General features: G+C 43.3%; 4 protein-coding genes and 2 long non-coding RNA genes across 28 annotated transcripts; 3 read left to right on the top strand and 3 right to left on the bottom strand.

Moving 5' to 3' along the window:
• Positions 1 to 119,914: 119,914 nt before the first annotated feature.
• Positions 119,915 to 137,166, bottom strand: LOC114113916 (uncharacterized). Its single transcript, XR_003588696.3, has 4 exons — positions 135,679 to 137,166; positions 135,455 to 135,585; positions 129,324 to 129,459; positions 119,915 to 123,584 (listed from the first exon to the last, which is right to left on the bottom strand). It is a non-coding gene; the product is annotated as an uncharacterized LOC114113916 (long non-coding RNA).
• Positions 137,167 to 189,696: 52,530 nt separating this feature from the next.
• LOC105606185 (uncharacterized) lies at positions 189,697 to 217,590 on the bottom strand. Its single transcript, XR_009595859.1, has 3 exons — positions 217,210 to 217,590; positions 216,691 to 216,785; positions 189,697 to 208,399 (listed from the first exon to the last, which is right to left on the bottom strand). It is a non-coding gene; the product is annotated as an uncharacterized LOC105606185 (long non-coding RNA).
• A 281-nt stretch (positions 217,591 to 217,871) lies between these two features.
• On the top strand, positions 217,872 to 430,848 carry ANKRD28 (ankyrin repeat domain 28). 14 transcript variants are annotated; one of them, XM_042238665.1, is made up of 31 exons: positions 217,872 to 218,240; positions 285,715 to 285,817; positions 307,637 to 307,720; positions 323,789 to 323,826; positions 354,294 to 354,372; positions 368,278 to 368,348; positions 374,149 to 374,349; positions 375,965 to 376,052; positions 382,001 to 382,143; positions 385,136 to 385,348; positions 389,314 to 389,392; positions 390,123 to 390,237; positions 391,168 to 391,250; positions 393,027 to 393,090; positions 393,302 to 393,370; positions 395,842 to 395,982; positions 404,852 to 404,963; positions 405,885 to 405,911; positions 406,331 to 406,405; positions 409,119 to 409,320; positions 410,404 to 410,491; positions 410,720 to 410,837; positions 411,366 to 411,585; positions 417,612 to 417,699; positions 417,787 to 417,870; positions 419,001 to 419,146; positions 419,776 to 419,858; positions 420,329 to 420,411; positions 421,359 to 421,450; positions 421,810 to 421,866; positions 427,589 to 430,848. In XM_042238665.1, exons 4-31 carry the CDS (start codon positions 323,815 to 323,817, stop codon positions 427,873 to 427,875), a joined length of 3,120 nt encoding a protein of 1,039 aa, XP_042094599.1. In that variant the 5' UTR covers positions 217,872 to 218,240; positions 285,715 to 285,817; positions 307,637 to 307,720; positions 323,789 to 323,814; the 3' UTR covers positions 427,876 to 430,848. The 14 variants fall into 14 exon arrangements, with proteins under 14 accessions (XP_042094599.1, XP_060252583.1, XP_042094588.1 ...); XM_060396600.1 differs by lacking the exon at positions 421,810 to 421,866 and having other exon boundaries at positions 427,589 to 429,495; XM_042238673.1 differs by lacking the exon at positions 285,715 to 285,817 and having other exon boundaries at positions 218,132 to 218,240.
• Positions 430,849 to 454,436: 23,588 nt separating this feature from the next.
• BTD (biotinidase) lies at positions 454,437 to 513,749 on the bottom strand. Of its 5 annotated transcripts, none has more exons than XM_042238630.2 (4): positions 513,552 to 513,749; positions 475,411 to 475,681; positions 469,926 to 470,075; positions 454,437 to 455,882 (listed from the first exon to the last, which is right to left on the bottom strand). In XM_042238630.2, the coding sequence occupies exons 2-4, from the start codon at positions 475,663 to 475,665 to the stop codon at positions 454,710 to 454,712; spliced, it is 1,578 nt and encodes a 525-aa protein (XP_042094564.1). In that variant the 5' UTR covers positions 475,666 to 475,681; positions 513,552 to 513,749; the 3' UTR covers positions 454,437 to 454,709. The 5 variants fall into 5 exon arrangements, with proteins under 5 accessions (XP_042094564.1, XP_027817724.1, XP_060252617.1 ...); XM_027961923.2 differs by lacking the exon at positions 513,552 to 513,749 and adding an exon at positions 513,352 to 513,479; XM_060396634.1 differs by lacking the exon at positions 513,552 to 513,749 and adding an exon at positions 504,433 to 513,078.
• Positions 489,634 to 490,348, top strand: LOC114110653 (small ribosomal subunit protein eS26-like). The gene has a single exon (XM_027961932.3). The coding sequence runs from the start codon at positions 489,658 to 489,660 to the stop codon at positions 490,003 to 490,005; it is 348 nt and encodes a 115-aa protein (XP_027817733.1). The 5' UTR covers positions 489,634 to 489,657; the 3' UTR covers positions 490,006 to 490,348.
• Positions 513,536 to 560,713, top strand: HACL1 (2-hydroxyacyl-CoA lyase 1). Of its 6 annotated transcripts, none has more exons than XR_009595850.1 (17): positions 513,536 to 513,710; positions 513,899 to 514,003; positions 516,162 to 516,202; positions 521,295 to 521,375; positions 522,784 to 522,856; positions 524,764 to 524,841; positions 525,656 to 525,750; positions 527,602 to 527,714; positions 529,083 to 529,218; positions 534,382 to 534,487; positions 536,220 to 536,303; positions 537,232 to 537,333; positions 541,646 to 541,800; positions 542,799 to 542,957; positions 544,028 to 544,135; positions 545,042 to 553,132; positions 557,786 to 560,713. XR_009595850.1 is itself a non-coding variant. In XM_004003415.5 (17 exons), exons 1-17 carry the CDS (start codon positions 513,621 to 513,623, stop codon positions 557,816 to 557,818), a joined length of 1,746 nt encoding a protein of 581 aa, XP_004003464.2. In that variant the 5' UTR covers positions 513,536 to 513,620; the 3' UTR covers positions 557,819 to 560,713. The 6 variants fall into 6 exon arrangements, 3 of the variants coding, with proteins under 3 accessions (XP_004003464.2, XP_014948199.2, XP_060252607.1); XM_004003415.5 differs by having other exon boundaries at positions 545,042 to 545,228; XR_009595852.1 differs by lacking the exon at positions 521,295 to 521,375.
• Positions 560,714 to 576,716: the final 16,003 nt, after the last annotated feature.

The raw sequence follows: 576,716 nt of genomic DNA, 5'->3' as shown, positions 1-576,716 counted from the left end.
TGGTCGTCCCCTTCTCCTCCTGCCCTCAATCCCTCCCAGCATCAGAGTCTTTTCCAATGAGTCAACTCTTCACATGAGGTGGCCAAAGTACTGGAGATTCAGCTTCAGCATCATTCCTTCCAAAGAATACCCAGGACTGATCTCCTTCAGAATGGACTGGTTGGATCTCCTTGCAATCCAAGGGACTCTCAAGAGTCTTCTCCAACACCACAGCTCAAAAGCATCAATTCTTTGGCGCTCAGCTTTCTTCACAGTCCAACTCTCACATCCATACATGACCACAGGAAAAACCATAGCCTTGACTAGACAGACCTTTGTTGGCAAAGTATTATCTCTGCTTTTCAATATGCTATCAAGGTTGATATAACTTTTCTTCCAAAGAGTAAGTGTCTTTTAATTTCATTGCTGTAGTCACCATCTGCAGTGATTTTGGAGCCCCCCAAAATTAAGTCTGACACTGTTTCCATTGTTTCCCCATCTATTTCCCATGAAGTGATGGGATCAGATGCCATGATCTTAGTGTTCTGAATGTTGAACTTTAGGCCAAACTTTTCACTCTCCTCTTTCACTTTCATCAAGAGGCTTTTAGTGCCTCTTCACTTTCTGCCATAAGGGTGGTGTCATCTGCATATCTGAGGTTATTGATATTTCTCCCGGCAATCTTGATTCCAGCTTGTGCTTCTTCCAGTCCAGCATTTCTCATGATGTACTCTGCATAGAAGTTAAATAAGCAGGGTGACAATATACAGCCTTGACGTACTCCTTTTCCTATTTGGAACCAGTTGCCTCCTGACCTGCATATAAGTTTCTCAAGAGGCAGGTCAGGTGGTCTGGTATTCCCATCTCTCAGAATTTTCCACAGTTTATTGTGATCCACACAGTCAAAGGCTTTGGCATAGTCAATAAAGCAGAAATAGATGTTTTCTGGAACTCTCTTGCTTTTTTGATGATCCAGTGGATGTTGGCAATATGATCTCTGGTTCCTCTGCCTTTTCTAAAACCAGCTTGAACATCTGGAAGTTCACGGTTCACACATGGCTGAAGCCTGGCTTGGAGAATTTTGAGCATTACTTTACTAGCATGTGAGATGAGTGCAATTGTGAGGTAGTTTGAGCATTCTTTGGCATTGCCTTTCTTTGGAATTGGAATGAAAACTGACCTTTTCCAGTCCTGTGGCCACTGCTGAGTCTTCCAAATTTGCTGGCATATTGAGTGCAGCACTTTCATAGCATCATCTTTCAGGATTTGAAATAGCTCAACTGGAATTCCATCACCTCCACTTGCTTTGTTTGTAGTGAGGCTTTCTAAGGCCCGCTTGACTTCACATTCCAGGATGTCTGGCTCTAGGTGAGTGATCACACCATCGTGATTATCTGGGTCATGAAGCTCTTTTTTGTACAGTTCTTCTGTGTATTCTTGCCACCTCTTCTTAATATCTTCTGCTTCTGTGAGGTCCATACCATTTCTGTCCTTGATTGAGCCCATCTTTGCATGAGATGTTCCCTTGGTATCTCTAATTTTCTTGAAGAATTGAAGAATGTCTGACAGCAGAACGTGGTCCACTGGAGAAGGGAGTGGAAAGCCACTTCAGGATTCTTGCCTTGAGAACCCCATGACCAGTATGAAAGGCAAAATGATAGGATACTGAAAGATGAACTCCCCAGGTCGGTAAGTGTCCAATATGCTACTGGAGATCAGTGGAGAAATAACTCCAGAAAGAATGAAGGGATGGAGCCAAAGCGAAAACAATACCCAGCTGTGGATGTGACTGGTGGTAGAAGCAAGGTCCAATGCTGTAAAGAGCAATATTGCATAGGAACCTGGAATGTCAGGTCCATGAATCAAGGCAAACTGGAAGTGGTCAAACAGGAAATGGCAAGAGTGAACGTCAACATTCTAGGAATCAGTGAACTAAAATGGACTAGAATGGGTGAATTTAACTCAGATGACCATTATATCTACTACTGTGGGCAGGAATCCCTTAAAAGAAATGGAGTAGCCATCATGGTCAACAAAAGTGTCCTAAATGCAGTACTTGGATGCAATCTCAAAAATGACAGACTGATCTCTGTTCGTCTCCAAGGCAAACCATTCAATATCACGGATATCCAAGCTGATGCCAACGGATGCCCCAACCAGTAACACTGAAGAAGCTGAAGTGAACGGTTCTATAAATAACTACAAGACCTCTTAGAACTAACACCCAAAAAAGATGTCCTTTTCATTATAAGGGACTGGAATGCAAAAGTAGGAAGTCAAGAAACACCTGGAGTAACAGGCAAATTTGGCCTTAGGGAACAGAATGAAGCAGGGCAAAGGCTAATAGAGTTTTGCCAAGATAATGCACTGGTCATAGCAAACACCCTCTTCCAACAATACAGGAGAAGATTCTACACATGGACATCACCAGATGGTGAACACCGAAATCAGATTGATTATATTCTTTGCAGCCAAAGATGGAGAAGCTCTATACAGTCAACAAAAACAAGACTGGGAGCTGACTGTGGCTCAGATCATGAATTCCTTATTACCAAATTCAGACTCAAATTGAAGAAAGTAGGGAAAACCGCTAGACCATTCAGGTATGACCTAAATCAAATCCCTTATGACTACACAGCAGAAGTGAGAAATAGATTTAAGGGACTAGATCTGATAGACAGAGTGCCTGATGAACTATGGACGGAAGTTCATGACATTATACAGGGGACAGGGATCAAGACCATCCCCATGGAGAAGAAATGCAAAAAAAGCAGAATGGCTGTCCGAGGAGGCCTTACAAATAGCTGTGAAAAGAAGGGAAGCAAAAGCAAAGGAGAAAAGGAAAGATATAGGCATCTGAATGCAGAGTTCCAAAGAATAGCAAGGAGAGATAAGAAAGCCCCCCTCAGCGATCAATGCAAAGAAATAGAGGAAAACAACAGGATGGGAAAGACTAGAGATCTCCTCAAGAAAATTAGAGATACCAAGGGAACATTTCGTGCAAAGGTTCGGGACTGGTTCACATTCCCATCAGCACTTTAGGATAGTTCTAGCTGCTGCATATCTTCACCTACTTGATGTTATCAGTCTGGGATCTTGCATCTTGATTGGAGGGTCTCAAGGGCAGAGATGACAGAGGATGAGATGGCTGGATGGCATCACCAACTTTATGGTCATGGGTTTGAGTAAGCTCCATGGACAGGTGATGGACAGGGAGGCCTGGCGTGCTGCAGTCCATGGGGTCACAAAGAGTCAGACATGACTGAGCAACTGAACTGAACTGAAGGGCAGAGAAAGCTGTCAGAGCTTGTTCATTGGTCCCTTGGCCAGGATCACTCTGTCAAGGTAATCAAGCAGTTCTGATGGGCACCATTCCCCAGGGCACCATTCTTGTGTTTAATTCTTCTGCCGTCCCAACAGTTCTCTGAGCTCCCTAATATCCTTTTATGAATTCCATGCTGACTTACCCTAACTTGAGTCAGTAACTATAGAACCCAAATGATGCATTCGTCAAAGCTACTGAAGACTCTAGACTGGGCCCCTGGACTCCCCTGACCTGGGCAGCGAGATACAACATCATGGACCACATACTCTAGCCACTGACGTACTTCCTATCTCCAAGCCAACCAATAGTCCCACTTCTTTACATGCTCAGGGTACCTTGCTCTGCCTAGAATTCACTCTCATTGCCTGTCCTCTTGGAAACATACTATAGGACTAAAGTTAAACATCATCTTCTCTGGGAAACCCTCTCTGAACACCTCTTACAGCTGTTCCCTACTCCACTGAAGAGAATTCTAGTCACAGTCTGTGCACAGCTATCCCCTCGTTAATTCATATATTCAAGTCCTAACCTCCCAGCACCTCACAATGTGACTGTTTTTGGGGACAGGGCCTTTAAAAAGGTGGTTATGGTTAAATTCCCAGGTGGCTCAGTAGTAAAGAATCAGCCTGCCAATGCAGGAGATGAGGGTTCATCCCCAGGACAGGAAGGTCCCCTGGGGGAGGAAATGGCAACCCACTCCAGTATTCTTGCTGGGAAAACCCCAAGGACTAGAGGAGCCTGGAGGGCTACAGTCCATGGGGTCGCAAAGAGTCAGACACGACTGAGAGATGGACCACCACCACCATCACGTGGTTACACGTGTTCGTATGGACAGACCCTGACCCAGCCTGACAGGTGACTTTATAAGACGAGAGACCATAACGCAAAAAGACACCCTAGTTATGCACACACCCAGATAGAAGACTTTCAGGAGGACACGGCAAGAAGGAGCTGTCTGCATGCCAAGGAGAGAGGCCTAAGTGCAGACAGGCCCTGAAAACGCCTCTCGGAACTTCATTCAGTTCTTCAGTTTGGGGCTCTCACCATTTCTCAGCCATGTGGGCCCAGAGGTGCAGTAAGAGCCAGCAGGGACTTGGGTTTATAGGAAGCACTGCCTTCCCTGGGCTCCGCTCTGCAGCATCAGGGCTGTTCCTGAGAAGACGTGGGCTAGTGGTTCTCAAACTCTGGTGCGTCTAAGTCACCTGGCAGGCCAATGAAAGCGCAGGTGGCCGAGCTACCCCCATGGTTCCTCACTCAATAGGTCTGGGGTGGGGCCTGAGAGTTCACAATTCTAACAAGTCGCCAATGGAGGCTGATGCTGCCAGTCCAGACTTTAACTCAGGCAAAGGGAGGCAGACTTTCCAGGGAAGGATGGTAGAAATGACTCAAAGAATGTTGAAGGAGACTCAGGCAGAATGAGATAAAAGGTGATAGGCATGGGTGTCTTGGCCGAAGAGGGCTCAGCATGTGCTGGGCAAAGCTGGACAGTGGTTTCAGAAGCCGCGAGGTGAGGGAGGGAGACGGAGGGGAATGAAGTGCCAGGACCAGGCTACAGGCAGAGCTCAGGCCCATCAGGGTGAGGAATGTCCACAAAGGGCAGAGAAGATCTCCGTTAGCTTTCAGATCTGTGAACGTTCCTGGGGATCGCAGTTTATACACTAGATACTAAGCTGGACTTCCCTGGTGGCTCAGACGGTAAAGCACCTGCCTACAATGTGGGAGACCTGGGTTCCATCCCTGGGTTGGGGAGATCCCCTGGAGAAGGAAATGGCAACCCACTCCAGTACTCTTGCCTCGAAAATTCCATGGACTGAGGAGCCTGGTAGGTTACAGTCCATGGGGTCTCAAAGATTCCCCATGTGTGGGGACACAACTGAGCGACTTCACTTTCTTTTTCTTTCTACTAAGCTGGAGGCAGCAGCAATCATGGAAGGAGTCAGCTCTGAGTCCTGGTTTGATTGTTAGCAACTGTCTACGGGGTCGCGCAGAGTTGGACACGACTGAAGTGACTTAGCAGCAGCAGCAGCAGCAGCAGCAGCAGCAACTGTGTATCTTGGCCGTTCAACCGCCCCTTTCCAGGCTTCATTATTTGATTTTCAACAACCCCTCAAGGTTGCTGCAAGGATCAAGTGGGATTTGGACAGAGCAGCACTTCATAAATTATGAAATTCTGCAGAAGCCCCGTGGAGGCATGTCTGCAGGGAGTGCCGGCAGGAGAAGGGCTGGTCATTGCCACAGGCAGCCACACTCCAGAGTGGGAGGCCCTGTGTCCAAACCAACACATTCCACCGGACTCTGCTTCTCTCCCTCTCCTTTGCTGCCGTGTAGCCTAAATAGCATCATCACCCTCCCAGAACAATCAATAGCTCCATAGTTCTTATCCTCTTAAGCCGACTCTTTTTAGGGCAGCCAGAGGAATTGTTTAAAAATCTAATCAGATCACGTCCTCACAGACTTAAAATGTTCCAATAACGTCTGCCTCCTGTCTTGATATCAAACTTAACTTCTCCCCGTAACCTACAAGACTGTGTGATCCAGGAGTAGCCCTAGCTCAGGCCTCCCAAAGACAGCAGGCTCCATTTCTTCCTGGAACGCAGCGAACATCTCCCTGCCTCAGGGCCTTTGCTTGTCCTCTGTCCTGGGCCAGAAAGGTTCTTTCCATCCCCCCTGTCTCTCTGAGCCCGCTCAGCCTTCAGATTTCAGCATCACCACTGAAATGTCGATTAGATCACCGCATTCCTGGCTCTCATAACACCCTGTTCCTTCATTTCACAACTCTTAGTAATGCACATTTTTCCATTTGTTTCCTGTGTGTCTTCCCGACCAGACTGATAGACTCTGAAAGCTGGGATTATGTCTGTTTCATTCATTTCTTATGTCCAGTCAGGGTGTTTGGGATGAAAGCAACAGAAATCGGTGCAGCTAATCTAAGGAAAGTGAAATTTGTTGGAAGGACATCTGGAATCCATAGGCCAGAGGACAGGGCTTGGAAACGAGTAGAAACAAGGCTGTCCCAAACAGTGGGACGTTAAAGTGGCAGGAAATGTTCCAGTAAAAACAGCCTGATTGGGGTGTGAGATCCCTGAGTGCCAATTTGTTTTCAGTCTTTTAAATCTGTGTTGATTTAAAATCCAGAGCAAGAACATTTAATTGGCCTGGCTTGGATCACAGGCTCACTCTTGGCTAGGGGAGAGAGCAAAGACTCATCAAACAGGATCCAAAAGAAAGAGGCCATCTCCCATCCTCAAAAAAAAAAAAAAAAAAAAAAGGTTTGGTTCACTCTTCTCAAGGTGAGAATGCATGCTGGCAAGCTTCAAAAGAAGAAATATCTGCTCAGCCATCATATCAATCTACAGGGTAGCTGCCCAATAACATACTTATTCAATGAATGAATGAAAGCTTGCTTCTGGGCAAAGTTCAGTGCTTAGTCACTGACTTAAGAGGTTTTCAATGTCAGTCTTGGTGTTTTGAAATAGAAATCCCTTGGTACACTTAATAGAACCTGAAGCCTTGCATCCTGAATGGAATCAGTAAGTAACTGGGGACAGCTTCAGCCAGAGACAGTTATTCCTGAGATAGCCAGCCAAAATATTCCAGAGATCCCGGTAGAATTTGTTATGGTTTTCCAAATATTTATTTGGCTGAGTTGGGTCTTTGTTGCATTGTGTGGGATCTTTTGGTTCAGAGCACAAGCTCTCTAGTCATGATGCGCACGCTTGGTTGCTCTGCAGCTTGAGGGATAATAGTTCCCTGAGCAGGGATCGCACCTGTGTCCCCTGCATTTCAAGGATTCTTAACCGCTTACCACCAGGGAAACCCCACCTAGTTGTATTTTTCATGACCTCAGGAGATGGTGGTTGCCTCTCTAGGTAGACTTTCTTTGTCATTAGGAAAATTTCAATTCAGTTCAGTTCAGTCTCTCAGTTGTGTCCGACTCTTTGCAATTCCGTGCATCGCAGCACACCAGGCCTCCCTGTCCATCACCATCTCCCAGAGTTCACCAAAACTCATGTGCATCAAGTCGGTGATGCCATCCAGCCATCTCATTATCGGTCGTCCCCTTCTCCTGCCCACAATCCCTCCCAGCATCAGGGTTGTTTCCAATGAGTCAATTCTTCCCATGAGATGGCCAAAGTATTGGAGTTTCAGCTTCAGCATCAGTCCTTCCAATGAATACCCAGGACTGATCTCCTTCAGAATGGACTGTTTGGATCTCCTTGCAGTCCAAGGGACTCTCAAGAGTCTTCTCCAACACTACAGTTCAAAAGCATCAATTCTTTGGTGCTCAGCTTTCTTCACAGTCCAACTCTCACATACATACATGACCACTGGAAAAACCATAGCCTTGATTAGACAGACCTTAGTCGGCAAAGTAATGTCTCTGCTTTTGAATATGCTATCTAGGTTGGTCATAATGTTCTTTCCAAGGAGTAAGTGTCTTTTAACTTCATGGCTGCAATCACCATCTGCAGTGATCTTGGAGCCCCCAAAAATAAAGTCAGCCACTGTTTCCACTGTTTCCCCATCTATTTCCCATGAAGTGATGGGACCAGATGCCATGATCTTCATTTTCTGAATGTTGAGCTTTAAGCCAACTTTTTCACTCTCCTCTTTCACTTTCATCAAGAGGCTTTCTAGCTCCTCTTCACTTTCTGCCATAAGGATGGTGTCATCTGCATATCTGAGGTTATTGATATTTCTCCTGGCAATCTTGATTCCAGCTTGTGCTTCTTCCAGCCCAGTGTTTCTCATGATGTACTCTGCATAGAAGTTAAATAAGCAGGGTGACAAAATACAGCCTTGATATACTCCTTTTCCTATTTGGAAACAGTCTGTTGTTCCATGTCTAGTTTTAATTGTTGCTTCCTGACCTGCATATAGGTTTCTCAAGAGGCAGATCAGGTGGTCTGGTATTCCCATCTCTTTCAGAATTTTCAGAGTTTATTGTGATCCACACAGTCAAAGGCTTTGGCATAGTCAATAAAGCAGAAATAGATGGTTTTCTGGAACTCTTTTGCTTTTTCCATGATCCAGCGGATGTTGGCAATTTGATCTCTGGTTCCTCTGCCTTTTCTAAAACCAGCTTGAACATCTGGACGTTCACGGTTCACATATTGCTGAAGCGTGGCTTGGAGAATTTTGAGCATTACTTTACTAGTGTGTGAGATGAGTGCAATTGTGTGGTAGTTTGAGCATTCTTTGGCTTTGCCTTTCTTTGGGATTGGAATGAAAACTGACCTTTTCCAGTCCTGTGGCCACTGCTGAGTTTTCCAAATTTGCTGGCATAGTGAGTGCAGCATTTTCACAGCATCATCTTTCAGGACTTGAAACAGCTCAACTGGAATTCCATCACCTCCACTAGCTTTGTTTGTAGTGGTGCTTTCTAAGGCCCACTTGACTTCACATTCCAGGATGTCTGGCTCTAGGTGAGTGATCACATCATCATGATTATCTGGGTCGTGAAGATCTTTTTTGTACAGTTCTTCTGTGTATTCTTGCCACCTCTTCTTAATATCTTCTGCTTCTGTTAGGTCCATACCATTTCTGTCCTTTATCGAGCCCATCCTTCCATGAAATGTTCCCTTGGTATCTCTAATTTTCTTGAAGAGATCTCTAGTCTTTCCCATTCTGTTGTTTTCCTCTATTTCTTTTCATTGATTGCTAAGGAAGGCTTTTTTATCTCTCCTTGCTATTCTTAGGAAAATTTACCCTTCAGTATTTAAGGACTGAAACTCATCACTCTACAGGCAAGCTCACAGGAGACTGGGTGATAGAACAGAAGTTACTTGAAAACAGTTTTCTCTCTTGGTGTCTTGTGTGTGTGTGTGTGTGTGTGTGTGTGTGTGTTTATGTGTGTGTGTCTGTGTGTGTGTGCGTGCACACGCATGGTCAGGCACTCAGTTGCTCAGTCAGACCCAACTCTTTGCAACCCCATGGGCTAGTAGTCTTTGGGGCTCCTCTGTCCATGGAGTTTTCCAGGCAGGAATACTGGAACGGGTTGCCCTTCTTCCTCTAGGAGATCACCCCGACCCAGGGACTGAACCCTCATTTCTTCTGTCTCTGGCACTGGCGGGCATCTTCTTTACCACTGCAGCACTAGGGAAGGCCCCTGGTAATTGAAAGAACCAAAGAAACACCTGCAGGCTTCCCTTCGGGCTGATGTATTTATTGAAGAGACAACAACAGTGAGAACCCTGAGAGAAGAAGGTGTGGAGCTCTGTGTGAGAGCCTAGTCTCACCTGGCTGGCTAGTAGGACTTTCTTATGCCTCATGACTTAAGGATTTTCTTCCTCTGTTCAAGATCTGAAGGGGAAATTTTCTCAGTTTCCAGGAGAGAATGAAGACATCTCCAGATTTCATTTTTAGGGCTCTTTGGCAGTATTCCCAGAGCCATATAATTTTCTCCAAGGGTCCTTGGCCAGACATCTGGATGTCTAGATGAGTCTTGTCGCCAAGGAAATTTTAAACAAGGCATGTATTTTAATAAATCTTTTGTAGCCTTATAAACCTCCCCTGAACAGTGATTTAAAACAACAGCAATTTATTATTTCTCATGATTCTCTGCACTGACTGGTATCGGCTGAGTGGTTCTTCTTTTCCATGTGGTACGTCTGAGGTCACTCATGAGCTATATTCAGTGGCTGGGCCTGGGGCCTCCTGTTCCCATTCAGCATGGTAGCCCAAGCTTCTTTATAGAATGGCAGTTGGCTTTTAAGAAGGAACATTTCCAGAGGGCAATTCCTGATGTGAATTCATTTATCAAGTCTCTGGTGGTATCACTTTGCTAATGTCTCAATAACCAAAGCAAGTGTGCAGTCAAGTCCAGAGTCCTGTGGGAGAGGAGTACACAGGGTGTGAACACCAGGAGGTATGGTTCATTGGAGGCCAGTGTGGGGAGCAGGGCAGGCTGGGACTCCCTAGGTGTCAGTTTCTAGGTAGGATGCATGACCCGCTATCTGGTCTGTGACTTTGCATTTCCAGGAATTCAGTATGATTAGGGTTGCATCTAGCTCCCTCCACCCTTTTCTTTGAATTTCCTTTCATCCCCAGACCCTGCCAAAGAAAGAAGTTGAAAAAAAGTGAAAAAAGAAAAGTGAAGTCGCTCAGTCGTGTCCAACTCTTTGTGACCCCATGGATACCAGGCTCCTCCGTCCATAGGGTTTTCTAGGCAAGAGTACTGGAGTGGGTTGCCGTTTCCTTCTCCAGGGAACTTCCTGACCCAGGGATCGAACCCAGGTCTCCCACATTGTAGACAGATGCTTTCCGTCCGAGCCACCACTTGATCTCAGCCTAAAGGCCAAGAAGTTGAAAGTGTCATGTTATTTTAAGATCCGATCTCCTTGACCACAGATGATTGGATCAGAGTGGACACCCGACCCAGGGAAATCAAGCCATTTGCTGGACTGGCCCAACCAGATTGTCTCTGACTTTGGAGTTGGGATACTGAAAGATTAAGATCTAAGTTGGTGAAGAAGTAACAGAAGATATTCTGGGTACCCTACAACTGCATCTTCTGAAGTATGTCCCAAACTCCTGAGAGGAATGAGACAGCTAGACCTTACTAAAGAATCTTTAAGGAACACTGGCAAGTAATAATGTGTTGGAGGGCTGTAGAAAACCAAATAAACACCATAAACCATTATTCACTCATAGACGTTTCTTTGCATGTGGTGTTACTCCAAAGGCCTGCCAGAGAAGACTGTACCCCAAGTAGGCACTGGTCCCATGAGGATAAGACACACAGGGAGCAAGCCAGGAGATGCACCCAACCTCGATCAGCCTAGCTGCCACTGACTGACAGATGCATAGTTGTGAATACAGATACTTTGGGGGATGTTTGTTACATACTACGATGCCAATAGTTGACTGATACAAACCTCATTGTTAAAGGTCCTGATTGGCCAGTTCCCTGCTTCACTGACCATTCAGGGCCTCAGTCTCCTTCATCTTGTAATTCCATCAACCCCCTTGAATGTGGTCCTCGTCTGCATCCTAGAGCCTGGTCACAGGCCTGTGCAGGTTCCAGCTATCAGTAAAGGAAGAATGCACGGAGAAGCACAGAGGCAGTGTTTAAAGGGCAAGACTTGGAAGTCGAGTGCATCACTTATATTTGTCTGGCAATGATGGAGTCACGACCCTTGCTGCAGAGAAGGCTGGGAGATGTAGTCTCTAGCTAGGTGGCCAGGTATCCAACTATCGTGAAAGGAGAGGAAAAGAGCTGTGCGTGAACCATCCGCCATCTTCACTCATAGATGGGAGAAGTGATGTAAAAATTTGTGAAGGTTTCCTTGACTAGCAAGATAGTAACAGAGTTTCTTAGCACAAACGGGACAGTGAGACAAATTCCATGCCACCTTCCACAGATGACAATGAGAAAACGTAACGGCCCTGCGGTGTCCAATGCAGGGTCACCTTCCAGGAGGGACAGAGACAAACACAGGTACTTACGTTAGGAGGGAGTGAAGAGGATGCTGAAGGCCTCAAAAACAGGTTGCAGCAGAAAGGTTGAGGACCTTGGGGATTTTCACATTGAAAAGAATATTTGAGGGACAAAATGACTACCCTCAGTGTTTGTCATGGCCAAGAGAGAGAAGGTTTATTCTGTAAAGTCTCCAGAAATAGAAGCTAATAAGAAGAAATTGCAGAGAAATATATTTATGCTCACTCTAAGAAAAGAAAATTCTAGCAAATAGGTCCAAAATAATTTCTACAACAAATGGATTTTGGACTAGACGATACCAAAAAAAAAAAAAAAAATGCTGGCATTTGTTGAGTACCTACCATGTACCAGATGCTACTAGGAGCTTTCGCGTACTTTGATTCAACTGTGAAAGTCTATGCATTGATAACAGAGCATCCTATATCCTTCTGAAATATTCTAAGGAGGCTACTTACCTCAACTCGGATTAATTTGCACTAGTTCCTAAGAGTCTTCTCTTTGTCTCCAACTTTCTGGAGGCAACTTTATTGCAGCTCTGCCTACTTTTTTTCAAGCCCTCTTTTTGGAGACTCACTGACAATCCTGCAGAGAGCATATGTAACTGAAATTTGTGGAGAAGAAGCTCCTGGGAAGAAAGGCCTGGCGATGTAGTACATATACCAAGCTGTGGTTCTGTGGTAGACGAAAAAGTCGGCCTGGGCAGGGAAAGACGGGATCCTATCACTCAGTAATTTTCCGATTCCCAGCAGAAACCTTAGATGTTTGGTGCGTGGGGGGTTATGGTCCTGACTACACAGCTTTGTGGTGGCCCACGTGTCTGCTGCGTTACCGCATCGGAGAGTCCCGTGGATGCTGCCAAGAAGGCTGAGCTGGCTGGTTTGGAAGCTCTGCCCAGTGCACAGATGTCCAGGACCTTCCACAGACCTCTTCTGGGAACCGGTGGGAGAGATACTTTAGGAGTTAACTGAGTGCTTGTTTGGACCTCCTGAGCCAACGTTCTCAGATCTCCCAGCTGTTTCCACCTAAGTCGGCCCCTGTCTCTACTGTTCTTCTCCCACTGGGAACCTCATGCAGAAGACAAAAAGTGCCCTCAAGGAAGAGATGCTGAAACTCCAAGTCTTCTCAGAACTTGAGAAAAGCTTTCATGTTTTGTGTTAATGCATGCCTTTGGTGAGTGGTTAGTTCTTCCCACATGTCCCCGGGAAGTGAAGAGAGTCTAAAGGGTACAGTAGGGAACTATTTGACACGTAAATATTGCAGTTACGCTGAGAGGAAGGTGCACAGAGGACACGTGACGCCTTCACATTACAGGATGGGACAAGGACACCCTGTCTCCCGCAAGCGCCATGCTCTGCCTCCCAGCCCCCAGGCTCTGCCTGTGTCTTCTAAACCCTGGTGCCCTCAATCGGCCAGATGTTAGTAGAAGTTTTGGAGAAAGAAATGGAAACCCACTCCAGTATTCTTGCCTGGGACATCCCATGGACAGAGGAGCCTGGCGGGCAACAGTCCATGGGGTGGCCAAAGAGTCAGGCACAACCTGGTAACCGAACAACCTAGGAGAGGTTCGCTGTGTGCAGACGCCACAGGCCATCTGGCGTTCCGGTCCTGTGACCTCAAGGGATAAAATGTTCACAAGCCAGTGTGGCCTTTGCAGCAACAAGAGCTCCAGTCGGCTTCCTCTGATGTATTTAGTGGAAAGTCTGCTTCCCCACGGCAAGTAATAGCTTGTCCCAAGACAACGTAGTCTAATCAGAATTGCATACTCTTTTTGACTTCCGAAGGCCCTCTCACCCTTGTCTTCCACTTCTGTTGTGTTGACAAGTGTCTGTCTGGCGTTGTCAACAGTTTGACAAGTGTTGTCAAATTAGAGAACGTTCCAGAACGGATGTGAACGCTCTGTGTGAACAGACACAGATGAGGAGGTAAGTGTGATCAGCGGCAACGGTAAGGGCAGGTTGGAAGCACATGGCTGTAAAATGGGGGTGATAATAAAAGTACTCACTCCATCAGGCTGTTGTGAAGATTAAACGAGTCCATTTGTGTAATCAGAACAATGCTTGCCGGGCGGTGATACGCGAAGTCTCGGCCATTATTATCAATGGTTGAAAGGGATAGATTTTGTCCGTGCAGGAGAGCTTGAGCACTGAGACTCCAGTCATGCTGTATTACTTATTACCAGATGGAGATCTCAGAGCAAATATAATTAAAAGTAAACACAGTAAATACAGGAGAGCAAGAGGAGGCAGAACACACTTGTCTTGAGATGAGCTGACTCTGGGGTGTTCGATATCTCCTTAACGGCTCCCTTGATTGACTTTGCTAGTGAGCCGAGTGGCTGTCGGTCCTGCGGGGTCGGGAGTGGAAAGGCGCATGGTGGGGCCTCTCTGAGGCTCACAGTAACCTTGTATCTTGGGACTTCCCTGGTGGTCCAGCGGTTAAGACTGTGCCTTCCAATGCAGAGGGGTGCAGGGTCACCCCTGACTGGGGAGCTGAGATCCCACGTGCCTCGTGGCCAAAACACCAAACCATAAACAGCAGAAGCAATGTTGTAACAAATTCAACAGACTTTAAAAATGGCCCACACCAAAAAAAAATCTTAAAAATTTATTTGGTATATTATTAATCCAATTCTGGTTACACAGATGTGTTTTTAGTTTGCAAAAATTCATCAGGTTCTATGCTTGTGATATGTGCAATTTTCTGCACGTGCGTGTGTATTATACTTCAATGAAAAGTTTTAAGCTCATAAAATTTTAATTAAAAAATTTGGTGGGGGGCGCCGAACCGCGTGGCTTGCAGGATTTTAGCTTCTTGACCAGGGATCGAACCCAAGCTGTGATCACGAAAGCACAGTGTCCTAATCACTGTACTGCCAGGGAATCCCAATTCAAAAAACTATTTAATGAGCGTGGAAACAGAGAGATCAGTGCTTGCTCTTGTCAGTAAGCTTCTTTAGAGAATGATGTCTACCCTTACTTAAATTTTCCTTTTGGGGCTTAAGTTATCTTGAGTGCATTTTTTTCAGCCTAGGGGATCAGCCATTGATGTCCAAGCCCCTTCTACTGAAAGGTCAGCCCTCCACAAGGACAGAGGTGTAGGACCTCAAACGCCCCTCTTCCCTTCCCCGCATCATCAGTTTAGTTCAGTTCAGTTCAGTCGTTCAGTCGTGTCCGACTCTTTGCGACCCCATGAATCGCAGCACGCCAGGCCTCCCTGTTCATCACCAACTCCCAGAGTTCACTCAGACTTGCGTCCATCGAGTCGGTGATGCCATCCAGCCATCTCATCTTCTGTCGTCCCCTTCTCCTCCTGCCCTCAATCCCTCAGACAGATCTATTCTCTGCAGAAAGTTTACTTCAGGTTGTCAACCCTAGTGTTCCATGAAGGTCTAACCTCAACATTTGTTAATTTCCACTAAGTCCTGAGTTCTTTGAGGAAAGATAAGCTGAACCTCTAAAGCACTAGTAACTTTTTATGTAATGTCTCTCCAAAATAGAAGGTACAACTCTTAACAGACACTAGAGTCTCAACTTGCCCACCTAACCCTCTGCCTCCACAGAAGGGAAGCAGCATCTCATCTGCCCAGGATGTGAAAGCCTTAGGACCCAGTTCAGTTCAGTCACTCAGTAGTGCCCAACTCTTTGCAACCCCATGAATCGCAGCACGCCAGGCCTCCCTGTCCATCACCAGCTCCTGGAGTTCACTCAGACTCACGTCCATCGAGTCAGTGATGCCATCCAGCTATCTCATCCTCTGTCGTTCCTGTCTCCTCCTGGCCCCAATCCATCCCAGCATCAGACTCTTTTCTAATGAGTCAACTCTTCTCATGAGGTGGCCAAAGTACTGGAGCTTCAGCTTTAGCATCATTCCTTCCAAAGAAATCCCAGGGCTGATCTCATTCAGAATGGACTGGTTGGATCTCCTTTCAGTCCAAGGGACTCTCAAGAGTCTTCTCCAACACCACAGTTCAAAAGCATCAATTCTTTGGTGCTCAGCTTTCTTCAGAGTTCAACTCTCACATCCATACATGACCACAGGAAAAACCATAGCCTTGACTAGACGGACCTTTGTTGGCAAAGTAATGTCTCTGCTTTTGAATATGTCATCTAGGTTGGTCATAACTTTCCTTCCAAGGAGTGAATGTCTTTTAATTTCATGGCTGCAGTCACCATCTGCAGTGATTCTGGAGCCCCCCAAAATAAAGTCTGACACTGTTTCCCCAACTATTTCCCATGTAGTGATGGGACCGGATGCCATGATCTTCATTTTCTGAATGTTGAGCTTTAAGCCAACTTTTTCACTCTACTCTTTCATTTTTATCAAGAGGCTTTTTAGTTCCTCTTCACTTTCTGCCATAAGGGTGGGGTCATCTGCATATCTGAGGTTATTGATATTTCTCCCTGCAATATTAATTCCAGCTTGTGCTTCTTCCAGCCCAGCGTTTCTCATGATGTACTCTGCATGTAAGTTAAATAAGCACAGTGACAAAATACATCCTTGACGTACTCCTTTTCCTATTGGAACCAGTCTGTTTTTCCGTGTCCAGTTCTAACTGTTGCTTCCTGACCTGCATATAGTTTTCTCAAGAGGTAAGTCAGGTGGTCTGGTATTCCCATCTCTTTCAGAATTTTCCACAGTTTATTATGATCACACAGTTAAAGGCTCTGGCATAGTCAATAAAGCAGAAATAGATGTTTTTCTGGAATTCTCTTGCTTTTCCATGATCCAGCGGATGTTGGCAATATGATCTCTGGTTCCTATGCCTTTTCTAAAACCAGCTTGAACATCTGGAATTTCACGGTTCATGTATTGCTGAAGCCTGGCTTGGAGAATTTTGAGCATTACTTTACTAGCGTGTGAGATGAGTGCAATTGTGCAGTAGTTTGAGCATTCTTTTGCATTGCCTTTCTTTGGGATTGGAATGAAAATGTTATCTGTCCTTAATTCTTCCTTCCCTTCTTCATCCTGCCGTGGCTAGGGATGTTTAAACAACAGGAAATTATTCATCTTCCAATCATTGGTTGGTAGAGTTGATTCCTTCCCAGGGTGGTGAGAGGTGGGTCTACTCTAGGTTCCACCCTCGCCTGCTAAGAAGTAACTGTCGTCTGCCTATGTTTTCAGATTGTTTTCTGTCTGTCTGTCTCTGTGTCCAAATTGCCCCCTTTAATAAATATACCAGTCATTTCAGGCTGGGGCCCACCTTCATGACCTCACTTGAACTTCTGCAGAGACCCTCCTTCCCAATAAGGTCACTTTATGACGTGTGGGGGCTTAGGATGTCAACAGATGAATCTGAGTGGACACAATTTAACAGCCTCACTGGCTGGAGGACATCTCCTATCCCACCTGTTTGGACTTGGTCGTGTGACTTTCTTGGCAAATGGAGTATGGCTCAGGATGAAGATACAGGAGGCACACGTGAATGTCACCCAAAGTTTTGGGCACAGCCTAGCCAAGCTGATCCACATCTGGCCTACAGTCACCCTGCAAACCAACTGGCCAGGAATAAGTGGAAGTTTTTATAAGCCACGAGAAGTCTGGGGGTTATTTGTCATGTAGCATCATCGCAGTGAAAACTGACTAATACAAATGTTTTCACTTGGAATGTGATAAAGAGTCAGCTGTTTTTGTTTCCACGCCTCCACTCTCCCGATCCAGTGCATTATCTGGCGCCCTACGTCGTTTCTTTCAGTGCTGCTGAATTGTGTGCCGTCGTCACCCCTTTCCTGTTTAGCACCGAGTCGCATACTTTTCACTCTGCTGCAGTTATCACAAGAGTAAAGTTTCCTGTCACCGCGGCCCCTCATTCATCTCCTCCCCTCCTGGAATTGTGTGTGAACTCAGACCATCGCTTCCACATTCACTTAATCCTGAGTGTTTCTAATGCCTTCAGACTCTTGCAGTTATGGACACTGTCATTTTGTGCCAAACATACTAATGAAAGGGTGCTGGTGACGCGGGCTGCCTGCAGGCCTGCCTGCTGACCACCAGGACGCCTCCAGTATGGGCTGCTGATCACTGAGTGGTCCTCGGCCCCCGTGAAATTTAGGAAATCAAGTAGGTCTGCTGGTTCTCCAGAATTAACCTGCAGGAAGTCAGTGATGGAAACCAAGCCTGTGTGTTCCCAGCGGAGAGAAATTCCCACCAAGAACTAGATGGCTTCTCTCCCACAACCAGACCTCCATGTTACTGAAACTTGTCCTTGGATGGCTAGATCTCTCCCAAGACTGGCAGATTTACAATCAGAACCAGAAGGGAACGAGACACTTGAGGGCTGTTTCACCCAGCCCAGAAAGCTGTCTGACGTGTAACCACACAGGACATCTAGGTCTCCGTGCCGGGGCCTGTGCTGGGTGCCCCTTGGGTCCAAACTCTGAGCCCTGGGTGCTTCTGAGTGCCCTCCTGAGGAGTCAGGGAGCTTCAGCAAAGAAGATGGGGTGAATTCTCCTCACCAATCTGAAGAAAGGCAGCTGCAACCACTGGGGATATTACACTTGGGCTCATCTCAAGTAATCCACCTGAAGAAATGTGACAAGAATATTTGGAATTGGACAGCCTGGGCTCAAGCTTTCATCCCTTTCACCTTCCTGGGGGCCTCGGCTGGAACACCAAACTGCCCCCTGAGCCTGTTTCCCCATCTGCCCTTCAGAGACAGACCCTCCAGGGTCATTAAGGTGAAGGTGTTTTGAGGTCTAACAGTGTTGTAGAAATGTCAACTGTTGCTTCTATTCAGGATGGCTGGGAGAAGGCAATGGCACCCCACTCCAGTCCTCTTGCCTGGAAAATCCCATGGATGGAGGAGCCTGGTAAGCTACAGTGCATGGGGTCTTGAAGTCAGACTCGACTGAGCGACTTCACTTTCACTTTTCACTTTCATGCATTGGAGAAGAAAATGGCAATCCACTCCAGTGTTCTTGCCTGGAGAATCCCAGGGATGGGAGCCTGGTGGGCTGCCATCTATGGGGTCGCAGAGTCGGACATGACTGACATGATTTAGCAGCAGCAGCAGGATGGCTGCCTGGGGCTCCTCTCCCTTCCACAGAATTCTCCAGGCTCACCTGACTCCTCAAAGTTAGCTTTGTTAGCAGGCTCTAGCGTCTCTATACCCCCAAAGTGAAAATGAAAGTGAAAGTCTCTCAGTCGTATCCGACTCTTTGTGACTCCAGGGACTGTGCAATTCTCCAAGCCAGAATACTGGAGCAGGTAGCCTTTCCCATCTCCAGGGAATCTTCCCAACCCAGAGATCGAACCCAAGTCTCCCACATTGTGGGCAGATTCTTTACCAGCTGAGCCACCAGGGAAGCCCGATGCCCCCAGAGACCTTTAAAAGTCCCCCCCAGGGCAGGGAAATACAGGGAATAAAATAGCTGCCTGCCTTCCACACACTTCTCCATGACCCCAAATCCCATCGTCTTCCTTCTCTCTTGAACTCTTGTGAAGGAATGGCTTTCATCTGGGGGCCCAGAGGAGCTGGTGATGTATGAGAATGTAGGGAAATGTCAGCGTGTGCAAAAGTCAGGACAGTGACGAGAAACAGCCAATAATCACGGTTATCTTATCTCCTGCCTTTCATTTATCACAGTGCTCTTGTAGAAAAAGGGGGAGGGAACCACGTAATGCTCAGTATTTTTCTACTGAGTGGTTTTGCAATGTTTCTCTGCAGTGTGCTGTCATCTTGCAAGTGTGTTAAATGTGGGGGTGCAGGTGACAATTAGCAACGTACGTGTGCGGTGCTTACACGTGTTTGTGTACACACGTATGTAGGGGAGATAAACAGAGCAAGAGAGAGGGAAGGAGAAAGAAAGTGAGTTGAAGGAGAAGAGGAGGAAGACACATTAAATGTGCATCATGAGAAGTGAGATCAGGAGGGGAAGGAAAGAAGGGTCGAAAGAGGGAAGGCGGTCGAAGGGAAGGGGCAAGATGAGTGAGAGGAAAGAGGAGGGAAGAGATCGCTTGCAAGGACACAGAGACACACTTTCCAGCATGAGCTGGCTCCTCGGGCTGGTTTACGGAGATAAGCCACAGCTTCTTCCCCACAGTGTTGGTTCTAAACTTGGCGGGTTCCAAAAAACAGAGAAACCCTTCATTATCAAACACCTTTTCAGTGTTTACATATCAGGGCGCACTGTCCTGAGCCCCCCACTCCTGGATTCAGAGGACATGCCTGGGGTCAGACTGGAGCTCTAGGGAGTGCAGCGGGACATTTCAGTGATTTTCCAGATGGGCCCAGACTCAGCTTCTCCCCTGGCCAAAATCCCCGTTTCTGTCTGTGACTTCCTGTGAGGTACATACTGTCATTGTTCCCAGTTTCTCAGAGGAAGAAACTAGGGCTTGTAGACACCAAGGAACTTGCTCTATATCACACAGACCATAAAGACTGGTTTGGTTTTTTCTTTTCGGCCGTGCTGTGTGACATGCTGGATCTTACCTCCCCAACCAGATATCCAACCCTCATACCACTTGCAGTGAAAGTGAGGGGTCTTAACCACTGGACAACCAGCAAGTCCTGACACTGAGGATTCAGACTTGAGCTTGATTGACTACACAGTCTGAGGGTGTAACGGATGAGGATGGTTAAAACCACACCTGCCGCATGATACGTACCACAGCCACCACCTCAGCTACCAGACTGCCCCTGCCCACAGGAAGATCGGCAATCCTGCTCTGTGGCCCAGATCATTTCTCCCATCTTTGCTGTTTACATCTGTCAGTTGGCCTGTGGATGCATCTTACTAACTAAGCCTGAGTCACCTACTGGAGGTTCCATGACATTCTGGAAAATGCCACATAGTGGGCAGGAAGTATAGCAATTCCTGGAATATCATGGAAGCTCCAATAGGTGACCTGGCTTAAGGCAGAGCTGTTGTTGAGTTGAGACACAAAGATATGGCTAAACCAGCTATGGAAATATTGAAATACTTCCGTACTGATTGGTAGGTATCACTACCTCTAGTTCCCAGGGGTTGAGAGAGTTAACTTAGGCAGGTTGATAAGAAGTCCAAGCCTCAGGCCCCTTTAAAGAGGAGGTAAGCATTCTTTTTCACATTCTTTTGCCTTAGACAAGTAGGCAGGAGTGTCTCTTGTTCAAGGACATGCCTTTTTTTTTTTTTAGCTTTGGATATATGTTATGGGAGAAGGTCTGGGCAAAATTTTCACAGCCTTGTGGTATTTTTTAAATCTATTCTCAGCAGCTAGTTGAGAAACATGTAAGGCCCCGCTTAAACTAGTGAAGTGGGTACTCTCCTGCCCCCTTCTGATGTCTATGTCAGAATCTTTCTCTGTCATTTCCACTTTAAATAAAATCTACACAAAGCCCTGAGTGACTGAGACTGCCTTTGGTCCCAGAGTTGAATCTCCTCCTTCGGAGACCATGAGTCCAGCACCACCGATCACCAGTCCCTGCAAGCTGTCAGTGCCTGCCCCCATCCAGGAAACCCCAGCGCTCCCCTTATACCCTGGACCATGCCTTCCGTTCATCAACCATGAGTGTCAATTTGATGTCAGCTTGACCAAGTCAGGGAGTACCAGCTGGGTAAACACGATTCCAGGTGTGTCTGTGAGGGTGTTTCTAGATGGAATTAACATTTGAATCAGTAGAAAGAGTACAGAAGATTGTCCCCCTTACCATGGGTGGCCCTCATCCAATCAGTGAAAGACCGGAATAGAACAAAAAGACAGGTCAGAAGGGACTTTCTTCGACTGTTTTAAGCTGGGACCTTGGTCTTCTCCTGCCTTTGAACTTAGATTCAGACTGGAACTTACACCATCTGTTCTCCTGGGTCTCCAGTTTGCCAACTGTAGCTCTATAATCGCTCAGCCTCTATAATCACATGAACCTGTTCCTTATATATTGGATTATGTACATTCCCTTCTCCAGTGGACCGTATTTTGTCCTTTTCATCATTAGTTCAGTTCAGTTCAGTCGCTCAGTCGTGTCCAACTCTCTGCGACCCCATGGACTGCAGCACGCCCGGCCTCCCTGTCCATCACTAACTCGTGGAGTTTACCCAAACTCATGTCCATTGAGTCGGTGATGCCATCCAACCATCTCATCCTCTGTTGTCCCCTTCTCCTCCTGCCCTCAATCTTTCCCAGCATCAGGGTTTTTCCAGTGAGTCAGTTCTTCGCATCAGGTGGCCAAAGTATTGGAGTTTCAGCTTCAACATCAGTCCTTTCAGTCCTTTCATCACAGGGGACTGGAATGGAAAAGTAGGAAGTCAAGAGATACGTGGAGAACAGGAAAATTTGGCCTTGGAGTACAGAATGAAGCAGGACAAAGGCTAACAGAGTTTTGCCAAGAGAACGCACTGGTCATAGCAAACACCCTCTTCCAACGAGACAAGAGAAGACTGTAGCTGCACATGGACATCACCAGATGGTCAACACCAAAATCAGATTGATTATATTCTTTGCAGCCAAAGATGGAGAAGCTCTATACAGTCAGCAAAAACAAGACCAGGAGCTGACTGGCTCAGATCGTGAAATCCTTATTGCCAAATTAAGATTTAAGTTGAAAAGAATAGGGAAAATGATTAGACCATTCAGGTATGACCTAAATCAAATCCCTTATGATTATACAGTGGAAGTGACAAATAGATTCAAGGGATTAGTTCTGATAGACAGAGTGCCTGAAGTACTATGGACAGAGGTTCATGACACTGTACAGGAGGCAGTGATCATGACCATCCCCAAGAAAAAGAAATGCAAAAAAGCAAAATGGCTGTCTGGGGAGGCCTTACAAATAGCTGAGAAAAGAAGAGAAGTGAATGGCAGAGGAGAAAAGGGAAGATAAACCCATTTGAATGCAGAGTTCCAAAGAATAGCAAGGAAAGACAAGAAAGCCTTCCTCAGTGATCAGTGCAAAGAAATAGAGGAAAACAGTAGAATGGGAAAGACTAGAGATCTCTTCAAGAAAATTAAAGATACCAATGGAGCATTTCATGCAAAGATGGGCTCAATAAAGGACAGAAATGGTAGGGACCTAACAGAAACCAAAGCTATTAAGAAGAGGTGTGCAAGAATACACAGAACTATACAAAAAAGATCTTTACAACCCAGATAATCACAATGGTGTGATCACTCACCTAGAGCCAGACATCCTGGAATGTGAAGTAAGTGGGCCTTAGGAAGCATCACTACAAAAAAAAAGGCTAGTGGAGGTGATGGAATTCCAGTTGAGCTATTTCAAATCCTAAATGATGCTGTGAAAGTGCTGCACTCAATACGCCAGCAAATTTGGAAAACTCAGCAATGGCCACAGGACTGGAAAAGGTCAGTTTTCATTCCAATCCCAAAGAAAGGCAATGCAAAAGAATGCTCAAACTACTGCACAATTGCACTCACCTCACACGCTAGCAAAGTAATGCTCAAAATTCTCCAAGCCAGGCTTCAACAGTATGTGAACCATGAACTTCCAGATGTTCAAGCTGGATTTAGAGAAGGCAGAGGAACCAGAGATCAAATTACTAACATCTGCTGGATCACTGAAAAAGCAAGAGAATTCCAGAAAAACATCTATTTCTGCTTTATTGACTATGCCAAAGACGTTGACTATTTGGATCACAACAAACTGTGCAAAATTCTTAAAGAAATAGGAATACCAGACCACCTTACTTGCTTCCTGAGAAATCTACATGCAGGTCAAGAAGCAACAGAACCACACATGGAAAAACCGACTGGTTCTGAGCTGGGAAAGGAGTACATCAAGGCTGTATATTGTCACCCTGCTTATTTAACTTCTATGCAGAGGACATCACGTGAAATGCCAGCTGGATGAAGCACAAGCTGGAATCAAGTTTCCTGGGAGAAATACCAATAAGCTCAGACATACAGATGACACCACCCTTATGGCAGAAAGTGAAGAAGAAATAAAGAGCCTCTTGATGAAAGTGAAAGAGGAGAGTGAAAAAGTTGGCTTAAAACTCCACACTCAGAAAACTAAGATCATGGCATCCAGTCCCATTACTTCATGGCAAATAGATGGGGCAACAATGGAAACAGTGTCAGACTTTATTTTTTGGGGCTCCAAAATCACTGCAGATGGTGACTGCAGCCATAAAATTTTAAAAATGCTTGCTCTGTGGAAGAAAAGCTATGACCAACCTAGATAGCATATTCAAAAGCAGAGACATTACTTTTCTGACAAAGAGCCCTCTTGTCAAAACTATGGCTTTTCCAGTAGTCAGGTATGGATGTGTGAGTTGGACTATAAAGAAAGCTAAATGCAAGGAACTGATGCTTTTGAACTGTGGTGTTGGAGAAGACTCTTGAGAGCCCGTTGGACTGCAAAGAGATCCAACCAGTTAATTCTAGAGGAAATCAGTCCTGAATATTCATTGGAAGGACTGATGTTGCAGCTGGAGCTCCAATATTTTGGCTGCCTGATGAGAAGAACCTACTCATTGGAAAAGATCCTGATGCTGGGAAAGATTGAAGGCCGGAGGAGAAGGTGAGGACAGAAGATGAGATTGTTTGATGACATCACTGATTCGATGGACATGAGTTTGAGCAAGCTCTGGGAGTTGGTGATGGACAGAGAGGCTTGGCATGCTGCAGTCCATGGGATCACAAAGAGTTGGACACAGCTGAGCAACTGAATGTATGTACACACATATACCTTTGACATGGAGATACACATATATGGTTTTCTATTTCTCTGGAGAGACCAGACTAATACAGTAGTGAAAGGTTGGTGCCTGACCCAGCAGGGAGTCTTTGGGACCTTCCTCCAGCCAGTGTGTCAGAAAATCATTGCGACTAGTTAGTGTGTGTGTGTGTGCGTGTGTGTGTGCATGTGTTGGTAGTTGCTAAGTTGTGTCCGAGTCTTTGTGACCCCATGGACTGTAGCCCACCAGACTCCTCTATCCATGGAATTCTCCTGGCGAGACTACTAGACTAGGTAGCCATTCCCTTCTGCAGGGGGTCTTCCCCACCCAGGGATTGAACCTGGGTCTCCTGTATTGCAGGCAGATTCTTTACCCTCTGAGCCACAGTGCCAGTGATTAAACATTTTGGCTGCCCCACAGGCGTGGGCCTCTGACTGCACTGAGCGACAGTGTCCCTGGAGAGCCTGAGTGGAGCAAAGGAGGGGTCACTGTCTGACCTTCTGCATCTCGCCAGGTCCCAAACAGCCTGCCCCCAAATGAGGCGGTCCTCCCTGCCAGCCCAGCATCAGTGCCTGCTCAGCAGGCCTGAGCCACGATGCTTCGTAATTCACTGCCAACTGTGAGTAAAATCTGCTGAAACGGGGGCTGTGGAGAGGGGATGGGGCAGGGTTGCAACTAGGAAAGGCGTATCCCATCAGGGTTTGGCTTGTGATCAATTAGTGCTTGGGATCCAGAACCCAGATCTCTGTACCAAGAGCCCACGTGGAAGGAAGCTGAACTTTGCCTCCATTCTTCCTGGCCCCATCGCGCCACACGCAGGCTCATGTGGGAAGGAGCTGCATGGCCTTTCCCACTCTGCGCACATTCTCCAGCACCATCAGATGGAGGCGAGAAATGCGTTTAGGTTTATAAAGGAGTCGATTTGTTACAGAAACCTCTGTAGGAGGGCGAGGACTCAGAGCCATCACAGGAAAGGGGACAAAAGCCCAACTTTGTCGGGAGCTGCTGTTCTAACCCGCCTTCCCCTGGGGCCCATCTCAAAACATAAAGTGGTCAGAGGTTTTCCCAGCGGCCTTTCCCCACTCCCTCATCCTCGCCACTGGAGGAATGGTCAGAAGGAGTAGGATGGGTCCTGACGGGAGGCCTCCAGCTCAGCTACTCTTAAGCAGACTCTCCGTGGACTGTATTCAACAGTGGCGCAATCTCGATGCCAGGCTCCGTTTTGTTTTGTTTTCTGTCTCTTTGTTGTTGTTCAATCGCTAAGTTGTGTCCAACTCCCTGCGATCCCATGGACTGGAGCACGCCAGACTTCCTTGTCTTTCACTGTTCCCCGGAGTTTGTTCAAACTCATGTCCACCGAGTTAGGGATAACATCCAACCATCTCGCCTTCTGTCGTCCCCTTCTCCTGCCCTCAATCTTTCCTGGCATCAGGATCTTTTCCAATGAGTCGGCTCTTCACATTAGGTGGCCAAAGTATTGGAGTTTCAGCTTTACCATCAGTCCTTCCGAGGAATATTCAGGATTGATTTCCTTTAAGACTGTCTGGATTGATCTCCTTACTGTCCAAGGGACTCCTTGCTTTCCAAGAGTTTTCTCCTGTCTCTTAATGCTTGTTTAGCTTCAGTCTTTAGGGCTCCAATTCTAGTTGTTCAGTGCAAGAGTGAACGTGTGTGTGTGTGTGTGTGTGTGTGTGTGTTCGCATAAAAGAGAGGGGGTGGATGGGGGAGAACCCAGACACCCAACTAAAGCAGCATTGGAGATAGGCGGAGGAAGAGGAGAGAGACACTCTTTCTGGGCTCAGCGGAGGCAGTGGATCAGAGCTGAGCTTCCAGCTCCAGAAGAGGCCTGTGGACGGCAGCCCGTCCATGTAAACAGGGAATCAGTGCAACCCAGCCCCTGCCCAGGGCAGAGCCAAAGCCTCCTGCGTTGACCGCTGTCTGCCCCTTTGTGGCCAGGCTAGACAGGGCAACCAGAGACCAGCACCTGCTTTCTAGCCTTCAAAGACGTCAGCTTTCCCTTTCAAACCTTTGGCGTTCATCTGATTCCGTACCCAGGGGAAGACACAGGCAGTCCTGTTGGTGCCAAGCTGTTGTTTAATCACTCAGTCCCGTCTGACTCTTTGCAACCCCAGGGATGATAGCCCGCCAGGCTTTCTGTCCATGGGATTTCCTGGAATACTGGAGCAGGTTGCTGTTCCCTCCTTCAGGGGATCTTCCCAACCCAGGGATGGAACCTGCGTCTCCTGCATTGGCAGGCAGATTCAAGCCACCAGGAAAGTCCAGGATGTTCAGTTAACTCCAGATCTGGGGCTCTTGGCTGATCCATGGAGGCCACAGGATGCCAGGAGCTTCAGAGAGGAGGAGCAGGCTCCTGAGGACCCTCAGCTTACCAAGCGGGAGGACCCAGCATGGGCTCCTCCTAGCTCACTGGACAACAGCCCAGGCTATGCATTGCCATGGTGAGGGGAAGGGGTGGGAATGGAGTCGGGGGAGAGTTCCCTTGTGTTAGACACTCTCTCAACGGGGCTTGTAATGCCTTCTTGACATGGTGAAGCGTCAAAAAGTCATTCAAGTTTCCTGAGGTTCTGTGAGCCAGCCTGACCCCTGACCCACTCAGAGGAACCTTCTAGAACCCATGACTTTAACATGAAATGAAGGAATTCTCTCTCCTCTGATCGGAGAGTGGGCTGTGGCCAGGTGTATTTTCAAAAAGCAGCTGCAGCATCTCATTGTATACACTCTTCTAGAACAGGGGTTTCTCTGTAGCCTGCAGACTAGCTGCCTGTTCTTGTGACGTTTCCTTGGAACACAGTCATGCTTCCAGGCTGCCTCATCGGCAGAGAGGAAGAGCTGCAGCACAGACTGTGTGGCAGGCAGGCCTGAAATACTTACTCTCCGGTCCTTTAAGAGAAAGTTTCCTTGCCACACCTCCAACCCCGTAAAGAAGCTGGGACACAAAAGGTCACGTGGTTCCATCTGGCCCTATCCGAATACATGCTTCTGGAACCATGCTGGATTCCAAGCTGAGCTTTTTCCAAAGGACAGTTGGATGCTAATCCAGTTACCATAGTTATACTGTTAGCAGAGTAAATCAGTTCAGTTCAGTTCAGTTCAGTCGCTCAGTCGTGTCCAACTCTTTGCGACCCCATGAATCGCACGCCAGGCCTCCCTGTCCATCACCATCTCCCGGAGTTCACTCAGACTCACGTCCATCGAGTCCATGATACCATCCAGCCATCTCATCCTCGGTCGTCCCCTTCTCCTCCTGCCCTCAATCCCTCCCAGCATCAGAGTCTTTTCCAATGAGTCAACTCTTCTCATGAGGTGGCCAAAGTACTGGAGCTTCAGCTTTAGCATCATTCCTTCCAAAGAAATCCCAGGGTTGATCTCATTCAGAATGGACTGGTTGGATCTCCTTGCAAGGGACTCTCAAGAGTCTTCTCCAACACCATAGTTCAAAAGCATCAATTCTTCGGCGCTCAGCCTTCTTCACAGTCCAACTCTCACATTCACACATGACCAATGGAAAAACCATAGCCTTGACTAGACGGACCTTAGTTGGCAAAGTAGTCTCTGCTTTTGAATGCACTATCTAGGTCGGTCGTAACTTTTCTTCCAAGGAGTAAGCGTCTTTTAATGTCATGGCTGCAGTCACCATCTGCAGTGATTTTGGAGCCCCCCAAAATAAAGTCTGACACTGTTTCCACTGTTTCCCCATCTATTTCCCATGAAGGGATGGGACTGCATGCCATGATCTTCGTTTTCTGAATGTTGAGCTTTAAGCCAACTTTTTCACTCTCCTCTTTCACTTTCATCAAGAGGCTTTTTAGCTCCTCTTTACTTTCTGCCATAAGGGTGGTGTCATCTGCATATCTGAGGTTATTGATATTTCTCCCAGCAATCTTGATTCCAGATTGTGTTTCTTCCAGTCCAGCGTTTCTCATGATTTACTCTGCATATAAGTTAAATAAGCAGGGTGACAATATACAGCCTTGATATACTCCATTTCCTATTTGGAACCAGTCTGTTATTCCATGTCCAGTTCTAGCTGTTGCTTCCTGACCTGCACACAGATTTCTCAAGAGGCAGGTCAGGTGGTCTGGTATTCCCATCTCTTTCAGAATTTTCCACAGTTTCTTGTGATCCACACAGTCAAAGGCTTTGGCATAGTCAATAAAGCAGAAATAGATGGTTTTCTGGAACTCCCTGGCTTTTTCCATGATCCAGCAGATGTTGGCAATTTGATCTCTGGTTCCTCTGCCTTTTCTAAAACCAGCTTGAACATCAGGGAGTTCACGGTTCACGTATTCCTAAAGCCTGGCTTGGAGAATTTTGAGCATTACTTTACTAGCATGTGAGATGAATGCAATTGTTTGAGCATACTTTTGCATTTCCTTTCTTTGGAATTGGAATGGAAACTGACCTTTTCCAGTTCTGTGGCCACTGCTGAGTCTTCCAAATTTGCTGGCATAGTGAGTGCAGCACTTTCACAGCATCGTCTTTCAGGATTTGAAAGAGCTCAACTGGAATTCCATCACCTCCACTAGCTTTGTTCGTAGTGATGCTTTCTAAGGCCCACTTGACTTCACATTGCAGGATGTCTGGCCCTAGATTAGTGATCACATCATCATGATTATCTGGGTTGTGAAGATCTTTTTTGTACAGTTCTTCTGTGAATTCTTGCCACCTCTTCTTAATATCTTCTGCTTCTGTTAGGTCCATACCATTTCTGTCCTTTATCGAGCCCATCTTTGCATGAAATATTCCCTTGGTATCTCTAATTTTCTTGAAGAGATCTCTAGTCTTTCCCATTCTGTTGTTTTCCTCTATTTCTTTGCATTGATCGCTGAAGAAGGCTTTCTTATCTCTCCTTGCTATTCTTCGGAACTCTGCATTCAGATGCTTATATCTTTCCTTTTCTCCTTTGCTTTTCTCCTCTCTTCTTTTCACAGCTATTTGTAAGGTCTCCCCAGACAGCCATTTTGCTTTTTTGCATTTCTTTTCCATGGGGATGGTCTTGATCCCTGTCTCCTGTACAATGTCACGAGCCTCATTCCATAGTTCATCAGGCACTCTGTCTATCAGATCTAGTTCATCATGTAGTATGTAAAACAGGGATAGACTCTGATTGTAATGACAACAGCCATTAATAAAATGTAACTTTCTCATATTTTCATTGGTCCTTAGTATTTGGGCTTCCTCGACAGTTCAGTTGGTAAAGAATCTGCCTGCAACACAGGAGACCCTGGTTTGGTTCCTAGGTTGGGAAGATCCCCTGGAGAAGAGAAAGGCTACCCAGTCCAGTATTCTGGCCTGGAGAATCCCATGGACTACACAGTCCATGGGGTTGCAGCCTAGGAGACTTTGTTCCTGTCTGCCCACTCTGGTGCTCTGAGATTCTCCAGCCCCATGGCACATTTTCCCTGTCCCAGAAGTCACGATGACCAGCAGGTATGGCAGTCACCTGAGAGGAGAGATCACTGTCTGTCTGTCTGGCCTGGAGTCTCTGCCCCACCTGTATCTCCAAACCCACCCCCAAACCCGTCTGCTACCATCTTCCCCCTCTGGGCTCTGGGTCAGCCCCTCCCCTGGAGACCCTTTCCCCTCCTCTCTCCGGGAAAGTCAGCCTGGGTTATCATGAAGTCCCTAGAGAAGTGAGCTTTTAAAATTTTATGTGTTTAAAATTTTTTAACTGAAATACATTTGACATACAGCATTGTGTGAATTTAAGTTGTCAGTGTTACTGATTCACGTATATGCTGCCGTATGGTTGTCACGCAGGAATGGTTAGGACCTCTATCGCATGATTATTTCTTTTTAGTAGCTGAAATAATTTGAGATGAGTTTCTTTATTATTATTATTCCTTTAAATTTCTCAGCCCCTGCCCTTCCCAGGCCCCAGTCAGCCACAGGAACTACAGGCCAAGGCTGCCCCATGTTGTCACCAGCCAGGGGGACCGGGGTGTCTCAGCTTCCTGATGGCCACCTGGGGATGGCCATCTGTGCCATGGGAACCAGGGTGTCTGGGCACAGGGCACAAGCCACCTGTGCCCGCTGCCTGGTGCTGCTGTGAGCTGGGCATCTGAGTCCCAACCAACCCCCTTTCCCCCACCTCTGCTGGGCTTCCTGCATCCAGGTGATGGGTGCAGCTTCCGACCCCCGCTCTGGGTCTGCATTCAGCTTCCCCTGGGGCCCCACCCCTGTTGCTGGGCCATCCTAGCCCTTCCCAGCGACTCGTCTCCCTTCCCACATCCTGCAGCTGGAGTGCAGATGTCTGGGATGCTATCCCCCCAAGGACTAGGCTAAAACAAAGACAAGCAAGAAGCAGGTCACTAAGAATGAGGTCACAGACTTAAGAAGATGCCCTTCTTTCTGGGAGGACTCATAGGGTTTCCCCCCACAGGGCAGCTTTTAATTTAAATTACTTCCAACTCACAGCAAGATTTGGCCCTCAGCAAGGTCTGCACAGATAAAAGGCTGAACTGTCTCTGGAAGCCAAATGGACAGCACAGAGCACCGGAGGCGTGACTTCAGTGGTGCGTACGCTGCTGCAAGGCACTGATGGGCCGCCAGGAACTGTGGGAAATTCCAAATGGATTGGCTGCTCTGGGGAGAAGCACATAGATTTATCTGAAAGGTGGTGGTCAGGGCACCCTTGGCAAAATAGCCACTTGATTTTATGGCTGATTTAGTAGCTGTTTTAGCTGGTTTAAGTTCCTTCAAGCATTCAGCAATTAACCTCTTCTTAGAATGTTCTGGAAAATGATGTATCTTTTAGGGTCTACTGAACAATCAGCTCAGCTCCACAGCACAGTCTCCGTGCTTCCCAGGAACAAATGAGACACCCCAACAGCTAGAAATGGCATCTGTGTAAACAGATTAGGTAAAACTCTTTGATTTGTGCAGACCCTTCTACGGAATTTTTCTCAGGTATAAGTTTACGTAACTGTCTTTAAAGAAGGATTGTACTTGGCATTTTCGTTTTTAAAGGTGAAAGGGTGGAAGCTAATGAGGTTGAATACCCCAGACCTTGGATCTGCAGAGATTTAAACTCTGGACACCTTACTTTCCTCCTCCAGAAAGAGGACAGGGAATTAGCTACCTCTTAAAGATGCCATGAAAATCAAATGGACAATCTGGGTGAAAGACCTTTGTAAAGTGCAGCCTGTTGGGTAGAAGATTATGAAAACCAGTCTCCCATCTCCGAGCCCCTCTCTTCCTTTCACAGACATGTCAGCTCCAAGTGTGCAAACTCAGAGTTTTTCTGGGAAAATTCCAGATCAGACCTGGAAGTGTTTTCAGTCTTAGCCCAGTGCCCTGTTTATATCCTCACCCCCAAACAGAGCTATGATTAGACCAAGAGTTCAGGGTCAGCCACAGACTTCACAGGCTTTTCCTCTAGTGCTTTGACGTGTGTGTGTGTGTGTGTGTGTGTGCGCGCACGCGTGTGTCCTCCTGAATATCGGGCGTAATCACTCACTGGGGTCACTCTGATTCATGACATTGTAAAACTGGGCACCCTCTGCAAGTGTGTCCCCAGGATATTCAATCAAGGCCCCTGCAGGCCACAGTCACCTCTGCAGTCTCTTTACTGTGGACACGCAATGAACAGTTGTGGGCGGGGGCTGTCTGGAGGCTGTCCGCCTGGGCCCGGGTGTTCCTTCTGGACCCTGTTTGCTGGATTCTTGCATCTCTGTTGCATCTGGGGCTTCTATAGCTTCACCTATTCTCTTTCCCACGTGTGGTCGTTATGGTTCCTGGCCCAGCACAAAGCTGCCCACGTGGCACGTAGGCTGTTGCCCTGCAAACCTCCCCAGAGGCACACGAATTGCTTTTGGGCCAAGCCGTGCAGGGTACCAGATCTCCGTTCCCCTGACCAGGGATCGTACCTGGGCCCTCAGTAGTGAAAGCCCAAAATCCCAGGAAATTTCCAAACATGGGCCCTTTTAAAGCAGGACAGAATTCCCCAAGGAAAGAATCCCTGTCCCCAAGAAAATGTACTAGTTCTAGAGACAAGGGAGGAAAAAAATCCTAAAATTTTGCTTGGGGTCCTGAATATAAAATCCCCTCCTAGTGTCTTCTCCTTCTCGGTAAGGAAGAGTGTTTGGGAAGATGGACTTGGGCAGGAGGAGGGGAAGGGTGACCGGATCACTTCCACCAGCTCAATCTCTGGAGCTCCCGCACGGCTTCCAGTCAGCACCGCGGCCCGAACACTCAGGCTGATGTCTTGGGTGGATGTTGAGAGGCCCCTGGCCAGGAGGGGTGGCTTCAGGCAGAGCTGCAGACTCAACACTCCCTGCCCCTCCTTAACCTCACCCTGGTGCTGGGAATCTTGGTGGGCAGAGATCGACGAGCCAGGCATTTGGTGATAATTTCAGGAAAACTGCAACCGAGGGTGTGTTTAAGATTTTTTTTTAATCGTCTTTTGCAATTAAAGGATTACAAATGGAAATCATTTCTTAAAAATACAGGAATCACTATTAGCAGAGCCATCAGCACTCTTTCCCTCTCCAAACAATGACTTTATGGACCATGAGCCGTCTCAGTCTCTGAAGCAGCTATTACCCCCTTCTTCTCTCCCTGGACTGCTCTGGGCTGTCCTGAGCCCCTGTCCCAGCCCAGGCTGTGCCTCTGGGCCCTCAAACCCTCCCGTGGGCCCTTCAGAGCTCACGCTCCACCATCAGCGCCTCACCTTCTTCTCTGACTTTCCCTGCAGCCCTAACTCTGGAACTAGGTCCGCCCTCGTCTCCCCTTCAGCCCCACCAAGTGGAGCCGCTCTGTTCTCACGATTGGCCTCCCTGTCTCCCATCACCACCCTCAAGCCATTTTCTATCCTTCCACGTGCTCCCAGCTCCCTTGAAGTTCATGCTTTCAGACTGGAGCATCCCAGCACATCTCCGGTCCCGTCACCTAACAATCCGCAGGTGATCTCCTCTGACTTGTGGAAGTTTCTAGACCCTGGCTCCCTCTCTCTTTCTGGCTCTGTAATCCCAGTTTCAGGACCGAGCCGGAGGACTCGCCCCACCCTTGGCATTGCCACTCTTTGGCCCCTTCCTCTCCTTTGCACTTTTCCTCTGATGCATCCCCCCTGCCAGCCATCCACCCCCTTAGTCATCCTCCCAACCTTGACACCAGTGATGAAAACACCACCTCAGAAAACTTCCTCCTCACTTCCTCAGATGGCCTGTCCTCACCCAGCCCCGCTTCCCCGAGGAGACGTTCGGTTTCGAAGCCCCTGTTTCCATGCTCATCAGCACCCTCAAGTCCCCGTGTCCCTCTTCCCCTCGAATTGCATCCTCTGACCCATCGTGACCCTCTCCGCCCACCAGCCTCCGCCCACCACCTGTCCCCTCTCTCCCCGCCTTGTGCTCACCTGGTTAAACCCCAGCTCAGGTCAAGTCCACCCACCAGCCACTCCACACCCCCGCCCGAGCAGCAGCCCACCACTGGAGCAGAACCCACAGCCGCGCCACTGGCCTCACCCTCAGTTCACGAGGCCCACGAGTCTTAGGGGGGCCTCCCTAGGATGGCCGTGGCAGGCTCTGCCAGTCCTGAACACAGGCTTTCTTTCCTGTCTTCAAATTGCCCATGTCCCCTCCTCTGGCTTCACTCCCAGATGACGATCTTGACTGGGATTTTACTGAGAAAATAGTCAGAAATTCTCTCCCATCATCCTAACCCCAACTCTCAGTTCCCCTGCGTGCATTCCCAAACCCCCAGCTTTCCCTCTTGCTGAATGAAGTATCTTTGCTCCAGTCTGGGGCCAACACCTCCCTCTCACCTTCTCCAACCTCTGGGCCCAGGGTGGGGTAGGAAAGGGTGTATCTAAGGCTCTCAGGAGTATACCCCCACATCTCCAACCCTCGAGGCCCCCTTGTTCCATTCCGGCCCTGGCCTGTCTCTAGGTCCTTCAAAGCCATCCCTCAACCTCTTTCCATACCTTTTCCCCAGACAAGCTCCCACCTCCTCTCCAACATTCCACCACAATTACGATTAAGTCATCGGGTCATTCTTTGCTGTGTGTCTACCTGCCATATGGGAACATAAGCTCCCCGAGGGCGGGGGACAGACCTAGCAACTTCACTGCTCTAACACCTCTCTGTGCCTCAGTTTGCCTATCTGTAGAATGGGGATAATAGTGCACCCAATAAACGTGGGGTTTTATACTAGTCTCCCCATCATCCAGTGATTTCTCAGCCCACAGGAGGTACTTCATCAGTAGCTGTGGAAGAAGGCAGGAATAATTCCAGGACTGATGTGTGGATGAGGATTCAGCAGGGCTGGGGGCTTTTCTAGGCTGTGGACGGTGGGTGTGAAGTGCTGAAGGCGGAGACTCCAGGAGGCCCCGTGTCAGCTCCTGGCCACCAGCACTCAGGGCCAGCTCTCAGGCCCCATTCCCTCCTCCTCACGTGTTTGCAAACATGACCAGCAGAAAACTCCTGAGATGTGGGCTTGGTCGGGCTTCCCAGCTGGCTCAGAGGGTAAAGAACCTGCCTGCCACGCAGGAGGCCCGGTTCGATCCCTGGGTTGGGAAGAGCTCCAGGCTCAATCCCTGCCTTTGAACTTTTGTTTGGCCGCATGGGATGGTCTGAGTCCCCAGGCCTTTGCCACGAGGCGCTAAGAGGTATGATCTGTGCACAGAACCCAGAAGCAGAGGCAAGGGGGTCCTGGAGGCAGCTGCTTGGTCTCCGGGGGTGGCTCTCCACTCAGCCTGGCAGCCTGGGCTGCAGGGCTCACCATGGACATGGCCGGTGGAGCCCGCCGCTGCGTCTGGATGAGCTGTTGGCTTTTATGGGTTCCTCTCACCCGTTGCTTCTCTCCCAGCCTCCCTCCCACCCTCTTCACAGTCCCTGCAACTTTCTTGAGGTCCCCCTTGGCCTTTGGCCATCTAAGTTGTTTCACCCTGAAGGTGCCATGGCCTTGCCTGTCTCCCTCTTAGCAAGCATGGCCCAAACCCCGACAACTGCGGCACCGGGTGAGGGGGACAGCCCCGAGCTCCTAGCGCCCCGCGGCCACTGGCTCTGCACACCAGCCTCGCCTCCGCACAGCCCTGCTTCACACCATCAGTCTTGGCCCCTTTCCTCAGTCCCCTGAGGGAGACTCGCGCCGCTGTCTGTCTTTTAGCAAAACATGTAGCAAAGAGAAACTTCTTTAAATATTTATTTTGAAATAGAAATTGGTAGAGACACCTAGGCTCCTTCTAAGCCTCTGTATTTTTCTGGAAGGGCATTCCTGGGTCAAGAGGATAGCATCTTTTTGTTGGGAGCAACTCTTGAATAACTTGATTTCCAGTTGCAGAAATATGTCTGTTTTGGTCAGAAATTCAGTGCTGGCTTTTTAGCAGGACATTGAAAATCCATGTTGACGGCGGCAGCTCCTGCCTGCCTTGTACCCCTGTGGGTTCCCTGGCCGTTATTTGTCCAGGCCTGGCTGGGTTTAAGAGGTTGCTGTTGGGCATTCCGTTCTGTGATGGACAGAAGGCACAGTGAGGCAAAGCAGAGTGGGCACGTGGGGCCTTGCCCACTCCTTAGCTGTGCGATCTCAGGGAGCCACTGCCCCTCTCTGAGCCTCAGTGTTCTCATCTATACGATGGGGAGAATCCTGCCTTCCTCACCATATGGTGAAGAGTTACTCTGAGGTCAGTTATGTGAGCTCTGACGTGGTAGGCAGTCTGTGGTGGGGTGGCAACAGGAGATCCCAGGAAGGTGCCCAGTGTGCAGGTCCATCTGGGGGCAGAGGGAGCTTGAGGGGGCTGCCTGCCACCCAGGGCCCCAGACTCCTCCCCGCACAACCAGGCCCCTCCTGCTGGGGCTTCCGAAGAGGTTCACTTACTAGAGACTTTCGAAGGAAAAGAACAGGTCTGGTGAGGGATGCCTGCACCCGTAAGGTGGAACAGAAGCTGTATCCAGTTTATTGTGGTAACTGAAAACTGAGTCAGCTAAAAACTGTGGTTGGCTAACTTGGTGGGTAGTGGGGTGGGCCCACCAGGGTTCTTTCCCTCTTCTTCAGCGAAAGAGGCTGTCAAGTCACAGCTCAGCAAGTCTTCAGGTCCACTCTTGCTATGAGGATGTAAACCATCAGTTGTACTTCAGCCACCAAACATGGCCCACATCAGCACCAGCACCTCCACCAGAACTCACTTCCACACACCATCAGGGCAGCGCCCACCAACAGTTACCCCTGCCTCCCCAACTTTTGTCATCTCACATGCTCTCCCTACCATCACCTCCCCCATCAGCATCACCTCCACCAGCACAATCACCTCCACCACCATCACTTCCACCACCATCATCATCACCATCACCTCCACCACAATCACCTCCTCCACCACCATCATCACCTCCACCACCATCACCATCACCACCATCATCACCACCACCACCATCACCATCACCACCACCACCATCATCACCATCACCTCTACCACAATCACCTCCTCCACCACCATCATCACCTCCACCACCATCACCTCCACCACCACCATCACCTCCACCACCACCATCACCTCTTCCACCACCATCATCACCTCCACCACCATCACTTCCACCACCACCATCACCATCACCTCTACCACAATCACCTCCTCCACCACCATCATCACCTCCACCACCATCACCTCCACCACCACCACCATTACATCCAACGCCATCACCTCCACCAGAACCATCACCTCCACCACCATCACCTCCACCACCACCACCATTACATCCAACACCATCACCTCCACCAACAACACCTCCACCACCACCATCACCACCACCACCATCACCATCACCACCACCACCACCGCCACCACCATCCCCAAGTCCACCATTCTACCTGCAGCACCGAGTCACCATCATGCCTTCCATCTCCCCCACCTCCACCACCATCACCACCTCCCTACACAGCTCATTACCATCATCACCACCAGCTCCACCATCACACCACCCTCACCATCAATATTACCACCATCATCAACACCCACCCCCCACCACTACTGTTAACATCAATGTCCTCACTGAAAACATCAGCGTTCCAACCTCCATTGCACAAACCATCCTCACGACTGTTTCCAGTCTGCTATCACCAGTGTCTTGCCCCATAAACTCAAACTTTTCAGTTTGAAAAACAGGACATTGGTCTAGATCCATTTGCCCAAAACCCTAAAATAAAGCTGAAAGAGAGAGGATTAGTAGACTGCCTTTGACCCTAAAGGGGAGAAAGGAAAGTGGGTGGCAGTTTTGTCTTTTTGAGGCCCTGGGCCTAAGGACCTACTCATACCTGGTGATGAGCAGCACGTACGTTTGGCAAGAAAACAGTAGCTGGCCTTTGGGGTCCAGACTCCAGGCTCTGGGGAGTCCTTCTGAAAAAAGAGTGACCAAGACCATCCCCAAGAAAAAGAAATGCAAAAAGGCAAATAAATAAATAAATAAATAAATAAATAAATGCAAAAAGGCAAAATGGCTTTCTGAGGAGGCCTTACAAATAGCTGAGAAAAGAAAAGAAGCTAAAGGCAAAGGAGAAAAGGGAAGATATATCCATTTGAATGCAGAGTTCTAAAGAATAGCAAAAAGAGATAAGAAAGCCTTCCTCAGCGATCAATGCAAAGAAATAGAGGGAAAAAATAGAATGGGAAAGACTGGAGATCTCTTCAAGAAAATTAGAGATACCAAGGGAACATTTCATGCAAAGATGGGCATAATAAAGGACAGAAATGGTCTGGACCTAACAGAAGAGGTGGCAAGAGTACACAGGTGGCTAGAAGAGGTGGCAAGAGTGCACAGAAGAACTGTACAAAAACGATCTTAATGACCCAGATAACCACGATGGTGTGATCACTCACCTAGAGCCAGACATCCTGGAATGCGAAGTCAAGGGGCCTTAGGAAGCATCACTACGAACAAAGCTAGTGGAGGTGATGGAATTCCAGCCGAGCTAGTTCAGATCCTAAAAGATGATGTTATTTAAATTCTGCACTCAGTATGCCAGCAAATTTGGAAAACTCAGCAGTGGCCACAGGACTGGAAAAGGTCAGTTTTCATTTCAATCCCCAAAGAAAGGCAATGCCAAAGAATGTTCGAACTCCTTCACAATTACACTCATCTCACATGTTAGCAAAGTAATGCTCAATATTCTCCAAGCCAGGCTTCAGCAGTACTTGAACCAACTAAAGAGGCTATGTTTAAAACATATTAAGGTATACAGGTTGAGAGGGAGTAATTATGAACTCTGTAGTGTGGTACACATTGTGATTTTTCCTTTGGTTTTAGCATTCTCAAGCTTAGCAAGAATCTCTGTTAGGATTAAGTAAATTTTATGTGTAATATGCCTATGTGTACTATTAACATGATTTAAAATTTTTTATTTTGTGATGAAAAGCCCTGAAAAGCTTTTGAAGAAAAACATAAATGCAAGAGAAATAATAGATAAGCTAATAATAATAAGGTCCCTAACCAGCCCACACAGGAAAATTAAGGGAAAAAATTCTAATGTATCCCGTTCTGGTTCTCCCAGAGAGCTGAGATAAAGCGTGAGTGTGTCTCAATGTGGCGGCACAATATGTGTGGGGGTGTGAGTCACATAGTGTGAATGTGTGTGTGTGGATGTGGGTGTGAGCGTGTGGTCATGAATGTGAGTGTGAATGTGGGTGTGCACATGGGAATATGTGTGTGGGCACTGACTGTACGTAAATACGACTGCATGTGTGCAAGAGTTGTGCATTTCAGAGCTCATTGTATGGGTGAACATGAGTGTGTATGTTACTGTTCAGTCCCTGAGTCCTGTCTGACTCCGTGATCCCATGGACAGCAGCATGCCAGGCCTCCCTGTCCTTCACTATCTCCCTGAGTTTGCTCAAACTCACCGACTCCATCGAGTTGGTGATGTCACCCAACCATCTCACCCTCTGTCGTCCCCTTCTCCTGCCCTCAATCTTTCCCAGCATCAGGGTCTTTTCCATTGCATCAGCTCTTCGCATCAGGTGGCCAAAAAACTGGAGTTTCAGCTTCAGCATCAGCCCTTCCAGTAAATATTCAGAGTTGATTTCCTTTAGGATTGACTGGTTGGATCTCCTTTCAGTCCAAGAGACCCTCAAGAGTCTTCTCCCGCATCACAATTGAAAAGTATCAATTCCTCGGTGCCCAGCCTTTTTTGTGTCCAACTCTTACATCCATACTTGACTACTGGAAAAACCGTGGCTTTGACTGTTTGGACGTTGGTGGGCAAAGTGATGTCCCTGCTTTTTAATATGCTGTCTTAGGCTTGCCGTGGCTTTCCTTCCAAGGAGCAAGCGTCTTTAACTTTCACGGCTGCAGTCCCTGTCCGCAGTGCTGTTGGAGCCCAGGAAAATCTGTCACTGCTTCTACTTTTTCCCCTTCTATTTGTCATAAAGTGATGGGGGTTTGTTTGCAAGTGCAAATGTGAGCATGGATGTGATTGCATGAGTACCAGTTCTGTGTGAAATGAGTGTGCATATAAGTGGCATGAGTGTGAATGTCATTGTGCATGAAAGACAGTGTGGGTGAGGGTGTGCACTTACTAAGCAAGAGGATCTAAAGATGCACCTTCATAGGATCCTGACTTGGAGAGCCCACCGTTTCTGAGCATAGACTCGGCTCTTCCCACCCCAGAGAGGCCTGATGGGAACTGGAAATGGGGAGGGGGCCCAATGTCTCCTTGGCCCCCCACAGAGTTCACTGATGCCATGGTCCTGGCGTGGCTCTCATCGTGTGTAGCCATCCTGAGGCTGTGGATTAGGTCTAGCTTATACAACTGCAGTACATGCCTCATAAGAGTAAAGAATCTCTACACCACACAAACCTGGAACTACCCCCCAGATCCAGACACAGAACATTCCTAGCATGACCCTTCCCTTTTACTCTCAAAAATCTCCGGTTGGGATGATGAACCCTTTGGTTCCCCTAGGAAAGTCTCACCAGGCTTTATCCCCAGCCCCCATGAAGGAGGATGGATTCTATTGTCCATTAACATGACAGCATCTTCTGGCTTTTGAGGAATATTTTGTACATGACAGAGAGTCAAAGCAAATGTATTGCAGATGTTTGGGAACCAGGGAGGGTACGATGACATCAGCTTGACTTGATGGGCTCTCAATATGCGTGGCTGCCAGAAGGCGGAAATTATTAGAACAAACACCTTCATGGAAACTAGCACTAATCCAGTGTCTGAACTTCTCTTTACCCCATCACCACCACACTGACCTTCCCCTGCCAGACTTGGCTTCCATTAAAGGAATGAATCATCCCCTTTGGGAACCGTATAGAAACTGTCAGGAAGAGTATGGAGTTTGGAGTCTGCCTGGCTTGGCCTTGCAATTTGACTCGACCATCAGCCAGCTCTGTGTCTTTGGGCAAGTTAGTTAACTTCTCTGAGCCTCAGTTTCCTTATCTGTGAGAGGACTAGTAATCTGCGTGGCAGTGTTGGGGTCAGGCTTAGATTTCATGAATACAAGATATCTGGCTCATAGGCATCAAATATCTAACTGTTGCTTAAGTCAGATTTAGGAATCAGAATAAAAGCAAAGTGGCCGAATAACTTCTACAAAAGTGGGTACGCTATTTCCAGTCCCAATCATCCGTCTGGAGATTTCCACTCCTCATGAAGATACAGAGTCCATCTCCCCTCCCGTTGCACCGGGGTGGACTCTGTGACTGCCTCCATGAGCAAAGTGGAACAGAGGAATAGTATGTGACTTTTTAGGATAAGCGAAAAAAAGCTCTCTCCCGCTCAAGATGCTCCCCTGGGAACACACCCACCATGCTGTGAGGATGGTGGGCCATCCAGCCCCAAACTCACCCACAGAGAGAAACTGCATGGAGAGACCCAGGGGAGCAGGAGCTGAAGCCCCCAGCTAGCAGCCACGGTCATCCAGCAGACTTGTGAGTGAATGAGCTTTTAGATGATTTCAACCCTCATCTTCGAAGGTAAGCTATGACAAACCTAGACAGCCTATTAAAAAGCAGAGACATCACTATGCTGACAAAGATCCATATAGTCACACTCCTGGTTTCTCCAGGAGTCGTGTACTAATGTGAGAGTTGGACTGTAAAGAAGGTTGAGAGCCAGAGAATTGTTGCTTTTGAACTGTGGTGCTGGAGAAGACACTTGAGAGTCCCTTGGAGTGCAAGGAAATCAAACCTAAAGGAAATAAACCCTGAGTGTTCATTGGATGGACTGTTACTGGAGCTTCAAGCCCAATATTTGGGCCACCTGATGCGAAGAGCCAACTCACTGGGCAAGACCCTTATGCTGGGAAAGATTGAAGGTGGAAGGAGAAGGGGACGACAGAGGATGAGATGGTTATATAGTGTAATTGACTCAATGGACATGAGGTTGAGAGGTAGTGAAGTATCGTGAAGGGAAGGACAGCAAAGCCTGGAGTGCTGTAGTCCATGGAGGTCATGAAGAGTTGGACACAGCTTAGTGACTGAACAGCAACAAACCCTCAGTCCCTGAGACTTCCGACCGAGGCCCTAGAAACTGAGAGACAAATAGAAACTCACTCTGCTACGCCCTGATTGAATCCCTGGCCCAGGAATCGGTGAGTATCTTCAATGACTATTTAAGCTTCTGAGTTTGCGGATAATTTGCTATACAGCCATAGTAACTGGGACTCATTGTAACCGGGGTTTTGTGGATGGAGCTGACGTTAGTCGCATATCGGCATCAGGCGGAATGAACGTGAGCACAGTTCTTCACTTGGGTCCATCCCACCTCAAAGGTAAAGAGTCACATTGCTTGTGACTGGAGCCTGATGTCCCTGTTCCCACTGACAAAACTGACTCCATTTCTCAAACACACAGTGGTCTCCTATATCCAAATTCCTAGAGCTCTGTCTATGGGAAATGGAGCCAGAGAATGAGGCAACTCTTTTATAACCAAACATGCCCAAAGTTATATATGCCAATTGGCTGCTATCTTCTTCAAGCAACAGTTGTGTAAACTCTAATCATATTTCTTTATTTTCTGTCCTCAAAGATGGAAACTTCACCCAGGGCCACAAACACGTCTGGAGAAGGAGAAAGACTAGCAAGGCCTTAAGTAACAGCCAAGGGCCATCAGAAAAGCCCAACGGCAGCAGGGCCAGCATTCCAGGCTGGCCCAAACCAAGAGAAATGGGTTCAAGGGCAGAGAGTGCTCATAGAGCTCCACCATGGCCTCGAACCCGGAACAGGTCATGGCACAGAAGTTAGCATAACAGAGCTGTGAGAGCTTGAGCTTTGGGTCAAAGAAATCTGGCTCAAATCTGGTTTCTCCACATACTGGCAGCGTGACCTGCTAAGTTCTTCCTTCACCCCCTCAATTTCCATCACTACTCACCTGATGCAGAGGTCGCTGGTGGTCTACCAAAGATACCTTGCACATCTTCACTTACAGCAGGGACGCAGCTGCGTAGCATCTGAGTTGGACCATGTGAACTGATAGACCAATGGCCTGTGCAAGCAGAGGGCATATGTGTCCCAACCAAGCCAAGGTGGTGAGTGTCCAATGTGCTCTGCCCACCTGTCGTCCCCTTTCATGGTGACCTTGGAGGCCCTAAGTGGAAGGTGGGGACTTCACAGGATAGAGTGAGGCTGGATCCAGTGTCACCACTCGGAGGGAGCCACTTAATGAGGGACGTGCACAGTGGCCTTTGTGTGAGTGAGAGATAAACCGTTGCTAGGTGATGACAGTGAAAACTGAGGCTGTTTGCTATAGTGGGGAGCCCATCCTGACTCAAACATTGTTTTAGAGAATTGGGACATACAAAATTACAGATTCTATAAAGAGCTACTTACCACTTATCTTCCCCATTTGACCCACGGACCATGAGGGCAAGGACTGGGCCCTATTGACCCAGAGTGTCCAGTGTATATCAGTTCAGTTCAGTCGCTCAGTCATGTCCGACTCTTTGTGACCCCATGAACCACAGCACACCAGGCCTCCCTGACCATCACCAACTCCCGGAGTCCACACAAACCCATGTCCATCGAGTCGATGATGCCATCCAATCGTCTCATTCTCTGTCATCCTTTTCTCCTCCTGCCCTCAATCTTTCCCAGCATCAGGGTCTTTTCCAATGAGTCAGCTCTTCACATCAGGTGGCCAAAGTACTGGAGTTTCAGCTTCAACATCAGTCCTTCCAATGAACACCCAGGACTGATCTCCTTTAGAATGGACTGGTTGGATCTCCTTGCAATCCAAGGGACTCTCAAGAGCCTTCTCCAACACCACAGTTCAGAAGCATCAATTCTTTGGCGCTCAGCTTTCTTCACAGTCCAACTCTCACATCCATACATGACCACTGGAAAAAACCATAACCTTGACTAGATGGAACTTTGTTGGCAAAGTAATGTCTCTGCTTTTTAATATGCTATCTAGGTTGGTCATAACTTTCCTTCCAAGGAGTAAGCGTCTTTTAATTTCATTGCTGTAATCACCATCTGCAGTGATTTTGGAGCCCCCAAAATAAAAGTCTGACACTGTTTCCACTGTTTCCCCATCTATTTCCCATGAAGTGATGGGACCAGATGCCATGATCTTAGTTTTCTGAATGTTGAGCTTTAGGCCAACTTTTTCACTCTCCTCTTTCACTTTCATCAAGAGGCTCTTTAGTTCTTCATTTTCTGCCATAAGGGTGGTGTCATCTGCACATCTGAGGTTATTGATATTTTTCCTGGCAATCTTGATTCCAGCTTGCGCTTCCTCCAACCCAGCATTCTCATGATGTACTCTGCATAAAAGTTAAATAAGCAGGGTGACAATATACAGCCTTGATGTACTCCTTTTCCTATTTGGAACCAGTCTGTTGCTTCCTGACCTGCATACAGGTTTCTCAAGAGTCAGGTCAGGTGGTCTGATATGCCCATCTCTTTCTGAATTTTCCACAAGCAGTGAGTAAGTTGGAACTGGTTATCTGCAGCTTGATTAAGAGAGGAGAGTTAAATTACAGACTCTTTGGCAGTAGAAGAAGCAAGACGTTGATGTTAAAGAGAATATTAAGGACTTCCCTGGGCTTCCCTGGTAGCTCAGCTGGTAAAGAATTTGCCTGCATTGCGGGAGACCCTAGTTCGATTCCAAGGTTGGGAAGACCCCCTGGAGAAGGGAAAGGCTACCCACTCCAGTTTTCTTGGGCTTCCTTCCCTGGTGGCTCAGATGGTAAAGAATCTGCCTGGTTTCTATCACTGGGCTGGGAAGATACCCTGGAGGAGGGCATGGCAACCCGTTCCAGTATTCCTGGCTGGAGACTCCCCAAGGACAGAGGAGCCTGGTGGGCTACAGTCCGTGGGGTCTCAAAGAGTCAGACAGGACTGAGCAACCAAGTACATGAACACTGGTGGCCCAGTGCTTAAGAATTCACATGCTGATGCATGGGACACAGACTCAACGCCAGGTCCAAGAAGTTCCCACAGGCCCCCGAGCAACTAAGCCCAGTGCCACAACTACTGAGCCTGCACACTCCAGAGCCTGAGCACCACAATGAGAAGGCTGTGCTCTGCACCTAGAGAAAGGAGACCCAGCAAAAACAAAACGAAGATTTTAAGAATATTACATCAGTACTTCGTTACTGAACGTTTTAACACTTGTCGAAAGTACCAAATATGAACAAACAAAAATCCCACCGAGCAATAAAGTCATAATTTGCCGATTTGGAACTTTGTGCCAAAAGGGATCAAAGAAATGCATTTCTCACTAGTAAATTTTGGAAACTAAAGTGTACTGTCAGATATTTTTAACAGTTCCACAAGGCTTTCACAACTGAATTAAATGGTTAACTTAAACACTAGTTCATGTTTCTGGCAGAAGAAGCTGAGGAATCTAAGTGAGGAAATGATTGTGTAAACGCAAACTCAGTAGCAAGATTTGTACCTGGAAATAATACCTTATCAGTAACATCTGAGCTTTCTCTCTGAATTATCCACGTGAACAAACATGAGTTGTTTTTATATAGCACATTTCTATCACTTCCACTGTGTTCTCTCACCAACTCTAAGACTTAGGGCACATTTTATTGTCATCATATCACAGATGGAAAGGTCGTGAGATAAAGAGAGTTGTGATTTGGCCAGCATCTCAAAGCTCACGGGAGATTCAGAAGTCATGTTGCCTGACTCTTGGCACAGGACCTTTTCTTCCCTAGACCTCCCCGATTGATAAATATTCCATGTGGATGACAACCCAGCAGATATTAAATCAAAGAAACTGTTTTTGAGCCCAATCTGGGTAAGGTGTTGGGCATGGGATAAAAAGTCTCAGTCTTATGGGATAAAGAATAAAGTAAGACACAATCCTATTGTGTCCCAACAACAGACCCATTGTCGTTGTTCAGTAGCTCAGTCATGTCTGACTCTTTGCGACCCCATGGACTGCAGCACGCCAGGCCTCCCTGTCCATCACCATCTCCCAGAGCTTACTCAAACTCATGTCCATTGAGTCAGAGATGCCATCCAACCATCTCATCCTGTGTTGTCCCCTTCTCTTCCTGCCCTCAATCTTTCCCAGCATCAGAGTCTTTTCCAATGAGTTGGCTCTTCACCTCAGGTGGCCAAAGGATTGGAGTTTCAGCTTCAGCATCAGTCCTTCCAATGAATATTCAGGACTGATTTTCTTTTGGATGAACTGGTTGGATCGCCTTGCTGTCCAAGGGACTCTCAATAGTCTTCTCTGACACTACAGTTCAAAAGCATCCATTCTTCAGTGCTCAACTTTCTTTATACCCCAACTCTCACATCCATACATGACTACTGGAGAAACCACAGCTTTGGCTAGATGGACCTTTGTTGGCAGAGTAATGTCTCTGCTTTGTAATATGCTGTCTAGGTTTGTCATAGCTTTTCTTCCAAAGAACAAGCATCTATTAATTTCATGGCTGCAGTCACCATCTGCGGTGATTTTGGAGCCCAAGAAAATAAAGTCTGTCATTGTTTCCATTGTTTCCCCATCTTTTGGGCATGAAGTGATGGGACAAAATGCCATGAGCTTACTTTTCTGAATGTTGAGTTTTAAGCCAACTTTTTCAGTCCCCTCTTTCACCTTCATCAAGAGGCTCTTTAGTTCTTCATTTTCTGCCATAAGGGTGGTGTCATCTGCATATCTGAGGTTATTGATATTTTTCCTTCCAGCCCAGCATTTCTCATGATGTACTCTGCATATAAGTTAAATAAGCAGGGTGACAATATACAGCCTTGACAGATTCCTTTCCCAATTTGGAACCAGTCTGTTGTTCCATGTCCAGTTCTAACTGTTGTTTCTGACCTGCATACAGATTTCTCATGAGGCAGGTCAGGTGGTCTGGTAGTCCCATCTCTTGAAGAATTCCACAGTTTGTTGTGAGCCACACAGTCAAAGGCTTTAGCATAGTCAGTGGAGCAAAAGTAGATGTTTTTCTGGAATGCTTTTGCTTTTTCTATGATCCAACAGATGTTGGCAATTTGATCTCTGGTTCTTCTGCCTTTTCTAAATCCAGCTGGAACATCTGGAAGTTCTTGGTTCATGTACTGTTGAAATCTAGCAGGAAGAATTTTGAGCATTACTTTGCTAGCATATGAAATGAGTGCAATTGTGCAGTAGTTTGAACATTCTTTGGCATTGCCTTTCTTTGGGATTGGAATGAAAACTGACCTTTTCCAGTCCTGTGGCCACTGCTGAGTTTTTTAAATTTGCTGATGTGTTGAGTGCAGCACTTTCACAGCATCATTTTTCAGGATTTGAAATAGCTCAGTTGGAATTCCATCACCTCCACTACCTCTGTTCATAGGATGCTTCCTAGGGCCACTTGACTTCACACTCCAGGATGTCTGGCTCTAGGTGAGTGATCACACCATGGTGGTTATCCGAGTCATTAAGATCATTTTTGTATGGTTCCTCTGTGTATTCTTGCTATCTCTTCTTAATATCTTCGGCTTCTGTTAGGTCCATGCCATTTCTGTCCTTAGTTGTGCCCATCTTTACATGTTCCCTTGGTATCTCTAATTTTCTTGAAGAGATCTCTAGTCTTTCCCATTCTATTGTTTTCCTCTATTTCTTTGCATTGATCACTGAGGAAGGCTTTCTTATCTATCCTTTCTATTCTTTGGAATTCCGCATCCAGATGTGTACATCTTTCCTTTTCTCCTTTGCCTTTCACTTCTTTTTTTTTTTTTACATTCTATTTTTTATTTTTTTTTATTTTTAGTTTTTTATTTTTTACATTTTAAAATCTTTAATTCTTACATGCATTCCCAAACATGAACCCCCCTCCCACCTCCCCTCCCCATAACATCTTTCTGGGTCATCCCCATGCACCAGCCCCAAGCATGCTGCATCCTGCGTCAGACATAGACTGGCGATTCAATTTACATGATAGTATACATGTTAGAATGTCATTCTCCCAAATCATCCCACCCTCTCCCTCTCCCTCTGAGTCCAAAAGTCCGTTATACACATCTGTGTCTCTTTCCCTGTCTTGCATACAGGGTCGTCATTGCCATCTTCCTAAATTCCATATATATGTGTTAGTATACTGTATTGGTGTTTTTCTTTCTGGCTTACTTCACTCTGTATAATCGGCTCCAGTTTCATCCATCTCATCAGAACTGATTCAAATGAATTCTTTTTAACGGCTGAGTAATACTCCATTGTGTATATGTACCACAGCTTTCTTATCCATTCATCTGCTGATGGACATCTAGGTTGTTTCCATGTCCTGGCTATTATAAACAGTGCTGCGATGAACATTGGGGTACATGTGTCTCTTTCAATTCTGGTTTCCTCGGTGTGTATGCCCAGAAGTGGGATTGCTGGGTCATAAGGTAGTTCTATTTGCAATTTTTTAAGGAATCTCCACACTGTTCTCCATAGTGGCTGTACTAGTTTGCATTCCCACCAACAGTGTAGGAGGGTTCCCTTTTCTCCACACCCTCTCCAGCATTTATTGCTTGCAGATTTTTGGATCGCAGCCATTCTGACTGGTGTGAAGTGGTACCTCATTGTGGTTTTGATTTGCATTTCTCTAATAATGAGTGATGTTGAGCATCTTTTCATGTGTTTGTTAGCCATCCGTATGTCTTCTTTGGAGAAATGTCTATTTAGTTCTTTGGCCCATTTTTTGATAGGGTCGTTTATTTTTCTGGAGTTGAGCTGCAGAATTGCTTGTATATTTTTGAGATTAGTTGTTTGTCAGTTGCTTCATTAGCTATTATTTTCTCCCATTCAGAAGGCTGTCTTTTCACCTTGCTTATATTTTCCTTTGTTGTGCAGAAGCTTTTAATTTTAATTAGATCCCATTTGTTTATTTTTGCTTTTATTTCCAGCATTCTGGGAGGTGGATCATAGAGGATCCTGCTGTGATTTATGTCTGAGAGTGTTTTGCCTATGTTCTCCTCTAGGAGTTTTATAGTTTCTGGTCTTACATTTAGATCTTTAATCCATTTTGAGTTTATTTTTGTGTGCAGTGTTAGAAAGTGATCTAGTTTCATTCTTTTACAAGTGGTTGACCAGTTTTCCCAGCACCACTTGTTAAAGAGATTGTCTTTACTCCATTGTATATTCTTGCCTCCTTTGTCAAAGATAAGGTGTCCATATGTGTGTGGATTTATCTCTGGGCTTTCTATTTTGTTCCATTGATCTATATGTCTGTCTTTGTGCCAGTACCATACTGTCTTGATGACTGTGGCTTTGTAGTAGAGCCTGAAGTCAGGCAAGTTGATTCCTCCAGTTCCATTCTTCTTTCTCAAGATTGCTTTGGCTATTCGAGGTTTTTTGTATTTCCATACAAATCTTGAAATTATTTGTTCTAGTTCTGTGAAAAATGTGGCTGGTAGCTTGATAGGGATTGCATTGAATTTGTAAATTGCTTTGGGTAGTATACTCATTTTCACTATATTGATTCTTCCAATCCATGAACATGGTATATTTCTCCATCTATTAGTGTCCTCTTTGATTTCTTTCATCAGTGTTTTATAGTTTTCTATATATAGGTCTTTAGTTTCTTTAGGTAGATATATTCCTAAGTATTTTATTCTTTTTGTTGCAATGGTGAATGGAATTGTTTCCTTAATTTCTTTTTCTACTTTCTCATTATTCGTGTATAGGAATGCAAGGGATTTCTGTGTGTTGATTTTATATCCTGCAACTTTACTATATTCATTGATGAGCTCTAGTAATTTTCTGGTGGAGTCTTTAGGGTTTTCCATGTAGAGGATCATGTCATCTGCAAACAGTGAGAGTTTTACTTCTTCTTTCCAATTTGGATTCCTTTTATTTCTTTTTCTGCTCTGATTGCTGTGGCCAAAACTTCCAGAACTATGTGGAATAGTAGCGGTGAAAGTGGACACCCTTGTCTTGTTCCTGACTTTAGGGGAAATGCTTTCAATTTTTCACCATTGAGGATAATGTTTGCTGTGGGTTTGTCATAGATAGCTTTTATTATGTTGAGGTATGTTCCTTCTATTCCTGCTTTCTGGAGAGTTTTTATCATAAATGGATGTTGAATTTTGTCAAAGGCCTTCTCTGCATCTATTGAGATAATCATATGGTTTTTATTTTCAATTTGTTAATGTGGTGAATTACATTGATTGATTTGCGGATATTGAAGAATCCTTGCATCCCTGGGATAAAGCCCACTTGGTCATGGTGTATGATCTTTTTAATGTGTTGTTGGATTCTGATTGCTAGAATTTTGTTGAGGATTTTTGCATCTATGTTCATCAGAGATATTGGCCTGTAGTTTTCTTTTTTTGTGACATCTTTGTCAGGTTTTGGTATTAGGGTGATGGTGCGCCTTTCACTTCTCTTCTTTACTCAGCTATTTGTAAAAATTCTTCAGACAACCATTGTGCCTTTTTGCATATCTTTTTCTTGGGGATGGTTTTGATCACTTCCTCCTGTACGATGTCATGAACCTCTGCATATAGTTTTCAGGGACTTTCTCTATCAGATCTAATCCCTTGAACCTATTTGTCACTTCCACTCTATAATTTAAGGGATTTGATTTAGGTCTTACCTGAATGGCCTAGTTGCCACTAGTGATAAAATAATATAAATAGATGAACAGTTAAAAAATAAAGAAAATTTTGGTATGACGATTCCTCTTAATAACAGAAGAGACAAGGCAAAACAACATGGGACTAAGGGGCAGATAAGCAGGAGGTTCAAGAAGCGTGGTGGCCACTCAGAGGAGGGAAAGGGTTCAGAGCCTAGAACACCAGAAGGATGGGGTGCAGGGGCTATCACTTCAGAAAGCGGTGCGATTATGGGGTCAAGTGTCTGACCTGCTCAGCAGCCCTCCTTTGTTCTCCAGAAGGCTTTTCTCCCCTTCTCTAGGGTATCACCTCCTCCTTTACTGCAGTCATCTGAGATGGACTCGAGATGAGGCTGCCAGTGATAGTATCCCGCACCTTGGCCACTGGTGTGGGTGTGGGACCTAGTCTTAGCTAATTAGAATTCTTTAAAAAAAAAAAAAAACAAACCTGAAACTAAGGGAAGGAATCCGATGATCCTGCGGATGTTGGCAATTTGATCTCTGGTTCCTCTGCCTTTTCTAAAATCAGCTTGAACATCTGGAAGCTCACCGTTCACATATTGCTGAAGCCTGGCTTGGAATATTTTGAGCATTACTTTACTAGCGTGAGATTAGTGCAATTGTGCCGTAGTTTGAGCATTCTTTGGCATTGCCTTTCTTTGGGATTGGGATGAAAACTGACTTTTTCCAGTCCTGTGGCTACTGCTGAGTTTTTCAAATTTGCTGACATATTGAGTGTGGCACTTTTACAGCATCATCTTTAGGATTTGAAATAGCTCAACTGGAATTCCATCACCTCCACTAGCTTTGTTCGTAGTAATGCTTCCTAAGGTGCTTACTCCTTGGAAGGAAAGTTGTGACCAACCTAGACAGCATATTCAAAAGCAGAGACATTACTTTGTCAACAAACATCTATCTAGTCAAGGCTATAGTTTTTCCAGTAGTCATGTATGGATGTGAGAGTTGGACTATAAAGAACGCTGAGCGCCGAAGAATGGATGCTTTTGAACTGTAGTGTTGTAGAAGACTCTTGAGTGTCCCTTGGACTGCAAGGAGATCCAACCAGTCCATCCTAAAGGAGATCAGTCCTGGATATTCATTGGTAGGACTGATGCTGAAGCTGAAACTCCAATAGTTTGGCCACCTGATATGAAGAGCTGACTCATTGGAAAAGACCCTGATGCTGGGAAAGATTGAAGGCAGGAGGAGAAGAGGACGACAGAGGATGAGATGGTTGGATGGCATCACCAACTCAATGGACATGAGTTTGGGTAAACTCTGGGAGTTGGTGATGGACAGGGAGGACTGGCATGCTGCGGTTCATGGGGTTGCAAAGAGTTGGACATGACTGAGCGACTGAACTGAACAGAAGGGAAGGAACCAGCCACGCTTGCATGAAATGTGAGCAGGAGCTGCTGTACCCACGGATCCTGCTCTGTGGAGGAGACCAGGCTGAGGAAAGGCAGCCGGGAACAGAGATGGGGCGGGAGGGTGTGGGTCCTTCGGAATATGGTTCCAGCTGTCTCCGCGAAGCTCAGCAGACCCCTTTCTTCCCTGTAGTTTATGATACAGAGTCAGTCATTTCTTCCTTAACCCAGCGATGGTCACATGGAGCTCATATCCTTTGCAAGCGTGGACTTGACTATAGGAGCTGGTGGAAGGAGAGAGATAGCTGCCCGCTCTCAGAAGCTACAACAAGATGTTCAGGAAGTGGGAGGGACAAGTCCTCTCTGGAGACAGTGAAGGAAGCTGTGTGTCTCGAGTTGGGCATCAGATAAAAGACGAGGAGGACACCAAGCTCTGAGCAGCTTGAATCTGAGACGATGATAGGACGTATCCATGGAGACCCTGAGCTGGCAGCCGGGATGTGGAGGTGGGTCTCCAGAGAGAAATGGCTGATGCAACTATGTACATTCAGCCTTATATACACTCAGGCAAAAAGACTTCAATGAGAGGGGTTTTGTACGGTTTAAAGCGGTTCGTGAATTTAAGAGAATATTATTCATTTGGTGGCACCATCTGCATGGAGGTAACAGTTGAAGTCGTGGATGTAGAAAATTCTCCAGGGAAAGAAGAGAATCTTGGAGAAACACTCCTTGTTAGTCAAAAACAATAAGAGCATCAAGGGATTAAGAGGAAACAGATCATAAAAAGGAGGTCAGTACAGAGTCAGAAGAGGGAGAGGTTGAGCAGTGGTGAAAAGAACGAGGAAGCCTGAGAAGGCTGGTGAGAAAGCCTGTGAGGTTTGGATTTGAGGAGCAAGAAGAGGTGAATGAACTTGGACATGGCAAGATGCCAGCGGAAGGATGCAGAGAAGTTCCAGGTAACGTGATGTGTCCTGTTGGCAGCCCCTATATTCCTTGAGCTTTCCAGGGGGCTCCTGCGACTTTTCAGGAGGGAATCCACATCCTGGGCCTGAACGACTGCTTTCCCAGGACCACAGAAGGCCGCTATGCCCCAGAGCTGAGCCAGAAATAGCACAGAACTGATACCTGCCAGGAGCGGCCATGTCCGACTCTGTGTGAGCCCATGGACCATAGCCTGCCAGGCCCCTCTGTCCATAGGATTCTCCAGGCAAGAAGTGGGTGGCCATTTCCTCCTCCAGGGAATCTTCCTGATCCAAGGAGCGAACCCAGGTGTCCTTCATTGCAGGTGGGTTCTTCACCATCTGAGCCACCTGGCTGGTGTATAAACACCCCGTCTCGCTTGCCCTGCCCTGGGGGTGGGGCAGTTCCGAATAGATCCCGCACCATTTCTCAGAGAGTCCCCCCAAGACTACACTCCAGGTGCCCGCCATAGCCACTGTTAACAGGAGACTCTTTCATCAGCTGCATCCCTTTCCTTACCTACTTTCCTGACTTCCTATCAATGCATTCCCTGCACTTCCTAAGTCTGACACTTGTACTTGAATCCCTGTCTCAGTGTCTGCTTCTGAGGGCAACCAAGATGAGACAAGTGATTATGTAACTTACAGCCCAAACTAGGACACGTGCAAGTGTGAAAAGAGGGGTGGTGGTGACGTTGTTAACAGTTATGCTCGGACAAATGCCTAGAGGTATGCACCCCGCCCTCCGCCCCGAGTTATATGCCTCTCCTTTGAGAAGCTGGATGGGGCCAGTGAGGGTATGCAAATTTCAAATACCGGTTCCATATACTAACCAAGAGTGAAGTTGGTAAAGAATCCGCCTGCAATGCAGGAGACCCCAGCTTGATCCCTGGGTTGGGAGGATCTGCTGGAGAAGGGATAGGCTACCCACTCCAGTATTCCTGGGCTTCCCTGGTGACTCAGGTGGTAAAGAATCCGCCTGCAATGTGGGAGACCTGGATTCGATCCCTGGGTTGGGAAGATCCCCTGGAGAAGGGAAAGGCTGCCCACTCCAGTATTCTGGCCTGGAGCATCCCATGGACTGTATGGTCTGTGGGGTCTCAAAGAGTTGGACACGACTGAGCAACTTTCACTTTACTTTCTTTCATACTAAACGAGAGTAAAGTTGTAGGGAAGGTAAAGCTGCCTTTCACTGAGTGAGCATTTGCACCCTCTGCCCCACTACCCTTCCTGGAAAGGAATACGTCCATTCAAGAGTGGGGAAACCTCTCAGGAGGAGAATGGACGGCAGAAGTAGGTCAGTGTCTGGTCCTCAGGAAAACGAGGCTCACGCATTTCATGATTTTATGCTCAGGCTGTGAGCAAGGCCATCAACCGTGTAGTCAATAAGACACTCATCTTAACGGCCTCTCTGGGCACCCCTCTTGCTTCCTCTGTCCTTCCATTAGTGAGGTCAGTGCGTTCCTCTCTGTAAGTGCGCAATCAGACAAACCTCCTCTGACAGCACATCCCTGCCCTCTTTGTGGGCCCCCAGCCCTAAGGATATCGTCTGGAAGCCCAGATCCCTCAATACCCAGGGCCTTTCCACTTCAGATGCTTCCACGTCTACCGTTTTAGCATCTCTCCTCTAAAAGGAGATTTTTTTTTTTCTCTCTGCAATAAATTCTTTTAAGAAAGCCACTCCATTTCACCACATGGTTGCCAAGGGGAAGCGTGTTCTGGAGGTCGCAGTGCCAAGGAAGGACAAGATGCTCACATTGCCCCCTCCCTGTGCACGTGTTAATCCCCATCCATGCTTTAAGACCCAGCTTCCGTGTTATGTGGGCGGTGCGGGTAAAGGGCCTCTGACGCAGGGGGACCTCTCTCCCCCAAGGCCTGGTGTCGGGCTGCGATGCCGGCCAGGTCCGGGTGGCTCTCAGGACCCCCGTTCCTGGGGTGGTCTCATCCTTCTGACAGCTTGCTCTTGACAATCTGGCTTCAGCCATCCCCCCTCAAGTGTGAAGCTGATAGATAAACAACTGGGTTGTGCCAAACACCTCCATGAATTAACTCATTTCATCTTCACAATTCTGTGGAATGAATCCTGTGTCACAAGTGAGAAGGGAGATGCACAGAGGCCAAGTAGCTTGCCGGAGTTCTCTCTGAGAGTAAAGTTTGCATTTTGAGCAGCAGAAAGCAGAAGGCCTATGGGATAGTGTGTTAGACACAGAGGTAAGACCGGGTGGTCAACGGGGCTGGTTAGGAAGGGAGTGCTCTGTGGCTCTGCTCCACAGAGTTCTCATTCGCTGAACAGATTAGGATTCGGTTCTGTAGCTACAGCCTGTCCTGGACCTCAAGGCTGGGAGGACAGGCTCCCATGGGTGGCTCAGGGGAGAGGTGATCAGACACCAGCAGGTGCTCCTTGGCCTCCAAAACCCAGCTCCCTCCCCAGCCCTCCGCTTAGAAGGGTTTTCTCTCCTGTTAAAAGCCACCCAGACACCCTGAGGAAATCAAAATTGAAAAAGACCCATGTATCCCATTTTCACCATAGCACTATTTACAATAGCTAGAACACGGAAGCAACCTAGATGTCCATTAACAGATGAATGGGTAGTTGTGGTCCATATATACACAATGGAATATTACTCAGCCATAGAAAGGAACGCATCTGAGTCAGTCCTAATGAAGTGGATGAACCTAGAACCTATGATACAGAGTGAAGTAACTCAGAAAGAAAGATAAATATCACATTCTAATGCATATATTCGGGACCTAGAAAAATGGTACTGAAGAATTTATTTACAGGGCAGTAGTGGAGATTCAAACGTAGAGAACAGACTTACGGACATGGGGCAAGGGGAGGAGAGGGTGAGATGTGTGGAAAGAGCAACGTGGAAACTTACATTACCATGTGTAAAATAGATAGCCAGTGGGAATTTGCTGTATGGCAAAGGAAACTCAAAAAGGAGCTCTGTGTCAGCCTAGAGGGGTGGGTGGGCAGGGAGACGGGCGGAGGTTCAAAGGGGAGGGATATATGTACACCTGTGGCCGATTCATGCTGAGGTTTGACAGAAAACAACAAAATTCTATAAAGCAGTTATCCTTCAATTTAAAAATAAGTTAATTTAAAAGAGAAAAGCCACCCAGACTTTGCCCCATTGTCATAGGTCAGATGCATTGCCTCCTTAGAAAAGGCCCTTAAGAGCCTCTCACCCTCCACATACCCCTAGAGCCTACCCTTCTGCATCCTTCTCTCTCTGGCCTCTGCACTGAACCTTGCTTGTTCTCCATCACGGTGGACAGACAGCAGGCGAGTGGGCCTGGGTTTCTTCCAGTCAGACCAAGAGTGGATGAATGGGCCCCCCAACCCCGCTGACATAGGTGTTTGGGGAGAGTCACACCTTTATTCCGAGGACCGCTTGCTGAGTCAAGCTCCCTGATGCCTCCCAAATATATGCGTGATTTCCTGCCTCAGTGTCTTGGCTCAGACTCTTCTTCCCACCCTGAAGGACCCATCTCTGCATGTCCGAGCTCCATCCATTCGTTAGGCCACAGCCGCCACAGTGCCCGACGCCCAGCCCTGAGCCCCTCAGAGGAAGGCCTCTGCACCCGTCTGAACCTCTGTCCGTCCGTACCCCTCTAAGGTTATGCTTGCGCTGCGTCCTTCTTGGGAAAATGGAAGATGTGCGTATTTACAGTCACAGTTCCTTTTCTAGTCTGTAAGTCCATCAAAGGCTGAATTCAACTGCGTGTCTTCAAATGTGCTTAGCAGAGGACTTGGCATGCCAGATGTTTTTGAAAGAAAGAGAACGGTCCACTTACAAAGAGCAAGGAAAAGCAATGTCTGGTAGGGAAATCTTTGGGAATTACAAATAATATATTTGCCAAATAGATGTTGACCCTGATGCAGCAAATTAAATAATATTTATATTGCAATTCTTGTCCTCCTGTGGACACTGGGCCCAGGGTAGCTCTGAGAATTCAAATAGATCCACTGTCTATACAGAAAAAGTAGATACAGAACCCCTGTTCGAGTTTCCTGAGACTTACAGCAAGTTGCCATTGGCTAGATAGATAGTCTATTCTATCATTTAAGTTATATTAGTCATGAGAGGGGACTTGAGAAAGTTTCAGATCCAAAGCTCCCTTGGTTTCTCTTTTCCCCTTCATTTTTTCTTTCTGATTAAAAATCATTGAAATTTTAAGAAGCCAGTTCTAAGGCTGTGCAATTTTCCTCTTTTAAAAGTCTGATACTGAATTTATTACCCAAGATTTACAGCAGGCTCTTCACTCCTTACTCTTTAGAAGCCATGTGCCTTCTGAGCAGACTTGGGGGTAGCTGTAGTAGCAGTACCAGCAGTAGTAGTCATAGTAGCGATAGTACCAGTAATACTCACTAGTACCCACTCAGTTCAGTTCAGTTCAGTCGCTCAGTCGTGTCCGACTCCTTGCGACCCCATGAATCGCAGCACACCAGGCCTCCCTGTCCATCACCAACTCCCGGAGTTCACTCAGATTCACGTCCGTCGAGTCGGTGATGCCATCCAGCCATCTCATCCTCTGTTGTCCCCTTCTCCTCCTGCCCCCAATCCCTCCCAGCATCAGAGTCTTTTCCAATATGTCAACTCTTTGCATGAGGTGGCCAAAGTACTGGAGTACTCACTAGTCTGGGCCAAAAAAAGATGCCAAAGAAATGAAAACATCTTCAAAGTTAAGTCCCATACAACTCGTGATTTTGAGGATCACCATTGACGAGCTGTGTAAGCTGGGACAAGTTATCACAACTCTGAATCACAGTTTCCTCATATGCAAAATGGAGCTTATATTTGTATCCACTGCACAGTGTGGTGGTAAGGATGAAACAGGACTGAGCATTTAGAACAAACAGCTCACCACCTGGCACAGTGACTACCCACTAATAACTGGTGCTTAGATATACGCTTGAAAGAAAAGTTGAAATAGAACCAAGAAGTGATTATTGCTTTTGTACAGCTGGTGAATATTTAATCTTTTCTTCTATGCTTCCCACATCATTTCTGATATTTATCCACATATGTACCTAACTCAGTTGCATCACCAACTACTGTCTATATTTAAATGATAAACTTCTAAAAGGCAAAGATGCCTCATGTGCTATTTGTTTGAGTAGCATGATTCCAGGAACACACAGACACAATATATTCTTAGCTCAGTGGTTTCTAACTGTGCGTCAAAAATCAGATTGGACTGCAGTGGTTTTTAAATGCTTTTGGGGTCATGAAAGGTTGTTGAGAGTGAAATGAGTGCGGTGGACCGACTCCCAGAAAAATGCACAGTCAAACAAAGTATCCATCACTGCATCCCTCCCCTCCCCAAGCGTGAGGCTCCCAGATTCAAGCCTTTAAAGTAAACCAAGCAAAAACAGCTCACAAACACCACCATATGCCAGAGGCTTCATAAACTACATCTCATCTCATCTTTAGAAAAAGGCCTGGGTGAAGGGCCCACACATGCCTTCTCTGAAGGTTCAGAGAGGCTGGGTGTCCAGCACATGTGAGGGCAGACAGCTGAGCGGTTTCTCTCCCAGCTCAGTAGCCCTCCTTGTTTCCTCATGGGCCCAGCAGAGATCATCCATCGATCCACAGGCCGGAGTCAGCATTTTCATGCCTGTTCTGCTGGTGAGGACCCTGGGGCATCCTGAGAAGGCCTCGTAGGAAGTGAAGGTGGTAAAATCAAGACACCCCAGGTCATCTGAGCCTCAGGAGGCTTTCCTCCATTCTGGCAAGTGTCTGAGCGTGGTATGTGCCAGGCCCCGGGCCAGGACCTGATACATACCAGCTTATAAAGAAGCCCATGGCCTGGGATTTCCCTGACAGTCCGGCAGTTAAGCCTTCGAGCTTTCAGTGCAGGGGGCACAGATTCCATCCCTGGTCAGGAAGCTAAGATCCCCCATAGCTTGTGGCCAAAACAACTAAAATATAAACAGAAGCAATACTGTAACAAATTTATTTTAAAATAAATTTTTAAATGGTCCACTTAAAAATATTTTAAAAAGAAAGAAAGAAAGAAAAGGGCCTAGAGGCAAGTAGGCCTAGATTGGGATTCTCGATCTATCAGTTGTTTGCTGGGTGACCCTGAGGAAGTTAATTCATGCCTCAAGCCTCAGTTTCCTTATCTGTAATGTCAGGTTAGTCCACTCTTCATTGGGAAGTTATCTTACAGGTCAGGGGGGCCGACGTTAGAAGAGCAGCCTGCCGGGGCCTGCGCAGAGTGGGTACTGTTCGAGGTCACTTCCAGATAAATTGGACCTGTTTTCGGTAGTCAGACAAGAGATCCTTAGAGAAAAACAGAAAGTCCTGCCCAGGAGAGGAGCCCCGTGAGAAGGGCGGAGCAGGGCCCCTGCAGGAACACTGACTTCCTCTTCTGTCCAGACCACTTGGCTGACACGCCTCTTTGTTTTCATGCTGAAAAGAGAAAAATATTTTCCTGGCAGTTGGAAGTAGAGTTTTTCCATTAATCTTCCCTCTGCGTGTTGTTTCACCAAGATCGAAAGGGATACAAAACAAACCCCAGAATGTCACACCGAGGAGGAAGGGAAAATGCATTCCAGGCTGGACACGGTTGAGCCCAGGCACCAGAGCAAGGGGACTCTCATCAAGGGGTGTGCTGGTCACCCCCAGTTGTACCCCCAGCTCACACACAAGAGCAGCTTCCCATGGATCTCCCCAGATATTTGAATGCAGCCCTGAAAGCGTATTTTAAAACATTTCTGGACCTCCAAATAGAAAGCCAGCCAACGCCCTGTCTCCTGCCCCAAAGCCTCCAGCAAGGACTAAACCTCAGCTTTTCAGTTCAGGGGCTTGTCAGTTTCCTTTCAGCCACGAGGGATGATCTTTAACATGGATTTCATCGGCCAGTCCAGCCTGATGTCCTGTCCAGATATGGGCACTCACATATGAAAAGCCTCCTTCCACACTTACAGAACAATAAACAAGGCTAGAGAATCAAGCCAGCTCTGCCAGCCCAGAAACCAGCCAGGCTTCAGAGAAGTAGCCCCTGCCTCCTCCATCAATGGGGTGCTTGTTTCGCCACCGAACAGCTAGCTATTGATTGTGCAACTGCCCTTTCTTTCACACCAGGGTGGGGCTGGGGTTGGGAGGGTCAGCCTGTCATCTGCATGTGAGCCTCTTGGCTCTGGACACGTTCCTGCTGCTTTGAGGCTGCTGGGCCTGCAGGGGAGGGCGGGGAGGGAGGAAGATGCTCCTGGGGATGGATCCTTGGGGGCGGGTTCCTGTTGAGCCTCTACAGAGCATGGCTGTGGGGTGGAGGTGAGGCAGGCAGCACCCCAGGGCCTCTCAGTTCAGTCTCAGTCACACCAGACTCTCTGCGACCCCATGGACTGCAGCACGCCAGGCCTCCCTGTCCATCACCAACTCCCGGAGCTTGCTCAAACTCATGTCCATCAAGTCTGTGATGCCATCCAGCCATCTCATCTCTGTCCTTCTCTTCTCCTGCCTTCAGTCTCTCCCAGCATCAGGGTCTTTTCCAGTGAGTCAGTTCTTCCCATCAAGTGGCCAAAGTATTGGAGCTTCAGCTTCAGCATCAGTCCTTCCAATGAATATTCAGAACTGATTTCCTTTAGGATGGACTGGCTGGATCTCCTTGCAGACCAAGGGATTCTCAAGAGTCTTCTCCAACACCACAGTTCAAAAGCATCAATTCTTCAGCACTCAGCTTTCTTTATAGAGTCTCTCTTCCATCTCTAAGCCTCTCTCTGAACCTCTTCCAAAGAAACTCACTCCATTTCCCCCTTTAACCAAGGAACAAAAGCCTTTGCCCGTGAAGATTAAGGTAGGCCCTTCCAAGAAGTCGTAAGCACCCATTTCCATGAATCCTTATTGGACTTCTTTGGGAACCTGCTGTCTAAATCCCCAGGGCCAACCCACTGCCCAGCATGGTTAGAGCACAGCCAGCATTTACATTGATCCCTTCATATGCATCGCCCCATTTAATGCTCATTCCAACCCTAAGAGGAGGAGGAGGAGGACACAGCAGCAGAACAGGGTTGAGTAGCTCTCTTGAGTCACCCAGCTGAGAATCAGGGAGCAGGGGTTAGAATGCCCCACAGCAGGGCGCCCTCCACCACGCTGGGCTGCCTCCCACTGCTTGGATAAGCCAACGGCCCCTGTGAGCTTTGCAGTTTTCTTGTCTGAAAAATGGGTTTTCCTGATGTTTGCATGAGTTCATGTCTGTAAAGAGACTCGGGCTTCCCTGGTGGCTCAGAGGTAAAGAATCTGCTGCCAATGCAAGAGATTTGGGTTCGATCCTTGGATCGGGAAGATCCCCTGGAGAAGGAAATGGCTGCCCTCTCCAGTATTCTTGCCTGAGAAAATCCCATGGACAGAAGAGAGTGGCAGGCTACAGTCCATGGGGTCACAAGAGTCGGACAAGACTTAGCAACTAAACAACAACAACTAGCCTCGTCATGCTTGGCACATAAGGCCTTTTCCTCCAGTCAGGTAAGTATGTGAGCAGCGGTGAAAGGTGCGTGCTGAGTAAGGAAAACATTCGGGATATAAAAGCGCATGAAACTTACCATCTCTGCTCAGACATAGTCTTCTCTTTTGGAACACAATTTATGGGTGAAAGAAAAGGCTCATAGCCCTCTCCCCTGACTACCCAGATGCCCAGGGCTTTTCTATATCCTACGCTCCTGTCCCAAAGGAAAACATCTAAGATGGCAGTCTCACAAGAGTGTTGAGGAAGCGTGCTGTCTATGAGGGCTGGGTCATCTGTATTTTTCACAAGGCCGTAAGGAGCGGAACGGGGCTTCCCTGGTGCCTCAGTCGGTAAAGAATCCACCTGCACTGCAGGACACCAGGGTTCCATCCTGGGTTCGGGAGATCCCCTGGAGAAGGGAATGGCAGCCCACCCCAGTGTTCTTGCCTGGAGACTCCCAAGGACAGAGGAGCCTGGCGGGCTACTGTCCATGGAGTCGCAAAGAGTCAGACATGACTGAGCAACTACACCACCACCAAAGAAAGCCATGCTTGTCTCTCTAAGATACAATCACTGTGGCGGGTCTGAGGCACCGAGGAACCTGGGGCTCTGCTGTTTACAAGGCCTGTTCAGAGATGCAGTCCACAAGCAGCTGTAAACCAGAGGCGCCGCTGTCCAAGGGCCAGCAGTGGCCCGTTTGTGAGAAGCGCAAGTGCAGATAGGAACAGGGTGGACACAGGGCTGACTCCGCACATTGCCAAGTCCCACCCCCCATGCCCTCCCAAGCGATCAAGATTCCTGAAAGGGGACACGAACTGGAACTCATTCCGGGTGGTGAAGCAGAGGTCTTTTTTTTTTCCTCTACAAAGAGATTCGCTTTAACACTTTTAACTTAAAGGCTTCACATATATTACAACGGTGCGCTAGTGATATAACTTGTGAACTACTTTTCCATTCCTTTGGATTTTGCACATGATGGTTTGAAGCAGAGGTCTTGAATTTCAAGACCTGTGGGCCTAGTTTAGATGCCCCAGGGCACTTGCTCCAGCGCCAGGCTCCCCATGCAGGGCCCACTGACCCCTCCCCTCTTGGCTGGCTCCCCTCTCACCCTGTGACAGACTGACCTGGAGCCCTGGGTCATCACTGCCCTCCCCCCACCCCCGCCCTGGGTCTCCCCATCTCACCTCTGCAAGGCGTCTCTCGGACACTTGACCACAGTGTTGAGCCACAGCTGCAGCACCGCCTCGTGACCCCCTGGCCTTCGTGGGTCTCCTTGACCAACAGGACTTCTCACCTACACTCTTTCTCTTTTCCTTCTAACCTGTCTCACAGCTGCCTGAGATTCTTTCTTTTTTTTTTTTAATCAATTACTTTTAATTGGAGGATAATTACTTGACACTACTGTGGTGGTTTCAGCCATACGCTAACATGAATCAGCCCTGGGTGTCCCCCATCCTGAACCCCCCTCCCATCTCCCTCCCCATCCCTCTGAGTTGTTCCAGAGAACCAGCTTTGAGTGCCCTGCTTCATGCATTGAACTTGCACTGGTCATCTATTTTACAAGCAGTAATATACATGTTTCAATGCTATTCTCTCATGCCATCCCACCCTTGCCTTCTCTCACAGAGTCCAAAAGTCTGTTCTTTACATCTGTGTCTCTTTGGCTGCCTTGCATATAGGATAATCGTTATGGTCTTTCCAAATTCCAATATATATGCACTAATATGTGGTATTAGTGTTTCTCGTTCTGACTTACTTCACTCTGTATAATAGGCTCCAGTTTCATCCACCTCATTAGCACTGACATCACATGTGTTCCTTTTTATAGCTGAGTAATGGAATGATGCTAACACTGAAGCTCCAGTACTTTGGTCACCTCATGCGAAGAGTTGACTCATTGGAAAAGACTCTGATTCTGGGAGGGATTGGGGGCAGGAGGAGAAGGGGACGACCGAGGATGAGATGGCTGGACGGCATCACGGACTCGATGGACGTGAGTCTGAGTGAACTCCGGGAGATGGTGATGGACAGGGAGGCTTGGAGTGCTGTGATTCAGGGGTTGCAAAGAGTCAGACATGACTGAGCAACTGAACTGAACTGAACTGAACTGAATATCCCATTGTGTATATGCACCACAGTTTTCTAATCCACTTGTCTGCCAGTGGACATCTAGGTTGCTTCCATGTCCTGGCTATTGCAAACAGTGCTGTGATGAACATGGGGGTACATGTATCTCTTTCAATTCTGGTGTCCTTGATGTGTATGCCCAGTAGTGGGATTGCTGGGTCATATGGAAGTTCTATTTCCAGTTTTTTTAAGGAATCTCCCTGCTTCAGTTCAGTCACTCAGTCGTGTCCGACTCTTTGCGACCCCATGAATCACAGCACGCCAGGCCTCCCTGTCCATCACCAACTCCCGGAGTTCACTCAAACTCATGTACATTGAGTCGGTGAAGCCATTCAACCATCTCATCCTCTGTCGCCCCCTTCTCCTCCTGCCCTCAATCCCTCCCAGCAGCTTTTCCAATCAGACAACTCTCCTCATGAGATAGCCAAAGTATTGGAGTTTCAGCTTTAGCATCAGTCCTTCCAATGAACATCCAGGACTGGTCTCCTGTAGAATGGACTGGTTGGATCTCCTTGCACTCCAAGGGACTCTCAAGAGTCTTCTCCAGCATCACAGTTCAAAAGCATCAATTCTTCGGTGCTCAGCTTTCTTCAGAGTTCAACTCTCACATACATACATGACCACTGGAAAAACCATAGCCTTGACTAGATGGACCTTTGTTGGCAAAGAAGTGTCTCTCCTTTTGAATATGCTATCTAGGTTGGTCATAACTTTCCTTCCAAGGAGTCAGCATCTTTTAATTTCATGGCTGCAATCACCATCTGCGGTGATTTTGGAGCCCCAAAAAATAAAGTCTGACACTGTTTCCACTGTTTCCCCATCTATCTGCCATGAAGTGATGGGACCAGATGCCATGATCTTCGTTTTCTGAATGTTGAGTTTTAAGCCAGCTTTTTCACTCTCCTCTTTCACTTTCATCAAGAGGCTTTTTAGTTCCTCTTCACTTTCTGCCATAAAGGTAGTGTCATCTGCATATCTGAGTTTATTGATATTTCTCCCGGCAATCTTGATTCCAGCTTGTGCTTCTTCCAGTCCAGCGTTTCTCATGATGTACTCTGCATAGAAGCTAAATAAACAGGGTGACAATATACAGCCTTGACGTACTCCTTTTCCTATTTGGAACCAGTCTGTGGTTCCATGTCCAGTTCTAACTGTTGCTTCCTGACTTGCATATAGGTTTCTCAAGAGGCAAGTCAGGTGGTCTGATATTCCCATCTCTTTCAGAATTTTCCACAGTTTCTTGTGATCCACACAGTCGAAGGCTTTGGCATAGTCAATAAAGCAGAAATAGATGTTTTTCTGGAACTCTCTTGCTTTTTCGATGATCCAGCAGATGTTGGCAATTTGATCTCTGGTTCCTCTGCCTTTTCTAAAACAGCTTGAACATCTGGAAGTTCACGGTTCACATACTGCTGAAGCCTGGCTTGGAATATTTTGAGCATTACTTTACTAGTGTGTGAGATGAGTGCAATTGTGCAGTAGTTTGAGTATTCTTTGACATTGCCTTTCTTTAGGATTGGAATGAAAACTAACATTTTCCAGTCCTGTGGCCACTGCTGAGTTTTCCAAATTTGCTGGCATAGTGAGTGCAGCATTTTCACAGCATCATCTTTCAGGATTTGAAATTGCTCAACTGGAATTCCATCACTTCCACTAGCTTTGTTCATTGTGATGCTTTCTAAGGCCCACTTAACTTCACATTCCAGGATGTCTGGCTCTAGGTGAGTGATCACACCATCGTGATTATCTGGGTTGGGAAGATCTTTTTGTACAGTTCTTCCGTGTATTCTTGCCACTTCTTCTTAATATCTTCTGCTTCTGTTATGTCCCTATCATTTCTGTCCTTTATCAAGCCCATCTTTGCATGAAATGTTCCCTTGGTATCTCTAATTTTCTTGAAGAGATCTCTAGTCTTTCCCATTCTATTGTTTTCCTCTATTTCTTTGCACTGATCCCTGAGGAAGGCTTTCTTATCTCTCCTTGCTATTCTTCGGAACTCTACATTCAGATCTTATATCTTTCCTTTTCTCCTTTGCTTTTTGCTTCTCTTCTTTTCACAGCTATTTGTAAGGCCTCCCCAGAAAGCCATTTTGCTTTTTTGCTTTTCTTACTTAATTTATATGCAGAGCACATCATGAGAAATACTGGACTGGATGAAGCATAAGCTGGACTCAAGATTGCCAGGAGAAATATCAATAACCTCAGATATGCAGATGACACCATCCTTATGGCAGAACGTGAAGAAGAACTAAAGAGCCTCTTGATGAAGGTGAAAGAGGAGAGTGAAGAAGTTGACTTAAAACTCAACATTCAGAAAACTAAGATCACAGCACCTGGTCCCATCACTTCATGGCAAATAGATGAGGGAACAGTGGAAACAGTGAGAGACTTTATTTTGGGGGGCTCCAAAATCACTGCAGATGGTGACTGCAGCCATGAAATTAAAGGATGCTTGCTCCTTGAAAGAAAAGTTATGATCAACCTAGATAGCATATTAAAAGGCAGAGACATAACTTGGCCAACAAAGATCCATCTAGTCAAGGCTATGGTTTTTCCATTGGTCATGTATGGATGTGAGAGTTGGACTCTAAAGAAAGCTGAGCGCTGAAGAATGGATGCTTTTGAACTTTTTATTTTGGAGAAGACTCTTGAGAGTCCCTTGGACTCCAAGGAGATCCAACCAGTCCATCCTAAAGAAAATCAGTCCTGAATATTCACTGGAAGGACCGATGCTGAAGCTTAAACTCCAATACTTTGGCCACTTGATGTGAAGAACCAATTCACTAGAAAAGACCCTGATGTTGGGAAAGATTGAAGGCAGGAGGCAAAGGGGGTGACAGAGGATGAGATGGTTGGATGGAATCACTGACTCAATGGACATGAGTTTGAGTGAACTCCGGGAGTTGGTGATGGACAGGGAGGCCTGGCGTGCTGCAGTCCATGGGGTCACAAAGATTTGGACATAACTGAGCGACTGAACTGAACCAACTGAAGGAATCTCCACACTCTTCTCAGTGGCTGTACTAGTTTGCATTCCCACCAGCAGTGTAAGAGGGTTCCCTTTTATCCACACCCTCTCCAGCATTTATGTTTGTAGATTTTTTTATGGTGGCCATTCTGAACAGTGTGAGGTGATACCTCATTGTGGATTTGATTTGCATTTCTCTTGTAATGAGTGATGTTGAGCATCTTTGCATGTGCTTGTTAGCCATCTGTATGTCTTCTTTGGAGAAATGTCTGTTTAGTTCTTTTGCCCACTCTTTGACTGGGTTGTTCATTTTTCTGGTATTGAGCTGCATAAGCTGCTTGTATATTTTGGAGATTAATTCTTTGTCAGCTGTTTCATTTGCTATTATTTTCTCCCATTCTGAAGGCTGATTTTTCACCTTGCTTATAGCTTCCCTCATTGTGCAAAAGCTTTTACATTTAACTAGGTTCCATTTCTTTCTTTTGTTTGTTTTGTTTTTATTTCCATTATTCTGGGAGGTGGGTCATAGAGAATCTTGCGATGATTTATGTCTGCCTATGTTTTCCTCCAAGAATTTTGTAGTTTCTGGTCTTGCATTTAGATCTTTAATCCATTTTGAGTTTATTTTTGTTATGGTGTTAGAAAGTGTTCTAGTTTCATTCTTTCACCCATGGTTGATCAGCTTTCCCAGCACCACTTGTTAAGCAGCTCCTTTGATCATGTGACTTCCTCCCTCCTTCTTATCAGCTGGAAAAACCCAGAAGGATAAGTGACCTCACAGCATTGAAGTGAGGATTAAAGGAGGTCACATGATGTGAAACCCGTCAGTTTCACAATCAACGTTCAAGAGCGAATTGCTGACTTGATCTGATTGGTTTTTGCCAGGTTGGCAGGTGATCGGTTACCAACAACCATCTGGATTCCAGGCACTGAGGCTGGTAATATACACACATATCCCTTCTGATCTTCTCATCAACTTTGTAAAGAAGATTCTTTTCCTAAACTCATTTTGTAGCTGAGGAAACTGACCCAGAGAGTTAAAGTGATCTGTCCATGGTCCCCTGAAAACTGAGCACAGAGCTGAGGCTCAAATCCAGGTCTTTCTGGTTTCAAAGCCTGTGATGCCATAAGCTTCACTCAATGATTCCGTCTTTCTAAGCGCAATGGTGGGCGTTTGTCCCTCCTCATGGACGTGCTTGGAGAATCAGATGAGTTATAAATCCAAAAGGGGAGGCCTGGAAGGGTCTCAGCAGTCACTTGGCCCAATCTCCTCACTTTACAGATGAGGAAACTGAGGTCCAGAGAGGCAACCTGCCCAAGACCCCATAGCTACTGGCAGAACCTGGAGCTGTAGGTGTCTGAACACCCCCTTGTTTCACTGTGAAAAAGAGCACAGGAATAGAATGGCTTAACCCAACACTAAAAAATGAACAGCTTTGTAACCACCAGTCAGATCAAACACTGGAATGTTCCAGAGAGCCGTAGGTTTGCTGGTTGGAGCCAGAAGTAGGTGGGGCAGAGAGGAGCACTTCCCTGGGCCATCTCCTCATGTCATGGGGAGATGGACCCTGCTACCTGTGAGCCTTGAGTTCTGTTGGTGGAGGAGGAAGAGAGGAGCCAGACCCCCAAAAAAAAACATAGTAAGTCATCTAGAAAGTTCCAGGTAAGTAAGTTGCAACCTGTCCTTTTAGCATAAGCAGTTTTGGGAGATGGTTGCTTTTAGATAAAGATGGTGGAGAGACCTGGGCAGTCAACCACATTCTTCAATAAGATCTTCCACTGAAACTTAGACTAACCAGGCACCATCATAAACACTTACAGCCCCATAAGTTAGTTACTGTTAGTCCCATTTTACAGAAAACGATGACAGTGCAGAGAGGTTAAGTGCCGTGCCTTAAATCCCACGACACAAAGGGGCCTAGTCCCAGTCAGACCCAGTTGCATGTTTGACTTGTTTCTGTTTTTTAAAGTGGATTCCTCATCGTGTCTCAGGTTGCGTGTGTGTTAAGTCACTTCAGTCGTGTCCGCCTCTTTGCCACCCCACGGACTGCAGCCTGCCAGGCTCCTCTGTCCATGGGATTCCCCAGGCAAGAATACTGGAGTGGGTTGCCTTGTCATCCTCCAGGGCACCTTCTCAATCCGGAGGGGAGGGAGGAGTCTTTACCTCTAGCGCCACCTAGAAAGCATGTCTCAGTTTCCCTGTCAGCACCAGAGAAGTAATGATTACACAAAGCGTAGCGCTGAATGAAAGCGCTGCCCACCCAGACTTTTTGATGCCAAGTGCTGTAACTTATCGGGATACCTACGCAGTGAAGGATCCGAGGAGCACTAAATTCCTATGTTTTCAAAGAAGCACAGATATTCAGTGGGGTATGAATGGAACTTTTCCTCACAGTGGAGTAGGACATTTCTAATTTTAAATTTAGGAGGACAAGTAAGACCAATTTAAAGCACAAGGGCTTAAATTGGATTAACTTTACAATTGTTGTAACACAAACGAAATGATTGGGGAGATTGGAATAACTTAGTTCTCAGTGGGTTATTTTTGCTGTCGCTGTTTAGTCGCTAAGTCATGTCTGATGCTATTGCAGCCCCGGTGGACTGAAGCCCGCCAGGCTTGTCTGTCCATGGGGCTTCCCAGGCAAGAGTACTGGAGTGGGCTGCCATTTCCTTCTCGAGGAGATCTTCCTAATCCAGAGATCGAACCCATGTCTCCTGCATTGCAGGCAGGTTCTTCACCACTCAGACACCAGGGAGTCCCTTCCAGTGGGCTGGCCTATACTATTTGCGAGTGTCTATTCTGTACGCCCCCTTCTTGGGTCACAGCCTTGTCATGGTGAAGGCGCTTGTGTAACTCAGTGAAGCTATGAGCCATGCTGTGCAGGGCCACCCAAGGTGGACGGTCATAGTGAAAAGTTGTGACAAAACATGGTCTGCTGGAGGAGGAAATGGCACCCCCTTCCAATATTCTTGCCTAGAGAACCCTATGGAAAGTATGAAAAGGCAAAAAGACATGATACTGGAGGATGAGCCTCCCGGATCAGAAGGTGTCCAATATGCTACTGAGGAAGAATGGAGCGCAATTACTGATAGCTCCAGAAAGAATGAAGCAGCTGAGGCAGAGGAAACAATGCTCAGTTGTAGATGTTTCTGGTGGGAAAAGTAAAGTCTGATGCTGTAAAGAACAATATCTCATAGGAACCTGTAATGTTAGGTCCATGAATCCAGGTAAATTGGATGTGGTCAAGCAGGGGATGGCAAGAGTGAACGCTGACATTTTAGCTATCAGTGAACTGAAATGGACCGGAATGGACAAATGTAATTCAGGTGGCCATTATATCTACTACTGTGTGTAAAAATCCCTTAGAAGAAATGGAGTAGCCCTCATAGTGAAAAACAAACAAAAAAAGAGTCTGAAATGCAGTACTTGGGTGCAATCTCAAAAACAGCACAATGATCTCAGATCTTTTCCAAAGTAAACCATTGAACGTCACAGTAATCCAAGTCTATGCCCCAACTACTGATGCTGAAGTTGACTGGTTCTATGAAGACCTATAACACCTTCTAGTCTTACACCAAAAAAATATCCTTTTCATCATAGGAGACTGGAATGCAAAAGTAGGAAGTCAAGAAATACCTGGAGTAACAGGCAAGTTTGGCTTTGGAGTACAAAACGAAGCAGGGTAAAGACTAATAGAGTTTTGTCAAGAGAACACGCTGGTCATAGCAGACAATCTTTTCCAACAACACAAGAGACAATTCTACATTTAGACATCAACAGATGATCCATACCAAAGTCAGATTGATTATATTCTTTGCAGTCAAAAATGGAGATACTCTATACAGTCAGAAAAATAAGACCTGGAGCTGACTATGGCTCGGATGATGAGTTCTTTGTTGCAAAATGCAGGCTTAAATTGAAGAAAGTAGGGAAAACCACTAGGCCATTCAGGGTGACCTAAATAAAATCTCTTTTGATTATACAGTGGAGGTGACAAATAGATTCAAGGGGTCCATGGGGTTGCAAAGAGTCAGACACAACTTCGTGACTGAACCACAACAAATTTACTGGTATCTCATTACGGTCTGATTTTTCATTTCTCTAGTGAATAATGATATTGAGTATCTCTTCACGTGTTTATTTGCCATCTGTATCTGTAAAGGAAATCAGTCCTGAATATTCATTGGAAGGACTGATGCTGAAGCTGAAACTCCAATACTTTGACGGCCTGATGTGAAGAACTGACTCATTGGAAAAGACTGATGCTGGGAAAGATTGAGGGCAGGAGAAGGGAACGACAAAGGATGATATGACTAGATGGCATCATTGACTCGATGGACATGAGTTTGAGTAAGCTCCAGGAGTTGGTGATGGACAGGGAGGCCTGGCGTGCTGCAGTCCGTGAAGTCACAAAGAGTCGGACATGACTGAGTGACTGAACTGAACTGATCTCTGCTTTGGTGAAGGAGCTATTCAGATTTTTTGCCCATTTTTTAATTGGGTTGTTTGTTTTCTTAATGAATCTTGAGAGTCTTTTGTATATCCTGGATAAAAACTATTTTTCAGATACGTCATTTGTAAATATTTTCTCTTAGTCTGTGACTTGTCTTTATTTTCTTTTGCAGAATAGAAGTTCTACATTGTGACTAAGTTCATTTTATTACTTTTGTGGTTCGTGTGTTTGGCATTCTGCCTGACCCCAAATCAGGGAAATTTTCTCCTGTTTTGCTTTTACATTTTTATGTTTAAAACTATGATCAGTTTTGAATTTGTTTTGTATAATATGTGAGATAAAAGCCAAAGTTCATTTTTGTTGCTACTGCTATATTTTTGTTATATTTTAAAAACAGGGCTCAATATTACCTCTTTCTTCAGAGGAGCCAAACCAAATAGTAGTTTATTTTAGTTTTTTCATGGGTTACATCTTCATATCTTACACAATTTGGAGTACACAATGAAAAATAAGTCTCCCATGTTGGTCCTGAGAGCCACCCAGATACCACCATTCCCCTCTTCCCCCTCAAGACAAGCATTGTTATCAGTTTTTTATTTGTCTTAACAGGAATAATTTACACATTTATAATTCAACTGAGTTCAGTTCAGTTGCTCAGTCATGTCCAACTCTTTACGACCCCATGGACTGCAGCACACAGCTTCCCTGGACAGCTTCCCTGTCCATCACCAATTACTGGAGCCTGCACAAACTCATGCCCATTGAGTTGGTGATGCCATCCAACTATCCATCTCATCCTCTGTCATCCCCTACTCCTCCTGCCCTCAATCTTGCCCAGCATCTGAGTCTTTTCTAATAAGTCAGTTTTTTGCATCAAGCAGCCAAAATATTGGAGCTTCAGCTTTAGCATCAGTCCGTCCAAAGAATATTCAGGACTGAATCCCTTTAGGGTGGACTAGTTGTATCTCCTTGCAGTTAAAGGGACTGTCAAGAGTCTTCTCCAACACCACAGTTCAAAAGCATCAATTCTTCAGCACTCAGCTTTCTTTATGGTCCAGCTCTCACATCTGCACATGACTACTGGAAAAACCATAGCTTTGATTATATAGACCTTTGTCAGCAAAATAATGTCTCTTCTTTTTAACATGCTGCCTAGGTTTGTCATAGCTTTTCTTCCAAGGAGCAAGCATCTTTTAATTTCATGGCTGCAGTCACCATCTGCAGTGATTTTGGAGCCCAAGAAAATAGTCTTTCACTGTTTCCATTGTTTCTCCATCTATTTGCCATGAAGTGATGGGACTGGATGCCACGATCTTAGTTTTTTGAATGTTGAGTTTTAAGCCAGCTTTTTCACTCTCCTCTTTCACTTTCATCAAGAGGCTCTTCAGTTCCTCTTCACTTTCTGCCATACGGGTGGTGTCATCTGTGTATCTGAGGTTATTGGTATTTCTGCCGTCAATCTTGATTCCAGCTTTTGCTTCATCCAGCCTGGCATTTCACATGATGTACTCTGCATAGAAGTTAAATAAGTGGGGTGACAATATACAGCCTTGACGTACTCCTTTCCAAACTTGGAACCAGTCCATTATTCCATGTCGGATTCTAACTGTTGCTTCTTGACCTGCATACAGATTTCTTAGGAGGCAATTACGTCTTTTAAAATAAATTATAAACTGTTCTCCCCAAAAATAAAAAGAAAGAGAACATTCCAGCATGCCAGAAACCCCTCTCATGCCCCCTTCCCTGTCTCCTCCTCAAGGTCACAGCAGTTCTGAATTTTATGGGAATCATGGACTTGCTTCTTGCTATGGTACCATCATTGTCCCTGAACACTACAGTAAACCGTGAACGTGATAGTGTAATATCACAGTACATATTCCTTTGTGTCTAGCTTCTTTCATCAAATGCTGGGTTTGAAGCTTTCATTCACACTTTGCATGTGGCTATAGTTCAGCCAGCTTCACTGTTTTGTGGTATTTGTACTGGGTAGGACAGTGTCTCTCCAAAATTTATGTTTCTCTAAAACCTCAGAATGTGACCTTCTTTAGAATAGGGTCTTTGCAGATGTGATCACTTAAAATGAGATCATACTGGATTAGGGTGGAGTCTGAACCCTATGACCAATGTCCTTACAAGAAGATATCGAGAGGAGAAGGCCATGATAAGACAGAGTGATCCAACCACAAGCCACAGTGGTTGCAGGCAAGCCCCAGAAGCTATGGGAGAGACAGAGCAAAACCTCTGTCCAAGGAGCCAGGAGGAACCAGCCTGGCCAAAATGTTGATTGTGAACGTCTAGTCTGCTGAATCGGGAAGAACACATTTCTGTGATGGGAAGCCACCAGTTTATGGTAATATGCTATGGTAGCCCAGGAGTCTAATACAGTATTCCACTGAGAAAATCAGCCACAATGTGCTTATAAATAAACCTCCACTTCCGATCCATTCTGCAGTGGAGGTAGTTTGGTTATTCAGGCTGGTAGCAATTCTGAGTAATGGTTCTGGGAACGCTGTGATCACATGTCTTGAAGCAAAAGGCTGACACGCCTCCTCTATACCACACTGCTTCCGGAGTGCTCAGCCTCTGATGGCTCTGCCTGTAGAAACTCCTGGTCCTGTCATGAAGCAGACTCAGGAGAAGGGACAAAGGACAGCAGTGCAATTGGCAGAACCCTGGTGATGCCTCTCGACCTGCCCCAGCTCCAGCTCAGGCTGCAGAATCAGGGGCCCCTCACCCTCTCCTGCCTGAACCCTCCTCCTTGCTTCCATCTCTGGCCTTGCTGTGGACCTCACCCCAGCCATCACTTCCTGTTTACAGGACCCCCTGCACACACACACACACACACACACACACACACACACACACACACACACACTGATGTTGACCTTGCATCTACCCCTAGCCAGTCTCTGATCCCCCTTTCAGTCCCTTTCTTCCTTTGCTGGTTGACTGGGTTCGGGACTGGACCTGCTCTATTCTGTCTTGTGGACTCAGCCAACGCATCTCAGGTGGAAAGTCCTTAACAATGCGTCCCTCTTGCAAGGAGAAGCTTTTTGAAGTATTTTCTTTCCCCCAAGGAGGAAATCCATTGGCGGTAGAGAATGGTCTCTCCCAAGGATAGCAGAAGGTTGGGGGCAGAGCACACAGGCGTCTTGGGGAGGAAGAGGTGAGGGCATTTCAGTGGAAACAGAGATGCTGGTGCTTACAGCTGCAGCACACCTCCCAGAGACAGCGTCACGGGGAAGAAAGAATGTGCCCGTCAGCTGCCAGAGGGCTGAGGCGAACGCCTGCCTCCCCGCCTGCAGCGCCCGCTCCTCAGGATGACTCACTTTCTAAGCTTCCAGAGTGGTGACGACGATTGTTTATCTGACACAAACGTCGAACTTGTTTTCATGACTGCAATACTAACCCAAAGCCCGCTGGGTTGCCTTTTTCCGGAGTAACAACATCCTCTTGTTATGAATTCTGTGTTTCACTTGGACCTATCTTCATAGCATTTGTATTTTTCTGTACAGCTCGTTCTGGGAAATTGGGAAAATAGCAATACTGATGTAGATAGAATTCCTTTTTTGTTTTATTCTTAGGGATAATCTACTGCTTTGATTGTGAAATAAGATGACAGACCAGTGGCTGACCCCACCCATCAGTGCTCTGAAGCCAGGAGTGGAATATTTGTTTCATGAGGATTTCAGCAGCCAATATTCATTCACGGCTGCTCAAAGGCCTCCTACAGAAAAGTCTAGGGAGATGGGGGGTGAGGGGCTATAGTTGAGAACCGAAATGTTTAGGGTTATGGGAATGCAAACTTTTTTGGAAGAAATCCTAAGTTTTCAATCATGCCTCATCTTCTCTCCCAACTCATCAGTTAGTGTTTTAGAGGTCAGGATATTGGTCAAGGTGTGATCAGGGAAGCATTATGAGTAACATGGGAAAACACAGACCTGCTATAGAGATGAGACGGTGAATAACGGTGGGAGCTGGTGAAGAGGGCTGTTAACTCTGCGTTTGGTGGGGGTCAATCCTGAAGTCACTGTAGGTTGGCAGGCCAGGCAGTTAGGAAGAAATTCTGGGAAATGGAGTTCTGATAGCTAAGTTAACATGAAAACACAAGCATCCTAATGGTGGGCTCAGAAGTACCAAGCGGCAGTTGTCTGGAGCTGCATCATGGAGGCACCACTAAGCTAACGTGCGTATTCCACTTCACATGCGCCGGACACTCTTCTAAGCTCTTTGTATGTGTTCCACTCATTCAATCCTCGCAAGACCCCTATGAAGTAGTTGTTTCCATTATTCCTATGTCACAATGAGAAAACTGAGAGATCGTGAAGGTACTATGCAACAGGCAAACCCTAGTTCAAGAGCAGAAATGCTGGGCAGTCTTTCATTCATCCTCTTTTGTTTTCTCTTTTTTAACAGCCTACTGTTCTTTAACCTGGAAGCTTGCTTTGCTTTGCTCTTCTGTTTTGAACCTCCTTGCCCCCCTCCCTATGAAGCTTGAGAGGCTCTGGCTGGATTTTCTCGTGAGTGCTTTTTCTGGTATGACCGTTGTTCCTCTCGTCCCTGCAAATCATTTGACTTCCCTGCGAGTCAGTTTTCACTGTGGAACAAATGAACTCAAATAGTGTCTAAGCAACAGTCATTAATTCTTGCTCTGTCTCTGAGGCTTGGCTGAGGGTCTGCTGATCCAGGCTTGGTATCACCTGAGTGGTTCTGCTGCAAGTTACAAGTCCAGATGGGCTTGGCATCTCATTGACTGGGGGCTCACGTCAGATCCATGCATATTGATTGTTGCTAGAAGGCAGTGCCTACACAGGACTAGCGCTTCTCATGATGATAGAAGAGGCAGAGAGAGAGACAGGAGAGTCAGGGACGACTCCTAAGACTAGGCTCAAATCTTTGTACCACATCCTACGGGCCCAAGACAAGTCTGGGTCAGGGAGGTATAAATATAGATGGAGAACACAGATGGCGCAGTGTGTCTCCAGAGGAAGGGGAGAATTGGAGTCAATCGCATACATTATTTAATAACACTGCTATTATTTAAAGACAAGCAACTATCCTGAGGTTCTCCTTGAAATACATTTCTAGATCTCAGAAGATTAACTTTCAGAAGAAAAACAGAAATGAGTGGATATTTCAGATCTGGAAAGTTGACTAAGTGGTCAACAGCCAGAGGAAAATTTTAGGCATGTTCTCTGCTCTCCTCCGTACACCTCTAAGGTCAGACCTCACCCTTTGATATTCCATCCCATATCGCTGTGACCCTCAGGCATAGGTCCATTGATAGATGTCATCAACATATTGCTATCCCTCCAGCATCAATTCTGCTGTGTTTGTAGCCTGACCATTCTAGGTTCTCACCATCTTCCATTTCCTTTCCAAACATCTCCAAAGACATTTATCCTCCACACATAGAAGTTGGACATGATTCTCAAGGATTTAAGGAACAGACTGTGCCTCTAGGGAGAAAAATCTGCTCCATCCTTATGACTCAGGTGTGTCAGAAACTCAGGTTGAATTTTCTTGCTTCCACGTATCTGCATCCTGTATCCTCTTATTTATTTGTTCATGCATCATTTGTTTTAAAAAAATATTTTGTGTCCATGGTGGGGCGTGTCATCTACATTTCTTCTCTTGGGTGAGCTTTATGCCTGTTTTTTCTTCTGGGAAAAAAATTAAAAACATTTTTTTGGAGCTGAACTCATATTGGTCAGCTGAGTTCCCTGCAACAGGGGGCAGCCCTCCTCCAAAAGAACTTCATCCTTGTAGAAGTCTTAACAACAACAACCATAGCATCAAATCAAAACCCAACCCCATTACCAATTCCCCAGGATACTACAAGCTCCTGGAGGAAAACAACGCAGGCTGTCTTCACATTTTAACATGCACTAGGCCTGGCACAGTTGGAATTCAAATGATCTTTGTTAATTAAATGAGTAAATTCCAAACCTCCATGACACAGAGTCCATTGTGCCAACACTTCTGAAAACAAGAACACTGCCAGGTTGAATCGCTGTGGATGTTATTTTCTAGGGAAAGTTCAATTCTAGGCTAAATTACGACATGGATAAACAATTCTCTGGATTTCAGAATCTTGACTCTGTAGGTGCCCCTCTTAAAACTCTATGTCCCTATATTCCTCTGGCTTATTCCCAGGGTGCAAAACAAATGTAAATAAGCTTTAGAGCTATTTGTTTACTTTTTGTCCACAATGATTTATCTAGTATCTATTATAAGTCTAGTACTATGTAGGTTTTAGCGGTTAAAAAGTCAAATACAGCAGGGTAACTGCCTTGAGGCAGTTAATGGGGGATATGAACAGTACATACATGTAAACATATAATGATTACACATCATGACAAATTACCAAATGCAATGGTAATCCAGGGAAGGCAGCCCTAGTCCTTCCTGGAAGAGGTGACATCTGAGCTGATTCCTGGTGGATAAATAAGAACTGGGGTGTGGTCCCAGCAGAGAGAATGGCATGTCCAAGGACTCATGCTGGAGAGCAGTGAGCATTCCTGGAACACCAGGAGTTCACCACGACGGGGGGACACAGTGTTAGTGGGGGTGTGGCTGAGCTGTGTGGTCAGAGAGGAAAGCAAAGATGGCTCATGCCTGTACCTCTTTAAGGTGACTTCTGAAGCGCTGATTTGTCCTGAGGGCAATGCAGAGTCATTGAACATTTGTAAACAGGAAGATGACCTGATAAAACTTGTGCTTTAAAAAGACACAGAGTCAGGGAGACCAGTCATGAGACCATCGCAGTGATCGGGTAAGAGGTGAGTGTCCCTGTCTGGAGGACCCAGTTAGGTGGCAGGTCCCTCGGGACAGGCTCTCGCCGTCCAGTGCGCCACACGGGCTCTGTCTACATGCCGTGAACACGTTGCAAGCTTTGGCTACTTGATTCGCACTTGACTTGAACTTCCTTCTTTCACGACCATTTCATCCTGCCAAGTTTGGAGTTTGCAGCCTACAACCTTTAATAGCTTTTCAGTACATATTTCTCAGACTTTTTATTTCTTTTTAAGTGGAAAACTGTGGGGATTTTTCATGCACGAAACCCGAGAATGCATGAATGATTTGGTTCAAACTTCTTCCAAAATATTGACTTTGGATAAAGAACAAATAACCAAATGTTAGGCTGGAGCTCAAGAATAGGTTGGACATCTTGCTTGCTTCTTCTAAAAAAAAAAAAAAAGAAGAAGAAGAAGAAAGTGAAGAGAAAGGAAAAGCAAATGAGACTTCTCACTTCAGGAACTATATGTACACACACAGCTGATTCACTTTGCTGTAGAGTAGAAACTAGCATGATACTGTAAAGCAACTATACTCCAATTTAAAAAAACAGATTTCTCATTTCATCATTTAAGAATTAGTATCTGAATAATACAATAATATCCATGTAAACTTCTCTAATTCTACAGCAAATGGCAGTATCACATTCTAGCCCTCAGATAAATGTCAGGCTCAGCACTGCCCATCATGCTGAATCCTCCCCTGCCTTCCAGGCTGTGCCTACATCCTCTCCTCAAACTGCCAACACTGAGTAGGCAAGGTCCCAAGCAAGAGCGGCCTGGGCTTCCTGTCATTAGGATATAAAGGAGTTCTGTTCTAATGATTCTTCAAAACAAGCAATGATCAAGTAAAGTGAAAATTTTGCTTTTCATTTTCCCAGGCCTGGCTACCTGTACCCGACTCTGAAGTTCCATAAGGTCACATGTGATGCAATGGGATACAACCCATTTTCTGTCCTCATCCAACCCCCTTACACTCAGATTCTGGATGCTGTAGAAGCTCAGGAGCTGTTCTGCAAAAAACCGCCATAAAACATAGGGACATAGAATGAAACGGTTCATTATTCCTCACAATGCTGTGGATTGACTGGGTATTCAAATGCCTTGCAGGTACTGGCTGGGGTGTTGGGTGGTTACAAAGTCTTTGGTGGCTTCACGCATGAGATTGGCTAGCTCAGCAGGGCTGTTAGTTGGAGATCTCCATTCTTCTCTTTGGGGGTTTTTCTCATGGATAATTGGGCTTCCTTACAATGTGGCAACTGTGGCCCAAGGAGGGATGTTCCAACAGGTGAAGATGGAAGATGCTCTTCTCCTACACAGAGTACTTCCACTACGTTCCCTGGTTACAGCCACTCACACAGCTGGTACAGATTTGAGGGGAGAGGAAATAGACGCTAGTTCTTGATAGAGAAACGGCAGGATCTGTTGTGTAAGAGCATGTGGGGAGGGCGAGAGAACTGCGACGTCTTGAGCAGAAACAGGAAGAACCCAGTCCTTAGAGGCTGTGTGGACGACTGACTTAGCAGTGCTGAGATCCGGATGCTGAAGGGCAGACTTTCCTGGGGTAGGACCAGTGAGTAGCTAAGCACTAACCCTTTGTGGAGCCTTTTGTTAAAAACAAACCAGCTTTTAGGCTTGTTTCTTGGATCACGGTTGTAAATATCCTTCCTATGAAAAGGCTGTCAGTCTCTTTAAATCTGGCCCAGCGCACAGTCTGGTCCCGAGGGAAGCGGTCATGATAGCATCCTTCAGATGAGACTGGGCACGTTCAGGGTGGGGTGGCCGGAGACTGCACTTTCCTTCAACATACACTGCTAAGCTCTGGGTGGTGACAACCACAGCGGATGGACCCAGAGTCCAAGCCAGAGAAGCTGGCCCAGGGGAGACAGCGGGTAATGAGAGGCCTCGCCTGACACCCCATCCACCAGAATCATGTCACATTGATGGTGATTCCCCAACATGCTCCTGTGGAAACAGACATGCAGAAATGAACAGAGAGAGAAGCAGAGGGAAAGGGCAGCTGAGTCACAGAAAGAAATAGGCGCCCAGTCCCGGGGAACAAGGTGTTCAGGACACCAGAGCCATCGCTGGCTCCAACAGTGGACCCGTTACAGCTTCCACTGCATCTGGCCTGATGAGGAATACCCGGGGCTGCCCCTCTACCCTCCATGCTCCCGCCTCACTGGCCTTCTGTGTATTCCTGAAACTTACCAAGCTCTCACGTAAGGGCCTCTGCACCAACCGATCCCTATGGCTAGAAGATTCTGCCCCAAGATCTTCCCCACCTGGCTTGTTGGAGCCTTCAAGCCTCAGTTACTTCTTCAGAGAAGTTTTTCTGGACCATGCAACCTGGAGTAGCTTCAGACCCTTCTCCCCTATCGCTCTCAGGCATATCATCAGATTCTTTACTTCCTAGCACTTAAGCCATCTGAAATTACCTTGCTCATTTACGCATGTTTTCATTGTTTATCAACCCTCCCTTGAGTGGAAGTTCCATGAGGTTAGGAACCTTGTGGGTTTTATCCACCACTAAAGATTGAAGGCAGGAGGAGAAGGGGACGACAGAGGATGAGATGGGTGGATGGCATCACCGACTCAGTGGACATGAGTTTGAGTGAACTCCGGGAGTTGGTGATGGACAGGGAGGCCTGGCGTGCTGCAGTCCATGGGGTCGCAAAGAGTCGGACACGACTGAGGGACTGAACTGAACTGAACTGAGACTCCCTGGAACCTGGATCACAGTCTGATACACAATCGTGCCCAGCGTTTGCTCCAGTGGGTATCCCTCTTCATTCCTCATAAATTGAAAGCACCTCACACCAACAGAGCAAGGGCCCTGAAAAGCTTTGTGGTAGATGACTTTGTGGTGAGGAGCGGCAAGGTGGCCAAAAGCCCCAGAAGCCCTCTGCACTGAGGAATATTTAAGTTCCCTAAAGGGGCCTCCCTGGTGGCTCAGATGGTAGAGAATCTGTCTGCAATACAGGAGACACAGGTCCAATCCAAGGGTCGGGAAGATCCCCTGCAGAAGGGCATGGCTACCCACTCCAGTACTCTTGCCTGAAGAATTTCACGGACAGAGGAGCTGGTGGGCTACAGTCCATGGGACTGCAAACAGTCAGACATGACTGAGTGACTAACACTTTCACTCTCAAAAATAGAACAGAAACTGTTCCCCAAACAACAGCAAAACTAAGGACATTTTGCTGCTAAGTTGCTTCAGTCGTTTTGTGATGCCAGGGATTGTAGCCTCCCAGGGTCCTCTGTCCATTGGATTCTCCAGGCAAGAACACTGGAGTGGATTGTCATGCCCTCCTCCAGGGGATCTTCCCAACCCAGGGATCAAACTCACCACTCTTAATGTCTTCTGCATTGGAAGGCAGGTTCTTTACCACTAGCGCCACCTGGGAAGCCAACAACATTTGTTCCCCTGTAATTAACAGTATGGTGCTGGAGAAAACTCTTGAGAGTCCCTTGCACTGCAAAGAGATCAAACCAGTCCATCCTAAAGGAAATCAGTCCTGAATATTCATTGGAAGGACTGATGCTGAAGCTGAAGCTACAACACTTTGGCCACCTGATGTGAAGAGCTGACTCATTGGAAAAGACCCTGATGCTGGGAAAGATTGAAGGCAGGAGGAGAAGAGGGTGGCAGAGGATGAGATGGTTGGCATCTCAGACCAGAGAAGGATGGTCGGCATCACCGACTCAATGGACATGAATTTGAGGAAATTCCAGGAGATGGTGAAGGTCAAGGAACCCTGGCGCGCTGCTTTCTGTGGGGTCACAAAGAGTTGGACACAACTTGGTGAGTGAACAATAACAAGGATAATTAACAGTGTTACATACTTTTCACTCACACCCAAGGACAGCCAAGATGAGTCAAGAAATTTCTGGAAACTTTCTAAGACCTTCCTTCCTCCAGTGGCCCACCATCTGCCTCTCACTACCACAAACATGGTAACACTTATCAAGACATCCAGATCTGCAGATGATCTGCCAAAGCTGTATGCATGTTTCTCTGTGTCTGGTCCTCTAAACAAACATCCAATGTCCCAGGCATTTCAGCCACTGGATCCTATAGACAGAGCATCTGAGGTCAAAAGCTTTTGAGTGGTTTCTAAAATGCCTGAGATCTGAAAAAAAAACACACACACACACACAAAGAATATGGCATCTCAGACAGAATAAATATAATTCAATAAATGTTTAAGTAAAATGCGTGTGGAACAGGGGTTTTTCTCAACAGCAAATACTCAGTACTATAATCTGAGGTTGGCCGAACTTGCGGATGTGGAGGGACTGGGGATACAGGGGAAAGACTATGAAGTCTATGTGGGTTAGCCCCCACATTGTTCAAGAGTGAGTCGTCCCTCTTAATATCTTTGGGGTGGTGGGGATATTATCAAGGCCAGTGTGCCAAGCACTGCTGACCATCATAAAACAACTCTCACACTATTTGTGTCCCTAAGCCATGGAGATGTGGCCTCATCTACCCGTGAATCCATCTGTACGTGAAATCTTTGCCTCACTGACAAGGTCTAGAGAAGCCAACAAGTTTGCCCCTGATTTTGTGGTTTAGGGCTTACTTAGTGCATGACCTGAGACCAAGGATTCCCAGTTCCGGTCTCAAGGATATAATGTCCCGATTTTCCCCATATGTACACTTGTCAGATCTCATGTCCCTGTTTTGGTTCAGAAACCAGGGCTGGTTATGGAGGACAGGATTCGAGGATGACTGAGAGAAGGAAGAGGAAAGTGGGAGGCGTCTCAGGGCCAAGGTTGCCCTGATTGCTCCCCAGGCCACCTCTCTCACCCCACCCTCCCACCTCCATGTTTCCCAGTAAAAGCTCAAGAGAGGATTCAGGATCCATCCAGAGAGTCTTTTGGAAGTCTTGGAAACCAGATTAGGAAGGATGGATGTGAAGAAGGAGTCTGGGGGAAGGGTGCAGAGGTAACAAATAGTGGAGGTGAAAGTGAAAGTGAAGTCGCTCAGTTGTGTCCGACTCTTTGTGACCCCATGGACTGTAGCCCACCAGGGTCCTCCATCCATGGAATTTTCCAGGCAAGAGCACTGGAGTGGGTTGCCATTTCCTTCTCCAGGGGATCTTCCTGATTCAGGGATCGAGTCTCCTGCGTTGCAAGCAGACGCTTTAACCTCTGAGCCACCAGGGAAGCCCCAAATAACAAATCTGAACTGTAACAAATCTAAACCTGCTTCGGATCCAGGGTGGGTGTAAATAAAGAGCTTTGTGGTTGCCATGGTTTTAGTTTCTTCAGGGGCTGTCATTCCAGACCACGGCAGAGTAGAGACAAGTCATTGTATTTTTTTTAAAGATCTCCAAAGTGTTTCCAGGGTCCTCCATCACAGTGTTCTGGATGTCTGCAAGCTCTCAAGGCTGGCGACATCTTGCTGCTGCTGCTGCTGCTGCTAAGTCACTTCAGTCGTGTCCAACTCTGTGCGACCCTATAGATGGCAGCCCACCAGGCTCCCCCGTCTCTGGGATTCTCCAGGCAAGAACACTGGAATGGGTTGCTATTTCCTTCTCCAATGCACGGAAGTGAAAAGTGAAAGTGAAGTCTCTCAGTTGTGCTGACTCTGTGTGACCCCATGGACTGCAGCCCACCAGGCTCCTCCGTCCATGGGATTTTCCAGGCAAGAGTACTGGAGTGGGGTGCCATTGCCTTCTCTGACTTCTCCTTGAGATCTAACTAAATCTTACCTGCAGAAGCTCCGGCCATCCAGCATGGGAGCCAGAGAAATCTTCCACCCGCTTCGACGTCTTCTTCGAGATGGTCAGGAAGCCTTTGGAGGCCTGATAGGCCTAATCCCCACCGTCTCCACTGTGGCTTGTGGAGTCGCTGGTTCTAGAACCTCAGTGTTCACTCTGCCCCTCTTCGCGCCTGCCCCCCGGGGAGGAGCGACGGCAGCTCCCAGCAGCAGCGAGAGGGTGTGCACGGGTGAGTGAAACGGCGGCCCACTCGGGCCTGCCCCTCTCCCCCAGGCAGGGCGCTCAGGCACCCCGCGCCCCGAGCCGCAGAGGCAGGCGCGACGGGGGAGGGTGGCCTCACCCGGAGGAAAAGGCCTCTCTGCAGCCGGCCAGAGGGCGCGGGGCCGCAGGGGCGCCCGGCGCACCCGGCCGTGGGTTTCTGAGGAAGGAAGGGAGGGGCGGAAGCAGGGCCCGCAGGCCTTCTGAAGGCCGCCCAGCCCCCGCGAGGGTCCCCCACGCGCCTCGGGTCGCCTGGAGTGAGGCTCGAAGCCGCCTGCAGCTTCTCTTCCAGCCCAAGGCCTGCTCGACTGTCGGGGCTACTGAGACACAGAGTGGAGGCGAGCCCTGCCCCGCGGCTCCAGGGCACGCGGCGCCTTGAGAAGGGGCCCGTGGGGGCGGACTGCCGCTGTTGGGAGCGTGTGCCTTGCACGCGCACAGCTCCGGAGCTCGTGGACACCCGAGGCCTGGTGCCGAGGTCCCCCAGAGGGAAAGGCCTACCGACGCGCCACCGTGGGCCGCAAGGGCCCTGGGCTTGGAGTGAGGGCCTGGTTCTGCCGCGGTCTCTGGACGCCACTCGGGGTCTTAGGGGTTCCTGGGCTCCATCAGCTGAGGCTTAAATTTGTGCCCCAAATGTTCCCAGACCTCCACGTGTCACAATTGGTGAGCTGGGTTCTAAAGATAAAATATAAAGTGAGACCATTGCGCATACAAAGAGTCCCCTTTAAAATCCCTTAAATTATTCATGAACACAGAGACACATTTTGAGAGGCATTTGTGAGGTCAGAGACCCACGGAGAGGAAGCAGTCACATCTACCCATCCCTGCTCAGCCCAGGCATCCAATCCCCTCATTCAGAGGAATCATGGGAACCAAAGAGCTAACACTGCTAAGTGGTTATGGGTTTGGATTGGCTGTTTGTGAGTTTGCTAAGCCCCTGTTGTCAAATTTGCATTGGTTCCGTATGCTTGTTTTGCAATTCTAAGTGTATTTTGAATTATTTGCTAGTTTTAAAAATACACTTCGACTAGAAACTAAGGAAAGCTATTATATGATTTTGTTTTATTTATTGCAATGATATCTAGGCACATTTGCAAAAATTTTTCTAAACTATGAACAAGTGTGATGAAATACGCAGATTATCCATGACATTAGATGCAGATGGACTAGGAGGCCCGGCAAGAAGGCTGACACGGTCAAGTGGAAGACAAGTAAATGAGAAGGTCTAAACCACCCCCATGGAGAAGGCAATGGCAACCCACTCCAGTACTCTTGCCTGGAAAATCCCACGGGTGGAGGAGCCTGGTAGGCTGCAGTCCATGGGGTCGCTAAGAGTCGGACACGACTGAGCGACTTCACTTTCACTTTTCACTTTCATGCATTGGAGAAGGAAATGGCAGCCCACTCCAGTGTTCTTGCCTGGAGAATCCCAGGGACGGGGGAGCCTGGTGGGCTGCCGTCTGTGGGGTCGTATAGAGTTGGACACAACTGAAGCGACTCAGCAGCAGCAGCAGCAAACCACCCCCAACTTGAAATCTGCAGATGTCTATGCTTCCTAGGCAAGACCGTGCTGATTGACCCACGTGGATACTTCTGTTTTCAACCCACAGAGCAAAACACTAATTTTGAACAAGAGTGGTTGGACTTATTTTTCTTTAGCCCCTGGATTCTGCTTACACCCCACATGTGGCCTTGCCATTTTTAAGATGTTCATTATTAAACTGTGCTTTGTTGCTTGTGGACCTCAGAACATCCTAGGGAGGTAGGAAAAATGAGTACACGTCCCATTTTCCAGATTAAGAACCTAAAGCTCCCAAACCCAAGGGTCTTGTCTGGGATCCAACATGCTAAATGGATGTTAGAGTTGGAACTAGAATCCAAGCTTTCTGATTTGAAGATGGTCCAGGTTCAAAAAAATTAAAATAGAGCACATATTTTTATCACTGTGCTTACCAGGAAGGGTTGGTTTGTTCTTGTCTTAAACAGAGGAATGGCCTGTGTGCCCAGTGAACTTCCCTTTTGGCTCTAGAATGGGTCTTTGAATTCTCAGCCTGAATCCTTCCAGACAGTGCTGTTCTCGGGACCCTGCTCGCCTGCCCCCTCTGGTGGCTGTTACACACATAACAGGTCGCAGGACGGCTCCTAGGGCAGTGGTGGATTTCCCTTTCATCCCTCATGCATTCACCCCTATGCGTGCAGGCTCTGCACCAGCGCCCGCCATACACAGGTAAATACAGTGGAGCACTGTCTCCTAGGTGCAAACAAGTGAATGCCCCACGACAAAACAGTGGGGCAAATATCCTGGAGAAGTGTGCAGAAAATGCTGGCCATACAAAAGACACGTTTGCAGGGGAAGGAGCAGAGAGGGAAGGGAAGGAAGTGGCCTGAGCCAAGTTCCAGAGGCCAAGGAAAAGGAGAGGGGAGGAGGCATTCGGAATTCAGTGAGCGGCCAGGATCAAGTTCAAGACGGTAGAATTCAAAGCACAGGTTGCAAGGAAGGAGGGCAGGAGATGGGTCTGAGAGACTGACTGGGGCTGGATCATGAAAAGTTCTCTAGGCCACACTAGCATCTGAATTCATATTACCTGGGCTAATGGCCTCCAGACTTTTTTGATCATGTTCCCCAATAAAAATATTTGAGTGTGCATCCCCAACAAACAGATATTCACTCATTTATATATCTTATGCCCAAGTACGCATGCTAAGTCACTTCAGTCGTGTCCGACTCTTTGCGATCCTATGAACTGTGGCCTGCCAGGCTCCTCTGTCCTTGGGATTCTCCACGCAAAAATACTACAGTGGGTTGCCATGCCCTCCTCCAGGGGATCTTCCTGACCCATCTTTGAACCCACGTCTTTTACATCCGTGCGTTTAGCGCCCCCTGGGAAGCCCTATGCCCAAGCAATGCAGCATAATAGTTAAAAGCTTGGGGTCTAGAGCCAAACAGACTAGGTCTAAGTTCTGGTCTTGGTGTTTATTAGCAGATGACCAGGTGGCGCAGGTTGTAAAGAACCCTCCTGCTAATGCAGAAGATGTGGAGATGCAGGCTCGTTCTTTGGGTCAGGAAGATGCCCTGGAGGAGGGCACGGCAACCCACTCCAGTATTCTTGCGTGGAGAATCCTATGGACAGAGGAGCCTGGTGGGTTACAGTTCATAGGGTCGCACGGAGTTGGACACGACTGAGCGACTTGGCACCCTTTGATCACATAAGGTCTCTGGACCTCAGCATCCTCATCTGTAAACTGAGGATAACAGCAGATCCACCCTGTAGGGCTGTGGAGAGGATTAAATGAATTAATTTGGAAGAATGTAGGACAATGCCTGGCATATCAGTTCAGTTCAGTCGCTCATTCTCAAGCTCAGCAAGAATCTGTTACGTTTAAGCAAATTGAAGGTACAGTATCCCTATGTGCGCTATTAATGTGACTTTAAAATTTTTATTTTGTGATGAAAAGCCCTAAAGACCTTTTGAAGAAAAACACAAATAAATGCAAGAGAAATAATAGATAAGCTAATATTGATAAGGTCCCTAACCAGCCCACACAGGAAAATTAAGGGAAAATATTCTAATGTATCCCGTTCTGGTTCTCCCAGAGAGCTGAGATAAAGCGTGAGTGTGTCTAAATGTGGCGGCACAATATGTGTGGGGGTGTGAGTCACATAGTGTGAATGTGTGTGTGTGGATGTGGGTGTGAGCGTGTGGTCATGAATGTGAGTGTGAATGTGGGTGTGCACATGGGAATATGTGTGTGGGCACTGACTGTACGTAAATACGACTGCATGTGTGTAAGAGTTGTGCATTTCAGAGCTCACTGTATGGGTGAACATGAGTGTGTATGTTACTGTTCAGTCCCTGAGTCCTGTCTGACCCTGCGATCCCATGGACGGCAGCACGCCAGGCCTCCCTGTCCTTCACTATCTCCCTGAGCTTGCTCAAACTCATGTCCATTGAGTCGATGATGCCATCCAACCATCTCATCCTCTGTCGTCCCCTTCTCCTCCTGCCCTCAGTCTTGCCCAGCATCAGGGGCTTTGCCAGTGAGTCAGTTCTTCACATCAGGTGGCCAAAGTGTTGGAGTTTCAGCTTCAATGTCAGTCCTTCCAATGAATATTCAGGACTGAATTCTTTTGGGATGAATTGGTTGGATCTCCTTGCAGTCCAAGAGACTCTCAAGAGTCTCATCCAACACAGTTCAAAAGCATCAATTCTTCGGCACTCAGCTTTCTTTATAGTCCAACTCTCATATCCATACATGACGACTGGAAAAACCATAGCCTTGACTAGACAGACCTTTGTTGGCGAAGTAATGTCTCTGCTTTTTAATATGCTGTCTAGTTTGGTCATAGCTTTTTTTCCAAGGAGTGAGCGTCTTTTAATTTCATGGCTGCAGTCACCACCTGCAGGGATTTTGGCCCAAGATAGTGATTTTGGAGCTCAAACCTGGCACACAGTACATGTTCTATCAGCCAGTTTTATTACATGCCTTTATAATTTGGAGCTAGTTTAAAATTGGAGTTGGGATTTACACCAAGTAGGGGATCTATTTACTCAAAAAAAAGTCTGTTTTAATATAAATTTACTTCAAAATGTCAGGAATTATCCTAGTCTTCAAAATCTCCAACGAAGAGCAGACCACTCCTAGTCCCTCACCCACACACCTACCTAAGATGAACTATCGTTGTCATCCCTTGATACTATGTCTGCAAAATTCACAGGTATGGGTAATTCCTCGATTTAGCTTGAAGCAGCTAGGCCTGGCTGAGGGTGGGGCCTGAGAGGTCCAGGCGACGCTGATGCTGGTCTCGGTACCACCCTTGGGAATTTTAAAAGGAAATACAAATATCAAAGAAACAGCGTTTTAAAAACATTTTCACTTTGATAATTAGGACACAGCATATTTTTGTTCTCACCAAAAAAAAAAAAAAATGTGTTTTAGCAATGATAAAATGTGCTTGATTTTTTTATGACATCTTGGTGTAATACTTTGTAGTGTAGCCATTTGAAGTTCTGGTTCTAAATTCAGGTTATTCTAGTACTTGGTTTTGAAATAACTGAAAAGGAGCTTCACCAGCATAGACACCAAAAGAAATAAGTGCTTTATGGACCATGCCTAATAAATAGCGATACTCATTTTCCAGTCTCATCCACCAATTATACAAAGGTATTTGTTGAAATTCAGCTGACAGTTTCCACTTTTCCTGAAGTCATACACTTGTTCTTGCAAAATAATTGAAAAGTTTTACCTTTTCCTATTGTTAAAAAGTTAGTTGGTGTATAAGGTTAGAATATCCTGTTTCTAAGTTTTGGAAGTAAGCAGATACGTGAGTTTTTATAAGTGGCCCACTTACATAATTTTCATCCTCAAAATCACATAACTCTAGAGAAATTTCTGCTATACATTTCAGTATAAACTCATGTTCTCGAAAGCATGGGTTTATTTTGAAAAGCTGTTACTGGCTCACACTTTGTTATAACATAACCTTTGCCTCCAAAAGACGAGTGTATTTATTTTTCCCAAGTATCTTCTAGGTACATTTTACTGACACCACTTTCATCACGGAAAAGGTCAGCAGATTTAGAGCATTGTCTGTTTATAAAAGAAAAACTTATAATATGTTTTAGGTTGACAACTTATTTAAATACTTTGCCACAGGAAACCCTTTTTACTTGATCTAGTACTGATTGGGAGGCAAACTGTATTCCTCATCACCAGTTACTCTACTTCTAGGTAGAGAGTTGTATACATAGACACGTGTATAAAACCAAAAGCCTTCACTGGGGCCCACAGATGAAATCACTTCCACCAGCATAATTTTAATCAGATGGGGTGCTGTTACATGTTTAACCATCAGCAATCTGAAAAGTCAGGACCCTGGAATAAATAGTCTCACCGTGGTCAGTTTCAAGCTCCCAACATGATGCCACTGACAGGCTTCCCTGGTAGCTCAGCTGGTAAAGAATAGGCCTGCAGTGCCGGTGACTCCAGTTCGATTCCTGGGTCGGGAAGATCCCCTGGAGGAAGGCTTGGCAACCACTCCAGTATTCTTGCCTGGAGAATCCTTATGGGCAGGAGCCTGGAGGGCAACAGTCCATGTGGTCACAGAGAGTCGGACAGGACTGAGTGACTAAGAACAGCACAGACCATTACACATGTGCGTCGCCCAGATGCACGAGCTGTAGACGACCTCCAGAGCATACGTGCTGGCAAAATATAGTAAAAATAACTAGAAAGCAATGAGTGTATTTAAGAATGCATTACTTTTGTTTTTAAAATAGCTTATTTTATTTTTATAATAATGCCCGTGCTTATCAACCAATACACAAAACTCCTAAAAATTTAATGATATGCTCTTGGGATCTGTCATAAACCTCTCCCGCACTTGGACAGGTACACTCAGAGAGCAGTGTCCTGCCCAAGTATCCCCGTGTGCGCATGTATGTGCTGTGTGCATGTTTGGGTGTATGTCCCAAACTATTAATGGTATTTACTTCTGAACAGTTTATATGACACAGTTCTGACTTTTAAAATATAATCAGTCTTTGAAATTCAGTATTTTTCCTACAAGAATAATTCGGTCAGGTACGGACAAAAAAAGAATCATCTGTCTGGAATTTACGTCATGTTTATAGATTGACTGCTTTGGGAATAATCTGGATCTTTTCAGTATTGATTTCTAAGCTAAGAATGAGCATGCCTCCCCATTCAGTCATCTTCCCTTTGTCTCTCAGTAAAGTTTTAAAGTTTCCCTCCCATTAGTCTTCCATGAGCGAGCTACCCGGTAACACCTAGTTCTGATGGTCATGGTTAATATAATGGTTCCCCCCGCCCCGATATTTCCAAGTTGGTAATTGATGTTATACATAAAAGCTGCTGATATTTTATAGAATGGATGTTGCTTTTTAATATATTTATTATAGAAATAGAGTTCTTATTGAAAAGTGCCTTTGGCTTTTAAATAATGTGTAGCTGGGCTCCAGGTCCCATGAGCAGAATCTCAGGCAGGCTCCAGAATCAGATGGCACAGGCCAGGATCCGGGCTCCACCAGTCACCACTGGCCACCACGTTAACCTCCTGGAACTTTTCTTCCTCACTTGTAAATTAGAAGCAATGATAAATATGCTTCAGAGGGTTCCTAGTAAGAGCTAATGTTATTTATAAAGCACTTAGTAGAAAGGCTGGCAGGCAACGAGGACTTGGAGTATAAAAGTCACTAAGATTTCTTCTTGAGGCACTAAGATTTCCCATTTAGATTAGCACATCTTGAAAGAGTAATTTCACATGATAGCAAGGTAATGCTGAAAATCCTTCAAGTTAGGCTTCAACAGTACATGAACTTCCAGAGATACAAGCTGGATTTAGAAAAGGCAGAGGAACCAGAGATCAAATTGCCAACATCTGCTGGACCGTTGAAAAAGCAAGAGAATTCCAGAAAAACATCTACTTCTGCTTCACTGACTACACTAAAGCCTTTGACTGTGTGGTTCACAACAGACTGGAAAATTCTTTAAGAGATGGGAGTATTAGACCACCTTACCTATTTCCTGAGAAACCTGTATTCAGGTCAAGAAGCAACAGTTAGAACTGGACATGGAACAACAAACTGGTTCCAAAGATTCCTGGAAAGGAGTCTGTCAAGGCTGTATATTGTCACCCAGCTTATTTAACTTCTATGCAGAATACATCATGCAGAATGCTGGGCTGTGTTGCTGTAAGAAATATCAGTAAATCTCAGATATGCTGATGACAAAACCATAATGGCAGAAAGTGAACAGGAACCAAAGAGCCTCTTGATGAGGGTAAAAGAGGAGAGCGAGAAAGCTGGCTTAAAACTCAGCATTCAGAAAACTAAGATCATGGCATCTGGTCCCATCACTTCATGGCAAATGGATGGGAGGAAATGGAAACAGTGGTAAACTCTATTTTCTTAGGCTCCAAAAACACTTCAGATGGTGACTGCAACCTTGAAATTAAAAGATGCTTGCTCCTTGGAAGAAAAGCTATGACAAACCTAGACAGCATATTAAAAAGCAAAGACATCACTTAACTAACAAAGGTCATGTAGTCTAAGCTCTGGTTTTTCCAGTAGTCGTGTAGGCAGATGTGAGAGTTGGATCATAAAGAAGGCTGAGCACCAAGAATTGATGCTGTCAAACTGTGGTGCTGGAAAAGACTCTTGATAGTCCTTGGACAGAAAGGAGATGAAATCAGTCAATCCTAAAGGAAATCAACCGCGAATATTCTTTGGAAGGACTGATGGTAAGCTGAAGCTCCAATCCTTTGGCCACCTAATGCAAAGAGCCAACTTATTGGAGAAGACTCTGATGCTGGGAGAAATTGAGGGCAGGAGGAGAAGGGAGGGACAGAGGATGAGATGGTTGGATGGCATCATAGACTCAGTGGACATGAGTTCAAACAAATTCCTAGAGATGGTGAAGGACAGGGAAGCCTGGCAGGCTGCAGTCCATGGAGTCACAAAGAATTGGATGCAACTGATTGAACAATGAGCAACAACAATCCAAGTTTTCCAACACCATTTGTTGGAGAGACTGTCTTTCCCTCATTGTATATTCTTTCCTCCTTTTCTGAAGATTGATTGTTCGTAGATGTGTAGGTTTATTTCTGGGCTCTCTATTTGGTTCCATTGATCCATATTTCTGTTCTTATGCCAATACCAACTGTTTTGATTACTGTTACTTTGTAGTATTGTCCAAAGTCTGGGAGGGTTATGCCTCTAGCTGTGTTCTTTTTCCTCAAAATTGCTTTGGCAATTCTGGGTCTTTTATGGTTCCATAAAATATTTAGGATTGTTGTTCTTGTTCAGTTGCTAAGTTGTGTCAGACTCTTTGCAACCCCATGGACTGCAGCCTGCCAGGCTTCCCTGTCTTTAACTGTCTCCCAGAGATTGCTCAAACTCATATGCACTGAGTCGGTGATGTATATCCAACCATCTCAACCTCTGTCGCCTCCTTCTCTTCCTGCCCTCAATCTCTCCCAGCATCAGGGTCTTTTCCAGTGAGTTGGCTCTTCACCTCCAGTGGCCAAAGTACTGGAGCTTCAGCTTCAGGATCAGTCCTTCCAATGAATATTCAGAGTTGATTTCCTTTAGGATTGACTGGTTTGATCTCTTTGCTGTCCAAGGGACTCCAGCAACACAGTTTGAAATTATCAATTCTTCGGCGCTCAACCTTCTTTATGGTCCAGTTCTCACATCTGTCTACATGACTACTGGAAAAATCATAGCTTTGACTATATGGACCATTGTTAGCAAAGTGATGTCTCTGCTTTTTAATACACTGTCTAGGTTTGTCATAGTTTTTTTCCAAGGAGCCAAGAGTCTTTCAATTTCACACCTGCAGTCACTGTCTGTGATTTTGGAGCCCAAGAAAATAAAATTTTAGGAGTATTGGTTCTAATTCTGTGAAAAACCTCATGGGTAATTTGATAGGGATCGTGTTAAATCTGTTGATTGCTTTGGGTAGTATGGCTATTTTAACAATATTAATCCTTCCAATTCAAGAGCATGGTATGTCTTTTCATTTCTTTGAATCATCTTCATCTTAGTTTACTTTATCCTGTTTACTTACTTTGCTTCATCTTTAGTTTACTCCATTTTGTGGTGGTGTTCAGTCATTAAGTCATGGCCAACTCCATGGCCCCGTGGACTGCAGCATGCCAGGTTTCCCTGTCCATCACTGGTTCCCGGCATTTGCTCATGTCCATTGAGTTAGTGATGCTGTCTAGCCATCTCACCCTTTGTTGGCCCCTTCTCCTTTTGCCTTCAGTCTTTCCCAGCATCAGGGTCTTTATATTAAAGTTTTGTAGTTCTCAGCATATAAGCCTTTAACCTCCTTGGTCAGATTTATTCCTGTTTTGTTTTGTTTTTTTTTTCATTTTGCTGTGATTTTAAAAGGGATTCGTTTGCTTACATGCTGTTTCTGCTATTTCATTGTTTATGTAAAGAAATGCAACATATTTCTGTACGTTAATCTTGCATCTGGCTACCTTGCTGAATTTATCAGTTCTGATAGTTTTTGTGTGGAGTCTTTAGGGTTTGCTATATATAGTATCCTATCATCTACATATAATGACAATTTTACCTCTTCCCTACCAATTTGAATACCTTTTTTTTTTCTTATCTGATTGCTGTGGCTAAGACTTCCAATACTAGGTTGAATAGAGATGGTGAGAGTGGACATTCTTGCGTTGTTCTAGATTTTACCAGAAAGGCTTTCAGCTTTTCATCATTGAGTATTATATTGGCTGTGATTTTGTCATAAAAAAATTCTTATTTTGCTCCCTCTACACTCATTTTGTAGGAGTTTTTATCATGAATGGATGTTGAATTTTACCAAATGGTTTTTCTACGCCCATTGAGATGATTATGCTATTTTTGTCTTTTCTTTTGTTACTGTGATGTATCACATTAACTGATTTGCATATGTTGAACCATCCTTGTGACCCTGGAATGAATTCAACTTGGTTGTGGTATATGATCTTTTTTTGTATTGTTGGATTCAGTTTGCTATTTTGTTGAGAATTTTTGCGTCTATATTCATCAAAGATATTGGCCTGTAATTTTCTTTTTTGGTAATGTCTTTGGTTTTGGTATTAGGGTGATGATGGCTTCATAGAATGTCTCTGGGAGTATTCCTTTCTCTTCGGTATTCTGGAAGAGTTTGAGAAGGATCAGTATAAGTTATTATTATTATTTTTTTATGTTTGGAAAAATTTGCCTGTGAAGTCATCTGCCCCTGGATTTTGTTTGCAGGGAGGTTTTGCACTTCTTCTTGATCCTGTTTTGGTGGGCTGTATATGTGTGGAAAGCTGTCCTTTCTGAGTTCTCCAATTTGTTGGCATACAATTGTTCACAGTATTCTCTCTTTCTTTTGTATTTCTGCAGTGTCAGCTGTGATTTCTCCTCTCATTTGTCATTTTATTTGGGTCTTCTTTCTTTCACCTTGGTGACCCTGGCCAGAGGTTTGTCAATTTTGTTTATCATTTCAAAGAAACAGCTCTTGATTTTATTCCTGTTTTTTAAAATTTCTGTTTCATCTCCTTCCTCTCTGATCTTTATTATCGCCTTCCTTTTTGCTGAGTTTAGGTCTTACTTGTTCTTGTTTTCCTCATCCTTTTAGGTGATAGATCAGGTGTTTAGCTGAGATTTCTCTTGTATTTTTTTTTTTCTCTTGTATTTTAAAGGCCTGTCCTGCCATGACCTTCCCTCTAAGAGCTTCTTTTGCCGCATCCCATAGACTTTGTATGGTTTTGCTTTCATTGTTATTTGCTTCAATGTACTTTTAAATTTCTTTTGATTTCATCATTGACCCATTGATTTATTTATTTTTTCTTTTCTAGCATGTTTTTTGGTCTCCGGGTAATTTTTTTTTTCTTGTTTCTTTTCTGTGATTGATTTCTAGTTTCATAACACTGTGATCAGAACAGGTGCTTGAAATAATTTTTATATCTTTAAATTTATTGATGCTTATTTTGTGCCCTAGTATGTGGTCAATCCTAGAGAGTGTTCCATATGCAGTTGAAAAGAATGTGTATTATGTTTTTTCTGGGGTATAACACGTCCTGAAAAGATCAATTAAGTCTAACTGTTCCATTGTTTCATTTAGGATCTGTTGCCTTATTGATTTTCCGTCTGGATGACCTGTCCATTGATGTGAGGGGGTTGTTAAAAGTCTGCTCGTATTATTGTATTCCCATCAATTTCTCCCTTTATGTCCGTTAGTATTTATGTTAAGTGTTTGGGCTCTCCTAGACTGAGTGCATATATGTTGATGAGCATAATATCCCCACCTTATAGTGATCCTACATCATTATGTAGTGCCCTTTTTCGTTTTTCATTATGGCCTTTGTTGTAAAGTCTATTTTGTCCAATATGAGTGTTGTGACCCCTGCTTTCCTGCAGTTTCCACTTACATGAAATACCTTTCTCCATTCCCTTACTTTCAGTCTATGTGTGTGCTCTGTCGTCTCCTCCACCGCATTATATGATTTTGATGTCCTCTTTCACATCGTTATGTCATCCTTTTGCTGTTTGTTGTGGTTGCTTGTTTTCACAGAAATTTATCTTTTTTAACCTGGATACTGGCTTATTGAATTATGCTTTTCTCTTTCTTATAGACTCTTACTTCTTTGCTATTTAGAGAAGACCTTTCAATATCACCTTTAGGGTAAGTTTAGTATGTTATATTCTTTTAGTTTTTGCTTGTCTGAGAAATTCCTTCTAGTCTAAATGATCTTGCTGGGTAGAGTATCCTATGTTGCAGTTTTTTCCCCTTTCAAGACTTTAAATATAGCTTGCCAGTCTCTTCTGGCCCATAATGTTTCTGTAGAGATAATCAGCGGACAGCCTTATGAGGGTTTCCCTTGTAATTAACTCTTTGTTTTTCTCCTGCTGCCTTTAAAATCCTCTCTAACTTTTGTCATTTTATTTATTGTATGTCTTGGTTGTAGGCCTATTTTAGGTTCATCTTGTTTGAGACTCTTTGTGCTTCCTGTACCTGGATATCTGTCTCTTTCTTTAGGTTTGAGGGGTTTTTAGCCATAATTTCTTCAAATACACTTTCAACCCTCCTTCCCTTTCTTCTCCTGGAATACTCGTGAAGCGTAGGTCGGCACACTTTATCCATGGATCGCTTATGTTGCTTTCATTTTTTTCATTTGGATTTCTGTCTGCCGTTCTGACTGGTCAATTTTCATTACTGTATCTTCCAGATCATTTATTTGTTTCTGCCGTATTCATTCTGTTAGTCACTGCTTTTAGCTCATCTTTCATCTTAGGGAATGCGTTCTCTGGTTTTTCTTGGCTGCTTTTTATAGTTTCTAGTTCATTGTAATAGTAATCTGCATTTCTATCAATAGCCCTTAATTTCTTCAGTATTTTCATTATCTCCTTTTTTTCCCTTAGTGTTTATTAGATTGAAGAAGTCTGTTTCATTGTTTGTTCTTTCAGGGGAATTTTCTTGATCTTTTAATTGGGAGAGCTGCCTCTGCTTCTTCATTTTGCTTCTATTTCTCTTGCTCTATGAGTTTAGGAGGAACAATCATCTACTATGGTCCTGAAGGGCTATTTTTATGTGGGAGCGTCCCTATGTAGCCTGTGTGAGTTTAATGTTTTTCTGGTTTGAGGACTGTTTTTAGTTGGATGCCTGCTGCTCTTTCCTCAGTGTATGCTGGCTGTTATCCCTTTGATAGGAGGTATAAATGGTGTTGTGGTGGCCAGAACCTGCACTGGATATTGAACAGGGCCTCCTCTTTGCTCTGTGGTTGTCACTGCCTGTCAGGTTCAAGGCCTGTTCCCTATGTGTTGGAGTAGAAGCCCCAAGACCTGTTTCTAAGCTGCATTTCTGAGCTGCTGTATAAAGTAGGTGGGATTAGAACGCTCCTACTGGGAGAGGAGCCGCAAGTATTCCTCTGCCAGAGCCGCTCACCCCTGAGTGTGCTCTGTGGTGTCACCTGTCACTCATTGTGCAGGCTTGCCAACTACACTACCATTGGCACTGCCCTTGGTCCCACCTCAACCATGGAAATGCTGGCAGTGGACCCTGGTGTCCCGTAGGCATTGTTTTCACAAGGCCACCAGCACGAAGCTACTAGAGTCAGGTCCTAGGACCACAGTAGTCACCTACCTCAGCCTCCTATGGGAGCTATGGAGGCAGCTCAGACCCTGGTCTAGCCCAGGCCGCAGGCATATGTGCCCACAAAGCCCACAACTGCTAAGGTCAGACCCACCCCTGCCTTGGGAGCACTTGTTGCTTACTTGGATGTCATGCAGTACTGTTCACAGAGCTCGAGCAAAGGTGTAAATCCACTGCTCATGATGTTGTGGGGAAAGATTTCAGTCTTGCTTCTTAAGTTACCTGGGGCTTAGCTGTGATTTCATTCCCATCTCTGTGCCTGGGCAACTTGCTGGCATCTGCTCCCAGAGCCCACTGAGGCAATGACTGGGGTGTGGGAGCTCTCTGGGGCAGGAACCCCCAAGGTGGTGGCTGGGGCATGCTCTTCTGGAGCCCGTGGAGGCAGGGGCTGGGGTGTGGAGAAAGGGGTGCTAGGGCAGCCTCCCCACTGCCCTCCTTTGTGCTCCACTTAACAGTGGTGCTTTGCTTGTATGGTGGGATGAGCTTCTTCCACGAACACCCCTGGTCATGGCCACGCCACGCTCCAGCCCCTTGGCACTGTCTCTGAGCAGCCAGCTCAAGTCATCTTCAGGTCTGTCCTCTAAACCCCAGGCTTCAGCTCCCAGCCCCCATCTGTGCCGGTGGACGAGCATCCCGGGCTGGGACATGCAGGGTGGTGGACCAGATTGCCTGTGCAGGTCTGTCTCTGTTCTGCCTGCAACAAACCAGTTGTTGCATTTTCCTCTGAGTCTCTGAAGCTCCCTCTCTGTCCTCACTTATCACCCCACTGGTTGAGGGAGCTTTCCAGAGCATGAAAAATTTACTTTTTTCCAGCTTTCTTTCAGGGGACAAGTCCTGTCCTGCTTCGTCCTTTCTTCTTTCTTTCACCCGACCTGGCTATGTGGAGATTTTTCTCATCCTTCCAGGAATTTGAGGTCTTCTGCTAGTATTCAGTAGATGTCCTTTGAGAAGTCTTCCATTTGTAGACATATTTTTGATGTGTTTGTGAGACGAGGCGAGTTCCACATTCTTCTACTCCACCATCGTGACTGGAACCCTGAGTTTTATTCTTGACTTTGCTAAGTAATAATTAAATCTTTCACTGTTAAGTATGATGATGACTGTTAGTTTAAGAAAGATATTACTGATCCTGTTTGTTTAAAATGTTTTCTTCTTTTCCTTATTTACCATGTTTTATTAAGGAATAAGTAGAATACGAAGAAGATAGCTTTCCTCTTTTGGCTATTGATGAGATGAATTATTACAACATATTTAATAGCATTCTTCTATTATTTCAGTTACTCAAGTAATATTTGATTATATTTTCATTGTAAAAATGTTAAATGGTATAGAAATATACAGAAGATACAAAAGTTCCATATTTTGGCAGCTATTGCTGTCTCCACTGACCCCACTTCATCCACAAAATTATAACCTGGATATCTCCCATAAAAATATATTTATACTAATTTACAGATACACATGTAGATACATAAGTATATAGTTTTGTTTTTCAATATGAATGGAATCTTTCTATAATATGATTTAACCCACAAATTTTTTTGTTTTTGTTTTGTTTTTACTTAATGTGTCAAAGATTTTTTTCCAGTGCATATAATATAACACATTCTTTATTTAATTTTTATCGAAATATAGTTGATTTACACTATTGTGTTAGGTTCAGGTGTACAGCAAAGTGATTCAATTATATATATATATATATATATTTTTTTACCATTTTAATAGTCTTTATTGATTTGTTAAAATATTTGTTTCTGTTTTATATTTTGGCTTTTTGGCCACAAAACATGTGGAATCTTAGTTCCCCCACCATAGATCAAAACCACACAAACAGCACTGGAAGGCAAAGTCTTAACCAGTGGACCACCAGGGAAGTCCATATATATTATATATATTCTTTTTCAGAGAAGGCAATAGCACCCCGCTCCAGTACTCTTGCCTGGAGAATCCCATGGACGGAAGAGCCTGGTGGGGTGCAGTCCACGGGGTCACTAAGAGTCAGACACAACTGAGCGACTTCACTTTCACTTTTCACTCTCACGCATTGGAGGAGATGGCAGTCCACTCCCATGTTCTTGCCTGGAGAATCCCAGGGACGAGGAGCCTGGTGGGCTGCTGTCTGTGGGGTCCCACGGAGTCAGACACGACTGAAGTGAGTTAGCAGCAGCAGCAGCATATTCTTTTTCAGTTTATTTTCCTTATAGATTATTATAAGATATTAAATATAGTTACCTGGGAAATAGATGGGGAAACAGTGGAAACAGTGTCAGACTTTATTTTTGCGGGCTCCAAAATCACTGTAGATGGTGATTGCAGCCATGAAATTAAAAGATGCTTACTCCTTGGAAGAAAAGTTATGACCAACCTAGATAGCGTATTCAAAAGCAGAGACATTACTTTGCCAACAAAGGTCCATCTAGTGAAGGCTATGGTTTTTCCAGTGGTCATGTATGGATGTGAGAGTTGGACTGTGAAGAAAGCTGAGCACTGAAGAATTGATGCTTTTGAACTGTGGTGTTGGAGAAGACTCTTGAGAGTCCCTTGGACTGCAAGGAGGTCCAACCAGTCCATTCTAAAGGAGATCAGTCCTGGGTGTTCTTTGGAAGGAGTGATGCTAAAGCTGAAACTCCAGTACTTTGGCCACCTCATGCAAAGAGTTGACTCATTGGAAAAGACTCTGATGCTGGGAGGGATTGGGGGCAGGAGGAGAAGGGGACGACCGAGGATGAGATGGCTGGAAGGCATCACCGACTCGATGGACATGAGTTTGGGTGAACTCCAGGAGTTGGTTTTGGACATGGAGGCCTGGCATGCTGCGATTCATGGGGTCGCAAAGAGTTGGACACGACTGAGCGACTGAACTGAACTGAACTGAACTGAATAGTTACCTGTGCTATACAGTAGGCCTTTGTTGTTTACCTTTTTTGTTTATAGTAGTATGTGTATGTTAATGCCAAATTCCTAATTTATTCCCCCTTTCTCCCAACACATATTTTTTAAACACTGAGATTTAGTCGTTCTCTTACTGATAAATAATGTTTTTTTTCTCTTTTTTTTTTAATAAAGAAACTCTACTACAGTAAATATTCTTGCAGACATCCTTGTGCCTGTTATGAAAGTGTTTCTTTAGGACACAGATAACTATAAACTATATCGCTAAGCCACAGACTAGATGCATGTCTAAATGTAATAGATTCTACCAAGTCACCCTTCCAGAAAGTTGTGCCAGCTTACCCTCCTCCCCAGTAATGTCTGTGATTTTTTTCATTATTGAGCTACTTCTGCATTCTTAGGAAAAATCTTTACTCATTATGTTGGTCTTCTGATGGAATATTGAGCTTTACTTTTTACGATTCTTAGGACTATATTCGTACCTGAGATGGCAGTAGATTTCTGCTACAAGTTTTGTACCAAGATTATGTGAGTCATGTACACACTGCTGTACTTAAAATGAATAACCGACAAGGACCTGCTGTAGGGTATGTGGAACTCTACGCAATGTTATGTGGTGGGCTGGATGGGCAGGTAGTTTGGGGAGAATGGATACATGCATATGTATGGCTGATTCCCTTCATTCTTCAGCTGAAACTATCACAGCGCTGTTTGTTAACCGAATATACCCCAATAGAAAGTAAACAGTTAAATATATATATATATATATACATGAATGAACTAAAAAAAATAGATTATGCTAGTCTAGTAAAATTAAGTGAACTACTCCTTTTTCAGTGCTCTGAAATAGTCTAAATCCCATGGTAGTTATATGCTCCATGGAGTTCTAATGGAATTAGCTGATAAAATCTGGGCACATCTTGGGAGTATTTTGACAAGTTTTAAAATTTCTTCTATGCTTGTGAGCATATTTATACCTTCTTCATCCTTGATAAATTTTGATATTTTATGTGTTGTTATAAAATCATTCATTTTACCCAGATTTTACAACTCTTAGCTCCGAGTTCAACATAATAATCTACATATAAAACCTGTGAAGCTGTCCTTTATCTATGGTTATATTGCTTTCCTCATTCCATACTTTTTTTTTTTCTTGATTAGCTTTGCAACAGTTTTTTTCTATTTTTCTTGTATTTTAAGCAAATATCTCTGACTTACCTTACTTTTCTTTTCTAAAAGCTATTCTGTTTTCATCTTGATCAGCCCCTACTTCCTACTTTTCTTAGTCATATTTTCTTGGCGCTCTTCTGAACTTCTAGTTGAGCAGTTTATTTATGTTCTTTTTAACTTATTTAATTATAAAAGCTTTACAATTCCTAATTGTTCTATGTGCGCAACCTTGACCTTGTCGCTTATGTAATGCTCTTGTTATCATTGTTTTCTAAATAATCTGTAACTGCAGATTTGTTTTGTCTTTGATCTAAAAGTTATGTAGGAGTGTGATGGAGTTTTTTTCTTTCTTTTTAAGGTTTTGGCACTCACACATACTTTCTCTGTATTTTGGTCCAAGATTGTAGCCTGCGTGATTTCTTCTTCTTGGAATATGTGAAAATTTTTCTTGTGGCCTAATAGCTGATCACTCTTAGCACATGTTCCATGGGCTTAGAATAGAGAATAGATTCTCTGCAGGGAATAAAGTGTGACACATATCTGTAGTTGGGAAAATATTTTGATACAACCTAATTCAAGTAAGTCCACTAAACTGCCAAATGGAATTTTTAACTCACAGCAAAGTAGGTTTCTTTTTTTTTTTTTTAATTGCAAAGGTTTGGATTTGTGAAGCTCTCAGAAGAAGGAGGAGGAGAAGGAGGAGGAGGAGGAGGAAGAGGAAAGGGAATGAAGGCAGTTAGGTTGCTCAGAATTCCAGAAACTAGGGCTTAAATAGGAAGAGCCGATTCTGGAGGACTAGCTTACTACAGAGATTCATGCTGTGGACCCTCAGTTCAGTTTAGTTCAGTCGCTCAGTCGTGTCCGACTCTTTGCAACCCCATGGACTGCAGCACACCAAGGCCTCCCTGTCCATCACCAACTCCCGGAGTTCACTCAAACTCACATCTATCGAGTCCGTGATGCCATCCAGCCATCTCATCCTCTGTCATCCCCTTCTCCTCCTGCCCTCGAACCCTCCCAGCAACAGAGTCTTTTCCAATGAGTCAACTCTTCACATGAGGCGGCCAAAGTACTGGAGTTTCAGCTTTAGCATCATTCCTTCCAAAAAACACCCAGGACTGATCTCCTTCAGAATGGACTGGTTGGATCTCCTTGCAATCCAAGGGACTCTCAAGAGTCTTCTCCAACACCACAGCTCAAAAGCATCAATTCTTCGGCGCTCAGCTTTCTTCACAGTCCAACTCTCACATCCATACATGACCACTGGAAAACCCATAGCCTTGACTAGACGGACATTTGTTGGTAAAGTAATGTCTCTGCTTTTGAATATACTGCCTAGGTTGGTCATAACTTTCCTTCCAAGGAGTTAGCGTCTTTTAATTTCATGGCTGCAATCACCATCTGCAGTGATTTTGGAGCCCAGAAAAATAAAGTCTGACACTGTTTCCACTGTTTCCCCATCTATTTCCCATGAAGTGATGGGACCCAGATGCCATGATCTTCGTTTTCTGAATGTTGAGCTTTAAGCCAACTTTTTCACTCTCCTCTTTCACTTTCATCAAGAGGCTCTTTAGTTCCTCTTCACTTTCTGCCATAAGGGTGGTGTCATCTGAATATCTGAAGGTATTGATATTTCTCCTAACAATCTTGATTCCAGCTTGTGCTTCTTCCAGCCCAGCGTTTCTCATGATTTACTCGGCATATAAGTTAAATAAGTAGGGTGACAATATACAGTCTTGATGTACTCCTTTTCCTATTTGAAACCAGTCTGTTGTTCCATGTCCAGTTGCTTCCTGACCTGCATACAGATTTCTCAAGAGGCAAGTCAGGTAGTCTGGTATTCCCATCTCTTTGAGAATTTTCCACAGTTTATTGTGATCCACACAGTCAAAGGCTTTGGCATAGTCAATAAAGCAGAAATAGATGTTTTTCTAGAACTCTCTTGCTTTTTCGATGATCCAGCGGATGTTGGCAATTTGATCTCTGGTTCCTCTGCCTTTTCTAAATCCAGCTGGAACATCTGGAAGTTCACAGTTCATGTACTGTTGAAAATGGCACCCCAGTCCAGTCCTCTTGCCTGGCAAATCCCATGGACGGAGGAGCCTGGTGGGCTGCAGTCCATGGGGTTGCTAGGAGTCGGACACGACTGAGCGACTTCACTTTCACTTTTCACTTTTATGCACTAGAAGGAAATGGCAACCCACTGCAGTGTTCTTGCCTGGAGAATCCCAGAGATGGGGGAGCCTGCTGGGCTGCCGTCTATGGGGTCGCACAGAGTCGGACACGACTGAAGCGACTTAGCAGCAGCAGCAGCAGCAGTACTGTTGAAGCCTGCCTTGGAGAATTTTGAGCATTACTTTGCTAGTGCGTGAGATGAGTGCAATTGTGTGGTAGTCTGAACATTCTTTGGCATTGCTTTTCTTTGGGATTGGAATGAAAACTGACCTCTTCCAGTCATGTGGCCACTGCTGAGTTTTCCAAATTTTGCTGGCATATTGAGTGTAGCACTTTCACAGCATCATCTTTCAGGATTTGAACTAGCTCAACTGGAATTCCATCACCTCTACTAGCTTTGTTCATAGTGATGCTTCCTAAAGCCCACTTGACTTCTCATTCCAGGATGTCTGGCTCTAGGTGAGTGATCACACCATTGAGTTATCTAGGTCATGAAGATGTTTTTTGTATAGTTCTTCTGTGTATTCTTGCCACCTCTTCTTAATATGCTCTGCTTCTCTTAGGTCCATAGCATTTCTGTCCTTTATTGTGCCCATCTTTGCATGAGATGTTCCCTTGTATCATTAATTTTTCTTGAAGACATCTCTAGCCTTCCCCGTTCTATTGCTTTCCCCTGTGGATCCTACACTTGAGAAGACGAGACATTACAGAAAACAGTTTTCTGTATTTGAAGAGAGAAGTGTGTGAGGTAGGAAGGAGAAGGATTAGAAAGGGGTAAGAGAGGGAGTGCAGGTGAGTATTACTGAATGCAGGCTCTGGTCCTGTGCCTCCTTACTAACGAAACACTGAAAGAGGAAAGGCAAGAGTTAGGTTTGAGGGTCTGAAGAAAGCCCTGCTTCTCCCCCAGAGTGCTAGGAGGCAGGAGCTCTCCCAGCGTTCTGTGCCCGTGTCGGGTGGCCTCCAGGGAGTAGAAACGGTGGTGGGGCTCACCTGGATAAAGCAAGGGCCCTGGGGGACTCCAGTGACAGCAGAGAAGGCTGGCAGGAGAGTTCAGTGCGGCGAGGGGTGCAGGGACCTGCATTCGGCAGTGAAAGACTGGATGCTGCAAAGCCACAGCCAGGCGTCAGGAGAGCTGCCAGAAGGGAGGTGAGGCCCAGGCTCCCAGGGGCCCTCGGGCACAGGTCAGGGCAAGGAAACAGACTAGTTACTACCCCTGGTCACCAAGAAAGGAGGCCGCCACCAAAGACCGAGCCGGACAAGGCTGTGCAGTAAGGCCAGAGCCAAGGTTACCTGAGGCTTTTAAACCTGAAAGGAACTCAGGAAAATGGGAAGGCAGCCTTGGTAGAGAGAAGATTTCTTCACATTTAATATCTCTGGGACGGGACGCAAGCCACAGCCGATGGCCTCTCGCAGTCTCAGTGGCCAGTTTGTAGTCATCACAGTTGCCATTGCCTCTTATGTGTGAAGATCAAAAGCACCAGCTTCAAAACTCCCAGACTGATGGTGGTCCACAGCTTAGAAGAAAATGTCAAAGTAATAGAAAAGCAGTGACCACCCTTTGGAGGAAAGAATCTGTCAATTATGAGCCAAGCACGAACCAGAAGTGTTATCAGTGAGGTTCACCGGGAAGCAGACTCTGACATGGGAGACAAGCATGCAGAAGGTTTATTAGGAAAAGCCCTTGGGTCAGACCTACAGACGGGAGCAGAACTGGGCAGAGAGGAAAACTGGGCTAGGAAGGCCTCAGTCCAACCCACAGGGAGTTCTGAAGCTGAGAAAACCTTTTTGATTAGTTCCAAGTTGGGGCAGAGACCAAGGCTTTCCACCCCTGTGTCAGCCAGCTTTTAGAAAGAGACACAACTTTGGGTGAGGTGGCCTTCTTCAAACAAGGCAGTGCCCAAAGGGGACTAACAGGTAAGGGCTGTCTGCCAGCAACATTTCTATCAGCTAAGGATATAAGAGTTTCCTTACTGAAGGGGAATTGGGGTGGCAGACCATCCTTTCCACCCAAGAAGGTCAATTCAGCCTAATAAAGCCCAGCCCCAAAGGCTTTGGGATTTCTTATGGATTCATTTGAAGAACCATAGCTCTTGATGGCATTAGTGGATAATATTATGTGGAAAACACAACACCAATGACTTTAAAAAAAAAAGATGCCCCTGGAGAATGGTGCTCCATGAGGCTTTGCGGGTATGAAAGGCAGACCCACATCCAGAATAGGGTCTGCTGTTGTGAGGACAAGTGGCCATCAAGCGGTCAGGTGGTCTCCTGAAGGAGCAGTGCTGTATCAGAGGCTCAGCACCGGCCTCTGTGCCGGAAGGTTGGACTTTCAGAGAGGGCGGCAACTGCACCAGTCTTTCTACACTGTCAGTGTCCGTAAGAATGCATTTTTCCTAAGAATTATTTTAAATTGTTGTTGTTAGGTCTTCTGAAGCAAGGGAAACATACATTAGTGATCTTGAATATATCTTTTAAAATTCATTGAGGTTCTTCAGAATTCAGAAAGGTTGTAAAGTTGGATGGGAAAAGGTACACCTTTATCTTTCAGTTCAGTTCAGTTCAGTCACTCAGTCGTGTCCGACTCTTTGCGACCCCATGAATCACAGCACGCCAGGCCTCCCTGTCCATCACCAACTCCCGGAGTTCACTCAGACTCACAGCCATCGAGTCAGTGATGCCATCCAGCCATCTCATCCTCTGTCGTCCCCTTCTCCTCCTGCCCTCAATCCCTCCCAGCATCAGAGATTTTTCCAATGAGTCAACTCTTCACATGAGGTGGCCAAAGTACTGGAGTTTCAGCTTTAGCATCATTCCCTCCAAAGAAATCACAGGGCTGATCTCCTTCAGAATGGACTGGTTGGATCTCCTTGCAATCCAAGGGACTCTCAAGAGTCTTCTCCAACACCACAGTTCAAAAGCATCAATTCTTCGGCGCTCAGCTTTCTTCACAGTCCAACTCTCACATCCATACATGACCACTGGAAAACCCATAGCCTTGACTAGACGGACATTTGTTGGTAAAGTAATGTCTCTGCTTTTGAATATACTGCCTAGGTTGGTCATAACTTTCCTTCCAAGGAGTTAGCGTCTTTTAATTTCATGGCTGCAATCACCATCTGCAGTGATTTTGGAGCCCAGAAAAATAAAGTCTGACACTGTTTCCACTGTTTCCCATCTATTTCCCATGAAGTGATGGGACCAGATGCCATGATCTTCGTTTTCTGAATGTTGAGCTTTAAGCCAACGTTTTCACTCTCCTCTTTCACTTTCATCAAGAGGCTCTTTAGTTCCTCTTCACTTTCTGCCATAAGGGTGGTGTCATCTGAATATCTGAAGGTATTGATATTTCTCCCAACAATCTTGATTCCAGCTTGTGCTTCTTCCAGTCCAGCGTTTCTCATGATTTACTCGGCATAGAAGTTAAATAAGTAGGATGACAATATACAGTCTTGATGTACTCCTTTTCCTATTTGGAACCAGTCTGTTGTTCCATGTCCAGTTCTAACTGTTGCTTCCTGACCTGCATACAGATTTCTCAAGAGGCAAGTCAGGTAGTCTGGTATTCCCATCTCTTTGAGAATTTTCCACAGTTTATTGTGATCCACACAGTCAAAGGCTTTGGCATAGTCAATAAAGAAGAAATAGATGTTTTTCTAGAACTCTCTTGCTTTTTCGATGATCCAGCGGATGTTGGCAATTTGATCTCTGGTTCCTCTGCCTTTTCTAAATCCAGCTTGAACATCTGGAAGTTCACGGTTCACGTATTGCTGAAGCCTGGCTTGGAGAATTTTTAAACTGTAACTGAAATTTCACATTTCCTTCATTCTACATGTAAATTAGACACAATAGAGATGTTAGTAACACCTGTGACTTTCACTAAGTGGAATCACAGGTATTTTTATGCCATATCACAGTTACAGGTTAGATATCTTAAAATATTGCTTATGCTCATCATTGCTTTAAAACTATTTTAGTCGGTAGATCTGCTACTGGATCTCAATATCTCATGTGTTAGTAAAGAAGCACTTTTGGTGCCATATTATTTTTTAAATATTTTGATAGCTAGACTTAATATAACACTACATTTTTTAATTAATTCACTCATTTATTTTGAAATATAGATGATTGACAATGTCGTGTTAGTTTCTGGTGTACGTCAAAGTGATTCATTTATATATACATTACATATATATTCCTTTTCATATTTTTTCAATTATGATTTACTATAGGATATTGAATATAGTTCCCTGTGCTATACAGCATATACATATTTTCTCTTATATAGTAGTTTGCATCTGCTAATCACAAACTCCTAATTTACTATGCTTTACCCACTCCAGTGATCTGGCCTAGAGAATTTCATGGGCTGTATAGTCCGTGGAGTCCTAAAGAGTCAGACACGACTGAGCGCCTTTCACTTTCACTTTTCACTTTTCACATTTCAAAATCTATTGTGCAAAGGAGTCCAGAGGCTTCACTGGATTGCCAAAAGGATCCGTGGATCAGATAAGATCAAGAGCTCCTGCTCAAGAGTGTGCAAGAGTATTCGTGCAGCTGTCCACTATCCTTTAAAGTCAAAGTTCTGTTTCTTCTGCCCCCTCCCCCCAGCCTAACTTCTCCCCCCACCCCACGCCCCAGTTTTGGGGGCCCTAGATCATCCTGGTAGCTGCTCAGAGGCTCGGGGAGAGCCAAGGGGGTACATGCAGAGCTCATTAGGGTCTGAGCCAGGTGGCGCCCCAAGGTATGGGAACACCGGAGAAATGCGTTCACATCTGATTCCTCCATTTCACATCCAGTCACAGCACATGCCTGAACTGTGTGGACACTCTTCCGGATGACCTGTGGGCATGAAAGCTGCCTTCAGTTCCAGCTTCATTTTCCCTCCCAGCAGCTCAGGGTTTTCGCCTGATCAGACAAGCTTCTGCAATGAGGTGTGCAAGAACTGCTTTCTTCCTTGGCAAACACTCACAGCTTCTCCCTGCTTGGTTCCTGGAGTTGCTAATAAGTGCTCTTCACTGGGACCTGATTTGCATACCTTATGGATTATTTGTGGTTTGTAGCTAATGGGGATCAAAGCTTGCACAGATAACCCCACCGCACCTACCCCACAGGACTCTGGACTGCCCCAGTCTGCACCTCCATGCTTGGTGTAAACAGGGTTATCAAGCTGGGGCCAGGACGCCCCTGGAGATGAGATCGACACACTTCCTCCTGCTCCTGCCTGACACAAAGGAAGCCCTTCCCCTGGGCATGTTTGGGAGGATGGCTGCCTGACGCAGGGTGCTGTGTGAGTTAGTCCCCTGTAGGAGATTTCTACTGGCACCCCTGCCCCCAAGCGATGCAGTCACAAGCATGCTGGCATTAGAATTCCGGAGAGGTTTTCTTGGTTTTGTTCAGGGTTTTTTTCCCCCCTTCTTCTTCAAATCATAGCCTTTAAGTGCTCTTTGTGTTTATAATTAGCCATAAGCCCTGGGATGGCCCCATTGGCATCACCGTGCAGGCCCGCCCGTCCCCCCAGCTTGCCCAAGTGCTGTTAATTAGCCCTGCAAAGATCGGCGAGCTTGATTGGCAGCAGCTTTTGCAGAAAGGCTTCCAGCCCTCTGCGCAACAAAGGAAACCGGCTTCACATCTTGGCATTAGACCTGTCATCTGGATTCTTTGCATTTTCCCTCTGCCGCTGCTGAGAATTTCATGGATGCATTTATTTATTTTGAAATGTTAGCACCGATGTTTTGGTAGAAATTTGTAAATCCTGCAGTTGAGAGAGGATGTCATGTTTGAGATTGGTCCCAACTCTAAGAAGCAGTAGAATGAGGGCAGGACGAGTCTTTGTAGATGAAGAATAGGGTTAACAGTTTGGGAAACTGACTATCACCAGGGCTCAACAAAGACGTACCCAGTGACCCAGCAATTCCACTCCCCATTAATTCCCACAGAAGCGTGGCATATGTATGTTTCCCCTGCAAAAGTACTAAGATGTGCCTAGCTGCCCTGCTATAATAGACACAAACTGGACTCTGCCCAAATGCCCATCAACAGCATCCTGATTTTTTAAATCGTGGTGTATTCACACAATGGAACACTGCACAGTGGTGAGAACATGAATCACACACGGCAATATGGATGAATCCCAGAAGGGCAATTTGAGTGAGAGAAGATAAAAGAAAGTATTCTGTTTATACAAGGAATGTGTTCAGTCGCTCAGTCCTGTCTGACTCTCTGCAACCCCGTGGACTGCAGCCTACCAGGCTCCTCTGTCCATAGGATTCCCCAGGCAAGAACACTGGAGTGGGTTGCCATGCCCTCCTCCAGGGGATCTTCCTGACCCGGGTCTCCTGCATCTCCTTCATTGGCAGGCAGATTCTTTACCACGGAGCCACCTCAGTGGCTGAGCACCTCTTCTAAGTGGAAGTCCTATGTAAGGAATAAAAATTGGTAAAAACTAAACAGTGTTATTAATCCAAACAGTGGTTAACTCTGGGGGAGAAGAAGCATTAGTTAGAATAGAACATTAGAATAGAACGGCTTCCTGGGTGTTGGTAATGTTCTATTCCTTGACCTGTGGGTTGGTCATGGGAGAATGCGTGCGCTGTGCTCTGCTCAGTCACTCAGTCATTTGCGACCCCATGGACTGTAATCTGCCAGATTCCTCTGTCCATGGGGATTCTCCAGGCAAGAATACTGGAGTGGGTAGCCCATCCCTCCTCCAGGGGATCTTCCCACCCCTGGGATTGAAGCTGGCTTCCCTGGTGGCTCAGACGGTAAAGAATCTGCCTGCAGTGCAGGAGAGGGGTTGGGAAGATCCCATGGAGGAAGGAAGGCATGGTTATGGGAGAGTGTTTAGTGAATGAAAACGTATTGAGTTGTAAATTGGTATGTGTACTTCTCTACATGAATATTGTACTTTAGTCAATAGTTTAAAAAAAACGAGGCTAAATTGAGGTTACCTCTTCAGCAGGAAAGTTTGTGGAGTAGTAATTAGAAGAGACAGGGTTGATTTTATCTCCCAAACCAGGCCTGGGATGTGATGCCTGAGACCTGCCTTGAGGCCTGGGGTCCCTCGGCCATGGATGGTGGCCTGAGAGCTGGAGGTGTCATCCTGGCTGGATCTCAGGGAAGATCTCCTATGAGAGCAGGTAGATGGCCTGAAGAATCATAGCTGAGGGGGGAGAGGGATTGCAGCCAAAGGGGATGTGACGATGTGTAGGATTTACGAATTCACCCCCAAGGCTCTCTATGCACCGTGGCTACCACCTGGGGGTGTCTTCAAGTCCCATGAAAACTTTTGAGGGTTTATAAAAATGACTCCAAAATGCAAAACAGAAAATTATATTCTTAAAATCAATACATGTTTAATTGAATATCTACAAAATATAACATAGGTCAAGCAATTCAGTGTTTCTCAAACATGAATAAGATCCCCAAAATCTGAGGATCTTGTCTGCATACGGATTCTGATTCTGTAGATCTGGGCTAGAGCCTGAGATTCTGCATTCCCACAGGTGCCCAAGTGATGCCTATGTTTCCAGTCCATGCATGCTACTTTGAACTGCAAAAAAATAGTTAACTGCAGCTCAATTCAATTCTTACACAGCTATAACAGATACCTAAAATGTAAGATGAATATTTTATTTTTACAAAACTCAAAATTACATTTTATTGTGGTAAGCCATACATAACATAAAATTTAGCATTTTAACCGGTTTTAAATACACAGTTCAGTAGTATATTTAATGAGTACATTTACATTATTTTATGACCATCATCACTCCCCATCTCCAGAATCTTTTCATCTTCCCAAACTGAAAAACTTGGTACCCATTAAACAATCACTGCCATCCCTTCCTCTCTCCAGTCTCTGATAAGTGCTGTTCTACTTTCTATCTCTATGAATTTGATTACCCTAGGCACCTCCCAAAGAAAGTCAATGCCAAAGAATGCTCAAACTACTGCACAATTGCACTCATCTCACATGCTAGTAAAGTAATGCTCAAAATTCTCCAAGCCAGGCTTCAGCTATACGTGAACCGTGAACTTCCTGATGTTCAAGCTGGTTTTAGAAAAGGCAGAAGAACCAGAGATCAAATTGCCAATATCCGCTGGATCATCGAAAAAGCAAGAGAGTTCCAGAAAACATCTATTTCTGCTTTATTGACTATGCCAAAGCCTTTGACTGTGTGGATCACAATAAACTGTGGAAAATTCTCAAAGAGATGGGAATACCGGACCGCCTAACCTGCCTCTTGAGAAATCTGTATGCAGGCCAGGAAGCAACAGTTAGAACTGGACATGGAACAACAGACTGGTTCCAAATAGGAAAAGGAGTACATCAAGACTGTATATTGTCACCCTGCTTATTTAACTTCTATGCAGAGTACATCATGAGAAACGCTGGACTGGAAGAAGCACAAGCTGGAATCAAGATTGCCGGGAGAAATATCAATACCCTCAGATATGCAGATGACACTACCCTTATGGCAGAAAGTGAAGAGGAGCTAAAAAGCCTCTTGATTAAAGTGAAAGAGGAGAGTGAAAAAGTCGGCTTAAAGCTCAACATTCAGAAAATGAAGATCATGGCATCTGGTCCCATCACTTCATGGGAAATAGATGGGGAAACAGTGGAAACAGTGTCAGACTTTATTTTTTGGGGCTCCAAAATCACTGCAGATGGTGACTGCAGCCATGAAATTAAAAGACGCTTACTCCTTGGAAGGAAAGTTATGGCCAACCTAGATAGCATATTCAAAAGCAGAGACATTACTTTGCTGACTAAGGTCCGTCTAGTCAAGGCTATGGGTTTTCCAGTAGTCACGTATGGATGTGAGAGTTGGACTGTAAAGAAGGATGAGCGCCGAAGAATTGATGCTTTTAAACTGTGGTGTTGGAGAAGACTCTTGAGAGTCCCTTGGACTGCAAGGAGATCCAACCAGTCCATTCTAAAGGAGATCAGCCCTGGGATTTCTTTGAAAAGAATGATGCTAAAGCTGAAACTCCAGTACTTTGGCCACCTCATGCAAAGAGTTGACTCTTTGGAAAAAATTCTGATGCTGGGAGGGATTGGGGGCAGGAGGAGAAGGGGACGACCGAGTATGAGATGGCTGGATGGCATCACCGACTCGAAGCATGTGAGTCTGAGTGAACTCCGGGAGTTGGTGATGGACAGGGAGGCCTGGCGTGCTGCGATTCATGGGGTCGCAAAGAGTTGGACACGACTGAGCGACTGAACTGAACTGAACTGAACTGAGGCACCTCATATGGGAGAAGGCGATGGCATCCCACTCCAGTACTCTTCTTGCCTGGAAAATCCGATGGATGGAAAAGCTTGGTAGGCTACAGTCCATGGGGTCGCAAAGAGTCGGACATGACTGAGTGACTTCACTTTCACTTTTCACTTTCATGCATTGGAGAAGGCAACGGCAACCCACTCCAGTGTTCTTGCCTGGAGACTCCCAGGGACGGCGGAGCCTGGTGGGCTGTCGTCTATGGGGTCGCACAGAGTCGGACACGACTGAGGCGACTTGGCAGCAGCAGCAGCAGCAGGCACCTCATATAAGCAGAATCATGCACTACTTGTCCACTTGTGAGTGGCTTGTTTCATTCAGCATAATGTCTTCAGATTCATCCGTGTTATATATGGATGAGAATTTCCTTCCTTTTTTAGACTGAACAATATATTCCATTGTATGTATAGACCACATTTTGTTTATCTGTTCATCCATCAAAGGATGTCTGGGTTGTTTCCACCTTTTAGCTACTATGCACAATGCCACTTTGCACATGGATGCACCAATCAAATCACTGCTTTCAAATCTTTCAGATATAGATGCAGAAGTGGAATTGCTAGTATTCCTGTGTTTGATTTTTTTTGAAGAACAAAAATACTAATTATTTAAAAACTTGTTGGAGACTGTCATTTTGGTGACCCAGATGGTCGCATGTCCCAGTGCGTATGCCCTTGCGTAGGTCTCTCCCACATTAACTGTGGGCCAGGCAGAGTTGGACATGACTGAGCGGCTGAACAACAAGGTCTGTCACTGCTTTGACTAGCAAAATACAGAGAAAGCAATGTTATGCCAGTTCCACAACTAGACTTTAATTGATCTGAAAGTTTCTGCTTCCTCCCTCTTGGAAGGCTTACGCTTGGAACAGTCCTGCTAGAACTCAGCCACCATGCCGTAGGCCAGGCCAAGTGGCCATCTAGAGAAGCCTGCATGGAGAAGAACCAGGTGCCCCAGATGACAGTCCAGCTGGGCTCCCAGTCAAGTGCCAACTGACTCAGATGGCCAGGGGTCCCAGATGTTTTAACCTCAGCTGAGTTCCCAGTCAGTGCTCCAGATGATTATAATTGCCCACCGACCCAGCTAACCCTACTTGGAGAAGAACCACCCCATGGAAGACAATGTGTTATTTTAAGCCACTAAGTTTTGAGGTGATTTGTTATCCAGCATTAGCTAGCTGAAACAAAAATCCTTTCAAATGTTTTGGAACAAGAGCGAAATACATGATACCTAGTGTATGATTGGATAGAATTTAAGATATTTGATACAGAGTGAAATAGGCCCAGAGTCTTCAAAGATCTTAAACATCTCAGGCACTAACCAGAAAATTGTTGTTGTTCAGTTGCCAAGTCATGTTTGACTCTTTGTGACCCCATTGACTGCAGCATGAGGCTTTCCTGTCCTTCACTATCTCCCAGAGTTTGCTCAATTTCATGTCCATTGAGTCAGCGATGCTATCTAACCATCTCATCCTCTGCTGCCTTCTTCTCCTTTTGCCTTCAGTCTTTCCCAGCATCAGGATCTTTTCCAATGAGTCCACTCTTCGCATCAGGTGACCAAAGTATTGGAGCTGCAGTTTCATCATCAGTCCATCCAGTGAAAATTCAGGGTTGATATCCTTTAGGATTGACCAGTTTGATCTCCTTGCTGTCCAAGGGAATCTCAAAAGTCTTCTCCAGGACCACAATTTGAAAGCATCAGTTCTTCAGCACTCAGCCTTTTTATGGTCCAACTCTCACATCCATACATGACTATTGGAAAAACCATAGCTTTGACTAGCTGGACCTTTATTGGCAAGATGATGTCTCTGCTTTTTATATGCTGTCTAGGTTTGTCATAGCTTTTCTTCCAAGAAGCAAGCATCTTCTAATTTCAAGGCTGCAGTCACCATCCACAGTGATTCTGGAGCCCAAGATAATAAAATCTATCACTGCTTCCACTTTTCCCCTTCTATTTGCCATGAAGCAATGGGACCAGATGCTATGATCTTAGTTTTTCTAACATTGGGTTTTAAGCCAACTTTTTCACTTCCCTCTTTCACCCTCATCAAGAGGCTCTTAGTTCCTCTTCACTTTCTGCTATTAGAGTGCTATCATCTGCATATCTGAGATTGTTGATACTTCTCCTGGCTATATTGATTCCAGCTTGTGATTCATCCAGCTCGACATATCAGATGATGTACTCTGCATTTCTGGAGGAGGGCATGGCAACCCACTTCTATATTCTTTCCTGGAGAATCCCCGTGGACAGAGGAGCCTGGCGGGCTACAGTTCATGGGGTCACAAAGAGTCGGACATGACTGAAGTGACTGAGCAGGCACGCATGCACTCTGCACATAAGTTAAATAAGCAGGGTGACAATATGCAGCCTTATCATACTCCTTTTCCAGCTTTGAACCAGTCAGTTGTTTCATGTAAGCTTCCATTTGCTGCTTCTTGACCTGCATACGGGTTTCTCAGGAGACAGATAAGGTGATCTGGTATTCCTATCTCTTTAAGAATATCCCACAATTTGTTGTGATCCACACAGTCAAAGCCATAGTATAGTCAATGAAGCAGATGTTTTTCTGGAATTCCATTGCTTTCTCTGCGATCCAACGAATGTTAGCAATTTGATCTATGGTTCATCTTCCTTTTCTAAATCCAGCTTGTACATCCGGAAGTTCTTGGTTCACATACTGCTGAAGCCTGGATTGGAGGATTTTGAACACCACTTCGCTAGCATGCAAAATGAGTGCAATTGAATGGTAGTTTGAACATTCTTTGGCCTTGCCCTTCTTTGGCTTTGGAATGAAAACTGACCTTTTCCAGTCCTATGGCCACTACTGAGTTTTCCAGATTTACTGACATATTGTGTGCAGCGCTTTCACAGCATCATCTTTTAGGATTTGAAATAGCTCAGCTGGAATTCCATCACCTCCACTAGATTTGTTTGCAGTGATGCTTCCTAAGGCCCACTTGACTCACACTGCAGGATGCTGGCTCTAGGTGAGTGGCCAGGCCTTCGTGGTTGTCTGGGTCGTGAAGGCCTTTTCTGTGCAGCTCTTCTGTCTGTTTGTACCACCTCTTGTTAATCGCTTGCCTCTGTTCTGTCCTCACCATTTCTTTATTGTGCCCATCCTTGCATGAAATGTTCCCTTGGTATCTGCAATTTTCTTGAAGAGGAAAAAAAAATCAAACAAAAAGATGAAAAGCAACTTGTGGAATATGGGTCCCTGGAACCAACAGCAGCAGGAGTTTTGTGGCTGCTGTGGTGGCTGTTCTGATTGAGTTAAAAGCCTGGCTGGCCTAGATCAGCATGCCAGTTAGCCTCTATCATCCATGTACTAAAGACGGTAGCCAGGGATTTTTTCACACATGTAACTTGGCATATGGCTTTTTGGGGGATTTGAACTCTTAATTAGAAGCTTCCTTTTGCCCAGAAATTAACGTGTGACTGAGTGATAAGAATGAATTCAGCCAAGACAGATCTCAGATTCCCATAAACACAACAGATAAGCAGCCTGAACATGAAGCCTTGAAAGCCGTGGCTGAGATGAGGCTCGCTCACCTGGACCCTGAGTCCCCAGCCCTCTCTCACTGCCAGACGCTGTAAGGGAGCCAGCTTCTGCCTCGCTCCATTCTCCCAAGCTGAGGCCCCATGGCCCACACCTGCAGGAGCAGTCCTGGTCTTAGGCGGGGTGTGCAGTGGGCAGTGGTTCACTCAGTATTCAGTAATGTCTAATAAGCACATGCTTTGTGCCAGGCAGGTGCTATGCTGGCCACTGGACGTACGATTTGTTGGTAAATAAAACAGACATGGTCCTTCTGGCATGGAAGCTGCAGCTCAGTGGAGAAGACAGATGGTAAACACACGAGAACAACACAAACGCTGCTTTTATTCATGCTTCGGGGCCCTTTTCTTGATTTTGTCTTCTTGGCGTTACTCTTTATTCTAATATCTTTGTCGTTAGGGTTAGCTTAGATATAAGCTCCTCACTCTCCTTGCTACAGAGTCACTCTAATGCATCCCACCGATTTTTTTTTTTTCCTTTTCTGTTATGGTTTATCACAGGGTATTGAATATCGTTCCCTGTACAATGCAGTAGGACTTTATCCAATTTTCTTATAGCTGTGTGTGTTAATCACTCAGTCGTGCCCGACTCTGCGGCCCCAAGGACTGCAGCCCACCAGGCTCCTCTGTCCATGAGATTTTCCAGACAAGGACACTGGAGTGGGTTGCCATTTCCTTCTCTAGAGGATCTTCCCAACCCAGGGATCAAACCCGGGTCTCCTGCATTCCAGGCAGATTCTTTACCAATGGAGCTATAAGGGAAGCGTAAGAAAACTTAAGAAAAGTTGCTTATCCATTCTCTACATAATTGTTTTCATCAGCTAATCCCAAACTCCCAAACCATCCCTCCCCCACCACCCCTCCTTGGCAACCACAGATCTATTCCCTAAGTTTGCTATGTTTCTCTTTCATAAATAAGCTCATTTGTTTCATATTTTAAATTTCACATGGAAGTGATAGCATATGATATGTGTCTTTGTCTGGCTTACTTCGCTTGGTGTGATCACCTCTAGGTCATCCATATTGCTGCAAATGACATTCTTTTGTTCTTTTTTATGGCTGATTGATGTTCCATTGTATAGATACACCACGTCTTCTTTATCCAGTCAGCTGTTGATGGACACTTAGGTAGCTTCTGTATCTTGGCTGTTGTGGACAAGGTTTCTATGAACACAGAGCTGCGTGTATCTTTTCACATTAGGATTCTGTCCAGTACGTCCCTTTGATTTTGTTCTTTGAGTAGCACTCACTGTTATCAGATATTTTCTTGTGTATTTTTTTTATTAGTATTATCTATCTATCACCCACAGGAGGTCAACTTCAAAAGGACGATCTCGTGTCTCTCGTTCACTGCCACACTTGGGGCCTAAAAACACTGCTCTGTGTGTAACGGATGCTCAGGCAGCTTGAATGACTTGATGAATAAGCAGTGGCATAAAATTGGCACCTCACCTTTCCATCACATAAGAAAAGATTTTATTTTTAGCATGTGCAAATTAGCTGGTGATTTTACTTACTCCTCCTCACTCAGAAAATTGCACTGACGTGATAAGAGGACAATGACACCTTCTGTTCCTCATGAAAAGACTAAGGACACCAGAGAGGGCGGACAGAACTCCAGCTGGATATGACGCAAGGAAACCTTTCGTCAGGGGCTGTTTCTTAACCTGGGTTACTGCGTGATATCCAGCTGGCATTTGGAAATCTTAAAAGTAGTGCACAGACCCATGTTACAATTGTCACAATTCCGGGTGGGCATGATTGACTTTCGGAGCTCCAGCTGACACCCTAAAACTCATTATCAAGCATTTCAGAGTCTTTGTTCATCCAGCCGCCCTGGTATGGAACAGGCACTGTGCTGAGCGTGGTTGTCCAAAGACACACAGGAGAGTCTGGCCTCAAGGTGACCGTGTGGGGAGACTGAGATCACAATCAGCAATTTAATACACTGTGATTCGTGCAGTGATAGAGCTGGCAGCGGAACACGCTGGAAGGAAACCTAATATGATCCGCGACGGTCAGGGTGGGGCGCTGCCTGGAGGAGGCATTCTCCACGTTGAATGTGACTGGATAGAGAAATGGAATGGGGGTAGCTAGGAGGAGAAGACAGCAAGGGGACAGGCACCGGGGAGACGCGTCCTGAGTATTCGGAAAATGAGACGCCGCTGTGGGAGCAGGAAAGAGTGGGAAGGAGGGGCTGAGCCAGGCAGGAGGATGCATCTGGTGCGATGCTGCGCCCCAGCCCTGAGGACCACCTCCCTCCGTGCTCCGTCTGCCTTCCTGTCTCTGAACCCTACCCAGGACCTAGGCACCTGCTGTGCGAGAGCCAGGATCCAGATTCATGAACAGGGGAGCATTTTTGTCACTGCTATTCATTTCTTTGGGAAGAATTTTTTGCCTACCTGGGAGAATCTGAAGGTAAGCATTTTTCTCTTGTGCTTCTTTTTGCTCCTGGTAACAGCAAGCTTTTTAGAAGTCAGCATATGTCCATTAACTTTGAAAACTGCAGCAAGGAATCCAGGAAATTTCCATCGTTTGGACAACGGGCAAGGAAGAGTAGCTTCCTCCCAGGAGCGTGCAATACTTATACCTACGTGGTTCATGGGGTCACAAAGAGTCAGATACAGCTGAGCAACTGAACTGAACTGACCCTCCAGTTAGACATCAGGACAGACAGACAGACAATTAGAAGAGATTAGCATTTAACACAACCGGGTTTTTTTTTTTTTTTCTGGTTTATTAGAAACCTCAGAGATCCAAATTTTGCTTTCCTCTTCCATGACGAAAATGTAAGTACTTCTTGCGGTTCTACTGCTTTGTTCATCAAAACACTTGGCCACCAAAATAGCATCCACGTTACTGTAAAACCTGAAAGAGCAATTTTGGGAGAAGCACTGCAGTGGTGGATCTCCAGCTACCCTCCCAGGCTACTCACCAAGGGGCACACTGAATTCCTTTCAGTGTGAACTGCTCACCAAGAAATCTTTTGCCCACATTTAAACCCATACCCAGAGGCCCCTGTAGTCTTCACATCTGTCTGTCCTGCTGTGCACACGCTCACACCGTGGCCTCTGACTTTGAGGCACAGTACGCCAGGAGACCGAAATCGGGGCAGTGCTACGGAGTCACTGGGGAGAGAGGGGCAGGGAGCCCTCAGATGAGGGTGCTGTGCCCCGTTACTGCTGCCCCTGCAGCTTCTTGGAGCTGGGGGTCTGTGGGCAGGTCTGAGAGCAGTCAGAGAGGGAAGGATTAATGCCAGGATAGTAGCCATCAGAAAGGACAAGAAACAACTTTGCTAGATTTAGCAAATTACAGTACAGAATTCTCAGTTAAACTTAAATTTCAGAAAAATAGTTTTTAGTATAAGTATATTCCAAATGTTGCATGGGATATACTTATACTAATTTTTTTTCCCCCACACTGAAATTCTAATGTAACTGGATGTCCTGCATTTAATCTGGCAGCCCTCCCCGGTAGGTCTGCAGCTCACCAGTCCCTCCACCTAGCGTCCCAGCCCACCCCTACCCCTGCTGTTTTCTCCCTTCTTTCCTCCTCTTCTGGCCCGTCCTCCTCCGGCCCGTCCTCCTCCTATCATTCCTCGCCAGCAATACGATAGAGGATCTGACGATAGGTCCCAAGTCACTGAAGCCCATCAGTGGTATATTCGTTTCCCTCTGTGTGCGTGTTTACTTCTTTGTGGCTGTCCAAAGCTTAAAGACTTTATTCCCTGCTCAAATCACCCCAAGCAACATACAAACAAAGAGGGGAAACACTTTAATAATTCAAGCAGCCCCTTCCGAAGCGCTGGAGAGCATAAGCGGTCTGCACCAGGCCCCCTACTTTGACGGCACCTCCCTGGAGAAACCCAGTTCACAGCCTCCACGTCCAGTCTTTGCCACCCAAGCCCAGGCCACTCAGCAGCTTTCATCTGGGGAACAGAGAGAAATAGAAAACACTGGGAACAGGAGGCCGAGACAAAGCATCCAGCTACTGCAGAGTGAGATCCAGGATCGTCATAACTGCATTTATGTGAGTGTCAGAGTTCACACGCGGGGTGAAAATTAAGTGGTAGGTGGTAATGGGGAAAACTTACGAACATGGAGGCTGATGATAGATACTGGCGACACAGCTAACAAGAAAAGTAAAATGGGGTCGGCTGTGTTGAAATACCACTGATTACATTTTGGTGAGCCTTCTGCCTTGGATCCCTAATTACTATATGGTGCCATGATACTTATTTATATCATTTTATATGCCTTAAATTAATTTTGTTAAATTAACTTTGTTATTAACTTTGTAATTTGATTAGAACAGGAGACCCAACCTCTATTGACCTGCACGCTGGATATCTGCTGCTCTGAGAAATTCAGGGCAGCTACGGGCTGAGTCATGGTGAGAAGGCCCCCATACATGGCTCCCAGTAACTCTCCACTTTCTGGGTTCATGTGTACCCTGGGTCTCCTGACTTGCTTCTAACAGAAGGGATGGGGTGTCACTTCTGAGACTGGGTGGAATATACCTGTGCCTTCTACCCTTTTAGCCATCTCTCACCCTCTCTTGTTCTGGAAAAGCCAGTTGCCACGTCATGAGATGCCCTGCATAGAGGCCCACACAGCAGGGACCTTGTGGAGGCCTCTGGCCAATAGCCACTGGGAACCTGAGACTTGGCAACAGCAGGGAAGTGAATTTGGAAAAGGATCCGCCCCCAGGTGAGCCTTGAGATGTAGACAGACCTGGTGGAAATTTCATACAATATTGTGAAAAGCTCCAACCAAAGGCATCCTGACCACAGAAACTGAGGCAATAATTTGTAGTAACAAAAATTCATTAATAATTGCTTCCCTGGTGGCTCAGTGCTCAAGAAACCTCCTGCAGTGCAGGAGATGAGGGTTCGATCCCTGACTTGGGAAGATGCCCTGAAGAAGAAGGAAATGGTAACTCACTCCAGTACTCTTGCCTGGAGAATCCCAAGGACAGAGGAGCCTAGTGGGCTACAGTCTGTGGGGTCACAAAGAGTCAGACAAGACTTAGCAACTAAGCAAGAGCAAACAACAACAAAGTAATACCTGTGGGTGGTTTTGCACTGCTCAACTCTGGGGTAATTTGCAGCAACAGGTAAGAGAATACAGTCACTCCCTGAGGACCACGCTTGTGCGGTGCTTCACTGAGAGGTGAAGGTGTAACCGCTCGGCAATGCAGAACCCCCGGCGGCTGAGGAGGCTCCAGTATGCAGGTGATGGCGGGTGGGGGCTGCCAAGGAAGACAGACCTGGAAACTGGCGGCTTACTGCACCCACACTGCCAGGTTCTCGGGAGCTCTGGAAATGCTCCTGCGTGTCCCTGAACTTTGTTGAAATCCTGCTATCAGCCCTGATTCCTGTTTACAAACTGAATATCCAATCACCCATGGGGCCCGGGAATTGTTTGGCCTTTCCCTTTGATTTACATTCGTGACCAGCTTCCAGGCCACTTCTGCCTGAGACTCCCCAGATATAGACTCTTGAGGAAGGGGCGCCCCTTATCCAAGGCTCTCGGTCTCTTGACTCCCAAGGCTCCCACTGCGACCTCAGCTGTGTGATGCTGGAGGCAGCTCCTCAGAGGGCAGCCCGGCTTTATCGGCAGTGCAGTGCCGGGCCCGGCCGACAGGGGGCGGTGGAGGGCGCCGCAGGGCGGGGGCGGCGGGGCTGCTCCCTGGGCTTCCCCACCCAGGGACTGAAGCCGCTTTGCCGTTTCCTGGACCCAGACCCTCATAGAGTCAGCTTCTGGGCCCCTGCAGAGGCAGCAGCACCTGCCCCTCGGAGCCTGGAGTCCCAGCGGCCGGAACCCGTCGTCGAGTTTCTAAATTGGCATCATTTGAGTCTCTCCCTTATTTCTCAAGCACCGCAGCCCGAGAGGCGGCTGCCTCGCAGCGCTGCCTCCGCGACCCCTTCGAGTTCTCCGGGGCCTCTGCAGTTACCTCGTCAACAAGCCTTCCGCCTACATCGTCTCTCTTGCAAAAGCAAGCCGCCGTGACTTCTGTCTCCTGCGTGGACCCTGGCGGACACGGCGCTTCGCGTCCACACCTGGCCTCAGGCCTGCTCAGCGTCTCCCTCCTGCAAAGCGAGGCTCTCTGGGCCTGCATGCCCAACGCTCCGCGGGAAGCCTGCTGTCTCCGTGCCCCAGGCTCCTGCGTCTCCTCACCCCCGGCCCAGCCCTGCCCTCAGGGGAGGTGAGGACGGCAGACAGGCCAACCCCCAGAGCCGGGGACAAAGAGGGGCTGAGGCAGGGGGGAGTCAGGGCAGAGAGGCGGCAGCCCAGCGCTGGCAGTGCTGTGCCCAGTGTGTCCAGCCCCAGCGGGAACTACAGGGGCTGCGGAGAGCAGGGGACAGCAGGCAGCAAGCGCTGGCCACCCATCTGGGAGACAGTTCGGTTCAGTTCAGTCGCTCAGTGGTGTCAGACTCTTTGCGACCCCATGAACCGCGGCCGCCAGGCCTCCCTGTCCATCACCATCTCCCCAAGTCCACCCAAACCCATGTCCACTGTGTCAGTGATGCCATCCAGCCATCTCATCCTCTGTCGTCCCCTTCTCCTCCTGCCCTCAATCTTTCCCAGCATCAGGGTCTTTTCAAATGAGTCAGCTCCTCACATCAGGTGGCCAAAGTAATGGAGTTTCAGCTTCAGCATCAGTCCCTCCAATGAACACCCAGGATCTCCTTGGAGTCCAAGGGACTCTCAAGAGTCTTCTCCAACACCGCAGTTCAAAAGCATCAATTTTTCAGCGCTCAGCCTTCTTTATGGTCCAACTCTCACGTCCATACATGACTATTGGAAAAATGACAACTTTGACTATCCAGACCTTTGTTGGCAAAGTGATGTCTCTGCTTTTTAATACACTAACCGGTTTATCATAGCTTTCTTTCCAAGGAGTAAACGTCTTTTAATTTCATGGCTGCAATCACCATCTGCAGTGACTTTGGAGCCCAGAAAAATAAAGTCAGCCACTGTTTCCCCATCTAGTTGCCATGAAGTGATGGGACCAGATGCCATGATCCTAGTCTTCTCAGTGTTGAGCTTTAAGCCAACTTTTTCACTCTCCTCTTTCACTTTCATCAAGAGGCTGTTTAGTTCCTCTTCAGTTTCTGCCATAAGAGTGGTGTCATCTGCATATCCGAGGTTACTGATATTTCTCCCAGCAATCTTGATTCTAGCTTGTGCTTCCTGCGTTTCTCATGATGTACTGTGCATATAAGTTAAATAAGCAGGGAGACAGTGCGGGACCTCGACTCGTGGGCTGCTTGTTGGTTTTACCTGCTGCAGGGGCATCTCCACGGTCGGCTCTCTCCTTTCTTTAAAGGGCAGTGTTACAAGCCTCCCCAATATTTTGTGATACTTTTGTGTGAGTTAGGGGACCCATTCATAACGTGGTTGCTTAGGAGGGGCGGCCTGAAAGGGAAAAAGCAAAACTGTTAGTCGTTCAGTCGCATCTGAATATAAACTCCAATTGAGATGTAAAACGTTCTATCAGGCAATGACTAAGGCTGATTTCAGTATTTAAACAGCTGATGCAGTGAACTGGTTATACGGGCAGTGCATAATCTGAGTGCTTGAAAGGGGCGGGGAAGAGGATCCCCACAGGAAGCCGCCCGCCTTTGAGGCAGGACGGAGGAAGACGTGTGCCCAGGCTGGGTTCTCAGGAAGCGCACACTTTGGCATAGTTCAGAGTTCACGGTGTTTACCGGAAGTCAGCCCTTGGGAAAGAAAGGAGAAACAGGATGGCGGAGGAAGAAACTGTCCTGTGACGCAGACCCGCCAGAACCTCAGCCAGGTCTGGAGTGTTGCCTACCAGATTGTTCAGCCTTGAGTCAGTATGGCTGGGTGCTTAATACCCAGCCCCTTGGGCTCAGGATGTGGGCTGATCGGGAAGGGCGTGACCACCAGCAGGGCTGACCCTGCAGGGGCTGATGGCTGGAGGCGGGCTGCCCGCTGCGCCCTGCCGCCGGGCAGCGGGTTGCTCTTTGAAGCGGACCTGAGCCTCTCGTGTCTCCCACCATAGAATGGCCAGAGCCCGGGGGCGGAGGATCCCTGATGGAGAGTGGACCCACCCTCGGTCTGAACAGGGGTGCTGGAGCCGGACTCCTGGCGGGAATTTGGCAAGAAACAAACACCCGGCCTTGCCCTCCCTTCTGTTTACAATGTCTGACTAGTGACTGCAGCCGTGAGATTAAAAGACGCTCGCTCCTTGGAAGAAAAGCCGTGACCAACCTAGACAGCATATGAAAAAGCAAGGACATTACTTTACTGAAAAGGTCGTCTAGTCAAGGCTATGGTTTTTCCAGTGGTCATGTATGGATGTGAGAGTTGGACTATAAAGAAAGCTGAGCACTGAAGAATTGAAGCTTCTGAACTGTGGTGTTGGAGAAGAATCTGGAGAGTTCCTTGGACTGCAAGGAGATCCAACCAGTCCATCCTAAAGGAGACCAGTCCTGAACATTCACTGGCAGGACTGATTGATGCTGAAGCTGAAACTCCAATACTTTGGCATCTTATATGAAGAACCAACTCAGTGGAAAAGCTGATGCTGGGAAAGACTGAAGGCAGGAGGAGAAGAGGACGACAGAGGATGGGTGGCGTCACTGACTCGATGGACATGAGTGTGAGCAAGCTCCGGGAGTTGGTGATGGACGGGGAAGCCTGGCATGCTGGAGACCATGGGGTCGCAGAGTTGGACACGACTGAGCAGCTGAACTGACTGAGTGGCTCCTAAAGGCCAGACCTGGTCAGAAATAACCACGGGGAGCTGGAGAAATCCAGCCTGCAGCTGTGAGTGCCTCGAGCTGAGCCAGGGAAGGGAAAGGACCCTGCAAGCAAACAGAGCCAGGAAATCCACTCGGCAACTCTCCTGACTTTTTTTCCAGAGCATCAAGGCTTAGAACCAGGGCTTACTGACTGCCAGCCGCCAACACCCCAGCCTGTGTGCTCCCCATCGGGTCAGGCCACCTTGACTCACTGAGAAAAGCTCCTTCAGGAACGAAAGCCCCAGCCCCTCAGCTGCCAGGAGTGCTGGTGACCCCTTAGGGGATGGTGATCACTGAGAGCCATTGTGCCCAAGGGCATACCCCATTCTGTGATTCGTCCATGTGTGCCAAGTCGCCTCAGCCTGTCCAACTCTGCAACCCTATGAACTGTAGCCCACCAGACTCCTCTGTCCATGGAATCCTCTAAGAATACTGGAATGGGTTGCCATGCCCTCCTCCAGAGGATCTTCCCAACCCAGGGACTGAACCCACGCCTCTTACATCTCCTGCATTGGCAGGTGGGTTCTTACCACTAGCACCACCTGGGAAGCCCAAGCTGACTGGGGTGAGGAGTCTGCCATCTGGCCGATTATTTAGTGTTAAATTGTGCATCTCCACCCACTCAAGAGCAGGGAGTTTGGTTTTGTTCATAGCTGTATGTACACAGTGCAGTGTTAACACACAGTGTGAATTCAGATAAATTTGTTAATGAACTCATTCACTGAGCACCAAGCCTATGCCCGGCACTGACATGACCCAGAGGACCCTATGGGGCATTCCTGGGACAGACTCCTCTCCCACGTCCTCGCTGCAACTCTTCTCTGAAGTACCGGGATAATAGCATCTCACACATATATCCTGAGTTTTCCAGGTGCTAAAAGCCACCACCAAATGGAAGAAATTAAGCTTGATGATCAAGAAAGTGCTTGTTGATCATGAGCACATAGCCCTCAGACCTACTGATGCCTCAAGATTGATAACATTAACCCAACAGCCCTGTTACCACACCATCAGCCAATCAGAGAGCTGTGCATGAGCTGATCGCAGGCCCTGGGAGGCCCCTTCCTCACCTGGCTTTTAAAAAATGCTTTGCTGAAAGCCTTTGAGGAGTTTGGGTTTGCGAGGACAATCTACCCATTCTCCTTGCTTGGCCCTGCAATAAACATTTCTCTGCTCCAAGCTCCAGTGTTTGATATGTCAGTCTGACCTCATTCCACGTCAGGCACATGAACTTGCGTTTAGTCGCGATGATGCTTTCGGAAATTCTGATCTACTGGGGAAATGAGACCAGTAGAAAAATAATGATAACAGAACGCAGCAAGTGGTCAAGTGACGTGAGCTGCTTGCTCTGCCGGGGCAAAGCTTCACTGAGAAGGAAATAAGGGACTGCTCCCCAGGGAGGAGCCAGGCAGAGAGGCCCGGCACTGGGTGAACCCCAGGATGACCTGAGCAGGCAGGCCAGTGACCGTAGAGGTCTCTAGGACATCAGGCTCAGGAGGACAACGAGACGGGGGAGGCCAGGCAAGCCCTGAGATCCGGCACCACCACTTCCGGAAACTTGTCATAACGCGAGCATGAGTGTGCCAAGTCTCACACAGGAGGCAGATCACTGCCACGTCGGGTACGGTGGCAGGAAACAAGGAGCAACGTCCGTGTCGATCACGAGGGAGACAGCCAAGTAAATAAAGCAACTTCCATACTTTGGAACTGCAGCTTTCAGAGGGAGTTGTGTTGGTCTGTATGCACCAACTTGGAAAGACTGTACATAATACATTAGAGGGGAAGGGAGATTGTATACTGATACCCATTTCAACAGAAGTCATCTGGAAGGCAGCAGACAGTTGGGACTGTGGAAGGGGAACAGACAAGGGGAGGCTATCACCTTGGGGCACTATATGAATCTGTTAAAACCAGCATGGATTAACTTTTAAATCAAGGGGGAAAATATATAAAAGTCCAGGGAGCTTGTGGTCACTGGGCATCAGGGACAAGCTGAAGGTTCACAAGATCAGGTCAGGATAATTGATCAAAACAGGTCACGGGTTAAAGCAAATGAGAGGCAGAAATCAGGAAAGTGAGCTAGTTCAAGAGCAGGGCAGGGCGGTGGGGAGGGGCAGAGACCCAGGAAACCTGCATCCAGGAGACGCACTGCTGACCTCTGCAGGGACCCGCTTCCTGCAGCCTCGCATGTGCAGTAGGCCTCAGAGGGTGAAGGTGTTCTCAAAAGGAGGCCCAAGCCTTCTAGCTCTCTCTAAGCCAGCCCTCCCTCCATCCACCCCGAGGAAAGAGAAGACGGACGGCCTCTGCTGTTTCTCACCAGCTCCTTACACCAAAAAAAAAGGCCTTTCTATTTTGCTCCTTGCAGGACCCCTCAGAGCCTTATTTGAGTATTTACTTATGTATTTAGCCTGCACTGGGTCTTAGGTGAAATACACAGATTCTTTGATCTTTGTTGCAGTGTGTGGGATCTTTTTTAGTTGCTGCATATGGAGTCTAGTTCCCTGACCAGGGATCGAACCCCAGCCCCCTGCATTGGGAGTGTGGAGTCTTAGCCACTGGACCACCAGGGAAGTCCTGTCTTAGAGCCTTCAGCAAGCTTATTGTTTGCCCTGTGAGTGTCTAAGGCATGCCACGTGCAGTATTTCCAAAAAGGATTTAAACAGGGCACTCCTGCTTTAGGTAATAGATTTTACTTACCGCCAAGTTTTCATTACATGAGTATTATATGGGTGCCTTCTCTTTGTCAACAACCCCAGGCCATCTTCCTGGAGGGAAAGACCACATGGAAAGAAAAGGCCTGCAGGAGAAGCCATGTGCCAAAGGCCTGCGGTGCTCAGCCTGAGAGTGGGGCCATCCTAACCCTGCAGCCCAGCCCAGCGAGTGCAGCCCCCGAGAGAGCCAGCTGGTTCTAGTGGGACAGAGACCCAGAGAATCACAAGTTTTGTGTCCAGCCACTAACTTTTGGGCTTATGTTGTGTTATGTAGCCACAGATAACTAATACTCACCTATCCTATCCCCTGGTGGCTCAGAAGGTAAAGCGTCTGTCTACAATGCGAGAGACCTGGGTTCGATCCCTGGGTTGGGAAAATTCCCTGGAGAAGGAAATGGCAACCCACTCCAGTACTCTTGCCTTGAAAATCTCATGGACAGAGGAGCTTGGTGCAGGCTACTGTCCATGAGATTGCAAAGAGTTGGGCACGACTGAGCGACTTCACTTTCTTCACTTTTATCCTATCCCCAGTGTCAATCTGCTCCACTTGCAAGGAAAAAACCTCAAAATTTGTTCATATCATTACTTTGTTTTTAATAGTGCCATCAACTATCTATTTTTTTGCAATCCCTTTTATCTTTTTGAGTAGTTTTTGAGCTTTATAAACATAGATCCATACTCCATGTATTATAGTGAGAATGGAATTATGGAAAACTCTCCCGGTGAAATATTATTACAGCATGAAGTAAACATTGCCACACACAATACCAAGGAAGGATGAAGTTTTGAGGCACAGTTGGTTATTGTATTGAAAACATCACCTTGCAGAAAACTAAAGCACAGATCATTCATCTTTTTATATGGTTCTTGGCCATTTCTTCTTGAGTTTCTGCTACATTTCTTTTACCCATTTTTCTTTGGGATTGTCTTTTTCTTCTTAATTTGTTGGAATTCTTTATAAATTTTAAGAAGTGTCCCCCAAGATTGGAGTACTAGGAATTACTTGAATCTTGAGAAACACTTCTAAGGATCGAGTTTAAAATGACCAAACCAAACCAACCAATAAAAAAAACACTCTGGAAGATATGGGAAAAAAGAACAAATAAAATTAACAACGTGTTACACAGCCTCTTTAACTTCTTAGCTGAAAATCCCAAGGCTCAGAGACCCAGTAGAAATTTGCCAGGAAGAGGCTATTTACACAAATCCACAATGTACAGAGGCTCTATTTCATATTTTCTTTCTACCAAAAGGAAATGCATCATTAAACTTGAGATATGACCCCCCTTTTAAACATTTGCTGGATAGACCAATGAATTACTGTTCTTTCCAATAGTGAATTTATATTGCACTAAGGAAAGATAAACTCCTTTAACCCCTGTAGAGTCACATTTCTTTCGCTTGGGTCACTTGATAGGGCCATTATAGACTCAGATGACGTGTGGGACTCTGTTTAATATCTGGCAATTTTCATGTGCCTCTTCACTTAGTAAAAGAATGTATCCATTAGCAGTCATTAGTACATTCTGTCAAGATGGGAGCTAAATTCTCCTTAACAGCCTAAGAGAATGCTTTTTCAAGAGAAATAATGGACTTAATTGCTCAGTGAAATAGTTATTGCTTTCTTTGTCATAACCTCTCCCTCCTCCCTGCAGGTGGAATCAGACACTGCTTACCCTGGTCAAAGATCCAGGCCATTTCCTCGCTACCCTGTGAGTCAGCCCTTGCTCCAGCCTATGGCCTCTCTGGTGGCAGGCTGCTGTCCCCAGGAATAAGCAGAGTTCTTCAGCCATCACAGGGAGAGGCCAAGGCCTGGAGAAAGAGGAATAAGGCGCTCACTGAGCAAGCAGCTTCCTTTGGAGGGACTCTGTTTTAGCAACAAGCAGCACAACATGTTAGAGAAATGATCACCCGTCCTGGGACTCCACGCTGACATTAATCTCCTTTTTGACCTTTCATTTGAAACATATGCTCTGTGGAAAATGTGGTTCACAGGAGGGAGCTTGTAGGAGTGTGTGTGTGTGTTTGTGATTAAAAAGAGTTTTCTGTCGCTTATTTATATAAAACCTTAAAGTTTATATAGTGAAAAGCTTCTACCTCTTAACTACGGGCATCTCTCTCCAGGCTTTCTCTTATTCGTATTCCTTTCCTCACAGGTCAGTCCACCCTCAGGGACATTTATAACTGGCACCCACATCAGCTAAAACATCTTCAGGTGAAAATAATAAAATACTAACAGAGACATTTAATAAACATAAGTGTCACAAGAAGCCTGCTGCTGCTGCTAAGTCGCTTCCGTCGTGTCCAACTCTGTGTGACCCCATAGACGGCAGCCCACCAGGCTCCCCCATCCCTGGGATGCTCCAGCCAAGCACAAGAAGTCTAGATGTTGGCAAATCCAGACTTTGTTCAGCAGATCAACAAGGGCACCAGCGCCCAAAGTTCTTACTGTCTTTCTGCTTTGTCGCCCTCAGGGTGGCAGCCACACCCTTCAAGGTGCTGCTCCAACAGCTTCCATTCTCTCCTAGGAGGACCTTATCAGGAAGGAAGGAGATGAATGCAGAACAGCCCTTCTCCTCGTGGAGGAAATCCTTCCCAGGAATCCATGAGTCTCACTGGCTAGAGCTGGATCATGTAGCTCACCCCTGGGCCAATCAGAGGCAAGTGAGGTACCATATCTGGACTCAGGCCGATCATGATTTTTCCTCTCGATCTGGGCCCTGGCAACCCAAACATAGGTGGGATTCTACTCAGAAGGGAGGAGGAAGAGCTGTTGAGGGGGAGACAGCTCCCAGACCCTTATTTCTAGCCCTGACAGTTCTGTCATCTGATTGCATCTTCCCAACTGTCTGGACTACCTACCTCAATGTCCTGTTGCCTCAAACACAGTCTGTCAGGGGGAAATTCCTTTTCCCATCTAATAGGTGGCTCCTTTTTCTGCATTTCTCAGCTTTTCCAGTGGAAGTTTCATCCATCCATCCACCATGGAGGTTGCCACCCTGAGAGGCATATTTTTTTTTACCTTTTTTTTTTTTTTAAGAGCTGAAGTTCCAATACTTTGGCCACCTGATGCTAAGAGTCAACTCACTGGAAAAGATCCTGATGCAGGGAAAGACTGAAGGCAAAAGGAGAAGGGGATGGCAGAGAGTGAGATGGCTAGAGAGCATCACTGACTCAATGGACACGAATTTGAGCAAACTCTGGGAGACAGTGAAGGACAGAGGAGCCTGGTGTGCTGCAGCCCATGGGTTTGCAGGGTCAGACATGACTTAGCAACTGAACGACAGCAGCGTATTTATTTATTTGGCTCTGCTGCTTGGCATGCGGGATATCAGTTCCCCAACCAGGGACGGAACCCACGGCCGCTGCAGTGGAAGCACAGGACTGCCAGGGAAGGCCCCAGCATCGTTTTTGATGCCCGCTCCATCTAGACTGCCTTATCCAGTTGGTCTCCAGAGCAGCAGGTCCTTCACCCCACACTGGTTCACCACCTCCACCGTCTCTACCACCTGTCAGTCATCTGTTCCAGATGCCCACGGACTGCTTCATTTCACCCGGAATGGGCGCCAGCCTCCAGGGCCACGTGCTCTGCCAGCAGGCCCACCTTCCTAAAAAAAAAGCCTGCAGTCCTCATCCCTCCTGGTCTAGAATGAGGCTCCCATGTTCCTACGGGAGGAAAACCCATAATACTTAGTTTAGGCTTTAAGATCTTCTAAACATTATCTTTTACAAAGGATTCCCCATTATTTTCTGCTCCAGCCACACTGGTTGAGTCATTGTTCCTGAAGTATGTTTCAATGCCTTCCCATTATGACACATTTGTCCACATCATTCGCCGAGATAAGACCTTTCTGCTTTCTCTCTCCTTTCTGAATCCTACCTGGTCAACCCCTGTCTCACTGCTGAAATCTCCTTAAAATATCCTAGGCTTCAATGAACGTCTTCTCCTCTGAAATCCTACCTGCCAGTGGAAATATGAGTTAATTTTTAAAAAGAAATTTCAGGATTAAATAATTAGGCAAGAATAATTCTCTTATGGCCGTATTACCAGTGCTTTGTAATGTGCCATAATAATGCTTACATGGTAAATAATGATACAATACCCATTGTTCAATATTGCAGAAAATTTTTAAAAAATATTCCATTCTGATTATTAACCCTTCAGAAAGTTTGGAATCTTTTCCAAAGATAAAAGTATTAGTACTATAAAGCAAGACTGCATCAGATTCTTCAAAAGGCTGCCAGTGAATCTATGCAATCTGATGTCATCTATCAGTGGAGAGGCCATTCATTCATTCACAGTCAGAATATTGCAATTTTATTGCCTGACAACTGTCACCAGAATTCTTGGCAGGAGAACTCTCTATATTTAGGAGAATATCTTGACAAATGGCTTGGGGATAGAGAGCGAGATTCAGAAAGAATTTGACGACATTATGTCTATTGGACACCATGCTCATATCCAGGGAAGTGGAAGATTTAGCCTCCTCCCCATTTCCTCACAAAGAAATGCCAAGCCATTTAAAGAAAAATGGCAATGTTATCAAGACAGAGCATTATGTAGAAAATCAGAGCACACACAGAACACTTTTCTGTTCGAATATTTTACAAGAACTATAACAAAAGAGCAGGGGGCCTTGAAATTGCTCCTAAACTTAGGCGAAGGTGGCCCTGGTACTAAGTCACCCACAGAGCTTCTCTGAAGGAGTTTGTGCAAGTGTAGCTTTTGGTTGCTCTCTAGGATTTTTCTATTCATTCCGGCTTGGCCACTTGAAGCTTTGTCAAAACTCTCTGAACTTATTTCTTCATTTGGGAAATCGGAGAGGGAAGCCAGTACTGCACCAAGCCTGCTCTGTATTTTATTTCCTAGACGCACATACACATTTGTTTCTTTTCCATAAGACTGAGTTCTCATTTTTCAATTCACATTTCTTTGGTAAAATTGTCTACATTTGTAGTGATGTTTTGGATGCAAGTAAAAGAAAACTGCTTTTCAATCAGCTTATACCCTAAAGGAGACAGATGTGTTCATGTAGCTGAAAAAGTCCAGATGCTGGGTAGCCCTCAGGTCTGGTTCCACAAGTCCCCCAATCTGCCTCTCTCTGATGTCCTCATCCCCTTCTTTTGTGGGTTGATTGCACACTCAGGCTGACAGCAAGGTGACTGGTGCATTCCCTCACCTTGCAGCCTGGTCACAACAACGTTCATTAGAAGAATCATCTCATCCAGCGGCTCTTCTCTTAACATCAGAAACCCTCCTGACCAGAAACTCCTACCAAACCTTCGATTTCATCTCATTAGTCAGAATTTGGTCACATGACCACTTCTAAACCAATCTCCTTGGCCTGAGGAAGGCCACATGCTGATTATCTAAGATCTAGATTCTGAAACTAATCTCTGGGGCAAGGGGGCAGGATTTCTCATGGACCAATCAAGCCCACGTTCAGCTGCAGGTGGAGTTAGCTTCCGTAAGCCTCGGGCAGGTGGGGGGTGGGGGGCAGAGTATCTTTGAGCAAAAAAAAAAAAAAAAGGTGCTTCCAGAATGAGGCGAGAGGAAATGGCGCTGAGTCGGCATCTTCAGAGTTTGTTCTATACAAAACTGTAGAATACCCACTTTAGCCTGGGGATCTGAACCGGATACGGCGGCTGGTAACCAAAGGCCCTAATGTTCACAGAGTTCAAGTCTGCTAGGTCTTTATGTAACAAAGTCTAAAAATTTCCACAAGGAAATGAGAAAATGTAAATAATTACAGCTCTGTGGGTGACTGTACGGCAGCATACGTGAAACCAATTGTTTCCACTCCATATGGGAAACTCATCAGCTTAATTACATGGCAAAAAAAATAGCTCAAGAAACAAAACTGCCCCAGTGTTTCATCAGAGGCAAATAACAGAAGCTGAAAGATATACTTTCTTCAAACAGAAAAAATAGGTAAAATCTTGGAAAGGATCTATCAGCAGTAAAGTGGTCTTTAATTGCTCTCTTTTAAAGGAGCTGGTAAATACACTCTTTACGGATAGAAAAATAGATGAAATGTTGTAAAAAAAAATCAGAGACTGCAGTTTTTAATTGCTAATCATTAATATCCATTTTTATTCCTCCACCAAGCTTACATTCAGAATTTTCTTAATGCTTTCAAAAGACTGTCAGTTCTGTGGCAGTGGTGGGCAGTCTGTGAATCCCTTCCTGCTTTGAGCTCAAATTGACTTAGAAGTACAGTTGAGCCATTCTTCCAACAAAACAGCTATTGAGGGCCTCTGAGGTACCAGGCTGCCCTGTGCCTGTCGCATCCTCACGTGGTCAGCCAGCTGCCTCCCTCCCCTTTCAGAGGAAGGGGGCTCCTTGGAAGCCATCATCCGACGTCCCGTGACATTAGACCTTCTTTCGAGCTGCCTTGACCCCTCCTCTGATGTCTGTTCAGATGGGTCACTGACTTATTGGGCTCCCACTGCCAAGAAAGAGCTGCATAGAGTGCGATGTGGGAAGGGAAGACAGAAATCACTAACAGAACTCTCACTCCAGAGACCCTGGCAGCCTTCCTGGAGATGGAGCCCCACCAGGAAAGAAAGGAGGACACACACATATCGGAGAGCTGGAAACCTGAGACCCAGAGGGTAGGCAGGACAGGAGGGAAATGTGTCTTTCAATCCCAGGTTAACTCGGAATGCATTGGGGATGAGAAGAGCTGCTGCTGCTAAGTCAACTGTGTGCGACCCCATAGACGGCAGCCCACCAGGCTTCCCCGTCCCCAGGATTCTCCAGGCAAGAGTACTGGAGTGGGGTGCCATTTCCTTCTCCAATGCAGGAAAGGGAGAAGGGAAAGTGAAGTCTCTTGGTCATGTCTGACTCTTCGCCACCCCATGGACTGCAGCCCACCAGGCTCCTCAGTCCCTGGGATTCTCCAGGCAAGAGCACTGGAGAAGGGAGGCTGCACCAATAGAGAACAATGGGAATGAATGAGGGGAGTAAAGGCTACACTGTCGAAGGCTCTGGAAATTAGAGACAGAAGTAGGCCTGGTGAGCAAAGGAAAGGGGAAATCGCCTGCGTCTCAAAAGCAGGGATGTGAGGTGTGTGTGTGTGTGTGTGTGTGTGTGTGTGTGTGTTGTGCCTATTGCTGCATATCTGTGTGTGTGTGTAAGAATGAAGTTACACTCAATTCTCTGTGTGGTCTAGTTCAGTTCAGTTCAGTTGCTCAGTCGTGTCCGACTCTTTGCAACCCCATGAATTGCAGCATGCCAGGCCTCCAAGTCCATCACTAACTCCCGGAGTTCACTCAGACTCACGTCCATTGAATCAGTGATGCCATCCAGCCATCTCATCCTCTGTCACCCCCTTCTCCTGCCCCCAATCCCTCCCAGCATCAAAGTGTGGTCTAAGTGGGAAGCAAATCCCAAAAAAGAGATGGTGGTGATGGTTTAGTCGCTAAGTCATGTCCGACTCTTGCGACCCCATGGACCGTAGCCCTCCAGGTTCCTCCATCCATGGGATTCTCCAGGCAAGAATACTGGAGTGGGTTGCCATTTCCTTCTCCAGGGGATCTTCCCAACCCAGGAATCGAACCCAGGTTTCCTGCATTGCAGGCAGATTCATTACCAACTGAGCTACAAGGGAAGCCACCCACACACAAAAAAAGGAGGGGGGTGGATATACGTAAACATAAAGCTGATTCACTTTACTGCACAGCAGAAACTAACACAACATTGTATGACAACTATACTGCGAGAAAAAATAATTTAAAAGCAGAACGAAGTTCCAAAGCTCACCCCCTAACAGAGACAAGATTGATGGGATTTGACCACACATACCTCTGCAGAAAATTGGAAGCGGTCCACACAGGTTTTCCATCTGAGGTTTTCCAATCCTTTTGGACACACAGTCCTCTATTCTGTTGGCAAAAATAACTGGCCGCCTGTCCTCTTCTGCTGTTTGTCAATATCTGCGGATTGGGAACATATGTGATACCTACAGAGCCCCGCTGCACTCATGTGCCTTTATGGAGCTAAGGTAAGAGACGGCTGCCTAGACAGACCTCTTCAGCAACGGTGCTCCTTCTCAGGGCGGGCTCAGCCCCAGAGCAGGACAGATGGGCCGTGGAGGAGAGCGGGGGCCGCTGGTGCTCAGTCCTCGGGTGAGTCCCTCAGGTGGGCACCTTGGCGAGAGGAGAGCGGACGCCCCCATGCCGAGGCCCTGAGGACCGAAAGGCGCTGAGGGCTCAGGAAGACATCATCATGAGATGGTGTTTGGGTCACAACACCAGTGTTCAGGTACATCTGAAAAATAGTCATCCCGTCCTTCACAGACAAAGCTTTGGGCACTGAAAAGGATTCGCATACTTCTTGCCATGACTACCCCTCCCCAAGGCTCTGCGGTCCACAGCAGGGTTTTAGACCACCCCAGCTTCTGTCTAAGGGCCACCAGGGGCATTAATAGGGGGGACACCCGACACTCAGTTCACAGTTGCAGAGCAAGAGGGCGAGCCGGGGAGAGAAGGCAGGCGGACTCAGCACTTTGCCCCAGCAAACAGATCGCAGGACTTCATGCTGGATGAGTCCCTTCACATTTTGTTCACACATTTTTGTGTGTCTGTGGAAAACATGCGGACACATGAATAATCTTAACATAAAATTCTGAGTTTTAATATCCTTTAACTATAGCCATGAGTTAATTTATTCACTCAAGCATTCCAGCATAACCAAAATGTACCACTTTAAAAGCTACTTGGAGGTATTGTTTTCCCCGCAAAGAGCACAGATTCCATAGAGAGCACTGCAGCTTTGTCCCACCACTCCCACATCCAGCCAGACCCTGAGGTCAAGGAAATAGAAAACTAAGCCTTGATATCTGTGACCTGTTCTCTTGAGACTTCACGATACTTTGTCACAAGGCCTTGTGTTTATACTGTATAAGGTATTCATTTTAAGCCTTTTATTAAACCACAAATCATAAACCGCAGAATAATTTTATAGAGTTAAGAAGAAGTTTTGTTTTCACAATAAACTTACGAGTTAACAGAGCGAGTATTATATCTTTGCCTGGTGAACAGATTGAGGATACTGAGGGACAGAGATGATACTCTCACACTATTAGGCAGTATTAGGGGAACGAGTCCTGGAGAAGGCAATGGCACCCCACTCCAGGACTCTTGCCTGGAAAATCCCATGGACGGAGGAGCCTGGTGGGCTGCAGTCCATGGGGTTGCCAAGAGTTGAACACGACTGAGCGACTTCACTTTCACTTTTCACTTTCATACATTGGAGAAGGAAATGGCAGCCCATTCCATTGTTCTTGCTTGAAGAATCCCAGGGACGGGGGAGCCCGGTGGGCTGCCGTCTATGGGGTCACACACAGTTGGACACAACTGAAGTGACTTAGCAGGGGAATGAGTCCATGAAAAGCTAGCTCTGCTGCATGAAGCTGCTTTATACAGGGCGAGCCTCATTCACAAGTACCACAGTTTTCACCTTTTTAGTTGAAGATGGCTTCCTGTGGCTTACAGAAGGCTTTACCTCACACTCGTCCTATACATAATATTTGCACCTGCTAACCCCCGACTCCCCAGGCATCCCCCCCAGCCCTCCCCATGGCAACAGCAAGTCTGCGCTCTGTGTCTGTGAGTCTGTTCCTGTCTCACAGAACACTCCCCTTGTGCCATGTTTTAGATTCCCCATATGAGAAATATCATATGATATGTGTCTTTCAATGACTTACTTCGCATAGTTTGATAATAAAGAATGAAGTAACGCCACTGCAGCTGATTTCCAGCTCTGAATGCAGAGTTGGGAAGAGATGTATCAATAGCACTAAATTATTTGGTGCTTATACCATAAAACGTAGTAGAATAACTGGGAAGTGAAGAATTTTGAGCTTTTGTTAAAACTGTTTTTGAATATAATTTATTTAATTGTGAGTGTATATAATTTGATTTTTAATAATTTGTTGTTGTTCAGTCACTAGGTTGCGTCTGATTCTTTGTGACCCCATGGACTGCAGCACGCCAGGCTTCCTTGTCCTTCACTGTCTCCCGGAGTTTGCTCAAACTCATGTCCATCGAGTCGGTGACGCCAACCAACCATCTCATCCTCTATTGTCCCCTTCTCCTCCTGCCTTCAATCTTTCCCAGCATCAGGGGCTTTTCCAGTGAGTCAGTTCTTTGCATCAGGTGGCCAAAGTATTGGAGCTTCAGCTTTAGTATCAGCCCTTCCAATGGTTGATTTCCTTTAGGATTGACTGGTTTTTTTCTGCTTACAGTCCAAGGGACTCTCAAGAGTCTTTTCAGCACCACAGTTCAAAAGCATCATTTCTTTAGTGCTTCACCTTCTTTATGGTCCAACTCTCACAATCATGACTACTGGAAAACCATAGCTTTGACATACCTTTGTTGGCAAAGTAATGTTTCTGCTTCTTAATATGCTGTCTAGGTTGGTCAAAGCTTTTCTTCCAAGGAGCAAGCATCTTTTTATTTTCATGGCTGCAGTCATCATCTGCAGTGATTTTAGAGCCCCAAAAGTAATCTATCACTGTTTCCTTTTTTCTCCCAACTATTTGCCATGAAGTGATAGGACTGGATGCCATGATCTTAGTTTTTTGAATGTTGAGTTTCAAGCCAGATTTTTCACTTCCCTCTTTCACCTTCATCAAAAGGCTCTTTAGCTCCTCTTCACTTTCTGCCATTAAAGTGGTATCATCTGCATATCTGAGGTTGTTGATATTTCTTGGAACTCTTGATTCCAGCTCGTGATTCATCCTGCCTGGCATTCTGCATGATGTACTCTGCATGTAAGTTAAGTAAGCCAGGTGACAATATACAAGTGTTTATGTACTCCTTTCCCAATGTGGAACCAGTCTGTTGTTCCATGTCTGGTTCTAACTGTTGCTTCTTGACCTGCATACAGGTTTCTCAGGAGACAAGGTGGTCTGGAAAATTCTCTTTAAGAATCTTCCACAATTTATTGTGATCCATACAGTCAAAGGCGTTAGCATAGTCAATGAAGCAGATGTTTTTCTGGAATTCTCTTGCTTTTTTATGATCCAGTGGATGTTGGCAATTTGATCTCTGGTTCCTCTGCCTTTTATAAATCCAGCTTGAACATCTGGAAGTTCTCAGTTCACGTACTGTTGAAGCCTAGCGTGAAGGATTTTGAGCATTACCTTGCTAACATGTGAAATAAGTGCAATTGTGCAGTAGTTTGAACTTTCTTTGACATTGGCCTCCTTTGGGATTGGAATGAAAACTGACCTTTTCTAGTGCTGTGGCCACTGCTGAGTCTTCCAAATTTGCTGGCATATTGAATGCATCTTCTAGGATTTAAAATATATCAGCTGGAATTCCATCACCTCCACTACCTTTGTTCATAGTGATGCTTTCTAAGACCCACTTGACTTCACACTCCAGGATGTCTGGTTCTGGGTCTGTGACAACACTATTGTAGTTACCTGTGCCATTAAGACCTTTTTTTATATACTTCTGTGCATTCTTGTCACCTCTTCTTAATCTCTTCTGCTTCTGTTAGGAGCTTACCAATTCTGTCCTTTATTATGCCCATCTTTGCATTAAATGTTCCCTCTTATCTCTTACTTTGAAGAGAGATCTCTGGTCTTTCCCATTCTGTTGTTTCCTCTCTTTCTTTGCATTGTTCACTTAAGAAGTCTCAGTTCACCAGATTTACCAAATTCCTGAAAATATAACAACTGCCTCTCACCAATCTGTGGGAGCCAACGCTGCATGCCACTGACCCAAGCTCTCCTTTCAGGCTCTTTGAAACTTAAAACAAAAAAAAATATCATCCCCTACCCAGGGCGTATAACTAGTTGTAGGCCTTAATAGACCTCTCCCAAATCAACACACACATTTTGAGAATTTTTAGATTGTGCAGGTGAAGACATAGCCACCTGTGGCTAAAACTCAAAGTCCTTGAGCCAGTGGGACAAGGATTGTTGATACAGTTAAGGTACAAGGTGACTGAACATTGTTCATACAACCTTCCTGAAGCACAGAACAAAGAAAATCCATCCTCCTGTTGCAGAGGAAGGGAGTATTTTTTGGTCTGGATTATTCAGCTTGCCTATTGACCAAATTCAACCAGATAATTACACAAGTCTTTATTTTCTTCTTATTATTATTTTTGGCTAGTCCTACATTGGCCAAAGTTTTAGGTTTGAGACATGAAATACTGGCGCTGGGAGAGTAAACAGTCAAGCTCAGCTCATCATTCTGCAGGTGAGGAAACTGAGCAGGCCCAAGACTAGACTAAGGCAAAGTAGACAGGAGGGCTGCAGAATTTAAGGAGGCACGTATTCTAAGTATGGGGTAAGTACACTAAGCCCTGAGCAATCTCCTTAAATGTTGTGCCCTAACACCTAGCTTGCCTCATCGCTTGATCTGGTCCAAAAACCGATGCCCAGAAAGGCCTAGTTCACCGGCCTAGTTGTAATCAGAGCTGGAACTAGCACAGATCCTATAACCCATAATCTGGCACCTGCCCCCATAGAGCAGGCTGCCTCCAGATTTGCCTGCCTTTCCAAGAAAAGACCCTCAAAGCTAAGCAGGAAGTTTTCCGCACAGCTGGGCCAGTGGTTCTCAATCTTGGCGGCAAACTAGATTTCCTGAGGGAGTTTTAAACATTCTAATTCCTGGGTCTCCATCTCTGAGACTGTATTTTATTTTTTATTTTTTTTGGCCATGCCACATAGCACATGAGATCTCAGTTCCTGACCAGGGGTCAAACCCATGCCCCTGCAGTAGAAGTACAGAGTCTTAACCAGTGGACCACCGAGGAAGTCCCATGTCTGAGATTTTAAATCAACTGTTCAGGAATGAGTCCTGGAAACAGTTTTCCTTATTTACTTTTAAAGCTCCTCTATGATAATTATATGCATCCAAGGTTGAGGACCCTGCATAATAACAGTAATAATAACAGTAATAACTTTGCTTGTAGAAGACCATGTTAGTCAAAAAGAAGGTTATATTTATACCAAGATGTTGAACATCAGTGTCCATGTCTTTTTCCATTATTATTGTTAAGTCAGTGTATTCCCTGCATCCATAAAGAACCATCCTGTTGTTTTTTTTTTTTTTAATAATTAGAAATAAAATGAGCAGGGAACACATTAGCCTGGATTTTGACCCTGGGCAGGAATTGCTCCTGGCAAAGGGACCTTAAGAGTGTGAAGGTGATCACCCCATCCTGTTGGACTTCACTCTCACTGGGGAAAAAATGCTTGTTAGGCAAATCAATATGTAAATAAGGGAAAACTGTATTATCCTTAAGAAGACAAGCCAACAAACTATTTTTAAGTACTTGGAAAATTATTTTGAATTGAATCATTTGACCAAATGATGACTTTACTCATTTATAGATCACTCTTCCTATTGATGGAAACACAGAAGCTCCTCGAAGGCACAGAGCGGCTTTACCTTTTATGTCACTGCTAACCAGGGATTAGAGAGTAAGCGTTCTGCACTTAGTCAAAGACATTCTAAAATATAGGCTTTTCCACAACACAGCATGTCCAGAAATCCTTATATTACGCAAGAGAAATGTAACCGCTATCAATCAAGTTGTAGTAGTAATTACGTGATTTTATGCATTTGTCAAAAATTATAGACCTGTATGCTAAAAATGGGGAATTTCACCATAAGAAAATAGTATCTTATAATTTAACAATATAAATATCTATATCTATATAGATATATAATATTATATAATCTATGTAAATATCTATGATAAGTATCTATGCACGCATGCATGCTAAGTCGCTTCAGTCGTGTCCGACTCTGCGACCCTATCGACAGCAGCCCACCAGGCTCCTCTGTCCACGGATTCTCTAGGCAAGAATACTGGAGTGGGTTGCCGTTTCCTTCTCCAATAAATATCGATAGGTATTTTAGTATCTGTAAAGAAAGCTGAGTGCTGAAGAATTGATGCTTTTGGAACTGTGGTGTTGGAGAAGACTCTTGAAATTCCCTTGGACTGCAAGGAGATCAAGCCAGTCCATCCTAAAGGAAATCAGTCCTGCATAGTCATTGATTGGAAGGACTGATGTTGAAGCTGAAACTCCAATACTTGGAGCACCTGATGTGAAGAGCTGACTCATTGGAAAAGACCCTGATGCTGGGAAAGATAGAAGGTGGGAGGAGGAGGAGATGACAGAGGATGAGATGGTTGGATGGCATCACCGACTCTATGGGCATGAGTCTGAGTGAACTCCGGGAGTTGGTGATGGACAGGGAGGCCTGGTGTGCTGCAGTCCATGGGGTCGCAAAGAGTTGGACATGACTGAGAGACTGAACCCAGCTGAAATTATATCTTAACTTTTGAAAAATGGACACAGAGATGGGTGCAGACATTGAATATATGCTTGCTAAGGAAAAGAAGACAAGGAAATTTTCTTCTTCATGTTACTAAATTAGAAATTTTTCTCAAAACAACTAAATTAGTCTCAGCTATTAAAATAGCTCTTCTGAAGGCACTGTCTGTATTGCAGCTCAGCATTGGCTCCGCTCTGAAACCCTGCTGCCTGCATCTGTGGGAGCATCTCTTCAAAGCACAAGCCATTCATCTTTGAGAACCAACAAAATTTAGTAAAGGCATACCTGTGCTTGCTTTACGCTTCACAGCTGGTGGTTTTTTGTTTTGTATTATTATTATTTTTTTAACAAATTGAAAGTCTGTGGCAACCCTGCCCGGAGCAAATCTACTGACTCCATTTTACCAATAGCGTTTGCTCACTTGATGTCTCCGTGTCATGTTTTGGCAATTCTGGTGATATTTCAAAGTTTTCCATTATATTGGTCATCTGTGATCAGCTATCTCTGATGTTACCGTTGTCATTGTCGTGGGGCATCACAGTGCATGCCCTTGTCAGGTAATGAACTTGATCCCTAAATGGTGAGCGTGTTCCGACTGCTCTCCCTCCCTTTTGTCAGGCCTCTTGGTTCCCTCAGACACAAACAAGATTGAAATGAGGCCAATTAATAGTCTTACAGTGACTCTAAGTGTTGAAGTGAAAGGAAGAGTCACACAGCTCCCACTCTGAATCAAAAGCTGGAAATGATTAAGCTCAGTGAGGAAGGCATGTCAACAGCCCAGGTAGGCCACCAGCTAGGTCTGCTGTGCCAGACAGTTAGCCAAGATGCAAATGAATGTGAAGGAAACTCTTGAAGGAAATGGAAAGTACTGTTCCAGTGAACCAGTGATAGGAAAGCAAAACAGCCTTATTACTGATATGGAGAAAGTTTGAGTGGTCCACATAAGCCACCAATTCCCTTAAGAGTCCAGGGACACCAATCAGCTAATTCCACCAATCCCCTGATCTAGAGCAGGACCTCAACTCTCTTCAATTCTGGGGAGGCCAAGAGAGGCAAGGAGGCTGCAGAGGAGAAGTTCAGAGTTTGAAGTTCGCAGAGGTTGGTTCATGAGATTTAAGGAAAGAAGCTCTCTCTGTAACATAGATGTGCAACGTGAACTAACGTGTTGTTGCAGAAGCTGCAGCAAGTTATCAAGAAGATCTATCTAAGATGCCTTCAGCCACACTACACAGTATAGTTTCAATGTCAATGAAACAGCCTTCTACGGGATGAAGATGCCTCCTAGGACCTTCATAGCTAGAGAGGAGAAGTCAATGCCTGGCTTCAAAGCTCGAAAGAACAGGCTAACTTTCTTGCTAGAGGCTAAAGCAGCTAGCGATTTGAAGTTGAAGCCAGTGTTCATTTACCATTCCTAAAATCCTGGGGCCTGAATAATTATGCTAAACTTACTCTGTTCTCTGTAAATGGAACAAAGCTGGGATGACAGCACATCTATTTCCAACATGATTTACTGAATATTTTAACTCCATTACTGAGATCTACTGATCAGAGGAAAAGATTCCTTTCAAAACATGACTGTTCCTTGACAATGCACCTGATCACCCAGTGGCTTTGAGGGAGAAATACCATGAGATTCAAGCTGTTTCCACACTTGCCAACATAATATCCATTCTGCAGCCCACGAACCAGGGAGCAATTTTGACTTTCAAGCCTTATTATTTAAGACATACATTTCATAAAGCTATAGCTACCATAAAGAGTGATCCCTCTGAAGGATCTGGGCAAAGTCAGTTGAAAACTTCCTGGAAATGATTCACCATTCTAGATACCATGAAGAGCACTCGTGATTCATAGGACTAGGTCAAAATACCAATATTAACAGAAGTTTAGAAGAAGTTGATTCCAGCCCTCATGGAAGACTTTGAAGAGTTAAAGGTTTCAGTGGAAGATGGAAGAAATAGCTGCAGACATGGCAAAAACAGCAAGAGAGCTGTCATTAGAAGTGGGGCCTGAAGCTGTGACTGAACTGCTCAATCTCATGATTAAATCTGAATGGATGAGGAGCTGCTTCTTATGGATAAGCAGAGAACGTGGATTCTTGAGATGAAACCTACTCCTGGTAAAGATGCCGTGAAGCTTGTTGAAATCACAACAATGGACTTAGAGTCATACATAACTTAGTCAATAAAGCAGTGGCAGGGTTTGAGAAGAGCGACTCCAATTTTGAAAGAAGTTCTCTAAATACAGAGGTACAATGCTATCAGACAGCATTTCATACTACAGAGAAATCATTCATGAAAGGAAGAATCAGCTGACGTGGCAAAATTTATTGTTGTTTAACTGTTGTCTAAGAAATTGCCACAGCCACTCCAGGCTTCAGCAAGCACCATCCTGATCAGTTAACAGCCACTGAGGCCAGATCCTCCACCAACAAAAAGATTACAACTCTCTGAAAGCTCAGATGATGGTTGGCATTTTTCAGCAATAAAATACTTTTAAATTCAGTCATGTACATTTTTTAAGATATAATGCTTTTGCACTCTTGAAATGCTACAGTATAGTGTTAAGATAACTCTTATATGTACTGGGAGACAAAAACAAATTTGTGTGACTCACTTTATTGGAATATTCACTTTATTGCAGTGGTCTGGAACTGAATCTACAGTGTCTCCGTGGTTTGTCTTTATTAGAAATCATGATGTCATACGGTAGAATAAATAGCCTGTGAATTTAAATGCAACAGTATGGCATATTGCCATATGCCAAACACTGTAATATGCATGAAATTTCTATGAGGTAAATGCAATGAGCTTTAAAATGTTCTCAACAGGATTGATCTGGCTGCTCTGTTGAGATTAGAGTGCAGGTGATGGGATGGGGATGAACAGTTGTGAAAGCTGGGAGACTTATTAGGAGGCTATTGAACTATCCAGGTGAGAGATGATGATGGCTAAGTCCATAGAGAAGACAGTGGAGGAGCTAAGACGTGGTTACGTGTGGAGTGTTTTGAAGGTAGAGTCTACAATCTTGGCAAACTGATTGGATCTGGGGGATGAAAAAAAGAGAGAGAACTCAAGAATGCCTTATAGGTTTTGAGCCCCTGAACAACTAGAAGGCTAGAGTTGTGTCGCCTGGGATGAGGGGATGAAGGAGAAACCACTTGTAGAGGACGGAAGGTCAGAGGTTCAGCGTGGTGAGCTAACTTACCTACTAGCCATCTGGTAGGGTTTTCAACTGGATAAAGGAGACTGGAGTTTAGAGGCGGGTCAAGCTGGAAAGGGGTGATCGACAGCCACGACGCAGGATAAGTCACCACTGAGGAGGGCAGGTAGGGAAGAGAAGGGGTCCAGGGACTGGACCTGGGATGCTGCGACATCGGAGGTTGTGGAGGCGAAGAGAAGCCGGCAAACGAGACTAAGGAAGCGCCGCGAGCAAGGCGGGAGACGGACCAGGAGAGAGCCGTGTCCTGGGGCTGAGGGAGGAGAGTGTATCCAGAAGGGGAAAGAGCCGCTGTGGCAGAAAGCCTCAGAGGTCGAACCAGCAGCCTCCCAGGCTTCAGTCCAGGAGACTGGCACTTTGCCTATTTCCATCTCTGCCCACTTCTCATCACACTCCCCTGGAGTCAGCTCCCTTGTCCATGTTGAGCTGCTTCTCTTGGTCCCATCAGGATTTGCAGGGCCCAGCATCTGCTCAGTAGACGTTTGTCTAATAAACAAAAAGTGGATGAGGGACTCCCTGGTGGTCCAGGGGCTAAGAATCCACCTGCCAGTTCAGGGGACACTGATTGGATCCCTGGTCCGAGAAGATTCCACATGCCTCGGGTCAACTAAACCCACGCACCACAGCTACTGAGCACCCTAAAGCCCGTGCCCGCAGCACGGGGGCCACCGCAGTGAGAAGCCGGGCAGCACGAGGGAGAGGAGCCCTACTCACCCGAACTGGAGGCAGCCCACAGGCAGTGATGAAGACGCCGTGCAACCGGAAAGAAACAAACGGAAAACGTGAAACAATGCGTGAGTCAGTGAGCGGTTAGGCAAGGGGCTGGACCTCAGAGAAGCTGACAGGCCTTCACCCCTGGTCCCCAAGGAGTGTGTGTCCTTTAGTTTTCAAGTGCCACAAGTCAGGGGTGAACTGGAGCCGCTTGTATTGACTCATATGAACTCGTAATTGCTATAATTTCAGGAATTCTGAGAGCTGGCTGTTAAACACAGCCATAATTAAACATCAAATTATTGGGGCAGGGAGGGATAAATCGGGAGTTTGGGATTCACAGACACTCACTACTATATATCTAAAATCGATAAACAACAAGGACCTACTGTAGAGCACACGAAACTATACTCCATGTCCTGTAACAAACCATAATGATGGAAAAGAACACATAACCGAATCACTTTGTTGTACCCCTGAAACTAACACAACACTGTAAATCAACTATGTGTGAAAGTCGCTCAGTCGTGTCCGACTCTTTGCGACCCCATGGACTATACAGTCCATGGAATTCTCCAGGCCAAGATATTGGAGTGGGTAGCCTTTCCCTTCTCCAGGGGATCTTCCCAACACAGGGATCAAACCCACATTGCAGGCGAATTCTTTACCAGCTGAGCCACCAGGGAAGCCCAAGAATACTGGAGTGGGTAGCCTATCCCTTCTCCAGGGGATCTTCCTGACCCAGGAATTGAACCAGGGTCTCCTGCATGGCAGGGAGATTCTTTACCATCTGAGCTATCAGGGAAGCCCAACTATATACTTCAATTAAATTAAATCAACTATGAAGTGAAGTGAAGTCGCTCAGTCGTGTCCGACTCTTTGCAACCCTGTGGACTGTAGCCCACCAGGCTCCTCCGTCCATGGGATTCTCCAGGCAAGAATACTGGAGTGGGTTGCCATTTCCTTCTCCAGGGGATCTTCCTCACCCAGGGATCGAACCCAGGTCTCCCACACTGCAGGCAGACGAATTATATAAATTTATATCTAAATATATATATTTTTTAAATACTCAAAATTTCCAATTATTTTTCTACATTTCACTGTTATCCATGCTCTTGAGTTCATTTACATCTACGGTGTCTGAATGATGGAAACCCTGTGAAGTGGTGTGTCCATCTCTCCCCAAGACCACACGCAGTGATGTCAAGTTGGTGACTTGAAGTAGACTGTGTGAAAGTGTTTACACAACAGAAATTAGCAATTTCTACAAATCACGGCACCCCTCCCCCCAAACCCCCTGCCCAACGGCCCTGCCCTGTCTGTTGTTATCCATTTGCCAAGTGGTTATAGTTCCCACAAAGCCCTCCAGGAAGCAGCCTTTCTTCAGTGGGGGGTGGGGGGTGGGGGGAAATCACTGAATTCTGCAGAAAGCCGGATTTCCTTCTCCCAGTCTCTAACGCTCACTTGTGTAAATTCCAGGTGGACAAAACCACCAGAGGCTTGACTAGATTTCCCTTCCTCTCCCACCAGCGGTTTGCCGGTGTGCAGACAGCTGATGTTTAATGCCATCAATCAAATGGGTTTTGACACCACTGCTGATGACTTACCCCCAAGCACCACCCTGCAGCCTCTTCCGCTGGGTTCTTCTGAGGGAAAGTTTAGATTTATGAAAATCACTCATTATTATTTAACTGGGTCAGCCGCTGAGCTGGTTATGAAACGGGTGTCTGGATCGGAAATGTGGGTCTCAACTGCCAGACTTGAAAAAATCTTTTTAAGAAAACATACATGGCGAATGTGGAGAGGAGTTGGGATTCTTCCCTTTGAAAGCTGCGACTCAGCCAGATGCTTCTCCGCTCCGGGATGACGCAATCCCTCTTACCGCTGGAGTGCGTTATGCTCTCTTTAAAGACTCCAGCTAATGGAATGCTGAGAAAATCAATCCCTCCTTACTATGCTGGCCTGCTGTTTGGTCAATGGAAAGCAAATTCTTTCTTTTTCTAAGTAGGCAGGAATAACCCTTGGGGGATACCTTGATTATACCTTCCACCTGTCCTGAATGAGCGTCCACACGTCATATCTATGCTTAACATACATTTAACTCAAAAAGGGCAAAGCCCATATCCACTCACAGCTCAGTGGGGACTATGAGGGACAACTACCAAGGGTCTCTATCCCTCTCCTCTGAAGAAGGCACCTATCATCATGTAGTGCTTTCTGAAGAGATGTCAATGACCTCTAACATCCATGATAAGATTTACCACTTAGTGAGCAGTTGCCGTGTGTCGAGTATCATGCTTTTTCACAACCTCATAAGGTAGACTGTCCTTTTATCCCCATTTTACTATTGAGCAAACTAGGGTAGACAAAGAGACCAAGTTCACTGTAAGGAGCAGAGTCTGAACTTAAACCCGGTTCTTTCTGACTCCAGACCTAGGGCCATGAAACACATCGTTTTGTGCCAATGGTCAAGCCTCAGAACCAAATGAAAACTCTGGGCAGTTTCGGCCTTTAAAGGGCTTTCCCTCGGGGGCTTAGCGGTAAACAATCCGCCTGCAATGCAGGAGACGCAGGAGTCGCCAGTTCAACCCCTGGGTCTGGAAGATCCCCTGGAGGAGGAAATGGTAACCCACTCAGTATCCTTGCTGGGAAAATCCCATGGACAGAGGAGTCAGGCAGGTCCATGGGGTCACTAAGAGTTGGACACAACTGAAGTGACTGAGCACGCGTGTGCGCGCGCGCACACACACACACACACACACACACACACACTAAGAGCGAGAATATATTGTCTTACAAGATGGTAATGAGCCCCTGGTGTTGAAAGCATTCAAGGAGAAATGCAAAGAACACTTAGCAGGGTAGGCTTCCCAGGGCAGCTGGCCTCTTGTTCAGGGAAGAATGACTGATCAAACCTGCTGCTCCCTAGAGCTGCTTGCTCACGAGGGAAACAGAATACATGTTTTGGTAAGAAAGCAGGCACTCTACAAAATCAGATGAGAAATGAAGGGTGAAAACGCAATGAGCCGACCATATCATGAGGAAACACTTGTTTCAAGTCCGTCCAGTGGACTAGGCCTCTTCTAGGAATACCGACCTTCTCTCCACGGGGCTGTTTACGGAGAAGCCGATGAGCACAGATTTCCTTTGGCCTCCAGCCTTGTCCAGGACATCACCTGGATATTCCACTTGTAATTTTGCCCCAGTTTCCTGAGCCCTCCTCCGAACCTAGTTCATCCTCACACCTGAGTTGTCAACACCACCACTGAAACCAATCTGACTTTTTATTCTCTTGCCTGATGTTGGTTCCATTCATCCAAAGCCAGCATGCCAGCAGGGGCACACTCCCTCAGAAAGCTCTGGGGAAGAACTGGCTTCCTCCTCATTTCCAGCCTTTGCAGCTTCGTTCTCTGCATGCCTTGGCTCATGATTCCCTCCTCCACCTCCAAAGGCAGCAGTGAAGGGCCTTGTTTCCTCATCAAACTTTCTGCTGCTTTTAAATCCCTCCTCCAGGATACCTGTGGTTGCACTTAGGGCCCACCACAGGATAATACAGGATAATCTCCCCATCTCACGGGCTTTTCTGGTGGCTCAGATGGTAAAGAATCTGCCCGCTATGTGGGAGGCCTGGGTACAACCTGTGGGTTGGGAAGATCCCCTGGAAAAGGAAATGGCCACCCACTCCAGTGTTCTTGCCTGGAGAATTCCATGGACAGGGGAGCCTGGAGGGCTACAGTCCATGGGTCACAAAGAGTCAGACATGACTGATCAACTAACACTTTCTCTCCCCATCTCAAGATACCACTTAATCACATCTGTAAGTCATTTCTATCCTATGCAGTAGCATTCACAGTCTCCAGGAATCAAGACCTGGATATCTTTGGGGGTCATTATTCAACCAGCAACATCTGCCTTCACCCACTTACCTCTCTTTCAAGTCCCAGCTTGATGGTCATCTCTTTGGGAAACTTGCCCTGACACTGTCAGGAAGGTGGGAGCGGTGCCCCTTTTAAGTTCCCCGGCAATTTGTCCAGGTCTTTATTTTAGCCTGTCGCCCTGTTACGCTGTAATTCACTCACTGAGTGCCTGCTCTGTGCCAGGCACTGTTTTTATAGCCATAAACAGATAGGACACAGAGCCCTGCCCTTGTCAAGTTTCTATTCCAATGAGAGCAGATGGTCAATTTTTTTTTAAGTTAAAATGCCTACTACATTAAAAAGAAGCAAATAATCAAACACCACACACGGGAAAAAAAAAAAGCATCCGAAGAGCTTTCTAGAGAGAGGGCGGCGCCTGTGCACAGGTTCTCAGGCTAGGGTGTGGCTCGTGCGTTCAGGCAGCGGAGGAGGGCCGGATCCTTTTTATAGGATCGCTTTCCCAGGCCTGCATCTTACATAACTGCACGGGGTGTGCATTCCATCAGCATCCAGAAAGTTCCTTTTACGTTTAGCCCATTTACACAGGCTATTCCAGGTAGCAGAGCAACTCTAATGGCTACTGCCTGAGAAAAAAATAATTGGAGCGGATAGCAGGGTGGAGGCAGGAAGACCAGTCAAAAGGCATCTCCCTACCTCTGCTGAATCCCCAATACTCTGCTGGAACATACAGGAGAGCAAAGAATGGTCGGTTACATTCTGTAGCGTGATGTAAGCTAGATTAAGGAGCCAAAATCTTCTGTGTATCCCAGGGCACTCCCTGGTTACTTCCCAGATTCTCCTTTCTTTCTTCTTTTTAAAAAAATATTAGTTTATTCATTTGGCCACAGCGGGTCTTAGTTGCTCCACGTGGGGTCTTTTGTTTTGGCTTGAGGGCTCGTAGCTGTGATGCAGGTAATTGCGGCAAACGGGCTAGTTGCCCGAGGCATGTGGGATCTTAGTGCAGTGACCTGGGATCAGACCTGTGTCTCCTGCAGTGGAAGGCAGATTCTCAACCCCTGGGCCACCGGGGAAGTCCCCAGGATCCACATTTCTTGAATGAAGAAGCAGGTCAGATGATTTTTCAAATCCAACATTCTGACACCCCGGCTGTCTTTGGGCCTTCTTCACTCGGGTGTTCCGCCGTCATCCCCAATTCTGCGCGTCCGACCTGACTCGAGCCCTTTCTGCTCCCCACCAGGAACAACCTCCTCCCGACTTCCCTCACCTGTCGATGAGGCCTCATCTTCCCGCCTCATTCTGAAATCTGCTCTTCTCACCAGTCTTGCCGGGCCGCAGGCCTGGGACAGCGTCCCTGCCGGCCCGCGCCCCCATCCTGCCCCCAGCCTCTCCCCCGGAGCCGCGGAGGCCTCTGCTCCGTGCGCTGCCAGGCTCCTCCTCCGGCCGTCCCTCCGCAATCCAGGGAGGCCCTTCCACTCCACCTCCAGGACCTCCCTCCGAGTTCAAGTCCTCCGTTAGTCCGGCCTGGGCCTATCTCTGCATGACCTCATCTTCGTCAGAATTCCCCCGCCCTTCGTCATCTGTCACGTGGCAATATCCGGGGAGGAGGTGAAGGGAAAGTGCAGTCGCTCAGTCGTGTCCGACTCCTAGCCACCCCGTGGACTGCAGCCTACCATGCTCCTCCGCCCATGGGATTTTCCAGGCAAGAGTACTGGAGTGGGGTGCCATTTCCTTCTTCAAGGTAACGGCTAGGGAAAAGGAGGCAGATGGATAGGATTCGACTCCCAGCTGAGTTAGTCACTCTGTAGTATGTGAATTTATTTATCCTCTCTGGGCCTTAGTTTCTTCATATTATAGCTTGATAAAAAGATTTTAAAATTTAAAACCAATGTGAGCATCCAAAGTTAACAGCTACGAAGCACCCAGTATTCATCAGGTGCTCAATAAATGCTGATTCCCTCTTCCCTGCCAGATTTCCCTCACCAACAGTTCCATTGCCTGCAGTTGGCATTTTGATTCCTTTCCCTACTGCCTTATTATATTTAGTTAAAACTTTATTTATAGATAAATGTTAGTGACACGTTTATTCCAGGTCATACCAACCCAGGTTAGAACACAAGTTAATGAGAACCCCTTTCAGTAATCGTCTACTTGGATGTGCATCAAAATCACCTTTCACGATCCAAGTCAATTTTTTAAACTTATTTGAATATTTTAAACACGCCCTAGAGTAGAAGAGGAGAGCATGCTAAGCCTCTGTGTACCTGTTCCTCAGCTCTGGGAATTGTCCATTTTTAGCCAGTCTTGTTTCATCTATCCCCCCACCAGCTCTCGATTTTTATTTCTGGAGTATTTTAAAGCAGATCTCAGACATCATACTGCTCCACTCATAAATAATTCAGTAGGGATCTCTACTATGTAAAGACTTGTCTTGGTTTGCCAGGGCTGCCAAAACAAAATGCCGTAACCTCAGTGACCTCGACAATGGAAATTTGTTTTCTCACTGTTCTGGAGGCTGGACATCTAAAATCAAGGTGCTGGCAAGTTTGGCTTCTCTCGGCTTTTCGGCATCCTCAGGTGTCCCTTTCTCTATGCGGGCACTCAAGGGGTCTCCTTCTCTTCATAAGGACCCCAGTCCTGTGGGACCAGGGCCCCACCCTTATGACCTCACTTAACCTTGGAGAAGCACATGGCGACCCACTCCAGTGTTCTTGCCTGGAGAATCCCAGGGATGGAGGAGCCTGGTGGGCTTCCATCTATGGGGTTGCACAGAGTCGGACACGACTGAAGCGACTTAGCAGCAGCAGCAGCAGCAACCTTGATTTGATCTTTGATACAGTCACATTAGGAGTTAGGGCTTCAACATAACGAATTTAGGGGGAAAGACTTCTGTCCATGTTTAAGAAACATGATCATAACATCGTTATGCCTACAAATAATAGAAACAATTTCTTAGCACTATTTAATATCCTTCCATGTTCAAACTTCTCTAGTCACCGCCCCTCAATATATTTTTTAACAGATGGCTTGTTCGAAACATTATTTTTGAAATATAGATTCCCAGGCCCCGTCCTGGAGTGGCAATTTAGCTCCCACTTTGCTGATTCTGGGGAGGCCTGATAGTTACTGATCGTTATTTAAATGCCAATGGAAGTTTGGCCTTTACATATTTTAATCAGAATTATGCCAACATTGATAGATTTCTACCAAGAAAGTAACTTCTAGAACAAGTGTCATTAAGTAGAGAAATTCACTCATTAGTTTTCCCTACAGCACAATTAGTTTCCAGTTTTACCATTTTTTATTAAAGTTTATTGGAATTATCTTCATTGGCATCAATTCTTTTCCTGTTTAAATTTTATAATGAGATTTGATTCACCATCTGGTTTTTGTCCAGGCCAAGTTTTACCAATTATAACATCTGCCTTTGTGACTTTCTCTTTGTGGCCAGTATTTCTACCAAATCCAGCTGTTCCCAGATTTGCAGGTCCACATTTTGTCAAGTTTTGATTCTCCAGGTAATTTGCAGTCAAGTCATTCTTTTCCCCCGATATGTAGTGTTAGACGTTGTCGATCTTGTTTTGTATTGATTATTTCTGCCAGTTATGTTCATTATTGCTTTGAGAAAAGGCTGAGAGCTTGGATTTCTCTACTTAGCCATGGGGGGAGGGGAAAAATGTTCTGTAACTAAGAGATGGCAAGGGCGACGGCGTGTGGGAGTCAGCCAGGGAGAGAGACACACCCACAGAGGGAGGGAGAGGCTTGGGGAGGAGGCTGCAGCTGGCTTGGGATAGAGTTTGCCGAGCTCTCTGCCGGCTGCAAATGTGCTTGGAGGTCAGAAGGGCAAGATTAAAACAGTGTGGAGGCCGCAGTATGGTTGGTGAGCGTGGGTTAGGCAAATAGCTGCAGGACTTGAAATCCTGGGAAGTTAAACACACACTTGTCAGCTTGCCCCTCCCGGACCTCCCCGCTTTATGGCTCTCTCTCGCTTCCTCATCCCTGTGAGTGTGGGGCTGAGTGTTTGCCCTCTGCTCTTCTTGACCTTCAGACCAACTGCTGCCGCCCCGAGCCTTGATTCTTCCCCAAGGCCATGGGCTATAAGGTACCTTTAGCAGAGGTGGCCTCCCCCTCGATTTTGTCAGTGCCTAGCCTGGTGCTCCACGAGCAGTGAGGTCCAAAATCCACCTGTTGACTTATTCATCTTAAAACATTGCCGTTATGATGTCAAGTCCCATAAGCTAGGCCACTGTTAAACGCAAACACATCGAACTCAACCTACCACTTCCTGGGGGGGTAAGTGGGCGGATGGATCCAGATTCGGCAGTTCTGAACTGTTGGGAGGCCTCTCAATCTGTCTACAAGAGTGAAGCTTGAGAAGTTTTATTTTTTGCCGACGTTCCCCAGCAAATGCCTGCTGCACGCCCACACGCTTAGCCAGCAAGAACAGAAGAGCTGCTGCAAGGATTGTTCCCTCTGGGACTGATCGCCGCAGGGCAGCCTCCCTGAGGCTTGCGGTCCTGCCCGAGGGTTGGGATCCCAGGAGAAGGGGGCTTCCGATGAAAGTGCAGCAATGGCTGCCCGTAGTCCTGCCAGGGGACAGTGAGGCCCAGTGGAGACCTGGTGGAGGCTTGGAGGCGGGCCACCGGGGAGGGAGACAACCCACTCAGAGACAGGGCCGGGAGAGGACTGCAGGGTCGTGTGTGTGTGTGTGTGTGTGTGTGTGTGTGTGTGTGTGTGCACGCGCACGCATGTGCTCAGTTGTGTTCAACTCTGCGACCCCACGATCTGTAGCCCACCAGGCTCCTCTGTCCATGGGACTCTCTCCAGGCAAGAATACTGGAGTGAGTTGCCATTTCCTTTCCAGGGAATCTTCCCAACCCAGGATCTTCTGTGCCAATGTCAAGCGGCTTCATCATGAGTGGCAGCACCCATAATATAAACTGTGCTTACAGTGTTCAAGCCCAAGAATTAGCAAAAGAAAACAGGAGGAAGAAGAGAAGGGTGCTGGCCTTCAAGAGAATTTGAGACGAGAGGAGAGGGCTGCCCTCCATGTTTCTCAAATTCCCCTTCAGGTTGGAATTAGCTGGGTGGGGTGGGGGTGCTTTAAAAAGATTGAGGCCCCAGCCCCACCTCCACCCCAGAAGCTGATGTAATTGCTCTGGGTCCAGTCCTGGTCATCCAATTTTTCAAAAGCTCCCCAGGGGGGTTTAATGCGCAGCCTATGGAGACAACTGGGCTAGATTGAAGACAGAGAAGGAAACCTGAGCTCCCTGGGTCTTCGGTGGCCCGCAGTGACAGGGAGAAGGCCCTTGGACCTGACCTTTGGTGTCAGGTGGCAGGCTGCGGGGCTCGAGGCCAAGCGCTGGGCGTGGCCTCTTCAGGTCTGAGTGCAGCTTTGGGACTGACCGCGGACCGCTGCGAGGCCTTGGCCAGTGAACTTGCGGGGCAGAGGAGACCTGAGCTCCCCAGGTTGCTGGGTGCCAGGCATTCCCTTCCTGCCTTTGCTCCCCTCAGAGACTCTCCAGCTCTAAACCATTCCGAATCTCAGCTTTCATTAAAATAGCCCAGTCACTTCTAGCTCAACAGATTTTTTTTCCCCCTCCATGAATTATTCAAACTTGGGAGTCGAATGTTGAAAATAACATGTTGGAGTTGTCCTCATTACAAAGCTTTTAGCTGTGACTTGCTGGCTGCCTTTATATTTACAAAGCCTGGTCTCTGCAGATGGGGGGTAGGGGGAGGTGACTGCAGTCAATCATTTACAGAGTCTAGAGAATGCCACGTGGAGATGAAGTAACTAATAAACCCCCACAGAGTAAACAGAGGCGGTGGAACCACCCTGGGCGCCCAGAAGGGTCCCCAGCCTTGGGCGAGCCTCCCGGTCTCCCTGAGCGTCCGTTTTAGCTGTGTTCATAAATGTTTGTTTCACATCTGCCCTGTAGACAGGGATTAAATGGGTGACACCTCCCCTCGAGGAGCCCCCAGCTGGGGGGTTGAGGCAGACACGTATCTAGCCAGTGATAAGAGGATATGAATAAGAAGTGGAATATGCTACAGATTTTAATTTGTGGCTATCTTTGTGACTTCTAACCACCATACAGAAAACTCAGAACAAGCAGAAGGTGAGACCAAGTGATGATGACCCTCAGTGTGGCGGGCGGGGGCGGGGGGGGGGCAGAGTTTCCACCCGCGGGCCACTACCACATCATCGCAGATGTTGCCACGTTCCAGACCACACAGGGCTTCACTGTGACTGCTTCTAGAGCTGGGATTGTTAAGGTGGGGAAATGAAACCTGGGTGACTGGTGCAATTTGCAAGAAAGTTATAAATATACTGTCATGCCAGAGGAAAGGTATTTCTAGAGAACAGAAAAGAGATCAGATTCATTTGCTTAATTTTCAAAATCATTCTCTCTCTTTTTTTAACTGCTTCCTGATGAAACAAATCCCACCCAAGGCAGTGGAGGAAGTTATATCTGACTGTGCAAGAATCAGCAGACAATAATATCTGGGAATTCTCACAGCATATGTCAAGGAGTTGAGGAATTTCAAATACTTAGACATTTATGATGTCGTTTTACTTTGCTTTAGAAAAGATGGTTAAGGTGCTATCACGTAAACCAGTAATTTTGAGCCTCTAGCATATGTCTGAAGCGCATCAGGCTTGCTAAAACACGGATTGCTGGGCCCACTGCCAGGGTTTCTGACTCCAGGGCCTGAGAACTTGCATTTCTAACAAGCTCCCAGGTGATGCTGAAGCTGCCAGTTGGGGATGGAGCTTTGAGAAGCACTGATATTAACACCTACTTTCAGTATTTGAAATGCTGTTCGAAGCAGCAAATACAGCGCATTGAAGGGCTCTCAGGGCTGTGCTCCCGCTGTCCTGCCTCGTCTCTTTTCTTGTCTATTCCTGTTCTGACTTGGTTCTCATTACCTGTAGCACGGAAAGCGAAAGTGAAAGTCGCTCAGCCGTGTCCGACTCTTTGTGACCCCATGGACTACACAGTCCATGGAATTCTCCAGGCCAGAATACTGGAGTGGGTAGCCTTTCCCTTCTCCAGGGGATCTTCCCAACCCAGGGATCGACCCAGGCCGCAGTGCAGGCAGATTCTTCACCAGCTGAACCATCAGGGAAGCCGAAGAATGCTGAAGTGAGTAGCCTTTCCTTTCTCTAGGGGATCTTCCTGACCCAGGAATCAAACCAGGGTCTCCTGCCTTGCAGGCAGATTCTTTACCAACTCAGCTATGAAGGAAACCCACCCGTAGCATGGATCTGTGGCCAATCAGCTATAGAGAAATGTGTCCCTTCTTGGCTACCATCATCTTAAATAATCATTAGCACAGTTAGGCCCTTTGTCAGATCTGCATCTTGGCTCATCCAGATTATTTTCCCCTCCAGTTTTTTCAGGTGAAAAAAAAAGAAAGAAAGTGAAAGTTGCTCAGTCTAGTCCGACTCTCTGCGACACTGTGGAATTTTCCAGGCAAGAATACTGGAGAGGGTAACCTATCCTTTCTCCAGCAGATCTTCCCGACCCAGGAATTGAACCCGGGTCTCCTGCACTGCAGGTGGATTCTTTAACAACTGGGCTACCAGGGAGAGCAAATAATAAATTTTTAAGAATTTCCCTAGCTGAAGAGTCCATGACTTTTTGAAGCAATGGATTTAAGAAGCACTGTCCATTTGTTTTCAGAGGAGGCGAAAAATCACTTTTAGAGAATCTACTTACCTACTTGTGTTCCAAGTCACATTTAATTCTCCTGAAACCATTTGCGTTATGCCATTTTCAAGATAGAGATTTAGCAGTTGAGAGAGTTTAGGTCAGTTTCCCAGTCACCCAGCCAGTGAGTGGTGGAGCGGGGTTTGAACTCTGAACTGTCCTTGCTCCGTTCAGCATAAAGCAGGCTTTCCTGCTGCGGGGGCAAAACGAGAACAATGCCAGGGGAATGCTTCCTCCCATGGACTGCTCGTCTGACACTTGGGTGTTTGCAACCAAGAAGGAGGCCTTGGCGCCAAGCCCCTTGTTTACATACAGGTCTGGGATCCCACACACACGAGAACTGAACACAGAGCCCCGGGCCGGGTGGAGAGCCAGGCCCAGCTTGGATGGCATGCCTGTCAACGCAGCAGAAATACTACAGGGGAAGGCAAAAACATTTCAGAGATACAATCACAGCCATTTGCTTCTTGCTGGAGCCAACAGCTTTTGACTCTCTATTTGAATAGGCTTTTCTTTTCCTTAAAAAAAAAAAAAAAGAAAGAAAAGGCTGTTCTATTTGTAGCTCTCCTAATGACAAGGTCACGATGTCCACAAGGATGATAAGAGGAAACCTCTCTGTGACACAGGCGAGCCTTGCCAGTCTTAACATCCCGTAATTCAAAATCGCTGGTCCGAGCGACACGCAGGGAAGAAAACGGATGTCTTTCCCAGATCTGGTCATTAGTGAGAAGGAAGTGAGCGCCATCAGCTGCCACTTATTACCGGGGGCCCTTAGGGACCATCTGCTTTTTCATAAGCAGCCTTTAAATTATCTGCAGTCAAGAAGCCCAGCTTAGTCAGTCTCAGAGGCAGCTGGAAACGGAACCAGGGACGTCTGGGAGAACTGAAGTCAGAATCATGAGCCGCAGATGCTGGCGAGGGGTTTAAATGATTACCCATGCTTTGAAGGAAGCCACACAAGAGCCAATGCCTGAACTGAGGTTTGGGGGACAGGGGAGTACTAACGGTCTAGTCCAGCGCTTCGCAAACTTCAGTGTGTTAATGATAGAGCCATGAGATTTCTGTTAAGTGCAGTTTCTGTTTCTTTCGGTTCAGAACGGGGTGGAGATGATGCTCGTCTAGCAAGCTCCCAGCAACGCCAATTTCCCTGTCCACAGACTTGCCTGTCCAAGTCGGAGAGTCTGGAGAACTCTCCTTGTAGAGTCTTCAGTGGTCTTAAAGGAATCGATTTCTAGATCCTCAAAACCTATTTTCACTGTTTCCTAAAAACTAAGAAAGTGAGATCAAAGCTGTGTGCTCCTCTTTACAACAGACTTCTTCCTGCTTCTCTTCCCTCCTCTCCTCCATCTCAAAGCTTACTATGGTGCATTGCCTCAGGGCGCAGAAACCCACTGATTCCCAAGCAAAGCAACAGTTTGAAATATTCGTGTTACTGTTGAGAAAGTGACTAACTCTAATAACTGGTTACAAATATTTTCACAAGTCAAATGGTGTTGATTCATTGCTCTCAACAAAGCTGAAGGAGATGTGAATTATTCGCTAATAGTTATTTTTAGATAATTTTGAGGAAAAAATATCACTGTGATTTTTAGCAGTTATTCAAAAAGAATTCAAAGAATTTAATGACATCTCTATAACAAAACTTCCAACCCCGCTGCTTAAATTTGAACAAAACTTCTCAGCATTCTATTGAGCAAAAAAGAAAAAAAAAAAAAGGTGAGTATTGATTCTGCGAAGGGAAAGTCAAACTGGAATTTGTATTGCTAAGATGACTCTCTAAGATGGAGCTGGGAGGCCACTGAGAAAGCGGGCCTTACGCAGGTCTTAGTCCTGATAAAATCTGAACTTTGACCGCTTACTTTCTTAACACAGGCCTCCAGAACACCTGCCCAATGTTCCGGAAACCCAAGCTAATTGTTGGACCCCTACCCTAAAATAACGCATGACAAAAAATCAAATAACTTATGACAGTCTATCCTTTATGGATAAATATTTATTTTCCTGCATCAAATTCAATTTAATTCCTGCCAGACAACTAACAACCTTGTGACTTTTGCCTTTATAAGCTCCTGACTTTCTTCCTCAGAACACTCTTAATGATTTTACCAGAATCTGTGCGTTCTGAATTGCAAATCTTAAGACCACAAATTATTCTTTGCAGAGAATTGTCCGACATTGCTGAATCTTATTCCATTTTAGCATTAAGTCAACATAGAACTATTACTTAGTTGTCTTTAGGAAGTAGAACAAAGAAAGGAAAAAATGGATCCAATCATGAAGAGATCCATTTCCAATAAAAATTGTTTGATAATAATAACTACCAAAACATATTTGTGTTTTTATCCATTGTTTACCATTCACATTGTATGACTCAATCTAGCGAAATGTTTTAACCCTTAGAGACTTTTGAGCTCTGAGTTTATGTGCATATTTTTTGTTGTGGAAAAATATGATGCAAAGTATGTTTCACAGGGGTAAAGTTCTGTATGGTAAAGGGATGAAAATATGAATCAAAGAGAGGAAGGAATGAGGCAACATTTAGAAGAGCTCATTCAAATATTTCTAAACAGATAATGATATCAAATCACTATGGTACATAGATTCCATTGGAAACTTTTTTAAAATTATATAACAGTCTTGCTTAGTGGCTCATTTGGTAAAGAATCTGCTTGCAATGCAAGAGACCCAGGTTCAATCCCTGAGTTGGGAAGATCCCCTGGAGAAGGGAATGGCAACCCACTACAGTATTCTTGCCTGGAAAATCCCATGGACAAAGGAGCCAGGCAGGCTACAGTCTGTGGGATCGCAAAGAGTTAGACATGACTGTGCGACTAACTTTCACTTGCTTTAAATGTCAATATTTTAAGAAAAGCTTGTTCCTGTATATTTTTAATGGATGATTACACATGGGTTTCACTGGAAACATTTTTTTATAAAGCAGTTTTTAAATATTTGTATTTATTTATTTGGCTGCTCTAGGTCTTGGTTGCAGCATGCCGGATCTTCAATCTTCTTTGTGGAATGTGGGCTCTAGTTCCCTGAACCTGGGACCCCTGCTTTGGGAGTGTGGAGTCTTAGCCACTGGACCACAGGGGAAGTCCTGGAAACATGTTTTAAATTATATAAAGTTTATTTCAAAATATCAGTATTTATAATAGGGAACTGCTTTCTTTTTAAACTTAGGTTTTAGATGTAAACATAAAAATTATGCATTGCACATAGTTTTTTCAATTCTTTTTAAGTTTACAGAATAAACCAATGTTTGAAGGCCAAATGTCATGGCAGAACATCCTTCAGACTTTAGGAGAATATCTTTGGTATCTTCATTTTACCAACCAGTTTTTTATTCGGCTTTGCTTTTTTAAATAATCGATTCCACTTAAATTATGGGCTATTCACTCATCTGTTTGGTTTTTGTTTTCTGTATTGGCAGGAGGAGGTAAGAGGGATGTGGAAGGTTGATGGAAAAGATAAAAGAGAATATTGGGTTGGTATCTCCACTGATAGTATTTCTTTGGGTTATTATACATATATAGTAGTATATGTATCAGATAAGGCAATGGCATCGCACTCCAGTACTTTTGCCTGGAAAATCCCATGGGCAGAGGAGCCTGGTGGGCTGCAGTCCATGGGGTCGCTAGAGTCGGACACGACTGAGCGACTTCCCTTTCACTTTTCACTTTCATGCATTGGAGAAGGAAATGGCAACCCACTCCAGTGTTCTTGCCTGGAGAATCCCAGGGACAGGGAAGCCTGGTGGGCTGCCATCTATGGGGTCACACAGAGTCGAACACGACTGAAGCGACTTAGCAGCAGTATATATATAATATATATATTATATAGAGCCAACAATTCCAACCATCTTCTCATCTTTTATCTCTATTCTACTTTATTGCATACTTTCAAAACAGTATAATGAAACAAATGTGTAAGGTAGTGCTACTACTAATAATATGAACCCTTATGGATTTACCACTCTGCTCATGAAAGAGAATGTTACCGTTCTGTTGGAGTCCTCTTCGCACCCCACCTTCATGCCGTTTCCCTGATCTTCCTTCTCCCAAGGTAAGCACAACTCTAAAGTCTGTGTATAGGATTCCATCATTCAGAAAAGAAAAATAGATTTCCACACATGCCTTAGAAACCTACAGTTCCATTTTGCCTGTTTCTGGACTTTCCATAAATGTTATCATATTGCATGTATTCTTCCCAATGTGAGTTTTTTCACTTGGCTTTTTTTTTTTTTGAAAGACGCATTCCTGCTGATACATATAGCTAAAGTTCATTCCTTTTCATTATGGTAAGGTATTATGTTAAGTATGGCAGAAATGGTCCATTCTTCTCTTGGTAAATTGTTTCTTGTTGTTTTGTGACTACAAAGAAGATGCTATCATGAACATTTCTGTGCATGTCTCATGTCTCACACATTAGAGTTATCTGGGGCTAAGTGTGTATGTGGTGTGTTTACACATCTCTGGGATTGCTAGGTAACAGAACATTTTATGTGTGTGTTCAGCTTTACTAGATAATGCCAAATTATTTTCAAAATGTTTGGAATAATTTATATTCCCATCAACAGTATATAAGGATATAATTTGTGTGTATATATATCACAGTTGCCTCACCAACATGTTCTAAAATGCTTTATCAATTTGGGGGCTGTAAAATGGTATCTCTTCCAGGCTTAATTTCCACATTCCTAATTATAAATGAGACTGAGAGTGTTTTGGACTTCCGTGGTGGCTTAGACGGTAAAGCGTCTGTCTACGGTGCGGGAGACCTGGGTTCAATCCCTGGGTCGGGAAGATCCCCTGGAGAAGGAAATGGCAATCCACTCCAGTACTATTGCCTGGAAAATCCCATGGACAGAGGAGTCTGGTAGGCTACAGTCCATGGGGTCGCAAAGAGTTGGACACGACTGGGCGACTTTACTTACTTTACATGCTTTCTCTTCTGTCAAATGCCTTTCCGTGCCTTTTGTTTATTTTTTCAGCTAGCTTTTGTCTTTCTGAAAATTAATTTCTAAGATATGTGTGTTATACATCTGTTTGCTATCAAGTGCATATCGGAGAAGGCAATGGAACCCCACCCCAGCACTCTTGCCTGGAAAATCCCATGGACAGAGGAGCCTGGTGGGCCACAGTCCATGGGGTCGCTTAGAGTCGGACATGACTGAGTGACTTCACTTTCACTTTTCACTTTCACTTTCAGGCATTGGAGAAGGAAATGGCAACCCACTCCAGTGTCCTTGCCTGGAGAATCCCAGGGATAGGGGAGCCTGGTGGGCTGCCATCTATGGGCTCGCACAGAGTCGGACACGACTGAAGCGACTTAGCAGCAGCAAGTGCATATATGTGTTTTATACATACAATATGTATATTATAAAACATATTTTTTTTCTGGATAAATTCATTTGTTGGTTATATGTTCGGCATGTTTCTTTTCCCAGACCATAGCTTTCTTTCACATTCATTTTGCCCCTTTTGATAAACAGAATTTTTTAATTTTAATGGCACTGAGTTTGACAATACTTTCCCTCATGACTTGTACTTTTTGTTCTTGTTTAGAAAATTCTTTCCTACATCGATTGATATTCTCCTATGTTTTCTGCTGTAAGTTTTGAAGCTTTCCTTTGCATACCTAACTGGTTGCTGTGTGTGGTGTGAGGTAGGGATCCCATTATTTTCCTTACACCAACTACTGAATGGTCTACACTTTCTCCAACAATATGCAGTGCCAGCTCTGTTGTAGATAAAGTTTCCACTCATTCGTGGGGCATCTTCTGGGCTCAGTTATTTTCCATGGGTTTCATTTCTCAAAATCCCTCTCTTCTATAGCTTCCTTCCAACTGTGCCTCGATCAGTGTAGGGAAGTCGTGCCTTTATCTTTGCCTTGTCTAAGGATTCTTGGAGATATTTGGTTACTCTGTACCTGCATCACAGCATCGGTGCAAAGCAATCAAAGAGGCGTACAGTCGGGATGGAGGAGTGAAAGTCATGTGCTCTTCTCCTCCCATGAGAACACCAAAATCAACAGAATGGGAAAGACTGGAGATCTCCTCAGGAAACTCAGAGATACCAAGGGAATGTTTCATGCAAAGATGGGCACAATACATGACAGAAATGGTACCTAACAGAAGCAGAAGAGATTAAAAAGAGATGGCGAGAATACACTAAAAAATTGTACAAAAAAGGTCTTAATGACCTGGATAACCACGATGGTGTGGTCACTCACCTAGAGCCAGACATCCTGGAGTGTAAAGCCAAGTGGGCCTTAGGAAGCATTACCATGAACAAAGCTAGTGGAGGTGATGGAATTCCAGTTGAGCTGTTTCAAATCCTAAAAGATGATGCTGTGAAAGTGCTGCACCCAATATGCCAGCAAATTTGGAAAACTCAGCAGTGACCACAGGACTGGAAAAGGTCAGTTTTTATTCCAATCTTAAACAAGGTCAATGCCAAAGAATGTTCAAACTACTGGGCAATTGTGCTCATTTCACATGCTAGCAAGGTAATGCTCAAAACCCTTCAAGCTGGGCTTCAACAGTACATGAACCAAGAACTTCCAGATGTTCAAGCTGGATTTAGAAAAGGCAGAGGAACCAGAGATCAAATTGTCAACATTCGTTGGATCATAGAAAAAGAGAATTCCAGAAAAACATCTACTTCTGCTTCATTGACTATGCTAACGCCTTTGACTGTATGAATCACAATAAATTGTGGGAAATTCTTAAAGAGAATTTTCCAGACCACCTTATCTGCCTCCTGAGAAACCTGTATGCAGGTCAAGAAGCAACAGTTAGAGCTGGACATGGAACAACAGACTGGTTCCAAATTGGGAAAGGAGTACATAAACATTTGTATACTGTCACCCAGCTTACTTAACTTACATGCAGAGTACATCATGCAGAATGCCAGGCTGGATGAATCACAAGCTGGAATCAAGAGTTCTGGGAGAAATATCAACAACCTCAGGTATGCAGATGATACCACTTTAATGGCAGAAAGTGAAGAGGAACTAAAGAGCCTTTCTGTGAAGGTGAAAGAGGAAAGTGAAAATGCTGGCTAAAATGCAACATTAAAAAACTAAGATCATGATATCCAGTCCCATCACTTCATGGCAAATAGATGTGGGAAAAAGTGGAAACAGTGAAAGACTCTATTTTCTTGGTCTCCAGAATCGCAGAAGACAGTGACTGCAGCCATGAAATTAAAAGATGCTTGCTCCTTGGAAGAAAAGCTATGACAAACCTAGACAGTGTATTAAAAAGCAAAGATATCACTTTGCTGACAAAGATCCATCTAGTCAATCTATGATTTTTCCAGTAGTCATGTACGGATATGAGAGCTGTACCATAAAGAAGGCTGAGCGCCAAAGAATTAATTGATGCTTTTGAACTGTGGTGCTGGAAAGACTCTTGAGAGTCCCTTGGATGGCAAGATCAAACCAGTCAATCCTAAAGGAAATCAACCTTGAATATTCATAGGAAAGACTGATGCTGAAGCTGAAGTTTTATACTTTGGCTACCTGATGGGGAGGACCAACTCATTGGAAAAAGAGCCTGAGGCTCGGAGAAATTGAAGGCAGGTGGACAGGGGACAGCAAAGGATGAGATTGTTGAATGACATGACCGACTCAGCGCACATAAGTCTGAGCAAACTCCAAGAGATGGTCAGCGACAGGAAAGCCTAATGTGCTGCAGTTCACTGGGTCACAAAGAGTAGGACACAAGTTGGTGACTGAACAACAACAATAATCAAATAGGATATTACACATAATGTGCTTAGTCAGATACCTGCCACAGAGTTAGCCCTTCAGTTCCTTTGTTGCTCCATTGTGTCCAACTCTTTGCGACCCCATGAATTGCAGCATGCCAGTAAACTGTAATTATCATCATCATGGTAGCTTGTAATCCTTAATTTATTGCTTTAGCATCACTGTAGCTAGATTGTCAAAAATTACTTGAACATCTTCTAAGAGGGGCCAGGCCATGTAGCATAAACTGCCTGCCTTATGCCACTCAAACAAATTAATGGAAAAGAAAAATTAAGTTATGAAAGACTATGTGCATATAGCATCAAGACCCTGATGCTGAGAAAGACTGAAGATGCGAAGAGAAGGGAATGACAGAGGATTAGATGGGGTTGGATGGCATCACCAACTCAGTGGGCATGATTCTGAGCAAGCGCCAGGAGATGGTGAACCGCAGGGAAGCCTGGTGTGCTGTAGTCCAAAGAGCTGCAAAGAGTCGGACACGACTGGGTAATTGAACAACAACAACATCATGACCACAGTGCCAGTAAAAGTTTATTGTAGCTGGAAGATAGATTCTTAGCGTACTAACACGTGGACTTTGGAGCCAAACTAACCTGAACTTGAATCTGGTCTCTCCGATTTACTAGGTATGGTACCTTGAGTAAGTTACCTCATATCTCTGCACCTCAATTTCTTCATGGGTTTGCTGTAAGAGTTCAATGCATTCCAAGTGCTTAGCACAGTTCCTGACACATGGTAAGCAACTGATAATCATTTTTCTTGTGTTGACTGTTGAAATGTCCAAGTTTAACTCTCCTTGGAGCAGCTGCCTGCTGTGCGACCTGCTGTTGGCACCTCTGCATTTCAGGGAGTCACCCAAGCACCACTGAGGTTGCCACTTATTTGGCCATGGGGCTGACCTTGTCTTCTTTCAGAATGTCTCCTTTCAGAATGTCTCCTGACAATACAAACTACTTATTTCTCCTGGAATTCTTAACTTGTGATAATTATTGTTTACCAAATGAAGGGAAAAAAATGATTTCCAGTTAGCATGACAGAAAACTTTTAATTGCAGAAAGGGGGAACATTGATAAATGTAATAATGTGATATTTCTAGTGAAGAAGAATGCTGAAGCAGGAGAAACCTGACCTCTAGTATCAGCCCTAGCGTGTGTGCTTGGGTGTGTTAACTAACTTCTCTGACTGTCTGCTTCTTCATTGGTAAAATGCAAAGTTTGCTAGATTATGAGGACGATTTGAATGTATGTAAGTCACCTGGAACGGTTTCTTATGCATAGTAGGTCCTCAATCCATGGCAAATGAACACATTTGCTGATTCAAAGAGACTCAGACTCTAAGTTGGATAACAAAACAACCACAAAAGGAACGTCTCCTTCTTCTGCATCATGGCTTCTGGAGCGTGGATCGCAAACTAGCAGTTTCATTTGGATCATGAAGAGTATTGAAACACTTTGAATCTGTGGTCGATATTTCTAAAATTGGCAGACATATTGACACTGTTGGGTATTTTCCACCCTCTTCAAGGCAAGTTTTCACAAGATGTATCGGAAGAGGCGGTAGATATTGTCTTCTAGAAGTTAAACATCATTGTAATAATTCTCTAATTTATGATGAAAAACACTGACAGCTTCAGGAATCAGGACTCAAGACTTTCATCAGCACTTTCTCTTCTAGGAGGAAACGCACATGGATGGCCAGATTGTAAACAGAGAATCTCTTGGTGAAGAAGAAATCAGAACAAGCGGGATGTTAAACAATCCCAGTGGCCAATGACATCAGTCTAGATGAACTCAACCACCCATGCCCTCCACTCGGCAAGAGGCCATAGAGACAGTTATCTGCGTCTGTTCCTCTCTCGAGCAGACAGCCTTGGAGATTGCCATCAACTTTTATGCTCCTTGACTCTTCTTTATTTAGGCTCCACGCAGATACAGTTCAGTACAAGCCCTCTTATGTAACCAAACTGAGAAATGCTGTTGGGAAAATGTGTTTTAAAAGTTCATTGAAAAAAATGAGAAAATCATAAAAAAGAATGCGCTTAGCATTTATTCTAAAACATTTAAAAGTCCCTTTCTTTGTGTGCCAGTCTTTTGATATAGGACAAATATCTTTTCTTTAAAACTGACCTCCTTTCCTTTGTGTAAAGCCTACTCATAAGGCATCATCTATAATCTCTAGTTTAAGTTTCTTTAAAGTAGAGCAACAACGTAAAGACAGCTACAAAATAATTTGAGATTTTTACAATTTTCATCAGTTTTCCCTTTATGAGTTATTCAATAGCAACTTTATATTTTTTAATTGGAGGATAGTTGCTTTACAATATTGTGTTGGTTTCTGCCGTACATCAACATGTCCATCAATAGACGAATGGACACAAATTGTGATACATATACACAATGGAATATTACTCAGCTATAAAAAAAAGAATGCATTTGAATCAGTTCTAATGAGGTGGGTGAACCTAGAGCCTATTATACACAGTGCAGTAAGTCAGAAAGAGAAAAACAAATATTGTACATTAACACATATGTGTGGAATCTAGAAGGATGGTACTGATGAACCTACCTGCAGGGCAGAAATGGAGACACAACTTTATTTTAATAAAAACTTTCTTTAAGTTCTTCCATAGCACCCAAATTAATTTTCATGAAAACAATAACCCATTATTTTTTGTACTCATTATTTCATGGGTTAACATATATTTTAATTGGACTGCATAATTACAAAATAGCACAACTGGCACAAACAGGTTTGGAAACAAGCTCAACTAATTGACTCTAGGAAAGCCCACAATATAACCAGTAGGCATATAAGAGAGCAGACCACCAGCCGGAAGTACTCTTTGAGATCAGTATGTCTCACAGAGAAAACAATACATATTAAGTGGGGGTCAGCTAAAAAAACATATTTTATAAACATTTTTTTCATATTATGTATTATGTACCTGGTTGGAGTTAAGCTCTTCTAAATATGGTCATAATCCTCTCTTGCCTGCCTCAGATAACACCCATCTTCTCTTGGCATCCAATGAATGATTATAAGTCAGGGAGATGTGGTATATATACAATGGAATAGTATTTAGCCATAAAAAAGAATGAAGTATCGCCATTTGCAGCAACATGGACGAACCTAGAGATTATCATATCAAATGAAGTCAGTCAGACAGAGGAGAAATATTATATGACATCTCTTACATGTGGAATCTATAAAAGTGATACAAATGACCTTATCTGTGGAACAGAAACAGACCCATAGACATAGAAAACATGCTTCTGGTCATCAACGGGGAGAGTGGGGAGAAGTGGTAAATAAAGGGCTTGGGATTAACAGGTAGCACTTCTTACATATACATACAGGCTTTCCAGGTGGCACAGTGGTAAAGAATCCACCTGCCGATGAAGGAGTTGCAAGAGATGCTGGTTCAATCCCTGAGTTAGGAAAATCCCCTGGAGAAGGAAATGGCAACTCACTCCAGTATTCTTGCCTGAAAAATTCCGTAGACAGAGAAGCTGTAGACAGAGACAGTCTTTAGGGTGGTAAAGAGTCAGACAAGACAGCACACACACACACATGGGTGTGTATGTATACATCTGAATCATTTTTGTGTTGGAGAAGACTCTTGAGAGTCCCTTGGACTGCAAGGAGATCCAACCAGTCCATCCTAAAGGAGATCAGTCCTGGGTGTTCATTGGAAGGATTGAGGTTGAAGCTGAAACTCCAGTACTTTGGCCACCTGATGCGAAGAGCTGACTCATTTGAAAAGACCCTGATGCTGGGAAAGATTGAAGGTGGGAGGAGAAGGGGATGACAGAGGATGAGATGGTTAGATGGCATCACCGACTCAACGGACATGGGTTTGGGTGGACTCCAGGAGTTGGTGATGGACAGGGAGGCCTGGCATGCTGCAGTTCATGGGGTCGCAAAGAGTTGGACACGACTGAGTGACTGCACTGAACTCAATCACTTTGCTGTCCACCAGAAATTAATACAACATTATAAATCAACTATACTTCAAAAAAAAGTCAAGGAGATTTCCTTCTAGTTCATCACAAACTCACTTTGTAGCCCCAAGTTTGGAATTTGTTTTGCTATAGTCACTCCGTGCTGCTTCCAGGATCTGTTATAAGGATCAAATGAAACCGTATCTGTGAAAACACTTGGTAAGCTCAAAAGCCCTAATCTACTGGCTAAGTCATTAATTCTGTGTGTATTCATCACACCATCCCACTAGATTGTGGGTTCCTTGAGGATAGGAATAAAACCACAACTGCTCCACGTACAAAGCCAGCACAGTGTGAAGCTCACAGTGAGAACCGTTGTGGGGACTGATTATGTTTGCACATATGCAGATCTTCCTTGCTGTTTTTATCTGCCAGGTACAAGCACACACTGGACACAACATCCCACCGACTCGGCCTGTCCGTAAGTCCTGGGACCCTGGTGGCAGCTGAGAACGTAACAAATATTGCTGCATCTTTCTGGAAGAATCCGCTGGTGGCAGCTCCTGGAAGTGACTGGGACGGCAATGGAGACTGACAAGGGAGTCTCCCTCGCAGATGGTTTTGTCTGAAAGGAGTGGCAGTTTCACATAAAACCACAGCCCGATTTTGGGGCCATTTTTTCTTTCCTCTCTTCCGATTCTATAAAAATTCTCTTTTTGAAATCATTAAACACTTTTTTTTTTTTTTTACAGGAAAAATTCCTGTTTTTTGAGGAAGGATACAACCTGCCATGACTAATTTTTTTCCCTGGTCGCTGGTAATGCCTGGTGACCAGCACTGGTGAAACAGCGCTGGTAATTCTGTTTTCTCTTCTCTTTCTTTCTTTCTTGATTGCTTGCTTGCAAAGGGGGAGGGTGAAGACAGAGAGGTATAAAGATGTGTTGATTATAGATTTAAAAGTATCTGAGTTCTTGACAGTTTCAAACATACATACAAAATAGAGAAAACAGTATAATGCAACTATACAAATCCATAAGCAACTGTAACAATTAATGACTTATAGCTGGTCTTGTTTCATTTATTTTATCACCTATGTGCTCAGTCACTTCAGTTATGTCAGACTCTTTGCGATCATATGGACTGTGGCCCTCCAGGCTCCTCTGTCTGTGGAATTCTCCAGGCAAGAATACTGGAGTGGGTTGCCATGCCCTCCTCCAGGGGATCTTCCTGACCCAGGTATCAGACGGACATCTCCTGTGTCTCCCGCATTACAGGTGGATTCTTTACCACTGAGCCACTGGAGAAGCCCCATTTTACCACCTGCTACCCCGCATATTATTTTGAAATAAATCCTAGATATCAATTCATTTCATCTGTAAATATTTCAGCATGTATCTGGATATATACTTCTTTTTTAACAAAAAGCCCAAACCTGAATAATTTCATCATACTTCAAGCAATAAAAATTCCTCAATATCATAAAATATCCAATGTTCAAATTTTCAGTTGTCCATAAATGTCATAAATAATATAATTATCTCTTTTTCCTCCTCTCCTTCTTCTTCCCTTTTATTTTTCTTTTTTTGCTAGCAACTAAAATATACGGAGTGCTTCCTAGACTCTTGATACTATTCTAAGCACTTGACATGTTTATTTTCTACAATGATCTTAGGCAAAATTGCTTAGCTTCAACAAGTGCCTGTATTATCATTTACAAAATGATGTTAATACCTCATATACAGGGAGATGATGAAATCTAAGAGATAATGGAGCTTAATTTATCTCTTTTTCTTCTTTTCCAGTTTGTTTGAAAACTGTATCCAAAGAAGCCCCAGGCAAATGACTGGTGTCTTTTTTTTTGGTGGGGGTGGGGGTAGGGCTGCAGCAGGTTTTAGCTGTGACATGAGAACTCTTAGCTGTGGCACGTGGGATCTAGTTCCCTGACCAGGGATAGAACCTGGCACCCCTGCATTGGGAGCGCACAGTCTTGGCCATTGGCCCATCAGGGAAGTCCTGATTGGTGTCTTTTAAACCATTTGAATTTGAGAATCCAGCTCCATGTAGCACGTGCCCTTTCTCTCTCTCTCTCTTTCCCTCTCTCTCTCCTTGTTGAAATCATTCATTGAAGAAACCAGGTGGCTTGTCCTGTAGAGTTTTCTACCATATTAACCTGCGTGGGCTGCCATAACAAAGTATTCCAGACTGGGTGGCTTAAACAACAGAGATTTATTTTTCCGGTCCTGGGGACCAGAGGTCTCAGATCATGTTGCCAGCAGGGTTGGCTTCTGGTGAGAACTCTTCCAGACTTGTGGACAGCTTCCTTATTGTGGGTCATCATATGACCTTTCTTCTGTGCGTGCATGCCGAAAGGAAGGGAGACATCACCTTTGTCTTTTCCTTTTATGAGGACACCAGTCCCAGTGGAGTAGGGCCCCACTCTTACGATCTCATTTAGCCTGAATTACCTCCTTATGGTTCTGCCTTCAAATGCAGCCACACTGGGGTTTAGGGCTTCAGTGTATGATAACAGAGGGAGAAAGGAAGGAGGGGACTCAATTCACTCCATTACACACACGGTCTGGATTTTGTTCATTGCATCCCCATGATGTCATTTGACATATTCTTCTGTCCTCTGTATTTTTGGTAGCTTTATAACTAGGTCTAGATGCTTGATCAGATAAAGATTTAGTTTTTGATAAAATATAGTTTCATAATAGAACTTGGTATCTCCACCTATAATATTACTTTATATACACGAATCTCACATTTATTGGAAGTCTTATAGTTTAATTATCCAAACACAGAACTCAATTCCTCAAAGTAGCCAAAATACAGAGAAGGTGATGGCATCCCACTCCAGTACTCCTGCCTGGAAAATCCCATGGATGGAAAAGCCTGGTAGGCTACAGTCCATGGGGTCTCGAAGAGTCGGACACGACTGAGTGCCTTCACTTTCAATTTTCACTTTCATGCACTGGAGAAGGAAATGGCGACCCACTCCAGTGTTCTTGCCTGGAGAATCTCAGGGACGGCAGAGCCTGGTGGGCTGCCGTCTATGGGGTCGCACAGAGTCGGACACGACTAAAGCGACTTAGCAGCAGCAGCTGCAGCCAAAATACAGAGTATATTTTCTTGTATAACCTGTCACATTTTTCAATGGTAAAATCACAAAATACGATACTGAGAGCTCGTGTTTAATGAGCGTCATGCACCAGCAGGCACTTTTGTTCTTCAGAACAAGCCTGTCGCGCAGGACTGTTATTTCCTAATTTTGTCAATGGAGAAAATAAGATGGTAGGAAATCTTATTAAACTGACTTTAAAAAACATCTCCTCAAATATTTCGTCAAATGCTAAGTGAAGTCAATTCTCTTTGGGAAGAGCTTTCGATGGGAATTGGGTGGAGCATTAAATTAGGAGACAATCTCCCTAGGAGAGAGAGAGGTCATCAATAAATATTCACCCAACTTAGTGACATGAAGTCTCACCACAGCAGTTTGATTCCTGGTGAGACTGAAATACAAAATACGTGCAGAGAGATACATCCCCCAAACCCTTTTATATGTTTGAGTTCCTACTACCTGCCTATGTCTCCTTTTACTTTTAAGTATTTTCACCGATTTTTGGTAAAAATCCTTATCTGATTGTCCAGTAGCCCTTCGTGGTTATTAAGTTTAGTTTTTAGACGGTGATTACTGTATATGGGATTCTAAAATCCACTTTGTGGATTAACTCCATTAATTCTCACAACAACCCTCACAGGTGGGTACTATTATTCTCCCCATTTTGTAGATGAGAAAAATGAGGTCAGAGAAGAGGATGAACTTGCCCAAGGTCAGCCAGCCAGTGAGTGCCGGCGTCTAGATTTGGATTCAAGCCGACTGGCTCCAGAGTGTGCTCTCCCAACCTCAGGGGCTTCACGTGCCCTTCGCACCCAGGGGCGCCCACTGCTCCTCAGGAGGCCCTGCAGCCACGAGGCCGCATCTGGCTCCCACGGCCCCCTCAGTCTGTAACCTCATGCTCCGTCACCCAGCATGGCTCCCGGCCGGCCCCACACGAGAGCCACGCACATTCGGGAGGGCCAGCTCACACACCCAGACTCAGACATACCAGGGCCCTGCCATTCGCCAGTCTTCCGTACTCCTCATAGCAGGGAAGCCTCTTTGGAAAAAGTCCTCTGGGTCGGAAAACTCAGAGCCAAGGACATGAATGACGTGGGATGGGAGAACGCAGCCCGGCTGGTGGACTGGAGGGCGGGGAGGGCGGGGGCAGGAGACCCAGCTAGTGATCCGCGCGGGTCCTTCAGTGTCCGGCCCGCCTCTCCTGCACACGCTCCCCGCCTTCGCCTGCCCGGCTCTGCGCTCAGGAGGCTGATCCCAGGGCACCGCATCAGCCTGCTCCCTGGCCAGCAGACCCAGCCATGAGAGGCGCTGACGGGAGAACGAAGGGCGGGAGGAGAGCGGGAACAGCGGCTCTTCCCCTCTCTCTTCCTCCCCGCTCCTTCACACCGCAGTCCCTCCAGGCCTGTGGCTCATCAGCCTCCGCTCAGCCTCCCTTCCCCTGCCCCTTCCGAGCCTGGAAGGATGGGGACAGCTTCCCGCCGCTGCTGGTCTCTGGGTGCCTTAAGCCCTCACCTGTTCCCTTGACCTCATTCATCCCTCAACAAGCAGTTCCTTCATTAAAGTCTTTTCCTTGTACCTTCTGGGTGAACTTGGTTTCGTGCTGGAACTCTGATTTGGATACCAAAGTGATGCATGTGGGCTGAGCAAATGGAGAGTCAAAAGACCTAGCGAGGGGCCGACTGCGGTGAGTTGGCTCGGCCGCTGGCCCTGAATCGAAGTGTCAGCTTCAGATACCCTCCAGACGCGGTGCTGGCTGGGCCCCACAGATGACTTTAACAGGCTTTATTTACCATCTACCCATTTTGGTAGCCTGGTAAATCCCTCCTCCTATTTGAGAGTGATGTTTCCAAGCCTCTAAAGGTCCTCCCTGTGGCTGCCCAGGCCGCTGTTTATTCTAGGACAGAGGTGGAGAGTGCCTCAAAACTGCGTTTTGCTTCTGCTATGGCCCCAAACATTGCAATAGGTCCTTTCTAGTGTAGGAGTTAGATGCCCCAACGCCTCAGCTCTGACCCTGGTTCTTCCTCTTGCTAGCCATGTAGCCTTGAATAAATAGGTAATACCTCGAGGCCTCAGTTGTTCTCATCTGTAAAACGGGGGTAATAATGGAGTTAGAGCAAGAACTGAGTGACCTACTACATATAAGGCTTAGACCAGTGCCTGACAGCAGCGAATACTCAAAACATGTTAGTATCTCTACCCTTATGTGGCCACAGGACCTTAACAGCTTGCTTCACCTTTCTGTGCTTGCCTCATTTCTCCATATACTGGGAAAACAACAGTGACCTCCTGGGTCAGTGATCTCCTGTGTGGAGATAAGGAAGAAAATGCCAATGAAAGCGTTCTAGAAACTGTAGCACATCATACAAACGCAAGGTCTTTTAAAAAATACATAATGATAATTATCACAACTTAAAAACTAGCTGAAGGCCCTAAGTAATGTTTCAAAAAGCTTTTGTACCAATATTCACAATGATAACAGAGGAGGAAATTTAATAATAAGGCCCATGAGAAAGTCTTAGATAAAAAACAAACCATTTTTTCAAAAAAGATCAAGAGAAGTTCTGAGAAGTGGATTCGGTTTCCTTCTGAGGCTAGCAACTTGAAAGTTGCTGCTGAAAAGTAATTTCTATCATTTTGTCTTATCCAAATTAACTGACCATTAAACCAGCCATGAGCAGTGACTAAAGGACACTGAATCGGGTGCATTGAAATGAGTAAGTCACCTCTGAAAACTGTTAAGCCCCCCTCCTCCAAGCATCCAGAGAAGGCCAGTGCCCTCTTCAGGGCAGCACACGTCCCTGCCCACTCCTGCCCACGCCTGCCCACACCCAGGAGGGTGGACAGCCACAGTCCAGAGTCCACGGCCATGACTCTGGAAGACTAGACTCAAACTAGAATGCTTTTGTTTTCCTGCCATTCACTCCTTCCCTTCCCTTCATAATAATAAAGGCATGGACTTTGTGGTGAGGGTGTTAACCTCATGAAACTCAAAGGATGGGCTGTGGGCCAGCAGGATCAGCGTTAACCTGCAGCCGGTTAGAAATGCAGAACCTTGGGTCCACCCCAGACACACTGAAGCAGAATCTGTATTTTAGCATACTCCTAGTTGATTAATATGCCCCTTAAAATTTGAGAAACACTGTTTTCATCTTTCCGAACCTCACATTGGGTTGGCCAAAAAGTTTGTCTGGGTTTTCCCAGTAACGTCTTATGGAAAATCCAAATGAACTTTTTGGCCAATCCTTGCCTATCCCGCAAGGTTATTGTGAGGATTAAAAGTGAAAAAGTGAAGTCGCTCCGTCGCGTCTGATTCTTTCAGACCCCATGGACTGTAGCCTACCACGCTCTTCCATCCGTGGGATTTTCCAGGCAAGAGTACTGGAGTGGATTGCCATTTCCTTCTCCAGGGGATCTTCCCGACCCAGGGATCGAACCCGGGTCTCCCACATTGTAGACAGAGGCTTTACCGTCTGAGCCAATGTATTCAAAGTGCTTGGCGAGTAGTAGGTGCTAACTATGTTACCATCATCTTCCTTCACCTAGCGCCTGGCCCTGCCGTGCCTCTGTGCCTACTCCCTCTCCTTGGCCCAGGCTTCTGAACACTGACCTTAACTTGCTTCCTTAGACACTGGCACTTGGCTGGTGCCCCAAACTGACCTCAGCTCTTTCCTCAGAGTCCCTGGCAGGCTCACTGGGGGCTATTGCTATACTTCTCTTACTCCCCACTGACCCAGACTCTCCACAAGTCCCACCTCTCTTGGCCTGTCCTTGCTTGTGGACACCAAACACTCTACAGCAGCATTTATTTTTAGTCATGTTGCCATTTGCTCAAAATGGCCTTGGAACTGCTCCTTGGTATTTGCCTTCATGGTGCTGGGCCCAGCATAAGCACTTAACTAAATCTGCATTAGGAGAGTGAAGGAAGAACAGGGCTTTGCTTCGCGCTAAGCCACAGCATCAGGGTTTGTATCTTTGGGTGGATTTGGTCTCTTTGCTTTTTCTTTTTCTCACTTTTCTGAATCATCCAAAAGTGTGATGCACAAGGCTGAGATTGCATGTCGACCCAGGAAGAAAGGGCCAACGAGAATGCCCGAACTATTAGGATTCTAGACCCTGAGCCTCTTTGCATGGGAGCCCCTGTGGCTTCTCAGGGTCCAGCCCTGCTCACTGGGATTCCACACTGATGCTTGAGGCCAAAATACCAGATGGCGATAAAGTGCCTGGTCGTGGCCTGGGCTTCTCTACCTAGGCCTTCACAGGCTGATGGTGTCCTGTCCAACTGTCTCCACCAGGCAGTGCTTCCTGCCTACTGCAAGTCCTATGGATAAAAGCGCCTGCCTGCGGCCTTCTCTGGATGCCCTCTTTGGACAATCGCTGTTGCATGAGGGGTCCCACCCAGACAATTTTGAGATGCATCACCCCCCATTCTCACCCCAAGCAGCCAATGACTGATGGATGCAGGGGCATACGGCCCCCTAGTTTCAAGGCAGAACAACTCTGTGGTGCACCTTACACTGTAGAGTGCCCATGGGTCAGGCCAAGGCTCGAAGTTACCTGAGATCACATCCTGCTTCCCTTACTCCCTTACGGGCTTCTTTCCAGGGAATCCCTCAATAAACTATATGCATCTAAGACTGTTTCAGGTTCTGCTTCCAGGAAACGTGGCCGAAGACAGTGTTCTTGGGAAGCCCAATATATATAACAAATAGAAGAACTGTTTCATTTGTATCTGGGTGGAGGGCAAGGAATGGTTACTGGCTGGTTCTCCTGAATTTACGGTGACCTGCGATGAAACTCTCCAGAGAACAGTCTAAAAATCATACAACAAATTGAAAGTGAAAGTCGTTCAGTCGTGTCCAACTTTTTGTGACCCCCATGAACTACACCATCCATGGAATTCTCCAGGCCAGAATACTGGAATGGGTAGCCTTTTCCTTCTCCAGGGGATCTTCCCAACTGAGGGATTGAACCCAGGTCTCCTGCATTGCAGGCAGATTCTCTACTGTCTGAGCCACCAGGGAAGCCCAATAATACTGGAGTGGGTAGCCTATCCCTTCTCCAGGGAATCTTCCCAACCCAGGAATTGAACAGGGGTCTCCTGCATTGCAGGCAGATTCTTTACCAACTGAGCTATCAGGGAAGCCCACAACAAATTGAGGAGAGAACACAAGATTACTGGTCCAGATACACTCCTCAGGGAAGATTTATGTCATATTTTAGATTCCACATATAAGTGATATCATATGGTATTTGTCTTTGACTTGTCTCATTCAGTATGATAATCTCTAGGCCCATACATGTTCTTGCAAATGGCATTACTTCATTTTTTATGGCTAAATTATATATATATATATATATATATATATATATACACACCACATCTTATTTACTCATTCATCTGTTAGTGAACATTCAGGTTGTTTCCACGTTATGGCTGTTGCAAATCATGCCCCTATTGGCAGATCGGGCGGCATGAAACCTTTTAAATTATAGTTTTCTGAAAATATATGCCCAGAAATGAGACTGGTGGATCATATGGCAACTCCATTTTTAGTTTTTTGAGGAACCTTCAAACTGTTTTTCATAATGGCTGCACCAATTTACATTCCCATCAACAGTGTAGGAAGGTTCCATTTTCTCTATACTTTCACCAGCGTTTGTTATTTGTAGACTTGTTAATGATGGCCATACTGACCAGTGTGAGGTAGGAGCTCATTGTAGTTTTGGTATGCATTTCTCTCATAATTAGCAATGTTGAATATCTTTTAATGTGCCTATTGGCCATCTGTATGCCTTCTTTGGAAAAATATCTATTTAGGTATTCTGCCCATTTTTTGATTGGCTTGTTTGTTTTTTTGTTATTGGTTGTATGAGCTGTTTGAATACTTTGTAAATTCAGCCCTTGTCAGTTGCATCATTTGCAAATATCTTCTCCCAGTCTGTAAGCTGTCCTTTTTCTTTGTTATGGTTTCCTTTGCTGTAGAAAAGCATGTAAGTGTGATTAGGTCCCATTTGTTTATTTTTGCTTTTACTTCTATCGCCTTGGGAGACTGGCCTAAGAAGACATTCTTGTTGCTATTCAGTTGCTAAGTAATGTCTGACTCTGCAACTCCATGGACTGCAGCACACCAGGCTTCTCTGCTCTTCACTATCTCCCTGGGCTTGTTCAAACTCATGCCTATTGAGTCAGTGATGCCATCCAACCATTGCATCTTCTGTCGTCCCCTTCTCCTCTTGTCCTCAGTCTTTCCCAGCATCAGGGTCTTTTCCAATGAATCAGCTCTTCTCATCAGGTGGCCAAAGTATTGGAGCTTCAGCTTCAGCATCAGTCCTTTCAATGAATGTTCAGGGTTGATTTCCTTTAGGATCAACTGGTTTGATCTCCTTGCAGTCAAGGAACTCTCAAGAGTCTTCTCCAACACAGCAGTTTGAAAGCATCAATTCTTTGGCACTCAGACTTCATTACGGTCCAACTCTCACATCCATGCATGACTACTGGACAAGCCATAGCTTTGACTATACTGGCCTTTGTTGGCAAACTGATGTCTCTGCTTTTTAATATGCTGTCCAGATTTGTCATAGCTTTTCTTCCAAGGAGCAAGCATCTTTTAATTTTGTGGTTACAGTCACCATCCCCATTGATTCTGGAGCCCAAGAATATGAAATCTGACAGTTTCCACTTTCCCCCATCTATTTGCTGTGAAGTGATAGGGCCAGAGGCCATGATCTTTTTTTGAATGTTGAGTTTTAAGCCAGCTTTTTTCACTCTCCTCTTTTACCTTCATTAAGAGGCTCTTTATCTCTTCTTCACTTTCTGCCATTAAAGTGGTATCATCTGTACATCTGAGATTGTTGATATTTCTCCTGGCAATCTGATCACAGCTTGTGAGTCATCCAACCCAGCATTTCATATGATGTACTCTGCATATAAGTTAAGTAAGCAGAGTGACAATATATAGCCTTGACGTACTCCCTTCCCAAGTTTGAACCAGTCTGTTGTTCCAAGTCTGGCTCTAACTGTGGCCTCTTGTCCTGCATACAAGTTTCTTAGGAGACAGGTAATGTGGTCTGGTATTCCCATCTCTTTAAGAACAGTCTACAGTTTGTTGTGAACTCCTGGGTGGCGGATCAGCTCCAGGGTGGCCAGCAGCAGCAGTGAGGCCAGGGTGCCCTCCACTCCCGGGTGCCTCCAATACTGGCTTCAGCCTTCCTCAGACCCCGTTCCCAGCCACTCAGGCAGGGCCTTTGCCTCAACCCCCAGCCACAGGTCAGCCAACATCTGATGGCCAGTGATGGCTTACATGCTCAAAGAGGATCGGCAGTGGGACAACCAGGGCTCCAGGCACGTTATCCAGCTACACTGAGTGGCTGGAGGGCATGTCTCTGCTAGTTAGGGCCTGATGAAACATGTCCCCCTGGACAAAGAATGGCAAATCCCTTCAGTATTCTTGCTCTGAAAGCCCCATGAGCAGTAAGAAAGGCAAAAAATATGACACTGAAAGATGAACCCCCCTAGACAGGTAGGTGTCCAGTATACAACTGGGGTAGAGTGGAGAAATAGCTACAGGAAGAAGGAAGAGGATGAGCCATAGTGGAAATGATGCCCAGTTTTGGTTGTATCTAGTGTTGAAAGTAAAGTTCAAGGTTATAAAGAACAATATTGTATAGGAACCTGGAATGCTAGGTCCATGAATCAAGGTAAATTGGATGCAGTCAAACAGGAAATGGCAAGAGTGAACATTGACATTTTAGGAATCAGTGAACTAAAATGGGCAGGAATGGGCAAATTTAATTCAAATGACCGTTATATCTACTACTGTGAGCAAGAATCCCTTAGAAGGAATAGAGTAGCCTTCACAGTCAACAAAAGAAAACATGGTATGATCTGTATCAGAGAATGTTTTGCCTATGTTCTCTTCTAGGAGCTTTATGTTGTCATGTCTTATATTTAAGTCTTTAAGCCGTTTTGAGTTTCTTTTTGCGTATGGTGTGAGGGTGTGTTCTAACTTCATTGGTTTACATGTTGCTGTCCAACTTTCCCAACACCACTTGCTGAAGAGATTGTCTTTCCTCCATTGTATATTCTTGCCTCCTTTGTTGAAGATTAATTGTTCATAGTTGTGTGGGTTTATTTCTGGGCTCGCTGTTTTGTTCCATTGATCTATATGTCTGTGTTTGTGCCAAGACCATACTGTTTCGATTATTGTAGCTTTGCAGTATTGTCTAAAGTCTGAGAGGGTTATGCCTTCTGCTTTGTCCTTTTTCCAAAAGATTGATTTGGCAGTTCTGGTCTTTTTAAATTGTTTTATAATATATAAACTTTAGGATTATTTATCCTAATTCTATGAAAAATGTCATGGGTAATTTGATAGGGATCACATTAAATCCATTGACTGCTTTGGGTAGTATGGTCATTTTAATGATATTAATTATTCCAATCCAAGAGCATGGGATATCTTTCCATTCCTTTGAATCATCTTCAATTTGCTTTAGTAATGTTTTGTAGTTCTCAGCATGTAAGTCTTTCACCTCCTTGGTGAGGTTTATTCCTAAGTATTTTATTTATTTATTTATTGCTGCAATTTTAAAAGGGATTGCTTGTTTACATTCTGTTTCTGATATTTCATTGTTAGTGTAAAGAAATGCAACTCATTTCTGTGTGTTAATCTTATATCCTGCTACCTTGATGAATTTGCTTACCAGTTCTAGTAGTTTTTGTGTGGCATCTTTAAAGTTTTATATTTACAGCTTAACGCCATCTGCATCTAATGACAATTTTACCTCTTTTTTTCCAGTTTGGATACCTTTTATTTCCTTTTCTTGTGTGATTGCTGCCGCTAGGTCTTCCAATACTATGTTGAATAGAAGTGGTGAGAGTTAGTATCCTTAGCTTGTTCCAGATTTTAGCATGAAGGCTTTCAGCTTTTCACCATTGGATATTATATTGGCTGTGGGTTTGTCCCATATTATGCTGAGATATGGCCCCTCTATACTCGCTTTGGTAAGAGACTTTTATCATGAAAGGATGCTGAATTTTACCAGATGCTTTCTCTGCATCTACTGAGATGATCTTGTGGTTTTTGTCTTTTGTTAATGTGGTGTATCATATTGATTAATTTACATATGTTGAACCATCCTTATGATCCTGGAATGAATCCTACCTAATTGTGGTGTGTGATCTTTTTTACATGTTGTTAGATTCCATTTGCTAATACTTTGTTGAGTACTTTCAGATCTATATTCATCAAAGACATGGGCCTGTAATTTCCTTTTTGGTAGTGTCTTTGGTTTTGGTATCAGAGTGATGGTGGCTACATAGTGTGACTTAAAATAAAAAAAAACATAAGATACAAGTTTTAGAGAATTTGACTGGATTGCTAAAAATTCAATCAGCTCAGTCACCCAGTTGTGTCTGACTCTTTGCAACATCATGGATAGCAGCATGCCCACTTCCCTGTCCCTCACTCTCTCCTGGAGCTTGCTCAAACTCATGTCTATTGAGTTGGTGATGCCATCCAACCACCTCATCCTCTGTTGTCCCCTTCTCCTCCTGCCTTCAATCTTTCCCAGCATCAGGGTATTTTCCAATGTGTTGGCTCTTCTCGTCAGGTGGCCAAAGTGTTGGAGCTTCAGCTTCAGCATCAGTATTTCCAATGAATAATCAGCATTTATTTCCTCTAGGATCTCTTGGGGGACTGTCAAGAGTCTCCTCCAACAACACAGTTTGAAAGCATCAATTCTTCAGTGCTCAGCTTCCTTTATAGTCCAATTATCACATCCATACATGACTACTAGAAAAGCCATAGCTTTCACTATACACACCTTTGTTGGCAGAATAATGTCTCTGCTTTTTAATATACAAACCTTTTTAAAGCTCTGTAATAGCTTCTTATTTGTCTAGGTTTGCCTTAGCTTTTCTTCCAAGGAGCCAGTGTCTTTTAATTTCATGGCTGCAGTCACCATCTGCTGTGATTTTGGAGCCCCCCCAAAATAAAGTCTCTCACTGTTTCCATTGTTTCCCCATCTATTTGCCATGAAGTGATGGGACCAGATGCCATGATCTTAGTTTTTTTAATGTTGAGTTTTAAACCAACTTTTTTACTCTTTCACTTTCATCAAGAGGCTCTTTAGTTGTTCTTTGCTTTCTGTCATAAGGGTGGTGTCATCTGTATACCTGAGGTTATTGCTATTTCTCCTAGAAATCTTGATTTCTGCTAGTGTTTCATCCAGCCCAGCATTTTGCACGATGTATTCACATAAGTTAAATAAGCACGGTGACAATACACAGCCTTGACGTACTCCTTTCCCAATTTTGAACCAGTCTGTTGTTCCATGTCTGGTTCTAACTGTTGCTTGTTGACCTGAATATAGGTTTCTCAGGAGGCAGATAAGGTGGTCTCGTATTCCCATCTCTTTAAGAATGTTCCACAATTTGTTGTGATCCACACAGTCTAAGGCTTTAGTATAGTCAATGAAGCAGAAGTAGATGTTTTTCTAAATCCAATAAAAGTTTGCTAAAATTTTATTGGATTTAGAGCTCACATTTTATGTAAAGCTTGGAGACTTTGATGCTTAATAGCTCCAATTCATTATTTCTCTAAGGTTGTAAAGTGTCATTAAACTTTATTTCACCAATGGAAACAGTTAATAGAAAACATTAGGGTATGAAGCAAAAGTATGCCGTTCATCCAGCGTTATCAGAAGAAAAATCCATAAGTATTCATCAGAGAAACAAAAAGAATTTGAGAGCTGAAGAGCTTTCCAGAAATTAGCTAATCAGAGTTGGCAAATATTTAGCACAGATACTTCCGCTTCCCCAATCCGTACCCATGGCAGACATCGTCAATCAATCACTACATTCTTCTGCTGTGTCTGAATAGATCTTTAGAGTTCTTCTCAATTCTCAGAAACAACTCTTGATTTAGATAGTAGATTCTTCAGTTACAGGTAATGGAAACCAACTTGAGCCTCCCTGGAGCCAAATAGGGAGAAATTTCGTACAAACATACAAAGATATCTCCCCAAACTCAACTGCAAGAATGCAGCTGGGCCTGAGCGACCAGGAACTTGAAAGTCCTCGATCTCTGGGTTTTTGCGTGCTTCCCTCACTACTTTCTGTCTGCAGTCAGGCTTTCTCTGCATTTCTAGCTGCTTGAGATCATGTGGTCACTCAGACTCAAGGTACTCATGTTTAGAGACTATATCTGAATCTTAGCACCAAATTCCCAATAGAGGGGGTCCGAGGGACCATACTTGGATCAGGGGGACCACTGCCGGCCCGGTCAGCCATAGTCTAAAAGAAGTGATAGCTTTCTAAGCATCTATGCTGTGCTCAGTCGTGTGGACCAGGAAGCAGTTCTCAGAGAGAGCAAGGATGGCTCACAACCTGGGCAGATAGCCTGGGATATTTTCCATCATCATTATCCACCAACACGCAGGGGCACAAGATATGAAACATATTTTACCTTCAGGATCTAAAGCAGGGCAGACCCATAGAATTTGCAGTGATGGTGGCAATGTTCTATATCTGCACTCTCCGATATCATGGCCATCCAACTCATGTAATAGGATAGAAAATTAAAAAGAGAGGAGTCCTAACTTTTCTTTCCAGTTGTGCTATTAACTAGCTATGTAGTCTGGGAGCTCGGTTTTCATACCTTTAAACTAGAAAGTCCCTTGGACTGCAAGGAGATCAAACCAATCCATCCTAAAGGAAATCAGTTCTGAATATTCATTGGAAGGACTGATGCTGAAGCTGAAACTTCAATGCTTTGGCCACCTGATGCAAAAAAAACTGACTCATTTAAAAAGACCCTGATGCTGGGAAAGATTGAAGGCAGGAGGAGGAGGGGCGACAGAGGATGAGATGGTTGGATGGCATCACCGACTTAATGGACATGAGTTTGAGCAACTCCAGGAGATAGTGAGGGATAGGGAAGCCTGGCGTGCTGCAGTGCATTGGGTTGCAAAGAGTCAGACACGACTGAGCTACTGTACTGAACTGAACTGAAACTGGTAAGGCCTAGATTTACACTGCCTGGTATGGTGCACTTTAATATGTCCGGGGTACTCAATTTTCCTTTAATGTTTTATTTATTTGGTTGCACTGGGTCTTAGTTGTAACCTGTGGAATCTTTAGTTGTGGCACGTGGGATCTTTCAGTTCCAGCATGCAAACTCTTAATTGTGGCATACGAACTCAGTTGTGGCATGCGGGATCTAGCTTCTTGACTAGGGATGGCGCCTGGGCCCCCTGCATTGGGAGCAAAGAGTCTTCACCACTGGACCACCAGGGAAGTCCCAAGGGGAACTGAATTTTAAATCTTATTTATTTTTAATTAACTTAAATTTAAATAATTGTATGTAGCACTATACTAGACAGTGTAAATCTAGGCCTTTCCAGTTTAAAGATATGAAAACCGGGCTCCCAGACCACATAGCTAGTTAATAACACAACTGGAAATAAAAGCTGGGACTCTTCTTTCTAATTTTCTATCCTATTAGTTGGAATTGGGAAACCTAGATTAGTGGTCTTACCAGATAATTCAAATTTGTCATTTTAAACATCTAGACCTAACCATTCTTTGATGTAAGGCTTTCTGAAATGTATTAAGCACTTTCCTGCCTTGGGAGGAAAAAAAAAGCCATGTGGCCGTAATTGTGGACTTTTCTGAATGACACAAAGCTGTAACTGTGATGCGCATGTGTCACGCTGGGTAATATAATGGGGCCCTGAGAACAGGGCCCAGTGAGGCTGCCAGGGCTGGCGTCTTCCCCACAGGGCACACCTCTGCCACCGGGAGTGAGTGGCAGCTTCTTCCCTCCTTGTCACATCCTGATGTGACAGCTTCTGACAGCATCCCACCTCCCTTCACTAACTCGGCAATGAACCAAGTGTAGGCACTTAATCCATCAGTGGGTTTAATTTCACCCACAATTCTAAACCATGAGGCCTGGGGGAGCTTCACAACTGAGTCAGGTACACAGAGTTTTGTACAAAATTTTCCACAAACACCCTTTTTTTTTTTCCTTAAGAGTCTATGACAGTGCAAGTCTCATAAAAGCTGATTGTGGGATAAATGGTATGATGTTTTATTTTACTTTAATTGTGCATCAGTAACGTCAAATGTTGTCATGGCTAGGGTCCCAAGGCAGAATAAGACTGTGCACAAAATAGTTTGAGAAATGAGCCTGAAATTTGGTATGGATTATTTTAGATCCCTTTCCTGAGCTGTTTCTCCATTGTGTATGGTTAAGTCATGGGATAGGAACAGCTTCCTGAGTCTTTTGAAGATGTTCAAAAAGCCAAAGTAAATGTTAAGAACGCTAAAAGAAATAACAGTACATTCATCTCAGTATTCTGTATTTATACAAAGGCCAGATTGGCAGTCATTGTATCTATTCAAAACATACCTGAGTGTTTGGAAGCCAGAAAGGGCTCAAAACAAGGAGAATAATTGTCATAAAGCCTGTGCACTAGAGGCCCTGGCTGGCACCCAGAGGAAACGAGCCACTCTGACAGCCTTCAGCCTGGGTTCCATGCTCCACTCCTGGGCCCCAGCATGAGACCACGTGAAAAGGGTGATTGTAGGGAAATCTGGGTTCTGCTTCCCGGACCCCCAAAAGTCAGTGAATGACTAGGCACTCTGTGATCTCTTCTCGGGAGAGGATAATCCCTTTGAGAAAAAGTCCCCTTACACAATTAAAAGTTCAGGTTTCTTGGCATCAAATGAGGGTAGCTTTCAGTTGTCTGGAAAAATTGTTCATAAAGGCACCACCAGCAGATAGGCATTCTGGATTTTTCCTTGGCCTTCCGGAACAGTTTGAGGTTTTGCTCATGAGAAGCGCTTATTTTGCCTATGCACTGCTTTAAAAAATAACTTCACCAACATGTTCATCGTTCCATTATTATTTATAGGCAAGTTTTGATTATCCACCAGGCAGGTTCCTGGCACGGTTTTCAGCTCTCTGTTTGTCATTCTCACCTCCCACTGACACACGCTTGCTGCAGCTTGTAGCAACTTAGAATTTCCCCTGAGTCACGGCTCAGCCAACCCCCACTCCGAAGAGGGCTACAAACCAAAACAACCCTGGTCTACCTTTCCCCAGCAAGAGAGTGAGGAGGTCCCCAGAGAGACCTGGGGTGGGGGGAGCTGTGATTAGGGACTGTAGCCGCCAGGCAGCAGGCAGAGCCCCAAGCACACAAGTGCCGGCGGCCTGGAGGCTGGAGAGTGGGGCACTAACTTGGGCATCGTTTTGTTGTTTCAAGTATTCCGAATTCCTGAGACACGGGACGCGCCCTCCCCACCTCAGATCCTAGAGATGTGCAAATTGCTAAGTCCCATCATGCGTCCTTCCTTCCTGTCTGCACCATCAGCCCCCAGGGAATGCAGCACTACAAGCGTATCACATTAAAGGACCTCTCGAGGATATCTGATTGCAAGCGCAAAGGATGAAACACTGGAAGCTGAGCTAAACTTAGAAAGGTTTTGGCTGAGGGGTGTCCTCTGGGTACCCCAGCCCCTGAGCCAGAGCAGCCTCCACGCCCTCCTGGACCCATGGTTCTCACTGGCCGGGTTCCGATGCCTTGGTCTCGGCTCTGGAGATTTCTGATTTCGGCTGGTCTGAGGTTCGAGTGTGATCACTGGGATTTCCAAACATCGCCAAGTGAGGCTCATGTGCAGCTAGTTGGAGAGTCGCTGGCTTAGAGCCTCCTCGCTTGGCTGACTGTTTGCGAGCGAGGCTCTTCAATGGCACAGCTGTGGCTCCACTGATTTAGAATAAACGTTTGGCTGGGAAGGGGAGGAGTACACACACACACAGAGGACGATTCAGGAGCCACGGCGCATCCGTAGGTCAACACTTCCTTCACTCGTTCCCTCAGCAAACATTTAGGGAAGGCGGCTGCGTGTGTACGAGCTCAGTCTTGTCAACTCTCTGTGACCCTGTGGATGGTAGCCCACCACGCTGCCCAGGCCGTGGAATTTTCCAGACCAGGCAAGAATACTGGAGCAGGCTGCTACTAGGATGCAAAAATTCATGATGACTTCACTGACCTCGAGGCCAAGCCAGCTCTCTGGAAGAAGCATTTGGACACATTCTGCAGGCCCCCCCCAGGGCCTCCATAGGAGCCATGCTTCCCCTTCCTTGTTTGTGCCCAGTTAGTGACTCATAAGGCGCCTATACTTGCACACAGTTTGACAGAACATACATTATCCTGCTGCCTAGAGTCTCCGGTTGCTATACAGAGTGCAGTTGCTTGAATTATGACAGTTATCTCTGCTAATAAAGTTCACTTTTTTCACTGCAGAGTTATAAATACATATGCAGCTTGCATACCCAAGGAGGCCCGTGGGAGGAAATGCTGAGGCCCTTCTAGAACAGAAACCACTCCCTAGCACCTGCACATATATAACTTTCCTGATTCCTCTACCAAAAAGGTTCATTTTCCGGGCTTACTGATGGCAAGGATTTACTGTAAAGAGCTGTGGAAAGAAAATCAGCAGTCAGCATCATTGACATGTGCATTTTTTCCCCTCGGGCCTCTAAAGTGACTCACAGACATCCACTTTCCTTCTCTCAGGGGAAAACTGGTCCTACAGTCTCTAAGGAAACTGGGATGGCATCAACTGGGATGTTAGAAAAATAGCCAAATGTTGATCAGGAAGAGGCGCACAGGAAGGGGCATGGCCGATCTTGTAAATTTGAGCCGCACAAATAAGTTCATTAAATCAAGGATGTGCTCAGGGTGCTGGCAAGGCATATAAAGCAGCAGCAGACAAATAAATCTGGCTGGTGATCTGGAGAAGAAAAGCTAGTGGAGAAATTTTCTAAGAGGAGCTTTAACTTTTTACTGAATGCAGTAATACTATAAATTATCAATCAGCTGGCTATAATTTTACCATTTAGCACAGGATTTGAGCAGCTTGCAAGAGAGTGTACCGCATGGGTAATAACAGGTAAGGTGGTGAATGTTACAGAGCACATTTCTTTAAAATATATAGCTAGCTACTTTGGTAATAAACATGCTTATTTGCAAAGAAAATTACGATTATGGTGCGAACAGCATGTAGCAGGCACGGCTGGTTGTCTCACCAACAGCTTTTTCCTCCCGGTTTCCTTTTTAGTCGAGCACTGGTTCGGGAGCGGGGATGGGTGTCTAGCCTCCCCCATGTGACACAGTGGAGAGTGACTTTTCCCGACTCCCGGGATCAAAGGGAAATCCTGCCTTCCTAAGCCAATCTCAGGGACGGTTCCCTCGTGCTGGGGCTGGTGCAGGGACGGGTGTGCTGGATGGTCCGTGGCCAGTGGCCGTCGTATTCCCTTCTAAGTCTAGGAAACAAGCTTCCCTGGGGTCACTGTCTCTGCCTGTTCCAGAGGATTGCTCACAAGAGGAATTCAGGTCAAAAGGATGGTGTCGTTCCTCTAGGGCTGGCTGGAGCTATGCATGCGAGCAGGTGAGAGATTGTCAGCAGCTTCCTGGCACAGACTTGAGGAATCACACACTCAGGAGGTGTTTCAGGCTAAGATCGGTCAGGCTCAAACTCCCTGATCGTCAAGGATAGTTCCTGAACTCTGCTTCCCAGCTCTCCCAGCAGTCATGTGTGCCCCTAACTCTGTATTAAGTCTTTTATATCCAGAATGCATAGAATGGCCTTAGTTGTCCACCTGAACCCTGACTGACACAATGGCCGTGTGGTCCAGTTCTGGCCAATAGGCTGGACAGCTTCTCCTTACTCCTGAGAAGGAGACACTGGAAGAGACATCCTCTCTCTGCCTCTGTGATGATGTGGCATTTGGATATGATGCCTGGGACAGCTGTCCTGACTTGCCACCAGCCTGAAACAGAGCCAACGTGCAAGTAGAAGGCAGAAATGCCCAGCAAGAGGAGCTGGAGCCCCGAGAACTCGCAGCCACTGGCCTTGTAATTAACTGGTGCAGACTCATTCCTTAGGAAGCAAATGTAAAGATGGCTTGACAAGGACCGCCATGTTTTCTGGGGCTGAGACATTACACAGTGATTCACACTTGCTCTCCATCTTTTCCTTTTCATATCCCCACCCTTTGGGCAAGGAATATCCAGATCACCTGTGTCTCAGATGCATCACACACCTTTGAAACAGCTAGGTGAGGTATAGGTTTGCACTGGCAGATGCGTCTACAATATTAGTGCATCTTTATCTTTTTTCTAACCCCAATTAGACTTTAAAACACACTTACACTGCCAAAGCATTAGTACAGTTCTATGATTTCGAATTTCTTCTTGTTTTATCAACATACAGGCAGTCCTCACATTGCATGGTAGTTCAGGAGCATAAAAATAACCATGCAAGCTGAAACAGAGCAAAGTAATCTTAATAATCAATAGGACAAATGACAATTGTTTCATTAAAATTTTTGCTAAAATATTAAACCTTCTTACTTTCATTTGTAAATGTACGGGGATAGTTTAAAAACAGCAACACCGTGAATCAATGACGTTAGAACATACCCTCACCCCATTCATGAAAATAAACTCAAGATGGCTTAAAGACTTAAATATAAGACATGACAACATAAAACTTCTAGAAGAGAACACAGGCAAAACATTCTCTGACATAAATCATACCAATGTTTTCCTAGGTCAGTCTCCCAAGGCAATGGGGGGGGGAAGGCAAAAATAAATAAATGGGACCTAATTAAACTTAAAAGCTTTTGCATAGCAAAAGGAACCATAAACAAATTAAAGACAACTTATGGACTGGGAAAATATACTGCAAATGATGCAACTGACAAGGGCTGAATTTATAAAACGTACAAACAGCTCATAAAACCAACAACAAAACAACAAACACCACCATCAAAAACTGAGCAGAATACCTAAATAGACATTTCTCCAGAGAAGACAGATGGCCAACAGGCACATGAAAAGATGCTCAACATTGCTAATTATTAGAGAAATGCAAATCAGAGCTACTCTGAGGTAGCACCACACCTCGGTCAGACATTAAAATGTCCACAAATAACAAGCGCTGGAGAGGGTGTGGAGAAAAGGAAGCCCTCTCATACTTTTGATGGGAATGGTGCAGCCATTATGCAAAACAGTATGGAGCTTCCTCAAAAAACTAAAAATAGAGTTGCCATATGATCCCACAATCCCCCATGGAGGGCAGTGGGGGAAGGGAGGTGTGGACTGGGAGTGGGCCTATATCCAAACAAAACTACAAATTGAATTTGTACAAAACTACAATTTGAATTTAATTCAAAAATACACATGCTAAAATAATAAAAATTTTTAAGAATAGGATAAAATAAAAACTTTAAATTTAATTTTGAAAATTTAATTTTGAAAATTTAAAAATAAATAAGAAAAGACATATCACCTCTATGTTCATAGTAGCACTATTTACAACAGCCAAGACATTTCCTAAATGTCCATCTAGGTACAACACCTAAATGTCCATCAGCAAATGAGTAGACACAATAGAATATTACTCAATCACTAAGAAGAGTGAAATAATGCCATTTGCAGCAACATGGATGGGCCTGGAGATTATCATACTAAGTGAAGTAAGTCAGAAAGAGAAGGACAAACGCCATATGATATCACTTATATGGAGAGTCTGAAATACAAAACAAATGAATATATCTTACAAAACAGATATGACTCACAGATATCGAGGGGAAGAGGGGTTGGGGAGGGATGGATTGGGAGTTTGGGATTACCAGATGCAACCTTATTGAGCTGGCCAAAACGTTCGTCTTATGTAACATCTTACGGAAAAACTCAAATGAACATTTAGGCCAACCCAATATTTTATATAGAATGGACGAATAACAAGGTCCTCCTGTATAACGCAAGGAAGTATTGAATATACTGTAATAAACCATGATGGAAAAGAACATAAGAAAGAGTATATATAAAACTGAATCACTTTGCTGTACCGCAGAAATTAACACAACATTGTAAATCAATTATACTTCAATACAATAATTTTTTTTTAATGGCAAAACTAATACTTATTTAAAAGATTGTTATTTAAAACAGAAAAGTTAAAGTTAGTTAGAAAGTTAAGTCGCTCAGTCGTGTCCGACTCTTTTCGACCCCGTGGACTGTAGCCCACCAGGCTCCTCCGTCCATGGGATTCTCCAGGCAAGAATACTGGAGTGGGTCGCCATTTCCTTATTTCAAACAGAAACACTGATAAAATGTTTTACCTCTTTGTAAAAACTGTATCAAATAGTTTGAATAGTGCCCCCCTTCAGGGAATCTTTTCTATGCTTTAGCAAATGTCACACCCTTTCTAACTTTAGATCAGCTTTCAATATTTCATCCTTTGCACTTTCAGTCAAATATCCTTGAGAGTTCCTTTAATGTGAAATTTTTATAGTGTACTTCTTCTGGGACACCACCTTTTGGCCACACCCTTTATTTATACTTATAAATTTGCCTTTTATCTGTGGACACTTTCTTTCTTTTTTTGGCTGCACCATGTGGAATGTGGGATTTTAGTTCCCCATCCAGGGATAGAATCCATGCCCCCTGCAATGGAAGCTCCAAGTCTTAACCACTGGACCACCAGAGAAGTCCAGCGTACACTTTCTTGAATAGCAGCAATGTCAACATTCTGAATATAGAAATATGTTAGGTATATTTCAGATATATTAGATACTACATTAGATAATATCAGAATAACCATAATACAGTACCATCTGTTACAATCTTTGCTGTAAATTCCATTCCAAAACTCCCTGGCGGGTTCTAGACCAGACGCAGTTAGGACTTCCCTGGTGGTCAGTGGTTAAGACTGAGCTTCCAATGCAGAGGGCGTGGGTTTGGTCCCTGGTCAGGGGACTAGGATCCCAAATGCTGCGGTCCAAAACGTAAAAGCAGTGGCTTCATGCAGCCCAGCGTTGAAGAGGACTGTGAGGCTACTGTCTAGGTTTGACAGAAAAGAGTGCTTCAGTTGATGGGCAAGGTCTGTCAGACTGCAGGGAAAAGTGTATCCACACTCTGCACAGGCCATTCCTGGGCGAGAGCCAGCTCTTAGTTGCCAGCACATCCAAAGATGTGTGATCTCTCAGGGGTGGACTTGTGCCAACCAACCAAATTTATAAGACATTGATTTATTGACTTTAACTAGAAATATAAGTGTGCCCCAGTTATGAAGTGGGACTCTGTGTGGCATAAAGAAGAAATTCAGTCTTTGGAGTCAGCTTGACCTAACTTTCTACCATGGCTGCACCTCTCACCAGCTGCATAGCTCCTCAGACCACTCAGTTGATAAGGACATTGACGCTATGTTTGAGACTGGAAGGAAAAAAAAAGTCCTGATTAATGACCAACGTCTGAAGCAGTCAAGGGGAGAAGCAGGGGTGGCTATTTTGCTATATATTGTGGTATGTTCTAGTTTTTACAAAGTGATGCATTCTCTTCCAATGGGAAGTCTATTTTCTAGAATTTAAAAACTGCTTTTGAGTATGGATATAAAAGATGTTTGCTGCAGGATTTCTACAGCTGGTATCATCAAGCTATTTTCATGATACCAACACAAACGACATATGAATAAGAAATGATCACTTGTGGTTCTGGACACCCACTCTCCTGCTGGAGAAAAAATAGTCAAATTTTGTATCCTGCCCATCCTCCGTTTCATATACACCTTACATACCACCTGTGCTAAGAGGAATATTATACAAGCCACGAAGGAGAGCTACACAAACTATTTAACATTTCCTAGGAGTCATGTGAAAAAAGTAAAATGTTTCTACATGTTTTCACAAAAATTTTACCATACAATTTTATTACTTATTATCCTCTGTCCTACATACTCTCCCTCTCAGAGAATAATCTTCTTATCTGGCATTTGGCCTCAGGACTGTTATCGCAGAGGAGGAGACTGGCAGTCTGGTCCCCTCATGTCTCTGACCTCCCTGGTGTGCAGCTGCTCCTGGGTGGCTGACAGCAGCTGCCCAGCCCAGCACTCGGGGTTCTCTGTGTGGAACTCTGGGGTCTCCACAAGCCCTGCTCGACAGGCTCTCAGCCACGCTAAATTATTTTTCTATCTTGGATTCACTCAAGATTTCCCCTGTAATCATGTATTTTTAAAAACTTGGACAAAAGGACAGGTTTCTTTCTTAACTTCTTCAAGCTGCATTTATGGAAGTGAATCTATGGTTCTCAGATTCAGCAGGTCTGGGATGGGGCTCAGAGTTCCCAAGGGATGGCAATGCTGCTGGTCCAGGGACCATACTTTGAGGATGACTCATACATACTGGGTGACCAAAAAGTTCATTTGGATCCTGAACAGATCTTTTGGCCAACCAACATCATTCGTTTAATTGGAAGAAGGAGAGGAGGACACTTTGGTATTTGAAAGTAAAAGAATTTTGTAAAGTGGAAAGCTTCAGGTTACATCTTGCCTCCAAAAGAAGCTAATTCCAATTCTTAGTTATTCTTCTCCAGTGAAGCGAAGTGAAAGTCGCTCAGTCGTGTCCGACTCTTTGCGACCCCATGGACTATACGGTCCATGGAATTCTCCAGGCCAGAATACTGGAGTGGGTAGCCTTTCCCTTCTCCAGGGGAATCTTCCCAGCCCAGGGATGGAACCCAGGTTTCCTTCATTGCAGGCAGATTCTTTACCAGTGGAGCCACAAGGGAAGCCCATTCTCCAGAACCATGCCCCAGACACCGCCTCTTCTGAAACTTCTCCCCACTCCTACTAGAGCACCTAGGCTCTTCCTCTGTGCTTGCGCAGACCATCACAGCCCTCTCCTGTCCCACGGTGCAGTAAGCAGTGGGCTCACGTGCTGACAGCCTTTTGGGTGGCTGCACCCTGTCCCCAACACCAGAACCTCTCACACAGTCCCTCGACCAAGGAGTGCTGAATGACTGGGTGAATGAAAGACATGTGTTTGGAAGGGGACTATTTACATGTTATTTAAACCTTCTCCTAAGTGTAAGAAATAACACGACACAGGAAATTCTCTTTTTAATTACATTAAAGTTGTTTACTGGAGTTGATTTAAAATGTCATGCCAGTTTCAAGTGTACCGCAAAGTTATTCATACATGTGAATATGTGCATACATTGTTTTCAGATTCTTTTCCCTTATACGCTATTACAAGACACTGAGTATAGTTCCCTGTCCTATATAGTAGGTCCCTGTTGCACAGGAAATTCTTAAAAAAAAACACACACCTGGACCGCCTGAGAACTCACTGTAACTTTAAAATTACTGACATGGTGTCAATCACCCACAGTTCCAAATACCCATCATGGTTCACAGACATGATTTCCATTTGACGTAGATGCGGTGACTTGGGGATGATGGGCGTAAGCTGTGCTATTATGAGGAGAATGGATTCAGCACTCTTAAAACACCGGGGCTCAGGGGCCCTTCTTTTTTTTTCTTACTATTTTGGAAAATTTCAAATATAAGCAAAAGTAAAGATGACAACATAATGAACCTTCATGAAGAAACTGTGCAGATTCAATAATTTTCAGCTCATAGCCAATTTGGTTTAATCTATAATTTCACTCACTTAACCAATCCATGTAATTCTTTTGAAGTGACTCCCAGTGCCACAGGATTTCAACTATACAAAATAGAGATGTGTATCTCAAATACATGGTGACTCTTTTAAGAAGATTACCACACTTTCATTATCACACTTGCATAACAAACTCTTAATATTGTTGAATATTCAACCCATGTTTTCGCTTTCCCATTGTCTCATAAACTTTTAGTTTAATTATTCAAATCAGAATACCAATAGGTTCATAAATTATAATTGTTTCACATGCTCTTAAGTCCCTCTTTTTAATCACCAGGTTCCCATTCTATCACCCTTTAAAAAAAATCTTGAATTATTGAAGAAACTGGGTAGGCTGTTTCATAACGTTTCCCACAGTCTAGAGTTTGCGGATTATATTCCTGTGGTATCATTTACCCTATCTCCTCTCTCCCCTTATAGGCAATAATTTTTTTTGAAAATGTTATATTTAATCCTTCCATTAAAAAAAAATAATTATAAACAGTAGCATAACATACCACATGCACGTTTCTGCACAGTAGTTCAGAGGTGGTTCAGTGTCCTTTTTACAGTTGCCTAGCACTCCATCACATGGATGCTACATAGCTTATTCATCCAGTCCCTGCTGATAGATATTTGAAGTGTTTGAAGTTTGATGCTATTGCAAAAAGTGCTGAAATTAATAGCCAATATATCTCTGTATTTTTGCCAGGATACCTTTGGAACTGATTCCTAGAAGGGACACAGCTGAGACAAGAGATAACTACATCTGTAGTTTTGCTAGAAATTGAAGGCACTCTGCTTTTAAATACAGTGTGTTTCTAGAAGTTGTGCCATAAAATGAATCCTGGAACAGATTCTAGTTTAGCTATCTGTTGCTAAATAACAAATAACTCCCCAAAGCAGTGGCCTAAAACAGCCCCATTTATTATCTCACATGATCGTGCGATTTGAGCTGGGTTCCTTTGTCTGCTGCATTTGGCTGGCTGGCACAGCTTGGCTGGGCTGGAGAATCCAAGACTGCTTGATTCACGTTTTACACCTCAGCTGCAGAGGCTGGGATGGCTGGACGCTGGCTGGGCTTCTCTCTTTCCCTGTGGTTTCACATCATTTAGAATTACAAGCTTCTTAAACCTGGTGTCTAGATCCCAAGGCATTAAAACTGAAAGTTGCAAGGGCTCTTAAGTCCCAGGCCCAAAGTCATAGGATGTTATTTTAACTTCTATTGAGCATGTCTCAAGGCCACCAGATTCAAGGGGATGGGGAACAAACTCTGTCTGTTGTTGGGAGGGGCAACATATGCACAGAGATGAAAAAAAAATGTTGTTTTAATGAACTGATTTGGCTGTGTTGGACCTTGGTTGCAGCGCGCAGGAACTTCCTTGTGTCACGCAGGACTTTTCATTGTGGCACACAGACTCTCTAGCTGTGGCTCGTGGGCTTCGTTGCTCCGCAGCATGTGGGATCTTAGTTCCCTGACCAGGGATAGAACCTGCTTCCTTTGCATTGCAAAGCAGTTTCTTAACTACTGGACTACGAGGGAAGTCCCAGCCATCTTTGCAGACCATTTACCACAGGTTGTAACAGGATTATACGCTTTATACAGACCACAGACACACACCCTGTTCTGACCTACTTCAGCATCAGCTGACTCTGTGGAAACGGTCCATTTAGGGTGGTGAAAAGTGAAATACCGTTTTATACTGCAGTTCAGTGTGTATACTGGTAAAATCCCAGCGGGTCCCAAGTGGAGATAATATCTGTCAGGCAAAAGGGAGAAAGCCCTCCTTTGAGGCAGGGCACTTGATTTAGGCCTAGACCCTAACCCTATCAACAGCTATGGTATTCATTCATTCTACCAGTGCTTAACCAAGAACACAGTTCCAGGCTCCAAGAGCACAGTGGTGGGGTCCAGTGGTTAGGACTCTGAGCGTCCAATGCAGGGGCTTTTGTCCTTCGACTCCTCTCTTTCTAACACCCCACATGCCATCAGTCAGCTTGCCCTGTTGTCCTGCCTTCGGAACAGATCTCCAATTCAACTTCTCCACACTCCTCCCCCGCACCAGGCCTCCATAACCTTTCAGCTTCTAACAGAGCTCCCGCTTCCCCTCACGCGTCCCTGGGTCTATTCCCTACACAACTGCCAGAGTAAACTTCTAAAATGAAAAGTAAAGTCACAGAATGTCCCTCCTTAAAACCCTCCAATGGCTTACCACAGTAGAGGAATAAGAAGTCAAACTTTCACCCTCTGATCTGACTTACAAGGCCTGGATTATTCTAAGCCCCTGACTCGGGCTTCAGCCTCACCTTCTGTTACACTCCCCTGTCCTTGCAACATTCCAGCCACAGTAGCCTTCTTTATGTGTCTTGAACATGCTGCCTCCTTGGAACATTGCTCTTTCCCCTCCATCTCTGCGTGACTGAAAATTCATTTTTGAGGTCTCACTTTCCAGACAACTCCAGCTAAAGGAGCCCATGGCTAAAATTCACTAACTAGGGCAAGAGGCTTTTATTCATCATTGTACCCTTTGGCTCTAGTTACCAGAACCTAGTAAGGCATGAACATATGCTAACAGGCTTCACAGTTTTGATCATTCCCCGAAAAATACCTTATTCATTGTCTTATTATGTCCCTCTCCCCCATTCAGTATACACTGGCAAAGGGAGAGAGGCCAGGGCTCTTAGCTCTTTTGCTCTCTACAATACTTCTCGCCCTTACAATGGGGCCTAGCATACAACTGGATCTCAGTGAACATCTGTTAACTGTATGAGTGAATGTGCCGGCATCCATTAAAAAATATAGGAGTCACACTGAAGTTATAAAGGAAGAGTCTGTTCCAGAAGAAAAGCTGTTTCCATCCCCCTCACCTCGATTATATCCTTCTAAACATTGACCTCCAATCCCACCTCGACATTAGCCTGATGTCAAGGGTTATCGTACCTGTTTTCCATCAGGGAAATGCATGTCAGCCTAATCACCCTAAAGTGACATACAGTTCCTAGAGGGCAACATACCTCTTTGCTTCCTATAAAAATGTACCCCTTCAGGGTTGTGTGAAATGTAGATGTTCCAGTGATGGGTTCTAATGGTATTTCTTTGGTCTTTGACATAAGCAATCATGACCTAGCCAGAACCAAATAGACACAGTGGGAAGGAAAACACAGCTCTGTGTAAGTGGAGGGAAACAAGTGTGGATGAGGGTATCTTCTCTGCACCCCGTGTGTGTGTGTGTGTGTGTGTGTGTGCGCGCGCGTGTGTGTGCGCACGCTTAGTCAGTCAGTCGTGTCTGACTCTTTGTAACCCCATGGACTGTAGCCCACCAGGCTCTTCGTCCATTGGATTTTCCAGGCAAGAATACTGGAGTGGGTTGCCACTGCTTCCGCCAAGGGATCTTCCTGACCCAGGAACTGAATCTGAGTCTTCTGTGTCTCCTGCACTGCAGGTGGATTCTGTACTCGCTGAGCCATCCAGGAAGCCCCCTGTGCACTCAGAATGGACTAACAAACGATGAACCTGATTTAGCCTGCTGCCTGGCAAATTCTTCATGCTTCTATTTCCTCTTCCTGTAACATCCTAAGCTCTAACTTCCTTAGGATAGGTGTACTACTTTATATCACAGAATGTTAGAGCCTGAGGTCACTTGGGAATAACTTAATCCATATCCAAATGTAGAAACCAAGGCCAGGTGAGATCAAGTGATTGGCCCCAGCTCACAGCTAATTGGGCTTCCCTGGTGGCTCAGACGATAAAGAATCTGCCTGCAATGCAGGAGACCTGGGTTCGATCCCTGGATCAGGAAGATCCCCTGGAGAAGGGAATGGCTACCGACTCCAGTATTCTTGTCTGGAGAACTGTATGGACAGAGGAGCCTGCCGGGCTACAGTTCATGAGGTCACAAAGAGTCGAACATGACTGAGCGACCAATACTTTCACGGCTCATTATTGGCGGGGCTGGAACCAGAGTTCCAGTCTCCAGAGCCTCGAGTCACTGTTCTTTCTGCTTCCACATACTGCAATGCTTGCCCTGTTGCTTAGCTTCTTACAGGTGCATGCATTATCTGCGTGTTAGTTCATACAGTTCTTGAGAACAGTGATAATAATTAGTCTCTCCCACAACGTTAGTTAGTTGTACATAAAGAAATACTTATGAAATGAAGGAATAGTCTGCCACCAGTCCAGAGCAGCTGCCACCCTCCCTGTCGTAATCCTTAGTAACTTCCTGGTTACCCCTCCCCCGTCATTCCCTGAACAGTTTAGCACCTGCCTGTCTCTCTCTCCACCTGACTCCAGCTTTTCCTGGTGACTCCGACAAGCTCATAAATGGACCCATCCGACACTCTGGCCACTCACTTTCCTGAACACCTCTCTTCCAGTGATCTTTCACTCCCCCCTCAGCTACCCATGCCCATGTTTGCATAGCTCTAAGCCTCGACTTTAAGCACTTCATTAGTTGACCGCCACCTCCGGTCTCCTTGTTCATGTCCTGCAGCACCTGCACTCCGACCACCGTCTACCAGCGTCGGCCGCTCCGGTCCTTCAGCCCCACTCATTTCTCACTGTCCTTCTTCTCCCCGCTCTCTTCTTCATCCAGCCTCCACTCCCCGGGCCGCCACTGTCTTCTCTTGCCTGGGTGCATCTACTTTTTGTCTGTCAAGCTTGCCCAGAAAAACTACAATCCTGGTTAAAGCCAGTCCTCTGCCTACTTTGTCCTTACACCCAAGAAGTGGAACAAACCTGGTTAAAACTGTCATAACCGTGACTTTAGTTAAACCTATGGTCATCAATTGCAGGAGGGCCCTGGACAGGGCCCCGTAACTCTGCCTCCTTTGTCTGCCCTCTCAGTCTTCCAGACGCCCTATGCCCAGTGCTCCCTCTCATCTGAAACTCTCATCTACTGAGACACTGCGAAGAAAACAAAAAAACTAAAAAGAGAGCTAACAGCATCTTGTCCACTTATCTCATCTTCTCTCCTCTCCCAGCCTCCACACTGTAAGATGGATGACGTATCTGTGCTCTCAATTATGGCTACAGTTTCTGTTTAGCCGATTCTCCATGTGTCTCACGTTGCTTTTGTTTCAGGCTCTCTTATTAAGGATGTTTTGTAGAGTGGACAGCTTTGGGGATAGGAACGGTATCTTCCTTTGGAACCAACATCTGGGAAGCTTACTGAGCACTGTAACGAAGGCACTGTCCCTCTCTGGAGCAAAGGACCGGCATGTGTGTGCATGCATGCTCGGTCACTTCAGTCATGACCTACTCTTTCAAACCTTGTGGACTGTAGTCTGTCAGGGTCCTCTGTCCATGGGACCCTCCAGGAAGAAATACTGGAGTGAGCTGCCCTGGCCTCCTCCAGGGGATCTTCTTGATCCAGGGATAGAACCTGGGTCTCTTGCACTGCAGGCAGATTCTTTTAGACCCATCAAGAAAGCTCACAGGCATGTCTATTGTCCCATAAAAAAGATTCAGGTTCACTGAGTTCATACTTCCTTACCTGCAGCACCTGTGCATGTGATTTTTGTCCTGTATTCTATTAATACAGAATATTACATTAATTGATTTTCAGATGTTAAACTAACTGCATTCCTGAAATAAGCCCAACTGACTCATGGGTGTGTGTGTGTGTGTGTGTGTGTGTGTGTGTGTGTGTGTATAAAGTATATTTTAATGTTAATGTTGAACTCTTTTTGATATTATAAAATAATTTGATATTTTCAGATCTTAAACTATTTGGTAATTTGATATTTCCAGATGTTAAACTAACCTTGTATTCCTGAAATAAACCCAACTTGGCCACAGTATATATATATCCCCTTCATGGACCCCTGCCTTGTCGTGGTGAAGGGGCTTATGAAAGAAGCTATGAGCCAGGCTCTGCAGGGCCACCCAAGATGGACGAGTCATAGCAGAGAGTTCTGACAAAACGTGATACATCGGAGGAGGGAATGGCAAACCACCCCAGTGTACTTGCGTGAGAACACCATGAACTGTATAAGAGGTCAAAAAGACAAGACGCCGAGAGACAAGACCCCCAGGCCTGAAGGTGTCCAGTGTGCTACTGGGGAAGAGCAGAGGAGAATTCATGTAAGAATAAACACTGACATCATAGGAATCAGCAAAAGGAGACGGACGGGAATGGGTGAATTTAATTCAGAGGACCATTACATCTACTACTGCGGGCAAGAATATCTTAGAAGAAACAGAGTAGCCCTCGTGACCAACAGTCTGAAATACAGGACTTGGGTACAACCTCAAAAAGTACAGAATGATCTTGGTTCATTTCCAAGGCAAGCCAATCGACATTACAGTAATCTGAGTCTAGGATCCTGCCACCGATGCTGAAGAAACTGAACTCGATGAATTCTAGGAAGACCTAGAAGACCTCCTCGAACTAACACCAGAAAGAGATGTTCTATTCATTATCTGGGATTGGAATGCAAAAGTAGGAAATCAAGATATCTCTGGAGTAACAGACAAGTCTGGCCTTGGATAACAAAATGAAGCAAGGCAAAGGATAACTGAATTCTGCCAAGAGAATGCACTAGTCATAGCATATACTATTTTTCAACAACACAAGAGACAGTTTTACACATGGATATCACCAAATGGTCAATACCAAAATCTAATCAATTACATCTTTGTAGCTGAAGATGGAGAATTTGTACACATTCAGCAAAAACAAGACCTGGAGCTGACTGTGGCCCAGATCATCAGCTGCTTATAGCAAAATTCAGGCTTGAACTAGCCAGGTATGACTTCAATCAAATCCCGTATGAATTCACAGTAGAGGTAATGAATAGGTTCAAGGGACTAGATTGAGATAACAGTGTGCCTGAAGAACTATGGACAGATGCCTGTAATACTGTACAGGTGGTGGTAAACAAAACCATACCAAAGAAAAAGAAAAGCAAGAAGGCAAAGTGGTTATCTGAGGGGGTTTTACTAATAGTGTAAGAACAAAGAGAAGCGAAAAGCAAGGGAGAGAGGGAATCCAATTAAACGCAGAGTTTCAAAGAATAGCTAGAAGAAACAAGAAGGCCTTCTTCAATGAACAGTGTTTAATATTAGAAGAAAACAACAAAGGGGAAAGACCAGAGATCTCTTCAGGAAAATTGGAAACGTCAAGGGAGCATTCTGCCCAAAGATGGGCACAATAAGGATAAATACGGTGGAGACCTAGTAGATGCTGAAGAGATCAAGAAGAGGTGGAAAGAATACAAGGAAGAACTGGATAAAAAAGATTGTAATGAACTGGATTACTCCAATGGTGTGGTTAGTCACCCAGAGCCAAATATTCTGGAGTGAGAAGTCAAGTGGGCCTTAGAAAGCACTGTTGTTAAAGATAGCGAATGCGATGAAATTCCAGCAGAACTATTCAAATCCCCAAAGGATGATGCCATCAAGGATTTGCATTCATTATGTCGGCAAATCTGGAAGAGCCAGCAGTGGCCACAGGACTGGAAAAGGTCAGTCCTCATCCCAGTTCCCAAGAAGGGTAGTACCAAAGAATGTGCTAACCATCAGACAGTTGCACTCATCTCCCATGCTAGAAAGGTCACGCTTAAAATCTTGCATGCTAGGCTTCAGCATTATGCAAACCAAGAACTTCCAGATGTCCAAGTTGGGTTCAGAAGAGTAAGAGGAACTAGAGAGCAAACTGCCAACATTCGCTGGATAATAGAGAAAGTTAAGGGAATCTCAGAAAGACAACTACTTCTGTTTCATCGACTACACTAAAGCCTTTGAATGAGATCATGACAAACTGTGGAAAGCTCTTAGAGAGATGGGAATACCAGACCATCTTGCCTGTCTCCTGAGAAACCTGTTTGCGGGGCTAGAAGCAACAGTCAGAACCCTGTATGGAACAATTGATTGGTTCGAGATCAAGAAAGGGGTATGGCAGGGCTGTCTGCTGTCACCCTGTTTGTTTAATCTATATGCTGAGCACATCATGAGGAACGCCAGACTGGATGAGCTACAAGCTGGAATCAAGATAGGTGGGAGAAACATCAATAATCTCAGATGTGTAGATGATACCACTCTAATGGCAACAAGCAGAAAGGATCTGAAGAGGCTATTGATGAGGGTTGAGGAGGAGAGTGAAAGAGCCAGCTTAAGACTAAATATTAAAAAACTAAGATCATGGCACCCAGCCCCATTACTACATGGCAAACAGAAGGGGAAAAGGTGGAAGCAGTGACAGATTTACCCTTCTTGGGCTCCGAAATCACTGCAAACAGTGACTGCAGCCATGACGCCAGAAGATGATTGCTTCTCGGCAGGAAAGCAATGACAAACCTAGACAGCGTGTTGAAAAGCAGAGGCATTACTCTGCTGACAAAGGTCTGTATAGTCAAGGCTATGATCTTCCCAGTGGTCATGTATGGTTGTGAGAGCTGGGCAGTAAAGAAGGTGGAACGCCAAAGAATTGATGCCTTTGAACTGTAGTGCTAGAATTGGACAGCAAGGAGATCAAACCAGTCAATCTTAAGGGAGATCAACCCTGAACATTCACTGGAAGGACTGATGCTGAAGCAGAAGCTCAGTATTTTGGTCATCTGATGCAAACAGATGACTCAATGGAAAAGTCCCTGATGTTGGGAAATACCTGCTTCTGTTACGTCCATAGCGTTTCTATCCTTTATTGTGTCCATCTTTGCATGAAATATTTCCTTGTATCTCTAATTTTCTTGAAGAGTCTCTAGTCTTGCCCATTCTATTGTTTTTCTCTATTTCTTTGCACTGATCACTGAGGAAGGCTTTCTCATCTCTCTTTGGAGATATTCTTTGGAACTCTGCATTCAAGTGGGTATAGCTTTCCTTTCCTCCTTTGCCTTTTGCTTCTCTTCTTTTCTCAGCTATTCGTAAGGCCTCTTCAGACAGCCATTTTGCTTTTTTGCATTTATTTTTCTTGGGGATGGTCTTGATCCCTGCCTCCTGTATAATGTCATGAACTGCTGTCCGTAGTTCTTCAGGCACTCCGTCTATCAGATCTGATCCCTTGAATCTGTTTGTCTCTTCCACTGAATAATCATAAGGGATTTGATTTAGGTCATACCCGAAAGGCCTTATGGTTTTCCCTACTTTCTTAAACTTAAGTCTGAATTTGGCAATAAGGAGTTCATGATCTGAGTCACAGCTCCTGGTCTTGTTTTTGTTGACTGTATAGAGCTTCTCCATCTTTGGCTGCAAAGAATATAATCAATCTGACTTCGGTGTTGACCATCTGGTGATGTCCATGTGTACAGTCACCTCTTGTGTTGTTGGAAGAGGGTGTTTGCTATGAGCAGTGCGTTCTCTTGGCAAAACTCTGTTGGCTTGTGCCCTGCTTCATTTTGTACTCCAAGACCAAATTTGCCTGTAGCCCCTGGTATTTCCTAAGTTCCTGCTTTTGCATTCCAGTCCCCTATGATGAAAAGGACATCTTTTTTGAGTGTGTGTTCTAGAAGGTATTGTAGGTCTTCACAGAACTGTTCAACTTCAGCTTCTTCAGCATTACTGGTTGGGGTGTAGACTTAGATTGCTGTAATATTGAATGGTTTGCCTTGGAAACAAACAGATCATTCTGTCATTTTTGAGACTGCACCCAAGTACTACATTTTGGACTCTCTGTTGACTATGAGGGCTACTCCATTTCTTCTAAGGGATTCCTGCCCGCAGTAGTAGATATAATGGTCATCTGAGTTAAATTCACCCATTCCTGTCCATTTTTGTTCACTGATTCCTAAAACATCAATGTTCACTCTTGCCAGCTCCTGTTTGACCACATCCAATTTGCCTTGATTCATGGACCTAACATTCTGGGTTCATATGCAGTATTGTTCTTTACAGGATTGGACTTTACTTCCATCACCAGTCACATCCACAACTGGGTAATGTTTCTGCTTTGGCTTAGCCTCTTCATTCCTTCTGGAGCTTTCTCTGCTCTTCTGCAGTAGCATATTGGGCACCTACCGGCCTAGGGAGTTTATCTTTCAGTGTCATATCTTTTTGCCTTTTCATATTGTTTATGGGGTTCTCAAGGCAAGAATACTGAAGTGGTTTGCCATTCCCTTCTCCAGTGGACCACATTTTGTCAGAACTCTCCACCATGACCTGTCCGTCTTGGGTGGGTCATGGTCCACAGGGTTGCTAAGAGTTGGACACAAGTGGGTGAATGAACAACATATATATATATATATATATACACACTGTGCTTAGTTGCTCAGTCGTGTCTGACTGTTTGGGACCCTTTGGACTGTAGCTCACCAGGCTTCCCTGTCCATGGGATTTTCCAGGCAAGAATACTGGAGTGGGTTGCCATTTCCTCCTCCAAGGGATCTTCCTGATTCAGGGATCAAACCTGCATCTCCTGTGTCTCCTGAATTGCAGGTGGATTCTTTACCCACTGAGCCATCAGGGAAATCATATATATATACAGTTATATATACAATTTTTATGTATTATACATACATATGTATTTTAATGTTGAACTTGATATTTTGCTAAGGATTTTAAAATATTTGTCCATGAATAATTGTTCTGTAGCTTTTTTTTTTTCTTCTTGTGAGGTCTTTGTCTGGCTACGGTATTGGGGGTAACACTGGCCTCATAAATTGGAAAGTGTTCTCTTTTTCATCTTCTGAAAGAGTTTATGAAAGGCTAGTACTATTCCTTCTTTAAACACTTGATAGAATTCATTGGTAAAGCCATTTGGGGGAGATTCTGTTTGTGAGATTTAAAATCACTAATTCAATATATTGTTGTTTTTGTTCAGTTGCTTAGTCTTGTCTGATTCTGTGACCCCCAAGGACTGCAGCATGCCAGTCCTCCTTATCCTTCACTATCTCTCAAAGTTCGCTTAAACCCATGTCCACTGAGTTGGCGATGCCATCCAACCATCTCATTCTCTGTTGCCCGCTTCTCCTCCTGCCTCAGTCTTTCCCAGCACAGGGTCTTTTCCAGTGAGTCGGCTCTTCCCATCAGGTGGGCAAAATATTGGAGCTTCAGCATCAGCCCTTCCAAAGAATAGTCAGGTCTGATTTCCTTTAGGATTGACTGGTTGGATCTCCTTGCCATCCAAGGGACTTCAAAAGTCTTCTCCAGCACCACTTTCAAAAGCAATTAAAATTCTTTACTTGTAGGTTTAATCAAATATTCTTTCTTCTTGAGTTGGTTTTGTGTACTTCGAGAAATTTGTTCACTTAATCCAAGTTTTTTAATTTGTTGGCGTCAAGTTGTCAATAATATTCCCTTGTTTAATTGCTCAGTCACGTCTGACTCTTTTGTGACCCCATGGACTATAGCTCTCCAGGCTCTTCTGTCCATGGGATTTCCCAGGCAAGAATATAAGAATGAGTTGCCATTTTGTCCTCCAGATAATATGCCCTTAGAATACTTTTAATTTCTGTAGGGTTGCTAGCAATACCCTTTGTTTATTCCTGATGTTGATAATTAGTGCCTTTTCTCTTGTTTCCTTAGTCAGTCTAGTTAAGGATTTGCCAATTTTGTTGCTCTTTTCTAAGAACCAAATTAAAGTATTTTGTCTATTGTTTTTCTAACACTTATCATTTCACTCCTTCTTCTTGCTTTGGGTCTCTTTTGCTCGTTGATTTTTAGTTTTTTTAGGGGGAATCTTAGATTTTTTATTTAAGACCTTTTTTCTTCTGATATAAGAATCTAAAGCTATATACTTCACTCTAAGGACTGTTATAGATCCATCCCATAACTTTTGATATGTTGTGTTTTTGTTTTCATTCAGTCCAACTTATTCAATTTCCCTTACAATTTCATCTTTAACTCACTGGTTATCTAGCAGGGTGTTGCTTCCAAATTTGTGGTATTTTCTCAGATTTATTTGTTATGGATCTCTAATTTCATTGTGATCAAAGGATGTACTTTGTATAAATTAAATATGCTTTACTTTATTGGAACTTATTTTGGACTCCAGTGTATGGTCTCTCCTAGAAAGTGTTCCATGTGAACACTTGAAAAAAAATGTGTATGTTGCAATTATTGAGTGGAGTGTTCTATAAATACTAGTTAATGCAAGTTGATTGACAGTGTTGTTAAAAGTCTTCTAAAGTTGTACTATCAATTATTTAAAATTGAAATTTCTGTTATTGATTATCTATTTCTCCTTTCATTTCTGTTGGGTTTTGTTTCATACCTTTTGGGAGTTGGTTCTTAGATGTATATATATTTATAATTGTTACATCTCCTAGATATTTCAACCTTTTATCAAAATGTCTTCAGTAAGACCATATTGTTTATCCATTCCATAAATAATAGCTTACATAGATAGCTAAACTCAACCTCCCACTCCAGCCATCCTCCAAAACCCTCCTCCTAGCAACCATAAGTCTGTTTTCCATGTCTATGTGTCTGCTTTTGTTTTGTAAATAGGTTCATTTGTGTTATATATGAGTTTCCACATATAAGTGATATCACATGGTATTTGTCTTTTTCTGACTTATTTCACTTGGTATGATAATCTCTGCTACTGCTAAGTCGCTTCAGTCGTGTCCAACTCTGTGCGACCCCATAGGTGGCAGCCCAACAGGCTCCCCTGTCCCTGGGATTCTCCAGGTAAGAACACTGGAGTGGGTTGCCATTTCCTTCTCCAATACATGAAAGTGAAAAGTGAAAGGGAAGTCGCTCAGTCGTGTCCGACTCTCAGCGACCTCATGGACTGCAGCCCACCAGGCTCCTCCATCCATGGGATTTTCTAGGCAAGAGTACTGGAGTGGGGCACCATCGCCTATCCATGTTACTGCAGATGGTATTACTCATTCTTTTTTTTTTTTTCTTTATGGCTGAGCAGTATTCCATTGTATATATGCACGACATCTTCTTTATCCATTCACCTGTTGATGGACATTTAGATTGCTTCCATGTCTTGGCTGTTGTGAATAGTGCTTCTGTGAACATAGGGGTGCATGTATCTTTTTGGATTACTATTTTGTCTGGATATACATCCAGGAGTGGGATTGCTGATCATACCGTCATTCTATCTTCAGCTTCCTAAGGAACCTCCTTATTGTTTTTTGTGGTGGTTGTGCCCATTTACATTCCCCTGTGTCTGTTTTTCACACATTGTGTCTTTTCCATCCTTTACTTTCTATCTACTTATATCCTTGAATTTCAGTGTGTCTCTTGCTGACCTGTGACACAGAGTCAGATCTTGGTGTTTTATTCAGCCTGATAAAATCTGCCTTTTCAGTAGGGTGTTCAGTCCAATCACATTTAATGTGCTTATCGATACAGTCACATTTTCTTTTTGCCATTTTCTACATCTCAAGCCTTTTTTATTCCAACGAAGTAATGAAATCATGAAGCGCCAATACATCTGTAAACTACTCAAACAATTCTCACCAAATAAAATATGCACAATACAGAAAAATAGAAAAAAAGGATTCATATTTCTTTCACTCAAAACTTTATTTAATGTTGCAGTCTATTTTCTTGTATGGTCTTCCCTGGTGGCTCAGTGGTGAAGAAACCCCCTGACAATGCAGGAAATGCAGGCTTGATCCCTGGGTCAGGAAGATCCCCTGAAGAAGAAATGGCAACATACTCCAGTATTCTTGCCTGGGGAAATCCAATGGACAGAAGAGCCTGGTGGGCTACAGTTCATGGGGTCACACAAAGTCAGATATGACCAGGTGACTAAACAACAAATATTTCCTTTCAGAGCTCAAACAATTTTTTTTTTTTTTTTTTGCTCAGATATTTGCTTGCTTGGTTTTTAAGAGTTTATATCAAACTCTGTATACAACTGTATATTTTTACCTCAGGCAGTCTATTATATGCATTTTCCATGTATTTCAACCACAGTGGAGCAATTACCAGCAGAAATAATTAAAGCAGTTAAGCAGAGACCCCCTCAGAAGAGCTTTTGACTCAGTGAAATGGTTCCAAGGGCCCTGTTGTTGAAATAATTGCTCTTGTCAAAGAACTGGACAGGTCCAGGGTTGGTTTGGAAGACAAGATGACTGACCAGCACTTGGTCATCACCAGTCTTGGTTTTACTTGGTTTTCAGTTTCTTTCTTTGTGAAACATAATAAACAAAAGGCATTTTTTCCTATATGTTGGTAAAGTCTACATGTAAAATGGCTGTATTTAGTGTCTGGAGAGTAGCATGAACTATTTTTTTCCTGTAGATTATGGTATCTCACATGGTATGAAGCTTATTGATTTAATTATATTTTAATGTTTTGTCTGCTTGTCTATTAGTTTTTAAATGGTACATCTGCCAATTTCTCTATGGAGTCCCATTAAATTTTGCTTTATGTAGTTAAGTGCATGCAAGTTTATGAATATATCATGGGGGATAGTTCCTTTTATGATTCCTACAAATCACATCTTTATCTCAATTAATCCTTCTTGCTTAAATTACATCTGGTATTAATGTTACTAGAGGAACAATTTTTTGGTTAGTATTTTCTCGGTATATAGTTTTCTTTAGTCGCCTTTCCTCACACTTCTTCTATGTTCTAACCATGTATCTTGCAAACAGCATATAGTTGGGTTTCTTTAAAAATCCAGTCTGAATGATTTGTTGTGTTATTGTTGCTTTTGGGGATCCAATTGGCACAGATGGTAAAGAAACTGCCTGCAATGCAGAAGACCTGGGTTTGATCCCTGGGTCAGGAAGATCCCCTGCAGAAGGGAATGGCAATCCACTTCAGTATGCCTGTCTGGAAAATCCCATGGACAGAGAAGCCTGGTGAGTTATAGTCCACGGGGTTGCAAAGAGTTGGACACAACTGAGCAACTTTTTCTTTTTGGTGTTGTTACTTTTTAAAAGACAGGCCTAAACCATATATATTTTTTGTGATTAATAATATCACCGACTCGATGGACACGAGTTTGGGTGAACTCCGGGAGTTGCTGATGGACAGGGAGGCCTGGCCTGCTGCAATTCATGGGGTCGCAAAGAGTCGGACAAGACTGAGTGACTGAACTGAACTGAACTGAATATACTTGGACTTCTTTCTACAATCTAATTGGAGTTTCCTATTTATCATAACTTTAGTTTGCTGTTTTTTCTTTCTTGTCTGCTAACCTGGACTTTTCTCTAGGTCATTTTATTTTTCTCTCTCTATAGGTTTAGAAGGTACACATTCTATTTCTCTTATTTTGGTGAATCTCCTTCTAGGTTTAGTAAGTATATCACTAGCGGATCCTGTCATATTCAAGGCTGCCATAACCTTTTAAAAAGACTTTTATATTTGGGATGATTCCCTGGTTATAGATACCTATTCCCCACTATAAAATTGAGAACTCCAATTCCCTGCCTCCCTTGCAGCTAGGATGTAGGCCTATACCACTGGCCCTGCTAACCAGAAGCACAAGTGGAAACGTGAGGGTGTTAGGATATAAGCTCTGCATGTGGCTCCCACTGTCCTTGTGTAGGAAGAGGCCAACATCCAGTTTGTGGAGGTGGCCGTGACTGCAAGACTAAGTTTCTGACACAGAACTGGCATTGATGCTGATGGTGGGAGCAGATAAAGAGAGGTTGAGCTAACATTTGGTGCTTATTGGGAACAGCAGCAGTATCTTTATCACACTAGCTCTATCACACGGTTTAGAGCACTTTTTCTAGAAGCTCAGCCCAAGCTTGTTTTTTTCAGCTCTCTCAGTGACTCTGGGAGCCGCAGAAGGTCAATTTAAGAAACTCTTGCTTGGATTTTTTTGTTTGAAACAAAAAACTTTTACTAATGCAGTAGCTTGTCAAAGTCTAAAATTTAAAACTACCTCACTCCTTCTGAATAAAAAAAAGTCATGCTTAACTCAGAAGTCCTTTCTGCCAGCATCTACCGCATTTTGGCTTCCCTAGTGGTTCAGTTGGGAAAGAATCTGCTTGCAACACAGGAGACCCAGGTTCGATCCCTGGGTTGGGAAGATCTCCTGGAGAAGGGAATGGCAACCCACTCCAGTGTTCTTGCTTGGAGAATTCCATGGACAAAGGAGCCAGGCTGGTTACAGTACATGGGATCACAAAGAGTCAGACAGTCGCACAGTGAGACTTTTTTTCGTCACATTTTGAAGGGCTAATAACTTAATTTCACAGGGTTTTAAAATCCCCAAATACTAGTCTTTAAAAAAAAAATACTGTTGATTTGGATTAACCAAGATATCCAGTGATTTATTTGTTTATTCTTCCTTCTCCCACTCACTCACTCATTCCTTTGGGGTTCAGCTTTTTTCATGTTGGAGTGTATTCTTTTGTATTTTTTTCAATGACCATCTGTAAGTCCTAAATTTAAAAATGTGTTTATTCTGTTCTTCCTCTTGAGAAAAATGATTTAGCTGGGAATGAAGTTCTAGCTTCTCAGTTATGGACTCTCAATACACTGCAGATATTTTCAATGTCTTCTGTAGCCAATTGTTGCTAATAAATTTGCTAACGGGATGGCTGTCATTCCTTTTAAATAAGTTCACTTTTCTCAGTGGTATCTTTGAACGTTTCTTACTTGGTAAGAAACACCAAGTCTTTGGTATTCTCTAATTTCACTCTTATGCATGGGTCTCAATTAAAAAAAAAAAAATTGCCACTTGAGCCTAAGCATCTTCCTTTGATCTGATAACTCATTTCTCATTAAGTCTGACAAATTCTCACACATTATTGCTATGGAGACTGCTTCTCCTTCATACTTTATTTCCTCATCTCCAGAAACACTTTCATATGTATATGAGGTCTTCCAATTCTATGCTCTAGGTCCCTGAACATACCTTTGCTGCTTTGGCAATTTCTTTTATGCATTTTCCATATATTTCAGGTTCATCTTAAAAATCATTTTATCATATAAGGATTATCTGCTCAAAAGTTATCAGTAGTTGTCTATCTCCTACAACATAAACTAGGAAGCTTTTGGCTTTCCAGGTCCTTGTATATTCAGGCCCTACTAAGGGCACATCTATCTTTGGGCCCCAGTTTCCCAACCCTAAAAGGTTACTGACAAGTTTAAAGGACATAACCCACGTAAAGTGCTGGTAAATACCCACCACCCTGTAGCACAGCAAGCAACTTGAGTGTGGTTGCCTAGCTCACAGTTATTACCCAGGTGGTCACAGCTACATGATATCTTTCCTTCCATCATTTTAGACATGAATTCTGGATGTGGTCCACTGGAGATGGGAATGGCAAACCACTTCAGTATTCTTGCCTTGAGAAGCCCATAAACAATATGAAAACTCAAAAAGATATGACACTGAAAGATAAAATCCTTAAGCCGGTAGGTGCCCAATGTGCTACTGCAGAAGAGTGGAGAAATAGCTCTAGAAGGAATGAAGAGGCTAAGTCAAAGCAGAAACAACACCCAGGTGTGGATGTGACTGGTGATGGAAGTAAAGTCCGATGCTGCAAAGAACAATACTGCATATGAACCCAGAATATTAGGTCCATGAATCAAGGCAAATTGGATGTGGCCAAATAGGTGACCAAGAGTGAACATTGACATATTAGGAATCAGTGAACAAAAATGGACAGGAATGGGTGAATTTAACTCAGATGACCATTATATCTACTACTGTGGGAAAGAATCCCTTAGAAGAAATGGAGTAGCCCTCACAGTCAACAAGAGTCTGAAATGCAGTACTTGGATGCAGTCTCAAAAATGACAGAATGATCTGTTTGTTTCTAAGGCAAACCATTCACTATTACAGCAATCCAAGTCTACACCCCAACCAGTAATGCTGAAGAAGCTGAAGTTGAACAGTTCTATGAAGACCTACAAGACCTTCTAGAACTAACACTCAAAAAAGATATCCTTTTCATCATAGGGGACTGGAATGCAAAAGTAGGAAGTCAAGAGATACCTGGAGTAACAGGCAAGTTTGGCCCTGGAGTACAAAATGAAGCACAGCACAGGCTAACAGAGTTTTGCCAAGAGAGTGCACTGGTCATCGCAAACACCCTCTTCAAAGAACAAAAGAGACAGCTCTACACATGGTCACTGGATGGTCAATACTGAAATCAGATTGATTCTATTCTTTGCAGCCAAAGATGGAGAAGCTCTATACAGTCAACAAAAACAAGATTAGGAGCTGACTGTGGCACAGATCATGAACTCCTTATTGCCAAATTCAGGCTTAAATTTAACAAAGTAGGGAAAATCACAAGGCCTTTCAGGTATGACCTATCAAATCCCTTAATGATTATTCAGTGGAAGAGACAAATAGATTCAAGGGATTAGATCTAATAGACAGAGTGTCTGAAGATCTATGGGCGGAGGTTTGTAGCATTGTAAAAGAGGCAGTGATCAAGAGCATCACCAAGAAAAAGAAATGCAAAAAGGCAAAATGGCTGTCTGAGGAGGCCTCACAAATAGCTGAGAAAAGAAAAGAAGCTAAAGGCAAAGGAGAAAAGGTAAGGTATACCCACATGAATGCAGAGTTCCAAAGAATAGCAAGGAGAGATAAGAAAGCCTTCCTCAGTGATCAATGTAAAGAAATAGAGGAAAACAACAGAATGGGAAAGACTAGAGATCTCGTCAAGAAAATTATAGGTACAAGGAAATATTTCATGCAAAGATGGGCACAATAAAGGACAGAAACGGTATGGACCTAACAGAAGCAGAAGATACTAAGAAAAGGTGGCAAAAATACACAAAAGAACTATACAAATGAGCCAGATAACCATGATGGTGTGATCTCTCACCTAGAGCCAGACATCCTGGAATGTGAAGTCAAGTGGGCCTTAGAAAGCATCACTACGAACAAAGGTAGTAGAGGTGATGGAATTCCAGTTGAGCTATATCGAATCCTAAAAGATGATGTTGTGAAAGTGCTGTACTCAATATGCCAGCAAATTTGGAAATTTCAGCAGTGGCCACAGGACTGGAAAAGGTCAGTTTTCATTCCAATCCCAAAGAAAGGCAAAGCCAAAGAATGCTCAAACTACCGCTCAATTACACTCATCTTACATGGTAGCAAAGTAATGCTCAAGATTCTCCAAGCCAGGCTTCAACAGTACGTGAACTGTGAACTTCCAGATGTACTAGCCGGTTTTAGAAAAGGCAGAGGAACCAGAGATCAAATTGCCAATATCCACTGGATCATCAAAAAAGCAAGAGAGTTCCAGAAAAACAACTACCTCTACTTCATTGACTACACCAAAGCCTTTCACTGTGTGGATCACAACAAACTGTGGGAAATCCTTAAAGAGATGGGAATACCAGACTATCTTACATGCCTCCTGCAAAATCTGCATGTAAGTCAAGAAGCAACAGTTAGAACTGGACATGAACAACGGACTGGTTCCAAATTGGGAAAGGAGTCCATCAAGGCTGTATATTGTTACTTTGCTTATTTAACTTATATGCAGAGTACATCATGCAAAACACTGGCTGGATGAAACACAAGCTGGAATCAAGATTTCCTGGAGAAATATCAATAACCTCACATATGCAGATGATACCACAGAAAGCAAAGGGGAACTAAAGAGCCTCTAGATGAAAGTGAAAGAGGAGAGTGAAAAAACTGGCTTAAAACTCAGCATTCAAAAACCTAAAATCATGGCATCGGGTCCCATCACTTCATGACAAATAGATGGGGAAACATTGGAAACAGTGACAGACTTGATTTTCTTGGGCTCCAAACCATGACTACAGCCATGAAATTAGGAGACACTTGCTTCTTGGAAGAAAAGCTATGACAAATCTAGACAGCATATTAAAAAACAGAGAAGTTACTTTGCCAACAAAGGTCCGTACAGTCAAAGCTGTGGTTTTTCCAGTAGTCATGTATGGATGTGAAAGTTGGACCATAAACAAGGCTGAGCACCAAAGAAATGATGCTTTGAACTGTGGTGTTGGAGAAAACTCTTGAGTCCCTTGGGCTGCAAGGAGATCCAACCAGTTAATCCTAAAGGAAATCAATCCTGAATATTCATTGGAAGGATTGATGCTGAAGCTGAAGCTCCAATAGTTTGGCCACCTGACAGGAAGAGCCAATTCACTGGAAAAGATCCTTATGGGGGGAAAGATTGAAGGCAAGAGAAGGGCATGACAGAGGATGAGATGGTTGGGTGGCATTACCGACTCAATGAACATGAATTTCAGCAAACTCTGGGAGATGGCGAAGGACAGGGAAGCCTGGTGTGCTACAATCCATGGGGTTGCAAAGAGTTGGTCACAACTGAGCAACTGAATAACTGTATGGAAGCTATCATCAATTCTCAGATCCTGCTATTGTCAATTCTCAGATCCTGCTTGTTGTAGTAACTGGCTGAAGCATGGGCACAGGAGTCTAGCCTAACTTATTAGTTATTTCTTGATACTTTCAAAATTTGAGGTTTCCTTTTGAAAAGGAAATAGACGGCAGAGTACTTAAGATGTGAGTTCAGAGGCTGGGTGCAGTAAAGGAGAATGAAAGTGACAGCTAGAAAAGGATGGGGTGACAAGAGCTGGAGAGAGGTTACTGATACCATTCTAGCTCTTGGCCTCATCAGCTTTAATTACAGAAGACTTTTCAATACTATAGATTTAATATTCAAATATTTATATATATATAGGCTGGAATAATCTTATAATAAAGAGATAAAAATTATTGTCAGAATTTGAATATAACCCTTATTTAATCCTATTGCTAAATTACATAGATTTCTTATTCCTATTTTTCAGAATGACTGTTACCCTCTGTTCTGATAATGGAAATGTAGTTGCTACAATAATAACATTATATTTGAACGGTTCTGCAGAGTTCCTACAGCCTTTCATATCATTATCTTATTTGGTTGTATGAGATGTGTAGGCCAGATAATGTTATGCTTAGTTTTACAAATGGTGAAATTAAGACATAAATTAAATGGTGGTTAGGGTGGAGGAAGGTTAGATCTGACCTGGATATTAAACATTATCTATCAGGAGAGTTTGGAGCCTTCTATTTGCAAGGGTGTCGGGGATGGTGACTTATAAAATACTTTCATCAACTATTATTACTTAGAAAACTTCAGAAGAGCCCTGAAAAGTTTCACTAGCTCAAGCCTAAAATCTATTAAAATGCATCTTTGGCCCATGATATTTGTTCACATTCTCAAAGGCATTTGTTTTCCCAAAAGTGAATCTTTGCCTTGTTCCTAATCAAGTTCCTGTTGTGCTTTTCAATTCTAGAACTTAAACTTAGAAGAGGTTATTGGGAGTGGGTTGCTGGGATAGGGTGACGTATTAATAATTCCTGGCTAGACATCCAGAGGGCTTAATAGGCTTGTGTATGAATGAGAATAAATTCTTACATTCCTGGACTAGGAACTCTGTAGTGGACACAGCACATGGGTAACTGTTTATACCAGCAACTTGTGATCAGAAGTACTCCAGTAATATTACCACGGCATCTCTGTTTTGAACTCAAGTGTTTTCACAGTGTTAACTCCTTTACCTTCACTGAACTGAAAGGAGAGACTGGCTGGCAAACAGTATCCCTATTTAACATGCAGGAGTTGATGAAGGGGCGATGCAAAGCAAGAGCTGTTTGGTTTCATCATGAGTGTTACCTCGCAGTTGCGCAAATCTCTTCATTTTACATAGGAAATATAATTTATGATGAGAAATGTCATTAGACAAGAAACTGTTTGTACAGAATCGAACTTTTGGTATGTCAAAGAATACTGGAAGGATCAGGCTATCAATCAGCGGTGCTTTTCGTTTTGCACTCTGATACTTTCCTTTTTTATGGGGCTAAAAGAAGTTTTTTGTAATAAGCGTAGAACTACAAGACACTGACATTCTTGGCATAGGTTCCCTTTTTTCCTGCTTGCCATTAGACCAAAATCGATCCTCTAAATAAGTCTGTCCCAAGAGACACAATTGATGCAGGGAACAGAGAACTTTCTAAAACCAAGCCTGACGTCACACATTTGTGTTCTAACCATCTGTACCTTTCATTAACCGAGGGCTGGAGTCGCCCGGGCGGACAGACACAGGCGCACAGCAGTCTTCTCCCACACAAGCCTGGAATGGCAACAGAGTGCGGCTGCCGAAGAAAGAAAAGCCGTTTCAGAGCTGTGGGGTGGCGTGGGGGCGTGTATAGCAGGGTGAGGGAGTCATTCCTCTCCTCCTCCATCCAAGGATGCATCCAGCACATCTCTCTCTTTTTTTTTTTAATTGATTTCTCTCGAGTGGGAGGCAAAACCCTTCAGATGAGAAAGAAGAAAGAGGGCGGAAAAAAAAAAAAAATGCAAGCCAGGCAGGAGGCTTTGGGGGGAGAGAACCATCATCGCTTTGCTTCGGATTGGAACTGTGGGGCAGAGAGAAAGACTCGGGCGTCCACAGCCAGTTTGGCTGCAGAGATGCTGCCGTTCCGCCCAGAAGGCCGGCGTCGTCGTCCCCTCCCCCGCCCACGGGTGCTGCGCCCCCCGGGGGAGGGCAGCCATCCCCGGACGCCCCCTTTTTCTAACCTCCTCAGGTGCGGAGGGCCAGGGGTCGGAGAGAAGAGAGCTCCTTCTCCTTCGACGTGTCAGACTCGGCCACTTGGCTCGGCCCCTTCCCCTCCGGCCTCTGCCCTCCCGCGCGGCCACCCGAGGGGGGACAGCCGCCTCCCGGGGACCACGTCTCAGCCCGCTCCCTCGGGTTTTGTGCACCCCGAGGAAGCCCAGACGTGAGAGTCGGCTTGGCCCCCGTGCCCTCGCCGCTCCCGGGAAGGCGGCAGGGCCCGAGCGCCCCCCACCCCTCACGCCCTTTCCAGCCCCTCACCCGGTCCCCGCAGCCTCCTCAGGCTTTGAAGGGGGCGGGCGTCTGCCCGGCTCCCCTCCCGCGCGAGCCCGCGGGCAGTCGCTGACGGAGCCGGGACCCGCACCCCCGGCCGGGCTCCGCCCCCCGCGCCCCGGGCGCGCGCCCCGGCACCTGGCCGCCCCTCCCCCGGCTCCGCGCGGCTCTCCCTCACACCCGCCCCCCGCCCGGCGCTCGCGGCTCCGCGCCCACCCTCGCCGCTTCCTGCCCGGCCCCGCCCCGTCCGGGAGGCGGGGCCCCGGGCCAGCGCGGCGGCGTGGCCAATGGGCGCCCGGCTTACTCTGGCCTCTCCCCCGCGCGGCCGCCAATCGCGGCGGGCGGTGGTGGTAATATTGTGGAGTGGAGTTTGGATGCCGCGGCGGCCGCGGGCTGGAGCGGCGGGGCCGCGGGGGCCGCTCGGCTGTGTCGGGGAAAGGGGGCGTGAGGCGGCGGCGGCTGAGGAGGCGGCGGACGGGGTAGAGGAAGAAAGGAAGCAAGAGGGCGGGGAGTCCTCGCCGAGGAGGCGGGACCCTCCGGTTCCTCACCTCTCGGCGGCGGCGGCGGCGGCTGGAGGCGGGGAGGCGGCGCCGCCCCCCTGCCCGCGGACTCCTCAGCGCACGGCCGCCGACCTGCCGGCTCCGGGCGCTGGAGAGGCTCCTGAGGCGGCAGCGCCGGCCGGGCGGCGGCCACCGCCATGGCGTTCCTCAAACTCCGCGACCAGGTAGGCGAGGGGCGGCGGGCTGCGGGCGTGTGAGGGAAAGGCTGCGGGGCGGGGGCGCCGGCGGGGCGGGCCGCGGGGCGCCCGCTGGGCTGGGCGGCGCGAGGCCGGCGGGGGCGCCCCGGGGGTCGCGGGGTCCGCCTGTCAGAGCCGCCCGGCCCGGGGGAGCCCACGTGCCGCCGCCTCCGGCCGCCGCCGCCGCCTGAGGGGCGGGTCCGCGCTCGCGCCGGGCGCCCGCGTCCGGGTCCGCGCCTCCGCTCCTCCAGGTGAGTGAGGCCCGGGCCTAACAGGTGGCTTCCCGCCGCCCGGGCCGGGCGCCGCCCGCGGCCGGGACCGCGGGTCACGACCTTGTCCGCCTGTTGGCGTCGCCGGGTAAGTTGGAGGCCGCCTCTCCGGGTCAAAGGAGGTTGGTTTTTTTTTTTTTTTTTCGTTCGAGGACTAAGTTATTCACCGTGCAAGTTCCCAGACTCATTTTCTTCTGACGTGTTGTGCACCATTTTGGTTACTTTTCTTGACTCAGGAAGAGCGGGTTCACGGACACCTGAAGTGCGGGAAAGAATCGTGACCCTCTTTGATGGAGGAGATACTTTTGTGTCTAGGGACGAAATCGCCACTATATCGGAATGATTTGTCTACCTTAAAACGTTGAATGATGGGTAGCAAGACTAGGCAAATGCAAACATTTGAAATCTCCTCTGAAGGAAAAAGGAAATGAACGTGTGAAATACACCGAGTCACAGTAGGCTTATTCTTCCTGAGAATTTGTTTTTTTGCCATTTGTTTTTCTGAACAGAAGGTATTGAGCAGATTTAAAGGGAAGGTAGTTGGATGCATTGGGAAACTGTTTCAGAAGTGAAATCCCCTTTTGAAAAACGGAGGGGGAGGGGAAATCTTGAGATGTATTTTTCAATATTGTCTCTTAGCAAATGTTGTACCTTAAAGTTTGAATCTAAGTAGTGTCATGTCATCAGTGACTTTTCTGTGGAGGCCGATGGTTGAACTTGTGTATGTATCATTTGATAACAGGAAGGTTTTAGTTGGTGTTAAGGTCATCAAGACTTGATACTTTGAAAAACTGTAGCATTTAGTCAAGTTTACACATTGTATTTCAAATCGTTGAACCGCATTGTCCAACATGAAAGCCAGTAGCCACATGTGGCAACTTAAATTAACTTTAATTTTAAATAAAATAAATTCGGTTCTTCATTCCTGCTAGCCACATTTCAACTGTCGCATACCCTGTGCGGCTCTTGACTGTGGTATTGCACAGCACAGATGATATCAAAAAGTTCTATGGGGTGGCACTATTAAAGAATAACAGGTAAAGCATAAACCAATTCATGCTAATTACTGTACAGTTCATTCACGTTATGCTTTTAATGGTGTGAAACTCTGATCTAGGTACTCCACTAATCTTTACTGATCCAGTGGCGCGTTGTGTTTCCATAACTTACAGTTGAGGTAACAGTTTTTGTTTTTAGTCCTACACTTTTGAAGAAAGTTATTTGGATCATTGTGTGCATTAGAAACTTGGTTAACTTTTAGTAAAGAGAGCATCTCATTTTACAGAAACAGGGTTGTAGTTTCAGTTGCACATAAAACCTAGTGGCACCTTTGTGTATTTAGGAACTGCAGTTATGAAGCAATTGTGATGCTACTCCAGTTTTAGATATAATGTCCATGGTAAGGATGATAAAGATTTTGCATTTGAATAGAGCCTGATACTGGGAAAGATTGAAGGCGGAAGGAGAAGGGGATAACAGAGGATGAGATGGTTGGATGGTATCACCGACTCAATGGACATGAGTTTGAGTAAGCTCTGGGAGTTGGTGATGGAGAGAGGCCTGGCGTGCTGCAGTCCATGGGGTCGCAAAGACTTGGATATGACTGAGTGACTGAACTGAACTAAGGATGATATGTAAAATGTCACCTGTAAACTTGAAGATATTTGGGCGAGTTAATGAAGTGGCATGGCTCAGATGGGGGAAAGAGTGTTAGGGTTTACCTCTAAACTACTAGCAGTTGGCTCATTTGGTCTGTCTTTTGGAAGACTTCTAAAAGTGAGTTTGTTTTTGCCTGGTTAAAAGGGAATAGCCACTTTAGAAGTCATCTTATATGTTGATATTTTATTAGCTATTGAAAGTAATGGTAAAAATGAAATGGAATGCAAATATATTTAAAAAAATAATTTTACTCATTTTTGGCGGTGCTGGGTGTCTTCGTTGCTGCATGGGCTTTAAGTGAGCGGGTGCGTGCTTAGTCCTGTCCAACTCTTTGCAGCCCCCATGTACTGTTGCCCACCAGGTTCCTCTGTCCATGGAATTTTTCAGGCAGGAATACCTGAGTGAGTTGCCATTTCCTTCTCCAGAGGATCTTTCCCACCCAGGAGTGGAACCTCATCTCTTGAGTCCCCTGCATTGGCTTGCAAATTCTTGACCACTGAGCCCCGATAGAGAGTGCACAGGCTTTTCATTGCAGTGGTTTCTCTTGCTGTGGAGCACAGACTCTAGAGCACAGGCTTCAGTGACTGCAGCTCCCAAACTGTAGAGTACAGGCTCAATAATTGTGGCCCACGGGCCTAGTTGATCCTAGGCATTTTGGATCTTCCCAGATCAGAGATTGAACGCCTGTCTCCTGCTTTGGCAGGTAAATTCTTTACAACTGAGCCCCCAGGGAAGCCTGCAAATACCATTTTAACCTTTTCCGTCTACGAACAGGCCATTCAGCTAGATGAATTATTTTACTTGGAGGAAAGGAGGAGATCCATTTAAATACACAGAATTGTAAAGCTCGAAGGTGCTTGACAGCATTTTACTCAGTCCACATTTTCACTTGAGCTTTTCTCTGTTATTTCCATATTTACACTGTATTTTGCTTTTTTCCATTGTTACAGTCTGTTACATAGAAACTAAACATAGGTAGGGGTTGTTTCTCTTTGTGCACATAAGTGTCAGGGGGGTTATAGTTGGTTTAAACATAGAATCAGTGAGTAAACACAGTAGTTTGTTTTCCTATCCAATCAGTGAATGAGACAGCTCTCCCCCATTTTGTGCCAACCCCAATATGGGGGTAAAGAGTTATTACTGTACTATTTTTTATTTGTAGGTGAAAATAACTGTAAATGAAATAAAAGGAATGTCTGCTGTTTGTAGTAGTGGAAACATGAATTTTTCCCTAGACTTTTTTCCCACTTTGATGTGTTTATACAGCATGAATCTGTAACAATTGCAGGGTTTTATTCAACAGGTGTCACTGTCAAGTTTTTTTCTCCTTGCATGGTTGCATTTAAAATTTATTTATTTTCCAACTTTTCAGTTCAGTTCAGTTGCTCAGTCGTGTCCGACTCTTTGCAACCCAATGAACCGCTGTATACCAGGCCTCCCTGTCCATCACCAACTCCCAGAGTCCACCCAAACCCATGTCCATTGAGTCGGTGATGCCATCCAACCATCTCATCCTCTGTTGTCCCCTTTTCCTCCTGCCCTCAATCCCTCCCAGCATCAGGGTCTTTCCAAATGAGTCAGCTCTTCGCATCAGGTGGCCAAAGTATTGGAGTTTCAGCTTCAGCATCAGTCCTTCCAATGAACACCCTGGACTGATCTCCTTTAGGATGAACTGGTTGGATCTCCTTGCAGTCCAAGGGACTCTCAAGAGTCTTCTCCTACACCACAGTTCAAAAGCATCAATTCTTTGGCACTCAGCTTTCTTTATGGTCCAACTCTCACATCCATACATGACTACTGGAAAAACTATAGCTTTGACTAGATGGACCTTTGTTGGCAAAGTAATACCTCTGCTTTTGAATATGCTGTCTAGACTGGTCATAACTTTCCTTTCAAGGAGTAAGCGTCTTTTAGTTTCATGGCTGCAGTCATCACTGCAGTGATTTGGGAGCCGAAGAAAATAAAGTCTCTCATTGTTTCCATTGTTTCCCCATCTATTTCCCATGAAGTGATGGGACTGGATGCCATCATCTTCGTTTTCTGAATATTGAGTTTTAAGCCAGGTTTTTCACTCTCCTTTCACTTTCATCAAGAGGGTCTTTAGTTCCTCTTTGCTTTCTGCCATGAGGGTGGTGTCATCGTCATATCTGAGGTTATTGATATTTCTCCCGGCAGCTTGTTTGCAAGCTGTGCTTGCAGCTATTGATTGCAGCTTGTGCTTCATCCAGCCCAGCATATCGAATGATGTACTCTGCATATAAGTTAAATAAGCAGAGTGACAATAAACAGCCTTGACAGACTCCTTTCCCACATTGGAACCATTCCATTGTTCCATGTCCAGTTCTAACTGTTGCTTCCTGACCTGCATACAGGTCTCAAGAGACAGGTCAGGTGGTGTGCTATTCCCATCTCTCTCAGAATTTTCCACAGTTTGTTGTGATCCACACAGTCAAAGGCTTTGGCATAGTCAATAAAGCAGAAATAGATGTTTTTCTGGAACATGTTTCTCTTGCTTTTTCGATGCTCTAACAGATGATCTCTGTTTCCTCTGCCTTTTCCAAAACCAGCTTGAACATCTGGAAGTTCACGGTTCACGTATTATTCATGGTTCATGTATTGCTGAACCCTGGCTTGGAGAATTTTGAGTATTACTTTATTAGTGTGTGAGATGAGAGCAATTGTGCGATTGAGCATTCTTTGGCATTGCCTTTCTTTGGGATTGGAATGAAAACTGACCTTTTCCAGTCCTGTGGCCACTGCTGAGTTTTCCAAATTTACTGACTTATTGAGTGCAGCACTTTCACAGCGTCATCTTTTAGAATTTGAAACAGCTCAACTGGAATTCCATACCTCCACTAACTTTGTTCGTAATGATGCTTCTTAAGGCCCACTTGACTTCACGTTCCAGGAGGTCTGGCTCTAGGTGAGTGTGAGTAGTCACACCATTGTGATTATCTGAGTCGTGAAGATCTTTTTTGTACATTTTCCAACTTTGTGGAGGTATTATTCATACATAACATATGTGAGTTTGAAATGTACGACACTGCTCTGATACATGAATGTGTGGTGAAATGGGTTACTGCAGAAAGTTAGTCAACACTTCCATGTTGTTGTTCAGTTACTAAGTTGTGTCTCACTCTTTGCAAGCCCATGGACTGCAGTATGACAGGCTCCTTTGTCCTTCACTGTCTTCCGGAGCTTGGTCAGATTTACGTCTGCTGAGTCGGTGATGCTATCTAACCATCTCATCCTCTGCCACCCACTTCTCTCTTTGCCTTCAATCTTTCCCAGCATCAGGGTCTTTTCAGTGAGTCAGCTCTTTGCATCTGGTGGCCAAAGTATCAAAGCTTTACCTTTAGCATTAATCCTTTCAATGAATATTCAGGGTTGATTTCCTTTAGGACTGACTGGTTGTATCTCCTTGCAGTCCAAGGGACTCTCAAGAGTCTTTTTCAGCACCATAATTAGAAAGCATTAATTCTTCAACACGCAGCTTTCTTTATAGTCCAACTCTCACATCCATACATGACTACTGGAAAAACCATACCTTTGTCTCTCTGGACCTTTGTCGGCAAAGTGATGTCTCTGCTTTTTCATACACTAAGTTTGTCATAGTTTTCCTCCCAAGGAGCAAGCATCTTTTAATTTCGTGGCTACAGTCACATCTGTCCCTTCATGTAATTAATTATCATTTTGTATGTAAATGATATATAAGATCTATGTCTTGTAACAACTTTCAGTATTTGAGGTCTATGTCTTATAGCAGCTTTCAATTATGTATATACAATAGAGCATTGTAAATTATACTCACTGCGCTATTCACTAGACCTCCAGAACTTTCTCATCTTATAGCTGGACATTTGTACCCTTAGACCAATTACAGGGTTATATTTTATCGGCAGTGATTCATAGTATATGTTAATAAGAAAGGTAGATGGTCTTTGTTTGGATAAAGGATAAAAACTCACAAACAGGGAGCTGAATGGCAGCTGATACTTGGCTTCAGTATCTAGGAGACAATTGGGAATGATGGAGATCATGGCAGATAACAGGTATGTTAGCTGCTAATCAGCTCCAGTTCGTTGTCGCTGGGAAGGTGTGCCTAGTATTCTGAGAACTCCAGTTGTTTTTGTAGGAAGCCAGAAATACAGATTCTTACGAAAAATTTCTATTTATAAATGTTGGCAAGTTGGTAGTTACCATTGAGGAAATCTTAAAGCTGTGGTTTTAAAAGGGGGTTAGTAGGAAACGCAGAGTTCCAAAGAATAGCAAGGAGAGATAAGAATGCCTTCTCTGTGATCAGTGCAAAGAAATAGAGGAAAACAATAGAATGGGAACGACTAGAGATCTCTTCAAGAAAATTAGAGATACCAAGGGAACATTTCATGCAAAGATGAGCACAATAAAGGACAGAAAAAGTATGGATCTAAAAGAAGCAGACGATATTAAGAAAAGGTGGCAAGAATATGCAGAACTATACAAAAAAGATCTTGTCCCAGATAAGCACAATGATTTGATCACTCACCTAGAGCCAGACATCCTGCAATTCAAAGTTAAGTGGGCCTTAGGAAGCATCACTACAAACAAAGTTAGTGGAGGTGATGGAATTCCAACTGAGCTATTTCAAGTCCTAAAAGATGATGCTGTGAAAGTGCTGCACTCAATATGCCAGCAAATTTGGAAAACTCAGCAGTGGCCACAGGACTGGAAAAGGTCAGTTTTCATTCCAATCCCAAAGAAAGGCAATGCCAAAGAATGTTCAAACTACTGCACAATTGTACTCATTTCACATGCTAACAAAGTAATGCTCAAAGTTCTCCAAGCTAAGCTTCAACAGTATGTGAACCTAGAACTTGCAGATGTTCAAGCTATTCAAAGGCAGATAAACCAGAGATAAGATTGCCAACATTGGTCAGATCATCGAAAAAGCAAGAGAGTTCCAGAAAAACATCTCCTTTATTGAGTACACCAAAGCCTTTAACTGTGTGGATCACAATAGACTGTGGAAAATTCTTAAAGAGATGGGAATACCACACAACCTGACCTGTCTCCTGAGCCATCTATGCAGGTCAGGAAGCAACAGTTAGAACTGGACATGGAACAATGGAATGGTTCCAATGTGGGAAAGGAGTCTGTCAAGGCTGTATATTGTCACTCTGCTTATTTAACTTATATGCAGAGTACATCATGCGATATGCTGGGCTGGATGAAGCACAAGCTGCGAAAAAGATTGCCGGGAGAAATATCAATGACCTCAGATATGGCGATGACACCACCCTCATGGCAGAAAGCAAAGAGGAACTAAAGACTCTCTTGATGAAAGTGAAAGGAGAGTGAAAAACCTGGCTTAAAACTCAGTATTCAGAAAATGAAGATGATGGCATCCTGTCCCATCACTTCATGGAAAATAGATGGGGAAACAATGGAAACAATGAGAGACTTTATTTTCTTCGGCTCCCAAATCACTGCAGTGATGACTGCAGCCATGAAACTAAAAGATGATTGCTCCTTGGAAGAAAAGCTATGACCGATCTAGACAGCATATTCAAAAGCAGAGACATTACTTTGCAACAGAGGTTCGTCCAGTCAAAGCTATAGTTTTTCCAGTAGTCATGTATGGATGTGAGAGTTGGACCATAAAGAAAACTGAGCGCTGAAGAAGTGCTGTTTTTGAACCGTGGTGTTGGAGAAGACTCTTGAGAGTCCCTTGGACTGCAAGATCAAACCTGTCAACCCTAAAGGAAATCAGTCCTGAATACTAATTGGAAGGACTGATGCTGAAGTTTCAGTACTTTGGCCACCTGATGCAAAGAGCCAACTCATTTGAAAAGACACTGATGCTGGGAAAGATTGAAAGCAGGAGGAGAAGGGGATGACAGAGGATGAGATGGTTAGATGACATCACCAACTGATGGACGTGGATTTCAGCAAGCTCCTAGAGTTGGTGAAGCACAAGGAAGCCTGGTGTGCTGCAGTCCATGGGGTCGCAAAGAGTCAGACATGACTCAGTGATGAAGTGAACTAAGAGGACCAATTTATAACCTCTAGTGTAGATCAGCTTGAAGAATCAAACTATTATACGATAAGATTTGTATTAAGAAACAATTTTCTTTCAGATAAAATAGCCAAAGTGGTTATAAAAATTAAGAAATTGAGATATAATTTGCATAGCGTGAAATTCACCCTTTCAAAGTGTTCAGTAGTTTTTATTATATTCACAGAATTGTACAGCCATTACCTAATTCTAGAACATTTCATTACTCTAAAAATCCATTAGCAGTCACTTTTTGTTTTCCCCTCCTCCTAACCCCCAGTAGTCACTAACTACTTTCTGTCTCTATACATTTGTCTATATTTCATATAAATTGAACCATACATAATATTTTTATGGTTCATCCATGTAGTAGCATGAATCAGTTGGTCATAAATTTTTATATCATGTTTAAGAATTTTTTAAAAAGTTTACATACTTTTATACTGGAGAAGGAAATGGCATCCCACTCCAGTGTTCTTGCTTGGAGAATCCGAGGGATGGGGGACCCTGGTGGGCTTTTGTCTTTGGGGTTGCACAGAGTCGGACATGACTGAAGTGACTTAGCAGTAGCAGTAGCATGCTGTTTTACTGCCTCTGTGCATATTTATAATCTGGATGTTTTCTGTTTCCATTTTTTGAGTTTGTTTCATTTTGAGTTAAATTTTGTTTGTAGTAATACTAAAGGATAATAACTTTCACTTTGGGATTTGTGTGTGTGTAGTAGCCATCTTTGTCAGCCTCCTTGGTTAAAGTTCATTAGATAAGAATTCTTGATATATTATTTAAGTTGTATGCAGAGTACATCATGAGAAACGCTGGGCTGGAGGAAGCACAAGCTGGAATCAAGATTGCCAGGAAAAATATCAGTAACTTCAGATATGCAGATGACACCACAATTACGGCAGAAATGAAGAACTAAAGAGCCTCTTGATCAAAGTGAAAGAGGAGAGTGAAAAAGTTGGCTTAAAGCTCCACATTCAGAAAACTAAGATCATGGCATCTGGTCCCATCACTTCATGGCAAATAGATGGGGCAACAGTGGAAACAGTGCCTGACTATTTTTTTGGGCTCCAAAATCAGTGCAGATGGTGATTGCAGCCATGAAATTAAAAGATGCTTACTCCTTGGAAGGAAAGTCATGACCAACCTAGATAGCATGTTCAAAAGCAGAGACATTACTTTGCCAACAAAGGTCCATCTAGTCAAGGCTATGGTTTTTCCAATAGTCATGTATGGATGACTGAGCTGAGCACCGAAGACTTGATGCTTTTGAACTGTGGTGTTGGAGAAGACTCTTGAGAGTCCCTTGGACTGCAAGGAGATCCAACCAGTCCATCCTAAAGGAGATCAGTCCTAGGTGTTCATTGGAAGGACTGATGCTGAAGCTGAAACTCCAATACTTTGGCCACTTGACTCGAAGAGCTGACTCATTTGAAAAGCCCCTGATGCTGGGAAAGATTGAAGGCAGGAGGAGAAGGGGACGACGGAGGATGAGATGGTTGGATGGCATCACCGACTCAATGGATATGAGTTTGGGTAAACTCGGGCATTGGTGATGGACAGGGAGGCCTGGCGTGCTGTGGTTCATGGGGTCGCAAAGAGCTGGACACAACTGAGCGACTGCACTGAACTGAACTTGATATATTGAAAAGTCTTTTTTTTGGAGCAGAGTTGACATATCAATGAGTACATGTTGGATGGATTTAAATCACTGTTTTGGATAGTTAGTAACTTCTTACTTGTTAAGTATTTCACTTATCTTGTCAAGGGTAGAACATTATATGACTTTTCAGTAGGAAAAAAAAATGGTTCTGAAAAGCCTTGTAATTGGGGATGCAGAATGTGTGATGTGCTCAAAAGACACTGGTGCTCAGATGTTCAGGTGTTGCGTATCAAGTGTCTCCTTACTTTGTGTTGGATACTGTGGGGGACACAGAGGTGCAGTCGCTGCTGTCTCTGCACTGAAGAGTCTTACTGGCTAGAAACTGAGTGAAAGTATTAGTCACTCATTCATGTCCAACTCTTTGTGACCTCATGGACTATGCATGGAATTCTTCAGGCAAGAATACTGGAGTGGTTGCCATTTCCTTTCCTGGGAATCATCCCAACCCAGGGGTTGAACCTGCGTCTCCTTCATTGCAGGCATTTTTTTTTTTTTTTTTTTTTTACCTTTTGAGCCACTAGCTGAAGACACACATAAATCAATGCACAGAGTTGGAGACGCTTCACGTGAAAAGCTTTAGAGAGGCTGAAGGAAAACATGGGGCATATTCTCTGAAAATGTAACTAACATATAGTTTAAAAATAAGTTTTTTAAGTATAAATGTTTCTTAAATTTTTTTTTTAATACCTTGTATGATACAGTGTGGAACATGCAGTGCTTTGTAAGAGTTGCAGATAACATGATTCCAAATTCAGAAAGAATCAGATGATTTGATTTTAGGAAGACAGAAACCCTCATGGCTAGGGAGGTGTTTGAGGTTCACAGAAAGACTTTGTCGAAAGCAGACATCGGTGCAGGAAAGCAACAAGGGGAATCCCTGAAGGCAAGCCAGAAATAAAGGATGGTGTTTGGCTCAGACAGTAAAGAATCCGCCTGCAATGTCAGAGACCTGGGTTCGATCCCTGGATGGGGAAGATCCCCTGGAGGAGGGCATGGCAACCCACTCCAGTATTCTTGTCTGGAGAATCTCATGGACAGAGGAGCCTGGTGAGCTACAGTCCATGGGTTTGCAAAGAGTCAGACATAACTGAGGATACACACACACAGTGAGGAGGTAGACCTGATTGGTGGTTGTAGTTGGAAAGGACTGGAGATAGATTAGTTGAATTAACAGTGACTACATTATGAAGTACTCAGAGTACAAGGTTAAGAAGTTTTGACTGATGGGAAGTCTGATGTAGGCTCTGTGAAGGGCTTCAGAGGGAATGTGTATATGTGTACTTTTTTCAAGACAGTTCATAGTTTCATTAGGTCCTTTGAGAGGTACATGAAACCCTAAAGTTAAATAACTGCTAAATTACAGGTTTTAGAAGGGTAGATTATAAAAGACTAATAGGGACACCCAAGATTCGTTAGGTGGCTACTGCTGTAATTCAGAACATATGTAAAACCTTTTCATTTAGTGTAAACTGCATATATTAATTACTAAGCTGAAGTTCGAATAGCAATGAGTACATCTTTAAATGATCCTTGTATATATAATGATGACTTATTTATGTATAGAATTGTGTCTTACAGTCATATAACAGTTGGTAACTTTTTGTGTGCATAGTCCCACTGTGCTGTGCTTTAGTTGCTCAGTGCTGTCCGGCTCTTTGCGACCCTGAGAGAGCCCGCCAGGTTCCTCAGTCCATGGCGATTCTCCAGGCAAGAAGACTGGAGTGGGTTGCCATGCCCTTCTCCAGGGGAACCTCCCAACCCAGGGACTGAAGCCAAATCTCCCGCATTGCACTGTCAGAACCACCAGGGAAGCCCAGTAGTCCCACCAGGGTCAATTATACATGAATGCAAGTGAACACTGATTGTGGTAGTGGGGGGAAAAAAGAGCAGATAATCCAAGTAGTTAGGTTTGGGGTGTATTAGGTTTCTCAGCATTTTATTTCCTTTTTGTTTCTCTAGCCTAATATAAAATTCAGTGAATGCACTCTCCGTGGGCTAGAATAAGACGCACCTGAAAATGTTCTGTGCCTGGACGAAATAGGGTTAAGCCTTTTTGTTTTGCATAATGTCTCCTATGGACAAGTCACATCAAACTAATCATTGACTAATACTTCTAATTTAAAGTAAAAGCTAATGAAATCTTCAGTTACTGAAACCAATCATGGTTTTTTTTTTGTTTTGTTTTGTTTTTTTTTAGTGTGTTACAGTATATGGTACACAGTGATTACAGTTCTCAAGTACTTAAGGTTTGATTCCCACTCATATCCATAAACCAGTTCTTAGTTATACTATTAATTGATTCATCCATCCACTTTCCTTGTGTGATGCTGATTTTAAGAAAAATTGCCAGGATTCTTTAAAGCAAAGTCTAGATGGAGTTACTGCTCCCACAACTAAAGTTCACTTTTACCTAGTAAATTTAAGTTCAAATTCTTAATTGGTGATGGTTTCATCATTTGTTTGTTATAAAGTTAAAGGTATGTCTTTTCTACTGTTAAGGATTTAAGGCCACAGATAATATTGAAACATGCATCACAGGACAGTTAAAATCTTTTGAAAGGGAAATCGGGAAGCAGTTGTTTCTAACACAAAGGCTTGTTCTAAAAGCCTAGAATGAAAGTAATTACTGTCGAGCATGATATTTTTTATATCCTGTTACCTAAAAAGTACTCAAAAGTCTCCATAAACTTTGTCATATAGATTAATCTGGAGAGGCAACCTTTTCTCTTGCTTCAATTTCTGGATTAAAAGTTTGATAGCTTTTTCTTTTTTAAAAAAATATATGTTTATTGTGGTAACTGGTTTATCACATTCTATAAGTTTCATGTGTACAACATTGCATTTCTATCGCTGTATGTACTACAGCATGTTTACCACTTCTGTCTCCTATCCCCACCCGTTCCCCTCTGCTAATCATTACTTTGTTCTCTGTTTGGTTTTGTTTGGTTTATTCATTTATTTTGGGTTTTATTTTTTGTATTCCATCCATGAGTGAAGGCATACAGTATTTGTCTTTCTCTGTCTGAATTACTTTGCATAATGCCCTCAAAGTTGACCCATGTTTTCACAAGGGCAGAATCTCACCTTTTTTTTTTTAAATGGATAAGTCAGTCAGTCAGTTCAGTCACTCAGTCGTGGCTGACTCTTTGTGACCCCATGGATTGCAGCACACCAGGCTTCTATCCCCAACATCCGAAGCTTCTTGCTCGAACTCACGTCCCCTGTCCTCTGTCATCCCCTTCTCCTCCTGCCTTCAGTCTTTCCCAGCATCAGGGTTTTTCTCCATTGAGTCAGTTCTTCTCGTCAGGTGCCCAAAGTATTGGAGTTTCAGCTTCAGCATCAGTCCTTCATGAATATTCAGAACTGATTTCCTTTAGGATGGACTGGTTGGATCTCCTTGCAGTCCAAGGGACACTCAAGAGTCTTCTCCAACACCACAGTTCAAAAGCATCAATTCTTCAGTGCTCAGCTTTCTTTATGGTTCAACTCTCACATCCATACACGACTACTGGAAAAAACATAGTTTTGATTAGACAGACCTTTGTTGGCAAAGTAATGTTTCTGCTTTTTAATATGCTGTCTATGTTGGTCATAACTTTCCTTCCAAGGAGTAAGCGTCTTTTAATTTCATGGCTGCAGTCACCATCTGCAGTGATTTTGGAGCCCTCCAAAAATAAAGTCTTTCACTTTCCATTGTTTCCCCATCTATTTGTCATGAAGTGATGGGACTGAATGCCATGATCTTAGTTTCCTGATTGTTGAGTTTCAAGCCAACTTTTTTCACTCTCGTCTTTCACTTTAATCAGAAGGGTCTTTAGTTCCTCTTTGCTTTTTGCCATAAGAGTGGTGTCATTTGCATATCTGAGATTACTGAAATTTCTCCCAGCAATCTTGATTCCAGTTTGTGCTTCATCCAGCCCAGCATTTTGCATGAGATACTCTGCATATAAGTTAAATAGTAATGTATAAGTAGTATCCCTTATATACCTCATCTTTATCCTTTCACCTATTCATGGACATTTACATTGCTTCCATATCTTGGCTATTGTAAATAATGCTGTGATGAACATAGGTGTGCATGCATCTTTTCTAGTGTTTTGTATTCTTTGGATAAATACCCAGAAGGGGGATAGCTGGATTATATGGTAGTTCTGTTTTTAATTTTTTGAGGAATTTCCATATTGTTCTCCATGCTGGCTGCACCAATTTACATTACCACCAACAGTGTATGAGGGTTCCCTTTCTCCGCGTTATTGCCAACACTTGTTTTTTCTTGGTTTCTTGATAATAGCCATTCTTAACAGGTGTAAGGTGATACCTTATTTTAAAATTTTTTCTAATTTAAAAATCACTAGTAGCTAGTGATGTTGAACATCTTTCATGTGCTTGTTTGGCCATCTGCATGTTTTTTGGAAAAATGTCAATTCAGTTTCTCTGCCCACTTTTTAATGAGGTGTTTTTTTGTTGTTGAATTACAGCTTTTCCTTTTTGAAACACCTTTACTGATAAGATTCACAAACCAATTTAAATTATACAGTTCAGTGGTTTTTAGTATATTCACAGAGCTGTGTATCTTCACAATTTTAGAACATTATATCTTGCCTAAAAGATACCTCTAACTCCTAAATCTGTTATTCCTCCAAGCTCCTGTCATCACCAACCCTCGACAACTACTAATCTACTTTTTGTCTCTAAAATTTGCCTTAGTGTGTTTTCTGAGCTCATTCATGTTCTGAAAGTGAAGTTGCTCAGCCATGTCCTATTCTTTGTGATCCCATGGGTAGCCCACCAGGCTCCTCCATCCATGGGGTTTTCCAGGCAAGAATACTGGAGTGGGTTGCCATTTCCTTCTCCAGGGGATCTTCCCGACCCAGGGTACCCCGCATTGCAGGCAGACGCTTTACCCTCTGAGCCACCAGTGAAGGCATTCATGTTGTAGCTTGTATCAATATTTTTATTGCTGAGTAATAATGATTTCATTGTGTCGTATGCCACATTTTCACTTTTTGGCTAAGTATGAATAATGCTGCTGTGAACATTTGTGTGAACATCAGTTTTTATTTCTCTTGGATGTATACTTAGGAGTGTAACTAGCTAGGTCATATTGTTACTCTGTATTTAGCCTTTTAAGAAACTTCCAGTCCAGTTTCCAGAGTAGCTGTGTCACTTTGCATTCCCACCAGCAGTGTATGAGGTTCTGGTTTCCCCACATCCTCAGAAACGCTTACTGTCTGTCATCCTGTGTGTGTGAAATGGCATCACTTTTGGTTCTGATCTGCATTTCCCTGATGGTTAATGATGCTGAGCATCTTTTCATCAGATCGTTGTCCCTTTTTTAATTGGGCTATTTGTCTTTTTACTATTGAGTTGTAAGTGTTCTTTATACTACAAGTCCGTTAACAGAAATATGATTTGCAAAAAGTTTCTCCTAATCTGTAGGTCGTCTCTCTATCCCTTGGTAATATTCTTTGAGGCATAAAAGCTTTTAATTATGAAGTCCAATTTATCCTTGATTCCTAGGGTTTTGACTCAAGGGCCTAGGCGAATAGGGCATGAGGAAGAGGAGCTGGTTTGAGGGCAGATGAATTCAGTTCTGGATGTACTGCTTTCCTAGTGGGACATTTGATGTAGAAGTGTTGTTAGATAGGCAGAGGCTGGGCTCAGAGAAAAGCGTTTTCTGTGGTAGTGAAGTGAATGAGAAGAGTCCCTGGCCGAGGAGAGTGTGAGGGGGGTATGGAAGGCGTGGAGGCAGGGAAGCCAGAGAAGCGTCCCCCCAGCGCAGGGCAGAGGGCCACAGGAAGGCCGCTCCAGGAGGGGAGAGAGAAGGTCCCGGTGGCTCCTCAGGCCCAGAGACTCAGTTCTCTCCTCATCTTTTAGGGCTTTTTATCCACACATTGTTTAAAACTTTTCCGTGGAAGTTTCTGTTTGCCTCAAGTTCTTCTTCCTAAGTCAGCCATTCCTAACGCGGACACAAACTAGAATCGCTCAGCCGTCTGAAGTACAGGCTTTGGGGATCCCATTAGATCTGAGTGAGGATCAGCTGGTGCGGTGCCCCCACCTCTGTACTTTAAAACCTCTTAGGTAAAGACTGGCTTGCTCTTCACCAGTATTGTTTCTTTTCCTCTTGGATCCCAGCTAACTTATAATGACCAGCCCCTCTTGCACTTGATTGAGAACTGGCTGTAGAAAATTAAGCTACTAAAAAATACGTAATTGAGTGTTTCTTCAACTCTGGCAAACACAAGCCTCCTTTGAACAGCCCTCTGTTTTCTTCACGTGCTGACTGGGTGTTGGCTGCCAGAGCAACTTTGGAAAAGAGGGTTCCCAGAGAGCTGGATATTTGTCATCTGGGTCATCTCCAGCTTTTTCACGCCCCAAGCTGATCATTAACATGTCTTTTTGGATTTCATACAGGCTAAGTCCTAAGTTGCTTCAGTCATGTCTGACTCTTCGCAACCCTGTTGACTGTAGCCCAGCAGACTTCTCTGTCCATGGGATTCTCCAGGCAAGAAGACTGGAGTGGGCTGTCATTTCCTCCCCCAGGGGCTGTTTTCCCTCCCAGGGATCGAAACCATGTCTCTTAGGTCTCCTGCATTGGCAGGTGGGTTCTTTACCTATTAGAGGGAACCTAATAGGAGTATTTCCCAATGTAGAAACTAATTAAGAGTTCTAAATTAAATACTGTATAGGTGTGCTGTAGAAATGTTCTGGAAGATTGTGTATATGGTTAATCTACTTATTGAACATTGCCACCTGGTAAACCCTAAAGACATGAAATAAAAATTAACTATTACGTTCGGCCATCTGGATCAGACAGTAAAGAAACCATTTGCAGAGCGGGAGACCTGGGTTCAGTCCTTGGGTTGGGAAGATCCCCTGGAGGAGGGCATGGCAGCCCATTCCAGTACTCTTGCCTGGAGAATCCCCGTGGACAGAGGCGCCTGGCGGGCTGCAGTCCGTGGGGTTTCAGAGAGTTGGACGCAACTGAACGTAAGCACATGTGTTATGCCACAGTGGGGGGGTTTATTTATTAGAACACACACTATAACTTTAATTGATATAACTCCTTAGATTATTGTCCAAATTATAATTTAGAAGCAGTTGCCCTTGGTTTGTATTATTTGTATTTTTAAAATCATGTGTTTGGTAGGTTGGGCTTTCCTGGTGGCTCAGTGGTAGAGAATCCTCCTGCCAATGCAGGAGATGCGGGTTCTTTCCCTGGGTCAGGAAGATTGCCTGGAGAAAGAAATGGCAGCCCACTCCAGTATTCTTGCCTGGGAAATTCCATGGACAAAGGAGCCTGGCAGGCTGCAGTCCGTGGGGTCCCGAAAGAATCAGATACGACTTAGCGATTAAAATAACAAACAGCAACAATAATTTGATAGATTAGTCTTCAGTTGTTGACTTCTAGACCATATATGTGTGTGTGTGTGTGTGTGTGTGTGTGTGTGTGTGCGTGCTGTTTTCCTTGGAATTATTTTTGTGGAAATCGTTATAATTAACATCCTGGTTATATTATTAGATAACAAACATTTGTATGCCTGCTACCTGCTGGCCCTTGAAAATGAAGCTATATCTATGTATAAAACAGGGGCTCTGTTTTCTAGTATGGGATAATCTGTAATTAGATAAGAACAGTTATGCTACTTGTGCTTTGAGAGCATCAAAGGGGCAAATGGCCAATTGAACCCAGTCGTGGAGTTAGGGGTCCTTAAAGTGTATTTTAAAGAGATTTTATTTACCCATGTTCCTCTTATAATATTTTTTTCTCTCATTCTTGGTGGACAAGAGCCATACATAGCCTGAGTAAAATATCCTTTTCAGTTCAGTCGCTCAGTCATGTCCGACTCTTTGCGACCCCATGAACCGCAGCACACGGTTCTATCTCCCTGTCTATCACCAACTCCCAGAGTCCACCCAAACCCATGTCCATTGAGTCGGTGATGCCATCCAACCATCTCATCCTTTGTCGTCCCCTTCTCCTCCTGCCCTCAATCTTCCCAGCATTAAGGTCTTTTCAAATGAGTCAGCTCTTCGAATCAGGTGGCCAAAGTACTGGAGTTTCAGCTTCAACATCAGTCCTTCCAGTGAACACCCAGGACTGATCTCCTTTAGGATGGACTTGTTGGATCTCCTTGCAGTCCAAGGGACTCTCAAGAATCTTCTCCAACACCACAGTTCAAAAGCATCAATTCTTCAGCGCTCAGCTTTCTTCACAGTCCAACTCTCACTTCCAAACATGACCACTGAAAAAACCATAGCCTTGACTAGACGGACCTTTGTTGGCAATGTCTCTGCTTTTTAATATACTGTCTAGGTTGGTCATAACTTTCCTTTCAAGGAGTAAGCATCTTTTAGTTTCATGGCTGCAGTCACCATCTGCAGTGATTTTTGGAGCCCAGAAAAATAAAGTCAGCCACTGTTTCCACTGTTTCCCATCTATTTCCCATGAAGTGATGGGACTGGATGCCATGATCTTCATTTTCTGAATGTTGAGCTTTAAGCCAACTTTTTCACTCTCCTCTTTCACTTTCATCAAGAGGCTCTTTAATTCTTCTTCACTTTGTGCCATAAGGGTGGTGTCATCTGCATATCTGAGGTTATTGATATTTCTCCTGGCAATCTTGATTCCAGCTTGTGCTTCCTCCAGCCCAGCATTTCTCATGATGTACTCTGCATGTAAGTTAAATAAGCAGGGTGACAGTATACAGCCTTGACATACTCCTTTCCCAATTTGGAACCAGTCTGTTGTTCCATGTCCAGTTCTAACTGTTGGTTCCTGACCTGCATACAGGTTTCTCAAGAGGTAAGTCAGGTGGTCTTTTATCCTTTTAATATCTTTTAATATTCTTTTAGAGGAGCCAAAACTACAAGTATATTTTTGGCAATTTGGTGTTATATGGGGCTGTTTCATTTGAATATGTTTTTCGTTGCCTTCAAAATAGGATCAAATATTTTATTTAGGAGAACTGCAAATCTTAGTGTTGATGCAGATTAAATCGTGAAACTTTCCCTGCAGTCAACTAAAGGGCTTTTTGTTTGTTTGTTTTTTAAGAAATAGCTCATTGATTGCATTTCCTCTTTTCCGTTTGAGGAAACTCTCAGATTAAAAAGGATGAAAGTCAGAAAGAACCTACTTCGCTATCTTTAGTATTATGTTTTTATTAGTGTAAATTAATTAGGGTAAAATCAGATAATTCAAACAGCTTTTGAAGATTTTATATACGTGTTTGGTGTGTATGTACGTAGATGGTAAACAAGAGCTTCTCTATTGGGTAGTTCTCTAAGTGGTGGCGGTTTCCCCCATTTTCGGAAGCTTCTGTGCTAGGCGATGTGTAGTTCCAGAGTGTCAGACTGGGTCATGCCAGGAGTGAGGACTTTGAACAGCAAGGGAAGGGACAGTCACGTCCTGGAGAAATGGAGTTAGTTGGACTTCAAAGTTAGCAATAGCTGGCTTTAAAGGGATGTAAGAGCAAACTGCTGCATGAAGGGTGGGCAGTGGAGTTGAAGCCAGCTGAACAAATTGGAATAGCAACTGTAGAATTACTCATGTAGGGCCAGTAAGTAGCCTAATCCAAGGTATGGGCAGGTAAGTTAAAAACCAGCGTGTCTGTTGGTTAAATGATTTGAACAGAGATGCCTGGAATCCAGAGACCTCAGTCGAGGAGACTGGGGGACTGCAGCCTGCAGACATTCTTAGCTGATATTGTCGCAGGTCAGAGAGGGAACCTAATAGAAGTATTTCCTAACTCAGAAACTGGTTAAGAGTTCTAAATGAAACACTGTATAGGTGTACTATAGAAATGCCCTGGAAATTTGTGTATATGGTTAAACCATTTATTTAACAGTGAGTGACCTTGCTATTTTAAAGAAACTTATTTTAAATAGTCCCTTAATGAAACAAATTGTCCTTCACTTTATCTTTTATCATAAAGCTTGATTTCTGTATATCATCTTCACTTAAATGTAGATGTACTGACTGGATTGCCTGACTGTTAGAGATGATCAGTAGTATCTGGACTGTTTTGTGTGTCCTGGTGCATCACTGGTTTAGAACCTCCTGTGTTTTGGCTGTTGAATTACTGCTTTTGAGATGCTGCTTTGTTAACTTCAGTCTATTTTCTTTGCTTACTAGTGGTGTTCCACCGACTAAGATTCCAGGTTCTATTTATAAAGTCAAAAGAACTCCCTACCCTTCGCCTAGTTTCCTCAGCACCTAGAAGCCACACTTTTGAGCTTGGGATTGCTTTTCTCTGACCTTAATGTCTTTCATCATCGGTTATCCTGTTTCTTCACCCACACCTGTGCTCTGCTCTGTCAGAACCTACTTCACCTAGTTGGCTAGGTTCAGTTTGGCCATAAACAGACCTCTGGAGAAACTTGACCTGCTGCCTCTAGCAGTCCTGGCTAGGGTAGTGTTTTCTGAATCACAGGACAGCTTTTCCTATGGCCTCTTTAGGGGTTTCCCAGCTCTTCCATTGCACCCTTTTGTATTAGTCATACCTACTCAGCTTTCGTCTGTTTTTCCACCTGAGTCTCTTTTCTTGAGTCCTTTGGCACCTCTTGGGCCTCAACTTCTACCTTGCATCTCAGTCTCATCCCTTTCATCTTGGTCTGCCTCCTGCAATCTGTCTGTCAGGCTGTGCCCCCTTCTCAGCAGGCCTTGTCTCTCAGTGGGCACTGTATGTGCCGTTCCTCCCCTGGGTGCCATTATGTCAGTCTTAAGTTCTCACCTGCCACGTTTTCTACTCCTGTCTGTAGCCCCGATTTTACCCTCTCAGGTTACAGTGTCATTCTTTTCTGTGGCTTTCTCAGGCAAGAGGAGCAAATGACTTAAATGTTAAGTAAATAATAATAGATGTCATTCATGGATATGGAAAACAAGTATGATAGTCTTAATTGAGGAGAAGGCAATGGCACCCCACTTCAGTACTCTTGCCCGGAAAATCCCATGGACGGAGGAGCCTGGTGGGCTGCTGTCCATGGGGTCGCTAGGAGTTGGACACAACTGAGCGACTTCACTTTCACTTTTCATTTTCATGCATTGGAGAAGGAAATGGCAACCCACTCCAGTGTTCTTGCCTGGAGAATCCCAGGGACAGGGAGCCTGGTGGGCTGCCACCTGTGGGGTCCCACAGAGTCGGACACGACTGAAGTGACGCAGCAGCAGCAGTCTTAATTGAATGTCTGGAATGCTGGAACATATACTTTTAATTGTAGCTCATTAATTTATCTGCTCTGTGACTTTGGGCAAGTTATTTCACTTAAGTTTGTGTTTACTCACCTAGAAGTGCAAGGTAGTTGTGTTTTGCTCCCAGAATTGTTGAATTAAATGAGAGTGTGTAAAACCCCTGGCATGTAGTTGGTACTTGATAAATGGCAACTGCTACTGTATTAAAAGACTTGGGTTTGGAACTTAGCTCTGCCGCTCTCTGACTGTATGATCTTGGGCCAACAAACTAAATCTAAGCTGGAGTTTGTTTTTAATATCTTTTTGAGATATAATTAAGAAAATCTACCTGTTAAATAATTTATAATTCAGTGTGTTTTGTTTGTTTTTCAGTAAATTCACAGGATTTTGCAACTGTCAGCCACAGTCTAATTTTGGAACATTTTTATCACCTCCGAAAGAAACCTTGTGCCAGTGAGCAGTCCCTTTTGTTTCCCCTAACCTCCCCTCCTTTCTCTTAGCCTCTGCCTTGTGTGTGTGTGCTCAGTCGTGTCTGAGTCTTTGCGACCCCCATGGACTTATTAGCCCGCCAGGCTCTTCTGTCCATGGAATTTTTCAGGCAAGAATACTGTAGTGGATTGCCATTTCCTTCTCCAGGGGATCTTTCTGACCCAGGGATCAGACTCCTGTCTCTGTCTCCTGCATTGACAGGTAGTACTTCATCCCTGAGCCATGTGGGAAGCCCGCTCAGCTTTAGGCACCCACTATCATTTGCAAGTATGCGGCTTCCTTGGTGACTCAGTGGTAAAGAACCTGCCTGCCAGTACAGGAGATGTGGGTTCAACCCCTGGATCAGGAAGATCCCCTGGAGAGGGAAATGGCAACCCATTCCAGTATCCTTGCCTGGGAAATCCCATGGACAGAGGAGCCTGGTGGGCTGTAGTCTATAGAGGGTCGCAGAAGAGTTGGACATGACCTGATGACTAAACAAAGAACAAAGACAAGGTATATCTTGGAGATATTGCAGGTTTGACTTCACACCACTGCAGTAAAGCTAGTATTTCAGTAAAACAAGTCACTCACTCAAATGGTTGGTTTCCCAGTGCATGTATGAAAGTGAAAGTGAAGTCGCTCAGTCGTGTCTGACTCTTTGCAACCCCATGGACTGTAGCCTACCAGGCTCCTCCGTCCGTGGGATTTTCCAGGCAAGAGTGCTGGAGTGGGTTGCTGTTTTCTTCTCCAGGAGATCTTCCCAACCCAGGGATTGAACCCAGGTCTCCCGCATTGCAGGCAGGCGCTTTACCATCTGAGCCACCAGGGATGTTTATGCCGTGCTGCAGTGCATTAAGTGTGCAACAGCATTATGCCTGAAAACACAATATACATACCTTCATTTAAAAATACTTCATTGCTAAAAAACGTGAACCGTCATTTTACAGTGTAGGGTTGCCGCAAACCTTCAGTTTGTGTGGATGTGTTTTAATTTCTCTTGGGAAGAGTCATATGAGTCAAGGTGCTGAACTGCACGATTGTTGTTTGGTTGCTAAGTGGTGTCTGCCTCTTTACAACCCCATGGACGGCGGTACACCAGTCTCCCCTGTCCTTGACTGTCTCCCTGCATTTGCTCAGATTCACGTCTGCTGAGTTGGTGATGCCATCCAACCATCTTATCCTCTGCCTCCCTCTTCTCCTTTTGCCTTCAGTCTTTCCCAGCATTATCAGTCCTTCCAGTCAATTCAGGGTTGATTTCCTTTAGGATTGGCTGGTTTTATTTCTTTGCTATCCAAGGGACTCTCAAGAGTCTACTCCAGATGCAATTTGAAAGCATCAATTCTTCAGCGCTCAGCCTTCTTTATAGTCCAGTTCTCACATCCATACATGACTACTGGAAAATCCATAGCTATGACTATTGGAGCTTAGTCAGCAAAGTGTCTCTGCTTTTTAATACACTGTATTTATGATAATGTTATGTTTAATGTTTTAAGAACAGCCAGACACATATAATCCCTTTTGTGTGTTGCTGGGTTTAGCTTGGTCATATTTTGTTTCTCTTTCTTGTGATATCTTTTTCTTTGGTAAAAGGGTGATGCTGGCCTCATAGAATGAACTGTGAAGTGTTCTCTGCTCTCTTCTAGAAGAGTTTGTGAAGGATTAAGTGCTTGGTAGAATTCACCAGTAAAGCTATACTGGCCAGACCTTCTCTTCGTGGTAGTCTTTTAAGTTACTAATTCTGTTTCTTCACTTAGGTCTGATTAGACTTTCTGTTTCCTCTTGAGTCAGTTCTGTTGGTTTGTGTCTTTCAGGTAATTTTTTTTCATTTTATCTGTAATGTCTAATTTGTTGGCTTAACATTGTAAAAATATTCCCTCATAATCCTTTTAATTTCTCTTAAGTCAGTGATATACACCTTTCATTCCTGGTTTGGTAATTTGTCTTCATTATTTTTTCTTGGTCAGTTTAGCTAAAGATTTGTTTATTTTTCTTTTCAGAGAACAAACTTTTTATTTTATTGATTTTTTTCTATTTTTTTCTCTTTTCCATGATACTGATTTTCCCTCTAACATTTATAATTTCTTTTCTTCTGCTTGCTCTGGGTTTAGTTGGTTTCCATCTTAAGCAATCAGGAAAAAAATACTTTTTTCCTTTTCTCATATTGGTGTGTACAGCTACAAAGTTCCCTTTAAATACTTCTGTTTATTGTCCTATATGTTTTGATTTTGTTTCCAGTTAGTTCAAAATACATTCTGACTAAATTCCCTCATGATTTTGTGTTTGACCCAAGTGTTCTTTAGAAGTGTCTTGTTTAGTATCCAAACATTTGTGGATTTCCCCAATTTTTTGTTTGTTTTCTAATTTAATTACATTGTGATTGGGGAATATTATTTATATTCTTTGTCTTATTTCAGTTCTTCTAAATTTGGAACTTGTTTTATTGTCTGGTCTTCCCCGGTGGCTTAGACAGTAAAGAATCTGCCTGCAGTGCAGGAGACCTGGGTTCCATCCCTGGGACTGAAAGATCCCCTGGAGAAGAAAACGGCAGCTCACTCCAGTACTCTTGCCTGGGAAATTCCCACGGACAGAGGAGCCTGAGGCTGCAGTCCCTGGGGCCTCAGAGTCAGACGCAGCTGAGTACCTAACACTTTCACTTTCTTGTCTGTCATGCAGTCTGTCCTGGAGATTCGGGAGATTATTCCACGGATGCTTCAGAAGAGTGTGAATTCTGTTGCTGGGTGGAGTCTTGAATATGTGTCACCTAGATCACATTAGTTAGCGGTGTTGTTCGGGTTATTCTTACTGATTTCCTGTTCACTTGTTCTATACGTTTAAGAGGGTAGGGTATTGAAGTCTGTTGCTGTTACTGATTGCCTATTTTTCCCTTCATTTCTGTCATTTTCTTGCCTCCCCTATTTTGGGCCTGCTTTTTAGGTGCATATGCTTATATTCATTAATATCTTCTATTGAACTGGTACTTTTAATATTATAAAATGTCTTTTTATCTCAGCCTTTTTTTATATAGTCATATTTTGTCAGATATTAATACAGCTGCTTTGGTCCTCTGATAGTTTTTGTTTGCATGTTATATCTTTTTCCATCCTTCCAACCTGTTTGTAAGTTTCTCTTGTAGAAGGCATATAGGTGGGCATTGGTTTTTTAAATCTAGTCTAGCCATCTGCCTTTTTAATGGAATGTTTTATAATCCTTTCCTATTTAATGCTATTTTTGAAATGGTTGGATTTGCGTCTCCCATTTACTTTCCATTTTCTATATATGTCATGTCAGTTTTGTTCTTCTGTTCCTCTTTTACTACCTTTTGTATTTTCTTTTTACCATTTAAAATGTTTGATTTTTAAGAACTCTATTTTTCTTAGTGTTCACTCTAGGGGTTACAGTGTGCATCTGAGTTTATCAGAGCCTCCTTCCGATTTAATGCTGATAAGACCCCAGTATTAGTATTATTATAGCTCTGTCTCCTCCTGTGTTCTTTGTGCTGTCATTATCATGGTGTGTAAGGGCCAGTTCCTGGATTAGCTCGTGTTCTAAACTGGGGTTTGAAACTGGGGAGCAGCCATTGGAAGATTTTATAGAGTTCCTGCATCACATTAGAGTTTTGAGGAAAGAACAAAGCTTGTTCTGAATGCTTGGTTTAGAGATGGCAGGAACAAACCTCAGGCTCTTAAGAGGAAGATGAATCTGCCTTTTTCTCTGCAATTGCTTCTTTGTTTCTTTGAGTAATTAAAAGCTATTAAATGTAGCTCCTTCCTTGCAGGCGTGGGATACTTACAAATTCGTGAGTTACACACTTGTGGAATAGGACCCATGGGAGCTGTCTTGGAAGTTTGTGAAACATCCATTTTAGAATCACTCTTAGAAGATGAACAGGTTGCTGCTGTTTGTGTGTATGGAATGGAGTATATATTGAAACATTAGATAAACATTTTCTGGCATCTGACCTTTTTTCTGATTCCTAAAGGCTGGGTGTATTTAAGTGGTACCTTTAAGTAGTTTTGATATGACAGAGAAGTGTTTAATCTTTTTCTTATTTGATACAACTTTTGTTTATTTATTTTTGACATGTAGTTGATTTACAGTGTGTTACTTTCTGGTATATAGCAAAGTGATACATATTTGTGCATGTATGTATGCACACACACATATATATTCTTTTCCATATTTTTTCCATTATAGTTTATTATCGGATATTGAGTGTGGTTCCCTGTGCTATGCAGTAGGACCTTATTGTTTATTTTATCAATAATGTGTATACGTTAATCCCAAACTCCTAATATATCCTTCCGCCATCTTCTTTCTCCTTTGGTAGCCATAGATTTGTTTTCTTTTTATAAAAATTTATTTTATTGAAGTAGACTTGATTTACAGTGTTAGTTTCTGCTGTACAGCAAATTGATTAAGTTATGCCTAGGTGTACTTTCGTTTTCATATTCTTTTCGATTGTGTTTTATTACAGGATATTTTCCCCTGTTGTTTACCCATTCCATGTAAACATATATATATAAATAGAACAGCTGGCGTCCGTAAGTTTGTTTTCTGTGTCTCTGAGTCTGTTTCTGTTTTGCTGTTGTCGTTGCTTGGCCACTAAGTTGTGTCTGACTCTTTGCGACCCCGTGGACTGTATCCCGCCGGACTCCTGTGTCCATGGGATTTCCCGGGCAAGAGTATCGGAGTGGGCTGCCATTTCTTTCTCTAGGGGATCTTCCCAGCTCAGGCATAGAACTCGCATTTCCTGCTTGGCAAGCAGATTTGTTACCACCAAGCCACCTGGGAGGCCCTTCTGTTGCATGGACAAGCTCGTTTGTGTCGCATTTTAGATTCTGCGTGTGCGTGTGCGTAGCGTCATGGTGTTTGTTTTCCTGAGTTACTTTGCTTAGCACGGTGATATCTGGACCCATCCAGGCTGCTGTAGATGGCATTATCTCATTCATTTTTATGGCTGAGTAATATTTCACATCTCTATCTGTTCATCTGTTGATGAACGTTTGAGCTGCTTCCATGTCTTGGCTATTTTAGTGCTGCTGTGAACTTAGGGGTGCATGTATCTTTCTGAGTTCTAGTTTCCTCCAGATACATGCCCAGGAGAGGGGTTGCTGGATCGTATGGCAGCACTCATTTTATTAGTGTTTTAAGGACCTTCCATAATGTTCTCCATAGTGGCTGTACCAATTTACATTTTCATCAACAGTGTAGGAGGGCTCCCTTTTCTCCACACTCACAACGGTTTTTTAACCATAGAAAAGATATGTAAGAGTCTTTTTATTGTTTTTTTTGTTTTGGCGGGTGGGGCAGGGGTGTGTGTGATTTGTTTTGCTTCTTAGGAAAAATTGAAGAGCAGAAAACTTACTTATTTAAGGTTTTTGGTACCAGTTTTTCACAGAAGTATAAAATGAAAGAGAAAAAAGTCCTCTTCCTCAGTCTTGCCAGATTTGTTGTGAACAATCCTTGACTGTCAGCTTGTCAGCAGATGTTATTTTCCTTTGAATAACTTCTTCAGGAGACAGCCTTGTTCCCGGACTACTCTCTCTTACAGCCTACAGTTGCCCTCAGAAGTGCAGGAACTCCCCCCTCCCCCATTTATAAAATCATTAAACTTTACCATTTTCAAGGGTTTAATGTAGTGTTTTCATTGAACTCATGGAAGTTAGAATTGGAACTGTGAGAGAATGTAACTATTTAGTCTTGAGCTTATAATTTCCCAGAGAGTAAAGGCCACGATTTTGCCCTGTACCAAACTCTTAACAAGAAATTCATTCAGTACTTTGATACTATCTACTGAATATTATTGGTGAGAATGCAGAAAATGGTCCTATTAAACTTTTATGTCTCCATAGTTCTATCTGAAATAATACTCTTTATCTGACTCTGTATTTATGGTCTCTCTCTATTGGAATGTGATTTCTAAGAGGGCCAGGACCATGTCTGTTATTACTGCTGTATCCCCATCACCTGCAGTGATATTTCGCATAGAGTGGACATTCAAATATTTGCTGGATGAGTATGAGTAAAGGTGTGTCTGAGACAGGACCCTGGTGTGTGTGTGTGTGTCTGTGTATATATATGTATTTTTAAAGGTTATTTTGATATGCACTCCCAAGGTTGAGAAACGCTGACCTGTCATTTCCTTATGCAGTAATGTGCTTACGACACAGAAGATACACACACACGTGTGTGTGTACTCAAATGGACAGTTGCTTTCCACCATCAGATAATTTAGGAGTGGTGAGAAGAAAGAGCTAGAATAGAATTTATTGCCCCGTCCTCTTTCTTAAGCAACAATAACAACAAAAGGCGAAGTCAGGCTTCCTAGATGATGTTTCTCCAAAATAGCGATTCTCACTGGTGGGTGATGGGACTTCTCCAATGACGTTTTTGTTTGTTTGTTGCCACTTTATTTTTTTAACTGAAAGATAATTGCTTTACCGAGTTTTGTGGTTTTCTGTCAAACATCAACAAGAATCAGCCACAGGTACACCCATGTCCTCTCCCTTTTGAACCTCCCTCCTGTCTCCCTCCCATCCCACTCTTCTAGATGGTCACGGAGCCCCTGTTTGAGTTCGCTGAGTCAAATTCCCGTTGGCTATCTATTTACATACGGTAATGGAAGTTTCCCTGTTACTCTCTCCAGACATCTCCCCCCTCCCCCCTCCCCCTGTGTCCATAGGTCTGTTCTCTACGTCTGCTTCTCCACTGCCGCCCAGAAAATGAATCCATCAGTGCCATCTTTCTAGATTCCATATATGTATGTTAGTATAGAATATATTATCTTTCTCTTTCTGACTGACTTCATTCTGTATAATAGGCTCTAGGTTCATCCACCTCATTAGAACTGACTCAAACACATTCCTTTTAATGGCTGAGTAATATTCCATTGCATATATGTACCACAGCTTCTTTATCCATTCACCTGTTGATGGACATCTAGGTTGCTTCCGTGTTGTAGCTATTGTAAATAGTGCTGCGGTAAACATTGGGGTACGTGTATCTTTTTTCAATTCTGGTTTCCTCAGGGTATATGCTTAGTAGTGGGATTGCTGAGTCGTATGGTGGTTTTATTCCTAGTGTTTTAAGGACTCTCCATATGGTCCTCCATAGTGGCTGTATCAATGTTCATTCCCACCAGCAGTTCAAGAGGGTTCCCTTTTCTCCACACCTTCTCTAGCATTTATTGTTCTTTTGATGATGGCCTTTCTGACTGGTGTGAGGTGGTATCTCTTCAATGACATTTTTGACTGTCATAACTGAGGAAGGGGAAGGATGCTACTGGCATCTGTTGGATAGAGTCCAGGAGTGAAGCTGAAACGTTCTACAATGAACAGGACATCTACCCTCTGCAAAGAATCACCTGGTCTACAGTGTCATTATTGCAGAAGTTGAGAAACTCTGCTTTAAACAAATCACTTGGAGAAAGCATTAGTAGTTACTACGAGTTTGGCAATTATGAATCCATGGAGCATATGTGTGTGTGTTGGTGATCTGTCATCAGTGGTCTTTGATGTTATTATTATAGTTGTTTTTGGGCACTATGAACTATGCTGCATGTCAGGTGGCAGACTTAATCCTAATCCATAAACGTGTGTTCCGACAGCTCTCTCTTTCCTTGGGCCCCCTTATTCCCTGAGGCACAGCACTGTCGAAATTAGGCCAGTTCATAAATAGCCCTACTCATGGTCTCTAAGTACCTGTTGAAATGAAGAGTTACGCATCTCTCACTTTAAGTCAGAAGTTAGAAATGATGAAGCCTAGTGAGGAAGCCATGTTAACGGCCCACACAGGCCAAAAACTAAACCCTTTGAACCAAACAATTAGCCAAGTTATGAACGAATGCAAAGGAGAAGTTCTTAAAGGAAATTAAAAGTACTGCTCCAGTGAACACACAAAAGATAAGAAAGTGAAACAGCCTTATTGCTGATATGGAGAAAAACGTTGTTTTAATTGTGGTGTAGCTGATAATATTATGTAAGTTTCAGGTGTACAGGTTCTCAGGCACATGGGCTTCAGTAGTGATTCAGTTTTTCAGGGTTCTACTCCAGGCACAGCTCATAGTTGTTATAAAGTATTGGTTATAGTCTCTGTTGTACAGTGTATCCTTGTAGCCTATTTATTTTTAGTAGTTTGTTCGTCTTGATACAGAGAATGTTTCAGTTATCTGGATAGATCCAACTAGCCACCACATTCCCTTAAACCAGAGCCTAATCAAGAGCAAGACCCTAATTCTCTCCAGTTCAGTCACGGCTGAGAGAGGTGAGGAAGCTGCAGAAGAAAAGTTCGAAGCTCGCAGAGTTCATGAGGTGCAAGGCGAGAAGCCGTCTCTAAACCCAACCTGCGAGATGAGGCCGTGAGTGCCCATACGGAAGCTGCAGCGAATGACCCAGAAGATTTAGCTGAGACCGTGAAAGTGGCTACACTGAACAGTAGATTTTTGATGTAGATGAGCAGCATTCTTTTGGAAGAAGATGCCATCTCGGACTTTCGTAACTGGAAATGGAAAGTCGGTGCCTGGCTTCAGAGCTTCAAAGGACAGGCTGACTGTTGCTCCAGGCCAATGCAGCTGGTGACTAAGTTGAAACCAGCGCTCTGATCCTGAAAATCCTGGGACCTTAAGACTTACACTACGTCTATGCTGCCTGTCCTCCATAAATGGAGCAGCAAAGGCTGAATTTTAAAACATGGCTTACTGAATATTTTAAGCCTGCTGTTGAGACCTTTTACTCAGAAGAAAAGATTCCTTTCAAGATGACTGCTCAGTAACAGTGCACCTGGTCATCCAAGAGCTGAGGGCAGTGTACACACAGATTCACGTATGGTTGTTTCCATACTTGTTAACACAGCTTCCATTCTATAGTTCAAGGAGTAATTTTGACTTCAGGTTGTGTGTTTATTTTTTTGCTGCGCTGGGTCTTCATTGCTCTGCGGGCTTTTCCCTGGTTGCGGTGAGCGGGGTTTGCTGTCTGTCTGCGGCACAGGCTCCTTGTTGTGGTGGCTTTCCTTGTGGGGCTCGGGCTCTCGGCACGTGGGTGTCAGCAGTTGTGGCTCCCCGGCTTTAGCACACGGGGTCAGCAGTCGTGGGGCACAGGCTTAGTTGCTCCGTGGCATGTAGGATCTTCCCGGATCAGGGATCGAACCTGTATCTCCTGCATTGGCAGGTGGATTCTTCATCACCGAGCTGCCAGGGAAAACCTCAAGTTTTATTTTTCAAGAAATACATTTTGTAAAGCTATAGCTGGCATAGATAAGGATTCCTCTGATGCCTCTGGGCAAAGTAAATTGAAAATCTTCTGGAAAGGATTCACTATTCTAGATGACATTAAGAATATTCATGATTCATGGAAAGAGGTCAAAATATTAACATAAATAGTAGTTTGGAAGAAGTCAATTCCAGCCCTCATGGAGACTTCGAGGGGGTTCAAGACTTCAGTGGAGGAAACAACTGCAGATGTGGAAACAGCAAGAGAACTGGAATTAGAATTGGAGCCTGAAGACGCGACAGCATTGCTGCACTCTTAACGGCAAAACTTTAACAGATGAGGAGTTACTTTTTATAGGTGAGCAGAGAAAGTGGCTTTTTGAGAGGAAATCTGCTGGTGAAGAAGCCGTGAAGCTTAAAATTTTGAAATTACATAAACAGCTTTTCATTTTGAATAATTAGATATCATTATAAATAACCTCTCCCAATACATAAAACTCTTTGGAGTCTTCAGTAATTTAAGGTGTGAAGGGGTCTTGAGACCAAAATTTTTCTGAACAGATGATATCCTGATATTGGTCCCTCAGATCCTGTTAGACCTGTATTTCTGTCTCTGGTTGGGTTAGGCTTACATAGACAAGAAGATTTAAATTCCTTGAGCTTTGATGTAAAGTTTTGGCTTTTTATCTTGATTTGAGTGTGTTTTTAATGTATAAAATATATAGCGAAATTTTTGAAGATTAAATTTTTTACTTTCATAGGACTACAAAAGCATTATTTGTAGATTAGGTAAGTAGAGAATTATATCTGGAAGAATGACAAAAAGAATCACAGGAAATGTTAAATTATTTTGTAGTAATATTTGTTACAATTTTATAATTTGTTACAATATTTGTAAATTTACAACAGTTTGTTACAATTTTATAATTTGTTGCAGTATTTGTAAATTTACAACAAATGATTGAGGAAAAAATGTTATGAGAATCTTAGAGAAAAATTATGAATAGGTTTAGCAAACACCTTCATTGTAAGAGACTGCATACCCATAAAAAAAGAAGTATGGTAGAGCATTTAAATTATTGATTAGAGCTTTATCTAATCATAAAGTATGGTAGTTTGAGCATTCTTTGGCATTGCCTTTCTTTGGAATTGAAATGAAAACTGACCTTTTCCAGTCCTGTGGCCACTGCTGAGTTTTCCAAATTTGCTGGCATATTGAGTGCAGCACTTTCACAGCATCATCTTTCAGGATTTGAAACAGCTCAACTGGAATTCCATCACCTCCACTAGCTTTGTTCGTAGTGATGCTTTCTAAGGCCCACTTGACTTTACATTCCAAGATGTCTGGCTCTAGTTTAGTGATCACATCATCAAGATTATCTGGGTCGTGAAGATCTTTTTTGTACAGTTCTTCTGTGTATTCTTGCCACCTCTTGTTAATATCTTCTGCTTCTGTTAGGTCCAGACCATTTCTGTCCTTTATCGAGCCCATCATTGCATGAAATGTTCCCTTGGTGTCTCTAATTTTCTTGAAGAGATCTCTAGTCTTTCCCATTCTGTTCTTTTCCTCTATTTCTTTGCATTGATCATTGAAGAAGTCTTTCTTATCTCTTCTTGCTATTCTTTGGAACTCTGCATTCAGATGCTTATATCTTTCCTTTTCTCCTTTGCTTTTCGCTTCTCTTCTTTTCACAGCTATTTGTAAGGCTTCCCCAGACAGCCATTTTGCTTTTTTGCATTTCTTTTCCATGGGGATGGTCTTGATCCCTGTCTCCTGTACAATGTCACGAACCTCATTCCATAGTTCATCAGGCACTCTATCTATCAGATCTAGGCCCTTAAATCTATTTCTCACTTCTACTGTATAATCATAAGGGATTTGATTTAGGTCATACCTGATTTAGGTCATTCCAACATCCACTGGATCATGGAAAAAGCAAGAGAGTTCCAGAAAAACATCTATTTCTGCTTTATTGACTATGCCAAAGCCTTTGACTGTGTGGATCACAAGAAACTGTGGAAAATTCTGAAAGAGATGGGAATACCAGACCACCTGACCTGCCTCTTGAGAAATCTGTATGCAAGTCAGGAAGCAACAGTTAGAACTGGACATGGAACAACAGACTGGTTCCAAATAGGAAAAGGAGTACGTCAAGGCTGTATATTGTCACCCTGCTTATTTAACTTCTATGCAGAGTACATCATGAGAAACGCTGGACTGTAAGAAACACAAGCTGGAATCAAGATTGGCGGGAGAAATATCAATAACCTCAGATATGCAGATGACACCACCCTTATGGCAGAAAGTAAAGAGAAACTAAAAAGCCTCTTGATGAAAGTGAAAGAGGAGAGTGAAAAAGTTGGCTTAAAGCTCAACATTCAGAAAATGAAGCTCATGGCATCTGGTCCCATCACTTCATGGGAAATAGATGGGGAAACAATGGAAACAGTGTCAGACTTCATTTTTTTGGGCTCCAAAATCACCGCAGATGGTGATTGCAGCCATGAAAATAAGACACTTACTCCTTGGAAGAAAAGTTATGACCAACCTAGATATTATATTCAAAAGCAGAGACGTTACTTTGCCGACTAAGGTCCATCTAGTCAAGGCTATGGTTTTTCCTGTGGTCATGTATGGATGTGAGAGTTGGACTGTGAGGAAGGCTGAGCGCCGAAGAATTGATGCTTTTGAAGTGTGGTGTTGGAGAAGACTGTTGAGAGTCCCTTGGACTGCGAGGAGATCCAACCAGTCCATTCTGAAGGAGATCAGCCCTGGGATTTCTTTTGGAAGGAATGATGCTAAAGCTGAAACTCCAGTATTTGGCCACCTCATGCGAAGAGTTGACTCATTGGAAAAGACTCTGATGCTGGGAGGGATTGAGGGCAGGAGGAGAAGGGGACAACAGAGGATGAGATGGCTGGATGGCACCACGGACTCAATGGACTGGAGTTTGAGTGAACTCCAGGAGTTGGTGATGGACAGGGAGGCCTGGCATGCTGCGATTCATGGGGTCGCAAGGAGTCGGACACGACTGAGCAAGTGAACTGAACTGAACTGAAAGTATGGTAGTGCATTTAAGTGATTGGTTAGAGCTTTATCTAATCATAGAGAAAGGATAGGCTTCCTATTTCCTTAAACAGTGAAAATAAACTGTAGGTTTGAATGAATTGTTATGCGTTACTATGTTTAAGGCAGCATTTAGGAGAACCATAGTGAAAGTGATTTAGAGGTAAAGAGACTTTCCACAGGTGTTTTCTTATCTGTATAAGATTCATTAGCATTACCATGATTGGAGCTCTGGTCTTGCTTGATCAAGCCTTTGTAAAGGTTGGTGTGTGACCTAAACACAGTGTCTGTGGGTCAATAAGTGTTGTGCGCTGTGCAAAGCTGTGGAAGAGCCAGAAGAAATCAGGGAGGAAAACCTGTCAAGAGTTGACTTAAAAACTTAAAGGCATTGATTTTTCCCCCTAGATATTATATCTTGGGTAAGCAGATTTTGTAAATGTAGTTTTTATGGGTACCATTTTAATCCCTAGGACCCTTGTAACCTTTTAGAGTAACCCACAGTCATTTCATAGTGGGGGTTAGGAACTGGATTATTAAAAAAGACCACAATTTGCCTTTCTCAAGTTCGAATACAAATAATATTTAGCATTGATACTTGTATCCTTGGATGTTTTTCACTAGTTTAATGTGAGGAACTTCTGTCTTTAAAAACTTGCCTTGAAAAGATTTTTTTCCTGATCACCAACTTTTTTTTGAAATATTTAAGTAGATACAGTTATCTTTTTAAATTTCATATTAATTTTTTTCTCATTATTTTCTGTTTTCCTTTTTTTTTTCTTTGTACAACGTGACTTGTGGGATCTTAGTTCCCTGATCAGGGATCAAACCCATGTACTCCGCAGTGGAAATGCAGAGTTCTAATAACTGGACTGCTAAGGAAGTCCCTATTTTCCTTTTTATTTAGATCAAATGATTTGAACGTATCCCTCTGTTATCTGAACAATGACAGGGGATATTTAGGAGTATTGGTCATAATAGATGTTTCTTGTGTGTGTGATAGGATTCATCAGAATATTATTTTACCTCTGATGTTAAAAAAATTCTCATTCTAAAATTAAACAAAAACACAAATTTTTCATTTATATAAAAGCAAAAAATTATTTTTCTATTTGTTTTTCATTGTTGTGAAATGAACATACATAACGTTTATCACTTTAATCATCTTAAGATATGCGATTAAGTGACATTAAATACATTCACATTGTTGTGCAACCATCACCACCAACCATCTCCATAATTTTTTTTATCTTCACAGTGAAACTCTGTATCCATTAAACATTAACTTCCTGTACCCTTCACCCTCCAACCTCTGACAAACACCATTCTGCTTTGTTTAAGTGTATCATACAATATTTATCCTTTTGTGATTGAGTTATTTCATTTGGCATAACGCCTTCAAGGGTCATCCATGTTGAAGCATATGTCAAAATATCTTTTTTAAAGTTGACTAACATTCCACTGTATGTATCTGCCCCATTAAAAAAATTTTGTTAATCCATCCATGGACAGTTGGATTGCTTTCTAAGTGTCCTTTAGGCTCTTGTGAGTAATGATGTTATGGACGTTGGTGTATACATACCTGTTTGAGTCACTACATTCAGTCTTCTGGATGTATCACCAGAAGTGAGATTGTTGGATCATATGGTAATTCTGTGTTTAATTTTTTGAGGAATTGGCATATTGTAATTGTGTTGTACCATTGGCTGTACTATTTTACATTCTCACCAGCAGTGCTTAAGAGTTTTAATTTCTCTGCACCGCACCTACATTTGTTCTTTTCTGTTTTCTTTATAATAGCCGTTGTGATATTTGTTAAGTGGTGTTCTGTGGTTTTGGTCTGATTTTCCCGGTGATCAGTGATGTTGAGTGTCTTTTCATGTGTGTATTACCATTTGTATATCTTTGGAGAAATATTCATCTTTTAATTGGGTTGTTTTCATTTGTTACTGTTTTGTAGTCCTTTATATATTCTGGATATTAATCCCTCATCAGAAACGTGATTTGGAAGTACTTTCTCCCATTCTGTAGGTTGCCTTTTCATTGCATCCTTTCGGTGGCTCAGATGGTAAAGCCTCTGCCTGCCATGAGGGAGACCCAGGTTCGATCCCTGGGTTGGGAAGGTCTCCTGGAGAAGGAAATGGCAACCCACTCCGGTAGTCTTGCCTGAAAGATTCCATGGACAGAGGAGCCTGGTGGACTGTATGGTCCATGAAGTCACAAAGAGTCGGACATGGCTGAGTGACTGTACACTCAAGAGTGAAAGCACTTTCATGCACAAAAGCTTTTAATTTTGATAAAGTTCACTTTGTCTTTTTGTTGTTGTTGTCGTTGCTGGTGATTTGGTCGTATCCAAGAAATCCTTGCCCAATTCAGTGCCATGAAGATTTCCCCATTTTCTTCTGAGAGTTTTATAAATTTCAGCTCTTGCATTTAGGTCTTTAATCCATTTTGAGCTGATTTTTGTGTATGGTATATGGTAAGGGTCCAACTTCATTTTTTGTACAGGGATATCCAGTTTTTCCAACACCATTTGTTGAAAAGACTGTCCTTTCTCCCATTGAATGATATTGGCATCCTTGTTGAAGTCTGTGAACCATATGTATGCAAGGCTTTATTTCTGGGCTTTGTTCTTTTGCACTGGTCTATATGTCTGTCTTTATGCCAGTTCCACACAGTTTTGATTTCTGTAGCTTTGTAGTTTGAAATCAAGAAATGTGAAATCTCCCAAGTTTTTTTTTCCCCAAAGATTATTTTGGTTATTCAGAATTCCTTAAGATTCCATATGAATTTTAGGATGAATTTTTAATCTGTAAAAAACTATTGGAATTTTGATAGGGGTTATATTGAATCTATAGAATACCCTATGTAGTATGAATGTTTTAATATTATTAAGTCTTCCACATCTTTCCATTTGTTTGTCTTTTTTTTTCCTTTCTTTCAGCAGTGTTTTATAGTTTTCAGTGTAAAAGTCTTTTGCCTCCTTGGTTGAGTTTATTCCCAGGTATTTGATTCTTTATGCTACTGTAAATGGAATTGTCTTCTTAAATTTCTTTTCTGTTTCTTGTTAGTATATTAAAAAAAAACACACACATCTGATTTTTGTGTGTTGATTTTGTATCCTGCAACCTTGAGTTCATTTGTTCTAATATTCTTTTTTGTTTGTGGACTTTTTAGAGTTTTCTACATAGAAGATTATGTTGTCTGTGGATAAGGATATTTTTACTTCTTCCTTTCCAGTTTGGATGTCTTTTCTTTTTCTTGTCTATTAGTTTTAATATTAATAGATGGAGAAATGGTATTAGATGATTTAGAAATTTGTTTTTCTGAAGCTTCACTGTGGAAAGCATATTTTAAAAGTTTTTCATGGTATTCCATGAATTGGGGAATTTAAGTGATAGAGACAGTCTGCATTACACAGAACATTTAACTCACAGTTTCTAGATTTCTAGTAGGTGGGTTTTTGGTGGTGTTCTTTTCTCCCTTTCTGAGAAAGTCTAATCACAGACACACTTTTCTTCTAGCTCTTGACGTTGTGCCTGCTTTTGTTTTTCTGCTTGCTTTTGAAGGCAGTTGTTACCATTCAGTTATGCTTTAGAGTTTTGGGGGTTTTGCTGCAGATATTTGTATAAGAGATGCCTGTAACTGACATTATAGATATATAAACTGTGAAAGTTGTAAAAACAGGTGAAAGTGTTAGTCACTTAGTTGTGTCTGACTCGTTGTGACCCTATGGACTGTAGCCACCAGGCTCCTCTGTCCACGGAATTCTCTAGGCAAGAATACTGGAGTGGGTTGCCATGCCCTTTTCCAGGAGATCTTCCTGACCCAGGGATCAAACCTGGGTCTCCACATTGCAGGCAGATTCTTTACCATCTGAGCCACCAGGGAAGTTTTTACAGGGAAGTAAAAACAGGTAGTACTCTGGAAATAGACTTCGATCATATAGGTCAGATCTAATGATGAGAGAACTGAAGCCTTGTGCAAGATTATATAGTTATTATCAGAGCCAAGACTAAATGATAGTCTTGGCTGATGATAGTTATTATCAGCCAAAAATCTTTGCTGATTTTTCTCTCATTCTTTCTAACTGCACTGTCGATTACTGCAACAGCCTTTTAACCTGATTAAAATCCCATGGACATAGCATGGCAGGCTGCAGTCCATGAGGTTGCAGAGTCAGACATGACAGCATGGATTCACACACCTCACCTGGACTTTAGACCTGCTCTTCAGTCTATTCTTGCTACTGGGTCCAAAGCATAATACTTCTAAAATATGATTATGATTAGTCATATCAGTGTGTCAGTTTTTTCAATTATTAACCATTCAGTTCAATTCAGTTGCTCAGTTGTGTCTGACTTTTTGTGACCCCATGGACTGCAGCTCGCCAGGCCTCCCCGTCCATCACCGACTCCCGGAGTTTACCCAAACTCATGTCCATCGAGTCAGTGATCCCATCCAACCATCTGATCGTCTGTCGTCCCATTCTCCTCCCACCTTCAATCTTTCCCAGCATCAGGGTCTTTTCAAATGAGTCAGCTCTTCGCATCAGGTAGCCAAAATATTGGAGTTTCAGCTTCAACATCAGTCCTTCCAATGAATATTCAGGACTGATTTCCTTTAGGATGGGCTCGTTGGATCTCCTTGCTGTTTAAGGGATCTCAAGAGTTTTCTCCAACACCACAGTTCAAAAGCATCAATTCTTCGGCTTCCAACACTCACATCCATACATGACTACTGGAAAAACCATAGCCTTGACTAGATGGACCTTTGTTGGCAAAGTAATGTCTCTGCTTTTTAATATGCTGTCTAGATTGGTCATAACTTCCTTCCAAGGAGCAAGCGTCTTTTAATTTCATGGCTGCAGTCAAAATCTGCAGTGATCTTGGAGCCCCCATAAATAAAGTCTCTCACTGTTTCCATTGTTTCCACATGTATTTGCCATGAAGTGATGGGACTGGATGCCATGATCTTAGTTTTCTGAATGTTGAGTTTTAAGTCAGCTTTTTCACTCCTTTCTTTCACTTTCATCAAGAGGCTCTTCAGTTCCTGTTTGCTTTTTGCCATAAGAGTGGTATCATCTGCATATCTGAGGTTATTGATATTTCTCCCGGCAATCTTAATTCCGGTTTGTGTTTCATCCAGCCCGGCATTTCTCATGATATACTCTGCATATAAGTTAAATAAGCAGGGTGACAATATACAGCCTTGACGGACTCCTTTCCTGATTGGGACCCAGTCTGTTTTTTCACGTCCCGTTGTAACTATTTCTTGACCTGCATGCAGATTTCTCAGGAGGCAGGTCAGATGGTCTGGCATTCCCATCTCTTGAAGAATTTTCCAGTTTGTTGTAATCCACACAGTTAAAGACTTTGACGTAGTCAATAAAGCAGAAGTGGATGTTTTTCTAGAACTCTCTTGCTTTTTCAATAATCCAACGGATGTTGGCAATTTGATCTCTGGTTCCTCTGCCTTTTCTAAATCCAGTTTGAACATCTGAAAGTTCTTGGTTCACATACTGTTGAAACCTGGCTTGGAGAATTTTGAGCATTACTTTGCTAGTGTGTAAGGTGAATGCAGTTGTGCGGTAGGTATTTTGAGCATTCTTTGGCATTGCCTTTCTTTGGGATTGGAATGGAAACTGACCTTTTCCAGTCCTGTGGCCACTGCTGAGTTTCCCAAAATGCTGGCATATTGGGTATAGCACTTTCACAGCATCATCTTTTAGGATTTGAAATAGCTCAACTGGAATTCCATTACCTCCACTAGCTTTGTTCGTAGTGATGCTTAAGGCCCACTTGACTTCACATTCCAGGATGTCTAGCTCTAGGTGAGTGAATCACACCATTGTGATTATCTGGGTCATAAGATCTTCTTTGTGCAGTTCTTCTGTGTATTCTTGCCACCTCTTCTTAATATCTTCTGCTTCTGTTAGGTCCATACCTTTCCTGTCCTTTATTGTGCCCATCTTTGCTTGAGATGTTCCCTTGGTATCTCTAATTTTCTTGAAGAGATCTGTAGACTTTCCCATCCTATTGTTTTCCTCTATTTCTTTGCATTGATCCCTGAGGAAGGCTTTCTTATATCTCCTTGTTATTCTTTGGAACTCTGCATTCAGATGGGTATTTCTTTCTTTTTTTCCTTAGCCTTTCGCTTCAGGGTAACATTAGCATTAAATATAGCTAGGCCCCTTTCTTGTGTTGTCTGATTTAATTCTTCAAACAGTTCTTTGCTTTAATTATCACTGTCTTACAGGTGAGGAAATTGAGACCAGGACTGTCTGCTTTCAAAGATTATGTTCCTAGGCACTATATTACACTACCTAAGTAGGGCATTCAAGATTCCTTGTGTTGTTGCTCTTACCCACTCTTGTTATGTTCAGTTGACATTTTTAACTATAAATTCCTTGAAGACAGTTATGTCCCAGACCAAGCTGTTGCCTAATACATAGTAGATATTTGGTAAATGTTGAATACATTTTAAGTAATGAGCTTATGAATGGTACAGGATAGTGAGACTAGCCGAATGTGGGAAGACATTACACCTCACAGAAAAGATTCTTCTGACTGGCCATGCTCGGAAAAGGTCAGTCTTTACATTAAAGCAGAGTTGCGAGAGGTTAACGAATGAGGGAAATGAAGTCCAGAGAGATGATTAAAGATAGCAACTACTTGTTCTTGACTTAAATTAATTGTATCTTTGGATTGTAAGAACTTGAAAATGAATTTTCTAAATAACTTTTTTTGTTTTCAGGTCTGGAGGGTTCAGGAGAGAGGCACCTGATGATTTCAGACAGAAAAAGTTTGCCTACTTTTTAGAAAGGGAAAGAAGCAAGATTACAGAGTTTGATGTGGCCCTCAGGTGAGATTCTAGAGTAGATTAAAAGAATTACTTGTTTCCAGGGGAGGTGAAGTACTTAACAGTAAGAATTAGCCTTAATTCATTAAGAACAAACTAAAACAGTCTAACTTCTCTTTTTGTGGGGGCAGCCTCCTGTCTTCAGTGAGTTGCATGAGGTATACAGATCACTCATCACATTCGCAGCTGGCACAGATACAGTAGGGGTAGTGTGATAGCTGATATGGGTTAGGTTTTGCTGTAGCAATAGTTTTCAAATCTCTGACTGACAAGGAGTAGAGATTTATTTATTGCTTACATTGCATGTCTGTTCTCAGGTCGGCAGGGTTCTCTGCTTTGTGTTGTCCTCACAGAGGAACCTCTGGAGTTTCTGCCTTCTAGAATATTGATTTTACTTGTGGTCCAAGAGACAGCACATGATGGATGGCACATCAGCCTTCAGAGGCTCCATCCATCATTTCAGCTCACAGTTAAACTGATCAAGCAGGTTCTGTGACCACACCTAGCTGGGGTGTTTGTGGGATAGGAAAGCATAATCCTTCCATAATTTGGAAGGAGGAGACCCAGAAATGTTACTGCACATCAGTGTTGACTCTGAGATAGTGAGGACTTTGGATGACAGATTAAAGGACCCAAGAGGATTGAGCCTGATAGACTGATGTGATCCGCTCAATCTGACAAAGGGAAAATGAACAGAGAGGAGTGGAAGATCCTGTCCTTTGTTCCCAAAACTAATCCGTGATGATAAAGACTGAGGGAGGCAGCTTGCTAGCTTCATCAGCACGTGTGACGCAAAGAAGTGTCTGGTTGGTGCACAGAGATGACACAGGGGCCTCGACCCTGGCTTACTCCAGGCCTGAGATTACCACCTTTGTGGCTATAGGTGCAGTCTCAGGTGGGATGTGCCCTTGAAATTGTGTGATGTTGGTGACCGAGGCAAATAGGAATGTGTAGCTGGGAAACTAACCTGGGCAGGGGGATGGGAGGCATCATGGCTGCCTCAGATATTTGGAGGCCTGCCGTCAGGAAGCAGGAGTGGGCTTTCACCGTATGTCACACTAGTGGCTGGTGGATGAAAGCTGCAGGAAGTGACGTAAGCTCAGTGAAAGCAAGCTGCCGGTTTAGAGGTAGTATAGTATACTCTTTCCTGGAAGTATCAAGCATTGGGTTGATTCCTGTGAAAGTCTGTGACTTTGAATGACAGAAGAAGGCCTGTTACATGTTAACTTTCAGAAACAATCAAGTATTTAAACATTTATGTGATGATTTCTAACTTCACTGGTGAAAAAAGTGAGATGTAATGAATTAGTGATTTAATAAAACATTTCTGTCTTATGCCTATTAGGTACTAGAATTGTGCTAGTAACTTATGATTTTTCTTTTCTAAATCTTACTTTAATCTCATTTTATACATGAAGAGATTAATTCAGAGATGGTATATGGCTTACCCGAGGTTTATTCTGATTACCTGAAATAAGCAGGTTTTAACCAAGGTCTCTTTCGAGTCCAGAAACTGCTCCTTCTGCTTTCTCACTGTAGTAGCGAGCTGTGTTGCCTGCCTGCCGTGTTTTGCCTCCTGGGGACAGCACCCTCTTATTTTGGGGTTCTGTCTGTCCATCTCGGTCCCTTACCACATGGTTCCTTTGGGACTTCCCAGAGTCCTCACTGCTTGGTCTGTTGCCTGCCTTGCTTTACGTGGGCCAGTCAGAATTCCCTGGATGTTTTAAGGTGAAATCAGGAAGGAGACTCATCCCTCTGTGGGTATGGATGTGGTCGGATGCAGAATGTAAGAGCTGTCTGTGTTTGCCACTCCTTGAAGGAAGCGGCCTGCTTTGACAGGAGTGACGCTGATTGTAAGCGCCTGGTTCGGTGGCTCCTGGCACTCAGCTGCACGCCTACCATTGCTGCGATTTCGTTATTCTACCCTTCTCCTATGTGAGGCTGCTGCCCCCATCCTGCTCCAGTATTTCCCTTAATTCCCTTTCTTTTGGCAGAAGCTTGAAGTGGTGGGCTTTGAATGGTACCGGTCATTTTTGAGAGAGGAGATATGGGCTGGGCAAACCCCCTGACAGGGAAGAAATGAATGTCTAAAGAAGACAGTCGCCTCACTGGCTGGGAAAGGCACAGTTTTTGTATGTATGTGTTTGTACTGAGGAAAGATGGGACGTCAACTCTGGTGACTTTTCAGAATGCATTTTTTAAAAACTGTTGGATCCATTGTACCGAATTGGCCTATGGTTGTGTACCAGTATCTTAGGATGAGGCAGAGTAGTGTTTGGAGCTCTGGCCCCTTCTTCCTGCCCCCTTTCTGTCTCCTTTTAGTTACTGTCTGAGGCGCCCTCATGTGATAGAGACTTTTTCCCCCTCCTCTCCTATATGAGGGCTTCCCTGAGGCTCAGCTGGTGGAGAATCTGCCTGCAATGCGGGAGACCTGGGTTCGATCCCTGGGTTGGGAAGGTCCCCTGGAGAAGGGCAAGGCTACCCACTCCAGTATTCTGGCCTAGAGAATTCCATGTACAGTATAGTCTGTGGGGTAGGAAAGAGCTGGACACAACAGAGTGACTTTCACTTCACGTTGTCTTCTGAATGGGTCTGTAAAGACGAGAGACAGGACAGCTGATCCGGGGGTAGTTCGAGGAGAGGACGAGGAAAATGGGTGCGTGGCTTACGTTCACTGAGTCACTGCAGGGCACAGAGTACTTTTTATGAGTTTTAAGGTAAGCAGCATTATTCTTATTAAAGTTAGGGAGGTTCAGACCCAGAGAAGTTAAGTGACTTTATTCAAGGTAGCAGGTCTAACTCTAAACATCATTTCATGTAACTGCTAGAGAGTGGGCAATAGTTCATGTGTGTCAAAGATCAGAGTTAGTTGCATCTGACTTCATCTAATAAAAGAGGCAGGACAAAGGTTCAGAGGAGAAACCAAAGAAGAAAGTGATTCAATAAATGACTAAAAGGATAAGAAACACAAAAATGATGATAGGTCAGTAGTAATAGCCAAGTGAACTGTATCGTAGTCCCAGCGCCCAGAAGTGCATCAGTCACAGTGAATAGAGCTGCGTCAGGCAGCCCAACTTATAGCACTTCCATCTCTGCCTTTAAAAATGAGTCTCAAAAGACAAGGGCATTTTGGTCTACTTCTGAGTTAACAGAAACAAATTATTTTTCCTTTTTGCAAGAGAAATAAGAATACACGTGTGGAGCACCCAAAGGGTGATATGACCTTGGCGCTATAAGCTGAGAAACAGCCATGTGTAAGGGAAAGAGTGCATGTCCCGTCCCCTCTCTCTTAAGCAGTTCATGCTGATAAGCAGACAGCCATGAAAGAACTAGCGTTCAGTTCTAAAAGTGCATTACCTCAGTATTTAAACAAGAAAAACAACACACAGTGGTTTCCGGGGCTTAGCATATATTTTGAGGGAGTTGTCTGCTATCAGTACTTTTCATAAGGGTCCTAGGGTCCTGCTGCAGTGGTTTGTGATAGGAGTGGTGACCTGGGGGACCTCTGGGCCTGCATTCTTCTTCACTAGAGCTGGGCTGTTTGGATCACCGTGTCATTCTCGTGAATGTGTGAACGTGCATACACACTTTGAGGAGGTTATCTGAAATAGTAGTGTTGATCAAAGCATGCTGTTAGTTTCAAACTGTACTTTTGAATCATCATATATGTACTTGATTCATAAGTGGGGGCTGACTCATTATCTAGGTGTTCTTATGTGTCTTTTTGGAATTTTCAGTGTCTTTGCCAATAATTCTGTTGGGATCTGATGTTAATGACTCTTGAGGCCTATGTCTGTAGAATTATTTGGAGGTGATGATTACAGATGATGAATTTTAGATTTTCTTCAGAAGCTGCCATCTTTTATGTGATACCCAAATAGTGAAAGTGACAGGTTTTGGTGCAGATTGACAAGGATGTGTCTTTGACATTGTGCTAGTAATACAGATGTGATGATAATACTGTGAATCAGATTTAATAATAGCAGTGTAGGGTTTATGGCTCCTCAAGCTTTGATTTTTTTTACTAAGTGGTTCTGTGGAAAGGCAGCCGAAGTTCACTGTCTAGAAGCTGATATAACTGAACTTGAATTTTATGACAGCCCCCAAATCAAGCTGACATTGAAGGACCTTTGGTTTTTTAAATTATCACATGTACAAACGTCTCATCAATACAGGAGATCCTAAAAGGGAGTAGCTGACAGGCATCCAAGGCTCTCGTGAGTGTGTGGAGGGCTCTGTAGCCCGGCCGGAGATGGAAGCAGCAGGTCTCTTCCTGCCCGCTTCTGCGCATCTTGATGCTGCTCTGCCTCCTGCTGGGTCAGTGCAGCCTCGCCCCAGTCTGCCCTCCCTAGGCTTGCCCATTGCAGTTTGTCTTCTGTGCTGAAGCGAAGCAGAATGATCTATCTTCAAAAATACTTTTAAATCAGATTGAGATTTTCAGACACACAGGATAAAACAAAATTCAGTAGAAACCTACTCACCTGTTACCAGGAATAAACAGATATTAATACTTTGCCGTATTTGTGTTGTCTCTTAAAAAGGAATAAAATAGTTACATATACAACTAGAGCCCCATTCCCGTCCTTTCCAGCCTTGAAAGTTGACTCGCATCGTCCAGGTTTCTGCGCTCACCCTGTGTTTATACGCCCGTCAGTAGCACTGTGAACAGTGCACCATCATTTTTGTGTTTTCTAAACTTGGAAATGATATGTCTTTTGCAACATTGTTCTTACACTTTATTCACTGTGAGACTTTTGTTGTAATTGCTCTGTATCTTATACAGGTGAATGCAGTTTATTCCCCAACACACCGCACTTAGGTAGTTTCTAGTGTTGAGCGATTACAGATAGAGCCGCAGTTGATACCCTGGCGTCTCTGTGTACATGCGCACGTCTCCTGAGGTTGACATGTGGAAGCCGTCTCTCGGGGCCATTCACTTTTACGATGTAATTTTACTTTTCTCCAAAGTGGCTGTGCCAGCTGTATTGCCTCTACTCTCAAACTTGTTGGCAATTGTTTTCACTTGATTTCAGTGTTTACAATCTGATAGGCATGAAGTAGTGTCTTGTTTTAATTTGTATTTCCCAGATTATACTGAGATAGAATATATTTTCATGTGTTTTGACCAATTGGAGCTTTTCGGGTGAGTTGCCTGTTTGTTTTTCTTCTCCTTACAGTGCAGTTTTGAGACAGTTTGTGTGTGTATGTGTGTGTATACATGCTGTGTTTTTTGTTGGTGGTGGTTTTGTTGTATACATCTCAGTATGTTACAAGTCTTTTCACTTTATTTATGAACATTTTAAATTGTAGTGTAATCAGACTTCCCAATCTTTTGCAGTTTTTTTCCTTTCTTGTGTGAGAAGCAGTCAAGCTCTTAAAAATATCGTGTTCTAAAAATTTTCAGTTTCTTTACCTACTTAGTTTTTTGACCCATCTGGAATTTTGTTTTTGTATATGCTGAGAAGTTCGCATTTTTCTTCAAAATGGATTCTTCCTTACCCTTTGATTTCTCTTTTTTTCCGTGTACATTATAAATTTAAAATTGCCGTGGAAACTCAATTTTTAATGATTATTCTATTGAAGTTATGGGTTTAATTTAGAAAATTGACATTGTACAATATTGAGTCTGGAAAAAACCAGATGATTGTTGTGCAGTGGCCCTTTCGGATCTCATGCCTGTTGCCTGCCCATGCATTTACTCACAGTTGCCATCACACAATAATGGCTCCTCCTCCTCTTAAAATCCTCTGATCTCCCTCACTGGCAGAGAAATGCTATCTTTGAATCATTTGAGGGAATGGGATTCTGGGAAATGTAGTTCCAGACTTCCGCCTGTGAGGCAGAGGAAACTATAGAAGTGGGTATCAGTGATGCAGATTTTACAGTAGACAAGCCACGTCAATGCCTATCTGTTCTTATTTTCCTTCTCCTTTTAATGCATAAGGTGGGTTACTAGATTGTTGTGTGCATTTTTCCCCCAGCTGATACAGTTTGGAAGTTTTTTCCAGTGGGATGTACATATATAATTTTGCTAGGTATTGTCAGTTGCTCTCCACAGAAGATATATTAATTTATATTTCTGTAGTATGTTGCTTTCTATTTTTCCACCCTGCCCTCTTTATTATAAATGACTTTTTACCTGTATTTGGTCATCTTGTTTAAAGTCCGAGTCATTCTGGCAGAAGTGATACCTGACACGTGCATGCACACACGCTCGGTTCTCCTGCCTCTCAAGATTGGATGAGTCGCACTCTCGGTATGACTGTGTAATGTATTTCATTAATTTAGTACTTACGCATTTCCTGTCCCCTTTTAGGCCTGGGCTTTCTTGGTTTTCCGTGTGTATCTTTCTGTCATCAGTACATTGGGTGTGTGTGCTTGTCTCCTTTACTAAACTGTGACTCTTTCAGAACAATACTGTGCTCTTTGTTACCAGTGCTTAGCACATAGTAATAGCTCAGTAACTGTTGCAATGAGTGAGTGATGCATAATTTTAAACAGAGGGAATATGCAGCTTTATAACCTTTTCATTTAAATAAATACATTGCACTACATGCTATATATATCATGGCAGCTCTGTTTATTTCATGAAAATGTTTTGTCAAGAACACATTAATTATGAGACTTTTATATTTACTTTGGGTTGACACTCAGCTCCCTCTCATTTTAGTGTAACACTTCACCTAGTTGCTATGTAATCTTCCTAATTATGATTTTTAATGGTTGCATCATATAACATCAAGGTGATTTATCCTTCTGCCCTTTAGATATTTAAGTAATCTGAATTACTCTTCAGAGGATAGATTGCATTTCCAGTATTGAACAAAATATTGTTCTAAATAATTCTTACCATTGGTATGCATCTGATTCATCTGTGAAGCTTTTAAAATTTAATTTTATCAGGCAGTTGTATGGTTCATCATTTTAAAGGAATAGAAAGAATATAACGTAACTGGATATGGAATAACAGACTGGTTCCAAATAGAAGGAATATGTCAAGGCTGTATATTGTCACCCTGCTTATTTAACTTCTATGCAGAGTACATCATGAGAAACGCTGGGCTGGAAGAAGCGCAAGCTGGAATCAAGATTGCTGGGAGAAATATCAATAACCTCAGATATGCAGATGACACCACCCTTATGGCAGAAAGTGAAGAACTAAAAAGCCTCTTGATGAAAGTGAAAGAAGAGCGTGAAAAAGTTGGCTTAAAGCTCAACATTCAGAAAACGAAGATCATGGCATCTGGTCCCATCACTTCATGGGAAATAGATGGGGAAACAGTGGAAACAGTGTCAGACCTTATATTTTGGGCTCCAAAATCACTGCAGATGGTGACTGCAGCCATGAAATGAAAAGACGCTTACTCCTTGGAAGGAAAGTTATGACCAACCTAGATATTATATTCAAAAGCAGAGACATTACTTTGCAACAAAGGTCCATCTAGTCAAGGCTATGGTTTTTCCAGTGGTCATGTATGGATGTGAGAGTTGGACTGTGAAGAAAGCTGAGCACCGAAGAATTGATGCTTTTGAAGTGTGGTGTTAGAGAAGACTCTTGAGAGTCCCTTGGACTGCAAGGAGATGCAGCCAGTCCATTCTAAAGGAGATCAGCCCTGGGTGTTCTTTGGAAGGAATGATGCTAAAGCTGAAACTCCAGTACTTTGGCCACCTCATGCGAAGAGTTGACTCATTGGAAAAGACTCTGATGCTGGGAGGGATTGAGGGCAGGAGGAGAAGGGGACAACAGAGGATGAGATGGCTGGATGGCATCACTGACTTGATAAACGTGAGTTTGAGTGAACTCTGGGAGTTGGTGATGGACAGGGAGGCCTGGCGTGCTGTGATTCATGGGGTTGCAAAGAATCAGATACGACTGAGTGACTGAACTGAACTGAATGGAAAAATATTTTCTTGTTCAATCTACTCACCCCAAGTTGTCTAGTTCCTCTTACTATAGCCAGCCAATATTACTTTCCTGTTTATTCCTAGAGACTTTATTGTATAGACAAACACCTGTGACTACTGCCTTTTCCATGGTAGATAGTGTATCACACACTGTGGTGCATCCTGTCTCCTCTCTCCGCCTCCAGGGTCTTGAGTTTGTTCCCTATCAATACTTAAAGAGTTCTGTTGTTATTATTAATACTCATGGCTGCTTAGTATTTTCAATTTGCGGCTCTATGGACTGTAGCCTGCCAAGCTCCTCTGTCTGTGGGATTCTCCTGTCCAGAATACTGGAGTGGGTAACGATTGCCTTCTCCCAGGGATCTTCCCAACTCAGCGATCAAACTCAGGTCTCTAGCACTGCAGGTGGATTCTTTACTGTCTGGGCCACCAGGGAAGCCCAATTTTCTTATTACATATACCCAGTTCCCTGTTGATATCTAGGTGGTTCTTTTGCTAATGCAAGCAAGGCTGCAGTGAATACCTGCCTGCCACAGTGCAGTTCTGAAGATGTTACTGGTTACGAGTTTGGGCGGAGCGAGGCTGCCCTCGGGCTCCCCAGGTGGTGCAGTGGTGGATAGTCCACCTGCCACTGCAGGAGACAAGGAGGCGTGAGTTCAGTCCCTGGGTTGTGAAGATCTCCTAGAGAAGGAAATGGCAATCACCTTCAGTATTTTTGTCTGGGGAAGGCCCATGGACAGAAGAGCCTGGCGGGCTACAGTCCATAGGGCTGCAAAGAGCCAGACATGACCTACAAGACCTTCTGAGCTAACACCAGAAAAGATGTCCTTTTCATCATAGGGGTGTTTGTGCTAAGTTGCTTCAGTTGTGTCCAACTCTGGAGCGGGCTGCCTTGCCCTCCAGGGGATCTTCCCCACCCAGGGATAGAAGCCTCGTCTCTTACGTCTCCTGCATTGGCAGTCAGGTTTACCACTAGCCCCACCTGGGAAGCCCCATCATAGGGGACTGGAATGCAAAAGTAGGAAGTCAAGACATACCTAGAATAACAGGCAAGTTTGGCCTTGGAGTAAAAAATGAAGCAAAGCAAAGGCTAACAGAGTTTTGTCAAGAGAACACACTGATCATAGCAAACACGCTCTTCCAACAACACAAGAGGTAACTCTACACATGGACATCAGCAGATGGTCAATAGCAAAACCAGATTGATTGTATTCTTTGCAGCCGAAGATGGAAAAGCTCTATACCGTCAGTAGAAACAAGACCTGCAGCTGACTGGCTCAGATCATGAGCTCCTTATTGCAAAATTCAGAATTAAATTGAATAAAGTAGGGAAAAACCACTAGGCCATTCAGGTATGACCTAAATCAAATCCCTTGTGATTGATTATACAGTGGAAGTGGCATATAGATTCAAGGGATTAGATTTGGTAGACACAGAACCTGAAGAACTATGGATGGAAGCTTGTAATATTGTACAGGAAGCAGTGACCAAAATCATCCACAAGAAAAAGAAATGCAAGAAGGCAGTGTGGTTCTCTGAGGAGGCCGTACAAATGGCTGAGGAAAGAAGGGAAGTGAAAGGCAAGGAAGAGAGGGAAAGATTATACCCAACTGAATGCAGAGTTCCAGAGAATAGCAAGGAGAGATAAGACCGTCAATGAACAATGCTAAAAAATAGAAGAAAACAAAATGGGAAAGAGTAGAGATGTTTTCAAGAAAATTGGAGCTATCAAGGGAACGCTTCATGCAAGGATGGGCACAATAAAGGACAGAAGAGTAAAGATCTAACAGAAGCAGACGATGCTAAGACGAGGTGGCAAGAATGCACGGAAGAGCTGTACAAGAAAGACCTTCATGAGCTGAGACACCCGCGATGGATGGCCACTCACCTAGAGCCAGACAGCCTGGAGTGTGAGGTCAAGGGGGCCTTAGGAGGCATCACTACCAACAGAGCTAGTGGAGGTGATGGAATTCCAGCCGAGCCATTTCCAATCCTAAAAGATGATGCTGTGAAAGTGATACACTCAATATGCCAGCAAATTTGGAAAACTCAGCAGTGGCCACAGGACTGGAAAAGGTCAGTTTCCATTCCAGTCTCAAAGAAAGGCAATGCCAAAGAATGTTCAGCACAATTGTACTCATCTCACCTGCTAGCAAAGTAATGGTCAAAATCCTTGCAAGCTAGGCTTCAGCAATGTGTGAATCAAGAACTTCCAGATGTTCAAGGTAGATTTAGAAAAGGCAGAGGAACCAGATATCAAATTGCCAACATTCGTTGGATCATGCAGAAAGCAAGGGAATTCCAGAAAAACGTCTACTTCTGCTTCGTTGATTACCCTAAAGACTTTGGCTGTTGGATCACAGCAAACTCTGGAAAATCCCTAAAGAGACAGGAGTACCAGACCAGCTTACATGTCCCCTGGGAAACCTGTATGCAGGTTAAGAAGCAACAGTTTCCAGCAGACATGGAACAGCTGACTGGTTCACAATTGGGAAAGGAGTATGACAAGACTGTATATTGTTACTCTGCTTATTTAATGTCTGTGCAGAGCACATCATGTGAAATGTCGGACTGGATGAATCACAAGATGGAATCAAGATGGCTGGGAGATATATCAACAAGCTCAGTTGCTCAGATGGTAACAAGTTTGCCTGCAATGCAGGAGACCCAGGTTCAATCCCAACTCACTCCAGTATTCTTACCTGGGAAATCCCATGGACAGAGGAGCCTGGCAAGCTACAGTCCATGGCTTGCAAAGAGTCAAACATGATTGAAGCAGCTGACACTTTTCACTTTTCAGATATGCACATGGTACCACCCTAATGGCAGAAAGTGAAGAAGAGCCTCTTGACGAGGGTGAAAAAGGAGAGTGAAAAGTCTGGCTTGAACTCAGCATTCAAAAAACTAAGATCATAGCATCTAGTCCCATCACTTCCTGGCAAAATAGAAGGGGGAAAAGTGGAAACAGTAACAGACTTTATTTTCCTGGGCTCCAAAATCACTGGGGATAGTGACTGTAGCCATGAAATTCAAAGATGCTGCTCCTTGGAAGGAAAGCGATGACAAACCTAGACAGCTTACTAAAAAAAGCAGAGACATCGCTTTGCCGACCAAAGCTGTGGTTCTTCCCGTCATCATGTACGGATATGAGAGTTGGACCATGAAGAGGGCTGAGCGCCAAAAAATTGATGCTTTTGAATGGTGGTGCTGGAGAAGACTCTTTGGGAGTCCTTTGGACTCCAAAGGGGATCGAACCAGTGAATCCTAAAAGAAATCAACCTTGAGCATTCATTGGCAGGACTAATGATGAAGCTGAAGCCACTTGATGGGAAGATCCAACTCATTGGAAAAGAGCCTGATCCTGGAAAAGATTGAAGGTAAAAGGAGAAGCGTGCAGCAGAGGATGAGATGATTAGATAGCAACACTGATGCAGTGGACGTGAATTTGCACAAACTCTGGGAGATAGTGGAGGCCAGAGGAGTCTGGCATGCTGAGGCCCACGAGGGCACAGAGTTGGACAGGGCTTAGCGACTGAACAAAAGCAGTAGGGGCAGGTCAGTAGGTAGGGACAGAGAAGTGATGAAGGCGGCCTGCCTGCCCCGTTGGTGGCGCCATGCACAGGCTTCACGCATGGGGCCCTGCTTTTTTGCTCTGAATACCTCTGAAGTGGCAGTTGGATATTTTGGTCTCTCTGTTCGTAATTTGCCCCAGCTGCATGCATGCAGTTATTTTAGTCCCTTATAGCTTTCTTCGTATTCTGTTGCCCGAGGAGATGTTTGTCCAAGTGTGAGCATTGCAGCAAAGGGTCCCGGGTCCCAGCCTGTCTCAGACCGATCACCCTTCTAGCATATTGGTAGCTCAGCGTCAAGATTACTCAGTTTATAGGGATGATGGGCTGAGTCATTGGCCACATGATTGAATTCAGTCTCTAGCCTCATCCTCTTCGTGGAGTTCAGGAGGTCAAACTAATATCATGTGACTCGGAGCCTCAGTGCTTTCATCACACAGTGGTTCCTTCAGCTTGATCAGCCCCAGTCTGGAACAGTCTAGGGACCTGCCTAGAATCACTTCATCAGCATAAACTAGTGCGAGGTCCTTGGAGCTTCCCATGAATAACAAAGACACTTACATCACTCGGGAAATTCCAAGGGTACCCATGCTCTCAGGTGCCCAGGATAAAGAAAGACCAAATTATTTTTTATTTTCAGTGTAACACCTACGTATATCACTTTGCTCATGTGCAAATATGTCAACTGTGGAGTAAATTCCTCCTTCTCTTTTTTCCTACCTTCATGTGATATAATAATCAAAATCAGGTAAAGCTATACTTGAGGCGTCTCTCCCATTTTGTCTCGTGTTAACTTGTACACCTCATTTTAAATGAATAGCCATGTTTGCTTCTTGTGTATCTTTAGTCTTTCTGTATGCAGAGAAAAGCAAATAAACAGATACATCTTTTTCTCGTCGAGTTAAAAACTCACAGTGCAGAAACTGTGAGTCGGGTTTATTCAGACTGGGAAACTCCTTCCCAGAAAGCTCTGAGAAACTGTTCCAAGGAGGTGAGGGGAGAGGTCAGCGTATTTGTGACTTTGGCCAAGTGGGTGTGTGGAGCCAGGCATGCATCTTGGTAGGAGGCACCGCTGGTCGTGAGGAGCGGGTATCTTAGTTAATGGATTTAGTGCTTTTCTCTGTATGGGAAGATGCAAGAGCTTGGGGTTCAGGGAGTTTTCTCTTAAAAAGACCTAACCGTCTGAAGGCCTGTTCTGCCAGTTTTTCCCAAAGCACAGTGTGTCAGTCTCCCCAACCCCGCCGATCTCTGCCCTGAGCTCCTTGCTGACTGTGTTAAAGGTCGACGACTGCCGTGACTCGGTCCTTAGAAACGGTCTTCAGTTGGCACTCTCTTTCTTACACACCAGGCATCACACTCTATAGACCCAGTGTAACTTGTTCTTTTTGCTTAAAAACGTCCTAGAAATGTATTTCCATATCAGCTTAGAATGTGTTCAAAGTTTGCTAGCTATTAATAAATCACTTTCCCACTGAGGTTATATTAATACTTCATTCACTGTAGGACCTCAGTAGTTTTAGTCTTCTTGATCTTTGCCAGTTTGAGATATAAACAATGATACATCCATATAATTTAATTTGATTTTCTTTTATGAGGTCGAGCATCTCTTTGTATGTTTGAGACATTTATGTTTCCTTTCCTATGAATTGTTCCTATTCTTTGCCTATTTTAATAGTGGTTCCCCCACCCCACCCCCCGCCAATGTTCGTCATTTATTTTATCTCTTGGTTACATTTTTAAATGAAGAAATGTAATAATTTTAACTGTTTAAATTTATGAATTATGTCTTCTAAATTTTTGTGTCTTCTCCTATTGTGAGATTATTTTTTTAAACTGTTCTGTGGCTTCTAGTAGTTTTATAGTTTTTTCTATTTTTTACTAAGGATTAATTTATAGTAAAATTTACCCTTTCTAGTATACAATTTTGTGAGCTTTTACAAATGCATAGTTGTGTAATGACCACTGCAGTCAAGATATAGAACAAGTCCATCACCGCTAAAAATTCCTTTTTGCCTCTTTGTGTTTGTCCCTTCCCCAGGTCCCCAGCTCCTAGCAACTTTGTTGTTTACTTGCTAAGTCATGTCTGACTCTCTTGCGACCCATGGACTGTAGCCTATCAGGCTCTTCTGTCCATGCGATTTCCCAGGCCAGAGTACTTGACTACCAGAAGAGTTTCCCAGGCAAGAAGGAAATTGCCATTTCCTTCTCTAGGGTATCTTCCTGACCCAGGGATCGAACGCATATCTCCTGCATTGACAGGCATATTCTTTACCACTGAGCCAACTGGGAAGCCTTTCTGTCCTTAAGGTTTTAAGCTTTTGCAGAAGGTCCTAAGAAATAGAATCATTCAGTATATAGCCTTTCACTTAGCATAATGCGTTTGGTATTGTCAGTTTTATACACACACAGAAAAGTCATTTTAGTAGGTGTGTAATAGGATTTCATGTTTTTATTTAGCAATTTTCTGATTATTAATGTTTATCTTCTTTGGTGAAGTATCAAAATGTTTACATTTTAAAAATTGAGTTATAGAAGTTCTTCATTTATTTTGGATATAATTTATCATATATCTAACTTACAAGTTTGTGGCCTGTGTTTTTATTCTTTTAATGGTGTCTTTCAAGGAGCAGAGATTCTTTGTTTTAATGAATTTTAATGATTTTTATTTATGGGCTGTATTTTTGGTATCATCTCTAAGAAATCTTTGCTTTCATCATCACAAAGAGTTCCTCTGTTTTCTTTTAAAAACTTTATAATTTCAGACTGTACATTTAGTTCTGTGACGCACTGTAAGTTAATTATAGTGCTCTTGCCTGGAAAATCCCATGGACGGAGGAGCCTGGTGGGCTGCAGTCCATGAGGTCGCTAAGAGTTGGACACAACTGAGCGACTTGTCACTTTCATGCACTAGAGAAGGAAATGGCAACCACTCCAGTGTTCTTGCCAGGAAAATCCCAGGGACAGGGGAGCCTGGTGGCCTGCCGTCTATGGAGTCTCACAGAGTCGGACACGACTGAAGTGACTTAGCAGTGGCAGCAGCAGTATTAGATAGAGGTCTAAGGTTTTGCTGTTGTTGTTTTGGCAAATGAATTATCTGGTTATTCAAGACCATTTGTTGGAAACACTGTTTTTTTTTTCTGTTGAACTGCATTTTTCACCTTTGTCAAAAATCAGTTGACCATGTATGTATGGATATATTTCTGGATTTGTCCATTCCATTCCATTAGATCTATATGACTGCAATTTCTTTCTTCTTAAAAATAGTTTTGGCTCTCCTAGATCCATTGTCTTTACATATAAATTTTTTACTCTGCTTATTCATTTCTACAAATACTACTGGGACTTTGGTTGGGATTGGATTATATTATAGATTACATAAGGAAAAACTGACACCTTAATAATAATGAGTCTTCCGGTACACAGATGTAGTATCTTCACTTATTTGGTTTCCTCTATCCCTTGTGGCTTAGCTGCTAAAGAATCCGCCTGCAATGCAGGAGACCTGGGTTTGATCCCTGGGTTGGCAAGATCCCCTGGAGAAGGGCAAGGCTACCCACTCCAGTATTCTGTCCTGGAGAATCCCATGGACTGTATAGTCCATGAGGTCCAAAGAGTCAGATATGACTGAGCGACTTTCACTTTCATCAGTATTTTATAGTTTTAGCATTCAGATTTTGTACAAATCTTGTTAAATTATACCATAGTACTTTAAGTTTGAGGTGGTGTTATAAATGGTACTGCTTAAAGTTTATTTTAAATTTCTAGTTCATTGGTAGTATGCAGAAATATAATTGTATTCTATGACTTTACTACACTTAATCCTTAGTTCTGGAAACTTTTTTAATATGTTCATGGATTTTCTATGTAGACAGTCAAGTTTGTCTGCTAATACAGACAGTTTTATTCCTTTCTTTCCGATCTGTTTGCCTTTTATTTCTTCTTATAGTCCTGTCATAGTGGCTAGGAGTTCTTTTTGATAAATCGAATAGGAGTGGTGAGGGCAGGCATCCCTGAACTTGCTTCCCCTCTCAGAGATAAATCAGTCAGTAGTTCCCTAGTACTTTTATATTTCTATAAATGGATACAGTTCAGTATAATGATCACTTAGCAACGGAGTCCTATTTTATTTTTCGGTTGGTTTCCACTTTTCCTGATAGCTTTCATTGACTAGTATCTCGTGATTCCTAATGCATTATATGTATGTACGTCTCTCTCTCTCACACACACACACACTCACAGAGAAGTTTGAACTATCAAAATACTTGCTGCACTGCTGGGTAGTTTACTTCTTACTTATCTCTTGCCCTTACTAGAAGATGAACATTTTGAGGGGCTTAAGAAATGGTGCCTCCCCTCAAGGAACTTAAGTTGTGAATAATTGGTTAGCCCATATGAAATTGCCAATATTTGTTTTTAACCTGTAAAATCTTGCATCTGCTTGGGACAAAAACAGAAAGAAAAGAAAAGGAATTTCTATTCTGCTGACAAGATTCAGTTATCAGTATGAGAAATAAACGTCCATACACAGCAAATTGCTCATGGCTGTGGTATGCAGAGCCAAAGAGCTGGGAAGACTCATATGAGTGGAGTGCAGCCCCGCCCTAGAGGAGCTGCTGTGCTGTGAGGGAGGGGGAGTGAAACTGTGGTTCCTGGGTCCTTATGAGGCCTCTGTGTGAGTCCACTCATGATTCCAGCATCAGGCTTCTGTGTCTTGGATCATAAGACACTTCGGCAGTGATTTCTCCAAATCAGTTAATGCAAAATGTGATATACTCTGCTGTGTGAGAATTTTATGTGAAAAGATGCTCTCCATACATTTTTCAGTTTGTTATAACTTAATTATTCCAGTCACTTAGCATCTTGTGAGTTGAGTCCATAGAGTAGTGAATTAAGAGCGCTGCAGAAGCTTTTAATTTTAATTAGATCCCACTTGTTTATTTTTGCTTTTATTTCCAGAATTCTGGGAGGTGGATCATAGAGGATCCTGCTGTGATTTATGTCTGAGAGTGTTTTGCCTATATTCTCCTCTAGGAGTTTTATAGTTTCTGATCTTACATTTAGATCTTTAATCCATTTTGAGTTTATTTCTGTGTGCGGTGTTAGGAAGTGATCTAGTTTCATTCTTTTACAAGTGGTTGACCAGGTTTCCCAGCACCACTTGTTAAAGAGATTGTCTTTACTCCATTGTATATTCTTGCCTCCTTTGTCAAAGATAAGGTGTCCATATGTGTGTGGATTTATCTCTGGGCTTTCTATTTTGTTCCATTGATCTATATGTCTGTCTTTGTGCCAGTACCATACTGTCTTGATGACTGTGGCTTTGTAGAAGAGCCCGAAGTCAGGCAAGTTGATTCCTCCAGTTCCATTCTTCTTTCTCAAGATTGCTTTGGCAATTCGAGGTTTTTGTATTTCCATACAAATCTTGAAATTATTTGTTCTAGTTCTGGGCATACACACCGAGGAAACCAGAATTGAAAGAGACACATGTACCCCAATGTTCATCGCAGCACTGTTTATAATAGCCAGGACATGGAAACAACCTAGATGTCCATCAGCAGATGAATGGATAAGAAAGCTGTGGTACATATACACAATGGAGTATTACTCAGCCGTTAAAAAGAATTCATTTGAATCAGTTCTGATGAGATGGATGAAACTGGAGCCGATTATACAGAGTGAAGTAAGCCAGAAAGAAAAACACCAATACAGTATACTAACACATATATATGGAATTTAGGAAGATGGCAATGACGACCCTGTATGCAAGACAGGGAAAGAGACACAGATGTGTATAATGGACTTTTGGACTCAGAGGGAGAGGGAGAGGGTGGGATGATTTGGGATGACAGTCTAACATGTATACTACCATGTAAGAATTGAATCGCCAGTCTATGTCTGACGCAGGATGCAGCATGCTTGGGGCTGGTGCATGGGGATGACCCAGAGAGATGTTATGGGGAGGGAGGTGGGAGGGGGGTTCATGTTTGGGAACGCATGTAAGAATTAAAGATTTTAAAATTTAAAAAATAAAAAACTAAAAAAAAAAAAAAAGAGTGCTGCACATTTTCTGTTTGGACAGAACTTGATATTTTGGAAGAAGAGGAGGCCGTTAAGGGAATTGTAATATGAAAAATAAAACTATGTTGCATTTCCTTGCTCTAATTTTTTTTTGTGTGCTGTTAAAATAAATGTAGAGGGAGACAATATTTTCTTATTTTATGTATATTTGTGGGTTTCACAGGTAGCTCTAGTGGTAAAGAACCTGCTTGCCAATGCAGGAGACAGATGTAAGAGATGTGGGTTCGATCCCTGGGTTGGGAAGATCCCCTGGAAGAAGAAATGGCAACCCACTCCAGTATTCTTTTCTAGAGAATCCCATGGACACAGGAGCCTGATGTGCTGTGCTCCCTAGGGTTGCAAAGAGTCGGACACGACTGAGGCGACTTAACACAGAACACACATGTATTTGTATACAATTTAGACTCTCAAGCTGGCCTTTTGCTGCCTCCTTTCACAAGTGTAAATTTCATGAAGCCAGAAACAATTTCTCCTTGTACTTAGTACATGTGAAGTTATTAAGTGATTATTTGGATGAGTATGATGATAGGAAACTAGCTGGATTTAGTTAGAGTAAAAAAACGTAATTTTTACATGAGATATATAAATATTAGTACAAATAAAAGTTATTGCAACTACTTGTTGCTTGATAAGCATCAAAAGATTCCCATAGTTTTTGAGGTAATTAAATTGTATTTGTAAATGCTATAATAACAGAAGGTTATTAATATTAATCACAGATTCACTTATAATACTGTTTTGAGCTTGACTGTCAACACAAAAAGATTAAAACATAACTATTAAAACCTGTAAAGCACCATTTTTCATTTGAAATTCTTGTTTAAAATTTGAGATTCAGGGAAGACTACCTTTGAATTGGTAATAATACGATCGATAGTAGTACTGAGGAAACGTACTTCCTTTTGTGTTTGCTGCCACCAAATGGCAAGTTAATAATATTACTGTCTGTTGCATTAATATAATATGGTTGTTTGGTTGCTAAGTCGTGTCCTACTCTTTGCAACCCCATGGACTGCAGCATGCCAGCGTTCCCTGTCCTTCACTGTCTCCCAGAGTTTGCTCAAATTCATGTCCACTGAGTTGGTAATACTATCTAAACATCTCATTCTCTGCCACCCTCTTCTCCTTTTGCCTTCAGTCTTTCCCAGCATCAGGGTCTATTCCAGTGAGTCATCTGTTTATATCAGGTGACCAAAATACTGGAGCTTCAGCTTCAGCACCAGTACTTCTAATGAATTTACAGGGTTGATTTCCTTCAGGATTGATTGGTTTGATCTCCTTGCAGTCCAAGGGACTCTCAAGAGTCTTCTCCAGCACAGTAGTAAAAGTACTGCTCCTTGAATATTTTTTGACAGTTAATTTGTTCATAAAGATTTTTGGTAAGAGGAGACGTAACAAATTTTGATATCTTTAGAACTGTAGCTAAAACATTTTTCTGCCAGGTGGATGGTTTCTGTCTCCTTCTAACATAACATACTGGAAAGGCATATTAGAACATTAGCAATAATCATTATGACAACAATGATAAACTCGAATGATTCAGACTAATAATAAATATGGTTGACAGAATACTTATATACAGAGAATTTAATTCCAACATTTGGTCTTTCTAAGTTATTGCATCTGAGAATTACGGGTCCAGAATATTTTAGGCCTAATTTTATTTCTTTGAAAACAAACTATTTCACTCTAAATAAATGTTGAGATATGAGCCTAGAAAAATTACTATATATGAGTAAAAGAAGAGTAATCCAAATGTTCAATCTTAGGAAATTAGTTAAATACAATGAGGTATTACTTTTGAATATAATATTATACAGTTATTCGAGGTGTTGTAGACAAATATTCAAGAACATGGGTAGTGTTCACATTGTTAAGTGGAAGAAGATGGAGTCCCTAGACTGTACATTATCACAGATTTTTTTAGTGCATATCTATATAGAAAATAATTATCAGTGTTTATCCTTGTTAATATTATTGTTATTTCTTGTTTGTATATATCTAAAATGAACATATTTTTAATATTCAGACAATATGTAGTTTGAATACTTTATACCTTATAGACAGTTTCTTAGATTAAGATATCCCCATGAAATTATTTGAGAAATGTTAAGTACATTGGATAGGTTTTAATTTTTTTAATTAGACTATCCTGTTGCTAGGATCCTTGTAATCTAACCCCACATTTTGAGTCTCTTCAGAGAATCCAGCAAGAAATGATTCATATGTAAAGAACACCTTTAAAAAACTGTCTCATTACATTAATTAATAATTTTCTTGCACTTTTATTAAAAATAATTTCCTTTCTTGATAGAAGGGTAAAACTAAGTTCTGAACTACTGAGATTTTTGAATATTATCTAACAGTTCAAAGTATTAGTTACTTTATAATGTAGCCCTTCATTTCTAGAGTCAGCGTATCCTTGCTTTTGATATTTGTTTTTTGCTACAGGCCTAATATCGGAATTGAAACAATACCACTACTGCTTCCACCAGAGGAAACAGTGTGGAAATTCCTATTATGGTAGCTGCTTCTCCCCTAGTCTCTCTGCAGTAATAGAGGCAGCTCTTGTTATTTTGTTGCTGAAATATCAATAACCTCAGATATGCAGATGACACCACCCTTACGGCAGAAAGTGAAGAGGAGTTGAAAAGCCTCTTGATGAAAGTGAAAGAGGAGAGTGAAAAAGTTGGCTTAAAGCTCAACATTCAGAAAAACGAAGATCATGGCATCCGGTCCCATCACTTCATGGGAAATAGATGGGGAAACAGTGCATGGGAAATAGATGGGGAAACAGTGGAAACAGTGTCAGACTTTATTATTTTGGGCTCCAAAATCACCACAGATGGTGACTGCAGCCATGAAATTAAAAGACGCTTACTCCTTGGAAGAACAGTTATGACCAACCTAGGTAGCATATTCAAAAGCAGAGACATTACTTTGCCGACTAAGGTCTGTCTAGTCAAGGCTATGGTTTTTCCTGTGGTCATGTATGGATGTGAGAGTTGGACTGTGAAGAAGGCTGAGAACCGAAAAATTGATGGTTTTGAACTGTGGTGTTGGAGAAAACTCTTGAGAGTCGCTTGGACTGCAGGGAGATCCAACCAGTCCATTCTGAAGGAGATCAGATCAACCCTGGGATTTCTTTGGAGGGAATGATGCTGAAGCTGAAACTCTAGTACTTTGGTCACCTCATGCGAAGAGTTGACTCATTGGAAAAGACTCTGATGCTGGGAGGGATTGAGGGCAGGAGGAGAAGGGGACAACAGAGAATGAGATGGCTGGATGGCATCATGGACTCGATGGACATGAGTCTGAGTGAATTCTGGGAGATGGTGATGGACAGGGAGGCCTGGCGTGCTGAGATTCACGGGGTCGCAAAGAGTCAGACACGACTGAGCGACTGAACTGAACTGATGCCTCCTAACTTAAATTTTTTTTATATGTAGGAATGTATGTGAATGAATACTTAGTGTCATCCTGTGTTGTAGGCGTTTTGTTTATAAGTGTGGTGGTCCTTGTATTTGTGGAAAACTTTAGGAGAGCAAATAGATTTTCAGTGCTTAGGAATCTAACAAGCTCTTGCTGTTGGAGTTTGGGGAAGAGAATATTAACTATGGTGACGCTGCAGTTGGTTTTATTTTATCCTGAAACACTTAGTGTTGTATGGGAGTGTCCTCCTTCTTTGTCTGCCTGGCGTGTCCCCCTGCTCCGAGCTCTTTCTCCTCTGTGGTCTGTGTTTGTGATGCCCACTGCAGATGCGTCAGCCACTCAGCCATCCCTGGGGAGCCTCACATGCGAGGGCTGGCCTTGTTAGTGAAGAGTTTAAAAGTCTCCAGGCGTCAGACGGAAGGCGCTAGCGCACGCAGCATAAGCCAGCTAGACACCAGTGGTGTGGATTGCTTCTTGTGTGAGATTCAAGCTTCAAGCATGTTTCTGAAAGACTGTGGAAAGGAAGGAGCTGAAGCCCAGTCACTAGCTTCTTTGCCTTACCAAGCTGCAGCCTGCGGTGCTTTTTGATAGTTTATGATCCAAATGGCAATACCATTTGATATTAAGTAGGCTTAATGCAACATTGTTTCAAAAACAAATCACCCTTAATAGCTTTGGGGTGTTTTTTGTTGTTGTTGTTATTAATTCTTTGTTAAACTTTATTTTTTAGAAGAGGGTGGTCCAGAGGCCTTAATGGAAGCTGAAAAATTGTATCCATCTGTACTCTGGTAGATGGGGAGCAGATTGTTGGCAAGCATTATGATGTTGTATTCGTCAACTTGAAATAATTTTGATGACATTAATTATTCATATTCTCTTTAGGAATTCTGAATTCTGAAGGAATTAACCAGTTGTGAATCTTTACCTGGCTTTTTAGGATTATCTACCGACTTATCACTTAAAAAACAAAAGTGAAACATAGGATGCCTCTCATTTGTTCTGAGAATGGCCCTTGCTGAGTAAAATTTCATTGGAAATTCACCCCTCACATACCTTATTTCTGTTGTTTGTAACTTTTTCTAACCTTTAGCTCAGTAAAGGTTCTGAGAAGTCTTGAAATACCCCTTCTTAATTTAGTCAAGCTTTTGGGTAATGGGCGGGCAAGTCAGAAAAAGGAAAAACGTCAAACTTAAGATAGTAAGAATAAGGTTTGATTAGGAAAATGGTAACAAATAGCAGACACCATCAACATCCTTTAGCCCATTTATCTTTTTGTCTCCTGGTAATGTGTGTTAGCGACATTGTAGAGTCACAAAAATGTGATCCCCGTATAAGTTGCAATTTTCACCTTCTACCACTGGATGGTGCTTTTGCATTGGTTTCTGCAAATTTTCTGAATTTACATGAGGAACCATTTACAAATTCCTCATAAAGAGCAGTGAAATTAAGATAGTGGTATGGCTGCTCATGGCTTCCCAGGTGGTGCAGATGGTAAAGAATCTGCCTGCCAATGCAGGAGCCACGGGTTTGACCCCTGAGTTGGGACGATCCCTTGGAGAAGGGAATGGCAACCCGTTCCCAGTATTCTTGCCTGAGTCCCATGGGCAGAGGAGCCTGGCGGGCTGCAGTCCATGGGGTCGCAGAGTTGGACGCAGCTGAGCACAGCACATAGCTGCTCACATGGATAGGGAAGTTAAAGCCAGTGCAACAAAGCCATCGTTGTGATCTAACAGGCGGTTTAATCTTTTTAAAATACAGATATAAGTGTATGAACGGGTTAAGCGCTCTACTGACTAGACTTTAATATAATCTTCAGTCTACCATCTTAGATGTTGATTTTGTAGGTGGTACCTTAATTTAAATGGCATCTAAATAAAACACGGTTCTTGATTTGTAATGTTAAAAAAATTCAGATAGCTCAGACTTTGAAAATTGTCCTTGATCATTTTGTCTTTTTCTCCTATCCAGTAGCCATCCAAACATCTTTCGTTGAAGCCTTTTATTTCACAAATATTATATTCAGATTCTCTTTTTGAGAATCAAAGGTTATCAAAGGACTTTTTGATAATTATTTTACTTGAATAAATTGCATACTTGGGGTCTGTAGAGTTTATTTGGGATTGTAGTAAGGTTGTGGAAGTCTCACTTGAAGGAAATAATAGTCCCATGTTAAAAGCATTCCTGTGTTTTAAAAAGCAAAGTAAGTACAGACAATAAAACATCAGTGTCTCCAAACACTTTTCCTTGATGGTGTCTTTCTCCAGTCTAGTTTGTCATTACTATTTCCTTTACCGTTCTTCGAAAGATTTTTTTATGTAAAAGTAAAGTTATAGAAACAAGTATTTAACCCTTCTTATAGTCTCCTTTTCACTAGTGGTTTGATGCCTTTGAGGCGGGATTTAGAGGCTAGTGTCAAGCCTCAGCAGCCTTGGTCTGTGCTCAGTGGTCAACTTTTGCAGGTTCTCTGGAGGTGCACGTAAGCGGCTCTGCCTTCATGAGTCTGCTGCTTAACAGAGCGCCTTCTAACCATGTTCAGTATTGGTCTTAACTCTTACTAATGTGAATTTTTGTCATTTAACCCCTCTAGGACTTATTTTTCTTTAAAATAGTCACTGACTTTAGCAAATCATGACTAAGGAATAATGTTCAGTTCAGTCAATTGAGTTCAGTCGCTCAGTTGTGTCCGACTCTTTGTGACCCCATGAACCGCAGCACGCCAGGCCTCCCTGTCCATCACCAACTCCTGGAGTTCACTCAGACTCACATCCATCGAGTTGGTGATGCCATCCAGCCATCTTATCCTCTGTCATCCCCTTCTCCTCCTGCCCCCAATCCCTCCCACCATTAGAGTCTTTTCCAGTGAGTCAACTCTTCGCATGAGGTGGCCAAAGTACTGGAGTTTCAGCTTTAGTATCATTCCTTCCAAAGAACACCCAGGGCTGATCTCCTTTAGGATGGACTGGTTGGACCTCTTTGCAGTCCAAGGGACTCTCAAGAGTCTTCTCCAACAGGAAAAATTAAGTATACGAATATTTGAAGGAAGGAGCAAATTATCGATAATCCTACCACTCAACAATGAAAACAGTGACAGACTTTATTTTCTTGGATTCCAAAGTCACTGCGGATGGTGACTGCAGCTTTACTTTAAAAGACGCTTGCTCCTTGAAAGAAAAGCTATGAACAACCTAGACAGCATATTGAAAAGCAGAGACATTACTTTGCTTACAAAGGGCCATTTAGTCAAAGCAGTGGTTTTTCCTGTAGTCATGTATGAATGTGAGAGTTGGACCGTAAAGAAAGCTGAGCACCAAAGAATTGATGCTTTCAGACTGTGGTGTTGGAGAAGACTCTTGAGAGTCCCTTAGACTGCAAGGAGATCCAACCAGTCCATCCTGAAGGAAATCAGTCCTGAATATTCATTGGAAGGACTGATGCTGAAGCTGAAACTCCAATACTTTGGCCACCTGATGCGAAGAACTAACTCACTGGAATAGACCCTGATGGCAGGGAAGGATTGAAGGCAGGAAGAGAAGGGGATGACCAAAGATGAGATGACTGGATGGCATCACTGACTTGATACACTTGAGTTTGAGCAAGCTCTGGGAGTTGGTGATGGACAGGGAAGCCTGATGTACTGCAGTCCATGGGGTAGCAAAGAGTCAGACATGACTGAATGACTGAACTGAACTGATTGTCCTTTTTCAAAACATTAAAAAGATTTTTAAAAAACCAAATCAGAAGTTCTTCTGATCTTTATTAACATAATTAGACTCATATTGTGTGTTGTGATGTGTTGCACATTTTTATGAGTATTGTCTCATGCTTTAAAGAATTCAGTTTCTAAGACATTTCTCCAGAGAACACATACAGATGACTGATAAATATATGAAAAGATGCTCAACATTGCTCATTATTAGAGACATGCAAATCAAAACTACAATGAGATATCACCTCACACCAGTCAGAATGTCTATCAAAAAAAAAAAAATCTATGAACAATAAATGCCATATAGGGTATGGAGAAAAGGGAACCTTTTTGCACTGTTAAGTGAAGTCGCTCAGTCGTGTCTGACTCTTTGCGACCCCATGGACTGTAGCCCACCAGGCTCCTCTGTCCATGGGATTCTCCAGGCAAGAATGCTGGAGTGGGTTGCCATTTCCTTCTCCACTGTTGGTGGGAATGTAAGTTGATAGAGCCACTATGGAGATCCCTTAAAAAACTAGGAATAAAACCATCATATGACCCAGCAACTCCACTACTAGGCATACCCTGAAGAAACCAAAACTGAAAAGCCACATGTGCCCCAGTGTCATTGCAGCGCTGTTTACAGTAGCTGAGACCCAGGCAACCAAGAGGCCCATCAACAGATGCATGGATAAAGAAGCTGTGGTACATATGTACAGTGGAATACTACTCAGCCACGAAAAAGAACACATTTGAGTCTGTTCTGATTAGGTGGATGAGCCGATAGCCTATACAGAGTGAAGGAAGGGGAGGCTGGGTTGTATGGAGAGAGGAACATCGAAACAAACATTACCATATGTAAAATAGATAGACAGTGGAATTTGCTCTGTGACTCAGGGAACTCAAACAGGGCTGTGTAACAACCTAGAGTGGTAGGATAGGGCAGGAGGTGGGAGGGAGGTTCAAGAGGCGGGGGCACGGTACACCTATGGCTGATTCATGTTGATGTTGGCGGAAACCAACACAATACTGTAAAGCCATTATTCTTCAATTAAAAATAAATTTAATTATAGAAGAGAAATTCAGTTTGTAAATATCATTCAGGTTCACTGTATGATATAGTCTAAATTTTAAATTGCTTTTATTTAACACTTAGGTTGTTGTTAATAGTTTGTTATCAATGATCCTTCAGTAAATTCCTGATATGTACATTTTTATAGGCTTCACATTACTTCCTTATGTCTGTGCTGTGTCCCATGCTAAGTCGCTTCAGCTGTGTTCAACTCTGCGCTGCCCCTTGGACTGTACCCACCCCAGGCTCCTCTGTCTATGGGATTCTCCAGACAAGAATACTGGAGTGGGTTGCATGCCCTCCTCCAGGAGCTCTTCCCAATGTCTACATTCTTGCAAATAGAAATGCTAGTTTAAAGACTTTGAAAGATTTAGTAATGCTATTTGACAGCAGTTGGCAAAATTTATTTCCCCAGAGATGTCTTAATTTACTCCTCTTTCCATTCCTGTGGCTCCCGGCTTAGACTGTTGCAGTGGCCTGCTGTTGTTTTCTTGTCTTTAGTATCACTTCATTTTAAAATCCTCCTTCATGCTACATCCACAGTGAGGGTTCTAACATGCAAATCTGATTATGTCATTTTTTGGACTTAAAATTTTTTAGTAGTCTCCCCCACCTGTCTGCAGTTAAAATGTATATATGTCAGTGTGGCATATAAGGCCCCTTTCTGGTTTGGCTCCTGCCTAATTTTCCAGCTTTATTTTATGCAACCTTATTGTATATTTTGTGGCTAGTTAGGTAGAAAGGGCACATTCTAGGCAGAGGGAACATGGTATATGGTGGCCCAGCCACATGAAATGATGTGATATATTGAAATTGTAACAAGTTACAGTAGTGGTGGGTATCTTCAGTGTTGTGTTTTGTAAAATTTATTTCACTAAAAAAAAGCAGGCAAATAACATTGTAATTTAGAGAAATGACTAGTGGTATAGAAAATTGTTAATCAGGACTGTTGGTTACAAATGGCAGAAATCCTAACTGAAAGTGGCTTAAATGCAAAAGAAAACTGATTAGCCAGACAGTAGGCATGGTCAGACAGAGCTGGTTCCAGGACTTGGCAACAGTGTGGAGTTCCCTCATCCCTTACCCTTTCAAAGCTCTGTCCTCTTCTCTCCTGTAAGGCAGTTTAGCTTACATTTCATTACAATCCCGAAAGAAAAAGGGTGTTTTCCCTCATACCTTTGGCAGGAAACTAAAATCTTGAGGAAATTCCTGTCTGGCTTTGATTTTATGTTTATCCTTGAATTAAACTAAGGAATAGGTGGTACTCTCACCAGCCCTGGGTCTTTTGTTTATCTTTGGACCAGATGCACTCCCTAAAGCAAGAGATTCTCGTGAAAGAACCTGTCTGCTGTGAGGATGGATAGAACTGGAGAATGGAGAGCCAAGCGCTGAGAGACCAGTTCGGAGGTGGGTTTTGAGAGGACTGAAGTGGGTCTGAGCTAGGTCCCTGTGGGGGAAGAGTTCAGGAAGATTTTGTGTAGAATGCTTGGAACTTGGCAACTGAGAGTGAGAGGTCAAGCAGGGGAAGTCTTCTAGGCCATCCTTTCTGTGCTCTGGCCCACTGTGTGTATGGCCGTGTCAGTGCTGCCAGCCCACCTGGGGAGTTCAGAACAGAGCCCTTTGAGGGAGTGGGCCAGAGGTGGTAAGTTGAATTTTGCCGTGCTGAGTATGAAATATACAGAATATGCAGGTAAAAAGGCCCATCAAGCATTTGGAAGTTGTACTTGGAGATTAGGACTAGAAATAAAGTCTTGGAAGTATCACATAACTGATGACTCATAGAAATAGATGAGATTGTCCAAGAAGAGATTGAAGACCAAGAGGAAGCAAAGTGGGCTGAAAGGAAAGCCAGTATTTAAGTTTAGAGGGTGGAAGGAAAGCCAAATAAAAGGCACTTAAAAGGCTTAAAAAATAGGTGAAAACCTCACGAAAGTAGCCAGCAGAGAATCCGATAAGCACTACTGATGCCCAGTGCCGCATAGTGAGTGGAGAAAAACGAAGATTCAATAGGCGATCGTCATTGGTGACCTTGGAGCAGTATCGCTTGACCAGCGATTGAGAATGGAGTCTGCCGCAGCAGGGACAAACGAGAGAGATGTGGTAGCTGGTTAGGGAGCCAGAGTTTTCTGGAGGCTAAGAGAAAGGAGCAGAGACTGCAGGGAGGAGTAAAGCAAAGTGATATAAGAAAGGATTGGAATTGGTAAAGGAAAATCTGTTAAGGAGATGGAAATATTTTTTTTAAAAAAAGGACTCTTTCACCTTTTGTGCCTACAGGTTCTTCCTGTCAGATTGCAAAGCCATTGAGATTCGGTATCTGGCGTGTAAGAGGTGTTTAGTGAATGACTACTAAGTAAATGAAACATAAGAGGGGAAAAAATGGAAAATAGGTATTTTAGGGGTAAACCAGAAGGACGTTGAACGAATCTAACTTTGTTGTCTTCTTCTCTGAGTAGAATGCCAAGAGAGAAAGCTTCCCCAGCTTCCTTACCCTGTAGAGCAGATGTGAAGAGCTGGTGTGAGTGGAAGGGAGGAATTCTTGTCATTTCTGGCATCTCAGTTCTAAAAGGGACTTTAGTCAGATGACACTCAGTTCTCACCAACAGAGAAATCCCATTTGCTTCCTTAGCTGCTGATTTAACTTTTCTTAGGTGTGTGGTGTGTGGGAAGAGCCAGGCCTTGGAGACAGATGGGCCTGGATAAGAATCCAGTGTTCTCCACTTCCTAGCTGTATGATTTCCAGTTTTAACTTGTCTAGCTCAGAATTCATCTGTGAAATAGAGTGTATTTTGCAGGCATGTTGTTAAAAATTAAGTACAGATTCAGTGCCTAGAACCATCATAAGGAGGCATTCGGGTGACCTGGGATACTAATCCCTGCCCCATGCGAGCAGCCAGCCTCTTCCATTTTCAAATAAAATGCTAGATTAAAAGCAAAAAGTACAGTCTTCTATTTCCTGCTTGTGATTATTCATCGATGCTGGTTCTCCTTTCAAGGCCTGTGCAGGCCGGCGTCTCTTGGCAGTGGCAGCACTTCACGCAGTTTAGAGCTGCCCCACTGTCTGTGCCTCCTTTTCAGATGGAGCCCTCAGCTTCACTGACCCTGAGGACATGGGTCCACCATCTTCCTGGCTGCCCTTTTTGGATGTTTCTGGTCTTATTACTTTCGGTGCAGTTTGACCTGTGTCTAGTAGTTAGACTTACTTTTCCTAGAGGCGAAAAGTAAGGTTAACGGGAAACATTTTTGATATAAAACTTTCATTTTAATTGGTCAGAAGTAAAGTATAATTTTACAGCTCTGTATTCTAAAGTATACTATTCTTTTTTCTCAATAGCATTCATAAAATGATCACCTTTAATCTTTCTCAAGATAAATTATTTATAACTAATATTTTCCCCCTTTAAAAATCTACAGAACTCTCAAAGTATCTCATAAAGGGAAGAAAACTAAACTACTGAAATAAAACGCCCAAATTTAATTTTCTATATTGTAAATAGCATGCTATTAGTTGCCTACTCACTGACTGTTGCCCACTTCCTTCCCTACAGGCCCCCAGTGTTGTGTGTTTGCCCACCTGTACCCTACACGACTTGGAGAATCCCCTAATTGTGCGAGCTAATCATGGCAGTTCTGTTCTGCCTGCTAGTGAGCCAGGTCTAGTCCCATATCAGGGAATATCTTTGTACCTAAAAAAGGAGACAGAGAAGAAAACTCCCCCTCCTGCTGGGCAACAGTGTATTATTATTTTGTGGCTGTGAAGGGAGTTATTCCAAGGTCCATGCTGAGTCTGGCAGAAAAGCTGGGAGGAGCCGAGGTGTCCTATGTGATAACACTGAGGAACCAAGTGACTCATCCTGGAGCCCCCTTCTTTCACTTCGCTTTGTTTGTGGTGATAAGACTCTATAGTTTATTTTGGTGTAAGACGCTGTTTTAGTTTAGAATAGCCCTAATATTAAACAACAAGCATATTTAATAGTCTCTTGTGCAGAAAACTAGATACTTTGTGGAATGCCCATTAAGATGTAATGGGCTGCGTAATTTTAAGATAACATTACAACTGTATGGGGGTCACAATTTCATAAATATTCTTGCATTAATGAGTGTTCTAATTGTGAACAAGATAGACAAAAAGCTTCTATAAATATAATAACTGACAGTACATTTCACTACTAGTTATTCAAGAATGAGCTAGCTAGTCATTAATTCTGACAGGAACCCCTTCTTCTCACTTAAGTTAAAAATTGACTACATCTAAAGGAATTGACACTTACTCTAAATTAATACTAAGTTATAGGCATGACTTTTTACAGGTTTATCAAGAGCACGAACATCTATTTATGAAGAAAAAAAAAAAAAACCTCCACTGAAACACATTAGAAACGCCCTTTCCTTCTTTCAACAATTGAAGCTGCTTTGTACAATTTTAGATAGCACTCTTTACTAAAGGAAACGAAGGAATATGAAAAATGTCGAAAACTATCTGAGTCATCACTTGGATTTTCAAATAGTTACTCTTAGTGTTTTTGTCTCCACCCTTCTATGGTTTAGAAAGATGTGAATCATCTTTAGCATTTCCCAATGATAGCTACTTTGAAATGGAAGTGGCGTATGCAGCCCCAATTTGTGTGTGAAATGACTAGTGTATACTTCAGCTACTGATTCTCCTGCACTAGTGGGAAATCCCTGAATGGCTCACGTAATTATTGCTTATAAAGGCAAACATTGAGTAACCATAGCAACTTCGTTTTAAACTGGAATTTTTCTTCCTTCAGACTGTAAAGTACAGTAACTTAACGCTGCATTTACCCCAGTGTCACCACATCATAGAAACCAAAATGAATTGCAGATAACTTTTCTTCAGTCTTTTCTTGAGAAAGGCAGAAATTCAGACTATTTAATGTAAAAATTTTATACCCTACTTCTTTGAAATATTGGGCCTCAGTTGTCTTTAGGCCCAGTATTTCTGCTCCATCTTCTTGACAGAGGATGAGATGATATCACTGACTCAATGGACATGAGTTTGAGCAAACTCTGGGAGATGGTGAAAGACAGTGAAACCAGGCTTGCTATAGTCCGTGGGGTCACAAAGAATCGGACATGACTGAGCAACTGAAAACAACAAAGTTGTCTTTGAAACAGTTGCTGAAAGATTATTAATTATGCAAATAATGTTAATTATATTTTAGAGGATGTGTTTATCATGAATCTGGTAAACATAAGCGGTATGCCAGACATGCTGCTAGTTAACATAAATTCCAGCCAAATCTTGTACAAATAAGAGATCAAATAGGATATTTTTCCAAATAATACAATGTAAAAAACTTTAATTCAGTCTGGCCTTCAATCCAGTCTGAATGATAAGACTTTTGCTTAATTTTAAACTACTGGTTGAGGTAATCAAAATTATGAAAGAAATAATCCAACATTATTATTTTTTAAAACTGCTACTTAAATACAGTAATATTTCTACTATCTCCCTTCAGTTCAGTTCAGTTGCTCAGTTATGTCCGACTCTTTGTAACCCCATGGACACCAGGCCTCCCTGTCCATCACCAACTCCCGGAGCTTACTCAAACTCATGTCCATTGAGTCGGGGATGCCATCCAACCATCTCATCCTCTGTCGTCCCCTTCTCCTGCCTTCAGTCTTTCCCAGCATCAGGGTCTTTTCCACTAAGTCAGTTCTTCCCATCAGGTGGGCAAAGTATTGGAGTTTCAAGCTTCAGCATCAGTCCTTCTAATGAATATTCAGGACTCATAACCTTTAGGATTGACTGGTTTGATCTCCTTGCAGTCCATGGGGCTCTCAAGAGTCTTCTCCAACACCACAGCTCAAAAGCATCAATTCTTCGGTACTCAGCGTTCTTATGGCCCAACTCTCACATGCATACGTGACCGCAGGAAAAACCATAGCTTTGACTAGATGGACCTTTGTTGGCAAAGTAATGTCTCTGCTTTTGAATATGCTGTCTAGGTTGGTCATAACTTTCCTTCCAGCGAGCAAGCGTCTTCTAATTTCATGGCTACAGTCACTATCTGCAGTGATTTTAGAGCCCCCAAAATTAAAATCTGACAGTTTCCCCATCTATTTGCCATGAAGTGATGGGACCAGATGCCATGATCTTCGTTTTCTGAATGTTGAGCTTTAAGCCAACTTTTTCGCTCTCCTCTTTCACTTTCATCAAGAGGCTTTTAGTTCCTCTTCACTTTCTGCCATAAGGGTGGTGTCATCTGCATATTTGAGGTTATTGATATTTCTCCCAGCAATCTTGATTCCAGCTTGTGCTTCTTCCAGCCCAGCGTTTCTCATGATGTACTCCGCACATAAGTTAAATAAGCAGGGTGACAATATACAGCCTTGACGTACTCCTTTTCCTATTTGGAACCAGTCTGTTGTTCCATGTCCAGTTCTAACTGTTGCTTCCTGACCTGCATACAGATTTCTCAAGAGGCAGATCAGGTGGTCTGGTATTCCCATCTCTTTCAGAATTTTCCACAGTTTCTTGTGATCCACACAGTCAAAGGCTTTGGCATAGTCAATAAAGCAGAAATAGATGTTTTTCTGGAACTCTCTTGCTTGTTCCATGATCCAGCAGATGTTGACAGTTTGATCTCTGGTTCCTCTGCCTTTTCTAAAACCAGCTTGAACATCTGGACGTTCACGGTTCACATATTGCTGAAGCCTGGCTTGGAGAATTTTGAGCATGACTTTACTAGCATGTGAGATGAGTGCAATTGTGCGGTAGTTCAAGCATTCTTTGGCATTGCCTTTCTTTGGGATTGGAATGAAAACTAACCTTTTTCAGTCTTGTGGCCATTGCTGAGTTTTCCAAATTTGCTGGCATATTGAGTGCAGCACTTTCACAGGATCATCTTTCAGGATTTGAAACAGCTCAACTGGAATTCTATCACTGCCACTAGCTATGTTCATAGGGATGCTTCCTAAGGCCCACTTGACTTTGCATTCCAGGATATCTGACTCTAGGTGAGTGATCATGCCCTCTTGATTATCTGGGTCATGAAGATCTTTTTTGTATAGTTCTTCTGTGTATTCTTGCTGCCTCTTAATATCTTCTGCTTCTGTTAGGTCCATACCATTTCTTTCCTTTATTGTGCCCATCTTTGCATGAAATACTCCCTTGGTATCTCTTATATTCTTGAAGAGATCTCTAGTCTTTCCCATTCTATTATTTTCCTCTATTTCTTTGCACTGATCACTGAAGAAGCCTTTCTTATTTCTCCTTGCTCTTCTTTGGACCCTGCATTCAGATGGATGTATCTTTCCTTTTCTCCTTTGCCTTTTGCTTCTCTTCTTTTCTCAGCTATTTGTAAGGCCTCCTCAGACAGCTGTTTTGCCTTTTTTTTACGTGGGGATGGTCTTGATCCCTGCCTTCTGTACAATGTCAGGAAGCTCCGTACATAGTTCTTCAGGCACTCTGTTTATCAGATCTAGTGCCTTGAATCTATTTGGCACTTCCGCTGAATAATCATAAGGGATTTGATTTAGGTAATACCTGAATGGTGTAGTGTTTTTCCTACTTTTTTCAATTTAAGTCTAAATCTGGCAATAAGAAGTTCATGATAAGCGACAGTCAGCTCTTGGTCTTGTTTTTGCTGATTCTGTAGAGCTTCTCCATTTTCAGCTGCAAAGAATTTAGTCTGGTTTTGGTATTGACCATCTGGTGATATTCATGTGTAGAGTCGTCTCTGTGTTTGCTATGACCAGTGCGTTCTCTTGGCAATATTCTGTTAGCCTTTTATCTGCTTCATTTTGTACTCCAAGGCCAAACTTGCCTGTTATTGCAGGTATTTCTTGACTTTCTACTTTTGCATTTCAGTCCCCTATGATGAAAAGGACGTTTTTTTTTGAGCGTTAGTTCTAGAAGATCTTGTAGGTCTTCATAGAACTGTTCAACTTCAGCTTTTTGGCATTAGTGGTTGGGGCACAGACTTGGATTACTGTGATGTTGAATGGTTTGCCTTGGAAATGAACAGAGACCATTCTGTCATTTTTGGAATTTTACCCAATTACTGCATTTCGAACCCCGTTGTTGCATATGAGGGCTACACTGTTTCTTCTAAGGGATTCTTGCCCACAGTAGTAGATGTAAAGTCATCTGAATAAAATTTGCCCATTCTGATCCATTTTAGTTCACTGATTCCTAAGATGTGAATGTTCACTCTGGCCATCTCCTGTTTGACCACTTCCAATTTACCTAACATTCCATGGACCTCACTTTCATGGACCTAACATTCCTGGTTCCTATGCAGTATTGTTCTTTACACAATCGAACTTTAGTTCCATCAGCAGTCACATCCACAGTTGGGCGTTGTTTTCACTTTGGTTCCACCTCCTCATTCTTTCTGAGCACTCTCACCGCTCTCTGCAGTAGCGTATTGGGCACCTGCCGGCCTGGGGAGTTCATGTTTCAGTGTCGTATCTTTTGTGTTTTCATACTCTCATGGGATTCTCAAGGCAAAAATATTGAAGTGATTTACTGTTCCCTTCTCCAGTGGACAACGTTTTGCCAGAGTGAAAGTACCTGAAGAAATACTGTGCCGACTGATGACTAGCCAATTTTTGTTAAGTTATGCTTGTGAACTCTATGTGGAATACTAATATATGTGAAGAGGCCTCTGAATAAAGAAAACAGCACCTATAAAGTTCATGTAGTTTGTTTCATAAGAAAGTATGTTATTGCCTTCAAGCCAAGATTTATACCGTGATAAAATTAGATGTTTTTATGTTTTGAGATAAGAGACAAAGAAAGAACTGGTGAGCCATTCAAATTAAGACAGAAATATTTAGGAAATATCAGCTAAGGCAGTTATCTCCTGAGGCGTTTATTTTACTGTAGAACAGTGCATATTAGTACTAGTGACTCTGAGCTGCCATAAAGCTGTGTTCTTTTTCTTTAGACAGTAATGTAGATAGCATATTGAAGTTGGTTCTTATAGGTTTAAGTCAGTGTCGTGCAACCTGATCGTCATCAGCCAAATGGCTGGCTACTGTAACTGAGGAACTAAATTCTTACTTGTGTTTAATTGTCTTAGTTATTGGAAAACTTTTAAGTATGCTTGGAACAACTTGAGTGCATGTTTTGTAAACTTACGCGATCTGAATAGAGAGCAGTTATTTCCAATGACAGTTTGCTGTTTTCATTGAGATAGGCTTTAACTCTAAACTCCACAGGAAATTTTGAGGATAGTTTTAATAGTAAAGCATCTGATAACTATATTGACTACAAGTTAATGCAATATTTTGGATATATTTGATAACAGAGTATTATTATAATTAATTTTACCTGCCTCACCATTTTAGAATGTGTTTACTTGAAAATTTTAATTTACCTGTGTGGCTTACTTTATATTTCTAGTAGATGGTAATTATCTACATGTTGGGTAACTGACTTCTGTTCTTGCATTATAAATAGTTTTACCCTGAAATAGTTTTAGTGTTTCAACATGTTTTTCTCTGAAATATGATGAAGAATGAGTTTTGATATTAAATGTTCTAGCTAGAAGACTGTTGGTTTCTTTGAGAAGGCCTTTCTGGTATATTCAAGGAGAAAAAATTATCAACACTGAAATTTGTTTAGGTTGGTAAAAAAGTAATTGCCGTTTCAGACTGAATTTAAATCATCATAACCAGGCTCAAATACATCTTTATTAATCAAAATAAGAACCACTACAATCAACACATTTTTGTCAATGATTTTTTTTTTTCCCTTTAGCATAAAAATCAGTGCCTCAGGATTCAACGAACTCTTGGAAAGAATTATATGTCTCTCTCCTGGCTGTGGAAGCATTTTCCCTGCAAAAAGTTGTTGAGATGCAGAAAGAAGTGGTAGGTAGTTGGCGAGAGGTCAGGTGAATATGGCAGATGAGGCAAACTTCGTAGCCCAGTTCGTTCCACTTTTGAAGTATTGGTATGCGACATGCATCCATCCGGCCATTGTTGTGGAGAAGAATTGAGCTGTTTCTGTTGATCAGTGCTGGCTGCAGCTGTTGCAGTTTTTGGTGCATCTCATTAATTTGCTGAGCATGCTTTTCAGATGTCATGGTTTTGCTGGGATTCAGAAAGCTGTAGTGGATCAGACGGGCAGCAGACCACCAAACAGTGACCGTGACCTCTTTTTGGTGCAAATTTGTCTTTGCACTGAGCTGGTCATCACTGGTTGTCATATAAAATGTACTTCTGGTCGCATGTCACAATCCGATCAAGAAATGGTTTACTGTTGTTGTGTAGAATAAGAGGAGATGACATTTCAAAACAATGATTTTTTTTGCCCGAGGCACGAATCCCAAGAGGAGCCTGGTGGGCTAGTGTCCTTTGGATCTCAAAGAGTCGGACATGACTGAAGTGACTTAGCACACAGCATGTGAGGCATTCACTTTTTGAGCTTTTTCAGCTTTCCAGTTTGCCTTAAGTGCCGAACCGACCATAGGGTGATCGGCGTTGAGGCTCTTCAGCAGCGTCTCCTGTAGTTAGCAGAGGATCAGCTTTGATGATCCTCTCAGTCGGTTGTTGCCAGCTTCTGATGGCCGGCCCCTGCACTCCTCATCTTCAAGGCTCTCGTCTCCTTTGCAAAGCTTCTTCCTGGGCCAAATGTATTGATGTGAGTTGTCTCCACTGCTTTCCGACCCGTTTTGAACTCCAGTAAGAAAATTGCTCAGATGTGCTTTTTGTGCAACATCATTTCCATAGTCTAAAATGAATATAAAATAAACAGCAAGTAATAAATCATGAGCAAAAATCATAAAGCGAGAAATGTGCATTAAAATGACATGTAACATGACCACCTTTATTTATTTAAGAATGTGTTCTGGTATCAAACAGCAAAGTTCAGCGGTGGAAACCCAGTCGCTTTTGCACTAACCTAATAGATAGCTTTATAAAGAACATCAGTTTTTTAAGAAAGTGGGCAGTTAGAATGTATCTTTACATACCAATTACAGTTCATAAGTTCATATACTGTACTCTTACCAGTGACTGCATTAGTGACGGGTATAGTCTATACCTCTAACTTAAGTCTTCTGTATATATTGCTTCTTACTATCTTGGGTTCTTACCTTGTACATGTTAGTTTTTTTCCTGTGTGAAAAAAATCCTCTGATTTTTTCCCCTGATCCTCTGGTAGCTGCCTCATTTAGTACCTCATTTAGGCCGCATGAGGTCTTTTTTCCTCCAGCTTTATTTCGGTATAATTGACAAGTAAAGATTGTGTTTGTTTCAGGTTTATGACATGACAATAAAATATACATATACATTATGAAATGGCTACTACAGTCAAGCTGAACATGTTAACTAGAAAGTCTCTCACCACATAGTTATCTTTTTTTTTGCTTTTGTGATAACACAAGATCTACTCTCAGCAAATTCAGAGCTTTCATATAGTGGTTAACGGTCGTCACCGGGCTGTATGTTAGATCCCCAGAATTTATTCATCTTCTAACTGAAGGTTTGTACCCTTTGACTGCCAACCTCATTTCCTCCATTCTACCCTCTGCTTCTCAGCTTTTTAAGATTTCACATATAAATGGAATCACAGTATTTTTCTGTGCCTGGCTTATTTCATTTATTGTAACATCCTTCAGATCCATCCATGTTGTTGGAAACGGCGCAGTTTCCTCCATTTTTACAGCTGAATTGCGTGCACATATACTGCATTCTATTCATGCGTTCCTCTGTCAGTAGACACTTAGGTTGTTCCCGTTTCTTGGCTTTGCGAGTAATGGAGCATTGTGTACAGGAATATGGTGTGCTCTGCGTTGTATCTGCATCGAGTAGAGCTAACTCTTTGAGATACTGGCTTAGTTTCCCTTTAATGTGTACCTAGAAGTGAGATCATGGGATCTTGTGGTAGTTTTATATTTAATTTTTTCAGAAACCTCCCTCTGGTTTTCATACTAGCTGTTCCAGTCTACATTCCCACCAACAGTGTACAAAGGGTTTCCTTTTCCCCATGTTCTGGCCAACACTTGTCTCATCTTTATGGTACTGGCTGTCCTAACAGGGGTGAAATGAAATCTCATTTTGGTTTTGCTTTGAATAATGCTAGTTATCAATGATGTTGAGCACCGTATGTCATGTACATGAGAACATCATGTACCCATTGGTCATTTGTATGTTTTCTTTAGAAAAATACGTTCTTTAAAAAAAGAAAGAGAAAAATACCTACATGGGTTTTTTGCCCATTTTAAAAATCAGGTTATTTGTTTTTGTGTGTGTGTGTGTGGCTTGTTTGTTTGTTTTGCTGTTGAGTTGCATGAGTTCCTTGTATATCTTGCATATTAACCCCTTAACAGATATATGGATTGCAAATATTTTCTCCCATTACATAGGTTGTCTTTTCAATTTGTTGGTGGTTTCCTTTGCTGTCTCGAAGTGTCTTAGTTTGATGCAGTCCCACTTGATTATATTTGCTTTCGTTGTCTGTGTTTTCGGTGTCATATCCAAAAAATCACTAGGTTGTTTGAGGTCTTTGAAGGTGATGATGATATATGACATTTTGTGATCCTTTGGTGTGGTATACAGAATGGGGTGGAAATATTAATATTTAGGTATTTGTTGAATTATTTGGTATTGTTATTTCAGTGAATGCTTTAGGAATAAAGTATTCTTGCCAAAAGGTTTTTAGATTATTTCAATGTACTGGACTTTGAGAAGGATTGAACCAAATCTTAGCATTCTTTAGGAATGTTTTTATACCCACCTAGCATTAGGCAGCTTTGGGGTTGTTAACCCTTCATTTTCAAATCATGAAAGTATATTCTAAGAGACTTTGGGTTAACATTTGAAACCAACTGAGAGCTTGAAGGAACTATAGATAAGATAAAACAAATCATAGTCTCCATTTTATAAATTCAGAAACTGAAGAAGACCCAAACTGCTTGACCTCTAGTTAGCACTAGTCTCCCAAGCCAGAAGCCACCTGATTCCTCCCTCCTGCATCCAGCTTGTTAGCATGGCCAGTAGCTCCCACTTGTAAAATGTGTCTGTTGCTCCATTTACATGCCCAGCACCCTAGATCAGATCACTCATCTTCTGGATCGCTGCAGGGGTCTCCTAACTGGGCCTTTGGCTTCCTTTCTTCTACTCCAGTCCTCTCTACACTGAAGCCACTTAATCTTTTTAAAGCAAACCATGGTGATCTTTGTAAAGAAAACCTTGCTGTAAAAGTTTTAATAACTTTTCAGTCACTTAATCAAAACCACAAACTTTAGTTGTAAAGTTTGATAGAGTCCACCTGCTAAGTTTGGTAAAGAGTCCACCTGCTCGGTGATGAAGAATCCACTTGCTAATTCAGGAGACATGGCTTGATCCCGATCTGGGAAGATCCCACGTGGGAGCCACACTTGCTGAGCCTTTGTGCCTCGGCTCCTGAAGCCTGAGCTCCCTGGAGTCCGTCCTCTGCCTCAGGAGGAGTCCCTGCAGTGAGAAGCCCACACGCCACCAGAGAGCAGCCCCCACTCCATGCAGCTGGAGAAAGGCCTGAGCACAGAAATGAAATCGTTTTCTAAAAAGCACAGACTTTATAACTGGGTTTACAAAGCCGTGGGTAAGCTGAGTTTGCGGTTTCTCCAGCCGCGCCTGCCCTTGTCCCTCATAATGGCTGCGCCAACCGCATGGGCCTCCTTTAGCTCTTTCCCTTCCAGAACTGTTTTCCTTCTACAGTTTGTCACAGTTTCTAGATCTAGATATTTATTTGTGGGTAAGCTTCATTAGAACACAGATTGACTTTTTATTCACAATTTTGTTTTCTTGACCTAGCAGAAAGCCCAACACATAGTAGATGAGGAATAAATGCAGATGAATGGATGAGTCATTGACTGACTGGATGTTATTGAGCCTCCGTTTACAATATACAAATCGTATGTACAGTTGTATATTCGATATATAAATTGTAAAATAGTACCCACCAATGTTGGTGGAGGGTTCAGCCAAGAGTATGTGTGATAAGTATTTGTTTCATTTTCCCTCTGTTGATTTTCCTTTGCTTATACAGCGTAATACAGTGGGTTGTTCTCTAAGCTGTTTTCTGGTCACTTATTGTTTCCATTAAATTTTTTGTGGCTTGTGTTTATAAGTTAGTGTATATAAGTGATTGTTTCTATTAAATTTGTTGTGGCTAATGTTTATAATACATTTCATTTACTGAAAATATAAGTGGCTATAACGTGTACTGGTGTATGAATGGTAGAAGAACAGGGCTGGACGGGTATGATTGATGATTAAAGAAAGAATAAGAGTCTCATTTGGAGTTAGGTTCAGCCCCATGTGAAAAGAGACTGAGAATCACAGTGACTTAAAACAAGGCAGAAGTATTTCTCTCTACTGTAAAAGTCAGGAAGTAAGTGGACTTCCCTGGTGGCTCAGACAGTAAAGAATCTGTCTGCAGTGCAGAGCACCTAGGTTTGATCCCAGATCAGGAAGATTCCCTGGAGAAGAATTGGATACCCACCCCAGTGTTCTTGCCTGGAGAATTCCATGGAAAGAGGAGCTTGGTGGACTACAGTCCATGGGGTTGCAAAGAGTGGGATATGACCGAGCGACTAACACTTCCACTCTTCAGAAGGTAGGCAGTCCAGGACTTTGATGGCAGTTCTGTCCCACAGAGTCCTCAGGGATCCAGATCCCCTGCAGCCTGCTTTTCCACTATGCTAGTCTCTGGTCCTTATTTGGTTGAAGATGGTGGCCAATCTTTCATCTTCCAGGAAGCAGGATGGATATGCCATTTGTTCTTCTAGAAAGTTTTCTGGAAGCCACATGACACCTCTACGTAAAATACTGGTTAGAAGTTTGTCCTGTGGCTCCTTGCTAACGGGAAACTGGGAGGTATTGTCTTTGTCATCTGAGTATACTTAACTGAAAACTTGTATGTTATACTTAAATGGAAAGTGGCAAAAACGGGTGCAAAATGCGTTCTTTGCAAAGAACACATTGGAAAAGACCCTGATTCTGGGAAAGATTGAAGGTAGGAAAAGAAGGGAATGAGAGAAGATGAGGTGGTTGGATGGCATCACCGACTTGATGGATATGAGCTTCAGCAAGCTCCAGGAGTTGGTGATGGACAGGGAAGTCTGTTGGGCCACAGTCCATGGGGTCACAAAGAGTTGGACACAACTGAGCAACGGAACTGAATCTGTTAGCACTATGAAGTATATAGTAATATTAAAGATGAAAAGGTTAATAGTTTATTATTTATCATTATACAGTACTGGTAGGTTGCAACCACTTTAGGTCTTCAGACAACATTGGCTATTTTAGAAGTATGATTGGGTAAACGTTTAGAAAATTGGTTCAGTTCAGTCACTCAGTCATGTCCAACTCTTTGTGACCCCATGAACTGCAACATGCCAGGCCCCCCTTTCCATCACCAGCTCCCAGAGTTTACCCAAACTCTTGTCCATCAAGTTGATGATGCCATCCAACCATCTCATCCTCTGTCGTCCCCTTCTCCTCCTGCCCTCAATGTTTCCCAGCCTCAGGATCTTTTCAAATGAGTCAGCTCTTCGCATCAGGTGGCCAAAATATTGGAGTTTCAGCTTCAGCATCAGTCCTTGCAATGAACACCCAGCACTGATCTCCTTTAGGATGGACTGGTTGGATCTCCTTGCAGTCCAAGGGACTCTCAAGAGTCTTCTCCAACACTACAGTTCAAAAGCATCAATTCTTCAGCACTCAGCTTTCTTTATAGTCCAACTCTCACATCCATACATGACCACTGGAACAACATAGCCTTGACTTAACAGACCTTTGTTGACAAAGTAATGTCTCTGGTTTTTAATATGCTGTCTAGGTTGGTCATAACTTTTCTTCCAAGGAGTAAGCGTCTTTTAATTTCATGGCTGCAATCACCATCTGCAGTGATTCTGGAGCCCCCCCAAAATAGTCAGACACTGTTTCCACTGTTTCCCCATCTATTTGCCATGAAGTGATGGGACCAGATGCCATGATCTTCATTTTCTGAATGTTGAGTTTTAAGCCAACTTTTTCACTCTCCTCTTTCACTTTCATCAAGAGGCTCTTTAGTTCTTCTTCACTTTGTGCCGTAAGGGCAGTGTCATCTGCATATCTGAGGTTATTGATAGTTTTCCCAGCAGTCTTGATTCCAGCTTGTGGTTCTTCCAGCCCAGCATTTCTCATGATGTATTCCGCACATAAGTTAAATAAGCAGGGTGACAGTATACAGCCTTGACGTACTCCTTTCCCAATTTGGAACCAGTCTGTTGTTCCATGTCCAGTTCTAACTGTTGCTTCCTGACCTGCATGCAGGTTTCTCAAGAGGCAGGTCAAGTGGTCTGCTATTCCCATCTCTTTCAGAATTTTCCACAGTTTATTGTGATCCACACAGTGAAAGGCTTTGGCATAGTTAGTAAAGCAGAAATAGATGTTTCTCTGGAACTCTTTTGCTTTTTCAATGATCCAGCAGGTGTTGACAATTTGATCTCTGGTTCCTCTGCCTTTTCTAAAATCAGCTTGAACATCTGGAAGTTCCCAGTTCATGTTTTGCTGAAGCCTGGCTTGGAGAATTTTGAGCATTACTTTACTAGTGTATGAGATGAATGCAATTGTGCAATAGTTTGAGCATTCTTTGGCATTGCCTTTCTTCGGGATTGGAATGAAAACTGACCTTTTCCTAGCTGAGCAATACATTACAGATGGAGAATTTAATCTGATCTCTTTCAGGAATTTTGAATTCATCATTTAAAACATATATAGTGCCAGTTTTGCAGTGGCTGTGCTAATCACACGGAAATCTCACCGGTAGCCTAGAGAGCAACTGTTTCTTGATTCTCTGCACCTCACCCCTAACCCTGCTTCCTCACACCCTACTTGCTTTAAAATCTGTTCACAAGACTTTTTCCAAAGTATATGGACTGGAGAGGCATATAACTCAAGAGGCATATAACTCAAGAGATTGTGAGAAGTGTTTCTGAAACATAATTTGAACCCACCATTTTTTACCACAAGCTTTTATTTTTTAATACTCAGACTAATTTGGTGCAGAGTAATCATTTAGCATACCCTCAATAAAATATTTTATTCTGTAATAATCAGTCTGGAGTTTATGGATTTTTAAGAGATAAGATGAGCTTTGAGTTGACTGTTTAGAAAGGAAAAATCATTTATGTCAAGAAAAGAAATTCTGTTGTAACAAAATGGGGAAACTAAAAATAATCTTCCAGGATGTTAAACTTTTTATCAGTAAAATGAGAATTTTGAGCCAGCTTTTCCATGAATTGACTCTGTGTGAAAAGTAGGAGTAAGTTTTTGAGAGGGTACATTTTAATCTAAAGAATGGAAGGATTATGAAGTTGTCATTGAAATTGTTGACCTATTAAATTAATCTGATATGGCCTAAAAATTAAATGCCTCAAGAGAAAAAAAAAGCATTTTCTTGCATTGTTCAACTGAAAACGGCAAAAACCCATTGTTGCATTAAATTTGCACAGTTACTGTCAATTTTTCATCCTATTCATTTTCTCCATTCCTGATTTCTTCAGTGGCTTCCCTTGATGGCTCAGCGATAGAGACTCCTCATGCCAGTGCAGCACACTTGGGCTCCATCCCTGGGTCAGGAAGATGCTCTGAAAAAAGAAACGGCAGCTCCCTCCAGTATTCCTGCCCAGTATGGACAGAGCCTAGTTGGGCTACAGTCCATGGGGTCGCTCAATGTCGGAACAGGACTTGGTGACTAAACCACAGCAGTTTTTTCAGTTCTCACTTACCTGTGTCCTTTTCCTTTAAGATGTGAATTCCTTGAAATTAGGGGGCCTGTCATATTCAATAGGAAATGTAAAACAGTGCTGTATGGCACTGTTAACATACAATATTTCAGTATTTTTTTAATAACTTAGTGTATTATGGGCCAATATTTTTTATTCTTGCTCTTTCCCTAGACTGTGAAATACAGTGAATGTGGAGGAATACAAAAACCTCTTGCCTCAGTTTATTGCTCTCTTCCCCAGTAACACTTGGTAAGCACTAGTCTGGTTACAGGGGTGTGAGGACAAGTTTCTAGCAGGCTCTCTAGAGGCCTGAAAAGGGTAGAGACTTAGTGACAGGATGGAATCTCCGGACCCCCAAACGGAATCACCTCCCCAGTAGGGGCAGGTTGTCAGTATCCAGGGTTTCACAAGGAATATCTTTTAACTATCCTAAGTATCTGTAGTAATACTATTATCTTTATTTTAAACTTTACTCTTAATAACACCACAAAGTAGATTCTGTTCAGCTCTTTAATAGATACTGAAATGATTCACGGAAATGTTAAGTAACTTACTTGCTCAAGGTCACACAGTTATGTTTCTTAGTAGGAAGCCGGATTAGATTAGTTTGGTTACAGAGCCTATCCTCTCAGTCACTGTTCTGTTACAGTGTGTCTCCAAGGTGAACATCTCTGGAGATTATTATTCTCAGAAGTCTAAGTCTTAGACTCAAGGACTAAAGCAGCTTGCTCAAAGACACAGCTTTGTCTTGGAATCTGAACTCCAGGTAGGCTGACTGCTGAGCCCACAGCTTTAACTGTCATTCAGTATCATTGTTTTATATGCTGTCAACTTACAGGTTTAAGCTGCTCTCCCACTAGAGACACAGCATTCATTTTGCTGCACTTTAATACCACCATGTTTACTGGTTAAAATACATGAATCCTACCCCCACTGTCTTTCATATTTTTGCCACTCTATTCCAGAGTCTTGTGACATAATAGAATTTATTTCAGTGAGACTATTTACAGACGGAAGATATTGGAGGAAACAATATGTATGTAACATAGCCCCTGCCTTCAAGGAGCTTGCTTTCTGTTTGGGAAAAACCAAAGTACGGAATTTAACCTAGAGCAAGAAAACAGGATGTACTTGCCTAGGTCTAAGTAGGTGAACTTACATACTGGAGACTTTAGAACAAGCTAAAATTGTCTGTATAAAAAAAAGATTTTGTTTGAGGGGTGAGGCCCCCTGACAGTGACAGTATATTGTTACTATAGTGGTTTCATGCATGTCAGAATACTTGCATGTCTTTAATTTGACTGAAAACCATTTACATTTTTAAAAATAACTAAGTGATTTTTTTAGCACATTTTAGTACAGTTACGTTAGGATTATAGGTTTTTACATAAATTGATAATGGGTTTTGTTGTTAAATTCTGGCTTTCTTGTTTATATTATGCTGGATTTTTTTTTTTTTTTTTTTTTTTAGTGTTCTGATAAATCAACTGACTTAAGTGTGTGAGGTAACATTAGCCCTGAAGAACCTATTTAAAAATAACTTGTTTGGGAATATTATTGCAGTAAATAGTATGTTACTTTGTTACCTAAACTTTTCACAATCATTGAGATTGTTTGTCTCCTAAGATCACTTTTGCAGTCTGGTGTTATAGATCACAGAACTCTTTGATGAGAGTGTATGTGTATAGTCAGTGGAAGCAGAGTAGATTAGAAAGAGCATGTGTTTACAATTAGGTACAGCTTTACTAATTTGCCAACTATGGATATAATAATTTCTAAGTCTGTTTTTTCTCTGTACATATGGGAATATAGCAAGGCCATTGTGAATATTAAATGAGAATGTAACATTTAGCACAGGAATAGCTATTATGTTTATTAATAAAAATGCTGGTTGACAGATGAAAACAAAGATTGAGGCGGAATCATAGTATTCTCTTTGTCATTTTTCTGTGGGAAAATAACCCCATCCTTGAATAAAACCAAGAAATGGGGAGGAAATGGAGAAAGCCAATTATAAATTGGTTGTTTTTGACACTTATTTGTAGCTTCAGGATAATTACTTTTATAGGGAGGGAGAAGATTCTTTGCTTTGTGTTAACCCTTTACCTTTTTGGCATATAGATAATTCACTACCAAGGACTTGAAAGAATAGATTTATGTAGCTATTCAACAGATTTTAAGGCTTTGTTCCACATCCAGATGGGAAGACAGTATTATTTCTTTTGTGAAATTCAAGTGATTAGTAGAATTTTACAATTAGAATTTCTCCAATATGGGGTTTTCATTTTTCTCTTTCAAAATATGATTTGGTTGACTGAATTTAACAACTCAAGTTGTTAGTAAATCTTAAATTTCTTTTGTGTAAACTTCTTTACATTCTTGAAAATAACATACATCTAGTAGATTAAAAATGGTCTAGAGGAAATAGGCAGAAAACCTTGGGCTTATGGTATTTATGTTCTCATGAAATGCTCCTCCATCTCTAGTTCTTTCATGGGTTCACTGCATTCTCACTGCAGCTGTCACTGTAGGGTTAAACATTTGCCATATTGCAACATACGAAAGCAGTTAAACTGTTTGGAATTGTTTACTTGCTAAAACCACTGTTAGTCAGCAGAGGCAGTACACCAGATTTCCTTGTGGCTTTTAGTGGAAAATGTTAAAAGCGCACTCATTTTTCAGTTATAGAATTTTTTAGTTTGATCTGGATTAGTCACAGAACTGGCATGAACCTTCTAATTGTGAAGGCTGTCCAAACGCACCGTTTTTTTCTCCTGCTAGAGGAAGTCACATCCGGAGCAGTAGCTCAGCTCTCTGGTAAGTGAAACATGTGAGCATTACTAGGCATTTCACCCTGCGGTTCTGCAGTCCTTGCTCTTCAGAGTGTTGCTCAGTTGGAATGCTTCAATGGGGCCGATCCTGAGGTTCTCTGGTTTTTAAGGACCTACTACTCATTTGGAGGTGTCAGTGGCGGTTTGTAAGATCATATGAGGAACAGGAAAGCATCTGAAATCGACTGAAAAGGAAAACTGTAGCGGTTTTCACAGTGGAAGGAAACTATATTGGCACAGAGGCAGATGACTGAATAAAGTAGTTGGCTCAGAGAAGATGCACAGTCTGCTGTTTTTTCCTCTGAATGAAGACTCTTTGATGGAAGCTGCATTCATGTGGAGATCAAAGAAAACACTGGAATGATAAACTACTGGAGTTTTCTCCCTCTCTTTTTTAAAAATGAAAAGCCTGAAGCCGTAATTTGAGCTCAGACGCCTTCTAATTCCTTCACAGCCTGCCTGTTCCGTTAGGATTCTCCGCTAACACCGCGTCTGCTTGGTGCCTGTGCCCTTTCGCTGAAGCAGCCACAGACCACTGCCTGATGGAGGAGCAGTGAACACTCTGCTTTTCCTGTGCTGTCGATGGGAATAAAGCTAACTGTTTTCCTCTCTTATATGGAATATCTGGACTAATCAAGCCGTATTCTAGTACCAAGAGTCCTATTGTCTCTTGTGGTCTGACTCATTGCATGTAAATGTACTGCAGCTTTGCTATTAATGCAGAGTGTTGTTTTTTTTCTTTCTCAAACACAGAAAGAATTGTCAACCTCTGAGCAACGTTTTGAGAGCTCTAGCTATAGTTTTTTGTTTTTTTTTTTCCTCTGGATAGTATCTGTATTAAACCAGCGAAGCTGAAGAAGTGAAGACAAATTAGAAGTGGAAACCGAATAGTGAGATTTTATATTTTATTTTCAATGATAAGCAAGCCAGCTGCTGGTAACTATGACCTTGCAGGCAGGAGTGGGCATCGCTGTGACCGTCTGTCTCAGCACTTGCTTCTCGTCTTATTCTGTTGTGTGTGGTGCTATCACCCGAACAGTGATCTTTTTATGCAAGTGAATTTCTGTAAAACAGAGTAGTAATATGACTATCTTGGTAGCGGAAAAATAGTTTTAAATGAGCTGATTCCGGACTCAGTTTTAGTTCTTGACATGTTGATGTGAAATTTCTTCTAAGTTTTACAGTTAACTGACAGAAAATAATAGAATTGGGGTTTTTTTTTTTCTTTTTTTAGGGAGTTATGTAGTTATAATTTTAAGCTTTAGTTTTTCTGATAGTGCTTGTTAACTTTAAAAACACCAGCTGTGCTTTTTAGAGGATGATTCTAAGTGCTGTACAGAAGAGGAGGAAAAGCTACTTGTGCTCTTCCAACTGTGACTTTTACCACGTAGCTTAGAATTCAGCTTTTTAAAAGAACGAATGAGTCGAGTGTGTATTGTTGTTTTGGAGGAGGTAGAAGATGAGTCTCCTGCATTCATTTCTAAATTGCCACAGGAAAATAAATCCCTACATTCTCCACCTTCGGGAAATGTATTGGTAAGATACGAGAGTTTATATGTTTACTATCTTTTACTGAACTAGCAGGGTAAATTTTATTTTTTAAGAATAAATGCAAATTAATTTCCGCTAGTTTCATTAAAAACTCAAGTGAAAGCAATATAGGTGTGTGAGTATGATGTAATATTACTTGTGTATAAATGCACACATTTCCTATTTTCACTTTTTCAGATGTTTCGGTAACATTTCAGACTTTATCTCTTAATCTCTTAAAATGAGTTTAAAAAATAATTTGAGGATAGTAGGCTATAGCACCCATGTTTCAGTTTTTACTTTGTGGTTTTAGAAACTAATGTAGCAAGTATGAGGAACTGTATGTTTTAGGAAAGTTGACTGTTGTCAGCAACACCGAGACACAGCCTTCTCTGTCGTGAATTTTATATATTTACATGCAGGGCTGTTACAGAAAAAGAATCAGACTTCATCTTTAATTTTATTTTTAAACCTTATCAATTAACTTTTTGTTTGAGAGTATAATGTGTTACCTTATCAGAGAGGCTATATCGTTGATTAAGAACTTGTTACATTTAGACATGCATGTGTCTGCTTCTTCATGTTACTCAGATTTATAGTAATTTTTGGTCTTTGAATAATAATGATTTTCATCAGCTGTCAGGTTTTCTTTGGATTTTTATCTTTACACATGGAATGCTAACTCATGCAAATTATTCGGGTCCCCGGAACAGAGCTGCTCAAAGAGGCTTCCTCTGTGGGCTCCTTGTCAAATGCCTGTTTGACGAGCTGTGTCCTACAAGTATGTGTTGAGATGTCTCACTTGTATTTATTTGGAAGATACTTTCTTTTTACCATCTGTATAAAAAAAGGTTTCCACTCATATAAAATCTAATTATGGTTATAATACTACCTAATTTTGGTCATGTGGAATTGATTTTTTTTTCAATTAGGCCTACTCTTTTTTCCAGGGATTTCAGAGGAATCTTGTACTTTCATATGATTTGACTTCATGAAACTTGGTTCGTGTCCAAAGCCAAGTGATTTTTGTTGTGATAGGGAAGAAAAATCTTAGATTTAAAAGTTATGTGGAAATAGCTTTAGCATCATCCCTGTGGTGTGATTAATGTTTTTATTACTCTCTTGTATTTTAGCCCTCACTGGTGCAAGCTATATTTAATGGAGATCCTGATGAAGTTCGAGCACTAATATTTAAGAAAGAAGATGTTAACTTTCAGGTAAAACAGTTTCACTGATACCAGCCTTGAAGCGTACTTTGCTAGAGTTGATGATTTTTGTTAAAAGACCTAACATAATTCTGTAAGTTTCTCTAAGCAAAGGTAGAAAGGTCTTGAGGCAAAAAGGAAAGGACTGGACGTGCATATTCAGGGTAATTACTAAAACCTAGGACAAGTAGGAGTCAGTGAAGGATTTCTGTTCCCCCAACCTTTTACTTTGAAATTTTTCACAGAAAAATTGAAAAACTTCTTTGAATAGCCATATAACCTCCAGCATTGATAACATTTGCCATATTTGCTTTCTCTCCAATATTTACACAAGTTATATTTATACTACACATATATTTATTCTTTTTCTGAATCCCATTTGAAAGTAAGTTATAGACATCATGACACTTCACTGTTAAATATTCAGATGAGGATTCTTTATTGTGAACTTAGAATAAGAGACATGCCTTAAATTTATAATATATCTAACTTGGTTCTGAGGTTAAATTGCTTTCTGTAAGTAATCATGGTAAACATTATACACAAAGATGCATCTATTTGGGTATCACAGTAAATAAAAACATTGTTTGAAAGTTCTTCAGACTTTTAAAGATACAGTGGATTTAACATTCAGGACTGATGTGAGGGACAGTTTTGGAGAGTGGCTATGTAGCTAATTCTGTGTATGTTTCTCCAGTGGCAAAACTTTTTAATTTACTAAGCTGAGGTGGGTGAGAATATATAATTAACTATAATAACATCAAATTTTTTACTGTATATATTTTTACTGGAAGTTAATGTTTTCAGTATCTTTTTCATACGTGATTCAGTTCTCTAAATGATGGAGAGTAGGGAGAAGTCGTGATTCATAAGGTCCCTATAGCAACAGCAAAACAGATGACCTGGAATTGATTGGCCAGTTCTAAGAAAGCCGTGTTCTGCCACCTCATCTCCAGCACTCATCTTTCCCCTCTTCTTTTGGACAGTGTATCATGACCACTTGATGTTAAGTAGATATAAGAAGTATCTTATTTTTTAAGGTTGAATTAACTGAGTAAATTTGAATCGTTAGCTAAAATGATTCATCCTCACATTCTGAAATGTAACCAAAATGCTATTATTACATTTTTCCCTTAAACATTGTGTTTAAGTTTATATTTACTGGAAACATTTACCTCATTCAGGATTTATTTTAAATGAAGTGCTGGTTACTTTATATAATTGGGGTATCCTGGAGAGTATACTCAAGACAAAATAATTGTAGGGGTATACACTTAGGAGAAGGAGAAAAAGGCATTTTGTTCTATTTAATATACTATTTTTTGTTGTTTTAAACAGAACTCTAACAAATCTCATCTTATTGAGGAAGTTTGGTCTATAATCCTACTAACCATGGTTAATATTTCTATCATTATAAAGCCTCATTATAGCCAACTGCTTTTCTGCTATAATAATCAAATTATCTTAAATTTTAAAAGTTTTATCCTCAAAAGATTGTTTTTAAGAATCAGTTTATTCCACTGTGATATCCTTAGAAACCGTTCTGTGTCTGTAACTAGTGTGTGACCTCTTAACTTTTATGACTTTTAGTCTTTGCTTTTCTCCTTATAGATTCCTTTCTTTGCTTACTTTTAAAATATTGTTTCTTAACATCTGCTAGCTTGATCTCTTGTCTGAAACATAGAACCAAGCTTAGAACTAAAAGCTTGGTTAGTGTTTCAGATCAGTAGACCCTTCTTGAGGGCGACTTTGTCTTTAATGATTCATGGGGTTTTGACAGTTTTTTAATGGTTCCTTTTCTCTTGTAACTCTTGATAGTTGACAGTATTGTCATCATCATATTTGTTGTCTTTGGCTATCCTTCTAATTTAGGGTGGCAATTTTTTCCCCTTATTTTTATCCTCATGATAAGGAATTGCATAGGATTTTAAGAGGCAAGTATGTATGTTTGTAATAAAACTTACACTGTTCTATAATATAAAACCTACTCATTCTAGATAGGTAATAAAATATTTTTAAGCTTCATGTCAGTGCAACAGTGGTGTTTTCTAAAATAATTTATTCAGATGAGTATTTGAGAATGACATCTTTTTGAAACTTAAATTTTTTAAAGTTACTTTTGTTCTTAGAGTGGGTATAAGAGTTCAGATTTGTCTCTATACTGTTAAATAAACATTATTAATTTAGGTTAGCTTCTTGAGTCATATCCTGAAGTATTGAATACTATGGACCACTAAATAGCATCTTTCTTAGTAACGTATCTAATTGATTTTTTAAAAACTGATAAAAAATATTATGCATTCATATAATTTGGTCTGAGAAGGAAGTCTTTTATTGTGGAAGCTACCTGAGATGATTTCACTAGAAGATATGGGAGTTTTCTTTTTGGAGACTTTGGCCCACAAGTGGTTGATTATCTGAGTAAATACAGGAATTTGTTGCTTATACAGGAATTTAGTCCAGAACAGGGTGTTTGGGGGTTGGTTCAGACAGTAGTATCGTGGCCCTAGGTGGGCTTCTCTGGGCGACTCTCTGCTTCTCCTCCTGGTGAAGGGATACCTGCTGCATCCTGCACTCAAACAGCCAGAGAAACTGGAAAGGAAGTTCTCTGTAAATTTCCTTTTTTTCTTCTTCAATCAAGCAAAAGATCTTTTTCAGAATCCCTACAAAACTTCCTGAGGTTCCTTGGTTACCAGCCCACTGTAAACCAGTCCACCAGCAGAGGTAGAATGGGATTAGCTTTTTGTTTAGATAAGTCATTGTTCATCACCAGGTTCATCCTGTGGCATGAGAGTAGCAGCTTATCCTCAGTGATTATATTTCTATCTGGAGAAAATCAGCGTTTTCAGGAAGGAATAAAGGGAATAGTTGTTTGGCTAGGTAACCTAGTAGAAGATTTTTGATTGCCTAAAAACAGTTGGAATAGCAAACTTTTAGAAAAATAGGTCACTCGGATGTGGAAGAAGCACTGTATGCCAAATAGGTAAAACAATTAAAAACAAAAATTCAAAGGAAGCTTGATAGTCATAATTTAAAGAATTTAAGAAGGCTTTCTTATCTCTCCTTGCTGTTCTTTGGAACTCTGCATTCAGGTGGGTGTGTCTTTCCTTTCCTCTGTTGCCTTTTGTGTCTCTTCTCAAGTGAACGTTCTGCAGTGAACAATGCAAAGAAAGAGAGGAAAACAATAGAATGGGAAAGACTAGAGAACTCTCTAAGAAAATTTGAGATACCAAGGGAACATTTCATGCAAAGATGGGTACACTAAAGGACAGAAGCAGTATGGACCTAACAGAGGCAGAAAATATTAAGAAGAGGTGGCAAGAATACACAGAAGAACTGTATAAAACAGATCTTAATGACCCAGATAACCAATATGGTGTGATCACTCACCTAGAGCCAAACATCTTAGAGTGTGAAGTCTAGTGGGCCTTAGGAATCTCATCTACGAACAAAGCTAGTGGAGGTGATGGAATTCCAGCTGAGCCATTTCCAGTCCTAAAAGATGATGCTGTGAAAGTGCTGCACTCAATATGCCAGCAAATTTGGAAAACTCAGCAGTGGCCTCAGAACTGGAAAAGGTCAGTTTTCATTCCAATCCCAAAGAAAGGCAATGCCAAGGAATGCTCAAACTACCGCACAGTTGCACTCATCTCACATGCTGGTAAAGTAATGCTCAAAATCCTTTAGCTAGGTTTCAACAGTATATGAACAAAAAACTTCTAGATGTACCAGCTGGATTTAGAAAAGGCAGGGGAACCAGAGATCAAATTGCCAGCATCCACTGGATCATAGAAAAAGCAAGAGGATTCCAGAAAAAGCTGTTTCATTGACTATGCTAAAGCCTTTGACTGTGTGGATCACAACAAACTGTGGAAAATTTTCTTAAAAGGTGGAAATACCAGACCACCATACCTGCCTCCTGTGAAATCTGTATGCAGGTCAAGAAACTACAGTTAGAATTGGTCATGGAACAATGAACTGGTTCAGAATTCAGAAAGGAGTACATGAAGGCTGTATATTGTCACCCTGCTCATTATATGCCAGGTGCGGGGCTGGATGAAACACAAGCTGGAATCAGGATCACCACGAAAAATACCGGTAACCTCAGATATGCAGATGACACTACCCTAATGGCAGAAAGTGAAGAGAAAGTAAAGAGCCTCTTGATGAAAGTGAAAGAGGAGAGTGAAAAGCTGGCTTAAAACTCAAAAAAAATGAAGATCATTGTATCTGGTCCCTTCCCTTCATGGCAAATAGATGGGGAAACAGTGGAAATAGTGAGAGACTTTATTTTCTTGGGCTCTAAAATCACTGCAGATGGTGACTGCAGCCATGAAATTAAAAGACGCTTGTTCTTTGGAAGAAAAGCTATGGCAAACCTAGACAGCATATTTGGAGAAGGCAATGGCACCCCACTCCAGTACTCTTGCCTGGAAAATCCCATGGATGGAGGAGCCTGGTAGGCTGCCGTCCATGGGGTCTGCAAAGAGTCAGACACAACTGAGCGACTTCACTTTCACTTTTCACTTTCATACACTGGAGAAGGAAATGGCAACCCACGCCAGTGTTCTCGCCTGGAGAATCCCAGGGATGGTGGAGCCTGGTGGGCTCTCGTCTATGGGGTCACACAGAGTCGGACACGACTGAAGTGACTTAGCAGCAGCAGCGGCAGCAGACAGCATATTAAAAAGCAGAGTCATCACTTTGCTGACAAAGGTCAGTATAGTCAAGCTATGGTTCTTCCATTAGTGATGTACATATGTGAAAGTTGGACCATAAAAAGACTGAGCACTGAAGAATTGATGCTTTTTGTTGTCCTTGCCGAGGTCAGTCTCGTAGCTGTTCAGGTGTGCTGTCTTGTGAGTTGTAGCCAGCGATCCAGATGCCCAAGGACAGTCTCCAGAGGGCCTTGCTCCTTCCCGGTACCATGTGTGTGCTCCTGACCTGTGTGAAGATGGTCTTGTCAAAAGTAGTGACATGAGAAATCCTGCAAATGGTAATCCGGTGATCAGCATGTTTCCCCTGGGCCTGGATTTCCACTATGTTAGTGAGTGTAGGAAAATACTGTGTCTGTTATGGATGAAAATTCAATGTATGCTGTGAATTTGTTGGTTTGAAATATTGAAAAATTTTCATTAGACAATGTTTACATACCTCACCTGAAGAACCTTTGAGAGTGTATATATGAAATTTAAAATATATTAAGTTGCTTTAAAAACAATATGTATAGCTATAAAAGTTGGAGTTATTTTAACTTTGAATATGTACCAAGTCTCAAATATTAAAATAAAAAAAAAAAGAACTGATGCTTTTGAACTGTGGTGCTGGAGAAGACTTGACAGTCCCTAGGATAGCAAGGAGATCCAACCAGTCCATCCTAAAGGAAATCAACCCTGAATATTCACTGGAAGGACTGATGCTGAAGCTGAAGCTTCAGTAACTCTGTCCAGGCCAGCTGATGCAAAGAGCTGATGCATTGGAAAATACCTTAATGCTGGAAAGATTGAGGGTAGAAGGAGAAAGGGGTGACAGAGGATGAGATGGTTGGATGGCATATTGACTCAATGGCTGTAAGTTTGAGCAAACTGGGAGACAAGAAGGACAGGGAAGCCTGGTGTGCTGCTGTCCATGGGGTCGCAAAGAGTTGAATATGACTGAGCAACTGAACAGCAACAATGTAAAGAACAGTTTACAAGATTATTATCTGAACAGGAATATAATTTGAAAGGTCTAAGTGCTTCTGTCACCCTTATTGTGAAAGTGAAAGTTGCTCAGTTGTGTCCGACCCTTTGTGACCCCATGGACTATATAGTCCATGCAATTCTCCAGGCCAGAATATTGGAGTGGGTGGTCTTTCCTCTTCTCCAGGGGATCATCCCAACCCAGGAATCAAACCCAGGTCTCCTGCATTGCAGGCAGATTCTTTACCAGCTGAGCCACAAATCCATTTGACTCTTTAGGACTCACTTTTTTTGTTCGTGTAGGTTTACATTAATGGTCCTCATGGTTTTCTTCACACCCTAAACTTAAACTTGTGAGGCTCTAAAAATGTCAGACGAATGATCTCCTGCTTTTGTCCAGAAGTTTTCATTTGTGTTTTCAGATTTATATGGCAATAATAATAATACCTTTCCCTAGTATTATCAGAATTTAATGACATATTATGGAGCCCAAATAATTTGAAATATTAATTACACATTTCAGAGAAAAGGTATGACTTTATTGGAAAATTTTCCACAAGCAAGAATTGTTTTTTTCTATCCAGAGTGATATAAATTGGTGTTAATTATTGAGTTTGTATTTCAGAGGCAGCAGTGTGCCTAAACCTTTTTACGGTTACTTGCTGTAACTCACACAACAATCTTGTAAAGTTGGTAGGTTGACATTTCCATCCCAGCAATAGGTGACAAAACTAAAACTCAGGAAGTATTTAGCAGAATAGGAATTTGAACCTATGTAGTACTCTTGCCTGGAAAATCCCATGGGCGGAGAAGCCTGGTGGGCTGCGGTCCATGGAGTCGCGAAGAGTCGGACATGACTGAGCGACTTGACTTTCACTTTTCACTTTCATGCATTGGAGAAGGAAATGGCAACCCACTCCAGTGTCCTTGCCTGGAGAATCCCAGGGATGGCAGAGCCTGGTGGGCTGCTCTCTGTGGGGTCGTACAGAGTTGGACACGACTGAAGCGACTTAGCAGCAGCAGTGGCAGCAGTTTTGACAGAACCTGGGGAAATTAAAAAGTAAATTCAAGATATTTGTTTCTTTTGCCAAATAGTGCCATAAAACAGTAATAGTTTAAAAAAATGGATTTTCTTTCCCCTAAAAGTTATGTCCACATTCTGTATACAAATGTAATCCTAAATTTCATAATCAAATACTGGTAAATTTTAGCATTGCAAATAAGTGAATAAACAAGCCTCCTTTAGTGCCATAGTTTTTGGCTGGATAAAAATGTCATTCAAAGTAGTATCAAACCAGGGGTAATTATAATCCAGCCAACAGTGCTTTTAGTGTTTAAATCAGAGGAAGTCTTAGATTATGAATTCTGTGACTGTGACCCTTTTTAAACTCAGAAGAGTCGTTAAGAACTAGTCAGTAGATCTTGCCTGTATCATATAAGCTTGATAATTTTGAAAATGCTGCCTTGTATATTTTGCATATTGGTTTCTAAATTTAGATGTACTTTTTTATTGAAAAATTTTTAGGATTGATTTTGCCAAAGTAGTCTTAAAAATATTGACGTCTGTTAAGCTTTCAAAAAATACTTCCTGGGATCATGGAAATGAGGTTGCTTTACTCTGTCAGATGAAGTTGTTTGGCAAATACATACATCTGCCTATATGTGTACGTACATCACACAAGCAGATCATTTGTTTTCAGTATTATTGTAATAAGATTGTTGGCAGTTCACACAAAATAGTAAACTGTAAGTTTACACAAGTTGCCTGAATTCTACCCACCCTCATTCTTCACTGTTCTCTAGCCTTTTCTAGAAATTACCAAGAAGTGCCCTAATCTTTAATAAATCCTTCTGGTGACCACACAGTGCCTCTGCTGGCTGTCAGTACACCAAGCTGTTCATGTTCTGGAAGAGGTTTTTAACAACCTCCTCTCTGTTACTTAAGGTTATTACGTGTACTCTCTGTCCCCAAAACGTTTTTGTGTGCCTAGTCTTTTGCAGCTCTTTACAGTAATTAGTATTGGAGCCCACAAACCCCCATCTCACGTGTACCCACACGGTTCCCAGCTGGCTTCCACTGAGCATGAGGTAAAACAGGGAAGGACCGAGAGAAGAGCCAGCTTCGCTCCCACCCTTGAGAGGGCCACCTGTAGTTTCTCCATCCCTAAATGCTGCGCCTCTCCTCTGTTCTTGCTAGTGCTTCTAGGTTTCAGCCTCAGACTTTCAAAGTTTCTTTACCAGTGTTCAGCTTTCCTCCAGAATCCATAAATGAGCATATGTTCCATGTCGTTGTCTGTGAATGTCTTATTATGATAGGCCTGAAACAAAGAAAGTTTTGTCCAATGAAACCAGCAGTTTTTGTAGCTAGAAACTGATGATGACTTATCTCTGATGGTGACTTATCTCTCTATTCCACTAACTGCTTTTTATTTAACATATATGTTTCCCCATTTTTCCTTTTTTTTAAATTCCCAATGTATTTGGAGAATTAGTCCATACTAGTTAGCCTAGAGAGAGCTTCCTTATTCCTTATATTCACATAGTTCTGCCGTTATGTGTTTATGAGTATTTAATCAGTCCCCCTCTTAGAGGACATTTGAGTTATTTTTAGTCTTGCTGATTGGTAATAAATGAGATAAATTCACCAAGTAAAGAAAAATTCTAATGAGCAAGCAGAATTTTTATTTATTTAATTTTTTTTTTTTAAAGTGAAAGGTTTATTTAGGGAGATACATACTCCATAGATGGGGCTTCCCTGGTGACTTAGTGGCAAAGACTCTGCCTGCAGTGTGGGAGACGTGGGTTTAGTCCCTGGGTCAGCAAGATCATCTGGAGGAGGAAATGGCAACCCACTCCAGTATTCTTGCCCGGAGAGTCCCATGGGCAGAGAAGCCTTGTGGGCTACAGTCCATGGGCTGCAAAGTCGGACACAACTGAGCACATATGCACACAAACTTCATAGACAGTGTAGGCTGACCCAAGGTGAGCACATGCTAGCAAAACTTTCATAATATTGGAATTTATGATGAGTTACTATAAATATATTATCAGCTTCCCAAATAGACTAAATGTTCTGTAAGTTCTTTATTTGAAGCAATTTTAATGGACATGTTTATATAAATTGGCAGTAGATAAATAATGATAATTATATAACAACAATGTCTTAGATTGTGTCCTGAATTTCAGACTGAGCTGAACTTGCTGATTGCTCTGATAAGTCTCAATTAGTGCCTCAGTCTATTTTTAAATTTTATTGAGATATAATTGACATGCAGTAAGTTACATATATTTGAAGTGTACAATTTTATAAGTTTTGATATGGGTGTAGGCCTGTGAAACCATCAGCACAGTCAAGATAGTTAACATTCCTCTTATTCTCAAAAGATTCTATTTGCCCCTGACCTCTAATCTACTTTGTGTCACGATAGATTAACTTGAATGCTTTATACGATAGGTCCTTCTTCCGTCTAGCTCCTTTAACTCAGCATAAGTGTTCTGAAATTCATCCATCTTGAGGCTTATGCTAATAGTTCATTCCTTTCTGTTGCTGAATAGTATTCATTTGTATTGATATACACAATTTGTTTATCTACTCACCTGTTCATGAGGGATTTTTTTTTTTTTATTTGTTACAAATAAAGCTGCTTTGAAGGTATGTCTACAAGTCTTTGTATGAACATATGCTTTCCTTTCTCTTGGGTAAATACCTAGTGGCAGAATGGTTGGACCATATGGTAGGTGTATGTTTCACTTTTTAAGAAACTGCCAACTGTTTCCAAACTGGATCAACCATTGTACATTCCCACCAACAGGACTGAGAATTCCAATTTTTTCCACATCCCACCAATGTTTGGTATGATTAGTATTTTCTAATCTTAAACATTCTAATAGATGAGTATCTCACTGTAGCTTTGATTTACATTTCTGAGATAACTCATGATGTTGAGCATCTTTTCATTGCTCCTAGGGAGTCTTTATATCCTTTGGGAAATGTCTTTTCAAATGTTTTTGGTAATATTTTGTCTTACTAGATAGACTCTTGAGTTTTGAGAGCTCTTTATATGTTCTGACCACAAATCCTCAATCTGTGGCTCTATTTTCAGTCTTATGAGTGTGTTTGGAGAGCAGAGGTTTAAGAATTTGATGATATCCAGTTTCTCAATTTATTCTTTTATGGATTTTGGTTTGGGTATGTAAAAAAAAAAAGTCTCTATCTCAGCATCACATAGATTTTCTCCTATCTTCTAAAAGTTTTATTGTTGTTCATTCACCGAGTCAGGTCTGACTCTTTGTGAACTGTAGCACGCCAGGCTCCTCTGTCCTTCACTATCTCCCGGAGTTTGCTCAAACTCATGTCCATTACATTTTTTTTTTTTTCCAGATTTGTCCATATCTCACACATTTTGTTCCTACTATAAATGTTGTTTAATTTCAAAGTAGGATAATTTTTCCCCACTCCTGAGGTAATTTTTCCTGAGTACATTGCCCAAGGCTCTGGGAGTGGTAAGTTTCTCAAGCCTGGCTGGTAGGAACAGTACACGGTTCCCTGTGTGAAGACTGAGTACTGTCTCTGATGAGTGCATTCCTGTTGGCGATGATATGTGGTGCTGTGCTAAGTCACTTCATCGTGTCCAACTCTGAACCCATGGACTGTAGCCCACCAGGCCCCACTGTCCATGGGGTTCTCTAAGCAAGAATACTGGAGTGGGTTGCCATTTCCTTATCACCTCCAAATTGTGTTTTTTGTTGGGATGCATGAGTGTGTGTGAAAAGTCTTTCATATTACAATAATTCGTGGCCCTCCCAAGGGCCAAAGAACATAAATTAGGTACACAGTCATTAAAATTTCCTCAAGGCAATTAAGAAAGAGTCATCTAAAAAGTCTCTTGGGTTCAAGTGATAAAGAAAAAAAGATTGAAAAGCACTGCTTTAGTCATTTTGGGTGGTTCTTTTCACAAGTCTCCACTCGTTAAAAGTCCCTTGCACATGTGCTGCTCAGTTCTTAGCACAAAGGATATTCTGCAGGTCTTTAGGATTCTCTTTTTGTATCATCTCTCCACTCTGATACTCTGCCCTGAGAACTCTTATCCCAGTTTTCTCCCCAGACTGCCAGCTCTGTCTCTTCAGCTCAGGGAAATATGCCTATTAAAAATATACTTAGCTCTGTAAAAAGCCATTAAGAAGCATTTTACTGATTGAAACAGCTGACATTCCAGTGAGTGTTTTCACACTTGCACCTTACATATTTTGTGGAATGGCAATTTTCTATGATAGTCCAGCAGTCTTTTTGAAAAAGAATTTCTCTCCATTAGTTTTTGAAACAATTGTGTTGTATCTGATAATTAAAATTGCCCATTCATAGATGGCATTACCTTTGCCTCCTCTTACTCTTATTGATACGGAATCTTGGTGTTTTTTTCTTTCTTTCTTTCTTTTTAATGAAAAGCAAGTAAGCCTTAGCCTAGGAATATCTGATTGCTGCTAAATGCGTACACCAGAGAGTAAATTCAATGTTTAGGATGCTCTGTGGACTTGTCATTTTAATATTACTACTGATAGAGCAATATCTAGATTACAACATGAATTAAAACTAGATTCAAAACTTCTTAAATAGAATTTGCTCCAGGGCAAGAATCAAGCCTTCCATTGTGTAAGATAGATAGCACTGGAAAGGGGTTTTGGAGGTGTGGTAGTTATGTCTTTCGGCTAAGACCCCTGGAGTTTGATGTGGTCACTTGCATTTAGCAGAGATAGCGTAAGAGCCTCATGTTGTTAATGTCCAGTTCCGTTTTCTGTCCGTGTTGTCCGCACTGGCTTCTCACCCCTGTTTCTGCCCAGTGACTTAGGATTAGAACAAATCTCTTAGCTTTTCTCTTGTAGCTGTAAGTATGTAGAAGCAAAGTCGCTCAGTCGTGTCTGACTCTTTGCGACCCCATGGACTGTAACCTACCAAGCTCCTCTGTCCGTGGGATTTTCCAGGCAATAGTACTGGAGTGGATTGCCATTTCCTTCTCCAGGGGATCTTCCTGACCCAGGGATTGAACCTGGGTCTCTGGCATTGTAGACAGATGCTTTACCATCTGAGCCAACGGTTAGTAAATATTTGGTAGTCTAACTTGATGTAATTTGGTATCCTGGTTCACTCCCTTAACAACGAGGTGCTGTCAGCTGTGCTGGGTCCTGGGGAGACCGTCATACATGCCTTTCCCCATGTTGCTGATGCTCTGTCCCGACTCGGGGGGTCAGCTGTGCCCACACTGCTCCCCGCTCTCTCTGTCTTGCCTCCCATTTCTGTTCATCCTACAAGTCGCAGCTCGTGTCAGTCAGGGTGCTTCCAGTGGTCCACAAAGCCCTCATTTCCTGGTGCACATATCCTGTAGAATCCCCGGTACTGTAAGTATGATAGGATGGCACTCGTGTGAGTTTATGACATCCAGCACAGTTGACTTTCTAAAGGTGAGATTAGCTGGGTGGGCCTGACCTAATGACGTGAACTGTTTAAATCTGGGTCTAGAGTCAGAAACAAAGGGAGTAAGGAATGTGATATGAGACAGATTCTCTGTTGTTGGTTTTAAAGATGGAGGGGCCACAGGTCAACGATTGTCTATGGGAGCAGAAGGAAGGAACCTTCTGGTTGACAGTCAGGAAGGAAGATTGGAACTTCAGTCTCACAACCACAGGAACCAGACTTTGCCTGAATGAGCCTTGGAAGTGAATTCTTCCTTAGTCAGGCCTCCTTTTGTGAGCACAGCCCATTGACACCTTGGTTCCAACTTTACCAGCTACCCTCAGCAAAGAACCCAGCCAACACCATACCTGGACTTCTACCCTACAGAACTCTAACCAGTAGATGATTATTGCTTTAAGCTGCTGTACTTAACAGTCATTTCTTACGCCGTAATACAAAATTAATATGAGGTTTAAGCATCTCTTTTGATGGAGCACCTTTCCTGCTCCCCCGGGTGGTATTCTGTCACCCTGATTAGATGGCTGTATCACTCTGATCTGCTTCGTAGCGTCTTACTTTAGTTGTGTCGTGTTCAGTAACTCTCTGGAGATAGACAGCTTGTTTGAATTCTCTATGTTTAGACCCAGTATAGTCATCCCTCATTGGTAGAGTATTGGTTCTAGGAACTCCCCACTGTTACCCTATCTCATCTGCCAGGTAGCCAAAATCTGTGGATGATCAACAAGATCCTTGTATGAAATAGTAGTATATGCCATTTGTATAACCCATATACATCCTCCCATATACTTTAAATCATCTCTAGATGACTCACAATATCTAATACAGAATAAATACTGTATAAATAGTTGTAAATACAATGTAAATGCTATACATAGCTGCTGGCCTGGGAACTGTCTGGAATTGTTTTTCTCAAGTATATATGATCCAGGTATACAAAGGACTAACTATATGTTCAGTTCTGTTGAGTTGCTCAGTTGTGTCTGACTCTTTGTGACCCCATGGACTGCAGCACGCCAGGCTTCCCTGTCCATCACCAACTCCTGGAGCTTGCTCAAACTCATGCCCATCCAGTCAGTGATGCCAACCATCTCATCCTCTGTCGTCCCCTTCTCCTCCTGCCTTCAATCTTACACAGCATCAGGGTCTTTTCACATGAGTTGGTTCTTTGCATCAGGTAGCCAGAATATTGGAGCTTCATCTTCAGCATCAGTCCTTCCAATGAATATTAAGGACTGATTTCCTTCAGGATGGACTGGTTTGAAATCCTTGTAGTCCAAGGAACTCTCAAGAGTCTTCTCCAACACCACAGTTCAGAAGCGTCAGTTCTTCAACGCTCAGCTTTCTTTATGGTCCAACTCTCATGTTCATACGTGACTACTGGAAAAACCGTAGCTTTGACTAGATGGACCTTTGTTGTCAAAGTGATGTCTCTGCTTTTTAATATGCTGTCTAGGCTGGTCTTAGCCAAGGAGTAAGCGTCTTTTAATTTCATGGCTGCAGTCACCATCTGCAGTGATTTTGGAGCCCAAGAAAATAAAATCTGTCACTGTTGCCACTTTTTCACCTTCTATTTACCATAAAGTGATGGGACAGGATGGATGCCATGATCTTCGTTTTTTGAGTGTTGAGTTTTAAGCCAGCTTTTTCACTCTCCTCTTTCACTCTCATCAAGAGACTCTTTAGATCCTCTTCGCTTTCTGCCATAAGGGTGGTGTCATCTGCATATCTGAGGTTATTGGTATTTCTCCCGGCAGTTTTGATTCCAACTTGTGCTTCATCCAGCCCAGCATTTTGCATGATGTATTCTGCGTGTAAGTTAAATAATCACGGTGACAATATACAGCCTTGATATACTCCTTTCCCAATTTGGAAGCAGTCTGTTGTTCCATATCTGGTTCTAACTGTTGCTTCTTTACCTGCATACAGATTTCTCAGGAGGCAAGTAAGGTGATCTGGTATTCCCATCTCTTATTAAAGAATTTTCCACAGTTTGTTGTGATCCATACAGTCAAAGGCTTTGGCATAGTGAATAAAGCAGAAGTAGATGTTTTTCTGGAACCGTCTTGCTTTTTCTGTCATCTGATGGCTGTTGGCAATTTGATCTCGGTTTCCTCTGCCTTTTCAAAATCCAGCTTTTGAACATCTGGAAGTTCTTGGGTCACGTACTGTTGAAGCCTTGCTTGGAGAATTTTGAGCATTACTTTGCTAGTGTGTGAAGGCGTGGCCAGTTGTGTGGTAGTTTGAACGTTCTTTGGCATTTCCTTTCTTTGGGATTAGAGTGAAAACTGACCTCTTCCAGTCCTGTGTAGCCATTTGTATAGTGTTAGAAATGAATGAATAATAAGACATAATCTTTGACTTCAGCAGGTTTATAGTCTTGAGTTTGGCTGTGTTGTTTGTCGGTGTTTTTTTGTGTGTCAGGCGTGTATTGGTTTTGGTTTTAGTGGATAGGAGCAATCTTCTGTCAGTTGTTGTTTAATCTCTTAAGTTGTGTTTGACTCTGTGACTCCATGAACTCTAGGCCACTAGGCTTCTCTGTCCATGGGATTTCCTGGGCAAGAATGCTGGAGCGGGTTGCCATTTCCTTCTTCAGGGATTGAACCCTCATGTCCTGCATTGGCAGGCAGATTCTTTACCACTGAGCCACCAGGGAAGCCCCCTACTACTCAGTTGCCCAACTCCTACTAAGGTAAACTGGCTTCCTTTCTTGTATTCCCATCAGTACTTGCTTAGACAGTTCAAATAACTATAACAGAGGAAGGGTGAATGCTTAAAAAAAAAAAAAAAGAGGGGACCAAAACCAAAAAAATAAATGCACTTGAAATGCAGGCAAGCAAAGGCTCTTATAAAGAATAATCTTATTGTATGCCCCATTCTGCTAGAGGTCTGTCAAGAATACTGATCTTAAAGGGGACGGCAGGAGGTGGGCTTTTTGTTCTCTGCCAAAGGCTTCCTGAATGCTGAGGGATGGACGCTGGTTCTTAAGGAAGGCATTTAATTAAGTTTTTAGCATTGCATTTCCCTGTCAGCCCTCAAAAGCCAAACTTTACTGTTTAATGACAAGTCTCACTCATAATCAGTAAATAAAAGTAAAGTTTGCAGGATTACTGAGCAAAGCTCAAAAGCAGCACAGGAAACAATAGAAAGGTCACAGGTGAAGAGGGGATTCAGGGACGTTACTCTGTGTTAAGAACTGCCTAATAAAGCCAAGAACTGTGTAATAAAACCATTTTTTGATGATATGGGCTTCAGTTTTCATTCAGGTCATGCTGCCAGAACAGCACACGAAAACAAGTCTAGCTACCTAATACACTGATAATTTTGTATAAACCGAAGAACCTGTACTAGTACTAGCCAGAGTCAGATTTGGGAAAGGAAACTTCTGATGTCCCATCCCAAATCATGTATTCACAAATAAAATATTTTAGATGATAATTTTAGAATATCTACTGTGAAAGTGAATGATTTGAGTCAATTAAACAAATATACATTTTTATTAAATTATAATGATAAAACCTTGAGATATTTTTTCATATCTTAGTATAATTACTTTTTGAGGAAAACATGTAAATTACATAAATATTTTATTAATGTATCATTTTTTTCCCTTAGTAGTTTTTCTAGAGACTCAGTGATTTGAATATTTCTTACCCAAGTGATAATGAAGCATATTCCTTTGTACAAGCTCAAAAAATAATTATCTAGTCATTAAAAAATATATTTGTCTTCGTATATAACAAAACAGTTACAAAATGCTTTATGTCAAGCTTTTATCATTAGTTTGGAAGCTAGATATGTACAGTGAGGATTTGGGGATTTTGTTTACATAGAAACTGTATTACATTAATTCTTTTATTTGAATTTTTTCAGATTGCCTTGTGCAAATTTCTGGTAATAAAATTTCTATTTTTATTCTTAATTCCCTTGTAGATCCAAATGATAGTTGGGGGAAAGGCATGGGTGTAAGGGTGAGTAGCTTTCTTTTCCAATACTCAGGTGACTTTCATTTTCATTTCAAACATTAGTTCAGGAGAGCGAAACTTGACAAACCAACAAAAGAAGCTACTTTTCTGAAGCTGAAATATCATTTCAGTCTGTGTCTTCTGCCAATTTTTTGATGTACGTTTCCTCTTAGTTTAAATGTGTTTTAATTGATATTTTGAAAGCATGTTGAAGCACTTATATCTGAATTTTTCTCCTTTTAATCTCTTTAAAATTATGAAATATAGCTCACTTAAAACATGTAAACAAGTAGAGAATATAGTGAATTATTTAAATGTAACCTCTACCCAGATCAAGAAACAGAACATGCTGGCGCCTCACAAGGGCCCTTGGTGCCCCTTAGTGATTAGAACTGCCTCCTCCCACACCACAGTGTGACCAGTAGCCTGACTTTATTATAGTCTCTTTCTTAGTGTTCTTTTATAATTTTGCCACCTAATTATTCTTTCCTAAGCAATATAATTTAATTTTGTGTGTTTAATTAAATGAGTCATACCACATGTATTCTTCTGGATCTGGGTCTTTTGCAGAAACTATCTCATTTTAAAAATTTGCCTGTGTTATGTGTTGCTAAAGATTGTTCATAATATTCCACTGAATGCTTGCACCACGGTTTTTCCGTATTCTTCTGTTGGTGGATAGTTGGGTTGTTTCCAGTTTTCGCCTTTTGTAAACAATGCAGCTGTTCATAAGCTTGTCTTCTGTTGCCCATAACCATGCATTTCTATAAGGTATAGATGTAGGCATAGAATTCCTGATATTTAAGACTATGCATATATTCAACTCAGTAGAGAATGTCATATTCTTAAACAGTCTACACGCCTATTAGCACTGTATGAGAATTCTTGTTGGTCCGCATAGTTGAACCATGTTCTTGGTTTTTGTCATACTTCCTTATTTAGCCATTCTGTGGTATGTGGTAGTATCTTATTATTTATGAAGTTGGAGAGGTTTGTTTGTTTGTTTTTTCTAATAGTGTCAGGCACCTTTTTAGATGTTCATTGGACATTTGTGTAGTCTCTTGGGGCTTCCCAGGTGGCTCAATGGTAAAGAACCCACCTGCCTATGCAGGGGATGCAGATTCTATCCCTGGCTCAGGAAGATGCCCTGGAGAAGGAAATGGCAAGCCACTGCAGTATTCCTGCCTGGGACATCCCATGGACAGAGGAGCCTGGTGGGCTACAGTCCACGGGGTCGCAAAGAGACAGAGACACGACTGAGCGCACTCACACAGATGAAGTGCCTGTAAAGCACTCGCCTGTTCTTTTTCCTTCTCTCTCTCCTTACTGATTTGTGGCAGCCCTTGATGTGTTCTGGATATGATCCCTTTGTGAACCGTGTGTTTTACAGATACCGTCTCCCATTCCAGTTTGCCTTTTCATTCTTTATTGTGTCATTGAACATGAGGTCTTAATTTTAATGTAGTCAAGGTTTTCAGCATTTTCCGTTATTGTTAATGATTTTGAGTGTTTGTTACCTCAAGAAGTCTTTCCTTAACCTAAGTCACAAAGGTAATGTATTTGTTTCTTATAGCTTTATCATTATACTCTTTAAATTTAGCTTTATGATACACTTGTAGTTAAATTAGGCATATAACATAAGTTAGTGGATTTTCTTCTTTTTCTTTTCCAAATGGATACTGCATTGTCCCAACACAATTCAATTACCCCCATTTTGTTGGACTCTCTTCTTATTTTTGGATTTTGAAAGTACTTTATATATTGCAAATGCGAGTTCTCTGTCAGATGTGTGATTTACAGATGTTTTCTGCCAGTGTATGTCTTGTCTTTATCCTCTTAACTGATATCTTCCTTTAAACAAAAGTTTTTCATTTTGATCAGGTTTAAAATATCAGTGTCATGGACTGTGCTTTTGGTTTCATATCCAAGAACTCTTTGCCTAACCCTCATGTTTTCTCATGTCTTTTTTTCTAGACGTTTTAAAATGTTGGATATGGCAGTTAGGTCTATGATGTTTTTGAGTTAATATATGTGTTAGGTATTAAGTATAGATTAATGTTAATGTTTTTGGCACACAGGTATCCAGAACCATTTGTTGAAAAGATTATATATCCATTCAATTGATTTTGTACTTTTGCCAAAAATCAGTTGATTATATTTGTGTGAGTTGATTTCTGAACTCTTTATTCTGCTTACAGCTCTCCCTTTTGATACCATACTGCCTTGATTATTGCAGCTTTGTAGTAATCCTTGAAATCACGTGGTGTGAGACTCCTAGCTATGTTCTGTTCTATCAAAATTGCTTTCACTATTTTAAAGTCTTTGCCTTTCCTCATAAATCTGAGGTGGTTATATCTACTATAAGTCCTGCTGGGATTTTGATTAGGCTTGCACTGGATCTATAGATCAATAGATCAAATTATTATGTCAGCAATAATGAGTCTTCCAATCTGTGAACATGGTTTCTCTGTCTATTCAGGTTGTCTTTATTTCTTTCATGTTTTGTGGTTTTCAGCATACAAATCTTGCAAAATTTTTGTCAGATTCATATCTAAGCATTTCTGTTATCTTATTCTTTCATTCTTTCATATTGTAAATGTACAGTTTTAAAAAAATTATTTTTACTTGTAGTTGTTAATTGCTAGTATTTAGAAATACAGTTGCTTTTTGTATGTTAACATTGCATTCAGCAATTTTTCTAAACTCATTCTAGGATATTTTTAATAGATTCCTTGGGATTTTCTCTATAGATAATACTCCATCTGTGGATAGAGACAGTTTTATTTCTTCTTTCCTAATCTATATGCCTTTTATTTCTTTTTCTTGACTTTGCCAACTAGAACTTCCAGTATGAGAATGAATAGAAGTGACAAAAGTATAGACAAACTTGCCTTGTTCCTGATCTTAGGATATTAGCTGTAATTTTTGTAAATACTCTTTATCAAGTTATAGAAGTTCCTTTTTATTCCTAGTGTGCTAAGAGTTTTTTTAAATCATGAAAAAATACTTTTTAAAAAATGTGATAATGATGATTTTTTTTTCTTATTTAGTCTAAATATGTTGAAGTATGTTGGTTCTGTTTGAATGAGACTTGTGATCCCAAAATAAACCCCGCTTGTCTGTGACGCAGTATTCCTCTAGCGTGCTGCATGGTTCAGTCTGCTATATACATATTTATTTGAGGGTACTTGTGTCTGTGTTGATAAAGTGGCATTAATCTATGGTTTTCTTGTAATATCTTTGCCTGTTTTGAGTATCAGGATAATAACATACTGGCTTCATAAATTGGAAAGCCTTCCCTCCTTTTCTGCTTACTAGATGATGTTCAAATTTGTATCATTTCTTCCTTAAATGTTTAGTAGAATTTGCCATTGAAACTGTCTGGGTTTCAAGTTTTCTTTCTTAGAATGTGTTTTTACCTATGAATTCAACTTTTTAAAATAAATGTAGGACTATTTGGGTTACTGTTTTTTGTTTGTTTTCCTTTGAGTAATTTGTATGTCTCTTAGGAAGTGCTTGTTTCATCCAGATTGTGGAATTAAAAGAAAGTTTGCTTATGTTATTGGCTGCACTGGGTGTCTGTCGCTATGTGGGCTTCTCTCTCCTTGGGGAGTGCCCCCTTGCAGCCCGTGGCTTCTCCTTGCTGTGGCTTCTCTCATTGCGGGGCACGGGCTCTGGGCGCGGCTTCGGCGTCTTGGCCCTCAGGCTCCAGAGGTCGGCAGCTGCGGCACCCAAGCTTCCTTGCTCCATGACATGTGGGATCGTCCCATTCAGGGAACGCGCCCTCGTCTCCTGCGTTGGCAGGTGAGTGCTTCACCACTGAGCTGCCAGGGACGCTGCCAAATTGTGGGATTTTTGTGCTAAAATTTTTCATAGTATTCCTTTAATCTTTTTGATGCCTTAAGGTATAGATAATCCCCTCTTTGACTCCTGATGCAAGCTTGTGTCTTCTTTTGTAATTCTTGCTAGAGGATTATCAGTTTTATGATTTTTTTTCAAAGAAGTAGCTTTGGGATTCATTAATTTTCCCTCTTTTTCTGTTTGCACCTTCGTTAATGTCTATTCTTTATCAAAACTATTCTTCAGCTTGCTTTGTGGTGCTTCTGTTCTTTATCTAGTTTAACTGTAACAGGTTATTACAAAATCTTGAGTATAGTATTCTGTACTATATAGCAGGTCCTTGTTCAGTTCAGTCACTCAGTCGTGTCCGACTCTTTGCGACCCCATGAATTGCAGCACGCCAGGCCTCCCTGTCCATCACCAACTCCTGGAGTTCACTCAGACTGACGTCCATCGAGTCAGTGATGCTATCCAGCCATCTCATCCTCGGTCGTCCGCTCTCCTCCTGCCCCCAATCCCTCCCAGCATCAGAATCTTTTTCCAATGAGTCAGCTCTTCACATGAGGTGGCCAAAGTACTGGAGTTTCAGCTTTAGCATCATTCCTTCCAAAGAAATCCCAGGGTTGATCTCCAGAATGGACTGGTTGGATCTCCTTGCAGTCCAAGGGACTCTCAAGAGTCTTCTCCAACACCACAGTTCAAAAGCATCAATTCTTTGGCGCTCAGCTTTCTTTATAGTCCAACTCTCACATCCATATAGGGACTACTGGAAAAACCATAGCCTTGACTAGACGGACCTTTGTGGGCAAAGTAATGTCTCTGCTTTTGAATATGCTCTCTAGGTTGGTCATAACTTTTCTTCCAAGGAGTAAGCGTCTTTTAATCTCATGGCTGCAATCACCATCTGCAGTGATTCTGGAGCCCCCAAAAATAAAGTCTGACACTGTTTCCACTGTTTCCCCATCTATTTGCCATGAAATGATGGGACCAGATGCCATGATCTTCGTTTTCTGAATGTTGAGCTTTAAGCCAACTTTTTCACTCTCCTCTTTCACTTTCATCAAGAGGCTTTTGAGTTCCTCTTCACTTTCTGCCATAAGGGTGGTGTCATCTGCATATCTGAGGTTATTGATATTTCTCCCGGCAGTCTTGATTCCAGCTTGTGCTTCTTCCAGCCCAGCATTTCTCATGATGTACTCTGCATAGAAGTTAAATAAACAGGGTGACAGTATATAGCCTTGACGTACTTCTTTTCCTATTTGGAACCAGTCTGTTGTTCCATGTCCAGTTCTAACTGTTGCTTCCTGACCTGCATACAGATTTCTCAAGAGGCAGGTCAGGTGGTCTGTATTCCCATCTCTTTCAGAATTTTCCACAGTTTCTTGTGATCCACACAGTCAAAGGCTTTGGCATAGTCAATAAAGCAGAATTAGATGTTTTTCTGGAACTCTCTTGCTTTCTCCATGATCCAGGAGATGTTGGCAATTGGATCTCTGGTTCCTCTGCCTTTTCTAAAACCAGCTTGAACATCTGGAAGTTCGCTGTTCACGTATTGCTGAAGCCTGGCTTGGAGAATTTTGAGCATTACTTTACTAGCGTGTGAGATGAGTGCAGTTGTTCAGTAGTTTGAGCATTCTTTGGCATTGCCTTTCTTTGGGATTGAAATGAAAACTGACCTTTTCCAGTCCCGTGGCCACTGCTGAGTCTTCCAAATTTGTTGGCATATTGAGTGCAGCACTTTCACAGGATCATCTTTCAGGATTTGAAACAGCTCAACTGGAATGCCATCACCTCCACTAGCTTTGTTCGTAGTGATGCTTTCTAAGGCCCACTTGCCTTCACATTCCAAGATGTCTGGTTCTAGATGAATGATCACACCATCATGATTATCCAGGTCGTGAAGATATTTTTTGTATAGTTCTTCTGTGTATTCTTGCCACCTCTTCTTAATATCTTCTGCTTCTGTGAGGTCCGTACCATTTCTCTCCTTTATCAAGCCCATCTTTGCATGAAATGTTCCCTTGGTATCTCTAATTTTGTTGAAGAGATCTCTAGTCTTTCCCATTCTGTTCTTTTCCTCTATTTCTTTGCATTGATCGCTGAAGAAGGCTTTCTTATCTCTTCTTGCTATTCTTTGAAACTCTGCATTCAGATGCTTGTATCTTTTCTCCTTGGCTTTTCGCTTGTCTTCTTTTCACAGCTATTTGTAAGGCTTCCCCAGACAGCCATTTTGCTTTCTTGCGTTTCTTTTCCATGGGGATGGTCTTGATCCCTGTCTCCTGTACAGTGTCAGAACCTCATTCCATAGTTCATCAGGCACTCTATCTATCAGATCTAGGCCCTTAAATCTATTTCTCACTTCTACTGTATAATCATAAGGGATTTGATTTAGGTCATATCTGAATGGTCTAGCAGTTTTCCCTACTTTCTTCAATTTAAGTCTGAATTTGGTAATAAGGAGTTCATGATCTGAGCCACAGTCAGCTCCTGGTCTTGTTTTTGTTGACTGTATAGAGCTTCTCCATCTTTTGCTGCAGAGAATATAATTAATCTGATTTCGGTGTTGACCATCTGGTGATGTCCATGTGTAGAGTCTTCTCTTGTGTTGTTGGAAGAGGGTGTTTGCTGTGACCAGTGCATTCTCTTGGCAAAACTCAATTAGTCTTTGCCCTGCTTCATTCCGCATTCCAAGGCAAATTTGCCTGTTACTCCAGGTGTTTCTTGACTTCCTACTTTTGGGAGGAAGCAGTCTTTTGTGCTGCTGCTGGTAAGTTGCTTCAGTCGTGTCCGACTCTGTATGACCCCAGAGACGGCCGCCCACCAGGCTCCCCTATCCCTGGGATTCTCCAGGCAGGAACGCTGGAGTGGATTGCCGTTTCCTTCTCCAGTGCTTGAAAGTGAAAAGTGAAAGTGAAGTCACTGAGTCATGTCCGACTCCTAGCAACCCCATGGACTGCAGCCTACCAGGCTCCTCCATCCATGGGATTTTCCAGGCAAGAGTACTGGAGTGGGGTGCCATTGCCTTCTCTTTTGTGCTAGAAACATTTAATATGTAAATTGTCCTCTGAATACTGCTTTAATTTCCATATCACAATTTTGATATATTTTCATTTTCATTCAGTTCAAAATGCTTTCTAATGTCCTATTAGATTTCCTCTTTACATGGGATATTTAGAATTAGTTTTCCCCTTTTATTCAATATGCTTTACTATTAAAGAATATACTTTGATTTTCGAATATTTGGGGATTTCCCAGTGTCTTTCTCTCACTGACTTCTGGTCTAGTTCTCTCGTGGCCAGAGCACATCCTTTGTATGCTTTCATTTCATTTTATTCTGTTAAGTTACAGGTTTGGGCCCAGAATATGGTCTGCATTGCTGAATGTGTTAAGTGCAGTTAAGAACAATGTATATTCTTTTGTTCTTAGGTGGAATGTTCTGTAGCATTCTGTAAACACTGGCTTAATTGATTAATAGCATTGTTTAGGTCATCTGTATCTCTGCTAATTTTTCTATTTACTTGTTCTTTTTGGTGCTTCTTTTTTGATACTGGGAGAGACATGCTGAAGTTTTTTATAATTGTAGATTATCTGTCTGTCCCTTCCTGATAAAATCATTTTTCGCTTCCATGTACTCTGAAGCTGTTATCAGGTATAAATGCATTAATGTTGTTGATGGCTTTCTGTTTTTGTTTTGTTTTTTCATGAATTGACCCTGTTGTGTTCAGCTCATTACATTTAATGTATTTATTGATATGGCTGGATTCTGTTAATTTTGTCCATCCCTTTTAATTTTTGCTCCTTTGTTCCCTCTTTCCTTCTTTTGGATTATTTGGATATACTATTTTTGCATGCCTAATGGCATTTTGACCATATCTTTACTATTTTCATAGTAGTTGTTCTAGGGATTGTAACATAAATATATATCTTTTCAGTCAATTTTACCACCTCAAATTTAAAGAAATCCAAAAATCCTTACTCCCCACTCTGTGTTAGATTTGCTGTGTAATACAGTGTAGCACACTGAAGTCCTTCCCAGATAACGGTAAACTCCTTGCTTTCAGTAAATCCTGCTTCCTTCACATTTGAAGGTCTGTTTCCCTCTGGTAACATTTCCCTTCAGCCTGAAAAAACTTCCTTTAGCATTTCTTATAGACCAAGTCAGCTGGGAGTTAATTTCCTTTAGTTCTCTTTTATCTGAGAATGTTTTTATTTTGCCTTCATTTCTAAAAGATCCTTTCATGTCATACAGAATTCTTGTTTGACAGGTTTTTATTTTTTAATTTTTTTTTCAGTCTTCTGGCCTCCCTGGTTTTTGATAAGAAATCCACAGTATTTGAGTATTTATTTCATATGTAACTTTTCTTTAAAAGTAGCCTGAGAAAAACAATTTTTCTTTACCATTAGGTTTAACAGTTTGATAATGGTGTGTCTCAGCATGGTTTTCTTTCCATTTATCCTATTTGTTGTTCACTAAATGTATTGAATGTATAAGTTTATATCTTTACCAAAAATTGTAAAAGTTCCAACTGTTATTTCTTCAGAATTTTTTTCTTTTCTTAGTTTCTTTCTACTCTCCTTCTAGGGCTCCAGTGACACAAATGTTAATTTTTGTATATTTTCCCAAATTGATATTGTATTAGAACAGATAGTTATGGTGAAAATCTTACTGAATACAAGGATAATTTCTTTAAAGGTATTGACAACTCTTGTTATGTAACTGGGGAAAGTCTTCCTTTTGGTTCAGCTGCTGAATGGAAAAAAATATTAATTATATAAGTCACTTAAAGAATAACAAAATCACTTAATAAGTAAAATGCTACCACATAGACTTGACTTTAATACATTTTCATAAACCCATTTAATAAAGTCGGTCATTTTGTTTCCCACACCCAGAAGAGGTTTCTGTGTGTCGTACATTTACAGAGCCACATTGGTTCTTACCCACCACAAAAAGCCATGTTTGTATTTACTCACCGTGGTAGAGTTCAAGCATAGGATTTTCGAGATAAGATCAGATCTTTCTAGTGTATCTAATGATTTTAACTGGTATATTTCAAATCAGGATGAAGACCACTCCCTTAATAGTATCTGTGAAATCTGATTCGTACTTGATTTTTTAGCCCTATTCTAAATTAATGTTTAAGGTTATATATAATACATGTAATTTGCTGGTGGAACATACTTAGATTATCTATTAATTGAGAATGTGCGTTTGATTTAATAGTTAAATATCATGACCTTAGGACATATGCATATATTTGTGACTAGATTTCTTTTTCTCAAGCTGCTGATAATATAAAATGTTATCTCGTGCTGAAGATTAATACTTATAGTTGAGTGAGGGCATGTTTGAGTTAGCCTTATTTAAAATATTTGTTTATAAACGGAGACTGTTCAAAGTAAGCTTTACCAAGAAATACGATGAATTGTTGTGTGTATCTTCCTTATTTGAAAGTGAAAGTGAAAGTCGCTCAGTCATGTCTGACTCTTTCCCACATCATGGACGATACAGTCTATGAACTTCTCCAGGCCAAGATGCTGGAGTGGGTAACCGTTCCCTTCTCCAGAGGATCTTCCCAACTGAGGGGTCGAATCCAGGTCTCCCACATTGCAGTCGGATCTTTTACCAGCTGAGCCACCAGGAAAGCCCATTTCTTGTTTACTAACCATAAAAAAACTGTTAATAATTTTAATAAATGTTTTAATAAGCATTAATTTAATAAATTTTAATGTTAACTTTCAGTTACATGTATTTTCTAGTAAGCAATGTGATATTTAGTGTTTAAATTATCTAACGATTGAGTCTCATGTTTTATGTGATTCTTTTCTAAGAACTGAAAATGTCTCTTATTCTTGGACTTTGTACTGTGAGTTTCACTTCATAATTGTAATTACCACAGATAGAGGGCTATAAAAAAGAACATTAAGGTTGTCATGCTATATGGAAATTTTTTCTAAAGTGGGACCACATTTCTACAGTTATGGGATAGTAATGAGTCCTTTGTTACTGCTTTAAAAGCTATGCATCTATCTGCTTTTGGCTCGCTGGCTCTCGTTGCTGTCTTGGCTTGCTCTGCTTGGGTGAGCAGGGGCTGCTCTTGGTCGTGGCACACTGGCTTCTCAGTGCGGTGGCTCCTCTGGATGCAGAGCGCCAGCTCTTGAGCCTTCGCGCTTCAGTACTTGTGGCCCACGGCTTACATTCCTCCACGTCGTGTGGAGTCTTCCTGGGCCGGGGTCAAGCCCATGTACCCTGCATTGGCAGACAGATCCTTACCTACCATACCACCAGGGAAGCCCACTGCTATGATTTTTTAAACATATTATTTTCCAAAATCCAAATATGTGCAGATATTTACAGCTAAACACATGAATATAAAGAATGCTAGCTACCATATTGGTGCGGTTAACTTATTAAACTGTAAGAAGGTAAAGAGATTCAGAATGTAATAGCAAGAGAACCGTGGCTCCTAAGTCAGACAAACCAGATGCTAGCCTGTGTGCCCTTCCAAGGCTCAGCCTCTCTGAACCTGTTTTTCTCATTTGTAAGATAAAGCTCTTGAACTAGATGATCTCTGAGGCTGTTTTGTCTGCAGTGGTGACAGCTCTGCGAACTATTCTATTTGCTCTGTGAATTATAATATATCTCTGAAGCCTGGGTTATTTCACAGTGATTTTAGGGGTGACAACGGGATGCTTGGTCACATTTTAGCTTATAATACAGCTAATGATTCTTTTTTCTTTCATTACATTTTTCTTTTCAGTGGGTTGTCACAAAATTGCTTTGACTTTCTTCTCTAATCGGTGTCTTGCTTCTTCTGATATTTTCCTCAAACCACATTGTCTAGCAAACTCAAAGTAGCAGAAACTTTGGCTTCTTAGTGTTCATTAATTCTGCCCCCCCTTCTGATGGGCAGAGGTCTGACTTTGTGGTCAGGCTGAGGAATCAGGGTTACTTTGTTTCTAACAGAACTGAAAGTACCTATGAAAGTAGATAGATTGGCTGGAAATGTGTGCAGTGATCTCTAGTCCAACCATTAAAATTATTTTAAAGTGCAACTGGTAGGCTAAGAATGTAGAGAAAATGGATTTTTATTAAATTCATGCTCAAGTAAAACTGCAAAAGGCAGGAAAAGAGTTGAAGATAAAAATAGAAATAAAGAATGAGGGAAAAAGTGTAATGAATATAGTAAATATTAATCCAAGTGTATCAGTAGTCAGTGCTCTAAATGAGCCAATGGAAAGTTGCTTTCAAACTCTGGTACTGGAGACAACTCTTGAGAGTTCCTTGGATAGCAAAGAGGTCAAACCATTCAATCCTAAAGGAAATCAACCCTGAATATTCATTGAAAGGACTGATGCAGTAGATGAAGCTCCAATACTTTGGCCACCTGATGCGGAGATCCAACTCATTCGAAAAGACCCTAATGCTGGGAAGGATTGAAGGCAGGAGGAGAAGGGGGCTACAGAAGATGAGATGGTTGGATGCCCTCACCAGTTCATCAGACATGAGTTTGAGCAAGCTCTGGGAGATAGTGAAAGACAGGGAAGCCTGGCATGCTGCAGTCCATGGGGTTGCAAGTGGAAGTGAGAAATAGATTGAAGGGCCTAGATCTGATAGACAGAGTGTCTGATGAACTATGGAACAAGGTTCGTGACATTGTACAGGAGACAGGGATCAAGACCATCCCCATGGAAAAGAAATGCAAAAGAGCAAAATAGCTGTCTGGGGAAGCCTTACAAATAGCTGTGAAAAGAAGAGAAGTGAAAAGCCAAAGAGAAAAGGAAAGATACAAGCATCTGAATGCAGAGTTCCAAAGAATAGCAAGAAGAGATAAGAAAGCCGATGCTTTTGAGCTGTGGTGTTGGAGAAGACTCTTGAGAGTCCCTTGGACTGCAAGGAGATCCAACTAGTCCATTCTGAAGGAGATCAACCCTGGGATTTCTTTGGAAGGAATGATGCTAAAGCTGAAACTTCAGTACTTTGGCCACCTCATGCAAAGAGTTGACTCATTGGAAAAGACTTTGTTGCTGGGAGGGATTGGGGACAGGAGGAGAAGGGGACGACCGAGGATGAGATGGCTGGATGGCATCACTGACTCGATGGACGTGAGTCTGAGTGAACTCCGGGAGTTGGTGATGGACAGGGAGGCCTGGCGTGCTGCGATTCATGGGGTCGCAAAGAGTCGGACACGACTGAGCTACTGAACTGAACTGAAGGATTGAAGAACAGCAGTATGTTGTGTATAGGAAACCCACTTTAAACAGAAAGACATAAATAAAAGTAAATGGATGAAGAAAAAAAAATACCATGCTAACACTAATCAAAAGAAAGCAGAAGTATGAGAATGTAAGTTGGTATAGCCACTGTGGAAATACTATGCCAGTACCTCAAAAGATTAAGAACAGTTACCCCATATGATCCAGCAATCCCACTTCTGGGCATATACCCAGACAAAACTACAGTTCATAAAGATATATGCACCCCTGTGCTCATATCTATTCACAGTAACCAAGTCATGGACACAACCTTGTTGTTCATCAACAGATAATGAATAAAGAACATGTGGCTCAAATATGCAGTTGAATACCACTCAGCCATAAAAAAAGAATGAAATAATGCCGTTTACAGCAACATGGTTGGATCTAGATATGATCATACTGAGTGAAGTAAGTCAGACAAATACATATGATACCACTTATATATGGAATCTAAAACCTGACATAAATGAACATATCCACAAAACATAAACAGACTCACAGGCATAGAGAGACAGACTTGTGGCTGTCAAGGAGGAGAGTGGATGGAGGAGGGATAGACTGGAAGTTTGGGATTAACAGATGCAAACTATTATATATAGAATGGATAAACAACAAGATCCTTCTCAGTGTCCTGAGATAAACCATAATGGAAAATAGCACTAAAAAGAGTGTGTGTGTGTGTGTGTGTGTGTGTGTGTGTGTGTGTGTGTGTGTATAGTATATATACATTATAGCTCAGATAGTAAAAAAAATCTGCCTGCAATGCAGGAAACCATAAACAACAAGGTCCTACTGTATAGCATAGGGAACTATACTCAGTGTCCTGAGATAAACCATAATGGAAAATAGCACTAAAAAGAGTGTGTGTGTGTGTGTGTGTGTGTGTGTGTGATATATATACATTATAGCTCAGACAGTAAAGAATCTGCCTGCAGCGCAGGAAACCTGGGTTCAATTCCTAAATTGGGAAGATCCCTTGGAAAGGGAAATGGCAACCCACTCCAGTATTCTTGCCTGAAGAATCCCAAGGACAGAGGAGCCTGGTGGGCTATAGTCCATGGGGTCACAAAGAGTTGGACCCAACTGAGTGACTAACACTTCACTTCATATATATGTATTTATATATAACTGAAATTACTTTGATGTGCAGCAGAAATTAACAGAACATTATAAATCACTATATTTCAATTTTAAAAAAAGGACAAAGCAGAAGTAGCCATATAAATTTCAGATACAGTATACTTCAAAGCAGGGAAAGTTATCAGGGATAAAGAAGGGCCTTATATAGGCATAACAGGTCCATTCTTTGGGAAGACATAACAATCCTTAATATGTATGCACCTAAGAATAGAGTATCAAACTATGTGAGAGAAAAACTGATTGAACTGCAGGGGGAAAATAGATGAACCAACTATTAGAGATGGAGACTCCAACACTCCTCTATCAGAAACAGATCAAGTAGTAAAAAATGAGTAAGGACATAATCAGTAGCGCTGTCAAACAGCTGGATATAGTTGACATCTGTAGACTGCTTCATCCAACAGCTTCAGAGTATACATCCTTCTAAGTTCACATGAAATATTTACCATGATAGAACACATTCTAGGCCATAAAACACACTTTCTTTAACAAATCGAAAAGAATAGAAATTATGTAATGTCTGCTCTCAGAACAAAATGGAATTAAACTAGAAGTCACTAACAGAAAGTTAACTGGAAAATCCGAAATACATGCAGATTAAAGCAACAAACTTCTGAATAACAATGGGCCATGGAGGAAATCTCAAGTGAAATATAAAAGATTTTGTGTTGAGAGTGAAAGCGCAGCTTATCAAAATTTGGAGGATGCAATGAAAGCATTGCTTGCAATGAAAGCATTGCTTTTTCTGGAAACTTACACCATTGAATGTACATATTAGAAGAGAAGATTAGTAATCTAAGCTTTTAGGAAACTAGGAAAGGAAGAGCAATTTAAATCCAAAAAAAGCATAAGAAATAGAATTAGAGCAAAAGTCAACTAAATTGATTTTTCTCTATTGATTTTCTGTTTTCAGTGAAAAGAAAAGCTAGTTCTTTAAAAAGATTGACAAAATAGATAAGCCTCCACCAGCTAAGAAAAAAAGGAGAGGGGCACAGATTACTAATATCAGAAATGAAAGAAGGGCTGTCACTGTGGGGCCTGTGGACCTGAGAAGGATTATAAAGGAGTGGAGCAAACAACTCTGTGCCCAGAAATTGGACAACCTAGATGAAAGAGACAGTTCCTTTGAAAAACTCTTTTGCTGAGACTCTCTCAAGAAACAGACAGTACAAATAGGCTATATCTATTAAGAAATTGAGTCAACAATTAATAACCTAAAACAGCACCAGGCCCAGACAGATTCACTGATGAATTCTACTAAACACTTAATAAATTATACCAGTTCTCTACAGTCTCTCTCAAAGGCAAGAAGCAGAGGGAATATTTTCTAACTCATTCTTTGAGGCCAGCATTACCCTAATATGAAAACGAGACAAAAACAGTATAAGTAAAGAAAAATACAGACCAGTATCTCATGAACATAAGATGTGAAAGTTTCTCAACAAAATGTTAACGAACCAAATACAACAATATGGAAGAAGAATTCTACAACGTGGTCAATTGGGATTTATGCCAACTATGCAAGTCTGGTTTAACCTTTGAAAGTTAATTCATGTAAACTCTCATATCAACAGGCTAAAAAAGAAAATCACAAAATCATATCTGTAGTGCAGAAAAAGTGTTTGACAAAATCCAACACCTTTGTGATAAAGTCTCTCCTTAAGCTTAGGAATAATGGGGGAACTACCTCAACTTGATAAAGAATGTCGACAAAAAAATCTACAGCTAACGGTGAGAAACTCAAACCTTTCCCACTAAGATTGGGTGTAAGACAAGAGTGTTCCCTTTTATAGCTTCTTCTCAACATCATCCTGAAAGTTCTGGCCAATGTGGAAACAACAGGGAAGGAAATAAATGGCATACAGACTGTGAAGGAAGGTGTAAAACTTGGAAGCAACCCAGTGGGCTGGATGAAGCATAGACTGGAATCAAAATAGCCGGAGAAATATCGACAGCCTCAGCTACGCAGATGACGTTAACCTTTCGGCAGAAAGTGAAGGGAACTAAAGAGCCTCTTGATGAGAGTGAGAGGAGAGTGAGAAGGCTGGCTTAAAACTCAACATTCAGAAATCAAGATGAAGGCATCCAGTCCCATCACTTCATGGCAAATAGACGGAGAAATAATGGAAACAGTGATAGACTTTATTTTCTTGGGCACTGCAATCACTGCCGACAGTGACTGCAGCCATGAAATTAAAAGACGCCTGCTCCTTGGAGAAAAGTGGTGACACACTTAGCGTGTTAGAAAGCAGAGGCACCTCTTTGCCGACAAAGGCCGTCGCGTCACACCTGTGGTTTCTCCAGTGGTCATGTACAGACGTGAGAGCTGGACCATAAAGAAGGCTGAAGGCTGAAGGATTGATGCTTTTAAACTGTGCTGTTGGAGAGGACTCTTCAGAGTCCCTTGGACAGCAAGAAGATCAAACCAGTCAATCCTAAAGGAAATCAGTCCTGAACATTGATTGGATGGACTGGTGCTAAAGCTGAAACTCCAATGCTCTGGCCACCTGATGTGAAGAGCCAACTCAGTGTACAAGACCCTGATGCTGGGAAAGATTGAGGGCAGGAGGAGAAGGGGCGACAGAGGACAAGATGGTTAGATGGCATCACCAACCCAATGGACATGAGTTTGAGCAAACTCTAGGAGGTGGTAAAGGACAGGGAATCCTGGTATGCTGCAGTCCACGGAATCGCAGAGTTGGACACGACTGAGTGACTGAACAACAATGACAACAAAGATGTCCTTTAGTAGGTAAATGGATAAATAATAGATTATTATTCAGCACTAAAAACAAATGAGCTGTCGAGCCATGAAAAGACATGAAGAAACCTTAAATGCATACTATACGTAGTGGAAGAAACCAGTCGTAAAGGCTACATACTGTATGATTCCAACTGTATGACTTTCTGGAAAAGTTAAAACTGTGGAGACATTATAAACATGAGGGGTTGCTAGGGGGTAGGAATGAATAGGCAGGGCACATGGGATTTCTAGGGCAGTGAAAATGCTCTGATACCATCATGATAGATACATAAATACCATTAAACATCTGTCCAAACCCATAGAATTTACAGCATCAAGAGTGAACCCTAAGGTTCTGACTTTGAGTGATTGTCATATATTGATGTGTTTAAAACCTAAAACTGTTTTTGAAATTCCATTAAGTAATTAATTACAGTAGACACACAGGGAGTAGATGACCTCTGCTACTGGATAGTTGCTGGATGTGGTCTGAGGTGAACCAGCTTGAGATGAGCCTTTACACTGTGGTTGGAACATATAGTTGTGGTTGGCAGCAAAGTGGACAGGTAGGATTTCTGAGAGAGACCTCATTGATGTCATTGAGCTGCTGAGACAACCAGTGTTGTCCCTGCCCTTCTGAGAGGAGACCTTTTTATTTTAAAACCATTTTTAATTGATGTTTTCCTGTACTTGAAAAATAAGAGGATACAATTAAAGAACTGTAAACATTTTCTGTCCTGAAAGATGGTGCTATTTTCAAAATCTCATTAATAACATATTAAACCAAGAGAATAACTTTCGCCCTCTTCTTTGCCGCCTTTTCCCCCTTCCCCAACTTCCCTAGAATATTTTTATAACTGTGACCTTTTACAAGGATGATTGAAGGTCAGGTAAAATCTCCTTGTCTCTGTTATCCAGAATGATTGTTACTGTCAAAAGCTAAATATTTCAGGTTCCTTTCAGTTTTGAATTATGCTACTCATTGACTTTAATTTTTATCTGTCTTATGAGATTTGCCTGTGAGTTTGATAAAAGCCAGCAGATATTTATTAAGCGTCCATTTTACTGCTATGAAGTTTTTAAAGTTTGGCTTGCATTTGTTGTACTGAGATTAGGGTTTGTAAAGCATCTGTTGCTGTGTTAATATAGCTGACTTACTATGTACTCATTGGTGAACTGTTGGGTATATATTTTCTTAAGTGTTTTCAGAAGTGCGGGAGTATAGACATTCATGCCCAGTACTATCCCTGGTACTTAAATGCAGTTGATCCTTGAACAGCATGGGAATAAAGGGCACCCACCTCTACCCAGAGATCAAATCGCTAACATCCACTGGATCATCGAAAAAGCAAGAGAGTTCCAGAAAAACATCTATTTCTGCTTGATTGACTATGCCAAAGCCTTTAACTGTGTGGATCACAAGAAACTGTGGAAAATTCTGAAAGAGCTGGGAATACCAGACCACCTGACCTGCCTCTTGAGAAACCTATATGCAGGTCAGGAAGCAACAGTTAGAACTGGACATGGAACAACAGACTGGTTCCACACAGGAAAAGGAGTACGTCAAGGCTGTATATTGTTGCCCTGGTTATTTAACTTCTATGCAGAGTACATCATGAGAAACGCTGGGCTGGAAGAAGCACAAGCTGGAATCAAGATTGCCGGGATAAATATCAATAACCTCAAATATGCAGATGACACCACCCTTAATGGCAGAAAGTGAAGAGGAACTCAAAAGCCTCTTGATGAAAGAGGAGAGAGAAAAAGTTGGCTTAAAGCTCAGCATTCAGAAAACTAAGGTCATGGCATCTGGTCCCATCACTTCATGGGAAATAGATGGGGAAACAATGGAAACAGTGTCAGACTTTATTGTTTTGGGCTCCAAAATCACTGCAGATGTTGATTGCAGCCATGAAATTAAAAGACACTTACTCCTTGGAAGGAAAGTTATGACCAACCTAGATAGTATATTCAAAAGCAGAGACATTACTTTGCCAACTAAGGTCCGTCTAGTCAAGGCTATGGTTTTTCCTGTGGTCATGTATGGATGTGAGAGTTGGACTGTGAAGAAGGCTGAGCGCCAAAGAATTGATGCTTTTGAAGTGTGGTGTTGGAGAAGACTGTTGAGATCCCTTGGACTGCAAGGAGATCCAACCAGTCCATTCTGAAGGAGATCAGCCCTGGGATTTCTTTGGAAGGACTGATGCTAAAGCTGAAACTCCAGTACTTTGGCCACCTCATGCAAAGAGTTGACTCATTGGAAAAGACTCTGATGCTGGGAGGGATTAGGGGCAGGAGGAGAAGGGGATGACAGAGGATGAGATGGCTGGATGGCATCACCGACTCGATGGATGTGAGTTTGAGTGAACTCCGGGAGTTGATGATGGACAGGGAGACCTGGAGTGCTGCAATTCATGGGGTCGCAAAGAGTCGGACACGACTGAGCGACTGAACTGAACTGAACCTCTACTCTGCACCCAGCAGGTGCAGCTGAAAATTCATGTATGTTTTTTGACTTATCTAAAACTTAATACTAATAACTTACTGGATGCCTTACCAATAACATAAGCAGTTGATTAACACAGATAAGGTATGTTATTCGTATTGTATGGGCTTCCCAAGTGGCTCAGTGGTAAAGAATCCACCTATTAATGCAAGAGACTCAAGAGATGTAGGTTTGATCCCTGGGTCAGGAGGATCCCCTGGAGAAGGAAGTGGCAGCTCATTCTACTATCCTAGCCTGGAAAATCCCATGGACAGAGGAGCTGGGTGGGCTACTGAGAGTAGGGGTCGCAAAGAGTCAGACATGACTGACCATACATGCACTATATTCTTAAACTAGAAAAAAGGAATGTTATTAAGAAAATTATAGGAAAATACATTTACAGTACTTGACTGCATTTATCAGTACTGTAAGTTTGCATCATCTGTTTATATAAGATGAATCATCTCTCTCACCACCCCCATCAATATTGTCTTATAATAAAACAAATCACTAGATGTTATATGTGTTGCTAACCCTAGACATCAAAAAAGAAAATATGAAAAAGAAACTCATGTTTATTTACAAGTACAATTCATGCAGTGATACTGAAGCAACAACAAGATGATTGCTCTGGGGTAGCCTGGTGTAATCAGTTGTTGCTCAGAAGCCTAGCCTGTACAAAAACCACTTACTTGTGTCATTGATAGGCTGGTAACGCAGTTTCTCCAGTTACAAGATGGGGGAGGAGGAGAAGGAGGGAATACCATATAGTAATATAATTCTTTGAAAGCAAAGTTATAAAACAGTAAGAAAACTAACATAAATATATTAAATATCACTCACTTTATGCCTAAGTAAGGATAGACTAGTATCTACATGTATATTATGCCTTCATGATACCTAACTTTTTCTTAGTTTTTTCAGTATATGTAGACTACATAGTTCACTTGTAAGTTTTCCAAATTGTCATAGATCTCCAGAATTTTTCCTAATATATTTATTGAAAAAAACTGGCTTATATATGGATCCACACAGTTCAAACTCATGCTGTCCAAGGGTCAAATGTATATGCAATCCTGGATTTCTGGCTAGCACACTCTTCTAAAGAAATGGAAGGAGAAATAGCCTGCCCAATTATTCCTTAGCCATTCCTTTTCCTTCCTGTGTGAATATAGAAAGAGAATATTAGAGGGACATCGTTTATAGGCTAGTGATAGTTCTGCTCTGTGCGTAGAAGGAATAAGCGAGATTTCACTGTCCCCAAGTGTGGGGAAGGCCAGCCTCCAATCCAGAGAGCTAAGCAGTGTACTTGTCGCAGTGTTGCTTTTTTCACAGTTCCCATGAGAAGCCACAGCTTGCCAAATTTGATAAATACTTTTAATTGGTCTGTTGTTAACAGTGTTTTGGTGAAGAGCCTGGGTTTAAAAGTAGGCATATTCTTAAGAATAATGCAAGCTAAACCATACAATCATTTTGCAAAGTAAAGCAGATATGTGCAATGCCTTGTGCAGTGCCTGCCACAAAATAAAGATCCATGGGTTGCACTCCTGTTCTGAGAAGCTTGTCATCCCACATGGCTACTACACTCTGTTGGTATACAGGTAAGCAACCTACCAAAGTGGAGTCTATCAGAATACTGTTCTCAGGTTTAAAATTAAAGACTTCTCTTGGGGCTGCTGAATTTTTAAAAGTAAACCCCAGGATCTCTATTGGTTTTGTTTCCTAATGTGAGGGGAAGTGTTGCTGGTAAAGGCAAAGAAAAGAAACTGATGCTGAAAAAAAAACAGAAAAAGACAAGAGTCCTGAATGTTTCATGTTCCCTTGTGGCCTTGCCACGTGCCTTCCTTACCAAAACTGTAGTTGTTTGGTGCTCAGCTCCATGAAGTATTCCGGCATCCTTCTGATAGATTCATTTCACCTGAACAGATTCTATTTAGATTTCTTTCCCTCGCGCCCAGTAATGCCATCTAAGGTATGTGTTCAATAAACAGTAGCTCTTAGGAATAGTGAGAGAAACATAGGCCATCTGCTAGTCGAAAATACTTTTTACTTAAAGTTACATCGCTCTGCTAAATGCAGATGATTTTTCGTGTTGTAATCTGAAACGTAAAGGTTCCACAGAGGTTCTCAAAGTATTCCTTGGAAAAGAATCATAACAAGCATCCTAGTGGTTCTGGCTCTTTCTGTGGTGGTGTGTGCCCAGAGGTCTGGGCAGTTGGCTGCCAGAGGCTCTTCTAGCGTGCACTGTGTTCTGGGACCCAGAAATCGACACACGTGTCTCTCACGAGCTGCATTACATTAGTGCATCATTGATTGATGGTGAATTTCCTTCATTAATGTTTTAATTTGTTTAAACCTCTCTAGTGCCTGTGGGGTATGTAACTTTGAGCCACGTGCTGTGTGGGTATAAAATTAGATAGTTTGCTTCCTCCAGATACTTATTACCTAATTATGAAACCATGACATAAACCAGAGTTGAGCAATAACAAGACTGCCACCTGAATAGTACAGATGATAATGTCGTAATAGAAGCACGGGGTAGAAGGATCCCAGTGAATTGACATGGTCCTGAAGACTGTGACGGAGATGAAATTTGAACTGGGCCATAAAGAGTAGGAAGGATTTGGGCAGGGAAAATGCATTCTTGGTTAAGGAAACAAAGGTGAAAGATGAAAAGGTGCCACTATTCTTTCCATTAGTAGAGATTAACTAGTCTCAATAGACAGCATATTAAAAAGCAGAGACGTTACTTTGCTGACAAAGGTCCATATAGTCAAAGCAGTGGTTTTTCCAGTAGTCACATACGGGTGTGAAAGTTGGACCAGGAAGAAGGCTGAGTGCTAAAGAATTGACGCTTTTGAACTGTGGTGCTAGAGAAAACTCTTGAGAGTCCCTTGGACTGCAAAGACATCAAACCAGTCCATCCTGAAGGAAATCAACCCTGAATATTGATTGGAAGGACTGATGCTGAAGTTGAAGCTCCAATACTTTGGCCACCTGATGCGAAGAGCCGACTCATTGGACAAGACCCTGACTCTGGGAAAGACTGAAGGCGGGAGGAGAAGGAGACGACAGATGAGATGGTTGGATGGCATCACTGACTCAATGGACGTGAGTTTGAGCCAACTCCAGGAGATGGTGAAGGATGAAAACCTGGCATGCTGTAGTCCATGGAGTCACAAAGAGTTGGAGATGACTGAGCAACTGAGCCACAACTGGTTTCAGTGATAGGTTAATGCTTTCAAACATCAGGTTAATGAGGGAGAGTGGAGACGATTGGTGCCACTAAAGGTGATTGAGCTTACGATTTAGTGAATGTGAAATTGCCTTCCAGCTTTGATCTGCTGCCACGTAAAAACTAAAAATGCAGTCTGAGGATTTTTCCAGATGGTTCTTAAGTGTACAGAGCGTCACTTCCATACTGAAGAAAACTAGGGTTCTCTTATATGAAGTATCTTAGACACCCACCAGCACCCTGTAGAGCTATATCCCCAAGGCAGAGGTTAGCCGCAGGGCTTCTCTGAGTGCAGGGTCTTGAGGACAGTCAGCCGTCATAACTTACTTTATGAAGAGGTGAAGACAAAGAGTAGATTTGACTCGTTCCTGGGTAATTCCAGCTGAGTTATGTGGACCAGAAGCTGAACCTTGAAAGATGATACCCAGATTTTCAACAAGAAAGTTTCAGTCTGATATTAGTAGAAATAAAAGTAAAAATGATCAGTGGCAGCCAAGGAAGTAGCCATTAGAGGAAAGTAAATGGAAAACAGAAAAAACTGCTTAGAAAATTACAAGAAGTTGATAAGAAAAAGTGAAGTCAGGCCACAGGTTTTGAGGGAGAGTGATTAGTTTTAAACGAACAATGGTTCAGTATTCAGTGGAGCCTTATAGAGTCTGTATAGTAAAATTGAGATTCCCAAGGGGGCGCTAGTGGTAAAGAACCTGCCTGTCAGTGCAGGAGATGTAAGAGATGCAGGTTTGGTCCCGGGTCGGGAAGATCCCCTGAGAAAGGCAAGGCATGGCAGACCCGCTCCAGTATTCTTGCCTGGGAAATGCTGTGGGCAGAGGAGCCTGGCGGGCTAGGGTCCACTGGGTCAAATAAGTTCAGCATGCACCCTGAAGGCCAACTGCCTGTGCTTCAGTCCTGATTCTGCCAATTCCAGATGAGTAAATTCCTTAAACTTTTTTCTGTGACTGGATTTCCTATCCTGTATTTGTTTTCTTAACCTGTTGAGGTAGAGTGTTTAGAGCGGTCCTAGCATATAAAGCAAGCTGTGGGATGCTAGTGTTACTGTTCTTCCTGGTTTTGGCTAATACACGTGAAAGCTTCAGCACCTGGAGCAGGGCAGCGTTATAGATTTGAGTCATTGCTGTGGAGGATGTTTTGAATCCGTATCAATAGGTGAATTCTTAGACTCTCTATTTCTCCTTATACAGATGTTCTGTCTCTCAGTTTATCATTTCTATCTTTCACTTACCTATTTTTATATAGTTCATGGGGTCCCCAAGAGTTGGATACCACTGAGTACTCACATAAACATTTCCTTCTATTCCAGCCAGGTCCCCAAATCTGCTTTAAGTTAAAACTTCCACAGAAAATGTTGAGAACGTAGAGGTGAAGTTTGAGTTCCCAGGTTTGACATAAGGCACTTCCTAGTGAATCTCACCCTTTTCCTGGCCTGTGCTTAGATAGGACTTCCCTGGTGGCTCAGATGGTGAAGCGTCTGTCTACAATGCGGGAGGACTTGGGTTTGATCCCTGGGTTGGGAAGATTCCCTGGAGAAGGAAATGGCAACCCACTCCAGTACTCTTGCCTAGAAAATCCCATGGACGGAAGAGCCTGGTGCAGGCTACTGCCCATGGGGTCGCAAAGAGTCAGACACAACTGAGCAACTTCACTTTCACTTTCTTTCACTTTGTGCTTAGATACACCATGGATTTCCTTCTTTCTCACAAGTTGTTAACCTTGCTTGTCTGTATTTTGGTGAGCATTTCAGAGTTCACCATAAGAGAGCATAAAAACTAAAAGTATAATTCAGGATGTTCGTGAACACTTTTTAAAAGCCTTATTTTGGAGAAATTATTTATGGACACTCCAGAATTTTTAAAAATAGTAGAGAGAGGGTTTTGTGTTTCCATCTATCAGATTCCTGCTATGATGACCTGTTACTTACAGTGCATTATCAGAAGCAGGAAGTTTAGTTTTTTTGGCTGCACTACAGCATGTGGGATCTCAGTGCCCCAACCAAGGATCGAACCCATGCCCCCTCCATTGGAAGCATGGAGTCTTAACCATGGACCGCCAGGGAAACCCCCAAAGCAGGAAGTTGATACTGGCACAATACAACTCAGTTAGACAACACACCTTTCTTGGGTTTCACCAGTTTATGCATGCACTCATTTGGGGGAGGAGGAGCAGAGTAGCAGTAATGTCTTCGTACATAATTCTAGAACATTTTGCCACATGTGTAGATTTGTATTACCACCCACAGGTTCTAGACGGAGAACTGCTGTACCACCACAGAGGAATGTCCTCGTTGTCCAGTCACTGGTGTGTGCTGCACCAGCACAGCATTTGCCTACGGGGCTCGCCTGGTGGCTGAGACGCTGAAGACTCTGCCTGCAGTGTGGGAGACCTGGGTTCGATCCCTGGGTTGGGAAGATCCCCTGGAGAAGGGAATGGCAACTTACTCCAGTGCTCTAGCCTGGGAAATCCCATGGATGGAGGAGCCTGGTGGGCTGCAGTCCATGGGGCTGCAAAGAGTCACACAGCTGAGCAACTAACAGTAACACTATCAGCTCAAAGTGGTTAGCAGTCACTAGTCTCCATTAATATGTGTCCTTTTTTTCATCTTTGGGATAATCACTTATAAGAACTATAGCTATTTTTTGTTTTGCTTTTAATGGGGGAAGGTAAATAATTTTTATAGTCCTGATCATATGCACAAAATATCTTTTCAGGGCACCACATGAGAACTACAAGAAAAATGTGTTTACTTCTGTGGATATAATCAAAAAGCTTTGCGAACAAATGAGTTAAATTTTTAATTTGTGTCTATTTTGTGTATTTAATAATTCTAGTCAAGTTTGTTTGAAATACAACATGGAGGTAATAATTTCTTTAAAAACTGATTATCCAAGAAACATTTTTTTTAATGGGCACTTGGACTTGTAAAAATGCCTGGTATGGCAAGTTACTGAAATGCTTTTCAGCTGATTGAAATGTTATTTTTAATTTTTCATTTTACTTTTGGAAGAGGTACATGGTAGTAACTCCAGGCAGTACCAAAGGCCACAGGTGGTGAGGAGTAACTCTCTCGCCTTCAGACTTTGGTGTGTCAGTGTTCTTCACCTAGAGGCCGTCACTGTGTCTTAAATATACAGGATGTCCTTGAGTATCCTTGAAAGATGTTTTATGCATATTCAAGTCTAGGAGAGTCTAGGAGTGTATAGAATCTTTAACACAATTGTTGCTAGGCTGCTTTTTTCATTTAACACTTCGCTTTAGAGATGTTCCATTGATAAGGAGCATTGGGGTCTGCTTGTTATTTTAAATTGAAAGCATAGTGTAATATTATGGTTTATAATAGGAAATATATATATTTAGTCTTAGTCTCTATTTCTAGCACAGAAAAAACTCTGACATTTCCTAGGAGGAAAACCGTGGTGCCTTATGTTAATGAGATGACTTTTGGAAAGGCTCTAAATGTGGGGTCCTTGCCTATGTAGCCAACCACGTGGCAAGAACTTGATTGGAACTTTTAGTCTCACCCTCTGATCTCTGAGGAGAGAAGGGCTGGAAATTGAGTTCAATTGCCTGCAGTCAGTAGGAACTCATAAAAACCCACAAGGTGAGGTGTTCAGAGAGTTTCCAGGCTGTTGAACCAGAAATGCTTAAATGTGCCACTGGGCTAGGCTCCAAACTCTGAGGACGGAAGCTCCTTTGTTTAGGATCTTGTCCTGTGTTCCTCTTTATCTGACTGTTTTAATTCACGTCCTCCAGTATCTTGTGTAATAAACTCGTAATCTAGGTAGTAAACTGCTTTTCTAAGTCCTGTCAGCTGCTCTAGCAATTAGTCACACCCAAGGAGGTCAGCGGAACCTGGATTTGTACCCAGTCAGAGGTCTGATAACAACCTGAACTTGCTGTTGACCTCTGTGGTGGGGCGGGGAGCCCCTCTTGCAGGACTGAGTCCTTAACCTGTGGCATCTGATGCTGTCCCCTGGCAGGTAGTGTCAGAACTGTGTTTATTTGTAGGACAGCTAGCTGGCGTTGGAACGTTGTGTGGATGTGTGGGGAAAACCCACACACTTTGGAACTGGACATAGTGTTTCATTCCATGGATATACAGCTCCAAGACTCTCATCTAAAAATGTTCATTAAAAAAAAAAAATGTTCATAACTGGTAGTTGATAAGCTAATCAAAGTCTGACAAAAGGAAGTATTTTAAATGATCTTTAATCATTTTGCTGTAATAATGTGTAATATTCCAGCCAGTTTTTTAAAAATTGGGGTAAGGCTTTTGGTTGACAATGTGGAGTCCACTAACAGGAGTTCAGTGTTACTTTCCTTGCATAGACCATTGCCCAGGGTATTAGTTCTAATTCCTCTTCGGGGTTTCTTAAAGTAATGTAAGAATTTAGATACCCAAGACAAGCTCTGCATATGTTAACTGCCTTAGTGTATCAATTGTCTTGGCTGCACCCAGTTCCAACAGTACTTTTTTTGGTAGCTTGCCTGTATTGAGTCTTTATATAGTATTTAACCTAGTGATCATACAGACAATTTGCTTTTTCCTCACTCCTGTTTCATCAGTTTAAATAATATTTAAATCGCATGTATGATTGCAGGCACAGTTGGCACAAGCAGTTGTGTTAGCACGCCTCTCTTCCGCTTGGTGCACACACACCCAGCGATATGGGTGCGTGCGCAGGGCCTTGGTTGCAGCGGTCTAATACTCAAAACATATGCTGTGCCGAAGTCACCTTTACTCGGGAAACAGAATGTTGAAGGTTGGTTAGGAACTGCTTGTGTTTCATAATTTTTAATAACCGTTTGCTTGTTGATGGGCATTTACTTTGTTTTCAGCATTTTGCTTCCAGCTATGGTCAATAAATATACTTTCTCACACATAGCAGTATCTTTATCTAAAAAAAAAAAATCCTTGAAGTGAAATTCAGTGTCTGTAAGAGGATAGTCATTTTTTCATTCTAATAAATTTTGTTAAAAGGAATGTGTTTTATTGTATCATTTTCAGTATTTAATTGCAGCTAAATATGATAGGTAAAATTTTTTCTTTCAAAATTAATTTGTTCCTTAGTTTTTCCTCTCTACAGATCAAAGGGAAAAAACATTTATAGTCATAAAATACATTAATAGGATTCAAGGCATTGAGTCATAGAATTCCAGACATCTCTCACACATAAATGTGAGTGTGTGTGTGTGTTATGTGAGTGCTGTGTATGTGGTTTATACTGCAGAGGAGATGTTTTCCTCAGTTTGAGTGGGTTTAAAGAAAGAAAGTGAAGTTGCTCAGTTGTGTCTGACTGTTTGCGACTCCATGGACTATAGCCTACCAGGCTTCTCCATCTGTGGGATTTTCTAAGCAAGAGTACTGGAGTAGGTTGCTATTTCCTTCTCCAGGGAATCTTCCTGACCCAGGGATACCATAGAGTAGAGAAGGAAATGGCAGATCACTCCAGTGTTCTTGCCTGGAGAATCCCCATGGACAGAGGAGCCTGGCAGATTACAGTCCATGGGGTCACAGGAGTTGGACACTAGTTGTTGACTAAACCACTGGCCACCAAATACCATAGGGAAGTCTGATGTGTTAGTGATTAACACTGGAAAGCCTTCAGCCAAGGATCCTTTTATTAAAGTGATTAAGTTTAGGACTCAGCTTTGAATAAAGCCTTATATTTTAGTGGTTCTGTGTTAGCTTTTTCAATGACTGTCAGGAGCTGCATTAGGCATTACTGACAAAATGGAGGCACGGCCCCAACTCCTCTCCTCATCCTGCAGGCACGGACCCGGGATGAAGGAGTTAGGTCTTGTGATTCTGACTTGTTCTTTCCTTTCTTTGGTTGCTGCTGCTGCTGCTAAGTCGCTTCAGTCATGTCTGACTCTGTGCGACCCCATGGACGGCAGCCCACCAGGCTCCCGCGTCCCTGGGATTCTCCAGGCAAGAACACTGGAGTGAGTTGCCATTTCCTTCTCCATTGCATGAAAGTGAAAAGTGAAAGTGAAGTCGCTCAGTCGTGCCCCGACTCTTAGTGACCCCATGGACTGCAGCCCACCAGGCTTCTCCGTCCATGGGGTTTTCCAGGCAAGAGCACTGGAGTGGGGTGCCATTGCCTTCTTTGTTCTTCAGTTGAGTTGGCTGGAAAGAATGTTAAGGTGCTTATTGTTCTTGAGAGAAGCATGAGAAAGCACAAAGCCTTCTGCAGTTGTGCCCAGAAAATAATCGATAAAGAAACCATTGACATTTGTTCAAGGATCTTTGCAAAGAATGTCCCAGGATGAGCACATAGGCTGCAGCTTGAGACCATGGGAAAGATTGTTATCTGAGACCTGTTTGTGAGGGGAATGCTTATGGCAATGGAAGTTTGCTGAGCTTAGGGTTTAGGAATAATTAAAAATAGCTGGAAGCCTTTTTAGGAGATAGTCAGCTTAGGATACTAGGGGCAAGCAGGATTTAAAAAGATAAGAAATAAACTGAGGGATGTGGTATGCAGCCAGACATAAGCATGAGTTACAGTGTAACTCTGGTTGAAGGACAACAGTGATTTATGGAGACAAAGTCTGGGTGAGGGGGAGCTGAAATGTAAAACCTCTGATCTGATGCTTTTGTCAAAGTCTAAAAGAAGACCTGACGCTTGAAATAAACATGCAGTCCCGCACCTTGAGTCAGAGGCTGCATTGTTCTCCGCCGACACCGCTCATCTCTTCAGGCTGATTCCCTGGCTGCTGGAGCTGGACTCCGGCAAATGACTGTTTGTCCAATAATCTCTGTGCAAACCATTTGTTTAATGGGGTATGTATTGGAATAAAAAATACAATCTTGTGGAAATTAACTGGGCTTTAGAGAGACAAGAACTCTTAGCTTATTAAAAAACAGTAACAACCACTATATCAACCTCTTTTTTCTTTCTCACCTGTTACTATTTTAAGGACACAAATATATTAACATTATATGAAGAAATTTTTATGGAGCCAGTTATAATTATGTATTATACACATTTTCTAATAATTTTATAGAAATACATCTAAACCTTTTTAGAATTGCCTGTGAATATTTTTAACCCCTGTTTTGAATAGCAGTTTTTTCCCCTAATTTATTCCCATTTGCCTAACAATCTTTTCTTAGTATAACTGGAGTATTGCCAAACTGGAAAATTATTGTGATGTGAAATTTTTCATTTTTTTAGTCTTGAAAGTTAACAATATTATCGTAATGCAAGAGACCCCCCCCCCCCAAAATACCTGTTCTGCAATTGTTATTTGCTCACTTGCTCGTGTGTGGCCACACTGGGTCTGTGTTGCTGCCGCGTGGGTTTTCTCTAGTTGCAGTGCAGGGCGGCTGCACTCTTAACTGCAGTGCTGGGGCTTCTGTGTTGCTGTGACTTCTCTTATTGTGGAGCACGGGCTCAGGAATTGTGGCACGCGGGCTTAGGTGCCCAATGGCATGTGGAATCTTCCCGGACCAGGGATCAAACCCATGTCCCCTGCACTGGCAGGCGAACTGCCAACCGCTGGACTGCCAGGGATGTCCATGATACCTATTTAAGAATTTTATTTCTCTTAGTAGTCTAGAAGTCAGTGGTTCTTAACTGTGTGTTGTTGGTGCAGCTTTGCTCTGCAAGATCATTCCGTATGTTTTGCTTAAGTCTTGTAGGATATTAGCCTACCTCTGCCTGGTCAAAGCTGGCACAGTTTCACACATGCTGTCCAGGGTGAGGGAGGTGGGAAATGTTAGTCTTGGCTCTGGAGTAGTTTCTTTTAGGCTGAAGGTGTCAAAGTTGTGCCGTTCCTTCCTCCCACACATGATCTGTCCACACTAAGTAGCAATGCTTCAAGGCATGCTAGGCGTCTGTTCTCTTGCTGGGTGGGTCAATAACCAGGTAAAACTTCATTCCTCTGGACAAAGAGGGAAACGGGCAAGGAAAAAAACTAATAATCTGGCTCAAAAACCAGTATCTAAAAATTTGGTTGTAAATTTCAAAATAAATATTTGTAATTGAATAGCTTTCTCAGATGCAGTGACTTCAGCAACACTGTTGAAACTTTAGATGAGGTATACTTTGAACTGAATCTCTAAATGTGACATTACTCTAAGATCCTGCTTCTCAAACTGGAGGATCTTATTGTTTGAGGCAAGAGGTATACACAGCTGTGCATTTAGATGTAGCTTCTATTTCTAGAGGAAGGTTGGAAGACTATGTATAGGATAGGAGTATATTTTAGAGCCAAAACCAAAATTGGCAGGAACTTTAAGAAAAACCTTAAGGTTATTTGAAGAGATAATTTCAGATCCCCAGAGATATTTTCTACTTTTGCCACTGTAGTTCTATGGAAACATTTTGATAGGGGCTTTCCTGGTGGGGAACATTTTGATAAGCAACCTTTTGGTTTGTTAGGGTTTGTTTTATAAACTGTGAAATTGTGGAAATATATTTGGGGGAGGTGGGCAAGTAGTATGAAGTAAAGGAAATTTTCCTATATATATTAGCAATATAGTCATCTTTATTCAAAGAAAGTCTAAGAAGCTATTGCTTTGTCATCTTAGATTTATCTTTTATTCTTTGCTATATTTTATACTATTCTTTTAAAGCCAAAATATATTTTTTAGGCTTTTCTTCTCCTAGCAAAGAAATACTCCGTTAATGGGACTTGCATACTAGAGTTGTGGAAGTAGTAAGCTATAGTTTATAGTGGATTTTCTTCATTTAAAGTATATTAAAGTTAACTTTATATTGAAATTTATGTTCCACCTTTCCTTCTTATCACAGGACAATGAAAAGAGAACTCCACTGCATGCTGCTGCCTATCTTGGAGATGCAGAAATCATTGAATTGCTTATTTTATCTGGTATGGCCAGCTCTGTGTAAGAGCACATCATGTATATTTTTGTCATTAATATTTATTAAACCTCACTATTTCTTCATATTTGTTAGACAACCTGAAACTTATTTGTTTATTCTAGAAGTAATGGTCTCACATTGGAAAACAAGTCACCTCCTTTGTGGAGCATGTAACTCTGAAGGAAAACAGGCTATCGATACAAGTAAACTTTACAGTATGTAAAATGAGATAAATGCTTTGGAAAAATGAAAAAATAGATCAGAATGCAGTCAGCCCTCTGTATTCACGGGTTGTGTATTCATGGATTGAACCAACCACAGGTGAAAAATAGACTGAAAATATGCCAGTGTTCCAGGGGGAAAATTTGAATTTACCATTCAGTGGCAGCTATTTACATAGCATTATATTCTATTTACTGCTATTTGTGTAGTGTATTAGGTATTATAAGTAATCTAGAGAGAATTTAAAATATTCAGAAGCATATGTATAGGTTATATGCAGATACTAGGACATTTTATATAAGAACTCTGAGCATCTGTGAGTTTTGATATCCACAGGGAGTCTTCCAACCAGTTTCCCTGTGAATGATGAGGGATAGCTATGATGGAGTGGGATAAGCATTATATAGTGTTAGGTGTTACACAAAGTAGTCATACAAGGCCTCATTGACCATGGAGTTACTGGAAGATGATTACAGTTCTTCAAGGAGGAGTTGATGGTAGCTTGGCGCTAGTCTAGCGTTGGAGGGATAAGAAATTATATGATAGTAGGTATAGTTTGAAAATGATGGCAGCAAGATTTATGTCTTTAAATAGCATATATCTAATTCTTTTTGAGGGCCTATAAAGTTTATTTTAGGAGATTGTACTTTATTTTTAACTTCTGAACTGTTCAAAACCTTATATATGAAGAAATTATATAACAGTCTCCTATAGAATAGCTCCTATGGTAGTCAGACTTCTTGCAAACCTAAAATAGGTAAAGAGAGCTTAGAAATATTTTTGTGGTACCAAGATTATTTTACAATAATCTGATATTTATTGAGAAAGGATGCTTATGTTCAAATTCAGCTTGTGTTGTCAGATTGCACAGAGATATGCATAAGGCAGCTGGAGAGATAGTATCATTCCTTTGATATTTGGGAGAAGGAGCACTGAAGAGACATTCTGAGTAAAAATCCAACTAAATAGTAGCCTGAACAGAATTTTTGCCATAATAAATTAATAAATTTTTTTACTGTGGTTTTTATAACAAGTTGCATGAGTGTATAGAGTTATATTAGGGTAGTGCAAACATAATTGTACTTTCAGACCATGAATTTTAAATCATTATAACTAGGCTCAAACACATCTTTATTAATCAAAATGTGAACCATTATAATCAGCACATTTTTGCCAATGAGAAATAAGTTTGTGTATTCATATAGCATAAAAATCTGTGCTTCAGGGTTTGACAAACTCTTGGAAAGCATTTTCTGCCTCCAGCTGGTCGTGGAAGCATTTTCCCTGCAAAAAGTTATTGAGATGCTTCAGGAAATGGTAGTCGGTTGGCAGGAGGTGTCATGTGAATATGGCAGATGTGGCAGGACTTTTTAGCCCAGTTCAACTTGTGAAGTGTTGGTTGTGCAACAGGCGGTCAGGCGTTGTCGTGGAAAAGAATTGGGCCCTTTCTGTTGACCGGTATCTACTGCAGGCGTTTCAGTTTTCAGTGCATCTCACTGATTCGCTGAGCATACTTTGCAGATGTAATGGTTTTGTCAGGATTCAGAAAGCTGTAGTGAATGGGCAACAGGCAGCCAAACAGTGACCACCACCTTTCTTGGTGCGAATTTGGCTTTGGGAAGTGCTTTGGAGCTTCTCGGTCCAACTATGAACACTGGTTTTCATTGTTTAGAATCCACTTTTTGTCGTACATCATAATCTGATCGAGAGATGGCTCGTTGTTGTTGCATAGAGTAAGAGAAGATGACAGTTCAGAATGACGATTTTTAAAATTTTTGGTCAGCTCATGAGGCACCCGTTTATTGAGCTTTTTCACCTTTCCAGTTTGCTTCACGTGTCAAATAACCATAGACCTGTCAACACTGAGTTCTTTGGTAATGCCTTGTGTAGTTGTAAAAGGATCAGAGCTGTAGTAATCAAAATAGCATAGTATTGACGTAAAAGCAGGCACATTGGTCAGTGAAACAAAGAGAGAGCCCCAAAATAAACTCATGCATATCATGGTCAGTTAATTTATGACAAAGGAAGCAAGGATATATAATGAGGAAAGGACCATCTCTTCAGTAAATGGTTTTGGGAAAACTGGACAACTGTCTTACACTATACACAAAAATCAACTTAAAATGGGTTAAAGACTTGAGCATAAGAATCATACTCGTAAAAATCGTACTCACAGACGAATGCATAGACGGTAAGACTGATCCTTGGCATCAGTCTTGGTTTTGACATTTTAGATTTGACACCAAAAACAAAGGAAACAAAAGCAGATGTTACAAGTGAGACTACATCAAACTACAAAGTTTCTGCATAGCAAAGGAAACCAACAAGAAGAACAGGCATCCTACAAAATAGGTGAAAGTAATTTGCCAATCACAGCTCGCTCCAGTATTCCTGTCAGGAAAATCCCATGGACAGTCCATGGGGTCACAAAGAGTTGGACACCACTGAGCAGCTGCAGAGATGGGCTCAATAAAGCCCATTCATGCAAAGATGAGCTCAATAAAGGACAGAAATGGTATGGACCTAACAGAAGCAGAAGCAGAAGATATTAAGAAGAGGTGGCAAGAATACACAGAAGAGCTGTACAAAAAAGATCTTCACGACCCAGATAATCACGAAGGTATGATCACTCCCACTCACCTAGAGCTGGACATCCTGGAATGTGAAGTCAGGTGGGCCTTAGGAAGCATCACTACGAACAAAGCTAGTGGAGGTGATGGAATTCCAGTAGAGCTATTTCAGATTCTAAAAGATGATGCTGTGAAAGTGCTGCATTCAATATGTCAGCAAATTTAGAAAACTCAGCAGTGGTCACAGGACTGGAAAAGGTCAGTTTTCATTTCAATCCCAAAGGTTTTATGTTTTAATGGGGACATAATTGCGAGTTAATATATATAGTTTGTCATGTGATGATAATTGCTATGGATAAGGTCAAGGAATAGTATGTTGGGCGGGGATCAGTTGCTATTTGTGTTGGATTATGAGGAAAGAATTCAGGGACATACGAGGAGATAACTGAAGCAAATAAGGGAGAGAGCCTTGCGTATGGTGCAGTAACTTCGTGGAAATGAAGAGATTAATGAGAATGAATATCACAAAGTGTAGCATGTATGAAGGCAAGTGAAAAAAGCAGTAGGAAATAAAGCAGAGGTAGGAGCATTCCAATTAAGGACTTGCTTTGGCCCCTAAAGTGATGTGGAAAACCAGTGGAGGGACAGAGCCTGACCTGGGTTTTTAAAGGTTCGTTCTAGCTGTGGCTTCAGATTATTGACTATGTTTTAAGGCATATCTATTTTGCTTTTTGTTGTTTCTAGGCTTTCATCTTTAACTGCTTTTTTCCTTTTCTCGATCCTGGTCTGCCAGCTCTCATCTCCTTGCATTGTCTTTCATCTTTCTTGGAGCTCTTTGAGGTCTCTGCTCAGAATTTAATTTCTCTGCAGTTGTGTATAACACGTGCATGCTCAGCCACTTCAGTGCTGTCTGGCTCTCTGCAGCCCTGTGGGCTGTAGCCCACCAGGCTCCTCTGTCCATGGGATTCTCCAGGCATTAATACTGGAGTGGGTTGCCATGCTCTCCTACAGGGGATCTTCCCAACCCAGGGATTGAACGCGTGTCTAGTGTCTCCTGCATTGGGAGGCAGGTTCTTTACCGCTGGCACCACCTGGGAAGCCCCTGTGTATAATAGGTAGTTCAAAAATTCTTCCTCTCCTTTCCTGGGATTACTTTCAAATATATTTACCTATTAACTATCTTGCTCAGTTTTCTCTGCCTTTGTATATTTTCACTCTAGTCCTGTGCTGAATCCTTTAAGATTGTTGGTTGGTGGGATGTGACCTGACCAGGGATTGAACCTGAGCCCTCGACAGTGAAAGCACAGGGCCCTAACCACTGGACCTCTGTTATATATCACTGAGGAATATGTTTTCCCAAAGCATCCATCAGTAAAGAATAGAATAAGGAGGGGCAAAAGTGAGCATCCCTTGTGTTTATTTCTTTACCTCACTCTCAGACTGAATGTGTTTTCTGTCAGTCCTGGTAGCTTAGCTTCGCTTATTCTTGATGGACTACAGACAGTTAGGTGACTGGCAGCAACGTGGATCATAGATTCTTACTTAGGTTGTGATCGATGGTGATTGATTCTTACCCTCAATTTCCAGCAGCTCTATCAAAAATAATGAAGGTGCTTGCTTGGTCTCTCACGCAGCGTCCTTAGCTTGTTCTTCTGTGGTATGAAGGGAGATTCTCCTGTGGATGACCTCTCGATCATCTGAAAGGGCGGTAGGGATTCTGGGACGCAGACAGAGGAGAGAATGGGTCAGAAGGACATGCACATCAGTGTGGCTTAGATGACTTCGTAGCTTTCCCGAGGATTGAAGAAGCTTCACCTGACGCCCTTCATTTGGTACAGATTTCGCTGTATTTGGTAGAAATTCTTCATACTTCTGTCTGTGAGTGTAACTGTTTGCTGCTTCTACTGAAGGTGGTGTTTCCTCCCCTTCTCTTTTGTATTTTGGCCAGTTAGGTTTGTTTTGCCTTTTCTGCGTAAAACTACTTATTCCCTTTAACCTGCAGTCCAGAATAAATTCACTAGAAATCAGATATTTGTACATAATGCATCTTCAAGATTTGTGAATGAGGGGTATAACTTGACATGTTACATGTAATTCAAACAAGTGTATTCATCTGTAGAATCTATATTAACACTAGAGGTTAGTAGAATTAATTTTATGATTATTATTGAATGGGATGAAGTAATAGGAAGCAGTGAGTGTACTCTCAAGTACTGTGTTAAGCGTAGCTTTTTCATGTATGATCGCATTATACCGCTTTATCTCTAAAGGTATTATTATCAATAAAGGAAACTAAAGCATTTAGCAACAGTTAGAACCAGACATGGAACAAAAGACTGGTTCCAAATTGGGAAAGGAGTATGTCAAGGCTGTATATTGTCACCCTGATTATTTAACTTATATGCAGAGTACGTCATGAGAAATGCTGGGGTGGACAAGCTCAAGCTGGAATCAAGATTTCCGGGAGAAATATCAGTAACTTCAGATATGGGGATGACACCACCCTTATGGCAGAAAAGGAACAGGAATTAAAGAGCCTTTTGATGGCGGTGAAAGAGGAGAGTGAAAAATTTGGCTTAAAACTCAACATTCAAAAAATTAAGATCATGGCATTTAGTCCCATCACTTCATGGCAAATAGATGGGGAGACAGTGGAAACAGTAACAGACTTGAATATTTCCTTGGGCTCCAAAATCACTGCAGATGGTGACTGCAGCCATGAAATTGAAAGATGCTTGCTCCTTGGAAGAAAAGCTATGACCAACCTAGACAGCATATTCGAAGGCAAAGACATTACTTTGTCAACAACGTCTGTGTAGTCAAAGCTATGGTTTTTCCAGTAGTCATGTATGGATGTGAGAGTTGGACTGTAAATAGAGCTGAATGTTGAAGAATTGATGCTTTTGAACTGTGGTGTTGGGGAAGACTCTTGAGAGTCCCTTGGACTGCAAGGAGATCAAACCAGTCCATCCTAAAGGAAATCAGTCCTGAATGTTCATTGGAAGGATTGATGCTGAAGCTGAAACTCCAATACTTTGATCACCTGATGCAAAGAACTGACTCATTTGAAAAGACCCTGATGCTGGGAAGGATTGAAGGCAACAGGAGAAGGGGACGACAGAGGATGAGATGGTTGGATGGCATCACCAACTCGATGAACGTAAGTGTGACCAAGCTCCAGGAGTTGGTGATGGACAGGGAAGCCTGGTGTGCTGCAGTACATGGGGTCGCAAAGAATTGGACATGACTGAGTGACTGAACTGAACTGCACTGAAAGCGTTTAGAGATGCAGTAACTGCTTGAAAATAATATTGCTAATAATAGCTAGAGCCAGCTTTCAGACCCAGGCTGTGTGACTGTGAGGTTTCTGTTCTTAACTCTGCTACATTCTGAACCACTCTTCTCTCCTCTGCACTCTGCCCGCCACCCCCATCTACTTAGCATGTAGTAGGATTTGTGTAGGCAGTGACTGGTTGAAGAACTTCTGTTTTAAGAGCTTAATTTTCTGATCTCCTACTATAGATATTTTCTTGGGAGCTATTCATTTAATGCTTGTATTTTTGAAACCATCCCCAAGAAAAAGAAATGCAAATGGTTGTCTGAAGAGGCTTTCCAAATAGCTGAGAAGAGAAGTGAAAGGCAAAGGAGAAGAGGAAAGATATACCCATCTGAATGTAGAGTTCCAGAGAATAGCAAAGAGAGATAAGAAAGCCTTCCTAAGAAAACAATGTGAAGAAATCGAGGAAAACAATAGAATGGGAAAAACTAGAGATCTCTTCAAGAAAACTAGAGATACCTAGGGAACATCTCATGCAAAGATGGACACAATTAAGGACAGAAATGGTAGGGACCTAACAGAAGCAGAGGATATTAAGAAGAGGTGTCAAGAATACACAGAGGAACCATACAAAAATGATCTTCATGACTCAGATAGCCACCATGGTGTGATCACTCAGCTAGAGCCAGACATCCTAGAAAGTGGGCCTTAGGAAGCATCCTATGAACAGAGCTAGTGGAGGTGATGGAATTCCAGCTGAGCTATTTCAGTTCCTGAAAGATGATGCTGTGAAAGTGCTGCACTCAATATGCCAGCTAATTTGGAAAACTCAGCAGCGGCCACAGGACTGGAAATGTCACTTTTCATTCCAGTCTCAAAGAAAGGCAATGCCAAAGAATTTTCAAACTACCACACAATTGCACTCATTTCACATGCTAGCAAAGTAATGCTCAAAATCCACCAAGATAGATTTCAACAGTACGTGAACTGAGAACTCCCATATGTTCAAGCTGTATTTAGAAAAGGCAGAAGAAACCAGAGATCAAATTGCCAACATCTGCTGGATCATCAAAAAAGCAAGAGAATTCCAGAAAAACATCTACTTCTGCTTTATTGACTATGCTAAAGCCTTTGACTTTGTGGATCATAACAAACTGTGAAAAATTCTTGAACAATGGGAATAACAGACCACTTTACCTGCCTCCTGAGAAACATGTATGCAGGTAAAGAAGCAATAGTTAGAACTGGATATGGAACAAAGGACTGGTTCAAAATTGGAAAAGGAGTCCATCAGTGCTGTATATTTTCACCCTGTTTGTTTAACTTCTATGCAGAGTACATTGTGCGAAATGCCACGCTGGATGAAGCTCAAGCTGGAATCAAGAATGCGGGGAGAAATATCAGTAACCTCAGATGTGCAGATGACACCACCCTAATGGCAGAAAGCAAAGAGGAGTTAAACAGCCTCTTGGTGAAGGTGAAAGAGGAGAGTGGAAAAGCTGGCTTAAAACTCAACTTTCAAAAAAGGAAGATCATGGCGTCTGGTCCCATCACCTCACGGCAAATAGATGGGGAAACAGTGGAAACAGTGACACTTTATTTTCTTGAAAGTCATTCAGTTATGTCCGACCCCTTGGACTATACAGTCCATGGAATTCTCCAGGCCAGAATACTGGAGTGGGTAGCTATTCCCTTCTCCAGGGGATCTTGCCAACTCAGGGATTGAACCCAGGACTCCTGCATTGCAGGCGAAGTCTTTACCAGCTGAGCCACAAGAGAAGCCTAAGAATACTGGAGTGGGTAGCCTATCCCTTCTCCAGCGGGCTTCCTGACCCAGGAATCAGGGTCTTCTGCTTTGTAGGCTAATTCTTTACCAACTGAGCTATCAGGGAAGCCCCTTAGTGTCAATAACGCCATCTTAAATGGTATAGTGCACCAGCTTGGGGCGGTGGGGTGGGGATGATCCAGCATCACAAGTGGAAAAGCAAAAGTGTACTTGCCTTTTGCTCATTCTACTCCCAACCTCAAAACAGAATCTGAAGCTTTGACCCTGGCTTTGGTAGTCAGCCAAAGGAAAGCATTATTTCCAGTTTGGGAAGAGTGCTAAAATACTTGGCTGCTGGCCCAGCTCTCTGGATATGGACTGTCTCCTCTGTGGCTTAGGAGCAAAGAAGAAAGCTATGCTCTGTAAGCAGGAGTTTTAGAAAATTATTAGTGAGACTGTGATTATTACAGCACACAGGAAAAGAGAAATAACTTCAATAGTGTCAACTATCAAGCTCTTTGCCCAGATCAGAAGTTGATAACTTTATGTGAGGGGTCATCCAGGCAGTGGCAGCTACTCATCTTGACTCCTTTAAGGTGGTAAAACTACAAAATAGGTGACTGGCAACCTGTGGGCTGAATTTGAAGAACCCTGACATTGAATATAGTGATACTGCCTTATTAAAGTAGGGTAGGGTATTTAATAAGCATGAAATAATTTTTTCTGAATATTTCAAAATAAAATAGAATATCATCACTGGAAATGGATCGTAAGATCATCTGCCATAGCCCTTATTTTACCCATTCCAGTATTCTTACCTGGAAAATTCCATGGACAGAGGAACCTGGCAGGCTATAGTCCATATGATCGCAAGGAGTCAGATAAGACTGAGCAATTAATACTTTCACTTGTTTTACTGGTAACAGGTTCAGAAATCAAAGAATTGGCAGATCTTGGTGAGCAAACAGATCAGGGAGAGAGCAGATGAATTAGTCTTCTTGCAGAGAAGACCCGAAAGACCTAGAGTCAGTTGGGACACTGGTGATTTGAATGCCTGAGTTCAGAGAACTCACTTTGCAGAAACAGGTGCTCCCTATGGTGTTTTAACCTGGGGCCTCGCCAGTCCATCCTCAGGGAGATCAGTCCTGGGTGTTCATTGGTAGGCCTGATGTTGAAGCTGAAACTCCAATACTTCGGCCACCTGATGCAAAGATGACTCATTTGAAAAGACCCTGATGCTGGGAAAGATTGAGGGCAGGAGGAGAAGGGGACGACAGAGGATGAGATGGTTGGATGGCATCACCGACTCGATGGACATGGGTTTGGGTGGACTCCGGGAGTTGGTGATGGACAGGGAGGCCTGGCGTGCTGCAGTCCATGGGGTCACAAAGAGTCGGACAGGACTGAGTGACTGAACTGAACTGACTAGCCTCCCTAGAGAGACAGAGACGTGTGCGTGCATGGTGTGGCCATGTACACACATGCACAAGGAGATTGCATTTCATAAAATGAAGCTCCAAGGGTAACAGGGCGCAGCTGCGAGTCACAGCCTGCTGATTACAGAGCCATTATTAGATCACAGGTCTTCCTCCTGGGCCCCTCTGTCCACAACCCGCCTGTCTCCTCACCTGTGCAGACCTCTCGGGCTGCACTGCTGGCAAGAGCCCATGATAGACTGATGTAGGTGAACCAGATTTTTTATTTTTAAAAATTAATTTGTTTTATCTCCAAATGAAGTAGACTTTTATGTAATTCTGAAAGGACTCTTACCTTAAGTATCTTTAAAAAGCTGTTGTTTCTGAGTGTATTCTATGTGTATGAAGTAGTAAAAGGAAAGATTGATGAAAGGAAGATTATGTGGGTTTTTCCGTCTAATGTAACTGTGCTACCAAGTCTAATCACATCTCTGCTCTAAAAAGGTAAATCCAGATTCAGATATTTTATGTGGCGTAGGTTCTGGCCGTTTATTTTTCTTAAAGGAAAGCTCAGCTGATCTACTAGGAAAGGGGGGATTCTAGTAAAGACTGTGTGTGATTTGCGCAGTTGAGCATAGCCAGGGTTTAGGGAGGTATGCTCCTGGTGCTCAGGAGGCCTTCTGTGGGTGTTGGTTTGCAGTGGTCATTGGTGATACCTCCTCAGATTGCTGTCTGGTCTTGCTTCCAAGCCGTGCCTCTCCTACCGCACGGCCTCCCAGTAGCCTGATTTCAGCAGTTGAGACGGTGCTGCTATGTTCTGTTCTATTCTATTTTAGTGATTGAGAAATAGTAAAGACTCTTTTCTTAGTGACTTACGGTCTTCCTTTTACATCACAGATACTATGTACTCTGCCAGGTAGAGAGCCTGTGATGGAGCCCTCAGAGCTGTTACCTTTGGTTTCATTTCTCTGTAGGAAGACTGTTCTGTGTTTTAAGTGGATAGGATTTCCTTCTCTTTCCCTCTCTCCCCCTCCCCCCTCCCCCTCCTCCCTCTACTTCCCCCCTCCCCCCTCTACTCCCCCCTTCTCCCCTCCCCCTCTTCCCTCCCCCTTTCACCCCTCCTCCCTTCCTTCTCCTGGTCCCTCTCCCTCCTCTCTCCTTCTCTTTTGCCTGTCTTCATCTTCTTCGTGGCTAGTCTTCAGCTGTTGGATTAGTTGCTTTACTTTGGAAATGTCTTTTCCATTACTGGAATTACTTTGTAATTTGTTATATGAATATGTAACTAATTTTGGCGCTCTCTGTGTGGATCGGACGTCTGGTTACCTTCGGAGAGCTCACAGGAGATGAGTTCTGGTAGCCTGGACGTCTGATTTGCCCTGCCATGTTTATTACTCTTAAGCCATTTTTCATTGTGCACCCAACTGCTGCTCTTATAATGCACATTGCCATGTTTGTCTGTTAATATATAAAGCACGTGCTAATTAACCCATGTGGGCAGGGGAATTTGTTGTATTATGCCCTTAGAGGTAGCCCAACCGTTTCTCACATGACCTTTAATTTCCAAGGGATTAAAATATCTAATTAGTGTTATTAAAAGAAATATGATTTAATGGAATATAAGTGTCTTCTGAGAAAGGATATGATCAGATGTCCAAAATTCCATTGTGTTGATCTTCCTGAAGTATCTTTAGAATCTTCAAAAAGAGCAAGCCGAATTTTTTATCAGGTTTTCTACTAGTTGCTAATGGCAGCATGATGTATCCTCATTAAGCCACTAGTGAATTATTTGTTACAACCACTCATGTTTTTGATAAAATTAACTTTGACTTTGTTATTAAAAGAGAACGATGATTTAATTAATTATTGTAACTTAAAATGGAAGAATGAAGCCAGCAGGACTTTTTACTTTGGGCTGCCAAGTGCACCATAAAAACTAGATTTTCTTCGTTCACTCGTCTATCTGATAACCCATTTCCAAAAGAAAGACTATTTTTACCTTCTTCCTACTTTGCAACTTTTTTCTTTGTACTTAAAGCCACATCTTGGAGTGTTTTTTATTTCCTCATCAGTAAATTTCACTTTCTAAATATATAGTATTTCTGTTTCATTTCCAAATTAAAGTGGACACACCTTTAAAGCCGCACAGCTCCACACAGCTGCTTTTGCACCCTAGTTCCCCTCACATCATCCAGGTCCCAGCATCCCCACTGCCAATACAGACAGACGGGCAGCCACCATTTTTGATGGCTTAGCTTTCCTCCAGGGTTTCCTTATGTAAATATAGATGTTTAAATCTTCCTTTTACAATGTAAAAGCAAAGAACATTATTTATTACAGTTCTTATTGCTGTTTCCACTTTTCGTTTCTCGGATCTTTATCAGCACACAGACGTCATCCTCATTATTTGTGACAGCTACTCTCTGTTTCCTTGTCAGTTAATACCTAGGGTCAGACTAATGACCCTTCCCATTTGTGGAGACTCAAAAACATCTTCTGGCCTCTAGAAATTCTCTGCCTCTACCTTTCCAGGGTATTTGTGTCTTCTGAGTGTCTATGTCACTACCCTTCAGGCACAAAATGCCAGGACCTGCCCTTCTCCTGTGCACATAAATACAAAATCCTAGAAGGAGGTGCGGGGATTATAGAGAACCAAGGGGTGAATAGGGAGAAGGAAGGTGCCCCTCACAGTCTAGGGCTCCGCCTTCAGGGGCTTGTGTTCTTACCCAGAACAAACACCGGCTTTATTGTGGTCAGGAAGGTCTGTTTTCACCATTTTGGCCTCCAGAGAACTTGGCTGGTAGTTGTTCGGATGTTTATTACATGGATGTACACACTGTCTCTGGCTGTTTTATTTTGCTGACTCCCCTTCTTTCTCCCACAGCCTTAAGCAGTCTTGAAAGCTCTCCTGCTGGTTCAGGATTCTTTCGAGTGTTCTGCTGGTTGGCCCTGCCCACACAGAGTTCAGCTTCAGCTGCTGCATTGTGGATGGCTTCCCACACCTGCCTTTCATTCGTTTCCTTTCGCGTTCAGGCTTGTAAAATCTACCTCTACTGGGTTTGTGCCCTGTGTGTACTATATACAGTGGTTATGTGTCAGTTTATTTATGTTTTTGCTGCACTGCACGGCATGTGAAATCTTAGTTCCCCAACCAGACATGGAACCGTGCCCTCTGTAGTGGAAGCACAGAGTGCTAACCACTGGGCCGCCAGGGAACTCCCCTCGTTAACCTCTGTAACAGGGTATTGGGAGATCTGTCTTATGGATGAGAATGTAGGTCCAGAGGGATCACGGAACTCGCTGGGGCTGTAGCTTGGAGTCACTGCGCTTGATTGTTACCTAGAAGCTCGCACTCGGTTAGTTAGGGACCTACAGCTAGAGGTCATTCAGGCTGTAGCTTGGAGTCACTGCACTTGATTGTTACCTAGACTCTCACACTCAAAACATAGAATGTAAACATTAGGACCTTAGGATGTCTGAGTTCTATCCTTGGTTCTGCCGCAGTTGATGGCGTTGAGCCGCTTCCTTGTACCAGCGTTTCACCATCTGGAAAGTTTGGGGGCTGGACTAGGTACCTAAAGCCTCTTTTCATGAGCTAGTTGTGATTCTAGACGTAAATTGAGGCTTGCTCGTCGTGCTGGGCCTGTCACTAGATCCTCTGCACTCCTGAGAGCCAAGGCTGTTTCTGCTTGGAGTGATCCCGTGGTGTGCTGCTTCTGATGTGTAGGGATTTAAGCACCAAGTCAGCAGATTTTACGTAGGTGATAAATCCTACCCCCCCCCCCACATTATGTAATACACTTACTGTCTTACTAAATGGTATTTCCATTCTTTTAAAGAAAATTTGTGTCTGTTGACTTAATTTTTAAGCAAAAAATACATAGTTGATTTGTTTTAATGATTACTTCTTCAGAACTTCAGGTATAACCTGGAAAGACATGTGGGTTAGTTGATTTATTTCTTAATTTTTTTCCCCTAAGTTTAAAGCCATTGTATCCATTTATAAAATGACTATAGTATTAGAGCATTTTAAATAATCACTGGAGAACCATTTTGATATTACTGTATTGCATTATAACATGATACATTCATTAGTAAAGAAATGAAGACTTTGTAATGAATGGTCTTATGTTTTATATTTCTATTAGTAAAGAATATAATTAATATTTTATGTTTATATTTTATATATTTATAAAATTATAAATTAATGTTTGTAAATATTTTATATTTATATACTTGTATAAATTATGTTTATATAATTATATATAAATGTATATTTATATTAGTAAAGAAGACTTTGTCATGACCTATACTTTATGTCTGAATATTCTTATTTATTTATTTAAGTATCAGGTTTTTAATACACACTCTGCAGTGGGGTCTGATTTTCACTTTGGATATGCTCTGTATAAAGGTGGCTTTTCTAGCCTACATATAAAATGATATTTCTTTGATTTTTAATAAAAAGAGCTAATACCTTACTGGATATCAATTAAAAAGAATAGTTTTGTTTTCTAATTTAAGGATAATTTATTAGCAAAAAGTAAAAAATGAAATACTACATTTTCAATTGTTGTTTATCCAATTTGGACTGTATATAACTAGTTATTTATTTTAAATTATTTTATGCAAAATATTTCACTTAATTTTTTTCTTCTTGTTGCAGGAGCTAGAGTTAATGCCAAAGACAGCAAATGGTTGACACCTTTACACAGAGCAGTTGCATCTTGTAGTGAGGTATGAGATTTCTCTTGGTAAACACATTGTATGTGAAATCATTACGCGAGCCTGCCCGTGAGCCCGTGTGCAGATCCTGTCTTTTCAAAAAAGGAACAAGCAACTGAAACTACCTAGATGGGTCACTTCACGTTGAAGTTTGTACAAACCAAGCTAATTGTTCCATGTTCCTTTTGTGACTAAGACCTCCTGGAGAGTCTGAAGTGGCAGAGAATAGAAAACTCCCCTGTTGTACTTCCTACAGGACAGCAGTTATCTTTCTATCTTAGAAATCCCTCATCAAGTCTTGTCTCTGCTGACTGGTTCACAGTAGCCTGATAGACTTATTTCAGAGGTGCTGCTGTTGTGACCAGGAAATAATGTGATGATTAAATGAAATATTGTTTAGGAAAACTGCAAAATTCATTTTGGAAACATTACTAGTTCTCCTGTGTTGCCAGTTCTAAATATAATCTTAAAATATGTTAAGTGTCTTATGAAGAACAACGGTTCCTTCTTATTTATAATCCTGTGCTTTGTTTGATCTTCACGATCACTGACATTTTGTGAGAATTCATTTTTATATTTGTCATTATCTTCTAACCCTCATAAAATCCTTGAAGAATAAAAATATTTTGAAGAAACTGTGTAGTTAACAGTTTGCTAGAAACCAGTCAGCTGTTGGGTAGCAAAGGTGATAACGAATATGTGGACCCTCTTTTTCCGTCATTTCACTGCCTTTCTGAAATGGATTGTGCGTGTGTTACAGATGCATTGTGCCCAGAGCACACCTTTTACCCATTTGTATTTGATTCTTGCTGAAAACATTTTTTAAAATAATTTAAAGTATAGAAGGGTGTGATGGTGTGAAGTAGCATTTTCTTCAGTTACTGAGACTGTGAGAGATGGAGAGGGTCACTCCTGCTCCTCCCCATTGCGGGACCAGGTCCTTCTTAAGTCTGCCCATTCTCTGTACTAATCGCAAACTACATCTTGAACACAAAGCAAGAGCTGGGCAGGTGAAGAGGAGCGGAGGACGAAGTGCCTGGAAAGGACTGTGAATGCTGGGGTGTGACAGAGGCGGTCTGTTGGCCATACGCCTTCAGGTTGGTAGAAGGAGGGAGGGAACAGGGGTCTTGGTGGCTACAACTGATGAACTGTGAGGCCTGGACTAGGGGAAACTGGCTTCAGATATCACCTGCCACATTCTAGCTGGGTGATCTTAGGCAAATCTGGAAATTCTGGAAACTTTATATTAACCAAAATACTTTGAACTCTGAAATTCATGGTCATATTATCGAGATTGTGGCTGCTGCTGCTGCTGCTAAGTCGCTTCAGTCGTGTCCGACTCTGTGCGACCCCATAGATAGCACAGAGAATCCCCCGTAGAATCCCCATAGAATCCCCCGTCCCTGGGATTCTCCAGGCAAGAACACTGGAGTGGGTTGCCACTTTGAGATTGTGGCTAGCCTTCTTGTAAAGAAGTTTCTTTAGATAAAGGCAATTAAGGAAGATAAGCGTTACCATCATTGTAACTTTTGGGTAAGTTTATCATATTTGCCTATTTTGTTGGCATGACCCTTGGGAATGTGACTTAAATTTAGTGGAATTTTACCAGATTAAATTATCAGGAAGAACACTTTGTATATTTGTGGAGATAACAGGCCAAAAATTCTTAAAATGTAACGTTAGAGGCAGATTGCAGGTTCCACCCAGAGACCTAACTGCTGATTTTTAAAAATTATGTATGTAGCTTGAACTTAAGGGCAAGCTGTGGGTTAGAAAGCTAATCCTAATAAGTTTAAGCTTTTCAACCTAAAACTAAGTTTAGTCTTCCACAGAAGTTAACTCTTTATGGATAGTGGATGTCTTAAGGGTTAGTTTCCTCCCTGAGCTTGGGTTGAGAAAGACTGCTTCCAGTGAAGCATCCCCCATTCCAGCTCTCCGTCCATGACCCACCTGCTCACGTTGCCTGGCTGCCTCATCTTTCCTCCGGCACTGGTTTGTGACTGTCATTCTTCAAGTGCCGCACACAGTTCACCTCTCTGTAAATGCATTCTGTATTCTGAATAGATTGATTTCTGAATGTTGGGGGGGAGGGGTGTATTTATTTATTTATTTTTTAAAAGCCACATCACACTGGGTCCTCTGAAGGATATGCATTTATTGTCTTTTAACATAACCCCAAGAATTATCATTTTAGTTCTGTCAAGATAACTGAGTTTAAAATAGATCACCATGTGAAGTATTAGTGGTTCACCCGAACATTGCATTTATTTGCAAATGGGTTAGCCCTTCTTTTCGCTGTGCCTGACCCCAAGCTATGAATAAATACTCTTCAGGTATTATTTAAACTTTTGTTTATCCCCCCATCCCCATATTTCATAATCATATGTAAATCAGTGTCCTAGGGTATAACTTGTGTGTTTGAAGTCAAGGCCACCTGCAGCATTTCTTACACATATGTACACATATGTACCTCTGGTGGTAGTTTAGTCGCTAAGTCGTGTCTGATTCTTGCGACCCCATGGACTGTAGCCCGCCAGGCTCCTCTGTCCATGGGATTCTCCAGGCAAGAATACTGGAGTGGGTTGCCATTTGCTTCTCCAGAGGATCTTCCCAACTCAGAAATCGAACCCAGGTCTCCTGCATTGCAGACAGATTCTTTACCAACTAAGCTATGAGGGAAACACATATTATGTACCTTCTAATAATGGGGAAATTAAGAGCCCTGGTGGCTCAGAGGATAAAGCATCTGCCTGCAATGCAGGAGACCCAGGTTCGATCCCTGGGTTGGAAAGATCCCCTGGAGAAGGAAATGGCAACCCATTCCAGTATTCTTGCCTGGAGAATCCCATGGACAGAGGAGCCTGGTGGGCTACAGTCCACAGGGTCACGAAGAGTCAGACACAACTGAGTGACTTCACTTTAAGATCAAGGTTATTCTGGTAATTTTGTCATTAGTAAAACCATGTATATCCTACATAGTTATCCCTACAGGTTTTTTCCTGAATGCTTGGAATGTGTTGATAATAAAATCTAGAATTTTACAAGGGTTTGACATCAGGCTCATTGGTTTGCAGTTTCCAGAAATGTACCCTTTTTTCATTTTTGTTTTTGATGTCTGCTGTCCTTGGTTCTTTGAAAGCGTTACTCGTTGGTGTCCCACTCTTTGCGACCCCATGGACTGTGTAGCCCGCCAGGCTCCTCTGTCCATGGAACTGTCCAGGCAAGAGTACTGCAGTGGGTTGCCCTTCCCTTCTCCAGGGGATCTTCCTAACCCAGAGATTGAACCCTCAGGTCTCCTGCACTGCAGGCAGATTCTTTACCATCTGAGCTACCAGGGAAGCCAGTTTTCTCCAAATTTTCGAAGGTCACTGCTGTTGTGATATGACACTGGCCTATATTATTCTGAGTTGTAGTGTAGATATATCAATATTAGCTCACCTGCCACAACAGAATACTACAAACTGGGTGGCTTAAACAACAGAACTGCGTTTTCTCACAGTCTGGAGGCTAGACGTCCCTGAGGAAGGCTCCCAGGGTCAGCTTCGACATAGCCTCTCCTCCAGGCTGTGACGCCTGCCTTCTCACTGTGCCCCCACGCTGGTGAGGCAGGCGCAGGGGAGGTTCTCTTCCTGGCCTCAGAAGGCCACCAGTCTGTCAGATTAGGCCCTCCCTAATCGCCTCATCTCCCTTCCCCTCCTAAATACGCTGTGGTGGGGGGAGGCAGGACTTCACCGTGTGAGCGTCGGGGTACACAGTTAAGTCCCTAGCAGTAGACTCAGGATTCAGGCTAATCTGTCCTGATTCTAGAGTCTTAGCCATTGTGGTGGATGCCATCTTACCCACCGTCAACCATAAACTGGATTTATTCTTGCTTTTCTGTGAAACAAAAGTATAGCTTTGGTTTCTCTCTCTGCACTGATGGAACATAAATCCTCCACACACTCTTCAGAAGCTTACAGGTGGGCATGCACACCCTAGCTGGACACGATTAAGGCAGGCACACCTGTCACCTGCAGCGCGCTGTATCTGCCCCATTTACCTAATCATAAATTCCTTATGTTGCTTCTGATTCTCTCCCCTGAGCGTGTTGCAGAGATCCGGACAGTGCCTGTACCCCGTTCTCCATGATTCTGAGCACATATTGCTCTGCATGTGTATTTTCCCTGTGTTCCCTTTTTTAAATTGAAATGTAATCTACAGTAAAGTGCACAGCCTCTAGGTGTGCAGTCTTGAGCTTTGGCAGGTGTGTACAGCTATGCAGCCTTTTTCCGAGTCTGGATTCACACGATCCTGTCACTCCAGCCGGTGCCTTCATGTCCCTTTTCAGTCAGTCCCGCCTGTCCCCAGCGGCAAGCGCTGTTCTGAGTTCTCTCACCACGGAGTGATTTTGCCTGTTGTAAAATTTTGTAAGAATGGAATCATACAGTGTGCTCTTACACCTTGACTTCTTTTGCAGTTTGTCCTTTTTGTTGTGTACATTGGTGGTTCATTCCTTTGTATTGCGAAGTAGTGTTTCGCTGTATGTATATGCAACAGTTGTATCTGTTTTCCTATAGGTGGACATTTGCATCTCTTTTTTGACTCTTATGAGTAAATAAAAGATTGCTATGACATTTTCAGATGCATCTTTTAAATTTTCTCTTGGGCAGAATAGTTGGAATAGAGTTGTGAGGTCACAGGGCAAGCCTCTGTATGTCCTTGATTAACTACTTAGAAGATTGATAGGTTGATGGGCATCTTCCAGCCTTTTGCCGTTTCCCAGATTTCATACAGTCCCGATTACTTTTTATTTCAAAGGCTATAAGTGAATCATGAATAATAGTATTTTGTTTGGTGTTTCTTGCTATGTTGCATAGTTAAAGTTATTTTAATTTTTTGAACACTGTGTACATTAGCTTTTTTTGCTTGATAACAGTCTTGAAAGGAGTGGTGGGCAGGTGCTAGTTCCCCCCTTTACTGATAAGAAGACCAGGGGCTCAGTTCTACTAGACTTGAATAGTTATACCTTGTAAATGACAGAAGTGAGGTAATTTGGTTATGGCCTTTTTCATTTCGTGTATAGTTTGTCAGTCATCTGCCAAGAATAGGATTGTCCCTGCAAGGAGATTTTTGCTATGTTTAGTTCTGATTATACTACTTAATATTGATGGCTTACTGGATTCCTTTTGATTTTGCCGTAAGTCCAGTTTATGGATGTGTTGTGACATTTTCCTTGTGTTCTGGGAGACCAGTCACTTTGAATAGTAAACTGTTAGCTTGCCTTGTTAACACCAACTCTCCCACAAGGTAGAATCACAGCAAAAACTTCCTTTCTTCCCTCCCCCCTCGCTCGCTCTCTCTCTCTCTCTCTAATGAACTAGATCCTAGTGATTTTTCATTTTGTAAAATACAGCATGTGTAAAACCTTAGGAAATAGTATGTTTTAAATTTTTTTGTATTTAATGGCAAAGTGATAAATCTAATTTTTAAAGCTTTGAAATTAGAAATTAATTGTATCTCACCATCTAGAAAAGCAAGAGTAGTGATGAATGCTTTTGAAGAATGTTTGTCAGTATTTCTTCTTGGACATTTTGGTGGAGATTGATGGCTGTGCCTCAGTTGGAGGATGAACAAAGGGAATATTTTATCTTGCTGTATCTTGTAGGGCTCTGAGTACTGCCTTTAGTTCAAGGTATTTTGTTTTCTGGCTTGTTTATAGCAGGGTCTACCAAACTTTTTATTTCCTCAAGAAATTGGTTTTCCATCTTGCATGTCGATTTCTAAAGCTGTTAAGTCATTTGTCTTATGTAACTTATATCTTCATGTGTTTCAGGAAGCAGTTCAGGTGCTCTTGAAGCATTCTGCAGATGTTAACGCTCGAGACAAAAACTGGCAAACCCCTTTGCACACAGCGGCCGCTAACAAAGCCGTCAAGTGCGCGGAGGCCTTAGTGCCTCTTCTGAGCAATGTGAACGTGTCCGACCGGGCTGGGAGGACTGCACTGCACCATGCGGCTCTCAGCGGCCATGGGGAGGTAGGCGGTGCCCCTCCCCCAGTGACTCTCTGCACCCCCCACCCCCATTAGTAGTGAACTCGCCTGTCCTGCTCCTTTTCGTTTATGTTTGCCTTCTTCAAACCCTCAGACTTCTTTTCATCATAATTCATGATCTAACTTTCTCACATTTAGAAGTTTATCAGATACAGCCCCAACCAACACTGCTGCTGCTGCGGTGTCGCTTCAGTCGTGTCCGACTCTGGGCGGCCCCATAGACAGCAGCCCACTAGGCTCCTCTGTCCCTGGGATTCTCCAGGCAAGAACACTGGAGTGGGTTGCCATTTCCCTCTCCAGTGCATGAAAGTGAAAAGTGAAAGTGAAGTCGCTCAGTCGTGCCCTACTCTTAGCGACCCCATTGACTGCAGCCCACCAGGCTCCTCAGTCCATGGGATTTTCCAGGCAAGAGTACTGACACTACTAACTGGAAAACAATCTGAAAAGTTTATTCTGTCATTGAACGAAAAAATATCTAGGAAGTCAGAGCAGTTTCATTGTTGTCCCAGAAAGATGGTAGCAGAGAAAGGTATAGAAAACATTTTTCTTACAGTTTATTTTGAACATTTAGTCAAGATTTCATTGATGACAGGCCATCAAAAGAAAACAGTTTAAAAAAATAGTAGTTGTCTTATGCAGCAAGCATTGGGTGATGTTGGGTGTGTTGTGGCAAAGAGTGGGGCTTATGTACGTGCACGGAAGATGTAGGAAAACATGAGACTCGGTTAGAAGGGCCTTTGAGGCCAGCTTGTCCAGACCTTCATTCTTTTTGCAGACGCAGAAAGGGATAAATATAAATGGTCCTGCTGTACAGCAGAGGGAACTACATTTAATATCTCATGATAACCTATAATGGAGAAGAATTTGAAATATATATATATGTATATTTAACTGAATCACTTTGCTGTCTACCTGAAGCCTTGTAAATCGACTATATTTTGATTTAAAAAAGAAAGTGACATTCCCTGGATTCGCTGGCTGAGCGCTCGCTGCTGCAGCTTCTTCCCGGTTTTTGCAACATAAAGAGTTCTTGCCTCCACTGCAGTTCCAGTCACTAGATGAGTCCCTTTTTGACATCTGCAGTGCCCTTTCCAACAGGGAAACTACTGTAAATATGTTTAGACATAATGAAAATAACCACTCTTGGTACATTTTGAGCTAAGTAGACTGCAGTGGCCTTCAGGTCTAATCATATTATGGACACTTCATTTGTGTTTGAATTAAATTTAAGACATTTCTGGAATCAGAAAGCACTTTGAATTTTAATAATACTTTGAGCTATAAAAAAAGGAATAAAACATGTTGTTAAATACTCTCCCTTTATACCTCCCAGATTTGTGCTCAGCTGTTCATAAAACACCAGGACACAAAGTGGCATCTTTAAAAGATATTGATGCCTGACTTCAATAACAACTACAAGAAATCCTTTTGTTGTATTTTGTCCTGTTGTTTATCAAATTACGTTAAAGCATTCAGTATATAATCCAGTGTTTCTGCAAGTGCAGAGATTCAGTGCCAGAGAGATTTGAGATGAGTCTTGATGATGGATATTCATGAACAGTTCTCACTTTTGATGAAACTATGTTCATTTTTATTCTAGATGGTCAAATTACTCTTGTCTAGAGGTGCCAATATTAACGCTTTTGACAAGAAAGATAGACGTGCTATCCACTGGGCAGCATATATGGGTACGTATTTTTCAAAATTTTTTTACGTTAAGTATTAAGGAAAAGTTGGACGTTGTCATTGTTGCATTTGTATAGCACATCTTTTAGGATAATGAGAAGTTATATTTCAGTTTGCTACCCAGAGGAAACCAGCTTTGCCATGGGGGAGGCTAGGAAGGACAGGAGTACCTTGGGTCCACTTCTCTTGCTGCTGCTGCTGCTGCTGAGTCATGTCAGTCGTGTCTGACTCCATGCAGCCCTGTAGACGGCAGCCCACCAGGCTCCCCCGTCCCTGGGATTCTCTAGGCAAGAACAGTAGAGTGGGTTGCCATTTCCTTCTGCAATGCGTGAAAGTGAAGTCGCTCAGTCATGCTGACTCTTAAGTGACCCCATGGACGACAGCCCACCAGGCTCCCCCATCCCTGGGGTTCTCCAGGCAAGAGTACTGGAGTGGGTCACCAGTGCCTTCTCCCCATTTCCCTTGGAAGCTATTTAAAATTAATTCTGTGTACCTTTAAAGGGAGAGACTTCCTAGACAGAAGCCTGGGATACAGTTTAGATTGGTGTTTACTAAAAGCTCATTCTTAAACCCATCCTGAACACATCTTTGTTTGTATGGGGATATTAAGGTAGAAGTTGTGAAGATGTATTAGAAAGCCTGTTACCGGACTTCCCAGGTGGTGCAGTGGATAAGAACGTGCCTGCCTGCCAGTGCAGGGGATGTAGCTTCCAGCCCTAGTCCAGGAAGATCCCACATGCTGCAGGGCAACTAAGGCCATGCAGCACAGCTCCCGAGCCCATGCAGCACAGCTCCCGAGCCCACGCACTGTAACTCCTGCAGCCCATGCACAGCAGTGAGAGAAGCTTCCACAATGGGAAGCCTGTGCACCACAGCCGGAGAGTCGCCCCTGCTCACCGCAGCTAGAAAAATGCCTGAGCAAGCAGTGAAGACCTAGCACAGCCAAAAATAAACAAATAATTTTTTTTGAAAACCCACTGGGCCAAGCACTGGACTAAATAGGCATATCATGTTTGGTTTCTACCACAGTAATTTCACAGAAAGAAACAGGTGTAGATATCAACTTTTCTGCTTCTAACATTCTTGAGGAAATTCCCTGGTGGTCCAGTGGTTAGGACTGTGTTTTCACTGCCAAGAGCATATGTTCAGTCCCAGGTCAGGTAACTAAGATCCCACAAACTGCGACACACAGCCAGAAGGGAGCTGGAATTCTTGAAAAGTCTTAGGATCTCCAGAATCTGCTGTCTGAAACAGTCCGTGGGGAAATGGTACTGGGGCAGACCGCTTAAGACCTGTGTCAGTCCATGAGCAGAGCACTACCAAAGCATTCACGGGTTCTCAAGGTGACTTGGACAGCGAGGGAGAAGCGTCAGCCTTCCTCAGGATACTTAGGAAAGAACAGAAAAGATGCTGGATTGTGGATGCTGAAACCACGCAGGCTGAAGTTAATCTCAGCCTGCCCCTCACTTTGCACGTCCTGCAGGGCTTGGCTGTGCCTCAGGAAGGAGCCGTGGATGGAGGCATCTTAAAGTGGAGAGGAGCTCCTCTCTCTGCAGCCATGGAGCTCAGGACTTTTTATCTTCCTCCTAGAAGTCCATTCTGCTTCTGCTGTGCTGTCTCTTCTTGCTTAGAAAAAGTCACACGGACTGATGGCGCTGCTGTGTCATGCCGCTCTCTTCCCTCTCATACTGGAGTACCTCTCGTGCTGACCACACAGGCAGTCTAGCCCCTCTGCACACAGGCATGGGCTATTCCCATTACTTCCTGCATTCACCTTTGCTTTTTCCTAGCTCTCTCTTAAAACTAGAAGACTGATGGAAGATTACTGATTTAAAATTACTGTATAAAATTGTAAAATAGAAAAATGTAAGAAACCAAATGAACTCAAAGCAATTTGTCAATAACGCCATGTCCAGGAAGATCCTTTACCTACCATGGAAGTGACGCTGGGGCTGTTGGTGTTTCTCTCACTCCTGAGGTTTGTGCCTCTAGTTATGTTACGGGCAGTTCTCTTCTGTTAATTGAAGGGAAAACATCTAGAAGCAAGCCTCCTGCAGTGTCCTGCCGTCTCCTCACAGCCTGTAGGTTTTCTGTATTAAAGTCTTGGGGATTTTCCTGAATACTCTAGAGTAGCTTGTTCTTGAAGACAGTTTGGGAACAATGAGTCTTGAGTAAAAGTGTCACACATTAAGCAGAGAGCATTAGGCTTTTTATCTTCAAAGAGTTAGGCTTGGCTCAACAGCAGTTTTCATAAAATTAAAGGCCACAGAATTTTGTGGGCTGCCTCTAATTGGGTGTGTGTGTATCTCAGGGTCCTTGGATGGCTTTGTTTTTCTTGATCTGCTAAATGTCATTTTTTTAGGCTGATTGCGGATTGTAGAAAATCTTTTGTATTTTTTGTGCCTCACAGTCCATTTAATTTTTGAGTGTAAACATTCAGAGGTTAATATTTTTTCGTTTCTTCCTTTCTTTAAGCTTGGGGAAAGGAGAGTATTTATACCCAATTTCAAAAGCTGTTCAGTTGTTTTAGGTGTTCAGAATTAAAAGGAGCTAAATATAAAAGTAGGGAGCTATTTATTACCTGGTCTATTAGACAGGCCTGAAGTCCAGATCACTGTCACCTCTAGAGACTGTCAGTATTAGCCCAGGAAATGTTGGAATCACATGTGTTCTGGTAATTTATTTCTCCCAGGCTTCCTCCTTTGCCTGCTGTCTCCTGGCTGAGACTACTTTTCTCTTTAGGCTCTACCTCTTACCCTTGAGCTATGACTAAATACTCTGAATTCTCAGCTCCATCCTCACCCCAAATGAATTGATCATTTTCCCCTCCTTCCCCTGTATTTGCTGCTACTATGAACCTTCATTAAGAGCCCATTTATTCACTCATCTTTTCTGTTGCACAGTGCTTTTAACAAAATGCACTGAGTGATGACTCTAAGATAGAGGATACTAAATAAAGGTTAATTACCTTAGCAATTCATTACATTATTTCTTCTAAAAGCAGTTCATAATTTATGAAATGATTTGGTTTTGGGTTTTTTTTTTTTTCCTGCACCTTTTCTTTCCATAAAAATAAGCAGACCTACTGTATAGCACAGAGAACTCTACTCAGTAATCTGTAATGACTTGTGTGGGGAAAGGATCTAAAACAGAGTGGATATATGTATATGTGTAACTAATTCACTTTGCTCTGTAGTAGAAACTAACACATTTCAAGCCAACTATACACCTGTAACAAGTGAAGAAAAAAAAGAAGCAAACACAGCTTGTTTTATTTATACATTCATGAACAAAAGAAAAATACAGAGAATTTTCCAAATTCATGAAGGATAATGATTATACTTACCAAACTTACATTGCTTGGATGTAATTATTTTTAAAGAATGTTGTTGCTGATTACAGAATTAAGTATGCCATGCTTATCTACTGAATGCTATCCTCTGAAAATAAACTCAGATAAATTGAATGAAATCTAGTCCCCTTGGGTACCATCATTTTATATACTGATAAGGAAAACACATACATATTCTGGCTAGGGTCTGCCTAGCTAGAACAGTATATTTATTTCACTCTAGAAATCGCTTGCCTTTTTTCTTTTAAATAAGTCACACCAAACTGACTATGGAAAGACCTCTTCTTCATGTTTTCAGTGGTCCATTAAAGCAATTTATGCATATTTCAGAAACGTGCTTAAATATTTGTCAGTTTTAAGACAGTAAATTTGCTTACATGTGGCACCTTTTAAAAATAGGTTTTTATCGACGTCAGGAAAAGTTCACACTTCCTGGAATCTACATAGTTAATACGATCTGTGTCATTTACTTAGAGTGATATATTGATTTTGTACAGTTTTTCCAGTATGTTTGTGTTATGGGCCTTCTAGATTTAAAAATCAGAAGAATTTGTTTCTTTTTGGCCTATTAGTGAATAATATGCATTTGCCTGGTTTAAATAAGCTCCATTTATGTGTGACCCTCCTGGGTATTATAGGTCCTGATTTTTAACACATTACGACAAACCCAAGTAGTTGTTTTTTCTAGAGCCATGGGTCAGAGAAGTATCATGTCTGTCTTGAGAGAGCTTTTATACCAGCTACTGCTCTTATATGATAGTCGCATTTACTTTGACATCTAATGATTTAATAGATATTCTTTTGATTTTTCCTCTCCTAAAAATGTAGTAGATATTTTTCATATAAAGATGGGAAAAAAATGTCTGAAAGTATCTACATTAATTGATAATTTATATATATAAACAACCAAATATAGTTGATTCTTTATACATCTTATAGTATCCTTTTTTCAGGAGAGTGAGTCCTATGTTTGAAAATCTCATATTTATAGTTATTAACTTTATATACTCCTTTCCTATAAAGGCATATTAGAAAGGACATCATGAACAACTTGTTTAATGCAGCAAATATTTATTGGGTGTCTGTTTTGTTTAAAGTATACCACGAAGGAGAACATAAGAACCTATGACATTTTCCTTTAAAGATCTATATTTGGGAACCTCATACATAAAAGTAATTAAAGTGTTAGTTAAATAATGATTCAAGTATAAGAAACATCACAAGGTATTAGGTGCTTATTAGATAGTATTTGTGGGTAGAGGATGTTTTTGGCCATGTAATTCTAGGGAACTGGAAACCTTATAGAAAGGCTTATTTATGAGACTTTGTAGGGAAGATAGGAATTGACATGGCCTTCTTCATGGATTAATAGCAGTGGTTAGAAACATCCCAGCAGAACATTCTGTATAATGAAGAAATCGGTTTCATGAACAAAGGCACAGTGGTGGGAAAGCTTTGGGGAGGAGGAGAAAGCACTGTATGGCCTAATCTGGTAAGATGTGAGGAGACAGGAAGGGAGACCAGGGGTTCTCTCACCTTTCAGATACAGGCCCCCCTTCTGGGCCTCCTTGTGTGGTTGGGTGAGCCTGAGGCTAGCTCTGACTAATGAAAGCAGCATGGTCTCTGGACCAGAGCATTTGATCAATGGTATGAAGCTCTGAAGTCCCCTTTCTTGGCACAGTGACCAGCTGCCTTCAAGATTGTCAGCTCCATGAGTCTGGATCCTTGAGGGACTGAGCAGAGCCCTCTTGACAAGCTGTCATAATGCTGCTGCTGCTGCTAAGTCACTCCAGTCATGTCCGACTCCGTGCGACCCCATAGATGGCAGCCCACCAGGCTCCACCGTCCCTGGGAGTCTCCAGGCAAGAACACTGGAGTGGGCTGCCGTTGCCTTCTCCAATGCAGGAAAGTGAAGTTGCTCAGTCGTGTCCGACTCTTAGTGACCCCGTGGACTACAGCCTACCAGGCTCCTCTGTCCGTGGGATTTTCCAGGCAAGAGCACTCGAGTGGGGTGCCATTGCCTTCTCTGATAATGCTAATGAGAAAACACTAGTTATTTAGACCACTGAGATTTGGGAGTTAGCATGGGTGAGTAACAAACTAAGATTGTTAAGGACAGCTGGTAGAAATAGTGAGAAGTTTTTAGCTTAATGTTCCAAAGACCTGACATTTTTAGTAAGTATGCCCAATTCACTCCCAGATTTCTGAATAGAAGATTCCACTAAAGCTTGCAAACATAAACTCGTGTCTCATATTAGACATAAAAAGCTAGCTTAGTAACTTGAGAGTGTATTAAAAACAACCTTGGAAACATGATCTAGGGGAAAGGAAGATTGCAGGGTCATCATTGGATAAGATAATTAAATGTATTATTTTCAGCTATTTGTTGCTCCTGTCAACATTTATCAAAATTATCCTGAATTCTTATTTTTCCCTTGTGTCCACTCTCTGGTTATACCACGATTAATTGGTGACTTGTCGAGCATTGTCTAGTTAATTTGTATTTTTACCTGTCTTTAAAGATATTCAGGACCGTATTGTATTTCATATTTTCCATACGCTCTCTGCTTGTTTTTTTCTTTATAAACACATTTTTAGGTCACATTGAAGTAGTGAAATTACTTGTGGCACACGGAGCTGAGGTGACATGCAAGGACAAGAAGTCTTACACGCCTCTCCACGCAGCAGCCTCCAGCGGGATGATCAGCGTAGTCAAGTACCTTCTCGATCTTGGGGTTGATGTAGGTGTACAGACTAAGCAGGATGAAGAGTGGAGCGTTCTGTGTGTTTGTGATTTCATTGTCGGTGGAACTTTTTTCAAATTTAAAAGATGTTTTCTTACAGTAACGTTTTTGTCTTTTAATAGTGTTACGTTTATACTCCTTTACATAATATGCAGTCTGCTGATGTCTGACGTAGACATGAAGTAAGTCAAATGTGTTAACAGGTAGAATATTTTCCAAAGATGAATGATTGATTGACAGAGGTTTTCCTTTTCCATCACATTCTAGCCCCCTGTAGCTTCATTTCAACTGTGGAAACCAGCAGATCAGACATACTTGAATTATTTTCCTAAGTGGCTTGGTTTTTGTTAGTAGTATTTGCCCAGTTTGTCTAATATTTCCTTTAAATGATTGTAGCTGTTCAGATTACAGTGTATTGGCCAGAAGTAGGCAGGGAAACTGGAGGCTTCTGGCCTCTAGTTAGCTGCAAGTGTTCCTTACTATATGAATCTGTTTGACTAGGGAGGGGTTGCTTGCTTCATCTGAATATCTCTGATAGTAGAACCAGGACAGCTAAGAATGCCTGGAGCCCCCACAGTCCATGCTTTACACACACGTGTGTCCCATCCCACCCTGAGCAGACTCAGGGCTTCCCTGGCGGCTCAGCTGGTAAAGAGCCTGTCTGCAGGACAGGAGACTTGGGTTCAGTCCCTATGTTGGGAAGATCCCCTGGAGAAGGGAATGGTTACCCACTCCAGTATTGTGGCCTGAAGAATTCCATGGACTGTATAGTCCATGAGGTTGCAGAGTTGGACACGACTGAGCAACTTTGACTTAGTAGATCTACTCTTATTTTAGGTACAGGTCTGACAAGCTCATCTCGTTCTTTAAAACAAAGATTATTTGTTGTTGTTTAGTTGCTAAGTCATGTCCGACTCTTCCACGACCCCATAGACTGTAGACCACCAGTTTCCTCTGTCCGTGGGATTTCTCAGGAATAAGTGGGTTGCCATTTCCTTCTCCAGGGGATCGTCCCAATCCAGGGATTGAACCCGTGTCTCCTGCATGGGCAGGCAGATTCTTTACCACTAAGCCACTGATTTAAAACAACCAGGAGAGAGGGAGGTAGTTCAGATCAGCTGCAAAGACAAAGATAGTTGATGAGGTGATCTGGTTGAACTATTTATTAATTTAAAGACTGTGTGAAGCTCTTAATTTTTGAAAGATAGGGATCAGGAAGCCAAACACAGTTAGGTAGAATCTTGTAGAGTGCAGACAGATGAAAGGTTTTTTTTTTTTTTTTCAACTCAGCACTTCCTATAGCTCTGTTTCAGCACAGAGATTATAATGCCCAAGAGACCCTGAATCTAGACAAATGAGACAGCCTACTTCTGGTCACTGTTTCAAGTCTGTACTGGGACAATTTTTAAAGCATATTTTATTGGCAACAAAATAAACTCTGGTGAGAGTGTTTTTCAAAAAAAGTGGTCAGCCTTTGAGCCGCTTAGTGACCCATGGCCTCTGATTGCATGACTCCGCTTCTAAGAGCTGCCATAACAAATGGCCATGAAGTGGGTGGGTGCCTGAAGGCAGTAAATGTAATCTCTCAAAGTTCTGGGAGCTCCAAGGGAGAATCTGTTTTAGGTCGCCAGCTTTTGGTGATGAAATCTAGATGATTTGACTAAAGTTACGTGTGACTTTTTCAGTTCCTCTAATTTCTGTTACTGGAGATCTGAGAAAGGAAAATGTTAAAGTTGTGATAAATTGGGCCCAACCACAAGGATAGAGGGCACAAAACTACCTTCAGCTTTGATAATTCACTGGAAGGACTCCAGAAACTTACTGAGCACTATTATACTCACAGATATGATTTATTACACAGAAAAAATACAAATTAAGATCAGCCAAAGGAAGAGACACACAAGTATTCTAAACACAAAGCTCCCGTTGGCCTCTCCCTGCAGAGTTAGAGTGGACATAGGCACACAGTGCTGCCAACCAGAGCAGCTCACCTGAGCTTTGTTGTCAGAGTTTTGCTGAGATCCCACTACACAGGCAGGGTTGGCCAGAATTGCTCATGTGGCTGATTTCAGTCCACTGAGACCAAGTGATCCAAAGCCCTTCCCCCAGATCCCATGGCTGCTTATGTGGCCCTGCCCCCTGATCACATGGTTGTTTGTGTGGCCCTGCCCCCTGAAGACTATCTGCTCTGCTGACCCTCCCTCAGGGGCAGGGTAGCCAGCTCCCACCCTAGACAGAGACATGTCTATCAGGTGTGCCATGGGTTACCTCCCAGAGGATGGGCAAAGGTAAAATTCTTCATTACAGGAAAGCTGTGTAAACTTGAAAATATTAATCCGATATATTTTTTAAGGAATAGAAAGATAAACTTGAGTTACATGAATTATTTCTCAGTATTGATTACATTGTTTAGAGCATACTCGTTTTGGTAACGTATCAGTGTATCAGTATGTAGGCTGGAAAATATCTAGAGCCTAAGTTTGTTGCAAAAATGAGTTAAATAAATAGGAAAGGATGTCACTCATTTTTAAAAAATCTTGCCGTCTACTAAAAACCAACTTTCATCTTTGGTCTCTGTAAATGAACCAGGAGAAAATATGTGTGTTTTTCAGTATATGTCAATTTTCAGTTTGTGTTCATTTTTCATGATTCTTAGAGTTAATGCTAGAATTGTCTCTTATCAAGAATGCTTTTTAAAATATTTGTTTTCATTTTCCTAAAATATCTCTTGGAATCATTCAATTTTGTCTTGAAATAGACATTGTCTATATGAATTATATTCCCTGATGATACAAAATTCATTTGACACCAAATGCTGTAGTTATATTCATTTTTTAAAAATAAGTTTAAAATTATAAGCCTTATCTGTATTATTTATCCCTGTTTCTCACTTTAATAATTTGATTTCAACCACAACGTTGTTAAGGTAGCTCACAACACTAGTAATTAGGGAGACTGCATTAACATTGACATTTTTGTCTTCCAATAGATGAATGAACCGAACGCCTATGGAAACACACCTCTTCACGTAGCCTGCTACAATGGACAGGATGTTGTCGTGAATGAACTGATAGACTCTGGTGCTAATGTGAATCAGAAGAATGAGAAAGGGTTCACTCCTCTGCACTTCGCCGCTGCATCCACACACGGAGCACTGTGTTTAGAGCTTCTAGTGGGCAATGGGGCCGATGTCAATATGAAGGTAGGGAGCCAAATCAAAGTCCCTGCCTAGTGTTTCGGGTTGTGCCATATTAATACACCATTCAGCAATGAAAAGGAATGAGTTTCTGGTACATACACAGATAAGTCTTAAAAGTACTATGCTGAGTAAAAGTGTTACATAAGAATTTGTTCACTGTTCCCACTTACATAAAGTTTTAGAACAGACGAATAGTAATGGGGTGCCAGACTATCTGTAGTTGGGGGTAGAAAACCGGACAGTTATTGTCTCTGGAGGAGGGATTGATAAAAAGGCATGGGGGAACCTTCTGGTATGGTGGTAATGTCCTGTATTTTGAGAGCTTGGGTTATATGAATAAGAATTAGTCAAAACTCATCAAGTGGTACATTTAAGATTTCATAGGCCTCATTGCATGTATATGTTCCCTTAGAAGGTTACAAACCAAGCTAATATTGAACCTTAGTTAATGATACACATACCAAACTGTTTTAGAGGCAATAAGGAGCGTTATCTGTAGCTAATTTTGAAAAGTATCATTTAGGGACTTCCCTGGCAGTCCAGTGGTTAACATTCTGAGCTTCCACTATGGGGCAGGCATGGGTTTCATCCCTTGTTCTGCATACCACGCAGCTTGGTCAAAAAAAAAAAAAAAAAAAAATCACTTAATAGCGTGGGTCGGTGGAGAGAGACTGATGTATGATAATGTTCATATGGTAGAATGTTAGCAGTAGACTCTAGGTGGCATGTACACGGGTGTTCACAATAATATTCTTTCAACGTTCCTGTTTTGAATTTTTTCACATTAGAAAAGTTAAAAGACGAATATCAGTGTTTTACGTACAAGGAATAGTTGATTTTTGGTCAGTCGCTTTCAAGAGTGAGCATTTGAGTTTTAGAAATACATAAAAGTTCTGGAGCTAAAATAAATGTACTTTTACTGCATAAGTCTTTGGAAATGCACATGTAACCACAATTCTGAACATAACTACTTTACAATGTGTACTTGTCCTTTATATTTTCCAAGTTGCTTTCACTGATTGTGTCTGCATTAATTTATTAATTCATTCTTTGAGCACTTGCCAAACCATGGCTTGTGCTATGAAAAAAAGAAACCATTAAAAAAAATAGAACCATTTAGGATTAGTAAAAACATTTAAGCTTCGAATTTGAATGTTTTCAGAGCTTCATTACATAACATTTCAGCTCCTTTTGTAGGTGTGATGAGCTGGTGTCTTTCAGAGGATAGGAAAGGGAGTCCATTTTCTCACCTCTAACTTGAAAACATCCTTTAACAATGCCACTGACCCACTCTGACAGCTGTAACAGCAGCAAGCCCATCTATATTTAGGTCATTGCTCTAAATTGCCCTCTGCCAGCTAAAGGACAGAATTTATACATATCAAACCATGGAAGGAAAGGGCATAATATATTAAAAAAAAAAAAAATCCCTCTCTGGTACAAGTGTTTCTTTTAAGAAAACACGTTTAAAGCTTTCAGTTCTCAGTCAGATAGATCACCTACTGAAGTTTTATTTTTAATAATTTAAATAACTTCTAAAAATGTCATAATAAATTTTAACTTATTTTGAATTTATTTGAATTTATCTTGATTTGAAGAATTCCTGCTGTTTGGATAATCAGTGCTCAGAAAAAAAAAAATTCTTACAGGAGTGGAAAGTTTGTTCCTTGTTTCCTCAAAAGCCTAGTAATATTTTTTAGTAAAGAGTATTTCAAAATTAAAAAAAATTGAAATTATCCTAACAGTTTTCAAATGAAAAGATCTCATCAGATATTTTTAGTCTAGGTAGATCTGTTTATGATAAAGTGGCTATAGTTAAAATTATCTTTGTTAAATATTAAGTGTCTTGGAGTAAGAGAGACTTAAGTCTCTCAGTCATGTTCGACTCTTTGCAACCCCATGGACTGTAGCCCACCAGGCTCCTCCATCCATGGGATTCTCCAGGCAAGAATACTGGAGTGGGTTGCTATTTCCTTCTCCAGGGGATCTTCCCGACCTAGGGGTCGAACCCAGGTCTCCCGTATTAGAGGCAGACGCTTTAACCTCTGAGCCACCTATATCATTAACTGTTTTAGTGTATCGATTGCTCAGTAAAAATTAAGCTGTTTATTTTATACAGTGCTGTTTAGACAGACAGTTACTATAGTTTGAAGATAATTACTTGGTTCATGTGTCATTGCCTATGTAGCTGACCAGTACCTGTGGTTATTTTTAAGTCTGTGTTTTCTTTTGAAATGTAGAGATGAGAATCATTTCTACAAGAGGGTTACTTGCTCATATCAATGGTCCTATTTGACATTAGTTCCTTAATGATTTAGAAAATTCAGTGGTGGATTTTACACATGACAAGGGAATATTTTGCAAAGCAGTTAAGATGTGGTGGTGAAGTAGATTTAAAGACAACAGGCCATGACATTGATTTAAAACTAGATTTCATAAAAGTTACTTTGATCTTGACTAAGGATGTGTGTGACTTCCTGCTGATGTGCAGCTGTCCAGTTACCTTAGCGCCAGGCTCATTGAAACATACTCTCTGGGTTGTTGACGATTTCTGGGTACCGTCCAACCCTGACATAATGTAAAAACTGTAGATAGTAGTGAGTTTTCAAGTAATAAGAATGTGTTTTCATTCAAGAATATATCTTCGTTCCTGACACCAACGTTTCCTATATTTGTCAGATGGTTATTTGAATAAGGCACTATGGCTTTAATATTTGCCTTATAAGAAAGAAAATCATACTTGCTGACCTCAGGTCCTCCTTATCAAGTCATCTTTCTCCTTCATCTTTTCCTCCCATTTCATTCTCTATTTTGATGTTTCTGACCTGATCAGGTTGTGGATGACTTACATTTGGAATGTAAATTAGATTCATAAATATTCAGTTTGTAAGTTTTTAAATTGATTGTCCTACAAAATACTATTTAGATGTAAAGGGAATGTTCTTTTTAAAAGAGCAGTATAGGTCTGGTTTTTCATAACCTTGCTTATCATGAACCCCGCTACATTGATGATGTCACTTACTGCCTTTTTTCCTTCCATTCTTCAAGTGTTTATTCTATAATCGGTTACTATAGAGGATAGAAACTGTGTATAGTATGTATGTTGAAAGCAAAAAAAAAAAAATACAATTTCATGCAATATATCCAGTTGTCAAACCAGATAGCTATTATACCTTTTCCCACCCCCATCCTATACTTTAAATTTTGGTGAGATAACCAGAGTACCCCAAATACTTCTTTCCTATGTGATAATCACATGTATGTTTTGATTAACAAAATAATTTAGGAAAGAAGGGACTTTACCTAATTCACAGTAAAAGATACCACTAATTCAGGCATTGTTTTTCTTCATATGTGGAATTCTGAAATTTCAGAATTTCTACATTGAATACACATGCACAACCAGTCTAGTTTATTATCTTAAGTAATTTGAGAAAATAGCTAACAATATTGATTACAAGTAATTATAAACTAAATAACGTATAAAGTTTTTAAAGTGAATTATAGTGGCTGAAGTTAGTTCTGACATTCACTTTTCCTTGGTCAGGGAGGGATTCAGCATTTCTTTTAGGACAAAAGAATTATAGCAATGTGAAATTTTTGAACCTTGGGCAGCAAATCCTGGCTGTACCACTTCCAATGACGTGACCTTGGTCAAATCATTAGTATCCTTGTTCTTCAGTTCCCCCATCTGTGAAATAGGAGTGATATTAAGATTATAAGACAGCTACCACTCGGGACCTTCTATAAACTGTAGGCATTGTGTATTTGTGCTTTATGGTACACATACTAAAACATTAGTTCATAATTTCAGATAACTGTTTTACACTGCCATAGGCATCTATTAGACCTAATGCTTGGGTGATAGTTACACAAAATAAAGTTGCAAGAGGACATTCAAAATAAAAGGAAGAATTATGTGTTATGAATAGAACCAGAATTTTAAATCTTTTTTATGTCTGTTTCAGAGCAAAGATGGAAAAACTCCACTGCACATGACTGCCCTCCATGGTAGATTCTCCAGATCACAAACCATTATCCAGAGTGGTAAAAAGTATTTCTGTTTGTTTTTTTTCTAAAGTGTAGTAAAAGCATCCACATAATGAATGGTATTGAGGAATTGTCATAGCAGTATACATATTTTTGACATTTGATATCATATCTCATGAAAATCAGATAATGAATTTTAAATGCCACGTACATGTATCTTTTATAGTCGTTTTTTATTTACTTCTGTATTGTTTCGCTTAGATTATTTATATAATATCACTAACAGTACTGGCTTTTAAAAAACATGCTAAATAGAAAAGTAACTCTGCCTTTCCACTGCAATTTATTATATATTGACAAAATCAGTTGCATTTCTGTTTCCTTTTTTGAATATTTTGAACTGTTTTTAGCATTTTCATTTCTTTTCTAAACTTGTATTCTTTTGTATTTGAGTTAGTACTAGACAAGCTAAACTTTTAAATAAAAAGGACTTTTGGGTACATTACTTTAAGGCAGTGTTTCACAAGCCATGTTCCAAGGAACTGTTTGTAAGTAGTATTGATACTTAAGACAACAGCTATTCTCATTTGGCAAGGAAAGGGTAGGAGTAAACTCCTGATCAGATAATTCATGAGGCATTGCAGACTGTCTTCTGATTTTTAAATCTATTAAAATCTTATGCTCAGTTCACAAAATTGCTTCAAGTATAAAATCTGTAATCCCAGTGCCTGCCCCAGTAACTGTGCTGTGGATGAAATCTATGGATTTTATTCCTCCTTTGTTGCAGGAGCTATAATCGACTGTGAAGATAAGAATGGCAACACTCCTTTGCACATAGCAGCGAGGTATGGCCACGAGCTGCTCATCAACACCCTCATTACAAGTGGGGCCGACACCGCCAAGTAAGTGCTTGCCAGGTGTTGATGGCTTGGCAGGGAAGTGCGTGACTTTTGTCCTTAATGTGGTACTATTGCTTGAGCTTTTTCCTCTTTGTGTTGATGATGTAGTAGAATGTTTAATACGACTTCATTGGGTCTTTTTATGTTTTTTATCCCAGTTCTTTCTAGATTATGACTAATATGTTTAAGTTTCCATGTAAAATTTTGTTTGAAAGATGGGTTCTCTTGCATGCTCTGCAGAAATACACACCCTACTTAAATTGATGCTTATCATTCCTATGTGTAGTTTTAAATTTTTATTATACTTTTATATGTTCATAAATGTGTTTTAAATATTCTTTTAAGCTTTCTAAAAATGGTATGCTACTGTATGCTTCATGAAGCTTTTTTTCTACACGCGGTTGTTGATTTAGCCATGTGAATATAAATTTGGGCTTTTTTTCCTTTCCTAATCTCTGTAAGTAACTCTAATTCATTCGTTTTATAAAATTTAATTCTTGTGTAAAGATTTCACAGTTTATTCATTCTCATTCACAAACACAACTTCTGATTTTTTATTGCTGGGAAAAGTTACTGCAGTGAACAGTCTTAAGCAAAACATTTTGCCTTGTGGTAATGATTCTTGATGGCAAAGCAGGTGGGATGGTTTTTGCTCTGAGACAAATGTCTAGAGTCATTTTTGGTTGTCCTAATCTGGGGAGAGTGCCACTGCCATCCCATGTAGGTCGAGCCCAGGGACACTGGTGATGTGCTGCCCTCTCCCCAGCACACACACACAGACCCACAGAAAGTCCACAGTGACAGTAGTCTGAGCTCGAAAAACCCTGCTCCAAGAGGAAAGTTGCTGGGGAAGCTAAGTAGTTTCTTTTTACTTTATTTAAGTGACTGCATTTTTCTCACATTGTGATAAAGATACTGTCCTCTTTGCTTTAGACGTGGCATACATGGAATGTTCCCCCTCCATTTGGCAGCCTTAAGTGGTTTTTCAGATTGCTGTAGGAAACTTCTTTCTTCTGGTGAGTGGAACCTTCACAGACAAATTATCCTCTTTTATGCTTCCCCCAAACTCCCTTCTATCCTGCTTTTGCAAAATTATATACAAATATGTCCACATATGGATCATTTATTAACCCCTCTTAGAAGATGTTGGGCCCTATAAGATTTGATTTTCCCTTCAACTCTGGGAAAGGTTTTATTTTTCTAGTGATTTCTTTTTTTCTCTTAGTTGGGGAATGGCATGTGGAATATTTCTAAAGTAGTCCCTTTATGTCTGGAAGCAAAATATCTTCATTTGCATGGTTCCTTTTTAAGAGCCAGTGACCAGTTTACAGTCTCTTCTAGGTCTGAAATTTATACCATATTTAATTACTATTTAAAATACCACAGTCATAGTTTGAAACAAAACAGTATCAGTAGCTTTCTGTTCATATAAATATTACTATAAAGATAATTATGAAAATGCATAGAAGTACTAAATATATGAGATTTTACTTTAAATAGTATTCTATTTGCATGTTACAAAAGTTGAACAAATTTTATATATTATTTAATACTTATGCTTGCTGAAAGAATTATGGGAGTTTCTGGGAAAAATCAGCATATTGTGAGGCAGACCCTTCTGAGTTTTTCTTAATGATACCTTTTTTTCCGCCTTGGCTTTGCTGGGTCTTCGTTGCTGAGAGGGCTCCTTCTTGGTTGGGGAGGGCAGGGGCTGCCCCGTAGCTGTGGTGACAGCTTCGTGTTGCGCTGGCCTCTCTTGGTGCAGAGCTCTGGCTCTAGGCGTGCCGGCTCCAGAGTCGCGGTTCCCGGGCTTCAGAGGGCAGGCTCGGTAGCTGTGGTGCTCGAGCTCAGCTGCCCTGCAGCATGTGGGATCCTCCCGGACCAGGGATTGAACCTGCATCTCTGCTTCTGAAGGTGCAGTCTTTACCACTGAGCCACCAGGGAATCCCTTAGTGATATCTTTTAAGTGATGTAATTGTGTTTTGAGTGTTTTTAAGTGTATGCATGCCACAAGTAATCACATACTCATTTATCTATGAAAGAGAATTATAAAACTCTCTTCTCAGTGTTAGTAGTAATCCACGGGTAGCAAAGGAAAAAGTTTACTAAGAAATCATTCATGGGGCTTCCCTGGCAGTCCAGTGGTTACTCTGTGCTTCTCAAGGCAGGGGGTGCAGTTTGCGGTCTGGGAACTGAGATCCCACATGCCGTGCAGCGTGGCACACCTGCCCCCCCAGATGTTCACGTATCTTACAGTTGAGTATATTCACAGAGATGCGTGACCATGACTAAGTGGGTTTTAGAACATTTTTGCTACCGCCCACACCCAGAGAAACTTCATTTGGCATCAGTTCCCCATTTCTTCCCTCCCCCAGCCCTTAGTAATCAATAATATACTTTCCATCCCTAAATTTACCTGTTCTAGGTAGGTTGTAAAGGTAGAATCACCTAACGTGGTTTTGTGACTGGTTTTTCACTTAGAAATGTTCTGAAGGGTCATCCAGTGTTATAAGTATGTATCAGTACTTTATTTCTTTTTACTGCTGAATAATATTCCATTGTATCCTATGACTTTTAAACAAGTACTCTAGCATTTGTTTTGAAAAACCCTCAGTCTTTTAGTGGTAATTTAAAAAAATACATTATTAATCTGTTTTCAATTAATTTGTACCTATTTGTAAGTCAAAATTTTGTGTATGATGGGGTATGATTTTTTTTTATATTGTTAATGTAATGCTTTAACATAAAGTAACATGCATATAGTATTATGTAAGATGTATTCATTCTTGTAGGATTTGATATAGATACCCCAGATGATTTTGGCAGGACCTGTCTACATGCAGCTGCAGCTGGAGGGTATGTTAACAAAATTTTTACTTTTTTTTTTTTAAGAAAAATGTAGCTGATCATGGCAGGTTTTTTTGTTGTTGTTTCGTAAAATATAAGTCATAGTATTTTATTCACTCTGACCTCATTTGAAAACATACTTTTATACTTACTTAAACCTCCCAATTTCATCATAAAGTTATTGACAGTTGCATCTTCCCATTGTATTTTTCCTGGGTAGTAATTTGGAGTGCCTAAACCTTCTGCTGAATACTGGTGCAGACTTCAACAAAAAAGACAAGTTTGGAAGGTGAGCTGTGGTACAGTTCCTCTGTGGCTCCTGCTTAATGTTATTTGCTTAATGACTTTCTTAAATTATAATTTGGCGTCTGTGTGTTAGTCACTCAGTCATGTCCAGCTCTTTGCAGCCCCATGGACTGTAGGCCACCAGGCTGCTCTGTCCATGGAATTTCCCGGACAAGAATACTGGTGAGGGTTGCCATTCCCTTTTTCAGGGAATCTTCCTGACCCGAGGCTCGAACCCATGTCTCCTGCATTGCAGGCAGGTTTTTTACTGTCTAAGCCATGAGGGAAGTCCTTAATGACTTCCTGAATGAGTTTCTTAACCTTGTTATTTGGCTTCTGTGAGTTAACTAAAAAAAATTCACATCTTTTACATTGTGATCATGATTTGTTGAAAGATTCCAATAAGTAGATAACTTCTGAATATTCATTCTTACCCACAACCTTCTTCCAGCTGGGCCCCTCCCATAGCCCCAGCCTACCAGCCACAGTTTTACTTTATAAGCACTATGCACCTTTTATGATGACATTCCTCCGCTTCCTTTATAGCTATGAAAATTTAAACCCATGCTCCCTAAACAGAACCTTACAAGAGCAGTGGTAGTTCTCCATTCCCTCAAGTCATTCTTTCTTAGAGACTCTATGGCCTAGTTTTGGTTCCAGAGCACTAGGAGGGAGGAAACAGGTCACAAATGTGAATGCAGGCTCCCTGTGTAGTCACTCAGCCAGTCCGCATTCTCACTGTTCAGCCCCAGACCTCACTGTTGCTTGCATCTGTGACTGCAGTGATTAAAGCCACCAGGGTCTGCTAAGTTACTTAGAGTGGAAATTGACCCAGTGTCTGTTAGAACCATATAGGAAAGGGTGGAAGGCAGTTTGAAAAACAGCTGAGCATGTTATAATGTTGTATGCATGCAACTTACGCAGTGTTATAAACCAATGTTACCTCAGTAAGAAAAAGAAGAAGAAAGGTGGCAATATGAGCAAAATTGTGTGTCAAGAGTTTGAGAATTATATCAGAGCATGTGATAAGAGAGAGTATGTGTTGGAAGGAAATGTGTGAATAATGTATCACTGCCTGGGAATGGTATAGTGCAGAGGTCAGTAGAATCAGGTGTGGTAGGGAATCAGAAGTGTGTGAGAGAAAAGTGAAAACAACTGTCTGACCCCGCCATTCCTTTGAGGAACAGACTGTTCCCATAAGCCTTCTGACTGAAGGAGCCAGTGACCCAGGAAATCAAAGATCACTTTTTCTTTGGAGTGCAATATTTTTATAGCTAATTTATATTTGTAAGTGTGCTTTTTTTTTTAAAGATTTATTTATTTTATGTATTTGGCTGTGCTGGATCTTCTTTGCTGTGTGGGCTCTCCTCTAGTTGTGGTGAGCGGGGCTCCCTCCAGTTGCAGTGGCTTGTTGCAGAGCACAGGCTCTAGGGCATGCAGGTGTAAGCAGACTTTAATCCAGCTCACATTAGTTAGTTTGTAGTGCATGAAGCACTGTATGCTACAGATAGGGCTTCTGAGTTTACAGGCTTGAAAATAATTCAGGATTAATTGCATCTTCAAAAATACTATTACTATATTATACTATTACCCAATGAAGTAAAATAAGTCTTCACTGTCATTTTCCCAGGTATATATTTTAGAAAACAATATGCCATGAAGACTCTGGACTAAATTCACCTTCACTTTTCTGTTTTCTTTCTTCTTCCTCTTTTTTTAAATGAAAAGTCATATGAATCATTACAGTTTTGTAATCTAAATACAGAAACTCCTAAATTTAATAGCATTCTTTTTCATTTCACTAACTGGAAAGAAATAAGCTACAAATATTCCATCTCTGGTAATTAACACAGTACCCTAGCTCTTCAAAGTGATGAAAAATCTTCAAAACTATGCATTTTTTGCTTGAGAAATCTGATATTACTGTGCAGCTCTCCCACATAGTTGATATTACAGCATTCTTTTTAATACTTCTGTATTTTTCTTACCATTTATTCCTCTACTGAGACGTAACAGAAGCTGCTACCTCTGTACTGTGAAACATTTGTATTAGTATCAGGGAAGCTTTGTTAAAATGAAAACTATTCTCAGATTGCTGATGGTATTAGGGAGGAAGAAGAACACAAGTTTTCAAGTTTTGGAGCAGAATATGAAGGGTATCATCCATAATTCACTCAAAAAACTGTAATTGTTACTGTCTGAGCTATGAAATGCTTTTAACTGTGTTTCTATCTTATTTTACATTCTTTTACTTTTAACTGTCTTTCTGTCTTATTTTGTTTTCTTAGAGGCTCTCAGGCATCTTGGTTTCTCCTAGCTTTCTGTCTGGCCCTTTGTAAGACTTAGTATATGGCAGAAATCAACCTCCAACTTACTATAAATACAGTATTTATAATTGGGTGGATCAACTGTGCTCTTACTTCCTGGGGTGTGTCCCTGACTGTTTTTTTCTTTTTTTTTAATTTGGGCAAAAAGATCTCCACTGCATTATGCCGCTGCCAACTGCAATTACCAGTGCCTGTTTGCTCTTGTGGGCTCAGGGGCAAGCGTGAATGACCTTGACGAGAGAGGATGCACACCCCTGCACTATGCGGCGACATCAGACACAGATGGCAAGTGAGTGTCACGTGGTGAGAATGAAGGGTCATTGTTTCCATAGACCAGCACCTTCTAGACGGGTGGCGACTTTCATAGCAAATTTGTATTTCCTTTTTGTGCTCTTTATTATTTCTTTCCCTGGGTGTTTAGTGTGGAAAATAAGTTGTTTTTATAGTTATTCTTAATCATAGTTATTACTACCTGCTTCTACCAGCAACCTGCCTTCTGAACTAATGAGGTGGTAGAAGAAGTATAAAGGTCCCTTTTTGTCCTCCCTTCCAGAAGCACATCTTAGTATCTATCACCTCCAAGCTTTTTCCACCTGACTTCTCAGAGGCAGCAGTGCTGAGTGTATAATCGGGAAAAGGAGAGGCAAGAGGTAGACGGACAGTGCCGTCAGAAGATGGGCAGAGACTGGACTACCAGTGTCCTCCAGAGGCAGAGCGTTCATATCCCCAAGGGATCCCTGTAAATTTGTGCTTAAATGGGGAGTAATTGAACTGGCAGAATTAGACACATAGTTAGTGCTAAATATTACTTAAGTAAATTATGTAGATAGCGAGTGAATAAATGTTGCCCAAGGATGACTTAATAAAAACAAATGAGAGATTTATAAATTCTTTCATAATTAATATTCACCTGAAGTTGGTCAGATGTCCGTACCTTAATGTATATTACCTTCTAGGAAGAAAATGAGCTCATTAGTCAGAGAAGGTATCTTTAGAATCTGTGGTATTCCCCATGAGTCTGAGTCAGTGAAGGGTAGAAAATAAAAATAATGGTTTTGAGGGAAAGATTTTATAAAATATACTTCAAGGAAGTTGCATTTAATAGAGATCTATTTCCTTATAAAAAGCATAATTTAATTATATTATTCACAAATATTAATTTATTATAAATTCTGTGTCTGTAGTTGCAAATCCCTTTTGTTATGTTGGATTTGTGGTTAAAATTCTAATCTTGAAAGCTCTAGTAAATATGCTATCAACGCTTTGTGTCTGCTGGTTTTGCATCTGCAGATTTGGGGAGCTGACTATATTCATTGTAGGGTTATGTTCACTTTTTTATAAGGGACTTCAGGGTTCATGGTCTTTGATATCCACAAGCACTCTTGCAACCAATCCCCCTTGGATACTGAAGAATGACTATATTTTCTTTTTGGAGAAATATATAATTTATATAGTTTCATATATATCAGAATAGTTAAATATAGATAATTTTTTAGAGAAGCTATAAATTATTTGAATTATGTTTTTGGGTAGTAGAGCTTTAAAGAAATCTGTGATAAACACTTTGTAAATCAGAAAGTGTTTGGGTAAATTTAGGTAAGTAGATTATTCTCTATTTTATAAATTTTGTAATTTCAAGATTTGATTTATAGGTTTTCCTAAAATAGATGATAGTTAAAATGACTATATCACATCAATAGTCCTTTACCACTATTCCCATAAACTGCTTATTGGATGTTACCCAATGATGTACATAAATTGCGTTGAGGTCACATAGGCACAGAGATTACCCTGTGGTCCTCCTGCCCTTAGACAGTTAAACCTGAATTCCTACACAAAAACATAAAAATGACAATGCTTAACCTATTCTGTTTGAGATTTGTGGTTTTATTTTAAGCCAGTCTACTTTTTCTTTAGAACTGTACTTAGTACTGAAGTGAATTAAATTGTTAGTTTTCTCAACTAATATAAGCTGTTTTGAGCAGTAGGCCAGAGAGATCTATTACTTAGACACTTAATTCTCAGTATCAATACAAGCAGCCTGATGTACTAGAAAGAACATGAGCTTTATCCAAAAGACCCAGTTTAAGTGTTGAGGTCTTCATATTATCCTCTTTGAGCCTGAGCAAGTAATTGTTAGGCAAAAACTTACTTATCTATAAAATTAGAATGAATCATCCTGAAAAACTGAAAGTCTTAGTCACTCAGTCGTGTGCAACTCTTTGTGACCCCATGGACTGTAGACCTCCAGCCTCTTCTGTCCGTGGAATTCTCCAGGCAAGAATACTGGAGTGGGTTGCCATTCCCTTCTCCAGGGGATCTTCCCAACCCAGGGATCAAATGCAGGTCTCCTGCATCGCAGGCAGATTCTTTACCGTCTGAGCCACCAGAGAAGCTAGATTCTTTAATATACATGACCTCGGTTTTCCCCACAATTCTAAGAAGTAGGCTTCATTCTCAGAATTGTGGGGAAAACTAAGGTCATGTGTGTTAAAGAATCTAGTGCTGTTTTTGGAGCCTCTCTCTTCTTTTTAAACTATCAGAATCCCTGAGGTCTTGTCTAACACCATCATTTATTAACTCTGATTTGTTCCCTGGGAACTTCTGGAAGCTCTACGCCACAGTAACCACAGAGACCAGAGGCATTCTCTCAGCAAGTTTTGGAGGCTTACATAATAGAATTAAAGCGTTGGTTTATTTTTTCGGATTCCAAGGCTATAAATCCCAGGAATAGGTTAGGTAATAAGAGAATCTGGAATAATTCATTCTGCTGCCAAAGCCAGAGTGAAATGTTTTCTAAAAGGAGAAACAAATTCCCAATGGCTTCAAATACTGTTACTAGCAATGTGTGTCTATTGGTTTCCTTCTTTAATGGTCGGTAATGTCCTGTTTCCCTCCCCAGGGAACGTTGTATACACTGTGGGATTTTTGACACGCTGCCATTGGTTCTCTGTTTTCAAAGTGACAAATACTAACTTATTATTAATGTACAGTTAGTAGCACAATTCTACTCTCTGTGTGTCCCTCTATCTTCAATTTCCATCAGTGTTGGAAAAATACATGACATCGTTTCTACTCACCCTGCTAGTTGTGCCCATCATCCTGATGCCTGCAATCGCTATAGGCAGTCATGACTCAGCAAACAAAAGCATTAAATGTATTCAGTACTTATAAACAAAACTCTTTGCCATTTGAACAGAAATAGGGCTGGCTATGAGCACAAGGGTAAGGACCTGGGGCTAAGGATGCTTATTCTGATTACGTATAAGGAAGAAGTCCTCATGCCTTTTCTTCTGTGATAACCACCAGTAACACAGGTATTTCCATAAATTTATGTAGATCGTTTCATGTCCCTCATAGTGTCATCGGGAGAAGGCAATGGCAACCCGCTCCAGTACTCTTGCCTGGAAAATGCTATGGACAGAGGAGCCTGGTAGGCTGCAGTCCATGGGGTTGCTAAGAGTTGGACATGACTAAGCGACTTCATTTCCACTTTTCACTTTCATGCATTGGAGAAGGAAGTGGCAACCCACTCCAGTATTCTTGCCTGGAGAATCCCAGGGACGGAGGAGCCTGGTGGGCTGCCATCTGTGGGGTCGCACAGAGTCGGACACTACTGAAGCAATTTAGCAGCAGCAGCAGCAGCGTAGTGTCATCCGAGTTACAGACCTACTATATAGTCTTTCTGTGTTCAAGTGGTTATAGATACATGTATTTATGAATACATAGATATATTTCACTAAGATACACTTTAGTGGAGATAGATTTTCACAAAAATGAAATCATATTTTGACTTCTAATAGCATTGGGTATTTTTGCCTGTTTTGAACCTTATATAAGTGGAATCATACATTCTTCTTGGAACTTTTATAATCCTTAGGTTTATTTCTAAGTATTTCATATTTTTACTGCCAAAATAAATCTTATCTTTAAATTTCCTTTTGCTATGAAATAGAGAAATACATTTGACTATTGTATATAATTTTGCATTCAGCAGCCTTTTTAACTGTTCTGGTTATGCATGTAGGACAGCATTAGGTTTGATACCTGTACTATCATTGCTGTGAGACCTTGGGTAGGTTACTTAAACTCTGCATTTCATCTGTGAAGTGGGAGTAATAGTCTGACCTATATGAGTTTCACTTCAGTCACTCAATTCAGTTCAGTTGCTCAGTCGTGTCCGACTCTTTGTGACCCCCATGCAGCACGCCAGGCCTCCCTGTCCATCACCATCTCCCAGAGTTCACTCAAATTCACATCCATCGAGTCAGTGATGCCATCCAGCCATCTCATCCTCTGTCGTCCCCTTTTCCTCCTGGCCCTAATCCCTCCCAGCATCAGAGTCTTTTCCAATGAGTCAACTCTTCGCATGAGGTGGCCAAAGTACTGGAGTTTCAGCTTCAGCATCATTCCTTCCAAAGAAATCCCAGGGCTGATCTCCTTTAGGATGGACTGGTTGAATTTTCTTGCAGTCCAGGGGACTCTCAAGAGTCTTCTCCAACTCCACAGTTCAGAAGCATCAATTCTGCGGTGCTCAGCTTTCTTCACAGTCCAACTGTCACATCCATACATGACCACTGAAAAAACCATAGCCTTGACTAGATGGACCTTTGTTAGCAAAGTAATGTCTCTGCTTTTCAATATGCTATCTAGGATGGTCATAACTTTCTGTCCAAGAAAGTAAGGATCTTTTAATTTCATGTCTGCAGTCACCATCTGCAGTGATTTGGAGCCCCCCAAAATAAAGTCTGACACTGTTTCCACTGTTTCCCCATCTATTTGCCATGAAATGATGGAACCAGATACCATGACCATAGTTTTCTGAATGTTGAGTTTTAACCCAACCTTTTTACTCTTCTCTTTCACTTTCATCAAGAGGCTTTTTAGTTCTTCTTCACTTTCTGCCATAAGGATGGTGTCATCTGCAAATCTGAGGATATTGATCTTTCTCACAGCAATCTTGATTCCAGTCTGTGCTTCATCCAGCCCAGTGTTTCTCATGATGTACTCTGCATATAAGTTAAATAAGCAGGATGACAATATAAAGCCGTGACGGACTCTTTTTCCCTATTGGAACCAGTCTTGTTCAATGTCCAATTCTAACTATTGCTTCCTGACCTGCATACAGATTTCTCAAGAGGGAGATCAGGTGGTCTGGTATTCCAGTCTCTTTCAGAATTTTCCACAGTTTCTTGTGATCCACACAGTCAAAGGCTTTGGCTTACTCAATAAAGCAGAAGTAGATGTTTTTCTGAAACTCCCTTGCTTTTTCGATGATCCAACAGATGTTGGCAATTTGATCTCTGGTTCCTCTGCCTTTTCTAAATCCAACTTGACCATCTGGAAGTTCACATTTCACATACTGTTGAAGCCTGGCTTGGAGAATTTTGAGCATTACTTTGCTAGTGTGTGAGATAAGTGCAATTGTGCGGTAGTTTGATCATTCTTTGGCATTGCCTTTCTTTGGGATTGGAATGAAAACTGACCTTTTCCAGTCCTGTGACCACTGCTGAGTTTTCCAAATTTGCTGGCATATTGAGGGCAGCACTTTCACAGCATCATCTTTCAGAATTTGAAATAGCTCAACTGGAATGCCATCACCTCCACTAGCTTTGTTTGTAGTGATGCTTTCTAAGGCCCACTTGAGTTCACGTTCCAGGATATCTGGCTCTAGATGAGTGATCACACCATCGTGATTATCCGGGTCGTGAAGATCTTTTTTGTACGGTTCTTCCATGTATTCTTGCCACCTCTTCTTAATATCTTCTGCTTCTGTTAGCTCCATACCATTTCTGTCCTTTATCGAGCCCATCTTTGCATGAAATGTTCCCTTGGTATCTCTAATTTTCTTGAAGAGATCTCTAGTCTTTCCCATTCTGTTGTTTTCCTCTATTTCTTTGCATTGATCACAGGAAGGCTTTCTTCTCTCTCCTTGCTGTTCTTTGGAACTCTGTATTCAGATGGGCATATCTTTCCCTTCCTCCTTTGCTTTTCACGTCCCTTCTTTTCACAGCTATTTGTAAGGCCTCCTCAGACAACCATTTTGCCTTTTTGCATTTCTTTTTCTTGGGGATGGTCTTGATCCCTGCCTCCTGTACAGTGTCACGATCCTCTGTCCATAGTTCTTCAGGCACTTTTTTTATCTGATCTGATCCCTTGAATCTGTTTGTCACTCCACTGTATATCATAAGGGATTTGATTAAGGTCATACCTGAATGGTCTAGTGGTTTTCCCTACTTTCTTCAATTTAAGTCTGAATTTGGCAGTAAGGAGTTCATGATCTGAGCCACAGTCATCTCTTGGTCTTGTTTTTGCTGACTTGATAGAGCTTCTCCATCTTTGACTGCAAAGAATATAATCAATCTGATTTCGGTGTTGACCATCTGGTGATGTCCATGTGTAGAGTCTCCTCTTGTGTTGTTGGAAGAGAGTGTTTGCTATGACCAGTGCATTTTCTTGACAAAACTCTATTAGTCTTTGCCCTGCTTCATTCCATATTCCAAGGCCAAATTTGCCTGTTACTCCAGGTGTCTCTTGACTTCCTACTTTTGCATTCCAGTCCCCTATAATGAAAAGGACATCTTTTTGGGTGTTAGTTTTAAAAGGTCTTATAGGTCTTCATAGAACCGTTCCACTTCAGCTTCTTCAGCGTTACTGTTCGGGGCATAGACTTGCATTACTGTGATATTGAATGGTTTGCGTTGGAAACGAACAGATATCATTCTGTCATTTTTGTGATTGCATCCAAGTACTGCCTTTTGGACTCTATTGACTATGATGACTACTCCATTTCTTCTAAGGGATTCTTGCCCACAGTAGTAGATATAATGGTCATTTGAGTTAAATTCGCCCATTCCAGTCCCTTTTAGTTTACTGATTCCTAAAATGTCGACGTTCACTCTTGCCATCTCCTGTTTAACCACTTCCATTTACCTTGATTCATGGACCTAACTTTCCAGGTTCCTATGCAATATTGCTCTTTACAGCATCAGACTTTACTTCCATCACATGTCACATCCACACCTGGGCGTTGTTTTTGCTTTGGCTCCATCCCTTTATTCTTTCTGGAGTTATTTCTCCACTGATCTCTTCTAGCATATTGAGGTAGAGTGTCATATGAGATAGAGCATCAAAATTGCTTGAACAATACCTGATACATTACCATCTTCCTATACGGATGAGCCATAGTTTTTAAACTCTGGTTAATGCCTGTCTTATGTAAGCACTGGCTGTTGTGTGTGCCCTGTGGTCAGGGAGAGTCGGAGGCCTCTGCTGACAGGGCCACAGTCCCTGCCCGTGGGTGCACGCTCCTCTGCCAGGGCTCTGAGCAGCCATGGAGCACGTGCGTTGCATTCAGTCCAGAAAAAGTGGTAGGAGTCCTGGTGGTGGAGGGAGAGTAGGAGCAATCTAAGTGGTTTGAGCATCTCCCCAGGTTAAATTAGAGGCTTATTTGGGATGAAGATATTTAATTTGTCTAACAGATGAAGAAAACAAAGTATTTACCAGTGAGTGTGGTTTATTACTTAGGTATTTAGCCACAAATATTCCTCCAGATTTTGCATACATATAGTTAATTTTAGGGGAACGAGGGTTTCATAGAAAATTTCCCTGTCTTAATTTTCTGAGTTTTAAAAAATGAACATGTGTTAACTTACAGTGAGAAAGTGAGGGTCGACTCTCTGCCTTCTCAATTGCAAGTCAGAAGTGAGGTCTAGATTTTCAAGATTAAGCAGTTTTGTGGTCTGGTATTTTATAAACACCCAGGTTAAAGTGTCACTAACTCATTAACCCGTGTGCTGAAGCATTTGTAGCAAGGAAAGAACACCTGAAGAAAAGACACAAGGTCTAGTCCTTGCTTCTAACCCAAAGATTGGGAGCAAGTGATTTACTTTTCCTGAATGTCAGTAATTTTTTCATTTGTTAAAGATAATGCTCACAAAGTAGTTATGAAAATTCATACTGCTTTCGCAAAATTTGAAAGGCATGGCAGTAGAAGTAATTTTATAGTTGTAAATCAACTTTTAGTCTTTGTTTTGCTGTAGGAGACAAGTCATCTAATAATGTGAAGGTAAACTATTATATGATAGGAACTTCTGCATGTATTATGGTTGAATTATTTCAGACCAGTTAATGCTGTACACTTGCAGTTAGTCACAGTAAGTAGTGCTTTGAGACTTGCCCTCCTACTTCAGAAAGTAAGAATGAACTAACCTACTTGTTTTTCTTTCCTTAAATAAATCTTTTTTTTCCCTGTACTCATGTATCGGCCAGTTATCTTAAAATAGTTTGTTCCACTGATAGAATCTGCCTTGTATTCAAGTCTTGGTAAGGACAACTATTTCTGCTTTATCATTCACATCTAGAAAACTTGATTAAAGATAGAAAGATATGCCCTTGAGTGAAATGTTTGTGCTTTTAAAGCAAACTTAATAAAAAACATGAATGGTGTTTATTTAGTTGAATTTGTACCTCCATCTGTAAGGTGAATAAACAGAAACCATTTCACCATAAAGGTGAAAAACTATTTGTCCAAGGTGGATGGTATCAAACTAACTCTAGAGATAAATCTTTTAATTTCTAATTCAGTACTCTTTTTTTGGCTATAGTAACAATAACAGTTATCAAAATTATAACAAATTGTGAATCTTAAAGTCCTTTTAAAATTACTTTCTTCATAGTGTAATAGCACAGGAATAAAGTGTATTTCCTGTGAGAAGATCTTTCTTGTTACCTGTATACCAGTTGTGCATTTTTCCCACACTTTCCAGTTCTCTAAAGCAAGATCTTTGAATTCTGATCTTGGTTTTGGGAGGTATTTCTACATCCTTTCTTGAGCTTCCTAATGAGATATCATACTTATTCTGTGGTCCAGATAGATTGGAGCCTCCCACCACTGGGAGTCTAATCTGTCAAACTGAGTAGGCTGACAGGTGCCATAGATGGACAAGCTGTGGATAAAGAAGATTCTCTTATGAACATTTCATTTGTAGTTTTGTGATACATGCAGTCAGTGTCATTTAAATGTTAAATTTATGTAGTATAGGTATATTCATCATTTTTACATTATTCAAGGGTAAGAAAAATTGCCAGTTTTGAGTTTGTTTTTATCATTGGTTAAAATGCAGGATTTAGAATTTTGAAATATCTAACTGTGATAGGTGCCTGGAATACTTACTAAGAAATGATGCAAATCCAGGGATCCGGGACAAGCAAGGATACAATGCCGTTCATTATTCAGCTGCGTATGGTCACCGTCTGTGTCTTCAGCTGGTAAGAATCCTGAGTTCTTGTGGAAGGACCAGTGTGAGTTTACGTTCTGATAACGCAATGACAGTGAGAGTAGATGGATCAAGAAATAGTTGTCTTGTAAGGTCTTTAGATCCGTTTCCATCTTAAACTCACACTGCTTCATTAAGCCTTCTTTCTTTCCCTCTCCCTTTCACAGAGAAGGGCAGAAAGAAGTTAGATCTCTGGAGAGGTCTCCTTGTGTCCTTCCCTTAGAAAGCCCTATGCCCACCTAACATTCACTGCCCCTGCCTCGTGAAACATTTTCCAGAAGGCATTAAAGAACTGTAACCTTGGCATATGTGAGAAATCATGTCCCTGTGAGAAGATTCCCCTGCATATTTAGGTGTTCTGAAAGGCCCAGTCTGATAGCAGTCTGTCCTGAAAAGGGAGACTCATCGGCTGCAATGGAACTTTTTATTTCCAATGTGGTCTCATTCCTGAATGTTATACGCCATTCACCCAACTCAGCCAAACCAAAAGGCAAGTTAAATGATTCTCAGGTGTGTGGTACATGCCTCACGTTACAGGTTTCTTCATTTAAGTTTACTTATAAAGTAACATTGCTTTCCTTAAAGGGGGAGTAAAATTCAAGAAGGGTGGGTAAAAAAAAGAAAACGGAGGTTGTCATACTCACTATAGCATTTAGAACCCTGCTACAGAAATACTGTTTCCTTAGGTTAGTATGGTATTTCTAAACTAGAATCTGAAACCCTTGTATATAGATTTTTGGTCTATTGTACAGTTGTTTACTTAAAAGACTATAAAATTTTGGAGGCAAAGCACAAGTTCAGAAGGGAATTTAACAAAGCCATAGGTAAATAAAGACATGTAGTTTGCATTTATCTCTTTACTATATATGACCGCTTCTTCAACTCAATATTTTTATTTTAAATTTTATTTCAGATTGCAAGCGAAACTCCTTTAGATGTTGTAAGTATTACTCAGTTTTCCCGCTTCTATTCAGAGTATTTCAGTATTTGCTCTCACTTGAACTGGAGCCTGTCTGACACATTCCTGGGAACAAAGATGGTGAAATCATGTTTGTGAGGGAGGGGGACGGAGGTGGTTCTTACTTGGTGGCAGTTAAATAGCATTTCTGTCAAAGTCGGATTTTGTAGCCATTCCCTCAGAACTGTTAGTGTGTGGTCCAGATTTTCAGGATAATCCATTCTGTAAGGTTTCTGAGTTTAGTTTTCGTAATATAATGTTTTGGGATTTTTAAATTCATGTTCAAGTATCCACTTGTACTCTAAAAATGGATTTGAACTTGGGGGAGGGGGACGAGAAATAACTGCTATGATACGTCTAAAAGTGCCATTTCTGACATTTAAAATTCTTTTCTTTCTCAGTTAATGGAAACATCGGGAACAGACATGCTGAGTGATTCAGACAATAGAGCAACAATAAGCCCTTTACACTTGGCTGTAAGTACTGCCTTCACAGCCAGCTTGATGGGTGGTTTACTGAAAATATCTCATAGCTGTTTGTGCTGACTCAAACTGGGCCCGGGGACTTTGGGTCCTGATGATGATGGTCGTAGAATTAGAGCTGTGAGAACTTGATTGATGCAGAGAATTCTTTAATGTGCTTTTGTTTGTCTTTAAAAAAGGAAGGGGGGATGAGTTTAATTTCCCCCAGACCTGCTCTAAGGAGAGAATATGCCTGAGATGTGAACTTTAAAATGACCCGCCCTAGTGGAATGGCTTTGCATTCTTAAGCAGATAATACAGGAACAGTAATTTCTGTGCATTTCTACAACGTTTTGCTTACTTTGTGATTTTGGGGGTGGTAAGAGTGTGTTCACTGGTCCTTTGGTTTCTCATGCTATAGGATTTAGTTTCATGATTTTCTAGCTTCGCTAATGTCCATCACTAAGAGGAGAAGGTAGGAGAGAGTGTGACAGTTAAGTCATATATAGGAATGAATGATCTTAAGGATTTCAGGCAGGGCTCAATCTCATTCCTTCTGTGCTGAGAGAATTATCTTTGAAACACAGCATGTTGTGGGAGGTGGGGGGACTTTGAGAGTTAGGAGAATTGGGCACTGTCACTGTTTGTGAGACCTCTGGTTTCAAGTGCAGTAAACTGTTTTAAGGGTCTATACTTACTGTGTGTCACTAAAAGTTCAGTGACCCATTTGTTTCCTCTCACAAATACTATCATTTTTTGTCTTAATATCCTTCTGGCGTATTTTCTGACACTGACACGTGCACACTGAATTTTCTGCCTATCTTTCTGCCCCTTTCTCCCCAGCAGTACTCCCTACCATGGTCTAGATAACTAAGAAGACGTGCTGAAGCTCCTTGCTTCCTTGCCCTTTGGGTCTTTGGAAATGCTATCTACTCTTCTAGACCTGCATAGTAAATAAGTCATCTGGAAGTGCAAAGCCAGCATGGAGAAAATAGCCATTTTACTATGGGTGGCAAGAACTGACGTCTGAGCAGATGACGAGGCAGTTCTCCCCGCGTTGTTATCCTCACTCTCACGATAATAGCGCCTCATCTCTGAAGCACTTCCTAGGTGCCAGACCAAGCACTCTGTCAAGTTTTTGAATACATTCTCTCCAAAAGTTTAGTTCTTTTAACTAGTCATTTTACTCCGTGGCTATTGCGAAGAGTGCTGTTATGAACAGGGGTGCGCCAAATAGTATTTTTAAGCTGAAATGGAAACAGTTTTATGATTTTTATAATCAGGTTCAGTGAAATATGGTTAGACCACCACTTTGGCATTTTGTATCTGTCCCTGGGTGGTTTTCAGAAATTACCTAAGTGATTTTTTTCCTTCTAAACTCTCAATCTGGGACAGCTTGCTGCAGTGAAGACACACCAGCCTGAGGGCTGAGGAAACTGGCCTTGGTTCTGCCTTCACACATGCTAGACACCTGAGCCCCTGTCCTAGCCCTGTCAGAGGCGCCGTGAGGACAGGAGCCCTGTGCACACCATCCTGGCCTCTAGCTGTCCTTCTCTTAGTGGTGTCATTTTATTGACCTGATATTGAAGAACAAGCCTAGAGGTGATCCTCAGACAGTAGAGCTCAGTGATCTCCAGTCATTTCACCTTGAAGGAGTCAGAAACATCAAGAGATCAGTAAGGCCCAGAGCAGCTTTATCTCCTGGTGGTCCTTTGTGACATTTTCCACAAGAAGTAGCTTAACAGCCCTTTGATACAGTGTGGGGCCCTCTTTCTAGCTAAATACCTCTTTTTAGAAGCAAGTGATATTTAGCACAAACATGGTAGGATCTTATATTTTTCAATTCTAAATGAAAAGTTCACACGGGATTATTTACAGTTTTGCTTGTATGTGCTAAGCTGCAGGTCTGAACAGCATCAGAAAATTACTTGTTCCTTGTCTAAAAGGGGTGACATGAGTGAACAGAGAAGACATTCCTTCCCCACCAGAACCGTCTTTGTTGCCTTTATGTCCTGCTCAGCGTCCAGTCCAATAAGCGTGATAGATGTTCAGTTGACATGTTGGTTTTGAAGTGAATTCTCTGGAGAGCCCCTTTTTCAGATTGTATAAAGGGGGAGTTTCAGACAAATCTTAAAACCTTCTTGCTCTGCTGTACTCTAGGACAGTGCCTAGCACCTAGCAGTTATTCCAGCAGGGCTCAGTTTAAATATTTTTGAAAAGAAAATTTTTGTTTGAAATATGGCACCTTGTAGGATAGGGTCATCATTTGACTTTGAGAAATCACAGGGCGCAAGTGCTGGCTGAGCTTCAGTTGCTACTCTCATGATTGAGGTGTAGTAGCATTCTGCCAGGGTGAAGTGGGGCCCTGAACTATGATGAGGAACTTGGGCTTTGGAATCAGAGACTCAGAGCAAAGTCTTCCTTAGAACCCACGTCACGCATCACAGAGTGTCTGCCATAAACCAGATGTTATATACTCGTGAAAAGATCACCTGTCATTTGATCTTGTATTATTTGTGGAATAATCATCCCTAACACTGCAGCCTACTAATTGATTATTAGAAAAATTTTAGTTAACTTTCTTAATTATCAATACAGAAGTTTTGGATCATCTTAAATACAATGACGTGAAGACAAGTTTGCTTACTCCTTTATGTTCTAGGGTTTCTAAGAACTTAATCAGTCTAAATACATGTATTATTTTAATTTATATTTTGTTTGTTCCTAGGCCTATCATGGTCACCATCAAGCCCTGGAAGTGTTAGTACAGTCTTTGTTAGATCTCGACGTGAGGAATAGTAGTGGAAGAACGCCCTTGGACCTGGCGGCCTTCAAGGGCCATGTAGAATGTGTGGACGTTCTCATTAATCAGGGAGCCTCAATCTTAGTCAAAGACTATATTTTGAAGAGAACACCTATACATGCAGCAGGTATGTCAAAGACTCTGAACGATTTTATTTACTACTTTCCATCTAATACGCTCTTCTTTTTCACTTTCTTGTATATTATACTCCTGGTAATTGTTTTAAACATTTTGATTGTAAAAATTATAATGATTCTACTCTCAGGGAAAAGATAACAGCAAGATTATATCACTTTAAAAAATATATTTTCTACTTTAGAAATTGGATAATACTCTAACTTTTGAAGTACTTTTATCAGCAACACCAAGAAAGCACAATACATTTTTACTTCATTTTGATGGAAATTATCTTGGATTGGTGTGTGCTTTCATTTAACAACTGATAAATATTTTACTTACTGTACCAGGGTACTGCATTAAACATTTAATCAGACAGGAGTTACAAAGTGTCTGCCATGTGAGAACTACTTCTCGGAGTGTTTTGTGATGTTGTGGATTTGTGAAAATGGAAAGCCACATAACCCTGCCACTGTGATGACTCGGTACTCTCTGTGTATCACTACAGATAAAGAGTCACCACTCTCTACTGGAATTACTACAAGGCAGTGTTCATTTTAAATAACGAATTCAAGACCGATAGAGGTGAAGAAGTCCTAGTCGAGTATGTTTCTCATCCCCAGTACACTGTGCACTCATCAGTAGCTAGCTGCCGTGTACTGAGTATCAGTGAATAAGTTTAAAAACAAGAAAAAAATGATGGGACTAAACCGAATTGCCTAGAAGAATCCACAAGAATCACATCTAAAATCAGGAAAGAAGGAGAACTTTCACTATCAGGGATAAAAATATTTCCCAGATGCCCTTCAGACTTCTGAACGTCTCAGTGGGCAGAGCTTGAAACCAGCCATTGGCAAAGGAAACTGTGACTGACCTGTCTGATCGTGGTGTCACCCCGTGTCTGGGGGTAGGCTGCCCTTCCGAAGTACATTGCCGCCACCAGAGCACTAAATCACATGAGCATTTTCTTTCTTGCTTAATTCAATGAGTAGTCTAAAATTATATCAAGAAAATGTGGTTTAAGATGGACATTTTTTACTGTATCATTATGTATGTATATATAATTGCTGAAATTTATAAATATCCCTTACAGCAACCAATGGTCATTCGGAATGCTTACGGCTACTAATAGGAAATGCTGAACCACAGAATGCAGTAGATATTCAAGATGGAAATGGACAGTAAGTTTTCATCATTTTTTAAATCAGTTTAAGGATTTTCAGTCTTCATACTTTTGCCCCTATTTTGGTAAGTCTGGCACAGTGTGTAACTAAGCAACATCCAGTACAGCTTTTTAAGTGTACTTTAAAGGTGAGTCACAGAAAGACTTGTTTAGAAAGCAGGCCAGCTCAGTGTGCTCTCACGGGCGAGGTCTCAGTGGTGACGGAGCTGCTCCTGTTGTTGCCCAGGACTCCTCTGATGCTGTCTGTGCTCAACGGGCACACAGACTGTGTGTACTCACTGCTCAACAAAGGCGCAAACGTCGATGCCAAAGACAGGTGGGGAAGGACGGCCTTGCACAGAGGGGTAAGCAGAAGCATTCTTGCCTGAAAGTTTTTATGACCTCATTTTACCTAAAACTGAACAAGGCTGTGTTTCTGTTTCTCTTCATTAAGTTTTTACCAAATAATCTTTACTGTTTCTTTCACTGTCTCAGGTTTTGAACTCTGATTTTAAGCAACCACAAAGCACAACTTAATCCAGAGAAAGATAATATTGAAACAAAATTTAAAAACCCTAAAACCTTGAATAGTCTTATACATTTTTTTTCTTTTCTTTCTTACACATTTTTAATCTTAACTTTTTCACTTTTGAAATATTTTCATTCAATTAAAAGGCCCTTTTTCCTAGTTTTCATATTACTCTTATTTTGAAAAAATCACTGCTGTAACTAAATTCTCAAGCCACTTTCAAAAAAAGTACTCAAAATATGGTAAATGCCTTGCCTGGTGAGAGGACATGGGGAGTATGGACTTGAAAATCCCTAGTTCGCTGTCCTTGGCATGTAGTGCCCAACATAGTGCATTCAGTGGCATGCAAAAATTTTCTTTTCAGGCAGTCACAGGCCATGAAGAGTGTGTGGATGCATTACTTCAACATGGTGCTAACTGCTTATTTCGAGATAGCAGGGGCCGGACACCAATACACTTGTCAGCTGCCTGTGGACACATCGGTGTTCTTGGAGCCCTTCTGCAGTCAGCAGCGTCTGCGGATGCAAACCCAGCCCTGGTGGACAGTCACGGATACACAGCACTCCACTGGGCCTGCTACAATGGTTAAGTACACAGACCCGCATCCCCTGCCCGCTGTGTCGCGTGCCACAGAGGGGTAGCTGCCGTGCCACGTCCTGACTGCCGTGAGAATGTCAGATGCTAGACTGGCGTCTGCAGGTGCTTTCTGAGCTCTCTGCAAGTCAGGGTCCTTATATCAGCAGCGACATGTGCGGTCGACGTTGTAAGAGAGTGGAGTCCTAGCAGAATAGATCATAGAAGTGGAAACTAGGAACTTCGGGATACTTTCACAGTTAAGTGACTTGGCTGCATGGTTACGACAGACTTAGCTTCTGGGAGAATAATTGTCACCATTAGTCCTTTTACAGGTAATCTCACCAAAGGTCAGTGAGAGAAGTATAAAGCTATTTTTAACGCACAGATGTTAAAAACAGGATTTGGCTTTTGAAATGTCACTAAAATAATTTAACTAACAGCCTGTTGAGAGATTTGCTCATCTTAGATAACAGTTGACTCTATTACGTATAGTGTAAAACATCAGTTCTGTTGAAGTGTGTGCTTAGGGCATTATCAAGGATATGAAGGATTTTTTATTTGTTGTTTTGAATTTCAGTGTGGCATTCAGGTTATTGTTGGTCATAAGAACATATCTATAAAACTAGCTGAGAATTCTAACAGCTTTCCCTCAAAATGTACAGAAAATAGAAATTACCTCTTTATATAATATCCACTTGCTTAAAAAGAATAAATATAGTGGCTGTTCTAAACTTCAGCTAACTGCCTCGCCACAGAGGAGGCGTCTATCTTTTTGTAATACACTGTTTCACGTGATTCTCTTACTGGGAACCATTTTGAGAAATAATTGTTGAGTTGCAGTAAAAGAGGAGAAATATGAATCTTGCAAAGTTACATTAATAATTTAAACATTTTCATGAGCATTTTCTAGATACACTATTTTAATTTTCATATTAATCCTTGTATCAGAATTGAGAGCTCTATTCTTTTGTTCTGAGAAAGCATTGCTCTCTTCTTGAGGATTGACCACATTTGGTCATTTTGCAACTCTGAATATTGATTGTTGTTGTTTAGTAGCTCAGTCGTGTGTGACTCTCTGCCACCCCATGGACTGCAGCATGCCATGCCTCCCTGTCCATCACCATCTCCCGGAGCTGGCTCAAACTCATGTCCATCGAGTCAGTGATGCCATCCAACCATCTCATCCTCTGTCTTCCCCTTCTCCTCCCGCCTTCAGTCTTTCCCAGCGTCAGGGTCTTTTCTAATGAGTCAGCTCTTCACATCAGGTAGCCAAAGTATTTGAGCTTCAACTTCAGCATCAGTCCTTCCAGTGAATATTCAGGATTGATTTCCTTAAGGATTAACTGGTTTGATCTCTTTGCAGTGCAAGGGACTCTCAAGAGTCTTCTCCAATACCACAGTTCAAAAGGTCTTTGATGCTCAGCCTTCTTTATGGTCCAACTCTCACATCCATACATGACTACTGGAAAAACCATAGCTCTGACTAGACAGACCTTTGTCAGCAAAGTAATATTTCTGCTTTTTTAATATACCGTCTAGGTTGATCATAGCTTTTCTTCAGAGAAGCAAGCGTCTTTTAATTTCATGGCTGCAGTCACCATCTGCAGTGATTTTGGAGCCCAAAAAACTAAAGTCTGACACTGTTTCCACTGTTTCCCCATCTATTTGCCATGAAGTGATGGGACCAGATGCCATGATCTTCCTTATTTGAATGTAGAGTTTTAAGCCAGTTTTTTCACTCTCCTCTTTCACCTTCATCAAGAGGCTCTTTACTTCCTCTTTACTTTCTGTGATAAGGGTGGTGTTATCTGCATATCTGAGGTTATTGATATTTCTCCTGGCAATCTTGATTCCAGCGTAAGCTTCATCCCGGCAATTCATGTGATATACTCTGCACAGAAGTTAAATAAGCAGGGTGACAGTATATAGCCTTGACGGACTCTCTTCCCAATTTTGAACCAGGCCTTTGTTCCATGTGTGGCTCTAACTGTTGCCTTTTGACCTGCATACAGGTGTCTCAGGAGGGAGGTAAGGTGGTCTGGTATTCCTGTCTCTTTAAGAATTTTCCACAGTTTGTTGTAATACACACAGTCAGAGGCTTTAAGCATAGTCAGTGAAGCAGAAGTAGATGTTTTTCTGGAATTCTCTTGCTTTTTCTGTGATCCAGCAGATGTTGGCAATATGATCTCTGGTTCCTCTGCCTTTTCTAAATCCATCTTGAACATCTGGAATTTCTTGGTTCAAGTACTGTTGAAGCCTAGCTTTGAGAATTTTGAGCATTATTTTGCTAGCATGTGAGATGAGCACAATTGTGCGGTAGTTTGAGCATTCTTTGGCATGGCCTTTCTTTGGAATTGGAATGAAAACTGACCTTTTCCAGTCCTATGGCCACTGCTGAGTTTTCCAAATTTGCTGGCATATTGAGTGCAGCACTTTCACAGCATCATCTTTTAGGATTTGAAATAGCTCAGCTGGAAATCCATCACCTCCTCTAGCTTTGTTCATAGTGATGCTTCCTAAGGCCCACTTGACTTCACATTCCAGGATGTCTAGCTCTAGGTGAGTGATCACACCATCACTATATTGATGGTACCATGGGAAACTTGAATAGTTAAATATATTGCTAATTCAAAAGCTTAGTCAGTTTCTTTCTTTCTTTTTTTTTTTTTTAACTATACCAGATCTTTAGCCAGAGCAGGTTTGAAACTATAAAAACCTTTGGATTTCAACTCTTCCTTTGCATTACAGTGTAATTTGACATCTTACAAGTACAGGGAAAATCAAATAGGAGTAAGACATCTAGAGATGGGAAATTTATTTAAGAAATCAGTGAGATAAAACTATTTTGAAGCAGACTTTTATTGCCTTTTTTTTTTTTTTTTTTGATCAGTGAGAATTAGCTCTTGGAAACATCATACAGTAAGGTATTTTTCCTCAGGTAGAGCATTTAGTTGTAAAAATACTGTTGCATCTGTCCTTTGGAGAGTTGGTATTTATTATTATAACATTCCTACCAGGTCCTTCTGGAGAACATGGTTTTCTTTAAGTGAGTTCCCTACTCCATCACTGCTGAATTTAGCCTCTCTGAGCACATTGTGTGCAAGACAAAATTTTGCCCAAACTACATGCTCGGTTGCCGTTTAAAGATTATAACAGATGTGTCTAGTTTCCAGGCTCTAGTAGAATTGGTAATGATCCTGAATTGAGCTGGAAGAAATCAGATGTGTGTTGCCTCTATGTGCAGGGAATGTACAGGCAGTGTAAAACTAATACCATATTTACAGCCAAAAGGCTATTTTACAGTTTTGGCATTCTGAGAGTAGAATATGTAAATAGTTTTACTTTGACTAGTAATTGTACAGTTGAAAAGAAAATTGGAAGCACTCCAGCAGAACAGAAAACAGTCTCTTAAAATGGAATGGTGACAGCACTTTAGAAGAGAACCGGTTATACATGGTCAGCTTTTAACATTCAGATTTTTGGTTTGTGGAGTCATTTAGTTGCAGAACTAAGAATATTTACATGATCTCATGTGTTCCTTTCAAAAATTTATCAATTTTTTCTGATGCTTGTAAGCATCTTCAAAATAGCCCTCTAAAACATGAGGAGACCAGTTTTCTCCTTCTTTGATAAACCAGGACACAAAGTGAAGTTTTTCAGCTTAACATGATACAGCGATGACTGCTGGCCCTAGGACTCCCCTTTAGCTGTCCACAGTCTGCTCAGGTGGTGACTCTCATATTTTTCCATTTCAGGACCTGTGGCTTATAGCTATTAATATTTACTGTATGGTACATTAGGACTGAAAAATTTAAGATGTTTATTTTAAAATAATAATGAATCTATTACATGTTAATATAAATAGCATTTTTATGAAAAAATAACTATTTTTTAAAAAATACAGTAGCAGATTTCTTCGATGGCTTGTTTTAAGAAAAGAATAGTTTACAGTCCCACCCTGGAGTTCCGAGACCACACCTTGAGAACTGCTATCCCAGGAAAATAGGAAACCCTCGAATCAGTACTGGACCATTGTCCTTCGCTACTTCTTGGCCATGAGTTAACCTTTGGAGAGGGAGAGTTCAAGCAGGGTTTCTCAGCTCTGTTGACACTGGGGGCCAGATAATGTTTACTCCTTTGTTGTAGCGGTCCTGTGCTTGCAAGAGGTTTAGCAGCAGCCCTGCCTTTCACCCACTAGATGCCACAGCACTTCGCTACCCCATCTCCAGTGTCATAAGCAGAACTGTCTCTAGATGTGACCAAGGTCCTCTGAGGGCTCAAATTGCTCCAGTTGAGAACCTCTAAATGAAAGAACTCACAGGTGATGGAACATAACCACAGGTTTCCTAAAACATACTTTCTTTTCCTGGTAGAAATGATTATAGTATAACAATTAAATTGAACTGTTGTTTGAGAATGCTAGAGCAATTAGAAAAGAAATATAGCATCACTTTGTTAACTAAATATTAAGCCATGGAAATAAATTAAGAGGCTCTTTAAAAATCTACTTTATTCCTAATGTGGATCCCAAATGACTAACAAGGTAGAAGCAACATTTAATTTCCCATCATTAATACAGCAGTGGGGATACTTTTACTAAAACCCTGGCTTTGAAAATTGGGTTTAAGAAAATCTGAGGTTTGGGTTTTCCTGTTTTTAAAGTTGCTATTGAAAACTGTGGGCCTGGGGGCTTCCCTGGTGGCTCAGTGGTAAAGAACCCACTGCCAGTGCTGGAGACACGGGTCAGTCCCGAATGGAGAATGCTGCGGAGCCTGGGCTCTAGAGCCTGGAGCCGCCTGAAGCCCACACTCTGCAGCAAGGGAAGCCACCACAGTGAGAAGCCTTAGCACCGCGACGGCAGAGCAGCCCCTGGTCTCTGCAACTAGAGAAGCCCCTGCACAGCAGTGAAGACCCAGCACAGCCAAGAATAAACGAAATTGTTGAAAAGAGTGTGGACCTGATACTTACTAGTAATCAATAATTGCCCTTTAACCCAGCAGTATCATTTCCAGAAAATTGTTCCTGGAAATACAAAAGAAATGAATACTTTTCTTTTTAAGATCTGAACTATTTCATTTATAACATTGATGATAATATCACAAAGAAAAACTAGCAGTCACCGTGAAATCCATAATTAGAGATTAAATCATTTATATACGTTCTGATACTGTGACGTTCTCCCAAACATTCAGCAATAGGATGTCTGCATATGAAAAGACATATAGTGTTTTAAGTAAAAAACAAGTTGTAGAATCTCCCAATTGCATAAAAATGAAAAAGTGTGTTTTTATGTACATGCAGTTTTATGTGCCTAAAAACGTTCTGGAACTGTAAGGCAGTAGGTCTAGAGAGTAGAACTGGGAGTGCGGACAGGGACACGTTCTTTTTTTCCTCTAAACACGTCTGTAAAATAATACCATTAGCTCATTCCTATAACCAGAAAATATTTCAATTCTGAAGTTAATTATGCTGCATAAATAGTTGTTCCCTGGTTGCTTACTAGTAAAGAACCTGCCTGCCCATGCAGAAGCGTAGGTTCAATCCCTGGATCGGTAAGATCCCCTGAGAAGGAAAGGGCAACCCATGCCAGTATTGTTGTTGCTTGGAAAATCCCATGACAGAGAGGCCTGGTGGGCTACAATCCATGGGCTCGCAGAGAGTCAGACGTGACTTAGCTACTAAAACAACAATGTTACGTAAATATATATTATTTTGAAAGTTACACTATTATACGTAAATAGGTCATTTCAAGAAATAATGCCCAAATAACTCTTAATTGGTCACCATGGAAAAAGTGAGACTAATTTTTGTCTCCCACAAAGTAAATATTTGTCATGTCAATAATAAACCGCTGAAGTTGTACTTTGGATTTCAAAGTGCCTAAAACTGTGATGTTTAATGGGTTCAGTGAACTGAACTGACTACTTGTAATCCATGTAAAGCCTTTTTTTAATCTGTTGGGATATGTGGATACGTATGGACACCTCAGTATCTTCTTGGGATTTTAATATCTGATTCCCATTTGCTTACCTAGGTCATGAGACATGTGTAGAACTCCTTTTAGAACAAGACGTTTTCCAGAAAACGGAAGGAAATGCTTTCAGTCCGTTGCACTGTGCTGTGTAAGTAACGGCAGAACGATTCAGGTTTTATTTGAATGTTTAAGAAATAAAGCATAGCTTTGAGTGACCACCTTGTTACCTTCACAGAATAAATGACAACGAAGGTGCTGCTGAGATGTTAATTGATACGTTAGGCTCCAGCATTGTGAACGCCACAGATTCAAAAGGAAGGTAGGAATTCAACCATGTAGAAGATTTCATTAGTTATTAGATTAATATGGGAGAATTTAAAGAAACCCCATTATTACCTAAAGGTTGGTTTTATATTTACAAGTATAAATTGTTACAAAATCTTAATTATATTCTTACTATAAAAGGCTTTTCTACCTTGACCAGGAAAACTGGCTAAAGATTTCCCTTTGTTAAAAACATACGTTCTTGTTGGGCTTCCCAGGTGGCATGCATGAGAAAGATCCCGCCTGCCAATGCAGGAGATGGAAGAGACTCCTGCCAGGGTCAGGAAGATCCCCTGGAGGAGGAAACGGCAGCCCACTCCAGCATGCTTGCCTGGAGACGCCCGTAGACAGAGGAGCCTGGTGGGCCGCAGTCCATAGAGTTGCAAAAAGTCAGACACGACTGAAGCAACTTAGCATGTGCTTGTTACCCAAAGACTCTCTGTTGTTATTGTTTATTTTTTGTTTGGCTGTGTTGAGCCCTAATTGTGGCACTCCGGGTTTTTTGTTTTGACTGAAGGACTCTAGTTGTAGTACACAGCCTCGGGAGTGTGTGGACTCAGTAATTGTGGCACACAGGCTCAGTGGGATCTTAGCTCCTCCACCAGGGGTCGAACTCTCATCCCCTGCATTGCAAGGCGGATTCTTTCTTTTTTTTAATGTGTTTGGTTGTGTTGGGTCTCAGCACACAGGCCCCGTGGCATATGGGATCTTAGTTTGTGAACCAGGAATCGAACCTGTGTTGCCTGCATTGCAAGGTGGATTCTTAACCACTGGACCACCAGGGAGTCCCCATAAAGACTTTTTAAATAAAGTTAACAGATTTCTAATTACAAAAAGTCTAACAGTTGTAATAGATGACAGTATTTGGGGCCGGATTTGTTTCTTTCAAAGTTTCCTTTAATAATGTAATTTTTTTGGCTGTTTCATAATTTACCCTTATTTATATTAGTTTACCTAAACAATAGTTATCAAAAATACAAATTTTTGTGGCAGGAATTAGTAAGCCTATTTGTATCCGGACAATGGTTTTATAGCCTGGTATGAAAATCCTTGAAAGTTGCTTGTCATAAATTAAGAATATACACGTACAGATTTAGCCCAGTCTTTGCATTTCTTTGTGGGCAGAACTCCTCTCCATGCAGCCGCCTTCACAGACCATGTGGAGTGTCTGCAGCTTCTGCTCAGCCATAATGCTCATGTGAACTCTGTGGACTCCTCTGGGAAAACACCTCTCATGATGGCTGCAGAAAACGGACAGACAAACACAGTTGGTAAAGAAACCGCTTGAGGCTTTTATTGTTCTAAGTGTGAATATTGCTTATGTACAATATAGCTTCCATCTGACTCTGGTTCATTGAATTTTCCATTCATTACCTCACCATTCCCGAGATTTGAAACCTTTTACCTGCCTACACTCGTGTTTTCTTTTAGGCCCACAGTATTTTCACTTGCCCTCATGTTCCAGGCAGTGTTAGGATGGTCAAGAAACCTGACTCTGGAGTCAGACTGAATGTGAGTCCTGGATCTGCCAACTGAGTGGCCTCATGCCTCAGTGTTTCCATCCGTACAGTGACAAAAATAACAGTACCTACTTCATAGGGTTGTTTTGAGAGGTAAATGAGTTACTGTAAATCTAGAGTGCTTAAAACAGTCTGAAATTTAGTAAGCACTCACAGAATGAACGTCAGCTGCTGCTGTTCTTGTCGGTTCCTTATACAGCACACACACACATGAGAATATGAGAATATAATATAGGCCTTTATATCGCAGTGTGTTTTTGCATTTACATTTTTGCCAGAGGGATATTTTTCCTTTCTGTCTTCATTTCTCTACAGTGAGTTATTAGTAATCTGAAGTGTATGTTCATATACAAAAGAGTTGATACAATTTTTCCTCCCAGAGATGCTGGTTAGCAGTGCTAGTGCAGATCTGACTTTACAAGATAACAGTAAAAACACCGCCCTCCATTTGGCTTGCAGTAAGGTAAGTACACATCTTAACAATATTTTTTGATTGTTAATATCAACAGTGGCATTTAAGGTTTTTCCACTTAACTAAAATGAACAGAGCTAGGGACCAAACCTAATAATCACTGGCATCAGATTTCTTGGAAAAAAAATTACTTATGTGTGAAGCACCATGGTATATGAAATTTCTGGTAAGCCAAGTAAGTTTTGGACCACAGGCTTAAATGTAATTATTGTCTTTCTCTAATCTCTCTAATCTTAAATATTCTTGTCCTCTTCTATAACCCCATTACACCAATTCATGTTTGGATGTATATTTAAGACATTAGCTAAGAAAATGCATAGCATATTAATGGTGGTACACACACACACACACACACATATATATATATATATATAATATGGACAACGACTGGGATGTATTGAATGTATAAAGTTATCTTTGATGGTGCCGAAGTTTTTAAGAGTTATTTGTCATAATTTTAGGGTCATGAAACTAGTGCCTTGTTAATACTGGAAAAGATAACAGATAGAAACCTCATCAATGCAACCAATGCAGCTTTGCAGACGTGAGTACTTCCAGGGTCTAGCGTGAACCTTGTGACCTTTCATTATAAAAGTGATTAATGGAATTCTTTTCTAATATGATTGGAATCAGTCTGTCACAGAAGCAATTAAAAAATAAAAAACAGTTCTTATAATTGACAGAACTCATTTCTAAAACCATCATAATTAAAAGACATTATTTTAAAAGTTTTTCAATTGAAACCCTTATTCTTGAAAATAATAGGTCGTTTGTCAATCCAGTTTTATGGTGGAAAGTAATACTATTCTTTTTGTTTTATGGCAACCAACTGGAATAATACACTTAACAAATGAGGCAAAAAGTTTTATACGTGTCTGTAGCTAGAGAGATTTCAGAAATAATAAGGCTCTTAATGTGAGCCGCCAGTCCTGGGTGACTGCCTAAATCCTGGCCCAGCGTCTCCCGTTGTTGCTCACCATTTTCATTTGCTGTTCTGCTTTGAGACTTAGTAAAGAGAAGAATCTTACAACAGTGTTCCCACTCAGGTCTCAGTCGGATCCCTTCAGGGTCCAGAGTGAGCCATGGAGCCTGTAAACTGCTTTCAAAGCCTGCTGGCACTTGGGCTGTTGCAGGGTACAGTTTTTGTTGTTTAATACGTGTGTTTGCCAACCACATTTCTTAAAACGACTTAAGAATGCGGTTTAGTTAGTAAACCTTTCTGCACGTTGGTCTTGAAGGAAGGTGGCACGAGGGTCTGGAAGAAGTGGGAGCTGCTGATGGCCGGTGCTGGGTGCAGCGCTGACAGGCGCTCTGGGTCCTGGCTCTCCCGGCCTCGCTCCCCTCGTCACTGCCGTTGGGACCAAGGGCCTCTGGTCGTCTGTGGGTCTCCATAGCCTAGCATAAGTGGCCTGCAGCAACCAGGGTAGAGAGTGAGCTCACACATGCGTGGGCCTGCACACATGGATGTGTACGCATATTTTTTCTCTCCAGACCTCTGCATGTTGCTGCCCGAAACGGGCTGACAATGGTGGTTCAGGAACTCCTGGGGAAAGGGGCAAGTGTGCTTGCGGTCGATGAGAACGGTGAGTAGCATCTGCTTCCTCTTTCCCTGACCTATTAGAGGCGTTGGCCTTTCAGTGATCCATACTTGAAGGAAAGGAGACTTGGGGATTTTTTATTGGTCAGAGAGGAGAGCTGGAGTTAATACTGACTAGGGCTTACCTTGAACTTCCCTGGTGGCTCAGAAGGTAAAGCATCTATCTACAATGTGAGAGACCTGGGTTCAATCCCTGGGTTAGGGAGATCCCCTGGAGAAGGAAATGGCAACCCACTCCAGTACTCTTGCCTTGAAAATCCTGTGGATGGAGGAGCTTGGTGCAGGCTACTGTCCATGGGGTCGCAAAGAGTTGGGCACGACTGAGCGACTTCACTTTCTTTCTAGGGCTTACCTTGTGCAAAGGGAACAGGGCAGGAGAAACAGGGAAAGCCCATCTAACAGGTAAACTCCTGAGTTTCATGTATCTGTTAAATCAGAGTTGTGTTTGCCTGCTCAGTCACTCAGTCGAGTCCAACTCTCTGCGACCCCATGGACTATAGCCCACCAGGCTCCTCTGTCCATGGGGTTTTCCAGGGGTTGCCATTTCCTCCTCCAGGGGATCTTTGCGACCCAGGGATCGAACCTGGGTCTCCTGCATTGGCAGGCAGATTCTCTTTACCAGCTGCACCAGCTGGGAACCCCTAATCAGAGTTAGGGTTTATTAACTTTGGTTTGGTGATACCACCTTTGTTATCTTAGTATTCAAAGAATTTGTTCTTTCAGCAAACATTTATCAAGGCCCTTACTCGAATGCCAGGTTTTATCAGAGTCTAGTCTTCCCACCCATGTGCTGGGTGCTGTCCTCTTTGCCTGCCTGAGGCAGTCACTGCGGCATCTCTTTTCTTTGTGTCCTATAATAATGGCTTTTATAGGATCTCTCTCATCATAGCACACCTTTCATTACTCCCTCTGCTCCTGCTGCGGCCGTATTTCCCTGTCCCCCTTTGCAGCTCAGTTACTCAGGAGCCAGTTCTCCCTCTGTCTCCAGTTCTTCTCCTCTTTCTTTCTCCCTAAAGTACCCTCTGGTCAGACCTTCACCCCCCCCACACTACAGCACTGTCTTCAGCAAGACCACCAGCGACCTCCGCAGTGTTAGGAGTCAACTCTGCTTCGACTTGACTTACAGAATTCAACGCAACCGATCCTTCCTTCCTTAGGGATAGGCTTTTAATGTGGAATTTAAAATGTATGTGAAATACCAGATGTGAAGCTTGCCGTCTGCCTTAGCTAGTGTCTGATGCTCCCCCAGGTAGTCTCCACACTTGCATTTGCAGCACACTGTTCCCTTGACCAGCGGATGCAGATCTCTTACGGCAGGATAAGGCGGAGGGTCAGAGAGAATGTATATGATGTTTATTACAGTGTCCTTCTTAGGGATGTTCTTCTTTCACAGATATCTGGTTCCTTGAATTAGTGACTGGATGAGGGTTTCTAACTTCTTATTTTGTTGTTAAATAACTATATTTACTGGAACTGAAATATCAATAACCTCAGATATGCAGATGACACCACCCTTATGGCAGAAAGTGAAGAGGAACTAAAGAGCCTCTTGATGAGGGCAAAAGAAGAGAGTGAAAAAGCTGGCTTAAAACTCAACATTCAAAAAACTTAAGATCATGGCATCCAGTCCCACCACTTCATGGCAAATAGATGGGGGGAAAGTGGGAACAGTGACAGGCTTTATTTTCTTGGGCTCCAGAATCACTACAGATGGTGACTGCAGCCATGAAGTTAAAAGACACTTGCTCCTTGAAAGGAAAGCTATGACAAACCTGGAGAACATATTAGAAAGCAGAGACATCACTTTGCCAACAAAGGTCTATATAGTTAAAACTATGGTTTTTTTCTAGTAATCATGTACAGATGTGAGAGTCAGACCATGAAGAAAGCTAAGCACCCAAGAACTGACACTTTCAAACTGTGGTGCTGAAAGATTCTTGAGAGTCCCTTGGACAGCAAGGAGATCAAACCAGTCAATCCTAAAGAAAATCAACCCTGAATATTCACTGGAAGGACTGATGCTGAAGCTGAAGCTCCAATACTTTGCCCTCCTGATGCAAAGTGCCGACTCACTGGAAAAGACCCTGGTTGGGAAAGACTGAAGGCAAAAGGAGAAGGGGGTGACAGAGGATGAGTTGGTTGGATGGCATCACTGAATGGATATGAGTTTGAGCAAACTCAGGGAGACAGTGAAGGATGGGAAGCCTGGTGTGCTGCAGTTCATGGGGTTGCAAAGAGCTGGCCACAGCCTAGGGACTGAACAACAACACTACCTACATTTACTCTCTGGGCGACTTCCTCCAGTTCTGGGGTTCCAAACACGGCATCTGGGCTGAGAATGTGTAACTTTACATCTCCAGCTGCCTGGCTGACAGCGTATCCTGTGAATGTGTAATGCACAGGTCCAGAACTGGACTGCTGGCCCTCTCTGCCCACTGCCAAGCCTGCTCTCTGCACAGCCATACTTGGCTCAACTGATGACCATTCCCATCCTTGTGATTGCTCCTTGACCCCCCTCATACCCAGGGCACAATTCACCAGCATCTACTATTGATCTACCTCCAAAGTATATTCAAGTATGTCCACTTTCCCTGTCTACTAGCACCCTTGGCCAGGATCCTTTTAAAATGCGTGGGAAGGGGCTTCCCTGGTGGCTCAGTGATAAAGAAACTGCCTGCCAGTGCAGGAGACATGGGTTCGATCCCTGGTCCAAGAAGATCCGACATGCCATGGAGCAACTAAGTCCATGTGCCCACAACCACTGAGCCCATGCTGTAGAGCCCGCGAGCCACAATTGCTGACGCCTGGGTGCTGTAGGCCTGCACTGCACAGTGAGAGCAGCCACCATGGGGAGAAGCCCAGCACTGAAGCCAGAGAAGTGTGTGGGGAGCTGCCGCTCCTCCGCACCTCAGTTTACTGATAGTCCTTAGACGAGCTCTCGGGGCCGACCGGGTCAGCTCGCTCTGTAACCACTCCCGCTTGTCTCCCCGTCCTCCCCCCTTGTCCAGTTCTGCCACGCCGGCTCCTCACACCATGTACGTGACGGACGTGCATCATCCTCTTTCTTCCGGCTTCCACACTCTGCCCCCAGTGATCTTTGACTAAACCCTTCACCTGCTTCCAGTCTTAGCTAAGTGTCATCTATTCAGTGAGTCCTATCCCGACTGCCCTTCTTATACCACAGCCTGCTGATCACCCCCATCGCATTCTCAGTTCTTATTATGCTGCTCTATTCCTTCCTTTTCCTTCTTTCCACAGAGCGTATCTTCTAACCTATGAGGCAGGAGTCTGTTCTGAGTGGTTAGAAGAGCCCCTGGCCACATCGAGCTCAGCGGGTGTCTGTAGGTGATGGTGTGCTGAGTCCTTCAGACACACTGTAGCGTCCAGGACAGCCTACTGCCTTGAACAACAATGAGAACAAATAGGCTGTCAGAAGGCCCTTGAAGCAGTTCAGTTAGAATAGACCTAGAATGCCGTGAGAGATATCAGGGAAGGTATCCCCCCCAAAGTGCCTTCTGAGCCAGAATCCAAAGGACAAGTAAAACTATGGGAGAAAACTTTCAAAGCTGAGAGAGTGGCATATTTAATAGAGACACAGTGCAGGGCAGCGTGAGTACTGAGTTACACCACACCAGAGTCTCTTAGGTCAAGTGGCAAAAGATCTTTGTGTCAGGGAGACCAAAGCTAGTCTGAAAGGAAGCAAGTCTAGACTGGTAACAGGTTCACAGTCAGGGCGGGAGGAGGGAGTGGGCAGAATTATGGCAGAGATGTTGCAGATGAAAGTACGTTGATGTTTCTTCCCTCCCCAGGCTCCAGTGAATCCCATCAAAAGGGCATGCATTGGAGCCTGGGGAGGGAAGACGCGGCCTGCAGTCTGGCATGGAGTGATGTGGGCAGGGGAGGGGAGGCCATTGTTTTAAGACGAGAATGTCGGAGGAAGAGCTGGGTTCACTTGGGAACATGAGAAAAGCTCACTGGCAACTCCAGGTGAGTAACTGGATATAGACAGATGGACCTGGAGCCCAGAGTCAGCAAGATCCAGGTTGGACACAGAGATTTGGGAGTCGTTAGTTTAATATAGTCATGAAATCCATAGAAGTGAGTGGTACCACCCACTAAGATAAGTTCAGTCTCACCTAATTTAAAAGAAACTTTCACTGTCAGCAAATTCCATTTCTGGAAATAAGCAATATAGATTAAAATGAAGAGCCTAATTGCTAACCTGTAGAAGATATTTGGTCACATTATGAGGCTGTACATCAGATAGCCAATAGACGGTCTTTGTTGGTCATTTTCAAGGTTTTCTATCGCTTTTCCATATGGAAAGGATAATAAACCGATGGCAGTGAAGGTCGCCTGTGACCTGATGTCTTCTTGCATACTTTCTAATTCTGCCCACTCCCTCCTCCCGCCCTGACTGTGAACCTGTTACCCAGTCTAGACTTACTCCCTTTCAGACTAGCTTTGGTCTCCCTGACACAAAGATCCTTTGCCACTTGACCTAAGAGACTCTGGTGTGGTGTAACTCACACCAGAGTTATGAGATAGTAATCAGGGTCCAAAGGTGGCAAGTCATAGTAAGTACTCATCTTATTTTGTAATCAGTTCTAACCTTCAGATTAATGATCCAGTTATAAATTGCTCCAGTAACAAGAGAGGGTGGTGATTGAATTAGACTCTGCGTTCACTGTCTTCTCTCCTGCCCCAGCCAAAGTGGCTCCAGTTTGTTGCCGGATACCTTGTGGTGGTGGTGGTGTTCAGTCGCTAGGACCCTCTGCGACCTCATGGACTGCAGCACAGTAGATGCCTCTGCCCACCACTGTCCCCCAGAGTTTGCTCAAATTCATGTCCGTCCTCTGCCACCCCTTCTGCTCTCGCCTTCAGTCTTGTCAGCATCAGGGCCTTTTCTAGCAAGTCAGCTCTTCACATCAGGTGGCCAAAGTACTGGGGCTTCAACTTTAGCATCAGTCCGTCCAATGAATATTCAGGGTTGGTTTTCCTTTAGGACTGACTGGTTTGATGTCCTTGCTGTCCAAGGGGCTCTCAAGAGTCTTGTCCAGCACCACAGTTTGAAAGCATCAATTCTTCAGCAGTCAACCTTCTTTATTGCTCAGCTCTCTTTATGGTACATGACTGCTGGAAGAACCATAGCTTTGACTAGACGGACCCTGTGATGTCTCTGCTTTTCAACACACTGTCTAGGTTTGTCATAGCTTTCCTCCCAGGGCACAAGCGTCTTTGGCTTTCAGGGCTGCAGTGACCATTCTCAGGGATTTTGGAGCCCAAGAAACTAGTCCGTCACTGTTCTACTTTCCCCCATCTGTTTGCCGTGATGGGACTGGATGCCATGATCTTAGTTTTCTGAATGTTGAGTTTTAAGCCAGGTTTTTCACTCTCCTCTTTCACTCTCATCAAGAGGCTCTTTAGTTTCTCTTCACTTTCTGCCATTTGGTTGGTGTCATCTGCATATCTGAGGTTGTTGATATTTCTCATGTCAGTCTTGATTCCAGCTTTTGATTCATCCAGCCCAGCATTTAAAGTCAGTCTTCTGCTGAAGAAGGGAACATATACAAAGGAAACATTTGTTTGATTTAGGAGCTTTAAACCTGTTTATGGTTTTCTCAGTGGACTATGACCCCAAAAGAAGTTAAATAGTGGCCATGTGTTTTCACTGAACTGCATATTTTGAGCACCAGCTCAGAGCCTCGTTCACAAATCTGTGCACATTTAGGAAGGGCATGTAAGCCCTTCCTTACAGAACTACAAATTAATGGTAAAACTCCCCCACCATTCTGAATGAAGTTTTACCAGACTTTCCCCCCTTAGTCTAGCCTGATAGCATCTGGGACCTTGGATGGACGCAGGTAAGTTATGAGATAGTGGAGGAATCATCTATCTGGGACCTCAGATTCCTCTGTAGTCTGTTAGGTCTCCTCCCACCCTAGGCTTCTGTGACTTTCTTCTTTTACTATTTATTACAAAGTTCTGAGTCATTCTAATTAAGCCAGCTTATTATATAAGCCAAGTAATATGTCTGAAGTTGAAGACCAGGGTAGGTTTACTGCCTTTCTTTAGTGAAATGAGTGTCAGGATGAGTGATTTTTAAACTTGTTTTTAATTCCAGGCTATACCCCAGCTTTGGCCTGTGCTCCCAACAAGGATGTGGCAGACTGCCTCGCTCTCATTCTGGCCACCATGATGCCTATCTCGTCAAGTAGCCCTTTATCATCCCTGACATTCAATGCCATTAACCGTTACACCAACACCTCGAAAACTGTCAGCTTTGAAGCCTTGCCCATCATGAGAAATGAACCTAGCTCCTACTGTAGCTTCAACAACATCGGCGGGGAGCAGGAGTACCTATACACGGATGTGGACGAGCTCAATGACTCTGATTCAGAGACCTACTGACAGGCTGAGCCAGAGACCCGGGGAGGCTTCACATCACACTGTGCTTTTCAGGAAAAAGGCACTTTCTTACTCACATACAAGTGCAACCTAAGAGAGATAGCAGAGTGCGCAAACAGAAGAAATACAAGCTCATTAGGAAGGAGAGTTGTGAAGGCACGTCTTACGAGAGGACCTTCTAGGGTCTTGAAGCAGACGTGAGCAGAGGACCCTTGATGGCACAGAGCCTTGTGAAGCTGTGGACTTCGGGTTTGCAGTGCCGGGGATTATGTGGGACACTGCACCCTAATCTGCTCACACAAGCAACACTATCGTGAAAGAAGAGATAAGGACACTAGATTTCAATTTAATCAATAAAACTGCAACTAAATTTAAGGGCAATAAAAGTTTGGTACAGTAGGCATGATGTGCACAGCAAATTGCCAAAGGACCAAATAACTCGGGCTTTAGCAGAGCACCACTTTGCGGAGACTGGAGCGGGTGAAACCAGACATCATCTCAACCAAACTTCAGTATTTCGGAAAATGAAGCTGAGATTTGGTTTTCAATGTTGATTTTTTTTTAAAAGAAAACATCTGAAAGCCTTCTAATATGTATTAAACCATGAGAGAAAGCAGATGTATTTTTACATTTTTTTTTCCTTTTACATAAAAATTTTAAAATTCCAACTTTTATAATATTAGAATTGAAAACCAGCTGACTGGGTGCAGTCAGGGTGAAAATATTTGTGGTGTAGACACATGATAGATTGGGGTCAGGCTGTTGGTTGCCAGGTTTTGAATGGTTTAGGTTTAAAACTGAACTATTTTTGTTTGAAAATGTAAAGGATTTCCTCAAAGAAGGAAATTTCATAAAATCAGGAAGTGAATGATTTTCACCCTGTTGCAGCCAAGTGGTCCTGGGGAGTGGCGTTTTCAGCCTCACTACTTTGGATGGTACACTTTTGTCACCTTTGTGTCACCCCCGTGCCTCCCAGTGGGTTAGGGTGTTTTTGTTGTCATTGTTTAGTGAAGAATCAAAAAGAAAACTCCCTTGCTACTCATGAGTTAACATCGTCAGGTCTCTTGGAAGGCATTTCTGTACTGGGCAAGGTTTAAAATACTAAAGCCTTTAGGTCTTATTCACATTTAAAGTAGCATGTTTATAACATGCTACTGTTTAGGGAAAGAAGCAACTGCCAACCAGATTGGAAGACTGCCTTTCAGATAACAACAAGGGGGGTGGAAGGCTGATGTTAGGCTTTAAACGGCAGTTTATATGGGCCTGCTTTTACTGTAACCCCTTCCCAGTGAAAATGATTTCGCTTACGTAGGGGGTCTTCCAGGTCGGGGTAGAGTTCCATGAATTTTCACAAAGTGATTCCCAATTTCATTTTATTCTTTTTGTATCGTGAAACTGGAAACTTTATGACATTGTAAATTATCAGCTGGTTTTTCTGAATATAAAGTGTGAAAACACAGAACAGTATTTTGATCTATTTGATAATTTTGTGGGTTTTTGAAGAATTAATGAGCATGTAAATAGAAATAGTGACTGCTTGAATATTGTATTTACTTGCACTCTTTCAGTACATCAAGATTCCTGTATATTTTAGAGTATAATAAAACACAGATGTGAGTTGTATTTAATGCATAATGTATTTGTATCTGTGCATATTACTTAAAGATCTATAAAGTTTCTAGGGCATTGACTACTAGATTTTAAGCATTTTTTCTAAAATATTTACAGAAATTATAAATGTAATTGTCCATCTTTTCTTTATAGTATAAAGAAGTCATGACGGACCCTTCCTAATTATTAGTGGCAGGAAGGTGTTATATGCATTTTAAAGACAGCAGACTACGTTTTCTTTTGTACCTTTTGAAAAAAAAGAAAAAAACTCAAGAGGATTCTAAAAGTATACATATGTGTACTTTCTCTTTCCTTTTAGGAATTCTCTTCTGAATTCCCTGAGGGAATTTCCTAGAGTCTCAGAATTGAAAGAGACCTGAGGTTCATCCAGTCTAGCCTCTTAACAAATGCAGGAGGCCCCTTCTACCAGGGTGATCCTTCCACCTTGAACACTTCCAGTGACTCTACCTCACCAGGCAGTCCACTCAGTTGCTGAGCAGCTCCAGCTGTTAGAAAGGTCTTCCTTAGGTGGAGCTGAAGCCTCCCTCCCTCCCGGGAACTTAGGTCCTTGGGCCCCAGGTCCGTGCTCCAAGAGAACGCGGAGAACCTCGGCAGGATGACACACGCCCTCTTCTCTTCTACAGGCTGCTGGACTCATCTGCTGAAGCGGTTTCCAGAAGGGCTCGTTAGACACACTGTTAGATTTACTGCCTCTGATGAAACTCAAGGTGTAGCTATAAAGTAACAAGCTGTTCTTAATTTATCCTCACACGCACCAGAATTCAGAGCTTGCGTCATTTTACGTACATGATGCCGTGACTTGGAGTACTTGTGAAGTGGGTCTTCTGATCACTTGCCCACTAGGGAAGCTATTCCATTGCTTTATGATCTCATTTGTGATAGGCTGTCCCCTTGCTTGATCAGCTGCTTCCTTTGGTTAGCAAATCCCAAAGCATCGTCCTGAGCAGTGTTGGAAGAGCACTGGTATTGGAGGGAACCAGCAGACTGCTTGAATGAAAGGACACAGCACCCTCGAGTTCCTTTATAGTTAAACCTTGTGCATCAAAGGCGTCCAGGCCCTATTCTGTAATGGTTTTTATACTCACACAGAATAGAAAAGCCTGTTTGCTTTTTTAACTTCTGCATGGAAGATGACATCTGAAGTATCTGATGTGTATTATAATACCAGCTTCTGCTCTGGAACTACTTTTAGGGCAGTGGTGATAATAGCAAATAACCTCCTTTAACAAGACACACAACTCAAACAGTACCGTTTAGTTCAGGAGCTGTCTACGTATAGCTGTCGATTCGGGGTTTAATTTGGCTTATGTCGGACCTTTTAAATAAAGTTTTTTAATGCAGTAAGTCAAGTGTCTTTCTTTTTCACGTGCAACCTTCTTTTTCCCTTAAAATATCTGACTAGTGTTGAATTATAACTGGTTTTCATCTTTCTTTACTAACTTAACTGAATTTTCAATAAAGCTGTTTTAGAATTTAGATGACCCTTTCTAAACACGCATTTTAAATACAGTTATTCAACAAATACTTACTGCTTGCCTGTTACATGCTTGAGAAAAAAGTGAGCCTCAAAATTGGGGTCTGGTCCTCTTGGAGCTTATAGTTTCATCGTGGGAAGGCACGTACCTAAGAGTGGAAAGTGAAAGTGTAACTGAGGAACTGCTAACTGAAGCAAGTCAAGACTGCAGCGAGATCCCTGTGGGAAGGGTGATCAGAACAGACTTGGAAGAGGTGCTGTTTAGGCAGAACATTGAGGAACAAATCTGATTTGAGCAGGTGGAGAAGGGGCAAATGATAGCCTGAGAGAGAACAGAATCAGCAGTTCTTAAAATGCTTGGTGGAGGGGAGGTGGATGGAATGGATATCAGCACTTAGAATGTAAACCTACAGAAGTATTTATTATGCACAGAGATTAGATGGAAGTGAGAGCAAGTAGATATAAATAAGTGAAGGGAGGAGCAGGCCAAGACTTGAATAACTTTGCCAAATCGTCTTAATGCTGATAATAGTAACAGAAAGTGCATATACTGTGTTTGTCATGCACCGGGCAAGATTGTAAGTACTTGAAATCCCTCTCTTAATCCACGCAACTGTCCTATGAGGTAGCTCCTATTCATAGCACCATTTAACACAGGAGGAATGAGGCAGAAAGGTGAGCCTGAGCTTGTTTGGCCCGTAATTCATCAGGTCCACATCCAGGCAGCTGTTCCATCCTTGCTGTTCGGTCACCTGATGACCTCTGATAATGCCTTCTAGTCCTTGTTGAAATTGGCCATTTTGAAACTGGACCATATGCTTGACAACTAAATGAGGTAAGTTCCTTTCAGCTTTATTATCCCAGGTCACGAGTTTGAAAAAAAACACAGGTACTGCAACAGATGTTTGCTGAGCACCTGCTGTGTCCCAAGCAAGAACTGTGCTAGGCTCTGGGTATAGTGCGGAGAAGGCAGAGCGTTACCAGAGTGTGTCCTCCTGGTGGAGCCTCAGGGAAGGACAGCTGCTCATGTTTCTGTTGCTATTGCTGCTTCAAGTCTTGTCAAGCTAACATCCTCACTTGTGCCTCTGCAGGTAGCCCGTGGGCTTGGCTGGGTGATGCTCAAGCTGGAGCCTGGCTGGACTTGGCCGCGTTGTGAACTGGGCTCCATCTGTCCTGCTCCGTGTTCCTGTGACCCGAGCACAAGAAGGCAAACCTGCCGTCCGCGCACACAGGTCACGCCTCTGCGTCACAGTGGCTGATAGGCCACTGCCGAGCCCAGCCTCAGCGAGATGGGGCAGTTGGCGCTGCTTGTCGGAGAAGAATTTGAGTTCAGTTCACAATGAACTTAGCCCTGAAGTGATGAGCCACACCATCTTGTCATTGTTTTAGGTTTATCCGTGGACATGCCTCGCAGTCTTTGCTCTCTGCCTGCTCCTTCCCTTCTTGTGGTTCCCCTGCTGGTGTAGGAGGTTCAGATATTAAAAAGGGGGGTGCAGAAATGAATTTGGAGTTGGAAAGCTCTTCCCTGGTAGTGCTGAACTGATAGGGTAGGTGTTGGACTTCAGTGTCGTGCCATTCCCCTCCAGTGTCTGATTGTGACCATTCGCTCCAGCTCTCCACTAGCTAGGTCGCCTCCTCAGCTCGTCCCCAGCGCTCGTATGTGTTCCCATTTCTCTGCCTTCCTCCGTCTGTGTTTTTTCTCATTTCCTTGAGAGTGTGGTACCCCTCTTCCCTTCCTTTGATTCTTACCTGCCTTCTTTCTTGATTAGGTTTGAAATACAGGCTGCGGTGTGGCATTTCCTTAATTTGAAAAGCCATGATTTTGATTTGATCTTTAAAAACTTCTCTGTGCCCATTTCTCAACCTAAAGAAAAATTGCATTTTCGATTTTAAGGCCTTTAGCATTAAACATTTTTTGAGTCCATACTGTGCAGCACGCACTGTTTTAAAGCCTGGAGCTATGGCAGGGATAAACTTCCTGCCGTCAAGAAGCATACATTTTAGTTGGGGAAGTGATATTTGGTAGTTGGGGGAAATCCTTGATTTAAAAGACCCCCATTTATACACTCAAGAATCATACAATTTTTGATGTGAAATGCCATAAGATTTTGCCGACAAAGTGGAAGAATGTTGAAGTAAGAAATTAATAAAAGCAGGAAAAGGATAGACAAAGATGGCAACCTAATCCCCAAAAGCAAACCTGAGGTTTAACCCCAAAGCATGTGAAAGTATTAGTCGCTCAGTCATGTCTGATTCTTCATGACCCCATGGACTGTAGCCCGCCAGGCTCCTCTGTCCACAGAATTCTCCAGGCAAGAATACTGGAGTGGGTAGCCATTCCCTTCTCCAGGGGATCCTCCTAACCCAGGGGTTGAACCGCAGTCTCCTGCATTGCAGGCAGATTCCATGCCATCCAAGCCACCAGGGAAGCCCAAAGCATGTCATAGCTTAACCCAAGCATCAGTTGGTATTTAAAGAGAGGGGATCTGGTTTAATCGAAAGTGTTTCTCAGATGCCTGTAGGCTCCACCACCCCTAGTCCGTGACATGTAACTCGCTTAAATCTTTAGCTTGAAATGAACATGGCCCAGTGACTGAGGTTAGGTGAGCACTAAGCTCTAAAAGAGGCTTTCCAGTAAAGTTGACCACCCCCCGCCCAAACATGGAGAGGTGGTTCACTTCTGGTAATAGCGGAGTACTGTGAGTTACATTGCCGCAGATCTAGTGGAAACAATGCATTTTCACGTCCACGGGAAGTTTTGCACTCGACATGGTCTTGTGTAGCCTGGTTTGAACCCTCGTTGTGCCTGCCATGGGGATGGTGGGATCCAGTATACTAGAGAGCAGTTTCCTGTGGTTCTGATATTCCTGGTATGAAATGACAGAATGTGAACGAAGAGAATTCAAGGAAAGGGGGTGTCTGGAGAAGGACCTTGTCTCTCTCCTCACATTCTAGGTGCTTGTAAGGGTAGGGACATGGGGAGAAGTGCCACTGGTTGCCTACAGTTAGGCGAGGAATAGGAGTAGGACCTAGGACGTTGCTAATGGTCCAAAAGTGTTTGCCAAGTGACGTCAGCGAAAACAGCAAGGACCGCTGAGTCTCGATGTGATCGGTGACCTCCACGGTGTTACAACTTGCTCTAGGTGCATTTCTCATTCCACCTCTGGGGAGCCTTGACAACCAAGCCCACGTTCCCGGTGCAGCCAGGCAGCCATGGGAAGGAGCACAACAAAACGAGAGTCCTCTCAAAGCCTCACTCCCGAGAACTGTCATCATTTTAATGGCACCCCAGTCCAGTACTCTTGCCTGGAAAATTCATGGACAGAGGAGCCTGGTAGGCTGCAGTCCACGGGGTTGCTAAGAGTTGGGCACGACTGAGCGACTTCACTTTCATGCATTGGAGAAGGACATGGCAACCCACTCCAGTGTTCTTGCCTGGAGAATCCCAGGGGCAGGGAAGTCTGGTGGGCTACCGTCTATGGGGTCGCACAGAGTCGGACATGAGTGAAGCGACTTAGCAGCAGCAGCAGCCGCAATGGTTCCCTGGAAGATCCCACTTACCATGTCAGTTGAGCAAACTCACAGTTGACCCACTGTGAAAGTTATTTTCCCTGAAGAGAGATTTGTTGAAAACAATTACAGGGAAGAATTTTGGGGGGATTTTTTAAATTGAAATACATTTGATTTATAATATTGTGTTAGTCTCAGGCATACAGCAAATTGATCAGTTACACATACACACATATATAGGTATCCTTTTCCAGATTCTTTTCTCTTACAGGTTATTATAAAATATTGAGTATAGCTCCCGGGGCTATACAGTAGCTCCTTGTTGGTAATCTATTTATGTATACTAGTGTCTATATGTTCATCTCAAGCTCCTAATTTATCCCTCCCCTCCCCTCTCCCTTTTGGTAACTATAAGCTTATTTTCTATGTCTGTCTCTTTCTGTTTGTAAGTTCATTTGTATCTTTTTTTTTTTTTTTAGTTTCCATAGGATAAATGATATCATATAATAATTTGTCTTTCTTTGGCTTACTTCACTTACTGTGATCATCTCTAGGTCCATCCGTTGATGTTGCTGCACGTGGCATTTTTTCATTATTCTTATGGCTGAGTAAATACTCCGCTGTCTGTATCTCTGTGTATGTACACATACCCCCCACGTCCTTATGCGTTCATCCGTCAAGGGATAGGTCGCTTCCATGTCTTGATTCCGTGCTCTGGTTGCACAGGTCGCTTCCATGTCCTGATTCCGTGCTCTGGTTGCACAGGTCGCTTCCATGTCCTGATTCCGTGTTCTGGTTGCACAGGTCGCTTCCATGTCCTGATTCCGTGCTCTGGTTGCACAGGTCGCTTCCATGTCCTGATTCCGTGCTCTGGTTGCACAGGTCGCTTCCATGTCCTGATTCCGTGCTCTGGTTGCACAGGTCGCTTCCATGTCCTGATTCCGTGTTCTGGTTGCACAGGTCGCTTCCATGTCCTGATTCCGTGTTCTGGTTGCACAGGTCGCTTCCATGTCTTGGCAACTGTAAAAAGTGCTGCAGTGAACATTGGAGTTCATGCGTCTTTTCCAATTAAGGTTTTCTCTAGATATATGCCCAGGAGTGGGCTTGCAGGACCATATGGCAGCTCTGTTTTTTAGTTTTCTAAGGAACCTCTGTATAGTTCTCCATGGTGGCCACATCAGTTTACATTCCCACCGACACTGCAGGACGGTTCTTCTTCCTCCACACCCCCTCCAGCGTTTATTATCTGTAGACTTTTTCATGATGACCATCTGGCTGGCATGAGGTAATAACCTCATTATAGTTTTGAATTGCATTTCTCTAATAATTAGTGATGCTGAGCATCTTTTCATGTGCCCGTGGGTCATCTGTATGTCTTCTTTGCAAAAATGTCTGTTTAGGTCTTGTGCACATTTTTATCAGGTTGGTTTGTTTTTGACATTGAGCTCCATGAGCTGTACACTTCAGAAGGTAAGCCCTTGTTGGTTGCATTGTTTGCAGATATTTTCTCCCCATCCATAGACTGTCTTTTCATTTTGTTTACAGTTTCCTTTGCTGTGTAAAAACGTTTTAGTTTGGTCCCATTTGTTTATTTTTGTTTGTATCCCATTGCTGTAGATGACAGATCCTAAAAGATCTTGCTGTGATTTATGTCAGAGTGTCCTGCCTGCTTTCCTCTAGGAGTTTCATAGTATCCACCCTACCTTTAGGTCTTTAATTCATTTTGAGCTTATTTTTGTGTATGGAGTTAGAGAATGTTCTAGTTTCATTCTTTTACATGTAGCTCTCCTATTTCCCCAGCGCCAGGCAAGAGTTGTAATGTTGCCCTTACCTTCGGAGGTGGATAAGAGCTGAGGCAAGCAACAGATAACCAAAAGCTTAAAAAGAAAAGCTAGGGGAAGCGATGTCCCTAAGAGTTTTGAAAAGAAATCTGGAATGCCACACACACACATGAGTCTGTGTGGCTTCTTGTATAAGACCGAGGCTACCCTAAATTCTTACGTGTGCCTAATTTTGAGGCTCTGCACAAACAGGAAGTGAAAGCCAGTTTTCAACGGCCAAGCTGCATTTTGAAGATGTGCCCTTATATACACAGCCCTTTGGCAAAAACCAGGGAGTTCTTTTGGTCTCAGATGTTTAAGGAAACCTCTGTCCAATTATTAGCTAACTGCTAAGCTAAATGAGTAGAGACTTCACTGGCCACAATGGCAAAAAACACAGACTTTACAGAACATGTTCAGAAAAGTCACTAAACAACTGTAACAAGCAGCAGTAACAGCAAACTCTGGGGAGGGGGATGAATCTGATTTCCAGAACTGCCATGTTATATTATTTTAAAAGCCCAGTTTTCAACAAAAGATGGAGATATGCCAAGAAACAACATAATACCCCACACAGGAAAAACAATCAATAGAAACGACCCTTGAAGAAGCTGAGACATTGGGTTTACTAGACAAAGAAGCTAAATCATTTATTTTAAACATGTTCAAGGAGCTAAAGAAAACCATGTCTAAAGAATTAAAGTTTTTTAAAAAATACCTCACTAAAGAGAGAATAGAGATAATATTTTTAAAAGCAGATGGAAGTTCTGTATTTGGAAATCACAGTAACTTGAATAGAGGGACTCAATGTTAGATTTCAGTAGACAGAAGAATCAGTGAGTGTGAAGATAGGTCAATTCCTAGTCTTGAGGAGAAAACGGAAAATGAAAGGTGATCATAGCCTCAGAGACCTGTGAGATCCCAATAAACATAGCACCATGCACACAAGGGAAGTCCCAGAAAGAAAAGAGAAAGAAAAGGAGGCAGAACATTTGAAGAAATAATGGCTGAAACTTAATTTCAAAAATGCTAATCTACAAACTCAAAATGCTCAAAGAACCCCAAGAAGAATATAAACTCAAAGAGAGCCAGCCTACACACATTATAATCAAACTGTCTAAAGACAAAACAAGAATCTTGAAAGCAGAAAGAGAGAAGCAATCCATCATGTACAAGAAATCCTGACTAATAACATTAACAGCTGGTTTCCCATCAGAGCTGATGGAGTCAGAAGGCAGGGATGTGGTGGTCAAGGTGCTGAGAGAAAAATACTGTCCATCAGGAGCATTATATCCAGCACAACTGTCTTTCAGAAATGAAGGGCAGATTAAGAGGTTCTATCTATTATTATCTACTTGTTATTAAGAAAAACAAAAACATAAAGAGCAACAGTAATGATAATAGCAAACTAAACTTTAAAAACAGTACAAATCTATTTTTTGTGAATTTTTAGTTCTCATTTAAAAGTCAACTATATAAAGCTATAATTATAAATCTCTGTTGATGGCCACATAATGTATGAAAATGTGAATTTGTGACAATAACACAAAGGAGTAGGGGGAAAAGAGCTCACAGGAGAAAAGATTTTGTAAAATACAGGCAGACCTTGTTTTATTGGGATCTGCTCTACTGCACTTCACAGATACTGCATTTTTTACAAATTGAAGGTTTGTGGCGACCCTGAATTGGGTAAGTCTATAGGCAGCACATTTCTAACAACATATCCTCACTTTGTGTCTGTCACATTTTGGTAACTGTTGCAAAAATTTCAAATTTTATTCTTACTCTATTTGTTATGGTGATCAGTGATCATTGATGTCACTATTGTAATTATTTGGGTGTGGCACAAACCACACCTATTTAAAGTGCAAATTTAATATATGTGTGTTCTGCCTGTCCACCACTTATTTCCTCATCTTTTTTTCCTTGGGCCTCCCTCCCTCTTCCTGGAAACACAACAATATTGAAATTAGACCAGTTACTAGCCCTTAAGTTGTTCAAGTGAAAGGAAGAGTCACACACCTCTTGCTTTAAATCAAAAGCTAGAAATGATTCCTCTCAGTGAGGAGGGCATAACAGTAGCCCAGAGCAGGCCCACAGCTAGGTCCGATGACCAAACAGCCAAGCTGTAAATGAATGGAAAAGGAAGGTTTTCAAAGGAAATGAAAAGTGCTGTCCCAGTGAACACATGGATAGTAAGAAAGCAAAAGAGCCTTACTGCAGATACAGACAAAGTCTGAGTGGTCCAGACAGAAGATGAAACCAGCCACCACATTCCCTTAAGGCAAAGCCAGATCCAGAGCAATCCCTAGCCCTCTTCACTTCTATGAAGGCCGAAAGAAGCGAGAAAGCTGCGGAAGAAAAGCTGAAGCCAGCAGAGGATGCTGCTGCTGCTGCTGCTGCTGCTGAGTCGCATCAGTCGTGTCCAACTCTATGCGACCCCATAGACGGCAGCCCACCAGGCTCTGCCGTCCCTGGGATTCTCCAGGCGAGAACACTGGAGTGGGTTGCCATTGCCTTCTTCGCAGAGGTTGCTACCTAAGGTTTAAGGAAAGAAGCTGTCTCTGCGACTCCAACTGCGAGGCAAAGCAGCATGTGCAGACGTAGAAACTGCAGCAGGCGATCCAGACAATCTAGCTAAGATGCAGTCAGTTCAGTTCAGTTCAGCTCAGTTCAGTTCAGTGCAGTTCAGTTCAGTCGCTCAGTCGTATCCGACTCTTTGCAACCCCATGAATCGCAGCACGCCAGGCCACCCTGTCCATCACCAACTCCCGGAGTTCACTCAGACTCACATCCATCGAGTCCGTGATGCCATCCAGCCATCTCATCCTCGGTCGTCCCCTTCTCCTCCTGCCCCCAATTCCTCCCAGCATCAGACTCTTTTCCAATGAGTCAACTCTTCGCATGAGGTGGCCAAAGTACTGGAGCTTCAGCTTTAGCATCATTCCTTCCAAAGAAATCCCAGGGCTGATCTCCTTCAGAATGGACTGGTTGGATCTCCTTGCAGTCCAAGGGACTCTCAAGAGTCTTCCCCAACACCACACTTCAAAAGCATTAATTCTTCGGCACTCAGCCTTCTTCACAGTCCAACTCTCACATCCATACATGACCACAGGAAAAACCATAGCCTTGACTAGACGGACCTTAGTTGGCAAAGTAATGTCTCTGCTTTTGAATATACTATCTAGGTTGGTCATAACTGTTCTTCCAAGGAGTAAGCATCTTTTAATTTCATGGCTGCAGTCACCATCTGCAGTGATTTTGGAACCCAAAAAAATGAAGTCTGACACTGTCTCTACTGTTTCCCCATCTATTTCCCATCAAGTGATGGGACCAGATGCCATGATCTTCGTTTTCTGAATGTTGAGCTTTAAGCCAACTTTTTCACTCTCCTCTTTCACTTTCATCAAGAGGCTTTTTAGCTCCTCTTCACTTTCTGCCATAAGGGTGGTATCATCTGCATATCTGAGGTTATTGATATTTCTCCCGCCAATCTTGATTCTAGCTTGTGTTTCTTCCAGTCCAGCGTTTCTCATGATGTACTCTGCACAGAAGTTAAATAAGCAGGGTGACAATATACAGCCTTGACGGACTCCTTTTCCTATTTGGAACCAGTCTGTTGTTTCATGTCCAGTTCTGACTGTTGCTTCCTGGCCTGCATACAGATTTCTCAAGAGGCAGGTTAGGTGGTCTGGTATTCCCATCTCTTTCAGAATTTTCCACAGGTTGTTGTGATCCACACAGTCAAAGGCTTTGGCATAGTCAATAAAGCAGAATTAGATGTTTTTCTGGAACTCTCTTGCTTTTTCGATGATGGCAATTTGATCTCTGGTTCCTCTGCCTTTTCTAAAACCAGCTTGAACATCTGGAAGTTCACAGTTCACGTATTGCTGAAGCCTGGCTTGGAGAATTTTGAGCATTACTTTACTTGCGTGTGAAATGAGTGCAATTGTGTGGTAGTTTGAGCCTTCTTTGGCATTGCCTTTCTTTGGAATTGGAATTAAAACTGACCTTTTCCTGTGGCCACTGCTGTGTTTTCCAAATTTGCTGGCATATGGAGTGCAGCACTTTCACAGCATCATCTTTCAGGATTTGAAACAGCTCAACTGGAATGCCATCACCTCCACTAGCTTTGTTTGTAGTGATGCTTTCTAAGGCCCACTTGACTTCACATTCCAAGATGTCTGGCTCTAGACTAGTGATCACATCATCATGATTATCTGGGTCGTGAAGATCTTTTTGTACAGTTCTTCCATGTATTCTTGCCACCTCTTCTTAATATCTTCTGCTTCTGTTAGATCCGTACCATTTCTGTCCTTTATCGAGCCCATCTTTGCATGAAATGTTCCCTTGGTATCTCTAATTTTCTTGACGAGATCTCTAATCTTTCCCATTCTGTTGTTTTCCTCTATTTCTTTGCATTGATCGCTGAGGAAGGCTTTCTTATCTCTTCTTACTATCTTTGGAACTCTGCATTCAGGTGCTTATATCTTCCTTTTCTCCTTTGCTTTTGCCTCTCTTCTTTTCACAGCTATTTGTAAGGCCTCCCCAGACAGCCATTTTGGTTTTTTGCATTTCTTTTCCATGGGGATGGTCTTGATCCCTGTCTCCTGCACAATGTCACGAACCTCATTCCATAGTTCATCAGGCACTCTATCAGATCTCAGCCCTTAAATCTATTTCTCACTCCCACTGTATAATCATAAGGGATTTGATTTAGGTCATACCTGAATGGTCTAGCGGTTTTCCCTACTTTCTTCATTTAAGTCTGAATTTGGCAATAAGGAGTTCATGATCTGAGCCACAGTCAGCTCCTGGTCTTGTTTTTGCCGACTTTATAGAGCTTCTCCATCTTTGGCTGCAAAGAATATAATCAATCTGATTTCGGTGTTCACCATCTGGTGATGTCCATGTGTAGAGTCTTCTCTTGTGTTGTTGGAAGAGGGTGTTTGCTATGACCTGTGCATTTTCTTGGCAAAACTCGATTAGTCTTTGCCCTGCTTCATTCCGCATTCCAAGGCCAAATTTGCCTGTTATTCCAAGTGTTTCTTGACTTTCTACTTTTGCATTCCAGTCCCCTATGATGAAAAGGACATCTTTTTTGGGTGTTAGGTCTTGTAGGTCTTCATGAAACCGTTCAACTTCAGTTTCTTCAGCGTTACTGGTTGGGGCATAGACTTGGATAACTGTGATATTGAATGGTTTGCCTTGGAGATGGACAGAAATCATTCTGTCATTTTTGAGATTGCATCCAAATACTGCATTTCGGACTCTTTTGTTGACCATGATGGCTACTCCATTTCTTCTGAGGGATTCCTGCCCACAGTTGTAGATATAATGGTCATCTGATTAAATTCACCCATTCCAGTCCATTTTAGTTCGCTGATTCCTAGAATGTCGACATTCACCCTTGCCATCTCTTGTCTGACCACTTCCAATTTGCCTTGATTCATGGACCTGACATTCCAGGTTCCTATGCAATATTGCTCTTTACAGCATCAGATCTTGCTTCTATCACCAGTCACATCCACAACTGGCTATTGTTTTTGCTTTGGCTCCATCCCTTCATTCTTTCTGGAGTTATTTGTCCACTGATCTCCAGTAGCATATTGGGCACCTAATGACCTGGGGAGTTCCTCTTTTGGTATCCTATCATTTTGCCTTTTCATACTGTTCATGGGGTTCTCAAGGCAAGAATACTGAAGTGGCTTGCCATTCCCTTCTCCAGTGGACCACGCTCTGTCAGACCTCTCCACCATGACCCGCCCATCTTGGGTTGCCCCGCAGGCTTGGCTTGGTTTGGCTGCAGCGAGCCAGCGCACTAAGCGCACCTGAGAGGAGCTACCCCACGTCCGAGGTCAGGGGCAGCGGCTTAGAGTGCCAGGCTGCGACGGCACAGGAATGGCTGAGAGGACCTACCCTGCGTCCGAAGTCAGGGGCAGCGGCCGGGAGGAGCTACCCCACGTCCGAGGTCAGTCGAGGCTGGGAGGAGACAACCCAGGTCTGAGGTCAGGGCGGCGGCCGGGAGGAGCTACCCTGCGTCCGAGGCCAGGGGTGGCAGCTGGGAGGAGCCACCCATGCCTGAGGCCAGGGCCGGAGGCCGGGAGGAGCAACCCAAGGAGCAGTGGCTGCGCAGGCACAGGAGGGCCTAGAGGAGCTATCCCACGTTGAAGGTCAGGAATGGCAGTGGTAAGGAGCTACCCCTCGTCCAAGGTAAGGAGCCGCAGCTGTGCTTTGCTGGAGCAGCCGTGAAGAGATACCCCACGCCCAAGGTAAGAGAAACCCAAGTAAGATGGTAAGTGTTGCAAGAGGGCATCAGAGGGCAGACACACTGAAACCATACTCACAGAAAACTAGTCAATCTAATCACACTAGGACCACAGCCTTGTCTAACTCAGTGAAACCAAGATGTAGTCAGTTATGCTAAATGACAGTAGCTGGGACTGCCTTCTGTTGGAAGGTGATGCCACCTAGGACTTTCATAGCTAGAGAGAAGAACTCAATGCCTGCCTTCAAAGCTTCAAAAAACAGGCTGACTCTAACGTTAGGGGCTAATGCAGCCATAAAAAAAAAAAAAGATGCTTGCTCCTTGGAAGGAAAATTATGACCAACCTAGATGGCATATTCAAAAGCAGAGACATTACTTTTTCAACAAAGGTCCATCTAGTCAAGGCTATGGTTTTCCAGTGGTCATGTGTGGATGTGAGACTTGGACTATAAAGAAACCTGAGCGCAGAAGAACTGATGCTTTTGAACTGTGATGTTGGAGAAGACTCTTGAGAGTCCCTTGGACTGCAAGGAGATCCAACCAGTCCATCCTAAAGGAAATCAGTCCTGAATATTCATTGGAAGGACTGATGCTGAAGCTGAAACTCCAATACTTTGGCCACTTGATGCGAAGAGCTGACTCATTTGAAAAGATCCTGATGCTGGAAAAGATCGAAGGCAGGAGGAGAAGGGGACGATGGAGGATGAGATGGTTGGATGGCATCACCGACTCAATGGACATGAGTTTGGGTAAACTCCGGGAGTTGGTGATGGACAGGGAGGCCTGGCGTGCTGCAGTCCATGGGGTCGCAAAGAGTCAGACACAACTGAGCAACTGAACTGACTGAATGCAGCTAACGTTGAGCCAATACTCAGATTCTGAAAACCCTGGGGCCTTTAAAAATATGCTATCTACTCTGCCTGTCCTACATAAATAGAACAAGAAAGTCTGGATGACCGCACACTTGTTGATAACATGGCTTACTGAATATTTTAAGCCAACTCTTGAAACCCACTGCTCAGAAGAAAAGATTCCTTTTGTGATGACTGCTCACTGCCAGTGCACATGGCTGCCCAAGAGCTCAGAGGGAAATTCACATTGAGATTCAGCCTGCTCCACACTCGCCGACACAACACCCATACTTCAGCACCTGGTTCGGTTCAGTTCAGTTCAGTCACTCAGTCGTGTCCGACTCTTTGCGACCCCATGAATCACAGCATGCCAGGCCTCCCTGTCCATCACCAACTCCCGGAGTTCACTCAGACTCACGTCCATTGAGTCAGTGGTGCCATCCAGCCATCTCATCCTCAGTCGTCCTCTTCTCCTCCTGCCCCCAATCCCTCCCAGCATCAGAGTCTTTTCCAATGAGTCAACTCTTCGCATGAGGACTAAGGAGTTATTTCAACTTTTGAGGCATTATTTAAGAAGTACATTTCCTATGGCTATAACTCCTATCAGGAAGCTTCCACAAGCCTCTTTATCCTTATCCATTAGAGGGCAGACAGAATGAAAACCATAATCACAGAAAATTAACCAAACTGATCACATGGATAACAGCCTTGTCTAACCCAATGAAACTATGAGCCAAGCCATGTAGGGCCACCCAAGATGGACAGGTCATGGTGGAGAGCTCTGACAAAACGTGGTCCATTGAAGAAGAGAACGGCAAACCACTTCAGTATTCTTGCCTTGAGAAACCCATGACCAGCATGAAAAGGCAAAAAGATAGGACACTGAAAGATGAACTCCCCAGGTGGGTAGGTGCCCAATATGTTGCAGGAGAAAAGCGAAGAAATAAATCAGAAAGAATGAAGGGATGGAGCCAAAGTGAAGCCAACGCCAGCTGTGGACGTGACTGGTGATGGGAGTACAGTCTGGTGCTGTAAGGAACAATACAGCATAGGAACCTGGAATGTTAGGTCCATGAATCAAGGTAAATCGGAAGTGCTCAAAAAGCAGATGTCAAGAGTGAACATCGACATTTTAGGAATCAGTGAACTAAAATGGACTGGAATGGGCGAATGCAATTCAGATGACCATTATATCTACTTCTGTGGGCAAGGATCCATTAGAAGAAATGGAGTAGCCATCATAGTCAACAAAAGAGTCCAGGGTGCAGTCTCAAACACAACAGAATGATCTCTGCTTGTTTCCAAGGCAACCCATTCAATATCACAGTAATCCAAGTCTAGGCCCCAACCACTAATGACAAAGAAGTTGAAGTTCAATGGTTCTATGAAGACCTGCAAGACCTCCTAGAACTAACACCAAAAAAAGATGTCCTTTTCATCATAGGGGAGTAGAATGCAAAAGTAGGAAGTCAAGAAACTCCTGGAATAACAGGCAAGTTTGGCCTTGAAATACAAAATGAAGCAGGGCAAAGGCTAACAGAGTTTTGCCAAGAGAACACACTGCTCATAGCAAACACCCTCTTCCAACAACACAAGAGACAACTCCACACATGGACATCACCAGAAGGTCAGTACCGAAATCAGACTGATTATATTCTTTGCAGCCAAAGATGGAGACGCTCTATACAGTCAACAAAAACAAGACCAGGAGCTGACTGTGGCTCAGATCATGAACTCTTTATTACAAAATTCAGACTCAAATTGAAGAAAGTAGGGAAAACCACTAGACCATTCAGGTATGACCTAAATCAAATCCCTTATGATTATACAGTGGAAGTGAGAAATAGATTTAAGGGCCTAGATCTGATAGATAGAGTGCCTGATGAACTATGGATGGAGGTACATGACATTGTAGAGGAGACAGGGATCAAGACCATCCCCAAGAAAAAGCAGTGCAAAAAGGCAAAATGGCTGTCTGAGGAGGACTTACAAATAGCTGAGAAAAGAGGAGAAGTGAAAGGGAAAGGAAAAAAGGAAAGATACAAGCATCTGAATGCAGAGTTCCAAAGAATAGCAAGGAGAGATAAGAAAGCCTTCCTGTGATCAATGCAAAGAAATAGAGGAAAGCAACAGAATAGGAAAGACTAGAGCTCTCTTCAAGAAAATTAGAGACACCAAGGGAACATTTCGTGCAAAGATGGGCTCGATAAAGGACAGAAATGGTCTGGACCTAACAGAAGCAGAAGCTATTAAGAAGAGGTGGCAAGAATACACAGAAGAACTGTACAAAAAAGATCTTCATGACCCAGATAATCACGATGGTGTGATCACTCACCTAGAGCCAGACATCCTGGAATGTGAAGTCAAGTGGGCCTTAGGAAGCATATCTCCGAACAAAGCTGTGGAGGTGATGGCATTCCAGTTGAGCTATTTCAAATCGTAAAAGATGATGCTGTGAAAGTGCTGTACCCAAGATGCCAACAAATTTAGAAAGCTCAGCAGTGACCACAGACCTGGAAAAGGTCAGTTTTCATTCCAGTCCTAAAAAAAGGCAATGCCGAAGAATGTTCAAACTACCACACAATTCCACTCATCTCACATGCTAGCAAAGTGATGCTCAAAATTCTCCAAACTAGGCTCCAACAGTAGGTGAACCAAGAACTTCCAGATGTTCAAGCTGGATTTAGAAAAGGCAGAGGAACCAGAGATCAACTTACCAACATCTGTTGGACCATAGAAAAAGCAAGAGAGTTCCAGAAATACATCTACTTCTGCATCACTGACTGTGCTAAAGTCTTTGACTGTGTGGGTCACAACAAACTCTGGAAAATTCTGCAAGTGATGAGAATACCAGACCACCTGACCTGCCTCCTGAGAAATCTGTATGCAGGTCAGGAAGCAACAGTTAGAACCAGATATGAAACAACAGACTGGTTCCAAATTGGAAAAGGAGTATGTCAAGGCTGTATATTGTCACCCTGCTTATTTAACTTATATGCAGAGCACATCATGCAAAATGCCAGGCTGGATGAAGCACAAGCTGGAATCAAGATTGCCAGGAGAAATGGCAATAACCTCAGATATGCAAATGATACCACCCTTATGGCAGAAAATGAAGAGGAGCTAAAGAGCCTCTTGATGAAAGTGAAAGAGAAGAGTAAAAAATTTGGCTTAAAACTCAGCATTCAAAAGACTCAGATCATGGCCTCTGGTCCCATCACTTCATGGCAAGTAGAAGGGGAAACAGTGGAAACAGTGAGAGACTAAAATCACGGTCCCTCCAGTGCTGGGACCAGGTGAATGCCATGATTTTAGTCCTTTGAATGCTGATTTTTAAGCCAGGTTTTTCACTCTCCTGTTTTACCTTCACCAAGAAGCTCTTTAGCTCCTCTTCACTTTCTGCCATTCAGGTTGGTGTCATCTGCATATCTGGGGTTATTGGTATTTTTCCCGGCAATCTTAATTCCAGCTTGTGCTTCATCCAGCCCGGCATTTCACATGATGTACTCTGCATATAAGTTAGATAAGCAAGGTGACACTATACAGCCTTGACGGACTCCTTTCCCAGTTTGGCACCACCCCGCTGTCCCATGTCCGGTCTTAGCTGTTGCTTCCTGGCCTGCACACAGGTTTCTGAGGAGGCAGCTAGGGTGGTCTGCTGTTCCAGTCTCCTGAAGAATGTTCCACAGTTTGTTGTTATCCACACAGTCAAAGGCGTAGTCAACGTTTTTCTGGAACTCTCTTGCTTTTTCTATGACCCAACAGATGTTGGCAATTTGATCTCTGGTTCCTCTGCCTTTTCTAAATTCAGCTTGTACATCTGGAAATTTTTGGTTCACGTACTGTTGACGCCTGGCTTGAAGGATTTAGAACACTACCTTGCTTGCAAGTGAAATGAGTGCAATCATGTGGTAGTTTGAACATTCTTTGGCATTGGCCTTTTCGGATTTGAATGAAAGCTGACTTTTTCCAGTCCTGTGGCCACTGTTGAGTTTTCCAAATTTGATGGTGTATTGATTAATGAAAAAATATAACATTTCATTTCACTGTAGTGAAAGCCATGCTTAGAAGGAAATTTAGCTGAAAACATAGTAAAAAGGGAGAAACGTCTCAAATCTATAATCTTCCAGTTTAAGATATTAGACAAAAGAAGTACAGACAGAACCCAGAGCAGGCAGAAAAAAACAATAGAAGTTAGAGCAAAAATAAATGATGTAAGCATTCAAGAAAAAAGAAAAACCAATAAAACAATCCCTTTACAGAAATCTGAAAAAACTGATAAACGTGTAGCTAGAACGATCCTGAAAAAAAGATAGAAAATCAGGAATGAGGAAGAATTCCAATAACCTCATAGAAATAAAACAAATTTATAAGAGAGTACTATGAATAATTATATACCAACAAACCTACTAATCCAAATGAACAAATTCCTAGGAAGATAAACTATCAAAACTGTTTCAAGAAGTAGTAGTATAGAAAAGTCTGAGTAGGCCTATGCTATATAAAGACATTGAATGTGTAAAAAAAAAAAAATCTCCATGAAGAAAAGCTCAGGACAGGTGACTTCACTGGTGAATTGTATAAAACATTTCAAGAAGCAACACCGGTCTTTCACAGTCTTTTAAAAAACAGAAGAGAGGGAAACATTTCCACCTCGCTCTGTGAGGTATTAACCTCATACCAAAACCAGACAAAGGCATCTTAACACCACTACAGAACTATTATCTTTTATGAACACAGATGCTAAAGTTTTCAACAAAATAGTATCAAACCAAATCCATCACTGTCTAGAAACCCTTATACACCATGAATATCCCTTATGAATACAGGCGCAAAAAGGCAACAAAAAAAAAAATACTATCAACTCAAATATATCAATGCTGAAAAAGTATCATATAGGAACTTCCCTGGTGGTCTAATGGTAAAAAATCTGCCTGCCAGTTCAGAGGACACAGGGCGATCCCTGGTCTGGGAATTAAGATCACACAAGTTGCTGGGCAACCAAGCCCGTGCACCCAGAACCCACGCTCTGCAATAAGAGAACCCACCACAGTGAGAAGCCCGCTCACTGCAAGGAGAACGGCCCCGCTCACCACAACCAGAGAAAGCCTGCAGGCAGCGGCAAAGACCCAGCACAGCCAACAATAAACACTACATACCGTGACTCAGTGGGGCTTATCCCGGGAATGCAAGATATTTCCAACATATAAAAATACTCTATATCAATAAAAGCAGTAAACACTTGATTGTCACTGTTAATGGAGAAAAAGAATTTTGATGATAAAAACACTAAACACTAAGGGTAGAAGGAAGCTTCAGCTATGAAAAGCCCACAGCTGACGTGCTTACCGATGAGCGAATGGAAGCTTTTCCCCTGAGATCAGAAATGAGGCAAGGATGTTCAGTCTCACCTCATCAGCTCAACACTGTACTAGAGGTTCTAGTCAGAACAATTAGGCGGGAGGAAAAAGAAGGTATTTATACGAAAGGGAAAGGTTAATCTATTTGTAGATGACACGATCTTGTGTATTTGCTGTTGTTCAGCCACTCAGTTGCGTCCGACTCCTTGCGACCCCATGGACTGCAGCACGCCAGGCCTCCCTGTCCATCACCAACTCCCGGAGCTTGCTCAGACTCATGTCCATTGAGTCGGTGATGCCATCCAACCATCTCATCCTCTGCCATCCCCTTCTCCTCCTGCCTTCAATCTTTCCCAGCATCAGGGTATTTTCTAATGTCAGTTGCCAGCAAAGCAATGTCTCTGCTTTTTAATATGCATCTAGGTTTGCCATAGCTTTTCTTCCAAGAAGCAAGTGTTTTTTAATAGAGAAAACCCTAAAAACTCCACCAGAAAATTATTCATGCTGTGAAGTTCAGCACGGCTGCTAGATTCAAGATCAACGTAAAAAATCAACTTTTTTATACACTTGAAATTAACTATTTAAAATGAATTTAAAAGAACAATTCCATTTATTATAGCATCCTCCAAAATACTTGGGAATAAAAATAAAAGGAATATAAAATTTGTACAGTAAAAATGACTAATCCTGTGTTCATGAATTGGAAAACAATATTATTTAAATGGCATCACTCCCCAAATTATAGATTTAATGTAATATCTATCAAAATTCCAGTGATTTTTTGACAAAAATTGACAAGGTGACCCCAAAAAGTTCATATGGAACTTCAAAGGATCCAAAATAGCCAAAACAGTTTTGATGAAGAACGAAGAGGACTCATGCTTCCCAATCTAAAAACTTGCTACAGCGCTAATGTAATAAGGTCAACTGTGGTACTCACTTAAGACCAGATATACAGATCAGTGGAATTACACTGAGTCTAGGAATAATCCCATTCATTTATGGCCAATAGATCTCAATAAAGGCATCAAGATAATGCAAAGGGGAAAAATAACCTCTTTCAACAAATGGTGCTGGGACAGCTAGATGCTCACTTGCAAAAGAATGAATTTGGAGCCCTGCCTCACAACATACACAAAAATTAACTTCAGTGGATCATAGATCTAAATATAAGAGCTCAAGCTATAAAACATTTAGAAGAAAACAGCTCTAAGTCTGTGCCCTTGGATTAGGTATGATACCTAAAGCACAAGCAACTAAGAAAAAAACAGATAAATTAGATTTCATCTTAAAAATTTCATCACAAAATTAAAAACATTTTGTGTACCAAAAACCAATATCAAAAAGTGAAAAGACAGCCAACAAATGGAGAAAATATTTGCAGATCACTTAAGATGCTTACTCCTTGGAAGAAAAGTTATAACCAACCTAGATAGCATATTCAAAAGCAGAGACATTACTTTGCCAACAAAGGTCTGTCTAGTCAAGGCTATGGTTTTTCCAGTGGTCATGTATGGATGTGAGAGTTGGACTGTGAAGAAAGCTGAGTGCCAAAGAATTGATGCTTTTGAACCGTGGTATTGGAGAAGACCCTTGAGAGTCCCATGGACTGCAAGGACATCCAACCAGTCCATTCTAAAGGAGACTAGTCCTAGGTGTTCATTGGAAGGACTGATGCTGAGGCTGAAACTCCAGTACTTTGGCCACCTCATGCAAAGACTTGACTCATTGGAAAAGACTCTGATGCTGGGAGAAATTGGGGGCAGGAGGAGAAGGGGACGACCGAGGATGAGATGGCTGGATGGCATCACGGACTCGATGGACGTGAGTCTGAGTGAACTTCGGGAGATGGTGATCGACAGGGAGGCCTGGCGTGCTCATGGGGTCGCAAAGAGTCGGACACGACTGAGCAACTGAACTGAACTATCTGGTAAGGGTCTAATATTCAAAATAGAGAGCTCCTACAACTAAATAATCAAAAGAAAATTCAGTTTTTTAAAGTGGGAGTAAGATTTTATTTTTTGCAGACTTCTTACTTTGCAGTGGGGTAGAGCCGGTTAACAGCGCTGTTAGTTCCAGGTGAACAGCGAAGGGATTCAGCCACACGCGCGTGAGAACGAAATGATGCTACCTGCAGCAACGGGGGTGGCCCCGGAGACTGCCGTACAGAGCGAAGTCACTCAGACAGGGGAGAACTGCTGTAGGCCATCCCTTACACGCGGAATCTAAAAAGAAAAGATACGAATGAGACTAACCAACGCAGAGAACAGACTTAGAGTTGCCAGCAAGGAGGGGCGAGAAGGGGTAGTTCGGGAGTTGGGATGGACACGCACACACTGCTGGATGCAAAACGGGTCATCACAAGGACCTACTGCGCAGCACGGGGAGCTCTGCTCAGGGCTACGTGGCAGCCTGGATGGGAGGGGAGTCTGGGGGACAATGGAGGCGTACCATTTTAATCATTTCTTCAAAGAAGATATGTAAGCGGCCGATAAGCACTTGGGAAGATCTTCAGCGCTTCCCCGGTGGCTCAGTGGCGAGGAGCCTGCCTGCCGGGGCAGGAGACACATGTTGGATCCCTGGGCCAGAGCAACAGGGCCCGAGCGCCACCCGGAAACCCGGATTCTGAGCCCACGCTCTGCAGCTCCCGAGGGCAGAGAGCTCACGGCTCTGCAGCAAGAGAAGCCGCTGCTACAGAAGCTCACGCACCGCGACGAGGAGCAGCCCCGGCTCGCCGCAGCTGGAGAAAAGCCGAGGCAGCATGGAAGACCGGGGGCAGCCACGAATGTGAGTTTATTCATTAAGAAAAGAAAGGCACTATCATTGTTTGCCACAAGAGAAACAAAATCACACCCACAACGAGAAACCACAGCCATTGGGACGGCTACGATTTTAACAGACAATGACAAGCACTGGCAAGAATGTGAAAAATTGGAATACTTAAACACTGCTGGTGGGGCTGTAAAATGATGCAGTCCCTTTGGAAAACAGCCCTGCTGCTGCTGCTAAGTCGCTTCAGTCGTGTCTGATTCTGTGCGACCCCATAGATGGCAGCCCACCAGGCTCCCCCGTCCCTGGGATTCTCCAGGCAAGGACACTGGAGTGGGTTGCCATGTCCTTCTCCAAAACAGTCTTGACAGTTCCGCAAACAATTAAACACTACCATATGACCCAGCAATTACTCTCCTAGGCATATGCATAAGGAGTTGAAAACACAGGTTCACATATATAAACTTGTACATGAATGTTCATAGCAGCATTATTTAGGAATAATAGCCAAAAGTGGAAGCCACCTGAAGTCCACTTACTTATGAATGGATAAACAAATGCGATGCATCTCTACAGTGAAATGGTTTTCAACCATAAAAAGGAAGACCTTGTACGTGGCACACAAGCATAAACCTTGAAAACAATACACCAGGCGGAAGAAGGCAGGAACAGAAAGCCACCTAGTGCATGATTCCGTTCATAGACTGTTCCGAATGGGCGAATCCGCAGAGATAGGGAGCGTGTCAGTGCCTGCCATGGGGGGTGGGCGTGACTGCTCGTGGGCACAGCATCTCTTTCGGGGGTGAGAGTGCTGAGTGGGCTGCCTCTGAGTCCCAGGCGGGGCTCTCTCAGCGGGGTGGAGGGTAGGCCCTCCTCTCGAGAGGCTGCGGCAGGCACTGGGACAGACATGCTGCCTGCAGGCCGTGGCTGTGCCTGCCTTCAGAACGGCACTTCTTCAGCTCATTGCTGCCTCTCACTTCCTCTTGGAGGAAAACCGCAGACAGGCCCAGCTGCACCTTCAGGAGAAACCGCGAGGACCGGCCACTTCCCCCAAGCCCGATTCCGCCCGGGGCGTCCCGCCTCTCTGCGGTGGTCCGGATCACTGTTTGCTTCCTGAGTTCCGGATCGCAACTCACAAAAGCACGTCACGACCATGAGTCATGAGGGCTTTTTTTTCTTTTCTATCTTGAAAATGATTTATTCTGCTCATTTCCCCTACCCTCCGCTTTGCCCTGCCATCTGGCAACTGCTTTTCGTCGTGGAACTCCCCGCCCCCCGCCCCCCTCGTTTCTGCTTTGTTTGCAGCTCGTTCTGAATCCTCAGTAGATAGTAGCTCGGGGAACATTCTCGGTGCTCTGCTCACGGGGGCAGAAGGTGCCTCCAGCAGGTGCCTCAGAAACGTCTGCTGGTGAAGGAGCTGCACCAGACTGCTGCAGGCCTGGCCTCTGTCTCTCTCGGGCTGATCTGAATCATCTCGGCAGGAAGCAAGATGTGCATTTCTGAGATGATTTCTGCTTCCCTGGGGCGGCGGCCATGGCCACATCCGGAGCTGCGTGGCGCCGCCAGCTCACCCTTCCCGGGTCTACGCCAGCATCTGGTGGGAGAGGTCCCTGTTCCGTTCCAGGGGGACCTCCCGGGTTTCCTCGGGAATCCTGATTTGCCTCTGCAAATTCCCTGAAGGCCGGCCTGATTCATTCCAGGCCTTTGCAAGCAGGCAGTGAGTCAGTGGGTCTTCGCTTCTTTCCCACGTGAATGATTCAACACACATTCCATGCACAGGAAAATGGGCACAACAAGGTCAAATAAATAGGCGAGGTCTGTGTGGGGAAGTGTAAACCAGGAGGCCAAGAAAGCAACGGCAGTCTGACCCTAGGATCTGTGCGCTTTCTTATCCTGCCTGAGAGCCAGAGAAGGGTCCGGAAGGCCACACTGGGAGATGGGCAAAGAATCTCATTTTTTACTTTGTGTAATTCTAATAACAATTAATTATATTATATATATATATATGCACATACTGCTTTAAAACACCTAATTTATAATGGAGATGAAACTAGCTATACCTTGAAGAGGCAAATCACAGAAAGCTAACTATCCATTTTCTTTAAAAAAAAAAAAACAAAACCTATCCATTCTCCACTTTAAAAATGGTCTGAGATAATTACTAGGCAGAGAGTCAAAACAACTTGGAAATGTTGGACACAAGAAGTACCGAAACCAGCGGCCTGAAAACGGCCTTCACACACTGAATACGATCCTGCTTCTGCAGTTCACTCTGTGGGAGGTCCTGCTCTGTCTGTGGTGGGCTCTCCAAAGACACCTGTCCAGTGACTGGATGAAGTCTGTGTGCGCCAGCCCCAGGCCGCTCCGACCACCTGCCTGCAAGGAGAAGGCCCTAAGTTCACAGCATTGCTCCATCCCTCACAGCTGAGCAGCCAGAAGGCGCTTGCCCAGAGCCAGCGTGATTTATTGACGTGCCTGGAATCCCTAGATGAGACACGCTGTGCCCAGGAATCCTATTACTCATCTGTTCCCTTCGCTGCCCTCTCCTCGGCACTTTTTCCAGCCTCTCTCTCTCCGGGGCACAGCCCTCTTTCTTTCCAGTTATGCTGAGTCCTGCCTGACACATTCCGAAGGCAAGTTTGAGAAAAGCTTCCCCCCCTGGTTTTAAAAGCTGCCTCAGGCTCCACATTGCTGAGGCCGCTGGTGGCTGTGGCGTGATCGGTCCGAATTCTGGTCCCCACGGCAGCCATTCTAAGATGGCTTTTGCTTTGAGTGTTCTTACCCTCGATAATGTTTGAGGCTTGTGAAATACCCATATATCCTGGGTGTCACTTGATCAACAACAAGGAAAAACACACACAACACACAGCACTAGCCGTCTTGTGGACATGTGAAATATAAACTGACGTTTATTTTTGTTTGAGCTCTTAAAACAGCTGTGTGACGAGAGATCTGCAGCAGGAAGAAATGGCTTGAAAAATAGAAACGAGAGTATAAAATACCAGAAAATATCTAATTTCCACCTAAGAGGGAAAGACCCTGGCGCAGCCTGTCTCCCTGCCTCCTCCCACGCCTCCCCGATGGGCTCTCAGGCAGAGGTGGTCCCACTGCTGTGAGCTTCAGCCTGTGCCAGTGTGTGTATGAGAAGGACCCCTAGTCCTTCTCATACAAACGCCCGTAGAGAGCTGCCGTCACCAGCCCAGATGACAGTCCCCTCTTCTTCAGGAAATAGTGATCACTCTCCCAGCCCAGCTGGTCAGGGGTTTCCAGCGTCATCCCCGAGGTCAGAAGCATTGGAAAGATATAAGAAGTACTGAAGTTCCCCCACAGGTGAAACTCGAACATCCCCGTGGCCTCTGTGATCTCCTGCCCACACGTGTCAAAGCCAAGACCCCCACACTTGACCAGGGCACAGACTTGGACATAGTAGGTGCCATGCACGGTGTGAAGACCATCGAAGACCCCCAAGGCATACAGCTCCTGCGACACGGTGGGCCTCTGGTAGAGCAGATGGCAGCAGAGGCCGTTTGCACAGACGTGGAGGTGGCCTTCCCTCCCCCACACGGGAACCAGGGTGAAATTGTCATACATCATCTCAGAGTTAAATGTGGGAGAGGCATTCGTGGTTGATTTGGGGGCTCCATCACAATGGACGTCCTGGGCATCCTTCTCTGAGTAGGGATCCCCTGCCAAGAGTTCTAAAAACTTCCTATGGGATGGGTCCATTTTCCCTGTGGCGTTCCCTGTACTGACGAGACCCGGTGGATTTTTGGCTACCTCGGCAATTATGAGGTGACCTTCAGGGCTTTCCATGTTGTGGTGCCAAAAGGACTTCAGAGGGGCATGTATGCCACTTCCCGTCATCCCCAGAGATGGGTGGTGGATGTTCGCAGCCAGAAGGTTGATGCCAAAGGCGATGGCGAAACCTCTCTGAATCTGAATGGCTGCCAAGAGTGGGAGCTGGTTCATCCAGGCAGTCGGATACACAACGTGCTTCACCTCAGAGTCTCTGAGAAGCCTGACAGCAGGGTCAAAGAACAATATGTCAAAGCAAGTGAAGACGCCGAACTTGCCAGCAAAGGGGGTGTCGAAGACCACGTGATCCACCTCCAGAGGGGTATCGAACGCGGCCTCAAAATAGAGGTTATGTTTGCGGTAGCGGTCAACCAGGGTTCCATTACTGCTGAACACAACGTTTGTGTTAAACTGGTATCTGCCGTCACTCGGGCACCCTGGGTCACTGCTATGACAAGGCTGCTTTGTCCCAAGATTGGCCACCAGGAACATCTCTCCCTTCATAGCCATACAACTCAGGCGCTGGAGGACCTAGAGGGGGAAATAAAAGTGTGAACAAAGGAAGTTTTAAACCCTGCCTTCTTCTTGTAATTTTAGAATAACACCTGTATTATGTCCATAATATATAAACAGCTATCATAAATCAATAAGAAAAAAGCAACCACCACTGAAAGCATGCAGAGAATACGAACAAGCGGCTTACAGACAAGCAAATACAAACGGCCGACGAACGCCTGAGGAGACGCTCAGTCTCTTTAGTAGGAAGGACACACAAATTAATACGATAATGAGGTGTCATTTCTCACCTCCATAAGACTGGCAAAAATTAAAAAGACTGTTCTATCTCTCACTGACCAAAGGATGGGCAAACAGGTACTCGTGTGCTATTACTGGGGATACAAAGTGCAACAAAGTCCTTTAAAGGGAAAACAGTGTTCTTGAAAAAGCTATTTTAAAAGTGTTTATCCTGGGGGGGGCGGTCCAATCAACGTGGCAGAATAGGGGGATGTGGAGCTCACCTCCTCCCACAAATGCATCAAAATACACCTCCATCTGGAATAATTCTCACAAAACACCTGCTGAATGCTGGCAGACCATCTCAAACACCCAAAATCGTAAGAGAAATCTCCACACACCGGGTAGAACAAAAGAAAAAAAAGCGGGGGTGGGGGTGGATTGGGATGGGACTTGCACCCCTGAGAAGTAGCTGTGAAAGAGGAAAGGGTCCCGCACTCTGAGAAGCCCCTTCACCAATGGGGAGCTCAGTCCAAGACAGAAAGGGAGCTTCAGGGGCTCAGAGGCGAGCCAAGCCACCAGCCAGGGGCAGACAGAGCAGAGAGGCCTGCACGGACAGTCCAGCCACCAGCCTGAGCAGACAGAGCAGAGAGCCCTGCACGGACGGTCCAGCCACCAGCCTGAGCAGACAGAGCAGAGAGGCCTGCACAGATGGTCCAGCCACCAGGCTGGGAAGACAGAGCAGAGAGGCCTGCACGGACGGTCCAGCCACCAGGCTGGGAAGACAGAGCAGAGAGGCCTGCACAGACGGTCCAGCCACCAGCCTGCGCTAGAGACACACGTCCACCGATGTCTGCAGTGGGGCTGGGTGCTGAAACTCAGGCTTCAGAGGACAGCCCGAGGAGCAGGACTGCGGTGGGCTGCACGCAGACAGCCTGAGGGGGCTGGAGCATGGTGAGGGGGCAGGGGTGCATGCAGAGGAAGGCTGGGCCTGCCACAGAAGTGAAGAGCCTTTGTTAACAAGCATGCAAGGCGAGAGAGGGCCTGCCATAGGAGCCTCAGTCTTGGCACGCTCATGGAGGTCTTGCACTGCCATCAAAACCCCGCTGTTAATGCACACCGCCCAAACAGTGGGGTGGGTCCACCACAGCAGCCTCTGTCTCCATGAGTGCTGATGACAGCGCTGCCTCTGTGGTTCTGTGGGAGCACCCGTGGGTTGCCCGTGTACAGAGGCAGGAATCCAAGCCCTCCCCCCGCCACTGTGCGGGGTCACCCCACCACTGCCAGCTCTGTGAGCTCAGTGCCCCTGGGATATCCCAGTGGGCAGCTCCCGGGCCTGGGACAGGTCCGGCCTTAGCGGCCGTGTGCTTGTGGGGACACGCACACAGGGGCCGGGCAGGCTGCGGCTTGCTTCCACAGGCTCCACAGCAGGTCCAGGTGTGCAACCACTGTGCTCGGGATGCCCGACTTCAGCGAAGCTGCGCTGGCCTTGTGAGAATGCCACCCGAGGGACGCCAGGGCAGGCTGCCTGTGTTCCCGTGGTTGAGAAGGGGCTGAGAGCAGTGCCAAGAGCAGAAGGCTTCGTATGCCTGCGTGACAGGCGACGGGTGACACCACAGAGCACACTCAGGGAGGATGGCGCTGGCAGAGGAACACTTAGTGGCTCTCTCCCAGCAGGAGTGCTCCACCCCCACCTCAGCTCCCTGGCTCCCTCGCACCCCAGCTCAGAAATGGGTCTGGGGGCTTCTGCTCCAACAGTTCGGGAGCAGATCTGGCCCCCAGTGGGCAGTGACAACCACTGAGCAAAGGGGAGGCCCTGCTCAACGTCCAGCGCAGGCTCTGGCCACCACGACCCCTGTCATACCTCCTATCCAGGGGATAATGAGCAATATAGACCGAGGGAAGAACAGCAGACATCTATACCAAAGACAGCCCTCACACCAAAAATACGAAACCCACACAGGCTACCCAGGGAGGCTGCCCCATAAAGCAAGACTAGACCTCCAAGACCACAGCAGATCACTGTTTCTCTTAAACTCACAGAGCAAGAGAAATATAAGTCAAATACAGCGGAGGAACCATTCCCAATTAAAAGATCAAGAGAATTCCTCTGAAAGAACAAACAATGAAACAGACCTCATTAGCCTAATATCCACGGGATTCAGGAAGGAGATAATGAAAATACTGAAGGAATTAAGAAGAGCGACTGATAAAAATGCAGATTACCATAAAAAGGACCTAGAAGCTATAAAGAGGAGCCAAGAAAAATTAGGAAACTCACTTGTCCAGACAAAAGCTGAGCTAAAGGCAATGAATAGCAGATTAAATAATGCAGAAGAATGAATAAGTACCTGGAAGACAGAATAATGGAAATCACCCAATCAGAAGGGCAGACAGAAAGTCAAATAAAAAGAAAAAAAAAAATGAAAGCAATGTAAGGGTCTAGGGGATAATACAGGCTTCCTAGGCAGCACTAGTGGTAAAGAGCAATGCAGGAGACACAGGAACCATGGGTTTGATCCCTGGTTGAGAGGATCCCCTGGAGGAGGGCATGGCAACCCACTCCAGGATTCCTGCCTGGAGGCACCCATGGAGGGAGGAGCCTGGTGGGCTACAGTCCACAGCGTCGCAAAGAGTGGGACATGCCTGAGCGACTGAGCACACGTGTACACATGGGATAATATAATGTGTGCCAATCTAAGCATGATAGAGACTCCAGAGGGAGGAGAAAGACAAAACGGGACCAAAAATTTCTTTGAAGAAATTATGGCTGAAAACTTCCCAAAACGAAAGAAAGAAACGAATGCCAGATATAGGAAGCAGAGAGAGTCCCAAACAAGGCGAATGGAAACAGACCTGCACCAAGACATTCTATAATTAAAATGACAAAAGTCAAAGATAAAGAGAGGATTCTAAAGGCAGCAAGAGAAAAACAGAATCAACTACAAGGGAACCTCCTAAGGCTATCAGCTAATTTCTCTACAGAAATGGGCTTCACTGGTGGCTCAGAGGGTAAAGCGTCTGCCTGCAGTGCAGGAGACCCCTGTTTGATTCCTGGGTCGGGAAGATCTCCTGGACAAGGGATAAGCTACCCACTCCAGTGTTGTTGGGCTTCCCTGGTGGCTCAGATGGTAAAGAGTCTGCCTGCAATGCTGGAGGCCTGGGTTCAATCCCTGGGTCAGGAAGACCCCCTGGAGAAGGAAATGGCAACCCACTCCAGTATTCTTGCCTGGAAAATCTGATAGATGGAGAAGCCTGGTGGGCTACAGTCCATGGGGTTGCAAAGAGTCTGACACAAGTGAGCAACTTTCGTTTCTTTCTTTCTTTCTCTACAAAAAAGTTGCAGGCCAGAAGGGAGCAGTAAGATACACTCATAAAAGAGTCTTAAGAGTTTTTAAAAAGTCTTAAAAGGGAAAAATCTGCACTTCCCTGGTGGCTCAGCTGGTAAAAAATGTGCCTGCAATGTGGGAGACCTGGGTTTGATCTCTGGGTTGGGAAGATAACCTGGAGAAGGAAACGTTTACCCACTCCAGTATTCTGGCCTGGAGAATTCCACGGACTTCAGTCCACACGGTCGCAAAGAGTCGGACACAACTGAGCGACTTTCACTTTCACTTTTCACAGGATAGTCTACCCAGCAAGATTATCATTTAGAATAGAAGGAGAGAGAAATAATTTCTCAGACAAGCAAAAAACTAAGAGAATACAGCAATACTAACCCTACCCTAAAGGAAATATTGAAACGTCTTCTCTAGATAGAAAAGAAGCAAGAATCTATGGAAAAGGCACACAGCTGGAAAGTAAATCACTTCAATAAACTATCATACAGGTTTTTTTTTTAAATCAAAAATTTTGTGAAGGCAATGAACAGCAAAAGAATAAACACGAAGATGTAAGAGAGGACATGAAAATCATGAAATGTTGGGGAGGAGAGTAAGAAAAAGTAGATATTTTTTCTCTGAATGTGTTTCAGCCCATGTGACTATAAGTCTAATGCAAGTAGATGTAGGGAGGGGTTAACATACTTGAAAAACAGGGTGACCACAAATCAAAAACATACAATAGATTCACAGAAAAACAAAAGAACGTAAGTATAACACAAAAAGAAAATCATCAAATCACAAAAGAAGAAGAAAAAGGAACAAAAAAGAAATTAAAAGGTCAACTAGAAAACAAAGTCTACGATGGCAATGAATACATATCTATCAATAATTACCTTAAACGTCAATGGACTGAATGCTCCAATCAAAAGAAACAGTTGCAGATTGAGTTAAAAAAATAGTGCTTACAATACGCTGCCTACTAGAGACTCATTTGGGGCTTCCCTGGTGGCTCAGAGGTTAAAGCATCTGCCTGTAATGTGGGAGACCTGGGTTTGATCCCTGGGTCAGGAAGATCCCCTGGAGAAGGAAATGGCAACCCACTCCAGTATTCTTGCCTGGAGAATCCCATGGACGGAGGAGCCTGGTGGGTGACAGTCCACAGGGTCGCAAAGAGTCAGACACGACTGAGCGACTTCACTTCACTAGAGACTCATTTAAGGAGGAAGGACATATACAGATTGAAAGTGGGGGTGGGGACTTGCCTGGTGGTCCAGTGGCTAAGATTCCTCGCTCCCAATGCAGGAGCCCCAGGTTCCATCCCTGGTCAGGGAACTAGATCCTGCATGCTGTAACTAAGACCCAGCACAGCCAAATAGAGAAGTTAAAAAAAAAAAAAAAAAAACTGAGGGGATGGCAAAATATATTTTATGCATATGGAAATGACAAGAAAATGAGGGTCACAATATTCTAAGCAGACAAAATAGATTTTAAAACAAGGACCATAAAGAAAGACAAAGAAGGACACTATATAATGAGAAAACAATCAGTGCAAGAAGAGGATATTACACTTGTCAACATGCACGCACCCAATATAGGATCACCCAAATGCATAAAACAAACGCAGACGTAACGGGAGAGACTGACAGGAACGCAATAGTAGCGGCATACTAGCATCCCCCTCACATCAGTGACAGGTCTTCCAGGCAGAAAATCAAGGCACAGAGATCCTAAATGATACAATAGAACAGTTAAACTTAATTGATATTTTTAGGACCTTACATTAAAAAAAAAAATCCTTTTCAAGTGCACATTGAACATTCTCTAGGATTGACCACATACGAGGGCACAAAATAAGCCTTAAGAAATGTAAGAAGACATAAATTATTTCAAGCGTCTTTTCTGACCACAGCGGCATGAGATTAGAAATCAGCCACAGAAAAAGAAACGAGAAAAAAAATGGTTATGTGGAGACTAAACAACATGCTATCCAAAACCAAAGGGCCAATCAATTATGAAATCCAAGAAGAATCTTAAAAATACCTCGAAGCAAATGACAATGAAAACACAGCCATACGAAACCTGCGGGATGCAGACAAGCAGTCCTCAGAGGGACGCTCATAGTGATGCCAGCCTTCCTCAGAAACAAGAACAAGCTCAAATAAACAATCTGACTCATCACCTAAAAGAATGAGAAAAAGAACAAACAACACCTAAAGTCAGAGGCCCCCCTGGTGGCTCAGGGATAGGGAGGTCACCCGCCAGTGCAGGAGACATGGGTTCCAGCCCTGGTTCACAGAGGACCCCACATCCCTGGAGCAACTGGGCCTGTGGGCCACAACGATTAACCTGCACTCCAGAGCCCGGGGACTGCAACTACTGAGCCACGTGCCACAGCTGCTGAAGGCTGCATGCCCTAGAGCCCAGGCTCCGCAGTCAGAGAAGCCGCTGCAGGGAGGATCCTGCACACTGCGGTCAGAGAGGAGCCCCTGTTCACTACGGCCAGAGAAAACCCACAGCAGCGGGACCCAGCACAGCCAGAAACAAAGAAATAAGATGCTATATATATGCCCTAAAGGCATTAGAAGGAAGGAAGTAATAAAGATGAGACAGGAAATAAATAAAGATTAAAACAACAGCAGAAAAAAATCAATAAAACCAAGAGCTGGTCTTTTGAAAGGCTGAACAAAATCAACAAATCTCTAGCCAACCTCAACAAAAACAAGAGAGAGAGAAAAAGAGAGAAAGGACCCCAAATAAACAAAAGAAGGGAAAAGAAGAGATAACAACTGATACCACAGAAATAGACTGGGAGAAAATACTATGAGCAATTATGTGCTAACAATCTAGACAACTTAGATGAAACGGACAAGTTTCTAGAAACACACAGCCCACCACAACTGAAGCTAGAAGAAATAGACAATTTGAACAGACTGATGACAACAAGTGAAATATAATCTATAATTTAAAAAAATAACCTTCCTACAAACAAAAGTCCAGGACCAGACGGTTTCACTGGAGAATTCTACCAAACGCACAAAGAATAACTTATACTGACCCTCCCCAAGTTATTCTGAAAGACCAAAGAGGAGGGGCCACTCCCAAAGACACTCTAGGAAGCCAGCATCACCCTGATACTAAAACCAAAGACGCTGCCAAAAAAGAAAAGTACAGGCCAATGTCTCTGATGAATATAGATGGAAAAATTCTCAACAAAGTATTAGCAAGCTGAATCCAACAGCACATAAAAAAGATCATATACCACAACTGGGCTATTCTTCCTAGGGTCACAACCCAGGGTCACAAGGATGGTCCAGTGTACGCAAATCAACATGTGATACGTCACACCCACCAGAAGCAAAAACCACACGATCATCTTGACAGATGCAGAAAGAGCTTTTTGATAAAATTCAACATCTGTTCATGAAAAAAAAAAAAAAACCTCTCACCCAAGTAGAGATGAGAGAGAGAGGGAACATATCTCAACATAATAGAAGCTACTTATGACAAACCCACAGCCGATAGAACACTCAATGGTGACAAGCTGAAAGCCTTCCTGCTAAAATCTGGAACAAGACAAAAATGCCCACTCTCACCACTTGTATTCAACATAGTATTGGAAAGCCATTCACAGCAATGACAAGGGAAAAAATTTTAAAAAAAGGCATCCAAATTGGAAGGCAAGAGGTAAAACTGTCATTATACGCAGATGACATGATACTGTATACTGGAGTGGGCAGCCATTCTCTTCTCCCAGGGATCTTTCTGACCCAGGAATCCAACCCAGGTCTCTTGCATTGCAGGCAGATTCTTTACCTCTGAGCCACCAGGGAAGCCCAATACCATATTTTTAAAAAAACCCTAAAGATCCACACAAAAGCTACTAGAACTGATAAACAACTTCAGTCTGGTAGCAGGATACAAGATGAACGTGCAGAAATCAGTTGCATTTCTCTACACTGAAAATAAATTATCAAAAAGGAAATGTTAGGAAAAAAAAACTCTTAAAATTGTTTCAATAAAATAAAAATACTCAGGAATAAACCTGACCAAGGAGGTCAGGAAAGACTTATATATTGAGACTTACAAAACATTAAGAAAGAAAACTAGAGATGATTTAAAGAAATGGAAAGATATTCCATGCTCTTAGATTGGAAGAATTAATTTTGTTAAAATGGCCATACTACCCAAAGCAATCTACAGATTTAATGTGATCCCTATCAAATTATTCACATTTTTCACAGAACTTGGACAGATAACCCTAAAATTCATATAGAACCATAAAAGACCCAGAATTGTCAAAGCGATACCGAAGAAAAAGAATAAAGCAGGAGGCATAACCCTCGCACACTTTAGACAAGACTACAAAGCTATGGTAATTAAAACAGTGTGGTCTTAGCACAAAAATAAACATGGATCAGTGGAACAGAAGAGAGAGCCCAGAAATAAACCCACATACCTATTGTCAACTAACCTTCGACAGAGGAGGCAAGAATATACAACAGAGAAAAGCCAGTCTCTTTAGGAAGCAGAGTTGGGGAAGTCAAACAGCCGCATGTAAGTACATCAATGACCTTCACGCCATACACAAAGTAAACTCAAAATGGCTTACAGACGTAAATATAAGACATGACACCGTAAAACTCCTAGAAGAGAATGTAGGCAAAACATTTCCTGACGTGAATTGTACCAGTGCTTCTTAGGTCAGTCTCCCAGGCTGAGGGAAAAAAACGCAAAGTCAAACAAATGGGACCTAATCAAACAGCTTTTCTACAGCCAAGGACACGATACACAAAGTCAGCCTATGGACCAGGAGAAAATATTGCAAATGATGTGAGAGACGATGGTTCAATTTCCAAAATATACAAACAGCTCATACAATGGAACGGCAACAAAAACACAATTGAAAAATGGCCAGAAGACCTAAACAGACGTTTCTCCAAAGAAGACACGAACAGATGGCCAACAGGCACAGGAAAAGACGTTCAACATTGCTAGTTATTAGAGAAAGGCAAATCAAAACTACAATGAAGTGGTGCCTCGCTCCAGCCAGAATGGCCATCATTAAAAAGTCTACGAATAACAATTGCTGGAGAGGGTATGGAGGAAGGAGAACGCGCCACACGGGGTGGGAATGTAAACTGGCGTGGCCGCTGTGGGAAACGTATGTTCATTTCAGTTCAGTTCAGTCGCTCAGTCGTGTCCGACTCTCTGCAACCCCATGAACCGCAGCACGCCAGGCCTCCCTGTCTATCACCAACTCCCGGAGTTCACTCAGACTCACTTCCATTGAGTCCGTGATGCTATCCAGCCATCTCATCCTCGGTCGTCCCCTTCTCCTCCTGCCCCCAATCCCTCCCAGCATCAGACTCTTTTCCAGTGAGTCAACTCTTCGCATGAGGTGGCCAAAGTACTGGAGTTTCAGCTTTAGCATCATTCCTTCCAAAGAAACCCCAGGGTTGATCTCCTTCAGAATGGACTGGTTGGATCTCCTTGCAGTCCAAGGGACTCTCAAGAGTCTTCTCCAACACCACAGCTCAAAAGCATCAATTCTTCAGCGCTCAGCCTTCTTCACAGTCCAACTCTCACATCCATACATGACTACTGGAAAAACCATAGCCTTGACTAGACGGACCTTAGTCGGCAAAGTAATCTCTCTGCTTTTGAATATACTATCTAGGTTGGTCATAACTTTTCTTCCAAGGAGTAAGCATCTTTTAATTTCATGGCTGCAATCACCATCTGCAGTGATTCTGGAGCCCAAAAAAATAAAGTCTGACACTGTTTCCACTGTTTCCCATCTATTTCCCATGGAGTGATGGGACCAGATGCCATGATCTTCGTTTTCTGAATGTTGAGCTTTAAGCCAACTTTTTCACTCTCCTCTTTCACTTTCATCAAGAGGCTTTTTAGCTCCTCTTCACTTTCTGCCATAAGGATGGTGTCATCTGCATATCTGAGGTTATTGATATTTCTCCCTGCAATCTTGATTCTAGCTTGTGTTTCTTCCAGTCCAGCATTTCTCATGATGTACTCTGCATAGAAGTTAAATAAGCAGGGTGACAATATACAGCCTTTACGTACTCCTTTTCCTATTTGGAGCCAGTCTGTTGTTCCATGTCCAGTTCTAACTGTTGCTTCCTGACCTGCATACAGATTTCTCAAGAGGCAGGTTAGGTGGTCTGGTATTCCCATCTCTTTCAGAATTTTCCACAGTTTATTGTGATCCACACAGTCAAAGGCTTTGGCATAGTCAATAAAGCAGAATTAGATGTTTTTCTGGAACTCGCTTGCTTTTTCCATGATCCAGCAGATGTTGGCAATTTGATCTCTGGTTCCTCTGCCTTGTCTAAAACCAGCTTGAACATCAGGGAGTTCACGGATCACGTATTGCTGAAGTCTGGCTTGGAGAATTTTGAGCATTACTTTACTAGCATGTGAGATGAGTGCAATTGTGCGGTAGTTTGAGCATTCTTTGGCATTGCCTTTCTTTGGAATTGGAACGAAAACTGACTTTTTCCAGTCCTGTGGCCACTGCTGAGTTTTCCAAATTTGCTGGCATATTGAGTGCAGCACTTTCATAGCATCATCTTTCAGGATTTGAAACAGCTCAACTGGAATTCCATCACCTCCACTAGCTTTGTTCGTAGTGATGCTTTCTAAGGCCCACTTGACTTCACATTCCAAGATGTCTGGCTCTAGATGAATGATCACATCATCATGATTATCTGGGTCGGGAAGATCTTTTTTGTACAGTTCTTCCATGTATTCTTGCCACCTCTTCTGAATATCTTCTGCTTCTGTTAGCTCCATACCATTTCTGTCCTTTATCGAGCCCATCTTTGCATGAAATGTTCCCTTGGTATCTCTAATTTTCTTAAAGAGATCTCTAGTCTTTCCCATTCTGTTCTTTTCCTCTATTTCTTTGCATTGATTGCTGAAGAAGGCTTTGTTATCTCTTTTTGCTATTCTTTGGAACTCTTCAACCAGGTGCTTATATCTTTCCTTTTCTTCTTTGCTTTTTGCCTCTCTTCTTTCCACAGCTATTTGTAAGGTCTCCCCAGACAGCCATTTTGCTTTTTTGCATGACAGAATGTGGTCCACTGGAGAAGGGAATGGCAAGCCACTTCAGTATTCTTGCCTTGAGAACCCCATGAACAGTATGAAAAGGCAAAATGATAGGATACCGAAAGAGGAACTCCCCAGGTCAGTAGGTGCCCAATATGCTACTGGAGATCAGTGGAGAAATAACTCCAGAAAGAATGAAGGGAGGGAGCCAAAGCAAAGGCAATACCCAGTTGTGGATGTGACTGGTGATAGAAGCAAGATATGATGCTATAAAGAGCAATATTGCATAGGAACCTGGAATGTCAGGTCCATGAATCAAGGCAAATATGACGTGGTCAAACAAGAGATGGCAAGGGTGAATGTCGACATTCTAGGAATCAGCGAACTAAAATGGACTGGAATGGGTGAATTTAACTCAGATGGCCATTATATCTACTACTGTGGGCAGGAATCCCTCAGAAGAAATGGAGTAGCCATCATGGTCAACAAAAGAGTCCAAAATGCAGTACTTGGATGCAATCTCAAAAATGACAGAATGCTCTTTGTTTATCTCCAAGGCAAACCATTCAATATCACAGTTATCCAAGTCTATGCCCCAACCAGTAATGCTGAAGAAACTGAAGTTAAATGGTTTTATGAAGACCTACAAGACCTTTTAGAACTAACACCCAAAAAAGATGTCCTTTTCATTATAGGGGACTGGAATGCAAAAGGAGGAAGTCAAGAAACACCTGGAGCTACAGGCAAGTTTGGCCTTGGAATGCGGAATGAAGCAGGGCAAAGACTAATAGAGTTTTGCCAAGAAAATGCACAGGTCATAGCAAACACCCTCTTCCAACAACACAAGAGAAGACTCTACACATGGACATCACCAGATGGTCAACACCGAAATCAGACTGATTATATTCTTTGCAGCCAAAGATGGAGAAGCTCTATACAGTCAACAAAAACAAGACCAGGACCTGACTGTGGCTCAGATCATGAACTCCTTATTACCAAATTCAGACTCAAATTGAAGAAAGTAGGGAAAACCGCTAGACCATTCAGGTATGACCTAAATCAAATCCCTTATGATTATACAGTGGAAGTGAGAAATAGATTTAAGGGCCTAGATCTGATAGATAGAGTGCCTGATGAACTATGGAATGAGGTTCGTGACATTGTACAAGAGACAGGGATCAAGACCATCCCCATGGAAAAAACGTATGGAGGTTCCTCAAAAAACCAAAGGGATTTCCCTGGTGGCCCAGTGGTTAAGACTCTGCCTTGCAATGCAGGGAATGTGGGTGTGATCGCTGGTTGAGGAACTAGGATTCCACAGGCCACGGAGCAACTAAGCCCGCGACTAGTGTGCCATGACTAGTGAGCCCGCAAGCGGCAGCTAGAGAGTCTCTGTGCTGCAAGGAAAGGTCCCGCCGGACACAACAAAGATCCCACGTGCAGCAACCAAGATCCAGCACAGCCAGATGACCCAGCAAGCCCACTCCTGGGCGTGTACCTGCAGAAGACTACTCCCGAAAGATACACGCTCCCCTACGTTCACAGCAGCACACTCACAGTAGCCAAGACACGGAAGCAACCTAGGCGTCCATTGACTGACAACGGCAACGGGATAAAGAAGATGCGAGACGCATACCCAGGGGGATGTTACTCAGCCATGAGAATCGAGTAACGCCATGTAACACAGCAGGGACGGACGCAAGTGATGATCAGAGGAAGTGAGGTGAGTCAGAAAGAGAAAGACAAGCGCCACGCGCTATCACTCTGATGTGGAATGTAAAATAGGACACAAACCAACTTATCTCTGAAACAGGGCTTCTCGGGTGGCTCTGACGGAAAAGCGGGAGACCTGGGTTCAATCCCCAGGTCGGGAAGGTCCCCTGGAGAAGGAAATGGCCACACACTTCAGTGTTCTTGCCTGGAAAATCCCACGGATGGAGGAGCCTGGTAGGCTACAGTCCATGGGGTCACAAAGAGTCGGACACAACTGAGCGACTTCACTGGATGAAACAGAAGCAGACCCGCAGATACAAAGGACAGACGTGCAGCGGCCGGGGCGGTGGGGTGCGGGCTGCGGGAGAGGTGGACCGGGAGTCTGAGGGCAGCAGGTGCAAACTGCTGTCTATAAAACAGACAGACGAGCTCCTGCTGTATAGCTCCGGGAACCATACTCAATATCCTGTGATAAACCAAAGTGAGAAAGAACATAAAGAACAGTGTACGTGTAAATGAACCACTTCGCTGTACAGCAGAAATTAACACATGGTTTTCCAGTGGTCATGTATGGATGTGAGAGTTGGACTGTGAAGAAAGCTGAGAGCCGAAGAATTGATGCTTTTGAACTGTGGTGTTGGAGAAGACTCTTGAGAGTCCCTTGGACTGCAAGGAGATCCAACCAGTCCATTCTGAAGGAGATCAGCCCTGGGTGTTCTTTGGAAGGACTGATGGTAAAGCTGAAACTCCAGTACTTTGGCCACCTCACGCAAAGAGTTGACTCATTGGAAAAGACTCTGATGCTGGGAGGGATTGGGGGCAGGAGAAAAAGGGGACGACCGAGGATGAGATGGCTGGATGGCATCACCAACTCAATGGACATGAGTTTGAGTGAACTCCGGGAGTTGGTGATGAACAGGGAGGCCTGGCGTGCTGTGATTCACGGGGTCGCAAAGTTGGACATGACTGAGCGACTGAACTGAACTGAACTGAAATCAACTGTACATCAATGAAAAAACTTTTTAAAATAAAAATGACATCAGTATCTGCTGGTTGCATAGAGAAGAATATATTAATAGTTGGAAGTGCATCCAATCATTTATAGTTTTCTCTAGAAATCAGGGTAGGATGGGGGATAGGGCGTGCTGAAGTGGACTTTAATTTTTTTCGTTTCTACAATAATTTTATTTATTGACTTTTGGTTGTGCCAGGTCTTTGTCCCTGGGAGGCCTTCTCTCCAGCCGCAGTGAGAGGGGGCTACTCTCTCTCTGGCGGCAGTGTCAGGCTTCTCGTTGTGGGGGCTTGGGGGCTTGGCCTTCGGTAGCCACGGTCCCCAGGCTCCAGAGTGCAGGCTCGGGAGCGCTGGCTCCTGAGTGCTGGCTCATGGGTGGAGCCGCTCCACAGCACATGGGGTCTTTCTGGACCGGGATGGAGCCTGCGTCTCCTGCAGCTGGATCCTTCACCACTGAGCCACCGGGGAAGGCCCGCTTTTTAAACCTCTGTTTGATCTGTTGTCCCAACGTATACTCATGCATTCCTTGGTGACTGAAACCAGCAGGAGCCTCCGGCGAGTAAAGGCCTCGTAGTAGCGGACGTCCTCTAACTGTGGGGCATAGGGAGCTTGGGCTTGGTTTTCAGGATCCGAAGGGCTCTGCACGTCCTGGCTCCTGGCCCCTGGCCTGGCCCAGCTCTGTGTGCCTCCTGCCCCCTTAGGAGGGAAGCCAGGCCCCTCACTTACCTCCGTGTCATTGAAGCGGTGGGGCTCCAGGCACGGGTTCCACCTGACCGAGTGGGGAGATGGCATGAAGTCCAAGAACGGGTAAATGGATGTCCTTGTAAAGTTGAATCCGTGGATGCCGTCTTCTGGAAACACTATGATCTGTGCACCCTGTAAGTCAAAACATCACAGGACAGTCTGTCAGCAGATGCTGGGAAGCAGCCCGCGTCATCCGACAGCCGTCCCGCAGCTGCTCGGAACCGGGACCGGAGGGCCAGGGATCTGAGCCTTGAGGGGAACGGCTCACTGGGTCTGACTCTGAGGGAACCAGGGACGAGCGTGGGGCTGGTCGGGGCGGAGGGGACGGGTGAGCCTGGCTGGAGGGGACGGGGTTAGGAGCCGGGGGCGGTGCCCTGGGGGCTGCCGTGGGAACTACAGCAGGCCCTGAACGCCGAGCTCAACACAGGCGCCACCGGCGGTCCAGTGGCTTTCGGCCCTCACTGCGCTTCTCCGTCAGGCAGGGGAGCGTCTGAAAACACGCTGGCTGTTCCGGGGTGATCCGGCGGCCCGTGCCCAGAGTCTGCTTCTGTCGGCTGTGAGCGGGGTCCCAGGGACAGAGCTTGTCTACAGGGTCCCGGGTGACTCTAACGCACAGCAGAGGTGGGGCCGCCCTGGGCTGGGGGGTCAGGGTCAAGCTGATTTCAGCATAGGAACCAGGACTGGGCTCTAACTTGCGTCTCTCTCCCTGGGAGTTAGGAGACTCCGCTTAGAGCCCTGGGCCCCTTACAGGCCTCTTCACACCTAGGGCAGCCCCGGGGGGGATGGCAGCCACCTGAGACAGCCCGAACGGACAGGGCCGTGCCCTTCGCAGCCGCTCTCTGCTTACTGGGCTGAAGGTGCCAAGCCTGGAGCCTCAGCCATGGCGTGTGGTGGCAGAGGGCAGCTGGGCAAGCAGGAGTCATCAAGAATAACAAGCGATCTGAGTCACTGGTTTCCGGAACGCACTGCACACCCTTATAACTTTTTCCTGGCTATATAAAACCCATGAAAGCTTATTTGTAGAACATTTGGAAAACAGAAATTATAAAGGAAGAATGAAGATAGGAATTGCTAACATCCTAACTGATTTCATTTGCCCCCCTCTCTGTCTATATGTGTGTGTGTGTGTGTGTGTGTGTGTATAATTGAGACAATAATAAACACACAGTTTCTATCTTGATGCTCTCACTACAGAACCATCAAGACTACAAAGATGCCGGGACTTTCCTGGAGGTAAGAATCCGCCTGCCAACGCAGGGGACGGGTTCAGTCCCTGGTCTGGGAAGGGTCCCCGTGCTGCAGAGCAGCTGAGCCCCGGCACCACGACGACTAGGCCAACAGTCTCTGGAGCCTGCAAGCGCCGAGTATCCAGCTCGAGTGCTGCATTTACTGAAACGTGAGTGCCCACAGCCCACGCTCCGCAACAAGAGAAGCCACCTCAATGAGACGCCCGCAACAAAGAGTGGGCCCTGCTCACCGCAGTTAGAGACAGCCTGTGTGCAGCAGTGAGAGTCCAGAGCAGCCAGAAGTAAATAAACAAAATTATTATTAAAAAAAAAAAAAACTCCAAAGACACCTTCAGAAACATCACTTGTATTAGACGCTGGATAATATTTAAGAAGACACCACAGTTTATCCTCTGTTGCTGGACATTTGAGTTGCTCCCAACTTTTTGTAATAAAGAGATAACTGTGGTGCCCATCTGCCTACAGGGTACTCAAAACACTTTCTGGATGAGCACTGTACACAAGTCTTTGATTGGAGCTCTGGTTATTTCTTCATAAATAAAAGCTTTATAAGCATAAAGCTTTATAAGTGAAAATACTGAGTGTCAAACTTAGGAAAAAAATTTAAATTCTTAACATACATTCCCAAATAGCCTTCCAGAAAGATCATAGCAAAATTCAGTCCCTCCAGCAGAAAATGCATTCAGTCATCTTTACTGCATATTCGAAAGGAAAATTCTCGCAAACTTGGAAATAAACAAGATGAAGAGTGTCTGTCTGCATCCGTTGTGTCTGTACATGTTTCCACAGCACAGCAGAGTACTGACTGACAAGTACCTTCGCGGACCATTTATCTAGTGAATGAGCCACTGTTTGCCTTTGCTATTTAACAAACCATCACCCTAAAGATGATGTCTTATTGCCCTGCAGGACTAAAGAATCCGGCTGCAATGCGGGAAACCTGGGTTAAATCCCTGGGTCAGGAAGATCCCCTACAGGAGGGCATGGCAACCCACTCCAGTATCCTTGCCTAGAGAATCCCACGGGCAGAGGAGCCTGGTGGGCTACAGTCCACGGGGTTGCAGAGAGTCGGACGTGACTGAGCGACTGAGCACAGCGCGGCACGGAACAGCATTAGCCAGTTTTGCATCTATTCGCAGATTCATTTCCACATTCATCTGACTGATGGATGCACTCACATCTCTTCCTCGAATTCAAGCAGACGGTGAGCCCTGGGCCCTGGAGGCGTACAGGGCTGGGCGTCGGGTTGGGAACAGAGGAGGAGGGTCACCCACAGAAGCAGCACGCGGCCTGCAAGTCAGATCAAAGCTCTGACACATGCCCGTTCTTCTCTATGTGTAAGAGTCACGCTTCTAACCTCTTCTCTATGTGTAAGAGTCACGCTTCTGTTTGCAAATTACACTTGGGCAAATGCTTTCCTTTATTAAAAACTAATGCTCTGAAAGCACTGAATGGTTACCTCTGGAAAGCAACACTTATGTATATCTATTGATATTAAATTGCATTTCCTAACTACACGCCTGCCAGGAATGAGGACTCAGACTGGAGCAGAGGCAGAACTCGGGGTCTGATGCCTTCTAGGAAGCGCTCTGCACATCTGACAAAGGGCTTGAGCAGTTGCCTGATAGACCAGTGAGCCAAAGAACTCCCGAGGAATTCCGAGTGGCAACCCAGGTGAACTCCCAGCCTGATATCTTTAGCGTGACTCCTGTTCTTCACCGTAAATGCCTTTGTCAAGAGAGCACTCTTTCAGTTGGCCTGCCCTTGTAGCTTGTTTGAATACAAAACTTTGACACACACTTGGCATCAACCTGTCTTAGAGGTGAGTTTAACACATATAGCCATGTAGGGGAGCTAAGATGTCTGTAAATCCTAAAAGTGACCAGATCAACAGCTTTATCCTTGATCCTGGACCACAAGTAGAGATGGAATGATGTCTGCAGCCAGTGTACGTTTAATAAAAACATGTTACATGTTTCATTTGGGTGCAGGTGATGAAAAGGCAGGGATACTGCAGTCACGGTCTCTGGGTTTCAGTACGGCATCTGCCAAATGTCTCAGTGTGGTTTTGTGGGCAGGATGGCGGGAAAGGGGGTGACATTTCAGCACGGTGCAAGCCAACGCCCCCCGTGCAGAGAATGGATCTGTGTCAGGAGAAGGCCTGGGGGCATGGCCTGGGATGTTTTCACACCAACTTCAGGGAAGACTGAGACAAGGTGTGTCCAGGAGCCGTGAAGGACGCGAGTGACGGTGACTGACACGCAGGAGGCCCGTGCGCATCCCCAAGTAGCCCCAGGCTGGGGCGATGAAACTTAATGGCATAGATGGGAGGCTTTGCTATCAGGTTAAATCAGTTAACCTTACACGGATGGCACGGCCTTGGCAGCGTGTATGCCTGTGCGAAAAGGGCTCGGGGGCTACAACTGACAGCAAGTGCCTGGCGAGCCCACAGCGAGATGTAACTGTGAAAAGCTTTTCATCTGGGGACAACACTGTGAATGGAGTCAGGTCTGCTCCGTCCTGCCCTCAACAGAGCTGTGCGCAGTCCAGGGTATGGGGCAGCCCAGGAAGCCTGGGGGGAAGGGCTGGAACCGCCTCTCTCCAGGAGCTGTGGATGGGCCTGGGGACAGATCCCGACGGGCCTGGGGAGAGACTCCCAATGGGCCTGGGGAGAGACCCTCGATGGGCCTGGAGGAGATCCCGATGGGCCTGGGGGAAGATCCTGACAGGCCTGGGGAGAGACCCCCAGTGGGCCTGGGGGAGATCCTGATGGGCCTGGGGGAGATCCCAGCCGTGACAGCGAGGCTGCAATCTGGGGGAGGCAGCGTGGGTGGGTGGGTAGGGTTCAGTCTGTCCTGTTGGGTTCGGAGGACAGGGCGATGGGCGCCAGTGGCATGGAGGCTGACTGTCGCTCATGGAAAGAAAGCTCTTTCCCAGGAGTTTCCACCGTCTCAAGTGGACGGTGAGCTCTGGGCCCTGGAGGCGTACAGGGCTGGGCGTCGGGTTGGGAACAGAGGAGGAGGGTCACCCATCAGAAGCAGGACGCGGCCTTTAGGCGCCCTTCCAACATCAGTGTGCTGTGCTACAGGCTGCACGTCAGAACGTGGCCGGGCAGGGCTGGCCACCCTGTGCAGGGGCGGGCGGCTGCTTGGGCAGGTGGTCTGCCCCCGACCTCACAGGCACGGGGCTCTGCCCCCAGGGGGTCCCCGCCTGTCCCCAAGCGTGGGGCATCCTTCAGCAGCCCCGCTGGTCCTACCCTCTTGGCCCTCCCTCCAGTCAGTACCCCCCTCCTTCCCCGGGACAGAGGTGGCACCAGTCCGCTCTGTCCGCTGGGCTCAGTTCTGTCTGGACCAGGCCCTCGGGCTGCTTGGGGTCTGGCACGGGGAGCAGCAATAAGGTCCCCGCGTCATCAGGAGGCAGCAAACCCGCTCCGGGGCGGCTCCCTGCTTCAGTTAGACTCTGAAAGCCTCTGAGAGCAGGAGAGGCCAGCGGGCGGGCAGCTTTGTGGTGTTTCTGCACTGTCTTCCTACTGCGGGCACCTTTAGGAGAGCCAAGGCCCCCGCCTGCACCCCAGCCCACTCTGTGCGCGTGGGAGCTGCCAGACACCCAGTTGGTTTAGCAGCCCCCACGTGTGATAACCAGGGGCCTGGCCCGCAAGTCCCCCAGGCCGGAGGGATCACCTTGGGATCTTACAAAATTATAGATTCTGACTCTGCAGGTCTAGGATGGGCCCCAGGTTCTGCATTGCTCACGGGCTCTGGCGGGCAGGCTGATGCTGCTGGTCTGCAGACCGCCCTCTGAGTAGCGGGCCTCTAGCTCCCTGATACAGCTCAGTCCTGAGTATTCTTTGGAAGGACTGATGCTGAAGCCGAAACTCCAATGCTTTGGCCACCTGATGTGAAAAACTGACTCACTGAGAAAGACTGTGATGCTAGGAAAGATTGAAGGCAGGAGGAGAAGGGGATGGCAGCGGATGAGATGGTTGGATGGCATCACCGACTCAATGGACATGAGTTTGGGTGGACTCCAGGAGTTGGTGATGGACAGGGAGGCTTGGTGTGCTGCAGTCCATGGGGTCACAAAGAGTTGGACACGACTGAGCGACTGGACTGAACTGAGCCACCTAATTCCTTCAGCTCAGCGCTCTGGGTCTGATTTCCCAGAGGGGCTGCGGGGGACCACTGACCCGGGGCCAGCCCACCCTGTTGAGCACGCCTTGCCTTTCGGGCGGCGGTCGTCACTTGCTGCTCATAGATGTCGAGGTTCCGATGCATGAGCTCCAAGGCCTGTTTGCGGCTGGTGAGGGCCAGCGGGTCGGGACTCAGGAAGGATCGGTGCTCGTACACGGCGGCCACGTAGTGGGCAGCCTGGCGGGGCTCGGCCGGACAGCCCTCCTCGGCCGGGCCACCTGGGATGGCCACAGCCAGGCAGCAGCTACACAGGAGAAGGGCCAGCTGCCGGCCGGCTCTGGACATGGCGCCGCTGGTCAGTCTAGAAGGGGAAGGGATGAGGAGAGAACAGCTGAGGCCAGGATCCTGCCAGGACCGGGACTTCCACAGATTCATTATTCCTGGCAACTAGACGTACCCGCCAGGTTGCTGCAGCTCAAAGGGTTTGCTTCACGTTCCTAATAAAAGGGTGTGTGTTTCTCTCCAAACATGGAGCGAGGGCCCTTTAACAAAATGGCTCACTGTGTTAACCGTCTGGTTTAGAACATTTCCAAAACAGACCCGGTGTTCGCTGCGATTGTTTCCCCAGCAGGACTCTTCTAGCTTCAGGCTTCAGATTTAGGCAATAATAACTAGTCTAACGGTTTTACATCATGCTGTGATGCACCCCCACGCCCCACAGCCTGCCCTCCATGTGCACAGTCACGCTGCAGGTCAACTGTCCATACCGGCTGTGATGGTCGTGGTCCTCAAAGTACACCTCGGCTACCCAAGCCATAAAGCCTGACGCATCACAACTCTCCCTGCTTTTCTTGGGTTGGTAGTGAATATTTATACACTTCTATAAAGGCTTATATATAAGCCTCCCCTTAGCCAGCACAACAGTCTTTAACTTGGTGCAGAGAAACTGCCGACTTCTACTTAAATGTCAGTTTACAGATGGGCTAAAAGAAGTCTGCCATCACAGCACAATTTACCTCACCTCGCCTTGAACTTGAGAACTGCCATCATACACTGTGACTTTTTCTACTTCTGTCTCTGGGATTTCCAAAACTCTTGTTTTTGTTTTTGTTTTTTTTTTTTTAAGCGTACTCATTTGGAAATTAAAATCCTTCAGCAGTAATAAAATGAAACTTTTTGAAGATGAGAATTTTCTGGAAAGGAAACTCAGCTTTCTAGCTCTTACTGTACGAGATTAGAAGTAAATCATATCACTTACAATGACACGTCTGTGTTTTGTGCCTTTTTCCCCCAAGAACAGGAATTGTAATTTTTAATAGTTATGTGTCACTGGGCATTTTTGCACACAGTTCTGCCTTGAAAATTGACCTGGCCTGGCAGCCAAAGCCCCTCCTCTGGCCCACAGACTTGCTGGCTGGTGCCAAGGCCGGGCCCCGTGCTCGGCGGAGATGTGCCCAGGCTGACCAACCACCCAGGAATCCAGCTAGACATCAAGACAGCAAAAACGGATCAAGAAACCATGTTCTGCTCCTTAATGAGAAAATGACGTCCCGCCCAAGTCTGACTCAGAGCCCCGGTGCTTGCATTCCAAAACCAGACTCTCCAGGCGCCGCAAATTTCCTTTTCTTGCAAAAGTTCCAAAAACAAAAGCAACCGTAACTATTTTCAGCAGCGGCCCGGGCTCCGGGTGCTCCGTCAGAACCCCGGACTCAGAGACTGCTCTGGCCAGGCGGCACGCCTTTCCCCCCCTGCCCTGGCCCCTAGCAAACTGCTCCTCCTTCCTTGGGGAATAAAGGGTCCACCCAAATGCCAGGCCCCGGCGCGCTGCCGTGTAGGGAGGTCAGAACAAGGGGCCTTTGAGCCCGAGTTCAGGAGCTTTTGAGCAGAAACAGAAGTGCAATTGATAAGCTTTCTTACTTGAGTTTTGTTTCTGAAGATCGGCAAGGAATAATTTTTAAAGTCTCAAAATCTGTTTAACATTCCAGCTCTGGTTTCAGAATGATGATAATGGAGAGTGGTTTGTGGGGGGATACGTTCGATTCAAAGTCACATTCACAATGTAAGGCCATGGCCTCCCTGAGTGAGTGAGTGAGTGAGTGAAAGTCGCTCAGTTGTGTCTGACTCTTTGCGACCCCATGGACTGTAGGGTCCATGGAATTCTCTAGGCCAGAATACTGGAGTGGGTAGCCGTTCCCTTCTCCAGGGGATCTTCCCAACCCAGGGATCGAACCCAGGTCTCTCCCTAAGAGGGAGGAAAATGAGGCCTGTGATGGGGGTGCGTGGGGGGCAGATGACCCGGGGCCGGGTGGGGGCAGGTCAGGAGGCCCTGGAGCGAGGGTGCTGTTGCAGGGCCCTCCCTTCTCAGCTAAGGGCTGCCCACCACTGATGGGGGACGCAGAACCTTTGTTTACGTCTCAGGGACTGCAATCCGGCAAAGCAAGGACCTCGCAGAATTGGCACGGTATCACCTTCCTTTCTATTTTGAGAAAATAAATTTAGATTCTTTACAAAAGGAGCCATCATTTCTACGTGAACAGAGGTCAGTCAGGAATGCACGGTTAGGCAGATTCAGCCAGGTAGTCACGCTCCAAAGGAAGTAAGCCTACTGAGGCGGCAGAGAATGAGTGATTCGAGTAAAAGTAGGCACCACAGTGTCCCTGCTGCAGAGGGTGCCACCGCAGACATTTTAACCGAATCCTTCATGTGGCAGGAGCTCTGAAAGGCAGGGCTGGGGGGTGGCCAGGATGCGAGGGCCCCAGAGTTGGCTCGGGAGCCATACCCGTGGCTGAGGGGCGGGGGGCTCCCCGGGAATACCAGGCCCTAGAGTCAGGAGGTTTCTGGCGGCCCAGCAACTGACCCCCGTGCAGAGCTGGGCAGGGCCTGGACCGTGAACACAGAGGTGGCTGGAGGCCTGTGTTCAGTCTGAAGAGCGAGCTACGAGCCTCCTTCCATTTGATGTGAGGCAAGACTCCAGGAAGGGCCCGGCGTGCAGGCATCACTGAAGCAACACCTGACTCCAACCCCCTGCTTCCCGTGCCCCCTGAGCCGGCGGGGAGATGGCAGGGCCGGCAGACACTCACTTCAATGTCCGCGTGACGCCTGCCCATGCCAGATGCAGGCACTGGCCTCAAGGACCCAGTGGTGAAGGTGCCCAGCCCTTCCGAGTGGACCACCCCCTACCACGTGTCTGCCACAATCCACACAGAGGGTCCCTCACTCGCGACTTTATGATGCTGCGAAAGCCGTATGCTTTCAGCAGAGACCGTGCTTGGGGTTCAGAATGGGGGCCTGCCTAGTGACCCTCTCTCTCAGCCTGCGCGGGGCAGACTGGACCCTAAGATCACGAGGCTGAACGACCCCCACACCTCGTGCTGTTTCTCCCTTCCAGTAGGTGTTCCAGAAATCCCGTGGGACGTTCCACCCTTTATGACAAACCAGGCCTGGGGTTAGAGGGCTCTGCCCACCTGCAGACTACTGTGAGCGCTCCGGGCACAGCAGGTGGGCTGGGCGTGCGGCGTGCACTCTCTACCTTCAGATCTTTCCACGGATGGCGAGTTTACTGGGACATTAATCCCACTGCTCTTGCCCTGCTGGCTGCACTTCATGCAACAGCTGGCAATAAGTAGCAAGGAAAGATAGAGACGGGGAGAGGGCAGGGAGGGCCGGGGGTGGGCTGGGGAAGGTTGTAGACCAGGAACAGCTCAAAGAGACCCTGGTATCTGAAGAAGGTGCGAGAGGAGGGCTGTGGACTCCTGGCGGGGAGAGGGCTCCAGGCAGAGGCTGCTTGGGTAAAAGGGCCAAGTCGGGGCTTCGGGGGTGGCTCGGGAAACAGCCAGAAGCGCAGAGGGCTGGGAGGCGGCGGAAAATGAAGTCAGAGGGCACCAACGGGCAGCTTCCCCTCCTCTGGCCCCTTCTCCATGGAGATCCAGGTAGAGCCTGAGCGCTCAGAGCCGCTGCTCTGCTCAGAATCTCCCGGTGACTCCCTGGCGCCCCCACAGGGAGAGCTAGAGTGCTCGCAGACCCAACAGGAAACGGCGGGGGTGGCAGCACTCCTTCACGCCAGCGTCCTCACCTGCCCACTGCCTACAGAAGCCTCTGCTTCTCATTTCATAAGGAAGCATGCTCCCCGGATGCTCATTCTGCTCGGGGAAAGTTCCTGCGATCCATGAGGGAAAGCAATCAAAGCCTTAAATCATGACGTGGAAATCGATTTTGTGGAAATTTGGTAACACGTCAATCACGAGATATTTTTACACACAAGGAACTTGGATTTTCCATCTTGCTACATGAGTCACTTTGATAATTAGCTGTGTTTCCTTCCTAGCCTTGCTATTACAGTAGTGTCTTTTGCAAAAAAATGAAAGGATTATTATGAAGGTATTCTTAATAAGATAATTTCAGAGGCGGGTATATCCCTTTAACATTTTATATATAGATGTCCTGATTGTTTTAATAAAAGAGCTTGTCACTTTTCACTTGCCGGGGAGAATAACAGGCCCGTTATTGGGAAAGAGGCGGGAAGAGTTGGCAGAGGAAATGGTACATCCCGTGGAACAAAGCAGGACCAGCTAAGTCATTAGGAACGAGCAGAATGCACCTCTGCATGTGCCCGACAGGACTCCAAGAAAGACACTGTGAATCTCTAAATAGTTTTAAACCCGTTCTCATGAATTTTGTGATTTCCCTAAGTCCTTCCACATAAGTAAGTACGAGCATCTCGTAAGTCAGACAGAGGAGAAATATGATATATCTTATATGCAAAATCTAAAAAGAAACAATACAAATGAATTTATTCACAAAACAGAAACATACTCACAAACTATGAGAACTCATGGTTGCAGGGGATGGGAGTGGGAGGATGGAGGGAAGGGACGGTTAGGGAGTTTGGGATGGACACGGACACGCCGCTGTATTTTAAATGGAGAACCAACAAGGACCTACTATAGAGCACGGGGAACTCTGCTCCTTGTTAGGTGGCAGCCTGGATGGGAGGGGAGTTTGGGGGAGAAGGGATACATGTGTGTGTACGGCTGAGTCCCTTTGCTGTCCACCTGAAGCCATCACAACATTGCTAATCAGCTATACTCCAATACAAAATTTTAAAAATAATTTTTTAAAAAGAAATAATGCCTAGGGCTGATTCATGTTGAGGTTTGACAGAAAACAGCAAAATTCTGTAAAGCAATTATCCTTCCATTAAAAGAAGAAAAAAAGAAAGAATGCCCATCTCCACCTAATTTATATAATCTGAATTTAAAGAAACCCCAAGGAGAACTTCATTATCCTATCCGGAAAGCCTCCTCTTCTCAGTCTGGCCCCTGACAGGCCCTGGAGCAAGGTAAAGCCCCACAGCGTTGGAGCTCAGTTTCCTGCCAATTTCCACCACCAAGACTCCAGTGCCTCAGAGGGCCGCTGAGGGTGGTGCTGGGGTTCAAGGCTGAATTCACATGGGACAGTGAGTAAATTACTAGGAACTTCAGGCTGAACTGGTAGGTCGTGATTTCCCTTAAAAAATGGTCCAGCTGTTCTCACCAAACAAGAGAAGGCCACACAGAAGTGTAACCACGGGCCAGGCCTTGGACTAGCCTCTCTTTCTGTCCACTGCAGTCATTTCTCGTGGAACACCCAATGAGCAATCACAGACCACTGGAACTGAAATAGGGCCGCCTTTCTTTTCCTCAAATGGGATATTATCTCTATAATTGAAGACAAAACCGCCCCCTGAAACGCGCGGGTGTTGAATGAATGGAAGAAGGCTCTTTTTTTTTCCACTCTTGTGCAGAGAAGACGGCCGTGAGGCTGAGCCTCCGGGTCTGCAGCTGCCACCCTGTGGGCAAACTGGGTACCACCGTCAGCGCGAATGCCACGATAGTGGGTCCTTCTTAAGAAGCAAAAGGGTGTCTTCCCCCCTCCTTGCCTTCTCCCTTTCATGTCTAACATTTCACCTCACAGTGAAGAAACTAGAAAGCATTTGATTTTCCAAGATTGGGGTCTCATGAAAGCTAGTTTTTTTTTTTCTCTGTCATGTTCCTAGGACCTATTGCATCTTCTGTATTCACAGGTGCTAAGTTAGCTGTGATTTCTAACAGCTGTGAGTGGGTGTGCACACAAACACAGCCAACTGCAGAAGCACAGGGCTGTTCACAGGGGAATCTGGTCACGGTAAAGCTCTTCAGGGACTCTCTTATATGGACGCCGCCTTGCATTTCACATTGCATGCTAACATTTTCAAACCACTTTAACACCCACTGTTTCATTTCATCATCCTGTCACACAAAGCAAGAAAAGCAGATGGTAAAACTCCACTTTCCTGGTGAGGGAGCCCTCCAGGATCAGTTAGTGGTGACGATAGAGAAAGCAGCTCTCCTGGCTCCTGGTCCAGCCCTCCCAGCGCACATTCAAGACAAGGGTAGTTTATCAGAACTTCAAAGGCCACCGTAGTGTCTTCAATGCAGTTGCAGCAGAATTCGACAGAAATTCACAGCACCCTCCCACAAGACAGTATGGGTTGTCAGACCAGAGCAGGGGTTCTCAGACGTGGGTCTGATGCTGGGACACCCGCAGGGCTTGAACACGGAGCTCCGGGGGCCCTGTTCCTGGGAGTTTTAACTCAGCAGCTCTGGGGTAGGGCCCGAGAATATGCATTTTTCTAACAAGTTCCCGGGTGATGGTGGTGCTGATGCTCCTAGCCTTGGTCACCTGGAGAACCACTGGGCTGGAGGGTAAAGGCAGGTCCATTCTGTCTCTGTCTTCCACTCACGTCAATGAAAAGTGTGAGCCAGAACCATCACCTTTATTTCTCAGGTGCCTCTCCAACAGGGCTGAGACAATGTGGGCAGATTTCAGAGTGTTTCCACCATATTACTGAAAATGAGCAGCAAAGTAAACAATCAAATTGGAGGTGGGGGGAGTCCCCAAAACAATCAGATCCAGGTCAGTGAAAGGATTCAGTGCTTGTCTTTGCCTCAACAGGAACATCACAGTAGAACCAGATTGTTGCTGATTTTCACATGTTTAAAGTTCTTGATTTTAAAAGAATAAAACAGAGGTAATAGATAGATACTCCATTTGGTAATTTCATAAGAGTAATAAAGAAATATGTAGAAATATAATAAAATAAATGATATATTTATAAATTTAAATAAATTTTGATTTTTAATTTTAAAAATTTATAAACAGTATACATTCATAAATAAGTAGATAATCTGAAAAATCTTCCAGCTATATTCTGCAAAAATGTACCAGATTTCTTTTCAAAACCTTATCTGAAATCTTTGGAAGCCAAAAATGAATTGCTGAGACCTCAACTGTGGTTCACAGACCTCGGCCAAGGGAGCAGGGCGAGCTCGGAGCAGCTGTGCGCCCTCACTCTCCACCTGCGCGCCCTCACTCTCCACCTGCACGCCCTCACTCTCCACCTGCACGCCCTCACTCTCTCTCCACCTGCGCGCCCTCACTCTCCACCTGCGCGCCCTCACTCTCCACCTGCGCGCCCTCACCCTCTCTCCACCTGCGCGCCCTCACTCTCCACCTGCGCGCCCTCACTCTCCACCTGCGTGCCCTCATTCTCTCTCCACCTGCGCGCCCTCACTCTCCACCTGCGTGCCCTCACTCTCTCCACCTGCGCGCCCTCACCCTCTCTCCACCTGCGCGCCCTCACTCTCCACCTGCACGCCCTCACCCTCTCTCCACCTGCGCGCCCTCACTCTCCACCTGCGCGCCCTCACTCTCCACCTGCGCGCCCTCACTCTCTCCACCTGCGCGCCCTCACTCTCCACCTGCGCGCCCTCACCCTCTCTCCACCTGCGCGCCCTCACTCTCCACCTGCGCGCCCTCACTCTCCACCTGCGCGCCCTCACTCTCCACCTGCGAGCCCTCACTCTCTCTCCACCTGCGCGCCCTCACTCTCCACCTGCGCGCCCTCACTCTCTCCACCTGCGCGCCCTCACCCTCTCTCCACCTGCGCGCCCTCACTCTCCACCTGTGCGTCCTCACTCTCCACTGGTCTTGGGCCAGAGGAACAGCGCGGGCGCTTGTGGCAACCCTGCTCTCCTGGGACATCTATGACTTCCGGCTGGGCTTTACCTTCCCAGCCCTCCGGAACTGTCATCAAGGCCTCTGAAATAAGCCTCCGTGGTATCAGCAAAGAACTGTCTTTTAAAGCCCTTGAGAAATGCCGCCCCCCACCTCCCATTTCTGTGTTGGACTACCTTCAATCAGAGTGGTCAGAAGAAGCACCTTTTAGAGAATGAGGCCCTGAAGGCTGGACACAAGCCGTGGACAGAAAGCACGATGCTCTAGAATCGCAGGTCAAATATTCAGGGAAGACGTGCTCAGAAGTGGGCACAATGGAACGGCTCTTTGTGAATTAGGCGTATGGTGGACACGATATCCCTAAGGGCAAGACAGGCCAAAGACCAGGACATCAGGACTTGTCACTCCCGTGCTGGCGAGGGAGACACCCACAGCACAGGACCAACAGGATGGTGAGGATGCCCCGGATGCAGACAGCGGAGAACAGGGGAAGCCATGGTCCCCAAGTCAAAAGAACAATCCCTAACAGCGCAGTCCAGAAACACTGAGAATGAGCTACAGCAGGGAGAGCAAACGAAACCATAAAAAAGGCTAAAGCAAAACAAAGCACCAAAGAAAACCTGCCAAAGGCCATCTTCTCCTACGGAGGGTGCGTGAAGCATATACGGGAGAGGCACAGCTAAGCTCCCCATGAGAGGAGCAGCGAAAAGCAGGCAAGTGGGTCCTGATGCTGTCAGTCCTGAGTGCTGGCGGATGATGCTCTCGGCACTGTGATGTGGCATTGTGGCGTGATGTAGGTGACCCACCGCCAAACAGAGCGCACCACACAATCCTGGGTGAGAGTGACCGTCTCACGTGCGTGGCAGAGAACTGGTTACCATCTCTGCTTTTGTTCTCCTGGAGGCGCTGAACATGCCGTGCTTTGGACAGACTGGGAATTTTTTGTGTGCCTCTTTCCCGCTGGCAAGGGTCCCAGCTCAGCCATGACTACATCCTGGTACTATCGCAAGTCCCATTGCCCTGGGCCATGCAGAGCGTCTGAGGGCAGCTTTCCCAGCTGGGGAACTTTGGCCCAATTTCCCCACACTCGTTGGTGCAACATTCCTCAGCACTCAGGATGAAGCAGTGGAAAACAGTCCGGCTTTTTTGGGAAAGAGGCTTCTCCTAAACTTGAAAGCGACCAATATCTAGAACCAGGATTCAATTCAAATTAATTCTGTCCAAAGGCCTACATTCTTTTTATGCCATCACACTCAGAATAACAAAAGGAAAAGTTTGACTGAATAAGTGATACTGGGATGACTGAATAACAATATGGAGAAGGCAATGGCACCCTACTCCAGTACTCTTGCCTGGAAAATCCCATGGACGGAGGAGCCTGGTGGGCTGCAGTCCATGGGGTCGCTAAGAGTTAGACACGACTGAGTGACTTCACTTTCACTTTTCACTTAAACGCATTGGAAATAAGTTTAAACACCTTACACTATACACAAAAACAAACTCAAAATCAGGAGTTAAATATTAAATGTTAGGAAAACTAAAATAAATTATAATTGGGTATCAGGGATCTGATGAAACAACTGTCTAAAATCTGAAGCAGTTAAAACAATAAAAGAAACAGATCAATAAATTAAAGTTTACATGCAAAATTAAACCTCAAGTCAACGTTTACAAATAGGCAAGGAACAAGAACAGATTTAAAGAAGAAAACAAATCATAAACGAACACTCTGAAAGACTCTGAACTTATGTACAAAATAAACATTACCTTGTACAATTTTAAAATACTAAATTTGGACAAATAAACTAGTAAAGTGATAATAGTAATTTCTTATTGGGGAAAAAAAAGTTTGACAATTTGTATAATAAATCACAAACAGTATACTTCTGAGATTTAATCTTAGGAAGTCATTTAAATAAGAAGAAAGTCAGTTGAAATGACAGCATACCATGGAAGTAAAGAATATGGGCTTTTGAGTTTTAAAATATCTGATCTGAAATCCTGGCTCTGGGACCTCCCTAGTGGTCCATTGGCTAGGACTTTGCGCTTTCACTGCTGAGGGGCCCAGGTTTGACCCCTGGTGGGAACATTAAGATTCCACGAGTCATGCAAAGCAGCCAAAATAAATAAATAGAGTAATTAAATTCTTCAAAAAGGATCCTATAAGAAAAGCAAACCAAGATTATTTGCTAGCAAGTTGCCACAAAGCACATAAATACTGTGACCAAAATGAAGAAAACCCCAAACAATTGGTTTATAAGACAAAACCACACAAAAAAAGACCAAACACAAAATCATTTTTAAAAGGAAGAAAAAAAAGAGGCAGGGCAGGGGTAGAGGGGTAGAGAAAGGGGAAGAGAGAGGAGGGGGAAAAGGAGAAGGCAGGGGGGGGAAATAAAATGTTATTTGGTAGAACTTAAGAGAGAAGCAGGAAAAAAAAAAAACCTCAAATAAATTAAGGCACACTTCCAGTTACAAAATAAGTCCTGGGATATAATGTACAGCTTGGTGACTATATAGTTAATGATACTGTATTGCATATCTGAATGTTGCTAAGAAAGCAAATCTTAAAAAAATTCTCATCATAAAAAATACTTTCAACTATGTGTGGTGACAAGGTTGACTAGAGTTACTGTAGTGATCATTTAGTAATGTACACAGACATCAAGTCGTGATGCTGTACATCTGAAACTAACATAAGTTTACACGTCAATTACACCTCAATTTTAAAAATGAACTTAAATTTTTGGAAAAAAAAAAAAGAAAGCAAGTACAGAACAGCACAAAAGAATCTGATGATGCTGTAAATAATATATTTGACAAGGGGTCAAGAATGAGGAGCTGAGCAACATGAACGGAAATGTAGAATTGAAAAGGAGCCTAGAGGAAACGACAGATAGGGAGGGTTGGTGAATCAGAGCCAACATATACACGATTGGGAAATCCATAAAAGAAAAGGGAAATAAATGTACGGTGGAGACACCCTTCCCTGAACGCAGGTAGAAACTATGCTTTGCTTCCAGCCAACAGAACGTGGCAAAGGTGAACGGATTTCACATGTAACTAAAATCTCAAATCAGCTAATTCTGAATTATTTAAGAGATTATCCTGGGTGGGCCTGACCTAATCAGGTAAAGGACTTTAAAAAAGGAACTGGCGTCCTCCCTGGAGTCAGACACTTTCTCTTCTCCTGTCCTTGGAGAAGAAAGCTACCAGGACTTCTACCATTGCAAGGAAATTATTCTTTTAAACACCAGCTGAGCTTGGAAGAGGACTCAGCCTTGGATGAGACTGTGAACCCAGCTGACATCTTCACTGTAGCCTTGGGAGGTCCTGCTCAAAGGGTGCAGTTAAGCTCGCTCAGACGCCTTGACCACTGAAACTGTGAGATGATAAATACGCTGTGTTTTAAGTTACTAAATGTGTGGTAACTTGTTACACATAGATAATACATAATGATACAATAATAGATAATGGAAGAGGAACATTATTTGAAGATGTAACTGAAGAAAACTTTCCAGAAAGAAAAGCAGATTTGAACTTACATATTGAAAGACGTGCAAGTGAAGTCGCTCAGTTGTGTCCAACTCTTTGCGACCCCATGGACTGTAGCCTATCAGGCTCCTCCGTCCATGAGGTTTTCCAGGCAAGAGTGCTGGAGTGGATTGCCATTTCCTTCTCCAGGGGATCTTCCCGACCCAGGAAAGGACACACCAAAACTCAGGAAAGAAAGAAACAGAATCTCAACACCAGTACATCGTCTAGTAAGATTCCTGACCTTCAAAGACAAAGTGGGAGTCACTTGGAAAGCCAAGTAAAATGATCAAGGGCATTTATAAGCGCACAAAATCAGGTGCTCCTCAGACTTTGCCACAGCAACGTCAATGCTAGTACACCCTACATAGAGTCCTTTTGAAGAAGAAAATATGAACCAGGAGTTTCCTTCTATGCCAAACTGTGTTTGCAGTATAGAAATAAGAGGTAATAGACTGGACAATGCAAGAACTCAGGGAATATTATTTTTATCAGTCTTGAAAAAAACACATATAGGATAAACTGCCAACCAAGAGGTGATTTTAAAAATATGGCAAATAAACGGACAATAATCCTTTAATATGACACCCGGATCCAGAGACTGGATTGAACTCAGGTTCTATCCTTTGGGGATGACTATGCATGGTAGTGGAGAAGGAAATGGCAACCCATTCCAGTGTTCTTGCCTGGAGAATCCCAGGGACGGGGGAGCCTGGTGGGCTGCCGTCTATGGGGTCGCACAGAGTCGGACACGACTGAAGCAACTTTGCATGCATGCATGCATTGGAGAAGGAAATGGCAGCCCACTCCAGTGCTCTTGCCTGGAGAATCCCAGGGACGGGGGAGCCTGGTGGGCTGCCGTCTATGGGGTCGCACAGAGTCGGACACGACTGAAGCGACTCAGTAGCAGCAGCAGCCGCAGGCGTGGTATGTTCTTTCAGCATGAGACGTGTGTCTGACTCTCTTTTCATGATCTTAGAACAAACCATCAATCCTTCTTCTATCCATTTAGAATTGCAGTGCTGGTAGTCTATCATTTCATTTTCCCTCATTAATCGAGGTGCTTTGTATAAAGAGACATTTTATCTATTATTTGGTTATCTAATGGTACAGTTCATATAGCAAAGACAGGAAAAATGCTAGAGTCTCTCTCTCAGTCTTTTTAAAATCAGTTTTCAGGATAAGTAACTTATTATCTGAAGGTGACCAATTTTTTAAAAATATTATAAATTCAAGGATTTAAACATATTTCATGGGTTTTTTCCATTGCAATTATTATCATTATAGAAACTCATTGTTGACTCACAGTAGCCTTTTCAAGTCAGCTCTTGATTTCTCTTGACATCACTCTAATACTTCTTGATACCTTTTTTGTAATTTAACACTAAAAGATGTCCCAGGCTTATTGTATACATTTCCTGGCTCAGAGTTGGAAGTGGCCATTTCTCCAAGAAGTCTTGGGTACAAAAACTGATTCTTTGAAAGGACTAATGAAATAATCAAGACTGCATCAAGACTGATCAAGGAGAAAAGTAACAAATACACATATGTACATGTACATGAAAACAACTAAAAGGGAACATACTTGTGATTACAATGAAGATTTCAGAACTGATTACTGGATGCTCTGGTACAAATATATGTTAAAAGGATATCTGGATGAAAATGCAAATTTTTTTAGGAAAATAAAGCTTCCCAAAACCAAGTTCAAAAAGGATAGGAAAATGAAGGAGACCAATTTCCCAAGAAAAATTAAATTATCAAAGACTTTCTCTAAAAGCACCCATCCTGGTATATTTTTCAGTAGAATTCTCCCAAACATCCAAGTAAAGATACATACTGTATATTTTTTATACAAACATATTTAAACATAAATATTGTATACAAACCATTCTAAAACTTTTTAAAGTATAGTATAAGTATAACCTTGATACACAAGCTAGATAAGGATAGTTCAAGAAAGGAAAATAATGGCTGACTCTCATTCTTAAACATAAATGCAGGAAGCCTAAATAAAAATAATAGCAAACTTAACTAAGCAATGTTTACATCATGACCAAGTAGGATTTATCAAAGAATGATGAATCATTTAATACGAGAAAGCATATCAACTCAATTCACCATATTAATACATTAAAGGAAATTAAAATGTCACGTATCAGTGCTTCTTATCTATACTGTACTGGAGGTCTTAGCCTGCGCAATAAGACAAGAAAAAGGAGAAGCATATATGCAAAGGAGAAAGGCAGATGGTCAACAAGCACCTGAAAAGATGCTCAGCATCACTAAACATCAGGAAGATGCAAGTCAAAACCACAACACGCTATCACCTCATACCCATCAGAATGGCTAGCATCAAAAAGAATACAAATAACAAACGTGGGTGAGAATGTGGAGAAAAGGAACCCTTGCACATTGTTGATGGGGATGTAAACTGGTGCAGCTACTGAGGAAAACAGTAAGGAAGTTCCTCAAAAGATAAAAATAAAGCCAGAGAGTGATCCAGCAATTTCCCTCCTGGGTATGGACATAATGCTAATTCGAAAGGACACATGCTCCCCAACATTTACAGCAGCACTACTTACAGCGGCTAAGACTTGGAACCAACCTAAGTATCCGTCAATGGGTGAATGGATAGAGAAGATACACACACAGGAATCCTACTCAGCCATATAAAAGAATGAAATACCTTACACGTGCAATCTAAAAAACATAAAAAATAGCAAATATAACAAAAAAGCAGCTCTCTCTCGCCTCGGCGCTTCCAAGATGACCAAGAAAAGAAGGAACAACGGTTGTGCCAAAAAGGGCCGCGGCCACGTGCGGCCTATTCGCTGCACCAACTGTGCCCGATGCGTGCCCAAGGATAAGGCCATTAAGAAGTTCGTCATTCGGAACATCGTAGAGGCAGCAGCCGTCAGGGACATTTCTGAAGCAAGTGTTTTCGACGCCTACGTGCTTCCCAAGCTGTATGTGAAACTACATTACTGCGTGAGTTGTGCCATTCACAGCAAGGTAGTCAGGAATCGCTCTCGGGAAGCCCGTAAGGACCAAACACCTCCACCCCGATTTAGACCTGTGGGTGCTGCCCTACGTCCTCCACCAAAGCCCATGTAAGGCCATGTAAGCCAAGTCCTTAAAGACTGAAGAAATACTGGTGTCTCTGAAAAGACAATAAAATGGAAATTATACTTTATGTAGCATGTTGAATATATGTTGCCAGATGGAGTGGGGGTTGTGTACATTTGGTCTCCCCAGTTTGCGTAGCTTAGGGGTGGGGGTGAGGAATTAGGGCATCTGTGTTTGATTAATTCAGCCTGGCAAATGGTTTAAGTTGGTGTCTTTAAAATGGGGAGGAAACTAGCAGAGTGAGGAGTGCATCAGGAAGTCACTTAGGCTAAGGTGTGCATTCCTCTTGTGGCAACATGAAGACTTTAATAAACGTCCACAACTTGCATAAGGGGATCTGTATTCAGGTCCTTAACCTCAGGTCAAGTTTACATGCCTACCTTGGTCTGCTGCTAAGCTAATCATCCAGTCTTCATCTTTCTGTGATACATTGCTTTATGGGGTGACAATGCCCTGAATGCCAGGCATTCGTAGAAATTTGTGGAAGTCCCATACGAGGGGGGTTTTGCAAAAAGTTTGGGAAAAGGCTGTAGTCTGTGTGACAATGGCTCATTTGTCTCAGAGTTCAGAAATTAGAGTTCCCAGCTAGCAATACACGGTTGACCCTTTAACAGCATGGGTTTAACTGCAGGGGGTGGGGTGGTTTTGTTTTTAGTAAATACTATGCGATTCACAGTTGGTTGAAACCTTAAGTGTGAAAGTACAGACAGATTCAAAAGGCTAACTCTAAAATATATGGATTTTTGAAGAGATGGTGCCCCTAACCAGTGCTTTGTTCAAGGGTCAAATGTACACGTATATTTGAAAAATTTATATGTAAATGTTTGCTAAGGCCTTTGCTGGTTAGGTTATATGATTTTTTTTCCTTAAGCTAAACTAGTAGCTTGGAAGTTTTGATTAAAGTACACATTGTTCTGGGGAAAAAAAAAAAAAAAGCAGCAGGCTCACAGAGACAGAGAACAAACTAGTGGTTACCGGTAGAGAGAATGAAGAGGGAGGGGGCATTAAGTGGTACAAACTATTATGTACAAAGTAAGTTACAAGGATATATTGTACAGCAGAGGGAAGATAGCTAATATGTAATAATAACTATAAATGGAGTACAACCTTTAAAAAATATTTTTAAATAGGAATGTTAAAAAAATACAAAATATAAAAGATATAAGAACAAAAAAGAAAGACACAGAACTTTCATGAATATGACATGCTTATCAACAAAGACACCGAAGAGAATCTATAAGCTAATTATAATTAATAAGAAAATACAGTAAAGTAGTTAGATTTGAGATCAGCCCATGAAAATTAATTGCATTCTAATACATTGACCCCCCCAAAAAACTAGAAAATGCAAATAACCAAATAGTAAGATACTTAGAAATAAATATAAGATTTTTATTAAAGATTAAGGAAAAATAAAATAAATGGAGAGATATATATCATGCTATGTCAAACAGACTTACTATAAAGATACTGTTCTATCCAAGTTAATTTATGAACAATGTAATTCCAATTAGAATCTCAAAGTATCTCATGGAACTCGATAAACTGATTTTAGAATTTACACAAAACAGAAAAGGCCAAGAATAAACCTAGTGGCAGGATACTGGCTCCACAAAGACGTTCACATCGCAATCCCTAGAACTTGTGACTATGTGGAAAGGGGGGATTAAGTCTGCTGATAAACTGACTCTGAAATAGGGAGATTATCCTGGATTGTCCAGGTAAACTCAGCGTAGTCACTCAGCCCTTAGGAACAGAGAAGCAGGAGAACCAGAGAGAGTAAGACTTGGCCTGATTCTGCTCACTTTGAAGATGGACCCAAGAATGCGAGAGGCCTCCCGAGGCTGGAAGGAGAAAGGCGTGGATTCTCTCCTAGAGCCTCCAGAAAGGAATGCGGTCCTGCCAACGCCTTGATGTTATTCCAGTGAACCCCGTGTCAGGTTCCTTAACTACAGAACTGTTCAAATAATGAATCTATGTTGTTTTAAGCCATTCAGTTTGTTACGGCAGTGATTGGAAACTAATTACAATAGGTGAGATGGTTTGAAAACAACGAAGTAGAAAAACTTATCCTACCAACATAAAGGCTTATTTCAAAAATGCAGAAATTAAGATAGGATTGGACTGGCATTGGGGTAGGAAAAGGACAAAGAGTCTAGAGACAGGCCACACATGCGTGGCAACTTGATAAATAACCTTATGGATCGCTGGAGAAAGAATGAAGTACACTATCAAAGATGCTTGGACAACAGGCATTTTAGTAAACTGACTACAAAAACGGCTAGAAATTCCTCTCTCTGTGTTCATGTTCCCTTATCATGAAACACTAATGCCATCCCACTCAGAGACTTAGCTCCACCTATAATGCAATTTGGCTAATGGGATGTTAGCAAACATAGGCACACAAAGGCTTTCTCCGTGGGATTTGTCCCCTTTTGCAAACTGCTGCCAAACAAAGAAGCTCAGGGAATCTTACTGAATGATGAAAGATACATGTGCAGTGAGGATAAGCCTGCCACCCCTGGGGATATGCAGTCAACCTCCAGGGACAGAGTGACCTCACTAATTAGCAACTGACCACAGATAATGAAGAAGCCCAGCTGAGCCCAGCCTCACAGGATTACAAATTAAATAAGTGGTGGTTGTTTTAAGTCACTGAGTTTTAGAATCGTTAATTACACAGCAAAATCTAATTGATATAGACATATTATGCATCATTTGGGGAAAAAATACTGAATTGCTACTTGTCATCATATATAAAAATCAATTTCAGGTAGACCATGAAGCTTAAATACATATATATATATAACTTATATATATATATATTTATATTTGTAAAATATATATATATATAAATACATTTATATATATAAAACCTAGACTTTTAAATAAAAATACAAAAAAAAATTCCTTACAACTTCAGTTTAGGGAAAGTCTTTCTCAAGCAAGATATGAAGAGTATAAAACATAAAGGAAAGGAATTGTCAGTTGTGGGAATTCCCTGGTGGCCCAGTGGTTAGGAGGTCACACTTCCACTGCAGGGGACATGGGTTCAATCCCTCATTAGGGAACTAAGACCCCATAAGCAGTGCAACTCAGCCAAAAACAAAGGAAAAAAAAAAAACCAAAACAGAATAATTATCAGTTGTGACCACACACCAAAAACCCCACAAAATTCTGTACATCAAAAGTAACTATGTGTTATGTGCTAAGTCGCTTCAGTCCTGTCTAACTCTTTGCAAACCCATGGAATGTAGCCTGCTTTCTCTGTCCATGGGATGCTCCAGGCAAGAATACCTGAGTGGGCTGCCATATCCTTATCCAAAAGGAACTATAAACAAAGTTAAAAGACAAAGAATATCCAGAATATATTTTTAAAAATCTATAAAATCAGAAAAAGATAAACAATAAAGAACAGGACAAAAACCCAAGGATAAATCCAAATACACAACTGTGTTAGGTAGTTAGAATAGGAAAAGGAGTCCAGAATGGCGGTGGCTAGAAGACAAGGAAGGGAAAAGCCCGCAAAAATAGAACAAACGAAGGTCCGAGGACTGGAGTGAGGGCCTCAGGTGGAACAACAGCACTCCGGGCTCGCCCAGGTTACATGGGGCAGGCCCGGGGGAGGGAGAGACACATAAACAGAGGAGCCAGGGGGCCGGGGCCTCTCTCGCTCCCTCTCTCTTCTCTCTGCGTCCTTTGGGTCGGCATGCCCTCACGCCTCGAGGATGTGTTTTCCCTTATTTTCTAAATAAAACTGAGCTGTAACAAGGAGCTGTAACACTGGTCAGTCCGACAGCTGAGACAAGGTCTGTCTGAGGGCTTTAACGTCCATTGCTTCAAATTTTTGTTGTGACGAGACAGAACCAAGGAAATTACACACTCCCCTGACATCGATGGTGCTGTGACTCAGATGTAACCTGGCTGAAACAACCTTGGCGCGGCCCCTGCAAGGAAGAGGCCAAGCACAGCACGAGCCCAACTCGGCAAAAGCCACGGCTGAAGCTGAACACACAAAAACCAGCACAGGGGAAGTGACAAGAGGCCCATCGTGCTGGAAACCGGGACAGTGAAAAACGAACTCAGCAGAAAGCTCACGTGGCTCAGTCTCAGATTCCAGAAGACCTCTGGTTGAGGTAGGAGATCCCCGCTCCTATGGCTGGAGGAACATATGCCTAACAAAATCTTAACTCCTTTACAATCTCTCGTTTCTTGTTTCCTCGAACCTCCTGCAAACAGGCGGGTGGCGGTGGGCGCAACTGAGGGACTCTGGAGAGGCTACTCCTCAGCGTGTCCCAAAGGCTCCACTATCTGCTGAGCCCCAGTAGCTGTTACCCAAGCTGGTGGGGGTTCTTCTGTCCTTAATCTTCTTTGTGCCAAGGTCAGGCCAATGAAAACTGTGAGCACAGGTTAGGTATTTGGCAGATTTTCAGGCAGGCTATGAAGGGGATTCCTCGGCACGTTTATCCCACTGCTTTTCCCTCCTGTCCTTCAGCTCCCTCCCAGGACTTGAGCCCATTCAAAACCCATGATGCCTGGCTTTATGACCTAATGAAGCTAGGGCTCTGATGTCTCACTGAAAAAATTCAGGGAGAGACACAGCGATAGGTAAGAGGTGGATTTGTCAGGATTCAGAGAGAAGCACTCTTCAGGGTGTGAGCCATTGCAGAGGGCAAATGTTCCTGCCACGGAATGTGGTGTGGCTAGGTTTTGCTGGGTGGATTCATGTGCTAATGAGTGGGAGGATCATCCCAACCACTGGGGAGCCACCCACTCTTCTGTCTTTTGACAGTGCCTTGGAGCTGTCCTGCCACCTCTGGGTGTGTCATTTGGCTTACAGATTGGGGATTAAGGTTCACTTGAATTTGGCTTGTCCCCTTGGACCCGATTAATTTTAATTGGTTTATGTTATGCCCTTAAGCTATGTCACCCTTCCAAAAGTTGTGCCTGCCCCCTTCCCCCTGTTTCTTGCTCCTCCTGAGCCCTGCCTAGGCCCACAATGTTGTCTCTGCAATCTTCTGGAGGGACAACCAGAAAATAGCAGGCTCTTGGGAGGGAAATACTGTATAATAATCCATTCCTCTAGATATTCAGGCCTTCATCTTCCACGTTTCCTACAACTTATGCAACACCACCATCTCTCAGTGAACCTGCGAGGGTGGGCGACAGGCACACAACGCCTGCTAGAAGTCCACCGGATAGCCTCCCTTCAAAGGCAACTGGGCTTCCAGGGATAATGTTTGCCACTTTGCGAGTTAGCCCTGCAGGCCGTTTGGGCCCAAACCCTTACCACCCTTCTCCTAAAGTTACAAACATGCTGGTGCTGCTGCTAAGTCGCTTCCATCGTGCCCGACTCTGTGCGACCCCACAGACAGCAGCCCACCAGGCTCCCCCGTCCCTGGGATTCTCCAGGCAAGAACACTGGAGTGGGTTGCCATTTCCTTCTCCAATGCATGAAAGTGAAAAGTGAAAGTGAAGTCGCTCAGTTGTGTCTGACTCTTAGCAACCCCATGGACTGCAGCCCACCAGGCTCCTCCATCCATGGGATTTTCCAGGCAAGAGTACTGGAGTGGGGTGCCATTTGCCTTCCAAACCACGATAAGTCTCCTGAAACAGCTTGCTACAAATGCCATCAACTGGGACATTGGGCAGCACTCTGCCCTTGGGACCCAAGAGCCTCAAGGTCAAGCACCACGCCTTCCCTCACGATGGTTCCACAGGACTGAAGCAGCCCGCTCCAGCCAGCCCACCTGTCACAGATAACCATCACGGGGCTGGAGTCAAGGGTGCAACTGGATGTGGCAGGTAGGCCCGAGAATTTCTTGCTTGACCCAGGGGCTACCTACTCTGTCCTGGCCTCCTACTCCACAGCCCTTCTTCCAAACTTGGACCATTTTCGGTGCTACAGGAAAAATAATTACAAAAAGATTCACCTGAGCACTTTGTTGCTGGAATGGACAAATATTTTCCCATCAGCTTCTAGTGGTCCCTGACTGTCCTCCTCTCTTATTGGGAAGAAATCTCTCCCTGCCTTCAAAACCTTGCAGCTATTGCAGTCCTAATAGAAGAAGCTTTAAAACTCTCTTTCGGGGGCAAACTAACTATTTTTACCAGCCACCAAGTGAAACAACTCCTAAATGGGAGAGGCCACTTATGGATGTCTGATCAAAGAATCCTCAGATATCAAGTAATGCTGATGGAAAATCCAGGCCTCACTATATCCCCTTGTGAGGTTCTTAACCCAGCCACCCTCCTGCCTACCCTCGAGGGCTCTCTCCCCTTTCACTCTTGTCTAGAAACCTTGGACCACTGGACAAAACCCTGAGAGGGATTTTCACAAGATCCTGTGACCAATCCTGAGGAAATCCGATAAACTGATGGAAGCAGCTTTGTCTTGGATGGAAAAAGAAGAGCCAGGTATGCAATAGTCTCCAATTTTGAGACCATAGAGGCTAAGCCTTTGCCACCAGGTACTTCAGCCCAATTAGCTGAGCCCATAGCCCTGACTTGAGCTTTAGAGCTGGGAAAAGGAAAAAGAATAGCCATTTACACTGATTCCAAGTATGCCTTTCTGGTGCTACATGCGCAGGCTGCTACTTGGAAAGAAAGGGGCCACTTGACCACCCGAGGGTCCCCAATCAGATATGGTGATCAAATTGTTAGGCTCTTGGAGGCAGTCCATCTGCCCCCCGAGGTTTCAGTCTCCCACTGTAAAGGACACCACAAAGGGAGCAAGAAGTGGCACGAGGGAACCAAGCAGCTGATCAGGCAGCTAAGAGAGCAGCATTACAGAACCATGACCTAATAGCGGGTTGCCACCTTAGGTCCACAGACTAATTTGCTAGAAACTCCTTCATATACTGAAAGTGAGACTCTTAAAGCTAAGAGTGACGGCTCTCCAGAAGACCATATGGGGTGGTTCCAAAAGGAGGGGCTCCTTTTTCTGCCTGGGAACCTCCTGTGGAGGTTGGTTAACTCCTTACATGTCACCACACATATAGGGGAGAAGGCCCTCCAAAGATGACTAGAAAAGTTCTTCAGAGGAACAGACCTCCAAATGACTGCTAGAAAAGTGGTCCCCTCTTGTCCCACTTGCCAATCAAGCAGCCCCAAGGAGCTCGATGACCCCAGCTGGCCCAGCCTGTCCAACGACGTGGGACCTACCCAGGAGAGGACTGGCAGACGGACTTCACCCAGATGCCAGCTTCTCAAGGGTATAAATACCTATTAGTCATGATAGATACATTCACAGGATGGACTGAAGGCTTTCCCACTCAGACTGAGAAGGCTGAGGAGGTGGTAAAAACTACTCCATGAAATCATTCCTAGATTTGGTCTGCTTGGGCCATTACAAAGTGACAGTTCAGTTCAGTAGCTCAGTCATGTCCGACTCTTTGTGACCCCATGAACCACAGCATGCCAGGCCTCCCTGTCCCTCACCGACTCCTGGAGCCCACCCAAACCCATGTCCATTGAGTCGGTGATGCCATCCAACCATCTCATCCTTTGTTACCCGCTTCTCCTCCCGCCTTCAATCTTTCCCATCATCAGGGTCTTTTTAAATGAGTCAGCTCTTTACATCAGGTGGCCAGTGTACTGGAGTTTCAGCTTCAACATCAGTCCTTCCAATGAACACCCACGACTGATCTCCTTTAGGATGGACTGCTTGGATCTCCTTGTAGTCCAAGGGACTCTCAAGAGTCTTCTCCAACACCCCAGTTCAAAACCATCAATTCTTTGGCGCTCAGCTTTCTTTATAGTCCAACTCTCACATCCATACATGACAAAGTGACAATGGGACATCTGTTACTTCAAAGGTCACCCAAGAGGTCTCTAAAGCATTGGGCAGTACGTGTTATCTCTATTGTGCCTGAAGGCCTCAGTCTTCAGGAAAAGTAGAAAAAGCCAACCAATTCTTAAAATCAATGATAAAAAAGATAACCCAGGAGACTTCCCTGGGATGGAAGGAGGCTTTACCAATAGCTCTCCTCCACACCCGTATTGCCCCTAAGGAACAAGCTGGTCTTAGTCCTTATGAGATGTTACATGGGAGACCTTTTGTTTATGTCAATGACCTCTTCCTTGATCTATAGGCTCAGACCTTCCAGTCTTATACCATGGCCATTGGTCAATTCCAACAGGATATACGCTTGTAGGGTGTCAACCAGGACCCAAAAGATTCCAAGGAGTCACCACTGTATGCTCCAGGGACTCAAGTCCTAATTAAAGTCTGGAAAGATGGGTCCCCAAGGGCTCAACTCCAGCCCACATGGAAGGGCCCCTACCCTGTAATACTTTCTACCCCCACAGCAGTCAAGGTAGCAAGACATGACTCCTGAATTCACTACTCACGAAACAAGCCGTGGAAGAAGACAGAAGAGGACACTCAATACACCTGTGAGCCCCTGGGAGATCTCGGATACCTATTCAGGACTACAGATGAGTGCCATTCTAATGAACACCCCCAAATCAATACACCTGTGAGCCCCTGGGAGAGCTCAGACATCTATTCAGGACTGCAAATGAGTGCCATTCTAATGAACATCCCCAAAATCAATACACCTGTGAGCCCCTGGGAGAGCTCAGATGCCTATTCAGGACTGCAAATGAGCACCATTCTAATGAACACCCCCAAAATCTGGTTTCTGGGGATAACATTTCTCAGGACAGCTCTAAAGAGCCAACATAGCTTGGTAGCGGTTGTACTCCAAAACAAACAGGAGCTAGATCTTCTGATCCCTGAACAAGGAGGGACTTGAGCCACCCTGGCGATGGGAATTTGGAGTTGGCTAATGCTCCTGCTAGTCCTTGTTATGCCATATTGATGCTGCTTATGATTGCTCCACGTATTATCAATTGTCGAACCCATTTTGTCTCTGCCCAGGTCAACAAGCTACATATGCAGTGCCAGCTCAACAAGTATATATAAAACCACAGCTGACCATGGAAAATATCACCCTCCCTTAGATGGACACTGCTGTAAGGACTCTCAGGCCTGACACCCAAGGCCCCTCACTGTCCCAGTTCAGCAGGAAGTAGCCAGAAAGACCTTGACGCCCCTGTCTCCTAAGAATTGGGCCTCCCATCTCTTGAGAGGGGACTGCTAGGCAGTTAGAATAGGAAAAAGGAGTCCAGAATGGTGGTGGCTAAAAGACAAGGAAAGGAAAAGCCTACAAAAATAGAACCAAGGAAGGTCTGACGACCAGAGTGAGGACTTCGGGGAGAACAAACAGCACCCCTGGCTTGCCCAGTTTATATAGGGCAGGCCCGGGGAAGGAGAAAACATGAAAAGAGGAGCCAAAGGGCCGGGGGTCTCTCTCCCATGCGCGGGCTCTCTCTCTCTCTCTCTTCTCTTCACGTCTTTTAGGTCGGCATACCCTCACACCTCGAGGATGTATTTCCCTTTATTTTCTAAATAAACTGAGCTGTAACACGGAGCTGTAACACGGTACCAGAGCTGTGACACGCTGAGGGCTTTAACATCCATTGCTTCAAATTTTTGTTGTGATGAGACAGAACCGAGGAAATCACACACTCCCTTGACAGGATGCTCCAGGCAAGAATACTGGAGAGGGTTGCCATATCCTTATCCAAAAGTAACTATAAGCAAAGTTGAAAGACAAAGAATAAGTATCCAGAATATATAAAAACATCTATAAATAAGAAGAAAAAGATAAACAATCAATAAAGAACAGGACAAAAGATATAAACAGGTAAATCACAGAAGAAAATCCAAGGATAAATCCAAATATATAACTATGTAATCTATATCTGTGCGTGTGTGTGTGTGCGTGCGTGTGTGTGTGTGTGTGTGTTAGTTGCTCAGTTGTGTCCGACGCTATGCAACCCCATAGACTGTAGCCCACCAGGCCCCTCTGTCCATGGGATTCTCCAGGCGAGAGTGGGTTGCCATTTCCTTTTCCAAAAGGAACTATAGAAAGAAAGAAACTGAAGTCGCTCAGTCGTGTCCGACTCTTTACGACCTCATGGACTAGCCTACCAGGCTCCTCCATCCATGGAATTTTCCAGGCAAGAGTACTGGAGTGGGAATCTATATCTAGATATCTTCATTAGCAGTCAGGGAAATGGGAATGAAAATCCATTTCACAACTATAAAATTGGAAAGAAAATTTCTAATTCCACAATTGAGGATGCAGAGAAACGGGAGCTCTTATTTATAGAAGTCAAGGGTATAAATTGGCACAGGAAGTTTAGAGACCAATTTTTCTAGTAAAACTGATGATGACCTGCCCAAGTTAAAGCAGTCATCTAGCTAGACGTTGAGCAGAGAGTGGGGACCACGGGTCACATGGCAGGAAACCACACATCTTGTAAACAATGGGGGGTCCTTGGGCAGACACAGAAAGGCAGGAACCTCCAGACTAACAGGAAACTACACATGTTGGGGGTGATAAGTGGCCTGGAGGCAGACGAAGAAAGGTGGGAAAAGGCAAGAATCACCAGTGTCTGAACGTAACCTTCTGTTTACTATGCCCTCATTACAGTAAAACTGGCCTTGCAAATAAGATATTCCCGTCATGCACCAATGCCATGACATTTCTGACTAAGGCTAAATAAGGACAGAAATCCCTCCTCCCTAGGGAAGGCAGAGCTAGGAGGAAAATCAGGGAATATGACGATCCCCAAACCCCTATCTCCCCAATGAATATTCTACCCCTTCATTTCTACACTCCACAAACCAGCCTGCCAAAGAAACTCAGTGCAGTTACTCACCTGAGACTGCCTGCTCTTGCCTTGAGAGCATCATTTCCCTTAAATAAATCCTCACTTTGCTTTCATGACCTCCCTAGCTCATCTCTGAATTCCTTCTGCAGTGAAACAAGAACCTACCTTCTGATAACACCACTAGATACATACGCATAAAAGTTCACTCATACGCACAAGGAGACATGCAAGAACGTTCAGGGAAAAATGCTTATAACACCAAAAAGCTCAAAACAACCCAAATGCCGCTGCCGAAAGAATGGACATGTGGGAATGAAAAACCCTGAAGTCAAGGTGGTGGTCACCACTACGGCACAGGGCGGCAGAGGTGATGGGGGAGGGAAACACAGGGGACTTTGTTCTGTTTGTAATGTATTTCTTAAACTAGCGCTGGGTACCTGGGTGTCTATTAATCTCTGTTCTTATTCATGCGTCTGAAAGATGTCACAAATGACATTAAGTATATATATATAAAAGATATAAAATAAAAATATAAATTATAAATGTATAAAAAAGAAAGTGAATAAAACAATACATCACAGCTAAGCTCTAAACAGAAACTCAAAGGTCATGAGGCAGATAAAAGTTTAAAGGCTTGCGTTCCTCATCATGAAGATGTCCCTCACCTCGGGTTATACCTCAGTTCAACTCCAAACCCTGGGAATGATTCAGAGTTTACCCTGGAGCTGACACAGACTAGATTAGAAGCAAAAGAATACAATACAGGGGCTTCCCTGGTGGTCCGGGGGCTAAGACTCTATGCTCCCAGTGCAGAGCGCCTGGGTTCCACCCCGGTCAGGGAACGAGACCCCACGTGCCGCAGGAAGATCAAAGATCCCATGCGGCGCAACTAAGACCTGGCACAGTCAAATGAACGAATGAAATAGAAGTTTTAGAAAATACAGTACAATATCAAAAGCTCAAGGAAGGGGCTCAAATGAAGGCTGGCGGTAAAACAGAAGAAGCAAATGAAAACAGAAAACATTTAAACACTGATAACCATGTTTCATAGGTGATGGCTGCTGAACCCCTAGCCCACTGACCACTTCCAACTGTGGAGTTCTAGCTGTAAGGCCGGACCCCGGGGGCCATGATGGGCCGCCCCTCCTCTCCTTCCCGCCAGCAGGGTAAGTCCCTAACGGAAGAAGCCTCCCAGATCCCGGAAACCAATGACAGCACACTTCACCAGCTAAAGCCGCCTCCCCCCTCCCCCACCCCAGCCACGTAGAAGGACCTGTCAACCCGCGATGCCTCGGCTTGGCGACCTATCTGAACCCCCGTCCATCTAGCCTGACCATCCCTCACAACGAACGTATAAAACCACCCCCAACAAGGTCCGGGCGCAGACTTCCTCGACCTGCCTCGATTGGGTCCGGGAATCCCGCCCGGGAGCGCTTTGCCATTAAAAAGCCTGTTAGCCACTTTTTTGGTGTCCTGGTCATCTTTTTACCTAACATTTGGCACCCAACGTGGGGCTCGAGGCGAGGGCCCATCCCGCGATGAGCGGGATTTGCGGCCCCCTTGGGTCTGGCCCGCACTGGACCAGGTCACCCCGTCACCCCTCCAGGACCATTCAACCGTCTGGCAGGATAAGGGGTAAGTTCCATCAGTCGGGCTCTGGGGGGCATTGCTCCCGTGGCGATTATGCCTAGGGTGTCTCGGTCCTTTTAAATCACGGCCGCGTCTGGACCCCTCCTCTGCAGGCCAGGCCTGCTATTCCTCGGCACCAGTCAACTTGGAGACGTCCGTCTTGGCTGAGCGGCCCTCTCCTCGCTGGGTTGACGGCCCGTTCGGGGACGCCTGACTGGACCACTCCCAGCCTCACCAACGACTGGTCCAGGACCTTCGTTTCATAGTCGCCATGGGGACATCTGCCTCCAGGGCCGACCAACCTTGGTCTACACCACTAAAATGTTTACTCGCCAACCTCAGAACTCTACATATCTCCGGAGAAATTCGCTCCAAATGCTTAACCTTCCTTTGCTCTGAGCCATGGCCCCAGTATTCTTTAGATAACGGCTCACAATGGCCGCCAACCGGAACTTTCGATTTTAACATCCTTTGTGACTTAGATAATTACTGCCAGAGGACGGGAAAATGGTCTGAGGTACCCTACATACAGGCTTTCTGGCTGTTGCGCTCCCGTCCCACCCTATATACCCACTGTTCCCCTTCTGAAATTCTTCTAACTATCGCCCTTGCCAACTTCTCCCATGTCTTCCCCGCCTCCACCACCCTCACAGCCCAGCCCTCCTGCGACAAAGTCTCCTCTATATCCACCTCTCCCTTCATGCCTGGCTTCACCGATCTCCCCCACACCAACCCCCCCTCTATCACCATTGCCAACTTCTCCCATGTCTTCCCCTCCCCACCGTCCTCACAGCCCAGCCCTCCTGTGACTACGCCTCTCACCGCTCCCTTGGCTCCACCTCAATATCCACCCCTTCCTCCATGCCCACCCCTTTCTGGCTCACCAGTCAGCTCACACACAAGGTCGCAGACCGCTCCCAACCCGCCGCCAGCTCCCCTGCTTCCTCTCCGCCAGGTGGCCGGCCCGGAGGGTCTCGCCCATGTCCACGTACCCTTTTCACTCCAAGACCTTGCCCATATCGAACAGTGGCTAGGCTCCTACTCGGCCAACCCCTCCAACTACATCAAAAACTTTACCCAGCTGTCTCGGTCTTACGCCCTCACCTGGCAAGACATATTTGTCATCCTGGGGTCCACTACTACCCCAGAGAAAAGAAAGGCCATTTGGGCCGCAGCAAGAGTGGTAGCAGACTGGAGACATCTAGCCAACCCAGCAGACCCAGCCCGGCCACCCGGAGCGGCTGCTATTCCAGACGCAGACCCAGACTGGGACTATTAGGAGGGACAGAGAGGAAGAGCCAGCACTCAGTACATGGTAAAGTGCCTATTGGAGGAAATAGAAACCACCTCCCTCGAGGTGGTAAACTTACTTAAGCTAGATGAAATAACCCAGGGCCCCGATGAAAACCCAACAGCCTTTCTTAACAGGCCAACAGAGGCTCTTACCACCTATACCCGGATTGCCCCAGATTCTCCGGCAGGGGTTACTACCCTAGCCAACCGTGTTATATCCCAATCAGCTTCAGACATTAAAAAAAAAACAAAACTCTCCAAGGCTGAGGATGGGCCTCAGACCCCACTCCGAGACCTGGTAAAAATGGCCTTTAAGGTTTATAACGCCCGAGAGGAAGCCACTGAAGCCAGCCGCAAGGCAAGGCTTAAACAAAAAGCCAAACTCCAGGCTAACCTCCTTGAGAGACACACCCAGGCACTGGTAGCAGCCCTGCGGCCGGCCATGGGACAGAAGGTGGGTCCCCAGAAGCCACCGCCTGGAGCCTGCTTCAAATGCGGTCATGAGGGCCGCTGGGCCCGCCAATGCCCAAACCCCGGCTCCTGACAAAGCCCTGCCCTCGTTACAAACAGCCGGGACATTGGGCGAGTGATTGTCCCCGGGCGACTCAGGCCCCGGCCTTACCGGGCCGAGGTCTGGGCTCCCAAAAGAACATTTCCTCCCCACACCCCGCCTTGGAACTTCTCTCCTTTGATGAAGATTGACGGCGCCCAGACTCGGGGACCCCCATAACCCAAGCCAAGCCCAGAGTAATGCTTCAAGTGGTGGGTGAGTCTATCAATTTCTTGATGGATACGGGGGCTACTTACTCGGTCCTTCCCTCCTTCGGGGACACCTTGCGTCCTTCCCAGGTCTCGGTGGTGGGTACAGATGGCACGTCTTCACGACCCTTGCAGACTGGGCCACAGCCCTGTCAGCTTGACCACTTCCTGTTCACACACTCTTTTCTGATAATCCCTTCATGACCCCTCCCCTGCTGGGGCGGGACATTTTAGCTAAGCTTAGGGCCTCCATTCACCTACCTCTCTCACTTTCCCAAACTCTCACCTCGCCCCTACTCTTCCTCTGCTCCCCTGAGGCTCCAGTTGTCAACCCTACCTTCTGGGACACTGAAATCCCTCTGGTAGCAACCCATCACACCCCCGTTCTGATTAAACTACATGATCCTTCCCACTTCCCAAGCCGCCCTCAATTCCCCATCTCTCAGACTCACCTACGCAGTCTTAAACCAATCATAGACCACCTCTTAGGCCAGGGCCTCCTAGTCCCCACGGCCTCGCCCTGCAATACCCCCATTGTCCCAGTATGGAAAGCTTCTGGCGGCTACTGACGGGTCCAGGACCTTCGACTGATAAACGAGGCCATGATCCCTGCCCATCCGATTGTCCCCAATCCTTATACCTGTTTTCTGACATCCCTAGCAGTACGACTCACTTTACTGTCATAGACCTCAAAGATGCCTTTTTCACTATTCCCTGACATCCAGATCGCCAGTTCCTCTTTGCTTTCACATGGACGGACCCAGAAACCCGACAGTCCTCCCAGCTAACATGGACAGTCCTTCCCCAAGGGTTTCGAGACAGCCCCCATTTTTTTGCGGGGGGGGGGGGGCAGGCTCTGGCCCAGGATCTGGCTACGTGCCCTTTGGCCCCTAGTGTCCTCTTACAGTATGTGGATGACCTTCCGCTCTGCAGCCCCTCACAAGCTCTCTCTCAGACACATAACACTATTCTTCTTAGCTTCCTTAGCTCTAAAGGATACCGAACATCTCAACAAAAGGCCCAACTCACCCAGACTTCTGTGACTTACCTAGGTCTAAAGATTACCCTAACCAAGGCTCTAACTACTGACAGACTCAGCCTTCTCCGAGACCTCTGCCCCCTGGAGAACAAATCTTGTCCTTTTTGGGGTTAACAGGATTCTTCCGGCACTGGGTCCCCAACTATGCTTCACTGGCTAAACCCCTCTACACAGCTGCAAAACACACCCCTACTGGACCGCTTTCTTCAGAAACAGAGGTCCAAAAGGCTTTCTATAACCTCTGCTCAGCTTTGCTGTCCTCTTCCCTGCCCTTCCTGCCCAATCCCAACCTCCCCTATCACCTGTACAGTGATGAAAAAGGGGGCATAGCCTTTTGAGCCCTCATACACCCTGCGGGACCTAAAATGCTGCCAGTGGCATTAATCTCCAAACAGTTAGACCCCACCGCCCGGGGATGGATCCCCTGCCTACGTGCCCTGGCAGCAGCAGCTTCTCTGGCTCCAGCAATTCACCATTACTAAGACACCCGTGCCTCCTGCCAGTGAGTGACACGCCCTGTCCAGTGTTTGACTGGCCTCATCCGCTGTGGCTGTTGCCAATCACAACTTTGGCTATACTCTTCGCCACTGGGCTGGCTGTCACGGCCCCCCCAGGACTGGCCGCCCACACTCCGACTTTCACTGGCCCTTACTTACCTTATCATCTGTTCACTACTCCTGGGGTGCTATTCCTTTGGAATGGCCTGACCTGGCCATATGTCTCTAGCCTGCCTTGAGGACTTTATCTTGACCCTACTACAAGACTTCTGGCTGGCTACCCCAATTATTGACTGTGACTCTTTCATCCAGGCAGTTTCTGATCTGCAGTTACAGGAGAACTCCCTCCTTTTCACAAAAGTTCAAATTGATTTTCTCTCCGTTATCACTCGCCTCCTGATATCATAGCTAGACATGCTCTTGTCACTATTCCTCCTGGCCGAGTCCTGGCCGAGATAACACGGGTGGGACAACCTACACCCTGCCCCCGGGGCTACACCAAACAAGACCACTAAAAAATTGGGTTCACAGCCTTATGTCCACTGAGACTGCTATGTCTCACCTGCCCAGCCATGCTCCCATGGGGGTAAATGGTATTGGATGGCCAAGAGCCTTGGGGCTGCCGAATCAAACTCAGCCTCTAACTGCTATAAAGCTAGAGACAAAGACCTCTGTTTCACCATACAAACCCACTACGGAATGACAGACGGAAAGGGGGCCCAAGATCAGAGACAAAAACAAATCCAACATAAGCTCCAACAGGATCTCATAAAGTTGACAGCTAAAGCCTCTAATCCACACCATGAGCCCAATAAACTCCTACCCTGAGTTGTACATACAGCAAGGTGAAAAATGCAGAGTCAACTCAACATTCCATCTGTATTAACTTTTATCGATATCAGGTTCCTTCCTGCAAGAGTCTTATTTTTTGTACATTATCTTCTGGCCCAGAAGCCTGTTGACATTTTATGACCCCTTTTTGATAAAGGTTGGTCAGCCAGAACAATAATTTTCCCTTAAAGTGTTTCTTCTTAAATTCCTAGCCTGCGTCACCCTTAAAGTACAGAGTTACATTCTTATGGAGCAAAAATTCAGTGGGTTACAGCAAAGAAAGAACTTATTAACTCAAAGTCTAATGTTGCTAATGCTAAAGCTGCTGCTTGTTTTTTCTACATCCTGACTATATGCACTCCCAGGAACACAATGGATAAGGGATGTGAGAACTTGGCAGCAAGCATTGGCTCAACAATGTTGCAAGAGTCTGGATAAACCTGCCAAGTAAGCTAGAATGCTAACACGGGGTTTGAAACACTCTCTTCATGCCCAGGAGATTTATCAACTAGAGGCCTAAGTTAACTCTTTCCAGAGAAAGGTGGTCAGGGACAGCCCCCTGTTACTGTCAGAAGAGTTGATGAAAGGCATAAAACAGTAAGACAGATTCTGGTTTTGGGGTAGATGCTCGAGCAGGTCCAGGGGGTCTATCGAGTCCTGAGGCCTTGCTTATCAGGACTCTTCTTGCATGACCTTGTCATGGGTGGGATCTCCCGTGCTGGCTCCTGGCATCTCCCCCTTCTTTATTTTTTAAGACAGCCAGATGTAATTCAGTCGCGAGCTTCTGAGTGCTCTGTCAAAGAGTTCTAACAATACAAGGAAGAATAATTATGAAAAGCAGAATTAGAGCGGCCACAGCAGCATAGCTTAAAAATAGTAGAATGTTTTTTCCTAAAATAAAGTTAGAGAATGTATGGAAAAAAATCACTTGCGGCAACAAAATCTAATCGGGAGTGTTCCATGGGCTCTGTCTTCCCTTGAGACCCCAACCATTCCTCGCCCAACTGATCCCCCCAAAAACAGATAGAGGCCCAAAATCTCACTCAAAATGTCACTGAAATAACCTGGCCAATGGGGCCCTTGACCACCGAGGTTACTGTACCTCCCAGCCAACGCCTCTTGTGTCCTGGCCAATGACACCTCATTAACCACAGTGGCCTGTGACGGCTCGAACAAGACCCCCTATCCCTAAACCCTCCGGTATGTGGAAAACCTGGGATATTCTTTCTCTGCAATCAAACCACATTATTACAATGCTTCCTGCCCAACTGGACTCAGCCTTACACCCCAATCTTCCTTACTCCCTACCTGACCATTCTGACACCCCAGGCAATGGAGGACCAAACCCAGTCAACCCACCGCCGGAGGGCACTAGCTGCAGCTCCCCTGCTCCTCGGGGGAGGTGTAGTCACGGCCTTAGGACTGGGGGCGGGAGGATTGGGATCAGCCACACACTTCTACTATAAGCTGTCCGCAGACCTCAATCGAGACCCGGACAAGGTGGAAGATTCCCTAATGGCATTACAAACCCAGATAACCTCTCTGGCAGCAGTGGCTCCCCAAAACTGGAGGGCCCTAGACCAGCTAACGGCTGAAAAAGGGGGAACCTGTCAATTCCTAAGGGAAGACTGTTGTTTTGTTTTGTTAATGCCTCGGGGATAGTTCATAACAAGGTCCGAGAGCTGAGAGAGAGCATCAGACTTGGACAGGCTGAGTCAGAAGGTTTTGATTTCTCGGGATGGTGGAGGTCGTCTTGGGCAAAATGGCTTCTCCCACTTCTCAGACGCCTCGCAGCCTTGCTCCTCATCCTGTCGATAAGACCTTGTGTTTTTCAGATCATTCTCAGGAGGGTCACGGAGCTGACCCAGACAGCTACTGGACAGATGCTGATGGTAGCCGCATACTCCAAGCTCCCGTCCAGAGACCCTGAGGCCCCCTAAAGGTCACCAGGATCCAGCCACGACCCTCAGCCCCAGCGACAACCCAGCTCAGCAGGAAGTAGCCAGAAGTGATAACAGCACGCCTTATCCTATCAAAAGGGCCAAAATGTAAGGCCGGACCCCGGGGGCCATGATGGGCCGCCCCTCCTCTCCCTCCCACTGGCGGGGGAAGTCCCTAACAGTAGGAGCCTCCCAGATCCTGGGGACCAATGACAGCACACTTCACCAGCTAAAGCCGCCCCACCCCAGGACCTGTCAGCCCGCAAAGCCTCGGCCTGGTGACCTATCCAAACCCCCATCCATCTAGCCTGACCATCCCTCGCAACAAACGTATAAAAACCACCCCCAACAAGGTCCGGGCGCGGACTTCCTCGACCTGCCTCGTTTGGGTCTGGGAACCCAGCCTGGGAGCGCTTCGCCATTAACAAGCCTGTTAGACACTCTTTTGGTGGCTAACACTAGCATGTGGAGACACTCTCCATTATGACTTCTAGGCCATTTGAAATAAATCACTTATGTCCTCACAGCAGGACCTATAGTTGTCACCATTTCTGGTGCATTTTCCAAAAAACAGACACCTTATCAGTGATCTAATAATCGCTGATGTCAAACCCCATATTTGTTTAAAAAGACAAAAACAAAAAAAGCACACAGCGGATGAAAACAAAGCTAAAACAGAAACAAAGCTCCTTCAGTTTCTGCCCCCAGAGTGCTTCCACTCCAGTTCTGGGTCTTGCTGAGTCTCATGGGCAATAAAAAGCAAAGCAAAGATGAAGAGCCTGCAGACCAAGGGCAGGGATCCAACCACTCTCTAGGTCACAAAGTAACTGGGAAAAACTCCCAGTCCCTGTCTGCCAGTAACAGCCATTAAATCTGGCCCTGCTGGTTCAATAATGAAGTTGCTTCTCACTGGCTTCACTTCAGACCTATTCTGAGATTCGGTACAGTTCAGAAGCTAAATGAGAAGCAAACAAAATTAATTTAACCTGCTTTATTCAAAGAACCATTTGCTGTACAGTTTTCAAGTTTGGTTTAAAAAATAGTGTTCTACATAGACTTCCTTTTGGGCTCTTATTGCTTTTGTTTGTATTTAAGATACTCAGTTCCAGTTTTCTCCTCTGTTTCAGTCAATTTTATTTTATTTTCAGCCATTCTATAATGCATCATAAATAATCCCAATTCATTTCTTCACACAATAACCAAACACTTCACATTTTGATAAAATATGCCTACGAGAATATTTCTTACAGGTTCAGTTAGTGTTATGCTTTCAAATAATCACATGGATTTTCAGTGTCCTTGTTAGTTTACTGAAGTTAAAACACAATATCATAATTCTGGGGCCTAAGAAGTTACTGGGCTTCCCTGGTGGTTAGGTGGTAAAGAAGCCACCTGCAATGTAGGATCTTAGGTCTAGAACTCACAAATAGAGTAACCAGTATGAAAACTCTTTGATGACTGACCCTCCTCTTTGCAGAGCATGTTATCATTACTCCAGCTTTTTCTTTTAAAAAACAAACAAACTAGACGTACTCCTCCTTTGGCCTCATTCCACCAATAAACAAGGCAAAACAAACAAAATTTCAATAAAATATCCAACCAATAAAATTCGATGCCTACCACCAATTTAAATAATAAAGAACGTGGTTAATGCTTACAGTGTCTGCATAAAGGCCTTGGATAAGTTACTAAAGAATCCTGGAATCCACTCACTGCCATTGGATTGAAGGCAGTTGCTCCAAGTGCCTGCAGATCTTGGAGGGAGAATCTCAGTACTTCTGCTGAATCATCAGACCCAAGTTCACCATGGAATGTTACGCCCTGTACTCAAAGGTGTAAAGGTGAAACAAGTTTCAACAGTCTCATCGACTTCTCCCCCAGCTAAAGGGCAGAGTCTAGTCAGTTGAGAATTTATCCTTTTGCACAATGTTAATCTGAATTCAGGGGATTTGTTCCAATTCTTAGCTCAGTTTTCACACCATATACTGAGTGATTCTGTCAGTGATTCTTTTGGGACACCAGTGAACCCAAGTCCCCATGAACTGACTAACCACCACCTACACATTCTGTGCTATTAATGTCAAACTAGCCTTGAACCCATAAATCCAAATTAAGCATCAGTATTTGATAACAGGCAAGCACACATTTAATTATTAACTCGTGCATCCAGCATGAGTATGGAGTTGGTGCTTCTCAAGTCAGGCTGCAAATCAAATTTAGATAGCAGCTTTAAAAAAAACACAGGTCCCTAATTTGTCCTAAGATGCTGATTCAGAAGATGTGGGGTAGGCCCAAGCAACCGTATATTTTAAAAACTTTCCAGGAACTTCCCTGGTGGTCCAGTGCTTAAGACTACTTCCTGGTTGGTGAACTAAGATGCCACATGCTTGACTGTGTGCTATGTCACTTCAGTTGTGTCCGACTCTTTGTGACCCCGTGGACTATAGCCTGCCAGACTCCTCTGTCCATGGGATTCTCCAGGCATGAATACTGGAGTGAGTTGCCATGCCCTCCTCCAGGGGATCTTCCTGACCCAGGGAAGATCCGAACCCAGATCTCTTACATTCCCTTATTGGCAGTCAGGTTCTTTACCACTAGCCCCACCTGGGAAGCCCAAGATTCCACATGCTGCTGGGCAACTAAGCCCTCAAGCCACAATTACTGAGCCCTCCTGCTGTAACTAGAGAGAAGCCCACACACCCAACAAGGAGACTTCATGGTGCAACTAAGACCCCATGCAGCCAAAAATAAATAAGTTTTTTTTTTTTTAATAAAATTAAAAATAAAAGGCTTTCCATGCAATTCTGATGCTTGGGGGTAGAAACTGTCACATAGATACTGACAGAAACAATCCCACATGATAGAGAGATGAAGGGTCTATGCTTCTCTAACAGGGCCAAGGGACACTGTGCCAAGGATTATTCAAAGACACACAAAGAACATTTTGTGTTCAAAGTTGGCATCTTTCCGAATGCCAACTTTCATAGGTATTTTAAAACGCCATTTGTATTTTGGTGGCTACAAGTGTCAAAATTTACTTAAGATCTGTACATTTAAGTGTATGTTTACCTCAATTTAAAAGATCACTTTTATATTAAAATATGGGCAGATTCTGGAATATAATGCAAGATCTGCTTTTATTTTTTAGATGAACTCTAAAACTTTAAAGAAATCTCCCTCTTAGATGGGCTACATTAGGCTGGGTCCCCATACCCAAAGAGGCAGCCATTCTCATTCCTTTGCTTAGAGTGGGAGTTAGGACTTGAAATGCGAGGGGAAACCTTTTTGGAAGGGCTCAATGAGTTTAGGAATTCTTTCATTTCCAAAGTTTCTCATTCATTTCACTACCCAGGACCCACTCTCCTTGCTTCTGGCTTCTTTGCCTGTTTTAAGTCGCTCAGTTGTGCCTGACTCTTTGCGACTCCATGGACTGTAGCCCACCAGGCTCCTCTGTCCACGGGGATTCTCCAGGTAAGAACACTGGAGTGTATTGTGCTGCCCTCCAGGGGATCTTCCCCACCCAGGGATCAAACCCCTCTCTTGTCTCCTGCATGGGCAGGTGGTTCTTTACCACTAGTGCCACCTGGGAAGCTGCTCTGGTTTCTTTTCTTCCCACATATTACTAGTTTTCTGCTTTAAAACACTTCAAATCCTCAAAAACTTCCACTCTTCCTCATGATGTGAGAAGTTCTGTTTGCTACTAAGCAGGTAGTCTAATGCTCCTGAGGCCCTGGCATCATGAACCACACACTGTAAAGACATTTTCACTCAAAACTGCATTTTAAAAGGTTCTCTTCCTGTGATAAACCATGATAGAAAAGAGTATGAAAAAGTATGTACATAGAGGCAGAACTGAATCACTTCGTTGTACAGCAGAAATTAACACTGTAAATCAATAAATACTTCAACACATTTTTTTTTTTTTTACAGAAAGGTTCTCAGCTGCAGCAGCTGGTTATGATGAGAGGCTAACTCAAGACTCAAAACTCTCCCCACCATTTCCTGACTTCACTGTAAAGGCAGGGTGAAAGGTTATTAGCAACGATTACAGAAAATAACCGTCAGAAGTAACTAGGCTCAAGGGGCCCTTCTTATCTCCTGTGGCCAAAGAGCGGAAGGGTGAAGGGCGCACAAGCCTTCCTCTGGGTAAGTTATTTCAGCTGTCACTGGGAGATTCAGTGTCCTCATCTAAGGTAGAGTACACATCCGCTTACGAATTAGTTGGCATTTATCTTCACGGATTGCACAGTTACGAACGTATCCATCAAATAAGGGTGTACGTCAAAGCCTAGAATACAAGGGGACGCGGGGACATAACCACACAACGCAAAAACAAAAGAGCCTCCTCGACCAACTTCCGGCGCCATTCCACCCCTCGCGTCCCAGCAAAACCCGCGCTCAGCCCCCGGAGCCACGCCCCTTTCTGCCGCGGCCCCGCCCAGGCCCCCCTTCCGCCCAGCTCTGCGCAGGCGCCACCCGCCCTGCCGCGTTACGAAAAGGCTGTGGGGCGGGGCCGCAAGCGCGTGTCACGCCCCCTTCTGCCGCGGCCCCGCCCCTGCCCCCCCTCCGCTCAGACTCTGCGCAGGCGCCACCCGTCCTTCCCCGTTTCGAAAAGGCTCTAGGTGGTGGGCTGAGGCCCCAGAGCCCACTGCCCACCCACCTCTCACGCGCTCGGCGGAGGCCTCCGCCTCCTCCTGACGCTCCCCGGGTTCGTGAGGAGCGGGCTGGGGAGAAGGGCCGGCCCTGACAGGAGAGAGTGTTTACCCGGCGCCTCAGCGCCAGTGGGCTGGCTGCAGCCCCGCCCCTCCCCCCTTTAAAGGTGCCGATCGCTCCCCTCCTCCCTCAGAGGAGCGGCCTCACGGTTGGTGTCCTCAGCGGCTGGCTTGACAGGGTGATTCCGCGCTAGCCTGCTGTCCGCTGCGGTGGGAGATGTCGGAAAGTAACCTGGCGGCGCGCAGTGACGGGCTCGAGGGGCAGGTGTCCGGGGCGCGAGTCATCGCCCAGGCCCTGAAAACCCAGGTGTGAGGCCTGCCCGCTGCAGAGAGCCCTACGGAAGCCGACGGGGCCGCCGCGTTGTCTTGGAAACGGGAAAGCGGCGGGATGGGGAGGTGGGCAGAAGGGAGGTTTGCGGGAGGTTTTCTTTTTACCGCCTCGGAAGGGCGGGCTGGGGTCCCGGCCTCATTCCTCTGCTTTTGGCCACCCCCCAGGACGTGAATTACATGTTCGGCATCGTAGGCATCCCGGTGACCGAAATCGCCCTTGCTGCGCAGGAGGTGGGCATCAGATACATCGGGATGAGGAATGAGCAGGCAGTAAGTATGGACTCAGAGCCCAGCGCGTTCTCGGGAATGAGTAACAGTGATGACAGATAGTTCACTGCAGACTGTAGCTGCTTACCGCTCACTCCTGTAATACCTTAGGCTTATCAATCACAACGCTCCTGGGAGGCAAGACCGATTGTTAATCGTCACTGCACATGAGAACAGTGAGGCTCCAGTTAAAAATAAATAAATGTGAAGTAAAATTATTAAAAGAGAGACCCACCCCCCCATCCCCCCCCTCCCCACTACGCACACACAGAAGTGAAGAAACGTGCTCAAGGAGACAGCTGGTATGAGCGGAACCAGGATTTGAACCCAGGTGTTCTCGCTCTGGAGTCCTTGCTCTTACAACTACCAAATATGGAACTCTGCCAAGTCTACAGAGTGTCAGAATCGGAAGGGACAGTTACCTCGTCTGAATCGTGGCCCCCTGTGCTTCATTCCTATAACTAGCTATTGTTATGTGTCTGTTTCTGTGTATTATTTGCCTCGTCTGACTTCCCTATCAGGCTGTACATATTTCTTCTTCGCACATCTGTATCCCCAGTTTATCCGTGGGGCCTGCCTATGATAGTACCTGCAACATGAGTGGGGAAAGGTCACGTCTCAGGTTGTGTAGTAGGTGGCTCTGCAAGGTGACAGGCATCACAAATGATAACGCTGCAGCTGAACTCCAGAGATGTCCCAAGACCCCGGCCAGTGCTCATTCAACCTCATCACATTGCCACCCTTCTTAGAGGCTTATTTGGAAGCCCAAGAAAGGAAGTTTTGTCAACCCCATCTCATTTCTTCCTAAAGGGCGTTTAGCATTTTCCCAGGTTATCTTGTGTTTAGCACCTTCCCCCTCTTTCTGTAATGAGCTGAAGTGCAGTTTAAAAATAAAAACATGCTGCTGCTGCTAAGTCACTTCAGTCGTGTCCAACTCTGTGCGACCCCATCGACGGCAGCCCACCAGGCTCCTCTGTCCCTGGGATTCTCCAGGCAAGAGTACTGGAGTGGGTTGTCATTGCCTTCTCCAAGACTAACCATGTGAAAGGCCATAAAGGAAATTTCAACCCATCTCCAAGCAAGGATTGAAAATATATAGTATGTGTGACCGGACCATGTGGAAATAAACTGGAATTTAACAACAGGAAGATGGAAAATCCCCAAACATTTGAAAATTCAATGCATTGTAAATATTTGAAAAGATTAATTAAAATCAAGAAACTTCACAACAGATTAAGAATAAAAGAGAAAAAAAATACAAATTACCAGTATCAGGGATGAAGAGGGAGATGTCACCATGAACCCTAACTAACCAGTGGGATGAAGAAGAAATCCCAATGGAAAATGGAAAACATTTTGAATTGAATGATGATGAGAAAATGAGATCTCAAACATGTGAACTACAGCTAAGCAGCTCTTAGAGAAAATAGTTTTAAATGAATCTCTTAGTAAAGAAGATAAAAAATCAGTGCTCTGAACATGCATTTTAAGAAGCTAGAAAAAGGATACCAAAGTAAATCCAGACTGAAAGTAGTAAAATGTTAAACACGAGAGTGGAAATCAGTGGAGGAGAGAACAAAGGAACAGTAGAGAAAAAGCCGCAGATCCAAAAGGACAATATGGTAAATCTCTAGCAAGACTGATAAAGAATAAAACATAAAAAGCACAAATTATCAATGTTAGGAATAAAAAAGAGGGCATTCTATTGATCCTGCAGATGTTTAAGCAATTATAAGATGATATTTATCTTTCGCTTTTCACTTTCATGCATTGGAGAAGGAAATGGCAACCCACTCCAGTATTCTTGCCTGGAGAATCCCAGGGACGGCAGAGCCTGGTGGGCTGCCGTCTCTGGGGTCGCACAGAGTCGGACACAACTGAAGCAACTTAGCAGCAGTAGCAGCAAGATGGCATTATGAATAAACTAGATGATATGGACAAATTCCTTGAAAAACTAAATATCAGATTTAGATTCTTAACTGATTATCTGAAATGTACAGATAGAAGATTACTTGTTAAAAGGAAAAAGTATTCCATTTTCCCCTTATTGAGAGTAAATTATTACATACATACTTTATACATATATAATACTTATTACTTAATATGATTTAATACTATAAAAGTTCCAAAATGCCTAAGTCCCAGTGTTTTTTCTTTGTAGGCTTGCTATGCTGCCTCTGCAGTTGGATATCTGACAGGCAGGTAAGCTCAAGTCTATGTTTTATTTTAGCTTCTTTATTAAACTTGAGTTGTAATTAACATTTAGTATTAAATGAGTTTTAGGTATCCAACATAGTGATTTGATATTTTTATACATTATGAAATGGTAACCACAGTAAAACCAGCTCCCATCTGTTACCATACAAAGTTGTTACATACAGTGTTATTAACTGTGTTCTCTATGCTGTATATTTCATCCCAATGACTTACTTATTATATAGCTGGCAGTTTGTACCTCTTAATCCCCTCCACCAATTTTATCCATTTCTCTACCCACCTGCCCTGTAGCAGCCACCAGTTTTTCCTCTGTGTCTATGAGTCTGTTTCGTTTGTTCATTGCTTTGTTTTTGAGAGTCCACATATAAGTAAATTATATGGTCTTTGATTTTCTCTGACTTATTTCACTAAGCATAATATCCTCCGAGTTTATGCATGTTGCCACAAAGATTTCATTCATAAGATTTCATTCTTTTTTATTGATAATATTTCATTGTGTGTATGTGTGTGTGTGTGTGTATACACACACATCTTCTTCATTCATTCATCCATGTATGGACAGTGATGTTGCTTCTGTATAATGACTATTGTAAATAGTGCTGCATGAACCTAGGTAAATGTATCTTTTGGAATTAGTGTTTGTGTTTTCTTTTGACAAATATCCAGGACGGAATTGCTGGATTGTATGATAGTTATATTTTTAGTTTTTTGAGGAGCCTCCACGTTGTTTTTCATAGTGGCTGCACCAATTTAAAGGCTGTCTTAAATGGAGGTTCCTAAGAAGTTACTTTATAAATTGAAACTGGTAAGCTGAATTCTATGGAGATACCATTTTGTCAAGTGCTTTAAGCTTAGAAAGTCATCTAGGGTGAAGCATTCAAGTTCAACTTAAAAAATTTGAGCAGAACACTTCATTTCAGCATTACTTTCTGTCAAAGACCAATTTACGTTATATATTTACTTGTTAAGAAATTTTTAAAAACCACTTTTTTTTACATACAAAAGTACACTGAGCAGTCAAAAATTTGCTTCTGTATGCAATCACCTTGATTTAGCCCAAATATCAGTTCAGTTCAGTTCGGTCGCTCAGTCGTGCCCAGTTCTTTGCGACACCATGAATCGCAGCACGCCAGGCCTCCCTGTCCATCACCAACTCCCGGACTTCACTCGGATTCACATCCATCGAGTCAGTGATGCCATCCAGCCATCTCATCCTGGGTCGCCCCTTCTCCTCCTGCCCCCAATCCCTCCCAGCATCAGAGTCTTTTCCAATGAGTCAACTCTTCGCATGAGGTGGCCAAAGTACTGGAGTTTCAGCTTTAGCATCATTCCTTCCAAAGAAATCCTAGGGCTGATCTCATTCAGAATGGACTGGTTGGATCTCCTTGCAGCCCAAGGGACTCTCAAGAGTCTTCTCCAACACCACAGGTCAAAAGCATCGATTCTTCGGCGCTCAGCCTTCCTCACAGTCCCACTCTCACATCCATACATGACTACTGCAAAAACCATAGCCTTGACTAGACGGACCTTAGTTGGCAAAGTAACATCTCTGCTTTTGAATATGCTGTCTAGGTTGGTCATAGCTTTTCTTCCAAGGAGTAAGCGTCTTTTAATTTCATGGCTGCAATCACCATCTACAGTGATTTTGGAGCCCCAAAAGATAAAGTCTGACACTGTTTCCACTGTTTCCCATCTATTTCCCATGAAGTGATGGGACTGGATGCCATGGTCTTCGTTTTCTGAATGTTGAGCTTTATGCCAACTTTTTCACTCTCCTCTTTCACTTTCATCAAGAGGCTTTTTAGTTCCTCTTCACTTTCTGCCGTAAGGGTGGTGTCATCTGCATATTTGAGGTTATTGATATTTCTCCCTGCAATCTTGATTCCAGCTTGTGTTTCTTCCAGTCCAGTGTTTCTCATGATGTACTCTGCATAGAAGTTAAATAAGCAGGGTGACAATATACAGCCTTGACGTACTCCTTTTCCTATTTGGAGCCAGTCTGTTGTTCCATGTCCAGTTCTAACTGTTGCTTCCTGACCTGCATACAGATTTCTCAAGAGGCAGGTCAGGTGGTCTGTATTCCCATCTCTTTCAGAATTTTCCACAGTTTCTTGTGATCCACACAGTCAAAGGCTTTGGCATAGTCAATAAAGCAGAAATAGATGTTTTTCTGGAACTCTCTTGCTTTTTCCATGATCCAGCGGATGTTGGCAATTTGATCTCTGGTTCCTCTGCCTTGTCTAAAACCAGCTTGAACATCAGGAAGTTCACGGTTCATGTATTGCTGAAGCCTGGCTTGGAGAATTAAAAGTTGGCTTAAAGCTCAACATTCAGAAAATGAAGATCATGGCATCTGGTCCCATCACTTCATGGCAAATAGATGGGGAAACAGCAGAAACAGTGTCAGACTTTATTTTTGGGGGCTCCAAAATCACTGCAGATGGTGATTGCAGCCATGAAATTAAAAGACGCTTACTCCTTGGAAGAAAAGTTATGACCAACCTAGATAGCATATTCGAAAGCAGAGACGTTACTTTGCCAACTAAGGTCCGTCTAGTCACGCCTATGGTTTTTCCTGTGGTCATGTATGGATGTGAGATTTGGACTGTGAAGAAGGCTGAGTGCCGAAGAATTGATGCTTTTGAGCTGTGGTGTTGGAGAAGACTCTTGAGAGTCCCTTGGACTGCAGGAAGATCCAACCAGTCCATTCTGAATGAGATCAGCCCTAGGATTTCTTTGGAAGGAATGATGCTAAAGCTGAAACTCCAGTACTTTGGCCACCTCATGCGAAGAGTTGACTCATTGGAAAAGACTCTGATGCTGGGAGGGATTGGGGGCAGGAGGAGAAAAGGATGACAGAGGATGAGATGGCTGGATGGCATCATGGACTCGATGGACGTGAGTCTGAGTGAGCTCCGGGAGATGGTGATGGACAGGGAGGCCTGGCGTGCTGCGATTCATGGGGTCGCAAAGAGTTGGGCACGACTGAGCGACTGAACTGATCTGAACTTACTAGCATGTGAGATGAGTACAATTGTGCGGTACTTTGAGCATTCTTTGGCATTGCCTTTCTTTGGAATTGGAATGAAAACTGACCTTTTCCAGTCCTGTGGCCACTGCTAAGTTTTCCAAATTTGCTGGCATATTGAGTGCAGCACTGTCACAGCATCATCTTTCAGGATTTGAAATAGCTCAACTGGAATGCCATCACCTCCACTACCTTTGTTTGTAGTGATGCTTTCTAAGGCTCATTTGAGTTTACGTTCCAGGATGTCTGGCTCTAGATGAGTCATCACACCATCGTGATTATCCAGGTCGTGAAGATTTTTTTTGTATAGATCTTCTGTGTATTCTTGCCACCTCTTGTTAATATCTTCTGCTTCTGTTAGGTCCATACCATCTATGTCCTTTATCGAGCCCATCTTTGCATGAAATGTTCCCTTGGTATCTCTAATTTTCTTGAAGAGATCTCTAGTCTTTCCCATTCTGTTGTTTTCCTCTATTTCTTTGCATTGATAGCTGAAGAAGGCTTTCTTATCTCTTCTTGCTATTCTTTGGAACTCTGCATTCAGATGCTTATAACTTTCCTTGTCTCCTTTCCTTTTCACTTCTCTTCTTTTCACAGCTATTTGTAAGGCCTCCCCAGACAGCCATTTTGCTTTTTTGCATTTCTTTTCCTTGGGGATGGTCTTCATCCCTGTCTCCTGTACAATGTCACGAACCTCATTCCATAATTCATCAGGCACTCTATCTATCAGATCTAGGCCCTTAAATCTATTTCTCACTTCCACTGTATAATCATAAGGGATTTGATTTAGGTCATACCTGAATGATCTAGCGGTTTTCCCTACTTTCTTCAATTTCAGTCTGAATTTGGTAATAAGGAGTTCATGATCTGAGCCACAGTCAGCTCCTGGTCTTATTTTTGTTGACTGTATAGACCTTCTCCATCTTTGGGTGCAAAGAATATAATCAGTCTGATTTCAGTGTTGACCATCTGGTGATGTCCATGTGTAGAGTCTTCTCTTGTGTTGTTGGAAGAGGATGTTTGCTATGACCAGTGCATTCTCTTGGCAAAACTCTACTTGTCTTTGCCCTGCTTCATTCCGCATTCCAAGGCCAAATTTGCCTGTTACTCCAGGTGTTTCTTGACTTCCTACTTTTGCATTCCAGTCCCCTATAATGAAAAGGACATCTGTTTTGGGTGTTAGTTCTAAAAGGTCTTGTAGGTCTTCATAGAACCGTTTAACTTCAGTTTCTTCAGCATTACTGGTTGGGGCATAAGCTCGGATTACCGTGATACTGAATGGTTTGCCTTCAAGACAAACAGAGATCATTCTGTCATTTTGAGATTGCATCCAAGTACTGCATTTTGGACTCTTTTGTTGACCATGATGGCTACTCCATTTCTTCTGAGGGATTCCTGCCCACAGTAGTAGATATAATGGTCATCTGAGTTAAATTCACCCATTCCAGTCTATTTTAGTTTACTGATTCCTAGAATATCGACGTTCACTCTTGCCATCTCTTGTTTGACCACTTCCAATTTGCCTTGATTCATGGACCTGACATTCCAGGTTCCTGTGCAATACTGCTCTTTACAGCATCAGACCTTGCTTCTATCACCAGTCACATCCACAGCTGGGTATTGTTTTTGCTTTGGCTCCATCCCTTCATTCTTTCTGGAGTTATTTCTCCACTGATCTCCAGTAGCATATTGGGCACCTACTGACCTGGGGAGTTCCTCTTTCGGTATCCTATCATTTTGCCTTTTCATACTGTTCATGGGGTTCTCAAGGCAAGAATATTGAAGTGGTTTGCCATTCCCTTCTCCAATGGACCACATTCTGTCCAAATATAGTAGGAGCAAAATATGAAAAGTTTAGTGAAATACAATGTGAGGATGGTAAATACCTTATACCTTGCATGAAGGCTCATATAATTTTTTAAAAAAAACTAATTCAAAAAGTTTGAAGACCTTTGAAGTCCCAGAAGATTACATTCCACCCTAAAGCAGCGTGAATCAACTAGGGCACCCGACCTGCTTTTAATGTAGTCAATTCTGTTTTGCTTTCAGGCCAGGAGTCTGCCTTGTTGTTTCTGGCCCCGGTCTCATCCACGGTTTGGGCGGTATGGCAAATGCAAACATGAACTGTTGGTAATTAGATTATTATTACTGAGAACACGTTCTTGAAAATATCAACACATGATTCTATCCAGTGGAGAACTGGTGCTCTGTGGTGGGAAGACGGGGGGGTCATGTGCTTGAGGGAATGACTTAGTGAAAAACTAAGCACAGTGTTAGGAAGAAAATTAGAAAAACATCAACAACTCTTTTACCTAAAGAAAAACACTTAATATTTTGGAATGAATATGTGTATATTCCATATCTATATATGTACGTGAATGTGTATATGTCTCTTTAAGTGAAGAATTATTTATTAAAGATCCCAGCTCAGTATGCAAGAATGTATTTAATTTTTCACCTTGTCTTGCATAACCAGCAAGACAGTTGAAATCATATTTATTGAGTTGGTTTTATAAACAGATTAGTTGCTCTTGCCCTTAATCCTGGTTCTTAATCTCTGATTCTTTACCAGTACAGTCATGTTAAAGGGGGCTGTGTCTTTTTCCTTTTTAATAGTTTAATTCATATTGATTTGCTTTTGGCCATGTTGGGTCTTTGTTTCTGAGTGGGCTTCTCTCTAGTGGTGGCGAGCAGGGGCTACTCTAGTTGCGGTGGGCGGGTTCTCATTGCGCTGGCTTCCCTTGTTGGGGAGTACAGGCTCTAGGGCACGTGGATTCAGTAGGTGCAGCACATCTGCTCAGTAGTTGGGGCTTCCGGGCTCTAGCGCACAGGCTCAGTGGTTGTGACACACAGGCTTAGCTGCTCCGCGGCATGCAAGATCTCCCTAGGTCAGGGGTCACACCTGCGTCTCCTGCATTGGCAGGAGGATTCTTTACCACTGAGCCGCCAGGGAAGCCCAAGGGGACTATATTCTGTTCAATTCATACAATGTTTAAATTTCCCATGGGAAGGGCATTATTTTCTTTCTTGCCATGTGTTTCTTTCAGGTCCTTCTTTGCTTTCTTCCTACACTTTCTTATCAACGTCAATGTCTCGTAATTTTTAAGTAACTTTAGCTTTGCTATCTTTTATTCCTCCCCGAGAATTTTATTGCTGAGGCATTTTTCTCATCATTCTGCCATTTCCAAATAGACTTAGTTAGGAAAGTATGGGAAAAAAATGTTCCCTTCTCTTAATCTCAAGAATAATAGGAGCAGCATAACAATTCATTTTATATCATCGCCTCCCAGAGGTTTTAGCATCAGTATCCAGAAGAGGCAGAGGAGAGAGGGGTATGGAGAAAAAATATTTACTATAAATTTCAGACTTTTCTGAAATTGAGGAAGTGTTTTCTCAGACCAAGATGTTTCCTAAATCTTTTTAAATTGACAGTTTTTTAAGAGAAAATGTAATTCTTTCTTTTTCTTTAACATTCACTGAGTGTTTTCTATTCTCTGGGCACTTGTTGTAATTCTCTTTCAAAAAATTAATATTTCAGGCCCTTGATTGTGATTGGTGGTTCCTCTGAAAGAAGTCAGGAAACAATGGGAGCCTTCCAGGAGTTTCCTCAGGTACCCGTCTCTAAGATCTTCCCTCTGTCAGTCAGTTCAGTTCAGTCGCTCAGTGGTGTCTGACTCTTTGTGACCCCATGAATCGCAACATGCCAGGCCACCCTGTCCATCACCAACTCCCAGAGTTCACTCAGACTCACATCCATCGAGTCAGTGATGCCATCCAGCCATCTCATCCTCTGTCGTCCTTTTCTCCTCCTGCCCCCAATCCCTCCCAGCATCACAGTCTTTTCCAGTGAGTCAACTCTTCGCATGAGGTGGCCAAAGTACTGGAGCTTCAGCTTTAGCATCATTCCTTCCAAAGAACACCCAGGGCTGATCTCCTTCAGAATGGATTGGTTGGATCTCCTTGCAGTCCAGGGGACTCTCAAGAGTCATCTCCAACACCACAGTTCAAAAGCATCAATTCTTCGGCACTCAGCCTTCTTCACAGTCCAACTCTCACATCCATACATGACCACAGGAAAAACCGTAGGCGTGACCAGACGGACCTTAGTCGGCAAAGTAATGTCTCTGCTTTTGAATATGCTATCTAGGTTGGTCATAACTTTTCTTCCAAGGAATAAGTGTCTTTTAATTTCATGGCTGAGGTCACCATCTGCAGTGATTTCGGAGCCCAAAAAAATAAAGTCTGACACTGTTTCCACTGTTTCCCCATCTATTTGCCATGAAGTGATGGGACCAGATGCCATGATCTTTGTTTTCTGAATGTTGAGCTTTAAGCCAGCTTTTTCACTTAGTATAATTATACTCCATTAAGATTTATGGAGAAGAAATTAAAACTCCTATCTGCAAAATAAAAACATAAAATAGAAATACCTGAGATAACTTAAAGGTGATTTTCCTCAACTACAGGAAACTCTCCATGTGAGTGTTAAGAAAGCTTAGGCTCTACTTAGCAATCTTCCAAGAAAGATAACCTTTTTGACAGAAATTTAAACTCTGAAAATAAGTTCTTTAAAGAATCAAGAAAATGCAGAAATAAAAATGATTTGGGACTGTCAGACTTTGAGGAAGAGAAAAGTTGAAAGGAAAAATCCTGCTCACACCTGCGGGACTAAAACTACCAACTGTTCTATAGATTTTATACCAAAAAGTACTAAGAGAGACAGTTTCTATACAGTGCTTCAAAGTACACTAAACAGTGAAAAATTAGCAACACTGAATCTATGACAAACAGCATAGCACAAAACATACAAATGGAAACTGGCAGAAATGTAAAAATAGATTATCATTATTATAATGAGATAGAACAGATAAAGTTGTGTATCCCTGGATGTAGAATTTCTGGGTCCAAGGATATTCTTACTTACATTTTTAGGAGATATTGTCAACTTCTCTCCCCATTTACTTTCTCACCACAGTTTATGACTGTTATTACCTAACTTTTTCATTTTTGCCAATCTGAGAAATGAAAATGGTGTCTTGTTTTGATTTTCTTCCTAAATTGTACCAAGGCAGATGTTTGGTTGTACTTTGCAGAGGCTTTTAAGAAACAATCCAGATAATGCATTTTTCTCCATCTTGCCTCTAAACATAATAGAATGTAGTGTCTTAACACGGAGAAGGCAACGGCACCCCACTCCAGTACTCTTGCCTGGAAAATCCCATGGACTGAGGAGCCGGGTAGGCTCCAGTCCATAGGGTCACGAAGAGTCGGACCCGACTGAGCGACTTCCCTTTCACTTGCATGCACTGGAGAAGGAAATGGCAACCCACTCCAGTGTTCTTGCCTGGAGAATCCCAGGGACAGGGGAGCGTCGTAGGCTACCGTCTATGGGGTCGCACGGAGTTGGACACGACTGAAGTGACTTAGCAGCAGCAGCAGTGACTTAACATTTCGTCTTCTTTCAGAAGAGTAATTTGATACATGCACTTATTTTAAGTGACTTTTTTTTCACGTATAGGTTGAAGCTTGTAGACTATATAGCAAGTTCTCTGCCCGGCCAAGTAGCATAGAAGCTATTCCCTCTATTATCGAAAAGGTAAAGTATTTAATTACAAGCTCTCCAGGTCCACTGGTTTTTCTCAGTTGCTTACACGTGTGTTACTTTTATTCTCAATAGAGAGAGTAAAAATTTGGAATATATCAGGCAGTTAACAATGATATTGATAAATAGCTACATACATTTTAATATTCACTGTCCTTAATTTAATTAAAGAACCAGATAAAAGAAATTTTTTGGAAGAATTTTTTCCTGTACTTTAGTTTTTAATTTTTTAAAATTATGGAAAAGTAAAAAGAAAGATAAAATGAAACCCTGAGTGCCCTTTCTTCTTATACTTCTGTAAGATTATTTTTGAAAATTAGTACTAATGCATGTAAGACCATTTCTTAGTTGATTAAGCAGTGTATTAATAAATTGTGTGATTTTACATTTAAGCTGTTTCAAAAGCCATGTGTTAACAGAACCCATTTGACACAGGTTACAGCATCATAGTTTCTGAAATCTTTGGCAAATCATTAAGATTAGAAAGCAGGTGAAAGTACATGTTACAAAAACTTGGCAGGCAGAACCTAGTGGATAATTTCTAGGACTGAAGCGTAGTGAAAAATGAATTTTAAAGCCCTAAGTGAGTACTTTCGTATCTCTCCCCTTTGAAACAAAAATATGGAATCAATACAGTGCATTTCAATTTTAATTAAAATTGCTTATTTCTAAGGATGTTGCATCAACTAAGGATGTCGAGAAAAATTAAAATAGTATTCATTTCACAATTTTAAATTATCTTTGAGTAGGATGTGATAATGAGGATTGAGATTTTTTAAATGTTTTCTTCCATTTGTGATGAACTTAGGCAGTGAGAAGCAGTATTTATGGTCGTCCAGGTGCTTGCTATGTCGACATACCTGCAGATTTCGTGAACCTCCAGGTGAATGTGAATTCTATAAAGTGAGTAATAGTTAATTGGAGTTCTTTCTCAATTATGTTACCATAAGCTTACCTTTTTCGGAGAAGGCACTGGCACCCCACTCCAGTACTCTTGCCTGGAAAATCCCATGGACGGAGGAGCCTGGTAGGCTGCAGTCCGTGGGGTCGCTAAGAGTCAGACACGACTGAGTGACTTCCCTTTCACTTTCCAGTTTCATTCATTGAAGAAGGAAATGGCAACCCACTCCAGTACTCTTGCCTGGAGAATCCCAGGGACGGAGGAGCCTGATGGGCTGCCGTCTATGGGGTCGCAGAGTTGGACGTGACTGAAGCGACTTAGCAGCAGCAGCAGCAGCAAGCTTACCTTTTTAAAAGAATTTACCTAGCAGCTTATAAATTACAATTTTCACTTGTCTTAGCTTTTGCAGATTTGGTGATTAAAATGAATCCTGGCCAAAGGGCTTAATTCTCTTAATTAAAATTGTATTATTTAAGAATTACCTTGGAGTTTAAATACTAAGTCAGTTATTTGGAGCTTCCCAAACTCCTCATTTGAAATTATTCTTCCAGTAGACATAAAAATTTAATCCTCATGTAGTATGGTTATTTAGAGTCTTATGGTTGGTGTAAATCAAGGGTTGAAGTGACTGTTGAAAAATTACTATAACTCAGCATAAAAAATTTTAATCTGTCTCTGTGATTTAAAAATAGTTCAGCACCAGATGTTACTATGATTTGCCAAGTCCCCTTATTCCATAAATAAACACTGAGTGAACAATAAGTACAACAAACTGGTAAATAAGTCTCCCCTGGTAAGGTTGGCTACTTGGGTTAATGCATCACCCTGAGTACCATTTAGCACATTTCTGCTGTCAAGGACTGGGTGGTCCTCCAGTGACTGCTGAGAGACAGCGGGCATTTCTGTTCACTCAGGATACCAAGTCTGGCTTCCATTTGGGAGAGTCAGACATAAAGGGTGTTGATTTCTTGTAATTCCTGAACATGAAGATCAAAATAAGATTATTGGGTTTGCAGTTTTTGTGAAGACTTGAATGTCCTTTTTGGGTATTATATGCCCAAGTTTTGTACAGTATGATGTTTATTGATTAGGGTAAATGAAATAAAACACTGCGGATTTGGTGTCTAGAAATAACTATGACCATTTTAATATTTATTTTACTAATGCATATTGTGGTACTAAAATGTGGACTTAGTGAGTGGTTACCTTACCTATAGTGAGGTAGGTAAAGCATGGACTTTGGAAACAGAACAACTCACTTCAGCGTAGTTGCCATATGCCATCCAGGGACCCTGAGCAAGTTACTTACTTTCTGAGAAGTTGTTTTTTTCCCCCCACAGTAGTGAAATGGATGTAATGATAATACCTAATCTTATTTTGAAAATTAAATGAAAATACTTGGCATATAGTATTAAGTATTAAATTAGTATTTTTTTTTAATTAGTATTTTTTTAAAATTATTTCAACCACAATAACTACCGCTTCATTGTGAAGTCATTAGCTCTGTTTTCCTGTTAATGATTTGTTTATTTGGCTATTAGATGATCTTAGGGAATAAATTTTGATTTATCAGAATTTATAGATATAATGGTTATATAGGAAAAAGTGTTTATCTTTTAGTTTTTAAATCTTGCTGCTATAATCTACTTTAAAATGGCTTAGGAAGAAATGTATATGGGTGTTTATGTGTATACATGTGAAACAAATGTAAAATATTAGTAGTGGCCTCTACAGGGTGGGTATATGCAGATTAGCACACTATTTTTTTCTACCTTTTTTTGTATTTTATATTTTCACCATAAAAAAAGTTTAAAAATTGGCATCCTTTAATTAACAGAGCTCTTTACTTCCAGGTATGTGGAGTGCTGTATGCCACCTCCTGTTAGTATGGCAGAAACCTCTGCTGTACGCATGGCAGCATCTGTAATCAGGAATGCCAAGCAGCCCCTAGTCATCATTGGGAAAGGTAGCATTGAATGGAACTCTAAATCTTGCTACGCTTTCAAAAGAATGCTGATTCTGTTTAGATCTTGTCTTCATTGTTTGCTTCCCTGACATCTCGGACAATAAAGAATCTGCCTGCAATGCAGGTTTGATCCCTGGGTTGGGAAGGTTCCCTGGAGAAGGAAATGGCAACCCACTCCAGTATTCTTGCCTGGAGAATCCCATGACAGAGGAGCCTGGTGGGTAACAGTCCATGGGGTCCCAAGAGTCAGACACCACTCAGCGGCAACAGCTGGTAGACAGACCTGATCATCGGTAAGTGTGGTGTGTGTAGAGAACTGCAGTGGGTTCTCGGGAGATAGCAACAAGGTTCTTGTGTGGTGATGTGGAAAAACAGTTCAGAAGAGATGATGCTGTAGCTGCCCAGTGGAAAAAGACATGGGTCACTGGTCACGGAGTGAACACAGAGAACCCAGGCAGTCCAGGAAGAGGGAACCGAATGGACCAAGATATTGAGGCAAGAAGGAAAATGCAAGGAAGTGTTCTGGATTTTAAAAAAAGGAAATATTTTTCATCCTGCATGGGTGAGAAAAGATTGTAAGGTATTTTTATAGGGGTGAGCATTACATTGAATCTGAATGTACTACACTATTTGCTTGGATTCAGCAGAGAATTATAAACACTGGATGTAGAGTAATATTTACTAACTCTGAGAAAGAGCATAAAGTTAAATAGCTAAAATGACAGCCTTGGTAACATGAGAAACGAAATCATTTCTGTATCCAAACAGTGAGTTGTTTCCAGTGCCATTGAGGGTGTAAGAGATGGTTATTACTACAGGCACATAATTGTAAATAAACAAATGATGTGACCGCCTCGGATTTAGTCCTGTCGCAGTCACTGGGTTATGGAGCCTACAAAGTGATCTACAGAGCTCTAGAAACTTAGGCTCTTTGTTAGAATTTCCATACATAGACTAGACAATGTGCAGTCCTGGTTGGCTGGTGGTGGGGAGCAAAGTCTTTGCTTTCCCAGCTGCACCTCCCAGTCTGTGTGTTCAGGTAATTGTTAGTAGCAGTAATTCAGTAGGAACATAGCACAGAACCGACAATTAAGAACAACAAGAGTGGAAGGTGCAACTTTTATTTGTGGGTAGACATACTTCAGAATAATTGATACTATTACTTGGCCGAGGGGAGGGAGGAATCAGAACTATTGCCTTCTTAACCATTTTAAAATACCAAAGATAAAAAACCGTAAGTCACCATTTGTTTTGAGTTTAAGCCCTGAGCAGGAGAATCTTTGAGAAGTTCTAAAAGCAATCTCACATGAACTCTTGTAAGTGTCTGGAGCTTAACTGCCTTGTCCAATACATCTGGATTTGCTGTAGGTGCTGCTTATGCGCATGCAGAGGAGAGCATCAGGAAGTTGGTGGAGCAGTGTAAATTGCCGTTTCTGCCCACCCCCATGGGAAAAGGTGTTATCCGTGACAACCATCCAAACTGTGTAGCTGCTGCCAGATCCAGGTATGGGACAACTCCAGATTTTAAATACAATAGCTTGGTGCTGGGGTCCAGCCCCCGCAGGATCCAGGGGAACCCAAAGGAGAAACAGCGTCAGCGAAGAAAATGATTTAGAGAGAGATAAGAATGTTGTAGATAAGAAAAAAGAGGAAAGAAAAAGGCTGATATTCCTTGGTTTACACAGAAAGCTAATAAAGTCTTAGAGGCCCAGGCAGGAAAGTGAATGCAGAGAGCCTCTGTGTTCCAAGGGATCAGCCTGAAAAAGAGAGGGAGGGAGAGGGAGAAAGAAAAAAAGAAAAACATAGGGTGACCAAGCTTCTTCGGTGAGTGAGGCCCATTAGTTTATTTTCAAAAGGGACTTTTATACCTTAACTTGTGCACAGAGGGAAATGAAAGATGCAAAATCATACAGAGTCAGCCCAAACATTACATCTGTTTTGTCTATATCGAAACCAGGATTTTTTTCTGCATACCTTTCCCATAAACAGTGTTGTGTACATTATCTTTTGGCCTTGGAGGCCTGTGAACATTTTATGACCCTCTTTTGATAAAGGCTGCTCAACCAGAAAACTTATTTTCCCTTGAAATGTTTTTTCTTTGTATTTCTAATCTATCTATGTCAGCCTCAGAAAATGCTAAACAGAGTTACATTTCTCACAGAGCAAAGGTACAGTGAGTTACAACAAAGAAAGAACCAGTTAGCTCAAAGGTCCAATGTGGTTAATTTCAAGGCTACACTTGTTTTTCTTACATTCCAACTATGTTAACTAATGCACTCCCAGGTGCACAGTGGATAAGAGATATGGGAACTTAGCAACAAGCATTGCCGCAATAATGAAATCCTACACCAGCCCTACTCTAATAACTTTTAACTCTTTGAAAGGCTCTATGTTTCAGGCTTCCCATGCCTCTCACAGCTGGGAGGCTGTGAACCGTCATATGCGTAGCTGCAAGAGTCTGGATAAACCTGCCAAGCAGGCTAGAATGCTAACAGAGGGGGTTTGAATTGAAATATTCCTCTCATGTCCAGGAGACTTAGTAGCTAGAGCCCTAAGTTGATTTTCTCCAGAGAAAGGTGGTCGGGGATAGCTCTCTGTTAATGTCAGAGGAGTTGGTGAAAGTCATGAAATAATAAAACAGACAGATTCTGGTTTTAGGGTAGATGGTTGAGAAGGGGGGCCCCTCGAGGCCTGATCTTGCCTTTGCCCATCAGGCCTCTTCCTCATGACCTTTGCCATGGGCGGGATTCCCCACGCTGGCTGCTGGCAGCTTGGCACATTTCAGGCTCATTTAAATTAGTTTGTGACTTGAATGAATCTAGTAGAAGTTCTGAAAGAATCATGTATGTTTAAGCGTTCCCGTTTCTTTCTACTTTTCAGCACTTGTAACGCTGTTCTCTACCTTCTGACCCTCATGATTTCAGATGAGAAATCTGTAGTCATTTGAGTCTCTGATCCCCTATATGTGACATTATCTTGTTTTTCTGTGGCTGCATTCAGAATCTGTTTTTTTTATCTTTGGTTCTCAGCAGTTTGATTATGATGTGTTTGGATACTTTTTTTTTTTAATTTATCCTGTTTGAGATTTTCTAATCTTCTTAAATCTATACATTGATGTCTTCACCAAATTTGAAAAGTTTTGACCATTATTTCTTCAAATATGTTTTTCTGCACCAGTATTTTTTTCTGGAGTAACACAAATATCGTTGATATTGTCGCAGAGGTCCCTGAATAAGTGCTTCATTCTTTTTAATCCTTTTATCTTTTTTATATTTCCTCTTTCTCTGCTGAGAACTTTAAAAAGTTATTTATTTATTTATTTATTCATTCACTGATTTGTTTTTGGCTGTTCTGGGTCTTTGTTGCTGCACACAGGCTTTTCTCTAGTTGCAAACCAGCCGGGGCTATGTGGAGCCCAGGCAGTGTGGCTTGCAGGCTCCAGGAGGTGAGGTGTTTGGGCTGAGCAGTTGTGGGCATGGCTTAGTTCCATGGCCTGTGGGATCTTCCCAGACCAGGGATTGAACCCGTGTCTCCTGCATTGGCACATGGGTTCTTAACCATGGGACCTCCAGGAAAGTCCTCTTTGCAGAGAACTTTTATCTTCCCACTTGTTTGAAAAGTATTTTTGTTTACCTTATAAAATATAGTCATAATAGCTGATTCAAAATACGTTTACTAATGGGTCATCAGTACAATTGGTATCTGTTCCTTATATTTTCTTCTGAAATTGGTTATCTTTTGTGTGTGCGTGTTGAGTAATTTTTGATTGTATCCTAGAATTTTGAATACTATGTTGTGAGATTCTAGATCGTATAGAAATCCTCTGTAGAAGGCTGATATTGTTTGTTTGTTTAACAGGCAGTTCGCTCGGTTGGGTTCAGACTGCAGGTCCTGTCTCACTCACTGTGGGCATAGTCCCAGGGTCGGGTAATCTCCAGGCCTCTGCTGTTCTCCTTTGAGGCTGCCCATTCGTGCCCAGCCCATGGGTGAGCTGCAGCCCCCATTCTGGATGTGAACGTGCTGGTTCCTATCCAGAACAAGGGATTTCCTTTCTCTCTTAGGACACAGCCCAAACCCTACTCCCATTTCCCAGAATCCCTGTTCCTTCCCCTTGCTGATACCTTATAGTACCATACAACAGGTGCTGCCTTTGAGACAATGTAGCAGAAAAAAAAAAAAAAAAGATGTAAAAAAAAAGGGACATGCCCCCATACTTTCCACACCACAGGGGCCTCTTTTCCCAGTTCCTCTTGCCTAAAAAACGAAGTTTCTCTTGGGAATTTAGCTGCTTAGGACTGTGGTCCAGTGGTTAATAAGACTGGGTACTTCCAAGCAGGAGGCATGGGTTCGATCCCTGATGAGGGAAGGTTGCGCATGCTGTGCAGTGTGGCTGAAGAAAAAAAGCCAAAAGACTGACCACAGTGCTACTGTGCTGCCCGCAGAGCACAGCTGGGAGAGAGACACAGAGAAAAAGGAAATTACAGAGTTTTTCCTCCATGCTTTCAGGCATTGCGGGTCCCTTTTCCTGATTTTCTGGCCAAAGCACACTTTCTGATAAACCACTTTTTTTTCTTTTAATTTCTTTATTTTGAAATATTATAAATGTACAAATGAAAGAGGAATTTAGTGAATATGATATAACCACCACTCCACTTCATCTAATATTAAGTATGTTGTTGCTTAAGGTTATTCTGAGAAACAAAGTATGACAGATTTGTTTGTAGTCCCTGTGTGTCTTGCCTGATGCCATACATTTCTTCCTCCCTCTCCACAGTCCACCGTTGTGCTACACTTGGTAATTTTCATGTTGTCAGGCACACAGTCAGGTAGCTTTGAGGATTTTTAAAATGTAATGTTTGCTGTTCAGCCTTTAATTTTTCTCATTTAATGCTATTTTAATAGGCTCATAACTGTCCTTTTTTTCATAATAGTATACATTGTGTGGGCTTCCCTGGTCGCTCAGATGGCAAAGAATCTGCCTGTAATGCAGGAGATCCGAGTTTGATCCCTGGGTTGGGAAGATCCCCTAGAGAAGGGAATGGCAATCCATTTCAGTATTCTTGACTGGAAAATTCCATGCACAGAGAGCCTGGTGGGCTACAGTCCATGAAGTCACAAAGAGTACAACATGACTGAGTGACTAACACTCAGTCAAATTAATTATTACACTGTTTTCTTAAAATATGCTTTAACTTGGGTTGAACTGAAGTTTATCTTCATTCTTGTTGAATTTTAAAAAGGTAATATTGATGGTATTAATAATGTAAAAAAGATTGTAAGAGGCTATAAATAATTGTATCAACAATTTTAAGGGTTTTGGAGTATCTATAAGCAAATCTATCTCTCCATTTCCAGTTTTTATGTGTTTGTTAAATTGGACCACAGGACTAAAACAGTATATATAAGGATAGCTTTTTTGACCGTATAGTTAAAATGATAGCTGACTTTCTGTGAAAAATACCATAAACCACTGCAGAAGACAAAAGCGAAAGATTCTCTTTGGGCAAAAGATAAGAAAAAAGGGAAACAAACAGTCAAGAAATAGAAAGAACAAAACCTATGGCAATTATGATAATAAAAATTATCCTGCAAAAAGACGGAGACTTACAATTGGATCAATAATAATGATGGTTATATGTATCATTAGAGCCACATCTAAAAATGATACAATGTAAAAACAAGCAAAGATGTACGAGGTAAACAAAAGGGAAGCAAGAGTTGATAGCTATGTTATTATCAGAGTGGATATCAAAGTAAAAATAAAAAACAAGTTATACTGACAAAAATATTAAGACATTAATATGTAAAACTATTACAAATATACTTGGTGTAATATTTTTTGAAAGCAGTTTGGGAAAGTGAATCAATCATCATAAAAATACCTGCTTCTAGGAATCAATGTGAAGTGGTCAAATAAAGATATGCAACCCAGACTATTAATAACAAAGAAAATATTCAGCAGTTGAGAAGAGATGAAATAAATTTGTGTCCAACAAAATGTGTAGCTTTTAAAATTTGTATTTAAGAATAATAAGAAGGGAAAGCATACGCTAAGCAAAAGTACATTAGTATGTAAGCTCAACTGTATAAAAATATACATGCATGGGAAAAAAAGTGAAAGTAAAAGTCGCTCAGTCGAGTCCTACTTTTTGTGACCCCAAGGACTGTACACTCCATGGGATTCTCCAGGCCAGAACACTGGAGTGGGGAGCCTTTCCCTTCTCCAGGGGATCTTCCCAACCCAGGGGTGGAACCCAGGTCTCCCGCACTGCAGGCAGATTAATGAAAATATACCAGGATATTAATAATAGTTTATATGTTGATAGTAATATTGGGTAATTTTGGCTTTTTCCTTATACTTTACTGTTTTTTCTTGATTATCTACAGTAGACTTGTAAAATTTTTCTAATGATGAAAAAGTAATAAATGCTATATAGTATGGTAGTATTTTCTGCTTATGTCAACTTTTATATTACCATTTAAATAGGATGACTTCATAAATTATTTCAGTTTGAAAGATCAAATTTACCATTTAAACCCATTCTGAGGAGCAGGGCAAACTCCAAATTATTTAGACTTTTCCAGATACTTTAGAAATTAATTTTAGAATAATTCAAATAAGAATGTAAATATACTTTTTGTTATATCAGATTTTTCTTTTTAATAGGGCTTTGCAATTTGCTGATGTAATTGTATTACTTGGTGCCAGATTAAATTGGATTTTGCATTTTGGACTGCCTCCAAGGTATCAGCCAGATGTGAAGTTTATCCAGGTACTCAAAGAGGAGAGATTTAAAGTCAAAGCTCTGTGTCCTGTATTGTTCTCTCAGCATTACCAGCTCTGCTTTCTTCTTGACTTTCATAAAGAACCATTTCTCTTTTTACTTAGGTAGAATTTTATAAATTGTCTAGCATAATTGCAGGTACCAAAGTGAGCTACCTTTTCAAGCCTGTGAAATATAATGTTTCACTTTGCTTCTAACCGGAAAACCTTTGAAAATCAAGTTTTAAATAGTTTGAAAAGCACAATTTACCTCTTCTTCAGAGTTAAAGGTAGACAAAAGAGTTTCAAGTAGGAGGTAAATTAGAACAAAACATTCAGCACTATTAGGAATTGAGTTGTTTCTTTAGATTCCCAAACTTTCAAACACCCTTTGGTTAGAAACCTCTAAACAGTGGTGCAAATATGTCATTAAACAATGTTTGAAATAAGCTTTTGTATCTTTGACTTCCCTGGTGGCTCAGGCGGTAGAGCCTCTGTCTGCAATGTGGGAGACCTGGGTTCAAGCCCTGGGTCAGGAAGATCCCCTGGAGAAGGAAATGGCAATCCACTCCAGTACTATTGCCTGGAAAATCCCATGGACAGAGGAGCCTAGTAGGCTACAGTCTATGGGGTCGCAAAGAGTCGAACACGACTGAGTGACTTCACTTTCACTTTCTCTATATCTTTATGACCTTTATAAACTGGTTTCCCTACTGGTAGAAAAACCAGTACTGGTGTGTGTACAAACCTGTTTGCCCTACATAGATTGTATAAAGACCTTGCTACAATGCTGTCTTCCCCCTGTTTACCTTTTACTTCCTAAGTCAACTGCTAGCAGGAACCATTGAAAACTAAAGCCACAGACAAGCAAAACTCGGGTTGTACTGGAAGATGCTGCCACCTCTTGATTACAGAATAGAGTCCATCCTGAGTTACTTCTCAGAAAGCTGTCTTCACTGACCCATGGCCATCCAGAAATGGAGCAGAATTCCGAGTAAACAGGGCATAGTCGTGCTTTTCCTGGATTGTTGTTCAGCCACTCAGTCATGTCTGACTCTTTGTGACTCCACTGGACTGCAGCACGCCAGGCTTCCCTGTCCTTCGCTATCTCCTGGAATCTGCTCAAACTCGTGTGCGTTGAGTTGGTAACGCCATCCAACCTCTCATCCTCTGTCACCCCTTCTCCTCCCGCGCTCAGCCTTTCCCAACCTTTTCCAATGAGTGGCTCTCAAAATGTGGTTCCCGGACCAGCAATTTCAGCACCCCTGGGAAGTCTGTTAGGAATGCACATTTTGGGGCCCCACCCTAAACCTCTTGAGAAAAACTCTGAGGTGGATTCTTGCAGTCTCTGGTTTAACAAGCCTACCAGGTGGTTCTGATACATGTTCAAATTTGAGAACTCCTGCTCTGGATAGGAATTCTAGTGTAATTAAGTATTCAAAACTATTATTAAGTATTCAAAACTATAATCGATCAACTCAAATGTGTTCCTGTGAGTATAGTGGAATAATACCGAAGTTCTACAGAGTAGATTTTAAGATGAGGGAAGTTAGTGAGGTTTCTATACTAGCCGTGATACTCATATAGTTCATGTATTTTTACTTTTATTAAGGAACTTCTTGAAAATCAAATCTTAATCATATGCTTATGTGTCACATGCACAGTCCATTTATTCAGTCTTGATTCTTTAATTATTCTTAAGAATAAACATGGCTTGTTCTTTAGCCTTGCCTCTTTTTTAGGTTGATATCTGTGCAGAAGAATTGGGGAATAATGTAAGGCCTGCTGTGACCTTGCTTGGAGACATAAATGCTGTCACTAAACAGGTGAGAGCTTTCGCCCAGGTTCTAGTTTATGTGGCTTGGTCTTAACTGAAGTCAGTTCTTGAAAATGTTTCACTTGGTAACAGGTCTTTTAATATCTTAAATAAAATTTATGATAGAAAGCTATTCTTAAATATAACTATAGAACTTGGTAAATCCAACTCCTTATATATAGATCATTTGTATGTGAGTAAGTTAAGCATTTTTTAAATGAGTGACAATTTAAAGGCATTTGTTTGGCAAACTGATCCAGCTATCTGAAAGATTATTATACAGCTTCTGGAGGAACTGAACTTAGAGCCAAGAAATGGCTTTACCTACTGGAAAAAATTCTAGCTTAGTGTTTCTTTTGGCAATAAAGATATTTTTACTCTTCAAGCTGTTACTAGTGACTTATCCAGATTCTTATTATTTATATATAATTTATACATTTCACTGTGACAGGAGATAACATATAGCATACTTATCACTTGGCTTTGGATATAAATTAGCATCATAGTCATCGTTACACAAAATTAGGGTGTGATCCCCAACCACATATTAAAACACTCGAGAATTTGATCTGTATCATGGGAATCCCTAGGTATTAGGGCTCTGAACCTTCTTGCCCAGGTTCTTTGACTTTCCTTCTAGTGTCAAACATAGAGGAGGACTTATGAACACCCCTGCCTGTGATGTGTGCTTGGGGTATCACTTCTGTTTTGTTATGGGATCCCAGCTTCTGGCAGAGATTGTCACTGAACTAAGCAGAGGCTTTCTGTGGTACTTGTCTATCTTCTATCAGTCGTTTACTGCCAAGAGGAAAAACAGAATGTGAGTGATGTGAAGGGCAGGCTAGTGTAGCTATGTTGTCTTCTTTAGAAGAGATTTTTATGCTAATATGATTTAAGCTTATTTTTAAGAAGGAAAGAAAAAGTTTCTCTTTTTTTAGCTTTTAGAACAATTTGATAAAACACCATGGCAGTATCCTCCTGAGAGCGAGTGGTGGAAAGTTCTGAGAGAAAAAATGAAGAGCAATGAAGCTTTATCCAAGGTAATACGGGACCCACTGAAATTCAAGAACGCTGCAGGTCCAAAGTTGTTAGTTCTGTCATAGCATGCGTCCATACGCATCCCTAAAATCACCGTGCATAAGATACACACACACACACACATTCATGTATGTATTATGATAAATACAGCACCTGAGTTTCTTGTGAAACTGCGCACTGGAAGGGTTACCGGTTGTGAGCTACCGCGAAGCGGTGGAAAGTGGGGGTCTGACCCCGGACAGAGCGGTGAGAGTCAGTGTGGGTGGCTGTGGCTCCTTATCCTCAGTTTGACGTTGGTACCAAATCACAGGAAATCTTTTGGAACCTTAAATCCTGGGGCATGTTGGGGCATGTTTTTCTGCCTTTAAGGTGTAAGTTCTTTAAGGCATTCATTTAAATAAGTGTTTCATCAAAATTGAAAATTTGATCTAATGTATAGCCACCTTTTTTTTTTAATTTCAATTTTATTAAGGTATAAAATTATAAAGTAAAGTATATCCTGGTACTTTGGTATACATACACACGGTGAAAGAATTCTCCCTATCTAGTTAATTAACACATCCATCCCCTCACTTTTATGTTACCCTGCAGTATGTTATGCTGCTGTGTTCTGTTCTGTTATGTCATTGAGACCATTTGTAGCCTTCTTTTTCAATTGAAATTTTTGTATCACTGCTGGAAATTCTTTCGCAACTTTCTCATCTGTGCTCAAGGCTTTACCTGGTAGCTGAACGCTTTGGAAATTGTAGTAATGTATGAAATTACCAAACCATCCACTGTTAGCCCAAAAATGCACCACTTCTGCAGGATTCTTCAGTTTCTATTTAAAGGCTTTACTTATGGATAGTGTTTTCCCTTTGACTGTGGGAAAAGTTGTTTCTGATTTTTTCCCCCACTGTTCTGTGTATTCCTCTGCACCTTGGTTCAGCTGGGTGCAGTTCTCTGTGTTTGTGTAGTGTTTCTAACTGATAGAATCATGCATATGCAAATATGAAATTGCAGCTATACTCATTGTTCCCTAATATATCAATTGTCTTGGAATAAATTGCATCTTCCAAACAGAGTTGATTGTATATGATTCTTTCTTTCTTTGGAATTTTAATCAGTGTCTGTTTCTTCTATCAAGAGCTAGTCATACGTCTTTTTCCCAAATGATATTGTGATCAATTCCTTCTTTTCTGTAGGAATCACCTTGGTTTAAGATGGAAGGATCTTCCCTGTCTTCTCTGGTGCAGGAGTATAGGAGGATCCCTCATCTGTCTTGGGTATAATCTCCAGCAAATGAAAGTGGTCCAGGTGAAGAAGCAGTGCTGGGACCAGATGGGGCTCTGCTGCTGATATGCTTAAATGCATTTGGCCAGACAAGGCCCTTGACCTTGCTGTCTCCTCCTCCACTCAGAGACCCCCCAGAGTAGTGGGTGAAGCATAGCCCGTTTTTAGTGCTGTGTGTAGGGAAGGACTAGACTTTCAGATTTTCGAAAACCCCAACTTCATTTTTTATTTTTAGTATAAGGCCATATTTTATATGAAAATCTTCTAGAATAAAATTTTCACTTTTTTTCTAAGGCAGTGTTTTCCTGAAAGTGCTCAAATAAGACTGTTTAGTTTTGCTTAACCTAGTGTTTTTAGCTGTCTTTACTACGGGACATCTTGGTCTTTAATATGCTACTGTGCATTGTGGATCTTCAGGAAGAGAGATATTTCCTGGCTTATTTGATTGTGTCCCAAATTGGAACTGGGACCTGTTTTGTGTGGCCTATTCTCTAGGACTGTATACAAGTCAGATAGCTTCTCAGAGTGGTCATCTGATGGCCATTTGGGAATTTCATAGCTTACATTAGGTTGGTGAAAAAGTAATTGTGATTTTGGACTGTTAAATTTTAAATTATTATCAGTTCAGTTCAGTTCAGTTGCTCAGTCGTGTCCGACTCTTTGCGACCCCATGAATCGCAGCATGCCAGGCCTCCCTGTCCATTACCAACTCCTGGAGTTCACTCAGACTCACGTCCATCGAGTCCGTGATGCCATCCGGCCATCTCATCCACTGTCGTCCCCTTCTCCTCCTGCCCCCAATCCCTCCCAGCATCAGAGTCTTTTCCAATGAGTCAACTCTTCGCGTGAGGTGGCCAAAGTACTGGAGTTTCAGCTTTAGTATCATTCCTTCCAAAGAAATCCCAAGGTTGATCTCCTTCAGAATGGACTGGTTGGATCTCCCTGCAGTCCAAGGGATTCTCAAGAGTCTTCTCCAACAACACACTTCAAAAGCATCAATTCTTAGGCGCTCAGCCTTCTTCACAGTCCAGCTCTCACATCCATACATGACCACAGGAAAAACCATAGCCTTGACTAGACGGACCTTAGTCGGCAAAGTAATGTCTCTGCTTTTGAATATGCTATCTAGGTTGGTCGTAACTTTTCTTCCAAGGAGTAAGCATCTTTTAATTTCATGGCTGCAATCACCATCTGCAGTGATTCTGGAGCCCAAAAAAATAAAGTCTGACACTGTTTCCACTGTTTCCCCATCTATTTCCCATGGAGTGATGGGACCAGATGCCATGATCTTCGTTTCCTGAATGTTGAGCTTTAAGCCAACTTTTTCACTCTCCTCTTTCACTTTCATCAAGAGGCTTTTTAGTTCCTCTTCACTTTCTGCCATAAGGATGGTGTCATCTGCATATCTGAGGTTATTGATATTTCTCCCAGCAATCTTGATTCCAGCTTGTGTTTCTTCCAGCCCAGCATTTCTCATGATGTACTCTGCATACCAGTTAAATAAGCAGGGTGACAATATACAGCCTTGACGTACTCCTTTTCCTATTTGGAACCAGTCTGTTGTTCCATGTCCAGTTCTAACTGTTGCTTCCTGACCTGCATACAGATTTCTCAAGAGGCAGGTCAGGTGGTCTGGTATTCCCATCTCTTTCAGAATTTTCCACAGTTTCTTGTGATCCACATAGTCAAAGGCTTTGGCATAGTCAATAAAGCAGAAATAACTAGGCTCAAACACATCTTTATTAATGAAAATAAGACCTGTTACAATTAACACATTTTTGCCAAAAAGAAATGTTTGTTTATGCCTGTAGCATAAAAATCCATGCTTTGGGGTTCAGTGAACTCTTGGAAAGCATTTTCTACCTCCTGTTGGTTATGGAAGCATTTTCCCTGTGAAAAGTTGTCAAGATGCTTGAAGATGTGGTAGTTGGTTGGCAAGAAGTCAGATGAACGTGGCGGGTGAAGCAAAACTTCATCGCCCGATTTGTTCAACTTTGGACATGTGGGTTGTGTGGCATGTGGTCGGGCATTGTCGTGGAGAAGAATTAGGCCCATTCTGTCGATCAGTACCAGTTGCAGATGTTGCGATTTTCAGTGCATCTCATCAATTTGCTGAGCACTCCTCAGATGTGATGGCTTCACTGGGATTCAGAAAGCTGTAGTGGATCGGGTGGGCAGCAGACCACCAGACAGTGACCATGGCCATTTTTGTTGCAAGTTTGGCTTTGGGAAGAGTTTTGGAGCTTCTTCTCGGTCCAGCCACTGAGCTGGTCATCGCCAGTTGTCATGTAAAATCTACTTTTTGTCTTACATCACAGTCCAATCAAAAAATGGTTCGTTGTTGTTGCATAGAATAAGAAAGGACAACACTTCAAAATGCAATTTTTTTGATTTCTGGTCACCTCATGAGGCACCCACTTACTAAGGTTTTTCACCTTTCCATTTTGCTTCAAATGCCAAACAACTGTAGAATGGTCAGCACTGAGCTTTTGGACAACTTCTCAGGTAAGGGATCAGCTTACAGTCAGCTTCAGTGATTGCTCTCCGTGGGTCATTGTCAACTTCTGATGGCTGGCTACTGTACTTCCCATCTTCAAGGCTCTTGTCTCCTTTGCAAAATTTCCTGTACCACCACTGCAGTGTACATTTGTTAGCAGCTCCTGGGCCAAACGCGTTGACGTTGTGAGTTTTCTCTGCTGCTTTATGACCCATTTTGAACTCGAATAAGAAAATTGCTCGGATTTGCTTTTTGTCTTAACATCATTTGCCTAGTCTAAAATAAATATAAAATAAACAGAAAATAATGTCATAAGCAAAAAAACACAAAGTGAGAAATGCACGTGAAAATGATGTATAACATAACCACATTTATTTAAGAATGTATTCCAATATTGAACAACAAAGTTCAACAGTACAAAACTGCAGTTATTTTTGCACCAACCTAAATAGTTGTTGCAAATCAGTTCAAAAGTAGCTTATTGATTATTTTTATTCTCATTGTGTCCTAATCTAATTTGATTATATTTCCTTCTAATATTTTAGGAATTAGCTTCCAAAAAATCTCTGCCTATGAACTATTACACAGTGTTCTACCATGTTCAAGAACAACTACCCAGAGACTGTTTTGTGGTGAGTGAAGGAGCAAATACTATGGATATTGGACGCACTGTGCTTCAAAACTACCTTCCTCGCCACAGGTAAGGCTTCCAAAAAAGGAATTATAATGAAATAATGTGTTCAGTTAGAAACAACAAAAAGCAAACTAATAAAAACATTTGAAAATTCTATGTGGCCATAAGGACATACTTCATAAATGTATTTTTAGGAAAGGTTTTGGAGCACTTCTGTGCTTGGTATGAGACTGATGAGCTGCCTGTTGCACTAAAGAGGCAACTTAAAAAACACTTGCTCCTTAGAAGTAAAGCTATGACAAACCTATAGCATATTAAAAAGCAGAGACATCACTTTGTCAACAAAGGTGTGTATAGTCAAAGCTGTGGTTTTTCCAGCAGTCATGTATGGACGTGAGAGTTGGACCATAGAGAAGGTGGAGTGCCAAAAAATTGATTCTTTCAAATTGTGGTGCTGGAGAAGACTCTGAGAGTCCCTTGGACTACAAGGAGATAAAACCAGTCAATCTTAGGGGAATTCAACCCTGCATATTCATTGGAAGGACTGATGCTGAAGCTGAAGCTCTAATACTCTGGCCACCTGATGGAAGAACCAACACACTGGAAAAGACACTGCTGCTGGGAAAGATTGAAGGCAAAAGGAGAAGGGACTGGCAGAAGATAAGATGGTTAGATAGCATCACTGACTCGATGGGCATGAATTTGAGCAAACTCTGGAAAATAGTAGAAAATAGAGGAGCCTGGCATTCTGCAGTCCATAGGGTCAAACACGACTTAGCAACTGAACAGCAATGCTTGGTGTGTCCTGAGGTCATGTGATAATTTGTGTACTCAGTGTTCCGAGGATATATTCACAGTCTTCCAAGCAATCATAGGTGATTTTTCCCATTCATTCTGCTTATCCGTAACAAATTAGTTTCTCACAGTCTTAAAACTTAATAATAAGGAGAATGTTTTTATTGTTCTTTATTGTTCCATGAGCCATGTGGATATGACTAGATCTGTGCCAACCCACCATCTGTGATATGCCCAGAGAGTTTCATTTTAGCTGTGTTCCCCAACAGACTTGATGCTGGTACTTTTGGAACAATGGGAGTCGGTTTGGGATTTGCCATTGCAGCTGCTATAGTGGCTAAAGATAGAAACCCAGGGAAGCGCGTCATCTGTGTGGAAGGAGACAGTGCATTTGGATTTTCTGGCATGGAAGTAGAAACCATCTGCAGGTAAAAAAGCATCCTGAATCAGGGCATTTCTTTCTCTGAAATATGAAAAATTATACCCAAGACCCACTTGCCTAATGCAAAACAGGGGAGTAGATTTTAGGTCGCTGAAAAAAAGTTCTGGTCTGAGAAACTCTTGATTTCTTTGGGGAGATAGCAGAGCTTGGTGGTTAAGAGCACAGCCTCTGGGTCAGATGGCCTGGATTATTTAAATGCTGGCTGTTCCACCAAGACCCAAAATAAGTCTCTTAACCAAACTTCAGTCTCCTCTAAAGCAGGAATAGGAATCGTACTAGTTCCTACCTTAAAGGACAGTTGTGAGGAACAGTTGAAGCAATCTAGGTGAGCGACTTCACTTTCGCTTTTCACTCTTATGCATTGGAGAAGGAAATGGCAACCCACTCCAGTGTTCTTGCCTGGAGAATCCCAAGGACGGGGGAGCCTGGTGGGCTGCCATCTATGGGGTCTCACAGGGTTGGACATGACTGAAGCGACTTAGCAGCAGCAGCAGGTGCTTCAGTGGGAGATTAAATATGGACGGTGTCGTCCTTATTAGCGCCCAGATCTGTGAAAACCAGGGTTCAGAAAAACTCAGTGATTTGGCCAAGGTACACAGCTGCACAGTGGTAGGATCAGTCTGCCAGCCACTAACCTTTCACTCTTTCTACCACTCCATGACATTTCTGTTACTAATTTGATAATCTTTATTAGGGTTTCCCTGATAGCTCAGAGGGTAAAGAGTCTGCCTGCAGTGAGGAGACTGGGGTTCCATCCCCGAGTCGGAAAGATCCCCTGGAGAAGGGCATGGCAGCCCACTCCAGTCTTCTTGCCTGGAGAATCCCATGGACAGAGGAGCCCGGCAGGCGACAGTCCATGGAGTCGCAAAGAGTCAGACACAACTGAGCGACTTTCACTTTCACTAGGATAACAAATGCTCAATTTTTAGTCTTACCCTAATACTACAAAAAAGCCTATGGAAAACTATCCATTTTCAAGCTAAAATTTTAATCCAATGGAAAGAAATTGCTTTCAAATGGAAAATGATTTCCTTTATATTTTGCTCTCAATTTTAGGTACAACTTGCCAATTGTACTTTTGGTGGTGAATAATAATGGAATTTATCAAGGTTTTGATACAGATAGTTGGAAGGAAATGTTAAAATTTGGAGATGCTACTACAGTGTAAGTAACCCGGAATAACATATATTTACTTTTCTCGTCTAGTTTAATCTCTGTTTAAAAAGTGTGCTGTACCAGAATGTGCCTGTGTGGTGTTAGTATTGCTTCTTTCCACGGCCGGCTGCTCTACGGGGCAGCAGCTCTGTCTGCATGGTTCCTTTTCGCACAACCATCCTTGAGTGGCACTTCAGTGAGCACTTTATGATCAGGGAGCCACTGAAGTCTCAGGTGAATGAGTTTGATGTCTAAGCCTTATTAACAGAAAAGCTTATTGCAAAATGCTTCTAGTCCTACTATTCCTACTGCACAATATAGGAATATAGATGTTTACATATTATTTATGATACGGAGGTCTTCCTTCCTTTTACCACGCTAAATTTTGGTCATCTGATGCCAGAGTCACCCTGAGACAGTGCTGTGGCTGGCCGTGGGAGGTGAGAGATGGAATCGGGCAGCAGGGCATGGGTATGTTTCTTAAGCCTTGCTGACTTTGTTGTTTTGTTGTGGTTTGCTGTTTTGTAGTAATCACTCCTTTTTTCTGCTTTTTTATGAGGAGAGGGATTCATAATAGTTGATGGTATAGCTTACCCTGTCCAGCAAGGTAGCTACTAGCCACATTTGGCTGTTTAAGTTTAAATTAAACATTCAGTTCCTCTTTTTAACCAGTTACGTTTAAAGTGCTCAGAGCAGCAGGTCACTAGTAGCCACTGTATTGGGCAGAACAGATATAAAAATTTCCATCATCATGGAAAGTTCATTAGACATTGTCACACAGACAATAAAAAATGTATGGAAAGTTTAATGTAGAGGCATCTCAGTTTACATATGCCTTTCAATTTAGCTGAAATTTTCCCACAAGTTATTTCAGACAATCTTTTCTGTTGACTATGAATGACCTTCTTTTTTTAGGGCCCCTCCAATGTCTCTTCTGCCCCACTCACATTATGAGCACGTCATGACTGCATTTGGAGGCAAAGGGTATTTTGTACAAACACCAGAAGAACTCCAGAAATCCCTGAGGCAGAGCCTGGCAGACACAACTAATCCTTCCCTTATCAACATCATGATTGAGCCACAAGCCACACGGAAAGCCCAGGTAAAGGCAATTGCTAAGCAGAAAGCAGAAATGCATCTCTCAGCCCACCCGCAAAAGTATCTACCAAATAGGACAGAGTTCTGTGTAAACCATTTCTGAGTTGGTCACTGTCATCTGCTTGTTCAATGAGTATTTTGTTAAGATAGGTATTAGATGTGCTATGTCAGGTGCTAAGAATAGCTTAGTGAGCAAAACTAGGCTCAGTTCTCACCTCGTGGAGTTTATTGTCCAGTCAGAAAGTACAGTCCGTCACCTCTCAACTAGAATGTATCACGGTAAGGTGAGGCAATTCCTCTGAAGGAAAGAAACTCAGTTCTGAATAAGCATAAAGGAATCCAAGAAGTTGTGGAGAAAAGGGAACCTTCCTACACTGTTGATGGGAGTGTAAAGTGGTGCAGCCACTGTGGAAAACTATGGAAGTTCCTCAAAAAAGTAAAAATAGAGTTGCCGTATGATCCAGCAATCCTGCTCCTGGACGTATATCTGATGAAAACCATAATTTGAAAAGATACATGCACCCCAGTGTTCACTGCAGCATTATTTGGAATAATGAAGACATGGAAGCAACCTAAATGTCCATCAGGAGATGAATAGATAAAAATGTAGTACCTGTATACAATGAAATATTACTCAGCTGTAAAAGGAACAAAATTATGCCATTTGCAGCAACATGGGTGGACCTGGAGATTATCGTATTGAGTGAAGTAAGTCAGAAAGACAAATACTGTCTGGTATCATTTGTAGGTGGAATCTAAAATTTGACACAAATGAACTTACCTGTGAGACAGAAGCAGACTGATACAGAAAGCAGATTTGGGGCTGCCGCGGGGAAGGGCGAAAGGGAAGGGATGGATTGGGAGTTTAGGATCAGCAGGTGCAAACTATGATCTATAAAACGGGTAGGCAACAGAGTCCTACTGTATAACACAGGGAACTATGTTCAAAAGTCTATTATAAGCCATAATGGAAAAGAACGTGAAAAAGGATATCTATATACATGTATAATAGAATCACTTTGCTATTTAGCAGAAATTAACACAACATTGTAAATCAACTAAGTGTACGTCAATAAAATAAATTTGGAAACAAACAAAAAAACCCACAAAGGAATTCAGTTTATACTGGAGTCACCAGGAAGTCTTCTCAGAAGTGATGCTTAAACTGAGAGCTGAAGGGTAAGTCGGGAAGTAGGGCGTGCTCAGCAAAGAAGCAGGAGGACGCCGTGCACAGGCTGTTCAGCAGGACAGAGCATGGCAAGCCCAGGGAACCGAGAAGGCCAGAGTGGCCGGAAGGCAGAGAGTGGATGTAGCCTCAATAGGATATGAGATTATATACTAGGGTAATTTGGGCAATTATATTCAAAGGTACTTTGGCCCCTAAAGCAAAACTGCAGTATAAACTATAGCAGTACAGTAAATGATAAGTTTTATAGTCTCTTCCTCTTCCATTCCAGATTAAGTTGCTTTTCATACTTAACTTTGTACTTTGATCCTGGTCCAGCTACTCTTGCTTTCTCTTATATACCTGGCCTTCAAGCTTACACCTTGCATGTCAGCTGTTGTTTTCAATGTTTTGTGTATTTTTTCAAGGAGTTTTTGTCTTGGTTCTTTATACATCTGCTGTTAGATTTTTTTCTGTTTTGAACAAGGCAGTGGACAAATGGGCAAAACGGACACCTGATAGTAAATGAGATGTAAATTCACTTACTTGGAATCTATGAAATATATAGAATTGTACTAAAATTCTGTTTTTATAAAACAGATAACAAGGACTTTGGTAAAAGGAATAAAGGGGAACTACAAAACAGCCAGAAAAGAACAAAATGGCAATAAGTACATACTTATCAGTAATTACTTTAAATATTAATGTATTAAGTTCTTGAATCAAAATAAATAGAGTGGCTGAATGGATAAAAGATACATCTATATCTTATGCCTATAAGAGACTCAATTCAGTTATAAGAACACACACAGACTGAAAATAAAGAGATGGAAAAAAATAATTCATGCAAATAGAAACCAAATGAAAGCTAGAGTAGGTGTACTTATATCAGATAAAATAGACTTCAAAACAGAAGACTGTAATAAGAGAAAAAGAGGTGCTTTATTTAATGATAAAGGAGTCAATCCAACAAAAAGATGTAACATTTATAAATATGCATGCAAGATAGGAAAATACACACATACACATGGATAGAAAGCAAATATTTACAGACCTAAAGAGAAAGAGACATCAATATAATAATATTCAGGAACTTTAACATCCACTTACATCAGTGATAGCTTATCCAGACACAAAATCAGTTAGGAAACATCCAACCTTAGATGACGCATTTGAACAGATGGACTCAACTTACTGACTGAAAACATTTCAATATACACTTACATGACAAATCATTGGCCACAGGCATTGCTGCTGCTGCTGCTGAGTCGCTTCAGTCGTGTCTGACTCTGTGCGACCACATAGACGGCAGCCCACCAGGCTCCCCCGTCCCTGGGATTCTCCAGGCAAGAACACTGAGTGGGTTGCCATTTCCTTCTCCAATGCAGGAAAGTGAAAAGTGAAAGTGAAGTCGCTCAGCCGTGTGCGACCCCATGGACTGCAGCCTTCCAGGCTCCTCCGTCCATGGGATTTTCCAAGCCACAGGTGTTAGTTTCTGCAAAAACTCCCCAGTCAATAATATATGTATTCAGAACATTCCTTTCAAAAACAGCAGTATACACATTTCTTTTCAAGTGCACATGAAACATTCTCCAGGATAGGTCATATGTTAGGACACAAAACAAGTCTTCATAAATTTAAGAATAAAATCATACAAAGCATCTTTTTCAGCCACCATAATGTGAAACTTGAAATCGATTACAAAAGAAAAGTAGAAAACGTGGAGCTGAAACAACATGTTACTGAGCAGCAAAGAGGTCGAAGAAGAAATTTAAAAAAAATTTTTTTATAATGTGTGAGACAAATGAAAATGGAAATAAAATGTATCAAAATTTATGGGATGTAGCAAAAGCAGGTCTCAGAAGTTCATAGCAATAAAAGCCTACCTCAAAAAACAAGAAAATTTTCAAACAACCTGGCTTTACACTTGAAGAAACTAGGGGAGGAAAAAAGCCCAAAGTTGTTAGAAGGAAGGAAATAACAAAGATCAGAGAACATATAAATGAAATAGAGTCTAAAAACACAGTAGAAAAGATTGATGTAACTTAACGCTGGCTCTTTGAAGAGTTAAAATTGACACAACTTTAGCTAGAATCAGCAAGAATAAAGGGAGAGGACTCAAAATCAGAAATGAAAGATGAGCCATTACGACTGATACTGTGGAAATATAAAAATTCATAGAGACTGCTATGAACAAATATATACCAATAAATTTGACAACCTAAAATATATGGATAAATTCCTGGAAACATGTAAAGTACCAAGACTGAATCATGAAGAAATAAAAAATTTGAACAAACTGATTAGTAGTTAGAAGATTGAATTAGTAATCAAAACCTCTGAAACAAAAGTCCAGGACAAGGTGGCTTCATTGGTGAATTCTACCAAACATTCAAAGCAGAATTAATATCAGTTCTTCTCAAATTCTTTCAGAAAATAAAGGAGAAAGGAACACTTGTGAAGTCATTTTTATAAGGCCAAATTTACCTCAATAACCAAGACCAGACAAGGATACCACAAGAAAAGAAAATTTTCCTTGATGAACATAGATATAAAAACTTTAATAAAATCTTAGCAAACCAAATTCAATAATACATTAAAAAGTTATATTGTATGATGAACTAGGATTTATTCCAGGTATTTAAAAACAGTTGGTATCTACAAATCAGTCATTGTGGTACACTACATTAACAAAATGAAGGATAAAAATAATATGATCATCTTCATAGATGCTGTTGTAGTTTAGTCGCTCAGTCCTGTTCACCTCTTGCAACCCCATGGACTTCCCTGTCCTTCACCGTCTCCTGGAGCTTGAGCACATTCATGTGCATTAAGTCAGTGATGCCATCCAATCATTTCATCTTCTGTCACCCTCTTCTCCTGCCTTCAGTGTTTTCCAGCTTCATGATCTTTTCTAATAAGTCAGCTCCTTGCATCAGGTGGCCAAAATATTGGAGCTTCAGCATCAGTCCTTCCAATGAATATTCAGGATTGATTTCCTTTAGGATTGACTGGTTTGATCTTGCAGTCCAAGGGACTTTCAAGAGTCTTCTGTAGCACCACAGTTCAAAAGCATCAATTCTCTGGTGCTCAGCTTTGTTTATGGTCCAATTCTCACATCCATACACGACTAGTGGAAAAACTGTAGCTTTGATGTAGATGAGCCTTTGTTGGCAAAGTAATGTCTCTGCTTTTTAATATGCTGGCTAGGTTTATCATAGCATTTCTTTCAAGGAGCAAGCCTCATTCAATTTCATGGCTGTAGTCACCATCTGCAGTGATTTTGGAGCCCAAAAAAATAAGGTCTGTCACTGTTTCTATTGTTTCCCCATCTATTTGCCATGAACTGCTGGGAAGGATTGAGGGCAGGAGGAGAAGGGGGCGACAGAGGATGAGATGGTTGGATGACATCACCGACTCAATGGACATGGGTTTGGGTGGACTCTGGGAGTTTGTGATGGACAGGGAAGCCTGGCATGCTGCAGTTCATGGGGTTGCAAAGAGTCAGACACGACTGAGAGACTGAATTGAACTGATGGGACTGGATGCCATGATCTTAGTTTTCTGAATGTTGAGTTCTAAGCCAGCTTTTTCTCCCTCCCCTTCACCTTCATCAAGGGGCTCTTTAATTCCTCTTCGCTTTCTACCATAAGGGTGGTGTCATCTACATATCTGAGGTTATTGATACTTCTCCTGGCAATCTTGATTCCAGCTTGCGCTTCATCCAGCCTGGTGTTTCTCATGATGTTCTCTGCATGTAAGTTGAATAAGCAGGGTGACAGAATACAGCCTTGATATACTCCTTTCCCAATTTGGAACCAGTATTCCATTGTTCCATGTCCAATTCTAACTGTTATTCATTGACCTGAATACAGATTTCTCAGGAGGTAGGTAAGCTGGTCTGGTATCTCATCTCCTTAAGGATGTTTAACAGTTTGTTGTGATCCACACAGTCAAAGCCTTTAGCATAGTCAATAAGACAGAAGTAGATGATTTTCTGAAATTCGCTTGCTTTTTCTATGATCCAGCAGATGTTGGCAATTCGATCTGGTTCCTCTGCCTTTTCTAAATCCAGCTTGAACATCTGGAAGTTCTCGATTCACATACTGTTGAAGCCTGGTTTGGAGAATTTTGAGCATGATTTTGCTAGCATATGAAATGAATGCAACTGTGTGATAGTTTGAACATTTCTTGGCATTTCCCTTCTTTGGTACTAGAATGAAAACTGACCTTTTCTATTCCTGTGGCCGCTGCTGAGTTTTCCAAATTTGCTGGACTTTTGAGTGCAGCACTTTCACAGCATCATCTTTTAGGATTTGAAATAGCTCAACTGGAATTCCATCACCTCCACTAGCTTTGTTTGTAGTGATGTTTCCTAAGGCCTACTTGACTTCACACTCTAAGATGTCTGGCTCTAGGTGAGTGATCACACCTTTGTGGTTATCTGGATCATGAAAATCTTTTTTGTATAGTTCTGTGTAGTCTTGCCACCTCTTCTTAATATCTTCTGCTTCTGTTACGTCCATACCGTTTCTGTCTTTTATTGTGCCTGTCTTTGCATGAAATGTTTCATCGGTATCTCTAATTTTCTTGAAGAGATCTCTAGTCTTTCTCATTCTGTTGTTTTCCTCTATTTCTTTGCACTGATCGCTTAGGAAGTTTTTCTTATCTCTCCTTGCTATTCTTTTGGAACTCTGCATTCAGATGATTTTATCTTTCCTTTTCTCCTTTGCCTTTCACTTTCCTTCTTTTCTCAGCTATTTGTAAGGCCTCCTCAGACAACTGTTTTGCCTTCTTGCATTTCTTTTTCTTGGGGATGATTTTGATCACCACCTCTTGTACAGTGTTATGAACCTCCATCCATAGTTCTTCAGGCACTCTATCAGATCTAATTCCTTGAATCTATTTGTCACTTCCACTGTATAATCATAATGGGTTTGATTTAGGTCATACCTGAATGGCCTAGTGGTTTTCCCTACTTCAATTTAAGTCTGAATTTTGCAATAAGGAATTCATGATCTGAGTCACAGCTCCTGGTCTTGTTTTTGCTGACTGTATAGAGCTTCTCCATCTTTGGCTGCAAAGAATGTAATCAATCTAATTTCGGTATTGACCATCTGGTGATGTCCATGTGTAGAGTCTTCTCTTGTGTTGTTGGAAGAGGGTGTTTGCTATGACCAGTGCATTCTCTTGGCAACCCTGCTTCATTTTATTCTTGAGGCCAAACTTGCCTGTTACACCAGGTATCTCTTGACTTCCTACTTTTGCCTTCCAGTACCCTATAATGAAAAGGACATCTTTTGGGGGTGTTAGTTCTAGAAGGTCTTCTAGGTCTTCATATCTCGGTTCAGACTTCAGCTTCTTTAGCATTAGTGGTTGGGGCATAGACTTGGATTATTATGATATTGCAGGTTTGCCTTGAAAACGAACAGAGATCATTCTGTCATTTTTGAGATTGCACGCAAGTACTGCATTTCAGACTCTTTTGTTGCCTATGAGGACTACTCCATTTCTTCTAAGGAATTCTTGCCCGCAGTAGTAGATATATTGGTTATCTGAGTTAAGTTCACCCATTCCAGTCCATGTTAGCTCAGTGATTCCTAAAATGGTTTGTAAATACACACAGAATTATGTGTGTATTTTTATGGCCTATTATTTAGCCATGAAAAGGATGGAGTCTTAGCACTGCAACAACGTGGGTCGGCCTTGAATGCGTTGTGCTGAGTGACTCAAGTCAGAGAGAGATGTGTCATATGACTTCACATATGGAGCCCCAAACAAACAAAAACCCCAGCTCATAGGTGCAGAAAACTGGTGTTGGTCACCAGAGTTGGTGGGTGGGGAGTGGGCAAAATGGCCTATGGGGGGTCAAAAGGTACAAATTTCCAGTTATAAGTCTTCAGAGATGTAATGAACAGCATGATAACTGTAGTTAATAATACTGTGTTGCATATTTGAAAGTTGCTAACCGAACAGCTATTAAAAGTTCTCATTACAGTAACATTTTTGTGACTATATATAGTGATGGGTGTTAGCTAGATTTGTTGTGATCATTTTTTGATGTGTACAAATATCTGGTCATTATGTTGTATACCTGAAATGAGTATAATGTGTGTGTGTGTGTGTTGCTCAGTTGTGTCACACTCTGCAATCCCATGGACGTAGCCTTCCAGGCTCCTCTGTCTATGGAATTCTCCAGACACAAATACTGGAGTGGTTTGCCATTTTCTCTTCCAGGGGATCTTCCTGACCCAGGGATCGAACCCACGTCTCTTATGTCTCCTGCATTGGCAGGCAGGTTGTTTATCGCTGATGCCACCTGGGAGGCCCCTGAAATGAATGTAATGTTATAAGTCAATTATAGGGCCTTCCCAGTGGCTCAGCAGTAAAGAATCTGACTGCAGTTCAGGGGCCACGGGAGGTGCAGGTTCAGTCCCTGCGTCAGGAAGATCCCCTGGAGGAACGTATGGCATCCCACTCCAGTATTTCTATCCAGAGAATCCCATGGACAGAGGAGCCCGGTGGGCCACAGTCCATAGGGTCACAGAGAGTGGAGCATGACTGAAGCAACTTAGCATGCACGCGCGTCAGCTATGCTGCAATTAAAATTTAAAAACAGGGAGAGAAAGGCTTTGGCATAGCCTCTCATTGGCTGTTCTCATAGCAGAGAGAAGAGATACTTAAGAAGAAGCATGGTAATGGGGATGGTGAGCACAGAAAGACCAGGCCAGAAAGATGATGAGGTAGGTGGGGTTAGCACAGTTTACACGGAGCAAGCAGCCAGACTTTTAAGGTGGGGTTTTCAACTCTAAGAATCTGCTCGGTACCTTTGTGGGTTTATTGATTGCCTTAGAAAGAAACTCTTTGTTCAAATAATTCCTACTAGCTAGAGACATTACTTTGCCAACAAAGGTCTGTCTAGTCAAGGCTATGGTTTTTCCAGTGGTCATATATGGATGTGAGAGTTGGACTGTGAAGAAAGCTGAGTGCCGAAGAATTGATGCTTTTGAACTGTGGTGTTGGAGAAGACTCTTGAGGGTCCCTTGGACTGCAAGGAGATCCAACCAGTCCATTCTAAAGGAGATCAGTCCTGGGTGTCCTTTGGAAGGAATGATGCTGAAGCTGAAACTCCAGTACTTTGGCCACCTCATGCGAAGAGTTGACTCATTGGAAAAGACTCTGATGCTGGGAGGGATTGGGGGCAGGAAGAGAAGGGGATGACAGAGGATGAAGATGGCTGGATGGCATCACCAACTCAATGGACGTGAGTCTGAGTGAACTCTGGGAGTTGGTGATGGACAGGGAGGCCTGGTGTGCTGCAATTCATGGGGTTGCAAAGAGTCGGACACAACTGAGCCACTGAACTGAACTGAACCGAGACACCCAATAGATAGGTTTTAAAATCCCGTGTCCTTTTGTCTAGCTGAGCACCTACTTTCCAGTAGCTGGGGTGTTAGTGTTGCAGCCAAGAGCGCCTCCTCCTGGCATCAGAGCATCAGAGCACTAAGGGCTAAAGCCCTGGTCAGCGTGGTCAGAGCACACAGACAAAGCGGGCTGGTGTTAGTCACAGGAGGGCCCTGACTGAGCGTCCTTTCTCAGCTACTGTGTTCACCTTTCTAAATGGTCTGCTTTAGTGGTCTCTTCTGGGTTCTCTGTGAACTTGGAGGGTATTGCTGGAGAAATATAGCCTCCTACTTCCTCTTTTATAATTCCATGAGGATTATCCTTGTATTTTTTTCCATCTACTACTTCAACATATTTATCTTCATTCCAGTAGAATTCCACCTATATTACAGTTTCTAAGCTGTTTACTTTTCATTGATTAATTATGTGTCCATTGCCATTTGTCGTTTTTTAAAAGTAAAGTACAGTTGATTTGCAGTACCATGTTAGTTTTAGGTATACAACATAGTGATTTTATAGACTGCACTCCATTTACAGTTATTATAAAATATTGGCTATATTCCCTATGCTGTGCAGTATATCCTTGTAGCTTAATTACTTTATACAGAGCAATTTGTGTCTCTGAATCTCATACCCCATCTCGTCCCTCCGCCTGTCCTTCTCCCCACGGGTGACCACTAGTTTTTTTCTATATGGTTAAGTCTGAAAAGATAACATGCACCCCAGTGTTCAGAGCAACATTATTTACAAAGCTAAGATATGGAAGTAACCTAGTGTTCCTCAACCAGTGAATGGCTGAAGCAGATTGTGGTATGGGCTTCGCCAGTGATTCAGTGGTAAAGAACCTGCCTGCCAATGCAGGAGACACGGGTTCAGTCCCTGATCTGGGAAGATTGGACATGCCACGGAACAACAGCCCATGAGCCACAACCACTGACTCTGTGCTCTAGAGCCTGGGAGCTGCAACTGCTGAGCCTGCAGGCTGTGACTAGTGAGGCCCGTGCACTGCAGAGCCTGTGCTCCACAGTGAGAGGAGCCACCGTAACGAGAAGCCCGCCCTCTGCAACCAGAAAGGAGCCCTCATTTGCTGCATCTAGAGAAAGGCCCATGCAGCAGTGAAGACCCAGCACTGTCAGAAATTAATAAGTAAATAAATCTTTTTAAAGATGTGATATACATGAGCAATAGGATACTATTCAGCCATAAAAAAGGAGATCCCATGATCTGCAACAAGGTGGATGGACCTAGAGGATGTCATTCTCGTGACATAAGTCAGACAGAGAAAGGGAAACACTGTATTGTCACTTGTTAATGTGGAATCTAAAATAAGACGAATGAACGTAACAGAAGAGAAGCAGACTCAGATACAGAGAACAGACTGGCGGCCACCACTCATCACTGGTTAGCGGTGTAGCGGGCTGCTTGCTGTGCGGGGAGGACCTAACCTCTGCTGTTGCCGGTGTCCAGGCTCTGTGGGTAGGATAGTTTCTGTCCTGGGAAAGGCTTCCGTGCACTGCTCTTTCTACCGAAGTTCTGCTCAGATTGCTTAGACATGGAGCTTGGCCCTCTTTCCTCCTTCATCTCCTCTCCTTCTTTGAAAAACTTAATTTTTATTGGCGTATAGTTGGTTCCCCTGGTGGCTCAGACAGTAAAGCGTCTGCCTGCAATACGGGAGACCTGGGTTCAATTCCTGGGTCGGGAAGATCCCCTGGAGAAGGAAATGGCAGTCCACTCCAGCACTGTTGCCTGGAGAATCCCATGGACGGAGGAGCCTGATAGGCTGTGGTCCATGGGGTCGCAGAGTCGGACATGACTAAGCGACTTCACTTCACTTCACTTCATAGTTGGTTTTCAGTGTTGTGTTGGTTTCTGCTGTTCAGCAAAACTAATCAATTATACATATATCCATTCTTTTTTAGATTCTTTTCCCATGTAGGTCACTACATAATATGACTAGAGTCCCCTATGCAATACAATAGGTTCTCATTAGTTACCTGTTTTATATATAGTAGTATTTATATGTCAGTCCCTATCTCCCAGTTTCTCCCCTCCCCCTCCCCTCCTTTTTCCCCTTGGTAACCGTAAATTGGCAAGAATACACAGAAGAACTATACAAAAAAAGGCCTTAATGACCTGGATAACCATGGTAGTGTGATCACTCTTCTAGAGCCAGACATCCTGGAGTGTGAAGTCAGGTGGGCCTTAGGAAGCCATTACCACGAACAGAGCTAGTGGAGGTGATGGAATTCTATCTGAGCTATTTCAGATCTTAAAAGATGATGCTGTTAAAGTGCTGCACTCAGTATGCTAGCAAATTTGGAAAACTCAGCAGTGGCCACAGGACTGGAAACGGTCAGTTTTCATTCTAAACCCAAAGAATGGTAATGCCAAAGAATGTTCAAACTATAGCACAGTTGCACTCATTTCACAAGCTAGCAAGTTAATGCTCAAAATCCTTCCAGCTATGCTTCAACAGTATGTGAACTGAAAACTTCCACGTGTACTAGCTGGATTTGGAAAACGCAGATAATCAAATTGCCAACATCCATTGGGTGATAGAAAAAGCAAGGGAATTCCAAAAAAAAATCTACCCCTGCTTCATTGACTATGCTAAAGCCTTTGACTATGGATCACAACAAACTGTGGAAAATTCTTAAAGAGATGAGAATACCAGACCACCTAACCTACCTCCTGAGAAACATGTATGCAAGTCAAGAAGCAACAGTTAGAACCAGACATGGAATAAAAAACTGGTTCAAAATTGGGAAGGGAGTGTGTCAAGGCTTGTCACCCTGTTTATTTAACTTATATGCAGAGTACATCATGCGAAATGCTGGGCTGGATGACGCACAAGCTGGAGTCAAGATTGCTGGGAGAAATATCAATAACCTCAGATATGCAGATAACACCACCTTCATGACAGAAAGGGAACAGGAGCTAAAGAACCTCTTGATTAAGTTGAAAGAGGAGAGTGAAAAAGCTGGTTTAAAACTCAGCATTCAAAAAACTAAGATCATGGCATCCAGTCCCATCACTTTATGGCAAATAGATGGGAAACAATGGAAACAGTGACAGACTATTTTCTTAGTCTCCAAAATCACTGTGGATGGTGACTGCAGCTATTAAATTAAAAGACGCTTGCTCCTTGGAACAATAGCTATGACAAAGCATATTAAAAATCAGAGACATTACTTTGTTGACAAAGGTCCATCTAGTCAAAGCTATGGTTTTTCCAGTAATCATGTGCAGATGTGAGAGTTGAACCTTAAAGAAAGCTGAGCACCAAAGAATTGATGCTTTCAAACTGTGGTGTTGGAGAAGACTCTTGAGAGTCCCTTAGACTGCAAGGAGATCCAACCAGTCCATCATAAAGGAAATCAGTCTTGAGTGTTCATTGGAAGGACTGATGCTGAAGCTCAAGCTCCAATACTTTGGCCACCTGATGCAAAGAGCTGATTCACTGGAAAAGACCCTGACACTGGGAAAGATTGAAGGCAGGAGGAGAAGGGGACGACAGGATGAGATGGTTGGATAGCGTCACCGACTCAATGGCTGTGAGTGTAAGCAAGCTCCAGGAGATGGTGATGGACAGGGAAGCCTGGTGTGCTGCAGTCCAAGGGGTCACAAAGTTGGACACTACTGAGCGACTGAACAACGACAAACCATAAGTTTGTTTTCTACATATTTCTGTTCTGTAGTATTTCTGCTTCTTTCGTACTCTATAGTTTTGTGTGTGTGTGCCCTGATTACTATTAATGGGGCAAAATTCAGAAAGTGATACTAGGTTGTTTTGTAGGAAGAGACAGAAGATTCACGAACAGATTTTTAGCTCCCTTTTAGGAAAAGCTGTAGACCAGAGACAAGCTTCATTTACCCCCACTGTGGCTAGTGTCGTTAAAATGGGACTTTCGGATTTTAGAGCAAGCGAAATAGGATATAGTTTGACGTAGTTGTTTCTTTCGACTGAATATTTGTTTCTTTTCTTTTTCTAGGATTTTCACTGGCTGACCCAGTCTAATCTGTAAATAAAGATGCCAATGAGTGACTTGAAGAGTTTTCGCTTTCCTATAAGATTGAATTGTATTTTTCACAACAAAATCACTATAATGTTAAAATTGTAATGCAAAAATTAAATAAAACGCTTCCAAGTGACATTTTTTAGTGTAGGAAGTGATTATAAAAAGTTACCAGAATCCTACCACAGAAATAACCAGTTACAGATGGAAGAAGGGGTTAGTTACATTGTTTTGGGACTACCTAACTGTTGAATTACACATCAGTATTCTTTTAAATAAATCCCTTCTTAACGTCACATATCTTTTAGAAACCCCTTCAGGCAAAAAAAATCTTCAAGAACTGTATACTGAGAGGCATGTTCAGTGAGTTGGAGTAACTGGACTATTTCTGCCTCGTGGTTTATCCACTGAGCACTTCGTACATTAGTCTGCCCAGTGTTTGCTGGGGCTTGTTCTACACTAGAAGTTGTGTGTGTGTGTTTTCTTTTTCTGGAAAGAACTTACCAAGCCAGAGGAGAAGTCATGTCACACCCAAACTAATAATTTCAGGGGATATTTGGATTATCAGCCTCAGTTTATGTGTACCACATTGAGAGCAACAATCAGCAGCCTTAATATATAAAGAACTCTTGCTGATAAGAAAACTGTTAATGTACTAGTCAAAAAATGGGCAAAGGGCATGAATGTATAATTAATAGAAAAAAAGCAAATGATCACAGTATGAGAATGAATACAAATGAGCATGTAAGTTAAACTTAAAAACCTCTTTTTATACCCCAGCTCCTTGGCAAAGCACTTTTTAAATTATAGTTTTCAGCATTTGGTGAGGGTGAAATGAAGAGCAGAGTGCTGTGCCGAAATTGGTACAAATCTCACTGAGGGATTCTAGCAGTGTTCGTATTCACAATCATAAAATGTTCATACCCCATAACTTTTGACCCAGTGGGCATATTTCAAGAATGTGTTTTAAAGAAATAATAAAATATTTGGTCAAATATTTATTTGTAAGCCCATTCAGCATGGTTTTATTTAGGAACAACCCCAGTGTTTAATGATAAGACATCGGTTATATAAGTTATGGTTTTTCAACATCATAAAATAAAAATTGTATTGAAGAGAATGTTTATTAATGGAGAAATAAATGGCAACCCACTCCAGTATTCTTGCTTGGAAAATCCCATGGACAGAGGAGCCTGGTGGGGCCCATGGGGTCCCAAAGAGTCAGATGCAACTGAACACAATCACAGCTACAAAAATGGATGGTTCAGGTCAGGATACACATCTTTACTCATTCACAGATAATCTACATAGAGAAAAAAGGTGGGCGTGAAGTAAACCAAAATTTTGATATATCTTGGTGATGGTATTTAAGTAATTTTTATTTTTTATTTTTTTTCCTACTTGTTTAAGATTTTAAAATGAAAATAATTATATAATTGTATTCTCAGAGACAGATATTGTTTTAAGAAAATACTAGAAATGGAAAGTATCATTTATTTTCAGAGTTGTGCTTGTTTATTGTCTGTAGTCTTATATATGAATTGGGATGTAGGACTTTATATCTAAGTTCAGCTAGGTTGACTGCATCATACACATCAGACTTGTATCCATCCATTGACTTGTTAGCGGCCTAAGTGACCTCCGCGAAGCGGTGGCCTCCAGCTTTGAGGTATGAGCCGAGGAGACGCTTGCAGGGAGATGTGGTTTCACCTGACAAGCACCCGAGATCAGGCCCCCACCTTCCCCGGCAGGTCCTCTTATGGAGTTCTGCAATGCATACTGCAGAGCCTGGGCTGCAGGGGAGCAGTGGGGAGTGGGTGGCCCTGTCATCTCACCAGGTGCCCCGTGCTCCCCGTGGATGCTGGCCTCTGGAGGCCACGTGCAATACAAGCTTTCCCTAAGAGGTGCAGGGCTTGAAGAGTATTTGTGAGCCGAACTATATAAATCGGGATACTCGATGTCATTTAGGGGTGCATTTTCTAGTCATTCTATCTCAAGAGAGAAAAAAGTTGGCAGGTTAATAGGCTGATCAGCGGAGGTCAGTCTGAACATATAAAGACCAGATTAGTCCAGGAGCACTGTTCACTGACAGCTTGTTGTATAAATGGGATCTTGAAATTGGTTTCCTCGTTGGGATCTTTCCTTAGAAGGATGAGGTACTCAACAAGCCCCTCTAAAATGAATCTGTTGGTCGATAGTCAAAGTTTACTTGGTAAAACTTTTTTGTATCCCCTAGTTTAATAGGGAACATTCTTAGGTGACCTTAGCATGTTGAATACTCCGGTGCCTCATGAAAACTGAACTTTGAAAGATTATGGTTGTTTCCTCAGAATTCGGGCTCAGAAATGACGTATCAGGTTAATTCTTCTACTAATTTTGTTGTTTTAGCCACTAAGTCATGTCTGACTCTTTTGCTATTGATAGTATTCTTTCCCAAACCTTTCATATTTCATGGGGTTGTTTAGGGGTTCAAAGAATCATCCAGAAGCCCAGCGCCTGGCATATCGAAGACAATAAATGCCATTGTGTTTTAGGAAGATGCAACTTTAGAAAACAGGTGAACACTGGCTGGATTGTGTCCCATTTAACAGTGGTTTCACTTTGCAAATAAGTGGTCTTATTTCCCAAACAGATGAGTCATTTTCTGGAAAACAGGGGCTGTGTGTTTTTACTTCCTTAAACAGCCACCTACTCATCGGATGATAGCTGACAGAATCCATCATGTTTGGAAACAGCTCAATGGATATTTTCTGTGGTTATCTCATGTGTGCGCCTTGGGAGTAGCTCAGCTTGTTCTGTGACTGGCGTGTATTTCCCGTACAGAAAAAAGGATCAAATCTATTACAAAGAAATAACAGAATTTTGAACATCAAAGGAAAATAAAAATAATATTGCTTCCAGAAATATGTTTGTTCTTTTATTACTTCTAGTTTAATTATAAGTACCATGTAATATTGTATTAGTTTCAAATGCATAATAGAGTGATTCAGTATTTTTATACGGTATGAAACGGTCACCGTGGTAACACCAATCACTATCTTTCACCTTGCAAAGCTGTGACAGTATTATGTTGCCTATGCGTATGTTATACACTCATGAGTTATTTATCTTACAGCTGGAAGTTCTTCCCTTTTAAACTTTGTCCCCTCTTTCATCTGTCCTTCAGCCCCCTTTCTTCTGGCAACCACCAGTTGGTTCTCTGTACCTAGGAATCTGTTGTGTTTTGTTTGTTTTTAGATTCCCTGTGTAAGTGAAATCATGTACTTGTCTTTCTCTGTTTGACTGACTTCAGTTAGCAGACCACCCTCCAGGTCAGTCCTTGGTGCTGCAAATGGCAAGACCTCGTTCTTTAAATGGCTGAGTAGTAGTATATTAATACGGCATCCTCTCTATCCTGTCATCTATGAACGGACACTGAGGTTGTTTCCGTATCTTGGCTATTGTGAATAATGCTACAGTGCCCATGGGGCGCGTGTGTCTGTTGAACTAATGTTTTTATTTTCTTTGGACAAATACGCAGGAGTGGAATTGCTGGATTGTACTGTAGTTCCATGTTAAGTTTTCTGCGGAACCTCCATATTGGTTTCCATAGTGGCTGCCAATTTCCTTTACTGTTTTCAAGACATTTCTCTAGGCAACGGGGAGGTAGTACACTGCCATGAAGAAGTGGCACGTGGCTAAAGTAAGCGTAGGTTTAAGAGTGACTGTGATGAAGTTCCATATCAATGTATGAAGAAAGTTGGAAACCAGTTAAATTCCAGGTGGGGATTACGACTGGGAAACCCTAATAAAACAGAGCGCGCTGACTGCTGTGGACAGTGAAATGTAGACAGATGCAGTGTGAGTCATCTGGTGCTTCCTGGTTGCATTTGCTGGCTGCTAATCTGAATAACGGGGGCAACCCAGGTGGCTCAGTGAAGAATCTGCGTGCCAGTGCAGGAGACGCAAGAGATGCAGGTTTGATCCCTGGGTGGTGGGAAAGATCCCTTGTAGTAGGAGATGGCAACGCACTCCCGTACTCTTGACTGAAAAAATTCCGTGGACAGAGGAGCCTCGCAGGCTACCATCCATGGAGTTTGCAAGAGTCAGACACGACTGAGTGACTGAGCACACACATACACTCTCGCAGTCTGAATAATGAAGTCATGTGGGTAAAGGAAATTGAAAATCCTATGATATCCTCCCAAAGATAAGCTGCAGATTAAGGAACACCTTGGATTCGGACCTGACAGGCGGGGATGCCTATGCCTCTGGTTTTCATCGGATTATTTCGGATCATCCCTCTCCTCCAAGCCCTTTCCTTCTGGGAAAGAGGCTGGTCAGTGAACCCATGGTGGACCAGTGTGTGGTTACCCCTGCAGTTAGGGAGCAGAGAAAAAAAGGCCCAGCTAAAAACACTTGGATTTCCAGTTTCAAAATTTGAAGGGAACACTTTAAATTGTGACTCAGGCCTGGAAATACCCAGAGACGGCATCATCCACCGTCTCCTTCCGAGGTGTCACTGGAGCCGGCTCTGCAGTTACTCTATAGCTAGCCAGTTTGTCCTGAGCTGCACTGTCCGGTCCCAGCGTATTCCCAGGAGCTGGCTCCTCGAGGCTCAGGGAGATTTGAGGAGGTCAGACTCAGACCCGGTGTCACCTAGGCCTGAGCCCTGCCGTGTCATTTCCACTCCAGCATGCGTGCTGACCCCCATTTGCCACGTGGTGTCAGCCATATCGTCACCTCTTCCATGAAGCCGTCCATTTTCCCAGCCCTCCTGCAGCACCTCTTTCGCTACTCACATTATGCATGGTGAAGTGAATCCCCATCCCCTTCCCGCCGTGGCTGAGTCCCTGTGCACCCAGACGCCGCCCACCCTCCTCTTCCAGGGCCTGCATCCACTTGCTCTCTTTGGCAAGCTCTTCTGAGGGCTCCCCATGAAGAATCTACCCCCACAAGTCATGTAATGATATATACATCACGGACTTCATGGACATTTTCTTGCAAGGGTGGAGACCCAGGAGGGGTTTATGTCACAAAAGCTGCAGTAAACCACCCTGAGGGTGCAGTGTGGAGAGGGTGAGCCATGGGGATCCAAGGCAAGCCCTGGGGCCTGGGTTAGACACGCCCCACCATCCTTAGAAAGGAGAGAGAAGCAAGCCTTCCTCAGTGATCAGTGTAAACAAATAGAGGAAGACAACAGAATGGGAAAGACTAGAGATCTCTTCAAGAAAATTAGAGATACCAAGGGAATGTTTCATGCAAAGATGGGCTTGATAAAGGACAGAAATGGTATGGGCCTAACAGAAGCAGAAGATACTAGGAAGAGGTGGCAAGAATGCAGAGAAGAACTGTACAAAAAAGATCTTCACGACCAAGATAATCATGATGATGTGATCACTCACCTAGAGCCAGACATCCTGGAATGTGAAGTCAAGTGGGCCTTAGGAAGCATCACTACGAACAAAGCTAGTGGAGGTGATGGCATTCCAGTTTAGCTATTTCAAATCCTGAAAGATGATGCTGTGAAAGTGCTGCACTCAATATGCCAGCAAAGTTGGAAAATTCAGCAGTGGCCACAGGACTGGAAAAGGTCAGTTTTCATTCCAATCCCAAAGAAGGGCAATGCCAAAGAATGCTCAAACTACCACACAATTGCACTCATCTCACACACTAGTAAAGGAATGCTCAAAATTCTCCAAGCCAGGCTTCAACAATACGTGAACCATGAACTTCCAGATGTTCAAGCTGGTTTTAGAAAAGGCAGAGAAACCAGAGATCAACATCCACTGGATCATCAAAAAAGCAAGAGAGTTCCAGAAAAACATCTATTTCTGCTTTATTGACTATGCCAAACCTTTTGACTATGTGGATCACAGTGAACTATGGAAAATTCTGAAAGAGATAAGAATACCAAACCACCTGACCTGCCTCTTGACAAACCTGTAGGCAGGTCAGGAAGCAACAGTTAGAACTGGACATGGAACTACAGACTGGTTCCAAATAGGAAAAGGAGTCCATCAAGTCTGTATATTGTCACCCTGCTTATTTAATTTCTATGCAGAGTACATCATGAGAAACACTGGGCTGGAAGAAGCACAAGCTGGAATCAAGATTGCCGGGAGAAATATCAATAACCTCAGATATGCAGATGATACCACCCTTATGGCAGAAAGCAAAGAAGAACTAAAGAGCCTCTTGACGAAAGTGAAAGAGGAGAGTGAAAAAGTTGGCATAAATTTCAACATTCAGAAAACGAAGATCATGGCATCTGGTCCCATCACTTCATGGGAAATAGAGAAACAGTGGAAACAGTGACAGACTTTATTTTGGGGGCTCCAAAATCACTGCAGATGGTGACTGCAGCCATGAAATTAAAAGATGCTTACTCCTTGGAAGGAAAGTTATGACCAACCTAGACAACATATTGAGTGCAGCACTTTCACAGCATCATCTTTCAGGATTTGAAACAGCTCAACTGGAATTCCATCACCTCCACTAGCTTTGTTTGTAGTGGCGCTTTTTAAGGCCCACTTGACTTCACATTCCAAGATGTCTGGCTCTAGATTAGTGATCACATCATCATGATTATCTGGGTCGTGAAGATCTTTTTTGTACAGTTCTTCTGTGTATACTTGCCACCTCTTCTTAATATCTTCTGCTTCTGTTAGGCCCATACCATTTCTGTCCCTTATTGAGCCCATCTTTGCATGAAATGTTCCCTTGGTATCTCTAATTTTCTTGAAGAGATCTCTAGTCTTTCCCATTCTGTTGTTTTCCTCTCTTTCTTTGCATTGATTGCTGAGGAAGGCTTTCTTATCTCTCCTTGCTATTCTTTGGAACTCTGCATTCAGATGCTTATATCTTTCCTTTTCTCCTTTGCTTTTTGCCTCTTCTTTTCACAGCTATTTGTAAGGCCTCCCAGACAGCCATTTTGCTTTTTTGCATTTCTTTTCCATGGGAATGGTCTTCATCCCTGTCTCCTATACAATGTCACGAACCTCCATCCATATTTCATCAGGCACTCTATCTATCAGATCTAGGCCCTTAAATCTATTTCTCACTTCCACTGTATAATCATAAGGGATTTGATTTAGGTCATACCTGAATGGTCCAGCAGTTTTCCCTCCTTTCTTCAATTTCAGTCTGAATTTGGTAATAAGGAGTTCATGATCTGAGCCACAGTCAGCTCCTGGTCTTGTTTTTGTTGACTGTATAGTCCTTCTCCATCTTTGGCTGCAAAGAATATAATCAATCTGATTTCGGTGTTGACCATCTGGTGATGTCCATGTGTAGAGTCTTCTCTTGTGTTGTTGGAAGAAGGTGTTTGCTATGACTAGTGCATTTTCTTGGGAAAACTCTATTAGTCTTTGCCCTGCTTCATTCCACATTCCAAGGCCAAATTTGCCTGTTACTCCAGGTGTTTCTTGATTTCCTACTTTAGCATTCCAGTCCCCTATAATGAAAAGGACATCTTTTTGGGTGTTAGTTCTAAAAGGTCTTGTAGGTCTTCATAAAACCATTCAACTTCAGCTTCTTCAGCGTTAACTGGTTGGGGCATAGTCCATTCTGAAGGAGATCAACCCTGGGAGATCATTCCTTGGAAGGGATGATGCTAAAGCTGAAACTCCAGTACTTTGGCCACCTCAGGCGAACAGTTGACTCATTGGAAAAGACTCTGATGCTGGGAAGGATTGGGGGCAGGAGGAGAAGGGGACGCCAGAGGATGAGATGGCTGGATGGCATCACAGACTCGATGGATGTGAGTCTGAGTGAACTCCGGGAGATGGTGATGGACAGGGAGGCCTGGCGTGCTGCAATTCATGGGGTCGCAAGGAGTTGGACATGACTGAGCGACTGAACTGAACTGAGCTGAGACAACATATTAAAAAGCAAAGATATTACTTTGCCGGCAAAGGTCTGTCTAGTCAAAGCTATGGTTTTTCCAGTGGTCATGTATGGATGTGAGAGTTGGACTGTAAAGAAAGCTGAGTGCAGAAGAATTGATGCATTGAACTGTGGTGTTGGAAAAGATTCTTGAGAGTCCGTTGGACTGCGAGGAGATCCAACCAATCCATCCTGAAGGAAATCAGTCCTGAATATTCACTGGAAGGACTGATGCTGAAGCTGAAACTCCAATATTTTGGCCACCATTTTAAATGAGCTGACTCATTTGAAAAGACCCTGATGCTGGGAAAGATTGAGGGCAGGAGGAGACAGGGATGACAGAGGATGAGATGGTTGGATGGCATCACTGACTCAATGGACATGAATTTGGGTAGACTCCAGAAGTTGGTGATGGACAGGGAAGCCTGGGGTGCTGCAGTTCATGGGGTCTCAAAGAGTTGGACACGACTGAGGGACTGAACTGAACCATCCTTAGAGCCGTGTAGGGGTGGGGATGGGCCACAAGAACCCCAACAGAACTGGGTCAAATTCCTACCTTGGCAAAATGGAGGTCCAAAGTAAAGTTGAATTCCTGGAAATACATGCCTCTTTCACATGTGAGTCCTGTGGGCTGGCCTATCACCGCACTCCTGACTCCGCGCCATGCCTGCCCCCCGCCCACCGCTCCAGCTGTGTGCCCTCTCCCCACTACCCTGCTTACGTCATTCTTCAGAATTTACAGGCTTTTCTCCATTTAATTATTCTGTGTTAAGTCTAGTAGCACAAAAAGCTAGTATTTCCATTGGAGTCTATTTTAAAATTCAGTGCATTAATAGAAGAAGTGCCGATGACAGCAAGACCAAAGGGTAAAGGTGGTTTCTGCTCACAGTTCTGGAGAGGCGGCCGGGAGGTGGCGGGGAGGTCTCTGAGAAAGAGGGGACACATGGTGGAGGCCTTTCCTGTCCTTTCCTTGGGAAGAAAAGGTGAGGCAGAGTAAGCAGGTTTAGGCTTCGCCAGTTTGAACAATATCCATGGGCTCCAGGGTGCCCCCGGGCATCTGGACCCCACAGTGATTAGGCCTGGGGAGAGAAGCCTGCAATGTGAGCGCCCACAGCAGAGTGTGACGGAGGGAGGCGGGGATGACGGGCTCAGGATGGATTCGCGTGTGAAAAGAGTTGTTTGCTCACCAGGAACTCTTTACCCTGGGAGGGGCAGTCCCTGGGGCCAGCAAGACGCCGATGTCGAAGCATCAGAACTACAGAAAGTAAAAGCTGATGCAGTTAATACAGAGTGGCAGTAAATGGATACTTATTAAATATTCTTTTAAATATTAAATCTGAAGTGACTATTTGGATTAGTGAATCTTAAAATATTATGTCTGTTCAAGAATAAGGCATCTTTGAATCTATTAAAGTGTTTCTTCTGTCCCTCGGTGGAGGTTAAAATTCTCATAGTATTGGCACTACGCAACCTTTGGTAAGCTGGTTCCTAGACATCCTCGTAGTTCAGTCGGTGAAGAGTCTGCTTGCAACGCAGGAGACCATCCCCTGGAGAAGGAAGTGGCCACCCGCTCCAGTATTCTTGCCTGGGAAATCCCATGGACGAAGGAGCCTGGCAGGCGATAGTCTATGGGATCGCAAGAGTCAGACACGACTGAGCGACTAAGCACGCAGACTTTAATCTGTTTTGTCACTATTGTAAATAAGTTCTTATCTTCCACTCTGTTTATACTTGGCTGCTGTTTGCATGGTGTATTATTTCCACAGCTTAGTGAATTCCCTCAAGCCTCTTCTTCCTTTCTGTCGTCTGGTGGCACTGGCAAGTACTTCCAGAACAACGCTAAATGGCCCTGGTGACTGTCGGCAGGGACCACTTTCCTCCCAGGTGCTTAGAATCAGGATGTCCTTTCTTCCTTTCTTCCTTCAGGAGGAGCAAAAGATAGCAAGAAATCTCCCCACCAGGAGTTACTGAGGCTGGAGGGCTTGAATATCTTCCCCAAGGGGTATAACAAGATGGAAAAAGAATCCCAGTTTTTTATGCTTGTGGTCCCGGTGAGAAAAACGGACTTCTTGGCAATCGACTTAGACTCGTGGGAGTGCTGGTCAGTTACTCGCCACCTCGACTTCCCTCCTTCACGGCACCAAGACCAGGGATGCAGGCAACGTACTGCCTCTGTCATCTGCGCCTTCAAAATCTCAGGCCAAGGGCCCCAGGTGAATCAGCAGGAGGGGACCTCCTTTGCTGCCTCCTTCCTCCCGTGTGTGTGCACGGTCGGGGCCCCAGCGGGAAGAGACTTTGCTTTTTTCTCCCGGTGCTCTGAGAAGCAGATTACGAGATGGCATTAAGCATGTGAGAATCTGATTACGGGAAACGTCTGTGTGAGAGAAAACAGGAGGGGCCAGGAAGGCTGGGAGGGCCGTCAGACGCGATGCAGACCAGACCCCAGGGAAGGGGAGAGGCGGTGAGGCTGGGTGGGAGCGCCCTGGCCGCCGCGCGGTGCCAGGAAGCGTTGGGCGCAGACCTGGGAGGGGAGCAGCACGGATGCTGCTCACAGGTTTCCGAGAGCCTCGCAGGGACTCTCCGTTGGTGCCGCCGCCACGGGCCGCCTCTGGTGGTCTCTCTACTGCAGACTGTTTGAGCTAAGTAATAAGGGGGCCAAAGTTGGTTCAGCAAGACCTAAAAATCTAAGGATCTGACCCAGGTCTCTCAGCAGCTCATTTTTCAGCTTTGGACCAAGACTGTCCTCTTGGGTGGAGTGTGAGTTTGCATCCTCTTCTGCGTTAGCAGTGATATCCCTCTGAGCCTCAGTTTCCACATCTCTGTAATGGGGCAGGCAATGGACTGCCTAACTCAGAGCTGCCTGGAATACGTGTGTTTACAGATACGCTTCGCAGGAAGCCGTGCTCAAGGGTGCTCTGATCTCCAGTACCCCTCTCCCTCACACCCTCGGGCCCCCAGACCCACGTGGAGCCCTACCCCCACTGCGGTAAGAAATGTTCCCGTGTCCATTCCGTAACCCACGTGCCTCTGACAGCTTGTCTGTCCCCCTTGGGAAGCTGGGCCTCGGCCAGTGTTTGACTCGCCTGCTTCCTTCCACACCTCAGCACAGGCCTGGGCTGTCCGTGCAAAACCAGGAAAAGGCGCATTCATTTGAGCCAAACCAAATTAGCCAGGCCAGTCGGCGGCTGGGAAGTCACGTGCTGCTTTCCCAAACCAAACAGAAATTATTTTTAGATTATTCATTATCCCTGCCCCAGCTCCATCCTGTTAGAGCGCATCAGAGAAAATCGACTGCAGCCAATTAAGGCACATGTTGCCGCCGTTTGTTTGCGCTGACCTCCGTGTAACTCATTTGTGGAAAGCGGTTTGAACGGACCCCTAGTTCTCAACCTTGGTAGCATCCTGCGATCACCTGGGGAGCTTGTATTTTTTCTCCACTTTTTTAAAATTGAAGTATTTTACAGCTTTGTGTTTCTTTCCTGTTGTTCAGTCACTCATTTGTGTCCAACTCTTTGCGACTCCATGGACGGCAGCACGCCAGGCCTCCCTGTCCTTCCCTAACTCCTGGAGCTCACTCACACTCATGCCCGTTGAAACAGTGATGCCATCCAACCATCTCATCCTCTGTTGCCCCCTTCTCCTCCTGCCTTATCTTTCCCAGGGTCAGAGTCTTTCCCAATGAGTCCGCTGTTTTCATCAAGTGGCCAAAGTATTAGAGTTTCAGCCTCAGCATCAGTCCCTCCAATGAGTATTCAGGATTGATTTGCTTTAAGATTGACTGGTTTGATCTTCTTGCTGTTCAAGAGACTCTCAACAATCTTCTCCAACACCACAGTTCAAAAGCATCAATTCTTTGGCGCTCAGCTTTCTTCATAGTCCAACTCTCTCACATCCATACATGAACACTGGAAAACCCATAGCTTTGACTAGACAGACCTTTGTCGGCAAAGTAATGCCTCTGCTTTTTAATATGCTGTCTAGGTTGGTCATAACTTTTCTTGCAAGGAGCAAGCGTCTTTTAATTTCATGGCTGCAGTCACCATCTGCAGTGATTTTGGAGCCCAAAAAAATAGTCTGTCACTGTTTCCACTGTTTCCCCATCTATTTGCCATGAAATGATGGGACCAGATGCCATGATCTTAGTTTTTTGAATGTTGAGTTTTAAGCCAACTTTTCACTTTCATCAAGAGGCTCTTTAGTTTCTCTTCGCTTTCTGCCGTAAGTGTGGTGTCATCTGCATGTCTGAGGTTATTGATATTTCTCCCATAAATCTTGAGTCCAGCTTATGCTTCCTCCAGTCCAGCGTTTCTCATGATGTACTCGCATAGAAGTTAAATAAGCAGGGTGACAATACACAGCCTTGACGTACTCTTTCCCCAGTTTGGAACCAGCCCGTTGTTCCATATCCAGTTCTAACTGTTGCTTCCTGACCTGCATACAGATTTCTCAGGAGGCAGGTAAGGTGGTCTGGTATTCCCATCTCTTTAAGAATGTTCCACAGTTTGTTGTGATCCACATAGTCAAAGCTTTAGCACAGTCAGTGAAGCAGAAGTAGATGTTTTTCTGGAACTCTCTTGCTTTTTTGATGACCCAGTGGATGTTGGCAGTTTGATCTCTGGTTCCTCTGCTTTTTCTAAATCCAGCTTGAACATCTGAAAGTTCTTGGTTCACATACTATTGAAGCCTAGCTTGGAGAATTTTGAGCATGACCTTGCTATCATGTGAGATGAGTTCAATTGTGTGGTAGTTTAAACATTCTTTGGCATTGCCCTTCCTTGGGATTGGAATGAAAACTGGCCTTTTCCAGTCCTGTGGCCACTGCTGAGTTTTCCAAATTTGCTGTCACATGGATTGCAGCACTTTCACAGCATCATCTTCTAAGATTTGAAATAGCTCAGGTGGAATTCCATCACCTCCACTAGCTTTGTTTGTAGTGATGCTTCCTAAGGTCCACTACACTTCATATTCCAGGATGTCTGGCTCTAGGTGAGTGATCCCACCGTAATGGTTATCCAGGTCATTAAAATCATTTTTTGTATATTTCCTCTGTGTGTTCTTGCCACCTCTTCTTAATATCTTCTGCTTCTGTTCAGTCCATACCATTTGTGTCCTTTATTATGCCTGTCTTTGCATGCTTTCTGATGTTCAGCAAAGTAATTTTTTCAATTTTTTATTATGGTTTATTACAGGATATTGAATATAATTCCCTGTGCTATGCAGTCAGACCTTGTTGTTTATTTCATATATGGTAGCTTGTATCTGCTAATCCCAAATCCCTAATTTATCTCACCCCTACTCCCTTTCCCCTTTGGTATGTGTATGTTTGTTTTCTATGTCTTTGAGTCTGTTTCTGTTTCATAAATAAGTTTATTTATGTCATATTTTAGATTCCATATAAAAGTGATATATTCGTCTTTCTCTTTCTGACTTGCTTCACTTAGTTCCATCCATGTTGCCACACATGGTGTGATCTCATTCCTTTTTATGGCTGAGTGGTATTCTACAGTATAGGTTTTACATCTGCTTTATCCCTTCATTTGTCGACGGACATTTAGGTTGCTTCCATGTCTTGGCTGTTGTAAACAGCGTAAATGACTGAGTGGATCACAAACTGTGGAAAATTCTTCAAGTGATGGGAATATCAGACGACCTTACGTGCCTCGTGGGAAACCTGTATGCAGAACAAGAAGCAACAGCTAGTACCAACCATGGAACAACAGACTGGTTCAAAATCAGGAAAGGAGTTCGTCAAGACTGTATATTGTCACCCTGCTTATTTAACTTGTATGCAGAGTATATCACGCAAAATGCTGGGCTGGATGACTCATAAGCTGGAATCAAGATTGCTGGGAGAATTATCAATAACCTCAGATATGCAGATGACAACACCCTCATGGCAGAAATCAAGGAGGAATAAAGAGCCTCTTGATGAAGGTGAAAAAGGAGAGTGTAAAAGCTGGCTTAAAACTCAGCATTCAAAAAACTAAGATCATGGCATCCATTCCCATCAGTTCATGGCAAATAGATGGGGAGACAGTGACAGACTTTTTTTTCTTGGGCTCCCAAATCACTGTGGACGGTGACTGCAGCATGAAATTAAAAGATGCTTGCTCCTTGGAAGAAAAGCTATGACCAACCTAGACAGCATATTAAAATCAGAAACATCACTTTGCTGACAAAGGTCCATGTAGTCAGAGCTATGGTCTTTCCAGCCATCCTGTATGGATGCGAGAGTTGGACCATAAGGAAGGCTGATCACTGAAGAATTGGTGCTTTTGAACTGTCATGTTGAAGAAAACTTTTGAGAGTTTCTTGGACAGCAGGGAGATCAAACCAGTCAATCCTAAAGGAAATCAACAATGAATATTCATTGGAAGGACTGATGCTGAAGCTGAAGCTCCAATACTTCGGCTACCTGATGCAAAGAACTGACTCATTAGAAAATACCCTGATGCTGGGAAAGATTGAGGGCAGGAGGAGAAGGAGGAGACAGAAGATGAGATGGTTGGGTGACATCACTGTCTTAATGGACATGAGTCTGAGCAAACTCAGGGAGATAGTGAAGGACAGGGAATCCTGGAAAGCTGCAGTTCGTAGGGTTGCAGAAAGTCAGACATGACTCTGTGACTGAACACCAACAGCAATGAGTATGGGGTGTATGTATCTTTCAGAATTAGAGTTTTCTCCAGATATATACCCAGGAGTGGGATCGCTGGATCATAGGGTAGCTCTGTGGTTTACATCAGAGAATGTTTTGCCTACATTCTCATCTAGGAATTTTATGGTGTCATGTCTTATATTTAAGTCTTTAAGCCATTTTGAGTTCATTTTTATATGTGGTGTGAGGGGGTATTCTAACTTCAATGATTTACATGACACTGTCCAGCTCTCCTAACACCACTTACTGAAGATACTGTCTTTCCTGCATTGTATGTTTTTGCCTCCTTTGTCAAGGATTAACTGACTGCAGGTGTGTGGGTTATTTCTGGGCTCTTGACTCTATACCATTGACCTATGTGTCTGTTTTTGTGCTAAGACCACACTATTTCGATTACTGTAGCTTTGTAGTATTCTCTGAAGTCTGGGAGCATTCTATCTCCAACTTTGTTCTTTTTCCTCAGGATTGCTTTGGCAATTCTGGGTTATTATAATTTCATATAAATTTTAGGATTATTTGTTCTAGTTCTGTGTAAGATATCATGGGAATCTGTAGATTGCTTTGGGTAGTATGGCCATTTTAACAGTATTAATTCTTCCAATCCAAGAGCATGGGATATCTTTCCATTTCTTTGAATAATCCTCAATTTCCTTTATCAATGTTTTAAAGTTCCTAGCACATAAGTCTTTCACTTTCTTGGTCAGGTTTATTCCTGTTTGTCTTGTTGATACAATTTTAAAAGAGATTGCTTTTTTGTTTTTTCCACTTTACCTGGGGAGCTTTTGAAAATCCTGGTCCTTGGTTCACAGCCTAGCCCAATTGCATTAGAATCTCTAGGGTGGGACCCAGGCATCAATCAGTGTCTTTTAAAGCTCCCCTGGTGATGCCAGTCTGCAGATCAGTTTGAGAACAAGTAAAAGACAATTTCAAAGCTTTTTTTCCATCTCTAATTCCAGGAACAGTGATACTGAAGAGGGTGCAGCTTACTTCTAAGAGTTGTGTGAGTGAATATCCCAGCAACTCTGTAATTTTATATTCTTCTAAACTTCCCTGCTCTCAATCATCCCCTTTGGCATCTTGGTCACTCAGAGTTTAGACTCATAATTGATATATTTTTCCTGCATAAATCTTTATTTACATCATGGTGGTGGTTTAGTTGCTAAGTCATGTCAGACTCTTCTGACCCTAGGGACTGTACTCCAAGGCCAAATTTGCCCGTTACTCCAGGTGTTTCTTGACTTCCTACTTTTGCATTCCAGTCCCCTATAATGAAAAGGACACCTTTTTGGGTGTTAGTTCTATAAGGTCTTGCAGGTCTTCATAGGACCATTCAACTTCAGCTTCTTTGGCTGGTTGGGGCATAGACATGGATTACTCTGATGTTGAATTCTTTGCCTTGGAAACGAACAGAGATCATTCTGTTGTTTTTGAGACTGTACCCAAGTACTGCATTTCGGACTCTTTTGTTGACCATGATGGTTACTCCATTTCTTCTGAGGGATTCCTGCCCACAGTAGTAGATATAATGGTCATCTGAGTTAAATTCACCCATTCCAGTCCATTTTAGCTTGCTGATTCCTAGCTGGACTGGAAGAAACACAAGCTGGAATCAAGATTGCAGGGAGAAATATCAATAACCTCAGATATGCAGATGACACCACCCTTATGGCAGAGAGTGAAGAGGAACTAAAAAGCCTCTTGATGAAAGTGAAAGAGGAGAGTGAAAAAGTTGGCATAAAGCTCAACATTCAGAAAACGAAGATCATGGCATCTGGTCCCATCACTTCATGGAAAATAGACAGGGAAACAGTGGAAACAGTGTCAGACTTTATTTTGGGGGGCTCCAAAATCACTGCAGATGGTGACTGCAGCCATGAAATTAAAAGACACTTACTCCTTGGAAGGAAAGTTATGAGCAACCTCGATAGTATATTCAAAAGCAGAGAGATTACTTTGCCGACTAAGGTCCGTCTAGTCAAAGCTATGGCTTTTCCTTTGGTCGTGTATGGATGTGAGAGTTGAACTGTGAAGAAGGCTGAGCGCCGAAGAATTGATGCTTTTGAAGTGTGGTGTTGGAGAAGACTCTTGAGAGTTCCTTGGACTGCAGGGAGATCCAACCAGTCCATTCTGAAGGAGATCAACCCTGGGATTTCTTTGGAAGGAATGATGCTAAAGCTGAAACTCCAGTACTTTGGAAAAGACTTTGATGCTGGGAGGGACTGGGGGCAGGAGGAGAAGGGGATGACCGAGGATGAGATGGCTGGATGGCATCACTGACTCGATGGACGCGAGTCTGAGTGAAGTCTGGGAGATGGTGATGGACAGGGAGGCCTGGCGTGCTGTGATTCATGGGATTGCAAAGAGTCAGACACGACTGAGCAACTGAGCTGAACTGAAATGAACTGATTCCTAGAATGTCGACGTTCACTCTTGCCATCTCCTGTTTGACCATTTCCAATTTGCCTTGATTCATGGACCTAACATTCCAGGTTCCTACGCAATATTGCTCTTTATAGCATCAGACCTTGCTTCTATCACCAGTCACATCCACAGCTGGGTTGTGTTTTGCTTTGGCTCCATCCCTTCATTCTCTCTGGAGTTATTTCTCCACTGATCTCCAGTAGCATATTGGGCACCTACTGACCTGGGGAGTTCCTCTTTCAGTATCCTATCATTTTGCCTTTTCATACTGTTCATGGGGTTCTCAAGGCAAGAATTCTAAAGTGGTTTGCCATTCCCTTCTCCAGTGGACCACATTCTGTCAGACCTCTCCACCATGACCATTCCTCTTGGGTGGCCCCACATGGCATGGCTTAGTTTCATTGGGTTAGACAAGGCTGTGGTCCATGTGATCAGATTGGCTAGTTGTCTGTGACTGTGGTTTCAGTCTGTCTGCCCTCTGATGCCCTCTGCCAGAGCCTACCATCTTACTTGGATTTCTCTTACCTTGGATGTGGGGTATCTCCTCACGGCCATCACTCCTGACATTTACAAAAAAGATCTTCATGACCCAGATAATCATGATGGTGTGATCACTAATCTAGAGCCAGACATCCTGGAATGTGAGGTCAAGTGGGCCTTAGGAAGCATCACTACGAACAAAGCTAGTGGAGGTGATGGAATTCCAGTTGAGCTATTTCAGATCCTAAAAGATGATGCTTTGAAAGTGCTGCACTCAATATGCCAGCAAATTTGGAAAACTCAGCAGTGGCCACAGGACTGGAAAAGGTCAGTTTTCATTCCAATCCCAAAAAAGGCAATGCCAAAGAGTGCTCAAACACAATTGCACTCATCTCACATGCTAGCAAGGTCATGCTCAAAATTCTCCAAGCCAGGCTTCAGCAATACGTAAACCATGAACTTCCAGATGTTCAAGCTGGTTTTAGAAAAGGCAGAGAAACCAGAGATCAAATTGCCAATATCTGCTGGATCATCGAAAAAGCAAGAGAGTTTCAGAAAAACATCTATTTCTGCTTTATTGACTATGCCAAAGCCTTTGACTGTGTGGATCACAAGAAACTGTGGATAACTCTTTAAGGGATGGGAATATCAGACCACCTAACCTGCCTCTTGAGAAACCTGTATGCAGGTCAGGAAACAACAGTTAGAACTGGACATGGAACAACAGACTGGTTCCAAATAGGAAAAAGAGTCCGTCAAGGCTATATATTGTCACCCTGCTTATTTAACTTCTATGCAGAGTACATCATGAGAAACGCTAGGCTGGAGGAAGCACAAGCTGCAATCAAGATTGCCGGGAGAAATATCAATAACCTCAGATATGCCAATGATACCACCCTTATGGCAGAAAGTGAAGAAGAACTAAAGAGCCTCTTGATGAAAGTGAAAGAGGAGAGTGAAAAAGTTGGCTTAAAGCTCAACATTCAGAAAACTAAGATCATGGCATCTGGTCCCATCATTTCATGGCAAATAGATGGGGAAACAATGAAAACTGTCAGACTTTTTTGGGGTTCGAAAATCACTGCAGATGGTGACTGCAGCCATGAAATTAAAAGACGCTTACTCCTTGGAAGAAAAGTTATGACCAACCTAGACAGCATATTCAAAAGCAGAGATATTACTTTGCCGACAAAGGTCTGTCTAGTCAAGGCTATGATTTTTCCAGTAGTCATGTATGGATGTGAGAGTTGGACTATAAAGAAAGCTGAGTGCCGAAGAATTGATGCTTTTGAACTGTGGTGTTGGAGAAGACTCTTGAGAGTCCCTTGGACTGCAAGGAGATCCAGCCAGTCTATCCTAAAGGAAACCAGTCCTGGGTGTTCATTGGAAGGACTGATGTTGAAGCTGAAACTCTAATACTTTGGCCACCTGATTGAAAGAACTGACTCATTGGAAAAGACCTTGATGCTGGGAAAGATTGAG

The sequence above is a fragment of the Ovis aries genome, chromosome 1, assembly GCF_016772045.2.
Source record: "Ovis aries strain OAR_USU_Benz2616 breed Rambouillet chromosome 1, ARS-UI_Ramb_v3.0, whole genome shotgun sequence".
NCBI classification, from domain to species: Eukaryota; Metazoa; Chordata; class Mammalia; order Artiodactyla; family Bovidae; genus Ovis; species Ovis aries.
Note: the sequence above shows the minus strand (reverse complement) of the source record. Positions and strands in the feature narration are given on the sequence as shown.

Coding starts and splice junctions, on each gene's coding strand:
- LOC114110653 (XM_027961932.3), top strand. CDS start 489,658: ATGACCAAGAAAAGAAGGAACAACGGTTGTGCCAAAAAGGGCCGCGGC.
- ANKRD28 (XM_042238642.1), top strand. CDS start 306,393: ATGAGTCGAGTGTGTATTGTTGTTTTGGAGGAGGTAGAAGATGAGTCT. Junction 390,238..391,167: donor AGTGGGGCCGACACCGCCAA/GTAAGTGCTTGC, acceptor TCTTTGCTTTAG/ACGTGGCATACATGGAATGT. Junction 405,912..406,330: donor GCGAAACTCCTTTAGATGTT/GTAAGTATTACT, acceptor TTTCTTTCTCAG/TTAATGGAAACATCGGGAAC.
- HACL1 (XM_004003415.5), top strand. CDS start 513,621: ATGTCGGAAAGTAACCTGGCGGCGCGCAGTGACGGGCTCGAGGGGCAG. Junction 516,203..521,294: donor GTTGGATATCTGACAGGCAG/GTAAGCTCAAGT, acceptor TTTTGCTTTCAG/GCCAGGAGTCTGCCTTGTTG. Junction 536,304..537,231: donor TAAATGCTGTCACTAAACAG/GTGAGAGCTTTC, acceptor CTCTTTTTTTAG/CTTTTAGAACAATTTGATAA.
- BTD (XM_042238619.2), bottom strand. Junction 470,076..475,410: donor TGACGACCGCCGCCCGAAAG/GCAAGGCGTGCT, acceptor TTTGACTTACAG/GGTGCACAGATCATAGTGTT. Junction 455,883..469,925: donor ACCGCTTCAATGACACGGAG/GTAAGTGAGGGG, acceptor TTCCCCCTCTAG/GTCCTCCAGCGCCTGAGTTG.